This window comes from Schistocerca cancellata, chromosome 9 (assembly GCF_023864275.1).
Source record: "Schistocerca cancellata isolate TAMUIC-IGC-003103 chromosome 9, iqSchCanc2.1, whole genome shotgun sequence".
NCBI lineage: Eukaryota > Metazoa > Arthropoda > Insecta > Orthoptera > Acrididae > Schistocerca > Schistocerca cancellata.
This window is the reverse complement of record NC_064634.1, coordinates 331,200,580-331,754,769: the sequence shown is the minus strand read 5'-3', so window position 1 is coordinate 331,754,769 and position 554,190 is coordinate 331,200,580. Positions and strand designations below refer to the sequence as shown.

Here is a 554,190-nt window from a genome sequence, read left to right as displayed (position 1 = left end):
TATAAGAAATTCCTTCCTCAAATTAAGATCTGTGTTCAATACTGTAGGAGATCTCTTGGCTAGGAATGCCCCTTTTGCCATTGCTAGTCTGCTTTTTATGTCCTTCTTGCTCTTTCCGTCACGGATTATTTTGCTGCCTAGGTATTAGAAGCTCTCAACTTCATCTACTTGTGACCATCAATACTGGTGTTAAGTTCCTCGCTGTTCTCATTTTTGCTACTCAAAAAATGTTCAAATGTGTGTGAAATCTTATGGGACTTAACTGCTAAGGTCATCAGTCCCTAAGCTTACACACTACTTAACCCATGCCCGAGGGAGGACTCGAAACTCCGCCGGGACCAGCCGCACAGCGTCTTAGATTGCTCGGCTAATTTCTGCTACTTCTCATTGCTTTCGCCTTTCTTCGATTTAATCTCAGTCCATTTTGTGTCCATTCCTATCAACACATCCTGTAATTCTTCACGTTCACTGAGGATAGCAATATCATCAGCAAATTTTAACACTGATATCATTTAACCTTGAATTTTAATCCCACTATTTAACCTTTCTTTTATTTCCATCACTGCTTCTTTGACTTAACAACAGGGCCGAAAGTTTGCATCCATGTCTTACACCCTTTTTAATTCGAGTGCCTCATTGCGTTGGTCTTCCACTCTTACTTTTCCCTCTTGACTCTTATACACATTGCATATTACCCGTCTTTCTCCGCCGGTTTTTTTTTTTTCAGAATTTCGAACCTCTAGCACCATGTTACATCATCGAACGCTTTTCCAGCTCGACAAATCCTATGAACGTGTCTTGAGTTTTCTTCAGTCTTGCTTCCATTATCAACCGCAACGTCAGAAATGCCTCTTTGGTACCTCTCCTAAAGCGAAACTAATCGTCATCTAACAGACCTTCAGTCTTCCTTTCCATTCTTCTGTATATTATGCTTGTCAGCAACTTGGTTGCATCAGCTGTTAAGCTGATTGTACCATAATTCTCGCACTTGCCTACACTTGCTATCTTGTAAACTGTGTTTTCCGAATGTCTGATGATATATCGCCAGTCTCGTACACTCGACACATCAACGTAAATAATTGTGTTGTTGCCATTTCTCCCAATGATTTTAGAAATTCATACGGAATGTTATACATGCCTACTGCCTTACTTGGTTTTAAGTCTTCCAAAGTTTTTCTAAATTCTGATTCTAATTCTGGATCCCCTGTTTCTTCTTGTATCATGTCGTGAGACAAAGTCTCCCCCTATTATAGTTCCGCCCTCTCCTCTGCATTTAACAGTGGAATTCCCACTGTATTCTTAATGTTACCGCCCTTGCTTTTACTTTCACCGAATAATTTTTTTTACATGATGAGTCTGTGTCTCCAACATCATTTCTTTTCGCTTTCTTCACGTTTTTCATGTAAGCGTTCCGCCCTTTCCCTTCTAGCCTTTTAAGGCGTCAGTACTATAAAGGAGAATGCCCACAAGTCTTTTTCTGCAACGCCATATTCAGCTGTAGCCTTCAGTGTTGATTAGCCCCCCTAGAGCAATAAGTTTGCCGTGATTTTGGCTTCTATGTTTCACGCACGGTTCCCAATAGTCCCAGGTGTTTGGCATGGGATTGAGATCAGGTAATTTCGCAAGCCACTCGAGTAGCGATAAGGTGACTGAATCTTCATCAAACGCTAAATATATGAGACGTGGCGATTAAGTAAGCAGAGCCTTTAGAAAAATACCTTTACTTGCATTTTAACCATCTGCACTGGTACCACCTACAAAGTAAGTCTCATGTGCCTGCACACGTTTACTCCATCGGTGCTTCCATTCTTGTTAGGATCTTTAACTCATCTTCTGGCATAGAAATAAGGCCCTTCCACAGTTGTTTGGGTGTCTTGCACTGTTGCAAAATGGTGTCCTTTAGCGACTGACAACTTTTGAGATAAAAAAATCACACCAGTCCATGTTGAGTGAATGGGGAGTTTGTGGTAGCACTGCAATAGTCTTTAAACTTTTCTTTCGGTGATCAGCCCGCCACGAGTCCCTCTCCGGTGCCAAAATCTATCTCATAGTAGCACTTGCAACCTACGTTCTCAGTCTCTATGATCCTCTACAGTTTTTTTCCCTCTACAGCTCCCTCTAGTACCATGGAAGTCTTTCCCTGATGTCTAAACAGATGTCTTATCATCCTGTCCCTTTTCCTTGTCAGAACCTCCTCATCCCTTGCTTTATCAGTCCACTTAATTATCAACAGTCGTCTAGCACTACATATCAAATGCTTCGCTTCTCCTTTGTTCCGGTTTTCCCACAGTCCATGTCTTGCTATCACATAATGCTGTGCCTCAGGCATACATTCTCAGAAATGTATGTCTGTTTTACACTAGTCTACTAGTGTACTCTTGGCCAGGAATGCAGTTTCTGCCAGTGTTAGTCTGCTTTTAATGTCCTCCTTGTTCCGTCCGGCGTTGAGAGAATTCGTTTAACTTCATCTACTTCGGGACCGTCAATGCCGATGTTAAGTTCTCATTGTTCTCATTTGTGCTACTTCACATTACTTTCGCCTTTCTTCGATTTTCTCTCAGTCCGTGTTCTGTACTCATTAGATAGTTCATTCCATTCAGCATATCAAGTAATTCTTCTTCACTTCCACTCAGGATAGCAATGTCATCAAAGAATCGTATCATTTACATCTTTTCACCTTGAATCTTAATTCCACTTCCCAACCTTTCGTTTATTTCCATCATTCCTTCTTCGATGTTCAGGTTAAACATTAAGGGGAAAGACTACATCCCTGTTTTACACCCTTTTAATTCGAGCTCCTCGTTCTTGGTCGTCCACTCTTATTATTCCCTCTTGGCACTCGTACATATTGTACGTTACCTGTCTCTCCCTAAAGCTTACCCCTGTTTTTATCAGAATTTCGAACATCTTGCACCATTTTACATTGTCGAACATTTTTACCAGGTCGACAGATCCTATGAACGTGTCTTGATTTTTCTCTAGTCTTGCTTCCATTATCAACCGAAACGTCAGAATTACCTCTTTTGTACCATTACTTTATCTAAATCCAAACTGATCATCATCTAACATGTCCTCAATTTTCTTTTCCATTCTTCTGCGCATTGTTCTTGTCAGCAACTTGGATGTATGAGATCTTAAGCTGATTGTATCGCTTGTTAGCTCATGCAGTTTTTGGAATTGTGTTGATGATATTTTTCAGAAAGTTAGATGGTATGTTGCCAGACTCATACATTCAACACGCCAACGTGAATAGTCGTTTTGTTGCCATTTCCCACAATGATTTTAGTTTTCTAGTTGAATGTTATCCACCTCCTCTACCTTTTTTGATCTGAAGTTCTCCAAAGCTCTCTTAAATTCTGATTCTAGTTCTGGATCCTCTATCTCGTCTAAATCCTGTCTCTTCTTCTACCACATCAGACAAGTCTTCCTCCTCATATAGGCCACCAATGTACTCTCTCCTCTGCGTTTGAAAGTGGAATTCCCATTGCACTCTTAATGTTACCACACTTGCTCTTAAGATTATTTTGACTTTCCTGTATGCTCAGCCGGTCCTTCCGACAGTCATTTCTTTTCCGATCTCTTCACATTTTTCATGCAGCCATTTCCTTTATTTCTTGACGAGTTATATTTCTGTATTTCTGAATTTCCCTGGACGTTTTAGTACTTCCTTCTTTCATCGACCTATTGAAGTATTTCTTCTGTCACCCATGGTTTCTTCACAGCTACCTTCTTTGTACTTACGTCTTTCTCTCCAACTTTTGTGATTATCCACTTTAGAGATGTCCATTTCTCTTCAACTGCAGTGTCTACTGAGCGATTCCTTATTGCCGTATCTATAGCCTTACAGAACTTCAAGCGTGTCTCGTTATCCCTTAGTACTTCTGTAGCCCACTTCTTTGCGTATTGATTCTTCCTGACTAATCTCTTGAATTTCAGCCTAATTTCCATCACTACTACATTGTGATCTGAGTCCACATCTGCTCCTGGGTAAGCCTTACAATCCAGTATCTGATTTCAGAATCTCTGTCTCACCATGATGTAATCTAATTGAAATCTTCCCGTATCTCCCGGCCTTTTCCAAGTATACCTCCTCCTCTTGTGATTCTTGAACAGGGTATTCGCTATTACCAGCTGAAACTTGTTACAGAACTCAATTAGTCTTTCTCCTCTTTCATTCCTTGTCCCAAGCCCATATTCTCCTGTAACCTTTTCTCCTATTGCTTTCCCTCCAACTGCATTCCAGCCACCCATGACTGTTAGATTTTGATCTTCATGTACTGCATTACCCTTTAAATATCCTCATATACTTTCTCCATCTCTTCATCTTCAGCTTGCGGCATCGGCATGTATACGTGAACTATCATTGTCGGTGCTAGTTTGCTTTCAATTCTGACAAGAGCAACCCTATCACTGAACTGTTCACTGTAACACATTCTTTGCCCCACGTTTCTATTCATAACGAATCCTACACCCTTTATAACATTTTCTGCTGCAGGTGATATTACCCTATATTCATCGGACCAGAAATCCATGTCTTCTTTCCATTCACTTCACTGACCGCTACTGTATCTAGATCAAGCCTTTGCATTTCCGTACCACATTCAAGCTTCTGACATTTCACTCCCCAACACGTAGAACGTTATTCTTTCTTTGACTATTCCGGAATCTTTTGCCAATGGAGAGATCATCGTGACCCTTTTTCAGTTACAGGACACATGTCCTGTGGATACACGTTATGTGTCTGTAATGCACTGCCTCTTTACCTCCTGCATATTCATGCCGTTGATCATTTCTGATTCTTCCGCCTTTAGGGGCAGTTTCCTACCCCAAGGAAAAGAGTGTCCTGGACATCTGTCCGGTCCTCCGCCCTCTTCGACAAGGCCGTTGGCAGAATGAGGGTGACTTATGGCGAAAGTTTTCGGCCGCCAATGCTGATTATTAATCAAAATAGGGCGGCAGGACCGAGGACGTTCTGCTTACTATTCGAATACGCTACCCCGATATCACGGGTTAACGCGTTGGACAGAGGCGCCAGACATTGGATAACATACATGCAGTATGCAATGGTGCATTATCCTGATGCAGTAACCATAGTGGAAGAACACAAGAGGCCAGTTTTTGAATTGTTTCGAGAGTTTCTCGGTGATAGTACTGGTCTACTATCTGGTCTGTAGGCAACCACTCTTCTTGTACCATACCTATGGAGTCAAGGAAACAGAGAAGCACGCATTTCACCTTTGACTAGGTCAACTTCACTTTCTTTGGTCTTGGTGATTCCTTCGAACTCCATTGCGAAAGTTGATGTTTCGTATTGGGATCATACTAGAAACACCAACCTTCGTAACCAATGATAACTTCGTTCAGTAATTCTGGATTCATTTCCACTTGTTCCAACAGATCAGCAGCCAAAGTCCTCTGTTGACGTTTTAGTTGCTGTGTGAGATTTTTTGGGATCATTTTGGAGCAGAGTGTTCTTATTCCAAGTTTTCAGTCCGTATCAGACCAACAGTTTCCCAACTAATGTACAGTTCGTTTGCAATCATTTCACTCGCACAAGTTCATTCAACCTGGCTGTGTTGTCATCTGTTCGTGCAATTCTGGTCGTCTACAGACGTTTGTCTTCGACATTGGTTCTACCCTCGGGAAACATTTTGAGCCAATGAAACACCTGCAACGTTAATAAAAGCTCGTTTCCATAAGCCTGTTGAAGCTTCCCGTTTGCTGCTGCGGCAGTCTCGCCGAGTTTCACTTAGCAAGAAATGCACACCGCTGCAAAATATTTCGAGAATCCATTGCTGTCACGACGGGTAAACACAGGACTTCATTCTTCAAGCTTAACTCTTGAATGAAACACAGCAGATGCACGCCACTTGCAGTTGTGATGGGAAAAGACATACACTGTCTCCGGTAGCAGGATGCAGGATTGCCGCTCTAGGGAGGAAAGAAAATTAGTTCCAATAATCATCTTGTGGTGCAGTTCTTCTTGTTGTCTCCGTGCTTGCTAAGAAAATGGGATGAGAAGTTCCGCCTTATGCAATACACCTTATTTCTTTTGTTTCACCCATACATGTTTCAGCACTTTTGTGCTATCATCAGTGGGTTCTATTTATTTTTAACTGTAAATTTGTTGTTAACATATTAATATTTTCGTCGTTTACAACATTATGTAAAAGTTGCATTTATAACTCAATTGGCGAAAAGTAACATACCTTACATTGTATTATTGTCCTCTTGCTTTGGTAGCAGTTATGCTACACAATATACAACATGTCATCTGCAAACAGCAAAACGTAATTTATTTTCTATTTGTTATGTATTTACGAACGGAAATAAGACTGTATCACGTTTTCTTTCTGTAACTTACAGTTTTGAAGTTGTGGTAGGTTTTCCTGTTTTGTTGGCGAAGTAAATGGGCTTACTTCTTTGCCTGTGTTCGTGTGGCAATGCAGTTTATCGATTATTCAAAACATAGGCGGAGTTTTCGCTGCCATTACGTGTTGTTGTGGTTGTGTGGCGTTCATTTGTTTCGTAGCGTGTTCTGTTGGCTGAGGCGCGCGAGTTTGAGTTGTATTTGGTGTCAGTTGTGTGTGGTTTATGTGGGTTTGTCTGTGTGTGATGAGTACTGGGGCAGAGTGTGTGTGTGTGTGTGTGTGTGTGTGTGTGTGTGTGTGTGTGTGTGTGTGTGTGTTTTACCTTTCTTTCCTTGGGCTATTGATTTTTGGATGTGGTAGTTTTCTTCTATAGTTAATTTTTGGTATAGGCTGCTGCTGGTTTTTAGGATGTGAAGGTCAGTTTCAATGTTTGTTGGGTGGTGGTTGTGTGCTACCAGGTGGTCTGCAAATGTTGAGTGTGTGCTATTGCTTTTCAGTGCTCTGAGGTGTTCATTATATCTGGTTCTGAATGTCCTGCATGTTTGGCCCACATATACAGATTGACAGCAGTTGCAAGTAAGTTGGTAGATGCCAGACTGGCTGTATTTGTCAGTGTTGGTGGTAATTCTTCCAAATCTGCTCTGTATTGTGTTGTTAGTTCCATTACTTCGCTGTCCCACCTCATATGTGCACTGAACTGTGAACATAACATTTATCATCTTGGAAAACGAGAGCGATCGCAGCAAACTCTTCTTAAAGATACAGGGTGTTGGGGTTACAAGTGCACATATTTCTATTGATGACTGAGGACAGTGTGATGAACGCCATTAGATAAGTGTTTACTTCATTTTCGGAAAAATAATTACAGCTATTACAGGTCGTACGTTTTCAGGTTGGTTATTACCTCCAAGTAAGGATAACAGTATGTCAGTTATTTAAGTGTGGACACTTGGACGCAATACAAAAAGTCTATACTGACAGGAGAAGTCCACTTCACGGTTCAGTTATGACCGACATCAGGATGTAAGATTTGTGATGTGCTTGTGGGAATACCATTAGACGCAGAGGAAAATCAATTAAGAGACTGAAGTCGGTACATATTAAGGTGCCACTTATCACAATATTAGCACTTGTACCCCCAACACCCTGTATATAAGAAAGGACAACACCTTGTCATAGTGGATGTTGTAATAAAGATCTTGGTTTGTGTCATGGTAACCTCGAGAGTGGGCTCAAGTCATGATACGAAAAACACTCAGGGAACGTCAACTCCAGCGTGAATTACGACCTCCAAATACTGTGACTTAAATGACTCATTGGACGTCCAGTGCAGTCAGTGACTTGCACAACTTAAAAAGAGTCAAAATCACTACCACCGAGTGAGGTGGCTCAGCGGTTAGACACTGGACTCGCTTTCGGGAGGATGACGGTTCAATCCCGCGTTCGGCCATCCTGATTTAGGTTTTCCGTGATTTCCCTAAATCGCTCGAGGCAAATGCCAGGATGGTTCCTTTGAAAGGGCACGGCCGACTTCCTTCCCTAATCCGGTGAGACCGATGACCTCGCTGTCTGGTCTCGTTCCCCAAAACCAACCAAAATCACTACTCGTTGGACTATATTACATTCCTCCACACAGTTCCTGCGTTTTTAGGCCACTGACGTGCAGCTGAATGTGCCACTCTGAGAAATGGTCTTTTGTGAGGTATCCCTCCCCAGGTGTCCACTGCATGGAGTTCCCTGCCGGCCGGGGTGGCCGTGCGGTTCTAGGCGCTACAGTCTGGAACCGCGTGACCGCTACTGTCTCAGGTTCGAATCCTGCCTCGGGCATGAATGTGTGTGATGTCCTCCTTAGGTTAGTTAGGTTTAAGTAGTTCTAAGGGAGTGATGACCTTAGAAGTTAAGTCCCATAGTGCTCAGAGCCAATTGAACCTCTTTTTAGTTCCCTTCGCACTGGTCACTGGGAAACTGGTTGGGCGGGATCTGCGTTCACAAACAGTAGGAATTCAGTTGTCACTGGTATCCAGTCTCTCTCACTTGGGACCTTCTTACAACCATTACGCTTACACTGTGTAAGATGACTGTAGCTGCTACAGCATTCCTTGTAGATGTGCTGGACAGTCCTTGTTGATATAGCAACAAATCGGGACACTTCATGTACGGTATGGTCATGGGTACATCCAAACATAACAGCTCTGTTCAGCCATTCTATCACATCTCTATACCACCTATATTTCTGTATTGATTCCATACACACCACTTCACTGCCATTGCTGCAATCAGAATTTGGACATCACCTGAACACCTGTTACCAGTTCTGCACAGTTTTTTATTATTGAGTCATTAGTCTTCTGACTGATCTTATCCAGGCCACCACGAATTCCTCCCCTGTGTCAACATCTTCATCTCCGAGTAGCACTAACCTACGTCCTCAATTATTTGCTGGATGTATTCCAATCTGTGTCTTCCTCTACAGTTTTTACCCTCTACAAATCTCTCCAGTACCGTGGAAGTTATTCCCTGATGTATTAACATATGTCCTACCATCCTTCTTGTCATTCTGTCCTCAACGATTCTGTGGAGAACTGTCTCAGTCCCTTTCTTACCAGTTCATCTAATTTTCAACGCTCTTATGTAACGCCACATCTCAAATGCTTCGATTCTCTTCTGTTCTGGTTTTCCTGCAGTCCATGCTTCACATCCATACACTGCTGTACACCAAATATACATTCTTAGAAGTTTCTTCCTCAAGTTAAGGCATATGTAGACTTCTCTTTGCCAGGAATGCTCTTTTTGTCAATGCTAGTCTGCTTTTCATGTTCTACTTCCTCTGTCCATCATCGGTTTTTCTGTTGCCTAGATGGTGGAATTCCTTAACCTCATGTACTTTGTGTTCACCAGTCCTGTTGATAAGTATCTCATTATTCTCATTTCTGCTACTTCTTGCGACATTCATCTTTTTTCAATTTACCCTCAGTCCGTATTCTGTAATCATCAGACGGTTCATTACATTCAGCAGATCATGTAATTCTTCTTCACTTTCACTGAGGATAGTAGAGCCATCACTGAATGTTATCACTGATATCATTAATTCCACTCCGCAACCTTTCCTTTATTTCTGGCATTGCTTCTTCTCTACACAGTAGAGGCAAAACACTAAATCGCTGTCTTACACCCATTTTAAACCAAGCACTTCGTACTTGGTTTCCCATTCTTCTTCTTACCTTTTCGTTCTTGTGCATATTGTATATTTTCTGCCGTTCCCTATAGCTTCCCCCTACTGTAGTCAGATTTTCGAACATTTTGCACCATTTTATATCGTCGAACCCTATGTCAAGGTTGTGAAATTCTACAAAGGTGTCTTTTGAGTTTTCTTTAGCCTTGCTTCCATTATCAACCACAGTCAGAATTGTCTCTCTGGCGCCTTTTCCATACCTTTCCTAAAGCCAAACTGACTATCACTTAACAGACCCTCAGTTTGCTTTTCCTATCTCGTCCATACTATTCTTGTTACCAACTCGGTTGCATGAACTGTGATAATTCTCCCACTTGTTGGTTCTTGCAGTCTTTGGAATTGTGTGGATAATGTTTTTCCGAAAGTCTGTTGGTGGCCTATATTGCCAGTCTCACATGTTTTACACACCAAAGTGAACAACAGTAGTCCTTTTGAAACTTCCTGACAGAGTAAACCTGTGTGCTGGACCGGGACTCGAACTCGGGACCTTTGCAAGTGCTCTACCAACTGAGCTACCCAAGCACGACTCACACCCCGTCCTCACAGCTTTACTTCTGCCAATACCTCGTCTCCTACCTTCCAAACTTTACAGAAGCTCTCCTGCTAACCTTGCAGGACTAGCACTCCTGAAAGAAAGGATATTGCAGATACATGGCTTGGCCACAGCCTGGGGGATGTTTGAAGAATGAGATTTTCACTCTGCAGTGGAGTGTGTGCTGAACTGAAACTTCCTGACAGATTAAAACTGTGTGCCGGACCGAGACTCAAACTCGGGACCTTTGCCTTTCTCAGTTGGTAGAGCACTTGCCCACGACAGGCAACGGTCCCGAATTCAAGTCTCGGTCCTGCAAACAGTTTTCATCTTCCAGGAAGTTTCATGTCAGCGCACAGTCCACTGCAGAGTGAAAATCTCATTCTAGTAGTCGTTTTGTTGCCACTCCCCCCAAATGATTTTAATAATTCCGATGGAATGTTGTTGACCACTTCTGCCTTATTCAGTCTTAAGTCTCCCAAAGCTCTTTTAAATTTTGATTCTAATACTGGGCCCCCTGTCTCTTACCTGTCAACTCCTGTTCCTTCTTTTATCATGTCATCAGACAAGTTCTACCTCTCATAGAGGGTTTCAACATACTCTTTCCAGCTATTCACTTTCTTCTCTGCATTTAACAATTGAATTCCCACTCATTCTTAATATCACCGCACTTACTTTTAATTTCACCGAAACTTGGTCTGACTTTTCTGTATGCTGAGTCACTCCATCTGTCAATCATTCCCTTTTCTATTTATTTGCATTTTCCATGCAGCCATTTCACCTTAGCTCCCTGCACTTCCTATTTATTTCATTCCTAAGAGGCTTGTATTTCTGTATCCCTGAATTTCCCCTGAATATTTTACACTTCCTCCTTTCATTGATCAACTGAGTATGTCTTTCTTTCCGGCTACCTTCCTTGTGCCAATGTTTTTCTTTCCAAACTCTGTGATTGCTCTCTGTCAGTGATGTCCATTCCTCTGTTTGACCATGATGTAATTTAAGAGAAACCATCTGGCATCTCCCAGTCTTCTCATTCCTAGTACCAAGCCCCTGTTTCCCCATAACCTGTGAAACTCATTATGTATCTTCAATGCAGTGATGACCAATGGCCTTTGTAGTCTGATCCCTTCAAGCCCCACAAACCAACCAGTACAGTGATTTCCATTGTCTTCTGCATCCTCAAGTCATCAGTCATTGCTGTGCCTTCTACTTTTTAGTGGAAGATTCCCACCCAAGGATGAGATAGTGCCCTGAACCTCTCTCTGTTCTTCCATCCCAATTGACAAGGCTGTTGGCTGAATAAGAGTGATGTCTTATGCCAGAAGTCTTCAGTGTCCATTGCTAATGATTTTTATTTAAAATTTAAGTGGTGAAGTGATTTGAACCTGGTACCAGCTGCATTCTGATTACTAATCAAAGACGATATGCTTAGATGGAGTGTGTTTAGAGAATTGCTAATGGAAGTGCTACATCAGCAGTTAAAAAACACTGTGAGATATGTATGAACAAGCAATTTGTCTTTAATTTCTGTTCAGTTTCTTGCCTCAGCTTGTGTTCCCAGAATACTAATGGTATTTGCTGAAGAAAAGATAGTCCATTCCAGGTATCTCCTCGAGGGGCACTTCTCATACACATCTAGAAGTGAATAGATAACTATCTGTTCTTTTGGATGTAATAAAGTTTTTTTTCTGCCTAGGAACCTTAGTACTTTTTGCATGAAACATCTTGTAACTGATGAACTCAGCAATTTCATATTCTGGTCACAATTTCATATTCTGGTCTCTCCCTTTGCCCCCCTCCCCCCAACCATGGACAAATCTGTGTAGATGCCCATGCAGTTGATTGTCTTGATTTAGTTTAGTTACTTCTTTTGGTGAAACTCCATTAAGAACATGGAGGTTGTGTGAAAGCTGTATTCAATGATTCAAGAGACTAGAAGAAGATTTTCAACAAAACGTGATGAAAAATAATGCCATGAACAAAGTTACTGAGAACAGGATGGATACTGGAGGATCAGATTTTCAAGGAGGTGTATTTTTGTATAATGAGGAACAATGCTCTCAGAAGAAAATGGAAATGAACAAGAAACAAAACTACAAATAAATAAATTAGTATTTTTGACTTGCAAGAAGAGTAGCAGTGAATAGTGAAATAGTTTTGAGATATCTCTACCCTTGCTACTAGTCAAAACCCATTAGAGTTTTTCTTTCCTCAGATTCATATTGAATTAAAACAGCAATCTGCATGGAAAGCAGGCATGAGAGTTCACAAATATCTTTTTGTTTTCTGCAAAGGGGACGAAGGAGAAGGGTGTGATGGGGGGAAAGGCTGTCCTACCCCACCTTTCCCTGGATACTCTCTTGGCTTTTGTTGTTCTGACTGAAAATTCCTGAAGACTCTGGGTTCTGAAAGCTTACTTTTACGCTGTCATTTAAGTACACTGCAGGTACTATGTACCAATTATAACTTGTATTTTTGGTGATGAATAAACAAAATTTTTTCAACACTTTTGAGTTTTATTTTGAAAGTAACTGTGTTTTCCAGCCATCCCACTCCTGTGAAACTAACATGACGTGTGCACAGCAGATCACAGGTGCCTTTTGGAAATCTGAAAAACAGGCCCTTGCATTAACCAAAAGTGCCTGCTCAAACATTGGCTGTTGTATTTATGGATGTCTATGTTATTGCATGGATGAGAGACTTCAGTGTATGATATGTATCAGGAAAAATAAAAGGTACCACCTCAGGTGTTGTATTGGCAAAGTGCCTCATCTACATTAGAAATTAGTTTTTCATGCACTCTGATGCTCAGATTTTGACAGTTAGCTATCTGTATATGGTACTGTATTTATAAACTAATGATGGGTGAAAGATGTATTTTCTCTGTATATTTAACCTAAGCTATAGCTGCCTTCAACACTGCACTTAATTATGAACTAGATGTATTAAACCACATGTCCAAATACAACCAGCCAACTTATTCTATAGTCTTAAGTTTACTGAATCTGCAACTCCCACAACAGACACACCCATCCCCTCTTGTTGTCAGTCCATAGAGATCCTCCATCTGGAAGTACCATAATGAAGTCAGTAACACAAGTTTTGTGAGCAAAATAACACATCATGTACAAGGTAGCCAACATATAACATGCACATGTATGTGTACAACAAGATTTCAGCATGGGTGGCATTTATAAAATTATCACAGCAACCTCACTTTTCTAAAACTGAGTAATATGCAGGAGTAGATTTCCTAGGATTTTGAACTAAAAATATGGGAGATTTTGGAAATGACGGCCAAAACAGTCCCATCATGGCATTATCAGCTTTTTCCTTTTTTTTTACCTTTAGGAGGACATTACATACAGCTGTGCATAAAATTGTACACAAATTATGAGTGTTTCCCAAAATGTTTGCACATTGAAACTCCTTTTACAAAAAGATTGAAAATTGGTGAGACTTCATCATTGGACATAGGCCACAAAAGTATTTGATTAAAAACTTTCATAACATTATAGTGCCATTAATATTTACATTAATGCTTAAGTACAGCACCTTTCAGAACAGCATAGCACTATCCAAATTTTCCAAAACATTTAATTACAACAACTTTCATAGGATCGTAGCTCTATTCGTATTTACCATTTGCGTTGTCCTCATTCAGAATTGTGGAATTGTGACACTCGCTGAGAACAAACAGTATTATAAAAATGCACTTCAGAACCCCAAACAAAGTGGAAACATTGAAAATGCCACCCCTAAAACATCTGCAATGCCTCTAACATGAAGATTCAGAGTTGAAAAGACGGTAACAAGCATAATAAATACTGGTAGAGAACAAGTAGTGCCATGTAGGTGATGGGGGGTAGTGGGGGGAGGGTGGAGGAATGGTACAGGGGGGGGGGGGGGGAAGTAGTCTTCTATATGAGGAAATTTAGATGTAATATCAAAAAGAGAAAACGCAAACTGTTCACAGTTAAATTCTTTTTCAGGCCACAGTAACTCTGAAATAGAGAAACTAGGCACAAAAAGGCTAAATAGCAGCTTCAAGATTAGTGTTAATTTTGAACTAAAGGGTGAAATAATGAACCGATATGACATAACAATATTGTGGCATTTTTTATTCTGAAGAGTATTCAGTGCATAGACACTAAGAAGAGATTGACAAGACTTTCACCAAAATAATGTGCCCATATTTAAAGCAATTGTTAATGTGCACTGCTTGAGAATTAAATGTTATCTGTTACTATTGTTTGCAGAAAACATTAGGTCTGCTGTGTTACATGTATGTGAATGCTGACTAGCTAAGGAAAAGGACAAGTACTACAGATATACTGAATACATTCACATGGTGAGTTCATGACACAGAAACTGATATCCATGGTGGAATGTCTGGGTGCGTCAACACCAGATGTAGACTTAAGGGATTTGTTCTCAATTTGGATTTAGTAGTTTCTGCTGTATTTATAGTGTACCATTCTGCAAATGGAAATTTTGAAAACTTTATCACATAAGTGGAATGTGGTTTATTTCACCTAACACATTTTATATCAGCTGTAGTATTGTGCAGCACTATTCATGTACACATAAGTGACAGATGTGCAAAAGATGGAGTCTTCTAGAATTTAGCAAATTGTTGTGGGCTTTTTGTAACAAATAATCTTCCACCAACAGAAGATGCCTGTCTGGACACCATTATCACAAACATAAACAGCTGAGATTAAGAAGTAAAAGTAGTTGATTCAGTGTTAGCAGATCACATACACTAATTATGGAGTGACAAATGAAGACTATGAGATATCAATGGTCAAATAAATGACAGTCAAATTATAAATAATAATTTAATTTATTTCAAGTTTTCGTTTTTAAAACACACTTTTTTTGTAATTTTACTGTTGACTTTTATTCTTAATGCAGATTTGCACAGGTTCTGCAGACAAAAGCAGAATTTTCTGACCATACAGGTTTGGTGCACTGATAACACATAATTTGACTTTTTCTATCTTTCTTCTCTACACAATATCTGCATCGGCTCCTGTTTTTAGCTGGTGGTTTCATTGCCCTTGATGGATCTGGTGCTACTAATGAATTCATTGATTTCTTTATCCCCACCAGTTGTTTTCCCAAATTTATGATGAAAGTCAGATGTCTCATTTCTTTATTGGTAGCCTGGCAGGTTGTTCACCTTCAGTTTTTATTTTCATTTTTTTGCAGCAGTGACTAATGTCAGATCTTTTGATAGCAAATAATGAGATGAATTGAGAGATGTAAACAGTTATCCAGGCATTTCAAGTTCAATCACCAAGGTTTTCACAAAATTCTCTTCAAGCCACACACTGGTTTCCTCCTCCTTCCCCAAGTACACTTTCATCTTCCAGCAGTAGCTTTTTGCATTTTCTCAAAGTGCCTAGAACCTTATTTCATATCTACCAGGTTTTAATGGGATGTATTGCTGCAAAATCAGTGATCTCGAAATGTGACTAACTGTTCATCAACAGTAATGCACCATCCTGGAATGTAGGCATCCCTAAGAGTAATTTCCCAAAAACATCTCTATTGGTTTCATCTATGTTCATATAAGGCTGCTGCACTGTCAAAGTGCAACACCCTCACAAGAGCATGGAAGAAGTTGCAAGACATAACTTTGTTGAACAGTTTTTGCTCTGCCTACTAGAAATTCCATTTTGAGGGGCTGTTGTCCATGTTTTATTTTCATTACAGAGAAATAGTAAGTCACATTCAGTAGAATTTGCACTAAATTGTTGTTCTCCATGTTTGTAAAGGGATGCTTCATAATCATCCATCTTTATGTAGTTCTGAGATTTCAGCAACATGTACCTCATTATCATCATCACTGGAAGATTCACATTCAGTAGGTGGGTTATCAGAATCAGGAGATGCTCCAACAGTTCCCTTATCTCCTCATCTTATAGTCCTCTTCTCTGTCACTTTTTCAACACTTTCAGATTGTAGAACAGGTAACTGTTGTGACATAATGCACCAAAATAAACATGGGCTTATCACAGCGAAGGATGCTGATCATCAAAAGAACACCAGTGTGAGTCAACAATGGCAAATAACATAACAGATGCAGTGCAGAGAGATATCTGGTTGTTTGAAAATTGCTTCCAACTGCATGGGCCTGTGAGGCCCACAATGGAGGAAATGTGCCCAATACTTTAACCCAGAGCCATAGCTAAACTTTATAATTTTTTTCCAAAATTATGAATGACTTGACAAATTGGAAAAAGTCATAAAGTCTCATTGAAATAAAATATATAGTTACTAATAGAGAAGATATTTAACATCATGAATGGGCCTCTGAGGCCCAATGGTAGGTAAAGGTTTAAAAAGCAATGTTCTAATCTTAAATTACAATTCTATAGCAGCCGCAGACTTTGAAACCATCGTCATACTTCACTGTAATTACTTACATGCTAAAAAGCTGTACAAAAAGAATTTGAGAAACCAAGGAAGAAGAATGATAGATTTATAAAAGAAGTCCATAATGCTTGCAAAACAGCCTGAGCTCCAGGTAATAAGCGAAGGAAAGAGCCCACCTCCCGCTTAAATGTTTGCAGCTCCAATTCTTTTAACAGCTTCTTTTTTAAAGTTATATAAAAACACTATATGTTAAATACCCAACCTGGGTGTGGATCCTGTTCTTACCTTAACAAATAAAACACAATGCAAAATGGAAAACTGGAAAAAGTGAACAATAGTGATGCCCTGTACCACTCTTCAGAAAAGATTCTTTGCAATCACTAAGGTATTAGCCATAGCAATAAACAATTACTTGTCCATAGGAGTCTTCCCAGACTTCTTGAAAATGGCATGGACAACTAATTCACAAAAAAGGAGACCTGTGTTTAGTGTACTTTATAGACCAATTTCAATCATTTCAGTGCTAGCTAAAGTAATGGGATCTGTCATGAAAAATCAGATTATGCATTACTTTGAGGAAAGAAAATATCTCCTGTGGTACACAACATGATTGTTTAAAGATAAATACTGCTCTGCTGGACTTATTAACAAAAACAATGCTGGCATTTGAGGAGAGGGAGATTGTGCCATTCACACTGTGTGATAGCAAAGTGTTTGACAGCATCCCCAACAAAACCTTACTCGAAAAGCAATAATACTGTGGTGTGTGATGTGCTGTACAAGATACCCATCAGCATTACTTAGAACACAGACAGCAAATAGTTTCAGTCCAAGGACCAATATCTCAGGAGCTGAAGTTATTTGCCAGAGTCTTCTGACAGTCCATCTCCTCTTTCTCATCCTTGTAAATGATAAAAGCCAAGATGGTCATGCACTTCAATGGCCAATGACACTGCTCTTATTGCCAAAGGAAAGAACTCTACCAAGGCAATTATGGTTTTACTTGTGCTATTTGTGAAAGACAAGGAATGGTTCATCTTGAATAAAATGAAAATAAATGGAAGAAATGCTCAGTGTACAACATGTAGCCTGAACAGAAATACATGACAACACTATGTAGAAACTGTGGAGTCACTGGTTTTTCCAATTGAATACAAACTTTCCTCAAGCAGAAAAACTGAGTATGTATGTAAGAATCTGTCACATGTGTTACATTTCCTGATGATATTGATGAGAGTAGTTACAGACAAATATCTAGTAACTATACGCCATGTTCTATTCCACAGTCTGCTGCCCATGGACTACACCTGTGGTGTCATTCATCAGGCTACAAGGATGAGCTATTACTGCAAAAGAGGGCAGTAAAGATATCACATCCATGACAAGTAAAGACTTAAGTCATTTCAGAAAGAGTTGAGAGATACAGATAAGCACTCAAAAGGGAGAGATAAAAATTTACCAAGTTGTCAACAGTTAAAAGCAAGCGAAATCTTTACAATAATTGCCATGACAATGTTCAGTTCACTACAGTTGGAAGTAAAATCTTAACTTTGCAGAAATTCAAGAAAAAACTGCAAGGGATGTAAAACTTTGCCTACAGAACTGTGCTGATTCATGGGTGGAATGACCACTATGTGGTGGTGAGAGCCATCTTCTTGTTTGTTAGGAGGCTTTCAACTCCTGTTTGTATGTCTTGGATTCATATCTCTCTCAAGGGAGACAGGAGTCCATAGAGGGTGGTTGCATAAAGACAGTCTGTAGACAGGACAATTCTTTATTACTCAAGTACACTTGAACAACTATATGGGCATGCTCATTCCAGGCATAGCTTGGTGTCAACCCCCAAGGTCATCACAGTGTATACAGTGTGCTCAGAAACAGTCTAAAAATCTGGTAAAAGTGTTGCAGGGTACATTGTGCTGATAAAAAGTTCTTAAGAAAAAAATTCAATATGTTGCACCATATCCAAGATAATTAGCATTGAATGTAGTGTGTCAGGCCATTGCACACAAATTCAAGAGGCCCACCAGATATAATTAGTGACAGTTGATCTCATAGTCTATGTAACTGTGCATAAGGCTATTCAGCCTTTGGTTCAGGTTTGACACCTGCTAACATCCAGTGTCTAATTTTTATATCGCTCTCTTCTTCAGTTTTAGGAAACCAAACAAATAACACATTTGGCAACAGCAGCTATTGTGATGCTCGAGAAATTTGCACATGCAATGGCCTTATTGGCTAATTTCAATGCTAATTAACTCACAAATGGCAACATATCAAATTTGTTTCTCAACAATTATTTTTCAGTATAACCTGACATACAACACCCTTACAAGCTTTTCAGACTGTGTCAGACCACCCTTTATATGAGTACATCACCTAAACTAAAGAAAAATTTAGCATGAAATTTATTATTCCTTGACACATAATTTACACACAGTTGCTAGACTAGAAGTTTGCATTCTACTGTTGCATCTAATGTAATCAATAATTAACTTAGGTACCTCATCTTAAATATATGATAAGACAAACTTTATTGCTATTTTAATATCAAAGAAAACCTAGTAACAACAAAATAAGTCTTTTGATGTTTCCTTGGTTACAACAACTCTTTCCTTGTTGTGATTGTTTACTTATTCAACATTCAAGAATTATGCCCCCTAATATTGGATTACACACCCTCTTTTCTAAATGTATATTCACTTATGAATAGTACCGTCATACATTGTTTCTTTTCTCCAGAAAAGAGAATTACTGTGTTTTATTGATATTTGTCACCTAATCCATGACTGGTACCACATAATAAAAAATAACATTGTTTAACATTCAAGTATACGTAGCTCATACAATCTCAATAAATGTAGTTAGTATCAAATCACACCACAAGACTGGTAAACTCAATATATTTTCATTCCTTCACTCATTGACAATTATTAGTCATAGGTATGCACACTGCCTGCAAGAATCTCACTTAATTAATAGACGTGTACAATCACTGTTCATTAGTAGATATTTTAGCTCTTTAGCACATTGTGTGGCAGAATCCTATTGATTTGGGCTACTTATACTAAAACTGAGTTACTCACCTCTGTAAACCCACATAAAACCCAACTGTTTTAGTGTTCAGACCTTTTAGAAGTACAAATATTCTCTGCCAATGTCACTTTAAATTACTTTACTATAGAAAAGATCAGAGACGTATTCTTGGTACATTCACTTAGAATACGTGCCTTCTGTCAAACAAATGTTTATTGTTTAAGTGTAGGTACCATTCTACTTATTTTAACTGTAATTATTTGTTTGTTATGACACTAGTACAATCCACAGAATAACTTAAGCTCTGACACTACCACTTGGCATACGAATGGAGGTGCTAATTTTAATCAATGGAAAATCCGAGATGGACTGTAACAACATTAGGGAAGGAAAGTTGTTACTAACCATATAGCGGAGATGCTGAATAGGCACAACAAAAAGATCCTTATAGAGACACACACACACACACACACACACACACACACACACACACACACACACACACACACACACACACACACAGTCACGCAACTGAAACCACACTCATTAAAACTGCGTGCCGGACCGAGATTAGAACGCGGGACCTTTGCCTTTCGCAGGCAAGTGCTCTACCATCTGAGCTACCCAAGCATGACTCACGCCCCATCCTCACAGCTTTACTTCTACCAGTACCTCTCTCCTACCTTCCAAACTTTACAGAAGCTCTCCTGTAAACCTTGCAAAACTAGCACACCTGAAAGAAAAGATATTGTGGAGACATGGCTTAGCCACAGCCTGGGGGATGTTTCCAGAATGAGCTTTTCACTCTGCAGTGGAGTGTGTGCTGATATGAAACTTTGCAATTGATAACAACATATAAACTGAGTGTTGAGATATGAAAATCATTCAAATGTATGACTACTAACCTAATAATGCTTAATTTTATCAGATTCTGATAATTATTTACAACATGGTTCATAGAATGCACTCTTGAACTTCTTTAAATTTTTGCATAACAAATTATCAGTCATAGAACATCAGTCTTCCACAGCATTATTTAAAGTTGCATAATGTATAGGAAAGTTAATCCCCTTACTAGAAAAAAATATACAGTTGTGTGCAATAATACTGTCCATGGCAGTGTCAACTTTCTTAAACGAATAGTTCCATGAATTCTTCATATAGGATAATTTCTTGGTTAACAGTTTACAAATTTCAGATTTACAAATGTCAGTTATAACACTGATGTAGTTGGCAGATGCTTGAGTACGTTACTCAGCACCTATGATATCTTGTAAGTTGACTGGAATAGCAAGGGGTGCAGCCATACAGAAGTGTGGGAGTGGATCTACCCACATCTCTCAGTTTCCTCCCTAGATTTCTCATCACACACACCAGTGGATGGATTACTTCCTGTATAGCTTTCACATCAAATCCTGAAACACTTTTTTGTGTACTGAGTATGCTGTTCAACACCTCCCTCACAGCACATGGCATACGCTCTTCCTACTTATACTGAAAAAACAAGTATACAGGGGTTACATCAGAATGGATTAAAAAGTGTTCACATATGAGAATTTAACACATATAGCTAAATGCAATGAAAAAATGATATGGTAAGGTGATATACACAGATATACTAAGATACTGTTATTAATTTTTATAGTACATACGAATAAAATAAGTCTTCACTGAATTTACCACAACACCTACAACTTTGCCCAAAAGAGTTCATGACAAATTTAATTATTCTCTGCAGAGTACTTAGGAATAATAATAATATTTAACAGTAATAGTATTCTAAGTTAAGAAAATTTATCACTAGATATTTAATGACATCATCCCATTTCAAAATTGAAAAGAATCTACTCATATAGTCTCACAGCATACATGTATCAAATTATAAAGCACAACTCTATCACAAAACATTACTATATAGTTGTATGAACCTGCAAATATAGTGTGGCATAGATTTTAACTCAGTCAAGAGATAAGACTGAACTTTAGAAATCACATCATCTTACATGCTACCTTTCTGACAGTGGAGAAAGAAAAGGAAACAAAAAAAAATAAATACATACTTATGGATCATATCTATAAGCTTTCAGTTCAGTGATCTTGCATAATCCAAACAACTTCTTAGATTGAGGATACACAAGTCTGTATGCATTAAACTGTGGATTTTCATGAATTTTGAATAGTCCTATATAAATATCATAAAATTTCTTTATCTCAGATGTCAACACTTTAGATTTCTCTTTGGCTTTCACCAACAAAAGATCTCCTACCTCAAATTTAGAAAATCTGACTTTACCATCAAGGCTCTACTTTTTCCTATCCCCCTCCTTCTTCGTCTTCTCTGTCTTATGTTGACAGAATTTTACATGGTGAAAACTCAACATTCTCAGAAATAAATTTAGGTGGTCTGTGATTAAACATGGTTTCAAATCATGACAACTCCATTGAAGGATGTTGTAAGCTGTTCATAACATCCTCAAAATCAATGATATAGTCTATTAAATTGGTGTTACTCCAAGACGTTCTAAACAGCCTTCCAATTTCTCTCATATATCTTTCTGCAGGATTACTCGACAGATGGTACACAGACCTAGAATATGTCTTATTTTTGTATGATGAACAAAATCTTTCCAAGCTTGTGACATAAACTGAGAACCATTGTCGGATAAAATTGTTTTAGGAACACCCACCTGATGAAAATATGTTTTCAAATTTATAAATGATTTGTTTACTGGTATCTTTCTTAAGAGGAAACAGCTTTATGAACATTGAAAATACATCAACCATCACAAAAAATAACAGAATCCATTCTTAGACTTAGGCAAATGTCCATAAATGTCCACAGACTTGAGATCTACGTTACTTTTATACAGTGTGTTTTGCATTTGGCCTCAACTTGTTTGGTTACTTACCTTCACCCTTTCATATCTGTAGCAATTGACAACTTTCTTTTTGCCTCATTCCTACATTATAAAAATAGCTGTTTTCCTGAATCTATTGTGTACATTTTGTTGATCCACAATGACCAAAACTCCCATGTGTGCAAGTAACTAAAGCATCAACACTTTGCTCCAGCCAACATAGTTTACAATCATCCAATATGTCTCCAGAATAAAATACCCTTGTGTACCTCATAATATTGCTCTGTCTTTTCTCATCCTTTCTTATGCAACTTGCTATTAACCAGTTTCGAATTTTGATCATGATTTTGTCACCTGCTGAACTCTTCACAAATTTTTAAGATCTCTTTTTCCTGTTTCATACCTCTCAAGTACATAATTTTAAACTCTTTCTCTCCTTCTCCAAAGTTGTTAGATGATTCACTCCCTAAAGGTAACATAGACAAAGCATCAGCAACTACAGCATCTGTGCCCTTAATGTCTGATTTCATAGTTGAACTGCAGTAAAAACAAGACCCAAAGAGTAATTCTATTATAGTACAGCTTACACACCTACAGATAACATAATGCTTTGTGATCAGTATAGATGATGACTTTGTGACTTAGTAAATAATTTTTAAAGTGGTTGAATGCCCAATGTACAACCTAAAGTTCTTTCTTGGTTACAGTGCATGTCTTTTCATGCTTCTGCAATACTTTACTAGCAAATGCAAGAGATATGTGTTCAATAACATGATCAAATCCAACCTCCTAAAATAAATGAGCATTCAAACTGACATCACTACTATCTGTCATAATACAAAAAGGAAGAGACAAATCTTGTCTCAACAATAACTGACTTTGACACAACTGTCCATTGATCTCATTGAAAGCATCCTGACAATCCTGATTCCAATTCCAAACAGTATTCTCCTTCAAAAGTTCACACAGCATGAAACATTCAAAGCTTGGTTGCTCTAAAAGTTTCTATAGAATTCAGTTAACCCAAAAAAAGATTTAAGCTGTTTCTTGTTGCAAGCAGTAGGAAAATTTGCAATAGCATCAAGTTTCTCTTTATCAAGTGCAATTCCTTTTCCAGATATAACATGCCCTAAACATTTAACTTCTTCCACACCAAATTTACACTTACCTATTTTCAAAGTCATACTCCTGATTCCAATTTTGATAAAAACATCTCGTAACAGATCCAAATGTTGTTCCCAAGTCTTTTCAGTGACCAAGATTCCATCAACATACACAATTAATTCTGAACTCACATCGCTTCCCACAACAGAATCCAGAGCTCTTACAAATTCAGCTGTGCACCACACAGTATTTAAAACACCTAAGTCCACATAAAATGCAGTATACTTTCTAGAATGAATTTCAAGTGGGCTCTGGTGAAATCCAGAGGTCAAGTTCAAACTACTCATGTATTTTACATAATCAAATTTGTATAACAGCTCGTCCATGTTCTCAGGACAGTCGTTGTCTCTCATAAGGAACTGATTGCAATGTCTACAAATCCAAAATAATTCTCACTCCACCATTTCTCTTAATTACCACAACTAAGGGATTATTGTGAGCACTACTACTTCTCTCAATTACCCCCCACATTTCCATTTTCTGAATTTCTTTCTCAACATCTTTCCTTTTTGAAAATAGTGTATTATATGGCTTGAGAAAGAAAGGTTGATGATCTCTAAGGTAAAGCATGCACTGACAGCCTTTCAGTTTCCTCAGTCTTCCACTGAACACATTTCTAAACTTCAATGACAAATTCCTATGTTGTTCCTTTTGTTGGTAATTAAGAGTTGTAGCTTCCCTCACTTTAGAACATACTCCACTTTCAAAATCCTGGTCCTCAGTCTCATCAAAATTTATATCATCATCAAAGACCTGGTACTCACCTTGGTTCACAATGTTTTGCAAATAGTTACAACTTTCCCCACAATTTAAAATAAAGAAATTAGTTTTCACATAAATATTACTTTTATGTTCCAAAATAAACAAGACTTTAGAATTCCATTCGAAACAAGCCTCAACTTTCACTATCCAATCCATATTGAGAATTATATTTTCTTCCAGATTAGGTATCACTAAGCATCCATGTTCAAAGGTCTTGTCTCCTATACTAAAAGTTAAAAGTACCTTAGATTTTATTAATTTGCTTTGATTACCTTTAGATCTTCTTAGTTTTTTACACCTACAATGGGCATTTTCACAAAATTCTTACTATACTTGATTTTGTCCCTAAATTGTTCAGATTTACCACAAACTGGGCTGCCTGTATCAGTCAACCAGTTACCTTCCCATTGATCAATCTTAATTTTAATGTAAGGACACACAAAATCTGAATCATCTTCTCTGTTGTCAGATGTTTCACACAAAAGATCACTTCCAGTTTCATCAAATGCTACAGTCACACTGTCTTTGCAGGGTTTTATCAACTTTACTGGTATCATAGCATTACTTTGGTCACTCATGTTGTTGGGTAAAGATTGAATACAGTGAATAGATTTCATGGCACAACTAACATCACTTGTTACAGAAGGAACACAAAATACATTACTGTCAAAATTATACTTCCTGTTTAGATCTTCTTCCACTTCATTTCAGCAGTTGATGGACAAATTCTCACTAACCATGGCTAAGTTATTCCTGTATGCACATTTATCTATGTTATCATCCATCTGGTCCCAAACAAACTTCAAAAAGTTTTTACTTTTATTCTCTAGGCTCACAGATACCTCACCTTTACCGTTTGGATCATTACTCTGCATGACATTAATGAGAGCTGCTTTGATTGTACTGGTATTCCAAAATATCACTTAGTTCAGATCCAATATAGTCATTACCTGATTTACACACATCAACAACACTGTTTTCTGACCAAGAGAAGACATCATTAGTATGCACCACAACAAAGTTGTAACTACACTCACATTTTGGTTTGTGATTAACACCTACATGACTATAATTACCCATAGTATCCCAACAGAGATTTAGGAACCAGGTTTTAAATTGTAAGACATTTCCAGGGGCAGATGTGGACTCTGACCACAATCTATTGGTTATGACCTGTAGATTAAAACTGAAGAAACTGCAAAAAGGTGGGAATTTAAGGAGATGGGACCTGGATAAACTGAAAGAACCAGAGGTTGTACAGAGTTTCAGGGAGAGCATAAGGGAACAATTGACAGGAATGGAGGAAAGAAATACAGTAGAAGAAGAATGGGTAGCTTTGAGGGATGAAGTAGTGAAGGCAGCAGAGGATCAAGTAGGTAAAAAGACGAGGGCTAGTAGAAATCCTTGGGTAACAGAAGAAATATTGAATTTAATTGATGAAAGGAGAAAATATAAAAATGCAGTAAGTGAAGCAGGCAAAAAGGAATACAAACGTCTCAAAAATGAGATCGACAGGAAGTGCAAAATGGCTAAGCAGGGATGGCTAGAGGACAAATGTAAGGATGTAGAGGCTTATCTCACTAGGGGTAAGATAGATACTGCCTACAGGAAAATTAAAGAGACCTTTGGAGAAAAGAGAGACACTTGTATTAATATCAAGAGCTCAGGTGGAAACCCAGTTCTAAGCAAAGAAGGGAAAGCAGAAAGGTGGAAGGAGTATATAGAGGGTCTATACAAGGGCGATGAACTTGAGGACAATATTATGGAAATGGAAGAGGATGTAGATGAAGACGAAATGGGAGATACGATACTGCGTGAAGAGTTTGACAGAGCACTGAAAGCCCTGGGTCGAAACAAGGCCCCTGGAGTAGACAACATTCCATTGGAACTACTGATGGCCTTGGGAGAGCCAGTCCTGACAAAACTCTACCACCTGGTGAGCAAGATGTATGAAACAGGCGAAATACCCTCAGAATTCAAGAAGAATATAATAATTCCAATCCCAAAGAAAGCAGGTGTTGACAGATGTGAAAATTACTGAACAATCAGTTTAATAAGCCACAGCTGCAAAATACTAACACGAATTCTTTACAGACGAATGGAAAAACTAGTAGAAGCCGACCTCGGGGAAGATCAGTTTGGATTCTGTAGAAATGTTGGAACACGTGAGGCAATACTGACCTTACGACTTATCTTAGAAGAAAGATTAAGGAAAGGCAAACCTACATTTCTAGCATTTGTAGACTTAGAGAAAGCTTTTGACAATGTTGACTGGAATACTCTTTCAAATTCTAAAGGTGGCAGGGGTAAAATACAGGGAGCGAAAGGCTATTTACAATTTGTACAGAAACCAGATGGCAGTTATAAGAGTTGAGGGACATGAAAGGGAAGCAGTGGTTAAGAAGGGAGTAAGACAGGGTTGTAGCCTCTCCCCGATGTTATTCAATCTGTATATTGAGCAAGCAGTAAAGGAAACAAAAGAAAAATTCGGAGTAGGTATTAAAATCCATGGAGAAGAAATAAAAACTTTGAGGTTCGCCGATGACATTGTAATTCTGTCAGAGACAGCAAAGGACTTGGAAGAGCAGTTGAATGGAATGGATGGTGTCTTGAAGGGAGGATATAAGATGAACATCAACAAAAGCAAAACGAGGATAATGGAATGTAGTCGAATTAAGTCGGGTGATGTTGAGGGTATTAGATTAGGAAATGAGACACTTAAAGTAGTAAAGGAGTTTTGCTATTTAGGCAATAGCTTTGTTATGAGGACATGGACATAGCACCTCACTCAATGTAAGAACGTGAAAGTTATGTTTTAGGAAAGTAAAAATATACCAAACATTCCACATCAAAAAACAGAAAACAAATGCACAAACATATCATATATTTTATACAGGGAGAAAGAAAATAGATCTAATAATATATGAAGTATTTCACTTTAGAAGAAGGAAAGAATGTGAGAGAAAGAAGGAAATGTGCTTCTGAGTGTTCCACATTAGAAAGAGAAAGTAAATCTCTGGTGACTAGATCTGACAATGTTGTAAAATATTTCCCCTTCATAATAAGAATAAGCAGTTGACTGGCTTTAGTGTTAAGGGGAAAAGATTTTTATATTTTTGGAAATATTTACTGGTTGCTTATTTAGTTGTTATTTATTAACCCTCATTTAGGGAAGGATATCTTAAATAACCAGCTGCATATTAGCAGTTCAAGAATAGTTGCACTTGATTAATACCTACTCATAACGATGATATTATAGCAGGTGTCTGACAGTGTTACATTAGTTGACTAACATAATAATGAACCACAAAATATAAATTATTATAAACTATGTCCATACTAGGAAATGGGAAACAGGTGTTATACTACTATTAAGACTAGTATACAAACACACACACACACACACACACACACACACACACACACACACACACACACACACACACACACACTCCCTCTCTCTCTCTCTCTCTCTCTCTCTCTCTCTCTCTCTCTCTCTCTCCCAGTATTTCTTTCAGGGCATCCTTACTTACATCTAAAGAACAGATAATACTGTTGTCCATTGGTAATTGTCATCCACTGATAGTTGTGGAAAAACAGCATCAGTAGTGGAGCTACCTATTTCATTAGACACACTTCCGTGTCCTTCCTCACTTATCATTTTGACTTCGGTACATGTATTTTCTGTCTTTTACCAAGATAATATAACTTTATACAGTTCACCACTGCTGGAATTAAACCCACTCACTGACTCCACTGGTTCATCTTGCAATATAGCTATACTTTCATGCACTTCAATGGTATCATGGGCTGTGTTCTCAGTGGGCCCAACTGCACCTTCTTGAGTGTGCTGTGAACACTTAAACTCTAACAGGAGAGGTTCATCAGTTACTTTATTTGCTAATGTGTCTATAGCTTTATCCCCACTCAGACTCAATGAGCAACTAATACTGTTATCCAACAGTAATGGTAGGTTAACTATATCAGTTATGGTTTATTTATTTCTTCTGACAAAATTATCTATTCCTCCTCTTAATATGATTGCAAGATATCACTTACATTTCTCTGATTTGAATGGGTGGAAAAGTCCACTGATTCTTCTTCGACATTATATGACCCTTTATTATCAGTTTTTCTGTGAAACTCTTTGCCTCTGAATATGTCTGCTTGTGTCTGTATATGTGTGGATGGATATGTGTGTGTGCGCGAGTGTATACCCATCCTTTTTTCCCCCTAAGGTAAGTCTTTCCGCTCTTGGGATTGGAGTGACTCCTTACCCTCTCCCTTAAAACCCACATCCTTTCGTCTTTCCCTCTCCATCCCTCTTTCCTGATGAAGCAACTGTTGGTTGCGAAAGCTAGAATTTTGTGTGTATGTTTGTGTGTCTATCAACGTGCCAGCGCTTTTGTTTGGTAAGTCTCATCATCTTTGTTTTTAGATATATTTTTCCTACTTGGAATGTTTCCCTCTATTATATACAAAGATGATGTGACTTACCAAACGAAAGTGCTGGCAGGTCAATAGACACACAAACAAACACAAACATACACACAAAATTCAAGCTTTCGCAACCAACCGTTGCTTCGTCAGGAAAGAGGGAAGGAGAGGGAAAGACGAAAGGATATAATTGTCTATGATCAAATGCCAAGCACTTGATACCAGTTCATCACTTACATTTCTTTTTGCATGTGGAGTAGTGTAATGCAGCAAGGTATTACGGGATAACATGCGTTGCATTAAGGCAAGCAGCTATCTGCTTCTTTTTTTCCACTCTGTTCATAGCACAGCTGACACTGCCTGCCATGAGAACTGCATTCAGTTGATACAAAGACTCAAACACTCTATGAATCTAAATAATGATTTTGCTCAAATTTGGTACACAGCCTTCTGTTATTAATGAAATGATGCTATCAAAATTTTTTTTATTACAGTTCCAGAGATAAGCAGAATTACCTAAAATTTCTAAAACCTATGCTTGTTTTTTTAACACCAAATTAGGAACAATAACAGATTGACTTTCATTACCATTTGAAGCCATTAAAAAGTTGTCAGTGCATAAAAATCAGTTAATTAGAATTTTCTTTTTAAAAATCTAATCACTTTGCATTATGCAGAACAACACTCAGTCAAAATTATTATTTGATTATATTTGATTATTTGATTATATTTTGGTTGTGGCATGAGAATGATTGAGAGAGTGTATGTGGGACATATGTTAAAATTTAATATTTCATTTTACATAAACCTTGTACAAACAAACTATGGGAAACTTATGTTGCAACCAGGATTCAGGTGATGTATGTCTGTGCGAGTATGCTTTTGTATAAAACCAGCCAGAATGGAATTTAGAGGCAGAATAAGTTTATTAATCAATTTGAAGAATGTTTTTGCTTATTTTGATTAGACATGATACAAGGAATGTAAGTTTTGCTGATGTTAATTACTATCAAATTAGTGACTGGATAAGGCAAGATTTGCTGCAAGAATGATCAGAAAGGAAAGTTCTGATTGGTCATTTAGTTCAACGGCCAATCAGAACTAAGCGGTTCACCCACCAGTAGAGGAGTGTGCAGAGAGGAGAGTTCCTCTAGAGAGTTGTTTGCTAGCCAGCCTATGGATAACACGATGTTAGATTGATCCTTAGGAATACGCCATAAAATGAGGAAATACTGAGCTAATTTTGGTTTGAACATATCATGACTGAAGCAAAGTGAGTTACAAACATTTTAATGGAAGTTTGGTGTTTCCAAGTTAAATACTTTAAGAGATATGAGAGTGTGAACTTTCTGGTCGTAGTAACCATTCCAGTGGCGTGTTTCAATATAAATAAAAAACAGAGTTAATCTAATTTTAAATGCTTTTCTGCAAGTAGACTGTATATCCTGAACGTCCGATTTTTTAGTCATGAACTTTCAGGAACTGACTTTCAACTAGAGTTACGCGGCCTTTGTGTGGTAGGTATTAGGTAGTGGTTTCATCAACACTGCTTGACACTACCTAGCACATATCTGTTACCAAAGAGTGAAGGGACAACAGCAAGAATCCTATTGAGGTAGGTGGACTGAATGATAGCATTACCAACAACACAGACAACCGACGTTGCCCCTCCACACTAGGTCCAGGAGATTCTCTCCAAATATTGTGATTAGGTAAACGCCCACCTTGTGAATTAGGCACTGGTTCTACCCAGACTGTTCCATCAGGAGCAACTTCTTTATGTCTTTCATCAGATGATGAAGAAGCAGTCACTTGTTCTACACTCTGAGGAAATGGATTATCTCCTCTTCTGTTAGATGATTCTTCTTGATCAATAGAGCATGAATAATAGAACAAATGCAAGAAGAGCACCATAAAATATGAATTAAGTACAGTAACATTATATGCAGATAAGAATAAGATGATTATAAATTTGCTGCAATAATAATAATATACTGGGTGATCAAAAAGTCAGTATAGATTTGAAAACTTAATAAACCACAGAATAACGTAGATAGAGAGGTAAAAATTGACACACATGCTTGGAATGACATGGGATTTTATTAGAACCAACCACATCTACTGTTATCGTCCTTTTTTTCTTTGAGGAAATCCATGATTCTGGTTTCGTAACTGCTACCGTGACGGGTGAGAGGTATGCTGATACGTTACAGAATCGCATCATCCCTAGCCTGGCTGATAAACACCTGCTGGAATGTACGGTGTTTATGCAGGATGGCACTCCACCCCATATTGCTAGACATGTGAAAGATCTCTTGGGCGTGTCATTTGGTGATGATCGTGTGCTCAGCTGCCACTTTAGTCATGCCTTGCCTCCATGGTCCCCAGACCTCAGTCTGTGTGATTATTGGCTTCAGGGTTACCTGAAGTCGCAAGTGTATCATGATCGACCGACATCTCTATGGATGCTGCAAGACAACATCCGACGCCAATGCCTCACCATAGCTCCGGACATGCTTTACAGCTGTCTCAATGTGATCACATGCAATTTCTATTTTCTCTTCTGCAAAGTTAACATGAACCTCATACAGTTTACTACTGTGGGATTCGACTTCATCTACTACCTCTACAGATTCATCTTTCTATTTACTTTTTTTTTTCATACACTGTGCAAGCTTAACTTTGGGAATATATTATTCTGTTTTCTCATTTGATTTAACTTAAACTTTATAGATTCATTCAGAAAATTATGAGAATTAGTAATTCGCATTCTCTAACTTTTACACTCGGTGCAGGGGTGAAGCTTTGCTGCATCATGATTGAAACTTCCTACATTGTTAATCTCTGTCCTTTTTACTTCATTTTATTGGTTATTCCTTACTGCTTATTACATTTAACATTCCTTCCCTATACTGAAAACTATTTTTGTTATGAAAATTATTGTTTTATCTATGCATTCATCTGTCTTCTCTCTCCCTGTCTGGAATGTTCTGGTGTCCTAACTAGTTTAGCTTATACTGATGTTATCTTCATTTCTGCCAATTGTATCTTGCTGTACATGAAATGGCATTCAATATTTTAACACAGCAATGAAAAGACTTCCATCAATAGGCTTATCTAACCAATTAAAATGTTTATGTTCTCATTCTCCCCACTTCCTTTCAGAGGTTCTAGTGCATAAAAAATATAGAGTGAGTTTAGACAGTTCCACTTCATGCTAATATTTTCCTGACTTTGTTTTCAAAATTGTGACCAATGTGTAAACACATCCCTTTCTGATACTCCCTCCCAGCTTTCCCCACCCCTGCTCTATAGCTTCTCTACCTAGATATCCAGTAATAAACTGACAATTTCTTTTATTGTTTCATCTGATGGGAAATATCAGAAATATGATGGGATGTTGGCCGGGTGCTTTAAATACATGAAATTTATTACATAGGCCACTGTTATATACAAACTATAATATTTCCATTAATAACTACTCCAGTTCTCTTTCTGACCTCTCTCATTCACAATGCCAGAAATTTTAATACCCCACAGCAAAATCAGTTACTATTTTTAAATTAACTACTTTTAAATTAATTACTTTCTGTTGTCTCTGTTATTCTTCTATTGCCAAAATGACTGTTCAGCTGTTCAGATATGTTGTAATAGACATTTCACAGTTACTGAATCTCAGATAAAATTTTGGCCAGTCAGTCTGACTCATCATGTCTAATGTCTCATAGAGAGAGAGTACCAACTGTGAGTGCTGTTAGTGGCAGCTAGATCACACCAGTGAAAATCTGCAGCTGTCTCATCACACTGCATAGTAGATAAGTTGGTTCAGTGTCACAGACTTTGACAGCACCATCTTGAAAGATGGTTGCAGCTGGACATCTTGGTAGTTGCTCAGCTTGAATATATAGCACTACCTGCACCTGAATGTATTATATTTCTCAAGATTCAGACTTGTATTTTAAAAGTCTTTAAATCAATAAGATGAACTATAACTTCTGACATCTTGCAACTAAAAGCATGCAATTAAATTCACATAAGATTCTCTCTGTTATTTAGAGCTTTACTATGATAACCAGATATGCTCATTGACTGCAGTGAATGTCATAAACTTGTGATTCAAATAAACTTCAATTAATTTAAACTTTAAATAATTCCTTTCCTTTATCACTTTCTAATAGTTAAATCACATACTTCAACAATGGATAGCTTGTAGATCTCTTAAGTTGAACCATCTCTAAATCTGCTGTCTTAAATTTTAGTCTTCATAAATTTGTAAAACCAGACATGCATTTATAGTAAAGTTTTGCCATCATATTTGTAAAGGATATTCAGAACCATTATTATGACTGCCTTTCAGACTCATTCTTCCACTACACAAATCTCAAATATTTCTGGTAGAATGTCTTCAATAAACGTTCATTACATCACAGATTAATGTACAAAACTTCACAAGAATATACTGCACATTTTTAAGACACAGTCTATTGTCACATTTATAAGTAATGTTACATTATATAACAAAAGAAATATGAATGACCATAAACTTGAACTGACAGAAGGTTATTTGTTACATTAATTTCATTCTTTTCTTTTTCTGTTTTAATAATCATCAGTAACATTTTGGCACAGCCAAATGCATCTTCTCACAAGAACTGGCAATCAGTTCAGCATTAAACTTGATCTGCCATCTCAAAGTCTACAAATCACATCAAAAAATCCATTTTGTGTTGCCAAGGTTTCATGTTGAAAATGAAGGAAACAGAAATAACAAAAATATTTAATAATATTTTGTAAATAACTCTTAACAAAACAAAATTAATTGCCATGCACTGAAATAAATTGTGTAGCTTAGTTCATGATCTGTTATATAGGCGGCATTACCTTGTAGTGGTACACTTTCAAATGTTGAAACACCACATAGGGAAACACTAAATACGGAATCCCACAAGGATTGGTGCTTGACTGTTCCTGTTCTTGAAATACATAAAATGTTGCCCTTAAAAGATTTGCCTGGGACATTTGAGGAACTTGAGAACCATGGTGCCTGTTGATGACACAAATATACTGATAAAGGAACCCAACATAATTATATGAGCCCAGACAGAAGAGTAACGGAGCAGGCTTCCAAATGCCTCTCAGCCAACAGCATAACTCTTAAGCTTTCAAGCACTCATGTTATGGAATTTCAAACAAATAAAAATGACTTACAGGCACAAAAAGTAGAACTCAATGGGCATACACTGGAGGCAGCTCCATGTGTGAAGTTCCTAGGCATCCAGATGGGTATTAAACTCAGGATGCAGCAGTGCAAGAGTAAGTTAACCTAAAAGTTTGGTGGTACCTATTTCACACTAAAAAATCTTTCTCTCTTTGTCAATCTAGAAATGAGAGTGTTAGTAAGCATCTTCTACATACTTCTACTCAGTGCTGTTCTAAGGCATTATCTTCTGGGACAACATAGCTATAGAAATGTGCAGCGAGAACACAGTGTGATCTTGCATCCTTACACATACATACCAACACTTTATATTTCTTGATGATATTTGTGGTTCATAAGAAGAATCAATTTGGAATAAAGTCTGCAATTCACAGCCACAATACTAGAAGTAAAAATAATTTTCATGTAGACTCTGTACCTATCTGTAGCCTACAGAAAGTTGTTTTACACTCTGGCACAAAAATCTGTAACAAGTTGCCATTAGATAAGAAGCATGAATTTTAAAGCACTTTGAGCAAATATTTAAAGAAACAATTCATGAAGGTAATGTATTGGGCCTTCAACCAACAAACAGACCTGAACACCTTGAATTGATTAATGAAGAGGGATCATAAGGTTATGATAGCATCTGTGACTGCAGGTATTACAAGGAATTTTAAGAAGGGTAGGAACAAATTTGCACTTAACAAGAGTAATACAATGTAAACTGCAGAGTATCTGAGTAGTCAATAGCCAATATCTAGTGCTTAGGATGAAGATGTGGAGCACAAATGGAAAAAAAAGTTGAAAGCATCATTCTGTATGCCTTGGATGAGTATGTTCCAACCGAAGTCTTAAGGGATGGGAAAGACACACTGTGGTTTAATAGCTGTGTCACAAAACTGTTCCATAAACAAAGAAAGCTTCATCATAGATGCAAGAGAAGTCATAATATTGCTGACAAACAAAAGGTGAACAAAGGGAAAATTAGTGTAAGGAGAGCAATGACAGACATGTTCAATGACTTTGAAAGTAAAATTTTGCCAACCAGTTTGACTAAAAACCCTAAGAGGTTCTGGTCTTACGTAAAATTGGCAAGCAATCCTAAATAATATGTTTCAGTCACTCAGTGGCCATAATGCCACCAAAAAGGAAAGAGACAGAAAGAAGACCAAAAAATCAGAATTTGGTCTTCAGAAACTGTTTCACCACAGAAGATCATAATATAGTCCCTGCTTTGAATCACTGTATGAACTTCAAAATGAGAGATACTGAGGGATACAACTGCAGAACAGGAACCAACTACAATCACTTTGTAGTGGAAAGGCATCAGGACCAGGTGACCAACCTGTAAGATTCTACAGAGATTATGTGAAAGAGCTTGCTCCCCTCCTAGCAGCAGTTTATCATAGGCATCTGGAACAACAAGGGTATCTAGTGACTGGAAAGAAGTGTAATCATTCTGTATTTTCAAGGGGGGTCATTAGATAGATGCCCATAATTACAGGCCTATATCATTGATATCACCCTGTTGTATAGTTACTAAATGTTTTGTGTTCATGTGTTATGACATTTCTTTAGGGAATGAAAATCTCATCTATAAATATCAATGTGGATTTCACAGAGAGCTTGCAAAACTCAGCTCTCTCAATTCCTGCATGAGATCCATAGTCTTGTAGACAATGGGGCTCAGGTTAATGCCATGTTCTTTGGCTTCAGGAAGGTATTTGACACTGTCTGTCAGTGCCATTTAGTAAACAAATTATGAGCTTACCAAGCATTGGATCAGATTTGTGACTGGATTCAAGATTTCCTTGGAGACAGACTTCAACACAACACTGGTAATGGAAAAAAATTGACAGATGTGAAGGTAATTTCAGAGTATCTCAAGGAAGTCTGTTAGGAGCGTTGCTGTTTACAATTTATGTAATGGACTAGTAGAATGCACTGGAAGTTATTTCAGGGTTTTCACAATTGATGCAGTTGTTTACAAGAAGGCAGCAATGACAGAAGCCAGTTACAGTTTACAGAATGATCTACAAATGGTTCTGACCTTTCAAGTTGAAATATGATGAAAGTTAATGGTGATGAGTTCTTCATGGTGACTCTGATGGACAAATAATAATCTAAGGTTGAAGTTAAACTGTGGTTTCTGCCAAATAGTGACTTATGAGCCCCCATGTGCACCAGCATGAATAAAGAACTGAAAAGCAAGAAAATTACTGTTTGTAGGGCCTCCGCAATGTGTGACTGGATTTCAAAATGTTGGCTACATTTCTATCCAGGAACCAGTCAACACATGTCTTAAATTCATCCTAAATAAAGTCATTCATAAATTTAATATATATATTGACAGGAAGTTGTGGTGAATTAATGTTCATTTCTCAATGAGTTTTGATTTTCAACAATCTCAATTTATTTGCGTAAAATCAAGTATCACTTCTCACATTTCACAACTGTTTATTATTGGAATAATATCAGTCTGTGTGGAGTTTCAACAGGCTAACCAACATCAAGCATTCAGTTGTACTACCAAAAATCCACAAAAAATAGTTATGGTTCCTTCAGGACAACTCATCAAAATTCCATGTTTATGAACTTATATATTCTAAGGGTAGATTACCTTCAAAGCTGACAGCACGACAGTTTTTAAAAGTTAGAGTCCATCATATAACCTGAAATACACTGAATAGCCAAAGAAACTAGTACACCTGGATGTGAGATCACTCTCTAAGTTTTCATATATTTTTAGGTTTCAGATACATATTTTAACGGTTTTTGTGATAATATTTACTATATAAGTGACTTATAAGTGGTTTCTTTATTCACCTGCACCTTTCTTGTGTTGCGACCTGATATTTGTGAGTGTTTCGTATCGAGCAACTTAACCTCTTACCTGTGTTTACATTCCGCGCTGACCAGTTGCAGCTGTAGCGGCGCATCAAAAGCTAAGTACTAATTAACTGTTTTGTGTATAGTGGTTTATTTAGGAACTTTAGTAGCCTTCATCCGGTGTTCTTGGTGTTTTATGGCGAAATAATTTCAGAAGAAATTTTTGGGAACTGTTTTGAGTTTCGTTACTGATTTTCTTTCTGTGTTAGTCTTTTGTTATATTCTCATTTGCTGTTAATTAATACTGTTAATAATAGTAGTTACTTCCCTTTTAGAGTAAGTTTGTGATTATTATAGTCAGTTTTTTAACACCTTCTTATTGTACTAGCAGAACTTAGATAAAGTAGTTTTCTTGTTTCAATAACTGTAAAATTTTACCATGAGTGAGAAGTGTGGGCTTTGCCGTAGGTTCGTGAGTAGTGGATTGTGATGTGAGACTTGTTCGAAGTATTTTCACTGGGGGGAATGCAGTGGGGAAGCCAGTGAGCACTCTGGTGAGATCCTCTCCTGAAACTGCAGGTTATGTAGCAAGAGTAAGTTGATAGAGGAGCAGGAGCATAATATCTGTGCCCTTCAGGTGCAGTTGAAAAATGCACAGGAGGAGCTAGATAGGATGAGGAGGGAGAAGGGGGTTGGGGAATGGAAGCTGGCTGTTGGCAAAAGATCTGCTAGGAGAAGGAGATTTTCAGATAGTTTTACTATTGGTGTTTGCAATAGATATCACCAACTGTCAGCGTCTAGTGGAGAGGAATCTCTAGTAGCTGCAGATGTAGGATGTATGCAGCAGACATCAGCAGTTATGGTGGCTAGGACAGTTGCAAAGCCTAAGAGAAAGAAGAAGGTTCTGCTGTTAGGTAGTTCTCATAGTAGAGGTGTAGGCCAGCAGTTGCAGGAAGTTTTGGGGAGTGAGTACCAGGTCACCAGCATTGTGAAGCCTAATGCAGGTTTGGCTCTGGTGACTGTTAACATAGGGGGGTTGTGTAGGGATTTTACTAACGAGGATCAGGTAGTGATTGTGGGTGGGGCTGGTAATAGTATTATTAGGTATGGGGAGTATGACATACATGTTGACCTGGAAAAGATAGTCACTCAGACTGGCAACATGAATGTGCATTTCATTGAACCGTTTTAGCGTTACGATCGGCCTCATATTAATACAGCCATCAAGCATAATAACATGAGAGTGGACATGTGGCTGCTCCTTCAGCAAGGTCCGAGCAGGCACACGGGGGGAGGGGTTTATTAGTTATTGGGAGCTCCAACGTTAGGCGGGTGGTGGAGCCCCTTAGGGAAATAGCGGGAAGGTCGAGGAAGAAGGCCAGTGTTCACTCTGTCTGCTTGCTGGGGGGTCTCATCTGAGATGTGGAGGAGGCCCTACCGGTGGCGATAGAGAGCAGTGGGTGCACCCGACTGCAAATTGTTGCTCATGTCGGCACCAATGACTCCTGCCGTCTGGGTTCAGAGGTCATCCTCAGTTCGTACAGGCAGTTGGCAGAATTGGTGAAGGCGGAAAGCCTCGCACATGGGGTGGAATCAGAGCTAACTATTTGTAGTATCATTCCCAGAACCGATCGCGGTCCTCTGGTTTGGAGCCGAGTGGAAGGCTTAAACCAGAGGCTCAGACGATTCTGCGGAGATCTGGGGTGCAAATTTCTCGACCTCCGCTATCGGGTGGAGAAATGTAGGGTCCCCCTGAATAGGTCAGGCGTGCACTACAGGCCGGAAGTGGCTACAAGGGTAACGGAGTACATGTAAAGTGCACATGGGGGTTTTTTAGGTTAGAGAATCCCCTCCCTAGGCCCGACAAGACGCCTCCTGAGACGCGGCAAGGTAGGAGTAGGCAAAATGCAACAGGGAATAACAATATTAATGTGCTAATAGTAAACTGCAGGAGCGTCTGTAGAAAGGTCCCAGAACTGCTCTCATTAATAAACGGTCACAACGCCCATATATTACTAGGGCAGAAAGTTGGCTGAAACCAGACGTAAACAGTAATGAAATCCTAAACTCAGATTGGAATGTATACCGCAGAGACAGGCTGGGCAGTGAAGGGGGAGGCGTGTTTATAGTGATAAGAAGTGCAATAGTATCGAAGGAAATTGACGGAGATCCAAAATGTGAAATGATTTGGGTAAAGGTCATGGTTAAAGCTGGCTCAGACATGGTAATTGGATGTCTCTATCGGCCCCCTGGCTCAGCAGCTGTTGTGGCTGAGCACCTGAAGGATAATTTGGAAAATATTTCGAGTAGATTTCCCCACCATGTTATAGTTCTGGGTGGAGATTTTAATTTGTCGGATATAAACTGGGAGACTCAAACGTTCATAACGGGTGGCAGGGACAAAGAATCCAGTGAAATATTTTTAAGTGCTTTATCTGAAAACTACCTTGAGCTGTTAAACAGAGAACTGACTCGTATTGATAACATATTAGACCTTCTGGTGACAAACAGACCCGAGCTATTTGATAAGTTAACGCAGAACAGGGAATCAGCGATCATAAAGCGGTTATGGCATCGATGATTTCAGCCGTAATTAGGAATATTAAAAAGGGTAGGAAGATTTTTCTGTTTAGAAAAAGTGACAAAAAGCAGATTTCAGAATACCTGTTGGCTCAACACAAAAGTTTTGTCTCAAGTACAGATAGTGTTGAGGATCAGTGGACAAAGTTCAAAACCATCGTACATAATGCGTTAGATGAGTATGTGCCAAGCAAGATCGTAAGAGATGGAAAAGAGCCACCATGGTACAACAACCGAGTTAGAAAACTGCTGTGGAAGCAAAGGGAACTTCACAGCAAACATAAACATAGCCAAAGCCTTGCAGACAAACAAAAATTACTCGAATTGAAATGTAGTGTGAGGAGGGCTATGCGAGAGGCGTTCAATGAATTTGAAAGTAAAGTTCTATGTACTGACTTGGCAGAAAATCCTAAGAAATTTTGGTCTTATGTCAAAGCGGTAGGTGGATCAAAACAAAATGTCCAGACACTCTGTGACTAAAATGGTACTGAAACAGAGGATGACAGACTAAAGGCCGAAATACTAAATGTCTTTTTCCAAAGTTGTTTCACAGAGGAAGATTGCACTGTAGTTCCTTCTCTAGAATGTCGCACAGATGACAAAATGGTAGATATCGAAATAGACGACAGAGGGATAGAGAAACAATTAAAATCGCTCAAAAGAGGAAAGGCCTCTGGACCTGATGGGATACCAGTTCAATTTTACACAGAGTACGGGAAGGAACTTGCCCCCTCTTCTTGCAGTGGTGTACCATAGGTCTCTAGAAGAGCGTTGCGTTCCAAAGGATTGGAAAAGTGCACAGGTCATCCCCATTTTCAAGAAGGGACGTTGAACAGATGTGCAAAACTATAGACCTATATCTCTAACGTCGATCAGTTGTAGAATTTTGGAACACGTATTGTGTTCGAGTATAATGACTTTTCTGGAGACTAGAAATCTACTCTGTAGGAATCAGCATGGGTTTCAAAAAAGACGGTCATGTGAAACGCTATTCGTCCACGAGACTCAGAGGGCCATAGACATGGGTTCACAGGTAGATGCCGTGTTTCTTGACTTCCGCAAGGCGTTCAATACAGTCCCCCACAGTCGTTTAATGAACAAAGTAAGAGCATATGGACTATCAGACCAATTGTGTGATTGGATTGAGGAGTTCCTAGATAACAGGATGCAGCATGTCATTCTCAATGGAGAGAAGTCTTCTGAAGTAAGAGTGATTTCAGCTGTGTCTCAGGGGAGTGTCATAGGACCGTTGCTATTCACAATATACATAGATGACCTGGTGGATGACATCGGAAGTTCACTGAGGCTTTTTGCAGATGATGCTGTGGTGTATCGAGAGGTTGTAACAATGGAAAATTGTACTGAAATGCAGCAGTATCTGCAGCAAATTGACGCATGGTGCAGGGAATGGCAATTGAATCTCAATGTAGACAAGTATAATGTGCTGCGAATACACAGAAAGATAGATCCTTTATCATTTAGCTACAAAATAGCAGGTCAGCAACTGGAAGCAGTTAATACCATAAATTATCTGGGAGTACACATTAGGAGTCATTTAAAATCGAATGATCATATAATGTTGATCGTCGGTAAAGCAGATGCCAGACTGAGATTCATTGGAAGAATCCTAAGGAAATGCAATCCGAAAACAAAGGAAGTAGGTTACAGTACGCTTGTTCACCCACTGCTTGAATACTGCTCAGCAGTGTGGGATCCGTTGATAGAAGATATAGAGAAGATCCAAAGGAGAACAGCGCGCTTCGTTACAGGATCATTTAGTAATCGCGAAAGCGTTACGGAGATGATAGATAAACTCCAGTGGAAGACTCTGCAGGAGAGACACTCAGTAGCTCAGTATGGGCTTTTGTCAAAGTTTCGAGAACATACCTTCACCAAAGAGTCAAGCAGTATATTGCTCCCTCCAACGTATATCTCTCGAAGAGACCATGAGGATAAAATCAGAGAGATTAGAGCCCAGACAGAGGCATACCGACAATCTTTCTTTCCACGAACAATACGAGACTGGAATAGAAGGGATAACCGATAGAGGTACTCAAGGTACCCTCCGCCACACACCGTCAGGTGGCTTGCAGAGTATGGATGTAGATGTAGATGTAGACTTGGGGGTGCGCTGATGACAAAAGACATGAGTCACATTTCAGTGGTGTTGGTGGAGTCTATCAGCAGGACGGGTTTCACTAGACATGGCCTGCACCTCAAAAGGTAGGGAAAGGGGAGGTTGGCAAAGCTTATAGGTGACAGCATAGATGGGGGTGGTGGGATCACTCATGGGAAAATTCCTGTACTAGTGGGTGTTGGAGCTGCACCTTTTTTAGATTGAAGTCAGCTGATAGGTATTCCTGCTTAAGGGAAGTCTCTCTAACAAAGAAACCACTTTCGACAAAGCTTAGGTATCCGAGTAATGAGGGAATTAGTATATTTCATCAAAATATACAAGGTATTAGAGATAAAGTTAGTGAACTGCTTATAGATGTTGGCTCTGAAATTATTGGTATACCTGAACACTTCTTAAATAAGGAGATAATTCAGAGGCTTCCTTTACCAGGATACATGTTGGCTGGCAGATCTTCTATGAGTTCTTTGCGGTGTGGGGGAGTAGTCATGTACGTGAAAAATGGTATCCCATTTGAGTCAATTGATGTTTCAAAATACTGCACTGAAAAGGTGTTTGAATGTTGTGCAGGTGTGGTTAAATTTAGTGGAGTTAAACTTCTAACTGTTGTTATTTGTAGATCTCCAGACTCTGATTTCACAACATTTTTGCTAAAGCTAGATGAGGTTCTTGGTTCACTTTATATGAAATACAAAAAGTTAGTTATATGTGGAGACTTATGCTGGTAGACCTCCTTAATTCATATAATCTTATGCAAACCGTATTCTTTCCAACGAGAGTGCAAGGGAACAGTAGAACAACAATAGACAACATTTTTGTTCATTCCTCATTACTACAAGGGCATTCTGTTAGCAAAAAAGTGAATGGCCTTTCAGATCATGATGCACAAGTTTTAGCTCTAAAAGATTTTTGTGCTGCAACACATGTTAAATATAGTTATCAACTTTTTAGGAAAACTGATCCAGTTGCTGTAGAGACCTCTGTAAACGTTATCAAGGAACAAGAGTGGCAAGATGTTTATAGTGCTGATACAGTAGATGATAAATATAATGATTTCCTCAAGACTTTTCTCATGCTCTTTGAAAGTTGCTTTCCGTTAGAACGTTCAAAACAGGGTACTAGCACAAACAGGCAGCCTGGGTGGCAGACTAGAGGGATAACAATATCCTGTAGAACAAAGTGGCAATTATATCAAAACGTTAGAAACAGTCAAAATCTAAATGCAGCAGCCCATTACAAACAGTATTGTAAGGTGCTTAAAAAGGTTATTAGGGAGGCAAAAAGTATGTGGTATGCAGATAGAATAGCTAAGTCTCAGGATAAAATTAAAACCATATGGTCAGTCGTAAAGGAGGTGGCTGGTCTGCAGAGACAGGTTGAGAATATAGAGTCAGTGCATAGTGGGAATGTCCGTGTTACTGATAAGTCACATATATGTACAGTATTTAATAATCACTTTCTGAGTATAGCAGGTGAACTAAATAGAAACCTAGTCCCAACAGGGAATCATATAGCACTCATAGAAAAAAGTGTTCCGAGACTGTTACCTGAAATGCTCCTCCATGATACTGACAAGAAGGAGATTGAGTTAATAATTAAATCACTAAAGACCAAGAACTCTCATGGATATGATGGGTATCGAGCAGAATACTGAAGTATTGTTCTATGTATGTTAGCCCAGTACTTAGCCATGTCTGTAACTTTTCCTTTAGGAGTGGTCGGTTTCCTGACCAATTAAAGTACTCGTTAGTGAACCCACTTTATAAAAGGGGAGACAGGGATAATGTTGACAATTATAGACCTATTTCCATGCCATCGGTGTTTGCTAAAGTTATAGAGAAGTTTGTATATACAAGGTTACTGGAGCATTTAAATTCACATAATTTACTGTCAAATGAACAGTTAGGTTTTAGAAATGGTTTAACAACTGAAAATGCTGTATTCTCTTTACTCTGTGAGGTTTTGGATGGATTAAATAAAAGGTTGCGAACACAAGGTGTTTTCTTTGATTTAACGAAGGCTTTTGACTGTGTTGACCACAAAATATTACTGGAGAAGTTGGATCATTATGGAGTAAGGGGAGTAGCTTACAATTGGTTTGCCTCTTACAGGGTGTTCCAAAAATGACCGGTATATTTGAAACGGCAATAAAAACTAAATGAGCAGCGATAGAAATACACCGTTTATTGCAATATGCTTGGGACAACAGTACATTTTCAGGCGGACAAATTTTCGAAATTACAGTAGTTACAATTTTCAACAACAGATGGTGCTGCAAGTGATATGAAAGATATAGAAGACAACGCAGTCTGTGGGTGCGCCATTCTGTACGTCATCTTTCTGCTGTAAGCGTGTGCTGTTCACAACGTGCAAGTGTGCTGTAGACAACATGGTTTATTCCTTAGAACAGAGGATTTTTCTGGTGTTGGAGTTCCACCACCTAGAACACAGTGTTGTTGCAACAAGACGAAGTTTTCAACAGAGGTTTAATGTAACCAAAGGACCAAAAAGCGATACAATAAAGGATCTGTTTGAAAAATTTCAATGGACTGGGAACGTGACGGATGAACGTGCTGGAAAGGTAGGGCGACCGCGTACGGCAACCACAGAGGGCAACGCGCAGCTAGTGCAGCAGGTGATCCAACAGCAGCCTCAGGTTTCTGTTCACCGTGTTGCAGCTGCAGTCCAAATGATGCCAACGTCCATGTATCATCTCATGCGCCAGAGTTTACACCTCTATCCATACAAAATTCAAACGCGGCAACCCCTCAGCACCGCTACCATTACTGCACAAGAGACATTTGCTAACGATATAGTGCACAGGATTGATTACGGCGATATGCATGTGGGCAGCATTTGGTTTACTGACGAAGCTTATTTTTACCTGGACGGCTTCGTCAATAAACAGAACTGGCGCATATGGGGAACTGAAAAGCCCCATGTTGCAGTCCCATCGTCCCTGCATCCTCAAAAAGTACTGGTCTGGGCCGCCATTTCTTCCAAAGGAATCATTGGCCCATTTTTCAGATCCGAAATGATTACTGCATCACGCTATCTGGACATTCCTCGTGAATTTGTGGTGGTACAAACTGCCTTAGACGACACTGCGAACACCTCGTGGTTTATGCAAGATGGTGCCCGGCCACATTGCACGGCCGACATCTTTAATTTCCTGAATAAATATTTTGATGATCGTGTGATTGCTTTGGGCTATCCGAAACATACAGGAGGCGGCGTGGATTGGCCTCCGTATTCGCCAGACATGAACCCCTGTGACTTCTTTCTGTGGGGACACTTGAAAGACCAGGTGTACCGCCAGAATCCAGAAACAATTGAACAGCTGAAGCAGTACATCTCATCTGCATGTGAAGCCATTCTGCCAGACACGTTGTCAAAGGTTTCGGGTAATTTCATTCAGAGACTACGCCATATTATTGCTACGCATGGTGGATATGTGGAAAATATCGTACTATAGAGTTTCCCAGACCGCAGCGCCATCTGTTGTTGAAAATTGTAACTACTGTAATTTCGAAAGTTTGTCTGAAAATGTACTGTTGTCCCAAGCATATTGCAACAAACGGTGTATTTCTATCGCTGCTCGTTTAGTTTTTATTGCCGTTTCAAATATACCGGTCATTTTTGAAACACCCTGTACTTTAAAAACAGAAAACAGAAGGTAATTCTCTGCAATATTGAGAGTGGTAGTGATGTTCTGTCCCAATGGGGCACTGTTAAGTGGGGCGTTCTCCAAGGGTCGGTGCTGGGGCCACTGCTGTTTCTTATTTTTATAAATGATATGCCTTCTAGTGTTACAGGTGATTCAAAAATATTTCTGTTTGCTGATGGCACCAGCTTGGTAGTGAAGGATCTTGTGTGTGATATTGAAACATTATCAAATAATGTAGTTCTTGAAATAAGTTCATGGCTTGTGGAAAATAATTTGATGCTAAATCACAGTAAGACTCACAGTTTTTGCAATTTCTAACTCACAATTCAACAAGAAATGATCAGACAGAATGGGTATATTATAAGCGAGATGGAACAGTTCATGTTCCTAGGTATTTCGATAGATAGTAAGCTGTTGTGGAAAGTCCATGTTTAGGATCTTGTTGAGAAACTAAATGCTGCTTTATTTACCATTAGAACAGTATCTGAAATAAGTGACAGTTCAACACGAAAAGTAGTCTACTTCGCATATTTTCATATGCTTATGTCATATGGTATTATTTTTTGGGATAATTCTTTTGATTCAAAAACGGTATTTTTGGCTCAAAAACGGGCTGTTTGAGCTATATGTGGTGTAAGTTTGAGAACCTCTTGTCGACCCCTATTCAATTGTCTGGGAATTCTGACATTTCCCTCACAGTATATATTTTCTTTAATGTCGTTTGTTGTTAGCAATATTAGTTTATTCCCAAGACTTAGCAGCTTTTACTCAGTTAATACTAGGCAGAAACCAAATCTGCATCTGGAATGCACTTCCTTGACTCTTGTGCAGAAAAGAGTGCACTATTCTGCTGCATCCATTTTCAATAAGCTACCACAAGAACTCAAAAATCTTAGCAGTAGCCCAAACACTTTTAAGTCTAAACTTAAGAGTTTCCTCATGGCTCACTCCTTCTATTCTGTCAAGGAGCTCCTGGAAGAGCTGAAAAATTAAGCAAATTCCAGTGTTACATTGTTGATTTTCTTTATTTAAACTTACGAATTGTTGCCTGAATACGTTTCTTGTATTTCATTTTATCTGTTTCCACTATTGTGTTATAATTTCATGTATTGACTCATTCCATGACCATGGAGACTTCTCCTTAATTTGGTCCTATGGAACAATAAATAAATAAATAAAAATATCATGTGGGGGTCCCACAAGAATGCAGAAGTGCTGCAGCATGACATGGCATGCGCTTGACTAATGCCTGAAGTAGTGCTGGATGGAACTGACACCATGAATCCTGCAGGGCTGTCCATACATCTGTAAGATTATGAGAGGGTGGAGACCTCTTCTGAAAGGTATGTTGCAAGGCAACCCAGATATACTCAATCATGTTCATATCTGTGGAGTTTGATGACCAGATGACGTGTTTAAACTCAGAAGAGTGTTCCTGGAGCCACTTTGTAGCAATTCTGGACATGTGGGGTGTCGTATTGTCCTGCTTGAATTGCCCAAGTCCATTAGAATGCACATTGGACATGAGTGGATGCAGGTGATCAGACAGGACGCTTTTGTACATGTCACCTGTCAGAGTTATACCTAGATGTATCAGAGGTCTCATATCACTCTAACTCCACATGCTTCCACACCATTAAAGAGCCTCCATCAGGTTGAACAGTCCCCTGCTGACATGCGAGATCCATGGATTCATGAGGTTTTTTCCATCCGCTTGATGCAATTTGAAACAAGACTCATCTGACCAGGCAAAATGTTTCTAATCATCAACACTCCAATGTCAGTGTTGATGGGCCCAAGCAAGGCATAAAGCTTTGTGTTGTGCATTCATCAAGGGTACATGAGTGGGCCTTCAGCTCTGAAAGCCCATATCAATGATGTTTCATTGAATGGTTCACATGCTGACAATTCTTGATGGCCCAGCATTGAAAACTGCAGCAATTTGAGGAAGGATTGCACTTTTGTCATGCTGAACGATTCTCTTCAGTCTTCATTGGTCCCATTCTTGCAGTATCTTTTTCTGGTTTCAGTGATGTCAAAGGTATGATGTTTTACTGGATTCCTGATATTCATAGTACACTTGTAAAATGGTCACATAGGAATATCCCCACTTCATTGCCCCCTCAAAGACTTTGCGTCCCATCACTCATGTGCCAACTATAACACCACATTCAAACTCACTTAAATCTTGATAACCTGTCATTGTAGCAGTAGTAACTAATCTAACAACTGTGCCAGACACTTTTTGTCTTGTATAGATGTTGCCGGCTGCAGCCCCGTATTCTGCTTGTTTACATATCTCTGTATTTGAATATGCATGCCTTTACCAGTTTATATGGTGCTGCAGTGTACATCCCTAATTACGACTATTTACTGTTTTTGCAGCTATTTTCAGTGTTATGTTTCATTTTCATGCACAGAATATACCTTCCAGTCCGTAATTTAAAAATAATTTTCACAAAATCTCTACCATAAAAGTACTCTTCCATAACAGTACTCACTGAGATCTCTCCATTGACACTATGTTTGAGTGAATCACTCAACGTGTTAATGATTTATTAATTTTGAAATATCATTTCATAACTAAAACATTTAATATCAAATAACTTGAAAACTAAATCTCATAGTGATGGCAGTTCTTTACATGTACACTCATCTAAATTTTGTCTCTAAAACCAAGTTACTGGCTCCTCTTGATTTGATTTAGTTTTCATTTAGATTTTCTCTTATTTAATATGTTCTTTATTTAGTCATTTCAGCCATGGTGGTTGCCATCCCACGTCCACTCAAACAGTCCGATTTTTCCCACCACATGTTCAGAGCCTCCAGCTACTGACCTGCACTCAGGATTTCTCATTCATTGAGATCTTCCAATCATTGTTCCTCAAAAGGTGCTGCCATGTATTGGCACCACCAGAAGGCCTGTCTAGCCCAGCAAGACCCACACAGCTGTTCAAAACATGCTTCCTTGGCTGTCACAATATTCACTGATTCAGTTTGTAGCATTACAACAGGATGCACATGACTGCCTTATCTGTAGTTGATTTTTTTTTTTTTTTATGATTTTGTGATGCCTTCAGGACTGATGGATAATGAACAGACTGGCAGCTGACTCTGAATGTACATAAATACAACCTACTGCACATATACATGGAAAGAAATCCTCTACTCTACAGCTTCACCATTAATGGAAAATTGCTGGAAACAGTAACTACCATAACATACCTAGAAGCATCTATCCAGAGGGACCTAAAGTGGGATGACCTGATAAAACAAATAGTAGGAAAAGCAGATGCCAGACTGAGGTTCATAGGAAGAATCATATGAAATTGTAATTCATCACTAAAGAGGTGGCTTACAAGGCACTTGTTTGACTGATTCCTGAATGTTGTTCATCAGTCTGGGACTCCGAGCAGATAGGACTGATATAAGAGGTAGAGAAGATCCAACAAAGAACAGCACATTTCATAACAGTATCATTTAGGCCACTAGGGTGGTACAGGAATGCTCCACAACCTCCAGGGGCATATAATGCACAAATGTGTTGTGCTTCACAGAGAGGTTTAGTACTGAAATTTCAAAAGATTAGTTTCCAGGAATGGTGGGACTAAATATTAATTCCTCCCTGTCTCAAGAAATGAATACAATGAGAAAATTCGAGATATTAGAGCTGTTACAGTGATTATCATGCTTCCTGTATGCCATTTGCAAATGGAACCTCGAAGTGGTGATCTGTTAGTGACAACAGAAGTAATCTCTGCAACAGACCATCAGAGGGTTTGTGGGGTACTGGTGTAGATGTACATAATAGCAAATCTATATTACAGGGACCATTGATTAACAGAAGATCATGATATCTACCATAATTGATGAAATTTGTGGTTCCTCTCATTTTTCAGCTACTTTTAGCTAAAAATGCAAATTTGATGTTCCAAAAGGGAACCTATGAGATCAATGTATTGTGTGGGAACATTTATTTAACATTCATTCTTTTCCTGCTTTCTACCTTGTTTGCAGTTGAAATGGTAGGATGTGAGGTCCGCCAGTTTCATGTTCCCATGAGAACATGAAAAAACGGTGTTTTGCGTAACTGGTGTACCTTACATCCTAGAATTTATGCAGTATTTGGTTACAACATTTTCTAATAAGATTTTATTTTCCATTAAATTATAAACTGTTAATTTTTTTATGAAGACCAGTCACATGGAAGACAATATAAGATATTTGCTACTTAAGGGATGTGACAAACTATACATATTTTACAAAATCTCTATTTCAAAATTATGTTCAATAACATATATAATTATTTTATTTTTCATAAATTTTGCTTATGTTAAAGAGTCATGCTTGGTTGGTTAACTGTTCACCCATGTATGCAGGAAAATATGTACCAAAATTATTTTGTTAAACTACCAGTTCTGGAACAGAATGTGAAGCTGTAATATATATAATTGTGTAAGTCAGTCAGTCTTTCATTCAATCTTCATTTTAGAGCAGCATAGTATGTTTGGTATAGGCACTGTGAATTAGGTGTGTATCATCTATGTCACTTTTATTCAAACTTCTGACTTCTAATCAGAAATGTATCTGAAACATACTACAGTCTTGTCAGTTTGTGCGCAGTGTGTTATACAAAAGGTGGAAACACATAAATATGAGGCATGAAATTGATTGTTTGTCCTGAGAGAAGTGGAAATAAATTATGATGCCTTGAAAATGTGAATAAGTATCTTCATCTACATGTAAAACCATCGACCAGAATATCATCCTCTGGGCAACAAGAAGACACCAAATGGAGCCACGGAAACTCATATTAAACAAGATGAGTTCTACAAAAACTTGCCACTCGTTGTAACAAAAATTTTAGAACTGGTTTCCTATGCTGTTGTTTCCCATTCTATTCAACTAAGCATTTACATAGCAGAGCACCTTGCTGAAGAGATGCAGATACATCAGTAACAGTTTACATAACAAATGCTTGTAATTGATCTAAGGGAGTGCCAGTGTTGGAAGATGTAGATTAAAAAAGAAAGTAAACGTATTCCTTGCTAAAAAAAAACCCTTTTATGATTTATCAGCATACTTTGGCTCAGGAATGCAAATTTTGCTCAATTCCTTATCATAACGTTGTTAGTAAATAAGCAGCTGTTAGCAGTGTGTTTAAAGTTACATAAGCACTTTGTTTGAAGTATTACATGAAAACAGCAAATGATTTAAGTAAAAGGAGGAGCAGAGGCCATTTTCAAAGTAACTTCTTTTCTCTTAATGTGAAAGCAATACATGTATAAAATAATCTACAAGTTATTCCCCTAATTATTAGCATGAGTTGGTTAGTATTAGTCATAATTTGTTACTTGTACACTGGTACTCTACATATGTAGTCCACAGAGGTTATATAATTCATTCCACACCCTTGGAAGCTCTCCTACATAATGGGATTTACAGAACATGGTGTTTGTAAGAATAATTAATTAGTCACAGGATGTCCACAGTAAAGTCCCAAATTTAGTCCGAATTATTAACAGCAATAATGATCTTATAGTATTATATACATAAAGATAACAAAAAGCAGAAGTGAACAGCAGTGAAGCATTAAATTCATTGGAAATAAGCATTGGTAGGGTAGGCTACATGGCACTGACAATGATGCATTTACTGTTTTAAAGAACTGGATAATATTCACTAAGGCTACTCAAACTGTGAAAGCAAAGTTTGACATTAAAAGTATCAATGGTGGTTCAAACACAAGAATCAGATGGTTTTACATATAACCTACATGAGAATTTATACCGGCACACCATGCCAGGAAAAACTTAGTGAATGTACTTTCTAAAATTTCTAATCATCTTAACAACAGGTATCTTTTACTTTTCAGCTATGGTCTGGAAGACTAAGATGATAAGATCAAACTGGAAGGACTAGATTGTGTGATATTGTACTAACCATCTTATAAGGAAATTATTAAATACCTAATATACAGGATGTGTGTAACTGTCACATTAGAAGAACTACATAATGAGCTACTCAATACCAGATTCATATAGAAGTATACAATATGCTTTGCAGGTGAATTATATGATATCTATATTTACTTGTGTAAAATTAAGTTCATCATCTCATTTCACATACTAAACTATGAAATTATAGAGATTTAAACTACATGTATACCTGTATCAGTCCAATCAATATTGTTTCAATTACAGGAAGTAAGTAATGTAACTTTTAAATTCAACTCATAGATTTATACTATATTAACCTATGGAAAACAAGACAAAACAACAACGGTGATCATTCAAAATTTAAAGATTTCCAATTTTCACAAGCTTTAGGATGATTTTAAAAACATATTCATATTATATGAAATTATAATATTGCATTGCTGTGTCCTGTACTGGCATGTGTGAGTATGAGAATACCTAGTGCAGTGTCACCACAAGAATGTACTACAATCAATGACCCTGTATCAACATGGACCAGCCACTAGAGGCCTTCTGTAGGAAGCATGCACACAGCGTGGTCTCCACCACACCATCTGCCAGTGACTTGTGTGCTTATATATGCATGGAGCAGTGATGACTCACCCTCACTACATACTTTTAGTTTGTACCATTCACATCAGTTGTTCTGTGTATCGCTTATGTTGCACCTCCTGTATGATTCTTTTGCCTTGTTACATGTGGAGTCACAAAAGGGTTACTTCCATTACTGAATAAAGCCATATTTGTGTTACTTAGATTAGTTCTGTTAATTACTTGCTTACTACATGTTTTTCTTTAAAAAGCTTATCGTAGATAACCAGTTTTTGTAACAGTTAGTTACCATCTTTAGATTGGTAAAAACGTTGCAAGAAGTGCTACAACATATTATAAAAACAATGCAACATTCACTCATAGAAGAACCAAATGACAACATACCTTAATAAAGGCTATTACAAACATCTTGTGCCAGCTACACACAAAATATTTCCATTTAATTTCCAGGTATGTAAAACATGAAATGAGAAATGCATTGTCATGTCAAAATTGAACCTACTCTGTACATTACAACTTGCCAAAACACCATTTCCACAACATAACATGTCATACTTACAAGGGCACCATGAGACTAATTATCAGTAGTCAGTGCATGAGACGAACTTACCACAGGCACAACACTTGTCACTGCAGTACATACACTCTACTCACAAAAGTCTCAGATGTAACTTAAAAAACAACCATGATTCCAAATGTATAGACCTTAAAACAACAATATTCCTTTTATTAACAGAAGCCTCTGAGTATTCTTTTATTAATAATTTTGGGTTTTTACAGGCCTGTGGGATATCCTATGGGTCATACAAGTTTCCAAATACTGCTAAGAAACCTTATAAACCACATTTACAATTCTTGTGTTATATCGTTACAAAACATCAGGTACCCTTTGTGACATTATCGCTAATAAGCAACAAACGTAGTTACAAAAAAAAAAAAAATTCTTAAAACTTATTATAAGGACCAGAAGTTAGACTGTATGTTAAAAAAAATTTAGTAGGTTATCAATATTTGAAGGCAGCACAATCAATCTGAAAATTTTATGACACATGAATGATAAAACACTTCAAATGTAGATATCCAGCAAAGTTATGGCCTTCTACACTACTGCTAGATATCTAGTATGGTTAGTTCTTTAGTACTTTCAGTTCTATGCTGCTGCACGTAGACCTTAAACTATGGTGTTGTAATAAAACATTTTATTAACAGAAGTCTCTGAGTATTCTTTTATTAATAATTTTGGGTTTTTACTGGTCTGTGGGGTATCCTATGGGTTATCCAAGTTTCCATCCATATTGGATAGCCTTTATGTAGGTTGATGTATGAAAGTAGATGGTGAGCTACATTCCTGTCTTCCTAGGCATTTAGTTGTATATTTGTCTGTAACTTTATTAATATAATCCAATGAACAAGCTTTCTAAGGTTTTTGAGTCAGGACTGCAATTTTGGTTTCAGTATTCTTTCGCTACAAACGTCCATGCACTCAATCTAAGATGCAGATTGTAATATTTTTGATGGTTTTCTGTTGGTATCCTACATAGTATTCATAGACCTGATATAGGCTATCACTTTGTTAATTTCTTGGTGCACTAAATATGATGCACTGCTCTATAAAGATATAATCCTCACAACTGGTTGTGCTAGGTTAAGATACTGGCTTGAATACTGGTGTATTTTGATTTTCATAAGCTAGTAAAATTTTTTTAGCATAGAGTCAAACTTCTGGTTCTTATAATAAAGTTTAAGAAATTTTATTTTCCTTTTGTAACTATTTTTGTTGCTTACTTAGTAACACTGTCAAAAGAAGCACTTGCATTTTTGTAATGATGTAATAAAAGGATTGTAAATATGGTGGGTTAGGTTTCTTAGCAGCATTCTGTCATGAAGAATTCATCAAAATTATTTTATTAACATTTCAGAATCATGGTTGTTTTTCATGTTACATTTTTGACTTTTATGGATAGAATCTAAGTACTACTGCGGCAACACCTGTTGTGCTTCTGGTCAGTTCGTCTTATGCATTATCTATTGACATTTAGTCTTGTGGCACCCTTGTAGGCATGTTGTGCTATGTTTTGGTGAATAGTGATGTACATAGTAATTTTAATTTTGACATGCCAACACATCACTCATTTCGTGTTTTATGTACCTGTAAATTGGATATAAAGATTTTGTGTGTAGCTGGTACAAGAAGTTTGTAATAACCTTCATAAAGGTATGTTGTCATTTGGTTCTTCTATGGGTGAATTCTGCATTATTTTTAAAACACTTTGTAGCACTTATGTAATTTTGCTACAGATCTGAAGATGACCATTATCTACAGTAAAATTTATAAAGTGTTCTTCTTCTTCTTCTTCTTCTCTCTCTCTCTCTCTCTCTCTCTCTCTCTCTCTCTCTCTCTCTCTCTCTCTCTCTCTCTTTTTTTTCCCCTCCCAAGTGCTCCAGCTACAGGCCAACACAGGCACTGCAGCACCATTATTGAGTTCTTAAACTTTTGAGTCAGTGGTTCATTACATTATGGTTTTGGGGGTTTATGATGCTTGCGTTGACAACTGATTCACTGGTTCAATATGGACACATTTCAGACATTTGAATTCTCTGTCATTGATATAGCTCAACTTGTGTCTGATCAGGAACCATATTCTCAATGGAAAACATTGTGTAATGAGTTTTTGAACTTGTTTTTGGAAGGTATAGGGTGTGCTATGGATTTTTCTAATCATGTTTATTTGAAATCCATGACTATTCCTCATTTTTGTCATGTGGATCCTATTCTTTTTGCAGTCAAATATGAAGTGAATGCAGAATTCAACAGACTTCAGTCTCTAGTGGTCATGCAACCTGTTATGGCTAGTGGATGGTTGTTTCCACTGGTTGTATTTTGGAAGCTGTTGGCAAAATTTCACCTCTGTGACTTCAGTACTACTGTATTCTCTCCCGCGCCAGGAGGAACTGTTGGTGAAACTATTGTGTGGCCAGTGAAAATACCAGGTGGCCAGTACCTTTTTAAAATTAAAATCTGTTTTTGACCTACATCTAAACATGCCAATGCAGATACCTTATCCCAGCTTCCTGTGCACCCTGATCCTAGGTTTGATCACGAAAAATTGCTCAGCTTACATCTTGATATTGAAATGTAGTCCACAGTTGAGGGTTTCCCAAATATGAAATCACACAAAGCAATGGCCCAGTTCTCTGCCAGGTGTTTTGGTTTGTTCAACAGGGCTGGCCAGATAAACCTCAGGGTTGGATTCTCAGACCCTCTGTACAACTATTTTTCCTTGTGGTATTACCTCTATGTTGTTGGTGGTGTTTTTCTATTGTCCATGGAAGATCTCTCTCCCAGAGTAATCATTTCTGCCATGTTAAAGTGCATGGCTCTATGCCTTCTCCACCAGGCCAATTGTGGAGTTTCATAAACTAAACTGCTCCATGTCAGCCATTGAAATGCGTTCATGAAGACTTTGTAGGCCCCTTCTTGAATTCATATTGGCTCCTGGTTGTGGATACTTTTTCCTCCTTTCTTGTGTGTGTTGACTTCAGTTGAGGTCACAATTCATATGCTTCTGAGAATTTTTTCTATTACTTCAGTTTCCAATAATGGGCCCCAGTTTATTTCACACACCTTCAAGCTGTTTTGTTACCATCACAGCATTTGTTCTGTTACAGCTCCACCATTCCACCCTCAATAAAATGGCAAGATGGAATAACTAGTGAATACAAATCGCAAATGAAAAAGTTAGTTGTTGGTTCTTCACTGGACAACACCCTTTTCCATTTCCTGAGCACCTATTGCTTCATGCCTTTGGGGAGCAGATGCTGTCTGAGTTGCTTCATGGTTGGCAGGCCCAAATACTCTTCCACCTTCTGCACCCTGTGCTGTATCTGCCACAGTCAGGTTAATCTGGGCTGGGATCACCAGTGTGAACATGAGGTTTTGGTCACTGGCCCAAGTGGATACTGGCTACTTGGGATGTCATCTCTGTGACATCCTCATGGCCATTGCCAAGACACACCCCACCAGCCTCCATCTCAAACCTATCATTCCCTGCTGTGTAGGCACCTCCATCAAAATGGCTGCCTCCACCTCATGTGGCTCCCTGGGATCCAAGCTTCCTGGTTCCAGGCATCGATCCGTCTTTGGCCTTGGGTCCATTGCTGAAGCCTGCGGTCCTGTTTGGGTTGCCTCAAATGGCCCCTTCACCTTCATTGCCTCAGCCATTGTTGCCATTGGGTCCAGCCCCATCTCCTCTGAAATGGGACCTGCTTACTGACGATGATGCAGAGATGGTGATGGCACCCACCTTCCAGGTCCTGTCATTGATTGCTGCACAGGCCCACTACCCTCAAGCAAGCTTGCATCTCTGTGCATTCCAGCCCTGTGCTCTGGTGCATTGTCCTACCTCACCATTAGCACTGGCTTCCACTGCTCAGGATCTGATGGATAAGCTATCATCAGGCTGTCAGCATCTCATGTGTAGCCTGGGAGTGACAGGTGTGCTGTATCGTGCTACTAGTGCATGTGAGTGCACCTAGTGTAGTGTAACAGTGCATGTGTACTTAAATCAACCGCAAACTGTATCAGCACAGCCCAGCTACTAGAGACCACCTGTATGAAGTGTGCACATGGCACAGTCTCTGCTGCTCCAGCTACCACCAATTCGCACCTACATATGCATGGAGCAATACTGACTCAACTCTCATTATATTCTTTTAGTTTCTACCACTCACATCAATTATTCTGTGTATTGCTTATGTTGCGCTTTCTGTGTGATTCTTTTGCCTTGTTACATGTGGGGTCATGACAGGAACATTTTGGTTATTGTTCAGGAGTTTATGAACAAAGTCATATTTTATGTTAATTGGATCACTTTTGTGTATTAGTTGGTTATACATTCATCAATACATTTTTTTTAATGTAGCAAACTGCATTACTTAAATATTACATATATAGTTTTCTTATTTCAAAGGTGATAGTGTAAGCATAAAATTTCATGTCTTTTGTATAGGAAGGCTTTAAATCTATTGTAAAAAATATTATATCAGATGTTTTCTTTGTTTATGCAGAACTTGTTGACATACTTATAACTTTTTGAGTATTTACTTCTTCATTATAAATCTGTAACTGCAAAAGCAGCAAGAATGTATACAATATGTTCTTTATGTATGTAAGGGCCTGTGCCAATCATCGTGTTTGTCATAGACTGTGGAAAACTGATTATTTCACTTCTGCAATTTTAGGCTTTAGGGAATTATCAGGTAGTACTGCAAAAGCTAAAAATATACAAAAAATGAAACACTGCATTACACAAATATGCAATCAGACAATAATGCATTACAAAAAATGTAAAAATAACATACAACTTACGTTTTGTCTTAGCACACTTCAGTCCTTTAAAATCCTCTGAATGTATACATATCATCTTCAGAACTAAACCTTTTAAATGTTGTAATACAGCAACATAAGAAATGCACAAGGTTCTGTAGATCACCATATGGTAAAAAGTAAGTGAACTGTTGATGATGATAATGATGTTTGGTTTGTGTGGTGCTCAACTGTGTGGCCATCAGTGAATGTACAATGTCCCAACCTTCACACAGTACCATCTAGTCAATTTCACGAATGATGATGAGATGATGAGGACAACACAAACACCTAGTCTCTGGGCAGAGAACATCCCCAGCCCAGACAGGAATTGAACCTGGGACCCCATGATCCAGAGGCAGCAACACTAGCCACTAGACCATGAGCTGTGGGCTAGGTGAACTGTTATTAATGTTAACATCCTTAACACTAATCACTACAAACCAATGTTATAACAAGCTGTTTACAAGTGAGCTGAGGCCATTGGCACAAAAATAAATTCATAAGTCATATTTTCTGTTCATATATTAGGGACAGTACATTCCAGTTGTAGCAATGGTAAGCTTCATATTAAAGCATAATTTTAAATTTGTTGACAACATACAACTTTCTGTGTGATGACATAGTCATAAGGTACAAGGGGGCAGGATAGAATAATTTATTTATAACAGAGTTGCTTGAAAATGATTATGTTATCTGTCCAAAAGGTCTTGTAGGGATACTAGTTGAAGTATGGTGAATGCAAAGATGTACACTTGATGATCTTTCTATTACGTTACTTTATACATCACTCTACATTGGAGAACATTAAAAGTAAGCAACATTGCATCAAGAGGATAAGACCATTGTACTTCTATCGAGGTTATTATGCATTGTCTTTGGGCTATTGCTTGTTTTCAACCTGTGTCGCTAGATCATTCCCGCCAGCACGCTCCTCCCCCCCCCCCCCCCCCCCCCATTTTTTTAAAAAAACACTGAGCCCAAGGTATGTTGGGAATCTGGCATTTTACAGTTTGTCCAGATCTTGTAGTCTTCAGTGCCTGTTCTGGCATGTGTCACACTGGTGATAGTCTGCCCAGGAGCATTGAGCAGGGGTGGTCAGTTGTGCAATGGGAGGTACTGACATAGTGTCCTTTGTCACTTCCAGATCCAAGCATGGCAGTTTCAATTATTCCACAGAAACCATCTCATCTTTCCTGTAGTGTTGAAATTTAAAAGTGTGTGGTCCTTCCTGTAAGACATTATATGGGCCACTGTATGGCAGTACAAAGGGTGGTTTGACTGAGTCATCTCTCAGCCAGACAAAAGGCATGCTGTATAGGTCCTTGTGTATGAAGACTTACTAATCTCCCATGAGACTGCAGTGCAGAAGGGGGGGAGGGGGGGGGGGGGTAGTATTTGAGCCATTGTGTCCTGCAGGTGGTAGCCAAACTCTGTGATGAAGGCTGGAGAAGGAAGGTCAGTCAGCCTGTCTGTAAATAGTTCCACCAGTAGATGTAACTCTTCATTGTACACCTCCTGTCCCATTGAATACTGCAGGTTTTCCTTGACTGCTGATTACAAACCTAAGAGGATGAATGGGAGTGCACCCAACCCCTAGTGCCAGCAAGCATCAGTGTCATCTTCAAGGTATGATGGAACCTCTCCACCATACCAGTACTGTCTGAATGATAGCTGCTTGTGTGTATGTAGGGTTCCCTGGAACATGGATGCCATAAACTGTCTGTCATTGAAGATGGTATGCTGAACCTTGCTACCGAACCACCTAGAATTGTCTTCACAATGGTAGTTGCCATGGTACCTGCAACTGGATGGCCTCCAGCCATCAGGTAAAATGACGATCTCTGTTAGACCCAGATCACACTATCTTACTCTTTACTCTTCACCAGTCTTAACCATAGCTTGTACTCCAGGAAGTGCAGGGTCATGGGAGGAAGGACAAACAGTTCTCTGAAAGTCATGTGGAATGTAAGCACATGTGTTGCTGTGTGCCATATCATACAACAGAGTGACATTTTCCTGTGCTGATTTGACTCATCAAAATAGTAGACTTGAGCTTCATTACTCCCATAGTGTATCCAATTCCTTGTCCAGTGTTTGTACTTGAGCAATGTGGTCCCACCCTACCATTGGATAAATAGTTGGTGACAGTGCTCTTACTGTCACTCATGTGATGAACATCTATGGTTAAGTAGGAATTGAAATTCACCTGCCTGATCTGTTGGGGTGAGGCTTTTGGGGAATAATGGTGAGGTAAGGTTTGGGGTTAAGAAATTCTGGAAAGTAAACAGGGGTGGTATGTTGGCAGTGGGGTGGATCACAGTTGGATGGAGGAGTGAAATGAGTTAGGCAACATTCAGTATTGGCCTTTGGTTGAGTCTGATTGGTTGGGTTGGTGACGAAAAAGTGTTTCCAGTGCAGAGACCAGGAGAAGGAGACAATGTCTTTAAGAAGTCTTAAAAAGCCAGAATCCTAAACCACTCACCTGGGTGAGATTCATTGATGACATCTTTGCTATCTGGATCAAAGGTGAGAACACTTTATCCACATTCCTCCAGAATGTCAACTTCCTCCCCTATTTGCTTCACCTGGTCCTACTCAACCTAACAAGCCACTTTCCTAGATGTTGACCTGCACCTCAAAGATGGCTACATCAGTACCTCTGTCAGTATCAAACCTACTAACAACCAGCAATACCTCCACTTTGACAGCTGTCGCCCATTCCATACCAAGAAGTCCCATTTGTAGAACCTAGCCACCCATGGTCATTGCATCTGCAGGGATGAGCAGCCTCTAGAAACATACTGAGGGTCTCACTGAAGCCTTCACTGACTGCAATTATCCTGCCAACCTTGTACTAAAGCAAATCTCCCATACTATACCTTACCAGTCTCCCACCACCTTCCAAAGTCCCACCATCTGGCCACAGAAGAGCATTCCCTCCATAACTCAGTACCACTCAGGACTGGAGCAACTGAACTACATTCTCTGCCAGGGTTTTGGTTACCTCTTGTTGTGACCTGAAATGAGAAGTGTCCTGCCCACTATCCTTCCCACCCCTCGCACAGTGGTATTCTGCCATCCACTGAACCTACTCAATATACTTGTCCATCCTTACACAACCCCTGCTTCCAATCTCTTACCTCATGGCTCATACCCCTGTAATAGATGCAAGACCTGTCCCATACATCCTCCCACCACCACCTACTCGTCCAGTCACTAAAGTTGCCTATCCCGTCAAAGACAGGGCTACCTGTGGAACCAGTCATGTGGTGTACAAGATGAGCTGCAACCACTGTGCTGCATTCTGCATGACAACTAATGTGCTGTCTGTCCACATGAATGGCCTCTGACAAGCTGTAGCCAAGAAACAAATTGACCACCCTGTTGCTGAGCATGCTGGAAAACATGATATCCTTCATTTCAATGACTGTTTCACAGCCTGTGCCATATGGATCCTTCCCACCAGCACCGGTTTTTCTGAACCGTGCAGGTGGGAACTTTCCCTGCAATACATCCTAAGTTCCTATAACCCTCCTGACCTCAACCTTCATTAGTCACTGTCCTTGCCGATCCAGCCCCTTCCCTGTTCCCATTCCTGCACTACACACCCGTCATTTCACCACAAGTCTTTTTATTTCTCCCCTTTTCCACTAATTGCCCTCCTCCACCCTCCCCAGCTCTCCCCTGCTCACTCTCTAATCTGCAGCACTTCACTATCTGCCACCCCTCCATACTATCCCTCCCCATCCCTGCCCCAGCCTCCTCCTTCCCCCACTCAATTGCAACTCCCATCATGCACAGTGTGGTTTAAGTTGCCTGAGACTGCAGTTGTGTGTGTGTGTGTGTGTGTGTGTGTGTGTGTGTGTGTGTGTGTGTGTGTGCCTATTGATGATGAAGGCTTTAATGGCAAAAAGCTTTAATTGTGAAAGTCTCCTTGTTTTGTTGTGCCTATCTGTGACAGCATCTCTGCTACATGGTGAGCAGCAACTTTCCTTGTCATAATAACAATGTAATTTCAGTGCACATGTATTATGTCTGTGCCTGGAATCAACTGAAAATGTTTGAGTGTCAACTCAATGCTCTTGTTCATTATGGATTGGGTAACCTCTTACTGGGAGCACATGTATACAAGATGTCATTTCTGTGAGTCAGGGCTATGGAGCCAATGTTAACATGGACATCTTGGCAGGTTGTGTGGCCAGGCCCATGCTGTGGACACAGACACGAGCAGGTAGTTCCTTATAACCCAGCATGGCAGTTGTAGCATGGGAAGTGAGTCTTGTTACTCATGTTTGGTGGCAATCCATGATTTTTATTAGCAGTCAGGACATTTGGTAAGTGTCATGGAGGGGAGAAAGTGCCAGCCTCATTGATGAACCAGTGGTGATAGCATCACCAACCACTCTTCTTGTTCTATTGCCATCCACTGGCTAACTCCTCATAGTCTTCCTGCCAGCCTTGGCATTTTTCTGCTGAGTGCTGCACTCTGTTTATTGATGCCACCTGTGCTGCAAGTTGTTATACTTCTAAGACTAATTATGCTGGGAAGAGCAAGGTGTTTTCCCCAGAAAGCTCACTTTAGGGCAGGTGTTTGCCACCACTGCTGATATGCTCTGTCTGGGGCTGTTGGCTGAATTAATGCTATTACATTGTTCTTTAATGTAAGTTGTCATGTTTTCAGCTTTGTCTGCCAGCACTTGTAATGAAGCATTTTTATCCATTGCTAGTATAAGCCTCATGTTCTCTAGAAGTCTGCTGAACCATATTATGTAGAGGGTCTACTCAGAAATTAAACTGGGTCTCACCAGTGAGCAGAGGTTATGTAGTAGCTGGATTGGTGACAATGTTTCCTAATTCCTCGTGTGCCATTAATCTGTGGAGCCTGTAATCAGGCACTATTTCTTTTTTAAGTCATCAGTTTTATGACTGGTTTGATGTGACCCACCAGGAATTTCTCTCCTGTGCCAACCTTTTTGTCTCAGAGTAGCACTTGTGACCTACATCCTCAGTTATGTGCTGCATGTATCCCAGTCTCTGTCTTCCTCTACAGTTTTTACCCTCTACAGTTCCTTCTAGTACCATGGAACTTAGTCTCTGATGTCTTAACAGCTGTCCTATCATCCTGTCCCTTCCACTTGTCAATGTTTTCCAATGTTCCTTATCTCTCCAATTCTGCAGAGAACCCCCTCATATCTTTCATTATCAGTCCAACATATTTTCAACACTCTTCTGTAGCACAGCATCTCAAATTCTTCAAATTTATTCAGCCCATGGTTTCCCAAAGTCAATGTCTCACTGCCATACAATGCTTTGCTCCAGATGTGCATTCTAAGATATTTATTCCTCAAATTAAAATGTATGTTTGATGCTAATAGACTCCTCTTGGCCAGGAATGCCCTTTTTGCCAATGCTAGTCTGCTTTTACGTCATCCTTGCTCCATTCATTGTAGTTATTTTGCTGCATACATAGCATAATTTCTTAACTTCATCTACTTGTGTTCACCAACTCTGAAGTTAAGTTTCTTGCTGTTGTCATTTCTGATACTTGTCATTACTTTTGTCTTTCTCTGATTTGTTCTCAGTCCATATTCTGTACTCATTGCACTACTCATTTCATTCAACAGGTCCTGTATGTCTTCACTTTCAATGAAGATAGCAATGTCATCAGTGAATCTTAACATAGGTATCATTCACAATGTATTTTAATCCCTTTCTAGAATCTTTCTTGTATTTTCATCATAGCTTCTTCAACATATGGAATGAACAGCAGGGATGAAAGACTACATACATACCTGTCTTACACACTTTTTAATTTATGTTAATCTATGCACTTCATTCTTAACCACCTACTCTTATTGTTCCCTCTTGTCTCTTGTACAGGTTGTGTATTACATGTCTTTCTTTATATCTGACCCCTACTTTTCTTGGGATTTCAAACATTATGCACCATTTTACACTGTCAAATGCTTTCCCTTATTGACAGATCTCATGAATGTGTCTTGATTATTCTTCAAACTTGCTTCCATTATCAACTGCAATGTCTGAACTGTGTCTTTGGTGCCTTTACCTTTCCTAAAGCCAAAGTGATTGTCATATAACAGTGCCTCAGTTCTTTTTTCCATGCTTCTCTACATTATTTTTGTCACCAACTTTGAAGCATGTGCTTTTAAGCTGATTGTGTGACAGTTTTCACACTTGTCATCTCTCGCAATCTTGGGAATTGTGCTTATAAGATTTTCATGAAAAGCTGAAGGTGTATCGCCAGTTTTGTACATTCTACACACCAGCATGGCTAATAATTTTGTTGCCGCTTCCCCCATAGATCTTAGAAATTCTAATGGAATTTAATTAATCCTTTCTGCCCTGTTCGATTTCAAATCTTCCAAAGCTCTTCTAAATTCCTGTTCTAATACTGTATCCTCTATCTCTTCCCTATTGACTCCTATTTCTTCTTCTATCTCATTATTAGGTAAGCCTCCCACACATAGAGGCTCTCAATGCACTCTTTGCACCTATTAAGTGTTGAAAAAAAATTGATGAGAATAGTTCAAAAGAAAATGCCAGGCAGTACATGGAAGAGACAGTTTTGAAAAATTTTAGTCATGTTAACTTTCACCTAACAACTTCTTGTGAAATAAGTAAAATTATTAAATCTTTGAAAAATAAATGTTCTATTGGAGTAGATGACATCTCTAATAAGATACTAAAACAATGTGGAGCAATTACAGCTGATGTTCTGAGTCACATATGTAATGTATCACTAACTCAAGGTTAAAATATGTCACTGTCAGGCCTCTCCTCAAAATGGGGACACCACTGATGTCAATAATTATCAGCCAGTATCCTTGCTTAGAGCATTTTATAAACTCTTTGACAAAATAATGTACTCACGAGTGGTTAGCCATCTCAACAGTAATGGGTTACTTGGTAAATCACAGTTCGGATTTCAAAAATGCTGTTCCACTGAGATAGCAGTATACAATTTCACTGTCCACATAATAGAGACTTTAAATAGTAAAATGTCACCAATAAGAGTTTTATGTGACTTGTCCAAAGCATTTGATTGTGTAAACCATGACATTATGTTACACAAATTACAATTCTATGCTATAAATGGAATAGCATATGAGTCATAGCATTAAGTCATACTAAAGAACAGGAAACAAAAAGTTTCTTTATATGGGTCAACTGATTTAAATAAGTTTGCCACTTCATCTAACTGGGATGAAATTACATTAGGTGTTCCATGGGGTTCAATCATGGGTCCCCTTCTGTTCTTGATATATGTGAATGACCTCCCTTCTTATCTGAAACAAGAAGCTGAACTGACACTGTTTTCTGATGATACAAGCATCATTATTAATCCAGTAAAAGAAACTCCAAATAAAAATTATACAAATAAGGTCTTTGGAAAAGTCTTTAACATCTTTTCTGCAAATGGCCTTGCTCTAAACTTTGAGAAAACACAGTACATCCAATTTTCTGGCGAAAAAAGTACAGTTCCTTCAATAAACATAACACATCAACAGAAGTAAATAGACACAGTAGAGCATACTAAGTTTTTGGGTGTACATATAGATGAGAATCTTAATCAGATAATTTGTGTTTTGGATCTTTTAAACGACTAGTCAAAGGTCCCGAGTTCGAGTCTCGGTCCGGCACACAGTTTTAAACTGCCAGGAAGTTTCATATCAGCACACACTCCACTGCAGAGTGAAAATCTCATTCTGGAAACATCCCCCAGACTGTGGCTAATCCATGTCTAAGCAATATCCTTTCTTTCAGGAGTGCTAGTTCTGCAAGGTTCGCAGGAGAGCTTCTGTAAAGTTTGGAAGGTAGGGGATGAGGTACTGGCAGTAGTGAAGCTGTGAGGATGGGGCATGAGTTGTGCTTGGGAAGCTCAGTTGGTGGAGCACTTGCCCATGAAAGGCAAAGGTCCTGAGTTCGAGTCTTGGTCCAGCACACAGTTTTAATCTGCCAGGAAGTTTCATAGGTTCAGCAACTTTTTCAGTCTGAATAATTGACAATTTTAAGGATATAGAAATTAGTAAGCTAACATACCTTGCATAATTTCACTCTCTGATGTCATAAAGAATAATAATTTGGGGTAACTCAACACTTAGACAAAAAGTATTCACTTCTCAAAAGAAAGTGGTTAGAATACTGTGTAGGGTTCATAGTCACACATCTTGTAGACATCCTTTTAAAAGATTGCAAATTCTTACAACAACCTCACAGTACATATACTCACTAATGAAATTTCTTCTCAAAAACATGGAGTAGTTTAAAAACAACAGTGACGTTCATGATCATAAAATCAGAAAAAGGAAATACTTTGGCACAGAAATGGTTAAAATATGTTGCTATAAAATTTTTTGACAAATTACCAGATGAAATAATAATTCTGACAGACAGCAGTAATAGCTTCAAAGATAAATTGAAATCATATCTCCTTGACAACTCCTTCTATACCATAGATGAATTCTTGAATAGGAATGAATAAATTTATTAATATAGTATATGCATGTTGCACCATTTAAGGGAATGGGGCAAATAATATTATTAATATATATATATTTTAAAAAATCTTGAATCATATGTGCATTTCTTGTGCGCTCCACATCTTAGTGTCTTCCGTACCATGTAATTGATCAATGGAACATGCAACCAACTAACTAACTAACTAACTGACTGATCTGTTCTTTCCTCCACATTTGCCAGTAGAGTTCCCATCGCAATCTTAATGTTATTGCCCGTCCCTTTAATACCACCGAAGGTCGTTTTGACTTTTCTGCATATTGAGTCAGTCCTGCTGGCAATCATTCCTTTTTCAATTTCTTCACAATTTTCAAGCATGTAACCCTTTTACCCTAGCATCCCTGCACTTCCTATTCATTTCATTCCAAAGTGACTTGTATTTCTGTATTTCTGAATTTCACTGAACATATTTATACTTCCTTCTTTCATCAGTCAGCTGAAGTATTTCTTCTGTTACATGATTCCTTCACAATTACCTTCATTGGACTTACGTTTTCCTCTCCAACTTTTGTGATTGTTCTTTTTAGAGATGCCCATTCCTCTCCAGCTCAACTGCCTACTGAGCTATTCATTATCACAGTATGAATAACCACAACTTTCAGTGTATTTCTTCCTTCCTTAGTACTTCTGCATTCCACTTCTTTGTGCTTTGATTCTTCCTGACTCATCTTCTAAGCTTCAGCCTACTCTTCATCCTTACCAAATTATTATCTGAGTCTGTATCTGCCTCTGGGTACACCTTACAGTCCAATATTTGATTTCAGAACCTCTCTCTGGCTGTGAAGCAATCTAACTGAAAACTTTCTGTATCTCCTGGCCTTTTTCCAGTATATTTTCTCCTTTCATGATGCTTGAAAAGAGTATCCACTGTTACCATCTGAAGTTTATTGCAGAACTCAATTAGTCTTTCTCTTCTCTCATTCCTACTACCAAGCCCACATGCTCCCATAACCCTTTCTTCTATTCCTTCTCCTACAACCATATTCCAATGCCCCATGACTATTAGATTTACGCTTCCCTTCACATACTGAATTACTTGCTCAATATCTTTGAATACTTTCTCCATCTCTTCATCTTCTGCTTGTGATGGTGACATGTATACCAGAACCACTGTTATTAGAGTTGGTTTGTTGTTGATTCTGATGAAAACAACCCTATCACTGAACTGTTCACAGTAACTCACCCTCTGTCCTACTTTCCTATTCATAACAAATGCCTCTCCTGTTATACCATTTTCTGCTGTTATTGATATTACTCTATTCTTATATGAAAGAAATCTTTATCTTCTTTCCATTTCACTTCATTAACACTTACTATACGTAGCTTGAGCCTTAGTATTTCCTCTTCCAGATTTTCTAGCTTCGCTAATGCATTAAAAGTTTTAACATTCCATGCCCTGACTCACAGATAATTATCCTTTCATTGTTTAAAGAGGCAGATTTCAAGCACTGCATAGCTATGTGTGCCTATGGCATTCTCTGCTATGATTGTTTGAGCATCACTGAGGTGAGTTAAAATGCAGTGGCATTGCAGTGTGTTGCTTTTCATGTTGGGTTGACAAAAAAATGCTTTCCACATGCAGGAACCAGGGTTCTGGTCAGGAGGTCCAGAATACAGTAGTTTAAAGTTTTGTGCACTCCTGCCTTGTGTGGCCAGTTGTAGGGCTCATTGTACTGGTGTATTATTTACTACTGTTCTAAATGGTGATTGCATGATGTTGCTGCCATTTTCTGTTTTGATGCTGCCATGGTTGTCTAGCTGAAATATGGTAGGTGCAATGACATATACTGGTTAATCTTTGGTTGGTTGATTCCGGGGAGAAGACCAAACAGTGAGGTCATCAGCCCCATAAGATGAGGGAAACATGGGGAAGGCAGTTGACCATGCCCTTCCAAAGGGACTATCCTGGAATTTACCTGAAGCAATTTAGGGAAATCAAGGAAAACCGAAATCAGGATGGCCGGGTGTGGGTTTGAAACATCATCCTTGTGAATGCAAGTTCAAGGTGCTAACCACTGAGCCATCTCATGTGGTGGTTGATCTTTTTATACCTTTACTTCATATATTATCATTCTACAAAGTATAACATTACAAGCATGCAGAATTGCACCAAAAGAATAACATCAACAAAGTACATCTATCAAAGTCTTGTTTTTGAGCTGTTACCTGTTTATTGAGCAGTGTTACTATAGTTTTACAGTTGCTTGATGGCTTGCCATGTTCTGTATGAGCACTAAAGTCACTGTAAGACCTTTAGGACAGATAACATATATATTTTCAAGCCTGTCTATTGTAAATAAGTTTTTCTATCATGTCTGCTTGTGGCTTATGAGTTTGTCATTGCATAGTAGGTTGTATATTATCAACAGACCTAAGATGACATTATGATATGATGTTCATAATCATTATTGCTGGAATGTAATATACCTGATAAGCGCAAAGAAAATATGATTTGTGAATGTTTTCCATGTCAACAGTCTCTTTTCATATGTAAATGGTGTGTTAGAACATTGATTTATAGCAACTTATGTTAAGGATGTTCACTTTGTACATAATTTCACAATCAACAGAATTTTGCACTTGTTTGTTGTTGCTGTATTCCTACAGGGAAAGGGCTTAGTTTTAGTGATGATATGTACATATGTCAGAGGATTTTTAAAGCATGACATACTGAAGCAAAATATAAGTGACGTGTTTTTTTCACTATTTTTTGTAATGTACTACTGTCTGGTGGTATGTTAGTGTGACTCTGGGCTTCATTTCATGTACATTTTTCAGCTTTCAAAGGCCAAAATTGCAGTAGTGATATAATTTTCTGCATTCAAGGGTGAATATGATGTCTTTCCAAGATTATTTGATGTTTTGTTTGATAGTACCTGTATGTGTTAAGATCCACACCTCTATGACCAACAACAAGATGCCAGCTACAATAGCTAGTTACTTAAAAATTATACATATTCACCCTATTAATCCCATTTATTAACAGCAATATTGCAGCTGTAACTTTCCTTGTAGGCAGGAGAAGAACCTCTCTTTAGAAGGCAAAATTCCAAGCACTGCCAATAAAAACACTAAAAAGTAGAAAAATATTCAAAGATTTCAGAACCTTTAAGTTCTTTCATGATGGAAGATAAAGGGATTAATTGGGGAAGGTTGTAAAGGAGAGGTATATCAATCAAACCTGAAGTTGAGAGTGAGTTATCTGATACTGTTAGGGAGGAGACGGGGATTGGCCAGGAAAGGTTGAAATGAAGGGCAGATAATCTTTGAAGGTGGGCCCACCTCAAGGGATCTGAATGATTTGCTCCCTCTGTTCTAATTTTTCCCTATCAATCCATTTTCTCTTCTATCCTGAAACAAAATAAAATTCTGAAAACTTGGATAGTATTTTTTCCAGTGTTTCTGTAGGCAGTACTTGAAACTTCACCTCCTGAAGCAAAGTACTGGTCAGACATTCCACTTACTTGTACTTTAATAGTTTCTTAACTGAATTCTCCTGTGATGGAAGTAACTGCTTATCTACAAACTTCCATGAGCAGATAGGTAGAGATCTGACTGTCAGCATATGGCCTGGCCGACTGTAAGCATAAGGCCCTTGATCTCCTGATCACAAACAGATCAAAAGTTTTCAGTTCAGTTCAGTTCAGTGATCATAATGCTGTTATAACATTAGCAACTATAGATGTTAAGAGGAATTTTAAGAAATGTAGGACAATATTTCTGGCAAGCAAGTGCAACAAGGTAAAAATTGCAAATTATCTGAACAGTGGACATCAAACATTCACCTTTGGAGATAAAAATACGGAGAATCAATGAATAAAATTTGAGAGCATTGTACAAAATGATTTAGGTATGTATGTAGTGAGGAATATTATGAGGGATGGAAAAGGCATGCTGTAATGCTGTTACTGTGTCAGAAAATTTCTGCAAAAGCAGGGTGTCTCATCACAGATGTAAACATAGCAGACTGATGAATACAAGCAGTACCTGTATGAAACCAAAAAGAGTGTGAAGGAGAGCAATGTGAGAAACATTTGAAGAATTTGAAAGTAAAGTCCTCTCTGTTGATGTGACAAAAAGACCTAAGAGGTTTTGTATTATGTGAAGTCAGTAATTGCATCAAAGACCACTATCAACTTGGTGATAACACAGGCACTGAAATAGAGGATGACAATGGGAAAATAAAAATACAGAATCCTATCATACAAAATTGTTCTCTAAGAAAGATCATCCTGTGACTCCTCCTGTCAGTTAACATACAAATACTGAAATAAAAGATACTGAGGTGAGTAATCACAGAATACAAAAAAATTAAGTACACTTGCTGAACAGAGGTAGTGACTGGACTTGCTTAGAAATTTGTATAATTACATTTCACATTACGTGAATGACCTGGCTCCCATGTTTCTCACATGATGCTGAACCAACAAAATGCTTCAAATGATTGGCAAAAGTACACAGTTCCAAGAATGTCATACAATACACCCACATTACTATAGGCATATCATTGGCATCAATCTCTTGTAGAAATATGAAGCCTGTTTTACACTCGGATATGGCAGTCTTTTTGGAAACCAGCAATCCCATGTATAGGATGCAACAATACATAAACATATAATGATATTCTGAAACAGCTTTTTCATTACATCAATGACATCACATAGATAGAAGACAGTGGCACCCCCCCCCCCCCCCCACCCTTGTTGCCCATATCTCTCAAGGAGAGGAAAAAACATTGCTTAGTCAGATTTTTTTCTTTCAAGAAAATGGTTTAAATGTTGGTATCATGTAGGTTTTTAACAATGTCTAAACTGGAATTTTCTGTGGCTACTTTCAAAACTAAAAATACTCCATATCCCAGGTCTATGCCTCATCTGCAAGCTACTGTATGGGCACCCTTGCATCCAGGACAATATTGTATTGTTTAACTTCCAAAAGCAGGTGTTGATTGTGGTGATACAAAAAGTGTGCAACCTCACCAAGAAGTTCTCCACTTAGGTGATATATGGTACAGTACACAAACAATATAATGATTTATCAAATTAATATTTTTTTAATTAAGAATTCCAGAGAGTCTGTTAATCCTTTCTTCTGTTATACATATGTCAAGGGCATCTGGGAAGTGTTGGAGGCTGTCCTTCACATGGCACAGGATTATCAGATTGTCAGATTCAATACTCACTTGGTTGACAGCCATCCACCACATGTCCTCTAGCAGTTAACATTACACAAAGGACTAAAGGAATCAGATTAAATATAAAGAATATAATTAATACTGTGTAGTCTCTTTTTGGTCACACTAAAATCAAGTTCTGTTTTATTATATGAGATAAGATTTTTAATATGTTGCATGATATTTGAATCTGTGATGAAAACAAACCCAGTTGCAGTGAATCTGAATCTGATATGTCAAAAAAAGTTAATTTTCAAATATACTTGGCAGTTATGACCAGCTGATTTCATATATTGGATAAAGTCTTTAAATCATGAGAACTGCTCAATGTGAGAAAGGACATCTCTGGTTTTAAAATCGTTTCTCTCTCTCTCTCTCTCTCTCTCTCTCTCTCTCTCTCTCTCTCTCTCTCTCTCTAAACACAATGGAGCTGCAGTACAGTTGAGGGATTTTGTTGGGGAGGGAAGAGGATGGGAGGGGAAGGTAGAGAGAAAAAATTGGTGGAAAGTTTTGGGAGTGAGGGTTGAGAAAGGGTGAGTGATGCCTCAGAGAAAGGCAGTGGCTGTACAGAATAGTTATGCAGGAGGGAGATGCAAACTTCACACCATGGATCAAGTAATTATAAAAGCAACAAAACAGGTGTATCACAAGCTCCTTGTGCAGTGGTATTAAAAATGTGCCCCCCAAATTTTGCAAGGACACTGGTCTTCTTATGCATTGAGTTTTGTTTCAGATGTATGACATGCTTTGAAACCTCACACCATTCTGGTCTTTCAGAGTTTTTAGTTGAGTTTATTAGTCACTTTGTGTAAATCCTTTTGTACTGGGAATTTTTTTTTCCATAAGCAAATGTTGACAGTTACCATGATGACTTACTTTAATGTGTACATGACAACAAGAGAGATTCAGCACAGATTGGATTGTGCTGATGTGTAATACCTAGTGGCTCATACACAATGAATTAATTAATAATATTTCTTGATCTGAAGATTATTTGTCAATGAGCTCAAACTAGTAATCAATAAAGGAATTTTAGCAATCTTGACCTAGGATTTTTAGCCACATATTTTAACATAACAGATTCCTACTTCCCATTTGACAATGCAAAATAACAATGTGAAAATAATATTAATTGTTAGAATCAGGGCACTACACTGAGTTAGGGAACACCTATGATCACCAGCTGCTACTTTGCCATTCACTGCTTAATCCAGCATTATCTGTACTGCTTCTAGTGCATGTCTAGCTTATCTATACCATTAGTCAAGTAATGATTTACTAGTTTTAGTTTCTATAATGCTTTTTCTTACAAATCTTAGCATATTGTCAATATTTTTAATCTTATATTTGAGATTTAAGACGTATTAGTTTCATACTCTTATGCAGCCAACTGCAGCCATCAGTTCCAATGATCAGAGTGCAGGTATGTTTACAATACAAGCATTTCTCCAGGCCTGTTAAATTAGAGAGTTATTATGTACTGTATTCAAAACTGTGTAGTTGTGTTTAGAAGTTAGTTTGGTTTTGTAATTTAGTTTCCTGGTATTGTACTGGCCCCTTTTTATTTCTTTTTTAAACAGATCTGGTGATGACTTGATAACAAGTCAAAGCCAGAAATAATACCATTTGTATAACCTGAGGCTGTAATATATAATAAGAAAAATTAAGAGACAGTCCCTTTGTTTGCCAAAAGCAGTAAGCCCAGTTAGGTAAATAATTATATTATTACTATATAATGAGCTGCCAGAGACCATGGATTCCTTATATCAAAACACTTCAAAAATATTCCTGAACGACCTTCAAAATTTTGTTGATGGAGTCCAGGTTCTCCTCGTAGATTCAGTACAATTTCACTTCTATACATAACCAAAGAAACCCAGAAGGAGTCTTCCAGGATAAAAATTTGCACTTAGGCATATTTTTAAGAAGATAAGAAGAGAAGAATTCCACCCCAGGTTTGTGTGAAGCAACTCACTCATTTAGATGGGAGACAAAAAATCCAATATTGTTTAGAGAACTACGACCAATTACAAATATAATACAGAAATTCATACCATATCACTTCATCTTGAAACTGGTAAGTAATTCCATAAAATGTTTCAAATGAATATTCAACTTCTGTAGAGAAGAAGCAAAACTTCTGACCCTGTCAGAAGAGACACAAGTAAATTGTGTGACATTCAGAGGAAAAAGTAAATACAAGAGACAAAATTTATTTTCTGGATGAGGAAAGTCTGACAAAATGTGAAGGAGGACCAACAGATTGAAAAAAAAAAAAAAAAAAAAAAAAAAAAAAAAAAAAAAAAAAAACCTTACAGGTCATTCAGAAGAAATGACTTTTTCCCTAGGAAGCACTCAACCATGTCACTATGCACATCTTCCACCTCATTATTTTAACAGCATAAAAAAGGAACAATATGTAGTTCTTCAATAGTTCTACAGCTAAAAAATCAGGATATAAAGACTATGTATCTTACTCTTCAGGAACCTCATGGAGTGCATCATAGACACATATTATGATCCTGTTGATACTAGGTTATATTTAAATTGTTAGTATGAAATGGATTTAGTTTTAATTCTTCATATTACACACTGTATGTCTTTGAAAAGCATATGGCACCGAAATAAAAATTCTACATTTACATATACACTCCATAAGCAATTGTACAGTGCATTGCAGAGTATACTTCATGCCATTGTTATCTGTTTTCAAACATATTACATTTGCATTTGAGCAAGTGAAAAATGACTATCTATATGCCTATGCATGCATCTTAATCTCTGTTATCTTATTCTCAAGATCCCTATGTGAGATGAACATTGAGGAAATAAGACCATATGATCTCTGTTCATGATGAGATTGAATGCCACCTGCTGGTGTTGTGCCTCAGGTGACACAGTAAACAAAGTATAAGTTGGGTGTAGACCAATGGGCAATTTTCTAGCAGTGGTTCAGACCAAAAACTTGGAAATTTACTAACATAAGTGAATTCACTAAAAGGTAGATGTTATGGTCCAGCACCTGGAAACCATTTCAGCACCAGCTCAAATTTTTGGCTGTTCTTGTGCTACAGCCATGAGCATCCTCAGAATGTGGTTAAATGATAGTGGAACACTATGAAATAATGTTTCAGACATCCATCAAAAAACATGGAAATCTGCTCACTCTGTTAAGTGGGACAGGAAACTATCTGTGTCAGATCTAATGACAGGGCACAATCCTGGTGCAGGCATAAGTTTCTCAGAGTGCACCATTCACCACACAATGCTGAACAACAGACAACCCCCCACATGTTACTGTGTTGAACCAGTGACACTGTCAGCTACGATTGTGGTGGGCACAAAACATCAAGACTGGACAATAGATTAATAAAAATATGTTGGTTGCTTGAATGAGTCACACTTCTCGTCACAAAAGACTGATGATCATGTCTGCATATGCAACATCCAGGCAAATGGCTGCTTCAATTGTGACTGAAACACAGTGTTATGTGATGCAGGTCATCCACATGGCCTTCCATGAACCTGTGGGAGCAATAAAAGGCACCATGACAGCCGTGGAGTGCATGAACATTGTTGCTGACAACCCACATTCCTTTGTTCTTGATGTCTTCCCCAACAGAGATGGCATCTTGCAGCGTGATGACATTTGCAATAGTCATCAATTTTGTTGACTCTATCAAAAAAATTAAATAAATAAATAAATGATAGCTGTCTGTGTCACAAGAATGGAATCTTGCTAATGAGGTTTGAGGAGTGTGATGGTGGACTCGTGTTGATGCTTTGATCACAAGTTTGCCTGATCTGAACCTGATGGATCTCATCTGGGGTGCTACTGGGCACCAGCCTGTAATTTACTATAATTACATGACCTGTATATAGACATGTGGTGCCACATCCTGCCAGAAACCTACCAAGGACTAGAAATTACTTGTTGTCTGTTTCCACGTCTGTGTAATAAAGACTCCAAACATGGAATGTTTCTGTAGAATTGGTTGCATCGATAGTGTCCTTTCCTGGTTTCCTGTAGCTTTCTTTGACCAGGAGAAACATAGTAAGTTGTTTGGTGACCATTTTTGTTCATTTTTAGCTGATCTTTCCTTGCAGAACATTGTCTGTAGGGTATCACCATGAAGGACATCTATGCACCACACACTACTTAAGAGAGCACAAGTAGGAGCAGAATTGTTTGTGTATTCTGTTACTGAATACAATGCTCCTATGTGAGCTAAAAGCAGTCATGTCACCAGGATTGATGTCTGGCTAAATGATACAATCAGATTTGTCACTAGTGTGCTGGAATCAACACCAGTTCCATGACATAATGTCTTATCTGACATAGCACCACCAGAACTTAGAAGACAACAGCCAGTGGACTGGCAATGAGGTACAATATACAGTAGATTAGTTCCTAGAAACTCTCCAATCAATGGAATTTTTCCAACCTTCTTCAGACAAGATTTACATTTAAAAAGCATGTGTGAGATCTCAGCCATCTTCACCAAGCTCTCCTTGCCAATCAGAAGAGTGCTGGATATTGAATTTGAAACTGTTTTCTGAATTAGGCTGGGCAATTCAGATTGAAATAATTGTATCATCTACAATTATGCAGTCTTTAAGGTAAATATGCAGCCACCTCAACTACATTATAACATGCAGAACATCCTTTTATTAAAGAGGGATTGCACACTGCCCTTTAATGTGACTGTGCACATTGCAGCAAATAATAGATGGCATTATTCAGAGTTCACATTAAAATCGATTTCATAGAGAGTGGTGCAATTTCATGTAGGTTTTCTCAAAGGCTAATGCATGATTCATATCGCTGGACATTTAGTTATGATGGTACTGTGAAAGTATTAATGTCTCAAAATGTTCACTTGCTACAATATTATACTAGTTTGCTAATGTTTTTGAATGTTTGTTTTATATCTCTTTCTCTATTTTACATTTGTCCTATTGTAGGTGTGACATGATTGTGAGAGTCACCAGAGGAGTGAGCATTTGTGAATGCACAGTGTAGTGCAGCATTGTTCCATGGTGATGAGTACTTGGACAATCTTCTTAAATCTTTGATTTTCATTATTATTCTTTGTATTGATTTAGACTTTTCAGTCAATTGACATTTGAGCTAAAAAAAAAATAAAAAAATAAAAGGTTATTGCCTGACTACTTTGTCATATCTCTTTAGCAGACAGAGATAAGCTGTAGCTGGCTAAAATGGTAACTCTGTATACTGAATTCCATTGTAGATGAACAAAGGCAGCTCTTTTTAGTATTGAAACTTCCTGGCAGATTAAAACTGTGTGCTGGACCAAGACTCAAACTTGGAACCTTGGCCTTTCATGGGCAAGTGCTCTAGTATTGCCCGATGCAGAGTTGGCACCTCAGCGTGACACACAGAGTACTACAGATCGGCATAACGCTTTGTTGAAGCACATAAAAGATTTACAATATGACATTGAAAAGCAGGAAAATTCTGTGTTGAACTTTTCTATTGAATCAAGGAATGGCCATTCATAACAGTAGCAAGATAAAGATACACCCACCATAGTTTACTCCTGATAAACCTGAATTAAGGCTTGCAATGCTTGATCTGACTTTCCAGCTCCATGGCACTGTAAACAAAGATACCAAATTTATGATCACCATTAGTGCATTTGACAATAAGACAGCCATGATCAGTGCAGATGTAATATCCAGCCTACCCGACATGCAGAATTATACACATTTTAAACAGTTGCTCCTTGAGCAGCTATGTTGGCCAGTGAAACAATGTATCCAACAAGCCCTACATAGTGAAAAGAGAGGATATAAGTCACCTTTGAAATTTTGGGGCACCTGTAAAGCTTAGTCAATGACACTGAGTTGCCAGACATGACACTGCAACATGTATGGCATGTTCAGCTGTGAGAGGCAGTTACAACAGCTGTGGTACTTTCCGATGCATGCAATATTCTAACATTGCTCTCACTAGCTGACAAGCTTAATACCTCATTAGAAGCAGGGCATAGGTCATCTGTGACATTCTAATGCAGCAGTACGTAGCTCCAGGAAGCTTTAGCAATACAAAAATGCCAACAAATATGTGTTACTCAACAACTGGATGAGCTACAAAATAATATTGATGGCTTGCAGCAACAGATATCAACATTGCTCAGAGGCAAGGTAGGAAAATACAAGAAGAGTATGATATGGAAATGCATGAGTGTATCTGCTGTTACCACCACCACTTCAGAAATAAGGTGACATGGTGGACATCACCCTGCACTCACCCAAATGGCAATAGCAGCCAGTGACAGGTTCCGTCAGTCATGAGTCTGAGCACCAGTGTCTACCACAGTGAGGTGAGAGCGATGATGGGTGAGTAACCTTTCATCTTTACCCCCAATTGTCCCATCAGCTTTTTGTCACAGACATTAAACCCAGCCCCTCTTATCTAATTGACTCAGGTTTGGATATCACTGCATTGCTCGTTAGAAGCTGTGATGTAAAGCTGCTCACAGCAGGAAACCAAATTTCAATAATGACTTATTGAAAATGCCAAAGAGATGTAGACCTTAATTTCCAAGAACATTTACAGTGGAGTTCCATAATTTTCAATGTGTCAGATGCAATACTGGTTGTGGATTTCTTGTTTCATTATGCAGTTGAAGTAGCTACAGGTTCGTTGAGCATCAACCGGGGTACACAGTGCAGTGAAGGCAACCTTGGATGATGTTCTTGGCCTACATTCGATGACAGACCATGAGTGATGCCACACATAGCAAACTGTGAATCAGTGCCATTTGCACAGAAAGCTAAGCACAACACAGTCCATCACATCAGGACTACACCCAGTCAACTACTGTCTTAGAACCTGCATTTGTTAGCTCCTCAAAGGCAGAATTCAAAGAACTATTGCATTCGGGAATCACCTGTAGATCCAGTAGCCCATGGTCATCAACACTTAATCTAATAAAGAAGAAAGATAGGACTTGGAGACCACTGGGCACTCAATACCCACACCATTCCTGATCATTATCCCATACCGTATATTAGGGATTTTATGCACACACTGGCAAGTGCGACCATTTTAAGTGTCATTGACTGCTGGAGGGCATACCATGGGATACTGGCCAAACCTGCTGATACACAGAAGACAGCTGTCATGACACCATGTAGCTTATTCAAATACCTCCATATGCTGTTTGGTTTGAAAAATGCAGCACAAATTTAGCAATGGTTTCTCGATGAAGTACTCAGAGGTTTACTGTACTGCTTCACATATATTGACAACATCCTCATCTTTTTGGTATCTGAGAAGTTGAATGAACTGCACCTAAAGACTGTATAACAATGCACTGATGAATATGGCATTTTGGTCAATGAATCAAAAATGTTTACTTTGACAAATGCAGGTGCCATTCCTGGGCTACTCAGTGACAGGAGCTGATATCAGCCCACTGCAAGATAAACTTGCTGTTATCAAAGAGATGGCACACCTCATTGATTATCACCAATTACACCAGTTTCTTGGAGCAGTTAATTTCTACAGACATCTGCCTAATGTGGTGGCCATCCAGGCACCATTAACATCAGCACTATCCACCAAGGACACAGTGAACAAACGACCTTTGCAGTATATACCAGAGATGTTGATGGCATTTGATAAGGTCAAGACATGCATACATCAGGAAACCATGTTGGCACACACGGTTCCTCAGATGTGACTGGCAATTGCTGTGGATGCTAGCTAGCAAGCCATTGGTGCAACTCCACACCAGTATGTTGAAGGCCACCTGGCAGCACCTGGGCTTCTTATAAGCTTATATCATCACAAATTAAACAGAGTGCTTATGATAGGGAATTGTAAGAAATTTATGAAGCTGTCAGATACTTTTGGCCAAAAGTGAAAGCCAGATCATTTATGGTTTTCGCAGACCACAAGTCAATTACTTTTCCCTTCAATAGATACAAGGATGTCTGCTCACTGCAACAATTTAGACAACTTGAATTCATTGCACGGTTCACAAAAGGCCTGCAGCATATGAAAGGAGCTGAGAACATTGTGGCTAATTTCCTTAGAATTGATCTCTCAGACTGTTGACTACAAGGAGTTAGATGCTGTGCAAGAGAGAGATCAACAACTCACTGAATTCCATTGCGATAGCACTTTAGGTTATGTCTGCAGCAAATACAGGCTGCTGGTGAACATTTATGAGTTTTTTGGGATGTATCACAGGGAAAATCAAGACTTTTTGTACCTGAGTAATTGCGAATAATTATTTGACAGCAAGTGTGGGCTGGCTCATCTGAGAACAAATGCCAGCATCAAACTGATGACGGACATAGTTGTTTGGCATAATATAAAGAAGAACTACTATAGTTGTGCAAACATGTGCTTAGATTGTCAGAGTGCCAAAGTTTGATGACAAGTGCACAAAGCAGTAGGAGATCATTAGACCTCTACTCCCATCGGAAGGATATTGTTATCTCCTCAATGCACTGGACCACTTCACCAGATGCACAGAGACAATTCCATTATTGGACATTTCTGTGTAAATTGTGGCATGGGTATTTCTTTCATCATTGACTGCATGTTTCAGCTGCCCTAAATAAATCAGCAGGGGCATCAACTCAAATCTACACTGTTCTCAGAAATGGCCAACCTCTGTGGTTTTCACCATCATCACACCACATATTATCACCCAACAAGCAATGGAATGATGGAATGCTGGCATAGTACATTACAAGCTGCACTAATGTGCCATGCACAGTCTTAGTTGTCAGCTTTGCCACTGGTTTTGTCAGGCCTTTGCACAGTATTAAAAATGGATTTAGCAGCATCCACTGTAGAACTCATTTCGGTGAACCTTTATGACTGCCCACAGAATTCTTTACTGATCAATGACAGACCAAATTGCCTGATGTACTGTAAACAGTGTATGAGCATATGGACAGACTTCACCCAATTGCTGTCTTGAGACATGGGGCAGTAACTATGTTCATACACAAAGATCTATGGTCATGTGTACATGTGATGCTATGGACAGACACTGTCAAGTCACCATTAGAGATGCCATATTCTGTGCCCTACAGAACATTCCCCTGGGACAAACATACCTTGCATATAGATCAAAATTGGAAGAGCTAAGTGGTATCATTAGAATGGGTCAAACCTACTCATATGTTACTGACTGAAGAGGACATACACACTGAATGCAAAGTGTCACCTTCCACACTACTGGATATGGATGATGCTATCTTAGCACCACAAGAGAAAGAGTACCATCACTGCCAACACAAGAGGCTGGAGTAGATCAAGCAATGCCTCCAGTACACATGAGAGCTGGACATCAGGTGAAACATAAATACCCTTCATTCCCAGATCTCCACTCTGCTTGGGGGAGAGTGTTCTATGTGGGGCCACCAGAATAATGTCTGTGAGTGCACTATGAGATGCAGCACTATTCTGTGGTGACAAGTGCAAGAACGGGCTTCTTTCCTATTTGATTTTTATTATTGTTCTTTGTATTGACTTAGATTTTTCACATGGTTGGTGTTTGAGCTAAAAAACTTATTGCCTGACTACTTCATTGGATGTCTTTAGCAGACAGAAATAAGCTGTAGTTGGCTAAGTGATTAACCAGTCTTCTGGGATCTGGTAGTTGCTCTTCTAGTGTCTAGCACCATTTTGTAATTTGGTTTAATGACAGTTTTGAAATGATGACTGCAAAACTGCAGTCATTACTTTGAGAGATCTCCATATTTGTTGACACACATAATATTGGGATGTCAGCTTGTAAATAATGTTTCATACAGTTTATTCATGACAAGGTAGCATTTACATTGCATTATGACTAATTTGACAGTGGCTACATGTTGTTATCTTCATGAAGATGAATTAAGGGCAAACACAAAGAAGTTTCTCAATGATACCTACTGACTAACATGTTACATGATGTTAATGAAATGAATGCAAACTATGGATCAACTCAAAGAAATTTTTAAAAATGTTTAGGCTTTGATATCACATTATTGTTCACAGTTTGATTATCAGGTGCAACCTGACTGAGGTATTGTCCTCCACAACTATTTGTATGAAAGCATATGAATACAATTTGAAATTTGTTATTATGTTTTGCTTTACAAAATGGTTCAGATGGCTCTGAGCACTATGGGACTTAACTTCTGAGGTCATCATTCCCCTAGAAGTTAGAACTACTTAAACCTAACTAACCCAAGGACATCACACACATCCATGCCCAAGGCAGGATTCGAACCTGCGACCATAGCGGTCGCGCGGTTCCAGACTGCAGCGCCTAGAACCGCTCAGCCACTCCAGCCGGCTTTTGGTTTACATGTGTGGGTACACATTAGTGGATACAGAATTACAGTGACCCAAGGAGTAATCTGTTTTAACTATGGTTTGGATAAATGGAGAATTGACAATGAACTATATTACGAACAATATGTATACTCCTAGAGCGATTCAAAATTTCGACCAATAATGGGTAACATATGGAATTTGCTAGACTTTAGCAAACTAACACTATTTTCAAATGAAAGTGGGATTTATTTATTTATTGGTTTATCTCTTGTTCCGGTGATCCATGTCGTGACACTATCACAGGATATGGAACGTGTCAATTTTACAAGCTTTTGACCAGAATTTATGGTAATACATATAACAAAACTAAACCAGTAAACAGTAACTTAGGTCCCACTACAAAAAATACATTTTAGAGATAGAATTTTTGCGATCAGAAAAATTAGGGCTACAATAGAATTTTGAAAATAATGACCAGTTAAAAATGGAATATTCTGTAAAGTGAGACCTTTTATTATGGGTAGCTTTTGAAACATGGCAGTTTTTGAAAAATTAAAATGTATACTGAAAAGACTGAACCTAATGGCTTTCATAAGTGTTGCTTCAGTCAGAGCCACTGATTTTCTCATTCCACATTCTATCTACATGTGTTAGCACCAGTCTGTGAATTATGGAAATATTCTCATAAAAATTATTTTTTAAATGGATTTGTTGAGCTGTAAGCATCAGTATTCATGCAATTACTCTGTGAACAATAAAATATCACAAGCAGAAGATGAAACTTCTAATTGTTGGATTAATCAAAATATTTTATGCATTTGCATCAAGAAAAATAACAATTTTTATTGAGAAACAGGTCAGAAAATTATTACTATTCTTTGTATTGACTTAGATTTTTCAGATGATTCATGTCTGAGCTAAAAATTTTGTTGTGTCACTAGTTCATTGGCTCTCTTTAGCAGGCAGAGATAAACTGTAGTTGGCTGAATGGCCAACCAGTGTCTGTTGGATTCTGATAGTCGCTCTTGTAGTGTCTGGCATTTTCTTGTAATTTGGTTTAGTGACAGTCTTGAAATGATGACAGCAAAACTGCAGTGGTTACTTTGAGAGCTTTCCATATTTGCTGACACACATAATATTGGGATGATCAGCTTGTAAATAATGTGTGATACAGTTTATTCATGATAAATTAGCGTTTACATTGCATTATGACTAATTTGACAGTGGTTACATGTTGTTATCTTCATGAACACTGATACTGAAGAGATGAATGACTTTAATACAAAAACAAAGCATAAGATCTCTAGTTTTAATGACTCTTGAATTCACAACATACATCAGACCATGCAGCAAAAGGAATGCAAGCTGAAAGGCTGCTTTAAATGAAGAGGCAGCTGTGCAGTCTGTGATTGTACTAAGACATTCACGCAGAATAATGCCCATAATCAATCTGCGTGGTTGACTGTTAACTGTGCAGTATTGACCAAACATTTTGGACCATGTGCAAATTGGTCAATGTTTTACATAGACTGTATTGTTGTAGTATCTTCAAAATCAGGGAAAATGATGAATGAGGATAGTGTACTTTTTGATTTTCCACACTTCTCTTCTGCTCTGCAGGAACAAATTCTTGCTTCTTCTTTTGGTCCGGACATAACAGTCCTCAGTCATTAACTGCACCTTTGCAAAGAATTAGGGATACCTGAGATTCCTCCTAGTATGAAAAATGTACTCCGGTCATTAAATGGAGAATATTTCCATTAGTTGAAGGCATCTTAAAAAAACAATAAAGGAGAACAATTTTATTAATGAATGGATCACTGCAGTTTCCAGTCTAGCATCACAATGATATTCTCAAGTTGAAATCAATAGTAAACTGCCAGTTTTACCCTCCTTCAGATTAAATCACTACTAAACTGTCAGTTTTACTCTTATTAGTTTCTAAATCTGCTCAGGTATGTATGGATCTTCTTACAATAAACACCAGTATTAGTGCAAATTAGCAGATAAAATTTAGCATGTGGATTTAACTGATGTTAACCACATTAGAGAAAAGGGCACACTTTGCAGGTTTTGGCATGAAAAGTCTGACCATTTCCTTGTGAGTGGAAGGCAAATGCTTTAGCTTTGCTCATTAGACTGTGCATCAATGTCTTGAATTTAAAAATAAATTAAACCTCTTTACATTTTGTTCCTGAGCACTGTAGATGGTAATTGTACAGTGGATGGTTCACTATAAGAACAGTAAGATATTTGCTTGCATCATGATACACTATCCTGAAACCTCTCATTCATACAGAACAAACACAATACTAAATTTTATAAGTACTCACTACTGTCACATGACACACACACACACACACACACACACATACACACACACACACACACGATTACTAATTTAACATAATGTATAATGGTCTAACAAAAATGGCAACAGGTATATCTGCTCAGAACTTGTCAAAGAATAATGCATGATATCTGCAAACCTCCAATATTAATCAATGAAGGAGCTGTAGCTTAATTAGTTGAAAAAAGGAAACAAACATCCAAAAGAAAAATGATACTTTCCACTCTTTCTCAATTGGCTCATTCAGTTTTCAATACACAAAATGGAAGCCCTCTGCTATTTGGTGGCTAGTGGGCATATGGCACAATGGTTAGTACACTGGATTTCCATTCAGGAAGATAACAGTTCAGATCCCATCTGGTCATCCAGATTTAGTTTTTCAGTAATGTCCCTAAATTGCTCCAGACAAATGTATGAATGGTTCCTCCAAAATGTTATGTTTGATTCCCATCACTCTCCTTGCCTAATCTGAGTTTTGTCCTTTGTCTCTTGGTCTTCCACCCTTCATTCCTTGTCAAGTGGTGACAGCAAATATTTACTTCATCGTCTCCCGTACAAGTAGTAGGAGCGTAAAAGTATTCAAGATACCTATTATTCTCTACTCTCTCCCTCTCTCTCTCTCTCTCTCTCTCTCTCTCTCTCTCTCTCTCTCTCTCTATCATCATCATCATCATCATCATCATCATCATCATCATCATCACATTGACTTATTAAATTGAATTCTTTTTTCTACAGTAGTGAGAGTAGAGTATGGCAATTTTGTTGACTATGTGTTGTTGTTGACAAGTAGTATACTTATATTTCTGCAGGTATGATGTCATGATCAGAGTAATCTGTAGTGCAGTGGCTCTATGTAGGTATATGTTAGCAAATCTAGTATGTTTCATTCAATATAAGCTCTAGGATCTTCAGATGTCTGTTTACAAAGTGGTGGTGAGTCTGGGTGTTTTAATAACTCCATAGTTAAGTGAATCCAGTGTTTGCGTTTGTGTAGGTACCTATGTCTTCCACCAACAAACCCAAGTTTTGATCACACTAAAAATGTGGTAATCTTCAACTTGGTATTATTAGTGCATATTTGAATATGCCATTTATTTTAAACTGTTTCCCATAAACTGTCTTACATTTGAGTTACTGATAAGCTCATCTGGGCTTAAAATGAAGCTGAGGAAAGTTCAATTTGTCCATGAAGTTGTTTCACTGTGTATCAAGAAGGAAATTGGAAAATGCACAGAATTATTAACAATGAAAATGCAGAGAAATTTATTGATTTTTATAAATATGCAAAATGTTGTAAACATTTATTGATGACTAGGATAAAAATGCTATAAAACATCTAGACAGTGATTGTCTAATATTACAGATGTTTATTAGAAATATGTGCATGAAAAAAGAACAGTGCACGAACATTTATGTACACAGATACTGCTTAAAGTCCAAAAGACATAACAAGTGAGAGCAATACATGTAGCTGAGAATCATTGTTTCCTTTTTCCAGTGGCACACTCCACAAAACAGTTACATTTTATTTTGTACCTAGTTATGAACAAGAACAAGAAGGTGTGTGAGGCAGCCACTGACATCATTAATCACAGGACTGAAAGACATAGTAGCACATTTAAACAATGACAGAAATTGTTATTTCAGAGGCAAATATAAAGGTTTCGAGATAAGCTGAGACATCACAAGAATATTTATCAATTTGAATGAGATGTGGTTATATATATAATGCATGCTTTGAGTTATGCAGATGTAGTAAAATAATCAGTTTACACTAAAAGAAATAATGGTGACAAACAGAGAAATTTTAAAATATTTGCTTGGTTTATCTGCTGCAGATATGAGATAACACTTCAGAAATTGAAAGCACCTTTATTTTTAAAAAAATGCCAGTTTGTGGCTACATTACAGAACATGTTGAAAATATATATATTTTAAGAGTTAATTTGCTCTTGCTTGAAATGCATTCACCACTGAAAACATTCAATTGTGCGTGTACTTAAAAATAAATATAAACTGTTCTAAAGTGCAAAGATTAATTCCGTGCTTATTTAACAATCCTTAATGAGTCAAATTTTATAATAGCACATATTAATGGGAAAATTATGAGAAGAATTAACAAGAGGCATACTGTTTCACATAAGACCAGATCTCTGTATCATTCTTTCCCTATTAACAAACCTGAAGAAAAGTCTCCTAAGATTAAATTTGTATCCATCATCTCTGTGTCTGCGAGATGAAAAGCATATTGTTATAGTCTCTCAGATACCAATCACATATTTAGTGCTGTAGAATTGCACTGAAATTCAGACACATCTATCATTCAAAATAAAATTTCTACCTTGGTCCTTATGTTTTGAAAACACACCTCATACCTTTTATGTGCAGTTTGACTCTTGTTATGCCTTCCAACAATATGGATAAATTGAAATGTGCGTAACAATTTCTAACTGCTTATAACTTCAGTATTAACAATAGAAATGGAAGATCAACACTGGAAATACCACTGACAAAGGCTTTTAGCAGCATGCAGTATACCTTTATTTCATTGTGGAGCCTTATAACTTTTGTATAATGTTCTTATATTCTGGTCCCCAATTAATACCACCAGTTTTATTTATTTTTTGCTAACATTACAAAATTGTTCCATATAGCTTGTATGCTTCGATATTAATTTCAATTCCATGTTATTTTTACTTGTCAGTAGAACAACAATGAGCACATAATATACCACTGATTATATTTCAGCAATTTTGGATCCTTAGATAAATGTCTGTTCTTTATTGCTAACATAACACAAGCACCAGAGCTGCTCAACAGTTCCAGTTTCAAATACTGCAAACTACCAATTTTATATAACTTTATCACAGCAGTATAAAGTCTCTGTGGAGGTCCCATTAACAATTTATGATTTTCATTCCTTCTTGCCATTAACAGCTGCATGATCTGAGACAAAAACTAAGAAATTCAATTATATTACATACTTTCCTTTGGATCAGTTTTAAAAATATAAAAAACCACAGGAAGTGTCTACAAATATACCTTGAACACCTGCTTATGGACAACCATTTTAGCTAAATTTTAGATTTAAATCAGTTAGTGATTTGGCACTGCTGATTTGTTTCATTGTCAACAATGGTGCTTTATTGTGGAAATGAGCATTTGTTGTACAGAAAAGTAAACATGACAGAAAATATACATGAGATTTAAGACATCTGTTTTCTTCTCGAGTGTACAATTTCCACCCAGCAATAGCTTTAGCTGTGCTTCACAATGTCAACTCGCCTTCACCTATAGTTGGTAAGAAAATTTCCAAGCACCCATGGGCTCAACTAAGAACATTGTAGCTTGCATAGTGTCTGCATATAGTAATTTTGAAATGTCAATGAACTCTTGTTATTTTTGATGGCAATTATTTTATTTGTGATTGTGACATCAGATTCATTACAGCAAGGCACTGCACACCCATTCTGACTGAAAAGGATTCAGATCAAATTTTAGCACATGGCAGAACATTTTGAAATCAACTCCAGATTTTTCTACAAGGATTTCTGTAGTTAAATTTCCATGAAGATAGATCATCTCCCCTTCTCCCAATACCAAAGAGGAACAAGTTACATCTTGAAGATGTCTCTTATAAGGGTGAATCGTGATGCACCATAAAAGTATGTAAATGTCCAAACATCAGAATTTGTGCTGAAAACATTCTGAGATATAGAATACCAAATAATAAACACAATGGACAGGCAGTAACATAGGAGAAATTTGTGGTGAAAAAAGGAAATAAATTTGCATCTTTTTAGGGAATCAGTGCATATATTAAGAACCAGCTCATTTTTAATGAAATGATCTATCTAATGTCAGTTCTAAGCCATGTCCTTTTCAAGAGCCTCCTTTTCAACCACTGCAGCCCTTTACCTCTCTCTTTCTTGAGAGTTTTAACTTACATTAATTTCTTTCTCACAAAATTTAAGATGGAAGCAGCCCATTTCACACAGTTTACAGTTCTCCTATGATTCTGCAACTTGTTGGGAAAATGATCTAGACTACACACTCTTTCTGTGAAGCAAATATTGACAGCAAAAAGCTATATAGTCAAAATACATTTCACTGTTAAGTTGCAGCTTAGGAAACATCTGTCTATTGCATGGTACATACTTCACCACATCAGAATCTAAATATATGACAAAAGTGGTTCATAACGTAATCTGGTTCTGATCGCCTATCAGTATTGTACTGAATGAAATACATCATCTGGCAGCTGACATTATAGTTCCATCAACTATATGTATTGTAAGTTTTGTTGCAAATGAGACAATTGTATAAAATACTTGATGGGTATCACAAGTGCAGAAAAATAATTTTATTAGTACAGATATCAATTAACATGTCAAAAAAGACAATTCCTTGTTGAAAACACCATGGGGTTACCAGGATTAAATGTGCCACACCATTGTGAGGTCTTCCTCACAGCCAAGACTTGGCTAGTCAGCAGCTGCAAGGAAAATGGTCAGGAAGGGCCAGGCAGCTGGCATCAGCTGCCTCAGCCCAGACCTCACCTCTTCTGCTCATCATGTGTACTCTGGGGCACTGAAGGGGGAGTGGTCTCTGGCGGTACCACTGACTCTTTAAGTGAAGGCAGAAGAGGAGCTTCCTGATAAACAAGTTTCCTGCAGAAAGAACATCAATCTATAAGCATTACACTGAAGTAACTTCACAAAAATTATTATTGTTAATGGAATACAGTTTCACAAGACCCCCATTCCAGGGAAATTTTCATTACTATGAAAGGCACCAGCGAAGTTCTCACTCAAAATGTAAAAGAAAGGTATTATTTTGGTATGAATTGTTTAATTGTTCTCAAAAAAATTTATACACTTTTACATTTGATATTAACTCTGTAAACATTTTTTCTGCTCTAATGTCGGTACCTCATATTTTAGTGGTTTTTGAAGGATTTGGCAGTTTCTTGACATGATGAAAATCACTGTTCGTACATATTGTTTGAAATTATGGAATGAATAGAAAAGTGAATGAAGACAATCAGACATTAATTTGATGTTTTTCTCTGCCATAGAATCAATTGTTTGATGTGAATTTTCGTGATGAAGAATTATGCACCGTTTTTAGTGGTTTTTCCTGATTACACAACTGACTTGTGGCAAACAAATAGTTGTCTCCATTCACCACTAACTATGCTTCATTATTCTAAAACAGTGGTCATGACATGTCCAGTGTAATCTAAAACGTAAGTTGTATCTTTCTTGGATATGCTTCATAAATGAATCACTTTTGTTGGTTTCAGTTCATCTTGCAACATCCAAACAGTGACAATGGCTAAGTTTCTGGCTTGTGTCAATGTATCCAAGTTTTGTCTCCTCTTACAAGTTATCCAAGGATTTTGTATTTCATTTCGCCAGTTGACAGGAGACTGTTTTTGCACAGCAGCTAAAACTTCATGAACTGTTGTAGTGTGTGTTTCAGAGAGGCCAAGAAATTCCTTAACATGAAATTTGTAGAAGTTTTCTTCCATGTCAGAATAAATAAAAGAGTGAACTAATGCACACAGGGGGAGAGGTGGGGGGCTATAAAAAGCCCCGTAACCTGTTTATGAATACATAACTTCAGGTAAAATCAACATTTGATGTTTACATGTGATGTGCTATAAAAATTGCACAAATTTTTATAAATATCTGATTGGCACTCCATGGTATAACACATCCCATTTCTGTTGATAGCAGTGAGCAGGTCTGTGTACAGATATATCTAACTACTGGTATCTACCAAAAAGAAAACCAAACCTAACCTTTCAGCTGCAACATCATAGGAGCCTGGTGCAGAATGTGACCGTCCTGACCTCTGGAATTTGTCTGATTTGTCTGAACCAGCAGCTCCCACAGAAGCACCTCCTCTCCGAAGACCTCCACGACCAAATGGATTCTGTAAGTTAACATCAAGGCTTTTAAGGCTTCTGACATGAAAGTAAGAACAATTTACTTGCTAAACTGTTATATTTGTAAGATTTTACTTGCTAAGCTGTTATATTTGTAAGTTGCAGCTTTCTGCCACTATAAAATTTACTGAACATGACTGAGATTAATGTTAATAGAGAAGCATAAATTTCAGTTTACTTTGAAAATGTGAAACAACATATGCAACACATCTGAAAATTTGTGAATCCACTTCAGAGACTGATTATAAAATGGCACTCATAAAGCTGATCTTTTCATAAAGTTACATACATCATATATCCACCATGCTTCCCCCAGTCAATGCTGTTAGTGAATCATTATGAAGGTATTCAGGTGTAGTTTGTGAGTTGGAATCCATCCTACAAAAAACCATTAATTTCTCTTAAAAAATGTAATACTGTCCTCGATTCCAGAGGATGGTTTGAATGTTGCAGTGCTCTACTAGGCATGGTGTTATTGGAGAAAGTACACTTAGTTCTTTTCCATGTCCTAAGGCCCGACTTACCCAGTTATAGTTGGACCTAGAATTTAATATGGTCTCTAAATCATGGTGCAACTTGGCGTTTTTCATATAAATGAGCCATAGATGAAAGAAGCAACAAGCTACAATAGATAATTTACACTCAAATGGAGTCAGAAGAAGACTTTCAGATTTGTAGTCGGACACTTAGTTTTATGTGTATCAGCCACTGCCAAGATCATATTCCTTGAACTGATGAAAACAGGAATTCTAAATTATAGTTTTATGGGGTATCATCACTTCAAATAAGTGGAAATGTCAGATGCCATGCATCTGTTCAATATTTAACATAAATCCGACTTACATTGAGAAGCTAAAAAGTAAAACTTGTATTGACATTGGACTAAGTGCAATTTGTTTAAATAACAATGAAATATTTATTGGATGTTTAAGAAGGCAGACATATTTTTACAGTCCACATTAGTTGTTATGATTTTCAGTGTTGGCACTTGTGACGTAACTTTAAAGTTTCAAAGATGTATGTGGAGGAAATAACCTCAATACATCACAAAGACTATTGAAACTAATGGCCAGTTTTTTATAGCAATTAAACACATTGTGTGATCTCCTGCAAAGATGAGTCTGTAAGCCTGAAGTTTTTAACTATGCAGTTTGGCTTAGAATGAATATCAAGAACTAAATTAAGTATTTTGTGTTTGCTCATTTTCTTGAACAGAGACTGAAGCTGTAGTGCTGAACTCACATCAGACTTGATAGTGACTTGACAGTCAATCATTCAAGCATGTGGTAACAACTTCTACACAGATTACGACTCAGATTTTCATATTTGAAAACATTATTTAACGGTTTAACTACTCTGGATGTGTTAACGCGCATGCCTTTGTACCTGTCCCTGTGTGCTCTGAATGTGCCACCAGTCTTTCTACCTGCATAGACATGTTCAGAGTACCAGGCAGAAGAACTGGTGGTGCATGTAAACATGTTCAGAGCACACAGAGACAGGTACAAAGGCACATGCATTAACGCGTACAGAGCAGTTAAAGGGTTAACTATCAAGTGCTGCTCACCCTCTCCAACAAAAGATTTTTGCGAATTCAATTTGAGCTATATACATAGCTTAGAAGCATTTTTTTTGGAAAACTCATTCTGTCATTCACTAATGTTGGCCTGATGGACAGTGGCTCATACATCATTCCTATAGCCTTTTCTGTTATTCAGACTCAATAAGGAAGCCATAAAAGAATGGAAGGCATACTTGCCTGGAAGGAGTGCTTCTTGAGCATAGTCTTGACAAGGATGAGTGTGTCGAGCCTGGGGATGGACTGCACGACACGCAGTACATCCTCCTCGGTGACCTCGACCAGCTGACAGTTCTCCTCCTCAGTTGGAAGGGGGCTCTTCCCATGTGCTGTCACCCAGGGGTGCTCCTGTTACATCAAGGCTACAAGTTAAAATCAGGTCATAAATATAAAGTACAGGAGGCTTACCATATTTCTTGTAATCCTGCTGGCCATATGAATAAATTTGTCAACATAATTATGCATACATCTGATAAGGTGGCATGGAAGGATACATCTGGTACCAAGTCATTTAGCAGAACTTGCCACAACCAGCTGAAGTTAACTGCAAGCTCTCTTGTGTACCTATTGATGATGAACCTGTGATGTCCAGCTTTCTCTTGGGCTGTTATTTGGACTTTGTTTTTACCTAGTGTCAGTGTCTGGCTAGCACACACTTGCTACCTGCCTAATGCAGAACTGCTTTCACTTACTGTGCAATCAAAAGCTGTGTTTTCAGAGAACAAACTGAAGATATATGGGCGAACTGAGAGTGTGGCTCATATGTGAGTGCTCATCAATTGAACCTACCATCAGTGTTCTCCTGCACTAATTTGTGAGTTATTCAACATACTTCCAGAGTACTGTGTTAGATGAGAGGTCTCCACTTCCATAAGTTTCATGTTTATTATTTCCCTTATAGTCAGGAGTTATTACTTTCTGTGATTTATTTGTACATAATTTGTGCTCAATCAAATCTCTGTTGTGGAACAAGAACACTTACAACAGTGACAATAAGGACTTTTCTGGAACTGCATTCCACCCTGTGCTGGACTAGTACTTGTCAGGCTACTTTGCTGAGAGTTCCAACAAGGAATGACAAGGGGTTTCAAGCTCTGGAAACAACAGCTACAGTTGCAGCACAAGCTTGTACAGAAGCTGACAGATTCAGCATGTTTACAGTTTCTTTCAGCAATTCCAGCTTTCCAAAAATTCATTAAAGCTCACCTGCACTAGACATGTCTCAAAACCATTTAGCATTTTATATTGAGGCACATGATGGAAAGTGCTCTATTATGCCAATGCAGTGTTTTGGGATCACACTGTTTAGTTTCTTTCTCATACTGAAGGTTTGTTTCAATCCTAGCCTCTCTCAAAACTTTATTTTTTCTCTTCTCCCTACCCTAAAACAAGATGCTGCTCTGACAGATGTAACTAATGGTGTTCACCACTCATGAAAGTTTGTTAGAATGTGCTGGTGTTTATTATGGTGTGGATAAACAATGATTATGTAATTCATTATACTTATACTCACACATCAACATTTCATCATTTAAACAGATGACAAATGAACTAAAACAAAAAAGGTCTAGCAACTCGTATATAATTACATCAGAGATGAAATAAGCTGCCAGATTACCAATGTAGCAACACTACTACATAACCTGGTGACAATTTCAAGTTGTCAATAAGTTACATTCCTTGTTTCCTAGCAGGTGTTCCCTTTCAGTGCAAGTGCTTAACAACAGGCCCATTTGTTTTGACACATTCAGTAATAAAATGTGCTTCAGCATGAACATATTTTGATCTAGAATATACCACAAGACTTTGTAAGCAGGGTAACAGAACTCTGGTTATGAAAAAAAATTATTTCCTCCAATGGATGAGGACTCCCATATTGTAACAACCTAGTAGTTAAAGCATCTGCAAAATTTGAGTCAATAAAATCAGTAACATGCCAGCATTCAAGTTGTCAATAAGTTACATTCCTTGTTTCCTAGCAAGTGGTTTAACTAATATCTCAGCAGGTTTTCCCATTCAGTGCAAGTGCTTAACAACAGGCCCATTTGTTTTGACACATTCAGTAATAAACTGTGCTTCAGCATGAACACATTTTGATCTAGAATATACCACAAGACTTTGTAAGCAGGGTAACAGAACTCTGGTTATGAAAAAAAATTATTTCCTCCAATGGATGAGGACTCCCATATTGTAACAACCTAGTAGTTAAAGCATCTGCAAAATTTGAGTCAATAAAATCAGTAACATGCCAATCTTTAAAATCTTCTTTGTTGAACACAATGCCTAATTCATAGTACACTTGAGGTAATAAAGGACTCCTTTTGCTTCCCTCCAATGCATACTAATAAATAAATGTAGATTTAAGGAATGGACAGTCCAGGTCAGAATATTAACAATTGTGAAAAGTATAGATTGCTACTCAGCACAAAGATATGCTGAGTTGCAGACCGGCCCAAAAAATCGATTGTCAGACACTGAGCTCTTGGCCAAAACCATCTTCAGAAAAGAAAGAACAACATTGACACATGTAGGCATGACTCATGCACACACAACCACTATTTCTGGTCACTCTGGTCAGACTGCTCTAACCCTGAATCCGACATAAGCAGTTGTTCCAACTCCAAATTAACTCTCCTGACAAAAGAGTTGAAATGAGGTTGGTCATGGCATCTTAAAAAGATTGGTCATGGCATCTTAAAAAGATTGGTCATGGCATCTTAAAAAGATACAAACTCAACACTGGTATGTCTTGCTGCTGATGCTGTCTTTAGGAGGCCATGCTTTACAATGAACCCAGGATCTGTGTCAATATTATTGTCTGGCCTACCCATCACAATCAGGATATCAGGATGTATTCTTTCATGAAGTCTTTACTAAGTGAATGTAAATCCACTGTTAGCACCTCATTATGTAAAACATTGAGGTTTTAAACCTTTCTCAATAAAAGATAAGGATAGCCCTTCACATCCATGAGAACTGCATCCTTATAGATTATTACTCTACAATCAATTCATCCTTCCTTGGACACAGTGATACTTGCCTGACTATTTTTAATTACTTATGTATTTATTTTTTTAGCTTTGATGACACTGATTTTGAGTAAATATCCTCAAAGGTGAATGAAGCATTTGTATTTGTAAACCATAAGGTTTTGTTGAGTAAGCTGCAGTAAAACGAAGTATTTTCATAGTTGTTGTAGATATTAATCACATATTATTGTGAAATTACTGTAAGCAACATCAATTGCAACAAACCTATTACTGATATCATAGTTGGTAAAACTTGATTAGCTTCACTTCAAACACTTTTTAACACTCTCGCATTCCTTTTCTTGGCCTGTATTTACAGAAGATTCAATACCAATTTGTTTTCTTAAGTTTATCAACTCTTTCCCACATATACCTGATAGGGAAGAATTGTGAGATCTAATTTGTTTGCAGAAAACAAGGACAAAGTAGGCAGATGTAATGACATACACATACGGTAAGATTGCATAACAAGTTTCTCATTCAGAAATTGTATTTAATGTTGTTAATTTGTGAGAAAAAGGAGAAATATGTAGACGCATGGATCAAAATTTGACAACAAAGTTACTGTTACCAATCAAGACTGGTTCATCATTCCACAATATTGCTCTTCGCACTGGTCAGGATCCCTCTACTGAATAAGGTACTGGAGAGTCACAGAGATGAAAGACGATTTAGGAAAGGTCCTCAGCACAATGGAAACAATTTTCTGTAATTGATACAGTATGAGAATAAAGATTTGTGAAGCAAGATAACAAGAGATGATAGAAGCCAAAAAGAAATTGTGAGAAGAACACAGCAGGCGATTTATCATTTAATTTTAGAAAGATTTTACTCACTAGTTGGAGCACCAGTCTGGAAATAAGGAAACGGACCATGAAAGCATTTCAAGTGTGTTTGGGTGTGAAATATGGACAATAGGTAAAGAAAAGAGGTAATGACTAGAAGCCCTGGACATTTGGTGCTACTGAAGGATGATGAGGATGTCATAGATGCATTAAATTATGAATGATTTGGAATATTCTACATATCTGGAAACAAAGAGCAAGGCAGACTGAAAAGCAGAATGGCATATTGCTGCAAATGAACCTTAGGGTTTTGCACTAAATAAAAAGAATATGAAGGAGTGCTCAGGATAATGTGATGACATTTGGATCAACAAGGACTGTCAGCATGGTGAGTAATGCGGCGATTTCCTTTGACACAGAAGCAAAGGGAGTTGCAGTGACAGTGCATCTCGTGCCACAAATGCCTTGAAGCATGTAGAATCCTTGACTTGTCTGTCTGGTCCCCTGATTTATCACTCATACAGCATGTCTGGGATATGACATTGGGAAGCTAAACTTTCATACCAGCTTCCGGCCAACGATATTCACCAACAGACACACCACATGTTTCAGGCATGACAAGCAATGCAGGATGCCAGACTCAGTGACAACACTGGACACAACAGGAGTAGTAACACACCATCTTCTCAGATGAGTCCTGACTCTGAAAACAGCATCACAATGAACATATTCATGTGCCAAGGCTACCAGAAGAACGAATGTTGGCAACAGGACTCGTTATTGTCATACAGAGTGAAATCTTTGTGTGATAGTATAGGAGTGCCTATGGGTACACAAAACAATCGACTCTGGTTATTATTGCTTGTAATTTACATAGAATATTCTCCAGATTTCTCACACACTGAAATCTGGTCATGGACTGCCATGATACTGGCACACCAACAATCGATGGCCACTATACACTCTTGTGTAGAATTGTAGCTGCGTGGAATGTCATATCCATATGTGACACCCAAGTTCAGTTCAGCTCCATGCCCAACTGGGTTAGAGGTTGCCAGATGTAGCAGCTCTATGTACTAAATTTCTTGTCTTGTATACCCCTAAATCATCTACAAATTTAATTTTGTACTGTTGCTACTTGATTGTGTATGCACAATCAGTAAAATTTCATCACTTGTCTTCCTTTCAGGTCTTTCATTTTTTATGGGTAGTATTTTGCAAGAACAACAGCATTGTTTCATGTTATCCAGTTCTTCCTGTTAAGTATTTTTGTATTGAAAGTTTTTCACTGTACTTTAAGAGGCAACACTAATTACACTGCCTGGCTAAATAAGTGAAGCACCCAGAAAACATGATCACATGTCAGGGCAATGTAGTACACATGAACATGTGGATATGTAAATGATTAGATCTGCCATTCTCTGTGACAGGTAGAACAGCCACCAGAATTTATTTCTGTTGCACTTGTTTTGTGTTCTTATCAAATGTGATAGGGCATATAAAAATGTGAAGAGCATAAGATGTTGAGTGATCACTATGATGGACTTGGAGATGCCACATATTTGTCTGAGCCATCTTTACCAGCACCTGACAGAGTTTGACAAAGGTCTCATTGTGGATTCACATTTGGCCAACTGGTTGAATCCTGCAATACCCAGATTTCTGGTTCATTCAGATGTGACAATGGCTTGATATTGGACTGCAAGGGAATGTGAGGGCAGGCGTACTTGGTGTCAATGTTCCAGTCAATCATGTTTAACCAAAAAGGGGGAATCACCATACCGCGCAGTGACTGAGCGCACCATAACACATTCACATCTGCACCAGCCATCTGAGAACAAGAAATGGACTCCTTGCAACATTCTGTGTCATCCTTAACTGTTGGTTGGAATCTAGCAACAGCTCGAATAGAAATTACCACCCCATGTGTAGGCTGCCATTAATGCCACAACACAAAATGACAATGTTTGAAGTTGTGCTGAAACCAGGAAGAATGGACCACTGGTGAATGGAAGCATGTTGTATTCATGTACTCTGGATGATGATCATTGATGAGCATGATTGTGACATGGAGAGGAGTTCCAATTCTCTCAATGTTCTGGTGAGGCTCAGCAGTGTTCCTCTCAGCATCATGGTGTGGGGAGCCATAAGCTATTATTTCTGGTCACAGCTGCTAGTGACAGGGGAATTCTAATGGCGCAGAGGCATGCCACAGACAAACTGCATCCCCTTATGTTACTTCTCATGCAGTAGTATTGTGGTGACATGTTTCAACACAACACTGATTCACAAATGGCACATGTCTCTATGAACTGTATGCTGATGCTGAGGTACTCCCATGACTAACAAGCAATCCATAGCTGTTCCTAATAGAACATGTGTGTGACCAGCAAGACATCAACACTATCACATTGCCAGTTTCCATGATATAACATACCAGTTACAACACTTACTGGCCAGTTTTCCTCAAGAGAGTATACAATGTCTTTATGACACCATTCCCAACTGAAACAGAGCACAGATTCATGCCGGGGGAACCAACATCATGAAAAGTGGGCTAGTACTGCCATGGTCTTTGTAACTTTGACTCAAATACAATCACATATTGTCTCAACCCATGAAGTCACATTTTGTTTCTTTCTCATCCTCTGGGCACTTCACCTTTTTTTGTCAAGCAATGTATACATTTAGAATTTTGTACATCTTCAGCAACTGTAGTAATATTTATTGAAATAATCAGCCACTAGTTGCATAAAAGAAATTTCATTTCCTTAACTGGTTACAGGCATTTTTTGCCATTCTCCAGAAATCTATACAGAAAAATATATCTCAAATAAGTACAGGTCAGATAAGAATATTAAGATTTCAGAATGAAAAGTTAAATTTGAAAAAAAATTAAGATAAAAAATTGTACGTGCCTTTAACCATTACATTATTTGTGAAAGTCAAAAATAAGATGTATGAAGCACATTGTTGTGGTCTTAAGAAAATACAATAACAATATGTAATACAATATAGAAGCCATTAAGACACAAAGAGCTCGCAAATGCTCACATATGATTCGTAGCGCCTGTACAAAAGTGATGTACAAGGAAGCAAAGCAACACATGTAGACATCATTCCAGAACTGTAGCTAATCAGCTAAAGACACGCATTTGTCTCATGCTGCAGGAAAAGTACGAAATATAAATGCAATGAAACCTTACACAACTATGATTGTCATGAGGCATAAACGAAAATGTAAGTGTATGTAAGCAGCTTTGTAAGTAATAACCTATATAAAAACCTAAAGGTAAATAAAATAATACCAAAGACAAGTGGCGCTGTAGAAAGGAACTAATATCCAAACAACCGCAGTGAGGTTAGTAGCTTGTTAGCAGGGAACCTGTCAGCAAAAATGAATAAATGCTATAAATGAGAGGGAGAGAAAGAGAAAGAGAAAGAGAAAGAGAAAGAGAAAGAGAAAGAGAAAGAGAAAGAGAGAGAGAGAGAGAGACAGACAGACAGACAAGGAGAGGGAGGGGGGAGGGAGGCAGAGAGGATGAGAGGTATGGGACCGTTGGGCAGAGTCCGCACCTTGATCTGTGGCAGGGTGATGCGCTGCTCGGGGTCCTTGTGCAGCATGCGGCGGATGAGGTCGGCCAGGTCGTGGCTTATGGCCGGCCTGGGCGGTAGGCGGACGGGCTCCGTCTGGATCTTGCGGTAGAGTGCCACCACATTGTCGTCCCGCCAAGGCACGTCGCCGAACACAAACGCATACAGCGTCACACCCATCGACCAGATGTCCACCGCCTGCAACATCGCCACCGCCAACACTGTACACTGTGGCAAAGCTCAACGGCACCATCTCATTCAGATCCAGACCCTACACACGCACCGATTTCTTGACCGGTCTACGTTTTCTAATCCAGTGGTCAGATCTGGGAGTCTTTCTGAAAGTAAAGGGTGTCCCATGAACAATGCAACTATTGAAGCGCCCGCCATTTCTGTTCTAGTACTTTGGCAACACTGAACATTGTACAAGTTGCATCTCTGCAGTTACTAATGGAGCGTTCCTCGATGGATCAGTATATTTCCGTGGTGAAAACTTATTACAAATATGGTGAATGTTGTGCAGAGACTGTTTTTACAAACTCTGGGGAATATCTACATCTACATATATACTCATATGTACTCCGCTAGCCACCAAGCGATGTGTGGCGGAGGGCACAATTCGCGCCAAAGTCATATTCCTCCCCCCCCCCCCCCGCCCCCTCTGTTCCACTCGCGGATCGCGCGAGGGAAAAACGACTGTCTGAACGCCTAAGTGCGAGCTCTTATTTCTCTTATCTTTGAATGATGATCATTACGCGATTTGAAAGTTGGTGGTAATAATATATGCTCTACATCCTCGGCGAAGATTGGATTTCGGAATTTAGTGAGCAGCTCCTTCAGTTTAGCGCGTCGTCTATCTTCAAGTGTGTCCCACTTCAAACTTTCTATGTGATTCGTAACGCTCTCGCGATGGCTAAATGTACCAGTGGCGAATCTTGCCGCTCTTCTTTGGACCTTCTCAATCTCTTGAATCAGACCCAACTCGTAAGGGTCCCATACAGACGAACAATACTCTAAGACTGGACGAACTAACGTATTGTAAGCTATTTCCTGTGTTGAAGGACTGCATCGCTTCAGGATTCTACCAATAAACCGCAATCTAGAGTTCGCCTTACCCGTTACTTCTGTAATCTGATGATTCCATTTGAGATCATTTCGAATAGTCACACCCAGATACTTGACTGATGTTACCGCTTCCAAAGACTGATCATTTTTCGTCTTGTTATACGCAGTAGGTTGCACTTACTAATATTGAGAGATAACTGCCAGTCATTACACCACGGATTTATTTTCTGCAAATCCTCATTGATTTGTTCAAAACTTTCGTGTGATACTACTTTCCTGTAGACTACAGAATCATCGGCAAACAGCCTAAGGCCGCTGTCAATACCATCAACCTGATCGTTTATGTAAATCGTAAAAAGCAGAGGACCTATTACGCTGCCCTGGGGCACACCTGAAGTTACTCTTATTTCTGTTGAAGTTAGCCCGTTCAGGACGACATACTGCTTCCTGTCTGCTAGAAAACTTTCTATCCCACTGCATATGTCATTGGACGGACCGTAAGCGCGCACTTTTTGTAGTAAGCGACAGTGCGGAACTGAGTCGAACGCCTTTCGAAAGTCGAGAAATATGGCATCAACCTGGGAGCCGGTATATGGAGCCTGTTCTATATCACACACAAAGAGGGCCAGCGGTGTATTGCAAGACCGCTGTTTCCTAAAACCGTGCAGGTTTCTGCAGATGAGCTTCTCAGAGTCTAGAAAGGTCATTATGTCTGAACTCAAAATATGTTCCATGATTCTACAACAAATCGATGTCAGTGAAATTGGCCGGTAATTATGTGAATCCGATTTTCTACCCTTTTTATAGTATGATATGACCTGGGCCTTCTTCCAGTCTCGTGGAACTTTCCGCCGTTCCAATGATCTCTGATAGATGACGGATAAGAATGGTGCTATATTTGTAGCATAGTCAACATAAAATCTTACGGGGATACCGTCTGGGTCTGATCATCATAGTGCGGCGAATAAGTGAACTGTGATGAGATACAGCTAAATTTGAGAAAATCGGTTCAGTTGTAGGCATTAAACCGTCGTGACGTCGTCGTGTTGGACATCCTATAGTTAACAACTCCATCGTGTGCTGTAATTCAGCTGAAATCCGACCCTCATACCTATGGGCAAGGGGGAAGGAGGGGGCACTGCCCCTCTCCCCCCATTCCACTAGCTCTAAGGGAACGAAAATATACTGTTTTCAGGTGTTTTTCTTTGAAAAACGATTTGAAAGTCAGTATTACACAGGCATGCAACGCACCATCGGGCTTCTAAAATGCGGATGCGTGGACTCTGGGGCAGCAAACACACAATGAAAGAAACACAGAATAGTGAGTAGTAAAATATAGTACTCAGCTTTGGTAACGCTAGCTACAACAGTTGTAGAATCCAGGGTCAGCCTACCCGTTCCAGCGTCAACTACAGTTCAACGAAACAAACATAATAATGGTCTCTGAAATAAGTAGGAAGAAAACAAATCTTTTGTCTTGATATACGCTTCGAACAACAGTTCCAAACTAGCGGTACTCACTTAAATGTGTAGGCAGGCGGTCTCTGTTCATACATGATCATTCTGTTCATTGTTCTGTTTCTACTGGAGACCAGCCACTGTCTCTTTATCGGCTACTGCTTCTATCTCACTCCAAGACTTGACTTGAAGATAGGACGAACGTTCTGCATGAGCTCCCAAGAAAGACTTGGACCAACTTACAACTTGCAACTGACCCTTCTGCTGTTGCACGGTTACTTAAACGCGCCTCGCTCTTCCCGGTGACGCTGCCGCTCCAGCTGGAGTGAGTCTCGCGGGCAGCGTGATGGGTTTGTGCTCAACGATGTTCCTGCTGTGCACGGACATCCATGGTACGTCTGGTACCAACTGTCGCATAGTAAATAAACAATTTTTTCAGCCTTCAGTTGCAAGGTAATTTTACTCGTTTACCTAGGTTTCGATTCCAGTAATGGAATCTTCTTCAGAACAAAAAATGAAATTATTTTGTGAGCCAAACACTGGCCATGTCACAGATTAAAAATTAAAACATTAAAGACGCATAATCATAAGATTATGTCAGTCAAAATTAAAACCATTAGGGCGAACGTAGTTTTCGAGCCGCTTACGTGTGGTCCTGATTTATGGCCGGCGCAGCTCCGTCTACGTTCGCCCTAATGGTTTTAATTTTAACTGACATAATCTTATGATTATGCGTCTTTAATGTTTTAATTTTTAATCTGGGACATGGCCAGTGTTTGGCTCACAAAATAATTTCATTTTTTGTTCTGAAGAAGATTCCATTACTGGAATCGAAACCTAGGTAAACGAGTAAAATTACCTTGCAACTGAAGGCTGAAAAAATTGTTTATTTGCTGTACATTTCACAGTTGCTGACACGCTGCAATATGTTAAAGATTTGTCGCATAGTCTTCTTGTGTGGTATCTCAATGCACCACACTTACTTCCTGAAATCCTATCGTACAGGTCTACAGCCCTTGTACACATTGCAACTGTCACTACCACAGTACCGTAGCACGCCACTGCAACAATTCTCTAACCGCAGAAAACGAATTACGACAGGATACTCTACTGATCAACGCTACGCCGTTTTGTTTTGGCTGCTCTAGTGGTTTGCTAAGGTACTGTGGTGGCGACGATTGCAAAGCCTACCAGGGCTGAGGACACTTACCTTCAATCAACAACAAAATTACTTGACTCTAATTTTTCGATGTGATAATTAAAACTTTGTGGTTACACAACTACAGACAGCCTTGAGAGAACCAGTCCTGACAAAACTCTACCATTTGGTGAGCAAGACGTATGAGACAGGCGAGATAACCTCAGACTTAAAGAAGAATATAATAATTCCAATCCCAATAAAGCAGGTGTTGAGAGATGTGAAAATTACCAAACTATCAGTTTAATAAGTCACGGCTGGAAAATAATAACTCGAATTTTTTACAGACGAATGGAAAAACTGGTAGAGGCCGACCTCGGGGAAGATCAGTTTGGATTTCGTAGAAATGTTGGAACACGTGAGGCAATACTGACCCTACGACTTATCTTAGAAAATAGATTAAGGAAAGGCAAACCTACGTTTCTAGCGTTTGTAGACTTAGAGAAAGCTTTTGACAATGTTGAGTGGAATACTGTCTTTAAAATTCTGTAGGTGGCAGGGATAAAATACAGGGAGCTAAAGGCTATTTACAACTTGTACAAAAACCAGATGACAGTTATAAGAGTCGAGGGACATGCAGGGGAAGCAGTGGTTGGGAAGGGAGTGAGAGAGGGTTGTGGCCTCTCCCCGATGTTACTCAGTCTGTATATTGAGCAAGCAGTAAAGGAAACAAAAGAAAAATTCGGAGTAGGTATTAAAATCCATGGAGAAGAAATAAAAACTTTGAGGTTCACCGATGACCTTGTAATTCTGTCAGAGAAAGCAAAGGTCTTGGAAGAGCAGTTGAACGGAATGGACAGTGTCTTGAAAGGAGGATATAAGATGAATACGAACAAAAGCAAAACGAGGATAATGGAATGTAGTCGAATTAAGTCGGGTGATGCTGAGAGAATTATATTAGGAAATGAGACGCTTAAAGTAGTAAATGAGTTTTGCTGTTTGGGGAGCAAAATAACTGATGATGGTCGAAGTAGAGAGGATATAAAATGTAGACTGACGATGGCAAGCAAAGCGTTTCTGAAGAAGAGAAATTTGTTAACATCGAGTATAGATTTAAGTGTCAGCAAGTCGTTTCTGAAAGTATTTGTATGGAGTTTAGCCATGTGTGGAAGTGAAACATGGACGATAAGTAGTTTGGACAAGAAGAGAATAGAAGCTTTCGAAATGTGGTGATACAGAAGAATGCTGAAGATGAGGTGGGTAGATCACATAACTAATGAGGAGGTATTGAATAGAATTGGAGACAAGAGGAGTTTGCGGCACAACTTGACTAGAAGAAGGGATCGGTTGGTAGGACATGTTCGGAGGCATCAAGGGATCACCAATTTAGTATTGGAGGGCAGCGTGGAGGGTAAAAATCGTAGAGGGAGACCTAGAGATGAATACACTAAGCAGATTCAGAAGGATGTAGGTTGCAGTAGGTACTGGGAGATGAAGAAGCTTGCACAGGACAGGGTAGCATGGAGAGCTGCATCAAACCAGTCTCAGGACTGAAGACCACAACTACAACATGGTTACACTATAAAATGCGAAGAAAGAAACACCACGAGGTGCGCAACACTAAAAGATGAATGTAACTGTCGTATGATGTGTCGCTACCAAGCAACACTGCTTGTTGTAACTTGGACTATACACAGAAAGAGCTGCTACAGTGAAGTACAGAAGGTAACTGAAATAATTTCGCAATGAGACGAACAGGAATGACACTTTTATTCAAAGACAATAATTGCGCTGCAGTCACCACGATTTATAATGGCGCCTTTGACATTACAAAAGGTGGGAATTGGCTCTCAATATGGAGTGCGGTCTCCACGGACGACACTGCATGCTTTGCAGTGTCCTCCCAGACTGTCCACAAAGTTGATAACCAGTTCTCGTGGTGCGGCGCTCCATTTCTCCACCAACGCGGTGACAACTGCTGCATGGCCATTGGTGGATGTGGACGTGATGCAACGCTTCTCCCCAACGCATCCCACACGTACGCGTCGTCACCCATAAAAAGTAAGTCAGTGTACAACGCACCTCTGAAAAGCCTCACATGAGGAAGGAGTACAGTCACAGGAACTATGAGTGTACCGAGTTCAATGATCTCGAAGTTAGTACTCCCATGCAACACTGTTCTTCTCCACCCCGTAACACCTGGACCACGAGAACTACCATGTTCAACAATGTTCCTGGGTGCATTACATGTTGCCACCTCTCGCTATACGACGGTAAGTCCAGCATTGTCGATCACGATCGTTGTGATACAGGTATCATAGTTTGGGGATCTACGAGGGTCACTCCAAAATAAATGCACACTATATTTTTAAAATCCATCTTTTATTCTACATGTTTGAAAGTTTTACAGTGTGTAGATACATCCTTTAGAAACAATATTTTCATGTCTCCACATAATTTCCATCCCTCTCAACTGCCTTACGCCATCTTGGAACCAGCGCCTGTTTACCCGCAGGGTAAAATTCTGGACCAACCTGTTGGAGCGTCTGTTTGGCAGCATGCACAAGGGAATCATATTCAAACCTTGTTCCACGAAGAGAGTCTTTCAGTTTCCCAAAGAGATTATACATGGAGGCAGGTCAGGGCTATAAGGCGGGTGTTTCAGTGTTGTCCATCCGAGTTTTGTGATCGCTTCCGTGGTATTTTGACTGACATGTGGCCGTGCATTGCCGTGTAACAGCAAAACATCCTGCTTTTGCCATTGTGGTCGAACACGACTCAGTCGAGCTTGAAGTTTCTTCATTGTCGTCATATATGCAACAGAATTTATGATGGTTCCACTTGGCATGATGTCCACAAGCAAGAGTCCTTCGGAATCGAAAAACACCTTAGCCATAACTTTTCCAGCAGAAGGTGTGGTTTTGACTTTTTTTTCCTTGGGTGAATTTGCATGATGCCACTCCACTGATTGCCTCTTCGTCTCTGGTGAAAAATGATGGAGCCATGTTTCATCACCTGTCACAATTCTTCCAAGAAAATCATCTCCACCATTCTCGTACTGTTCCAAAAGTTCGCTGCATACCGTTTTTCTTGTTTCTTTGCGAGCCATTGTCAACATCCTGGGAACCCACCTGGCACAAACCTTTTTTAACGCCAGGACTTTCAGTATTCCGCAAACACTTCCTTCCCCTATCCCAATGTAGCGTGACAATTCGTACACTGTGATGCGTCTGTCAGTAGTCACCAATTCGTTAACTCTCTGCACATTGTCTGGAGTGTATGCAGTACGAGGCTTGCCACTGTGAGGACAATCCTCAATATTGCCGTGCCCGCTCTCATCACGTAACCTGCTTGCCCACCGACTAACTGTACTGCAATCGACAGCAGCATCTCCGTACACCTTTTTCAACCTCTTGTGGATGTTTCCCACTGTCTCGTTTTCACAGCACAGGAATTCTATGACAGCACGTTGCTTTTGACGAACATCAAGTGTAGCAGCCACCTTGAAGACATGCTGTGACGGCGTCACTCATGGGAACAGGTTGAACTAAGTTTGAAACCAAGCGGGAAGGATGTATCTACACATTGTAAAACTTTCACACATGCAGAATGGAAACTGTATCTTCACAAAAATAGTGTCCATATCTTTTGGAGTGACCCTCGCATAATGTTTCATGGGCCTACTGACCTCCAAATGTTTGAACACGGTACACTCACCATCCACGGTTATTGCGACACTGTCCTCCCCCTCTTCCATACACGCTTTTCCAGAGGTGCATTTGGCCATGACTTCATTTTTGTGTAAGACAATGGGCGACCGTATCAACCTGCGCAGGTGGACAACCTCTTGGAACCAGAGGATATCCAGTGAATGAACCAGCCTTCCATTCCCCCGACTTAAACCCCAGCGAGAAAGTGTGGGATGCGTTGGGGGGACCTTTTGCAGCAAGTCCACATACACCAATAACAAGCAGTTGTGAACTGTGCAGGTGGAAAACTCCTTACCAACCTCGTGGTCAGCATGCGCGTACATCGCAGAGCATGCACCGCTGTCGGTTGTGACCTCATGCCCCTTTAAGAATCAAGTCCCGTCTACTGTAATGTCCGGACGACCATCATAAGGCTTGTGGCTTCAAAGTACTTATTATTTTACAATAAAAAATTTCCCTCTGCAGCGGAGTGTGCGCTGATATGGACGGTGGGAATGTAAAACTGGGAGGACAGATCGTAAACTGTGCTTGTGTTGCTCAGTTGGTAGTGCACTAGCCTGCTTAAGGCGAAAGTGCCGAGTTCAGTTCTCGGCTCTACGCTCTGTTTTAATCTGGAAAGACGTTTAAAAAGTGCCATTTCTGTCTGTCTAGTTGTGTATTTCTTTTTTAGTTATCTTCAGTTCTATCCTGTAGCTGTTCTATGTGTGGTCTAAATTTCATCGTACTACGTGACTTGGCTGTGACAAATCATGCGAAAGCTACATTCGTGCACACCCTTGTATTACTGGTAAGGCAATATTTTTCGGACGCCCAGTAACACAGATCATGAGTAGTGTACGGAAGCGATGGGAAAGACCTTTGCAAGCTCTCTGTGTGGACCGTTGCGGCAGCGTACTGTACCTTGCCGCTGAAACTGGCGCCAGTGATGGCCTCTGGCGCCATGAAGGCTGGCGTGCCAGCAGTGCTGCTGAGCGACGCGTCGGCGCCGTCGAACTCGTTGCAGACGCCCAAGTCGCCGATCTGCACGCGGCCGTCCTCGCCCAGCAGCAGGTTGGACGGCTTGATGTCGCGGTGCACGATGCGCTGGTAGTGCACTGCAACATCGACCCGCCCTTCAGCCTCCGTGACGTCACTCACCCTCAAAAGCAACAAGGCACGACATCAGATTAAGTATTTGGCACTCTCTTAAGAGATCATACTGGTCCATTTTGCAAAGTTATTGAATCAGTACCAGGTGGTTACATGATCCTCCACCGTTGACGGAAGTCATGACCGTGAATGCCAGGCAATTGCACATAGCCCGTATTCTACATTCTCGAAACTACTAACGCCATCTGCGAACGGAAACACGAATTGACCAGCGTGGTATTTCGACTACCTCTTGTTTTAGATTTAACAGCGCTGGCATCAGAGACTGCTCGTAACAACAGTAACTTGAACAGTATGTTTTGAACAACAGCCGGGAAGTGAGCAAAGGAACAACACGCTAGCAATAAATTGTGTTTTAAATTGGGTAAACGTTCCACAGACACTTTTGAAATGATAAAAAATGTTTATGATACTGAAGAAATGACTCGTGAAAATGCTTTTAATTGGTATGCGAAGTTCCGTGAACGTAAAGAGATCATTGAAGATGATCCACGGCCATGAGCGTCATCGGCAGCCTGGGTCGAACAAAATGTTCAAATAGTCCGTAAAATTTTTCGAAAGGATAGTTGTGCATTTACCAGGTTAATAGACGGCTCTTCCTCTCTCCCAGTCAAAGTCATTATCAAGGCAAGAGGCGTTGTTAGAAGGCATTAGCGTGATTTAACTGGGCGGTAACTAATTTTGTGTTTGGTGTGTTTACTGCTGAAAATCATGGGAAACCCACTGCTTTCGAGGTAAGACATACGCCACCTTCTCGCGGAATACGTTGCTTAGTACATATGGAGAAGAGGGCAGGTCACAGAATGCCCAAAAAATAATGAAATGAAGGTTGTTATCTAACAGGAACAAATATCGACCAAAAGCAAGAATATGGTCGGTGTACTGGATGCTAACACTACAAAAATGCTAATATTACAGCTACAAAACCACAATTGAGTCTTCAGCCAATTACTTAACTACTAATAAACTTTTGTAGTACTAGCAGTTCTATTACTAGCTGGGTTAGTGGTTAAGGGGTTTGTGGTTTTGTAGTTTCAGTACTAGTATTTTTAATAAGTACCAAGAATAAATAATTAACATACACAATTATTATTTCCATGAAAATGTGTATTCTAGGGCCTGTTTTAGCTTCTCAGATAATGTCTGTAACTGTGAACAATAAATAAAATAAAAATATAAAATGCGCTGCTTGACAAAAAACCGACGTACGACGAAGGAATTATTCGAATGGGACGGAAATCGGTAGTTGTGATGTACATGTACAGACAAAGAAATGATTACAATTTCAGAGGAACTGGATGATTTATTCAAGAGAAAGAGCTTCACAAATTGAGTAAGTCAAAAACGCGGTGGTACACCTCTGGCCCTTACGCATGGCATTGATTGACAGAGTTATTGTAAGTCCTCTTGACGGATATCGCGCCAGATTCTGTTAATTAAGATTGTCAAAATCCCGACATGGTTAGAGGGCCATGCCCATAATACTCCAAACGTTCTCAGTTTGCGAGAGATTCATCTACCGTGCTGGCCACGGTAGGGTTTGGTAGGCACCAAGACTAGAAGCAGAAACTTCAGCCATGTGCAAGCGGGCATTATCTTGCTGAAATGTAAGCCCAGAATGGCTTGCCATTAATGGTAACACAACGCGGTGTAGAATATCATCTGCGCCCCACTATGCCGTAAGGGTGCTGCGAATGACAACCAAAGGGGTCGTGTTACGTAAAGGAATGACACCCAAACCATCACTCTTGGTTGTCGGGATGTATGGCTGGTAACAATGAGGGTGGTATCCCACCGCTGCCTGGAACGTCTCCAGATACGTCTTCGGCCTGGAATCTCATTGACTGGAATGGAATTGTCTTCAGTGATGAGTACCGCTCCGAATTGAGACCTGATGACCAGCAAAATAATGAATGGTGGACGAAATAATGAGGGTATAAGAAGGAGACTGGTATAAGTAAAGAGAACAATCCTCTATAAAGAAACACTCCACTAGTATCAAACATTGGCCTTGGTGTGACACAGGGGAGTGTTATGGGACCACTGCTTTTCACAATATATAAAAATGACCTAGTAGATAGTGTCGGGAGTTCCATGCGGCTTTTCGCGGATGATCCTGTAGTATACAGAGAAGTTGCAGCATTAAAAAATTGCAGCGAAATGCAGAAAGATCTGCAGCGGATAGGCAATTTGTGCAGGGAGTGGCAACTGACCCTTAACATAGAAAAATTTAATGTATTGCGAATACATAGAAAGGAGGATCCTTTATTGTATGATTATATGATAGAGGAACAAACACTGGTTGCAGTTACTTCTGTAAAATATCTGGGAGTATGCGTACCGAACGATTTGAAGTGGAATGATCATATAAAATTAATAGTTGGTAAGGTGGGTGCCAGGTTGAGATTCATTGGGAGAGTCCTTAGAAAATGTAATCCATCAACAAAGGAGGTGGCTTACAAAACACTCGTTCGACCTATACTTGAGTATTGCTCATCAGTGTGAGATCCGTACCAGGTCGGCTTGACAGAGGAGATAGAGAAGATCCAAATAAGAGCGGCGCGTTTCGTCACAGGATTATTTCGTAAGCGTGACAGCGTTACGGAGATGTTTAGCAAACTCAAGTGGCAGACTCTGCAAGAGAGGCGCTCTGCATCGCGGTTCAGCTTGCTGCCCAGGTTTCGAGAGGGTGCGTTTCTGGATGAGGTATCGAATATATTGCTTCCCCCAATTTATACCTCCCGAGATCACGAATGTAAAATTAGAGAGATTCGAGCGCGCACGGAGGCTTTCCGGCAGTCGTTCTTCCTGCGAACCATACGCGACTGGAACAGGAGAGGGAGGTAATGTCAGTAGCACGCAAAGTGCCCTCCGCCACACAACGTTGGGTGGCTTGCGGAGTATAAATGAAGATGTAGATTTAAGGAGGAAATTTCTGAGAGTGAGTACGTCTGGAGACCGGAATCTTATGGAAGCGAAACATGGGGGAGGGGGGGGGGGGCGCTGCCAGAAGAGAAGAGAATCGAAACATTCATTCTTACAGAAAAGTGTTGAAAATTAAGTGGACTTGTAAGATAAGAAATGAGGAAGTTCTCTGTAGAATGGTGTGGAAACTGACTGCAAGAAGAGACCAGGAAGATTATGTTGTTATCCACAGGAAAATGTATTCGACGACGTGCTTTGTTAACGATTACCATCGTTGTACAGCATCTAATGAATATTTTATTTTTCCCACTGAACCCAAGTAACTCCAGGCTTTGAAATGAAATGATCGTATGGCATTGTTGGCCAATGACGGACTGTCAGTTCAACCATCTGCTGGCAACTGTGTTCTGTCCTTCGTTCTGTTATATTGCTTAAAGAAGAACAGTACGTCAATATATTTGTATATAAATTTGCATTATGAAGAAACCACATTCAATTCCTGCTACACATAATGAAGGTTTCAGTCCTTAAAAAGGAATTCCCGTCACGGCACATGGACTCTGAGGAGCAATTACAATTTTATTTCATGTCACTTATTTCTCTTTTACGTTCTTCCTTGCTACAAAGGAGAGAAGATTATGAATCACCCTTTGTCGGAACATGACAGTTACTTTTTAATTTAACTGAAGCACTCAAACTCGCCGACGAAGGCACTTTTGATGAGCGCAAGGAAAGGCAATGAGGGGAGAAGGGTGATCCTTATGGAAAACGGTAGTAGGATGTTGTTTGGGACAACAGAAAATAACGTCTATGGTACTAGAGAAATCTTACAGGATGAGAACTGTTCACAGTAAATCACTCTTTAATATCATTCATATTTATAAAGAATCCTACTCCTGTTGTGCCATTTTCTGATGAAATTAATATGACCCTACATTCGGCTGAAAAAATCACAGCATTCCATCCATTTCACTTCACTTCACCCTACTATGTTACATTCAGCATCTTAATTTCGCTTCTCAGGCTTTCTAGCTACTCTGCCGGTTCATCTTTATCTCATGATCACTTCCACTTTGTCAGAGTCTTCTCGATGATACGAAAGGAGGCTTAATCCGACATCTTTTTGTGACGAAAAAAGCACTGTGCAGCTTTTCACTTGCGGACCATTATTTCTGTGTGCAGTTTTGATTAGTTATGTGCATCTTCCATGGAATATCATTGCTATTTCAAGGGGGAGGTGATCACGACAAAAATGTTGAAAATCCAACAAAATGATAACTTTGTACGATCGGGCGGTGGAATGTCAGAAGCTTGAACGTGGTAGGGAAACTAGAAAACCTGAAAAGGGAAATGTAAAGGCTCAACCTAGATGTAGTAGGGGTCAATGAAGTGAAATGGAAAGAAGACAAGGATTTCTGATAAAATGAGTACAGGGTGATATCAACAGCAGTAGAAAATGGTATAACGGGAGCAGGATTCGTTATGAATAGGAACGTAGGGCAGAGAGTGTGTTACTGTGAACAGTTCAGTGATATGGCTGTTCTTATCATAGTCCACAGCAAATCAACACCAACAACGGCAGTTCAGGTATGCATGCCGACGTCGCAAGCTGAAGATGGGGAGACAGAGAAAGTATATGAGGATATAGAAAACAGTATGTAAAGGGAAATGAAAACCTAATAGTTATGGATGACTGGAATGCAGTTGTAGGGGAAGGAGTAGAAGGGAAGTTTACGAGAGAATATGGGTTTGGGACAAGGAATGAGAGAGGAGAAAGACTAAATGAGTTCTGTAATAAATTTCAGCTAATAATAGCGAATACTCTGTTCAAGAATCAGTAAAGGAGGAAGTATACTTGTAAAAGGCCGGGTGACAGACGAAGAGTTCAGTTAGATCTCATAACGATCAGACACAGTTTCCGCCGAAATCCGATACTGGATTGTAAGGAGTACCCAGGAGCAGATATAGACTCAGATCACAATGTAGTAGTGATGAAGAGTGGACTGAAGTTAAAAGATTAGTCACGAAGAATCAATACACAAAGAAGTGGGATATGGAAGTACTAAGCAATGACGAGATACGCTTGAAGTTCTCTAAGGTAATAGATAGAACAATAGGAAAATGGCTCAATAGCAGTACAGCTGAAGAAGAATGGATATCCCTAAAAAAGGCAATCACGAAGTTGGAAAGAAAAACATAGATACAAAGAAGGTAACCGCGAAGAAACCATGGCTAACAGAAGAAATACTTCAGCTGAACGATGAAAGAAGAAAGTACAAAAATATTCAGGGAAATTCAGGAACACAGAAATACAAATCGCTGAGGATTGAAATGAATAGGAAATGCAGGGATGCATGAAGAATGTGAACAAATCGAAAAAGAAATGACTGTCGGTAGAGTGACTCAGCGTATAGGAAAGTCAAAATGAGCTTTGGTGAAATTAAAAATGGTTCAAATGGCTCTGAGCACTATGGGACTTAACTTCTAAGGTCATCAGTCCCCTAGAGCTTAGAACTACTTAAACCTAACTAACCTAAGGACATCACACACATCCATGCCCGAGGCAGGATTCGAACCTGCGACCGTAGAGGTCACGCGGTTCCAGACTGTAGCGTCTTTAACCGCTTGGCCACCCCGACCGGCGGTGAAATTAAAAGTAAGGGTCATACCATAAAGAACGCAACGAGAAATCCACTCTTAAATGCAGAGGAGAGAGCAGGTAGGTGGAAAGAGTACATAGAAGACCTCTATGAGGGGGAAGATTTGTCTGATGTGATAGAAGAAGAAACAGGAATCTTATTATTACGAGTGGAATTAAAATTCAATGTGAAAGGATATCGATGATTCGCTGAAGACATTGCTATCTACAATGTAAGTAAAGAATAATTACAAGATCTGCTGAATGGAATGAATAATCTAATGAGTACAGAATATGAATTTAGAGTAAACCGAAGAAAGACGAAAGTAATGAGAAGTATCAGAAATGAGAACAACGACAGACTTAATGGTCTCAAAGCAGATGAAGTTAAGGAATTCTGTCAGTAGGCAGGAAAATAACCAATGACGGACGGAGCAAGGAGGACACCAAAAGAGACTTCCCCTTGTCAGAAAAGGACATTCCTGGCCAAAAGAAGTCCACTAGTTACAAACATAGGCCTTCATTTGAGGAATAAATGTCTGAGAATGTACGTTTGGAGCACAGCACTGTATGGCTGTGAAACATGGGCTATGAGAAAACCGGAGCTGAAGACAATCGAAGCATTTAAGATGTGGTGCTACAGACGAATATTGGAAATTAGGTGGACTGATAAGGTAAGGAATGACGAGGTTCTGCGCAGACTCCGAGAAGAAAGGAATATGTGGAAAACACTGACAAGGAGAAGGGACAGGAGATAGAATATCTGTTAAGACATCAGGGAATGCCTTTCGTGGTACTAGAGGGAGCTGTAGAGGGAAAAGGCTGTAGAGGAAGACAGGGATTGGAATACATCCAGCAAGTAATTGAGGACGGCGGCTGCAAGGGCACAGGAGAGGAATTCTTCGTGGTGAGCCGCATCAAACCAGTCAGAAGAGTGATAACTGAAGAAAAAGTCTTTCTATGATTTGGAACTAATCAGTTTTACAGCTTTGGTACAATGTCTAATCAAAAATATTGCAATATTTTGACCATTCTCATGACTGTTTTAAACTAATTTTACTTACACATATTTATACTTACGTTCAAACTCTCTCTCTCTCTCTCTCTCTCTCTCTCTCTCTCTCTCTCTCTCACGCACGCACGCACGCACGCACGCACGCACACACACACACACACACACACACACACACACACAAACTAGTTGATAACCTGGGTCGGAAGTTTTTGTCAGATTGAGCATGTATATGAATACTGAAACTTCCATTGTGTTTTAATAAAGTGACACACACAGATTCAGTTACAATTCACCACTCTCCTACGCACCCACTCCCACCTCAAGTGCAATTTATTGCTCAACTAGCCTTTTCCCCCAGAGTTTCATCCTATTATGCGTTTGATATATATACTGAACACATCCCCTCTCTGTGTCCGCCTCTTCCTCCCACTTCTATCTATCATATCCTTCCCACCCTATATCTTAATATTCTCCTCTCCCCCTCCTTTCCATTTCCCTCAACCCTCTCTCTTCCCATGTCTTCCTCTTCCTTTCCTCTGACCATATCCTTCATCCCCCTCTCTCTTTCCATCTCTGTCTCCCCTTTTCCTATTCCTCCTGTGCCCTACCCCTCTACACTTTCCACCTGCCTCATTCATCTCCCCATCCTCCGCTCTCTCTATCAATTTCCTCTTCCCTCTCACTCTTTCCATCCCCTCCTTTATTGATCTCAAATTGGCCCCAGACATGCTCATTGGGACATGTAGCCCCTTCAATACAGTTCCTTAAAGCAGGCCAATAATACTCCCACCACACACCTGTCATGCAGGGTAACCTACTCTTGAGAGATAAAACCATTTCTTGTCCCTGAAATTTAGGCTGCCCTGTACATCAGGTTGATATGCCAGGCCGATACTTTTCCCAAACAACATGACTCTCATGCAGCATAGCTTACTTACCAGGGGCTGAAAAACCACGTTTTTGCCCAGATCTCTGCCCCTACTGCATGTAGGACTTATAAACCCCACAGTGCTGATACGCATGATTCCTGTTGTTTCTGTGCCAAATTTGGCTGAAATCGATCCAGGTCTTTGGGAGGATGGCTGGCTTTGTATACATAAGATGTTTGAGCTGTACTTTTCCTGCTGCATCCATATCATGCAGGAGATGTAGATTTTTCCTTAGGAAATATAAAATACTGTTCCTTCCTGTTGATCAGCATTCTAATCACTGCCTCATCGTTTGTTAAGATTCTACTGCTCAGTGAACTCTAGAAGCAAAATGTAACAAATTCTGCAATGCTGACAACTGATCATTTTGCTTTAAGGGTGAAGCCTGCTTCGTCTCTCGTATTTTCGTTTTAGCAGAGCTACAGGCAAACGCAAAATCAGACATTTTCCCATAACGTCATGATGTGAGGTTTGAGTGCAAAGTAGAAGGCTTACTTGGAAGAATCACGTTCTAGATCCTGTGCGGAAAACGGTTGCTGCTTTCTTCACAATAAAAATGTGCTCCACTGTCTCTGACACTGGAGTGCGAAAGCTACTTTATCTTATTTCAGGTGGTGTTATACACTGCCTCACAAAGAAAGTGAAGCACTCAGAAGAAATGGTCCACTGTCAATGTAGAATAGTTCACGTATACCACAATCAGGGGGTATGCGAATGCAATTGTGTATGAGAGGTAGAACAGTCACCAGAGCCGGCCGAGGTAGCCGAGCGGTTCTAGGCGTTACGGTCTGGAACAGCGCGAATGCTTCGGTCGCAGTTTCGAATACTGCCTCGGGCATGGATGTGTGTGATTTCCTTAGGTTAGTTAGGTTCAAGTAGTTCTAAGTTCTAGGGGCTGATGACCTCAGAAGTTAAGTCCCATAGTGCTCAGAGCCATTTTGTTAGGTAATCACCATTAAAGACATGGAGATGCCACTAGCCAATTCATTTTTTCACTAATTCCTTCCAGTACACATTACATTGTCTTTCTTCATTGAATTTTGACCTGTGTATGAAGTGCGCTCACATGTAGGGCTACGTATATATGCATAAACGTATCGTACTTAAGATCCACAAGCTATAAAGTACATTTCTGTCCACTGGTATAGCACTCTTCATTTGACCTTAGTTGTGTGTCCTTTCTGCGATGTATAATTGATCTTATATGTGTGCTCTTTGATTATCTACAATATCTGGAACAGATTCTTGTTATTGGAATTAAATTAAATTTAAAGATGGATATGAGCTGCTAGCAGCATCTGCTGCTGATTCCGCTGCAATGTCTTTCACTTTCATGTATAACAACATAAGCAAGCAAACGAAGCGCATTCTAGCGTCGCTGCAAGGAACCAGTCAATACGTTTTCTGTCGCCAGATGTCAAATGGTAAAAGTCCACCAGCGACAACCGCCTCGTTGAAGAAGGAAAATATTACAGAGAAGAACCATCAGTATCATTGACTGACTGATTAGCAATTTTTGTAAAACAGCAGTAGTTTTTAAAATAGGGATTTTCAAAAGCCTCTCTTTTTAGTTTCTACAGGATAAGAATTGTAAGAAAGTAGAGATTACTTGTACTGACTGTAATTACTGTATTTTTTAAGGTGAATGATATTAGCAAATATGCTTAACGGGACTTTGTGAGAAAATCCATGTAAAACTGAAAGATAATTTTTATTGTCGTTAGTACTGGAATTTTACTGTAGCTGAGGAATCTCCTTAAATTTATCACCAGTAACCCTTCAACTCCGCCTCCCCCCCTTTCTGCCCCTCGCAATTATTTAAATAATCGAAATCCCATTTACAAAGCAGCTTCAAACTCCTGATAAATTTTTAAATGAGTGACTGTGTTAAATACTTGGCGTTAAGAACATAAGCTAGAAAAATTTTAGAAGTTGTTCGAAATTATGTTTAAGGAGAGTTGGAAGTCGCTAAGTGCTCTCATTATTAAATACAAGATCAGTATAGTCTGGGTACTGTGAGCTCCAGTTCAAGCAAATGTCAATTTTTCACGCGTGTCAAAGTTTACGACATCATATCTCCTGAACTATGTGTCATATGGTGACATAATTTGGCAGGTACATTCAGTGGTCTATGAGGATAATGCCCGCACACTTTTGTGAATAGATTTGGTAGCAATGAAGCAATAAATTAAAACGCCATGGCCAATGTGACAGTTCTACTGCATGAAAGCGAAAATGTAATAAAGGATAAACTTGTTTCCTTCCCTTATACTATAAGGGCTGTCAGTGAGAAAAAGTTTGTTAAGGATTTGAAATTATGTGTAAGGATTCTTCAAGGTCACTAAGTGGTCACATTCCCAAATATTGGATGAATATATTCTGGGTAACATGTGCGCGATCAGATACGCAGCCTCAAGGCATAAACACAGATTCCAACTGTAATGCTTGTCAGTGTTAAACATAGTGTAAGATTAGTATCTTACTGAGTAGACTATGACGGCATTTTAAATTTTTAAAGTCGGTGAATAATTATACGAAATAATGAAATTCAAATTTTTTTGCTCGTGGAAGCCTACATATAGGCTACCTGCAACTAGTGGTGGATGACACTCATTTTGTAACATGTGAGTAGATTTCTTCAATTAAAAATATTTTTGATCCTATTGGGATGGAAATTAATTTTTTTCTTTTTGGGTTCTTAACCATTTTGCAATTAGTTACCTGTGCACTAGAACTCGACTAGACAAAACGCCTATAAACTTATTTTCGTCTAGAGGTACTAAAAGATGACAAACAGTTTTAAATTTATTCCGTCGGAAGCTTATTGTAACCAAGGTAATACACTGTAATGAACGCAGTGTATGGCGGAGGTTTCTACTAATTTTTATGGTCATTTCTACAAACTGTATTGGCGGAACTTCCCGGCAAGACAAGAGGTTAGCTGAGATTTAATTTTCTCTCTTTCACTAGATGTTTTGTTTGCGACTAATTTTGCATGGTTGTTCTGAAGTATTGCATGTAACTTCATCGCAAAACGTTGGCACATCAGTAAGTCGGTTGCAACGGCAGTTAACATCAAGACAGATATTTTTAAAAATCATTTCATTACTTTTAGACGCATGGCCTTTGGACCTAAAGTTATCACTATATATATATACGCTCCTGGAAATTGAAATAAGAACACCGTGAATTCATTGTCCCAGGAAGGGGAAACTTTATTGACACATTCCTGGGGTCAGATACATCACATGATCACACTGACAGAACCACAGGCACATAGACACAGGCAACAGAGCATGCACAATGTCGGCACTAGTACAGTGTATATCCACCTTTCGCAGCAATGCAGGCTGCTATTCTCCCATGGAGACGATCGTAGAGATGCTGGATGTAGTCCTGTGGAACGGCTTGCCATGCCATTTCCACCTGGCGCCTCAGTTGGACCAGCGTTCGTGCTGGACGTGCAGACCGCGTGAGACGACGCTTCATCCAGTCCCAAACATGCTCAATGGGGGACAGATCCGGAGATCTTGCTGGCCCGGGTAGTTGACTTACACCTTCTAGAGCACGTTGGGTGGCACGGGATACATGCGGACGTGCATTGTCCTGTTGGAACAGCAAGTTCCCTTGCCGGTCTAGGAATGGTAGAATGATGGGTTCGATGACGGTTTGGATGTACCGTGCACTATTCAGTGTCCCCTCGACGATCACCAGTGGTGTACGGCCAGTGTAGGAGATCGCTCCCCACACCATGATGCCGGGTGTTGGCCCTGTGTGCCTCGGTCGTATGCAGTCCTGATTGTGGCGCTTACCTGCACGGCGCCAAACACGCATACGACCATCATTGGCACCAAGGCAGAAGCGACTCTCATCGCTGAAGACGACACGTCTCCATTCGTCCCTCCATTCACGCGTGTCGCGACACCACTGGAGGCGGGCTGCACGATGTTGGGGCGTGAGCGGAAGACGGCCTAACGGTGTGCGGGACCGTAGCCCAGCTTCATGGAGACGGTTGCGAGTGGTCCTCGCCGATACCCCAGGAGCAACAGTGTCCCTAATTTCTGGGAAGTGGCGGTGCGGTCCCCTACGGCACTGCGTAGGATCCTACGGTCTTGGCGTGCATCCGTGCGTCGCTGCGGTCCGGTCCCAGGTCGACGGGCACGTGCACCTTCCGCCGACCACTAGCGACAACATCGATGTACTGTGGAGACCTTACGCCCCTCGTGTTGAGCAATTCGGCGGTACGTCCACCCGGCCTCCCGCATCCCCACTATACGCCCTCGCTCAAAGTCCGTCAACTGCACATACGGTTCACGTCCACGCTGTCGCGGCATGCTACCAGTGTTAAAGACTGCGATGGAGCTCCGTATGCCACGGCAAACTGGCTGACACTGACGGCGGCGGTGCACAAATGCTGCGCAGCTAGCGCCATTCGACGGCCAACACCGCGGTTCCTGGTGTGTCCGCTGTGCCGTGCGTGTGATCATTGCTTGTACAGCCCTCTCGCAGTGTCCGGAGCAAGTATGGTTGGTCTGACACACCGGTGTCAATGTGTTCTTTTTTCCATTTCCAGGAGTATATATATATACCGAAAATTTTTTTTCGTGACAGTGGCACGTAAAGTGTCCTCCGCCACACACCGTTGGGTGGCTTGCGGAGTATAAATGTAGATGTAGATTCTGTATTTAGTAAGGTACTGAGCCAGATTCGAATACTTTGCAAGAATAATAGCGATCGTTATGGCGTTTGGTGCATGTCATATAATACGTAACTGTATACGAAATGGAGCTGACATACCGATTTTTTCTTTAAATTTGAGACGAGATCTATATCTATCGCGAGTGTTGAGAAAATGTATGTATTGCACTCAATTCCGATCGTGTGCAGGAAAGCTGAAGTGGTAGTGAAATATTCATAACGTCCCTCGTATCTGATAATCGGTTCGAGATACCGAAACGAATTTTTGGTAAACGATGGCATGCAAAATGGAGAGTATTTTGTCACGTAGCTAACAACCGAGTTTTATTATCTACTGCAATGAACTACAGTTTTTTAATGAAATAATGTAATTCTTTAAGATCCGATGAAGTTAGTATGGGTTTATGAAATAGTATATGAACCAATTACACTTATATTTTCTATATCGAGCGTGAGCTTTGCATGAGCTGCTGTCCTTACTTCTCCGTAGTTGTCTGATTAGTAGTAGACTGTTAAACGAGTCTGTCGCAACTGCAATTGTATTAGCGTCTTAGTGAAGCTCAAGTGCGTAAACCCTTCTGTGTCTCGGCAGAAGAAGTTAACTGTAACATGACAAAAAGAGAAAGGAAATTAAGATGTATTATACTGGCGTGGTGAAAATAAATCGTTCACTCTATATTGCCATCTCAGTGTAATGTTGCAACCATTGCGTTTGTAGTACTGTAGCCGGCCGTGGTGGCCGAGTGGTTCTAGGCGCTTCAGTGCGGAGCCGCGCGACCGCTACGGTCGCAGGTTCGAATCCTCCTCGGGCATGGATGTGTGTGATGTCCTTAGGTTAGTTAGGTTTAAGTAGTTCTAAGTTCTAGGGGACTGATAACCTCCGATGTTAAGTCCCATACTGCTCAGAGCCATTTGAATCATTTTTAGTACTGTAATATTGTAGTACTGTAATAAACACTTCACTTTGAAACGTCCCCTTAGAAAAATTAATGAATTAGTGTGCTGATAAGCCTCTTACGTTATTTGATTTTCAAACAGATGAGCTAAACTGAACGTACTCAGACATTTCTCTCTTTACTTATTCTGATCATCACTAAACTGACACACAATATTTTTAGCGCAACGCAATCTGACTTTCAATAATCCCTACAAAAGAATGGCCCTGACTAACAATAGCCCATACCTTTCATGAATCAGTTACCTCACAAAATCTTCGTTACTCGAACTACTGCAATACAGCGAGCGCCAATACTGCCAGCTAAATAAAAGATTCTAACTACTGAAGGCACTAACTACTGACAGGCATACTTAGCAAATGAAAGATTTTGATGGAGAACAAACAATATATTTACCTTAAAGTCATAACACACATATCAGTTCATGATATCCAGTCTTACAAATTTACTCTTTCTGATGTACGCAAGTGCAGATCATCCGCTCTCAAAACTCCGCCATCTCTCTTCCCACATCCACCATTGCTAGCGGCTCACCTCCAACTGCGCAAAGCTACGCGCTGTTCACATCCAACTGCCCAACACTACAATAACAAATATTCCAACAATGCAAACCAGCCACAGACTGCACACAGCACAGTCAGTGATTTTGATACAGAGCGCTACGTGATGTTACCAATATAAAAACATAAACAGCCTACTTACATAGCAAACAGCCTACTTACAACTTGTCGAATTATTTGGCGTACTGGGGTAACCTGTCGATATGATCTTTCGCAGACTCGCTAGCTGTAGCTTACAAGTTATGGGAGACAGGAGTTTGTGTGAAGGCTTAAGCTGTAAAACTGCACCTTCCCTAAGGCGCTGTCCCAACCACAAGGGGGGGGGGGGGGGGGGGGGGCATTACCACCGTTATCACGCGGCAGCGAAAACGAAGTAAGCGACAAACATTTTTGTGGGGGTTGTTTTGCATAGGTTTGAAATTTTGTGTGAAGTCCGTTGCAAGTCACTAAGGGATCTCGTTTCCAAATACTGGATGACTGAACCATGGGTATTCGCGCGCCGTGGGCTACATAGCTTTTTCAGCCCTACTCCCAACCCACACAGTGGTTCATTCCAGAGAATAAGTGATATGTGAACCAGGTGTTGTTTTAATCGGTCCAGTGATTTAGCAGCAAATGTGCAACGTAGATATATAAATACGTACGTCCGTTTTTATAATATGTATCGATCAATTACTTTGTAAGCGCTTTTAAACAACCTTGCAACGCACGCTCGCCCAGTCTGCTTCACGAGATGTAGGTCAGTGGGTACGCGCTCTATGCTGGGTAAGTGTTCCACGGGCAGGAGCAGCAGGGGGGGCAGAGCTGACTGTGTACTCACGGTATTCCACGCCGAGCACGACGTCCCGGAAGCAGCGCCACGCCTCCGCCTCGCTCAGTGGGTTCTCCGTGGGCACAGGCAGCACCTCTCCGCGCTCCAGCAACTCGAACACTGTGCAAATAAAAACAACAATCTGTCGTCAGAAAACACCACACACTCAGGAGAACAGCAAGCAGGACACGGGAACATAGCTTTACGAAGATGGCTGGCGAATTCTGTGACTTTCCTAGGATTCCGTAACTCCGTCGGTAAAAGCGGCACTATTATAGCATCAGTTTTTGCCCGTCTGTCTGTCTGTCCGACTGTTAAAACCCTGTTTCCTCATGAAAGGATAAACGTATCAGCTTAACATTTGTGTCACGTACTAAGGTCTACGATTCCTTAGCGGTGTAAAAAACTGAAGCTTCAAAGTCAATGTAATCAAAAGATACCCCTATTTAAATCACGTATTTTGATGCTCCAAAACTTCTCGTCGATCTACAATCCTGAAATTTGGAAGAAGCAGGATTTAACGGTAGAAGTAAAGGAAGACATAAAGAAAAATATTAGAAAATTGTTGATTTCTAAAAAAATCACAATTACTTACAATTAAAACATTCTCAAAAGTCTTGGAATTCTAGGAACCGTTATCTTGCCCCTATGAATGTCGATAACAGGAAAAAATCGTCGTAATTTTAGATTCCTTGGATGGATAAACTGTCTATACACAATTAAGTCTGTGCGGAACCCTCAGAGTGTGAGGCCTAGTCGTACGTGGCCTTTTTTAATTTTTTTAGTACTATCAAAGAAACAGGTACTCACATCACTAATGAACTATCGCGGCTGCGTTCCCACCTTGTAAGTTCACGTCTAACAAGCGAACATGACCAACTTGACGTCATATTCTAAGAATAAAAAAGGTACACTTGTTAGATATCAGCCGTAGCAGTCGATCGCGAGCGAAAATTTGGACCATAATTCTGACAGTACGAAGTTATGAGCTGAGAGAATGGCATTTAAACTTTCGCGCTCACAGGTTGTTTGTTACTCGCTCCGCCCCTCTTAAACCGCCTAATGCCCGAGCGCGAAGTACTGTTCAGTGGAGTCACTAAATGCCAGAGACCTCATATTCGCGGGATGCTGAAGTTGAGAAGATGGAGAAGCGAGGAAGGGATCACGTTAGCCTGACGTGTTCTCAAGTCTTGTTGGAGAGCATACATTAGTCTAAGTGAAAAATAGTAGTAACAGTACATAACGTCAACCTCGCGCAAGAATATGTTCAACACTATTTTAATTGCTTTCTAGTGTTGATATTCTGCAGCTATAACTACGCCTCAAAATCAAAATTAATAGACCTAAGTAGCTGTAGAATTATCATGAAAGGACTTTAATGAATTTCCATTTACACTTTAATAATGCCAATCGAGTTGAAAAGTAGCGCATCTCCTGCAAATGTACTTCATTTCAGCCGTGCCGTCTTTGAAATCTAAGGGAATTAATGCACACCAGCGATCTTAATAATTAAATGCCGCTACGCTACTTCTCTAATTCCTTTCATTCATTTACCTTGAATTTGAGAATCGCAACACAAAATCGTTCAAAGCAAAGTGTGGAGGTTAAGGGGTTATGAACCGGAACACTTCGACACAATGAGCAAACTATGTTACGAATGTCAAAACAGTAGCTCTTTCACAGTCCTCTCTCACTCACTCCACAGTACAGTTGGAAATTTGTGGAAGTTCCTATGGGACCAAACTGCTCAGGTCATCGGTCCGAGGGGGGGGGGGGGGGGGGGGGGAAAGGAAACTCAGACCGCTCGGCCGGAATATACAGTACTTCGCGCAATACGCGGCGGCAGTGTAGTGGCAAGCATTCGGCGCAAAGGCTGTGCTTTCAGAAGGTCATAACAGCCTATTATTATAATTATGGCCCAAATATTCGAGCGCGATCAATTGATGGGGCATATTACCTACAAGTGTCATTTTTATCTCCTTAAAGTACGACGGCAAGTCGGTTACGTTTCCTTGTAACACACGACTCAGCTTCAGAAAGACAGGGCGGCATCGTGTCTGAGGAGGTGAACGGGACGATGATTTCGTTAGTCACGAGTCGGCGTCTCGCCATGATAGAACGACCATGTAGGTATCTCGCGGACATCGGAGTTTACAATGGCGTGACGAGTCTGATACACATTGTAGCGCACTTAAGGCTGCAACAGGCACAATAAACGAAGAAAACTCATTCATCGTTCATGCTACAGGAAAATATAGTACTCCTTAAAATTGGCTCACAAGGGAACATCTCCATCGCACCCCACTCAGATTTAGTTATAAGTTGGCACAGTGGATAGGCCTTGAAAAACTGAACACAGATCAATCGAGGAAACGGGAAGAAGTTGTGTGGAACTATGAAAAAATAAACAAAATATACAAACTGAATAGTCCATGCGCAAGATAGGCATTATTAAGGACATTGTGAACTCAGCGGCGCCGTGGTCCCGTGGTTAGCGTGAGCAGTTGCGCAACAAGAGGTCTTTAGTTCAAATCTTCCCTTCGACTGAAAATTTTACTTTCTTTATTTTCGCAAAGTTATGATCTGTCCGTTCGTTCATTGACGTCTCTGTTCACTGTAATAAGTTTAGTGTCTGTGTTTTGCGACCGCACCGCAAAACCGTGCGATTAGATGACGAAAGGACGTGCCTCTCCAATGGGAACCGAAAACATTTGATCGCAAGGTCATACGTCAACCGATTCCTCCACAGGAAAACACGTCTGATATATTCTATACGACACTGGTGACAGCATGTGCGTCACATGACAAGAATATGTTGTCGACCCACCTAACTAGTACACTTGGCGAATGGGTAAAAAGATTCTTCTACCTTGCCCGATTTAGGTTTTCTTGTGGATGTGATAATCACTCCCAAAAAAGTGATGAAAACATAAGAGTTTGTCACATAAACTGAAAATATAAAGTTAAAGTTTTCATTCAAGGGAAGACTTGAACCGAGGACCTCTCGTTCTGCGGTTCCTCACGCTAACCACGGGACCACGGCACTCCTGAGCTCACATTGTCCTTAATATTGCCTACCTTGCGCATGGACCTCTCAGTTTGTACATTTTGCTTATTTTTTCATAGTTCCACACAACTTCTTCCTGTTTTCTCGATCGATCTGTGTTCAGTTTTTCAAGGCCTATCCACTGTGCCAACTTATAACTAAATCTGAGGGGGGTGTGATGGGGAGGTTCCCTTGTCAGTAAAGTACGATGCCTACATACTTTTTACGATATTGCTTCTTTATTCTTCATGTCTACATATTTGCAGTCCTCTGCCGCTAGAGAGCTCTGAATTGTAGCGTGTAACATAGCGGTGTGTAGCGTAACAGTCGGTGCGTGTGAAACAGCGTGTGATTTTCAAATGGAGCACCCTATCCTTCAGAATAGCAATACCAGAACACACACAAGCTCTGCAACATCTGCAACAACCCGATACCTTGGCATCCCTGTCCTCGATTATCCTTCATGCAGTCTCCACTTGGCACCATCCGATTTTGGTTCAAATGGTTCAAATGTCTCTGAGCACTATGAGACTTAACTTCTGAGGTCATCAGTCCCCTAGAACTTAGAACTACTTAAACCTAACTAACCTAAGGACATCACACACATCCATGCCCGAGGCAGGATTCGAACCTGCGACCGTAGCGGTCGCGCGGTTCCACACTGTAGCTCTTAGAACCGCTCGGCCACATCCGATTTTCATCTGATTCCAAAACGTACGCAACACTTTCGAGGACTTCACTGTGATAGTGATGAAGTGGTGCAAGCAGAGGTGAGGTTGCGGCTCTGCGAGGAAAAATAAAATAAAGTTCTACAGTAGTGGTCTCAACAAACTCATCTCTCCTTGGGAAAAATATGTTCGTCTCCAGGGTGATCACGTTGAGAAATAAGCACGTAGACACGAAGAATAAAGATGTAGGATGTTAATAACGCTTGTTTTATTTAAAAAGCTTTAAATTTTCTTTTAGAATACTGCTGCGCGATGTGGGATCCTTACCAGATAGGACTGACGGAATACATGGAAAAAGTTCAAAGAAAGGCAGCACGTTTTATATTATCGAGAAATATGGGAGAGAGTGTCACAGTAATGATACAGGATTTGGGCTGGAAATCATTAAAACCCTTACGGAAAGAAGTAGGTGTTCATTTTTTCCGCGCCTTATACGAGATTGGAATAATAGAAAATTGTGAAGGTGGGTCAATGAACCCTCTGCCAGGCACTTAAATGTGATTTTCAGAGTTTCCATGTAGATGTAGGTGTAGATAAAAAATTACTTTTCAGCATGCCCTTGTATTTCACGAGTAACCCACACTGTACAATGACTTTTAAAATGTGATTCATATAAATTTAATTAATTTTTTCCATTGTATTTATTTTTTACATAAATGTACGAGGCCTAGTTGAAAAGGGAAAAAGCAATGCAACAAGCTGGTGCCACCTGTAGACGATATCTACCCGAAAATTAAATTGTAGTATGAAAGCAATACTTATATACTTAATTTGTCAAGTAAGATCAAATTAAACACTGAGCGGCAAAACTAACCAAATCATACAGTGTGACATATTTATTTTATATAAATGATTTATTTTAATCATCGTCAAAGCGTTTTATCCGTTCGGGGTGAATGGTGCACTAATTAGCAATTATCAGGTGTACTATTTATTGTACAGTAAATTTGTACGCCTCAACGGAAAGCAGAGTAAACATTAATAACGACTCATGTATGTATTTGCTATAGTTAATATGGTTTGTGACATAAATTTCTCAGTAAAATATTTCTTATTTTTGTCGTAAATGGTTTCGTTATTTTAACGTAACTTCAAAACTATGAAGTTGCAAAGGGACCGAGAATCATACGTTTACTGAAATCGTCAGAGCGCTTCTGAGGAAGCTTCACTGTTAAAGATCGGCCCGCTAAATAAAAAAGTTACTTTTGCTGTAGGAAAACATGGAGAGTCATTATTGAATGTCACTGAGCCACGAAGATGAAACTAGGAAAAGAAATGGCGGGCTGTCGTTGGAAATCATTACCCTCCAGGCTGAATTAAAAACGACGTTTGTGACATACGCGTAGCAAGTTAGCCGCAAGTTATCGTGCGGACAGAATTCGTCATGTCAGTCTGGACTTTGAATACTTTTCTGCATAGCGTTAGTGCTGGACACAGAAATCTGTACTACCCGTGGTGCCACTGATTTTTGTGGAGCTGTTGCTGAATTAATAGTGTGAACAGTTTGTCGTCAGTCAGAACTATAATGTTTGTAGAATACTGCGACACTTAGAGTGATACAGCAGAGTAGAGTAGGTCATGTCTCAGCGCATACCTTGACTTAGTTTCGTGTGAAGTAGAGCGCCTGATATACAACGTAACTGTTTGGGGAAGCAGCTTAACTTGGAACTTTTATCGGTAATGCTTGCAGTCAGCTGACGGTGGGATTCCTTTGTTATTATCAGAATATTTAACACATTTGTTTGCATAAATACTGAATCAGCTTCCTGTTCACTGTATTTATTCAAATGTTCAAATGTGGGTGAAATCTTATGGGACTTAACTGCTAAGGTCTTCAGTCCCTAAGCTTACACACTACTTAACCTAAATTATCCTAAGAACAAACACACACACCCATGCCCGAGGGAGGACTCGAACCTCCGCCGGGACCAGCCGCACAGTCCATGACTGCAGCGCCCTAGACCAATCGGCTAATCCCGCGCGGCTCACTATATTTATTGAACTTCTGACTATGATGAACAAACTGTTATTATTTTAAACAGTTCAGTGTCTGTGAATTTCTTTAAATTTCTGTTCATCTTTTATTACTGATACTTACTGACGTGCTCGTCAGTATTCTTGATTTCATCGTACAAAGGAGGTTTCGCTTGAACGTGAGCCAACTCTTGTATAGTAACTAGCGCTCCTGGCTCCACATTATACCTGCCTTTTGGGTAAAGTAAACCTAATAGCGAAAACTCTTACGACAAAGAGAAGAGATTGCATGTGCTCAACACAATAAAGCTGGTCGCTGATAGGAAAGACAGCGCCTGTGTTTCGATGTAACAAGCTTTACCAAAATCAGTCAGCTTTCAGTAATGATGAAGCAGTGTTTACTTACAGACGCGTCACTCCCTACCGCTAGGAAATGTTGAGTACTGATGCTGCCAATTAGCGTAATTATAGATTATGCTCATTAAATCATGGCTATCTTAAGAGTTATCCATTTCACCCCAGAAACCTCCAAATTCATTTTTTCCACTGCTCAAAACATTGCTAAAGCCCGTCTCACACGGAGCAAGATTCGTTGTAAGTTTCCGAGCTGGCTCGCGCGACGGCTACCTTGCGGGCTCCGTCGTCTGCTAGCGGGCTACCTTGCTGGGAACCTTGTAAGATTTCCAGGATAGGTCCGGTGCTATTTTTCTTGTGAGGTTCCCTGCGTGCCACCTGCGTTGGCCAATCATGAGACGTTTCGTTTGTGACGTCAGTCGCGGAAAGCTTGGGCGGGAAGCCTTTGTTGATAGTCGCTTTTCTGCTGTTGTGAGGTGCGGTAGGAAGTTCTTAGAATTATTAAATAATGGCACCGCAGTGGTCCAAGGAAGCGATTGGAGCATTGATATGTACTTATAGGGAAGAACAGTGTCCGTACGTCATGAAAAGCGCAAACTATTATAATAAACACTTGCGTGCAGAAGCACTCGGAAGAGTTGCAAGTGACGTGTGTGTCTTCTTCGACCATATCCATACGTATAAAATTTGCAAAGGATGTATGATCTTCTATCCTATAAAATAAAGTCGTATATAACAGTCATTATTGGTATATTTATAAAGTCAAACAGTAATGAAATGGTGATACTTTTCAAACAAAAATAGGTGTTACGCTAACTAATCTCAACTCTTTATGAAGCATGGAGAGAACACCTTTTCCAGCGTTTCTCCTCTTAATACAGTTTTTCGTCAATTCTTTCTTTCTTCTTCTCTCATTTGCATGCATTTCTGCATTGTTTAGCGCCAAAACAGCTAATAACGGCAGTTTGCTCTGAACATCTGTACCTGAAGCAGCCATCTTCGTTCGATACAACATGCAGCCGATCACAACACAACTATATTTTGACTAAATTTCAGTCTTGATCACAACATCTATGTTTCAATGATATAGGTAACCGGTTTCGGTTATTTTTACGTAACCATCATCAGACCCATGGCTCCCTTAGGATCGTAGGCGGAGCTCTCCTCAGCTGCTACGAAGTCAGTTGACTTCGTAGCAGCTGAGGAGAGCTCCGCCTACCATCCTAAGGGAGCCATGGGTCCGATGATGGTTGTGTAAAAATAACCGAAACCGGTTACCTATATCATTGAAACATAAATGGTGTGATCAAGACTGAACTTTAGTCAAAATATAATAATCTATTGATCACTGTATTCCGAAAATGTTTACCAAAATTGTAAAAAAAAACAAAAAAAAAAAAAAAAACACAGCTAGCTGCCGATCTTGCACCGTGGGAGAGCTTCGACATGGAAGATAGCCGGCTCTCTTCCCTGCAAGCCGGCGAGCATGCACGCCATCTCGCAAACTTGCGGCGAACCTTGCTCCGTGTGAGACGGGCTTAAGGACATTTTCGTGCTGCTGCACCTGAACTGTGCCGCTTTTTTCGTCTTGCGGTGTGCAATGACACGTCTGTAGCAGACTTTTTGATCGATTTTGAAGAAACTGTTCCTTATTCAATCTAAGATACGTAGACAATAGTCAGTCACAATTATTAAGATGTTTGAGCGATCAAAACTTGGCGTCGGTAGTGCCTCGCTTGTTCCTAATTTGTCCGACCACAATCGACCATGTCTTGGAAATCGAGAAACTGATGCGCAGAAATCGCCGATGACAGTACGAAGATAAACGATAACACAACACCGAGTTACAGAGCGGAGGCAAAGCTCCAACCTGACCGGAAATCAAACCCGAGCCTCTTCGGTTAACAGTCTGCCGCACTGACTCCGCAACAACCAAGGCGGACGATGTGGACCTTCACATGACGTTTGCCTAATGGATACATAATCTATTATATTTCTATCGTAGACGAACAGCACAATTCATAGAACGTTTCGCAGTATAACTCCACAGTTCATGAACGAGAAACAAGCTCTTACTGTCATGCCGCAACAAATGCCTTTTTAGCAGAGTCATGTTTCTTTGTGAATGTATTTGTGATAGTGTGAAATCAGAAAACATTCAGCATTCAATCCTAGTTTCGTTGCATGGACCATTTTTCAATTGCAGCAAGGCAAATGGAGTAGACAACTGGTTTATTACATTACGTTTGAAGTTTGAGGGTACTGTGACAAGAGAAACAACAGCTCATATCGAAGCATGTAGACAGTCGTTTTTCCTTCGCTCCATTTTCGAATGAAAGAGGAAAGGGAATGACTAGCGGTGGTACAAGATATACTCCACCATGCGACATACGCTGATGGGCCAAAGAGTTAGTAATCAGCTTGATACGAGGTGCATTCAAGTTCTAAGGTCTCCGATTTTTTTTCTCCAGACTGGAAAGAGACAGAAACATGCGGATTGTTTTAAAACGAGGCCGCGTTCATTGTCAATACGTCCCAGAGATGGCAGCACCGTACGGCAGATGGAATTTTACCGCCAGCGGTGAGAATGAGAACTGTTTTAAATACTTAAAATGGCGACGTTTTCCTTACTTGAACAGCGTGCAATCATTCGTTTTCTGAATTTGCGTGGTGTGAAACCAATTGAAATTCATCGACAGTTGAAGAAGACATGTGGTGATGGAGTTATGGATGTGTCGAAAGTGCGTTCGTGGGTCCGACAGTTTAATGAAGGCAGAACATCGTGTGACAACAAACTGAAACAACCTCGGGCTCGCACAAGCCAGTCTGACGACATGATTGAGAAAGTGGAGAGAATTATTTTGGGGGATCGCCGAATGACTGTTGAACAGAACGCCTCCCGAGTTGGAATTTCTGTGGGTTCTGTGCACACAATCCTGCATGACGACCTGTAAATGCGAAAAGTGTCATCCAGGTGGGAGCCACGAATGCTGACGGACGACCACATGGCTGCCCGTGTGGCATGTTGCCAAGCAATGTTGACGCGCAACGACAGCATGAATGGGACTTTCTTTTCGTCGGTTGTGACAATGGATGAGACGTGGATGCCATTTTTCAATCGAGAAACAAAGCGCCAGTCAGCTCAACGGAAGCACACAGATTCACTGCCACCAAAAACATTTCAGGTAACCGCCAGTGCTGAAAAAATGATGGTGTCTATGTTCTGGGACATCGAGGGCGTAATCCTTACCCATTGCGTTCCAAAGGGCACTACGGTAACAGGTGCATCCTACGAAAATATTTTGAAGAACAAATTCCTTCCTGCACTGCAACAAAAACGTCCGGGAAGGGCTGCGCGTGTGCTGTTTCACCAAGACAACGCACCCGCACATGGAGCTAACGTTACGCAACAGTTTCTTCGTGATAACAGCTTTGAAGTGATTCCTCATGCTCCCTACTCACCTGACCTGGCTCCTAGTGACTTTTGGCTTTTTCCAACAATGAAAGACACTCTCCGTGGCCGCACATTCACCAGCCGTGCTGCTATTGCCTCAGCGATTTTCCAGTGGTCAAAACAGATTCCTAAAGAAGCCTTCACCGCTGCCATGGAATCATGGCGTCAGCGTAGTGTAAAATGTGTACGTCCGCAGGGCGATTACGTCGAGAAGTAACGCCAGTTTCATCGATTTCGGTTGAGTAGTTAATTAGAAAAAAAATCGGAGGCCTTAGAACTTGAATGCACCTCGTAGCTTGCTAGTTTCCGGCAAAATACATCACTTCAGCATATCAGGGAGTCGATAATTTGTTGGTAGATTTGTGGAGGTGTGTGGCGTTAGCTATCTACGCACAGGTAATGTCATTCGCTTAAATAAATAAATAATTTGGTACTGGAGGGCACCGTGGAGGGTAAAAATCGTAGAGGGAGACAAAGAGATGAATACACTAAGCAGATTCAGAAGGATGTAGGCTGCAGTACGTACTGGAAGATGAAGAAGCTTGCACAGGATAGAGTAGCATGGAGAGCTGCATCAAACCAGTCTCAGGACTGAAGACCACCACCACAACAACAACAACAACAACAACAAAAACGGGCCGCTATATGCGCACGCGGTGCCGGCGCCTTATAGCGACCCACAGGTGTTTCACAGGATTCACATCAGGCGAATGTGGTCGCCGAAACACCAACGTGAGTTCACTACGAGGGTCGTTTGAAAAGTCTGTGCAATGTTCGACAGCTGGCACCGCCGGCGAGTATCGAGGTCATGTTTAGTTAGTAGTATCTCTGCAAAGAACGCACACCAAGTTTCAGCTATATTGGTCTATTTCTTTGTGTTTGGCATTCGCGTGAATCAAGAAAGTCGAGTGATTGTCAAAAAATGGACGAAAAATAATTTCGTTTGGTGATTAAACATTATTTTATGAAAGGCAAAACGCCTCAAGAGACTAAAGAGAAGCTTGGTAAACATTACGGTGACTCTGCACCTTCGATTAGAACAGTTTATAAGTGGTTTCAAAATTTTCGGAGTGGCCATATGGGCACAAGTAATGCTGAACATTCTGGACGCCCTGTGGACGTTACGACGCCAGAAATCTTTGACAAAATCCATGATATGGTGATGGATGACAGACGAGTTAAGGTGCGTGAGATTGCTAGTGCTGTACGCATCTCGAATAAACGGGTAAATGATATTTTTCATAAACATTTGGACATGAGAAAGTTATCCACAGGATGGGTTCCGCGATTACTCACGCTTGATCAAAAATGGAATTGTGTGAAGGATGGTTTGCAACTATTCAGGGTGAATACGCAGGACTTTAAGCGTCGTTTCGTCATTGTGGATGAAACATGGATACACCACTATACTTCAGAGACCAAAGAACAATCTATACAATGGGCTACCCATGAAGAATCTGCACGAAAAAAGGGCGAGGACCATTCTTTCGACCGGAAAGGTTATGGCGACTGTGTTTTGGCATTCGCAAGGGATAATCCTCATCGACTATCTGGGAAAGGGTAAAACTATTACCGGTGCATATTATTCATCACAATTTGAACCATCTGAAAATCGAGCTGCAAGAAAAACGCCGGCGATTGGACCGCAAAAAAGTCCTTTTCCATCACGACAGTGCACCAGCACACTTCTCAGCTGTTGTGATCGCAAAATTAGTGGAGATAGGATTTCAACTCGTTTCACATCCCCCCTGCTCTCCAGACTTGGTGTCCTCGGACTGCTATTTGTCCCCCAAATTGAGGAAATGGATGGCGGGACAAAGATTCTATTCAGACAAGGAAGTGATTGCAGCAACTAATAGGTAGTTTGCAGACTTGGACAGTTCCTATTATTTGGAAGGGATCAACAAATTAGAACAACGTTGGAGGAAGTGTATAAGTCTAAAAGGAGACTATGTCGAAAAATAAAAAAGGCTTACCCCAAACATGTAAGCAGTTTTTATTTTTGCGCGGACTTTTCAAACGCCCCTCGTATAACGTTCTTCTAACCACCGTAGCACGGTTATCGCCCAGAAACGCGGAAAAATATACTGCTGAAAGATGACGTCGCCGTCGGGGAAGACATCAAGCATGAAGAGATTCCACCTGGTTCGCCGTTGTCAGCATGTCTTCGATTCCTACCGCAGGTCCAATGCAAATGCAGCACATCACCGCTCCCATAAGCCTGCGTCCGAGGCGCGCTGTATGTTGTGAGCCGCCGTCCACCTCTATGACGGCCTTTGTGGAAACGACCATTAGGCATTCTACACACTTTTTTCTCCCCTTTGCCCTCCTTCCTCCGCCTCACCCCCACTTCCCGCACTTTTTCGGCCTGTTCATCACATTCACCATTGAGTTTTTTATAGGTAAGATAGCAGTCTATGCCAATATTGACTCCTAGCAAAAACGTGATACACCATCTCCATTGATCGACGGTCGAATCCCCCATGGTTCCGTGCCCACTGCAATCGCAATTGATGATGTAGTTGGATCAACACGTGAACTGCAGTTCTCGCTGTTCAACAATGTACAATGAAAGATGTGCCCGCGTGCTCCAGCACTGTGCTCTTTCGACAGAGATGCTGCTGATCCCCATCTGTTCTACTTTACAGAGCAGAAAAGCCTCTCTGAGCCCCACGTTCTGTAAAGACTCGTGGACGTTCAACAATTTAGCTTTCCATAGGTGCTCGCTACAGCAGCACGTGAACATTCGATCAGCTTCGCCGTTTTCGAGGTACTCGTTCACAGCTTCTGCGTAATAATAATCCTTCCTTTGTCAAAGTATCTCAATGGATTTTCCCATTTGCAGTCCATATCTTTGCTAAGGTGATACCCCGACCGTGTCTTTTCTGCTTACATAATTTTGTTACCGCATCACGTGCCCGCAACGCCACCGGGTGTTCATAAGGTTTTGGCTCATCAGTGTATTGTGGCTTGCCGGCAAACATGTTGCCGAGGTTGTTTCGACTATGCTTCGCAAGTTTCATTGCGAAGCCGTTACACATCCTCCGTACAGTCCTGGTCTCATCCCATAGGATTTCCATATTTTTCGAGCCCTGAAGAAAGACATTCGTGGCGGTCGATTTCCTTCGGAGGAAGACGCAATCATGGCTGTATCCAGGCGTGGGCACGTCTTTGGACGGAGACATGCACACGCCTGGATACAATCTTGATTCCGTGGGTTGCACGAAACATTTTTCCATGAAGGCATTGACCGTCTCGTCTGGTAAGTGGAGTATATGTATTAACAATTATTAAGCTTTCTTCTGAAATAATGAAAGCGTAACTTACTTTTTCCCATCTGTCTCCTTTTCATTTCACTGCCCCTAAAATCAGCAAACTAGCATCCAGAAAATATGCTCCAGCCTTTTCATACTCGGAATACTGAGTGTATGCAGACTGTAGCGACGAATGAAAATTTGTACCTTGGCCGGGATGTGATCCTGGATCTCCTGTTCACTGGGGAGATGCGCTAACCACTACGACACCCTGGCAGACTAGTTCTGCACAACTTCACGGACTACTGTAGCAGGCTGGGCCGCGTGCTGTAGCCGCGTGGTCTCAGACGCCTTGCCACGGTTCGCTCGGCTCCCTCCCGCCAGAGGTTCCGAGTCCTCCCTCGGGCATGTGTGTGTGTGTGTGTGTGTGTGTGTGTGTGTGTGTGTGTGTGTGTGTGCGAGCGTGTGTATGTGTGTGTGCGTGTATGTTGTCTAAGTTAGGTTAAGTAGTGTGTAAGCCTAGGGACCGATGAACTCAGCAGTCCCATAGGAACTTACCACAATTTTACAATTTTCCACTACTGTAGCATGTCTCCCCCTTCACTCGAAATTCCCATTCACTCTTCAGCTCACTTGGTATTCCTCCTAAACTCGAAAAGGGTGGCCTTGTGGTTAGCACATACACTCCTGGAAATGGAAAAAAGAACACATTGACACCGGTGTGTCAGACCCACCATACTTGCTCCGGACACTGCGAGAGGGCTGTACAAGCAATGATAACACGCACGGCACAGCGGACACACCAGGAACCGCGGTGTTGGCCGTCGAATGGCGCTAGCTGCGCAGCATTTGTGCACCGCCGCCGTCAGTGTCAGCCAGTTTGCCGTGGCATACGGAGCTCCATCGCAGTCTTTAACACTGGTGGCATGCCGCGACAGCGTGGACGTGAACCGTATGTGCAGTTGACGGACTTTGAGCGAGGGCGTATAGTGGGCATGCGGGAGGCCGGGTGGACGTACCGCCGAATTGCTCAACACGAGGGGCGTAAGGTCTCCACAGTACATCGATGTTGTCGCCAGTGGTCGGCGGAAGGTGCACGTGCCCGTCGACCTGGGACCGGACCGCAGCGACGCACGGATGCACGCCAAGACCGTAGGATCCTACGCAGTGCCGTAGGGGACCGCACCGCCACTTCCCAGCAAATTAGGGACACTGTTGCTCCTGGGGTATCGGCGAGGACCATTCGCAACCGTCTCCATGAAGCTGGGCTACGGTCCCGCACACCGTTAGGCCGTCTTCCGCTCACGCCCCAACATCGTGCAGCCCGCCTCCAGTGGTGTCGCGACAGGCGTGAATGGAGGGACGAATGGAGATGTGTCGTCTTCAGCGATGAGAGTCGCTTCTGCCTTGGTGCCAATGATGGTCGTATGCGTGTTTGGCGCCGTGCAGATGAGCGCCACAATCAGGACTGCATACGACCGAGGCACACAGGGCCAACACCCGGCATCATGGTGTGGGGAGCGATCTCCTACACTGGCCGTAAACCACTGGTGATCGTCGAGGGGACACTGAATAGTGCACGGTACATCCAAACCGTCATCGAACCCATCGTTCTACCATTCCTAGACCGGCAAGGGAACTTGCTGTTCCAACAGGACAATGCATGTCCGCATGTATCCCGTGCCACCCAACGTACTCTAGAAGGTGTAAGTCAACTACCCTGGCCAGCAAGATCTCCGGATCTGTCCCTCATTGAGCATGTTTGGGACTGGATGAAGCGTCGTCTCACGCGGTCTGCACGTCCAGCACGAACGCTGGTCCAACTGAGGCGCCAGGTGGAAATAGCATGGCAAGCCGTTCCACAGGACTACATCCAGCATCTCTACGATCGTCTCCATGGGAGAATAGCAGCCTGCATTGCTGCGAAAGGTGGATATACACTGTACTAGTGCCGACATTGTGCATGCTCTGTTGCCTGTGTCTATGTGCCTGTGGTTCTGTCAATGTGATCATGTGATGTATCTGACCCCCAGGAATGTGTCAATAAAGTTTCCTCTTCCTGGGACAATGAATTCACGGTGTTCTTATTTCAATTTCCAGGAGTGTATATGCCTACTGATTGGGAGACCCGGGTTCGAATCCCGGCCATGGTACAAATTTTCAGTCGTCGCTTCAGTCTACACTAGAGACTTGAAAAGTTCTCTGGAACAATACGGTTTCATTTGACTGGGAATACTATTACCCACATTCTGTTCGACAGTAAAGAAAATATTCCATCACTTAGAACTGAGCGAAATTTATATGGTACCCTGTAATCTGTGCAGCAAATCATATGTCAGTCAGTCAGGTACAACTATTAGACAGCTGTGCATAAAAGGAGTTGGAGACTCAAATAAATATACCAAGTTTTCTGAATATGCCCTGAATGAATGTCTCTGTTGTTAATTACATGCGATGTTCTCCATAGAAGAACTAAAAGCAGAAAACTAGCTTTACTCGAAATTCTGGCTATTAATAACTACCAATCAAAGAATCTTGATCTAACCCTTAATGACGAAACAGAGTTTCATCGTTCACCTTTACTAAAGTATCAGCAGCCAGTTAATAAGCTTTCTCATGATTATATTGTTTCACAAGCACATTCTACACGCTTCTTTCTCCCCTTTGCCTTCCTCCACCCCCCCCCCCCCCCACTTTTTCGACCTTTTCATCACATTCACCATTTATTTTGTATATACAGGGTGAGTCACCTAACGTTACCGCTGGATATATTTCGTAAACCACATCAAATACTGACGAACCGATTCCACAGACCGAACGTGAGGAGAGGGGCTAGTGTAATTGTTTAATACAAACCATACAAAAGTGCACGGAAGTATGTTTTTTAACACAAACCTACGTTTTTTTAAATGGAACCCCGTTAGTTTTGTTAGCACATCTGAACATATAAACAAATACGTAATCAGTGCCGTTTGTTGCATTGTAAAATGTTAATTACATCCGGAAATATTGTAACCTAGAGTTGACGCTTCAGTACCACTGCTCCGCTGTTCGATCGTGTGTATCGGAGAGCACCGAATTAAGTAGGGATCCAAAGGGAACGGTGATGGACCTTAGGTACAGAAGAGACTGGAACAGCACATTACGTCCACATGCTAACACCTTTTCATTGGTCTTTTTCACTGACGCACATGTACGTTACCATGAGAGGTGAGGTACACGTACACACGTGGTTTCCGTTTTCAATTACGGAGTGGACTAGAGTGTGTCCCGACATATCAGCCCAATAGATGTTCAATGTGGTGGCCATCATTTGCTGCACACAATTGCAATCTCTGGCGTAATGAATGTCGTACACGCAGCAGTTCATCTGGTGTAATGTCGCCGCAGGCTGCCACAATACGTTGTTTCATATCCTCTGGGGTTGTAGGTACATCACGGTACACATTCCCCTTCAACGTACCCCACAGAAAGAAGTCCAGAGGTGTAAGATCAGGAGAACTGGCTGGCCAATTTATGCGTCCTCCACGTCCTATGAAACGCCCGTCGAACATCCTGTCAAGAGTCAGCCTAGTGTTAATTGCGGAATGTGCATGTGCACCATCATGCTGATACCACATACGTCGACGCGTTTCCAGTGGGACATTTTCGAGCAACATTGGCAGATCATTCTATAGAAACGCGATGTATGTTGCAGTGTTCTCCGATACACACGATCGAACAGCGGAGGAGTGGTACTCAAGCGTCAACTTTAGGCTACAATATCTCCGGATGTAATTAACATTTTACAATGCAACAAACGGCACTGATTACTTATTTCTTTATATATTCAGATGTGCTAACAAAACTAACGGGGTTTCATTTAAAAAAACGTAGGTTTGTGTTAAAAAACATACTTTCGTGCATTTTTGTATGATTTGTATTAAACAATCACACTAGCCCCTCTCCTCACGTTCGGTCTGTGGAATCGGTTCGTCAGTACTTGATGTGGTTTACGAAATATATCCAGCGGTAACGTTAGGTGACTCACCCTGTATAACACAGCAGGCTATGACAATATTGACTTGTACAACGTTTTTGGCTTATACATTCACATAATTTTAATCTCTGAGTATAAAGTAATGTAATATTTTTCTGTTTATAGTTTATTAGTGAGTTTTATTATATTTGTGTTTTTGTATAGGTATATAGTTGTAAAAGATCAAATATTTTTGCAATCTTTGTACGCTTATGAACCCTCGCTGAAGTTATGTAGCCTATCTGTTTAGTCTTAAGTTATCTGAGTAGGCCCGAAAGCCAGCTCATAACGAACTAAAAAATAAGAATTACTGTGGTGAATCAATACCGTGTATTTAAGTTTTTAATATGTACATGTTCGTTGATGTAACGACGAAATATTCCATAAAACAGTTTATTTTATTTTTAACTTGGGTCAAGATGATCCTAACATACAAGTAGTTCAACAAAATCTTCACATTACCTCTTCGGGTTAAAGTAAATAGGAAAGTATATGTAATACTTATTAGTGCTGTAGTTACTCGTTAATGAATACTGTATCATTTGTAAGTGATGTGTTGATCTATAAGCCAGTTCCACATAAACCTAAAATGGAAGCAAAATCAACATTTTAAGATCGGTTATTATCGGTCATCACTGTTTAGATATCCTCGTTGAAATCGATGATTCATCAACTTCAAACACCCGTAAAGCAAACGTGTTTCTTAGTATAGAATCGCTGCTTTGGGGTTAATGGCATATCTGCTACTCATTAACGAACGCACATAGTTTACAAGACTCCTCTCAGCAACTGTCAAATCTCACTAGAAATAACATCGAGAAGAAATAGGTAAGTCGTAAATATGTTTCTTTTTTTACATTTTTGACAGCAAGTGCGATGCTATGAATTCGAAAGAAATTTGCAAGACATCATAATCATCGAAGTTCTTGCTCTTTTAGGAACGTAAGTTGGGTAATTGCTGTTTCACAAGTATCAGCATCTAGGCTGTAAAAGGCTGTAACGCTCCCAACGGTATTAACGTCCCATCTTCGTGAACTATTTTCTATCCTTTCTATACGGTCACAGTATCAGCTGAAGGTAACATGCAAACTTCCAGTGTAGCAGTGTATACTTTTTGTTGTGGTACCCAAGAATGCTTTTAGGGTTCTAAAGCTACGCTGAAACTTTTATTACTCGCAGCAAGTCTTATTAAATGCTAGAGCCGTAAATCACGCCTAACTTTACTTGTTAAGTCGTAGCTCTTATTCACGTTCCTCTATTGCTGCTGAAATCATACTGCTGCAGTATTATGTGTTCAAAAGTAATTTCGTGACGTTCGGTGTGAAGTTCCTTTAAAGTGTGCAACTGCTGAACGCATATACTAAGAAAGAAAATAAATCCTCTAAATCAGTGCTTAAAGGAATTCTATTTCCTACTTCATAAAAAGTCGTTTAAGATAGCACTGCTGCTCGTTTGACGAATTAAAACTAGTGGAAGTAAGGTTAAGTGACCGTCGGAACGAGACTATATGTAACATGCGCTTTGAGCGACAGTTACAAATAGTATGCAGCACCAACACTACTACTCCAAATGACTATTTCGTGCAAAATTTACAGCCGTATATTGTATTCAATTGGAAGCATTATCTGCAAAACATTCGTTCCAAAAATTTGTGTAGCTCCTTCCTTCACTGAGTATTGTTGTTCTTTATTCCAAATATCCTTTTTGGAGGGCACTATAAATCATTATTGTTTCTGCTTCTTTGCTTTCAACAGGAACTCCCTTTGGGCACATACTTCTTTCGTTGTTCGATGTTGTTGTTTCTTCTTGTGTCCAATTGCTTCAAATTCTTGATATTTTTCAGTCCTGAGATCCTGTCGATTCCATAAAAACTGTTCCGTTTGCCATTGCGTCCAAATTGACTCCTCCATTTTCCGTATCCCTGTATCTCTCAGCTACGTGATTTTAGATTTGCAATTGCTTGGTAACTGAAAGATTTGTTTATTTATTCTGTGATTATTAATCCTGCATATGTGCCCAGATAATCCGATCTCTTTTTTTCTCATTACATGCGTTGCCTTTTCAACTTTCATACATGCTTCTGAATTGGTTCCTAATTTGCGCGTCCTCGTATTTTCTTGAAGAGTTTTCTTTCAAATTTTATAATCTTTCAATCTCTCCCTTCGCGGTTAATTTAAGAGTTTCTGCAGCAAAGAGCGTTTCTGGTCTTACCACTGTTTCATACTGTCTCAGTTTTGTGTTCCAAGACAAAGATTTTTTAATATACATGTTTTTTGTACCTGAAAGGCCCTCTCCATTTTACATACTCTTGTCTCTATTACTGTCTTTTCCTTCTTGTTATTTGACATTCATTATTTTTATTTCTTTCCTTTCTCAGACGGTATGTCTGGTTAAAAATGGAAGGTGACGCGGACCTTGATCAAGCGCGACTTCCTTTTAACTGTACGGTGTATGTTACATTGCATTTAGGAACTTTTTTAGATTAGATTAGATTTACTTTCATTCCAATTGATTCGTAGTGAGGAGGTCCTCCAGGATGTGGAACATGTCAGAAAAACAACAATACATGACAAATATATACAACTAAAACAAATAAGCTAATGTACCATACCACAGGTCCCAAGTGGAATGATCGTCATTTTTTAATGAACACTAAGAGTCATTTTACAAATAATAATGCACTGAATTTAAAATAAAAAAGTTTTTTATTTATTTATAAGGTAATAAACATGTAATACAACTACTGTAATACTTATTTACAATGAACACATTACTGCACTGAAATGGTGCAGGAGTTAGATTATACTTTTACACACACACACACACACACACACACACACACATTTTCAGTGAACACATTACTGCACTGAAATTGTGCAGAAGTTATGTTGTACTTATATACAAATCAGTTGGTTTTACTAAGAAATTCATCAATGGAGTAGAAGGAGTTGGCCACCAATAAATCCTTTAGGCTTCTCTTAAACTGAATTTCATTGGTTGTTAAGCTTTTTATGGCTGCTGGCAAGTTGTTGAAAGTGTGTGTTCCTGAATAATGCACAACTTTTTGTACAAGACTAAGTGACTTTAAATCCTTGTGAAGATTATTCTTATTTCTAGTATTGATTCCATGAATTGAGCTGTTGGTTTGAAAAAGTGATATATTTTTAATGACAAATTTCATTAAGGAATAAATATATTGGGAAGCTGTAGTTAGTATCCCTAGTTCCCTAAACAGGCTTCTGCAGGATGTTCTTGAGTTCACACCACATATAACTCTTCCTGCACGTTTTTGTGCCCAGAAAACTTTAGCTTGGCTTGATGAATTACCCCAAAAAATAATCCCATATGACATTATGGAATGAAAGTAAGCATAGTATGCCAGCTTTTTCAGTTTTATATCCCATATGTCTGACAAAATTCGCATTGCAAACAGAGATTTGTTAAGACGCTTCAGCAATTCTGTGGTGTGCTCCTCCCAGTTGAATTTATTATCAAGCTGTAATCCCAAGAATTTAACACTGTCCACTTCTTCTATCTTCTTGTCATTGTATGTTAGACATATACTCTTGGGACACCCCTTACAAGTTCTGAACTGCATGTAGTGTGTTTTTTCAAAGTTTAGTGACAAAGAATTGACTAGGAACCAGTGATTAATGTCCACAAATATTTTATTGGCTGATCTTTCTAAGACTACACTTGATTTGCTATTTATTGCAATGTTTGTATCATCGGCAAACAAAACAAACTTGGCATCTGGTAATGTTACTGATGAAAGGTCATTGATATACACAAGGAAAAGTAAGGGCCCCAAAATGGAACCTTGTGGGACCCCATGTGTAATTAGTTCCCAGTTGGATGATGCCTGATAGCTTGATACATGTCTCTTTCCTAATAACACCCTTTGTTTCCTGCCAGAGATATAAGATTTGAACCATTTTGCAGCATTTCCTGTTACACTATAATATTCTAGTTTACTTAAAAGGATATTGTGATTTACACAGTTAAATGCCTTTGACAGGTCACAAAATATACCAGTTGCCTGCAATTTTTTGCCTAATGAATTAAGCACATTTTCACTGTAAGTGTAGATAGCCTTCTCAATATCAGAACCTTTTAGAAATCCAAACTGTGACTTTGACAGTATGTTATTTGAGATAAGATGGTTATAAAGACGACTGTACATTACTTTTTCGAAAATTTTTGAGAATGCTGGCAACAGTGAAATTGGTCGGAAATTTGATGCTATTTCTTTATCTCCCTTCTTAAACAGTGGCTTAACTTCAGCATATTTCAGCCATTCAGGAAATATTCCACTGATAAACGACTGGTTACACAGATAGCTTAATATGTTACTTAGCTCAGAATCACATTCTTTAATTATCTTTGTTGATATTTCATCATACCCACTAGATGTTTTTGATTTTAAAGATTTTATGATGGACATTATTTCTGTTGGGGTAGTGAGGGTCAAATTCATATTATGGAAGTTACTTGAAATGTCTGGTGTAAGGTAATCCATAGCAGCATCTACCGAACCTGACAACCCCATCTTTTCAGTAACAGTTATAAAATGTTTGTTATAAAAGTTCTGCAACACTATACACAACTGTCACCAATGTATCATTTACTCTTAATGCTATTTGTTCCTCTTCATGTCTGGTTCTACCGGTCTCCTCCTTCACTATATCCCATATTGTCTTTATTTTGTTATCTGATATGACTATCTTTTCCTTGTAATATATTTGCTTTGACATCCATGGCTTCTTTGTAGACTTTGCTCTAACCTTGGTAAGTTTTGGGGGAAAGCAGTGTTCAAATAAGGTAAGCACTTTATTAGCAAAAATGTTATATTTTTCATTCATGCCATGAGCACTGTAAACATGAGTCCAGTGAATGTCTCTGAGGAGTGTCCTAAAATAATCAATTTTTGGCTTACTGATTACCCTCTTGAGCTCAGATTTAACAGATTTTATATCCTGTTCAGTATTAACATTTAACAGAAGGAACTGCATGTCATGGTCTGAGAGGCCATTGACTATTGGTTTTGTAATATAATTTTGTTCATTGGACTTTTCTATAAAGATAATATCAATGGCTGTTTGTGAGCAAGTTGCTATCCTAGTGGGGAACTTTAATGTGGGAATTAAGTTGAATGGTAGTGTTACTAACTCAAATAAGTTCTTATTGGGAGAGTCTTTAAGGAAATTTACATTGAAATCACCAGCAACCACTATTTATTTGTTTTTGGTTGTTAAATGGGCCAGTACAGCTTCAAGGTGGTTTACAAACAGATTAACGTTTTTGTGAAAATCTAATTCTGTTGCACATGCTTCCATATGCTGTTCCAGGCAAAATTTATGAATGTCTATGTTCTTAAATTTATGACAGTTCCTGATGAATGTGGCAACTCCTCCTTTCTCCATTTCTGATCTACAAAAGTGAGATGCTAACCTAAACCCTGTAACACTTAAAAGTTCTATACCAGTGGTCACATGATGTTCTGAGAGGCAGATTATGTCAGCTGGGTTTGAAGACTCTAATTCATCTATGCAGATAGTTAAATCATTAATTTTATTTCTCAGTCCTCGTATATTTTGATGCAATAAAGATAGCTGACATTTCACATTGACTGGGTTAAAATTGGGTGGAGTTAAAATATCTGCTGACAGTTGAAAATTCTTAACCAATGGCTGTTTATGCTGAAGTAATAAGCTGGAATTATGTTTTTCGATTTCTTTTTCAAACTGAAGGTTTGTCTCAGTTCTAACCTCTCTTCAAATTTGCTTTTTTTCTGTTCTCCCTACCCTAAAAAAGGGTCTTTTCTGAATCCTATAACCACTGGTATTTTACCACTCATGACAGTGCCTCCCCCCTTTAACTTTCCTGCTATTTCCCCAGCCAATTTACCCTTCCCCTTCCTGTTGAGGTGAAGGCCATGCCTAGTATAATCCCACCTACTGATAGAATCAACATGAACCACACCAATGTGTGACCCCGCACCCGACATGAGCAGCCGTTCCAGCTCCAAATTAACTCTCTTGACAGAAGAGTTCAAATGAGGTCGGTCATGGCGCCCAAGAACAGATACAAACTCAACACTGGTATGCTTCGATGCTGATGCAATCTTCGCCAGGTCACACTCTATACTGTACCCAGGATCTCTGTCAATACTGTTACCTGCCCCACCCACTATAACCGCGGTGTCTTCCTTAGTGAAATCTTTGCAAAGTGATCCTAAATCCTTTGTCACCTGCTCCAGACCAGCACTAAGTTTAAAAAAATTGGTGACCTGGTATTCTGATCCTAGTTCATCCAGCAAGAGTTGGCCAACACCTCTTCCATGGGAACTACCTAACAACAACACTTTCTTTCTCTTTACGGATTTCCCTACATTCTTACTTTTCAATTTGCTGCTGAAAGTTTGTTGTGCCCTGTCTACACCTGTAACTGCTTGAGGCTCACCAGCTTATAACTGAAGCAACAGGTCAAATCTATTTTCCACATTCACCATAAAGCTGTCAGACAAAGTTCTAGGCCTGTTCCTCCTGTTGCCTGTTGCCACTTCCCACCTCTCTTTACCCTTCTCCCTCCTTAACCTGTCAAGATCTCCCCTGGGCTTGTCTAACTCAGCCTGAAGGGCAGCAATTTTCCCCTCCTGTTCCAGTATCTTCCTATCTCTACTACAAATCCTACACAACCACTGATGAGTCTCATTTACTTCCCCTTTTCCCACGCCACTACAGTCACCAACATGGAAAAAACTACAGCAGCCATCACACCAAAGCCCCGACCTAACAATTCTATGGCAAGTCAAGCACTTTTCACTCATGATAAACGTAATAGTTTATTAAGGATATGTCAGTTAAATTACAGATAAACACGAAAATATGGTTACACAAATTTGGCCTATACGCAACTGTGTGTAAACAAAAACAAAAGTGCAAAGTTTCTGAAACAACAAGTTAAACTTTACGCTTCTTTCCGGAAATGCTACTTAAATAATGAAGAGGTACGCTAAGTTAAATTGCTGGAGAGAGCAAGGAACAACTAAACGAAATTCTATAGATTTGCTGCAGCAGAACGTAAACAGAAAATACGACTGTACGGTCATTTCGCGTTTTCTGCTATATTACGTAAAGAAAAATGAAACCTTTAATGGTACACTTAAACGGCACACTAATACACTTATTTACCACGTAATCAGTACTAATCTATATGTTTTATAATCTAAAATAACTTATCTTTACGAGAACACCGAAACTCGCTCTAATCGCCTGGCTGCAGGGCTGCCAACCAGGCAGGGTAATTGAACATGTATCAATAATTATAGATTTCTGTAGTTGTATATATACGATTGGATGTAGCTGTATTGCGTTGATGTACTGGTGGATATTGTGTGGTATGACTCCTGTAGTTTATAGTATAATTGGTATAATGTCAACTTTATCCTGATGCCACATGCCCTTGACTTCCTCAGCCAGTCGGGGGTATTTTTCAATTTTTCTCCTGTTTTCTTCTGTATATCTGTTGTATTGGGTATGGATATTTCGATTAGTTGTGTTAATTTCTTCTTTTTATTGGTGAGTATGATGTCAGGTTTGTTGTGTGGTGTTGTTTTATCTGTTATTTTGATTCTGTTCCAGTATAATTTGTATTCATCATTCTCCAGTACATTTTGTTGTGCATACTTGTATATGGGAACGTGTTGTTTTATTAGTTTATGTTGTATGGCAAGTTGTTGATGTATTATTTTTGCTACATTGTCATATCTTCTGGTGTATTCTGTATTTGCTAGTATTGCACATCCGCTTGTGATGTGATCTACTGTTTCTATTTGTTGTTTGCAAAGTCTGCATTTATCTGTTGTGGTATTGGGATCTTTAATAATATGGTTGCTGTAATAGCTGGTGTTTATTGTTTGATCCTGTATTGCAATCATGAATCCTTCCGTCTCTCTGTATGTATTGCCTTTTCTTAGCCATGTGGTGGATGCGTCTTGATCGATGTGTGGCTGCGTCAGATGATACGGGTGCTTGCCATGTAATGTTTTCTTTTTTCAATTTACTTTCTTCGTATCTGTTGATGTTATGTGATCTAAAGGGTTGTAGAAGTGGTTATGAAATTGCAATGGTGTAGCCGATGTATTTATATGAGTGATTGTTTTGTGTATTTTGCTAGTTTCTGCTCGTTCTATAAAGAATGTTCTTGAATTGTCCATAATGTAGGTTTTTTATGTTGATAAATCCCCTTCCTCATTCCTTTCTGCTTAATGTGAGTCTTTCTGTTGCTGAATGTATGTGATGTATTTTATATTTGTGGCATTGTGATCGTGTAAGTGTATTGACTGCTTCTAGTTCTGTGTTACTCCATTTCTCTATTCCAAATGAATAGGTCAATATTGATATAGCATAAGTATTTATAGCTTTTGTCTTGTTTATTGCTGTCAATACTGTTTTCAGTATTTTTGTTAGTCTTTGTCTATATTTTTCTTTTAGTTCTTCTTTAATATTTGTAATATCTATTCCTATTTTTTGTCTGTATACTAGATATTTATAGGCATCTGTTTTTTCCATCGCTTCTATGCAGTCGCTGTGGTTATCCAATATGTAATCATCTTGTTTAGTGTGTATTTCCTTGACTATGCTATTTTTCTTACATTTGTCTGTTTCAAAAGCCATATGCATATCATTGCTGAATACTTCTGTTATCTTTAGTAATTGGTTGAGTTGCTGATTTGTTGCTGTCATTAGTTTTAGATCATCCATGTGTAGCAAATGTGTGATATTGTGTTGTATGTTCCTGTAATATTATATCCATAATTTGTATTATTTAGCATGTTGGATAGTGGGTTCAGAGCAAGGCAGAACCAGAAAGGACTTAATAAGTCTTCTTGCTATTTTCCACGCTTATTCTGTATTGGCTGTGATGTGATGTTATTTGAATTTGTTTGGATATTAAAAGTGGTTTTCCAATTTTTCATTACTATGATTAGGAACTGTAAAAATTTAGGATCTACTTTGTATATTTCCAATATTTGCAGTAACCATGAGTGGGGTACACGATCAAAAGCATTTCGGTAATCAAGGTATGCATAGTGTAGCGACCTTCGTTTAGTTTTATCTTGATATGTCACCTCTGCATCTATTATCAGTTGCTCTTTACATCCTCGTGCTCCTTTGCAGCAGCCTTTTTGTTCTTCATTTATAATTTTGTTCTGTGTTATATGTGTCATTAATTTCTGTGTAATGACTGAAGTTAATATTTTGTATATTGTTTGTAGGCATGTTATGGAGCGATATTTTGCTGAGTTTTCTATGTCTGCTTGATCTTTAGGTTTCAGATAAGTTATTCCTTGTGTAAGTGTATCAGGGACTGTGTATGGGTCTGCAATGTAACTGTTAAATAATTTAGTTAGATGTGAATGTGTTGAGGTGAACTTCTTTAGCCAGAAATTTGCTGTTTTATATTTTACAGGGGCTGTCCAATTGTGTGTAGAATTAATTGCTATGGTGACTTCATGTTGCAAAATTATCACTTCAGGCATTTGTGGTATCATCTTGTATGTGTCTGTTTCTGCTTGTATCCACTGTGCATGTCTGTTATGTTGTATTGGGTTTGACCATATATTGCTCCAGAAACGTTCCATGTCTGTTATGTTTGGTGGATTGTCTATTTTAATGTGTTATCTATTGTCTGGTAAAATTTCTTTTGGTTTGTGTTGAATTTTTAGTTTTGTTTCCTTCTATTTTCACTTTTTTTTGTATCTTCTAAGTCGTTTGGCCAATGCTTGTAATTTCTGCTTCTTTTCATCTAGTTGCTCTATCGCTTCTTGTTGTGAGATTTTACCTAACCTTTTTCGTTTTCTGTCTGATATTTCATTTCTTATAAATTGTGTTAGCTGTCCGATGTCTTTTCTCAGTTTTTCTATTCTGATCTGTAGTCTGTGTTGCCAGTTGGTTTTGTGGGTTTCTTCTGTGTGTTGGTTGGTTCTGATCTCTGCCTAGTGTGTATATTTAGTGTTGTAACTCTTCTATAGTTGTGTTTTCATTTTCTTTGTTGTGTATGATTGTGTTGATAGTTGTTATTGTTGTTTCGGCTTGAGGGTTATTTCGTGGTCTATGCAAGAATGATGTAATGTCTGTATTTGTGTCTTTGTATTCTATATATGTCAGCTGAAATTTTTCTTCAATATCTATATCACTTTGTGTTCTATTTGTGCTTGTTCTGGTGGCTGTCTTAAGATTTAGTTTTCCTCTGATTGTTTAATTGATGCGTGTTGTTCTTTGTTTGTTTGCTCTGGGATGTTTGACTCCATTACTGTATTTTCTTCTTCTTCTGATTGCACATTATTTTGTTCCAGGAATTTTGTTGTACTTATTGTTTGATGTTTTCTAATTCTGACTGGGGTATGCTGTAGTTTTTGATTATTACATGGATATGATCAGCTAGTCGTTGTTCTGTTAAAAATTTTAATTCTGGGTATCTAATAATAAATGTAGTGTATACTTGTGATCTGTATCTAGTTGTGTTGGTTCCTAAGTTTGTTGCTTTGTAGTAACAGAACATGAGGTGTCGGTTAACTTCATCTGACCATCTCATCCTCTGTCTTTGTTTTCCTTCTAGAGTGGTTGCAGGTAGTAATTCTGCAAAACACCTCTATTTGGATTTAAATCATTTTCCAGTTGGCTAGCAGTGTCGTTACCATTGTGGGCGGGCGTAGGGTTCAAGCGTCGTCCCCGACCATGACGGCGCTTGTCCGAGGCTTCATTAGTTCTGTCCTGAACCAACTAATCACACTAAAATGGGGGTTAGCCCTATTAGTGGTTTGTTCTTTTCGTCGCCTTTTACGACTGGCAGAACATACCGGAGGCCTATTCTTTTCCCGGGCATCCACGGGGTTTATTATTATTATTATTATTATTATTATTATTATTATTATTACTGTTGAATAGAATTGGGGAGAATAGAAATTTGTGGCACAACTTGACTAGAAGAAGGGATCGGTTGATAGGACTATTCTCAAGAACCTACACATGAGTCACGTATGGAAGGATAATGCGCGCATGCCCCGTAAGAATAGCTTTTATAGTGGGCGTGTAGATATTATACTTCACCCATTGTGCAACGAACCATGGGAATCTCTCTCACTAATTTCTGCCTGAGTCGCTGTGGTTCGACAATTCATGTCTTCGTATTTTGCAAGCTTTTCCAAATGTTTATTATTGATTCTGCTGTAGCCTGCAACAGTCAAGTCGGACCACATTTTATTTTTCTTCACAGTTGCGATGTCAGGCATGTTGTGTTGCATTATTCGAATGTTCTGAAGCCATAAGCCCGCAGTAGTTTCTCTTGACCATTTGTGACCCGTTTTTCTGGTTTATGATCCCCCATTTCTTTGCTACTAGTAGATGAAGTACCTGGTCTAGTTTTCAGTGTAGAATTTGTGTTAGAAGCATATCTTGGGAGGACTAGGGATGGACAGCAGACGTCCCCTTCACCTTTACCTTAGAAAAAAAAATTACAGAAGCCGTACTCTACTCCTACGCTGCCAGACATCAGGTGTCCCAGTTTGGAGAACAGAATATGTACAAAATATTAACTATAGTGGGGGCCACGAACAATCGCTAGAGATTTTAGGCTTTTTAAAATCTAATGAAGCCAATTATTACATGGGGAAGTCAAATGAAAAGCTAAAATATTTAAAAAACAATTTTTATCGAACGAAAGAGGAACATAAGTGTATTATTTTTCGACGGAATCTCCCAGTCGTTAAACGAATTTCTCTTTTCCAGTACGTTGGAAGAGCACGGATTCCTCTGGGAAAAAAAGAAATAAATGGTGGTGTGTCCAGCCACTCGTGCACCATCTGCTGCACCTCTTCATAAGAACGAAACTTCTTTCCTCGCAACTACTCTTTGAGTGGTCCAGACGTGATCACTTGATGCGATCTCCTTCTGCTTCAAAGTGCCGAAAAAATTCTTCACAGACGTCAACGCATCGCTCTTTCAATTCTGGAGTGAGGTGCCGTAGCACCTATCTTGCAGACACACTGCGAAATTTAAGCACTTCTTTAATGGTGTGATGTACTGTGCCGTGACTAATGTTCAAATCATCTGCTGTTTCATCCATCGTCACACAACGATTTTCCGCCACAATGGCTTCACTGCTGCAGTAGACTGGTGTCACAACGCGTAGTGCTGAGCGTCCATCACGGAAGACACGACATTTCCGAACTTATTACTCCACTCAAATACTTGCTGCAGTGATAGACATCCATCACCGTACTCTACCTTCATCCGCCGATGGATATCAATAGGTTTCGTACCATCACTGCTCAGAAAACGTATGACAGAATGCTGTTCTTCCTTCGTACATGTCACAAGCGGGCAGCCATTTTGAACCGATATTGTGGCCACGACAAAATCTTCATAAACAAGCGAGAGACACAATTTGCAGGTTTCATGCTTTGTTCAAGCGCAAAGCGCGTGTAAATTAGGAATAGCGGTTATCGCCGAAACATTAGTTTCGATTATATCGTTTCTTTTCCCCACGCCAGTTCAAACTGATTGTTCGCTCTAAATAACAGGTTTCTGAAAGTAACGATTTTCGGCGTTTCATTCCTATTATTTCATGTATTAAATGTAGTAATCCAACAAAGATTGAAAAGTTTTGACTCTTAGTTTCAGCCGGGCGGAGTGGCCGTGCGGTTCTGGGCGCTACAGTCTGGAACCGAGTGACCACTACGGTCGCAGGTTCGAATCCTGCCTCGGGCATGGATGTGTGTGATGTCCTTAGGTTAGTTAGGTTTAATTAGTTCTAAGTTATAGGCGACTGATGACCTCAGAAGTTAAGTCGCATAGTGCTCAGAGCCATTTTTTTTCTCTTAGTTTCAAGGCAAATAAAAGGAAACTTAAATCCGTTCACAGTTCGTAGCTTTTCTCGAGAAGTGATAAATTGTTGCATACAACAAAAATCAACAGTATTTGAACTCTGCTCAAATATCTAGCAGTTATCACGAATCATACCACCGTTTGGACATTACGAATAGTCAGTGCTGAAAGGTGAAAACTGAGGTTAAAAGACTCTATTTTTCGTGTTGACTTGTCTGTTTTCAAGGCCTACTAACAAATAAAGGAATATTATGTAGATATAGGCAGCTGATCAGCTACTTTCTACTTTTATTTTATACTATGAATGAATTGTCGTTAAAATTTATATTCATTACTATAACCATAACTTCTTTACTCTTTCGTAGAAATCGAAGACATATCTTTAACGTTTTAAAGCTAATGAAGCATTGTACTTCATTGCTACGTCAATTCGTAAAAATGTCTCCTGACTAGGGTTAGTGTCATTGTGCATTACAAAGGATGTTGGGTCACGATAGCGAGAAACTACCGTATGGACCAGGTGCACACAGCACGTACAAACATACGTTAATCCACAGCAGCGGGATCCACTGGGCCAGTTCTTATGTCGTGTTTCTTGCTCATCTCTGTTCTTTAAATAGGACTGATCATTTCCCGAATTTTCTATACTAACGCAGTACTTCAAACCAATGTATATTTTACGAATAAAAATAACTTAGGTTTATTCAGAAACGAAAATTTTTAGCACTGGTGTTACGGCTAGTTGATATTTCTTTTTTTATTTTACTTGGTTATTACCAAATAAGAAAAGTACCTGTTATAACCGAGGCCAAACAAATAACGAAAAATACCGGCTATGCAGAATTAAAATACCGTATCAGTTTTAACCTGTCAGTTTTTCCCATCGATAACGTGTAAGCGCCTAACACAACTGTCGCTTGGAAACGGTAACAATGAGAACTCCGTGCGTGCCTAGACCTGCGCGACCCGCCAGCGTTCAGCAATCGGACAATAGTAGCAAATTGACTCAGAGCCATTTGTCATGAAATATCAAAACCATATCGCCATTCACCGCGAAAATACGGTTCTATTCCTCCCCCATCACCTACCCTCTACCCCTAACTCAAATCTTGGGGACATCTCACCATGCGCCGCATAGTAGCTTCTGAGCTGTTTGTGCGATCATTTTGCAACAGCTCATGTTGTAGTCTATTGATTTATTAGCAGATTTGTAAGTTATATATTTCGTATCTTCTAGGTATTTCTCAAGACTGGCTTTGGATGCATTCGTTCAGACGGCTTGTTCCTGTGCTGCCAGAATCGATTCTTTTGTTTCTGTTCCACGGATGAGCCACAATATTATTACTGTCAGCAATATTTTACTTCCACTTGGCTGTTAACAACAGTATTAAACTGCAATCTTACTTACAGATATATCATCAGTAGTGCTCCCGATCATGTTACGTCAAACCAACCATAATTTAACGTGTACGTCACGGTAATTGACAGTCGGTCCAGACCGAGACACGAACATGGATTTCCTGAGAGAATATCAGGTTCTGGTCCTGATTTTTTCCTTCATAATCTCCTTATATGCAAAATGATAATACCTCTAAATGTTGAGTGATTCATAGTAATGTTAAAACAAACTTCTACTTCTTTGGTTGTAGCCAGTTGCACACCTGCGTAGCTGAGTGGTCAGAGCGGCTGACTACCAAGTGGAGCCAGCCGCTGTGGCCGAGCAGCTCTACGCGCTTCAGTCCGGAAATGCGCGACCGCTGTGGTCGCAGGTTCAAATCCTGCCTCGGGCATGGATGTGTGTGATGTCCTTAGCTTAGTTAAGTTTAAGTAGTTCTAAGTTCTAGGGGACTGATGACATCAGATGCTAAGTCCCATAGTGCTCAGAGCCATTTGAACCATACCAAGTGGAGGACACACGTTCGAGGCCCGGTAAAGCCAGAAATTTTTCTTTGGTGGGAGGACTGAAACGGGCTGCACTTCAGCTCCCACATGGCAGCTGAGGAGTTACTCCACCGAGCAGCAGCGGCTCCAGGTCACGAAAACTGACAACTGCCTGGAGAGCGGTCGGTGTGCTGACCCCACGGCTCTCCATAGTGCACCCAATGACGCCATTGGCAAATGATGACGCAACGGCCGATTGGTACCAGTGAGCCCTCCAGGGTCTGTGGACGCATTTTTTTAGAGAGTTACAGCTTGTTAGATTAAAAATCTAGCAAGAGACACAAAGTAAGCGATGTTCGAGAAATTTTTCTATCTAATAACGATCGCAGGATAGATTTTTCCACCTTTTGTACACAGTCGTGAGATTTTCCATTACATTTAATTAACAGGTCCGCAAAAGTGCAACGCTAAAATAGTTTACTGCGCGACTATTCAGTGCCCTCCTGACGAGGTAACTGGCCGTGTGGCCGAGCGGTTCAAGGTGCTTCAGTCCGGAACCGCGAGACTGATAGGTCGTAGGTTCGAATCCTGCATCTGCCATGGATGTGTGTGATGTCCTTAGGTTAGTTAGGTTTAAGTAGTTCTAAATTCTTGGGGACTGTTGACCTCAGATGTTAAGTCCCATAGTGCTCAGAGCCATTTGAACCAAACTGACGAGGTACTCATATATGAAACAAGCACTCACGTCAGTGGTTTGCGCGTACATTTTCTCGTCTGAATTTAGTTGGGTAGGAAAATAATGCAAAATCTATCGACTTACAGAAGTATGATTTTTGTGAAGTTTAATTAGAGAATGCGTTGATAAGAAAATTACTTATGTAAAAATTTCGATTATTATTAGTAAAAGTCAAATGTGCGCCAGGTCTTCTCGAGGAATCGCATTTTATTAGAAGTTAAGTGATTGGTGATAAGTTCTGTGATTTACTCTTGTTAAATTACACTTTATCTTGGGTAGTCTCTCGTCACCAGCTTGCTCGTCTGTCTCTCGTCCGCATTTGTTAGGCAGTTAGTGTCTGTCTGTTGTTCGGAGCTGCCTCTGTCATGTTTGTCGGATTTGGTATGTTAACGAATTTATTGCTTGGAGTGTAACGGCCTAATTCCTGAAATATGTTTTGATCTTGCCTATAATCTTGAGAGGCAGCATCTGCGTACTGTGGAACATCTTAACTTGTAGAATTTTATATAAGATTGCACCGAGCGAGGTGGCGCAGTGGTTAGCACACTGGACTCGCATTCGGGAGGACGTCGGTTCAATCCCGTCTCCGGCCATCCTGATTTAGGTTTTCCGTGATTTCCCTAAATCGTTTCAGGCAAATGCCGGGATGGTTCCTTTGAAAGGGCACGGCCGATTTCATTCCCAATCCTTCCCTAACCCGAGCTTGCGCTCCGTCTCTAATGACCTCGTTGTCGACGGGACGTTAAACACTAACCACCACCACCACCATAAGATTGAAATTTATGGGCTTTCGTTGAAATGGTCATTTTAGTATATAAAGTTGCCACCCTTCCACCGTAAGACTTTTCTTAGAAGTTAAAATCAAGTTGCACCTTCGGTGGCAAAGTTAATTTTTTTAAATTTTAGTGTTTTGTACCATTTCCATGCCTCCTATGGGGTGCGTAGTTTGTGTGCTTGTGTTGATTGTTAAAACTTTTAGTTTAAAGTAATCTGGTGTGTTGCAGATTTGCAAATGTGCAGTCTTTCAGAGGTGGTTGTGAGCGGTCGTGACTACGGCCGTGTCAAAAGGGAGCAGCAAGGTTCCCAGCCCGAAAGCTCATACACTCAAAAATTAGTTTCTTTCTGCCTGTGAATAAATTGTAACTTGATATTTAGAGGGTGCTTTCTGCTTATAATTTTAAATCTGTTTCTTAAACAATAAAAAAGCTTTTAGGAATAAAATTCCCATTTGTTAAAAGCAATTTCATTTTGATTTCATCAGTTGCTCCCTGGCATCTACTTCCACGCTCACATACTGTGATTAAATGTGTTAATGTTCTTGATGAATCGCTAGTAAATAAAGTAAATTCATAAGAAAAAGTTTTGAAAGTAAATTCAGGGTTCACTACTGATTGCCGCAGCGGCGCCACCGCCAGAAACGGAGGGCGACTGCTTCACACTACGCGCCGCGGCGCGCTCTTCAAAACAGCAATTTTTACCACGGCTCAAAATGTTTATGTGAGAAAGAGACAATCATTAAATGTGCTTGGTGCAAGAAGGTACTATATTCAACTCCACAAAGCAAGTCTGGAACCGAGCATACTGGAAACAGAATGTGAACCTTCAACCACAAAAATGTCGTTGTCGTTGATTGCACACTAGCAATGCAATTTGTCACGGAACATTTATTAGTACAAAACACGGAAGATCGTGAACACGAAATGGAACATCTAACATAGATTTATTTAACTAGATGTATGAAGATACTCAGCTTTGAGCGATGTATGATGCGTGCTTTGTAGTTTAAGGCACGTGCACAAATCTATACTAACGTAGTGAAAGAGAACTACAGGAGGTGGACGAAAATATGGACACCACGAACACAACACGTTACCAAGCAAAAAAAATCTGTAAAAATCGTTAGTGTTCGAAACTGCTCCCAGTCGCCTCGGAATGGATAAACAGAGTTCCTGTGTGGTATTCAAGGGAATCTTATACAATTGTTCCTGCAAAATGTTGGCAGGTTCAGGTGACAGTACGGGAGGTAGATAGGGATCACGAAGCCTTCTTTGCAAAATAGGCCATAAAGGCACAATGATATGAATATTTGTTAACTGATGTACAGGGTAAGCGCTACAATTCATCCTCGTGGTCACTAAACCTGTCCTGGACGATGCGAGCTGTGTGAATAGGAGCCGTGTGGTCTTGGAGCAGAACATCACCATTGGAGAACAAATATTATTCCATGGGATGGACCTAATCCGCCAAAGTCGTCACACAACCCTTGGCAGCAATGCGGCTTTGCAGAGTAACCAGGGGGCAATGGAATACCTCGACATGGCTGCCCCAGTCGTCACCGAACCGTCGCCATGTTTCACGTTTGGGGCGTAAACTCGGCTAGATACCGGGAACGGTGTGAAACAAGACACATCGGACCAAATCACTTTCCGCCATTACTCCATAGTCCAGATTTTACAGCTTTCGCGCCACGTTTCTCGTTACGATCGTTTGCATCACTGATGAGTGGTTTCGGAGTTCCGTTTCGACCTGCAGTTCTCTGCTTCTGCAGGGAGCTTCGTGTTGTTCTGCTGCTGACAGGGTTCGCGAATGTAACATCCAGCTCTGCAGTGACTTTTGTAGCTGCAGTCCCCTTATTTTTTGTCACAATTCTCTTTAATGACCGTCCGTCACAACTACACACACTTTTGTCCATTTTGTAACGTAGTGGGTGTTGTTTCTCTTCTTTCCCTATATGCGGCATAAACCTTCGATACGTGCGTATTGAGACACCAAACACTTACGCTACCTTGGTTACGGTACAGCACTTGATATTTTTTTAAAATATCGGGATTCCGATACACCGCTGCCGCCGCCCGATATATCGAAAAAGGCTTCGATATATCGACAGGGGAGTTAAAAAAATATCGGCTGCACAACGCAAATATACTGCAGGTCTTAGAGCTGAATAATTAAGTATTGATTTAACATTAGCTATACCTTACATCAAAAAGTTAGCAGCCTGCTTATCCTCCTTTGAGCAATAACTGAAAGGAAAACGATGCACGTTTACGCTTGGCGGTAAACACTTTGCTAAAAATGGCACTGCTACAATAAAAGGTGTCCGATGGGTCCGTCGTTCGGTCTCGTCACATATCGAATATCTCTAGAACACTTCTTGTCGGCTTTTTGTAATGTCAAAACTGCATTGTGAAGATAAACGTTGCAGTGTCTGTCGGTAGCGCAGAGCGCCGATTACGTCAGCATTTCCCCCTCTCACGTCTCCTCCCACCGCAAAGAATTGCTTGACATTTAGATTTTTTTTCATCATTTTCAGCAACTGTTTGTGAAGAATGCCAATTTGAAGAAATACCGCTAGTTGTGTTAAAAATTGACTTTTAACGCAAGTGTGAGCTATTTCTTCTTGTTGGAAATCTTGTTATTCCAGTCACACCGCCCCCCCCCCCCTTGTAATGGGACTTCTCAGTTTGCGCCACCTTTACTTGCTTTACACTTTACACAGTCAAAGAGAAACAATGGACATGATGATGAAAGCTAGGAAGTAGTAAGACTAATTCACACAGTGAAAGTAAAATTATGTTCTTCTACAATTTCAAAAGAAAAATCTTAAATTTTACCGAAAATTGTGAAAAAAAAACATCGGCACTTGATATTGCCATTTCGATATAGATATTTCGACATACCGGTGAATAACACATCGCCGACATATATCGACACTTTCTCGGAATTATTAATACTTTATCAACAGCCATATTACGGTAGCATTCTGTATACGAGCACCAACAATTTGTCCGCGTTCGACTGCACAGGGCTGCAACAACTAACTACTTTGCTTCTTATTGAGGACACTGCACAGGTGCCGTTCGTGGTCATATATAACAGTGGAACCTACGAGCTTGGCTAGTTTCTTAATTTATCTTCAGGCATACATTTCTCCGGTGTTTTCATTCTTTAGTCATCCCCTGTACTACAATCGTGCAAAAGACGAACAAAATCAGTGCCATTTTCGGTATACCATTCCCTTGTTGGTCGGAAGAAATCGGAACACTTCGAAAAGTGAGCGCAATAGTAAGCTGAAAAGACAACTTCACGAAGCCATTCCGTGACACGTGACGTCATAGCTGCCGTGGCAGACAGGGTCAAGCTGTCAATCTGTTCATCTAAAGATTTTTTTGTCATTAATCTTCTGACTGGTTTGATGCGGCTCGCCAGAAATTCCTCTCCTGTGCTAACCTCTTCACCTCAGAGTTGCACTTGCAACCTAAGTCCTCAATTATTTGCTGGTTGTATTCCAATCTCTGTCTTCCTCTACAGCTTTTGCCCTCTACAGCTCCCTCTAGTACCATGGAAGTCATACCTTCATTTCTTAACAGATGTCCTATCATCCTGTCCCTTCTCCTTGTGTTTTCCACATGTTCCTTTCCTCTCTGATTCTGCGCAGAACCTCCTCATTCTCCACCTTCTCGGTCCTCCTAATTTTCAACATTCGTCTGTAGCACCACATCTCGAATGCTTCGATTCTCTTCTGTTCCGTTTTCCCATAGTACATGTTTCACTACCATACATTGCTGTACTCCAGAGGAACATTCACAGAAATTTGTTCCTCAAATTTAGGCCGATATTTGATATTAGTAGAGTTCTCTTGGCCAGGAATGCCCTTTTTGCCATTGACAGTCTGCTTTTGATGTCCTCCTTGCTCCGTCCGTCATTGGTTATTTTACTGCCTAGGCAGCAGAATTCGTTTTCATCTGCTTAGTGATCATGAATCCTGATGTTGAGTTTCTCGCTTTTCTCACTTCTACTACTTGTCATTACCTTCGTCTTTCTTCGGTTTACTCTCAATCCATACTCTGTACTCATTAGGCTGTTCATTCCGTTCACCAGATCATGTAATTCTTCTTCATTCACTCAGGATAACAATGTCATCAGCGAATCATATCACTGATATCCTTTCACCTTGAATTTTAATTCCACTCCTGACCTTCTTTTTATTTCCATCATTGCTTCCTCGATGTACAGACTGAACTGTAGGGGATGAAGGGCTATATCCTTCTTTTACACCCTTTTTAATACGAGCATTTAGTTCTTGGTCGTCCACTCTTATTATTCTCTCTTGGCTGTTGTACATTTTGTATATGACCCGTCTCTCCATGTAGCTTACCCCTAATTTTTTCAGAATTTCGAACATATTGCACCATTTTACATTGTTGAACGCTTTTTCCAGCTCGAAGAATCCTATAAACGTGTCTTGATTTTTCTTTAGTTTTGCTTCCATTATTAATCGCAACGTCGGAAGTGCCTCTCTCATGCCTTTATCTTTCCTAAAGTCAAACTGATCGTCATCAATCGCACCCTCAATTTTCTTTTACATTCTTCTGTATATTGTTCTTGTATGGAATTTGGATGCATGAGCTGTTAAGCTGTTTGTGCGATAATTCTCGCACTTGTCAGCTCTTTCCGTCTTCGGAATTGGGTGGATGATGCTTTTCCGAAAGTCAGATGTTATGTCAGGAGACCCATACCTTCTACACACCAACGTTAATAGTCGTTTTTTTTTGCCACTTCCCCCAATGATTTTAGAAATTCTAATGGAATGTTATCTATCCCTCCTGCCTTATTTTACTTTAAATCCTCCAAAGCTCTTTTAAATTCTGATTCTAATACTGGATCCCCTATCTCTTCTAAATCGATTCCTGTTTCTTCTTCTATCACATCAGACAAATCTTCCCCCTCACAGAAGCTTTCAATGTATTCTTTCCACCTATCCGCTCTCTCCTCTGCAATTAACAGTGGAATTCTCGTTGCACTCCTAATGTTATCACCCTTGATTTTAATGTCACTGAAGATTGTTTTCACTTTCCTGTATGCTGAGTCTGTCCTTTCGACAAGACAGTCTTTCCTTTTTCGATGTCTTCAAGTATTTCCTACAGCCAAGTCGTCTTGTATTCCCTGCACTTCCTATTTATTTCATTCCTCAGTGTCTTGTATTTCTGTATTCCTAAGTTTCCCGGAACAGTTTTTTACTTCCTCATTTCATCGTTCAGTTGAAGTATTTCACCTGTTACCCGTGGTTTCTTCGCTATTACCTTCTTTGTACCTGTGTTTTACTTCCCAACTTGTGTCATGGCCCTTTTAAATGATGTCCAATCCTCTTCAACCGTACTCCCTCCTGAGATATTCCTTATTGCTGTATCTGTAGCTTTACAGAACTTCAACCGTATCTAGTAATTCCTTAATATTTCTGTATCCCACTTCTTTGCGTATTGATTCCTCCTGGCTAATGTCTTAAATTACAGCCTGTTCTTCATCACTACAAAATCGTGTTTCTAGTCCATGTCTGCTCCTGGGTACACCTTAAAATCCAGTATCTGATTTCGGGATCTCTATCTGACCATGATGTAATCAAACTGACATCTTCTGCTATCACCCGACATTTTCAAAGTATACCTCCTCCTCTTGTGGTTCTTTAACAGAGTATTTGTGGTGTCACTGCCAGACACCACACTTGCTAGGTGGTAGCCTTTAAATCGGCCGCGGTCCGTTAGTATACATCGGAGCCGCGTGTCGCCACTATCAGTGATTGCAGACCGAGCGCCGCTACACCGCAGGTCTAGAGAAACTTCCTAGCACTCGCCCCAGTGGTACAAGAGACTTTGCTAGCGACGGTTCACTGACAAATTACTCTCTCATTTGCCGAGACGATAGTTAGCATAGCTTTCAGCTAAGTTATTTGCTACGACCTAGCATGGCGCCATTACCAGTTACTATTGATGCTGTAAAACATGTACCATCAAGAGGAATGTTCACCATTTATGGATTAAAGTTAAGTATTCCAGCGCTACGTACGTTTTTTGCTAAAGTCTAATTTCCTTGTTCTGTTCCAGACCTCACGCCAGCCTGCGTGAGCTAAAAGGCGTGCCTTTCGGCTTCCTCTAGTAACACAGGGTTGGCTCTCCTGCCAATCCGCAACATTGGCAATGAGGATGGGATTCTCGTTCGTATCGATATTGCCCTGATTTACTTGTGTAATGGCTTCGCCACCATCTCCAGATTTACTGTCCGAATTTTATCGCTTACAGAATCAGCAGACGCAGGCCTTATTGGATTGCCTTGGACAGCTCGTCCGGGGTCAACGTGCAATGCAAAACGATGCGGCAGCCGCCGCTCCACCACTAACGCAGCCACAACACGCAGTTGCACCAACTTTTCGTCCTTTTAATGCTGCACTGGAAAGCTGGACGGAGTGGTCACGCCAATTTGGATTCCATCTCGCCACCTACAGAATTCGAGGTAACGAGCGGCAGCCTTTTTTATTATCTTCCGTCGTGGTGACCACGTACCATGTGATAGTCAAATTACTTCCCTGACGCGACGTAGCAACTCTGTCCTATGACGAAATTTTTTCTGCATTAGATGCATATTTCAAAGAATCAGTCAATGTAGTTGAGAAACGGTATACCTTCTTTTGTACGAAACGTATGGCAGGTCAGACTAATCAGGAGTGGGTTGCAACCTTGCAAGGCCTTACTAGGGATTTTGCTTTTGAGTGTCAATGTGGACTCCCTTATTCAGATACTACGGTGCGTGATGCAATTGTACAGAACGTTTCTGATGTTCGTATACGGGAACAGATTTTGAAACTAGTCAATCCCTCCCTTCAACAAGTGATGGACATATTGGATCGGCAGGACACACTTGACTTTGCTCAGGAATCATTTGAAACTTCGCGACCCGTGTGTCAGGTTAACCGGCCCGCCAGGCGAGCTGCACGGAACAGTAAACAGTCCTCGCGCCCGGCCACGCCAAAGCCGCCTGGCTCTCAGCCACATGTACCGCGCCGGCAAGCAAATGCAGTGCTAAAATCATGCCCATGGTGTGCTACTAGACATTCACGTGAGCATTGCCCATCACGCCAAGCTATTTGCTTTTTCTGTAATAAAAAAGGACATGTTCAAAGTGTTTGCCAGAAAAAGCTCAGATCGGAAGCTCAAAATCATTCCAGGCCCTTTGCTTCACGCCGGAATCGGAATCGAACCAAGGATACTCCGGCTCATGACACTTTGCCCTTGAAAATTCATATAGTTCATGCCACTCCGTCCAGTGCCACTCTCTCGAACAGTGACTGTGTTCGTCCCACAAATAGTGTGCGCTGACATCGCAGGAACTCCTGTCAAGTCGCAAGTGATTTTGTACCAGTGTCAGTTCACGTTGCACGAGACAGTCGCTCTTGTCGTCAGCAGGACAATAAACTTTTTGTGGACTTGGACATTAACAGCAAAGTGATACCATTCCAGCTCGATTCCGGGGCTGCAGTTTCAATGCTCAATCAAGACACTTACAAACTGCTGGGAACAACTCCATTGCGTGACGCAAATGTTAAGTACCTATTTAGGTCACGTGATCCCTGTGTTAGGACAGTGCACCCTTCTTGCAACATACAAGAGAAAAACAAAACTTGTGTCATTTTACGTCCTTCGTTCTTCTGCTGCAGTGAACTTGTTTGGTTTCGATTTATTTCAGTTGTTAAACTTGTCTATAGTAAATCAGGTCCTATCAGTGAACCAGACTGTGCCTTCAGACAGTGTTTCTCGTCAATGTGACGAATTTGCAGACATTTTTGCACCGGGCCTCGGTTGCGCTAAGAACTATAAAGCACATTTGGAACTGAAAGTAAATGCGCAACCGAAATTTTTCAGAGCGCGCAATTTTCCCCACGCACTGCGTGATGAGGTCGCAAAAACATTACACGATTTGGAATCAGAAGGTGTAACTGAACGTGTGCAGGATTCTCTCTGGGCATCACTCTTAGTAATTTTGCAAAAAACCTTACGGAAAATTGAGACTTTGTGTGGACTTCAAGGCAACTAGTGACTGCAACTTTTCCTTTACCCCACCCGGAAGATCTTTTTGAAAAACTGTGCCCGGGTAAATATTTTTCGAAGTTGGACCTAGCCGATGCATAATTTCAAATACCGGTGGACGAAGAATCCCAGCGCGTTTTGGTGGTTAACACGCATCTTGGTTTGTATCGATTCAAACGACTGCCATTCGGGTGTGCATCCGACCCTGCATTGTTTCAGCAATATCTACAAACTGTTTGTGCGTCGGTCCTTGCTGCAGCAAACTATCTGGACGATATTGTGATCTCCGGAAAGACGGAGAAAGAACATTTAGCCAATCTCAGAACATTATTTCAGGCCTTGCGACAAAATGGTCTTCGCTTGCGGAAGGACAAATGTGTGCTTTTTTGCTCGTGACTTACCCTATCTGGGACATGTACTCAATGCCCAAGGCATACATCCCAGTCCAGAGCACTTCCGTGCCATGCAAGACTTGCCTTCGCCACAGAATTTGAAGCAGCTACAGAGTGTGCTGGGAAAAATAAATTACTATAATAAATATATCCCACACGCCTCTTCCAATTCAGCTTCGCTTCATCGCTTACGCCGTAAAGGTGTTCCGTTCGTCTGGACGACGGAATGCGAACGCGCCTTTCTCCAGTTGAAATCGGCGTTGATTTCCAATACTTGCCTTACGCCATTCGATCCCCGGAAGCCCCTTTTGTTGATGGTGGATGCATCGGATTTCGGGATCGGTGCTGTGCTTGCGCGCGAAGATGGTTCGCACGATCGCCCTATTGCCTTTGCGTCCAAATTGCTCTCGTCTGCGCAAAGAAATTATTCACAGATCGAGAAAGAAGCATTGCCTCTCGTATTTGGTGTTACAAAGTTTCATGATTTCTTGTATGGTCGTCACTTTACCATCATCACAGACCACAAACCTTTGACATCGCTTTTTCATCCGACCAAGCCTGTACCTCCACGTACAGCGCAGAAATTCATTCGCTGGTCTATTTTCCTCTCGCAGTACCGCTACGATATCTTGTATCGGTCCACTGCTAAGCACGGAAACGCCGATGCGTTGTCCCGTTTGCCTGTTGCTGGGGATAGAGCATTCGATTCCTCCGAAGTTGCTTGCATGTTCATTGATTCGGAAACCGATGACGTGGTCGAATCGTTTCCGACTGATTTTCGTCGTGTAGCTACAGCCACAGCTGCCGACCCTGTCCTTGCTACCGTTCTGCATTTTGTTGCTACGCAATGGCCTTTGTCAAAGTCACGGATCGGGGATCCGTTGGTTCGCTGATTTTTTGCTCACAAGGAGAGACTTTTTGTACGACGTGGTGTTTTGCTGTTGCGTTCTGAAAATGATCAGTCCAGGGTCGTGGTCCCACGTTCATTACATTCCTCTGTCTTACAGCTTCTCCACCAAGGACATTGGGGTATAGTGCAAACGAATCAACTTGCTCGTCAGCACTGTACTTGGTTCGGAATCGATGCTGCGATTGAGCGGGGTGGCGCAGTGGTTAGACACTGGACTCGCATTCGGGAGAACGACGGTTCAATCCCGCGTCCGGCCACCCTGATTTAGGTTTTCCGTGATTTCCCTAAATCACTCCAGGCAAATGCCGGGATGGTTCCTCTGAAAGGGCACGGCCGACTTCCTTCCCAATCCTTCCATAATCCGATGAGACCGATGACCACGCTGTCTGGTCTCCTTCCCCAAACCAACCAACCAACCAACCGATGCCGCGATTACGAATATGTGCTCTTCTTGCATGATGTGTGCTGAACAACAATCAGCACCACCGCGGAAATTCTTTGCATGGCCAAAAGCCACTTCCCCTTGGCAACGCTAACACATCGATTTTGCTGGTCCATTCTGGAAGGCTCGATGGTTGGTTGTAGTAGATTCATTCAGTAATTTTCCTTGTCCGGATGTCTTCCGCGACGTCATCTGCCACCATCCAAGCGTTATCCGCTATCTTTTGCATTGAAGGTCTTCCACAGACTATTGTTTCCGACAATGTCCCACAATTCGTGTCCGCAGAATTTCAGTCATTCTGCAAGGCCAATGATATTCAACATGTGACGTCCGCACCGTTTTCGCCACAGTCAAACGGTGCCGCTAAACGTTTCGTCAGGACTTTCAAGTCACAGATGTTGAAGTTGAAAGAGTCGCATTCTCGGGAGGATGCGTTATTGCTCTTTTTGTCCTCGTATCGCTCTCAGCCCCGAGATGGTCGCTCGCCGGCTGAGTTGCTTCACGGTCGCCCTCATCGCACCTTGATGTCTTTGCTACATACGCCGCCTCAGGTTCCTGTGCAGCGGCAGACACCTGCTTTTGCCCCAGGCGACGTTGTCTACTATCGTCACTATCGAGGTTCACGGCGTTGGCTCGAAGGGCGCATTCTTAGCTGCCTCGGCCGCGCTATGTATCTGGTTTTGGGGGCCTCTGGTGAGGTGCGTCGGCATCTCAATCAGCTGCGCCTCTGTCGTCGCACGGGATCTGCCGCTCCCCGTCTGCTTTCAGCGACGGTGCCATCCGGTCAGCGCCCTGGGGACCTATCTACTGGCTCGCTTCAGCCCCAGGTGTTACCGACTCTGCCTTCCATTTTGCCCCATGGCGACGCGCCGCCGCCGCCTGTCCTCCCGCCAGCGACGCCCGCAGTGGACGCGTCGCTGCTACCGCCGGGCGCCTCCCTGGGTCACGCGCCGCCGATCGCTTCCTGTGACCAGTTGTCCTCCGCCATGGAACTCTTGCTCGCTCCGGACCATATGTCGTCTTCGCACGTCGGGTGCCCCGGCCCGATGGAGGTCGACCCTTCGGCCCCTCCTGTCTCTTCACGGGCGCATACACCGCATGTTGGAGTGCACCCTGGAGCAGGTTTTCAGGCGTTTGCTAGCTCCCCACGGTCCGAATGGCAGGGTGCGGGTGGCACAGCCTCGCCTGTTGTTAGGCTCCCCACCTCGTCGCATACGTCAACATGGGGTCCTCCCCACGGCGGGCGGAAGCCTTATGCCACAACCGTGCGCCGATTTGCGGGGGAGGAATTTGGTGTCACCGCCAGACACCACACTTGCTAGGTGGTATCCTTTAAATCGGCCGCGGTCCGTTAGTATACGTCGGGCCCGCGTGTCGCCACTATCAGTGATTGCAGACCGAGCGCCGCCACACGGCAGGTCTAGAGAAACTTCTTAGCACTCGCCCCAGTGGTACAAGAGGCTTTGCTAGCGATGGTTCACTGACAAATTACTCTCTCATTTGCCGAGACGATAGTTAGCATAGCTTTCAGCTAAGTTATTTGCTACGACCTAGCATGGCGCCATTACCAGTTACTATTGATGCTGTAAAACATGTACCGTCAAGAGCGATGTTCACCATTTATGGATTAAAGTTAAGTATTCCAGCAGCTACGTACGTTTTTTGCTAAAGTCTAATTTCCTTGTCCTGTTCCAGACCTCACGCCAGCCTGCGTGAGCTAAAAGGCGTGCCTTTCGGCTTCCTCTAGTAACACAGGGTTGGCTCTCCTGCCAATCCACAACAGCATTCACTATTACTGGCTGAAACTTGTTACGGAACTTAATTAGTCTTTTTCCTCTCTCATTCCTTGTCCCAAGCCCATATTCTCATGTAACCTTTTCTTTTGCTATTTCCCCTTCAACTGCATTTCAGCCTCCCACCACTATTAGATTTTCATTCCCCTTTACATACAGTATTCCCCTTTCAATATCCTCATACACTTACTCTATCTCTTCATCTTCAGCTTGTGACGTCGGCGTGTACTCCTGAAATATTATTGTCAGTGTTGGTTTGCTGTCGATTCTGATAAGAGCAACCCTGTCACTAAACTGTTCACAGTAACGTACTCTCTGCACTACATATTCGTAAAGAGTCCTACTCCCGTTAGACCATTTTCTGCTGCTGTTGATATTACCCTGTAGTCATCTGACCATAAATCCTTGTCTTCTTTCCACTTCACTGACCCCTCCATATCTAGATTGAGCCTTTGCATTTCCCTTTGCAGATTTTCTTGTTTCCCTACCAAGATCAAACGTCTGACATGCCACCACCCGATTTGTAGAACGTTATCCTTTCGTTGATTATTCCATCTTTTTCTCATGGTAACCTCCCCCTTGGCAGTCCTCTCTCGGAGATCCGGATAGTGCACTACTCCGGAATCTTTTGCCAATGGAGATATCATCATGACACTTCTTCAATTACAGGCGACATGTCCTGTGGATACACGTCACGTGTTTTTAATGCATTGGTTTCCATTGCCTTCTGCATCCTCATGTCGTTGATCATTGCTGATTCTTCCGCCTTTAGGGGCAATTTCCCACCCCTAGGACAAGAGAGTGCCCTGAACCTCTATCCGCTCCTCCGCCCTCTTTGACAAGGCCGTTGGCAGAATGAGGCTGACTTCTAATGCCGGTAGTCTTCGGTCGCCAGTGATGATTATTAATCAAAATTTAAGGAGTGGCGGGATTCCAACCCAGGACCGAAGACGTTTTTGATTATGACTCAAAGACGCTATCCCTAGAGCACGGGAGCTCACTGACAGGAGATACGCGATAATCTATTACGGATGCTTAGTTTGTATTTCGCTGTTAACATGGGATCTTATCTGTCAGACATGGCCGAAAGAACAGACACCATATATTCATATACACTACTGGCCATTAAAATTGCTACACCAAGAAGAAATACAGATGATAAATGGGTATTCATTGAACAAATATATTATACTAGAACTGACATGTGATTACATTTTCACGCAATTTAGGTGCTTATATCCTGAGAAATCAGGACCCAGAACAACCACCTCTGGCCGTAATAATGGCCTTGATACGCCTGGGCATTCAGTCAAACAGAGCTTGGATGGCGTGTACAGGTACAGCTCCCCATGCAGCTTCAACACGATACCACAGTTCATCAAGAGTATTGACTGGCGTATTGTGACGAGCCAGTTGATCGGCCACCATTGACCAGACGTTTTCAATTGGTGAGAGATCTGGAGAATGTGCTGGCCAGGGCAGCAGTCGAACATTTTGTGTATCCAGAAAGGCTCGTACAGGACCTGAACATTCAGTCGTGTATTATCCTGCTGAAATGTAGGGTATCGCAGGAATCGAATGAAGAGTAGAGCCACGGGTCGTAATACATCTGAAATGTAACGTCCACTGTTCAAAGTGCCGTCAGTGCGAACAAGAGGTGACCGAGACGTGTAACCAATGGCATCCCATATTACCACGCCAGGTGATACGCCAGTATGGTGATGACGAATACACGCTTCCAATGTGCGTTCACCGCGATGTAGCCAAATACGGATGCGAGCATCATGATGCTGTAAACAGAACCTGGATTCATCCGAAAAAATGACGTTTTGCCATTTATGCACCCAGGTTCGTCGTTAAGTACACCATCACAGTCGCTCCTGTCTGTGATGCAGCGTCAAGGGTAACTGCAGCCATGGTCTCCGAGCTGAAAGTCCATGCTGCTGCAAACGTCGTCGAACTGTTTGTGCAGATGGTTGTTGTCTTCCAAACGTCCCCATCTGTTGACTCAGGGATCGAGACGTGGCTGTACGATCCGTTACAGCCATGCGGATAAGATGCATCTCATCTCGACTGCTAGTGATACGAGGCCGTTGGGATCCAGAACGGCGTTACGTATTACCCTCCTGAACCCACCGATTCCATATTCTGCTAACAGTCATTGTATCGCGAACAACGCGAGTAGCAATGTCGCGATACGATAAACCGCAATCGCGATAGGCTACAATCCGATCTTTATCAAAGTCGGAAACGTGATGGAACGCATTTCTCCTCCTTACTCGAGGCATCAAAACAACGTTTCACCAGGCAACGGCGGTCAACTGTTGTTTCTGTATGAGAAATCGGTTGGAAACTTTCCTCATGTGAGCACGTTGTAGGCGTCACCACCGGCGCCAACATTGTGTGAATGCGCTGAAAAGCTAATCATTTGCATATCACAGCGTCTTCCGCCTGTCGGTTAAATTTCGCGTCTGCAGCACGTCATCTTCGTGGTGTAGCAATTTTAATGGCCAGTAATGTATAATCGAAGCGCTGATATGAGTACTTGTCTGATATATGAGTACCTCGTCATGTAAGCACTGAACGGTCGCCCAGTAAACCAGTTTGGCATTGCCACTTTTGGAGTTCTGTTAATTAAATGAAACGGAAAATCTCACGTCTGTGTACGAAAGGTGGAAAAATCTATTCTGTAATCACTATTAAATAGAAAATTTTCTCTAACATCACTTACTTTGTGTCTCCTACTAGATTTTAAAACTAACTAGCAGTAACTCTTTAAAAAAATGCGACCACGGACCCTGGAGGGCTCATCAGTACCGATCGGCCGGTGCGTCATCTTTTGCCAATGGCGTCAGTGGATGCTCTATGGAGAGCCGTGGGGTCAGCACACCGCTCTCCCAGCCGTTGTCAGTTTTCGTGACCTGGAGCCGCTGCTGTTCGGTGAAGTAGCTCCTCAAATGCCATTAGTCCTCCCACCAAAGAAAATATTCTGGCTCTACAGGGACTCGAACGCGGATCCTTCATTTGTTAGTCATCCGTTGTGATTACTCAGCTACAGAGGTGTGCAACTGGTTAGAACCAAAGAAATAAAGGTTTTTTAACATTACTATGAAGCACTCAGCACTTCTTTAACAGTTTGCATACGGGGATTTTATGAAAGAAAAACTAACATAACCTGATTTTCTTTCAGGAAATCCATGTTCGTGTTCCGGTCTGGCACCGACTGTCAATTGCCATAACGTACCCATTAAATTATGGTATCTGTAACACACTAACTAGGGGAGTCCTCTTTTCGCTTTCGTGAAATATGATCGGAAGCACCACAGTTTAATATTGTTGTTGTTGTGGTCTTCAGTCCCGAGACTGGTTTGATGTAGCTCTCCATGCTACGCTATCCTGTACAAGCTTCTTCATCTCCCAGTACCTACTGCAACCTACATCCTTCTGAATCTGCTTAGTGTATTCATCTCTTGGTCTCCCTCTACGACTTTTACCCTCCACGCTGCCATCATATACTAAATTGGTGATACCTTGATGGCTCAACACATGTCCTACCAACCGATCCCTTCTTCTAGTCAAGTTGTGCCACAAACTTCTCTTCTCCCCAATCCTATTCAATACTTCCTCATTAGTTATGTGATATACCCGTCTAATCTTCAGCATTCTTCTGTAGCACCACATTTCGAAAGCTTCTATTCTCTTCTTGTCCAAACTATTTATCGTCCATGTTTCATTTCCATACATGGCTACACTCCATACAAATACTTTCAGAAATGACTTCCTGACACTTAAATCTATACTCGATGTTAACAAATTTCTCTTCTTCTGAAACGCTTTCCTTGCCATTGCCAGCCTACATTTTCTATCCTCTGTACTTCGACCATCATCAGTTATTTTGCTCCCCAAAAAGCAAAACTCCTTTACTACTTTGTCTCATTTCCTAATCTAATTCCCTCAGCATCACCCGACTGAATTCGACAACATTCCAGTATCCTCGTTTTGCTTTTGTTGATGTTCATCTTATACCCTCCTTGCAAGACACTATCCATTCCATTCAACTCCTCTTCCAAGTCCTTTGCCGTCTTTGACAGAATTACAATGTCATCGGCGAACCTCGAAGTTTTTATTTCTTCTCCATGGATTTTAGTACCTACTCCGAATTTTTCTTTTGTTTCCTTTACTGGTTGCTCAATATACAGATTGAATAACATTGGGGAGAGGCTACAACCATGCCTCACTCCCTTCCCAACCAATGCTTCCCTTTCATGTCCCTCGACCCTTATAACTGCCATCTGGTTTCTGTACAAATTGTAAATAGCCTTTCGCTCCCTGTATTTTACCCGTGCCACCTTCAGAATTTGAAAGAGCGTGTTCCAGTCAACATTGTCAAAAGCTTTCTCTAAGTCCACAAATGCTAGACACGTAGGTTTGCCTTTCCTTAATCTAGCTTCTAAGATAAGTAGTAGGGTCAGTATTGCCCCACGTGTCCCAACATTTCCACGGAATCCAAACTGATCTTCCCCGAGGTCGGCTTCTACTAGTTTTTCCATTCGTCTGTAAAGAATCCGCGTTAGTATTTTGCAGCCGTGACTTATTAAACTGATAGTTCGGTAATTTTCACATTTGTCAACACCTGCTTTCATTGGGATTGGAATTATTATATTCCTCTTGAAGTCAGAGGGTATTTCGCCTGTCTCATACATCTTGCTCACCAGATGGTAGCGTTTCGTCTCCCAAGGCCGTCAGTAGTTCTAATGGAATGTTGCCTACCCCCGGGGCCTTTTTTCGACTCAGGTCTTTTAGTGCTCTGTCAAACTCTTCACGCAGTATTATATCTCCCATTTCATCTTCATCTACATCCTCTTCCATTTCCATAAAATTGTCCTAAGTACATTGCCCTTGTATAGACCCTCTATATACTCCTTCCACCTTTCTGCTTTTCCTTCTTTGCTTAGAACTGGGTTTCCATCTGAGCTTTTGATATACATACAAGTGGTTCTCTTTTCTCTGAAGGTCTCATTAATTTTCCTGTAGAAAGTATCTATCTTACCCCTAGTGAGATAAGCTTCTACATCCTTAAATTTGTCCTCTAGCCATGCCTGCTTAGCCATGTTGCACTTCCTGTCGATCTCATTTTTGAGACGTTTGTATTCCTTTTTGCCTGCTTCATTTACTGCATTTTTATATTTTCTCCTTTCATCAATTAAAATAAGTAGTTCTTCTGTCACCCAAGGATTTCTACTAGCCCTCGTCTTTTTACCTACTTGATCCTCTGCTGCCTTCACTACTTCATCCCTCGAAGCTACCCATTCTTTTTCTTCTGTATTTCTTTCCCCCATTCCTGTCAATTGTTCCCTTATGCTCTCCCTGAAACTCTGTACAATCTCTGGTTTAGTCAGTTTATCCAGGTCCCATCTCTTTAAATTCCCACCTTTTTGCAGTTTCTTCAGTTTTAATCTACAGGTCATAACCAATAGATTGTGGTCAGAATACACATCTGCCCCTGGAAAAGTCTTACAATTTAAAACCTGGTTCCTAAATCTCTGTCTTACCATTATATAATCTGTCTGATACCTTTTAGTATCTCCAGGTTTCTTCCATGTATACAACCTTCTTTTATGATTCTTGAACCAAGTGTTAGCTATAATTAAGTTGTGATCTGTGCAAAATTCTACCAGGCGGCTTCCTCTTTCATTTCGTACCCCAATCCATATTCGCCTACTACGTTTCCTTCTCTCCCTTTTCCTACTGCCGAATTCCGGTCACCCATGACTATTGAATTTTCGTCTCCCTTCACAATCTGAATAATTTCTTTTATTTCATCACACATTTCTTCAATTTCTTCGTCATCTGCAGAGCTAGTTGGCTTATAAACTTGTACTACTGTAATAGGCGTGGGCTTCGTATCTATCTTGGCCACAACAATACGTTCTATGCTGTTTGTAGTAGCTTACCCGTAATCCTGTTTTCCTATTCATTATTAAACCTACTCCTGTATTACCCCCATTTGATTTTGTGTTAAAACCATGTAGTCACCTGACCAGAAGTTTTGTTCCTCGTTCCAGAGAACTTCACTAATTCCCACTATATCTAAATTTAACCTATCCATTTCCCTTTTTAAATTTTCTAACCTACCTGCCCGATTAATGGATCTGACATTCCACGCTCCGATCCGTAGAACGCCAGTTTTCTTTCTCCTGATAACGACATCCTCTTGAGTATACCCCGCCCGGAGATCCGAATGGGGGACTATTTTACCTCCGGAATATTTTACCCAAGAGGACGCCATCATCATTTAACCATACAGTAAAGCTGCATGCCCTCCTAAGGGACCAAACCGATGAGGTCATCGGTCTCTAGACTTACACACTACTTAAACTAACTTACACAGACCCATGCCCGAGGGAGGACTCGAACGTTCGTTGGGAGGGGCCGCGCAATCCGTGACGTGGCGCCTCAAACCACGCGACCAATCCGCGCGGCGATTGCAGTTTAATACCACTGTTAATAGGTAAGTGGAATTATAATGCATGTGGTTAGAGTAATATTGCTAGCAGTAGTAACAACAGAAACAACAGAATCAATTCTTGCAGCACAGTAACAAGCCATTGACCGAATGATATCAAAGGCAGTGTTGAGAGATCACCAGAAGACACGAAACACATAGTTTACAAAGGAGCTGATAAAACAATAGACCACAATCCGAGGTGTTGCAAAATGATCACAAGCGTTGATGTAGCGCTGTGGCGCATGCCGAGAGCGTCCCCAAGATCTGAGTTAGGCGTAGCGTACGGGGAATCACATTTTTGCAGTGAATGGCAAATTTGAGATTTCACAACAAATGGCTCCGAGTAAATTTGCTGCTGTAGTCCGCTCCATCAACGATGGCGTTTCGCACAGGTCGGCGCACGCACGAAGTTCTCATTGTTGCCAGTTACAAGCGTCAGTTGCGTTACGTGAGTACAAATAATCGATGCAAAAAACCGATCGGTTAGGACCGATACAAGTATTTTAGTTCTAAATAACCGGTATTTTTCGGTATTTGTTTGGCCTCAGTCATAACAGGTGCTCTTTTATTTTGCTAATAACCAAGTGAAAAAAAAAAAACGGAAATAGCAATTAACCGTAACACCAATCCAAAAATTTTTCGTTTCTGTGTAAACCTTTTGTTTTTAAAAAAAGTCATTTAATTTGGAAAACTTGCATTAGTTTGAAATACGACGTTATTACAGAAAATTTGAAGCGCAATCAGCAATATTTTAATAACAGCGCTGACAGAGAATTATTCCGGGCTGTTTGGCTGTGGTCCATGGAATTCTTCTATCCCTGACGTTTCGTCCAAAGCTACGTTGGAGTCGGCAAGACTCAGTACAACCAGGAGCACCTCCGAAGATGTCCATCGTAGCTTTGGACGAAACGTCAGGGACAGAAGAGTTCCATGGACCACGACCATACAACCCGAAAGAATTCTCGGCAGCTGAAACATCCGGTCATGCAAGCCTTCATTGTATGAATGCTGACAGAAATGAGTAACAAACACATGGCATAAGTACTGGTACAGCATTGCAGAGAATGATGTCCCTGTTGCTGTGGATTAGTGTACGTGTGTATGTGCAGTGTGCCCCTGGTTTATATGGTTGTTTCTCGCTGTCATCGCTGGACATCCGTTCTAATGCACAGTGACAGTAAACCTAGTCCAGAAATCTTTTAAGGAAGTGACCTAGCAATGAAGTATAATGCTTCATTAGCTTGAAAAAATTAAAGATGTGTCTACCATTTCTATGAAAGAGCAAAGAAGTTACGGTTTGTGCTGATGCTTCTTCACATATGTTTAGTGGAAATACGTTTTATTACAATTAAACTCATGAGTTTCTGTAATTATGGGAAGTACTATCAAGAATAAACGCAAAATACGACAGACAATTAGCAAAAAAAGAAAAAAAGAGATGTAGCCTCTTTGCAAGCCATATATTACGCAGTAAGAGATTAAGAAGAAAATCGTAATTCTACGCACAACATATAAGCTTGAGTGCAATAAAGTAAAAATAGAATTTCTCCAGTTCTTCCACGGGTGGTTTGGGCGATATGTTCCTAAGTTGTTATACTAACGAGAAGATAATAAATTTTCGCGTGCTTGTTTCAATGTGAGGGCAAAGTAATTCGAAATCAGTTATTAAAAATTTAGCTGTCCATTCTGTGAACGCTGATGTAATCACCAGGTTGCGTGAGTGACATTTCCTTTAATAGATTTTCATGTGTGTATTTCTGACTCGGCTTAAACCATTCCCTGGATGAGCGTCCTTTATTCTTATTCTTATTATTTTTCTTTATCATTATCATTATCATTATCATTCCTATTATTCCTACGATCAGTTTTAGTGGCAGCAGCTGGAACTATGGGAAGTACTATCAAGAATAAAAACAAAATAGCACAGACATTCACATCATTTTAATACTGTTTGTCACATTAAGATTGCTATTTCTTAGAAAACTATAATGTAAAAAAGGTACTGTATGTGTGACACCCTGATCCGATGTAAGAGGGGGCTTGATGGCTCTAATCTGATCAGTTAAATAAATAAATACATAAAGAAACAGAGTGCCCGAATAAATATTAGAAATGCTTTATCAGCATTTTTTAGCCGTTCCTAATAGTGTAAAGTCCACCCCAATAGCTGAGTGGTCAACGCTGCGTTGTGTCACGCCTAGGGGCCCGGGTTCGATTCCCGGCTGAGTCGGAGATTTTCTCCGCTCAGGGACTGGGTGTTGTGTTGTCTTCATTATCATTTCATCATCATCAGTGGAAGCTAACGGGAAACAACCACTGGAATCACTTGCCTAGACGCTCATGCGGTGGACCTCTCTGATGAGGCTTCCCCATGACAAGAGCTGCCGTAAGGTTAGATTGGCAAAATTTTTGGATCTTGTATGGGTTTGTTCGGCGAATCTGTGGATAAATAAGGGAGAATTTGGCAAGTATGTTTGACAGTGTAAGGGAGCGATTGGACTGTGACGGTAGACCTGCTTACCGAGGTAGAGGTGGTCCTCCATGGGGTCGTCGAGCACCTCGACCAGCTTCACGACGTTGGGATGGTCGAGCTTCTTGAGGATGGCGATCTCCCGGTAGACCCTCTGCAGCGGGTCTCGCTCCGCAGGATTCACCAGCTTCCCCGTAGACGACTTCCGCTGCGGCGCCACACGACCTACAAACACGTGTGCAGCAGCCATCAGCAAAACTCACCCCAAGACCGGGTTGGCTGATTCTTTTGGGTCTAAGTGCCCGCTTCAGTTAGAATCTAAAACTTTTCAGCCAATAAATTATCAGTAATAAGCAATCCTAAGATTCAAGTACAGTGTACACTTTACGACCATTTCTAAGACAGACATAAATTTTGAAAGGAAAAGAAGACATTTTTAGCAAGGATTATTGCTGTAAGACAAACAGTGCAAAGACGAAGAAGACGGAGAATCGTAGAAAGGACAATAACTACTAGAATAACATCAAAACTGGAAACAAATGGCACAATGTCCATCGAGATCAAGGGGTTTCTTTGTGTTATTTTACTTTTTATATTTTATGCTCAGATGAGCGTTTTACAATGCCATAAACGGTCTCTCCCAGCCAGTATTCATTTTCAGACTGTCAGTAGATAAAAAGAGGAGATAAAAACATAGATTTTATAGAATCTGCTAAGTAACTGCCTACAGCTCCTTCCGACCGTGGCGTTTCCGACCCGGCGCTGCCGCAGGTATCATGGCACTTCCGACCAACCAGTTGTGCACAGTGGCATTTCTGACCAGAGCCTCCCCTACCGTTGTGGCTCCCTTCCAACCGGAAACAGAGGTATGTACCGGTATCACTGCTCGTTCCACTTCAAGATTTAGTATTAAGATCCTGTCTAACTACAAGCTAAGAAAAAGCAACATATTCGGAAATGAATAGCCAAATATTTTTGACAAGCAAAACACAATTCCATTGCTGCTCGTTTAAATCGCAGCAATTCAATCTTTCGTATTATATTTGAATAAAACGTCAAGAGCTGTTATTATCAAAAAATGGCCGAAAAAGCCGTGGTATTTCCATCTAGAGTGCTATTGCGCTTTTCTTTGACGTTCGGAAAAGCCGCGGCTAACATATTTGTCGTCGAAAACTCTACGTTGACGTCATGGATCACAAAGTTCACAGTCGGACCACAAAACGAGATCAGTATAATGATGTAGCGTTCCCACTGTGTTGTCAACAATACTAAACACAACAGTAGGTAGACGTCGTGGTACTACAGGCAGAGTGAAAATCTGCCTTTGTCTACATTCGTGAATGGTTACCTACTTCGGTAAATTTTAAAGTTACATTAATTAGAGTAATTCGATGTGATTTTTTAATCAATTTGTAGAACCATTTTTTAATCGATTTGATTCTTCTTGGACTATGTAAATAACTGCTCCCGATTTAATTTAGGGTTTTTGAAATAATTTTTCGTTCAATCACAGTGCTGTTGTTCCGACTTCTAGCAGCTTTGCTCTCCTTTCCTGTTTTAGTTTTCTCTGGAGATGGGGATATAGAAACTTCTGTTGAAACGTGTCTCTGTTCAGAGTTTCATATCTTTCAATCTACATCTCTTTCAGATCGCATCTGATTTCCTTGAGCCAGTTTGACCAGTACTGTAACTGCTTGAGAAGAGATAGACTTATTGTATACATCTTTAGCCAACTGAAAGCCGGGCCTGGTGGTCTACCAGTAAAGCACTGCCTAGAAACCGCGATTTCGCGGGATCGAATCCCAGTCAGACCATGAAGATTTTCAGTCTACTTTCAGTCTTGCCTCCACCTCTCAACGATTTGAGGCTGGCTCTGAGCACTATGGGACTTAACATCTCAGGTCATCAGTCCCCTGGAACTTAGAACTACTTAAACCTAACTAACCTAAGGACATCACTAACATCCATGCCCGAGGCAGGATTCGAACCTGCGACCGTAGCGGCCGCGCGGTTCCAGACTGAAGCGCCTAGAACCGCTCGGTCACCAGGGGCCGGCAATGATTTGAGGATTCGCCTGGAAAGAAACGTGGTTCGGATCCCTCATTAAGCTGAAGGTCCCCTTTAAACAGCTGGATAACTCCGGTACATTAGGAACACGGAAGTCGCTGAAGCGGCGTGCTGTAGGAAAACTTATATCAGACCACTGCGGCTCACGCAGCTGAAAAGGTATCTCTTGCCCTGCATTTGTTAGCCTGCCCCTCACGGTCATTCTTCTGTGTTGACTCACGTTTAGAAACTTTTAATATGTTTCAAGCATTTATCCAAAGTTCATTATTCGTAACAAGAAAAGGAAAAATGTATGGGTGAGTGGAGTGACTGGTTCGCAAGCACATAATGAAGCGGATACATTAAACACGGAAATTATTGTGTAGTATGCATAATTTAATATTTAAATATTAGGAACGTTACTAAGAATCCTATCGTGCGGATGCCAGAGACTGTAATAAGGTAATACAATCCGCGTAACAGCTTTACTGCTCACTTCGTGATAGACTCTGCACCTGCCGTCCTCCCTAACGAAGATAACGGTTACAGATCCCCAATAAACTATTAATAACTTCGAAAAACTATTCAGTTATTTTATTTATTGACATCTGAGAAGTTGTCTTAATGCCAACGCTGGTGCAATGATATTTATTATTAGAACACAATCGCACACAAGCAATCTGTACGCTTCATTAAGCACCTGTACCTCTGAGTTCTGCTAATATGTTATCGTTACAGAAGTCGGCAGGTATTCCGTGGTAGCAAATCTCGCAATAGTGCATTATTTAGTTAGTTTTTTAGGGAAGCTCTCATAGAAATTATTCCTCAGGGACTTCTTATATGTACAAGGTACGCATAAAGAAAGACGTTATTTCGTGGAACCTACAAGTATCTGCCACATAACTCTGCTCTCCAACAGTCATAAAGTCACAAGATTTTAAACATGGCTGAAACAGTTGCAGGATAATGACTTATTGAAATCCTTGACCACGGTTTCGGTATTTCTAAATATACCTTCATCAGAAGCAAAAATACACCTGAACAGAAAGACTCTTTCAGTAGCAAAATCTTAGCACCCTAACTGAGAAAGAAAAAAGTAACCGTAAAATTTCCAAAAATATTGTAATACTTTGGTAATTTTACGGTTACTGTGGAAACGTCATGGGACACGTAGAGAACAAAAGCGTACAGGCCAACCTTGTCTATTGACTGACAGAGATTGCCGACAGTTGAAGAGGGTCGTAATGTGTTATAGGCAGACGTCTATCCACACCATCATACAGGAATTCCAAACTGCATCGGGATCCACTGCAAGTACTATGACAGGCGAGAGGTGAGAAAACTTGGATTTCATAGCCGAGCGGCTGCTCGTAAGCCACACATCACGCTGGTAAATGTCAAACGACGTCTGGTTTGGTGTAAGGAGCGTAAAGATTGGACGATTGGACAGTGGCAAAACGTTGTGTGGAGTGACGAATAACGGTACACAATGTGGCGATGTGATGACAGGGTGTGGATGTGGTGAATTTCCGGTTAACGTCCTCTGCCAGCATATGTAGTGTTAACAGTAAAGTTCGGAGGTTGTGGTGGTAGGGTGTGGTCGAGTTTATCATGGAGGGGGCTTGCACCCCTTGTTGTTTTGGGTGACACTATCACAGCACAGGTCTACGTTGATATTTGAAGCACCTTCTTGCTACAGGGACGGCGATTGCATGTTTGAACACGATCGAGCACCTGTTCATAACGCACGGCTTGAGGCGGAGTGGTTACACGACAATAACATCCCTTTAATGGAGTGGCCTGCACAGCCGACATCAATAGTTAGTTTCCTTTCCCCTCCTTTCTCTTCCTCAACCTTCAGTTTCCATCATTCCTATATCGACAGTTACTTCGAACTTTCGAACCATGTTTTTCAACCCCGCTGTGGAAAGAGAACCTCTGCGTATTCTTTCAGTGCGTCGATACTCGCGGAAAGCTGCAACGCTATTGCTGTTGTTTTGATAAAACAGCTTTACGAGTGAAGCTCTGGTTATCTTGTCCAGACCCACGTTGACCGTCTGCAACTGCAGCGCACACTGATGTTTCAATCCCATGTCGCCATACCAGAACCGACGCCTAACGGTAAGTTATGACACACGCTACTAATAACGCAAATCCTGCAGCGCACAGTCTGAACACATTCTTATAAGTTGGGTACCCATACGGTAAATAGTTTTCCGTCTTGACTGGATCAAGTAGCAAAAGTTTAGTTATAAAGACCCTCTGTTTTTGCTCAGAAGTGAATGCGCCAGACTGCGTTGCCTGTTTTGAGTCGGCTGCTCCCACAGACTGAGCACACTCGAAAGAATGAATTAATATTACAACCGAATGAGCCGACTGTTTTAACACCTGGCTGAATCGATTGTTTCCATTCGGCTGTTCCCATCACTACAACTGATCTATTGCTTGTGCATATTAAGCAAGATTGGTTTCTAATTTAAGATCATGTGTTATTTTCAGTTTATATGGGTTCTGTAGTTGTATGCACTACATACTTTTATTTATCTGTGTCGTTCCGGTCTATGATTTTACTGATTTCATGGCTACAGCTGGAATGTTGCATGCAGAAGCCGAAAGGAACTCCGCGAGTGCGAGGTCGTAAGTTGGATCTAGTAAGGCTCATTTGAAAGTGTTGTGTTAACAGTTACGACAGGAAAAAAATATTAGCTGCTACTAACTCACCATGCGCATTTGGAGGGCAACACAAAATGATTGTCCGGGAGATGCAAAGATCAGCTTTCTATGGGATGTATGCATTACACTTCAAAAATGGACGTCGACATTCAAGAAATGTACGAAACAAACCATTAACTTGCACCACGAACACGGAATGAAAAATGACGCGGTACAGTGGTCACAAAGGTTCTCCCCATCAAGAATTAAGGCGAGCTCCTTTGGAATTACAAACCGTGCAGGACGTTCGGTTAGGTATCCATTCTTAAAGAAGGCGTATTGAATCGTATTGATGTAACAGGATGATGAGAACTGATGGAATGTGATGGGAAGCAACGGAATGCAAAACTCTGTCGTGGAGCTTATCGGGGAAACTGTCTCTTCTTTAAGGCATACCTGTAGTTGCAGACTGTGCAGTAAAATGTTTTATAGGCACTGACAAAAGAAACATCAAGAAGCTGAATTTGTCAACTGGTTCCAAGTGGTATGAACTGCAATGTCACACACTTTACCGGAGGGATAGTTTGCTCTAAACGACTATGATTTTTATACGCAGACCAGGAATGAAGCAAAAAGAAAGTTATTTTGAGCAGCTATTGACTATAAGCAGTGCTCATGTAAGCAGTGGTCATACACCCATTTTCCCACTCTTGCTTGCTATGACGTAAATATATCCTACCGCCCTTGCAAGATAACACACACGAGAAAGAATCGTAAGGGGCAGAGCACCTCCAACTTCTCACAGGACAATAAATAACTTTCCAGCCAATTTACCGTCCAGATTAGCAGTCGACATAATTGTATACGAACGCGTTAAGGCATTCCAGAATGAAATTTTCACTCTGCAGCGGAGTGTGCTCTGATATGGAACTTCCTGGCAGATTAAAACTGTGTGCCAGACCGAGATTCGAACTCAGGACCTTTGCCTTTAACAGGCATGTGCTCTACCAACTGAGCTACCCAACCACGTCTCACGACCCGTCCTCACAGCCTTAATTCCGCTAGTACCTCGTCTCCTACCCTCCAAACTTTGCAGAAGCTCTCCTGCATTGGAAGGTAGGAGACGAGGTACCGGCGGAATTAAAGCTGTGAGGACCGGTTGTGAGTCGTGCTTGGGTAGCTCAGTTGGTAGAGCACTTACCCGCGAAAGGCAAAGGTCCCGAGTTCGTGTCTCGGTCCGACACACAGTTTTAATCTGCCAAGAAGTTTCACCTTAAGGCATTGATAGTAGCTGGTCTTGGTACGCCGGCTGGTGTGGCCGTGCGGTTAAAGGCGCTTCAGTCTAGAACCGCGTAACCGCTACGGTCGCAGGTTCGAATCCTGCCTCGGGCATGGATGTGTGTGATGTCCTTAGGTTAGTTAGGTTTAAGTAGTTCTAAGTTCTAGGGGACTTATGACCACAGATGTTGAGTCTCATAGTGCTCAGAGCCATTTGAACCATTTTTTTTTTTTGGTCTTGGTACTTCTAATTTTCAAGTTTCCTTTCATACGCATTTCCTCTTCAAATCCTAGCTGGTCGGAGTTGAAAAAAAAATCCTTACTGAAAGATGGCCCTACTCCACAGTTTGGTGTACGTCATCAAGTTGATGCATTGTTTGAAATTTCGTTATCTTACGTCTTCCAATTTTGCAGCACTGTTTGAAGTTATGCAACGATCTACTGATTCAATAGAAATCACTGTAATCTACCCCGCGCGCTGTTTGATATGCATAACGTAATAAGTCACTATCATGGAAAACCTATAAACCGTATCGTGCATCGTCAAAACTCGCATACAGCGGGTTTTGTAACAAGTGTGGCTTGTCCTCTTTCGAATATCCGTAGTTTTTCTTATCTACTGCACGGTCATATTACTGCGAATTTATTCGAAATTTGTTTATAATCTTTTTTGATATGCTGCGGATTATCTTACTCGTACGTCATTACCCGCTACTTCGGCGATTGCCTGTTCTACGTTGTATTGTAGATGGAATTTCTGGCTCCCTGTTGGACAACGATGAGGAACTACACGGCTCGACACATGTTTCAACACCACGCCACCTTTTTAAAAAAATGGTTCAAATGGCTCTGAGCACTATGGGACTTAACATCTATGGTCATCAGTCCCCTACAACTTAGAACTACTGAAACCTAACTATCCTAAGGACATCACACAACACCCAGTCATCTCGAGGCAGAGAAAACCCTGACCCCGACGGGAATCGAACCCGGGAACCCGGGCGTGGGAAGCGAGAACGCTACCGCACGACCACGAGCTGCGGACTCTACCTTAAGCACATACCGTTGTCACTGTACTTCTCACATATATTGTCCGCACAGTCGATCGTATACGATACTACATATTCCACTGACTGACTTTTCAGAAACACTAATATTTCATCTGCCGCTTCCTTCTCAGTCTGAGAAATTCGTTGGATTCCATTCTGACGAAATGTCAACTTTGGCAGCTGTTGCCGTAGATATAATGCAATGTTTACTGTGTTTACCGTTGCCATTGCTCCGCTTTGTATCAGTACCACTAGTACTGTAGCACTGTTGTCAGTAAATCGTCGACTAAGCAGTTCAACTACACTCTGTAGCCTCGTTCTGTGTTCACCATTGGATACCTCCAGTCCCGACCCCTGTTGCTATTAGTAGCCAATATTGTGATTGAATGGTAGACATGTGGGACGTCGAATGCCGTAAACATAATTGACCTTTTGCGACCTCGCATTCAAGGGGTGTCCTGTGAGTGTCTCTGTGTGCCTTGACGCTTTTTTGTCCTGCATTATGGCTTCTTTAATCAAATTACTTGGAAGTCTTGGTGTCGAGTAGTTCCGATGATACGACAATGGTCATGAAAACAGTGAGCTGTCCAAGCTCGACTCTCGAGAAATGGAGAATTGATGATTGAAGATAATATGAGATATCATTTAACGCATGGAATTAAATAAGAGAAACCTTCGTGTAAGATACGTGCTCCATTTTCTGAATGTAGACTACACGAATACGTCAAAACAAATTTCTTTGAAATGTTTGGAACATTGGAAAATTACCAACTAATTTTGATGTGCGCCAATTTGCAACTGTGAGTGAAACATGATCCACCAGACACTAAACATCAGTGAAAACAAAGCGCGTACCCGATGAATCCAGTTCGCGCGTCAAGAAGAAAGAAGTAATTTTTTCTACTTGCCTTACCAATGAGTGGGTGTACTAAAAGTTGTCCTTACAAATATCAAAACATGCAGATTTCACAAAAGAGATATTGCGCAGAAAGCAAAGTTTAACAAAAAAGCAAGAGTAGCATGTAGTTTGTGGACTCACCAAACATGCCAGCTTTCTTTAGCAGCTTCTTCTTGGATAGGATCTTCATTGCCTACAACAGAAATAGAACCACAATAAGATTGTAGAACACAGAAACAGTGTAAAATGGTTACAAAGTTTTGCCACTAACGTGTTGACAGAAGCAAAATAGGGAAAGATATCCTGGAAGATAAGATATTATGCTCGCCAAGTAATATTTAATTAAGTATATACTGGACGTTAGAGAAAATTTGCTACTGAATCCTATGCAAAACACAGACAAGAAAATTGTATGGAACACAATTAAAAGCGATAAGAAAAATTGAAAATTACGTAGAAAAACGCAGATTCTAGATTTACTGGAAGGACACAATGTTCGCGGAGGATATAAATTTCTCGTGATTGCAGGACTGAAAGAGTCTATTCTTAGAGGTATGTAACTAAAATTATTAAGAAAGGAAATAAATTCCTGGAATTTGTCTGCAGTCAGTAAGAATTTTTGCCAAAAATATAGTCTAGCTGGTCTAATAATTTTTAGTTCATTGCTTTACATTTTATGTCCTAGCTTGGATACTGCCATCATCAGATACCATCTAAGAAATATTGAAATGAAGTTAGCTGTCAATGTGAAATGGTAAGATATTCACATACAAATAACATAATTTTCAAAGCATTTCAGGGAAAACAATATCCCCAACAATAACCAGTACTTCAGTGAAACACAGACGTTTTTCCTTCTACTATTTCTCTGTCGTGCGATATTGCGCGAAGATATTGTGTTGGGTTTCACCTCAATAAATACATATTTCTGCAAAGCAATGTGAGGTTAGATCATAGTCAACAGTGCCAAATGAAGAAATATCTCAAAAACGTGCAAACAGACAGACGTTAATGTACTCGCTTTCAGATTGAGGATTCAAAATTCATCACAGCAGAAGAAAAAAGAGAAAGATACTATTTGGGCAACTTTTCCCCAAGTATCTTAAAACTATTTATTTATTCAAAGAAGTGTTTGTTACCAGTGTTGCTACCTTGAAGAGGTGGAATTATGCATTCAGTACCGTAAAATTATCATACATATCAAAAGTTATAGTACACAGACGAAATTTTTTTTTATTTGCAGGTGGAAACACATAGCCTGACGAGAAAAATAAAAGAAAAGACCCCTGCTCTAGGAGCGCCACACTTGCTTTCTTTATGCTGTTTTCAGATTTATCTTTAGACTGTATGCTAACTTTAGAAATAGATAAGGCAGCTATTGTTCCACAAAAACGGAAATAAAACCATTGCTATTGCCATTAATACGCCGAGTCACTTTTTATTTTAATGGTACACAAATAAACACGAGAAGACACAGAGCCAACTCAACATAAATGAAAGCACAAATCGACACCCAAACCCACCTTACATGTTTCATCACTCTAATAAGTATTCATTGATGTCATTCAAGAATTAGGTATCGCAATGGTATGATTTCATACGGCATGATTCGCCATAATTGTATTCATTCTAAAAAGTAAATGAGAATCGTTTATTTGGGCTTCTTAGATAAGACAAACTCTAGTTTGCATCTAATAAAGCGACTAGAAACCGCGTAAATTTAGAAACTTACCAAAAAATTATCGTTCGACTTCCATGCACGCCGATATCTTTACATTACCATTAATTTGGGTAACAGATATGTACTTCCTCACTTTGTCAGTTCACCATAAAAATGTCAAAAACACGCAGATTCCACAAAAGAATCACCACAAAATGAACATCCACACCTTCAAATTACGGCAGCCGTGTTCGTAATAATTTATTTCTGTGGTGAATGTAAGAGAAGAACCAGAAATGGATGCAGTGTGCAATACTGAAGCCTTTACGTTCTCGTAATTAAGTTTGGTGAAATGAAAATCACTTGTCTAATGTTGACCGAAATCAGTGCTTACTCTTTTTTACGCCCACAAAACTGTAAATGACATAAACAAAAATCTCTCTTTGCCTCGGTAAGAGAGAAGTAAAGCTTTGTATTAGGTATTACATTGACTGCCAGCTTCGGCTAACAAAATCAGAACACGTAGTGATGTCGATATGTGCGACGCCTATTTTGATATCTTGCGTCCATTGATATGCATCTAAGACCATAGACGACAAGGGGAAAGGTGTATCGACTGGTTTGGGGTGAGGGAGAGGGAGGGAAGGTGAGAAGGAGGGAGTGAGAGAGAGAGAGAGGGGGAGAGAGACAGAGAGAGAGAGAGAGAGAGAGAGAGAGAGGGAGAGAGAGAGAGAGAATGAATGTCTAGAAAACTAAGTATTTGTTGTTTGAGCTAAAAAATCAGAGATGGTATTAGTATACGGCTAGGAAGATAAAATACGTTGACAGTTTTCCAGATATCGAAATTTGCTTGCTCAAAACGTTCCCTAAGGTTCTCTTTTCTCCAAATGTTTTCCAAAGCAAACATTTTTGTCCAAAATTGCGAAAAAAACCAATCTAATGTCGCTGCTTTCTTGAAAGGTCACAGGATGTAGTGAAGCTACTGGATAACAACGGGACAGATTTTGTAATTGCTGAAGGCAGCCTAAACGTCCCGCAGTATATAAAGTGGTGTCCAAAATTATATAATTATACAAAATGTCAACAGATGTCAGAAGATGGCATTCCGGTAAACGGACAACCACGTCAACGATGACATCAGGGCACCTATCAAAAGGGGTAGTGTTTGCCGGCTGGTCCCACATCCACAATTGCTGTGTACACAGCCACAGGCGGTGCAGTATGGCAGAAAGAAGACGCCTACCAGATTCTCTGCGGTGGAGGGCCAAAAGAAAAACGGAAGCAGGACAGTAGCAAATTGACGTGGCCCGATGGCTTAATGTGAATCGTTCTGTTGTTTCACTGAGGTGGTGACAATTTACAGAGACCGAAAATGTATCCCGAAGAACAGGGCAGGGCCGACCAGGTGTGTATAAATGAAAGAGGACCGTTATTTGACAGTAAGGGAACGACGGTACCGCCTTATTACTGCACGGCAACTGACATTTGACCTCGCAGCATCCATTGGACGTGTCGTATCGAGACACACGGTGTACAGAAGGCTTCGGCAGAGTAGCCTTTATCGTCGAAGACATTCTGTACGTGTACCTTTGATGCATCTTCACAGAAGGGAACGTGTAGAGTGGAGTCGTGCACATCCCACATGGACAATCGAACAAAGGGCCGATGTTCTTTTCGCAGATGAGTCCCGATTTGGTCTGGAGAGTGATTCTCGACGGATTCGCGTCTGGAGGAACATGGAACACGAGTTTGCAATCCAAACATTGGGGAAAGAGACTGGTATGGAGAAGGATGCTTAATAGTGTGGGCAGGGATTATGTTGACCACTAGAACACCTCTTCATGAAATTGTACAGGTAAATCCACAAGGTTTAACTGCTGTCAGGTATCTCGACGAGATCTTGGGACCTAATGTGCGGTTGTCGCGAGGTGGTGCGGGCCCAGAATTCTTATTGATGGACGATAATGCTCGACGTCATAGAGCACAGGTAATTGATGTTTTCTTGAAAACGGAAGATAATGCATGCATGGCGTGGCCTGCTCGCTCTTCGAATTTTAATCCCACAGATCATGTCTGGAATGGACTAGGGAGACAGTCTCCATCACGTTAGCATCCACCAACCATTCTCCAAGACTTGCGAGCAGCTCTGCAGGAGAAATGGGTGTTATTGCCTCAACATGAGACCGATGACATCACTCAGAGGATGTCCCGTCGTTGCCAAGCGTTTATTCCTGCCAGAGGTGGTCACACTCCATGCTGAGCACATTAAACAATTGCCGCTTTGATTTGCTGTCATATCATTCATAATCAGTGTACCAAACGGCATATAGCAGCAACATACTGCATGACTACACACTTCAGTTCACACGAAAAACGTCTGTATCAATGTACAGATTCTTGACATATTTGCCCAGTCCTCTGTTTGTCATCCAGAGAGCACGCCTGGGACGTGATGGGAAGACATATTTATTACTGTCATACTAGGCTCTAGCCATTAGCCTTCACGAACTGACACAGCTTGTGTTTCAAGCTTGGCAAGAAATTTTCAAGACAACATTCCTAAACTGTTTGCTCCCTTACATATGGGGACTGCAATTGATGCCGATGTTTATGAAGGACATTAATTCCGAATGGGATGGAAGTTGATTCTTTTAGTACCAGTCATGTGATAAACTACTCCACAATGTTTGGTAAATGGTGGTTCATGGTGTAACACGCCTATTTCCGTCAGTGCGGTGAAGATACGTGCTTGGAGCTCTCGCGGTCACTCTCCTTTTACTGGATTACCTCACGGTACAGCGATCTCTTCCGTGTCGCAATTTCAGAGTACCACATTGCCCCGGGCGGACACAGAACAATGGAAGCGCGGCTGCGAATGTGGGTCACAGTCTCGTTACCCAGACAATGTCACTGCGCAATCAAATTAATGCAGGAGCGGCATATATCTGTCTGTGGCCTGAAAATCGCGGACGACGCACGCGGAAAGTGAACAGAGCGCCTCGGCCGACGCAACTAACGCAATAAAATCGGTGAAGCGGCATTCGGCATGGCGGAGCTTATTTGCAGCGGATCGAAGCACATCTACCGTGTGGACACACAAGCGCGACGACGGTGTAGCTGCTTCCTGTTTACGTCAAACACGAAAGGCGAACACGAGCTTAACGCAGATGAAGCTGTGAGCCAAATATTGATCGCCTCGCCTGTTGATGAAAGTCAACATCGCTTTCAGTTGCTGTTTCTGATCTGTGCTCCTACTGCTCCGACTAATTCAGCGTGAAACCCCTGCGTCTGAGGTGAACTGCCTTTCTCCATCAATCACCCTCGAAACTATTCGTCCAGAGCAGTTTGTGTCCTTCATTTCTTTACTTTTACCCAGTGATGAACTACGTCTGTATTCTTAACCCTACGATGGTATGAGTAAAAAGGGAGATGCTCGCTCCAGCGATACTTTGTTCCCTCTCTAACACTGGATACAATGGTTTTACTTTCCTGTCTCGCCTATCTATTGCTCTGTCATTGTTGCGTAAATAAGTTATTGGTCAGTCGAGCTGTTAATGAAGTTCCTTCAGGCACTACCTGAGACTGAATAATGTTTTGCGTTATATATCACCCCTGTTACCGCTTACATAGTTGAGATTTCTTTACTAGCGTTCATTGGCCTCTCAAGTATCGAATCTGTAAAGGTGAATGACCCATGGTCTGAGGACTTAGTGATAAGAACTGAAACTCATATTCTGGGAGAACATTACTGAAACTTCGATCTCCGTAGTACAGATCGAGATTATCAAGAATGCTATCGAACATATTTAAAGGGTCGGGAATAAGTTATTTTACTGTTTCGAATACCCGTCCATCATAGTTTTAGTGTGTGAGGCGCACTTTTGGAAATCTTTTTTTTTTTTTTTTTGACAATCCTGTCCAGAGCAGCAGTTTTCTATGTGGAATCAGAAAAAGGCAGTAAAACTACTTTGTCTCATGAAAATATTTTGCTTATCAAAACTAGACATAGTTGTCTCACTGGGAATTTTACTCATTTTACTAAAATATTTTGCATTCCTGTTGTAGGATACGGGGTGAGAAAGCTCTACCATTAACCTATGAGCAAGAGAGTGCACGAACGTTGCGTCAGATTATTTGCCTTTGCTCTCTTCTGAAGGCCATTCAGTTCTCGAATTAACACAGCGGTATTATATTGGTACTTACTATTAGTTCTGAACCACATTCATAGTTTTTTGATTGTAAGCTACACATGATTTTCCAGAGCAATTGGGCTACGGTCTACACTAGTATCAGTGAAACCAACAAATCTTTCTTGAACTTCACCACTAACATACACGTACAACAGTACAGTAAAGAGTTGAGAGTGCTTCGATACATCGCTGGTTTCATCCCCAATGACAGCAATGAAGTGTGCATTACTTATCTCTTTCTCACTTTCTTTCGGTAGAACTGTAGCATTTGAATATATTAGGTCATTTTGAAAGTGGCTGGATAGGTCAGAGAACACTCTTGCCATCTGTATACGGTGGCTCAACATTTAGTTGTATTTTCTTAACAAGAAAACCAATTCAACATAGTTTCCACGATTTATGGAATGTACATTTTCTGCGTGACCCTGAAATGGAAGTTCTTTCTGAGCGATACGGAAAACTACGTCAATGAAACATTAGATTACTTGCCTGATTTGCCTTACAATTACGTTGTGTTCAAGGATGTCTACCTTCCGCAGCTGATCCAATTGGAAATCAGTTACTGCGGTACCAAAAGGAATGAAAAAAATTTCTACCTTTACAAGCGACTGTGCCTGCTCTGGACGATTTGCACCTTTTAGGTTATTCAAGTCGTCGAATCCTAAGGAGGACCGTTCACTATTTTCGTTAAAAAAAAAAGAGCATGCATGGCCACCAATATAATTTTGACCTCTTTATACTTCCAGATGACCACTTTATTTGATTATAGTATTCGGCATTCAAAAGTCGACCATATCTTTTTGTTATCATTTTTGTATTTGGCAGTGGAGAAGGCGATCTTCCGCGGGCCAGTATCTTTTTCTTCTCTTCAAAGGACTGCGTTCCAAAAACCCGGATAAGAAGACTGTCTAATATGCTTCCGCACTCCTCCCCTGCTCTCTCCGCTTGCCGCCCTGGTCTTGCGTTTCTCGGTAGCAGTCACCTTCATTTGCAGAACGAAACATGGCCGTTCATTTCCTCCCCGCTTCTGAGCGCCTGCGACTAAATAGATAGAATTAACTTCCAGATAAGACCTGATTTAATTTAGTTTTATGTATTTTATGCTTGCGGAATATTACTCTAGTTCTTTAGTAACGAAAACACACGAAAGTAAAGATTATTCACACAGCTGCCGATAACTGCAAACGCTGGAATTGCTTGAGAAGACTCGTTTCGTAGATCCGAATGGAGTCGGGTTCGTCCGAGGTGCTTCGGAAAAACAGCGCAACACTACTGACAGTAGAACAACGAAGTAATCGGGCTAGACTATCGGAATACAACAGAAATACTACGTGTATTACAAAGTGGTTCTTGGTAACCTGTTATTGCTTATTGTTTATTTTCCTGAGAAGAGCTTCTAACGCACTGCAAGAATTATAACGTTAAAGCATGTGACTGTACAACAATATTACATATAATACTATTCTCGAAAACAAATTTAAGTGTGCACCGAGGTAAATGAATGATATAATTATTTCTGAGTAAAATGTAAAGAAATGATTCATTCCCTTCATTTCACGGAATGAGCGCCACTGCTCCTGGTGTTGATCAGACGACGAAGAAACCAGCGATCGTAGAATTTTTTAATAGCAGCAAAGCAGGACGTGTTTCAGGAAATAATACAGCATACTCTGTTTCAAGGAGTACACGATGCTGGCCACTTCACATGTTTTATGGAATTTTGGACTAGACAGCGATAAATAGTTTTATTCTTTTCTCAATTGCATCAGCTTGAGCTTCAGCACATATGTAACGACGCCTACAGAAAAATTTGCCACTTGGACCTGTCGGTGAGTATAACATTAATTCTGGGAACGAAGAGATCAAAGGATCCCCAAGAGCAAGAACAAAGGCCCACATAACTGCATAAACAAGCAACTTCTCATTTGTGCTCAAGAGACATATACAAAAAAATCAAATGGCTCTAAGCACTGTGGGACTTACCATCTGAGGTCATCAGTCCCCCAGACTTAGAACTACTTAAACCTAACTAACTTATGGACATCACACACATCCATGCCCTAGGCAGGATTCGAACCTGCGACCGTAGAAGCAGTGCGGATCCGGGCTGAAGCGCCTAGAGACACACACAGCAGTGAAAACAGCTTGTGTGAAATGTGGTTGGCCTGCATGCAATGACCATACAAAAGGAACGTTAGGGGTCTTGCGGTGATATGTACTTATAAAACTCGCTTCGGGTTGCATCGGCGTCAAGAGGTTTAAAATTCACGAGCTTTCGGCCGAGTATTCCTTGGCCACTTCTGTTTGGATTTTTTTTCTTAATTTTTATTTTATCTCCCCCCCCCCCCTTTGCTGTCAGCGGTACAGGCAACGTCTTTGGGTTGTTGTTACCGTCCTTACCTAGCCATGCTGCCTTCTGTGAAGTCATTGGTGCCGGCTACAGGGCCAGTGTGAAGTAATGTTTTCGTCGCGCGCCCCTTTCAGAAATTCCGATGGCCGGGACTCAAGCCGTACTTACCTGCAGACCGCCGTCTTTATTGAGGACGCTGTGACAAATTTTTGTCTCGATAGCCTCTTTTATGACGCTGCCTGAGAATCTATAAGTCCAGTAATAACAGATGTCTTGTCAAATGCAATACAATGTCCATTTTCTAGAGCATGCTCTGCTGCCGCTAATATTTCAGTGTACCGAAGGCGAAAACCTCTTTTGTGTTATTTGCAGTGCTGTTCAGTAGCACGCTCAGTCTGTCCAGCGTAAAACTGTCCACCCCAGACAGTGTTTTATATACTACTGGCGTTCTGAGGCCTATGTCGTCTTTCAGAGGACTTCAGGGCTCCAGCAAAAATTCGACAACTCATAAGGCCTCAGTTTTATGTTGGACATACTGTGCGTGCTATTGAACAGTGCTGTGTAGAACACGAGATATTTTTCGCTTTCGATACCCTGAGAAATCAGAGGCAGAAGAGGATGTTCTAGAAAACTGACATCGTATTGCATTCGGCGCGATACCTGTTTCTACACGGACTAACATTTTCTGCGACAGCGTAATAAAAGAAGCGATCGAGATAAAAATTAGTGGCAACACTCTCAAAAAGACGGCGGCCTGAACCTATGGACAACTTGTGACTTGACCATCGGAAGGCCGAAGCAAGCGAGCCGGGCGCACAACGAGAACGTTGCCTTATATGGCGCCGGATCGAACGCCAGCGGCATCAGAGAGGGTGTGCCGATACGTAAGGACAGTAGCAGCAAACAAAAGACAGTCACCACTTGAGAATGGCCACTCAACGTGACTAGAAGTCCCAGAGAATTTTATCATAGAAAAGAAATTCGTGTACCTGATTTCTCTTAAAGCACAATGTTCTAGTAATCGTTATTAAATTTCTCTAAGGTGTTAATATGTTGATAAGAATGTTAATACATAACAATGGACCAATTTTCACTCAATAAGTTTTTTAATGTTGCAGTTAATTACAAAATAAAACTTAGGGGGGACATTGCATGCCATACCATACATTCTACCAGTGGAGGGTTAATGCACTAGTGGGAAATATGTGTACCCAAAGATTAACTGAACTGGCGCTTCATCGTCAAGCCACGAGTGGCCTACCGGGACCATCCGACCGCCGTGTCATCCCCAGAGGAGGATGCGGATAGGAGGGGCGTGGGGTCAGCACACCGCTCTCCCTGCCGTTATGACGGTATTCTTGACCGAAGCCGCTACTATTCGATCGAATAGCTCCTCAATTGTCATCACGAGGCTGAGTGCACCCCGAAAAATGGCAACAGCGCATGGCGGCCTGGATGGTCACCCATCCAAGTGCCGACCACGCCAGACAGCGCTTATCTTCGGTGATCTCACAGGAACCGGTGTATCCACTGCGGCAAGGCCGTTGAACCAGAGATTTACTGAACTGGCCATTACAATTATTATACCATAAAGGAAAGAAAATAATGAAATTTATCTTACTGTGCGTATGGAGCACAGTAGAAAGGATACATGGTTAAATTTATAGATGATTGAGGACTAGACATGCTTCTTTAACTGTATGCGACAGATAAACAGTCTTAATGACCAGCGTGTGGAAGCGTACCTGTCTCTTGGCTCATGACCAGACGTTTTCAGCTCCTGAGAGATTTGAGAATATGCTTGACACGGAAACAGTAGAACAACCTCTGTGTCGAGCAACCTGCTGTTTCGTATTTTCTTGGTGAAAGACTGTGTGCCGGAGCTCTCGCAGATATGGCACAGCCACCGGCCATAACGCGTCCAGGAATGTAACGCCAGCTGTCAAAATTACCCACTGTGCGAGCCAGAGGTGATCATGTTGTGTACCCAATTACACCCCATGCCATCGCAGCTGGTGCTGGCCTTCTATGACGTGACGAATGCAATTTGGCAACATTCATTCCCCTCGCAGCCTCCACGCAGGGATATGTCTATCATGATGCTGTAAACAGTACTATGTTGGTTGATTGATTTTTTTTTGGGGGGGGGGGGGAGAGGGGACCAAACAGAGGGATTATCGGTCTCATCGAATTAGAGAAGGATAGGGAAGGATGTTGACCGCGCCCTTTCAAAGGAACCAACCCGGCATTTGCCTGATTTAGGGAAATCATGGAAACCTAAATCAGGATGACCAGACGCGGGTTTGAATCGTTGTCCTCCGGGATGTGTGCTAATCACTGCACCAGCTCGCTCGGTACGGAACTAGAACACGTCTGAACAATCAACGTGGTGGCACGCCTCTTTCCAGTGTCGTCGTTCGTCGGACGACTGAGGACGTGCCTTTTTCCGTCTCAAGGGAAGCTGCAAAAATGGTTGCCTCGACGATCCATGGTGCTCCATAGGTTTGCTCACTGCCCGCGCGGATACTTGTCTTCGGGCGACCAAGCCTACTTCATCACTTACGAAACGTGACTTGGCCTTACGATCCTGCAGGTTAGAGTGAGTGGTACGTTTGTCCTCTCCTGTCCTAGAGTGTGGCGGTGTTGAGGCATTTCTCAGTTGCTGAAGCCATGATAATCGCATGGCGGGAGATCGGGGCTGCACAGGGCTGCGCTCGAGTACCCCCACCCCCCCCTTGCCTGTAATGCTGTAATGTATAAGGCTGGCCTCCCAGATTGACCGGCGTCTTGCGTCGAACTGCGACCAGCAGAACAGTGGTTTCCTAGAAGCATGCTGCTCCATATACATTCTTCGTTCTCAGATGGATATTTGCCAGTGTCTGTCCTCTAGTAGTCAACAAAAGAATAACGGCATCTTGGACGCATTTGGTAATAGCATCGTTATAGTTCTTCATTTCTGCACATACCGCATACACGTCAGAAAGACAAGAATGCCACATTAATACCTTGCTTACACGTCGGTGCTTATATACCCACATCGGAGTCGCGCTATAATGCATATACGCTGCAGCAGTTCACTCAAATGGGAACTTCTTGATAGCTCTACATAAATGGCTGGGAAATGAATGTTACAACACTATCGGTGTTGACGTACTTTCCATTTAGGTTAATAACCAAGTTTATTGACACCATCAACTAGGAAATATGCGATCTATTGTAATTTTTCAAATTTTTGCTAGGCATTGAAAATCTGTGACGTTAAGATTGCACGTGAAACGTTCTTTATTTGGATGGTCTACTAGTTTCGGCTAACAACCTAGCATCTTCAGATCATAAAACATTCGTGATTAGTGCTGCTACGTTTACGGCTTTACACATCGTTAAAATGTTTTTTTTTTAATGACAAAGTCCATATATGACATAATTAAAAACAGATTTTCCTCATTCGTGGGCAGTGTAACTGAACGATGGGCATAAAACAAAGGCGTTGTGACGTTACATCGTGAAAAGTAACTGACTCAATCAGTATATTCACCATTTCGTAACAGAGACTGCCGTTTATATGTTGCTGTTATTTAATTATGTAAATACTGATTGTGTCAGTTCCTAAGTTGTAACAGCATAGCGGCTTTGTCTTATGACCATTGTTCAATTACACTGGCAACGAACAATGAAAAACTTTTTAAAATTATGTTAGGGACAAATCCCCCAAGCATTTCTGTATATTCTGTACGGTGTAAATAGTAGCGTTTTTAAGTTTCGAGTGAGTCAAACCTCACAATTATGAAATGCTTTGGATATAAGTAACTTATTACGAAACATTCTTATAGTGTCAGCCGTTAATTTATTTTACTATTTTCAGTTATCAACGATGAAGACATACTTCGCATAATGGAGAAGTACGATTTCAAACTGTTGTTTATTATCTTCGTGTGTTGGAAGTGAGCCACAAGGTACTTGTAAGGGATGATAAAGTGTTCGAAGAATGTAGGTAAATTAAGGGGGGTAGTACGTCAAACGGGCCGACCTGGAGCAGGAGAGGCACTCCAGGACATTTTAATTTCCACTGTCTGTACTTTTACAAATAAATTCATAAAACGTTAAAGCATGACCAGGAAGGATTCAGGATTCACACTCATAGCAGTGGAAGCTCAACAACATAACAAAACACATTTTTTTTACATGTGAAAGTTCATCATTTTTTCACTTACTGCTGGCTGCAATTGTTGCTGTAGGTACACTTTTCTTCCTAAGTAAGAGAGATTCTTCGATGACTTTGCACAGCATACAAACCAGTTACAGGTGTATGAAACTATAGAAGTTATTTAATTTATGAAAAAATGAATGAACTGTTACATTTTAAACTTCATGTTTGGAAAAAAATCAAGTTTTACAGTTAATTATCTCAATTTTTTCTACAGTTTTTTAATGGATTTGGAAAATTCTAGAGTTTCGTACACCTGTAACTACTGTTTGTATTCTATGAAAAATTCATCGAAGAATCTCTCTTACTTAGGAAGAAAAGTGTACCTATAGCAACAAATGCAGCCAGTAATAAGTGAAAAAATGGTGAAATTTCACATAAAAAAAGGCATTTTGCTGCGTTTTTGAACTCCCACTGCGATGAGTGTGTGTCCTCAATCCATCCTGGTCATGGTGACGAAGTTTTATGAATTTATGTGTAAAAGTATAGACAGTAGAAATTAAAATGTCCTGTGGTGACTCTCCTGCTTCAAGTCAGCTCGTTTGACGTCCTACCGCCCTTAACGGAACAGAAACATGACCAGGTAGATTGTTTAACCATTTTACTGATTTAATTGTTGTTAATTTTTGGTTTATGGACAAAATATTCTCTAGAAGGGAAGCAATCCCAAAATGTAACTGACTGACCTGATAAATTTTAGACAGAATTTGGTTAATAGGCTGATGAAGCCTTGTCTTGTCAGAAGTTCGTCACGTCTCTCCAGAGAAATATCTGTGGTTGAGTGGGATATCTCTGTTTAAGATCTGGTGATAATGCATCCGAGAGAAGAAATGTTGGCCCTCAGCCAAGAAACCTAACTGGATATGACCAGGTTGATCACCTTCTCCATAACGCAAAATGTCTAAAAGTTGCTATGAAGGGTGCAGAACTGTTTGCAAGAAGTGTAACATACGTTTGTGTGTACTTAAGAACAACTGCTTTTTAACAATCTATGAACAATTATCTTAGTATTCGTTATGCAATATGTTTAGTTTACTGGTTAATACCCGAAGCACACTTGTGTGCACCTTAAATATTTTACAAAGTATAAAAAATAAAAATTACAACAGTGCAATGTAGACTGTAACTATGTGTGACAAAAACACACGATGAAAACATTTTCTTTATTTTTTTCAACACCAACACTGATGAGGTTAAGCAGACATCTCATCAGACAGTATATGTAGCAGCCCAGAATCATTTTCGAGTAACACCTAGAAATATGATGCACTCGACATGCATTCTGGAGAACGCCAGTTCAAAACCCTCCTACCGGACTCAGGTTTTAGGGGACTATCCTAAACCACTTAAGATAAGTATTGGGATAGTTTTTTGAAAACTATATGGCCTATTTCATTCCCTCCTTACCGCCAATCTGATTTTACACCTTGTCTCTAATTCCTTCGTCGTCAACAGGACGCTAAAGCCTAATTTATCCTTCTTCCTTTCTGTACAGTTCACTCTCTCCTGGTTTGCAAGAACAGAATTCCAGCCGCCAAGCCGGAACGTCTGTGCACGTTTTGACTCGATTATTTCTCAACGTCCACTGGGAGCCATTCGTCCAATTGCAGCACCTCATAAATTCCACTCCCACTTACCCTTCTCGTCCCCCTCCCCCTTCTGCTCTCAGCCCCAGTGGCGAAGCGCCGCACCCGACGAAACGAACAAAGGGAACCGGAGCGTCGGGTCGCAGCGAGGGAAACTTCTGGAAGACCAACGCACTACTTCTGGGCCGAGCGAAAACGGCTCCTTTAACGGAAGACAATAGCAGAAATTTCACGTTGTCGCTATGGGCCGCCGCCATTCTTCGTGAAATCTAATTCATAATTTCCTGTTCTGTGCTAGTAGCATCATTCAAAAACAGCAGTCCTAATTTGTTCTAGATTTTGTGGTCTCTCTCTCTCTGTCCCTCTGCCTGCCCCGATGGAGTCATAGAATCTATTCCCTGATATCTTAATATTTGTGTTTTATCGTGTCCCTTCTTACAGTTTGTGTTTCCGCGTATTCATATCCTCGCCAGTTCCCCAGAGTATCACAACATTTTTTTCAAACTTAAAAAATTTCACCTCTGAGCTAGAAGAATCCTCATCTTATTCGCTTTTCGAACAATCCATGCCCCTTCCCAACCCCTTCCAAGTTAAGGCCAGTACTTCTGTTGAATTGTGTGCTCCGAAACCCTCATGCCTGGACTAGAATTGACTCTGACGTCAGATTTGCCACAAGTTGCCGTCTATACTGCTTTAACAGAGATGGCAAGCCTCCGACCTCCACTTTTCTGTGATGAGGCGTGAACATCCAGCTCCTTGCCCGCCGTTTCTCGTTTCACAGTCGTTCAACCGCCTTCCACAGACCTTGAAGAAACTAGAACGCGAACAACGCACTTCGTCGTTTCTGAGATGCACGTAAGCAGGGGCTGGGTAAAAACACTCAGCCGGGCGTGATGGCCGAGCGGTTCTAGGCGTTTCAGTCCGGAACCGCGCGACTGCTACGGTCGCAGGTTCGAATCCTGCCTCGGGCATGGATGTGTGTGATGTCCTTAGGTTAGTTAGGTATAAGTAGTTCTAAGTTCTAGGGGACTGATGATCTTCGAAGTTCCATAGTGCTCAGAGCCATTTGAACCATTTGATTTAGTTCCTGTGGCAACACGGTCCCAATTTTCAGTCCTGGTCCAGCATTCAATTTCAATCACCCAGGGAATTTTGGAATTCCATCACATCCTTTACTACATCTTCTCGAATTTAGAAATTACGTTTACCGCTAATCTCATATCCGCTGTCATTTAAGACTGTCATGTTTCGTTAAAGTACTGCCCAAGCCAAACCATTATGATCACCACCTGCTAGGGACTGAAAGCTGCATTGTAGCGTTATAAGCATGTGGTGTGGTGGAGAAAGTAGACTGTTCAAAAGAATTAAGGGAAAACATGTATCAACGTCTGGCATTGTATTCGAGGATTATTCGGAAAGTAAAGTACGATCGGTCTCGAAATGGAAAATAAAGTGAAAATTTGATGAAGCTTTGTACAGATGTGTTGGGCACTGTGACTAGTACGCCCGTCGATCGCATTATGTCGCTCTTTTCAGTTCTGAGCTCACAGTGAGAACGTACAGATGGCTAGAAATCAGCGTCTCCCACACAGTATGAGGGCCTGGAGAAAGATTTCGCCTGAAGCTATGCAATCCAAATAGCATAACTGTTATGAGGTTTTTTCTACACGACAATTGTCGGTCACACTCTGCAGGGGCACCGAAGATGCTCCTGCAGCGTTTTCGATGGGAAGTATTTGATCATCCACATTACAGCCAGTAATTGGCTACCCCTGAGGTTCATCTCTGCTCAAATGAACTGCTGGCTATGAAGGCAATATTTTGACACAGACAACGAGTTGCAGTCCAGAGTAGAAAATTGTCGAAAAGCACTGGCGGCTGTCTTCTATAACGAGGGAACTTGAACAGTTGGTACAACGCTACGACAGATATCTAAATCTGAGCGGCGACTGTGTAGAGAAGTAGCTGGAAGGTGTAGCTAACCGTTTCAAATACAACAGATTTTCACTGTGGTTTCCATTTCACGACCTATCGTTCCTTACTTTCCGAATAGTACTCGTATGTATTTTATACAGGTGGTAGCTGTGGTCTTACTTGCGGCTTGTGGTCTTCGCTTTCAATGTGCGCAAGTATTGCAATTATTAGCCATCTTTTGGCAGTGTTATGCATTACAGTGTCAGGTGAACCCTCAGCAGGAACTGAGTATCGGCGTCCCATTGTTTTCTAGTAAGGTACGCAGATAACAGTTATCATTTGTGGACATTGTGTTCAACCAAGCGCATGCAATGCGACATCTTAATGCTGTGCAAGTTGCAAGGGCAGTCTGTTAGTCTGTTGAATCCAAAAAGGAAGGACATTCGGCCATTGCTACAGATGCCAATGGCTCTCCATATGTCATCCACAGTTTGTGAACTCGTTACAAGGAGACAAATCAGTGCATGAGGCGAGTTGGACAAGGGCGGCGACGCTTTGCAGCTCCACGTGAAGACCGATATCTGGTGTCTACGCGCTACAGCGTCATACGGCTACCGCCAGAGCACTGCAGTATGTTCTGAAAATGGCCACTGGAGCCGCAGTGTCCGATCACACTGTAATGAACCGGTTACAGGAGAGAGTCTGTTTGAGTACCCTATTTGACACGACATCATCTTGCATCTCGCCTTCAGTTCTGGTAAGTCAATTGGCAACTTTGTCACTGGCGAAACGTCTTATTTACACACGAGTCCGTGCTCGTGTGTGGAGACCCGTGGTCAGCGGCACTTGCCAAATGTTGTCCAGGAAATGGACAAATTTCCAGGATTCTAGGATATTGCGGGAGGCTTCAGTGTTAACAGCCATACGGATCTTGTTGTTGTCCATGATTACCTTACAGCCCAGCTGCATATCGAACAGATCCTGTTGGACCATGTGATGCCTGCCGCATAGAGTGGTGACCCCGAATACATTCTAATGCCAGGGCCTATGTGGCAGGCATCGGTAGGGATGTCTTGCGAAGCCTGGACATTCAAGCATCGGAAAGGCCGCCGGTGAGTCCCGACCCCGTCGTGCATGTGTAGCACGTGCTTCACAGACGTGTTCGTGGTCGTCGTTATCCGGCAGACTCTCCAAGTTCTGTAATGGGCTATTAGTAAAGAATGGGAACGGATACAATGGGATCATCTCTGTAGACTTATAGGGAGCATGCCACGTAGGTTTCAGTGGGTGATAGTGGGCACACACGTTAATGAAGCTCTCAAAGCGGAATGAGAAGTACCCAGGATGTTTCCGACACATGTCCGACACTTTGGTTCTTTTTATGCAAACGATAGACGATATAATGATGTATTTCGTGTGCTTAATCTGAGTAAGATAAAGGTGTACTTTGGTAACATTCTAAGGTTCTCGTATGCTTTCTGCAATTGTAAATACACTCACGCTCATAAATTAAGGATAATTGCAGAATGTGGTGCCACATAACGTGGCACTACACAAAACCGGCGCTAATAGCATAGGCACAAAGGGAACACACACGACACAGATCTGTAAGTCCACAGTATTGGTGATAAGTTGAGAAAACCGTCCCGAAACACATGTGCTACAAAATGCCACTGTTTCCTGCTCATGTACCCCGACATCAATATGGGATATGATCACCATGCACACGTACGCAGGCCGCAAAACGGCTTGGCGTACTCTGGATCAAATGGTCGAGCAGCAGCTGGGGTATAGCCTCCCATTCTTGCACCAGTGCCTGTCGGAGCTCCTGAAGTGTCGTAGGGGTTTGAAGACGTGCAGCGATACGTCGACCGAGAGCATGCTAGATATGCTCGATGGGGTTTAGTTCTGAACAGGCAGCCCACTCCATTCGCCTGATATCTTCTGTTTCAAGGTACTCCTCGACGATAACAGCTCGGTGGGACCGTGCGTTATCATCCATCAGGAGGAAGGTGGGACCCACTGCACCCCTGAAAAGGCGGACATACTGGTGCAAAATGACGTCCCGAAACACCTGACCTGTTACAGTTCCTCTGTCAAAGACATGCAGGGGTGTTCATACACCAATCATAATCCCACCCCACACCATCAAACCACGACCTCCATACAGGTCTCTTTTCAAGGACATTAAGGGGTTGGTATCTCGTTCCTGATTCACGCCACATGAAAACCCGGTGAGATTCACTCTTCAGACTATACTTGGACTCGTCCGTGAACATAACCTAAGACACTGTTCCAATCACCATGTACCGCATTCTTGACACCAGGCTTTACGGGCTCTCCTGTGTCCAGGGGTCAGTGGAATGCACCTTACAGGTCTCCCGGCGAATAAACCATGTCTGTTCAGTCGTACACTGTGTGTCTGGAGACAACTGTTCCAGTGGCTGCGGTAAGGTCCCGAGCAAGGCTACCTGCAGTACTCCGTGGCCGTCTGCGGGCACTGATGGTAAGATATCGGTCTTCTTGTGGTGTTGTACACTGTGGACGTCCCGTACTGTAGCGCCTGGACACGTTTCCTGTCTGCTGGAATCGTTGCCATAATCTTGAGATCACACTTTGTGGCACACGGAGGGCCCCCGCTATGACCTGCTGTGTTTGACCAGCCTCCAGTCGCCGTAGTATTCTACCCCTCATAACGTCATCAATATATGTTATTTGAGCCATTTTCAACACAGTCGCCATTAGCACGTCTGCACACTTACTCGCTGCACCGTACTCTGACATGCACCAACACAACTCTGCGTATGTGGACCGCTGCCAGCGCCACCGTGCGACGACCGCAAGTCAAATGCCCTCATAGTCATCCCCCAAGGTGATTTAAACCTGCAAACCGCCCACCAGATCATTGTTTCACCATGTATCAGCATTGTCCTAATTTATGAGCACGAGTGTAATTCACATTTACTGTTCTAGGACAAAGATGAATGATTCCATTGTAGGAGTAGTGAATGAGATCCCTGACTCTGTGTTCAGTTTTATCTATGATTAACTTATTAAAGAGCCAGTGTGCAGCGCTGAGACATTCTGACTTTAGGCATACCAGCGAGCAGTTGAGTTTTTCAAGGAATGACATCTGTCATTGTGAATGTGAGACAAGCTATCTGGAATACTTTATTATGGAGATAAAAATTCATTTAATGCTTCCTTGTTCATGTTATTGATTGAGAATTTCTTGGACGAATTTTAACGGTATGTTTGTTGTCTTTAGCCAAGTACCACTTATCTCTGTCTGCTAATGTGGTCCAACGAAGTAATCAGGCAGTAACTTTTTATTTCTTTAAACTCAAAACACAAATCGACTGAAAAATCTAAATAATACAAAGAACAGTCATAGAAATCAAAGAGTAAAGCAGGTTGTCCGTGTGCTCGTCGCTACAAAATAATACTGCGCTTCTCTGTGCATTCAAAGATGTTCTACAGGCGTCTCGCACAGTGTCTTTGTAAAGAGAATTTTGTAATTATATTCTTCTTATGATGTTCAGTCCTTTTTCCCATAATCAGTTTTATTTTACAAACAAGATTTTCGTTAAAGTAAAACCCACCTCCGTTACTCATAGCAAAGTCTTGTATTTTTATCTTGTATGCATTGCACCTTACGCCACGCGAAGGAAGAGTAGATTATTTACCTTTAACTGCTCCATCTACTGATTTCTATTTGCTTTCGAGAACGTCAGTACTCCAGACACAAAAACAGCGCGAGTAAAGTCACTTTTATTGAAGGGCAGATCTCACCTTGCCTTCTTGTGCAAGCAGCGTGTACTCAGGATTGACAGGCATCGTGCTAGTAAGTACATTGATTTTCAGTGAAGAGTGTTGATAATTTCAAATAATTATTTTCTTGCGAGTAGAACAGTAATTTACGTTTTTGGATACTCCTAGTCTAACATTGCACTTCACATTACGCATCGTTCATAACGGGCATCGATACTGAACTATAGTTATACAGTTTTGACTGAGCACTCAGAGTCCTTTGGCATTAAGTTAGATTCATTTTCTTTATCATGCATTTCAAGAGGGTTAAAGTTTTAATTCACGACACTGTTCACATGCGCAAGACAGGGCCAACCAACACTCAGTCTTGTTCAGCAATGTAATACTTGTCTAAGTACATCTTACATGAGGGGAAAGTTTTTGAAATCATTGTATTCAGATCTTTAACATACAGACATAAATTGTAACAGCAAGCTTACACATTCCGACCGCTTTCATCTAGGACAATCCTCTGGTTTTCTGTGGTTACGAAATTAGATTGCAACAGAGGTTCTCTAAATCAAATCAGCGCTACGCCTGTATATATTAATATTTGATGTTCTGTTTCAGATACTGCAATTCAATGGTCATATTTGTGTCTGAATTTTTTTCTGCTCTTTTAGCAAAAACACTGAGTGTGAAGATCTTTGTTGTGCTTGGAGACAATAGTTCAATCTGTGTGAATTGTTTCAGTGTGAGCTACATTTTTCTCGGATATTTCTGCTGCATAAAGTCATTTGTTACTTTCGTTTATTTAGCTACAACTAGAAATTTTGTTTGTTAATTCAATTTTTACATTTCAGCATTATGGCTAGCAACACAATATTTTGTCGTGCTACTACTGTAGATGGAAAACCACATTACGAAATAATGACGGAATTTTTAACGAAACAGAAGAAGCTCAACAGTCATTCCACAGAATAATTTATTTGAGATTTCAGAAAATGAAAATAACTGTCCAACACAGATGGGTTCAGTATTACGAAATGCAACAGAACATATTTCCAACAGTGAACAAGAAATTTCACTTACTGAGACAGTTGATTCAGGTTTTGCTTCCATTTCTCTTAATCAAGCACTACACGAGGCAGTATCAGTTACTGACAGTACACACACAGTCGTTGAAAACCCAGTAAACATGAATGCGGAAATCAATAATTTAGCTTTGTTAGAGTTGCTACTAAAGATGAAAAAAGCATTAGAACAGTATCAGAAAATAGACGAAACACTAGAACAGAACACAGAACAATCATAGAAAATGCAAAGCAAGTTGTATGTCTTCATCTGCGGGAAAAGAGGGCAAAGAAACAAGGAAGACAGCACGTAACAGACAATACACAAAGTCACTTACGAGGCTTAACGCCACGCTATGCAGCCTTGAAACTGAACAAAATAATTTAAAAACTATACAACTATAACGCGAAGTAAATACTAACACAAAATTAACCGATACGAGTTTTAAACTGTGAAACAAATCCACGCAGTGATAAAGTACAACAATTGTCTAAAGAGAACAGTGTAATATCCTGCACCAGTACAGCTCATGGAGAAAAAAAATCGAATCTCTTGCTATTCCAAACCGTGAAGAACACGAACAAATACCTATCTTTTCAAATAACAGAAGCAGAAATTCAGATAACATTTTATTAGTTTGTTCCTCACGTACAGACAAATTTAAAGCTTTGGAACAACTTATAGACGACCAGCTAACAAGTAGTGAAAGCAAACTTAAGTGCGATTATTTTGGTCACTCTTCTATATATATTGCCACTATCCGTGTTGGTATGTATTCAAAGTATTTAGGTCATTTTCCTCGAGAATACAGTTTCTACTCGCAATTGCAACATGAACGGCCTTGGTGGCATACCAAAGAAATATTGTGGATCCAGAAAGCTGACAGTTACCATTGCCAATATTGTCATACAGTCAACTTAGGTCGTTATTTTCTTGTACAAAAATGCATTTACACACAAAAAGTGAACATTTTGAGCGCTGTTATACTGAGCACTGGAGCCAAAGACTACAAAAACCAGTGGAAATCTGAATTCCAAACATTTTACTACGTTCAAGTGTAGATAGGGGATCCATTATACTTTTTTGGATACAGCGATTGACGAACTATGTCTTCCAGAGCTGGATGTTAACTATTTTTCAGTTTCTTGGCACACTCGTCTTCTTGTACTACCAGTTTTATTGGATAAGTACAAGGAATTTTCTCCTCCTATCCTAGTATAAGTATGTTGACAGCAATTTTAGTGACTTGTGACCTATGGTTAAGATTGTGTCATATTGGCGACAAAGTACATCCCGAGTCTGAAAAAACGTGAAACTTCGATCACACGCATTTAGTGACAGTAACAAAACTTGTTAAAGACTTCCTGCTGATCGTCCAGGCACGACGTTAAACTGCCGCCCATAAAAAATAGAAACAGGAATTGTACCCTTACGTTAGTGTTGTGAAATGTATAATCTTGTTCCGTAATATGATTATCGCTTAACATAGCTATTGCTTTACGTGAACGCAACCATTACACAATTATTGGTACACCAACAAACTTTTGACATTGCTATCTTATTGGCATTTTGTGATGACATACTTTGTTTTAGTTGCAGCATCGCTTTTATGATAAACTTTTGTGTATGATTTGCGTTAGCCTAAGAATGTGTTCCTCATTTTGTTCACTGCTTTATCATAATGATTTTTTGCTGCACATGCGCAGGATAATATACTTTGCTGCATTCCCTATCTGATCAAATATTTGTGATGCTGATATGTGTAGGATAATGAATTTGGCTGCATTGACTTCCTGAAAAACTATTTTTGTGCATAGTTGTATATTGCTGCGTCTAAAGTTTTATGAGAGCTCACTGTGGATAAGCAATTAATATTAGAGCCTGTAAAGAGGTAAATGTCATCACATAACAAATGGATCAAAAATTGGTGTGCGAAGAAAGTGTTGTGTACATAGTTCCGCGTAGTCAGCGCGTACACAACATTCCCAGTAGAGCGCGCGCCGCTAAGCACAACAGCGCAGGCGCAACGCTCGTCCGTCTCCGCACTACGAGATTGCGCTGTCATACAGACGGACCAAATTCTGCTTGCACCGAGCCGCGTATTAATATGTAATGCAGCCAATGAGATTGCTGCTAATGTAGAACCTTTTCTCCTCGCGGATCACACTCGTGCAGTGATACCTGAACGCGCGAGGTAGTATAACGAGTGTACAGCCCCCCGATGAGTCAGTCTGCGTTTGTCTGCACCAGTCTGTACCAGTCTGCATTATTCTGCATTTGTCTGTACCAGTCTATAGTCAAGTTTCAGTCTGCGACTAATAAGATTATCATATTCCTGTACATAGCCATGAAGATAAATGTATAGACACTTTGTCAAGTATCAGAGATATGGGAGAATAAGATTAACGTACGAAGGCCAAAGGAACTTCAGATTGTCAATTGTAAATAGCATCCAGAACCAAGTTAGTTATTTTTATGCTTGTTATTATTTTAATAAATGTGTGTGAAAATTAATCAAGTTCTGTTTAAAGTTGGTCACCGTCAATCGGCTACTCTAAGCGCGCAAGTGGCATTTCTATCGTCTGACCTAACGGCAGAAGATAAACACGCCACGATAAGACCACGAGACATATTGCTGACACTCGCCTACTTCGTTAGAGCGACAAGTCAAATAATCTGATGGTGTGTGTACCGAAGGTCTTACAGTACGCACACCACAGAGAGTAAGTTGAAAATGTAGCAGATGCATCTAGATATGAGCAAGAAATGTGATTGTTATGTGGAAATGTGAAGGCAGGCCGGTTGAATATTGTTTACATTGTGTGGGTATGATGTGATAATGCAATTAAGCAAACAGACTTTTTTTGGCAGGAAAATTGACCTGAAAGGTATTATTAAGTGAATATGATGTTTGTGACAGTTAAATTGAGATCAAGGATATTACGAGAAAAGTCTGAGATTAAAGAGAACAGACAGTATGAACCCAATACAGAGGTAAGAAAGCTGGTCAGTACACTATAATAGTGCATAACACTAGAGTAAAATATCACACAGTCTCACCGAGACTGTAGAGTGCACTTAATTCTGTTTCCTTTTCCGTTACGTGAACCATGATACATTTGTTTGCTTGTCTTCCGCCTTTGTTGTATATACCTACTTCCTCTCAAGTTGCGTTTATGCTTTTCATGTACTTATTTTTATTACATCTCTTCCTATGTTTAACAAATCAGTTGTTACTTATGAGTAACGAAGCATTTTCTATTATTGTGTGCATACTAGTTTTTCATGTAGATTTTCATGTCGATTTGTTGTCAATAGAAGATAACGATGTTCTGTTAGTTACTCCTCTTGTTAACTTTACCTTGTATCTGGCATATAATATTGCATAATTCCTTCTATGTGTAGATGTTTTCTGACCATAATGACCACTGTAATCTAAAAATATTGGTGTTTTGTACATAAGGTCCATCTTACATTTTCATGCAATGCTCCTTACTGTTTCAATTATTTGCTAGGAATGAGGTCATTCCTTAGAGACACAGTGCTGCATGTGTAGTTTACATAGCCTATTTGTAATGTAAATCACAATTTCAATAAAGTAGCCACCGTTTTAACTAAGTTTTACACACATTAAAGGAAATATTACTAGTCCAGTAAGAGTTCGGGCAATATGTGTGCAGCGGCACAGAAGAAGAAAGTCATGTCCGAAACAACAGACATTGTATCCATATAAGTAAAAAGTTCTGGCAATACCGGCCATGGCATTGTTGTAGTCAGCCGCTCTGGTGGCCGAGCGGTTCTAGGCGCTTCAGTCTGGAACCGCGGGACCGCTACGGCCGCAGGTTCGAATCCTGCCTCGGGCATGGATGTGTGTGACGTCCTTAGGTTAGTTAGGTTTAAGTAGTTCTAAGTTCTAGGGGACTGATGACCTCAGAAGTTAAGTCCTATAGTGCTCAGAGCCATGGTTGTAGTCACCTACAATCGATGGTACCGTGCGAGGGAGATTCAATGGTGACAGCAGAGGTGAAAGTTTCCCAGTCCGCCTTGTTTAAGGCCCATCTGGGCGTCCGTTTGTCTGACGCCGGGGTAGTGTGACCTGTCACACAGGTCGTCATGTGCTCTCCATTGGATAGATGGGAGAAGTCCTGGGCTGCAAATTGATAAATTAGTGGCCGAGTAACTACCTCGAGCCACACTGAAGTGTATGGCGGCCCCAGTATTTAAGAGGCAGACGTCGATCTGAGATGGTAAACTTTCGACATTGCTGCTTGAGCCAGTAAGCACGGTGCCACTCCACAAGGGGTTATGGGCGTTAAAATCTCCCAAAATGTTTAGGGAGTTGATCAATTAGTGCAGTTAATACATTCAGGGTTACTGCACCATCTGGAGGAATATATACATTGCAGACAGTTATTTCCTGCATCGTCCTTATTCTGACAGCCACAGCTTCAAGAGGGGTTTGAAGGGGTATCGTTTCACTACAGACAGAGTTTAGGACATAAACGCAAACTCCACCTGAAACTCGATTATAGTCGCTACAGTACCTGTAGTATCCCTTATAGCTGCGGAGGGCCGGGGTCCACATTACCAGGAACCAGGTTTCCTGGAGGGCTGGAAGCAGGTATCAAAAAGCTTAACAGTTGCCGTAGCCCACCCAGGCGGTGGAAAAAAAACGCCTCAATTCCACTGGAGGATGACGTCATCGTGAGACTGGGAAGGCATGGAACATTCACTGAGGCAGTTTACTTCTCAGGGTCACCTGCTGCCATTGACTTTTTGCCTGCTCTGACTATATCCATTGTGTCTGAGGGTCCAGCGAGATCTAGGTACTCAGCCGATGCCAGAATCTCCTCCTCATCTGCAGACACAGAGCTGGTAGGTAGCAGTGGAGTGGATGCCACCGCAATTCCCTTGGACTTGGAGACCTTTTTTTTGGATTTCTCTCACTGCTCCTTGGGTTTCCGTGGCTAGGAGGACTTCACTGATTCAGTCTCTGGGACTGATGATGATCGTGAAGCCGAACGACCATCTGCTAAGCATTCAGCCACTGGTGGGCGTCATCTTTCCCACTAGCAGAAACCTGGGAAGGGAGTGACGCAAGGGACCCCTTCCTAGCGAGTGGAGCCGAAGAAGACTTACGCTTCTCTGGCCCAGAAGTGGGGACTGATATCCCCAATCATTGAGGGGGTGTTGCTCCCAAAGTAGGTGGTGTGGGAGGAAGAGAAGAGTCCCCCATCATCAAGGGGGCAGGAGTAGTCTTCTGGTTCTGAGAGGCGACAGGAATGCGAGGAACTGATGGGATAAGAACTGTTCTCTTAATAGCGGTGTATGTGGAGGTCACAGCCACAGGATGTAGGTGCTCAAATTTCCTCTTAGCCTCAGTGTAGGTCAGTTGGTCCAGGGTTTTATATTCCATGATTTTCCTCTCTTTCTTTAAAATCCAGCATTCTGGTGAGCCAGATGAATGATGCTGTCTGCAGTTGACATAGATGGGAGGTGGTAGGGCACATGGAGTATTGGGATGTGATGGACATCCACGATCGCGACATGTGACACTGTAAGTACAGTGGGAAGACATATGGCCAAACTGCAAGCACTTAAAGCACTGCATTGGGGGAGGGATATATGGCTTGACATCACAGCAGAAGACCATCACCTTGACCTTCTCAGTCAAGGTGTCACCCTCGAAGGCCAAGATGCACTGGTGGTAACCTGGTTATCCCTTGGACCCTGATGGACGCGCCGGACGAAGTGAACACCTCGCCGGTCTAAATTGGCGAGCAGCTCGTCGTCAGACTGCAAAAGAAGGTCCCTGAGGAATATAATACCCTGGACGATATTTAAGCTCTTATGGAGCGTGATGGTAACAGAAATATCCCCCAACTTGTCACAAGGAGTAACGCCCGTGACTGGGCAGAGGATGCTGCTTTTATCAAGACTGACCCAGAGCGCATTTTGGACAAGCCCTCCACCTCCCCAAACTTGTCCTTCAAATGCTCCACCAAAAAATGAGGCTTCATGGACATGAAAGATTCCTCAACTCTCGTACATACGAGGTACAGGGGTGTATAAGCTTCTCTGCCATCCCTAGCTTGGTGATTTGGGGTCATATTGCTTACCACTGAAGTTAGACTTTGCCCGCTTAGAGAATGCTAGCAGCTGAGAACCAGCAATAGATGAAGTACTACCCTTCATGGCGTGTCATCTGCCCCGATGCCACCCACTCTGACCAGGGGCCCTCTTGACAAGCACCACCCAGACTCAGCAAGGGCCACCTGGCAGGATGGTCATTGCCGGGAGTCCCAATGCCCCAGGGAGATGGGCATCTACTCCATGGCATACGTGGGGAGTTGACGGCGCAGCCATTGGCAGAGCAATCCTGTGTTGTCAGGGGGCTACAACCAACAGGGTACATGGCGGCCCCACCACAACGGACTGGCTACCGTGCTGGATATGAGGTGCTAAGAAGTCCATGGTTATCGTCGGCGTAGAAAGCGACACTGCATAGTGCATGGTGGAAAACGCACCAAGGAAGGTGTCCTCGCCTAAGAGATGGAGAATTAGCGGGACTGCAATGCGACGAAAGGAAATTGGGCTATAGATCTCAATGCACGATGGACACGATGTACCTTGTAAGGTGCTCTTCCGCTCTTCCGAAAAATTTAGAAAGATGATGGTCAGACCCGACAGGGAACCGTCACATAAAAGCCAAAACGTGTGAGACTCCTTTTAGTCGCCTCTTACGACAGGCAGGAATACCTCAGGCCTATTCTAACAGCTGGACCCGCAGGAGGTGTTTAACAAATCTTTCAAAAACTAGATCCATTTATTTTCGTCACATTAAAAATGCAAGTGTTGAAAGACAAATCTTTTTTATAGTAAGGTTTAGTTGGGCCCCAGTGCTGATGATGGAAATCTGTTCGCACTCAGCGGTAAGGTCTGAGAGAGATTGGGGGCAACATATTTAGATCAACACTAACAATCCTCTCCGGTGACCCGGTAACTCATACTGGCGGAGAACACGAATATCATGTTACCTGATTATGCTTTCTGTCATATACCTTCCACAGCATAGCCTGACGTCTTACAGACCGTGTTTAGTTTGAAATCAAAAGAAATTTATACAGATAGTGTACTTCTAAAACCAACCCCTTTCATTCTTCTTCCGTCAGATTCCCCGTTTTGAGCAGCTTAACAGTTGGGTTCCAACAGTTTCACATCCATCCCTGTCGACAGGAGTGCGTCCCATACTATTTCACCACCTTCATAGCAGAAAGAAAAATAATAAAAAAAGACTTCTAGGTAACTAGGGATCCGTCCGTCTTCAGACTAAGATTTAATTGGTAAATTTCTGGGAGTGGCTAATTAGAACCTACTCTGGAGGGTAGCTCTTCGCACACTTTAAACAAAGTTTGAAGGCGCTTTGACTGAAACTGCTCTCTCTTTTCACTCTACTCTTTATACAGAGAGTTCGTTACTTACTTTCTCCTCTGCTGCTTGAATTACACCGCATACAGCCATCCGCCATGCACCTCTATTGTCAGCAATACTTTCTCACTGACCATGAATGACACCTGTTTTCTTCACATCTCTGTTACATGAACGGTTGTGTGAATCTTAACGAAAGTATCTTTCGCTTGGTGTTTCCCTGCCAAGTAGCATACCTCTTTGAAACTGAGTTCATACGTAGAAAGAACTGCTACACTATAGAACAGAAGGCAACTGCAAGAAATACGCAATGAGACGAACTGAAATACCACTTTTATTCAAAGACAGTAGGTCACCGCAGTTCATGATGGCCCGCTGGACTTTACTAAGGGTGGACTGAGGTTCTTAATAACCACCATGGGCAGCAGAGCATACTCTACTATGTTTTTCCATGCTGGCCACAGAGTTGGTAAAGAGGTCTTGTGGTATAGCGTGCCATTCTTCCACTAGAGTGCTTAACAACTTCTGAATGGTCGCTGGCGCTTGTGGACGTGCTGTAATAAGCCTCCATAAAGCATCCTAAATGTGATCGATGGGATTTAAATCGGGGGGAACGGGCCAGCCAGACTTCTCATTTCAAAATCTCCTTAAACTACGGTGTTCGACGCACTCGAGTAGACATCCGTAAAATAAGAAGTCACGGTTGAATGCACTCTGAAAAGACGCACATATGGAAGGATTACAGTGTAACGTTGACCGGTAAGAATACCGTGTTCACAGATTTCGATGTCAGCACGCTCATACGACTTTGTGCCTCTCCACACCATAACTCCCAGACCGCCAAAATGATCATGTTCAACAATATTCCTGGGTGCATTACGTGTTGCTCAGTCCTTCCCGCAGGCAGCAGTGCCCTAACTTCGTAACGCTCTTCATGCCGTTCAAACAATGCCGTGAGAGTGAACATAAAAGTTTTCTGGGAATGATATCATGTGATAATGTGTAAGACTACTGCTGTTGGAGGAAAACCAACGTTTCGGCCACGGTTGCAGCGGCCTTCTTCTGGATCTAATGGTGCGCTCTAGCTTTTTTTTTTTTCCTTTAATGAGTTTCGATTCCCCCCGGCCGGCTGGCAGCAGCTTAGTACGCCGCTCTTCAGCCTACAGAATTTGTTTAAAAAAAAATGAAGATAATAAATAACAAAAGCAGGCGATAACATCGGTGACTTAAATGCTAAAATGGCGGCAAATTGTGGAACGTAAAATTTAAAAACAGAGGGTTGGTGATGCCAATAAAATACAAAGGAAGCAGACAGGTAAAATAATAGACAGACAATTGAAAAACACGGCGACAGTATGGTTTCTGTTCGCAAAAGATATAAAAATGACACCCAGCGTCAGCATGATTTCTGTTTGCAGCACTTTGGAAAGACGCACAACACTGAACACTCACTTGCACTAAAAAGTAGGCACAAATAAGACACATCACAGCTGAGGGCAGACGGGGGGAACCTGGACAGATGGTGGGAAAGAAAAGGGGGAAGGAGTGGAAAAACGAAGTGGGGGGGGGGGAAGGAGCCGACGGAGGGCAAGGACGAGGACTCGCAAGAGGGGGGGGGGGTGAGCAGGCGCGAGAGGGAATGGGGAAAGGCAGAGGAGGGGAATGCAAAGGACTCGGGGGAGGGTCGGAGAAGGGAGGCAGACAGAGCGTACGTGGGGAAGGGTGGAAGGGGGGGGGGAGCCCAGGGAAAGGAAAGAGGAAACGAGATGAGGATCAGATAAATGGAGGGAGAGAGGGCATCGTCCGGGAGGAAGAGTTGATGGAAGCCACCTTCGTAAAGGAGATGAAGGGTGTAGAGATGGAGGGTAGGGGGGACACAACAATGAAGGCGTGGCAAAGGGCGGGGGTTGGAGAGGAGAGGAGCAACCAGGGGATGGGGGCATCAAGGCGGCGAGAGGTCTAGAGTATGCGGATATGTTTGAGGAATAGGAGCAGATGGGGGAAAGGAATCAGGTCGCAGAGGATCTGTGTGGGGGACGGCATGTGTTCTAGTTATGCGGTGTCCCTTATATTTTGTTGTTACTGTTCACTGTGCATGACATTACGTCATAATTTTAAGAAGATAGTTTCAGTGGTCACTTAAGGAAGAAGGTCATTGCGGTGGAGGGAGAAGGTAACCTCTATTGTCTATTGGCTCTTGTGTTATGTGCCATGATTGGTGGTCACCATCGAATGAGAAGTTGGCTTCTGTTTACCAAATGCTGGACGTCGGCCGCACGGCGGCTATTACTCGCTGGTAGTGCTCATGCCTCGTGTTGACAGCGCAGTCTGTTGGGCTCTGATTGCTGGCAGCCAAGATGGGGTAACCCTGAGTCCAACCTCCCTGTTCATGTTATTAGGATGTTTAAATATTTCGATGGCCTCTCTGATTTTGCGTTTCTTCATAACCGTCTGCTTGGCCAACACACAGGCCCCGCTGAATTTTATACCTTTTCCACAATCTTGCTGATGTTCTGTCACTGCTGATTTGTTGTATTGCCCTAGACGAATATAGCGCTCTTGTTCCCGAATGCGCGTTGCTATTGGCCTGCCAGTCTCGCTGATGTATGTCTCTCCACATTCGCGTTCCACCTCGTACACTCCTGAAGTGTGTAATGCATTCGCCTTGTCCTTAGTGGGGCCTAGCATGTCCTGGATCCTGCAACCACTATAGAAGACAGGCTGCACCCCAACCCAGCGAAGGTGTTTGCTTGTTCGGTCAGTAACATTTTTCACATAAGGTAAGCGCACTGTTGGTTGTGGTTTGTCTGCATCTTGCTTATCTTTCTTACTCCTGTTCGTCGACAAGGCTGTGTGGATCAACTTATGGCTGTAGCCATTGTCTATAAATTTTGTGCGTAGCCTTTTAAGCTCAGGTATTATGTTTTGAGCATCACTTAGGCGCTGCCCACGGATTGCCAAAAGATGGATGACAGAATACTTCTGCGCTGGGTGGTGGTAGGATTGGGCGTGCAGACACCGTTTCACCATGAGGCTATATAGCGAACATGTCGTCCGCGTATCTGAACCAGCAACGTGGGCGTAAAGGAGCTGAACCGAGGGCCGTTGCTTCAAATTCTTCCATGAATATGTCGTCTGCCAGAGGAGATAGGGGAGACCCCATTGCTACGCCGTCTGACTGCTCGTAGTATTTTCCTTGCCATTTGAAGTACGTTGAAGTCAGGTACAACTCAAACAGGTAGCATATGTCTAGCGGAACAAGCTCCTGAAGAATGCGGATAGTTTCATCTATTGGCACTTTCGTAAACAGTTACTTCACTTCAAAGCTGACAATGATGTTCGTAGGTTAAATTGTTTCTCCCTTTAGGCGTTCTACACTAACGCTCATAAATCAAGGATAATGCTGATATATGGTGAAACAACGCTTTGGTTGGCGATTTTCGGGTTTAAATCATCTCACGGTATGACCATGCGGTGCATTTGACTTGCGGTCGTCGCACGGTGGCGCTTGCAGCAGCCCACATACGCAGAGTTGTGTTGGTGCATGTCAGAGTACGGCGAAGTGAATAAGTGTTCAGACGTTTTGAGACGTGCTAATGGTGACTGTGTGTTGAAAATTGCTCACATATTGATGACGTTATTAGGGGTACAATACTAGGGCGACTGGAGGCTGGTCAATCACAGCAGGTCGTAGCGCGAGCCCTCTGAGTGCCACAAAGTGTGATCTCAAGATTATGGCAACGATTACAGCAGACAGGAAACGTTTCCAGGCGCTACAGTACGGGACGTCCATAGTGTACAACACCACAAGAAGACCGATATCTCACCATCAGTGTCCGCAGACGGCCACGGAATACTGCGGGTAGCCTTGCTCAGGTCCATACCACAGCCACTGGAATAGTTGTCTCCAGACACACAGTCTAGAGACGACTGAACAGACGTGGTTTATTCGACTGAAGACCTGCAAGGTAATTCCACTGATCCCGGGTCACAGAAGAGCCGGTAAAGCCTGGTGTGAAGAACTCAGCACATGGTCAGTGGGACAGTGGTCCCAGGTTATGTTCACGGACGACTCAAGGTATAGTCTGAAGAGTGATTCTCGTCGGGTTTCCATCTGGCGCGAACCAGGAACCAGATATCAACACCTTAATGTCCACGAAAGGTACCTGCATGGAGATCGTGGTTTCATGGTTTGGGGTGGGATTATGATTGGTGCACATACACCCCTGCATGTCTTTGACAGAGGCATCGGGACGTCATTTTGCACCAGTATGTCCACATGTCTGCCTTTTCAGGGGTGCAGTGGGTCCCACCTTCCTCCTGATGGATGATAACGCACGGCCCACTGAGCTGCCATAGTGGAGGAGTATCTTGAAACAGAAGATATCAGGCGAATGGAGTGGCCTGGCAGTTCTCCACACCTAAACCCCATCGAGCACGTCTGGGATGCTCTCGGTCGACGTAACGCTGCACATCTTCAAATCAGTAGGACACTTCAGGAGCTCCGACAGGCACTGGTGCAATAATGGGAGGCTATACCCCAGAAGATACTCGACCACCTGATCCAGAGTATGCCAACCCGTTGTGCGGCGTGTGTACGTGTGCATGGTGATCATATCACATATTGAAGCTGGGGTACATGGGCAAGAAACAGTGGCGTTTTGTAGCACATGTGTTTTGGGACGGTTTTCTCAACTTATCACCCATACCATGGACTTACATATCTGTGTCGTGTGGAATACCTATGTGCCTATCCTATTAGCGCCAGTTTTGAGTAGTGCCACGTTGTGTGGCAGCACATTCTGCAATTATCCTTAATCTATGAGCATGAGTGTATAAAGTGCGTCGAGTTCTTCACGTAAGAGTCCTTCTTGCCAAATAGACGTCTTAATTTTCAGACTAGATACTTTGTCAAATTGTAAGTACGCGAATTGATCCCATTCGCTATTGGCCTCAAAGGGTAACTTTCCTTATGTATCTTTGGAACACCGTAAATTCTAGGAGAGACTGGTACTCTGGGAATAAGACTCTTGTTTATGTCAGCGTCAATTCTCGAGTCCTTCTGTTGAAAATCTTCCTGCGTCGGGGAAGCCTAATATAACACAGTACTGTAGTATTTAAACAACACATAATCACTCTGTATTCAGTCTCTCTGCCTTGAACCCCAGTATCTTGTGGATGATGTAAAAAGTATAGTACTCACATAGTGCGTATCGTCTTCCTGGTTGTAGGCCAGCTTCACGATGCCATACGATCCCTGTGAACACAAGAGAACAGCTGTAAGTCGTTTCGTACCGTTAGAGCTCGAAAATGTTCCTACCATCAGACTGTGCCCACATATAATTACAAGTACTCAGTGGTAGGCCGGTGGCGGGAAACAAGGGGCTCCAATGGCAAATTCTGATGGGTTGAAGACAATGCAGGAATCGCTGCTTGCTGTTTTGTGGAACCCGTAGTGGAGGTGGTTTATTGTTCATATCCTCCGAGCTCCAATTACATCTCTAGTTTGTGTATGTGTTGCATGATTGAGATGGGTCATTGGTTATTGTAGTTAAATGTTATATTCAGTATTTTACGGGAGAATACAGAATGAATGGAATGGAGAATTCAAACGATATACCCGACACACAGGGACCTTCCGCACGAAACGTCCGTACCAATGGACAGATCTCTCCATAGCTTCACATGCCTTCACACCACGAGACATTATCAATGTGAGTGTGATTTAAAAGAAAACACTGAAATGGTGGTTAGAATTGTAACGTCATCGCATTACCTGTTGACGGCCAACTACCGGTAAAGAAATTTTCGTTCTCCACAAGGATTCGAATCCATGCCCTCAGACTGCCTGTATCTCAGCATTATACGATAAAATTGTATTAAACATATCGATAACAACGCGTTGATTGGAGACCGAACTTTGCTTGTGTGATTGGTGGGGGGGGGGGGGAATATTCTGGTGGCGTACTTTTCATAGGAATCACAACAGCATTTTCCTTAAAAGCTTTACAGAAACCAGGGAGTTTTAACCCAGCATTTTAACTACCTTGTTATCTTTCTCGGTCGGAAATTACGGGGAAATTTTAGGTACAAATTAGGCAAGCGCTCTCCTAAGTTCCATAGCTGTAAGTTTTGAAAGCTCTTTTTCCGGTCGTCAGTCTTCTGACAGGTTTTATGCGGCCCGTCAGGATTTTCTCTCTTATCATTGGTTGTCTTGTGACAGCGAGAGCGAGAGCACCAGCAGCAGCACAGTACTGTTTGTATAAAGCGTTTATTTTGCATTTTGTTTACGACCTTCCACTAAGGAAGGGATTCTATTTGTGTTTATCTGCTCTGCATAGTAACTAAAAGTTCTTGATAAAACTTTACGTAGTTTTCGTGTTAGATTTCTTAGTGTTTTCTTGATCGTTTAGAACAGAAAGCGCCCTAAAACCGTCATTTGTTTGTTTCGCGGCCGTTAGCCACTAGTCACTTGAATCAGCAGTTGTCTTGTGACAGCGAGAGCGAGAGCACCAGCAGCAGCACAGTACTGTTTGTATAAAGCGTTTTTGTACTTATTTGCTGCGCTTAGCTTTTAAATAGTTTTTCTGGGAAAACCTAGCGTAGTTTTCGCGTCTCGTATTTCAGTGAGTGTTTCTTGATTATCAGAGTAGCTCATCAGAAGATTATCTTGGGAATTTGTCACCGTATAGGGTAGGGTAAACATAGTCATGTGTAGGGACTGTGGTTGTTGTGAGCGGACGCAAGGAGAATTGGCCACTCTTCGGGGGCAAGTGGAGGCTTTGTCTGTTAGGCTCATCGAGCTCGAGGCGCAGGCGTCGGCTCGTAGTGGCGTTGGGGCAACTGTGGTGAGACCTATGCCTACTTCGGTGGCCTTGGAATCACATGGAACCCCTGATGTCGCTGCGTCTTCCGGCAGTGAGCATCTTACCGGTCAGCCATCACTCCAGGGTGAATGGCGGACCGTGGTGGGCTCTCGCGTGCCTGGCCGAAAGGCGAAGGTGGGATCTGGCCGCGTGGCAGCTGCCTTACCCCTTTCCAACAGGTACGGGGTGCTTCCTAGTGGTGATGACATCGTTTCCGAGCCACCACAGGATGCCTCGCCTGTTGGGCCAGTGGCCGATTCTCCGGCAAGGTCCCGACAGTCACAGAGGGCGGGCCTATTAGTTATAGGGAGCTCCAACGTTAGGCGGGTTATGGAGCCCCTCAGGAAAATAGCGGGTAGGTCGGGGAAGAATGCCAGTGTGCACTCGGTGTGCTTGCCGGGGGGTCTCGTCCGTAATGTGGAGGAGGCCCTTCCGGCAGCTATTGAACGCACTGGGTGTGACCGGCTGCAGATAGTAGCACATGTTGGAACGAATGACGCCTGCCGCTTGGGTTCTGAGGCCATCCTTGGTTCCTTCCGGCGGCTGGCTGATTTGGTGAAGACAACCAGCATCGCACGCGGAGTGCAAGCTGAGCTTAATATCTGCAGCATAGTGCCCAGAGTCGATCGCGGTCCTCTGGTTTGGAGCCGTGTGGAGGGTCTAAACCAGAGGCTCAGACGACTCTGCGACTATAATGGTTGCAAATTCATCGACCTCCGTTATTGGGTGGAGAACTGTAGGGCCCCCCTAGACAGGTCAGGCGTGCACTACACACCGGAAGCAGCTACTAGGGTAGCAGAGTACGTGTGGCGTGCACACGGGGGTTTTTTAGGTTAGAGGGACCCCCCCTTGGGCGAAACGATAAAATACCTGACGGCTTACCAGAGAGGACATTATCATCGTTGATAAAGAACGTCCGTCCTCAGAGACCAAAAACAGGAAAAGTTAACGTAATATTGGTAAACTGCAGGAGTATCCAGGGCAAGGTTCCTGAATTAGTATCTCTTATTGAAGGAAATAGTGCGCATATAGTATTAGGAACGGAAAGTTGGTTAAAACCGGAAGTGAACAGTAACGAAATCCTAGACACAGAATGGAATATATACCGCAAGGATAGGATAAACGCCAATGGTGGAGGAGTATTTATAGCAGTAAAGAATTCAATAATATCCAGTGAAGTTATTAGCGAATGCGAATGTGAAATAATCTGGGTTAAGCTAAGTATCAAAGGTGGGTCAGATATGATAGTCGGATGCTTCTATAGACCACCTGCATCAGCAACCGTAGTAGTTGAGCGCCTCAGAGAGAACCTGCAGAACGTCGTGAAGAAGTTTCGTGATCATACTATTGTAATAGGGGGAGACTTCAATCTACCAGGTATAGAATGGGATAGTCACACAATCAGAACTGGAGCCAGGGACAGAGACTCTTGTGACATTATCCTGACTGCCTTGTCCGAGAATTACTTCGAGCAGATAGTTAGAGAACCAACTCGTGAAGCTAACGTTTTAGACCTCATAGCAACAAATAGACCGGAACTTTTCGACTCCGTGAATGTAGAAGAGGGTATCAGTGATCATAAGTCAGTGGTTGCATCAATGACTACAAGTGTAATAAGAAATGCCAAGAAAGGAAGGAAAATATATTTGCTTAAAAAGAGTGATAGGGCACAAATCGCAGAATATCTGAGTGACCACCATCAAACGTTCATTTCTGAGGAAGAGGATGTGGAACAAAAATGGAAAAAATTCAGAAACATCGTCCAGTACGCCTTAGATAAGTTCGTACCGACTAAGGTCCAAAGCGAGGGGAAAGATCCACCGTGGTATAACAATCATGTACGAAAGGTACTACGGAAACAAAGAAAGCTTCATCATAGGTTTAAGAGTAGTCGAATCATAGCTGATAAGGAAAAGCTGAACGAAGCGAAAAAGAGCGTAAAGAGAGCAATGACAGAAGCATTCAACGAATTCGAACATAAAACATTGGCAAACAATCTAAACAAGAACCCTAAAAAGTTTTGGTCATATGTAAAATCGGTAAGCGGATCTAAATCCCCTATTCAGTCACTCGTTGACCACGATGGCACCGAAACAGAGGACGACCGAAGAAAGGCAGAAATACTGAATTCAGTGTTCTGAAACTGTTTCACTGCGGAAAATCGTAACACGGTCCCTGACTTCAGCCGTCGCACGGACGCCAAAATGGAAAATATTGAAATAAACGATATCGGAATTGAAAAACAACTGCTATCACTTAGTAGCGGAAAAGCATCCGGACCAGACGAGATACCCTTAAGATTCTACAGTGATTATGCTAAAGAACTTGCCCCCTTTCTATCAGCAATTTATCGTAGATCGCTGGAAGAACGTTAAGTACCTAGCGACTGGAAGAAAGCGCAGGTCGTTCCCATTTTCAAGAAGGGTCATAAATCAGATGCGAATAATTATAGGCCTATTTCGCTTACGTCAATCTGTTGTAGAATAATGGAACATGTTTTGTGTTCTCGTATTATGACGTTCTTAGATAATACAAATCTCCTTCATCATAACCAACATGGATTCCGCAAACAGAGATCATGTGAAACTCAGCTCGCCCTATTTGCCCAAGAAATTCACAGTGCCGTAGACACTGGCGAGCAGATTGATGCCGTATTCCTGGACTTCAGGAAGGCATTTGATACGGTTCCGCACTTACGTTTAATGAAAAAAATACGATCTTACGGAATATCGGACCAGGTTTGTGATTGGATTCAGGATTTCCTAGAAGAAAGAACACAACATGTCATTCTTAACGGTTCAAAATCTGCAGATGTAGAGGTAATTTCGGGAGTACCGCAAGGAAGCGTGATAGGACCTTTATTGTTTACAATATACATAAATGACTTAGTTGACAACATCGGTAGCTCCGTGAGGCTATTTGCAGATGACACGGTTGTCTACAAGAAAGTAGCAACATCAGAAGACTCGTACGTACTTCCAGGAAGACCTGCAGAGGATTAATGCATGGTGCGACAGCTGGCAGCTTTCCCTAAACGTAGATAAATGTAATATAATGCGCATACATAGGGGCAGAAATCCATTCCAGTACGATTATGCCATAGGTGGTAAATCATTGGAAGCGGTAACGACCGTAAAATACTTAGGAGTTACTATCCGGAGCGATCTTAAGTGGAATGATCACATAAAACAAATAGTGGGAAAAGCAGGCGCCAGGTTGAGATTCATAGGAAGAATTCTAAGAAAATGTGACTCATCGACGAAAGAAGTAGCTTACAAAACGCTTGTTCGTCCGATTCTTGAGTATTGCTCATCAGTATGGGACCCTTACCAGGTTGGATTAATAGAAGAGATAGACATGATCCAGCGAAAAGCAGCGCGATTCGTCATGGGGACATTTAGTCAGCGCGAGAGCGTTACGGAGATGCTGAACAAGCTCCAGTGACGGACACTTCAAGAAAGGCGTTACGCAATACGGAGAGGTTTATTATCGAAATTACGAGAGAGCACATTCCGGGAAGAGATGGGCAACATATTACTACCGCCCACATATATCTCGCGTAATGATCACAACGAAAAGATCCGAGAAATTAGAGCAAATACGGAGACTTACAAGCAGTCGTTCTTCCCACGCACAATTCGTGAATGGAACAGGGAAGGGGGGATCAGATAGTGGTACAATAAGTACCCTCCGCCACACACCGTAAGGTGGCTCGCGGAGTATAGATGTAGATGTAGATTTCACCCTTAACTATAAGTTCGCTTCCAAAGCTTTCTTTTCTGTCTTCTTCAATTTGAAGGTTAAACCGTAGAGGAGAAAGACTGCATACCCGTGATCCATCCTTTTTAAACAGAGCTCTTATCTCTGGGTCTCCCATTCTTGTTGAAAACAGCAATGTTAATTAATCAGGCGATACCAAGAAATCAAGCGTTATTAAGTAGTCAAGCGCTGGTAATAAGTCAGGCGATATCGGATCAGTATTGGTATGCATGCAACAGCATGCTTACCAATACGTTCCTAAACTTAGCGCAGAAAACTAGATTTTTCCGAGCCTGATACGTCGGGTCCTATTAGTGATAGATAGGTACGCTCAAGTCATGTGGACAAACTTGTTCTAGAGGCTATTTGTATACCCAACAGATGGTTCGCCTTACTGTTAATATCCTACAGTACAGCGACAAATTTAGAATATTACACACTTCCTCCAACTTAGGCAGACGGGCCAGATAAGTTGGAAACTTTTTTCCCTTCATTAGAGGTAGTCTACCTTGCGCCTTAAGGGGCTTATGGTGTCACCATTAATACACGGACTGTTCCCGAGAAAACACGTTTTCTTTTGTTTTAGCGGTCAGCAGCAGATATCTAAATAACCGCAGCAAATTCCTCAAATTTTAATGTTATGTTATCTAGGCATATATCTAGAAATGTCATCTTCCCATTTTCAAAAATATTTATCCGTTATCGAGAGGAACTCCAAAAACATGTTATTTTTTGTGCCACAACCGAGCCGCTGATTCCAAGACAACTATAAACAAAAAACGACTCTAATATATACGATATATTACTAAGAACCATATCTCAAATAAACATGAAAATTTTATTTATACATTTATGTTTCTGAGATACAGACGTTCAAAGCTACCCTACTCGTCAAATCCGGCGTGAGCCAAAAACGTAGTTTATCAAGAGACATAGCACGGAGAAATATGCTATTAAGTTCCTCCATAATCATCAGAAGGATTCTGGGAACCAAACGTTGTTGTACTGAAGCACATACAAAATCTTTGTGCACGTAAAATACGGTGCGAGGTATAAAATTATTTGTTTAGGGTTACTTAAATTTCAGAAAAATAAAATATCAATATTTACTAACCAATAAAGTTCTTTCCACACTAGTAACATGCCCCGATGTGACAAAGAAAATAAGAGAAACAACGGAAAAACGCTCTTACCACAGAAAATATGCTTATATTTAAAAAACTCTGACTCAGAAGTTGGGTATCAGCTGCCTCATTCTACCTTCCTCAGCATCTTTAAAAATTTTACCAAAAATATTGGCAGCTGACATATTCGTGCTTTTTTACTCTGAGAGAGAAGGGGATAACGGCAGTGGGAAAGAGGTGTAAAAAACGCTGGAACATAGTATACAGTGGTTGTGATATAGAAGGATCGATGGAGTCAATGGCAGTATGAGAGAAAGAGAGGGACAAAATGGCAGTTGAACATACCAGACAGTAACAAAACAGTGCTACGAAAGGAGTGAAGTACACAGTGCCACTGGGAGAGGAATAAAGAGAAGGAGAATGTGGAAGTGGGTATGACAAAGTGTTAGAGTCTATGACAGTTACAAAGAGGAAGTGCTAAATTGTGACAGTGAGAAGAGACAGCAGCAGTGGGGATGAATGAATGAGAGGGACTTTGTGGGAGTGAGAAGAGGATTTGTATGTTAGAAGGAGTGGGAATATGTTCTCATGCCAAAAGTTTTGAGAACATTTTTGAAGGTGCTGAGGAAGGTAGAATGGGGCAGGTGGCAACCTACTTTTCAGTCAGAGTCTTTTAAACAGGAGCATTTTCCTCTTTTTTGGGTTCCTATAGGAGCACTTTTCCGCTGGTATCCATAGACGTGCGTTACATTTACTTATGCTTAGCTCTACTATTGCTACCAAGGGTCATCCGGCATGCGGTCGCTGTGCTGTGGCTCACAGAGTTTACAGTCACGAGTAGATGTAAAGCGAAAAATTCCTCGGAAATGCTAAACCAGGAACAGCAATGCTGAGCGCGGATATGAAAAGTCTTCCTGCGAGATTACACGTCAGAGTGCTCTGTTTCCACCCGTTTTCCTTTTTTCCCGTGTTTTCCCAGAGCCGCAGCAATGCCGAGTGCAGTTTGCTCATTAACAGAATCGCGGCCAGCGCTGCCTTAATTTGTGCTTCCGTCGCCTCGTAGCTCGGCGCTTATCTCGGCCAGAGCAGCGCCCGGGCCGCCGCGTGCCTTATCTCCATCCAGCAGCGTCCTCTCGCTCTCTCTGCCTCCCTCTCCCCCTCTCTCCCCCTCTCCCCCTTCCTCTCCCTCTCTCTCCCTCCTCACCCCAATGCTCATCCAGAACAGCGGGTCTCGAAGTGATAGGGCGCGAACCACCTGTCCGACGAAGGCAGCACAAGCCACTAGTCCTACCGTTGGGAACGGTTTGTCTGCAAATCAGTACAGAGACATTAAGTAACAAAATCCACATTGCTGCCTTAGTAGTGCAGTGTTTTCATTGCGATTGATCCACTTCGGCTAGGCTGTCATCTACAGATCATCTGCGAAAGTTACATAATATTTTTATTTTATTTTACTGTAATGTTCGTTACCGTGTTTTCAGTTATACAGATTCTGTACTTACTTCCACACATCAGCAATGGTCTCTGTCACTTTGTGTTCTATTACAGTGTGGTGCAGATTTAGGACTCTTGTGTTAAAAGCTGTTTCGTGATTTGCTGCTTTTACTCATTTTTATAACTATGTTTTATCGTCAGATTTGATAGCTGTGACAGTTGACCAAGGATGTTTGTACGGTTACAGTTGCTGTCATAGACTTTGGATATTATGGTGTATTGATGTTATCGTTTTGGACTGTATATATGGATTCTACTGATGCCTGTGGGCACACAGTCTAATGGACACAGTCACGACGCATTCTGATGCGAAAGCTATTACAGTTTGACTGCTGGAGCGACACTAGCACCCCAAGCGATGAGAAAGCAGTCACATGCGTCGTAAGAATAATGTTCATATTTAATTATTTTCTATTTAATTAAGGGTATAGTTATTACACTTATGCGTTCCGTTAATTGATAAATTTCCAAGAGACACGAATTATCGTGAAATACATATAAACACAGCCGAATCACACTGATTCAATAACATAAGTTAAAACTCATCCATGAATATGTCTATATTTTCAGCTTATTCTTCTGACGCATTTCATGCGTGAGAAGCCCCTATTTCTGTTGCTATTACCATAGGCACTTTCCTGGACACTCCAAAATTTTTTATGGAGTCCATTGATTCGCCCTTTCTTCCACTTCACTGGACTTCCTAACACACGATAATGTTTATAAATTACCTTTACTTCAGAAATGAATGTGTTGAAGATTGTTGCCTTTTTTGGCTCAGATTTAGCAATAAATGTGGAATCTGTTTTTCCTGTGCTGGGAAACAGTTTTATTGCTTTTGACGATTTATTATCTCTTCTCTGTGGATTTTCCGTAAGCTACATGTGTGTAGCTTAGTTGTTACGTTAAATAATGTAGGTTTTACATTCCATATAGGCTTCGTATGTTCCACATTCACTGATTTGGCTGAAAGTGTAGAGAAGAAAACTGCTATGTTTGATAGATGTAAGACGTCTTTTGCAAAAGTCGAGTTTTCTGGGGTTTACTAGAAATTTTTCGTTATTAAAGGAAAATTACGTTATTCTGTTAATGTCTGTACGTTACAAGAGAGTTGTAAATAAACTGACCTGTAATGCACCATTTCGTGTGACCCAGAGTCCTTAGGAAACTAAATAATCAAAAATGTAGTGTTATTTTTTAGTTATCGTAGATATTTATGGCGCTACATACACTCCATATTGTAAAAACTATATTACGAATCAAGATAAACGTTAAGACCCCCATGCATCCTATATGGTATTCAGAAGTGTTGATCGCTGACAGCTTGTGGCGCTGCTATTTGTGCAAGTAATAAAAACAAAACGGCATGTCGCGATTCTTATGTTAAACTGTATTAACATGCCATAGAAACTGCAACCATATAGCATCTTTGCATAGCACAACTGCCATGTCTGACGATGAAACGTCAAATGAGAAAAATTACTAGAAAGTAAATAAACGGCAGCAAGCCACAAAACAGCTTCTAGCATAACAGCCCTAAACATACACCACGTTGTAATAAAACAAAAAGTGATAGCGACCACCGACGATATATGGAGGTAAGAAAAAAATTTTTATATCTCAAAGTTCGATAACCAACAGCATAATAAAATAAAATAAAAATATTATGTTACTTTTCAAGATGGTCTGTATATAGCAATCTAGTCTAAATGGACCCTGAACAATTAGAACAATAAACTACAGCTATCCGTATTTTATTACATAATGTCTGCAAGATATATCTTCAATGGTGCGGGCCCATTGGATCGTAAATCAATACAGGGTGACATTTCACACTTGCAGACTTATGACTGAAAACGTGTATTATTTAACTGTGTCCTGAAAGACGTAGTTTTTTCTATGCGATTGTCATTTATATTCGAAAGAGGCAATTCGTTTCAGTTCTTATTAGCTAATATCGTCCCTCTACCTCTACACCGGGCAGTGTCAAGCAATTTGCTGGTAAGTCTAAAAATGCTGAAAGATTAATGGAAAATTTAGGTCATAATACATTATTATAATTTCTTCATATGTGGGTCGACAGCATTGTCTGAATGATTGAACTATGTTAACCACCACAGCTGTCAACTTTATTCCTTTGACCCTCCATGCATATAAATTACACTACTGGCCTGCTTTGACCTTAGCTCACTTTCAAATATATGATATTGGTGATGTGTGTATGTCGCATTTATTTGTTCTTTTTAATTTTAAATATATTTTTAATATACGGCCAATGAGCGATGGTTGAAGATCTACAATAATACTGAGTACTTTTTTTTGTTTTGTAAATAAAAACCGCCATTTCTTACTGCACAAACATTTCTGTGCTTGCTACGGAGGATGGCAACGCAAACAAGCTTGATACTCTGGGGCTGAGTACATTTCACTTGGCTCAGTTGTGCCAAGACTGAGAATCAACGTAACACTTCCGGTGTAGCACTGTGTCACTGAACTGTAATCATTTTTAATATAGGAGGGCTGCTGGAATTCTCTTAATTGATCTTTCAGATAGTTAACTCGTTCTGCGCTCTGTATTGATCCCTACACAATCTGGAAACTGCCCCTAGCACAGTTGATCGCTGTAAGCGAGAAGCTCACACATGTTAAGACAACCTGTTGTTTCAACGAAGCTATTCACTTAAGTACTCAGTACCATGTTTTACATGCAGCCTTTTATCTCTTCTGTTGTGTTACATTATATGAAACTGTGTACTTTGTAATTACTTCATAGATGTTTTACGAGTCAGATAGTGTTAGAAAATTATTTGTTGCCCATTATATGTTTCATCATTTTACATATAACTAGAATACCAGAGCTTGCTGATCACTACCTATGACAGTGGTTGAAGCCTAATTCTAATATTCACATAGTGGTCGAAGCAAATTCAACGTATGTGAGTAAACAACGAAAGACTTAACATTCAAAACATTACACTGAGGAAAGTATCCAAAATGTAGCAAGCTACTAACTTTATCTGTTTCAAGTAAGTTTCAGAGAGATTATTTGCTACCCAGTGTATAAACTCGCTCGACTGGTTATGGATATATATTTTTGTACTTAAGCATTATTTAGGTTTTTGCTATATTATGGTGTTAAAATATAATTCATAGTCATATCTCAAATAAAACATAAAAATGTGCATTTCTTATCAAAGAACTTAGTTACACTCTTTGCTAATGTATTTTTTCCACCAAGAATCAAGAATCAAGTAGCAACTGCAACAGTAGATACGCAAACAAGACCAAACATTTCAGAATGGAAGAACATTTATACAGCGCACATGGACAGTATACGCGAAACAAACTGTTTTCCTCCTATTTATACACACGTAGAATGTTCTGGAAATTTACAATAGTCAATAAAGAAGCGAATCCCGGAACATTATAGAAATAGGAAACGTTAAGTAATTGAGGGAAGCAGGAATCAAACGGATGGCTCTTAACGTTAAGAGTATGTAGGCAAGTTGTTCAGCCACCTATAAGGAAAATTTGTCTGTACGGTTGAACCTAGCTGGCGTAAGCCAGTTCCCGGCCTAGGTACAAAGGCGAGAATCACTTAGCCTGAAATGGATATACTAAAAGGCATATGGACGGCGGTCGCTCTTATGATTCTTGAACAGAGTATTCGCTATTACTAATCGAAATTTATTGAAGAACTCAGTCTTTCTCTTCTGTCATTCCTATTACCAAGTCCACAATTCCCGTGGCTCTTTCTTCTACTCCTTCCCCTACAACTGCATGCCTATCCTCTGTGAGTATTAGATTACGTACTGAATTACCCGTTTAATATACTCGCATACTTTATCTCTCCATTTGCTGATTGCGACGCCGACACGTATACCTGAACTATCGCTGTCGATTCTGATGAAAACAACCCTGTCACTGAACTGTTCACAGTAACACACTCTCTGCCATACCTTCCTACTGGTAACGAATCCCACTTCCTTTATACCATTTTCTGCTGCTGTTGATACTACTCTATACTCGTCAGATGAGAAATCCTTATCTTCTTTCCATTTCACTATTTATACATTGAGCCTCTTTCAGATTTTCTAGCTTACCTACCACGTTCAAACGTTTGACATTCCACGCCCCCCCCCCACTTGTGGACCGTTATCCTTTAGTTTGTTATTCAATATTTTTTTCATGGTCGTCCTGCCCCATGGCTATCCCCTTTCGGAGATCCGAATGGGGGACTAGTCAGGAATCTCTTGCCAATGGAGAGATCATCATAACACTTTTACAATTACAGGCACCATGTCCTACGGATACACATTATTTGTTTTTAATGCTGTGGTTTCCATTGCCTCCTGCATCCTCATGCCATTGGCCATTGCTGATTCTTCCACCTTTTACTGGCAGTTTCCCATCCCCCAGGGAAAGAGAGTGCCCTGAACCCCTCTCCTCTCCTCCCCGTTTTGACAACGTCGTTGGCACAACGAGGCTAACTTCTTACCACGCAACTCTTCGGCAGGCAATGCTGATGATTTTTATTCAAAATTTAAGCGGTGGCAGGGTTCAATAGCGGGACCTAGAAAGTTTCGATTACTAATCAAAGATGCTACCCTCAGACCACGGGCTGGGTAGTTGCTCTCTAACTATCACGCCTTGCTAGCAAACCAATTGCGACTTTACCTGATGTTGCTCGTTCTTTAGGTAATTGTAGGGCTCTGTTTAGAAAGAATAGCTCGATAATATCGTAGGGTCGACCCACACACACGTCTGCTTTCATACCCAAAAGCTTACTTGTGGCAAATAATACCTTCTAACTGTGATAGCGAATTAATAAATAAATGTACTGAATAAAGATAAATGAATAATTATTATAAAGCGTTCTATTCTATCATCTGTATCAGACGTAGAAGATAGAGAAATATGTTGAATAATGTTTATTGAAGAAAATAAAATTCAAATAAACGGAAACTGTCGTACGATAAGTAAGTAAAACGCAGACAGAGTGTCAAATAAACGGAAAGTATCCTACGATAACTAAGTATAACACAAACAGAGATAATCTTATCAAATGCAATAAAGTTGTGTTGAGAGTGTTACGAGAATGGTAGCAGAATCTACAAACTAAGAAGTCATCCAAGATTCGCGAAAACGAAGTCTATTTCGTGATCAAAATAAACAAAACATTCCCCAGCTCTTCAGCATGACGATTTAAAAATTAACGCGCAAGAGGTAAGCGGGTAGAAATTCACACACTGTCTGTTCTCGATTCTGTAATGCAATCGATAAACGTTAAATTTCTGTAATGGAGCACATTCGGAACTCATCTGAGTTAAAGCCCCTTCAAACGTTGGAGTATCGTAGCGGCCGTTCATCACCCAGAATCAATCACCTATTTGATCGAATAACTCTCTTTACCACAGGTAGGTCTGCTTTCTTCGTGAACTCACGTAAATAGTGCTCGAATCACTCCCTTGAGTGGACCACTCAAAACTGTTCATCTCCATTTGACTCCAGCAGTTCCCTGCCATTGTCTACTTCTCCTCTGACTGAAGGCCGTCTCTACGAAAGCTACGTCGTTCTTCCGTTCTATAGACATAGTTTTGACTCAACATGACCGCTTTCCACCCTAAACTAATCTATTACAACAATATTTAAACAAAGAAATGTTATAAGCATTCGATTATTTTCAGACCATTCACAACAAATATAAACAAGGCTTTGTTCATAGTATGTAACCCAGCATTCTTGCACCAATGCGCTCGCGTCAAATGACAGCAAATTGTCGTTAAATATTGTTTAAACAGATATTTGTGCCTCCTTGATAGAAGAGTCTTTTGATTCTCTTTCCAATTGTGGTGTCATCTAACATATCACTAAGCGCTTTTAAATCACCACAGTTTCTAATATTCGTTGATAGCGACATTTAAATAATACTATTGGAAAAAATAATAGCAAATTCCTTAAATAACTACCCTAGCATGACAAGATGTGAGATATTCATGCTGTGTTCAGTTGTTGTGTTATTGTGCAGGATGCAATATTCTGACAGACATTTTCATGATGGGAAAGATACAAATACGTTGAAAGGTATGTGCTAAGGTGTGATCAGGGTAGATCCAAAAAATGAAGTCGATAGTTGCCAACCGCAAGGTGGAATGAGTGTAATATCTTTGAGTAGGAGGATCTTTGATGGTTAAGAGAGCAGGGCGCGCGCAGTTAAAAAGTCAGTCGTCGCAGCTAGGTGCACAGAGGAAGCAGATGTGTCGCGACAGCTTTAAGGTAGGACTCACTCTACACGGTTTTTAGGTTGTACACTGAGCAAACTTTAGCACGTTAATGGGAGAAGCTATAAAATGATTTCACAATGGTTTTCGGTAGATAATGTTCAGAGTTAGGATTTGTATGTCCAAGTTTTGACGCAGTAAGCGTTTTGTAAAATGTTTTGTAAGAGTGATTCGTGCTGCAAAAATGTTGGAAATGGTAGTTTTTCTATATGAGTTAAACTTTTACCACCATATACAGGGTGAGTCGCCTAACGTTAACGCTGGATATATTTCGTAAACCACATAAAATACTGACGAACCGATTCCACAGACCGAACGTGAGGAGAGGGGCTAGTGTAATTGTTTAATACAAACCATACAGAAATGCACGGAAGTATGTTTTTTTTAACACAAACCTACGTTTTTTTAAATGGAACCACGTTAGTTTTGTTAGCACATCTGAACATATAAACAAATACGTAATCAGTGCCGTTTGTCGCATTGTAAAATGTTAATTACATCCGGAGATATTGTAACCTAAAGTTGACGCTTGAGTACCACTCCTCCACTGTTCGATCGTGTGTATCGGAGAGCACTGCAACATACATCGCGTTTCTACAGAATGATCTGCCAACGTTGCTCGAAAATGTCCCACTGGAAACGCGTCGACGTATGTGGTATCAGCATGATGGTGCACCTGCACATTCCGCAATTAACACTAGGCTGACCCTTGACAGGATGTTCGACGGGCGTTTCAAAGGACGTGGAGGACGCATAAATTGTCCAGCCCGTTCTCCTGATCTTACACCTCTGGACTTCTTTCTGTGGGCTACGTTAAAGGAGAATGTGTACAGATGTGCCTACAACCCCAGAGGATATGAAACAACGTATTGTGGCAGCCTGCGGCGACATTACACCAGATGTAATGCGTCGTGTACGACATCCATTACGCCAGAGATTGCAATTGTGTGCAGCAAATGATGGCCACCACATTGAACATCTATGGCCTGACATGTCGGGACACACTATATTCCACTCCGTAATTGAAAGCGGAAACCACGTGTGTACGTGTACCTCACCCCTCATGGTAATGTACATGTGCGTCAGTGAAAAAGACCAGTAAAAAGGTGTTAGCATGTGGACGTAATGTGCTGTTCCAGTCTCTTCTGTACCTAAGGTCCATCACCGTTCCCTTTGGATCCCTACTTAATTCGGTGCTCTCCGATACACGCGATCGAACAGCGGAGCAGTGGTACTCAAGCGTCAACTCTAGGTTACAATATCTCCGGATGTAATTAACATTTTACAATGCAACAAACGGCACTGATTACGTATTTTTTATATGTTCAGATGTGCTAACAAAACTAACGGGGTTCCATTTAAAAAAACGTAGGTTTGTGTTAAAAAACATACTTCCGTGCATTTTTGTATGGTTTGTATTAAACAATTACACTAGCCCCTCTCCTCACGTTCGGTCTGTGGAATCGGTTCGTCAGTATTTGATGTGGTTTACGAAATATATCCAGCGGTAACGTTAGGTGACTTACCCTGTATATATATCAACTTTGTGTTTAAATCTAACAGCCTGAATCATAATCCACATCCTATGCTTGTACTGAATATGAAAATGATTAGTAAAGTAAAGTTACCCATCAAATGAAAGAACGTAAAGAAAATGAGGCCTCTATGCAATATATATGTGCAGTTCATGGTTTGAAATCGATTTTGGTATAACTAAAGTTATCGGTGAAAAGTTATTTGAAATAACTAATTTTATGCCATTGCACATCTGGCATTATTCAAGTCAAGATATAATTTCATTAAGTAAACGTCATGGCCAAAAGTTAATTTCTCAGTACCATCTTAATGCCATTGCACAAACGGCATTATTGTCTTAAACTTGATTGCTGAGTCAGATACATGTTTCATTACTGGCAAAATGGAGGAGTGCAAGAAACAAGTTCGTAGATGCAGTCAGATGCACGTTTGTTGAATAATTATTTTGGAACAATTTTATCTTTAATGCTTCCACTAATTAAAAAAGGAAACAATTTTGGTTAGATACTTTCGCTTTTAAAGATAATTTTGGACATGATACTTTCACTTGGTGCCATCCTCTGTGGTGACTTTCTTGGATATATTTTCCGTAACTGTGGACTTTGTTTTCGACCATTCCTTTTGCCACCACTGTTTCAGCTGTGCGCTGCATTGTTAGTTGCGTAATATTGCGTTAGCTGCTACGCTTGTGAATACTTTTTTCAGCCCTGCTTCTGCTTATACTGATTTTATGTGTCCATTGTAATTATTTTACTTTTTGTGTACAACATATCTCTTGTGAATTACGACCATTTTGAATTTTTTGTCCGCCATATTGTCTCCCTCAAGATGTCCAAAGCAAATCGACAGAGTGATAAAGTGCAACTACGCAGTTCCTCAAAATCGCGTAAGGAACGACAACCCGACAATGACCAAGTTTTGGTATCTAATCCTCCTACTTCACAAACTTATCTTGAATTTGATAACAATGCTGCGGCAAGTAATGATGCCACAGAGTCACAAAATTCCGCATCGGTTCCTATTCTGCCTTCGGATTCTCAGAACGCAGTAAGCCAATTAGAAACAGTTTCCCATGGCTCGTTCATGTTAATTCAACCTTCACAAAGCCATGTGGTTGATTCCGACAGCCAATTTCTCTTGCAATATTCTTCCACAAACAGAGAAATTGTTTCGTCTGAGGATTCTCGAACACTTTTTAGCAACCCTCCCCAGCAATATGAGTTGCAATACCCAAATCCCGATGTGACATCCGCAGCAGTAGTTGAAGATAAATTAGATTGTTTTCTTCGGCTACTGAGCGAACGTGACGCAAAGCGAAATGAACAATTGGATCAATACTGTGCAGACAATGCAGAACGTGACAAAAGATTAACAGGACGATTAGACGCTTTGTGTGCTGACAATACTAATCGTGATGAACAGAACGCAAAACGTGATGAATACCTTACCGATGACACTCAGAAATTAACCCAAACTATCGACACCTTTAAAGAAGTAACTGACAATGAATTACAGGATATCATTGAAACGCATAAGCGCGACGTTATTGACCTTAGGGACAATCAATGCAGTACTTCTACCAAAGTCTATTGAAAAGTTGCAACAGCCGGCCGGTGTGGCCGTGCGGTTCTAGGCGCTTCAGTTTGGAGCCGCGTGACCGTTACGGGCCCAGGTTCGAATCCTGCCTCGGGCATGGTTGTGTGTGATGTCCTTAGGTTAGTTAGGTATAATTAGTTCTAAGATCTAGGGGACTGATGACCACAGATGTTAAGTCCCACAGTGCTCAGAGCCATTTGAACAATTTTTTTGAAAAGTTGCAACAAACTTCCGCTGCTCATTCTGAGTACATACAGGCCTTAGAATCATGTACCGAATCGCTGACATCTGACGTCACTCAACTTAAACCAAAGGTCAGTGAACAGGGTGAGCAATTCCAGTCGAAATTAGAAAACATAACGGAAAGAATAGCCGCTTTGGAAACTCATGCAGAAAATGAATTAGATCAGACAAACCCAGTTCTCTTTTCGGAGACAACTGAACACCAATCTCTTGCTAAATTTAAGAGTAAACAAATCACTATTAATGAACAAAAAAAACGAGAACTCAACTCAGTTCTTAGTAAACTTTCCGATATTCAGCAACAATTACAGGACGACAGTGCGCTTCGTAATTTTGTCCCAGAAAAGCAGGAAAATCCATTTGCATACCAGCAGCAACAGCCCCCATTCTTATCTTCGCAGGCTACATTTGCATAAGATTACCCTGTACAAAGTAGTACCTTCCCAGGCAATTTTCCTTTGTCCCATGATGCTCCTTCCTTTGCATGCCAAGACAATGTAGATTACAAACACTTCCTGTCAATCAAGAAATTTAAAACATTCCGGAATAACCCGAATGGTTTACATCCTCTTGATTGGATTCAGCATTTTACATTCGCTTTACCTCCAAATTGGCCAGTGGCACGTCAATTAGAACTTGTCTGCAGTTTCTTGGAGGGCGAACCTGCAACGCGAATGAGATACATTGCACGGCAATGTTTTTCTTTCCAGTCATTCCAACAACAATTTCTTGATGCTTACTGGAATCCAACTTCACAGCGTGCTGTGAAGGATCAGTTGCTAAATATGCCACCTTTTTATAACTCACAATTTGGCACTTTGACACAATATTTTGACCAGGATTCAACAGAATCAATATTTAACTGAACCTTACAGCCCTTCCGGTCTCATTCAGCTTTGTATTTCAAAATTACCTAGATCATTGAGAGTTCCGTTGCTGACAGGGAGTCGCACAGAAAACTTGAACACTTTTCGTGATGTTTTACAGCTTCTTGAACTGGGTGAAAATACGCAATCCACTATCTATTCAACACTCTTTCCCGGAAACACAAAAGAATACAGACAACCGTTTCCGTAATAACGGTAGGCAGTTTCCGAATAATAGACCTCAATATGGAAATGCAAGACGCTTTCTTCCACAGCCCCAACATGAGCAGAATGTTGTGAATGCTTACCCATCCCGGAATCAAAATTATCATCCCCTTCCATCAGTGTCATTCCGCAATGGTCAATATGGCAATACCCAACAAAATAATCGGCGGTACAGTAACAACCAGAGAAACTGAGAGAATCAGTGGAATAATTCCAATACTTCTTTTGTACAAAGAAAGCAAATGTGGCACCAGAACTGCCATCAAACATATGGAACCAATGATTACTATCAACGACGACAAACCTTTGATCGCCCACCACTCATCAGTACAGTCAACAGAATTTTTCAAATCATAATGATAATTACCCAAGTCATAAGCATACACAAACCAATGACCGCCGACAGAATTACGGCAATGATAGACGAGTACCATTTCATCAACCTGATTCCTGTTTCCACCATATATACGATATATCGGCGAATTAATAGTAGGGGACGTACAGGAACTACTTGTTTGTGTATTTTTTGTGGGTAATAGCATTCTGGCTCTATTCCTGTCAAATTCTTGAGTGTTGAGGAGTTAGATAGATTTCCTAACACAGATTGTCATAGATAGGCAGCACCTCGACTCTATGCCCTGGAAACAGCTTCTGCTACCAGCGGTGAGATCTCTTCAGGACGGCTCAGCAGAGGAATGTGTTGTCCAGTATTTATGAAGGATCTAACTGGACCTGAAACCAATAGTACGCTTGAAGGTGAGGGATAGTTAGCACGTCGAACGGTGCAACACAACGATACGACCCGGCTGATAACCCGAGAAGATTTCATCAATGAAATCCACCGAAATGTCCGCATTCCTAATTTTATACAACGTTCCGCATCAATCAACTCCTGCCAAGTCACTGACGATATAGTCGTCTGTACCAACCTGCACTATCGCTTACGTTCCGTGACCTTGGCGTTATCGGTACGGCAGTTCATTCAATCAAAAAAATGGCTCTGAGCACTATGGGACTTAACATCTATGGTCATCAGTCCCATAGAAATTACAACTACTTAAACCTAACTAACCTAAGGACATCACCCAGTCATCACGAGGCAGAGAAAATCCCTGACCCCGCCGGGAATCGAACCCGAGAACCCGGGAGCGGGAAACGAGAACGCTACCGCACGACCACGAGCTGCGGACAGTTCATTCAATCCTACGTGCATTATGTTGCAAGTATGTCGTATTCAGTGCTGTAAGTAGCGTTCGGTTAGGGCAATCTGAAACATTTTCCAGTTTTCTTGATCTGCGTCTACAGTCACCTTAAGGTGTGTCTTAGTATGCGGCCGCTTCCATTCGTAACCAAAGGAATGTAAGGCACAAATGATGCTAGTGATATTGAACCTTGTCAGACTTTCGGTGTCGATCGTGTTGCGTTGCCCCTCATTCGGCTCTAAAGATGATTCGTGAGCCTTTTGTCGTATCTGAAGAAGCGTCAGTATTTTATTCCACCAAGTATATGTATTATTTGTGAACAGAAGATTTGTGCATCATCATCTGTAACATAGCATGCTGCAGTTTTACGGATCAGCAGTTTATAGGTACAAAAGAAAAGAGCTAGTAGTGGCCCAGGAACCAATGCTTTCTCTTACAGGTAGTACGACTGAGTACATGAACACAAAAAAGTGTTCCCGGAAATCCAAATTGTAGATACGCATTACAAATGTTGTTCATGGCCACCGTTCATGTGAAGGCAAGCTGCACACACACACACACACACACACACACACACACACACACACACACACACACTAACGCAATAATCCAACGGGTACAAGTTGGGGGAGCTGAAAGGTCATGGTATTAGAGAGCCACGACCGGTATACTTATTGTTGAAACTCTGTCTACCACAGGTATCCAGACTGAAGATAAAAGAAAAAAAGGCATTTTATCGCCTTGTAATTTATATCCGATCATTTACAAATGGGAGAGACTAATTGAGTTCTGTAGTAAATTTCAGGTAGTAATAGCGAATAATCTGTTCAAGAGTCACAAGAGGAGGAGATATACGTGGAAAACGCCGGTTATACAGAAAGATTTCAGTTAGATTACAACGTGGTCAGACAAAGGTGTCCAGGAGCAGGTACTGATGTAGAGTAGGCAGACGTTTAAGAGATAAGTCAGGAAGAACCAAAACGCAAAGAAGTGGCACACGGGAGTAGTACAAGATGACGAGATACGCTTGAAGTTCTCTAAAGTTACAGATGCAGCAAGAAGGAATAGCTCAGTAGCCAGTACAGTGAAAGAGGAATAGTCATCTCTAAAGAGGGCAATCACAGAAGTCAGAAAGAAAAACATAGATGAAAATAAGGTAACTGCGAAGAAACCATAGCTAACTGAAGAAATACATCAGCTGATCGATGAAGGAACTATGCACAAAGATGTTTAGAGAAATTTAGGAATACAGAAATACAAGTCGATGAGGATTGAAATACATAGGAAGTGCAGCGAAGCTAAGACGAAATGGCTGCATAAATAGTGTGAAGAAATTGAAAAAGAAATGTAAGAGGACAGACTCAGCATTAGAGAAATCAAAATAAACTTAGGTGAAATTAAAAGCAAGGGTGGTAACATAAAGAGTGCAACGTGGATTCCACTGTTAAATGCAGAGTGGAGAGTGGATTGGTGGAAAGAGGACATTAAATGCCTCTATGAGGGGTAGATTTGGATGATATGATAGAAGAAGAAACACGAGTCGATTTAGAAGAGATAGGAAATCCAGTTTTAGAAACAGAATTTAAGAGAGGTTTGGAGGACATAACATCAAATAAGGCAGAAGAGATAGATAACATTCAATCAGGATTTCTAAAATAATAGTGGTGGAGGGGGGGTGGTATAAAAACTACTATTTACATCGGTGCGTAGAATGTATGTATCTGGCGATATACCATCTGACTTTCGGAAAAATATCATCCATACATTATCGAAAACTGCAAGAGAGGATAACTGAGAGAAATGTCGCCGAATCAGTTTAATAGCTATACACCGCAGCAGCTTCACGTGGTCGTGTGCGCCGGCCAACAGAGGCGAGGAGACTGTGTCTTGTTACGCAAGTTCGCCCACAGGAAAGCAAAAACTTCTTACAAAAAGCCACAAGGTGGCGCCACTGAGATTCTTCTCCGAATGTGTCATAGACCAGCCGGATTTCAAAATTGACTGTCTTGTTAATTATCTTACACTTACAATTATGTTTAGTTTTTTGGACGGCTGCTGTGGCCGAGCAGTTCTAGGCGAATCAGTCGGGAATCGCGCTGCTGCTACGGTCGAAGGTTCGAATCCTGCCTCGGGCATGTATGTGTATGATGTCCTTACGTTAGTTAATTTTAAGTAGTTCTACGTCCAGGGGACTGATGACCTCAGATATTAAGTCCCATAGCGCTTAGAGCCATTTGAACCAATTGGTTTTTTGCCATGATGAAATATCTCGATTTATAGATGCAATGTTACTTTTATTTTATCCTGACTTTTACTCAGTTATGTCCTATTTACTTTGCCAAGCTAGGAGTTTCGTATTATTACCCTTTAAACTTTTATGTGGATTTTAAATATGAATTTTATTCACACTTTTTGTATGTCACTTCACGTTTTGCTGTCAGACGCCAATTTTACAATATGAAGTAATTGTAATGAATGACTACGCATACTGAATAATAACAGCTGATTTTAGAAACACAACTAAATTCCGCCTGAACAGGCCATGTAGGCCAACGGTACCGACCAGCCACCGTGTCATCCTTAGAGCGAAGGCGTCACTGGATGAGGATATGGAGGGGCATGTGGTCTACACACCGCTCTCCCGGCCGTATGTCAGTTTACAAGACAGTAGCCGCTACTTCTCAGTCAAGTAGCTCCTTATTTTGTTTCACAAGGGCTGAGTGCACCCCGCTTGCCAACAGCGCTCGGCACACGAGATGGTCACCCATCCAAGTGCTAGTCCAGCCCGACAGCGTTTAAATTCGGTGATCTGACGGGAGCTGGTGGTGTAACCACTGCGGCAAGGCCGTTGCCACTACTGATTTTAAAATACTGGTCAGTCATTAAGCGTCTCTACACGAGCTTCTTCGTCATTTTGTTGAACATTTAACTTAATGTACCCATCTCTGCACCGCACTTGTGGGCGTAAACTGTAAACTACGTAAAAAAAAAAAAAAAAAAAACAACTGAGCAGCTGAGTGTGTCTATAGTCGCCACAAGGTATATTACCTTCATTCCACGTAACATTTTACTAAGATTATTTGTAATTATCGGAACCCAACACGCATATTCAATACATATATGTGCAGTATGTCAGTTTATACATCCTTTCCTCCTCTCACCTGATGAATGAAAAGCATGAACGGAGTCTACCCTTGTTCAGATATGTTGACGCGTGATGTGACTTCTCAAATGTTGTTCAAATGTGTGTGAAATCTTATGGGACTTAACTGCTAAGGTCATCTGTCCCTAAGCTTACACACTACTTAACCTAAATTATCCTAAGCACAAACACACACACACCCATGCCCGAGGGCGAATTCGAACATCCGCCGGGACCTGCCACACAGTCCATGACTACAGCGCCTCAGACCGCTCGGCCAGTTCCGCGTGGCTGTAACTTCTCGGTTCAGTCTGATTTAGTTCTTTGTTGATCTGACGGGTATAGCATAATTGAACACATTTCTGAACTTCTATAATTTCTATTTCATGTCGTAATCTGTTTTCCACATGTCTTTGTCTCAGCACATTCTAAGTACGGATCTGAGAGTCTTAGGTTCGTAGATCGTGTCTCACACTAATATATCCTTTCAATTTGCTTTGCTATTCTCAATTTCAGCTCTCATTTTATGCAGAATTTCTATTTGTGAGTACCATGTGTTCCCGGAAACTTCCAATTTATTTTCAGAACCTCTTCTATGGTGCGACTATTAACAGTTTATTCTCATCGATTAATTCTTGTTCACTTGCTTCACGCACTCAAACCAAGGGAACGACCATTTGCCAACGACGTGCATACTGGTGATGTTTTCCGTTGTTCTTTTGTTTGTCTCAAATATCTATTATATGTGTATGTGTGCGTGAATATCACCATTGAAAGATTCCTCTTCCATAATTAATAATTAATAATAAATCGTGCTGGGGTCTCCATGACGCAGTTGTAAATGTGATTTCGTAACTAAGCTGAGAGTGTCATGAAGAACAGCAACCATCATTCATTTCTTAGTTGTTTAGCTAATTATTTTGTTCAGCTGTCGTTGACTAAACGTGATATTTTTACAGAGCGCATGCTTACGTATTCCCACGCAAACGTCCATTTTACGTCCTACTGACATCCGTTCTGCAACAGATGAATATGGCCAAGTTATTTATTTAATATTTACTTAGCTATCATAAACGTGCAGATTCGGCAACTCACTACATTTGAACATCAAAGGTTTTTCTTTCATGCACCTTCTATGTTAATAGATGCCTCATCTATATGGACACCTTCAACACGAGCACCGATCCCCAACAAGATCTTTCACCAACAGATACCCTTCAATCATGTACCCTACCATAGCGCCCGCCCCCCTCAGTTATTAGTATAGATGCTACACGCATCCAGGCCATTACCAGCACTTACTAAGCACTTATATATGTATATTTTGATGTTGATACCTACGGCAGATATTTTACGGTTTGTGTGGCTGGTATGCATGGTTCTTAATCATACTAATATTTTGGCTTTTCTCATGTTTCTGTAGGCCTGTTGTAGATTTTGCTTGAGCTAATTGAACTTAGTTGGTTTCAGCACTGTTTTTCTATTTGTAACAGATCTGTAGATGGCAACAGACGGAACCAGTAATTGTGAATTGTACGATTCATGTGATGTAGACGGTCCTTTACAAATAAAGTAAGGTGCGTAAGCCGCAATTGGCTGAAAGATGAAATTTCGTTCTCTTCTCCGACGTCTGGTTAACGGAAGGAATTTGCTCTGCACTTAAGTCAAGTTTCTTCATCTTCACTGAACTCTTAAATTTATTTTGTGACTAGTGTGCAGGATGTTACCGACGAACAATAGGCCGTTATTTGCCGAATTTGATTAAAGCACAATCTTGCACGTTGCGCTCAGCGAATATTTAGGTACCAGCGTGCGCTCTGTCAGTACTGGACTGTAAATACTCATTCTATTGGTTCTGATGAGCTGTTGACCCCTGTGGTCGTGATTTGTTTGTCTGTCCTGCTGACTGCCAACTGCAGCCATTTGCTTGCCTGGGCGAGCCGATAGTGTCAATCCTTGTGCAATTAACTTGTTTTACTACGTGTAATTAATTGCGTTGCTCTCTCTGTTGCAGAAGCCCTCTAGTATTTGTGAGCATTAAATTAATTTGGCATGGTTTGTGACACACTGGTGGACGACACATGCGGTTGTCGGAAACCGTTACTTCGTGCATGCTTGACACAGCAGACACCATTTTCCTGAACGTGTGCCTATGAATGAAAATTTGTACAGCTGGCTAGAGCACAGTTTCGGATTTGATTGCAGCAAGAGATTGTATTTGTGAACATTGTTATTATCGTATTCGTTGTATTTCTTATTAATGATGTTAATCACCAGAGCTTTGGTTAATATTTAATCTGTTAACTGGCAAAAGTTGGTTAAACAGGGGAAAGCAAATCGTGGGCATAGGCCGTGCACTATTTCCCTATGTTACTTTAAAGTTTGTGTTTTGGTTAAAAGTAATTGCATGCCTCTTCAGGTGCAATTCAAATAACTGAATATTTACCTAACGTAGCTAAGAGCCTTCTAATTGTTCGCCTCATCTGTTGAGATCTTTTATTAATTTCACAGCTGTTTAAATTCTCAGCTGCTAAGGAACAAAGCCCGGTATCCTTTCTTAGGACTGTTTTAAAAGTTTGCTTACAACTATTAACTTATTAACTGTTTGAGGGCATAAGCCCAATATCCAGTTGCAGACTTTGTTTTGGATATATTATTAACCAGTGGTCGTTCTAGTATGCAAAATTTTAGTCTTGTGTGTTCGGCAAAACAAATATTTAAGAAGAGGCTAAGTGGTTTTGTGCTCAAGGATCCCTGTATACAAACCAATCTGCTCCGTGGTTAACAGATGCCTACCTTTAACCTGTGGTATCAAATTTCACTAGGGAAATACCTCACGTCGCATAAGAAGGAAAGCCTGTGTTACACTGCCGTGATGCAGATTTAAAAGTAGCACAGAAGAAATGTAGCTTGTCGAATGGTGGCTAGTTCGAAAACATAAATGTCTTCCACAAATCAAGAGAAGGTAGGTACGTCACTTCTTTACGGAGAATGCATCTAGAATGCGAAAAGCGCAGTTGTACGCACAAACATATCCCGACAGACGGTGCCCAACAAGAAAGACGATATAGTGAATACGAAAAGAAAATATTTTTGGAAGGGTACAGGAATACTATGCTTGCAAATAGGGAGGGAAGAAAATGCATGTTTTGGCAACTGTTGTTCGTAATGAACTTGCCAGCTCCAGAAAAATTGCTATTGCCTCCGAAATAAGTCATCACAGCATCGTTCATGTTTTGCGCACAAACAGCTCCCCTTCCGTATCATGTATCACTCCACAAGTATATCAACCAGTGGGATTGCAGATGATGCACACCATAAGTTATTTCTTCAAAGAAATTTTTTTATCGATGAAACTACCGCTGCAAATCAAGGAACGCTGAACGTAAGAAATACGTACCGCTGAATACACTCCTGGAAATTGAAATAAGAACACCGTGAATTCATTGTCCCAGGAAGGGGAAACTTTATTGACACATTCCTGGGGTCAGATACATCACATGATCACACTGACAGAACCACAGGCACATAGACACAGGCAACAGAGCATGCACAATGTCGGCACTAGTAAGTGTATATCCACCTTTCGCAGCAATGCAGGCTGCTATTCTCCCATGGAGACGATCGTAGAGATGCTGGATGTAGTCCTGTGGAACGGCTTGCCATGCCATTTCCACCTGGCGCCTCAGTTGGACCAGCGTTCGTGCTGGACGTGCAGACCACGTGAGACGACGTTTCATCCATTCCCAAACATGCTCAATGGGGGACAGATCCGGAGATCTTGCTGGCCAGGGTAGTTGACTTACACCTTCTAGAGCTCGTTGGGTGGCACGGGATACATGCGGACGTGCATTGTCCTATTGGAACAGCAAGTTCCCTTGCCGGTCTAGGAATGGTAGAACGATGGGTTCGATGACGGTTTGGATGTACCGTGCACTATTCAGTGTCCCCTCGACGATCACCAGTGGTGTACGGCCAGTGTAGGAGATCGCTCCCCACACCATGATGCAGGGTGTTGGCCCTGTGTGCCTCGGTCGTATGCAGTCCTGATTGTGGCGCTCACCTGCACGGCGCCAAACACGCATACGACCATCATTGGCACCAAGGCAGAAGCGACTCTCATCGCTGAAGACGACACGTCTCCATTCGTCCCTCCATTCACGCCTGTCGCGACACCACTGGAGGCGGGCTGCACGATGTTGGGGCGTGAGCGGAAGACGGCCTAACGGTGTGCGGGACCGTAGCCCAGCTTCATGGAGACGGTTGCGAATGGTCCTCGCCGATACCCCAGGAGCAACAGTGTCCCTAATTTGCTGGGAAGTGGCGGTGCGGTCCCCTACGGCACTGCGTAGGATCCTACGGTCTTGGCGTGCATCCGTGCGTCGCTGCGGTCCGGTCCCAGGTCGACGGGCACGTGCACCTTCCGCCGACCACTGGCGACAACATCGATGTACTGTGGAGACCTCACGCCCCACGTGTTGAGCAATTCGGCGGTACGTCCACCCGGCCTCCCGCATGCCCACTATACGCCCTCGCTCAAAGTCCGTCAACTGCACATACGGTTCACGTCCACGCTGTCTCGGCATGCTACCAGTGTTAAAGACTGCGATGGAGCTCCGTATGCCACGGCAAACTGGCTGACACTGACGGCGGCGGTGCACAAATGCTGCGCAGCTAGCGCCATTCGACGGCCAACACCGCGGTTCCTGGTGTGTCCGCTGTGCCGTGCGTGTGATCATTGCTTGTACAGCCCTCTCGCAGTGTCCGGAGCAAGTATGGTGGGTCTGACACACCGGTGTCAATGTGTTCTTTTTTCCATTTCCAGGAGTGTATTTGCACTGGCTAAGACAGGTTGAGCGCCACGGGCAGTGGAGTGTGAATGTGTGGCAGAGGAGTATTGGAGACGACGTGAGTGGTCCTTACGTCACTGAAGACACATTTATCGCTGTCCTAGACGAAGTGCCACTTGAAATACATTGATTTATGTGGCACCTGCATGATGGGTGCCTGGCTCACTACCCATTTGTAGCTAGGAAAGGCTCACCTATCACTTTTCTTGTCGTTGCATAGAATGCAAAGGCGTTATCAATTGGCCTTCATATTCCTGTGATTTGTCGCCTATGGAACTTTCTTTTCTGGGTTAAAGACGAAGTCAGATCCTAGAGGACTTGTAGTCTGTGCAATGGTAGCGAAGGAATCTCTTCAATGTCCAGTAGTCCTTGCATCAGCGGCTGTAATTGTGTTTTGATGTAGATGGTGGCAATTTAGAACAGTTGGTGTGGTAAATGAAAGTTTAGAAAAGTGTTTATGAGGATATTCTTTTCCTTTTTGTTTATTATTGTTATTGTTATTACTATTATCATGTCAGTTGCAGCAACTGCAGTAGTACAAGGACTACAAGGCTTAATTTTATTAGTTCATAGTTGGTATTATTTACTGAAATCAATTTAAAGCTATTTGTCATATTAAAAGTTTTATTTTTTAGGAAACTGCAGTAGGTGTGAAATTCTGGTCCAATATAACAGACAGCTAGATGGCCTTAACACATCAGGTTAAATAAAATAAATATATAGCATAATTTCTCCGAAACTACTAACCCCATGTTGAAGGGTGAAGCGCTACCAAAATTGACTCTTTTGGAACTACGATGTTAGCAACAGAAATAAATTGCTACAGTTCCATCTAAAAAATCGAAGCTGACACTGACATGTCTGCAATTAACATAGGTAATAAAAGAGACCATGTATCATTTACTGAGTACTGACTTAGAACTCATTTTAGTGAAAACGGCATAACGATTCTTAAACGGTTCAGAAATTATCTGAAGTTTCCAGGTTATTTGAATTACGCTGAGTAGTTAAGCCCTTCCTTAGCCCATGTATGTCACAAATTTGGCTCCAGGAAAGTTTTCTACATCACAAAGAAGCAGCAAGGTATGTTCCTGTTAAGAAGGTTATAACAACAGACGTGCAAAATTATACACCAGCGTCCCTAAAGTCTGTCTGTTACACAATCCTGGAACATTTTATAAGTTTAAATACAATAATGTTCTTTAAAACATAGAAGCATCTGCAAAAAATCTGTACGGAATCTGGAGACATAATTTCTGTGGAACACTTCGTCTTTTCTTCGAGCTCAAGTACCTTGAAAATATAGGAAGTAGACGAAAATGTAGATTCTCTCTTCCTAGTACATTGAATAAGGGCAGTCTCAAAAACTGTAAATGTTCTGGAAAACCACTACTGTCAGTTACATGTCGGAGGCCATTCAGTAGGGGACGAAAAGAAGAACACCACCGACGAACAAATATTGTGCTGCTCATTGCGGATAAACTTAGCCGACTCCTTAGCAGACACTGCACTACCCGAGTCCTTACGGTTCTAGGAAAAGGTCGGTACTGAATAAAGACATTACTCCAACACTCTACACCATTCCGACAAATCGTGACGGAAACATGAAATAAGAACTTAAAAAAAAAACTGCGTTCAATTACAATGAAATGAATACCCCTAGCTGCATACGGGCGCCGCGCAGGATTAGCCGAGCGGTCTTAGGCGCTGCAATCATGGACTGTGTGGCTGGTCCCGGCGGAGGTTCAAGTCCTCCCTGTGCGTTATTTATTTTGCCAGCTAGGAGCTTCGGAATTTTTTGTTTACACCTTTTATGCGGATTTTAATTATGAATATAATTTCACATATTGTATGTGAGTAAACGTTTTATTGTCAGACGCTCATTTTGCCACGTGAACTAATTTTAATTAATGACTACCCATGCTGCATTTAACTATTACATTTACGGCATTGCTTACTCATCTTCCCTAGCCTCAGTTATCTGTATAAATACGAGATGCATGCAGCCCATTATAACGCTCACTATGTACCTACATGTATATACGAGGGTAGGAACTTTAATAGTGATAACTATTTATTTACACCTCGTACCAAATAGATACGTGTTTCAAAGTTGTACTGACCTTCAAAGTAGTCACCAGCATTGTGTATAACCCGTTGTCAGCCATGTGGAAGTCGTAGGATACTCTTAGCAGTGCTTGTGTCTTGTGTTGATAGTTCGAGCGGCGCAGTCTGTTGCCCGAAGAATTTGTGACAGTTCTGAAGCGAATGGTGCAAATGACTCTGAGCACTATGGGACTTAACATCTGTGGTCATCAGTCCCCTAGAACTTAGAATTACTTAAACCTAACTAACCTAAGGACATCACACACATCCATGCCCGAGGCAGGATTCGAACCTGCGACCGTAGCGGTCACGCGGTTCAAGACTGAAGCGCCTAGAACCGCACGGCCACACCGGCCGCCTCTGAAGCGAATGCCGTGAAGTGTTTCCCTCAGTTTAGAAACAGAGTCGAACTTACTTCTGCCTGTATACTGTTCTTTTTTGGAACACAACCTACGACCAGCTTAGAGACAGAAGTGATGACACTTTCTGCAGGACCTGAACTTCATTTTGTAAGACAGTGCTCAAGCACGTACAGTGCAAGCTGTTACTGATTAGCTTGACTGATGGGGTTGCTAATTGCTATACGACCTACTGCACTCCCCTGACTTAAGCTCTCGCCAGTTCAACTCAATTTCTAAACTGAAGGAAACACTTCAGGGCATTCGCTTTAGAACTGCTACTAATTGGTCGGGCAATAGACCGCCCCGCTCGAACTGTCAACACAACTGGTTCAAATGGTTCAAATGGCTCGGAGCACTATGGGACTTAACTTCTAAGGTCATCAGTCCCCTAGAACTTAGAACGACTTAAACCTAACTAACCTAAGGACATCACACACATCCATGCCCGAGGCAGGATTCGAACCAGCGACCGTAGCTGTCGCGCGGTTTCAGACTGTAGCGCCTTTAACCGCTTGGCCACTACGGCCGGCCAACACAACTGGCACTATTAAGACTATCTTACGACTTCCACAACGCTGGCAACGGTTATACACAAAGCTGGTGGCTACTTTGAAGGTCAGTAAAAATTTGAAACAGGTATCTATTTTGTACGAGCTGTAAATAAATAGTTGTCACAACTAAAGTTCCTACCCTCGTATTCTGACGTAGATACGTACATCAGAATTTTTTATGCTACGTGTAGCTGGTGTGCATGGCTGTTAATCGTGTAAAATATTTTTATTTTTCTTATGTATCACCAGGTCTGTTATAGATTTTGCTTCAGCTAATTGAATTTAGTTGGTTACGGCGCAAAATGGTTCAAATGGCTCTGAGCAGTATGGGGCTTAACATCTGAGGTCATCAGTCCCCTAGAACTTAGAACTACTTAAAGCTAACTAACCTAAGGACATCACACACATCCATGCCCGAGACAGGATTCGAACCTGCGACCGTTGCAGTCGCGCACTTCCGGTCTGAAGCGCCTAGAATCGCTCGGCCACCGCGGCCGGCCGGTTATAGCGCAGTTTTTCTATTTGTTACAGATCTGAAGATAGCAATAGCCGAAACCGGTAATAGTGAATTGTAAAATTTGTGTGATCACGACGGACCTTTACAAATAAAATTCTTCTGTAGCATCACGTCTCAAAGACTTCGATTCTCTTCTGTTCCGATTTCCCCACACTCAATGTATCACTGCTATACAATTCGGTACTCCGAACGTACATTCTCGGAAGTTTCTTCCTGATATTAAGGCCTATGTATGATACTAGCAGAAATCTCTTCACTGGGGAGTGAAGTGCCAGTGCCAGTCTGCTTTTCATATTTTCCTTACTCTGTCCTTCATGAGTCATTTTTGCCTAGGCAGCAGCATTCCTTAGTTCCGTCTTCTTCGTGATCCCCAAAGCTAAAGTTAAATTTATCGCTGTTCTCATTCCTGCTACATAACGCTACTTTCGTCTTTCCTCGATTTTCTCGCAGTCCATATTCTGTACTCATTAGACTGTTTGTTCCATTCAGCATATCCTGTAATTCTTCTCCACTTTCCCTGAGGATAGCACTGTCATCAGCGAATTTTCTCATGGACATATTTTGAACTTTAATCTCCGTGTTCAACTTTTTTTTTCATTACTCTCATTACTTCTTCGATATATAGACTGAATATTAGGGGCGAAATAGTACGTCCCTGTTTTTCAGCCTTTTTTAATACGAGCGCTTCGTTCTTGGCCTTCCACTCTTATTATTCCCTCTTGGCTTTCGTACAAGCTGTATTTTCCCGTATCTACCTATAACTTACACGTATTTTTCTCAGAATTGCGAACATCTTGCGCCATTTGACATTGTCGAATATTTTTTTCCCGGTCTACAAATCCTCCGAACGTGTCTTCGACTTTTCTTGACTCTTGCTTCCGTTATCAACGGCAACATCAGAATTGCCTTTCCTAAAGCCAAACTGATCGTCATATAGCCGGCCGGAGTGGCCGTGCGGTTCTAGGCGCTACAGTCTGGAGCCGAGCGACCGCTACGGTCGCAGGTTCGAATCCTGCCTCGGGCATAGATGTGTGTGATGTCCTTAGGTTAGTTAGGTTTAATTAGTTCTAAGTTCTAGGCGACTGATGACCTCAGAAGTTAAGTCGCATAGTGTTCAGAGCCATTTTATCGTCATATAGTACAACCTCCATTTACTTTCCTATACTTCTTTATATTATTCTCGCCAGCAACTTGGATGCATGAGATGCCAAGCTGATTTTGCGATTATTCTCGCCCTTGTCGGCTCTTGCTATCTTCGGAAATGTGTGTATGACATTTTTCCATAAGAATGACGGTATACCGGCAGTCTCGTAGATTGTACACATCAACGTGAATAGCAGTTTTGTCGCCACTGCCCCCAATGATTTTAGAAATTCCAGTGAAATGTTATCTATTCTTTCCGCGTTATTTGGCATGGAATCTTCCAAAGTTCTATTACATTTTGGTTCCAAGACAGGATGATCTGTCTCTTCCATGTCGAGTCCTGTCTCTTCTCCTACAATATCATCAGACAAGTCTTCCCCCCTCATAGTAGCCTTCAGTATACTCTTCCCACACATCCGCTCTCCCCTTTGTATTTAAGAGTGGAATTCCCATTGCTCTCTTAATGTTACAACCTTGCTTTTAATATCACCTAACGCTGTTTTGACTTCTCTAATGCTGAGTCGGTCTTCTGACATTCATTTATTTTTCGATTTCTTCATATTTTTCATGCTGTCATTTTGCTTTAGCTTTCCTTTACTTCCCATTTAGTTTATTCTTAAGTGAGTTGTAGTTCTGTTCCTGAATTTCCCTGAACACTTTTGTACCTCCATCTTTCGTCGATCTACTGATTTATCTGTTATCCATAGTTTCCTCCAAGTGAAGTTCCTTGTACCTACGGTTTTCTTTCCAATTTGTGTGATTATCGGTTTTTAGATGTGTCTATTCATCTCAAACTGAACTGTCTACTGAGTATCTATAGATACACGGGATCTTCAAGGAACTTCAAGCATGTCTCTTCACATTAGCCCTCCCGTATCCCACTTCCTTGCTTACTGATTTTTGCTGAATAGTCAGACTTCCGCCTACTCTTCATCGTTACTAAATTGTGAGCGGAGTCTATATCTGCTCCTAGGTACGCCATCCTATCTAATATCTGATTTCAGAATCTCTGTCTGACCATGATGTAATCCAATAGGAATCTTCCCCTATTCTTCCCCAAGTATACACCCTCCTCCTGCGGTCCTTGAATAGCGTAATCATTATCAATTGCTGAATTTTATTTCTTAAGTCAATTAATTTTTCCCCTCTGTCATTCCTAATACCAGGCCCACATTCCACCGTATCCCTTTGTTCTACGCCCTCCAATACAACCCCATGACATATTTTTATCTCTCTCTACGTACTGAATTACTCATTCAGTATCCTTGTATACTTTCTCCATCTCTTCATTTTCAGCTTGCGATGTTGGCATGTGTACTTGAAGTACTGTTGTCGGTGTTGGTTTGCCGCCGATCCTGATAACAACAACCCTGGTACCGAAACGTTCGCAGTAAGTCATTCTCTGCCCTACCTTCCCATTGATAACTAATCCCGCTTCCGTTATTTTCTGCTGCTGATGATATTACTCTGTACATATCTGACCAGAAATCGTTTTCTTCTTTCCATTTCACTTCATTGTCCCACACTGTATCTAGATTACTCTTTTTCCGATTTTATAATTTCCCTACCTCGTTAAAACTTCTGACATTCCACTCCCCAACAATCAGAACACTACCATTTCGTTGATTATTCAATATTTTTCTCAGAGTAACCTTCCTTCTTGCAGTTCCCTCCCGCAGATCTCAATGGGGGGCAATTCCGGAATCTTTTGCCAGTGGGGAGATCATCACGACAATTTATTCAAGTTAGACCACATGTCCTGTAGATGTACACTATGTGCGTTTAATGCAGAGTTTCCCATTGGCTACTGCTTTCCCGTGTCGTTGATCGTTGTTGATCCTTCCGCCTTTTAGGGGCAGTTTCTCACTCCAAGCGCCCGAGAGTGCCCTAAACCTCTGCCCACACCTCCTCCCACTTTGATAAGGACGTTGTCAGAACGAGGGTGGCCTCTTATGTCGGAAGTCATGGACCGCAATTACTGATGTGTTTTGTTCAATATTTAAGCAATGGCGAGGGCAGAACCCAACATCGAGGACGTATTGATTTGTAGACGTTGTCTGTATTCCCTTTTTTCTTCATGGTGTATTACACAAAAGATAACTGTGTTGAAGGAATCTGATATTTGTTGCTCTGCTGTAGCAACAATTGCGCATTGTTTTTTTTAGTTAGCCTTTTTATTTTCACGGCTGTGCATCGTTTTTTCTTCAGGTGGACAACTACGGTTATAGTGGCGTATCTAATACGTTAATTAATGTAGATACTGTATTCCATACATTCCTTACTTTGGGCATCTTCAAAGTTTACTTAACAAAACCTTACGTTATCGTGTCTCAGTACCGCTTTTTTCTGTAATTCATCATGTCTTCTGACGTTTACTATTCTTATTGTCAAAAGACATGTCATTCTTCCTCATACATCTGTATTATAAAAGAAAATCATAATTAAACAGTATCGTAATGTTCTTCTTCCATACCTCTTGTGGTCCTTAGGGGACATGGGGAATGACAAAGGTTGTGAGCTCGTTTCGTTATAGCTACAGTTTATTGCGCTGCGTACGTTGCCTTTTGTACAAATAATATTACAAACTAATATAAACGAAGCTGTATGTTTGTCGAATACAATATGACCTCTTGCATCTGAGATAGAGGGCGCTTCGGTCGACTTATTATGAATTTTTATCGTGATATTTCACATGTACACGCTGAAACACTCGATAGTATAAGGATATCTATCTTGATATCATTCACAGTGCGATGCATTTTCCTTAGCCAGCACTGTATTTGATTAATGTAATGTCGCCGCGTGTTTCTGGTAACGGCCACGAGAGGCCAAGAGCAGTAATATCGTGGTAAAGTCGTACAACAAAAATGAGCAAGATTGTTGCGACTGTGGGCCAGGCTGTGGTTAGCGCGGAAAGTACTTCTTACGAAACACAGACAGTTTCCAAATACGTGTCTTAGGCGCTTGGCTGACTCGAAGAAGGAATACTATGGTTTGACATTCATCGACGTTGGGCTCGAAACAGAACATAGTTTCGAGTTGGGAAAAGACGAGAAACTGAATGGGTCGTGTCCTATTAGAGTGAATCATCCCGGAATTCGCCTTTAATATTTAGGGGAAACTTCCGGATATTCTAGATCTGGATTCTGGAATGCCGTTCTATAGTCTTAACAATCTATCATTTCTCTTTGCTCATTCAATGCCTCGTTTCGCCTGAAATCCTCATTTTCGGCCACTATTCCCTTATCGCAGAAAACTCAACCTAAGGTCATCGTCTGTCCGTGTAATTCTAACCTGTGGAGGATAGGTCCTCTAGTATAGAGATGTGGCTTTCAATCACGCGGCACTCAGCTAACAGTTGAGAAGGGTCGAGAAAAGATGACAAGAATTTCTACGCTTTACGCGGGTCGAACTTGAGAAGATCTAACTAAAGCGTTAATGACAGTGCGAGATTTTGTGCCTGAAAGTTATTCGAGTTCACTTTCCTTCCACTTTACACCCTTTGGAGGCAATAAATGTACCAGATGTAGCCTACTTAACTGTTGTTACAAACAAGGAATGACGGAGACAACTACGTACTTTTCGTTTCCGATGTTTGTTCTTGGCAATGCGAAGTAAGTGAAGCCGTAAAAGAAGAGGGGCCAGGCAGCGCCATAAAGGCGACAATGCGACACGGAAAACATGTCTCGCGCACTGCAAAGCCGTAAACAGCTGCCGGGAAGCACATCCAGGACGCGTGGACTGGGGCACTGGACCCATTTCGAAGGTAGCGCGCCTTACGACTGGCATCGTTCTCATAAAAAAGTTTGAGGCGTGCTTATGGGAGTCAGTGGTATGTAAAGAGAAGCAAAGATCGAGAATAACGACAGCACACGAAACTGGGACGTCTGAAACGAGCGAGGGGGAGGCGAGCCTGCGGGGTAACGGCCAGAAGTGTACTCGTCCCTAAAGCACACTGGAGCCGTGAGTGTTGGAGAGTCATGCGAAGGAATAAACATCACAATATCGCACAAGAAATATATCTGTGGCAAAGGAATAAACTTTTTGTGGAAACAATGAGAAGATCGCAACTCGAATTATATATGCATGTGATGACACGAAGCCGGCATTGGTGGCCAAGCGGTTCTAGGCGCTACAGTCTGGAACCGCGTGACCGCTCCGGTCGCAGGTTCGAATCCTGTCTCGGGCATGGATGTGTGTGATGTCCTTAGGTTAGTTAGGTTTAATTAGTTCTAAGTTCTAGAGGACTGATGACCTTAGAAGTTAAGTCCCATGGTGCTCAGAGCCATTTGAACCATTTTCTGATGACACGAAAAGTTCTGTTCACTTCGGATTTGAGCCTCTGATCCTCTGACAATTGTACACTGCACGCAATGCTTACAAATTCTACACACCGATTGATGTTACAATCTTTCGGGGATGACGGAGAGGGATAAATGTATCAATCTGAGGTAGGGGACCCTGGTCTGGAGACGACCGAAGCCAATGTTTACTAGACAATTTTATCTTGTTTTGGTCCGTACTAACACCTCTGAAAGTCTTAGACTTTACAATATTAGCAACAACAGTACCGGTACATTTGTTACATTGTCAGATGAAACAGAACGATTTTCCCTTACAGCTTTCGACCCGGTCGTTTTTGGACCACGTCCGTTACTTCAGATTGATATAGTTACCGTTTTTCACCCTCAACGTTTGCAACATCATCACGCAATCACCCTGTATAGCTCTCCCAGCCGTTGTCGAGTTGTGCTTGGATTACTAATTGGTCGGCTAGGTCCTTAGATGTCCTCATGGACCTGTGTGAACCCTGTACCAGCCCTCCCACCGTCGAAAAATCTCTGGCAATGCAGGGAATTGAACCCTTGTCCTCCAACATGGCAGCCGACCTTGCTAACCACTCATGTACGGAGATGCATAACCAGCTAGGTGCTCTCTGTAATAAAAAACTGAGTGAAAAAATGAACAATGAATTTGAACAAATAAAACAAATAAAACGAACAACATGGAGGTAAAAACGGGAGGTTGCGTCATTGACAACTAATAAAACATCCCGAGTCGTGGGTTCGAACCTCACTATTGCTTAAATGTTGAGTAAAAGTCTTAAGCAATGGCAGCATCATAAGAAGTCAGTCTTGTCAAAGAGGGCAGAGGGCACCAGTGTTTTACAAGTGAATAAACAGTGTTTTATACGTCCTTTGCGCTTGCCGCCGTATTGCTGTTCTAAACTGCTGACTTCAGTGTCGCCAGTTATACTGTTTATGGTGTTTCCGGTCTGGTAATGTATGTCTGTAGCTCAGTTCCAGTCTCTGCGGACACAGAGTGCCTCAGCCGTCACGACAATGTTACGACACTGGTAAGTTTATACAATAATTTAGTTTTCCCATTCCCCAATCCTTCTTTTATCTAATGATGATTTATTTTTGTAAGCAGTATTTTACTTCACCTTCGTTGCCTATCGCACATTTGTAAAGGCTCTACTTTATGATATTTATTTTGCCTTAGCAGGTGATCATAGGTATCATCACCTTCGCATGTCATTGTTTTATACTTTTACATCAATCTAGGTTACCGTTTTATCCTTATTTCTTGTATCAGGATGTTGTTTCCTGGATTCTGTCTTATTTTAATTTGGAGTACCAACCTCTTGACGGCTGAACATTTTTATCACAACTGTGCATGGATGGCTCATAGGCAATAGTGAAGTTCAGAGGATCATATCCCAGTCAAAACAAGCTTACGACAGGGAAATGATCCTTCATGTGTTCTCTTTCACGTTATGTTAGAGAAAGTGGTTCGAGAAAGTAATTTACAGCTATACAATGGTCTGTAATTCGAACACAGTGAAGTAAAACTCCTAGCATACACAGATGATATAGTCTTACTCACTGAAACAGATGAAGAGCCAAGGGACATGTACAGATCTCTCCAGCACAGTGCCAGCAAAATGCGACTTTTGATAAACCAAGAAGAAAAAAAACAATATCTGGAAATACATCGAGTCGCAAACCTAAGTCCACACTTTGAAATTGACCACTATTCTAGATTCAGAAACGTTCATCGATTTAAATACCTTGGATCACGCTTCAGCAATAAAAATATCATAACTGGACATAAACGAGGGAACAGCCTCATGATCAAGAAGTCTGTACGCTCAAAGGATCCCACTCAAAAGTAAAGCTTTGTCAGTAACCACTAAGATGAAGAAATATAACGCAATCAGCTGCCCAGTAGTACTGTATGGTCCAAAACGTTGGACGCTTATCAAGAAAGGAGGAGAAGAATTGAATGTTTTCGAAAGAAAAGTGATGAGGACCTGCAACGGAGAAAGGCATATGGAGAGTTTGAAAGAACACTGAAACTTATCAGTTAATGAAGCAACGCATTATCACCCAGAAATTAAAAAATGGGATTGATTGGCGACTCCATGGAGTGCTGTGTGCACAACGACCATTGGATAAATAAAATTAGAAGGAAGGTTAGCATTGGCCATAATTTTGATGATTTATTAACAGCAAAATCGATTGTCGATCACATAATATCATAATTGCTGGAAGTTAAAAATTTTTATTTTATTTTTCTTTATTGTTATTTCACTGCCGAAAAAGGGGTGGGCTGGCAGCGGCACAATACGCCACTCTTCAGCCAAGAGAGTTACAGAGAAAACATAGACAAAGGAGAAAATAACACATAACATAGAATGGTATAAAGTGATCAATTAACAAGAACAAAAATAGATGAGTAGAAATGGTAGATTTAAAAACAGCATAGACGATAGCCATACACACATGTGGAGAATGAACACTGTGAGTCGACATGAAAACAAAGAAACACCACACTGGGAACAAATGAATGACATTGGCGACACTGCCGGGGCTGGTGGAAGTTAGTACTGCACACGGCACTGGAGTAACATTGACATCACAACGTGAACGTTAAAAATCACTGCACCGAAGGGAACCTACCACTGGGTGAAGGGAGGAGGGGGAAAATTTTTTACATGGCGATCAGTGAATAAGAAACAAAAGACCACAAATACACCTGAGTATAAACCAACTGTTGGTAAGAATATACCATTAGCGTACAAATTAAAGCTCGTAGGCACTGGTGTCTAGTTATTAGCAGTAACATAAGCCATGAAAACGAATGCAATAACCTAAGCCACTGTTTACATTCACCTATACAGCAGACTTCGATGTGACAGGGGCCTGGAACGCCCTCTATGTGACATGTGTCTCGTGAAGACTTAACATTACTTTATTTGGTAGCAGATTACCTCAAAACATCAAATGTGCACTTGCAAATCATTAACTGAATATTTAAAATTTAAAATTGTTCATTAGAAACGTATATCAAAAAGGAAGGGGGAAATGCACATCTTTCCAACATATACTGGCGTGTTATTTTCAAAACAACTTAAAAAAAAACATGCAAGAATAAAAATTAACAGGTAAAATTATAAGGCGTCAGATTACAGGACTAGTAAAAAAGAGAAATATACAAATAACGTGACATCAAATATAACAGAATTTGTTATAGCACAATAACCACCATCTGGCGTGGGAAGTCAGAGGTGCAAAGTCCTTAATTTACGTAAAATATTACGTTGAAACCAAGATGGCAGATACATAAATAGTGGTGATTGTACAATATATGTCGCGATTTAACAGGTCAGAACGTCATGAAACACATTATGCTTTACAAAAAAATTTTTAGGGTGCAAAATGAAAATTTTTTCAGTATTTAACCACATGTTACACACATCTCATTCGTCCCGTTGGCACATGTTAACACATTATAACTATTTCTGAGGCTTAATTACAACCAAGGTCAGCTGTATAGGTGAATGTAAATAGCGGCTTCAGTTATTATGATCGTTTTAATAGCTTATTTTACTGCTGATAACTAGACACCAGTGCCCCAGTGCCTACAATCTTTAATTTTACGCTAATGGTATGTTCTTACCAACAGTTGGTTTATACTCAGGTGTATTTGTGGTCTTTTGTTTCTTATTCACTGATCGATATGCAAAAATTTTTAACTTCCAGCACTGAATATGAACATTATGTGATCGAAAATCGATTTTGCTGTTAATAAATCATCAATATTACGGCCAACGCTGACCTTCCTTCGAATTTTAAAAAACAGGGGACTGTAATGGGCTGGGCATGTGGCTGCAATGGAAACCAACAGAATTCCTAAGAAGGCATTTGGGGGCACTCTCCAAGCAACAAGACCATTGAGCTGACCTCGCACACAGTGGGAAGATGACATAGAGAAGGACGTCGCAGCATTAGGAATCCTCGCAGATTGGAGAGAGACAGCGAGAGTTAAGATGGAACCAGATCGTCGACGCAGCTCGTGCTCTACAGGGCCTGTGATCACTGAAAAAAGAGGACAGAGAATGGTGGATCATTTTCGTGTACAGTTCAACTAATTTTTAACCGAAACAGGATCGTTATACGTTTGGCTCGTGTTTGTATCAGAGGTATCCCTGAAGATTTGGCTCTAACGCCATGAAGCTCGATGGATCAGAAGTATCATATTATACAGCTGAAGCGATCATTTTCATCGAGGTACAGTGGACTCATCGAAAAAAAAAAGAGGCACCCAGCCTTTACAGATGGCGCAGGGATCGAGTCACGCTATTAACCGCGCTCGCAATGCCTCTACGTGGGCATAAGGCAGTAGCGATCAGGGAGACGAAATTTCTGGCGGATAGTGTCCGTACACCCGGGTAAATGTAAGGACGTGACGCTGACCATGGCCATATGTTGTGTGAAGTTGCTGGAGTAGTTGACGTTTCGAAGTTGCTGGATTTGTTGACGTTTCGTGGCGGTCAGTTCAACATTTCTACAAGCAGTGGTGTAACACGCGTGGCTCCGCAACACGTCAGAATTTAGATCGAAAAATGATCGTGACTGAGAGGGACTAGAGAAGCGTTTTAAGACTTGTGAAACAAAATCGCTATCAAACCTAATAGGAACTGCAGCAGGCAGTGAATGAAGGTCCATTCTGACCTGGTGGCGAGAGAACATTCCGACGGGAAACACTTTCAACGGATATTTGGAGTCGGTCACCTCGCAAGAGACCATTGCTCACGCAAGCACATAGGAACGACAACAGCAAAGTTCATCGGGCTGGAGGCAAATATGATTGGGTTTCTAAACACTCCCCCACCCTACTACATCTCGATTGGCCTAAAAACTCACCAAATCGTCAGCGTGTGGCATATTCTCGACGCGACGTACCTGCACATCCTTGTGGACTCACTTCATAAAGGAATCAAGGCCATTATCAGGGGCAGGATTACACTATATTAAAGAATGCTTGTAATGATATCTCTAGGCGTGATTAATGTTTGTTTCGCTGATTTTTCAAAATGGCTCTGAGCACTATGCGACTTAACTTCTGAGGTCATCAGTCGCCTAGAACTTAGAACTAATTACACCTAACTAACCTAATGACATCACACACATCCATGCCCGAGGCAGGATTCGAACCTGCGACCGTAGCGGTCACGCGGTTCCAGACTGAAGCGCCTTTAACCGCAGGGCCACACCGGCCGGCCCGCTGATTTTTGTGTGACAGGAAGAACAGGATTTTTGGTCAGGTGAGTGCACGGATAAATGCAAGATCAGTCAGAGGCAATGCAGGAGTAGGCCTAGTAATGAAAACAAAAATATGAATCCGATAAACTGTTATGAAAAGCGTAGTGAACATATAATCGTAGCCAAGATAGACACAAAGCCAACACCCGTGACAGTACTGTACACTCCCTGATAAAAAGTATTCGGACACCCCCAAAAGCATGAGTTTTTCATATTAGGTTCGTTGTGCTGCCACCTACTGTGAGGTTCTCCACATCAGCGATCTCAGGACTCATTAGACATCGTGAGAGGGCACAATGGGGCGTTCCGCGGAACTCACGGACTACGAACGTGGTCAGGTGATTGGGTGTCACTTGTGTCATACGCCTGTACGCGAGATTTCCACACTCGTAAACATCCCTAAGTCCACTGTTTTCGATCTGTTGTTGAAGTGGAAACGTGAAGGGACACGCACAGCACAAAGGGTACAGGCCGACATCGTCTGTTGACTGACAGAGACCGCCGACAGTTGAAGAGGGTCGTAATGTGTAATAGTCATCTATCCAGACCATCACACGTAATTTCAAACTACACCAGGATCCACTGCAAGTACTATGACAGATAGGCGATAAGTGAGAAAAATTGAATTTCATGGTCGAGCGGCTGCTCATGGGCCACACATCACGCTAGTAAATGCCAGACGACGCCTTGCTTGATGTAAGGAGTGTAAAAACATTGGACGACTGAACAGTGGAAAAAAGTTGTGTGGAGTGACGAATCACGGTACATAATGTGACGATCCAAAAATGGTTCAAATGGCTCTGAGCACTATGGGACTCAACTGCTGTGGTCATAAGTCCCCTAGAACTTAGAAATACTTAAACCTAGCTAACCTAAGGACATCACACACATCCATGCCCGAGGCAGGATTCGAACCTGCGACCGTAGCGTGTGACGATCCAATGGGAGGGTGTGGGTATGGCGAATGTCCCGTTAACGTCATATGACAGCGTGTGTAGTGTCAACAGTAAAATTCGGAGACGGTAGTTTTATCGTATGGTCGTGTTTTTCATGGAGGTGGCTTGCATCCCTTGTTGTTTTGCGTGGCACTGTCACAGCACCGTCCTACACTGATGTTTTAAGCACCATCTTGCTTCCCACTGTTGAAGAGCAATTCTAGGACGGCGGTTGCAGCTTTCAACACGATAGAGTACCTCTTCATAATGTATGGCCCGTGGCGGAATGGTTACACGACAATAACGTCCCTGTAATGGACTGGCCTGCACAGACCTGAATCCTATGGAACACCTCTGGGATGTTTCGACTTCGCGCCAGGCCTCACCGACCGACATCGATACCTCTCCTCAGTGCAGCACTCCGTGAAGAATGGGCTGCATTCATCAAGAAACCTTCCAGCACCACTGAACGTATGCCTGCGAGAGTGGAAGCAGTCATCAAGGCTATGGGTGGGCCAACATCATACTGAATTCCAGCATTACCGATGGAGGGCACCACGAACTTTTAAGTCATTTTCAGCCAAATGTTCGGATACTTTCGATCACATAGTGTAAGTTATACGGTAGCTAGTTCCGTATATGATGAAGAAGTTGAAAGAATGTGTGACAGTAGATACTGAATTTCAATAACGAAAAGAAAAACATAGAAACGCAGCCAAAGGTAAAAATCGATGTCTAACAAATAAATTTGACGGTAAGTGCAAAATGAATGAACGGGAATGGCTAGAGGACAATTGCAAGTTAAGAAGTCTGGAAGAGATTTTACGAGCATGCTGGAAAGAGCAGATATACAGCTGTCAGCATTCTACTTGGGCAATGAACGGACATCATTTAGTGCTATTGTGATGGACGTAGAGGAATTATGGGAAAAGTTTGAACCGATTGTAAATCGCGCTCCGGAGTAGCTTGTACCGAGTAAGTGGATTAAGGATGGAAGTCCGTCCAGTGGTTTCATAACCAAATTCCGAAAAGGTAGGAAAACAGGGATTGTTCACTCTCGGAGTGAAAAGAACACAGAAGTTTCGAGAGGCAAAGGTAAGTAGAAATACGTTCCTCTATTGAACTTTTCCTGAATGTGGACTACGCCACCAACAGCGTTTCGATACTAACATCAGAAGAACAAGAAGAAGAAGGCGAGGAAGAACTGCACAGTCAAACAGAGAAGATAGAGGAACAGTACAAACAGCGGAGAATGAACTGCCGAATATGGAAGACGTAGTACAAACCACAAAAATATTGAAGAGAGAAAAGGCACCAGGAATAAAACTAATTAAACTAACACAAGCGTCTGTACAGAAAGTACTCCGTGAATTATGCCCCTTACTTAGCTTGTATTTATTGCGATCTGTCGCTAAGCGCAAATTCACAAGCGACTAGAAAAAAGTGCGAATGATTCCTGTCTATAAAAAGGGTACAAGAATTGATCCACAAAATTGCCGACCAAAATCCTGAACATTGAAAGTGAATGGAAAGATGTCAAAGGAATTCAAAGCGGAGACTGGAGTGCGACAGGGAGAGTCCTCTCCCCTTTTCTGTTTAATCTGGTTCAGGGAAGACCACTGAGAAAGGTAGCAAGCCTGGAGACAAAAATACAGCTGGGCAGAAGGATCAAAACTATGTCCTATATGGATGATGTAATTGTAATAGCACAGAATGTGCAGGGTCTGTTTCAGGCGGAAAGAGTATTAACGGAATAGGCAATGAGAACAGACCTGAAGAAAATATGGATAAGACCAATAGCTCGTTATGAACAGAAAGAACGATGGCGGACCTTTAGATGTAGATGGTAAAATCTTTGGAAGAGTAAAATTCAAATATTTTGGGACAGTACTCACTGAAAGGAATGAGACAGACCAGGAAATAATAGTAAGAATAATAATTGCAAGAATCCGGGCGGGAGACAGGTGAAGGTTTGCAACCTGAAAGCTACAGAAGTCTCGGCTTCTATAGAGATCCACTAAGATTACTAATATACCCCGTGTCCCCATTATGACACAAAAGATGTAAAGAAAACTCCTGATATTTGAGCATACTGTTCTGAGACAGATTTTTGGGCTAGTGAAGGATGGGGATGAATGGAGAAAAAAGAAAACCCATGAACGAGTTGCACAAGTCGCTGGACATCGTGACTGTGATTATAAAGAAGAGACTGAGGTGATAAGCCGCGTGGGATTAGTCGAGCGGTAGGCGCTGCAGTCGTGGACTGTGCGGCTGTTCCCGGCGGAGGTTCGAGTCCTCCCTCGGGCATAGGTGTGTATGTTTGTTCTTAGGATAATTTAGGTTAAGTAGTGTGTAAGCTTAGGGACTCATGACCTTAGAAGTTAAGTGCCATAAGGTTTCACATACATTTGAACATTTCTGAGGTGGTACGGAGACGCAATCGGCGAGAAGGCAGCTTTAGGAAGAAATCAGGGGTGACAGACCGAAGGAAGGACCACGGCTGAGATGGACTGACGAGATCAGACAGGATGCGTGTAACATGGAGCTAGCTGGAGAAGAATGCATGGACTGAGGAGGATGATTGGCGAGGCCAAAAACGGACTGCAACTTGTGTGGCCAACCTAGTTAAGTATGTATAGAAAGATCCATGCGCGACGCACACGACTTTCACCGTATGGCTTTAGCAAAAGACCTTGCCGAGAACCAGAGAAAATTGTAGTCCTACGTAAAATAATTTAGTTGGTCGAAGGTTTCCATCCAGCCTCTTGACGGCTATTCTGCTACTGCAATAGCAGGCAGCAAAAGGAAAGTTGTAGTTTTAAAGTTCCCATTTAATAAAACATTCACCCAGGAGGATCGTACAGACAGACCACCGTTTGATCGACGCACAATTTTACATATGGAGAACACAGAAACAGGCATTGCTGTAAGTGAGAAGGTGAAAACAAGTAAGTCGCTAGGTCCCTATTGGATCTTAATTAGGGTTCACAAAGAGTATTCTGTATTAGTGGTCTCTTAATTAGCTTGCATTTATCTCGAATCTATGCCCAGCGCCAAGTCACAAGTGGTTGGAAAAGAGCGCAAATGACTCCTTCGTATAATGAGGGTACAAGAACGAACCCGCAAAGGTACAGACTAATATCTTGAATATCGGTTTACTGTGGAATACTGAACCTGATTCTATGTTCCAATATAGTAAAGCTCTTTGAGACAGGAAAGCTTTTGTTCACAAATCAGTACGGATTTAGAAATCTTCGCTCGTGCATAACATATCCAACGAACCACTGTTGAAAAAAAAAAAATAAATAAGAAAGGCTCTGAGCTCTATGGGACATAAGATCTGAGGTCATCAGTCCCCTAGAACTTAGAACTACTTAAACCTAACTAACCTAAGGACATCACACAGCCGGCCGCGGTGGTCTAGCGGTTCTGGCGCTGCAGTCCGGAACCGCGGGACTGCTACGGTCGCAGGTTCGAATCCTGCCTCGGGCATGGGTGTGTGTGATGTCCTTAGGTTAGTTAGGTTTAAGTAGTTCTAAGTTCTAGGGGACTTATGACCTAAGATGTTGAGTCCCATAGTGCTCAGAGCCATTTGACATCACACACATCCATGCCCGAGGCAGGATTCGAACCTGCGACCGTAGGAGTCACGCGTTTCCAGACTGAGACTGAAGCGCCTAGAACCGCTCGGCCACACCGGCCAGCTATGAAGAGCAGACAGACAGATTCCATATTCCTGGAGTCTGACACGGTGCCAAATTGCAAACTGTTAACGAAGGTACAAGCATACCGAATAGGTTCCCAGATACACGAGTGACTCTAAGACCTACCAAGTAAAAGCGCCCAGTATGTTGTCCTAGACGGCGAGTGTTCATCAGGGACGAAGGTTTGGTCAGGTGTGTCCCAAGGAAGTGTGATAGGACCGTTGAAGTTCTGACATACGTAAACTATCTGACGGAAAGGGTTAGTAGCAATCTGCGACTAACTACTGACGATGCTGCAGTGTAGGGAAAGTGTCGCCTTTGAATGACTTGAGGAGCCTACAGGATGACACAGACAAAATTCATATTTGTTGTAATGAATTTCAGCTTGTCCTAAATGTAGGAAAATATGAGTTAATTCAGATGAATAGGAAAATGTTCACATAAAGCATTAGTTGTGTGCTGCTTGACATAGCCACGTCGATTAAATATATAGGCTTAATGTCGCAAAGCGTAATGAGATGAAACGAGCGCTTAAGCTCGGTATTAGGGATGGGAAAGGTGAACATCGGTTTATTGTGATAATTTCAGTAAAGTGCTGCTCTCCTGTAAAGGTGGCCGCGGCTAGAACACTAGTGCGATCCATTCTTGAGTACTCTTAAAGTGTTTTGGATCCCCGCCAAGTCGGATTAAAGGAAGACGTCGGAGGAATTCGGAGGGGTACTGCTAGATTTGTTACCGGTATGTCAGATCAACACGCGAGTATTAAGAAAATTCGTGAATTCATTTCGGGAATCCGTGAAAGGAAGATGACGTTCTTTTGGCGAAACACTATTGAAAAAATTTAAAGAACCAGCATTAGCGGCTGAGAGCAGGATGATTTTACTGCCGCTAATGTACATTTCGTGTAAGAACCGTAAAGATAAGAAAAATTTTCGATCGTACGAAGACGTACACACAGTCGTCTTTCCCACGCTACATTACCAATAGAGCAGAAGAGGGAATATCTAATAGTGATACAAGGTACCTTTCGCCGTGCACCGCATGGTGTATTGCGACGTATGAGTGCAGGTGTACATGTAGATGAAGATGTGGACATAAAAACGAAAGAGGAACTGGTTAACACCTAATGTCGGTTTAAGTGTTACGAAGTTTTTTGAATATATTTGTCCAGAGTGTAGCCTTGCATGAAAGTGAAACATGGACGATAAGCAGTTCTGACAAGAACTGAATAGAAGCTTTTGGGATGTAGTACTACACACTTCTAAATCGAACAACAAATCAAGTACAGAATAGAACTGGGAAAAACAGAAATTTAGGCCTACTCGTGATTAAAAGAAAGGTTGGGTTGATGGGACTCATCCTAAGGCTTCAAGGAATTGTCAATGGGGGCGTGAAAGTTGCAGAGGGAGACCAGTGCTCGAATACAGTGGGCGGGTTCACATGGATGGTGGTTACAGTAGTTGTTCGGAGATGAAGAGGCTCGCAAAGGAGAGACTAGCACAGAGTGCTGAATCGAACTAGGATATGGAATATAGAGCACAACAAGAACGCTCCACCAGTATCTTTGTTCGCATCTACCTGCTAAGTGATGAAAACGAAAGATATGCTAGAATCACAGAAACATCAAAACGTATTCAGATAGTTTTTTGTGACGAGAGAGATCGTAATGCGCAAGCTTATGACTGTGTGTAGACATTAGTCTTAAGCTTGATGACGATGAGGCAAGAGAAAGAGTCTGTTGCTCTCGAACTGCAGTAAGAGGGCCACCGATTTTAGCGACCCATAACGGGGGCAGATCACCATTAATAGCACCCAATGTCGTCGCTCCATCGGGCACTACGGAGTGTGAACCGTGCTCTCTCCCAACTATGCGTTTTCGTGAATTTGGCTGTCTATCTGTGTTTGGTTTCCCGCCCTTGTCGCTGTTACGTCGTGGTTCTTCTTCATTATACGTGTGGCAGCAGTGATGTGCATCGGTATTTGCGTATTGTACCATCTTTGGTTTGGCGCATATGGTTCCCAGCAAGGGGGTTTGGAGTAAGTCGGTCGTTTGTTGCAGACGAGGGATGTTATCTCCGCACGGTGCAGTCGGCTGGGGCCGCTGGCAGCCCCTGCGCAGTGTCAGAGCGTGTGTGGAGCTGTCCGATCGCTACGAGCTTCGTGGTTCACCGACCCAGTACGTCAAAGTTGAGTATTGGTTTCAACTACGCAAGCCACGTCTATTTATGTTGTGGTGGTTCGCTTCGGTGGTTTGCTGTTGGGGAGGTTCTCCGGTGAGCAACACCGAGTGGCTCTAATGTTGAGATTTAGCCGCCATGCGGTGCAATTAACTATTTCGGTGGACTACGATTTGAGTGCACCAGCGGAATTTTCTGCCTAGTGGCCGTTAGTCTTCCAGTTACCTGCCTTGGCCACTAACGTAATTTCCTCACTTGTTGTCGCTGTCCAATATGGTATGTAATTTTGACAGCTAATACTTACTCCATTGCTGGCTTGAGTTCTCATGTACTGATTGACGGGAAGCAAGTCGTTGTGCCGGTCGGTCCGTGACTGTCCCCTGGTTGGGTTCTGACGTATCAAATATACACTCCTGGAAACTGAAATAAGAACACCGTGAATTCATTGTCCCAGGAAGGGGAAACTTTATTGACACACTCCTGGGGTCAGATACATCACATGATCACACTGACAGAACCACAGGCACATAGACACAGGCAACAGAGCATGCACAATGTCGGCACTAGTACAGTGTATATCCACCTTTCGCAGCAATGCAGGCTGCTATTCTCCCATGGAGACGATCGTAGAGATGCTGGATGTAGTCCTGTGGAACGGCTTGCCATGCCATTTCCACCTGGCGCCTCAGTTGGACCAGCGTTCGTGCTGGACGTGCAGACCGCGTGACACGACGCTTCATCCAGTCCCAAACATGCTCAATGGGGGACAGATCCGGAGATCTTGCTGGCCAGGGTAGTTGACTTACACCTTCTAGAGCACGTTGGGTGGCACGGGATACATGCGGACGTGCATTGTCCTGTTGGAACAGCAAGTTCCCTTGACGGTCTAGGAATGGTAGAACGATGGGTTCGATGACGGTTTGGATGTACCGTGCACTATTCAGTGTCCCCTCGACGATCACCAGTGGTGTACGGCCAGTGTAGGAGATCGCTCCCCACACCATGATGCCGGGTGTTGGCCCTGTGTGCCTCGGTCGTATGCAGTCCTGATTGTGGCGCTCACCTGCACGGCGCCAAACACGCATACGACCATCATTGGCACCAAGGCAGAAGCGACTCTCATCGCTGAAGACGACACGTCTCCATTCGCCCCTCCATTCACGCCTGTCGCGACACCACTGGAGGCGGGCTGCACGATGTTGGGGCGTGAGCGGAAGACGGCCTAACGGTGTGCGGGACCGTAGCCCAGCTTCATGGAGACGGTTGCGAATGGTCCTCGCCGATACCCCAGGAGCAACAGTGTCCCTAATTTGCTGGGAAGTGGCGGTGCGGTCCCCTACGGCGCTGCGTAGGATCCTACGGTCTTGGCGTGCATCCGTGCGTCGCTGCGGTCCGGTCCCAGGTCGACGGGCACGTGCACCTTCCGCCGACCACTGGCGACAACATCGATGTACTGTGGAGACCTCACGCCCCACGTGTTGAGCAATTCGGCGGTACGTCCACCCGGCCTCCCGCATGCCCACTATACGCCCTCGCTCAAAGTCCGTCAACTGCACATACGGTTCACGTCCACGCTGTCGCGGCATGCTACCAGTGTTAAAGACTGCGATGGAGCTCCGTATGCCACGGCAAACTGGCTGACACTGACGGCGGCGGTGCACAAATGCTGCGCAGCTAGCGCCATTCGACGGCCAACACCGCGGTTCCTGGTGTGTCCGCTGTGCCGTGCGTGTGATCATTGCTTGTACAGCCCTCTCGCAGTGTCCGGAGCAAGTATGGTGGGTCTGACACACCGGTGTCAATGTGTTCTTTTTTCCATTTCCAGGAGTGTAGTTGATCTCGTCACCTGTCTCACCTAAGTGAACGAGGGCAGACCGACCTCCCTGGAGGCCTTATGAGTGCCAACGGTGTTTAAATATTCTATTGTCAGCTGTTTTAAATCTTAGGCTTATGGCTATTGTTTGTTTTCTTAAAATTTTGTAAAATTATTATTTAAATATAACCTTTCAAGCTTAAACACTGCGGCCTTTAAAGATTATGGTAATATATTCTAAAATTCTTAAGTTTGATTGTGGCCCTCAGGCATTTGTGTTGCACCTTGCGTATGTTGCTTTTTTGGGTTTTAAATTATTTTCTTGCTATCTTAATTGAAATTTTGATTTTTTTTAAGATTTCTTGTTGGTCTTTTGCCTTTAAAGGTCTATGGTAATATATTCTAAAATTCTGGAATTTAATTGTTGCCCTCAGCCATTTGTATTGAACTTTGCGTACGTTGTTTTTTGAATTATTTTATTGCTATCTTAATTGGATTTTTATCTTGTTAAGATTTCTTGTCGGAGGCCTTCAGCCACGAAAGAGTTGCATTCGGTAAAGATTCGACTATGTGCCGCTTTGGTTGTAAAGGTTATTAAATTACAATAAATGACAATTGGAAGCAGAAACTGACCTCAACCCTCGGCCCTTTTCTCAATCCTATTACCTGTTCTGCCCAGTGAGTTTAGCGGGCGTATCACAGAGGTGTGGAATTTAACAGAGAGAATTGGCGTTTGGTCGACCGCCTCTACACCTCTCCTTCGACAAAACACCGCTGCACGCACTTTTCATTGGTTGCCAGAGATTGGCAGTCAAAATTTATTCTAGTACTGAGATTCGAGACGATTTCCAGCGAGTTGTGCGTCACCACGCAAATGTTAAGTTTGCAATCATTTCTCTCTCTCGGCAATTATTTCTCTCTCTCTCTCTCTCTCTCTCTCTCTCTCTCTCTCACACACACACACACACACACACACACACACACACACACACACACACAAAATCGCCTTTATGCTGCAGATTCACAGTTATGATCGATTTATCTTCTTACTACGCTTTTCCACAGGCAAACGTGCAGTTAAGTAGAAATGAAAGGATGAAACCTCACTGCACTGAAGATTTCTCTTGTTCTGAAAAGAATAATTCTGTTAGATCTTTTGATTGTGTTAGAGTACTGAAATTTCAAATAACAGAAGAGACTCTTTGTCCACTGAACAACAGAAAGCCTCCACTGCTAAAAGATACACAAGAGAGATTGTGTACTCGGTAAAAAGTGAATTTGTCACTCCATTAAAACCACGAAAAGAAAGAGAAGAGAGTAAAATTCGCTTCTGCTAGGCTCATTTCCATTTGAACCCAAGTCGTGGCTAAGGCTTTCAAATAGTTTTCAAAGGTCTGCCATTTAATTTGGATTTTCGTCTCGCTGCGCAAACTTACCTGCAGGAGGGTTACAGTTAAACATTCGCTATTTGGGACGGCCCCCATGAAAGACCAGTAATCGTGGGACAATAAAACTTCGTGGAAACTTTTGTGAAGACTTGCGGAAGAGAAATAACGAATAAACCTTTGAAAGAGAGAAATTTTAGTTTTCACATGAGAGGGTACCATTTATTGATTGCGTACAATGTTTACGTTCCAGGTTGCTCAGTGCGACGAACATCTGCACCCACAACAGCCTGGATCGGCAACAGGGACTGCTCTACTGCTGTAAGAAAATTAAACACCTACAGCCGTCCAGAATGAGATTTTCACTCTGCAGCGGAGTATGCGCTGATATGAAACTTCCTGGCAGATTAAAACTGTATGCCGGACCGAGACTCGAACTCGGGACCTTTGCCTTTGACGGGCAAGTGCTCTACCATCTGAGCTACCGAAGCACGACTCACGCCCGGTTCTCACAGCTTTACTTCTTCCAGTATCTCGTCTCCTACCTTCCAAATTTTACAGAAGCTCTCCTGCGAACCTTGCAGAACCAGCACTCCTGGAGGAAAGGTTCGCAGGAGAGCTTCTGTGAAGCTTGGATAATACAAAACGCGGTACTGGCGGAAGTAAAGCTGTGAGGATGGGGCGTGAGTCGTACTTGGGTAGCTCAGATGGTAGAGTACTTGCTCGCGAAAGCCAAAGGTACCGAGTTCCAGTCACGGTCCGGCACACAGTTTTAACCTGCCAGGAAGTTTCAACTCTATGGTGTTTTGTCCGCATGTTCCACGTTTCTGTCATTCCATGGAGTCGTTGAACTTCCTGTTTTTCTGTTCTGAGCGGATGTGGAAAGCGCTAAATTGTGTCGTCACGGGTTTTGTTTGAAGGAGTTGGTACAAATGGCTCTGAGCACTATGGGACTTAACTTCTGAGGTCATCAGTCCCCTAGAACTTAGAACTACTTAAACCTAACTAACGTAAGGACATCACACACATCCATGCCCGAGGCAGGATTCGAACTTCCGACCGTAGCGGTCGCGCGGTTCCAGACTGTAGTGCCTAGAACCGCTCGGCCACTCCGGCCGGCGAGGGAGTTGGTAATACTCAGAAGTGATGTAATAAATGTACCTTCAGTACACCTACGGTGTTTCTTCCTTACAATAACATAATCATAAATAAGCTGTAGAGCATAAAACGATCGAAATTGTTAGGTGAAAGCTTGCAACTTGGGACGCTTGTGTGTTACATCTACTTACGATAAAGTGTATATGAAACTGCCGTGCATTCCGTGTGCATAGGCATCCGCCATCGCCGGCGCCTCGCAACCAAAACAAACACGCACACACACACACACACACACACACACACACACACACACACAGTACTGAGCCGCGGGGCGCATAACAGAGCAGACGTTGTGCAGCCACTACCGCCTCCGCACCTCCCACGCCCTGCATATCGACCTCTGCCGCTCGCACGTGCGTCAGACGAACCAACAGCGAGGAACTTGCTGCTGCTGCTGCCGGCAGCCCTCGATACCAGCGAGGGACACGGCGCTGCGCATCGCTGGCTGCTCCGGAAAGTGGCGCGGCGCACGGAGACTGAGACGGCAGCGACTCCGGTGTCGATGGGCCACTCCAGCTCCAGTCGGGAAGCGAGCCGGCCGTGTTTCCAGAAACCGGAACCTGACGTCAATACCGGAGCACTCTGCGCTAGAGGCTGGGTTTCGCGCCGCTGTCCTCAGGCGTGTCGAGCCCGAGGTTTCAGGCTATCTGCTCGCCCGTTTCTTCTCTTTGCTCAGTAGAAAAACAACATTCAGGAGCTCATATGATCTTCATAATTACAATCGGAGTCTCCCACAGGATTCGATCATGGGCTGATTCCTGTTCGTGCTTTATTGTTAATGATCTGACCTTTTACTTGAATCAGGAGGCTGTATTAGTTGAGCGTAGAAACATCAGCAGGGCAGTAAATGACACTTTCGTTGCAGTTACTGACTACTTTTATGCAAACAGGTTAGCGCTTTAAACTTTGGAAAAAAAACGCAGTTCACCCATTTTTCTACTGTACAAAATGCCCCTCCCCCGATCTGGAAATCTATCTGGAGGAAATTATTAATGAAAGTTTTGATGGAAGGAGGGGACTATTTATAGGGGGTCTGAGAGTGGAGTGTATAAGATTTGTAGACGACATGGTTGCGATGGCAGAGAGTGCAAGAGAGATAGAACAAATGTTAGACGATCTAAACACAAAATTAGAAGAATATGGAATGGAGATTAACAAGAAGAAAACGAAAAGTATGGCTATTAGAGGAAAGAAGAGAAAATGTTGTATGAAACTAGGGGGTGAGGAAATTGAGCAAGTGAATAACTCCAATTACTTGGGAAGTGGAATTGTGGATGATATGCACTGCTCAATAGAAATTATGAAAAGAATTCCAATAGGAAAAGAGGGATTCAAGAGGAAACCGAAATTACTTTGCGGAACACTAAATAAAGATATGAGGAAAAGACTTACCAAGTGTTACATCTGGAGCGTTGCAATGTATGATGTGGAGACCTGGACATTGAGGAAGGAAGATGAAAGAAGACTGGAGGCACTAGAGATGTGGATATGGAGACGAAAGGAGAAAGAGAAGTGCGAGCACTGAGTAATGAATGAAGAAGTATTAAGAAGAGTCGGAGAAGAAAGAAACATGCTGAAAGTCATTAGAAAAGGAAAACGAAACTGGATTGGACATTGTCTGATGAGGCACAGTTTATTGAAGGGAGCAATTAAAGAAATGGAGGAGAGAAAAAGGAGAAGAGGAAAAGGAACATATAAAATGCTCGACAATATCCAACGAGACAAATATTCACAAATGAAAGACTGGTTATGGACAGACAAAGTGGAAGAGGCTTTATCCATGACAAGACCTCCCGTTGGCAGAATATCTACTACTACTACTACTACTACTACCATCCCCGTCAATTAATGTAGTATATTAACAAGAACAAACAGTGTAGAATATTGTAAGTTCTTAGATGTGCATACTAATGGAAACTTGAAATGGAAAACCTTATAGTACACCTGCTAAAACATTTAGGTTCGGCTACTTTTACCGTGAGAATAATGGCCAACATGAGGGACAAAAGATTCAGTAAGTTAACATATTTTCCATCGTTCCATTCATCAATGTCTAATGGGGCAATATTCTGGGGTAACACCTCGTTTGTCGGAAAGTATTCACTGCACAAAAGAAGTAATTATAATTATACGTGGCATTCACGCACGGGCACGTTGCTGCTATCTCTTTAAGCAGCTACGACTATTAACCACAGGATCACAACATATTTATTCACTTATGAACTTGTTGTCAATAAAGCATCTAAGTTTGAGAGTAACACAGATATTCAGAAGTACAACACTAAAAGGAAAAATGATCTGCATTTCTCTCTAACGGATCTAACTTTGACGCAGAAGAACGTGAATTATGCAACTATAAAATTCTTTGACTGTCTACCGATGAAATAAAAAAATGGTTCAAATGGCTCTGAGCACTATGGGACTCAACATCTTAGGTCATAAGTCCCCTAGAACTTAGAACTACTTAAACCTAACTAACCTAAGGACATCACACACACCCATGCCCGAGGCAGGATTCGAACCTGCGACCGTAGCAGTCCCGCGGTTCCGGACTGCAGCGCCAGAACCGCTAGAGATGAAATAAAAATTCGGACAGATAGGAGAAGTATTTTCAAATGTAGATTATATAGATTTTTCCTTAACAACTCCTTCTACTCCACAGAAGAATTACTGAGTAGAGATAATTCGTCGTTAAAGAAAAAATCTGTAAATGGTCAGCATGCAGCCATATAAATTGTCTTTTTCATTTCATTGTATATATACTGAGTGTTCTATGTTTGTTCTGTTGACATATTCCCCATTATAAATTTTATATTGTATTTGAGCTATCGAACGAACAAACAAACTAACCAAATAACATACACACACTCAAAATGAATCACATAAAACCTATACCCATTTTATGTGGTGAATGGTTCAAAATATCGGAACGAGATTTTCGGTGCACATCAGTCTACAGAAGGGCAAGCAATTTTCCTGACTGCCTATGAGTAGCAAGTACCCTTAACTTTTGTATCAAAACGGATATTGAGGCAAATACTTCTTTTAGTGAGACGATGTGCTTTTTAATGGCATTCTAAGGCTCTTCAAAAGACGTGTACAGTGATACAATGATTGCTTTAATTTGAAATTTTTCGAGAAAGTATCCGAGGAATGTGCTACAGTTGAAAAGTAACGTGATTGGAATTGGCTGTTACGGTGCAATCTCTCCCAAGCGACGGTATTTTGATGCCAAACGTAATGAGATATCGCAAGCAGAATGATTTCTCCAGGTCATCCAGCAAGGATTATGAAAGCAACTATTACGTGAAACCTAAGCCGCGTTTTTCTCACACAGCATCCTGAACGATATGGATCAAGCCAGATAAGTAATTCCAGTATATCTTAATTTCCGAAGAGCATGCAATACTAGTAGTGTGGTGGTAGTGATGGTGGTATGAATAGTAGTAGTAGCAGCAGTAGCAGTTGTTGTTTGAGGAGGGTGAGGATGATGGTGAGGTGTAGGAGGTGGTGGTGTTGATGCTGGTGGCGTTGGTACTACTACTGCTACTAATATTAATAGTAGTATTAGTAACAGTAGTAGCAACAGCAGTTTTTGGTTGAGGAGGAGAATGAGGAGGAGGATGAGAAGGAAGATGATGAGGTGTAGGAGGTGGTGATGGTGGTGATTCTGGTGGCGCTGGTACTACTTCTACTGCTACTAATATTACTACTAGTAGTATTAGTAGTAGTAGTAGTAGTAGTAGTAGTTGAGGAGGAGAATGAGGAGGAGGATGAGGAGGAAGATGATGAGGTGTCAGAGTATGGAGAATAGTACGATTGAGAAGTTGGTTTAATGGAGGGAAAATAGCAGAAAAAAGTGCAGAGAACGAAAATGGTAGATCAGAAGAGAAGGCCCCTAGGACGGAAAACAATGAGACAGGACAAACACAGACGATACACGAAATGTGTTTGCAGTTGCGAATGTGGACAATCATCAGCTGTATAATGGAATGAAGATAATGATAATATGTGCCGGACCGGGACTCGAACCCTGATTTCTCGCTTATTTAGAGTGGCTGCCTAACCATTTGGCTATCCCAGCACGACACACAGCCAGACCCAAACTTCCAAATGTTGTCAACCATGTGTCTACAACCTGTACTCGTACATCCATTATGTTTATTCCCATACTGGGAGACATTTTACTTGAAAGTCACTTGTCCGGTTTCGAAGGATATATACGATATTGTAGTGATTGTAGCATTCAGAATTACAATGCACCGTTCTTTTGGACATGCATGCGGAAAAGAGTGAGCAGAAGGAGAAAAGGAAGAGCAGGAGGAGATGTATTAGAAAGAAGAGTGAGAGGGAGATAAAGAAAAACCAAAGGAAGATGAAATAGGAAGTAGAATTAGCGAATGTAGTGTATTAAAAATGGAACTAGGAGGAAGAAAGAGAGAAGGGAGGAATTCAGAGAAGTCTATGGAGTCGGGGGAAAGTGTGGAGGATACGAAACGTTGAACAAAGATATCTTGAAAAACGGAGATTTTTTTGAAGGTCATCAAACTAAATATTTCTAGGAAATTAGTTGACAGTCGCTCTCTGGCACGTAATATCTCATGACAAGAAAATCCAAATTCGAAATTTCGCGCCGTTATCCTGTAAGTTGGTAAGCGTGCTACAAACAGCTTGCAGAATGGCCTTTAGGTGGCAGCACAGTGCAGATGCACACATACCGTCGCAGTATCAGTATAAACATGCCCGCCCCCACTTGAGACTTGCACCAGGGAAGAACAGCGTTCTGTTATTCGGTTTTTGCGTAGTGAAGGTGTGTAACCTATTGAAATTCATCGACGAATGAAGGTTCAGTACGGTGATGCATGTTTGTCACAGTAGCAAGTTTACGAATGGAGTAGGAAGTTCGCAAATGGTGTGACTTCAGTGGAAGATGCTCCTCGTCCAGGTCAGGCACAACGAGTTGTGACTCCACAGAACATTGCAGCAGTTGAAGCCATAGTGTAGGAAAACCGCCGAGTGACACTGAATGACGTTGCAGCATGTTTACAGATTAGTCATGGGTCAGCACACCACATTGTGCATGATGTGCTCCAGTTTCACAAAGTGTCTGCAAGATGGGTGCCACGGCAGCTGACTCCTGAAATTAGAGAACGACGTGTTGATGCTTGTGAAGAACTTCTTCAGCCCTTTGAACGAGAAGGTCTTGGCTTCCTTGCAAGAATAGTTACAAGGGACGAAACCTGGGTTCACTTCCACCAACCGGAAACGAAGAGAGCGAGCAAGGAATGGCGCCATCCCTCATTGCCAAAACCAAAGAAGTTTCGAACAGAACCATCAGCAGGGAAGGTTGTGCTGACTCTCTTTTGTGACGAAAAAGGCGTCATTTCGGAGCATTACTTGCATAGAGGGACCACTGTCACCAGTGCGTCATACACAGATCTGCTAAAAAAAAATCATCTGCGGCCTGCAGTCAAATCAAAGCGACGTGGATTGCTGTCAGCTGGTGTCCTCTTGCAGCATGACAATGCAAGGCCCCACACTGCCCGTACAACGCAACTGTTTTGAGTGTCAACAGTTGCATTTTGAGTGTCTTCCTCATCCATCATACTCTCACCAGACCCTGCCCCAAGTGAATTCAATATGTTTGGACCACTCAAAGACGCAATGGGAGGAAAGAAGTTCCGTTCTGATGAAGGGGTACGCCACGCGGTGCATGAGTGGTTGCGCGGACTACCAAAAGAATTTTTTTCTAAAGGTATTTATGCACTTTGTAAGCGCTGGAGGACTAACATTGATCGTGGTGGAGGTTATGTTGAAAAGTGATACAGCTTTGTACCACTTCTGCACAATAATTAATATTTAAAAAATATTTATGGTTTTCATTTGACTCAGCCTCGAGAAACGCACTTTAAATGAATTGTATTACCAATACAGTTCCGCGTGCGTATAGGAGAAACAGTTGCCATTACACTACACGCGACGTACTCTAGCCTTGCTTCCATGATGCTCCGTAAGTGAAACTACTACTACTACAGAAATGTCTGCGGGCTGACCTGTCCTATGGAGTCCATGAGGCGGTACTGGTTGAGCTGCAGGTAGCGGCCGCTCTTGTCGATGGAGACGCGCCGGGACTCCTTGAGTGGGGCGCGCCTTCTGGCTGCCCGTGGACTGCCGTAGGGGCTGAACGGGAAGTTGGGGTAGATGGGCCGCGGCTCGCCACCACCAGAGCCGCCGCCGCCGCCACCGGGAGCTGCAGCGGCAGCAGGAGCAGCGCCAGAGCCAGGGACGGGGCCGGCCTGGTGCACCGGCGACGGAGAGCGGCTCGCCTCGGGGGACGGCGACAGCCGCAGGCGCTCCTCTAGGCTCACGCATAGCTGCACAGGAGCAAAGACCACCGTCACTGCAAGGCGAGGCTCCAGCACGTCTGGCACAGCTACGGCAATTAATTATGACACACTACTGAGCACAAATTAAGCACACAGGGCTAGTAGGACCACAGGAAGACCTAATTTCTGGCACCACGTGCGGGATTAGCCGAGCAGTCTTAGGCACTGCAGTCGTGGACTGTGCGGCTGGTCACGTTGGAGGTTCGAGCCCTCCCTCGGGCATGGGTGTGTGTATTTGTCCTCAGAATAATTTAGGTTAAGTAGTGTGTAAGCTGATGATCTTAGCAGTTAAGTCCCATAAGACTTCACTCACATTTGAACATCTGGCACCACACAGACACACTGAAACACTGGAAGCAAAAAAATAAACAATTTCACACTGAGCAGCAGGCAATACGCACCCGGTAAAGACTGCACTATCAGAACAGGTCAGTTTTCCCTAGCGAAGATGCTTGAGCACCGGGATAAAATAGTAGTCAGCCCCAGAGACATCATGCTAACAACACTAGTCTTGATAATTTAAATTTACTAGCTGAGTACCCGGCATTGTTCTGGTATCTACTTATTTCAGTTCTATTATTTCATCTCCTCCTTCACCATCCATCTCTCCATCTCCTATCTCACCTTCTCTGTCCATCCCCATCTCCCCCTTCCCTCTGCCACCAACCTTCACCCCTCTTGACTCCCTGTTCATTCTCCTTCCCCCCTTTCTGTCCATGTACAACTACTTCCTCTCTCTGCCCATATTCTTGTCCCCTGTCTCTGTCCATCCTCCTCTTTTATGTCCACCTCCTCTTCTCTATTTTCCCACCCCCTCCTCCCCTTCCTCTGCCCATCACCTCCTCTTCTGTTTCTCTGTCCATCTCGTCGTTCTATCACATCTGAACTACGTCTTGTAAAATGACACGTTTTTCTACATACGCAGAGCGGCTTATGTGGTTGCTATCTGCGAAAAGTGTTGCGAATAGGGCTAGTAGCAAAGAAGTAATAAATGTAAACGTTATGGCATCAACCCTGATGCGATAGTTTTACTGCATGAACAGTGAAAATGTAGTAAGAGATTAACTGTTTTCCTTTCGTCTTTTCCTGTGGGTTTGTCAGCGAGAAAAAGTTTAGTAAAGGTCTGACATTATGTGCAAAGTTTGTTGCAAGCCACTAACAGCTCTCGTTCTCAAATACTGTATGAACAATAGCTGAGAAACCCCTTTGATATGGCGCGCACCGCTATCCTGTGATCTTGTTTAGAGCGCGCGCTATAATCGATTATAGTTCGCTGTTCTGGTGCGGGTGGCGCTCTGGTGGTGACTTCCTATTACATCGCTGGCGTGTGTTTGCGGTGGCCGGCGGAAAGCGAGAGGGCAGTCGGTTTCCGGGTATTGCACGGAACGTGACGTTCGCTCTGCCTGACCTGCTGGTGACTAGCGCTAAGGCTGTTGTGCCTCGCAATATGAGCTGATGGTCTGGGGCGGAGGCGACTCGCCGTTGTGTTGGCCGTGCGGTGGTCATTAATTGGAGTCTGATGGGGAGGTCCGGTGGGGTCCTGTGATACTCTGGCCCGGAGAACTAGTTGCTGAATTTTGGAGTCGTCTGCCAGGAAGCTCCAGCAGTGGTTTCTCAACTTCATTCTGATGTGGGACGGCGTCGTTAGAAGTTTTTGCTGTGTGTGTGTGTGGCACGTTACGATATTTATTGGTACTAATTTATTTGCTCAACTGGAGTATCTTTTAGTTATCCCGCTGGGTGGGTCGTTTCCCACCCGGTCTGCTTGGCGTTACCTTTGGTGGTGCCTGTTTGTTCCTTTTTGAAGGAATTCAAGTAGGTGGTTCTTGTTACCTACCCGGAGTTGCGTTCATGTATGGTATATTTGGCATATTATGTGTTAGGTAAAGTCTGCCTAAGAAAGGCGGTTTTGGACAGTATATGCATAGTGAATTACTGCTGCTTGGTCTTCTGGGACCTGAACAACAAGTTCTCGTTAATTTGGTTTGTGTAACAGCATTTAGTGATATGTTCTGTATTTTTATCTCACTGTGTTATTATTAATGTGGTGGAATAGTCGCGTTTGGTGTCCTTAAGGCACTTTTAAGACTGTGGTTTGACTATTCGTGTGCGCTTGGCTTTTATTTTGTTTTAAGAAGCGACAGTTGTTTCGTAAGATTTGTGTGTGTTGGCGTCCGGCACTTGTGAAGAGCGCCCGAGTTAGCAGTGCCGTGGTTATCATGTGCTGTCGGGATGTTATATTGTTGTTTGATTTTTGAATTGTATCTTGTGTTGATATTATCTGTCGTGTTACAGAACATAACCAAGTTGTGGGAGGCATGTCGGAAAGCTCTCAGCAGTTTATTTCGGGTACCGTTTCTAGTGGGAAGGCTCCGAAGTGCTGAGAGCTCGCTCGTCTGTGATTGCTTTGGGAGCTGCCCTTGCCCGTTGGTTGTATCAAATTATTTTTTTATTGTATTTATTGGTTGTGTGTTGCGTTTCTTTGATTTTATGGTGCCAAGTGCCATTATATTTCTCAAAGTTTTTTTTAAATGATTTCAAATTGTAATGCCAAGTTAACTTATTATTGGATCTTGGTCTGTGGAGTAAAATCTTTTAAAGCACCCTTGTAATTTGTTCTTGCAGAAGAAATTTCTCTTATTTTATGGTGCCAAGTTGCCATTATTATTACTTTTAGATTATTACTGCTCTTAATGTTTTACGATTTTATGGTGCCAAGTGTCATTATAATTCTTAAAGGTTTTTGTAAATGATCTTAAGTTGTATTGTCAAGTTAACGTATTATTGGATTTTGTCTCTTGGGTGAACTCTAAAAGCACTATTGTAAAAGGTTTTGATTTTATGGTAGCAATCCGTCGTTATTGTTTTAAAGCTCATTCCTTTAACCTTTTTGAATTTCCCGTTCATCAAGAAACAACATTCATTGTACATGTTTATCAGTTTCAGAAGTACAGGCGTGCCATTCTTGATGTTTCTTTTTGATAAACCCTGTACATAGTATTGTGGGGAATATGGTCAGGGCATCCAGTTACTTCTACATTTTTTGCTACTTTTTAATTTGGTGAAACACATTCCTCTGGCCGCGCCCTGGTATTGTATCCACGAAATGTACTGTCAACATAGAGTCGTTGACATAAATAAAACTAGCAGAGATTGCATTTACGTGTTGCACTAACAGGTGGCATTACTTGAGCCAAGCTTGTGTTAGTATTTTGCAAAATTGGGACAAAATTGTCTTGTCAGGATGTTAGTAGAAGAGGGGCCGTAACGGTGATAGTCTTGATGTATCTGAACTGATGGCAAATATATTCTGGAGAGAAAGAGAATTTATTGTTACCTTGGTACGATTAGACTCTTGGCGAAAAATGGATTACAGGTAATGATTAAGTTTGTTTTATTTCGAGCAGCGGTTTGATAATGCAGAATTCTTGCTTCATCAAACGTCAAAATAAGCATATTTTGGCTTTTAATTTTTTTGTTAGTACTTACCGATCATTTTGAGAGAAATGGATTTAAGAATTAGATTTTGGAATTTTGTTTAGCGAAATGTTATAAAAGTTAATTTTAATTTTTGTAATCCTTGGATTACAGCAATGTGATTTCAGAGATAGCTTAACTGTTATTACAGTTTTATTAAAAGTTATTATGTCAAATGATGTGACTGCTAGTGAGTCCATTTAACACAGGGTCATTGTCCACATCCCAAGAGTTAATTAATTTTCAGGTTATTTAAACTGATGTCAAAAATTATTAACGAAGAATGATAGCAGTGGTTTTAGAGAACACGTTGCACCTTTGCGTATCTCGGTAGTTAGATTTTGTAGCTCTGTTATTGAGATGCACGGTAGGTACGAAAGCAGTTTGCCTGGCGTTAACTGGTGCTACCCGATATGAGCCAAATAGTTTAGAAAACAGATTATTTCTTTAATTAAATTTGACAGGGACCAAATATAGTTTCAAAGTAATCAGTTTTTCATCAAAGTTGATGGTTAGATTTTGTAATAACAATGAGTTTCAGACACGACATGATTTTCTTAGAATTCTCGCATTTAGATTACTCTATGTATTCTCGCAGTTGAGTTTTATTACTAACAGTTGGCGGTACGCAAGCTATCAGTAAAAGTCAGTTTATCAGCATTATTTCCTTACTCCTTAAAAAGTACAGTGTATGACTTTTTTTAGTTCAGGTGAGCTTAAATGTGCACAAATGAAATGTAAATGGCGAGAATCAGGTCGTAGGCTACTTTTTGGAACATTTTCTTCATGTAGGATTTTGTTTTGTTAAGACAATTTTGAAAAACCTCCCGCCTTGACTGTTTCGACAAGTATTCCCTTTACTGAAGCTCGAACTATTGGTCAATTTCGGGCTTACAAGCCATTTACAACCATCGGGTACTGTCAGAGTATAAGAGCTCTGTTCAAAAAACTCTGGAACATTCGTTATTTCGCACCAATGGTGTGTCCGAGTGAAATGCGGTTGGTATCCCTGCACACATCTGTGTCCAACCCGTAACTCGCGAGGTGACTGGTTAAACCAAGATTTAAGGTAAAAATCATTTGAAATTTTTAATTTGTGGCATATAACATTTATTTTTACAGATATTTAAGTGATATTTTAATGCTTCTAGTATATTTTATTGTACTAAACGAAGCATGCAGCATTTTACTATCACACAAAAGCACATAATTTTGTTTGATTCTTTTAAATAGTACAGATAAATGTAATGTTGGAGTACTGAATTTTACATACTGAAAAATTATACAATTTCTGCAGCAAATAAATTTCCAAATAAAACTAAAATATAGGGTTTAAATTTGCTCATAAAAATTCCACCCGATAGGTACAAAAAGAAGTCCGTCAAACTGACATTCATTGCTCGAAGCTACTTTTTCTTATCACCACTCAAAACACATTCGATTTTCAAAAAAAATGTTCAAATGTGTGTGAAATCTTATGGAATTTAACTGCTAAGGTCATCAGTCCCTAAGCTTACACACTACTTAACCTAAATTATCCTAAGGACAAACACAAACATACACACCCATGCCCGAGGGAGGACTCGAACCTCCGCCGGGACCCGCCGCACAGACTTTCGATTTTAAGAGACACTAAGTATTTCATTGAGGCAACAACTTTCCTGAAGTTCTTCCTCTGAATGATAATGTGATCGCTGGATAATGTAAAATCGTCGTCTTTTTCGTTTATTTCTTGATCTATATCACTGACAGCTTCCTCTATAGACCAACCAACAATTTCATCACACTCGGGAAAGTTAAAACGTATACATTCGTGCGAACACATTTTGAGCTATACGGTACCGTACTGAAGAAAACAGGTACGAAGTTCACGAGGCGCGGTCCAGGAGACTCCAACACCTCTCAATAAAAAGCATGTGTCAACAATAAACACAGAAGGCGATAAGGCAACCGACAGCAAAACATCGCAGACTTGGCAATTTAAGGAAGGTAGGAGCAGTATAGAAGCATTCCACCACAACAGGAAGAAGGGAGCGAGTTCCAAAATTTTTACGTGGTCTTAGAAACCACACCTAGTGAGTTAAGTGTTATGTAACTGCCGGATATTTCATTGTTGTATGTCCGTTGTTATTGTCAGTGCTGTATTGAGTAGAACATTGTGTCGCACAGTTTGCGAATTTCTAGGCGGCAGAGTTAGAGTGACGCGTCCGCATTAAATTTTGCGTGAAACTCGAGAACACTTTTACGGAGGCACACCAACTGAAGGAGGAAGACTACGGTGATGAGTGATTAAACCGTACTCTGTGTTACGAATGGTTCACAAGTTTTGCCGCGCGGGATTAGCCGAGCGGTCTCAGGCGCTGCAGTCATGGACTGCGCGGCTGGTCCCGGCGGAGGTTAGAGTCCTCCCTCGGGCATGGGTGTGTGTGTGTGTGTGTGTGTGTGTGTGTGTGTGTGTGTGTGTGTGTGTGTTTGTCTTTAGGATAATTTAGGTTAAGTAGTGTGTAAGCTTAGGGACTGATGACCTTAGCAGTTAAGTCCCATAAGATTTCACACACGTTCACACGTTTTAGAAATGGCCAGACGGAAATTAAACGTGAATATCGTTCAGGATGCCTTTCGACGTCTACCGATGACGCTCGAGTCAGGAACATCAACGAAACTGAAGTGCCAATCGAAGACTGTCCGAGAAGTTGCACAGGAATGTAAAGTTTCAGTTGGATCATGTCATGACATACTGAAACAGCATCTTGGAATGCATCGTGTTGCCGCCAAGTTCGTACCACGGCTCATGAGTGAAGACCAGAAAGACATTCGGCTCGCAATCTGTAAAGGCCTCTTGCATCACGCAAATGAGATTTTCCTTAAAAGCATCAAAACTGATGATGAGACGTGGGTCTACGGTTACGTCGTTGAGACCAAGGTTTACTCTTCACAACGGTCCCGAAAAGGTTCTCCTAGACTAAAAAAGCTAGTCAAGTCTGGTCAAAAGTCAAAGCCATGCTGATACTTTCCTTTCACTTTGAAGGATCAGTTAATCGTGGATTCGTGCAACAGGGACTAACTGTTGATCGTCTTAATATCGTGATGGGTTGCAACGTCTGCGAGAAAATGTGAGAACGAACCTGCCTGAAATGTGGCGACACAATTCATGGCTCTTGCATCACGATAACGCACCCGCACATTCATCCCTGTTGGTGCGTGACTGTTGCACAGAAGGTAAGATCACTGTGTTGGCTCATCTTCCCTACTCTACAGACCTCGCCCATGTGGACTTCTTTATTACTACAGTTGAGAACCTGGTTGAAAGTACGAAGATTTGCGACGATAGACGAGATAAAGGAAAATTCACAGACGGCGCTTCACGCGATCCTGTAAGATGCGTACCAAGACTGCTTACGGAAGAGGAAACGGCGTTGGCAGTTGTGTATAAATTCTAGAAGAGTGTGTTTCGAAGGAGACCGTGCGCAATAACTAAAAGATAAGCGCAGAAAAATTTTGTCGACAAAGTTCCGGATATTTTTGAACAGACCTCGTATTGACACCTTCTGCACTTGCAAATTGCCATTCAGACCGAAGCGTGGTTGAATACTTGTCAACATCAGCCAAAATTTGTTGTTGTTGTTGTTGTTGCGGTCTTCAGTCCAGAGACTGTTTAGATGCAGCTCTCCATGCTACTCTATCCTGTGCAAGCTTCTTCATCTCCCAGTACCTACTGCAGCCTACATCCTTATGAATCTGTTTAGTGTATTCATCTCTTGGTTTCCCTCTACGATTTTTACCCTCAACGCAGCCCTCCAGTAACAAATTGGTGATCACTTGATACCTCATAATATGGCGTACCAACCGATCCCTTTTTCTTGTCAAGATGTGCCACAAACTTCTCTTCTCTCCAACTCCATTCAATCCCTCCTCATTAGTTGTGTGATCTACCCATTTAATTTTCAGCATTCTTCTGTAGCACCACATCTCGAAAGCTTCTATTCTCGTCTAAAGTAATTATCACTACGTTTCATTTCCATACGTGGCTACACTCCATACAAAGACTTTCAGAAACGACTACCTGACACTTAAGTCAATACTCGATGTTAACAAATTTCTCTTCTTCAGAAACGCTTTCCTTGCCATTGCCAGTTTACATTTTATATCCTATATACTTCGACCATCATCAGTTATTTTGCTCCCCAAATAGCAAAACTCCTTTACTACTTTAAGCATCTCATTTCCTAATCAAATTCCCGCAGCATTACCCGATTTAATTAGATTACATTCCATTACCATCGCTTTGCTTTTGTTGATGTTCATCTTATATCCTCCTGTCAAGACACTGTCCATTCCGTTCAACAGGGCTTCCATGTCCTTTGTTGTCTCTGACATAATTACAATGTCATCGGCGAACCTCAAGGTTTTTATTTCTTCTCCGTGGATTTTAATTCCTACTCCGTATTTTTCTTTTGTTTCCTTCACTGCTTGCTCAATATACTGATTGAATAACACCGGGGATAGGCTACAGCCCTGTCTCACTCCCTTCCCGACCACTGCTTCCCTGTCATGCTCCTCGACTCTTATAACTGCCTTCTGATTTCTGTACGAATTGTAAATAGCCTTTCGCTCCCTCTATCTTACCCCTGCCACCTTCAGAATTTGAAAGGGAGTATTCCAGTCAACATTGTCAAAAGCTTTCTCTAAGTCAACAAGTGCTAAAAAAGTAGGTTTGCCTTTCCTTAATCTATTTTCTAAGATACGTTGTAGGGTTAGTACTGCCTCAGGTGTTCCAACATTTCTACGGGATCCAAACTGATCTTCCCCGAGGTCGGCTTCCACCAGTTTTTCAATTCGTCTGTAAAGAATTCGTTTTAGTATTTTGCATCCATAGCTTGTTAAACTGCTTGGTCGGTAATTTTCACATCTGTGAACACCTGCTTTCTTTGGAATTGGAATTATTATATTCATCTTGAATTCTGAGGGTATTTTGCCTGTCACTAGATGGTAGAGTTTTCTTAGGCGTGGCTCTCCCAAGGTTGTCAGTAGTTCTAATGGAAAGTTGTCTACTCCCGGGGCCTTGTTTCGACTTAGGTCTTTCAATGCTTTGTCAAACTCTTCACACAGTATCATATCTCCTATTTCATCTTCATCTACATTCTCTTCCATTTCCATAATGTTGTCCTCTAAAATATCGCCTTTGTATAGACCCTCTATATTCTCCTTCCACCTTTCTGCTTTCCCTTCTTTGCTTAGAACTGGGTTTCCATCTGAGCTCTTGATATTCGTGCAACTCTTTCTCTTTTCTCCAAAGGTTTCTTTAATTTTCCTGTAGGCAGTATCTATCTTACCCCGAGTGATATGCGCCTCTACATCCTTACATTTGTCCTCTAGCCATCCCTGCTTAGCCATTTTGCACTTCCTGTCGATATCATTTTTGAGACGTTTGTAATTCCTTTTTGCCTGCATCATTTACTGCATTTTTGTATTTTCTCCTTTCATCAATTAAATTCAATATCTCTGCTGTTTCTATTACCCCTCGTCTTTTTACCTATGTGATCCTCTGATGCCTTCACTATTTCATTTCTCAAAGTTACCCATTCTTCTTCTACTGCATTTCTTTCCCCCATTCTCGTCAATCGTTCCGTAATGATCTCCCGGAAACTCTCTACAACCTCTGGTTCTTTCAGTTTATCCAGGTGCCATCTCCTCAATATCCCACATTTTTGCAGTTTCTTCAGTTTTAATCTACAGTTCATAACCAACAGATTGTGGTCAGAGTCCACATCTGCCCCTGGAAATGTCTTACAATTTAAAACCTGGTTCCTGAATCTGTCTTACCATTATATAATTTATCTGAAACCTTTGAGTATCCCCAGGCTTCTTCCATGGTTCTTGAACCAAATGTTAGCTCTGATTAAGTTATGCTTTGTGCAAAATTCTACCAGGCGACTTCCTCTTTCATTCCTCAGTCCCATTCCATATTCACCTACTACGTTTCCGTCTCTCCCTTTCCCTACAATCGAATTCCAGTCACCCATGACTATTAAATTTCGTCTCCCTTCACTGTCCGAAATTAAAAACCTTAAAAATGTCTTTTACTTTCTGTATGCTCGTCAAAGTAATTTAGAAGCCCTTGGGGCATAGTCACAGAAACGACATTACAACTTCTCAGACCCACAAGTCGCAAAGAATAGACTAGCGTGGACCACAACAACGACAACAATGACATCACGGATAAATACGCATTCTTTTTTTTTTATTAATCTGGCGGTTAGCCGTTCGCTCATTGTCATCGCGCTAGTCATGTTTCAAGCATCAAATGGCGCTCATGAGATAGGTGCCCACGGTTAATTCCGCTTAGTTCTTGCCACTCTCCTCCCCACTCCACTCGAAAGAAGACCGTGCCACACAATTTCGCGTTTATATTGTGTGCTTTAGCTGGAGGATGGCTCGCAGATAGCCGTGGCAGGTCGATTTTTGGCTCTATTGGAGCGCTTCCGACGGCAATCCTCCTGTAATACCAGCGCCCTCGTCACTGAACGGTGAGGATAATGGGAGTGCAAAGCGGGGGGCAGCATTAGCTGTTAACAAGTAAGCGCTACAGGCGAGGTAGGGGGAAACCCTGCTGACGGCGGGTAGTTGGTAAGCGTGGCGTATCCGCCTCTGAATACCGGCAGCACACGCCGGGCTGAAACTTCAAAAGTCACCTGTGTGTGTGTGTGTGTGTGTGTGTGTGTGTGTGTGTGTGTGTGTGTGTGTTTAATCTGACACACGGTCGCGTCGTTCATAAATGGGAAACTGCGCTGGTGTTACCAACCCACGGTGGAAGAGATTAAACAAACAGAAATAATGAAAGCACATGTACAGGTCACCATTCCATCAGTAAATGAAATACAGCAAGCAATAACGAAAGTATTTAAAAACAGTGCTTTTGGTGAAGACCAGATATACGTTGAATTATTGTAGAATGGAAGACTGCTACTGGAATTAGAACTACAGTCCTTAAAGGAAACAATCTGGAAGACGGAAGTTATAATGGCAGGCTGGAAAACAGCAGTTATGTAGCTCATATTTAAGAAGAATGATCCGCTTGTGTGCAGTAACTACATACGAATCGCTCCGTTGGATGTCACCTATAAAATCTTGTCGATGTGCCTATAAAACAGACTCATCCTATTAACTGAAGCGCTAATTGGCGACCATCCAAGTGGTTTCCACAGGAATAGACCCACAGTAGATCATTTATTCATTCTAAGACAAAAACGGAGAGGGCATCGGAATTTAACCTAGATGCCCATATTATTTCTAGATTTCAAACAGGATCGCGCTAGCATACACCGACAGACACTCCTAAATATAATGAGGGAATCTGAAACACTATCAAAGCTAATTAGATTAGTTTAAATTTGTGTGGGTGAAACTTTTATGTCGTGTAAAGCCGCCTGTAGCAGAGACTGAAAATTTTATGGTGTTCACTGGAGTGAGACAAGGAGATGCCACTTCACCTGGTGTACTTAACCTCGTCTTGGAGAAGGTCGATAGAGAATTTAGTGAAACTAGTCCATAAGATATCCAAATGGAGAAGGTGAACATTATCAGACTTGCGTACGCAGATGATGTGGCACCAGTAAGTTGTTCCCAAGCAGAATTAATCAGAATGATGGAAAATTATTACAAAATCGCGGAGAAAACAGGATTGCATGTTAGTGAAGGAAAGACAGGACATCTGGCCGTGAGATGGATTCACTTTCAAGACAGTTGACTACTTCAAGTGCTTATGGGATCTTTTTAGTAACAAGAACAGAACAGATATAAAAATAGACATCTGTCTAGAAACAGCGACCAAACACTTTTTAGTTTCAACAAAATCCTAAAAATATTACCTAGTACTAACTTCAAAATCCGCTTATATCAATCGACTATGTGCGTGCAACATTACACGACTGCGAAGCATTGATACTGGATGGTTATAATTAAACTTCACCATATTTAACACGTTTTAACGCGGAAACCAGCTACCGTAAGAGTACCAAACTTTGTGGCATTAATGTCAAGCACATGGGGAAGAGAAATAATGCAGAATAAATTCAAGTGAAACACTCTCAATATCCTACTACGGGGCATCATTTAATTACATAACGGTAACTTTACTGCTAAGAAAGGAGCTCAATATGGCGTCCATAAGTGTCCAGAGGATTCTGAAAGCCAGGATTGCATTCGGTACAGCAGAATGAAGCATGTCCATAGGTGTGCTGGCTACCTCTCCTGGAATGCTGCTCTTCAGATCAGCTCATGTGTGAATGTGCATCAGGTAAACGCTGTCCTACAGGCAGCCCCACAACCAGAAATCACAGGGTTTGAGATCAGGTGTCCGTGCCGGCCAAGCATTTGGAAATGATTGGCTGATAATTCGATAGTTTCCAAAAGTCTTTCGGAGATGCAGGTGACCTTCACTAACGACGTGCGGTGGGGCCCCATCTTGCATGAAAACTGTTGAGTTCAATGCGTCTCTTCTGTAGGACAGGTATGACACGCTGGCGAAGCATATATCAGTAACGCTAGCCAGTCACACTGCACGTCTTTGGTCCTTGAGCGCCAACCTGTTTAGAAAAGAATGGGCCGATGATGAACGTAGTCATGAAGCCACACCATACGGCGACACGTTCACTATACAGTGGAATTTCATGCAAAGTGGCCGGAGGTGAAGATCTCCACCGTCGGCAATTCCGTGTGTTCACCTCACCAGTGGGAGAAAAGTGAGCTTCGTCTGTCCACGAACAGACCAGACCTCATCGACGGTGTCAGTGTTGAGACAGGGATTAGTGAACATGATGTTGTCATTACGACTATGGTTACGAAAGTTAAAAAGTCCGTCAAGAAGGCTAGGAGAGTATTCTTACTAGAAAGGGCAGATAAGCAGTTGTTAGCATCTCACTTAGTAAATGAATCGACTTCATTTACTTCCGGTACGATGGACGTAGAAGAATTATGGGCAAATTTTAAACACATTGTAAATCACGCATTGGACAAGTAGGTGCCGAAAAAGTGGGTTACGGACGGAAAAGACCCACCATGGTTTAACAGCGCAATGCAGAGAATGGTCAGGAAGCAAAGGCAGTTGCACTCGCGGTACAAGAAAGATCAGGAGAATGAGGACAGGCAAAAGTTAGTAGAGATTCGTGCTGCTGTAAAAAGAGCGATGCGCGAAGCATTCAACCACTACCACCGTCATACCTTAGCAAAAGATCTTGCTGAAAAAAAAAAAAGGAAATTCTGGTCTTACGTAAAATCGGTAAGCGGGTCGAAGGCTTCCATCCAGTCACTCGCTGATCAGCTGATCAGCTGATCCTGGCAACGGAAGACAGCAAAATGAAAGCTGAAATTTTAAATTTAGCATTTGAGAAATCTTTCACGCAGGATGATCGTCCAAACATACCGCCATTTGAGTCTCGTACAGATTCCCGTATGGAGGACATAGACATCCCTGGGGTTGTGATGCAACTGAATGGGTTGAAAATAAATAAATCGCCAGGTCCTGATGGGTGTCCAATTCGGTTTTACAGCGAGTACTCAACTGCATTGGCTCCTTATTTAGCTTGCATTTATCGCGAATCTCTTGCCCAATGTAATGTCCCGAGCGACTGGAAGAAAGCGCAGGTGACGCCTGTATATAAGAAGGGTAGAAGGACGGATCCTCAAAATTACAGACCAATGTCCTTAACATCGGTTTGTTGCAGGATTCTCGAACATATTCTCAGTTCGAATATAATGAATTTCCTTGAGACAGAGAGGTTGGTGTCCATGCATCAACACGGCTTTAGAAAGCATCACTCCTGCGAAACGCAACTCGCCCTTTCTTCACGTGATATCTTGCGAACCATGGATGAAGGGTGTCAGACGGATGCCATATTCCTTGACTTCCGGAAAGCGTTTGACTCGGTGCCCCACTGCAGACTCCTAAGGCACGAGCATATGGGATTGGTTCCCAAGTATGTGAGTGGCTCGAAGACTTCTTCAGTAATAGAACCCAGTACGTTGTCCTCGATGGTGAGTGTTCATCGGAGGTGAGGGTATCATCTGGAGTGCCCCAGGGAAGTGTGGTAGGTCCGCTGTTATTTTCTATCTACATAAATGATATTTTGGATAGGGTGGATAGCAATGTGCGGCTGTTTGCTGATATTGCTGTGGTGTACGGGAAGGTGTCGTCGTTGAGTGACTGTAGGAGGATACAAGATGATTTGGACAGGATTTGTGATTGGTGTAAAGAATGGCAGCTAAATCTAAATATAGATAAATGTAAATTAATGCAGATGAATAGGAAAAAGAATCCTGTAATATTTGAATATTCAATTAGTAGTGTAGCGCTTGACACAGACACGTCGATTAAATATTTGGGCGTAACATTGCACAGCGATATGAAATGGGACAAGCATGTAATGGCAGTTGTGTGGAAGGCGGATAGTCATTTTCGGTTCATTGGTAGAATTTTGGGAAGATGTGGTTCATCTGTAAAGGAGACCGCTTATAAAACACTAATACGACCTATTCTTGAGTACTGCTCGCGCGTTTGGGATCCCTATGAGGTCGGATTGAGGGAGGACATAGAAGCAATTCAGAGGCGGGCTGCTAGATTTGTTACTGGTAGGTTTGATCATCACGCGAGTGTTACGGAAATGCTTCAGGAACTCGGGTGGGAGTCTCTAGAGGAAAGGAGGCGTTCTTTTCGTGAATCGCTACTGAGGAAATTTAGAGAACTAGCATTTGAAGCTGACTGCAGTACAATTTTACTGCCGCCACTTACTTTTCGCGGAAAGACCACAAAGATAAGATAAGAGAGATTAGGGCTCGTACAGGGGCATACAGGCAGTCATTTTCCTCTCGTTCTGTTTGGGAGTGGAACAGGAAGAGAAGATGCTAGTTGTGGTACGATGTACCCTCCGCCACGCACCGTATGGTGGATTGCGGAGTATGTATGTAGATGTAGATGTCCACATCTTCCCCTCGTCAACTTCAATCATTGCGAGAAAGTGGAGAGCGAAGTCAAGGCGTCGTTGTGCGTCCCGTGGTGCAAGCTGTTCTAGAATATGGATCTTGGACCACGGGATGTTCAACTGTCGTCACACAGCACGCGCACTGCCTGACGATCGGGAATTGTGCGCAGCGTTGTCTGCCACAGCGGCAGTGAATTCATCAACCGCCTGCGGTGCAATCAGTCATCGGCCTCTTCCCGTAGCGAAGAACATATTTCCAGTTGATCCGAACAACAGGTGGAGAAAGAGGACCCTTTCGTAACCCTGTCAGCCTGCAGCATTACTGATGTTTTGATAATAGAGCTTCAACAACAACGTCCTGCTTCTTTTGTCCAATATCAAGTTGACACGTCAACAAGTGCACTACGACTGGTCAATCAGGTTTGTGAGAGTATTAATCACGATGACTGACTGACGCACCTGGAGGCCATAGTTGGAACTGGACGGTGGCGCTGTGACGCATGGAAATCATTCACCCCATACTACAAACATTAATGCTACCAAGTTTGGTACTCGTAAGTTATTAGTTTCCGTGTTATCACGTGGTAAATATGAAAAGTTAAATAATAACCACACGGTATTTAGAAAGAAAGATGAAGAGATAGTGATATACGATGAAAATAACATGCAATGGAGAATAAGAGAAATAAAGTGTCAGGGGAGCTGTACAAACATGGCAACATCGTCGACGTGTTAAAAATGATGCAAATAGCTCTGAGCACTATCTGACTTAACATATGAGGTCATCAGTCCCCGACGTGTTAAAGAAGAGAACATTGGACTGGGCACATCATGTAGCCAGAATGACGGAAGATACACTCGTGAAATAGCGTTCGGCAGGACGAACGAGAGGAAGACCCAGCGTTAGGTGGCGAGATAACATCAGGGAAGACATAGCTAGAGTGAACATCAACACAGATGGACAGTGCACTCGAAAGAAGAAAGTGGAAGAGCCTCGTAGAGCAGGCATGTGGTCGATAAAACCCATATCACATGGAAAAATAAAAAAAAGTGCAAGAATAGATTATATTTTTTTTTACTTGGAATTGAAGCTAAAATAATAGGCATTTTACATAATGTCTACCTGAACATCGTTTACAGTGTGCATTAGGGTGCTGTAGCTGATTTATTAAAATCTGGGAAAATGTCTCGGTTGATAAGTGGGTTACTGCGCTCACTCTGTGCAAGGATGTTTCTTTGTCCCTCACCGTTCTTATCTGTGGCAGTGGTTTATTAATGTGAAGAATGCCAAGCTGCGCGATGGTTCGGAATTCATGTTGAACAGTATGGTGGTGATAATATTTGATTGATTGAGCTCTAAACTACGTGGTTATCATCACCCTTACAAATTCCCAATCGCTGCACAGTCCAGCCTCGCCACTTTCCAGAATGAAGGTGAAATGATGAGAACAACAAGACACTCAGTCCTCGGGCGGAGGAAATGCAGGACCAGGCCGGGAATCGAACCCAGGACCCCGTGATCGATGAACAATAAGGTTCCTTATTTACTAGCTGGTTCAGTGTGTAGTGCATGTATTTTGAAGAAATGTAAATGAATTAGCTGTGCTGTCCGATGCGAGTTCCCTATTAACAATAAGGGAGATTTTACCTGCAAATCTTACTGTCCACTAATCGTTGAGACATCGGACCCCTATCTCACTACGGGTATTTCTGTTGCCGTAATAAGTGATAAAATAAGTGACAGGGGGAATAGAAGGGGAGCAGCCAACGGAAGTCATCAGGGCATATTGACAGTTTAAAAAACGATTACATGCGAGATAACATTGTTACAGCAAGGGACGGCATCAATCCACAATTCTGGATCACTCGTCGACATCCAGCCCTCTGACGTATATGTAAATAACACAAGAAAAACTTGCGTCAAGGAATAAGTGATGGTTTAGTTCAAATGGTTCAAATGGCTCTGAGCACTATGGGACTTAACATCTGAGGTCGTCAGTCCCCTAGGACTTAGAACTACTTAAACCTAACTAACCTAAGCACAGCACACACATACACGCCCGAAGCAGGATTCGAACCTGCGACCGTAGCAGTCGCGCGGTTCCAGACTGAAGCGCCTAGAACCGCTTGGCCACACTGGCCGGCTCTAATTTAGTGAAACGAGTTAACTATCAGCAAAAGATACGGTGGTTACCCATGAAAAACACAGGATACGGACAGAAAGAACGGCAAGCGAGTGAATTCTTACCATATCAACATCGGTGAGTAAGCGGTGTAGCAATCTTGCAAGCAGACTGATTCCAGAGTAATGCAGGCTAGCTGTTCAGGGCTGTAACGCAAAAGGTAGGCTGGCTGCGACAGTCTGGCTCCAGCAGCCCATAACACAACGATGGTTCATTGCAGCCTACGCACTAGGCAGCTAGGATTATCTGGTTGCGACAGCCATTAAAATACATCGGACTGCACGGCAGTCAGCTGGCTCCGAAAAGCCAGTTGTGAGCAAAGTATCTCGTAGAAAACATATGTGGCTTTCCTCATGCCATCGCACACTAGCCGAAGCAGCTAGACCTTGCCTGGAACCCAAAACAAAATTCGCTACGACTCTCGATTACTTGTAGTATCTTGCGAATTTCCAGTTATGAAGAGACGTAATGTCTGTCTTCAAATTTATAACCATCTCTTTCTCGCACATACACCGATGATCTAAAATATTGTGACCTCCTGCTTGATAGCTTGTTTGTCCGTCTTTGGAACGAAATACATCACTGATTCTGCGTATAAATGATCCGACAGTTTGTTGGTAGGGCTGTAGAGGTATGAGGCATTAGATATCTACGCACAGGTCTTGAAGTTCGCGTAAATAACGGGCGGGAGATTTACGTACGCCATGATGGGGTGACCCAGTTGGGTTCCATAGGATTTACACCAGGTGAGTTTGGTCGTCGAGACATCAACGCGGGTTCACTAAAAAGCTCCTCAAGCCACTGTAGCACCGTTCTGGCTAAGAGACAGGGATCAGAATAACGGGGCTTTGTGTTCCTTATGAGACAAAAGGTAAACAATTACAGCTTTTTCCATCTCGCTTCCGACCGCTGGCTGACTAAACCGACTGCTCAACACTTCGGCTGCTTCATCCGGGCTACCAGTGTCTGGCTGCCTAGAGTGTTATATCCCTAATAGTTCTTGCGGCTTCTTGGACTGAGTGGTGTGAAGAAGTTCTGGCGCTCAGGTTGTGTAAGCGTCTCCTTGCACGAAGGCCTGTCTGCAGCCCAGATTTGAAAGCAAATTTTCCGAACCTTACCGATTTACGCTACATTCTGATATTCTTAATGTTAATGGTGGGCTGATATTAAAATTATTGCGTACCCACCATCCGATGCTTCTGCTCATTGACGGTACATCGGTGGTTCGAAATAGCTGAGGAAAACTGATAGTAATGTATAGATTTGACATTAATTTTACTGAACTGTTGATTAACTGCGCAGTTGGTTTATGATTTCCATGATTTGAATCATCATATAATCTACCGTAGTAATCCACGATTGGAAACAATTATGTGCCATAAAATTAATATCATCCTTTGGAAGGGCCAGGACTGCGTAGCTTCTGACGCCTGTATTGTACATCGTCGAAAAGTCTCAGGTTTACAAGATGTCAAATAGAAAGGTCCGTAAAGCACTGCTGTACTCAAACCAACTTACGGGTTAAGAACAATCTGTTAGTACATACCTTTTTCCATCTCTCTCACTCATCTTATGGAATTGCGTTTTGCTTATCGTTCATACCTTCTCCTCCAGTAATATAGAATTATATTGAGCCAACATGGTATTGAAATGTTTCAGTCACAGCAAATCAACGTCTTTCATTTGTTAAAAAAACAATACATAACTATGTGGCTTTCTCACCCTACAGAATTCTCCGTCTTATGGTTAATCAGAAGATAAAACTACACAAAAAGAGCAAATACTTCCTGAAAAATAAAAATCAAGCCATTGCAATCCTCTGGAAAAATGTTTTAGAAATTAAAAGATTCAGAGGAATAGACGCAAAGAAAAACAAAATAAAAATTTCTTTTCTGAATGTTACTTACACATTTTAGCTAAATACTTACGTTTTATTAATACAGATTAGAAAATTCTGCGTCCTTATTTTGTGCTTGCGTAACTTACTGATAGTAATGAGCATCGCGCTGCATTTGCACTTGTTCTAGTAAGGGGGAGCGCGTAATGTTTATAATTGCCCAAGATCTACGCGAAATTGTTGTTCTTGGTAACTGGAAGCGTAGTCCAATCGGTTCACAGTAATTATTCTTAGGTGAACCATGACTCGCTAGATCTGGTAATTAGGACCAACTTACTTCGCCCCTTCGAATCATCAGTTTTCGATGCTGACATGTAGATATGCTGTTAATTTTACTTTGAACAGCTTTCCACTCGTGAGGAAGGTTATTTCGAATGGCGTGACTCATAGTTGTGGCTGTCAGGCTACAACGTCGGTGTTCTTAGGTGAACCATGACTCGCTAAATCTGGTAATGAGGGCCAACTTACTTCACCCCTTCGAATCATCAGTTTTCAATGCTAACATGTTGATACGCTCTTAATTTTACTTTGAACAGCTTTCCACTCGTGAGGAAGGATATTTCGAATGGCGTGACTCATATTTGTGACTGTCAGGCTACAACGTCGGTGTTGTGCCACACGCTGTTCCGTTGGAACCCCGTATTATTTTCAATGAGTTCCCTGGGCTTGGCGTTATCACAAGTCCATAAATATTTTTAGTATGGATTTTGGAAAGTAAGAGTTACTGAATAGAATCTGGGACAAAGATATTTATGAAATACACTCCATAAAAGAAGGTATCGGTTGATATGACAGTTTCTGAGGCATCAAAGAATCATCAGTTTGATAATGGAGGGATATTCGTGGTGGGGGTGAAGGGTGGGCGTTGGAGCGTGGGAGTTATGAACTGTAGAGGTAGACCAAAGTTTGGCTAAATTACCGTACGCCCAAAGTACAATGAGGTGAGTAACTGCATGGGAGTATATCCCAATATTGTGTAAGACCTCATTTATCCCGGCATTGTGCAGCAACACGACGTGGCATGGACTCAACAAGCCGTTGGAGTTCAAATGGCTCTGAGCACTATTACACTTAACTTCAGAGGTCATCGGTCCCCTAGAACTTAGATGTACTTAAACATAACTAACCTAAGGACATCACACACATTCATGCCCGAGGCAGGATTCGAACCTGCGACCGTAGCGGTCGCGCTGTTCTAGACTGAAGCGCCTAGAACCACTCGGCCACAGCGGCCGGCTCCGTTTGAAGTCCTCTGCAGAAATATTGAACCAAGCTGCCTCTGTGGCCATTCATAATTGCGAAATTGTTGCCGGTGCAGGATTTTGTGCACGAAATGATCTCTCTGTTATCTCCTAATAATGTTCGATGGGATTCAAGTCGGGCGATACGGTTGACTAAATCATATGCTTGAATAGTTCACAACAGTCTTCAAACTAACTGCGGACAATTGTGGCCATCGTTGTTTGGGAACAGGAAGTCTATGAACGGCTACTAATGGTCTCCAAGTAGCCGAACACAATCATTTAGAGTTAATGATAGGTTCAGTTCGATAGGAGGACCCAGCGCATTCCATGTAAACTCAGCCCACACCATTATGGAGCCACTGCGAACTTGCACAGTGTCTTGTTGACAGATTGGGTCCATTGCTTCGTGGGGTCTGCTCCACACTCGTACCCCACCGTCAGCTTTTACCAACTGATATAGGGGACTCATCTGAACAGGCCACGGTTATCCAGTCGTCTAGGGCCATGGGCTCAGGAGAGGAGCTGCAGCCGATGTCGTGCTGTCAGTAAAGGCACCCTCGTCCACTGTCTGCTGCCACAACCCATTTACAGCAAATTGCGCCTTTCTGTCGTAAAGGACACATTCATCGTACGTTCCACATTGATTCCTGCGGTTATTTCACGCAGCGTTGCTTGTCTGGTAGTACTGACAACTCTACGCAAACGCCGCTGATCTCTGTCGTTAAGTGAGTTTGTCGGGCACGGAGTTGTCCTTGGCGAAAGGTAACATCTGAAATTTGGTATTCTTAGCACACAGTGGATCTCGGAATATTGAATTTCCTAACGATTTCCTACACCGAATATCCCATGAGTCTAGCTCCAACCACCATTCCGCGTCCAAAGTCTGTCGATTCCTGTCGTGCGGCCGTAATCACGTCGCCCTTGTTTTCACACGAATCACCTGAGTGCAAAGACAGTTCGGTAAATGCACTACCTTCTATATCCTGTATACGTGAAAGTAGCACCTTCTGTACATGTGCATATCGCTATCCTATGACTTTGGTACCTGAATATATACATATATATATATATATATATATATATATATATATATATATATATATATATATAATGGTCATAGTTTGTTTAGTGCAGATCTCAGTGCAGTGCACAGTGTTCAGATATCTCAAAGACCTTAACCCCCTTGTCAGACCGGCAAAGAAGCCGTTACAAAAATGCAGTAGTAGTAGTGCTGACTCACCCACGAACATATCCAGTGAATAAAAGTTATGAATGTTCCACCAAACCATACCTGCATCCGTAAATAATTCATTAATGAGCAACACAGTCGTACGTAATACCTCAGAGGCCACCGTCAGTGTCTGACAATGTGTTTGAAAACAGGGAAGCCTCTGTAGTGCTGTACGTGGTACATATTTGATGGAACATATCGACAAAGTGATGTATGCGCAGAGGGTAAATAAAGAGGTGACGTCACGGGCACGGGGTGACATTTGGCTGACGCTGGTGACATTTAGCCTCCACTGTCTGGCCGCGGCGTGATATGCGCTTTTTGTCAGACAGCATGCTTGTTTCATGGAAAACAGGTGCAAACACAGCAGATCCCGTTATTAAAGTTTCCGGCAGTAAACATTACGGTCCCGAGCACACAGCATTTGTATCAGATGTGCTATACGCTCTCGTGTGACAAACTGACTGGAAATGCCGAGCCAGCAGTGAAATTTTTCTCTCCGCTTTCATTTTACAAATTCTCTGAAATCTCTTCCTTAGATTAACACCATTGTGCACTTGTCCAGCAATGCCTCCTTTGCTGTTTTCTATTTCCTCTATGATTCGAATTTCATATGTTATTTTTCTATTCGTAGCTAGGAGAATTCCTTATCTTCACCTACTTCATGGTTCCCAATTTTGATGTTAAGTTTACCACTAATCCCGTTTATGTTACTTCTCATGACTTTTGTCTTTCTTCGATTTACTGGCAATACATATTCTACGAGTATAGTCATTACCGTAACCATTCTACTCAACAAGTCCTGTAATTCTTCTGCGTTTTCGAGGATAGCAATGATAACAGCCGATCTTATCATTTATATCCTTTAAACCTGAATTTTAATTGCATTCTTGAACCTGTTTTTTATTTCTGTTGTACAATGATATATTTTTTCAGATACTTTCGGCGATATATGTGGGTACTGTCTGCAAAATATATTGCGGTGTGAGTCAGTACTAAAGAAGTAAAATAGTAAAACGTCATGCCAGTAGTTATAATTTTTCTCTGCACCATTTTAGGCAGAGGCTAGTTTTTCACGCATATAAATGTCTATGAAGTCACTTTCGCAGAACTACGTGTCCTACAACGACATATTTTGTGGTTTATGTGGATACTGAATGTAAACTGTGTTGCGAATAGAGCCAGAAATGAACAAGTAATGATTTTAAACCTCATGTCTGATGCCGAAGTTTCACCCCACGAACAGCGCAATTATAGTAAGAGTTAAACTTTTACCCTTTCATTATCTTGTGCGGACTGTCAGCGAAGAAATTCTTTTTGAAAATGTTTGAAATTATATGCGAAGATTTTTGGAAGTTGCTAAGAGGTCTAAGGTAAAACATAAATAAAAAGTGGGATAGAGCCCAAAAAACCGATAAAACATATGCATGGAAATCGGGAGGTCGATAAATAAAAAGGGGGTAGCGTCTCCGACTAGCAATCAAGACGTACTCAATCCCTAGTTCGAATCTCGACACTGCTTAAATTCTGAATAAAAATTAACAGCAATGGTGGCTGAAGTCTTCTAGCATTAGAAGTCGCTCTAATCCTGCCGATGGCCATGTCAATGAAGGCAGAGCAGCGGCTAGAGCTCAGGGCATTCTTTAGCCCGTGGGGTGGGAAACTGCCTTAAGAGGTGGAAGAATCAGCCATCACCAGCGATGCAGAAGGCAATGGAAACCGCTGCATTAAAGATTTACAATATGGATCCACTGGACACGTGGCTTGTAATTCTCTCCATCGGAAAAAGGTTTCGGACTAGTCCCCCAATCGTATCTCAGGGAATGGACTGCCAAGGTGGGTGTGACCATGAGAGAATGATGGAATAACTAACGAAGGTGTGGTATCGCATATCGAGGCCATTCCACAGGTATCATACAGTTGGCAATGGAGTTGCAAGTTTCTATCACATACCAGTAGCAGTCGTGGGGGATCTGATGGACCCAGTGGTGCACACCTGCTGAGCCATGCTTCCAGCGGCTCTGCACTACGAGCGCTCTCTACATCCACAATATAGGATGGCCAGAGGCAGCCACTCAACCCACTTGCACCTGGACCGTCATCGCTACGACACCATCGTTCGTGCTTAGTACAGCCAGCCAGCCTCTTCCTTGCTGACCTTGATAGCTGCATTATTTGTAATGAGTCTTCATATGCTTGAAAAAAAAAACAAGTTAAGTAAATCCTCTGTTTGTTCTGTTAGCTTGTTCTGTAATAATTTCTACTCCTGTCCAGCTTTTCTGGTACGACGGCTTCCGTACCACTCAGCAGCCCACCTCTCCTTACCATTGTGTACGATGTCATACACAACAGAAGGGATAACATTCTATGAGTCGGACCATGAAAGTTCAGATCATTGAATGTCACAGGAAAGCTAGAAGATCTGGAAAGGGAAATACAAAGGCTCAATCTAGATATGGTGGGGGTCAGTAAAGTGAAATGGAAAGAAGATAAGGATTTATGGTCAGATGCATAGAGTGTAATATAAACAACTAGAGGAGTAGGATTCTTTGTCAATAGGAAGGTAGGTTGAAATAGCTCTGAGCACCATGGGACTTAACATCTGAGATCATCAGTCCCGGAGAACTTAGAACTACTTAAACCTAACTAACCTAAGGACATCACACACATCCATGCCCGAGGCAGGATTCGAACCTGTGACCGTAGCGGTCGCACGGTTCCCGACTGAAGCCCCTAGAACCGCTCGGCCACTCCGGCCGGCCAGGAAGCTAGGGCAAAGAATAAATTACTGCCACAGTTCAGTTCAGTGATAGGGTTGTTCTCATCAGAATCGACAACATACCAACATTCACACAGTAGTTTAGGTACACATATCGACGTCGCAAGCAGAGTATGAAGAGATAGAGAAAGTATATAAGGATATTGAACGGGTAATTCAGCACTTAAAGGGAGATGAAAATCTAATTATCATGGGGTAATGGAATTTGGTTGTGGGGAGGGAGCAGAGGAAAGGGTTACAGGAGAATAGGGCCTGGTAGTCAGAATGAGAGAAGACAAAGACTAAGTGAGTTCTGCAACACATTTCAGCAAGTAATAACAAATAGTCTGTTCAAGAATCAAAAGTGGAGGACGTAGACTTTGAAAAGGCCGGGAGATGGGGGGAAGATTCCTGTTACATCTACATCTACATCAAAATCCGCAAGCCACCTAATGGTGTGCGGTGGAGGGTATTTTCGGTATCACTGTGATCCCTCCAACTCTGTTCCACTCGCGAATAGTGCGTGGGAAGAATGCTTGTCGGTAGCCTGTGTGTTGGCTCTAATTTCCGAATTTTCTACTCGAGGTGAGAGTTGCTTTATATTAGAACGATCTAAACGGGGTACTAGCAGTAATAGGCAGCCTGGGCGGCTGACTAGTGTGATAAGGATATCATGTAGAACAAAGCGGGAATTAAATCAAAATGTTAGAAGTAATCACAATCAAGCTGCAGTTGGCCATTACAAACAGTATTGTAAGGTGCTTAAAAATGTTATTAGGAAGGCAAAGATTATATGGTGTGCAAATAGAATAGCTAATTCACAGGATACATTTAAAACCATATGGTCACTTGTGAAGGAAGTGTCTGGTCGACGATATAAAGTCAGTAAACAGTAAAAATATTTTTGTTACTGATAAATCAAATATATGTACAATATTTAACAATCATCTTCTGAGCATTGCTTGTGAATTAAATAAAAATTTAGAATCTATAGGAAGAAATGTAACTCTCCTGGCAAATGACTTTCCGAGATTGATGTCTGAAATACTCCTGTGTGATACAGACAAGGGGGAGAAGGAGTCAATAATTAAACCAATGAAGACTAAAGACTCTCATGGTTATGATGGAGTGCCTAGCAGAATATTAAAGTACAGTGCTGCACATGTATTTAGCGATATTTGTAATCATTCCTTTAGGAATGGTCAGTTTCCTGAACGATTAAAGTACTCAGTAGTAGAGCCGCTTTATAAAAAGGGAGATGGGTTACTGTAGACAATTTTAAACCTATTTCTATGCCATCAGTGTTCGGTTCAAATGGCTCTGAGCACTATGGGACGTAACATCCTAGGTCATCAGTCCCCTAGAACTTAGAACTACGTAAACCTAACTAACCTAAGGACATCACACACATCCATGCCCGAGGCAGGATTCGAACCTGCGACCGTAGCCGTCCCGCGGTCGGCGCTACAGTTACTGGAAAGGCTGTGTATGTAAGGATAATTGATCATTTTATATCACACGATTTGCTATAAAATGTACAATTCGGCTTTAGAAGTCGCTTAACAACTAAAAATGCTATATTCTCTTTTCTCTGTTAGGTACTGGATGGGTTAAACAAAAGGTTTCGATCGCTAGGCATATTTTTTGATTTAACTAAAGCGTTTGATTGTGTCGATCACAAAATATTACTCCAACAATTGGGCCATCACAGAATACGGGAAGTAGCTCACAATTGGTTCATGTATTACTTTAGCAACAGACAACAAAAGGTTATTATTCACAATGTTGAGAATGGCTGTGGTATGAGGTCTGAGTGGGGTACGGTGAAGTTAGGGGGGGGGGGGGGAGGGGGGCGTGCCACAGAGATCTGTGTTGGGGCCAATCCTGTTCCTTATTTATATAAATGATATGCCCTCTAGTATTATAGGTAACTCTAAAATATTTCTGTTTGTTGATGACACTAGCTTGGTAGTAAAGGATGTTGTGCGCAACATTGACTCGATTTCAATTAGTGCAGCTCATGACCTAATTTCATGGCTTGTAGAAAATAAACTAATGTTAAATCACAGTGACTCAGTTTTTACAGTTTCTAAAAAACAATTCAACAAGACCTGAAGTTTTAATTTCACAGAGTGGGCATATGACTAGTGAAACTGAACAGTTCCAATTTCTAGATGTTCAGATAGATAGTAAGCTGTCGTGGGAAGCCCACGGTCACGATCTTGTTCAAACACTTAATACTGCCATTTTTACTATTCGAACGGTATCTGAAGTGAGTGATCGTTCGACATGAAATTTAGTCAACTTTACTTATTTTCATTCACGTATGTCGTATGGTATTATGTTTTGGAGTAACTCTTCGAATTCAAAAGTTATATTTTGGCTCAGAAACGGGCGGTTCGGGCAATAAGTGGTGTAAGTCCACGAACCTCTTGTCGACCCCTGTTCACGAGTCTGGGTATTTTGATATTGACCTCTCAACATATATATTACTTACTGTCATTTCTTGTTAACAATATTAGCTTATTCCCAAGAATAAGCAGTTTTCACTCAGTTAATACTCGGCAGAAATCAAACCTGCATTTGGTCGGACTTCCTTAACTCTTGTGCAGAAAAGTGTGCCGTATACTGCTGCATCCATTTTCAGTAGGCTCCAACTCGAATTAAAAAATCTTAGCAGTAATCCGCGAGCTTTCAAATCGAAACTGAAGAGATTTCTCATGGGTCACTCCTACTGTGTCGAGGAGTTCCTTGAAAAAGTAAGCTGATTCTTGCTGTATTGATTGCGTTTACTTAAACTTATGGACTGATTTTCTACGGCTTCATAGACATTTTATATTTATCTGTTATTACTTTTATGTTGTAATTTCGTGTACTGACACGTTCTATGACCTTGGAGATTTGCTCCTCAATTTGGTCCTACGGAACTTGACGTGTAGGTAAATAAAAAACACGAAATTTATGTGAGGGGAAGTAATATGTTGTCCGACTCCTCTTGAAAAGTGCTGTCCCGAAATTTCAATTGTAAATCTCTCCGTGATGCACAAAATCTCTCTTGTAATGTCTGCCAGTGGAGTTTATAGCATCACCGTAATTCTCTCTCGCCAGCTAAACGATGCCGTATCGAAACGCGCCGCTCTTCGTTGCGTTGGATCTTCTCTATCTCCTCTATCAGTCCTTCTTGATTGGGATCCCAGATAGATAAACAATGCTCAAGAATCGGGCGAACAAGCGCCTTATAAGCCATTTCTTTCGTGGATGAGTTACATTTCCTTATGATTCTTCCGATGAATCTGGGTCTGGTGTCTGCCTTTCCATCTGTTTTATATGGTCATTCCACTTATGATCGTTCTGGATAATTACGCCTAGATATTTTACGGCAAGCGCTGTCTCCAGCAGTTCGTCATCAATAGTGCAGCAGAACAGCAGCGGATTCCTTTGCTATGTATGCTACATATATATTACATTTATTTACGTTCAGCGTCAACTGCCGGAGTCTGCACCACTCATCAATTCTCAGCAGGTCGTTCTTCGAATTCCTACTATCTTCTGGCGTTGCTACTTTGGTATAGACAACTACATCATCTGCAAATAACCTTAAAGAGTATCCGACGCTTTCTACTAGATCATTTGCATATATTGTAAGCAGTAACGGTCCTGTCACACTTCCCTGTGGTACTCCGGATATTACCTTTACATATGTCGGTTTAGTTCCGTTAAGAGCGTCATGTTGGGTTCTATGAGCAAGAAATTCTTGAATCCAATCGCAGATCCGCTCCGATACTCCGTAAGCTCGTATGTTTTTCATTAAACGGCGTTACGGGACGGTGTCAGATGCCTTACCGAACTCAAGGAACACAGCAAAAACCTGGGCGCCGTTGTCCACTGCGCTGTGGATCTCACGGAGGAACAGAGCGAGCTGAGTTTCACAGGATCTCTGTTTGCGGAAACCATGTTGATTTTTATAGAGAAGACGTTCATTTTCCAAAAACGTCCTAGTTCTTGAGCATAAAACATGTTTCATAATTCTACAACAAATTGGCGTCAAGGATGTGGTGCTATAACTGTGTGGATCTGTCTTATGGTCTTCCTTAAAAACGGGAATGACCTGCACTTTATTCGAGTCGTTAGGTACATTTCGTTGCTCCAGCGATCTACAATAATTTTTTGCTAGAAGGGGACAAAGTCTTTCGCATAATCTTCATAGAATCTTATAGGCATCTCATATGGTCCTGAAGCCTTTCCACTAGTAAGCTATTGTAGCTGCTTTTCAGTTCTGCGACGACGACTGAAAGGAGGGACAGTGTTGCGATCTTCAGCAGTGAAACAACTTCGGAAGAGCGAATTCAGTATTTTGGCCTTCTCTCTGTTATCTTCCGTTTCGGTGCCGGTGTGGTCGCTGAGAGAATGAATAGATTCCGTCATGGTCAGGTAGACACGCTGAAATCAGATAATGTATTGTAAGGCTTACCGTGGATCAGATACAGTCTCAAATCACAATTCACTAATGAGAAAAGTTATGCTGAAGTTTAAGAGGCTAGTCAGCTTATCCCTTAATAGCTGCACTACCCCGCGCGGTCATGGCGCATGGGTGTGTGTGTGTTGTCCTTAGCGTTAGTTTAAGTTAGATTAAATAGTGCAAAAGCTCAGGGACGATGGTTTCCAGATACTTCATCAGTTTGGTCCAATAATACCTTATCACAATTTTTTTTACCATAATAGCTCAGTGCCGTTGTAGTCGGGTGACTGACTCTCTGTACAATGTAGAAGCATGTTAGGGATCATTGTCCTGCTGTAGAATGAACTCACGCCGCGTAAGTCTCTTGCCAGATGGAAATGCATTGTTGATCAATATCCCGTGATACACTTTTTTCTTTAATGTTCCATAAATTCTTTCTACGTCACCGACCATATCAACCGTTAAACATCCTCACACCATGAACGATACTCCACCAAGCTTCACCGTTGTCGTCATAAGTTGAATCTTTTATTCGTCTATGAATAATACCTTGGACAATTGATGTGTGCTTAAGTTTTTTTGCACAATAAATGCTTTTTGGCTGATATAGACACCTTAAAATTTTCTTCACAAAAGTGGCATTGTGCTGTTAAGACAGAGATTGGAGCTGCTCGCATACTACTCACTTCCTCGCGAATCTCGGATGCATTACGAATCTTTTGATGGTTACTCTGTGCTCATGTGAACTGTAAACGAAAGAGAAATGATTGCTACACTGTCTTCCAGATCGCGAAATGCTTGAATTGGCACCAGTTTGCTTGAAACGCCGTAACGTATAGACTCTTGTAGTTTGGGATGTGCCAAAGATTATTGAAGTTGTCTTACTAGAATATCATTCCCGATACAGAGGTACAACTACAGCACGTTTTTAAATTCCAGTCTGCTGCTTCCGTCTCATTAGGAGACAATATGATACGAATATTTACCTGATGAGATTCGTATCATATTATCTCCTAATGACTGACATTTGTTTTTGTTAGGCTCATTAACTACTACAACTGAGCCTTCGTCTTTATACCAGTGGTTAATGTATGTACTCCTTAGTTGCAGGTCCGATTCCCGGCGGGGTCAGGGGTTTTCTCTGCCTCGTGATGACTGGGTGTTGTGTGATGTCCTTAGGTTAGTTAGGTTTAAGTAGTTCTAAGTTTTGGGGACTGATGACCATGGATGTTAAGTCCCATAGTGCTCAGAGCCATTTGAACCTTAGTTCCATACAGCCGTTGACATCAACATTGTTTAATAAATTATGTTTCTATACTCACGGAGTGATAATGACCAGTGGTAAAAGTAGCCCCGAAATCGAGAAATCATGCAGATTACCTCAGAAATCGTAATATAGTGGTAGATATATACATGCGAACAAAAAACTACTCAATGGTCTATTTGAAAATTAATCGAGTAGCATACTTCATATAACTGAAAACACCAATCGCTTTGCAGTTAAATGATATAGGTGGATTTTGCACAACCTGATTTTAATATATTGTTTTCTTAAACAACTTTAACTTGAAATAGGTTCGCCAACTGTTGCACAAGGAAATAGTCGCTACATGTCGCCATTTAGCGTATATTGATGGAATTTTACCACCAAACAGTATATACTAAACATCCAGGTGAGAGTCAGAAGAGACCTATATAACGTTTGGTGTGTGAGTAGTCAAAGTAACGACGGAGGTCACAGTATAGCAGGTTTACGATATTGACAATGCAATACCGAAAGTACAGTACCAGTAAACACAAGAAGTCGTAATCAGCAACACAGTGCGATCAAACCAACTGCTCCGACATGTCATGTTAAATGTTTTTTAAGTTTTGTCATGTGCGAAGGCCCAATTACTTCCACTTAACACTGGCCCCACTGTTGAAATAGCAATATTGGGTTTTACGAATAAATAATTTTACAATAAAAAAGCGAGAAAGATATCATTTCCAAAATCTTACACGGCTGTGAATCCTAGCTACGAGTAGTTAACCTTAGTTTTTGATTAGGACTTCTCGACTATATTACTTTGAAAGGTCACAAAAATTGTTCGGTTTTCAGGCACTCATTTTGCTGCTAGACAACGAGCTCCAGCCAGAAAGAATGAATGAAAAAGATTGTCATATAGATCGCTTTTTTCGAATTAAAAATGCGGATTTGCGAGCAGTATTTTCTCATATTCAAAGTTGACTGCCAGGCCTCTGGGGGCTTTGCACTTCTTATACGAGTATTTTGGTGTTCTGTGGCGCGGACCACAGTTTGTGACGTCACAGCCTGCCCACGCTTGACCAGAACCGTGCCGCGGGACTGCTGGGGGGCACCAATTTAAAGTTGCGCCCTTTCTGCAGCCGTATGAAAATTAAAAAAATAAAACTCCGCGATGGCGAGGAGGGCGTAAGGAAAACACCGACAGAACCAAGGGACCATGAATTTTAATTAAATTCACCCTTGTCGGGCAGGGGCCAGAGTACTCCGTTGGGAGAAGAGTGGAGGCAGCGAAGCATCACGTGGCACGCGTGTAAAAAGCTGCGCGACTGTCGCTCTCAAATATTTATTACCAATTCAATTTTTAAAAAGTCAACTGCGATGCTAAGCTGCTATTTCTCTAAACAGACAATTTATTCAGTAATACTTAGAGACTTCTACACCGCTCAGCACGCTAGCCTGCGAGAAACGTAGGTGAGAGAGATGTGGACTGAAACTGTGTGGCGGATTCACGAGCGAGTCTGGCAAGCGTTTGCATACTGCGACTTTTTCGTTTTCTCAAACGTTGCCTAACTTTCGGCAATGGCTTTAAAACGATAATACTTCGACACCACGTCGACTTAATAGAAGATTTTAGAATATCTTGGTCCTAAATTATGTTCAACATCTGAAGACGGATCACGCGTTTCTGTCATTAACCTTCAAGTGCTGCAACCTGGGGAGGAGTATTTCGAATTTATCCATGGCACTAAATAATAACACGATCCTTGGTTTTCGATTCAGCAAAATCATGGTCCATAAACAAAGAGCGAACACATGGTTCGATCCCACAGTCTTTAAAGCCACTGACCACAGCTGCTTTTATGTAAGCACTGATCAGTAGATGACCGAGTGGTCAAGTTGCTCCAGTCGACCATATTAAAAGTGTTTGACTTTTGGAATAGGATTAATATGAATAACGGATTAGTAAACAGTGAATGTGAAACGAATATTGCCTAAGGTAGGCACGTGTAGTTAAGTATAACAAAGTACCTTAGCAGTTGCTTCAGAAGACCTTATGTTGAATGTATGGGCCTTAAATAAGTCAATGATGAGTCACCATTCTCCATTCGGCAATTTTCTCCGGTCCTTCCTGAACCTGTACTCAGGAAACTTGTGTTAAGTGTGTTGCGGAGGGTGCTTTTACCATCTTCCTGTTCTACTGATCTACATTGATGTGAAAAAAGTCATGGGATGGATACGCACATATAGAGATGGGGTAGTATTGTGTACACAAGGTATGAAAGGGCAGTGCATTGGCGGAGCTGTCATTGATGCTCAGGCGACCATGTCAAAAGGTTACCGACGTGAGGGAATTAAGAGACTGAACGCTGAATGGTAGTTGCAGCTACACACATGGAACATTCCATTTCGGAAATCGTTAAAGAATTCAGTATTTCAAGATCCACAGAGGCACCAGTGTACCGAGAATACCAAATCTGAGAGCCGTTACCTCTCACCACGGACAACGCAGTGGCCGACAGCCTTCACTCAAGAACCGAGAGCAGAGTTGTCAGTGCTAACAGACAAGCAACACTGAGTAAAACAACCAACAGAAATCAATGTCCGTGTGCGAGAAACGAATCCTTTAGGACAGTGAGGCGAAATTTGGCGTTGATGAGCTATGGCACCAGACGACCGACGCGAATGCCTTTGCTAAAAGCCCGACATCGCCTGCAGCGCTTCTCCTGAACTCGTGACCACATCGGTTGGATCCTAGACGACTGGAAAACCGTGGCCTGGTCAGATAAGTCCCGACTTCAATTAGTAGACTCTACGGAGGCATGGCCCCAGGTAGACCGCAAGGCACTGTGCTAGCTGGCGGAGGCTCCATAATAGTACGTGCTGTGTTTACATGGAATGGACTGGATCCTCTGTTATGTTCGGCTACTTGGATACCATTTGTAGCCATTCATGAACTTTACATAAACAACGGTGGAATTATTATGGATGACAGTGTACCATGTCGCCAGGCTACAACACTTCACGATTGGTTTGAAGAACATTCTGGACAGAATGGCCATCTCAACATATCCTATCGAACATTTATGGAACATAATCGAAACACCAATTCCTGCACAAAATCGTGCACTGGCAAAACTTTGGAAATTATGGACGGCTATTGATGTAGCAAGGTTCAAATGGTTCAAATGGCTCTGAGCACTATGGGACTCAACATCTTAGGTCATAAGTCCCCTAAAACTTAGAACTACTTAAACCTAACTAACCTAAGGACATCACACACACCCATGCCCGAGGCAGGATTCGAACCTGCGACCGTAGCAGCCTCGCGGTTCCGGACTGCAGCGCCAGAACCGCACGGTCACCGCGGCCGGCGATGTAGCAAGGCTCAATACTTTTGCATGTAGTTACCAACAGCTTGTGGAGTCCATAACACCTCGGGTTTCTGCACTATGGAGGGAAAGAAGGAGGGTCGACACTACATTAGGTGGTATCTTATGACCTTTGTCACTTCAGTGTATAATGTATGAGAAGAGACACTGGTGGAACACCTTTTCGCGTGCCCGAATCCTCTGATATCACCGTCACAATAATGACAAGGTTTATGTACGGTAGATTAACGGGTTTCTAGAAACTTACTGTATCGGTATCACATGGGATTTATTTTTCTCTTCGAAGCTAGTCATGTGAAGGAAGTATCTTATAGCGTGAGAGTTGGCTCACAATAACATAATCAGTGCAAACACTTTCGGTAATTCTGAGGCGTCGGAGAGGCATATCTCAATGTTAGTTAGCATCTGTTAACTTCCAAGTGCGCTCGGACATCTCAACTAGAGAATCTCCGTACAAAACTGTGTTGATTCGTCTGCTGCCGCTTGCGAGTAACCTCACATTCAACAACCGATTCCAGTCACTTCTCGCCAATGACAAACCTCTCACCAGTTGAAGTGTGATGTCTGTGTCTTTTACACACTACGTGATGCTGGGAGAAGCAGTTAAACAAAGCATCATTCGGTCTATATTCAGAAAGGGGGGTGGGGTGAAGGTGTTGATATGTCTCTCCTGCTTCAGTCAGCCATATTGCAATGTTTGGGATGAGGTGACTGGGATGAGATGATGCCACGTGGGAACGAGATTCTACATCTACGTCTACATCTATTCACAATAAAGTGCCTGGCAGAGGGTTCAGTGAACCACCTTCATGCTGTCCTTTACCGTTCCACTCTCGAACGGCACGTGGGAAAGACGAGCACGTAAATTTTTCTGTGCGAGCCCTGATTTCTCTTATTTTATCGTGATGATCATTTCTCCCTATGTAGGTGGGTGCCAACAGAACGTTTTCGCAATCGGAGGAGAAAACTGGTGATTGAAATTTCATGAGAAGATCCCATCGCCACGAAAAACGCCTTTGTTTTAATGATTGCCTCTCCAATTCACGTATCATGTCTGTGACACTATCTCCCCTATTTAGCGATAATACAAAACGAGCTGCCCTTCTTTGTACTTCTTCGATGTCATCCGTCAGTCCCATCTGATACGGATCCCACACCGCAGTGCAATACTCCAGAATAGGGCGGACAAGCGTAGTGTAAGCAGTCTCTTTGGTAGAGCTGTTGCACCTTCTAAGTGCACTGCCAATGAATCGCAGCCTTTGGTTTGCTCTACCCACAATATTATCTATTTGATCGTTCCAATTAAGGTTATTTGTAATTGTAATCCCTGAGTATTTAGTTGAATATACAGCCCTCAGATACGTGTGACTTATAGCGTAATCGAAATTTAGCTGATTTCTTTTAGTACTCACGTGAATAACTTCACACTTTTCTTTATTCAGGGTCAATTGCCACTTTTCGCACCATACAGATATCTAAATCGTTTTGCAAGTCGTTTTGATCATCTGATGAATTTACAAGACGGTAAACGACAGCATTATCTGCAAACAATCTAAGACGGCTACTCAGATTGTCTCCTACGTTTTTAATAGAGATCAGGAACAATAGAGGCCCTATAACACTTCCTTGGGGAACGCTAGATAATAATTCTGTTTTACTCGATGACTTTCCGTCTATTGCCACGAACTGTTAATGACATTTTCTGAAACCGTGCTGACTATGTGTCAATAAATCGTTTTCTTCGAGGTACTTCATAATGTTCGAATACAGTATATGTTCCAAAACCCTACTGCTAATAGACGCTAAGCCGGCTGAAGTGGCCGTGCGGTTAAAGGCGCTGCAGTCTGGAACCGCAAGACCGCTACGGTCGCAGGTTCGAATCCTGCCTCGGGCATGGATGTTTGTGATGTCCTTAGGTTAGTTAGGTTTAACTAGTTCTAAGTTCTAGGGGACTAATGACCTCACCAGTTGAGTCCCATAGTGCTCAGAGCCATTTGAACCATTTTTAATAGACGCTAGTGATATAGGCCTGTAATTCAGCGGTTTACTCCTACTTCCCTTTTTGGGTATTGGTGTAACTTGAGCAATTTTCCAGTATTTAGGTACGGATCTTTCCGTGAGCGAGTGGTTGTATATAACTGCTAAATATGGAGCGATTTTGTCAGCATACTATGAGAGGAACCTGACTGGTACACAATCGGGACCGGAGGCCTTGCCTTTATTAAGTGATTTAAGCCGCTTTGTTACACCGAGGATATCCACTTCTATGTTTCTCATCTTGGCAGTTTTTCTTGATTGGAATTCAGGAATATTTACTTCGTCTTCTTTGGTGAAGGAGTTTCGGAAAACTCTGCTTCAGTGGCACTGTCATCAGTGACTACACCGTTGTTATCGCGCCTTTGGGTTTTCTGCCAGATTTCGAGACAGAATTTCGTTGTGGAAATTATCAAAAGCATCTCACATTGAAGTGCGCGCTGTATTTCGAACTTCTGTAAAACTTTGCCAATCTTGGGGATTTTGCATTCTTTTAAATTTGGCATGCTTTTTTCGTTGCTTCTGCAAACAACGATCTGACCAGTTTTGTGTACTATGGGGGATCAGTACCATCAGTTATTAATTTATGTGGTATATATCTCTCAATTGCTGTTGATACTATCTCTTTGAGAACATTCCACAACTTTTATACGCTTACATGATCAAATAGGAAGGAGTGAAGAGGCATTAAGAGCATTTTAGTCAGATTTTTAAAATACATATACTTTGCGTTTCTTTCTTATGGTTGTAGGTGTTATGGTATTCACCCTAGCAGCAACTGCCTTATGGTCGCTAATCCCTATATTCGTCACAACACTTGCTATTTGTCCAGGATTATTTGTTGCTAAAAGGTCAAGTATGCTTTCGCAACCATTTACGCTTCGAGTAGGCTAATGAACTAATTGTTCAAAATAATTTTCTGAGAAAGCATTTAGTACAATTTCGGATGATGTTTTATGCCTGCCGCCGGCTTTAAACGTAGACTTTTTCGAGAATATCGAGGGTAGATTGAAATCACCACCGACTATAACTGTATGAGCGGGGTACTTATTTGAAATAAGACTCAAGTTTTCTTTGAACTGTTCAGCAACTATGGCTTCTGAGTCGGGGGGTTGGTAAAACGATCCAATTACTAGTTTAGTCCGATTGTGAGGTATAACCTCTACCCATACAATTTCACATCAACTGTCTACTTCAATTTCGCTACAAGGCAAACTACCTCTGACAGCAATAAAGAGTCCACCACCAACTGTATTTAATCTATCCTTTCTGAACACTGTTAGATCGTTTGAAAAAGTTCGGCTGAACTTATTTACGGCTTTAGCCAGCTCTCTGTACCTACAACTGCCGGCCAGAGTGGCCGAGCGGTTCTAGGCGCTACAGTCTGGAACCACGCCACCGCTACGATCGCAGGTTCGAATCCTGCTTCGGGCATGGATGTGTGTGATGTCCTTAGGTTAGTTAGGTTTAAGTAGTTCTACGTTCTAGGGGACTGATGAACTCAGAAGTTAAGTCCCATAGTGCTCAGAGCCATTTTTTTGTACCTACAACTATTTGATCTTCAGATTGGTCCGAAGGAACATGCTTCACTAAATGATTTACATTTTCTTTATTTTTTTCTTCATTAATTGTGCTAGATATCAATCATATTTTCGTAATGCATTTACAGTTTTTTGCAATTTATAGTAAATTTTCCGGTCAGAATCGCTGCCTATGAGATGCGAAGCCTGGTTAAATAGTCAATACCACTTTCAAAGATAAACCGTTGCCACATACACTTATTTATTATCATGTGTTTCAATTGTGTTTTGATTTAGATTTTTTATTTTATTCTTTAAGGGACGCACCAAGAAAGTTGTATTATTATCTCCTTTGTCAAACAATCATAAAATAAGTATAATGCCAAAACATTTACTTAAACGAGTGTTCAATAATTTCAAGCACTTCTTTTAATTAAAGAGACTTCAAATAAATATTTCCAAAATTTTTCCCTTCACTAATTAAGGTAATAACGGAACCAAGTCCAAGTTATTAATTCTTTTCATGTCTAACATTTGCAACAAGTGCATCTCAGATATATATCTAAGCACATTTTGGGATCTGTTGTATTCCTACTACAGTAGTGGAAACCAGTATAAATGGATGGATATTTGCAGGAAAATTGACGTTGTCGATTGTAAGAGCTGTGCACATTGTATATTAAGTAGTATGAAGCCCAGTATACCGACAAGTGCAGTCAAATGGGTTAGCATCTGACGTCGGTAGTACAGTATATAACAAGACATCAACGATTCAGGTGATAGAGTGTGGGATTCGGTATAAAAACAGTCACCTTTATGCGGTGTTAGTGTGCGCGTTTTTGTTTTTACTGCAGGTAGGAAAGAAACACCTTAAGCGACAGTGCTTGTTGTGTACAGAAACCACGATTGTGACAATGCCACACTGAAAACCGTTCTCATGCGTCGAAAAAGCAAAAATCGGTGGGTACAAGGAAATAGGACACTCTAACTGTCAAAGCGGCAAGAAGTTTAAATATTCAGCTACAGAGACTAGAGACTGATAATTTCGTTAGACTGGGCGCACGGTATGGTTCAAATGGCTCGGAGCACTCTGGTACGTAACACCTGAGGTTATCAGTCCCCTAGAACTTAGAACTACTTAAACCTAACTAACCTAAGGACATCACACACATCCATGCCCGAGGCAGGATTCGAACCGGCGACCGTAGCGGTCGCGCGGTTCCAGTCTGAAGCGCCTAGAACCGCTCGGCCACTCCGGGCGGCGCACGGTATGGACAAGTGGAAAATTATCTGAGGCATAGAAATGATTGCTTTTGCGAAAAGCAAGGTCCGCAAACCGTTATTCTTCTAAAAAAAAAGGCTCTGAGCACTATGAGACTTAACATCTATGGTCATCAGTCCCCTAGAACTTAGAGCTACTTAAACCCAACTAACCTAAGGACATCACACAACACCCAGCCATCACGAGGCAGAGAAAATCCCTGACCCCGCCGGGAATCGAACCCGGGAACCCGGGCGTGGGAAGGGAGAACGCTACCGCACGACCACGAGATGCGGGCCTTATTCTTCTCAGCTTGTTGCTAATTCACAACGGCCAAATGTGTACAACAAATTTTGTCACCTGATAAAACATCTTCCATTCAAGAAATCAGTGCAGAAACACTTTATAACTTTCAGACATAAACAGGACAGATTAGAGTTGGACTGCAGAATTTGATAAAATGATCTTCAGTGATGAGAAGAAGTTTGATTTAAATGGACAGGATGGATTTCAGTATCATTGGCATGATCTGAGAACAGAGCAGCAGGTAAGAACGAGCACAAATTTTGATGATAGAAGTGTTACGATTTGGGCAGCCTTCTGCGCTAAAGGTGAGTCACGCATTGCTTAGCTGAACACTAGAATGAAATCTGACATGTACACTAAGATTCTAGAGACAGATTTGATTACAATAAGGACATAGGGGAATGAAAGTCTGATTTTTCATCAAGATAATGCACCTGCGCAGGTTTCTGCTACAACAAAAAAGTTGTGTGAGGACAAAGATATCGATGTTTTGCCCTAGGCAGCACGTAGCACAGATTTGAACGCCATGGAAAATCTTTGGGGTATACTTCCAAGGAGTGCTCGTCGCAAAATCCATGTCGTATGTGGAGTGAAAAGAGCGATACGAAGAGAGTGGGCGATAATGTCACTGCAAGAACTGCAAATCCTAACAGAATGCCGAAGAGAATTTTTGAGGTGATTAAGAAGAGTAGAGGTTGGACAAAATACTAAACTGCAATAACGTAACAGGACTGTGAGTGCCTTTATACTAATTTCCGTGCACGAAATGCAAACGTCTTATTTCGTTACTCTTGTTATGAAAGAAACTATGTAAGTCTGTTATGACTGCTTATTGTTAAATGTATCTACTACTTTCCTAATGAATTCCATACACGTGTACTTCAGACACCGTACTATTACTTTCGTGGAACCCTGTTTTTACACTGTTTTCCACCATTGTGTATACATATGGGTGTATTTAGACCGAGCTCTCTCCCCCCCCCCCCCCCTCGCCCCTCCTCCTTAGCTTACATAATGGAAACCAAAATTATTCCCTGGCGTTAAAGAGCAGCACATATCGTTGAAACGATAAGGGAAGGGCCATCTACTGTGGTGTGGACAAGTATTTCTAGAAAAACAAGAAGGTATAGTATAACGAGAAGTTTCGTTGGAAATCAATGGTAAACGACGTAGTACGAGACTGAGAGAACGTTGGCTAGATTCGAACATACAGTGTCACGGTAGCTGATCTGCACTCTGACGAAACAGAAGATTCCGTCAAATGGAGACTACACTGGGGGACAACCGGGGAGGAGGTGGAGGAGGACGAGGAAGAAGCAGTAAGACAAGAAGAAGAAGAAGAAGAAGAAGAAGAAGAAGAAAAGAAGTAGAAGATTATGATGATGATGATGAGGATGATGGTGAACAGTAGATGAACGTCAACTTCTCTTAGTTGAAGGACGCCCATCCTGATCGCTCTTTCAATGTGGCTCAGTTGCGAAGTACAAATCCAAAGAGTCCAAATTCCGATGATTTCTACGCCTTTTTGTCACAGACAGCTACTTTCATATCCGACAATGATGTGAAAATTGCCAAGTTGCGCCTCCGCTCTGAGTCCGGGTTAAACTGCAGGTTCCACTTCAATGGCTGAGTAAGTCAGGTCATGGACAGCAGGAAGGCAAGGGCATACCACCTAAAGTAGGATCCAGCCTAGTAAAGCACTGTGGTGTTGAAACAAGCTTTAGTTAAGAGTTCTATACAGCCCTTGATGCCTCAGTATGTGCCCTATGTGCCCTATCAACCGATTCTTTCTTTTAGCCAATCTGTGCTAAAAATTTCTTTACCCGTGATTTAAATTCGGTACCTCCTTCAGTATACTTCCAGGCAAACACTTTCATAGAACACTCAAATTCATCGTCGATGTTAATTAATTCCTCTTTTTCAGAAATTCTTTCCTCGCTGTTGCTAGTCTGCTTCTATGTTCTCTCCATGGTGGCAGTCACCAGTTAAGTTAAAAAAAAAAAAAAACTAAACTCTTCGCGAACAGGCCATGAAGGCCCAACGGTACCGACCTGCCGCTGTTTCATCCTCAACCGAAGGCGTCACTGGATGCGGATATGGAGGGGCATATGGTCTACACACCGCTCTCCCGGCCGTATGTCAGTTTACGAGACCGTAGCCGCTGCTTCTCAGTCAAGTAGCTCCTCAGTTTGCCTCACAAGGGCTGAGTCCAACCCGCTTGCCAACAGCGCTCGGCAGACCGGATGTCACCCATCCAAGAGCTAGCCCAGCCCGGCAACGCTTAACTTCGGTTATCTGACGGGAACCGTTGTTACCACTGCGGCAAGGCCGTTGGTCATCAGTTAAGTTACCAACATTTTAATATTATATAGTGAGCGCCTATCCGGATGCCTTCAGTGAGTGAGTTACTATACAGAGTACTAAAATATACAGGGTATTTGGAAATTCCCGTTACAGATTTCTAGGACTTGTAGAGGGTAGTGAGTAAATCGTATTTTGAATGGGAACCGATGTCCGAAAACGACATCCAACGAGACCACAGAGCGTCAAAGTTATAAGCGCGGGCGTCTGTAATTCCGTACTCACGGGGTATTTCCATGATGATGTTACAAACGTTCTAGGATGATCAGAACTATAAATGTATTAATTTGAAGTAAGGATCCCTGTAACGGAAACGAACGAGTCGAAAGTCATAAACGAAACTGTTCTGATACCTCTGACAGTTGAATACATGCATCGGTTCTTGTGTTGTGAAGAGTGTAGGGTTGGTAGCTTTCAGTGGTGGTAGTGGGGACAAAAACGAGAAAAAATGTCCTGTAAACGTGGGCTCTAAACTGCATACCTGAGGAACTATGACCATTCGTTCATCTTCGCTAATATGAAACACATCTCCTCTACTGAGCAGTGTTCATAGCTGTTAAGGTAAGCACTTTAGAGCCCACGTTTACTGGAAATTTCTTCTCGTTTTTGTCCACACTACTACCACTGAAAGTTACCAACACTACACTCTTCGCAACACAAGAACCGACACATGTATTCAACTGTCAGAGGTATCAGAACGGTTTTCTTTTATGACTTTCGACTCGTTCGTTTCCGGTACAGGGACCCTTACTTCAAATTAATATACACTCCTGGAAATTGAAATAAGAACACCGTGAATTCATTGTCCCAGGAAGGGGAAACTTTATTGACACATTCCTGGGGTCAGATACATCACATGATCACACTGACAGAACCACAGGCACATAGACACAGGCAACAGAGCATGCACAATGTCGGCACTAGTACAGTGTATATCCACCTTTCGCAGCAATGCAGGCTGCTATTCTCTCATGGAGACGATCGTAGAGATGCTGGATGTAGTCCTGTGGAACGGCTTGCCATGCCATTTCCACCTGGCGCCTCAGTTGGACCAGCGTTCGTGCTGGACGTGCAGACCGCGTGAGACGACGCTTCATCCAGTCCCAAACATGCTCAATGGGGGACAGATCCGGAGATCTTGCTGGCCAGGGTAGTTGACTTACACCTTCTAGAGCACGTTGGGTGGCACGGGATACATGCGGACGTGCATTATCCTGTTGGAACAGCAAGTTCCCTTGCCGGTCTAGGAATGGTAGAGCGATGGGTTCGATGACGGTTTGGATGTACTGTGCACTATTCAGTGTCCCCTCGACGATCACCAGTGGTGTACGGCCAGTGTAGGAGATCGCTCCCCACACCATGATGCCGGGTGTTGGCCCTGTGTGCCTCGGTCGTATGCAGTCCTGATTGTGGCGCTCACCTGCACGGCGCCAAACACGCATACGACCATCATTGGCACCAAGGCAGAAGCGACTCTCATCGCTGAAGACGACACGTCTCCATTCGTCCCTCCATTCACGCCTGTCGCGACACCACTGGAGGCGGGCTGCACGATGTTGGGGCGTGAGCGGAAGACGGCCTAACGGTGTGCGGGACCGTAGCCCAGGTTCATGGAGACGGTTGCGAATGGTCCTCGCCGATACCCCAGGAGCAACAGTGTCCCTAATTTGCTGGGAAGTGGCGGTGCGGTCCCCTACGGCACTGCGTAGGATCCTACGGTCTTGGCGTGCATCCGTGCGTCGCTGCGGTCCGGTCCCAGGTCGACGGGCACGTGCACCTTCCGCCGACCACTGGCGACAACGTCGATGTACTGTGGAGACCTCACGCCCCACGTGTTGAGCAATTCGGCGGTATGTCCACCCGGCCTCCCGCATGCCCACTATACGCCCTCGCTCAAAGTCCGTCAACTGCACATACGGTTCACGTCCACGCTGTCGCGGCATGCTACCAGTGTTAAAGACTGCGATGGAGCTCCGTATGCCACGGCAAACTGGCTGACACTGACGGCGGCGGTGCACAAATGCTGCGCAGCTAGCGCCATTCGACGGCCAACACCGCGGTTCCTGGTGTGTCCGCTGTGCCGTGCGTGTGATCATTGCTTGTACAGCCCTCTCGCAGTGTCCGGAGCAAGTATGGTGGGTCTGACACACCGGTGTCAATGTGTTCTTTTTTCCATTTCCAGGAGTGTATTTATCGTTCTCCATCATCCTAGAAAGTCTGTAACATCATCACGGAATCACCCCGTGTATACGTACATTTACAGACGCCCGCGTCTATAATTTTGACGCTCTATAGTCTCGTTGGATGACGGCTCCGGACATGTTCCTATTCAAAGTACGATGTACTCACTCCCCTCTACAAGTCCTAGAAGTCTATAATGGGAATTTCCGACCACCCTGTATACAGAACTCTGAATTGTAATTTACTTTCCTACTATTCTATAATGCACGTATTTCTCTTTTTAAACAGATTATTTGGTGATGAATTGACACATTATATAACTAGAGGATGAAATAAACAATAAAAAAATGCAAATAAATTTAGTGTTCCCGATTTCGAGGCACAAGCAGAATAACCTTTTTTTCTCCCTGATTAGAATAATCGCCGGTACAGAACTTGTGTAACGGTAACAGCACTGAAAAGCCAATAAGTGAAGCACAAGAGCATTTCTGTTGGTCGGGAGCTCGGTATTTAATTAAGATCTCCTCCCTGTCTGGCGCCTGCTGAATTCTCCGCGCATTCCATTCTCCAAGCGCTGTTATCGCCTCCACGGTGAAAGCGACAGGTTTCCAGTAAGGCATAAAAATACCGTTGCTGACGAAGAGAAACGCTACACTGTGAAGCGGAACAGATCTCAAACAATGCATAAAATACTATGCGATTTAATTACGAAATTTCTGTTGAAAACTATCTTAACATTCAGTTCTCATAACTGAAGGAAGTGCGTGTTAAATTAACATTACACTCATTCAAAATTATAAATAGTGAGCTGTTGTCAATACGTGTTTGTCAAGAATCCCAGTTTGTGCAGTGGAGCAACACATGTTTGAATCTATTTTTCACCCAAAAAGTTGATTACAGAATGTATTCAGATCATTATCTGGACTATATTATATATTATAAGATGGCGGCCACTGAGTGACGCGCGTTTCTTTGGCTCGCGAGTTTTTCCGCTCATCGAAGGTGTTACAGAGAAGTGCGGCAGTCCACAACGTGTGCATACGACTAAACAAGTGTTACTTGCCGTGGTGTGTTGTTCTCCGTTGATTACCACAAGTGATAAGTGATAAGTGAGTGAAAAATGGGAAGAGCACGAGTAAGCGGCAGCAGGCGAGGCTACAGGGGCGCAGGCAGCGCGGGCGCCCGGTCTCCGGCGGCAGGTGAGGCCTCGCTTCCCGACATCGGGGAGCTCGTCCGGTCCCAGGTGAGTGCGGCGCTGCACAGTAAAGACACGCTAGACGTAATCGTGCAGTCCATCACGGACTCTGTGACGGCCGCGGTCATGGAAAAACTGCAAGAGTCTGTCGGGCGCAACAGCGCCGAAATCCAGTCTCTTAAAAAGTCCCTGGCCGCACAAGAAAAAAAAAGCCGCCGACCTAGAAGTTAAACTGTCTGCGGCCACCGATGAAATTGAGCAGTATCAGCGAAGGAACAGCTTGCGCTTGTTCGGGGTAGCTGAGAACGATCGTGAAAACACCGACGACCTGGCCATTAGCCTCGTGCGTGAGAAACTTGGCGTGCAGATCGACGTGACCGACATTGACAGAAGCCACCGTGTTGGGCGCAGGATACCAGGTGCCATGAAACCCAGGCCCATAATAATTAAATTTGTGTCATACCGAAAAAGAGCTGAAGTGTTTGCCCAGAAAAGAAAACTCGCCAAGAGTGGGGTTACCCTGAGGGAAGATCTGACGCGCGAAAGACTAAAAGTTTTGAACACTGCGATCACACAGTTCGGCCTTCAAAATGTATGGACCCAGGATGGCAGGATCGTAGTCAAGACGGAAGGAGGGAGGAAAACGGTGACGAACATGTCCGAACTGAAAGTCTGAGCGAAATCTCGCGAGACACAAAGTCTCATATTGTACTCTGTTAATATAAGTTAATTTTTATTCTTTTTTTCATTTTTTTACGTAAATATTGCTTTGTTATTTCTATAAGCACCATAAGTACTCTCTTTAAAATCAGTCAATTGTTTCACATAAATATTGCTTCTTTATTTGTCTATCATAAGTGCTCATGCATATTCATATTATCAGTCAAACGGGAATTAACATTGTCCATTAACAGGAATCTCCTTAAAACCGCCTTTCTATATCTGTCATTTTCATCCTCGTCACTACCACTACTACTACTATTATCTTTTCCGTAACCACTACTGCCACTTTCCATCTTTCTTTTTGCTCCTTTCTCCGATACCTCCAGCTTGTCTTTCACCTTTAGCTCACAGACGCTTGAGTCAGTCACGACCTTGGACACACCTGTAAACATGTCTTCCCCCGCGAAATCCAGCTTTTGTCCCTCTTCCGGCCAGCAGGTAGACGGAGCGCGCTCGGTCCTACAGGCGGCCACAATGGGACGGACCGGTTCCGGCGACGGGCTCTTTGTGGCCCACGCGAACGCGCAGTCGCTAACGGCTCACTTCGACGAGTTCTGTGACCTGTTCTGCCAATCGCTGTTCCATGTTATCCTCGTCTCTGAAACTTGGTTGAAACCAAACATTTCTTCCGACGCTATCCGAATCAATGGTTACTCTCTCCTAAGAGCAGATCGTGAAACACGACGCGGAGGTGGTGTGGGTGCCTATGTTCGCTCTGATCTCAGACCTACTGTACTATGCACATCGGATGCAAAGGGCGAAGGAGAAGCAGAGTACTTGTTTTTCGAAATAAACACATCAAATCAGAAACTGCTAATTGGAGTAATCTACAAACCTCCAAACGTCGGTGCTATGTCCTCCTTTCAGTCTGCCCTGTCCTCGCTCGTGACACTGTATGAACACATAATCATTATGGGCGACACAAACATCGACTTACAGTTAAAATCTCCCTCTGCAGAAAAACTAAGGAGACTGTTCCACTCCAATGATATGAGTTTAACACCGCTGGACCCAACTCATCACACGCCACACAGCCATACACTCATAGATATAATAGCAACAAAGCGACCAGATAAAATAATTCGCGCCAATCAGACATCCGCTCCAGGACTCTCTGCTCACGACGTGATATTCTTAAATTACTCAGTGCATACTACCAAAGAAAAATCTCACCTGGTAACCTACAGAAACCTAAAAAATGTTAACCATGACGCTCTTCAAAAGGATTGCTCAGACATCCCTTGGCATGATATAAGCAATGAACCGACTTTAGACGGAAAAATTCGGGAATTATGTCGCAAAATTATTACACTGTATGATAAACATGCTCCTCAACGCACTGTCAAGGTAAAGAGAGCTCCCGCTCCGTGGCTCACCACTGCATTGCGCCAGTTAATGAATAAACGTGATGCTGCACATAGGGCCTTCAAGCGTAACCCAACTCCCGAGGCGTACGAAGCTTATAGGAAACTCCGAAATAGAACCAAGCAAAGCGTGAGGAATGCCAAAATCGGACATGCCCGCTCTGTCGTATGCGGTATAACAAAACCTGCTGCACTGTGGAAAAAGCTGCGCAGTTTCGGTATAGGGAAGCGAAGATCTGACGCTGTTTATCAAGCGTCTGCAGAAGAATTCAATGATTTCTTCTCAACAGCTATAAACTGCCACGCAGCGACAAATTACCAGCCCCAAGATATCAATCTCTCGAGAGACAAGTTTTACCTAAAACATGTAACTACTGGCACAGTACACAAGGCAATTATGAGAATCTCTTCCGAGGCAGTAGGAAATGATGGAGTCAGCATTGGCATGATTAAGAACGTCGTAGACACTATTACTCCAGTTATCACAGACATCTTCAACCTGTCTCTTGTCAGTAGTACATATCCTACTGAGTGGAAGCAAAGTTTAATTCAACCTATACCCAAGACTGACAACCCTAAGTCGCCAGGTGATTACAGGCCGATCAGCATACTACCTGCAATATCTAAAGCCCTAGAATACATCGTCCATGAACAACTGACGGATTACCTCAAAACTCATAACATCCACAACAAATATCAGTCAGGCTTTCGAAAGCACCATAGTACAGCAACTGCATTAATCAAAGTAACTGATGACATTAAACATGCTATGGACAGACGTGAAGCTACCATCCTAACACTGCTTGACTTTAGCAAGGCTTTTGATACAGTTGACTTTGATATATTACTAATTAAAATGAAACAGCTGAATTTCTCAAACAGCGCTATACACTGGTTTGACAGCTACCTCAAAAACAGAAGTCAACAAGTCATTTGTGGGTCGGAAAAGTCATCATGGAAAAACGTGCGCTCTGGAGTTCCCCAAGGCTCCGTCCTTGGTCCATTACTCTTCTCACTGTACATTAATGATATTTCTTCAGTGATTCACTCCTGCAACTACCATCTATATGCCGACGACATCCAACTGTACATAAGTGCAAGCCCCAAGAACATTGCTGACGCAGTAGCGAGTATGAACGCAGATCTTTGCTCTGTTTCTCGATGGGCTCAGAACCTAGGTCTGAAACTAAACCCCAAGAAATCCCAGGTCATACTTATATCTCATCCAAAGCTAATCAGTCGGTACTTTCGCGAAACAGTCCCTCAAATACTCCTCAATGGTACCCAACTACCATACCAAAAAACAGTAAAAGACCTTGGAATAATCTTGGATGAACACCTAAACTGGGAAGAACAAACAGTCACAGCTTGCCGGAAATCGCTCTCCTCCCTACATGCAATTCAAAAATTTAGAAAAATATTTCCAACCCATGTTAAACAAAAATTAGTCCAAACACTAGTCTTGCCTAATCTTTACTACTGTGATGTAGTTCAACACGGCACAAATAGTGAAAATTCGAGATGCCTCGAGCTAGTGATGAATGCTTGCGTTAGATACGTATGCAATATACGGTTGTATGATCATATCAGTTCTTCATACTCCCAGCTAGGTTGGATACGCCCACATAAGGCACGCGATCTTCACACGATGTGCTTACTTCAACGATTTCTTAGCCACTGGTGCCCCCAATACTTATCTTCTCACATTAAACACCTATCATCATTCCACAACCGCAATACTAGATCGGATACATCTAGCATCTTGGCTGTACCTTTACATAACACAAAATCTTTCTCTGTGTCATTCTCCATCTCAGCCATACGACTATGGAACGCGCTCCCCTGTGATCTGCGTCTTATCCAGAACCACTTAACATTCAAGAGGGAACTCAAGACTTACATATTAGGGACGGTATAGCCACCATTGTCGTGCCCCTCTCATCTTTTTCTTTCTCCTCTCCATCATAGCTTCGAATTTTACCATTCTATTTCTCCTCCTCTAACTTATCCACCTTTTCTATATCTCTTTCACCCCATTCTATCGTCTTATGTCTCTGCTTGATGAGAATAACTCACAAGCTGCAAGAATATAACGAGAAAATTCCCAACTAGCAATAGGACTGACATTCATAAAAGAAAAAATATGTTCACTTTCCTATACATAGTCATTACTATTATTATTATTCTTGATTATTATAATTACTTTTTGATTGTTATAATTATCATTGTAGTACTTTTATAATCTCTAATTTTTTCTGTAACATTAATACTGTATAACATGTTAATGTCCTTAATGTTCTGTAGAAACTGAAATTTGTTGAATCTGAGTATGCCTGGTTAGGTGTAAGAGAGGGCCTGAACGCCCTAATCTTGCCAGGTAAAATAAATGCATAAATAAATAAATAAATAAATAAATAACTGTGGCCATGAATTTCATCAGTGTGTAATCACACTAGGTGCAAACTTTTATAAAACATTACATAGAAAATAATGTCCACAAAAACATATGAAACAAAGCTAACACATTTTGTAAAACACTGTTCATGAAATGTAATTTAAGTGAGCACAAACTTTCGCAACGCCGATTTACTCATAGCACTGCATTATCGCACCAAATGAAATGTAGCAGTACGACAGCAAACAGGAACACATTGGCTTCTCCACTCGTTTCAGGATAACTACAAAGTATTCCTATGCTCGCAACGATGCTACATTGATCATAAATAATTAGGGCAATATTAAAGTTCCATGTAGTGACAAAAAAATTAGAATACTAGCGTAAAATGTAGTCTGCTATGCTAGAGGTCTCATTGACTTAGGCACTTCACGAATTATCCGGTTAGAACCCATAAACTGGATGGTGTTTACTACTGGGATGGTTTGTGGCCATATCCCAGTCACGTAAACATACCGCTGCTCCAGCGGCACACCGCGAGCAGTCCAGTATTAACAACAGCGTCATTTAGTTTGTGTTTATCATTCAGTAACATACCACGAAGAGGCATGCAACACTTTGATAGAGTCAGGACAGTGACTTTACTTTCGGCCGGTCATATACAGCAAGATGTTGCCAATCGGTTACATGTCAATCAGAGTGGTTTGTTTTAACATTTAAATTTGTGGTAAGTTCCTATGATACAAAGCTGATGAGGTCATCGGTCCCTTCGTTTATACAATACTTAATCTAACTTAAAGTGACTTACGCTAAGGACAACACAAACACCCACACCCAAGGCAGAACTCGGACCTCCGACGGGGGCAGCCGCCCGAACTGCAAGCTGCCTAGGATTACGCGTCTGTTCAAAATGGTTCAAATGGCTCTAAGCACTATGGGACTTAACATCTGAGGTCACTAGTCCCCTAGACTTAGAACTACTGAAACCTAACTAATCCAAGGACATCACACACATCCATGCCTGAGGCAGGACTCGAACCTGCGACCGCAGCGGTCGCGCGGTTCCAGACTGTAGCGCCTAGAACCGCTCGGCACTCCGGCCGGCAAGCAGCTGGGCTCTTGGATATCAACATTGGACCATTGCAAAATGGAGTAACGTCATGTTTGCTGACGAGACCTGGATTGGTTTTCTACCGGAAACTTTACGTCTTAGGGTTTGGGGAGTTGCTAGGCGACACCAGGAAAGCCAATATGTTCAGGAAGGCTATCCGTTTGCTGGTGGAACTGTAAAGTTCTGGGCAGCAATAGTGACGGAACGGCAGACCCATCTAACTCCCATCCACGACATTTTAACTGGTCCCCGATAGCTTAAGGGGTCCTATAAACTATTGCAAGACCCTACAGACATGAAGTCGGTAACAGCTTCATTCCGGTCGATGACAAGGCAAGGTCTGGGTATCTTCAAAGATGCAACGTCAAACGAATGCATTGACCAGCACAGTCCTCAGACATGAAAGCAACTGAGCATGTGTGGGACCTGTTGAAGGTGCCCATTGCACAGCTTCCGAATCCACCAGACTATCTTCAGGGCCTCATTGAGGAGTGGAATCTCATACCCCAAGATAAACTTGATGGTCTCATCCAGAGTGTCCCTCGCAGAGTGAAAGAACATACAATTAAAGGCTGATAATCATCATTATGAGATAATGATTTTCACTATTTTTATTGCCAAGCTGTTTTGTTTTGTAGCGTTTTATGTCTAACTAACTAAAGGCGTTCTAGTTTTCAGAAGGAATTATGTTTATTTGAATATAAACGTAAACTTCCGCGGCCACAATCAATAAAATTTTTCTGGAATTGTGACCGCAGTGTCAAAATGTAAAACTACCGACGTTTCGGTCACTGTTGCAAGTGACCTTCTTCAGGATGTTTTTGTTTACAGCTGAATGAGAAAACTTAGTATCTTATGTATCTACAGACGTTGTAAGGTGTGAGGCAAATCCAACACCATCCATGGAAACCCTGAAATGATAGGCAAATACAGTAGTATGTCACATAGCTCCGAATAAATCGTGACATTAAATTAACCACAGTAATACGAGTCACGAGTGAGCAAATGGAATATCACAGAATAACACAAGAATGCCTAAATGCATGTCATACCTTCCCACCGTGAGACAGACGCAGTTCCGAGGGGAGAAACGAGAACAGAAGCCGAGAGCAAACCGTGTTGAGCTGGAAGACCCTACGATAAGGGACGAACACCCACATCGCCAGATAACCGCTAGGACCACACCCCAGCTGCAAGTTTTAGCGTGAGACTTTTTCGCGTCTCTGTTACGTCAGGACCACCCCCCAGCCCATGTCAAAAGCTAGAGCGCTCCAGTAGAACAGTATAGGTCTTACGATAACGCTAAAAGGGCCAACCCAGTCGCAAGTTTTAGCGTGAGACTGTAGTAAGGAGAAGTTAGGAGAGAGTTGCTTCCGAGACGGCGAGGTGAGCGGAGCTGTGCTGCTTGCCGCCCCCTGACGAACACCGACAAGGTAATGAACGCACGCGATGCTGCATAACAGCGCATAAAGCTTCACTCAGAACTGCAGAAGTCTCATCTGTTACATCCCCCTTTTTACGTAATACTAGTGTCGATCGTCAATTGAAGCTCATGGTATTCGCATTTGCCGGCCGCGGTGGTCTAGCGGTTCTGGCGCTGCAGTCCGGAACCGCGGGACTGCTACGGTCGCAGGTTCGAATCCTACCTCGGGCATGGGTGTGTGTGATGTTCTTAGGTTAGTTAGGTTTAAGTAGTTCTAAGTTCTAGGGGACTTATGACATAAGATGTTGAGTCCCATAGTGCTCAGAGCCATTTGAACCATTTTTTTTATTCGCATTTGCTACGTAAGTTAAAATCTGAAACGTGATGATTTTTCTGTTATATAATTATTGAGAAGCCACATCAGCCACTGTAATTTACGACAAGTTAGATAAGTAATTAAAGATAAGTGAGGGTCACTGTAGACCATTTTGATAGTTTTCTCTTTTGTGAAACTTAATTTAAACCTAGATTACAGATGTGATATGGCATAGGTCATCCTTCGATCCATTGTAGAACTTGGAAACCCATTCAGGGAATATTCGTTCACATTTTTGTTGAACGCAGTTGGTTTTTACCATCCTGTATTAAAAACATTTCCTTTTATCAATAATGCAATTTATAAACAGTGTTTTGTGATTAGAATAAAATTTCCAATGGTAAACTTAACTGCTTTTTCGACGTTATTTTACCAGCTAACCAAAAATAGGAAAGCCTTGAACCCCTTCCACTAAATTTAGTTAGTATTAAGATTCTTTTTACAGGGAGTGCAGTGGAGCTGACGTTGAAATAATTAAGTATTTGGTTATATCATCGCTAGTCTCACTGAACTCTTCTGAACTCTACATGTCATGTGCGGTCTGGCGTCTCCTTACCAGCAACAGGTCTCAGGTTCAAACTAGTCAATTCCCTAAAAAACACGCTCAGAGCGTCGTTGCGCGAAAGGGGTAGGGAGACACGATATAGAACAGACACCACGCAGAATGTTAGAACGTGGTTGTTATCTAATTCAGATGGGTTGTTAAAGATGAAGGAAAAAGTATATTAGAAGTTCTGTATTGGTGATTTTACTATTTATTTTCATTGGTGAAAACCCCATGCTTTGATTGATGTTTGCATTACTGATTTTGATTGGTGAACATCGGCGAATGGAAAACTAGGCAGCAACTGTGACGTGGCGTTGTCTTCCTGCTTTCTAGCGCCGGCTGAGGCACACCAGTACTCTATGTATCTGCGGCCGCTGCGGTCTCCCACAGGCCTGTATGTCTTGCTTGACGCGAGCTGTCGTCCCGTAACGCTGTTATTGCTGGCAGCCAAAACGTAGGAAGTCGATACCCGTCTTCTTGTTGGCGGATCGTTTGGCTATTTCTATTCTCTCTCTCTAATCTATTTCCGGAAAGTAAGAGACTGTTTCAACAGTACGCGAGCTGCACCATAATCAATCTGTTTTCTGCACTCATCCTGATGTTCCGCTACCGCTCACTTGGTGTATAGTTTACTCGGATATATCTTTCGTGTATAGATATGCGTGTGCTAACGGATCGTCCCGTCTCGCCTAGATGCACTAATCGACAATCGCACCTGACTTCGTAAACTACAGCAGCATGTAGTTTGTAAACTGCAGCTTTCGCTGTGCGAAGAACATCTTTTATTCTCTTACTGGTTCGTAAAATCGGCTTGATTCCTGTTCGGCGGAGAATTTTGTCCACCCGTCCAGTGACACCTTGAACATACGGTAATAGAGCAATGTTTTGTGCTTCCTTCTGCTTTACTCTATTGCCTTCATTCTTTGCCACCATAGTTTGATATATTAGTTTCATCCAGACCCATTAGCACCAAAAATGAAGGTTTTGTAGTTCACCATTTAGATGTTCCTTATCTATGATCCTGTGAGCCCTCTTCGTTAAAGTGCGCAGGGCTGATTTCTTCTCCGTAGGGTGATGATGAGCGGGGGCATGTAGGTACCTGTCAGTACTGGTTGGCTTCCTATATACTCTACGGTCCAGTTTACCATCAGGATTTCTGTAAACTTCCACGTCGAGGAAAGGCACCACCCCGTTCTTTTCCATCTCCATACTGAATCAGATTCTGCTGTGCTGCTGGTTGATGTGTTTGTGGAAATTTCGTAGCTCTTCCTCCCCATGTGGCCTGATAACGAAGGTATCCTCAACATATCGGAGTCAACATGCTGGGCGTAATGGTACGGACTGGAGCGCAGTTTCTTCAAATGCTTCCACGCTGCAATAGGCGAGAGTTCCTATAGCTATACCATCTGTCTGTTCACAGAATCCCACCCTTTTCACCTGAAATAGGTGGTCGTTAACAGTGGCGCACAAGCTCGCAGAAATCGGCTGCCATTCGTTCCTCTAAGATGTTCGTGGTGCCTTGTACTGGTACTTTCGTGAATAAAGACTTCACGGCGAAGCTAACCATCAGATCTGTGGCCGAGATATACTTTTCTTTTAGAAATTCCACAAAAGGGTGGAGTCGTTAACGTACGAATTTGTATGGCTCACCAAATGTCGGAATTTTGGAGGTAGTTCCTTTGCTAGACTGCATGTCGGTGAATTAATGGAACTCACAATCGATCGTAAAGGAAAGGCCTTAATGGAACTCACAATCCATCGTAAAGGAAAGGCCTCTTTATGGACTCTTGGTACTCCATATATCCTTGGTACATGTGGAACTTGTGGGATCAGTCTTCTGGACGTGTCAAAATTCATTCTAGTCTGATTCAGCGGTGCTTGCGACGATTTGATTATCTTGGCGGTCAGATTTCCCTTAAGCTTCTTGTAAATGGCTTCACTCAGAAAATCCTCCATTCGTTTGTTATAATCTTCCGTGTCCAACACAACGGTCGCATTTCCCTTGTCTTCTCATGTTATTACTAAATGAGAACTGTTCTTCAGTTCTGTGATAGCAAGAAGCTTTTCCTTGCTGATATTTTGTTTCGGAGGATTTACGTGAGTCAGAATCCGTATCTTTTCTTGCCTAATCTTGTCCACCTCAGCTTGTGATGGCGAATCGAAGCCTCGACAGATTCGATTGTGTCTTCTTTCGGAACTCGTTTCGGTGCGACTGCGAAATTCATTCCTTTAGCCATAATTTGTGGTGTTGCATCGCTTAAGATGTGGCTGGAAAGGTTAACCACCGTCCGTCGAGTGTCCAACATCTTTCCTTCCTCGGTGGTTTTCTGGTGCAGTTTGTCGAGCTTCGTCTTCTGACAGATGGCGGTACTATCGCTCGACCTTGTGGCCTCTTGAAAGGTTACCATGTCGACTTTCTCCCAGTCATCCATATCGAGTTTTCCAGCATGCAAGAGGTCACTTGCAACAGCGACCAATACGTCGGTAATTGTACACATTGACAATGCGGTCACAAACCCTGAAAAATTTTATTGATTATGTTTATTTTGTTGATAATGTATTGTACGAACCTCAAAGGCTGTATGATAAGAAGTAGTGAACACAATGATTTTTGGAACTATTTTTGAGGTGTGTATATGAGGAAAAACTCACAGCTAAAGTTAATATAAGGAACTGTATTCTCAATTAGAACCTGCATGAAGTTACTGAGTGATCAGTCTACGAAATTCAGATACAGCGGCTGTTGACATGGAGAGAGATATTGCTAGCTCCTCCAGCTTCATCAATTAACAAATCCGCGCTTGCTTAATTGCACTGCATATCTTCGTGAAATGGTATAGGCATCTTGTACACACAGATAATTCTCTCGATATTGCCAATTTACAGAAAATCAGCATTTCATCATCACACATCCGCCCGCATTCGTAGCTAGCCACACTCCTATTGCATCTTGTCCATCTCGCAGCAAACAGTTACGTATTTCAAAAGTGCTATAAGGACCTTGTGACCAAAGTAAGTAGTTTACAAACCTTTCATTGCGTCACTATACTTTCATGACAAGGGATTGCACAAGCATAAACGACAAACCAAATCTGAACATGACAATTTACAAAATTTAAAACTTACGTATCTCAACAAGCTACATACACAGCCCATAAATGGCAACATGAAATTGTCATGTAGCACATAATATGGCACTGTCAATACGGAAAAAACGACAAAAAGCAAAATAATATTATCAACGTGTATAGTCTCAGTAGTACAACTGGAGATGAGACACTGTTCCTCCCACTTCTGCACAGCTTGTGAAACGTGTTTCTGTGTGGCTATTGTAAGTGTCGGTACCAGGCACAAAAATTTGGATGAAAATAACATAGCTGGCCGGTGTTGCCGAGCGGTTCTAGACGCTTCAGACTGGAACCGCGCGACCGCTACGGTCACCGGTTCGAATCCTGCCTCAGGCATGGATGTGTGTGATGTCGTTAGGTTAGTTAGGTTTAAGTAGTTCTAAGTTCTAGGGGACTTATGACCTCAGATGTTAAGTCCCTTAGTGCTCAGAGCCATTTGAACCATTTGAAAATAACATAGCGCGAAACACAGCTACAGAACGAGAAGGCCCTGACTTGTTGCTGGAAGACCAAACCCGCACTGGGTGACCTACAACGTGGAAAGACACACGAATGAGCAAAGTTGATTCCTGAAGGCCTGCGATTATCCGACAAAAAGATAGCCAAGCTAGATATATTGTGGGTGCCTACTGACCTAGACATGACACGACATGAATTCAGCAAAATTGCTGCCGAATGGTGACATCAGAACTGCTTTCGAACCATTATGATAGTACAAAAGATATTTTGGCTAAATTAGTAACTGAGCATAGAACCTGGTTCCACATTTATAGTGTTAAAACCACAGAACAATCGACGGAACGCTGTCACCCACACAGGTTCCCTGCGAACATAGAAGTTCCGCGTCTAGAAATCATCTAAAAATGTTATGGGGTCAGTTTGTAGGAGTGACACGGTATCGTGCTGGTGAAATCCCTACCTCAAGGCTGCAGTACAACTTTACTATACCAGGCCAGCCTTATTCATCGGCTGAAGTGCGCAGTTTGACGAAACGCCCTGGACTACAGTGGTTGATGGATCAGGTAAAAGGTCAACCACTCGTCTACAAACGAAGAACCTCCAGCTGGAAAGCGTTGATAGAGGTAGCAACACAACTTGTTACCATAAAAGACACTATTTTGGTATCCACGTCACAATTGGGTGTAGCCTGAGCATCTGGTTGGTGCACAACACTTTCGGCAAGATAGTAAAGAAGAGAGAATATGTGTAAATTTTTGAGCTTGTCTACATGTAGCCAGAGTAACTGTGCATAAGATGGTGAAGTATGGTAAAAGTAGAACGTCACTCTCATACGCAGCTGTTCATCATCTCCTCCAGGCTCTTATACTACGAGATGTGGCGGTCTTGCTTAGAGATCAGGCTCCCTCCATAATTTTAAATGAACGCTGCTATGCAGCGTCCTTTACAGCATGGAACGACTTTTGGAATACGTAATTTCAGTATACTCTCCGACTCGGCCGGGGACGGGATTCGAATACCCCACCGAATGATGTCACCGGTCTGCGGAACAGGGCGATGAGTGGACTTTGAGTCTGACTTTAGCAGGCGAGCAGTTGTTATTAACTATTAACATCCTTATATGTGTCAATAAAGCAGCTGTACTGAAATCAGCTGTATTGTGTCTCTAGTAGTAGGCAGACATAGTGGAGGAACAGGGACTGTGAAAGATACTGAAAAATTGACAGTTTTTTTTCCTAGCTGTACCGGTCTGTCTCCCCAGAGTACTGAAAACCTTGAAATTAATTTGGAAAGTATAAAAAATGTGTCTGTACCCTACGAACTATGTATAACTAAGTTACCTTATCGCATTAACGAACTGGCTGTAAATGCAAACATGCATTGTAAAACATCTAATGTACCTAACAGCATAGCAAAGTGGACTTTATTGTAAGAATGTTTTGGGGCCCATTTAAACATTATTCAGGCAACTTACTACACACGTCCAAAAACGTTTCGAATCACCCTGGTTCCCAGAACTCCTGAAGATAGACTTTGACTGTGGATATCGTATCAGAGACACAGTCCCGTTGACTGTCCAGAGATGCACTAAACCCGCCCAAAGATGTAAACAACCGTGCATGAGCAGCGCCTATCAGACGGAGGGGATCCTACAGCCAATCAGTTCCAGTCTTTCCACCAGGAAGGAGGTACAGGATGGTCTTGTCTGTAGTTCAACCATGCCTAGACGGTCAATACCTCGGTTCGATAACGTCCGCATTGTTACTTTGCGCCAGGAAGGGCTCTCAACAAGGGAAGTATCCAGGTGTCTCGGAGTGAACCAAAGCTATGTTGTTAGGACATGAAGGAGATGCAGAGAGACAGGAACAGTCGATAACATGCCTCGCTCAGGCCGCCCAAGGGCTGCTACTGCAGTGGATGACCGCTACCTACGGATTATGGCTCGGAGGAATCCTGACAGCAACGCCACTGTGTGGAATAATGCTCTTCGTGCAGCCACAGGACGTCGTGTTACGACTCTAACTGTGCGCAATAGGCTGCATGATGCGCACCATCACTCTCGACGTCCATGGCGAGGTCCATCTTTGCAACCACGATAACATACAGCGCGGTACAGATTTGCCCAGCAACATGCCGAAAGGACTGCTCATGATTGGCATCACGTTCTCATGAGTGTCGCATATGCCTCCAACCAGAAAGTCGTCTGAGACGTGTTTGGAGGCAATCTGGTCAGGCTAAACGCCTTAGACATACAATCCAGCGCGTGCAATTAGGTGGAGGTTCCCTGCTGTTTTGGGGTGGCATTATGTAGGGCCGAGGTACGCCGCTGGTGGTCATGCAAGGCGCCGTAACGGCTGTTCGATAGGTCAATACCATCCTCCGACTGATAGTGCAACCATATCGGCAGCATATTGGCGAGGCATTCGTCACCATGGAATGCAATTCGCGCCCCCATAGTGCACATCTTCTGAATGACTTCATCCAGGATAACGACATCGCTCGACTAGAGTGGCCAGCATGTTCTCCAGATATGAACCATATCAAACATGCCCGGGATAGACTGGAAAGGTCTGTTTATGGACGACATGACCCACCAGCCACTCTGAGTCATCTACGCCGAATCGCCGTTGAGGAGTGGGACAATCTGGACCAATAGTACCTTGATGAACTCGTGGATATTATGCCACGACCAATGAAGGCATGCATCAATGCAAGAGGTATTAGAGGTACCGGCGTGTACACCAATCTGGGCCACCACCTCTGAAGGTCTCGCTGTATGGTGTTACAAAGTGAAATTTGTGGTTTTCATGAGAAATACAAATGGTGGAAATGATGTTTATGTTGATCTCTATTCCAGTTTCCTGTACAGATTCCGGAACTCTCGGAACCGAGGTGGTGCAAAACTTTTTTGATGTGTGTATATATTGTAAAACAATTTACGTGTGAATGCTTATCTTACTGAAAACCAGACTAAGATTACGTGAGGTGGCTGCACATTCTTGCACAGCTAAGTGAACAATATGCCTATCATCTCGGGTGCTAGTCGCGTGGGGCCATTGAGCTCCTGATTGGCATTGACAATGGAGCTCTGAGCCCAATGATGCCATATTTCCACGAGATTCAAGAGATCCCAAAGAAGGCGAGCCACCCCAGAAAAATATATCGCTGTCTCAACAGTCTACGATTCTGTTAGTGTCGAAACTTGTGCGTATGGTGGCAGACGATTCTTCTTCTCACAAACAATATCTACGAATGTGCTTTTCGGATGAGAAGGCGCTGTTAAATCTCGCTTTATATACAGACACTAAAGGGCGTTATTCTTACCTAAATTGTGAAGTTACACCAAAGTGTATACGTATCATGTAACAGTGCATAAAAACAGTTGTATGTTGTGATTTATGTTCTAGATGGTAACATTGTGGATAGTCTTAGACACGACGATGGCATGAGTAAGTGTCAAAAGATTTTAAAATTTTGACATGTGCTGAAGCACAGCCTTCTGCAGTATTCCACTTGATAATGGCCTTCAAGCCAAAATTGCAATCCTGAAATAAGTTGCGACTATGATGCCTTTGGACAATTATTACACAACTGTGAACTACAGCCTTGAGAAGTTAAATAGTGCTGACCGTTTGCATACTCTAACATGCAGTACACTTCATGAGTTTACTGCACGCTGCTTTCATGGTATTGCCATGTGAAGGTTACTAGTGCAGATACTGGGCGTTGAATGTGTTAGTTCTAGATGTACACAACTGGCCATTACAATTGCTACACCGCGAAGACGACGTGCTATAGACGGGAAATTTAACAGACAGGAAGAAGATGCTGTGATATAAAAATGATTAGGTTTTCAGGGCATCCACACAAGGTTGCCGCCGGTGGCGACACCTACAGCGTGCTGACATGAGGAAAGTTTCCAACCGATTTCTCATATACAAACAGCAGTTGATTGGCGTTGCTTGGTGAAACGTTGTTGTGACGCCTCATGTAAGGACGAGAAATGCGTACCATCACGTTCGGAACTTTGATAAAGGTCAGACTGAAGCCTATCGCGATTGCAGTTTATCGTATCGCGATACAGCTACCCGCGTTGGTCGAGATCCAATGACTGTTAGCAGAATATAGAATCGGTGGATTCAGGAGGGTAATAGGGAACGCCGTGCTGGATCCCAACGGCCTCGTATCACTAGCAGTCGAGATGACAGTCATCCGCATGGCTGTAACGGATCGTGCAGCCACGTCTCGATCCCTGAGTCAACAGATGGGGACGTCTGCAAGAAAACAACCATCTGCACGAACAGTTCGACGACGTTTGCAGCGGCATGGATTATCAGCTCGGAGACCACGGCTGCGGTTACCCTTGGCGCTGCATCACAGATAGGAGCGCCTGCGATGGTGTACTCAACGACCAATTTGGGTGCACGAATGGCAAAACGTCATTTCTTCGGATGAATCCGGGTTCTCTTTACAGCATCATGATGGTCGCATCCGTGTTTGGCGACATCGCGGTGAACGCACATTGGAAGCGTGTATTCGTCATCGCCATACTGGCGTATCACCCGGCGTGACGGTATGGGGTGCCATTGGTTACACGTCTCGGTCACCTCTTGTTCGCAGTGACGGCACTTTGAACAGTGGACGTTACATTTCAGATGTGTTACGACCCTTGGCTCTACACTTCATTCGATCCCTGCGAAACCCTACATTTCAGCAGGATAATGCACGACCGCATTCTGGATACCGAAAATGTTCGACTGTATCCCTGGCCGGCACATTCTCCAGATCTCTCACCAATTGAAAACGTCAGGTCAATGGAGGCCGAGCAACTGGCTCGTCAGAATACGCGAGTCACTACTCTTGATGAACTGTGGTATCGTGTTGAAGCTGCATGGGCAGCTGTACCTGTACACGGCATCCAAGCTCCGTTTGACTCAATGCCCAGGCGTATCAAGGCGTTATTACGGCCATAAGTGGTTGTTCTGGGTACTGATTTCTCAGGATCTATGCACCCAAATTGCGTGAAAATGTTATCACATGTCAGTTCTAGTATAATATATTTGTCCAATGAATACCCGTTTATCATTGCATATCTTCTTGGAGTAGCAATTTTAATGGCCAGTAGTGTATATGTGGAGCTTTTATGATGTCATCTGTTATCACAGAGAGACAGCAGGGCAGGCAAGTGCTACTGTACTCACCCGGTTGGCTTCGTCGTCCTCTCCAGCGTGGCCGTTAAGTCGCGCGCGCGCCGCCGCGGAGGCGGACACGGAGGCACCAGTCGAGGCGGCGGGGGCGGTGTTGGGAGCGGCTGTGGCCGGGGGCGGAGGCGATGGCGTGGGCGGCACCACGGCCGGGTCGTCAGGCTCCTCCACGGCGGCATGCCTGGTGGGGCAGAGACACGGCTGTTGACTCGACAAGTAGCCACCAGCACGGCTGCAGTAGATAAGGGGGGGCCCTGAAGTATGGGGCTAGGCTAAGCTTTCAACTACGAGGAATGGGCTAGAACCGCCCATTCCAACTATGTAATAAGTTCCAACAAAATATTAATAGAAGAACGGCATGATGAACCATGGAAAGCTGTTTTAACGTGTCGAAGATGATACTCCAGGCGGGTGTAAAAATGAATGTGCGCAACGGAAAATAATAAACGCTAAAATGATGATTTGGCCCTGTCTGTATACCCCTTGAAGCAGATCTTAGGATCTTAATGCTCTTTTTAATATATGAATTACAATCTTAACGTAAATGAATGATGAAGGCCACTGATACTACTAAATGATAAACGTTGTTGTTCAATATATATTTATTGTAGATTAAAATCAACTCTTTAAGTATAATTGTCTGTATTTCGTAACTAAAATTATTAATTAATTGCCCAACTCTGTCCCTTATAATGATTGCGCGGTCTACTATCAATAACGCGAAATGACTGACATCATCTACGTACCAAACATTAGAAGGCACTACTTTTAAAGATGATCTTCGATGGTATGGAACTTCAGTGGAAATAAACTAACCTGATCACATCTATTTAGCTTTATAGCCCTAATAAGCGGAAGTAATTTGCAATATCACCGTATGTACTGCGTCCGGTGGGTCGAAGTGATGGTTCTCGTTCTCGTCTGCGACGATGCAAGAACTACAGCCACAAATAAACGCTTTCAAACACTAGGACCCCAGAAGGCGGTCCTCTGATTAATGTACTCTAATACTGTCTTCTCCTCTCTGTGTTCTACAGGCGAGAATCGCGAACTCCCAGCCACAAGGACGGAATTCAGATAACGTCTCAATGTAAGTATTGGCACAAGAGGTGCTCTCAATTACTGAAAGCTGCGTACTCAACGACGACTTCCAATCCGGAGGTGAAGTCCAGAGTCTTATAGGTTCGCAACAGTACAGTGCCTAACTCTTCTATCTACAAACTCTCCTGAGAGCAAAGACAGCAAGTCCATCTGTACCAACAAAAGCTGATATCGAGCGACCGTCACACACAGGCACTCACAACGGAAGTCCTCATCTCTCCACTGCTGGATTCCCAGAAAGGCTCCGCTCCCCACCCTCGCAATTCCGAAAACGAATCATATTCCTGAAGCCACGGAATATTCGCGGCGACAACCATACTTTTGTCATTTGTCGTCCAGCGCGCAAAGTTTGCGAGGAAAAACCTATACTCGTACAATGGTACGCTTCTGAGTAAAAATCCTTGGTAATAACCGAGCCTGCGTGGTTTCCGAGGTGCCGCTTCTTCGTTCCTGTCACCTGCGTCCAAGATTTGCAGAGTTCCCAGTTACCCTTCCGGCCCTGCTACAATAGCGGCCGACAGTCACCCTATTGTGCTCCAGAGCTCAGGTGCCACGACGTCCGTCTAGCTACTTCCTGTTCTTAAGCGGGACCAACACCTGTGCGGGCCTTCCACCCAGAGCTTGGGTTCTGTCTGCCGTTTCATCTCCACTGACGTTCCAACCTCTACTAGTATAGGCAATTATTAATTACACTGTTCTGTTAATAAAGACACTCCGACACCTTTCATGCAATAAGCGTCAACAATTATTTACAAGGCGTACGTGACAATGTCAGTCTCCTTTAAATTTTCATATATACGATGTACAACTTATCAAATGATACCTAATTGTGGTTGTAGTTCACGGTAAAGTATGTGGATGAGTGCTTGTAAGGTGCGAAATTATAGCCACCTTAACGATATCTTTATTCACAGGCGACCGATTTGGGTCAACTGCCGTTTCCAGATCAAAGATCAACATTAAGTTAAAGGGAATTTCTTCGGTGCATTGCTATTTTCTGGATTGCGTGGACAATATATTACGAAGCGGCTAACTTGCTTCAAAATGCACGGTCTAAGTTGCAGGTTCCCTATCTAACGGCTTACAGGGACAAGAAACATTTAACTTGCAGTAGTTTATATCATTATGGACCAAAATTAAAAATTTAAAATGCTTTCATAATCTACTCATTAACAGGTGGGATCTTACGACAAGAGCTCACAAATAAATATTAAAATAAAGTCCTGTTTATGTGTTTTGAAACTGGTAACTCAGAGGGCGAAAATTTCGCAGAATATATTCAACCAGTATCTGACAAAGAGAGCACATAGCGGCTTGCAAGAAACTTTAAACATAATTGAGATTCCCTGCTATACCCGCAGGACAGAACAGATAGTTTAATTGTGGAAAGGGGCCAAAATGAGTGGCTGTCAGTTGCACTCGAACATACAACTTTATTCATTTAACAAACATTACAAGAGTAAAGAAAACATTAAAACAGAGCAAGCCAAACATTAATTTTAGAACTTAATTCCCAGCTAAATGCGCCATTCAATCTCACGCAAGGACAAAACAAAAAAATGGTTCAAATGGCTCTGAGCACTATGGGACTCAACTGCTGTGGTCATAAGTCCCCTAGAACTTAGAACTACTTAAACCTAACTAACCTAAGGACAGCACACAACACCAAGCCATCACGAGGCAGAGAAAATCCCTGACCCCGCCGGGAATCGAACCCGGGAACCCGGGCGTGGGAAGCGAGAACGCTACCGCACGACCACGAGATGCGGGCAAGGACAAAACAACTTTAATTTAAAACCGGCTGAAGGCCAGTCACTTAAGACTTGAAAAGAAGAATTTGAATTTTAAAAGGTAGATGGCCGCATGTTAAAACATTTCTCTAAATTAGGCTGAAGGCCCAATAAATCTCGCACCTCAAGGGCAAAACGATTTTAATTTAAAATCGGCTGGAAGCCATACATAAACAAACAATAATAACAAATAAGAAAAGGCAGCGCGTCAAACGGTGCTCAGTAGTTTCCAAGTGTCAGCCTGTAATTCAAACACTAACGCTCGCTTAGATGAGACATGCTGTCGGCCCAAAAATTCTCACTCCCACGGCAACACAACCGACAGTCAATGGACCAAGCAACAGGATAACTTCCACTCCACCCGACCATCACTCAACAGGGAGTTCAGTGGAACAACACAGAAGGTATCGGTGCCCACAAAGAATTACACATTCAGCCGTCAAACTACACGCCGTGCTGGACAACCACAACACGACGAGCAAAATACACTGTCTGAATTTACGTCAACGCCCAGTGCAAGTAACAGAAACGTTAACGGCCACAAGGCAGAAGATTCTGCTAATGCACTTCAATTCAAAATAATCAAGTTAAGTTACACTCCACAGGAGGGCAGCTAGAATTTCGCCAACTTGGAAATACACGTTGTTGCTTGCGGGAATGTCCCAACAGCCCACAACGAAATTCAAACGACACAATGTCAACAGTTGAGGCTGGCTGGTAGATTAAGTAAAGGCTCAACTTTCGTGTCAGGGATGGGTGAGCCGCGAGCCTCGTAGCAATGGGAACAGCCCCTCACACTCCAATCGGGCGTGGACGCTGCCAGCGGCGAGACACGCGCTATGGAGACTTCCTCGCTGCTCCACGCCAACCGACCAGCCGCCCGCACACGGCACAGCCGGAAAATATAAGTGCGAGGCCAAAGATAGTACAAGGGTGCGAATTTCGATACACGCTGCTGCTGCCACTCACGGAGAGAGAGGATAACAGCATAATCACGATGACCGTCGGAGACTAATCACAGAATAGCAACCAAGGTTTAATGCAAAGCATAACACGAGCCAGCCACGGCTCAATAATACCAGGCCATCACGAAACTTTTTCTTGGCGACATCCCCCACAAACTGATAAGAGAAAAGAATTTCATTGTGTACTACATTTTCGCTGTTCATGCAGTTGAATACCAGCATCGATATTACGTTTTAATTTATTAGTTCTTTACTGCTAACTCTGTTAGCAACAGATTTTGTAGACTGTATACACATGTACCACAGACTGTACCTGCCAAATATATCACTGTACAACACATAGTTCGCAAGATACGAAGTCATAAACGTTGAGAAGCGTGAAAAATTATCTTAAAATAGGACGTAAATAATGTAAGCTATAGGGGGGAGTGTTGCACCTCAGACATTTTTCAAACTTTTGCCTCTAGATAACCATATAACAGAATATTAATAAATTTTCTTATTCCATTTGTAAATGCTAACATTCACTACCACTGTTCTTTTTCTGAAATTGCAACAATTTCTCTGGAAAGTTAAGGTTTTTACAATTGTACAAAACTATTGAAAAATAAATGTCATATGTCTGGAATCAAATATTCTCTTCAAATTTAAAACTGTTGCAACAACGAAAATTTGGTGAATATTGTATTTGACTCTGTATCTATAACACTGTTATTCTATTATGTACCAATAAACAGTAAGGAAATTAAAATGAAGAAGAAGTATTATCAAAAACCACTTAAAAGTTAAAACAAATCAAAACAGAAACGCCATTTGCGAGTTTCACATCTTCGATGGTAAAGTGATATTATCTTTCAGGGTGCAAGATGGTACACGATCGACGATGAATGCTTTAACCGTCCACACGTTAGCAACTATTTCTAAAAATATAACGAATTTTACTCACCATAAAATACTGCAGATGAGGAATTAACAGTATCTCAAAATAGCTTTAATACTCGTACATTATATCGTACATGCTAAACTCGCAATGTTTCCTAACGCTGCAGATAACGCAACATCACGTCTTATAACAATAAAAGCAGTACAAAATGCTGGAAACTGCTTATGGCGGTTTCTATTGCGCTTTACTTCATTAAATTCAGAAACTGGTCATTAGGTTGAACCACCGACCACGAAATAGTGTGTTCCTAGTAGACTATACACTATGTTGCAGGTACAATACTCTGCGATATTCATGCTGTGTTGATACCGAGAGCACTTGAGGATCTCCAACAATCTTAAGACACCATTTCAAAACTTTCATCGCCTACATGTCTAATGCTTGACACATTAAGTGGCCGGGCGGTGTGGCCGTGCGGTTCTAGGCGCGTCAGTCTGGAGCCGCGTGGCCGCTACGGTCGCAGGTTCAAATCCTGCCTCGGGCATGGATGTGTGTGATGTCCTTAGGTTAGTTAGGTTTAGGTAGTTCTAAGTTCTAGAGGACTGATGACCTCAGAAAAGTCCCATCGTGCTCAGAGCCATTTGAACCAATTTGACACATTAAGTTATTTATAAAGTAATCAAAGGTTGAATATGTTTTGTAGTGAAGAGATCGATTCATTAAAGAATCGGGTATTGACAGGTACAGGATGGACTGTTAACTATTAGAAATAGGTTAAAACTATCCACTCCAAACGTATTAAGTCAAGAACGCCGTAATGAAACCACCAGAAGCTGTGTTTATGTATATTTACTCAGAGACGGTTTTTGTCAAGTGCCCAGCTTCAGGTCTGTTCAAATGGCTCTGAGCACTATGGGACTTAACTTTTGAGATCATCAGTCCCCTAGATCTTAGAAATACTTAAACCTAACTAACCTAAGGACATCACACACATCCGCACCCGAGGCAGGATTCGAACCTGCGACCGTAGCGGTCACGCGGTTCCAGACTGTAGCGCCTACAACCACTCGGTCACTCCGGCCGGCGTCAAGTCTGTGATTAACACTATATCGGGATAAAGGAAGATTCTTCGGCATGTTGTTATTTTTCAGGTGTAAGTGGATGATATTCTTCTGAAAGAACAGTGGCATATTTGCAGTCTCCGACATCCTATACACAACCTTAGTCTTTTGGTTATCACTTCGTATAATGGTAGTTTAGAAATTCCGAAGAAGTGTTATCTATCCCTTCGGCCTTGTATAATCGCATATTTTAGTCACTGTAGCAAGCTAGTATGCTGTAACTGCTTCGACACTTTCCGGGATCGTACGGTAGGGAGCGTGTCGGTGGAGTTTAGAATTTTTCCCGGACGTAGAGCCAAACATAGACGGTTCCCCAGGCATTTTTGGACTGTAGAATTGCTCATGTTAAAATCACATTATCTTTGGTAGGCTGTGAATAGTGATTTCTTGGACATATTGTGTCTGAATATTATCATCTAACTTCAGTCATCTCTTAACGAACGTAAGCGATACAGGGAGTTTATAAAGCAGAACGAAAGGGCGTGCTATCGCCACTTAGGTTTGGCCCAGACTGCTGGCGCAGCTTGTCGCCGCGGGCCGTGCGTCATGGTCGGTGCCCCGTCAGCCCCTCATTAACCTGGCTATGGCCGTGTTTGCTCGCACCGCCTGTCATTAGGCGCTTCGTTACCGGCTGTGGCGCAGGGAGGGGAGGAATGGTGTGCATCCCGTCCACAGCGTGGCTGGACTCTGGCACGGTTTTATGTGGCGCCCCAGCTCCACTCTGACTTCGTTATTAGCCGAAAGTGTCCATTAGAACAACTAGCTCCTGCCACTGCGGTATTCGTAATTACAATAAAACATGCTTCTTACAAAAACTAAGGCAAAACTCGTCAACTGGACTTCTAAACGGTCCAGTCACATTAATGTGACCATCGCCTATGTTCAATACCGACGTGAAATAATCACTCACAGACCGCAGGTGGCAGCACTAGCATTAGGTGTTATATGAAGTGTGCTGGGGTCACACAGAAAATAGTGCAGTCGTTGCTACAAGGTCCAAAGAGAACGATTTTTGGGGGCATGATCATTGGCTACCGGGCCACACATATCAACACCCACACAAAACAGCACTTATATCAACTAAAGATGCGCCAGCCATACTATATGGTCGTCCTTCATGAGAGACCATCTGCAACTCAACCCTCCAGCAAATTCGGACCTTACGAAACAAGTGGTGAAAGATGATCTTAGAAGGCCCCAGGAGGACACGAGTCAGACATTTACAACAAATATCTTCAACATTTTGCGGCCCTGTCAGCAAATGTAAAAATATTAATTTTAATTTTAATAATGATCAGCACCGTTTACCTAGGAATTTACCTAGATTTCAGCCGAGATAACCCAACTTCTTCAGAATAACAGTATCTATCGTTTGTCCATAATGGACATCGTTAAGGTAAAACTACAAATCCATAAATTATCGTCAGAATCTAAAACTTATCTGGCCATGCAATTCCTGGTGCATAGAAATATGGTGCGGGTGCAATCGATGATGATGTAGCAGTCACAACACCGACGTTTTCGAGATCCCCGATTCTCGCGCAATTTGTCTGCTACTGATGTGCGGATTAGCCGCGACAGCAGCTAAAACACCTACTTGGGCATCATCATTTGTTGCAGGTCGTGGTTGACCTTTCACGTGTGGCTGAACGCTTCCTGTTTCCTTAAATAACGTAACTATCCGGCGAACGGTCCAGACATTTGGAAGATGTCGTCCAGGATACCGAGCAGCACACATAGCACACGCCCGTTGGGCATTTTGATCACAATAGCCATACATCAACACGATATAGACCTTTTCCGCAATTGGTAAACGGTTCATTTTAACACAGGTAATGTATCACGAAGCAAATACCGTCCGCACTGGCGGAATGTTAATTGATACCACGTACTTATACCTTTGTGACTATTACAGCGCCATCTATCACAAAGCGAAAAAGGTGTTCCAGCTAAAACATTCATATTTCTTTACGCACTACACGAATATGTAATAAAAAAATGTGGGTTCCTATTTTTAAAAAAACGCAGTTGATATCCGTTTGGCCTATGGCAGCGCCATCTAGCGGGTCAGCCATAGCGCCATCTGGTTTCCCCCTTCAAGCTAGACGAGTTTCGTTCTTTGTAGTTATTTCGTGTGTTGCTTATTTCGTAAGATATTTGGCCCGGTCACTATCAATGGACCACCCTGTAAACGGGATCCGTTGGCCCGAGAGGGGGCACCAAGTTTGGGGATTGCCGGTAGCGTTCGAGACAAGAGGCGGTCACTATGTCCGAGCAGTCGAAGCCATGAGCTGCGCAAGGAAGGCCCACCCAGAGGGAAGACACCTTAGTACTTCATCGGGGTTACATCTACATCTATACTCCGCGAGCCACCTTACGGTGTGTGGCGGAGGGTACTTATTGTACCACTATCTGATCCCCCCTTCCCTGTTCCATTCACGAATTGTGCGTGGGAAGAACGACTGCTTGTAAGTCTCCGTATTTGCTCTAATTTCTCGGATCTTTTCGTTGTGATCATTACGCGAGATATATGTGGGCGGTAGTAATATGTTGCCCATCTCTTCCCGGAATGTGCTCTCTCGTAATTTCGATAATAAACCTCTCCGTATTGCGTAACGCCTTTCTTGAAGTGTCCGCCACTGGAGCTTGTTCAGCATCTCCGTAACGCTCTCGCGCTGACTAAATGTCCCCATGACGAATCGCGCTGCTTTTCGCTGGATCATGTCTATCTCTTCTATTAATCCAACCTGGTAAGGGTCCCATACTGATGAGCAATACTCAAGAATCGGACGAACAAGCGTTTTGTAAGCTACTTCTTTCGTCGATGAGTCACATTTTCTTAGAATTCTTCCTATGAATCTCAACCTGGCGCCTGCTTTTCCCACTATTTGTTTTATGTGATCATTCCACTTCAGATCGCTCCGGATAGTAACTCCTAAGTATTTTACGGTCGTTACCGCTTCCAATGATTTACCACCTATGGCATAATCGTACTGGAATGGATTTCTGCCCCTATGTATGCGCATTATATTACATTTATCTACGTTTAGGGAAAGCTGCCAGCTGTCGCACCATGCATTAATCCTCTGCAGGTCTTCCTGGAGTACGTACGAGTCTTCTGATGTTGCTACTTTCTTGTAGACAACCGTGTCATCTGCAAATAGCCTCACGGAGCTACCGATGTTGTCAACTAAGTCATTTATGTATATTGTAAACAATAAAGGTCCTATCACGCTTCCTTGCGGTACTCCCGAAATTACCTCTACATCTGCAGATTTTGAACCGTTAAGAATGACATGTTGTGTTCTTTCTTCTAGGAAATCCTGAATCCAATCACAAACCTGGTCCGATATTCCGTAAGCTCGTATTTTTTTCACTAAACGTAAGTGCGGAACCGTATCAAATGCCTTCCTGAAGTCCAGGAATACGGCATCAATCTGCTCGCCAGTGTCTACGGCACTGTGAATTTCTTGGGCAAATAGGGCGAGCTGAGTTTCACATGATCTCTGTTTGCGGAATCCATGTTGGTTATGATGAAGGAGATTTGTATTATCTAAGAACGTCATAATACGAGAACACAAAACATGTTCCATTATTCTACAACAGATTGACGTAAGCGAAATAGGCCTATAATTATTCGCATCTGATTTATGACCCTTCTTGAAAATGGGAACGACCTGCGCTTTCTTCCAGTCGCTAGGTACTTTACGTTCTTCCAGCGATCTACGATAAATTGCTGATAGAAAGGGGGCAAGTTCTTTAGCATAATCACTGTAGAATCTTAAGGGTATCTCGTCTGGTCCGGATGCTTTTCCGCTACTAAGTGATAGCAGTTGTTTTTCAATTCCGATATCGTTTATTTCAATATTTTCCATTTTGGCGTCCGTGCGACGGCTGAAGTCAGGGACCGTGTTACGATTTTCCGCAGTGAAACAGTTTCGGAACACTGAATTCAGTATTTCTGCCTTTCTTCGGTCGTCCTCTGTTTCGGTGCCATCGTGGTCAACGAGTGACTGAATAGGGGATTTAGATCCGCTTACCGATTTTACATATGACCAAAACTTTTTAGGGTTCTTGTTTAGATTGTTTGCCAATGTTTTATGTTCGAATTCGTTGAATGCTTCTCTCATTGCTCTCTTTACGCTCTTTTTCGCTTCGTTCAGCTTTTCCTTATCAGCTATGATTCGACTACTCTTAAACCTATGATGAAGCTTTCTTTGTTTCCGTAGTACCTTTCGTACATGATTGTTATACCACGGTGGATCTTTCCCCTCGCTTTGGACCTTAGTCGGTACGAACTTATCTAAGGCGTACTGGACGATGTTTCTGAATTTTTTCCATTTTTGTTCCACATCCTCTTCCTCAGAAATGAACGTTTGATGGTGGTCACTCAGATATTCTGCGATTTGTGCCCTATCACTCTTGTTAAGCAAATATATTTTCCTTCCTTTCTTGGCATTTCTTATTACACTTGTAGTCATTGATGCAACCACTGACTTATGATCACTGATACCCTCTTCTACATTCACAGAGTCGAAAAGTTCCGGTCTATTTGTTGCTATGAGGTCGACTGCAAGCCGCACGCCGACATCCCGTCGGTTGGTGGGCAACATTCGTGTCGGACGACCTCTCGTGGCCTGGCTGACCTCTTCTATCCGGCGTTCATCGGCACCACTCAGTAAACGCTGCGACGCATCTTGTATCCATAGAACTGCTTACTGAAAGTGGAGTAACAGTCAGTAACCTTCCTGGTGATCTGTGTCACTGTCTACCTGCCCTCCTTATTATTTTCTGATTTGTACCCGACCCTCAGAGTTTTACTCTGTCGGCTATTTGATGGTAAATATAGACCGTAGTATTGTACTGAGATAATAGCTGTCGTTTGAAATTTTGTCCCGCTAATATTGCCTTTCCTTTCTGGTTTGTACTCGATCATTAATGTTCTCATGAACCAGCTCCTGGTCGTAAATACAGGTTGCCGTTAAACAAACGAAGCACATTGTTGTTACATTTAGATGTTAACCGGTTCAATTCTTTGACTATAATTACATTTTTCACTCATTAGTAATAATCTTGGAAGAGCAGTTGAACGGAATGGATGGTATCTTGAAGGGAGGATATAAGATGAATATCAACAAAAGCAAAACGAGGATAATGGAATGTAGTCGAATTAAGTCGGGTGATGCTGAGGGAATTAGATTAGGAAATGAGACACTTAAAGTAGTAAAGGAGTTTTGCTATTTGGGGAGCAAAATAACTGATGATGGTCGAAGTAGAGAGGATATAAAATGTAGACTGGCAATGGCAAGGAAAGCGTTTCTGAAGAAGAGAAATTTGTTAACATCGACTATAGATTTAAGTGTCAGGAAGTCATTTCTGAAAGTATTTGTATGGAGTGTAGCCATGTATGGAAGTGAAACATGGACGGTAAATAGTTTGGACAAGAAGAGAATAGAAGCTTTCGAAATGTGGTGCTACAGAAGAATGCTGAAGATTAGATGGGTGGATCACATAACTAATGAGGAAGTATTGAATAGGATTGGGGAGAAGAGAAGTTTGTGGCACAACTTGACCAGAAGAAGGGATCGGTTGGTAGGACATGTTCTGAGGCATCAAGGGATCACCAATTTAGTATTGGAGGGCAGCGTGGAGGGTAAAAATCGTAGGGGGAGACCAAGAGATGAATACACAAAGCAGATTCAGAAGGATGTAGGTTGCAGTAGGTACTGGGAGATGAAGAAGCTTGCACAGGATAGAGTAGCATGGAGAGCTGCATCAAACCAGTCTCAGGACTGAAGACCACAACAACAACAACAACAACAACAGTAATAATCTAAACAACCTGTTGCACTAAGCTGTGCATTGCTGTATTTGAAAGAGGGGGGTCATTATTACGAAATTAGAATTACATATTAATATCTTCAGCTGCTGACGGGCGTTGATATATATACCAACGGGGACAGGTGAAAATGTGTGCCCCGACCGGGACTCGAACCCGCGATCTCCGGCTTACATGGCAGACGCTCTATCCATCTGAGTCACCGAGGGCACAGAGGATAGCGCACCTGCAGGGACTATCTCGCGCACGCCTCCCGCGAAACCCACATTCTCACCTTATATGTCCACACACTACATTCGTAGTGCCTATACCCAACATACTCATTATTCGTGGAAGACATTCTTACCAAGTCCCGAAGGAGTTCGGGTAAATATGTGTGCATCCGCAGAGAAAGGTCATGGCCGGCATTGCCAAAACTATATACCATATCCATATATGGGTCATTACTGGTGTATTTTAGCTCGAACTTGTGATTCCGCCGAGTGAGTTCGCTTTTAATAAATGTTCACAAGTAATGTTTTAAGACTCTCCTTCAGAGCGGTCTTAATAACTGACAGTCAGTTTAAATTTGAAAATATCAACAGCCAGCTGTCACTAGGGCTTTAGTCAAAATGAGATTGTCAAAAGGGACGGGTTGGGATCCAGTCGCACCTTGGTTGTCGATTGAAATTAAGAAGTTGGTTGCTTTGAAGTAAGCCTTACCATTGTCACATTTTCCCCTAATCTGTTTAATTTTTAAGCACAGGTGCACATCTTAACCCCGAAGCTTTCGGCATACAGCTTCCAAATTAAAAGTTACGTCATCTGTTTTGAGTAACAGAATCACTCTTGTCATCAATGGTACTTATATAGTTTTCATGTATTGCAGAAGGGCATGTAATAAGAGAGACTGTGTCCAGCGCCTGCCGGAGTGACCGAGCGGTTCTAGGCGCTACAGTGTGGAACCGCGCGACCGCTACGGTCGCAGGTTCGAATCCTGCCTCGAGCACGGATGTGTGTGATGTCCTTAGGTTAATTAGGTTTAAGTAGTTTTAAGTTCTAGGGGACTGATGACCTTAGATGTTAAGTCCCATAGTGCTCAGAGCCATTTGAACCATTTGAACTGTGTCCAGCGCGATAGTAAACACCGCTGTTTGACCTGATAACGGGCGGGCTGAAGGTCCGGCCGTCTTGTAAATTTGGCCAAATTGCTTATTTTGTAAAAAAAAATATGGTTGTGTATTGTCAAATAAACAGGTAGTGTGAATAGAAAGTTGTATTGGTTGAGCCTCCCTTCCACGTTTTTCTTAAATCCAGTAATACCAAGTCTCAATAATAAGAATAGTATTAATAACAATAGTGATAGCGGCAGTCGTAAAGACAAAAGACAGATGTCCAAGATAGATGTTTTCTGATATAGCGAATTCTGGGCAAAGAAATCGTAAGGAAAGTCCACTAGCTAAGAGTACTGGGAAATGAAGAAGATCTAGATGGAACGAAGAATGTGCAAGAATAACGATGGTAATCATTATGGTTGCTTTAGTATATATGTCATAAACCGCCATCTAAAGTTGGAGATGCAATTCAGTTCTCTAATTTAATGCGGGAGGTTTGTTCTAGAGTCGGGTTCCTTCTACTGACAAGAGAACCTCCCCATCGCACCCCCCTCAGATTTAGTTATAAGTTGGCACAGTGGATAGGCCTTGAAAAACTGAACACAGATCAGTCGAGGAAACAGGAAGAAGTTGTATGGAACTATGAAAAAATAAGCTAAATATACAAACTGAGTAGTCCATGCGTAAGATAGGCAACATCAAGGACAGTGCGAGCTCAGGAGCGCCGTGGTCCCGTGGTTAGCGTGAGCAGCTGCGACACGAGAGTTCTTGGTTGAAGTATTCTCTCGAGTGAAAAGTTTAATTTTCTATGTTTTCATCACTTTTTTGGGAATGGTTATCACATCCACAAGAAAACCTAAATCGGGCAAGGTAGAAGTATCTTTTTCCCCATTCGCCAAGTGTACAAGTTAGGTGGGTCGACAACATATTGCTGTCATGTGACGCACATGCCGTAACCAGTGTCGTATAGAATATACCAGACGTGTCTTCCTGTGGAGGAATCGGTTGACCTATGACCTTGCGATCAGATGTTTTCGGTTCCCATTGGAGAGGCACGTCCTTTCGTCTACTAATCGCACGGTTTTGCGGTGCGGTCGCAAAACACAGACACTAAACTTATTACAGTGAACAGAGACGTCAATGAACGAACGGACAGATCATAACTTTGCGAAAATAAAGAAAGTAAAAATTTTCACTCGAGGGAAGACTTGAACCAAGAACCTCTCGTTCCGCAGGTGTTCACGCTAACCACTGGACCACGGTGCTCCTGACTTAACTCTATCCTTGATGATGCCCATATTGCGCATGGACTACTCAGTTTGTATATTTTGCTTTTCATAGTTCCACACAACTTCTTCCTGTTTTCTCGATTGATCTGTGTTCAGTTTTTCAAGACCTATCCACTGTGCCAACTTATAACTAAATCTGAGGGGCGTGCGATGGGGAGGTTCCTTTGTGTGTAGAACTTCGAGGAAGTGGCTGGAAGATGGAGTGAGGCAGAACAGTTTTTACTCTGGTGAGAACTGGTGTTTCTGCCATGTTCAGACAAGAGCGTTAAGGCCGAGGGCAGATAGGAGGCAGTGCTTGTTGATAAGACAGTAGAGGAGACAGAGCTAATGAAAATCTTTGCGCTTGGCTGCACTCAGACAGGATAGACATGCATATGGTTGTGAAATATGACCAGAAAATCGAATATCACAGGAATAACGATCACAGGCGTTCATACCTAGTTCCAGGCCCCATCAGCTTTCCTGAGAAAGGCATTACCGGACAACATAGTTGTAAGCAATAATTGGAAGTAGCAGTGTTTGTACAAGTTTCTATTTCTGGTGAAGGGGGACGAGGCTTTTATATACTTGTAGGGCATGGAGAGCGGTTGATACCTTTTTGCACATTTTGTTACATGCTCAGCCAATTTACATTTTCATGTGTTATCAGTCCTTGAATCCTTGCTGAAGGAGTTTACATTAGTAGAAGACGGTAAATATCAAGTGACATGTTTGGGAAGCCTCCAAGTAACACTACGTCATCAGCGTGGCCCCGCCCTTGCAGAGCTGCCCTCAGTTCCCTATTGAGAGTAGCGCAAACGGCAGCAGCGGCCACGTCCCTTCGCCTCCCTTGCCTTCCCTTCCCGTCACTTCGCTTCCGCCTTGCTTCCGGAGGAAAGCAGATTACCGGCGTTAGCAGGGCTGAGCCCAAACCTCGATCTGGTGGCTCTGGACCAGCGGAGGATTCGGCTTTGGCCGGAGGCGCCGACAGGGCGGCGGATCACGATCTCGCAGCCGAGAACCAGGCGAGCGACGCGAACACTGAACGAATCATGCAGCGCGCGCTACCTTTCATACACTGTGCGTTCAACAGTTTCGTTTCCCGGGTCAGCCAGCATTCCGGATTGTGCCGAGCTTATCAGTTCGCTTCAGATGAAACTTAAAATCCGAAATTTATTCTGCAATATGTATATACATCTGGCTCTAAAGTTACATCTGGCTCTAAAGTCGGAGGAACAGTGATACGCAGCCGATTTGCTACAAAGGCTGTCCAGAAACTGAGTATCGATGTTGTTGAAGACGGCAATGCGGTGGTAAGATTTGCCCTGATCAGCCAGAACACTGACCTACTATCGATATGAACCCGTCCACGCGACAGTAGTGTCACGTAGCAAAGTATAACTTCTGGTGAGACAGAGTCAAGTCGCGTGTAGTATCAGTTAGCGTGCTGTCCGTGTGTAGACTGAGAAAGGCGCGCGACCTATCTGAGTTTGACCAAGGGTAGATTTTGTTAGCCCGGAGACTCGGCACGAGCATTTTGGAAAGTGCTGTGGTGTCCACAGTGCACAGCGAACCAAGGTCAAACCACCTTCAGACGTCGTGGGGTTGGACGGCCTACTCTCATTACAGATGTCGGAAGTCGTAGGCCGAGCAGACTGGTTAAACAGGATAGGAGGCGAACTGTGGCGGACTTTGGTGCTGGGCAGATAACAAGTGTGTCTGAACACAAAGTGCACCGCACGCATCTAACGATGGACCTCTGCAGCCGACGACCCACGCATGTGGCAATATTAACACCACGACATCGGCAAGTACGACTGAAATGGACAACGGACACTGGACGTTGGCAGAGCTTTGCTTGGTTTGATGAATCCCGATACTTTATGCATCATGCCGATGGGAGGGCGCGAACACGGGAACAGCTTATTATGAATCACCCTCCTTTACATTACCTTTTTTTTATATAGAGATAACCGGTGCCATGTATACTATCGATTCTTATATAGGTTAAAATTATCTCAGCTGTTTCACTAAAAGAATTCATATGATTTTGTATACGGCGTATTGTATTTCAGTATAAAATGTATAAAAAAAGTGTTACAATCGATATGTACTAACAGTTAAAATTACTTTTCTTTTAAAAATATTTGAAATTACGAAATTTCTCTCCACCCGAACAGGCCGTGAAGGCCCAACGGTACTGACCGGCCGCCGTGTCATCCTCAGCCCACAGGCGTGTCTGGATGCGTATGCGAAGGGGCATGTGGTCAGCACACCGCGCTCCCGGCCGTATGTCAGTTTACGAGACCGGAGCCGCTACTTCTCAGTCAAATAGCTCCACAGTTTGCCTCACAAGGGCTCAGTGCACCCAGCTCGCCAACAGCGGTCGGCAGACCGGATGGTCACCCACCCAAATGCTAGCCAAGCCCGACAGCGCTTCGGTGATCTGACGAGAACCGCTGTTACCACTGCGGCAAGGCCGTTGGCACGAAATTTCTGGTGTACTTAAAATTCATATTATTAATTGTAAAATCTAACTCTAGTTATAAAATTTATTTCTGAATTTGTTTATAAAACAATGATCTAATTTGATGAAGAGTCTTCTTTGCTAAAGAAATTTGGTGTACTCTTTTGCTTTGCAAACTCTTTGGAATAAGTTGAGTGCCGCAGAATGTAAGCGGTGGTGGGCATGCCTCTGATGGAAGTATACGTTTTGCCACCAACTATGCAATTATTGGTTCTTCTGAATTTGGAAAATGTGAAAACGGTGTGATGTTGAAAGATGTGACAAAGAATAAAATTCAAGAATAATACAGGCAAGAACCTGCAAAATCGAAATTTGAGCTGCAAGAATGTACTCCTAGACAAGACTTTGAGCCACCAACAACAACAAAGAGATAATGAAGATAAGTAAAAAGTTATTCTGTTTTATATCTTACACCTCTCGAAGCTTTCAAAATTTGAGAAAAAAGAATTTTAATAGTGATGTGTGAGAGGGTAAGATCACAAGCTCCTTGACCCCTATACTATGGGAGTGAGACAAGTTGGTGGCGGCTCCAGTGTGCTCTGGAGAACATTCACGTCGGCGTCCATGGGTCCAGTGGAGCTTGCGCGAGGTACCATAACGGACAAGGAGAATTACACACAGGTTGCAGACCACGTACACCCATACTGACGATCATGCTTCCCGCCGACAGTGGCATTTTTCAACAAGGTAATGCGCCATGTGACAACAGCATGAGTGTGATGGGAAGGTTCGAGGAACACAGTGGCCAGTTCCAATTGATGTGCTGTCCCCTTGTGGAGCGGCGGGTGGAATATATGTTGTTATAATAATATTTTGTTTCTCCCGGCCGATGCACCGTATGTGGAGCGGCGGGTGGAATATACACTCCTGGAAATTGAAATAAGAACACCGTGAATTCATTGTCCCAGGAAGGGGAAACTTTATTGACACATTCCTGGGGTCAGATACATCACATGATCACACTGACAGAACCACAGGCACATAGACACAGGCAACAGAGCATGCACAATGTCGGCACTAGTACAGTGTATATCCACCTTTCGCAGCAATGCAGGCTGCTATTCTCCCATGGAGACGATCGTAGAGACGCTAGATGTAGTCCTGTGGAACGGCTTGCCATGCCATTTCCACCTGGCGCCTCAGTTGGACCAGCGTTCGTGCTGGACGTGCAGACCGCGTGAGACGACGCTTCATCCAGTCCCAAACATGCTCAATGTGGGACAGATCCGGAGATCTTGCTGGCCAGGGTAGTTGACTTACACCTTCTAGAGCACGTTGGGTGGCACGGGATACATGCGGACGTGCATTGACCTTTTGGAAAAGCAAGTTCCCTTGCCGGTCTAGGAATGGTAGAACGATGGGTTCGATGACGGTTTGGATGTACCGTGCACTATTCAGTGTCCCCTCGACGATCACTAGTGGTGTACGGCCAGTGTAGGAGATCGCTCCCCACACCATGATGCCGCGTGTTGGCCCTGTGTGCCTCGGTCGTATGTAGTCCTGATTGTGGCGCTCACCTGCACGGCGCCAAACACGCATACGACCATCATTGGCACCAAGGCAGAAGCGACTCTCATCGCTGAAGACGACACGTCTCCATTCGTCCCTCCATTCACGCCTGTCGCGACACTACTGGAGGCGGGCTGCACGATGTTGGGGCGTGAGCGGAAGACGGCCTAACGGTGTACGGGACCGTAGCCCAGCTTCATGGAGACGGTTGCGAATGGTCCTCGCCGATACCCCAGGAGCAACAGTGTCCCTAATTTGCTGGGAAGTGGCGGTGCGGTCCCCTACGGCACTACGTAGGATCCTACGGTCTTGGCGTGCATCCGTGCGTCGCTGCGGTCCGGTCCCAGGTCGACGGGCACGTGCACCTTCCGCCGACCACTGGCGACAACATCGATGTACTGTGGAGACCTCACGCCCCACGTGTTGAGCAATTCGGCGGTACGTCCACCCGGCCTCCCGCATGCCCACTATACGCCCTCGCTCAAAGTCCGTCAACTGCACATACGGTTCACGTCCACGCTGTCGCGGCATGCTACCAGTGTTAAAGACTGCGATGGAGCTCCGTATGCCACGGCAAACTGGCTGACACTGACGGCGGCGGTGCACAAATGCTGCGCAGCTAGCGCCATTCGACGGCCAACACCGCGGTTCCTGGTGTGTCCGCTGTGCCGTGCGTGTGATCATTGCTTGTACAGCCCTCTCGCAGTGTCCGGAGCAAGTATGGTGGGTCTGACACACCGGTGTCAATGTGTTCTTTTTTCCATTTCCAGGAGTGTATGTTGTTATTTAAATGTAGAATGTAATGTAGAAAAGATGCATTTCCCGGCCGATTAACCATATGTGGGGCGGCGGGTGGAATTGATTGTTATAAAAAATGTTCCTACTATTGATTTAATGCTGTTGTTTGGCGTTCTCAACACTGGCTCTCTAACTACAATATTGGCAACGTGAAGCCTGTAATTAGAATTCCTAGTGCCCCCTTCATCTGAGAAATACATTTATAGCTACAGCTTATAGCTCTGAGGAATTAGGAGATTGCCTGGGACTCATAATCAAAAACGATTCTCTCTAAAAAGTTCACTATATTCTGAAAGTCACAGACCAAAAAAATCCACACAATCCAACTACCGGAGCAGTTCAGAGTCTAATGCGCTAATGCAACTATAACTGTTCAAACTAAATGTTTGAGTGAATGCTCGCCATTATTTGATGATAATGCTCATCAAACGCCACGCTAAATAATGGTAGAATGTCTGTCCCGCGATGGCACGTGAAAATACGACATACGCAAACTGAAGATAGATCATTAAAGTCATCCCAGAATTAACACTTCACTCGAAAACAATTTCAAGGTTACGCGTATCCCGAGTAACTTATTACGGCATCCGAGGCTGTTCATAGCAATGATACCGACGCGACGCGACTCCCAGCACACGTGGTATGCTATTGAGCGTCTGGAGAGAACTGGGGCCTCCTTCTCTCGCGCAGCGTTCTTATACATAAAGCCGCGGTGCGGACGGCTAAGGGAACGCCTGATCAAAATTGCTCTCCCGACTAGCCGCTGGGCTAGTAATGCACCACTTTAAGTTATAGAATAAATCATTGTTTCCTTTGCTGATGGCCGATGAAGCTGTCAATTTAAATTTGCATTCAGCACACAGGTAAGTAATCATAATAAAAGTCTGACGTGGCTAAGTCAAATGTTTTGGGCGAGAGTATTAATTTAATTACACTACAGGCAGTAGACGAGCTCTGAACTTGCCCTTTGGAGATACGCTATCACTATAGTTTTATAGTTATTCAGTTGAAACTTCTCACATCTCTATGATTATAGCAGATCTCCCTTTTACTTAAATTTAAACATCCTAGCCTTATTTATTCGCCTACTTAATCGATCTTGCTTCCTTAATTTCTAAGAGAAAAACCAGAAAATCATGAATATCAACTAAAATTTTAGTTTGTGAGATTCAGAATACTGTTTCTACTAAATTATTATGAAAAAGGAATCTAAATATAAATTTTTACGTTTCTAGCTCTTTTCTGTTGCGCCAATGATTTTTACAGAAAAACGTCCAAATTCCGAAAATGGTTAAAGTTATTGAACTGATATTCAACACATATTGATTTAGTATTACTCCTGACATGATAGAAACGTTTAAGGTTATTTACTTGATTTTTAAAGTATTACGCAACATTTATAACGTCAGAGCTAGTTACAGCGGACTAGGCTGGCACACAATGGAAAGACTGATGTGAATTTTATACGGCGTGAGTAGGCTGCTTCCCTACATCCTCGCTCGTCAGATCTGAACCCAATCGAACACTGCTGCTTTGTGACTGAACGTGGCGACAGAACTCAAGGCCCTCTCCCGGAATTTACGGAAATTAGGAGAGTTGCGTGTGCAGATTTGGTGCCAACACCCTCCAGCGACGTAGCAAGGCCTCACTGCTTCCATGCAACGACGCGTCACCGCTCTTATCCGTGCCATAGGTGGACGTACAGGCTATTAGGTAGGTGGTAATAAAGTTCTGGCTTATCACTGTGTTTGCCAGCACACTGCACAAGTGAGCTTTGTTATGTAGTTGCGCAAGCATGGACGATGGAGGCGGGAAATGTCTTCGCTGGCCGGCGCGACGGCTTGTGGTTGACGTGGTTAAATGTGTTGACGATGAGATACATAAGGGATTTATCGTGCCGGCGGAGAAGTCGATGAAACGTGCAGCGAAAATATTAAAGTTACATGAAGATGGTATCTGCTCTTTCGGACATGTCCCAAAGAACAGATACCAACTTCATATAGTTAAGGCTTACCGGCCATTGACCTCCTCCTTCCTCGCTGGATGCTAACGCATTTCCAGAACTCTTACGGGACTCGGTAAGATCGTCTGTAAATGGCAGGGGCACTACGAATGTAGCGTGCGTACATCTTCGTCGTCACGATAGCTCAGCGTGCTTGGTCAGAGGGGTAGCTACCCTCTGTAATAAAATAGCTGAGTGAACGGAAGAAACTGAACGAGTGTCATCGGACGTCCGCCCCGAACAAATTCAACGAACAAAATAGAGATCTGTCTTGTGACGTCCGAGAGCGTCTGCCATGTAAGCAGGAGATCGCGTGTTCGAGTCCCGGTCGGGGCACACATTTTCAACTGTCCCCGTTCATGTATAACAACGCCTGTCGACAGCTTAGGGTCTTGATTTAATTATCATTTCAATATTAAAGTTGATCAGCTAGGTGCTTTGGGAATTACGGAAGGAGTGATACGAAGCTGAACAGAGTGGAATTAAAGTTTATATACCAAAAAACGATGCACGAAATAGTTATTCCACTGGCGATAAGGATAAGTGCAGTAACAAGAAGCAATTTCTACGCTTTTACCAGTAATATAAAAAATATCAAATTTTGCGAAATCTTTTGTCACATACAAAAGAGTTTCAACGCTAGCAAGGAGTCTCTCTGAGAAAAATTGTTCCGTCCGTGAAATATAGTGTTAGTAACTGAAAAAATAAACTCTTTATGTGCGAACAAGAGGACATATTTGCAAAATGCTGCATACTACGTTAGGTTTTTACTGAAGAATGAAGCGTCAAAATCAAAGAGGCCACTGATTACTTTGGTGAAACATGGATTCTAACAGGTTACACTGTAAATAAGTGTTGGAAAGTGACAGTGAGTAAGAAGTATTGTCGAGTGAAAGTTCCGGTCAGCGTTTAATTGTTTATCATTAACTATTGTCGAGTGAAAGTTCCAGTCAGCGTTTAATTGTTTATCATTAAGTGTTCAATTCTCATAAGTGACTCAAAAACCTAGAAGTCGGACTATCACCCAGAAATAGACCATGAAGTTTTTTTCTTTATTTAATTGAGGGTTGTCGTATTTTATCTTTGACAAAGCAAGAGACACAAATGCTGAAACAAAAATAAATGGTGACAACTGTATTATCCTTCGTAGAAGGCTATTTTGTAAATTATTGTACCCACTTTCTCTTACTGGCCAACACGCAAGTCTGCAATCATTTTCTGAGGAAAAAACATTCCGTAAATTACAACGGGAAGGGGGATCAACTTTTTGAAACATTCTAGAGCGTCGTGGGCAAATAAATAAGTTAATACGATGATGAAATCACTTGGAAAAGCATTCGAAATAAAATGAGTGTAATTAATTAAATAAAAATTATGAGTAGTCATTTTCATAAAAGTTTAAAAATAAAAAATTGCAAAGCACCCGAAGAGAATCGAACTCACAAAAATGGTTCATATGGCTCTGAGCACTATCCGACTTAACTTCTGAGGTCATCAGTTGCCTAGAACTTAGAACTAATTAAACCTAACTAACCTAAGGACATCACACACATCCATGCCCGAGGTAGGATTCGAACCTGCGACCGTAGCGGCAGCTCGGCTCCAGACTGTAGCGCCTAGAACCGCACGGTCACTACGGCCGGCATCGAACTCTCTAGTTTTGCTTGCCGTGTATACGATTTATAAAGCTACTGCTCGGAAGAACACTATTTGCTTTGATCCTTTGGATTCTAGAGTTCAAACAAATTGGTTTTGTTGATTACTCGCAATGCCTTTAGCCATTCCATATATTTCTAGGCTCGTGTCCAAAATGTTTGATTAAAGTAATGTTCAACCAGTGATCGATTTGCAGTTATTTTACATAATACACGTGATCTGGTTGGAGTAATACAACAATCTCGCACGGATAAGATTTTTAAACATGTATTCTTGAACAATATCCTCTCTGTATAATATAAAAATACTACGAAGACCCTGATAATCTCACCCCACAGTGTTCACTAAATCGGAACAGCAAATCTACATACTCCGCTCGTATTGGACAAATGACACTTGAAAACCGATATGTGATCTAGTTAGCAAAGTGAATACAGGCCTGACATGTAAATACGACAGGGAACGTCTCACTCGGATATCGAAATTCTAGTAGATTTTCGTCTTCTGCAAGTTGTGTTACGTGATAACTTGCTGACAGACAGGGGTGTGACGCCGGCCTGCTTTTTAAGACCATCAGTACCTACTGATCTAGGCCGCCTGTCTAGCCGAGCGGTCTATCGCGCTGCTTCTCGAGCGGGATGACGCGCCGGTCCCCGGCTCGAATCGGCCTGTCGGATTTGTGTCGAGGTCCGGTGTGCCGGCAAGCCTGTGGATGGTTTTTAAGGCGGTTTTCTATCTACCTTGGCGAATTCAGGCTGGTTCCCCTTATTCCGCCTCAGTTACACTGTGTCGGCGATTGCTACGCAAACAGCGTTTCCATGTACGCGTACGCCATAATTACTCTACTATACAAACATTTGAGGTTACGCTCGGCTGGTATGAGACCTTCCAGGTGGCGTCCACTGGAGGCCGAACCTCACAATAACCTGGGTTCGGTGTAGGGCAGCGGTGGGGTGGGTGGACTGCTGTGGTCTGTTGTGGGGTTGCCAGCTGCGGTGTCCAAGTGGTTCTAGGCGCTTCAATCGAGAACCGCACGACTGCTACGGTCGCAGGTTCGAATCCTGCCTCGGGCATGGATGTGTGTGATGTCCTTAGGTTAGTTAGGTTAAAGTAGTTCTAAGTTCTAGGGGACTGATGACCTCAGATGTTACGTCCCATAGTGCTCAGAGCCATTTGAATCATTTTTGTTGTGGGGTTGTGAACCACTAAGGGCTAGGTCCCTACTTCCATCTCCCTGTTTGTCGGGGGTAAACACGACAGTGCAGGCACCTTGGCGAGGTTACCACTTCGCTTTACCGGGGAATACTTCCCTTACCTCGCAATACGCCTGCAACGCCTCCAGGCACTCTGCGTCTGGCACTGAGCAGTGGCCATGAAGTTGGGGTTCAGCAGAGCATAACCTCTCGCCTATTTTACCCTCAGGCCTGAAGGTCATTTATTACAGCAGAAACGGGCCGCATCGATAAAAAACGCGATTTACATTGCTCTTTGTTTTGGCAAATCATAATACAAGATATCCGTCGCTGAGGGTGATACAGCGCCGCTGTTGTGTAATTATTCCTTCAGTCTAGATGCGTGAAACTGCAGGCGGTCTTGGTGTGCCTTTGACGTGTCAATGTTTTCAGTCTGTCACCTGGAATACTGGTCTCACAATGGAACGCTTGGGTCACACACAAGGCGTCGATTCCGCCACCCTTTTGCAATAGCACACGTAGGAAATAGCACCAGACTTCGCCCAGAAACACAAAAGCGCGCAAAGCACACAAAGCTCCCACGCAGAGCTCAAAGCGCTGAGTGTTGCCCTTGCCACAATGCACTCCCTCACCTGCTGCTGTTGCTTTCCAGGATTCGCTTTTTAGCTTCGCCACCTCACTAGAGGTGTACGGCGAACAGCCGCTTTATACTGACATTTAGCGTTTGCTATACACGGTGTCCCATCTAACTTTGCCACCTCATGTAGTTCTGGAATGAAACCAAATGTGAAAATGCAAATGGTCACGGATGGACCTAAGTCAGGGGCTCACACAGTGGACAGGAATACACAATCCCTACAAGTAAACAAGTATTACTTTCAATACAACTTTACGATTTTTTTTATGGCACATGTACGTTGCTACTACCGAAATGAAAACTGGAGGGACAGTTAGTGACAGCCGCGTGGGATTAGCCGAGCGGTCTCAGGCGCTGCTGTCATGGACTGTGCGGCTGATCCCGGTGGAGGTTCGAGTCCTCCCTCGGGCATGTGTGTGTGTGTGTTCGTCCTTAGGAAAATTTAGGTTAAGTAGTGTGTAAGCTTAGGGACTGATGACCTTAGCAGTTAAGTCCCATGAGATTTCACACACATTTGAACATTTTTTGAGTTAGTGACAGTAGACTTGGTGTCACTGCTCTAAATCTCATACTTTCTGAAATACTTATACATTACATACTGGGAACCGGTGACAGGTTTCTGCCGTAATGCTGTATTACTCTTAATGCGGGTTGCCTGCTTTGTCCTGAAGCCTGTTGCAGGCAACCCTCGCCTTGCACTTTATAACACAAACAGCGGCGACGTTGCCATCCTTTAAAATGTGTGCATTTCAGAAGGCGTGAGTATTAGAACAGTGAAAACAAGTGTTCCGTACCTCTAGTTTTCATCTCCGCAGAAAAAAACATAAAAAAATAACTGTGTTGAAAGTGATGTATGTTACTTTTTGTGATTGTTCATTCCTGCCCATCGATTTTGTTCCGTTTCGGAAGCACATGAGGTGGCAGTGTTAGGTGGGACGGCCCGTATATGCAGTTTAGGCGACGTAAGGTTCGGTGTGAAATTAAGTGCTGCCCAAACTGCATCGTCAGGAAAGACAGCACTTACAGAAATTTTGCGTACTGTGGGTATGTAGCCTAGAAAAGAAAAATCTATACTACGAGTACTGATATAAATGAAAAAAATTACTTTCCGTAACGCTTTCGTGACTAAAGCGCTAAACCGATGCTGATAAAATTTCAGATGGAGATAGCTTGAACGCTAAGAGCACAGGGTCCTCTAGAAATAGTGTACTAAAGGATATTCGTTGATTTGAAGACTATAATGCGAAACATGGAACAATAAAAATTTATTTATTATTTGACTTCTGAACTTTATTGTGTTTGTCGAAATGCTTTTTTTGTCGGATTTGTTCTACATAACACTGTTCAGCGTACTGAATATAGAGCTTATACAATCCTCAACGTGTGTAATCTATTCTTCCACCCCTACATCGCCACAACACCTTCGCATTTTAGCCGCTCAACGTCACGTGTCTCTTACAGTTTCTGAGACGCTTCAAGACTCGCTATGACAGCACCATTTAAATACTGTACGACAAATAGAGTTGTCGTCCCTTTACGTGCAGAAGTTGGGACGATTTAAGTCAGGCTACATTTGATGATGATATGTGAGGACCACAACCGCTGTTAACAGGCGGATACTTGATGGCGGCCGACGTTATTGCACCTACAAATGTAAAATTTGCGCTGCATCGAACTACAAATTATTTATTTTCTTTCTTCGTCAGTTAAACACTGTTTCATAAATTAGGAAGTCAAAATTTTGCTTTAGTAGGTCACCATCAGCCAGCATAGCAAATCTACTGATAAGCATCCAAATTCCTTGTTGCTGTGGTTAGCGTGGCTCAGTCGCGGGTTCGTTTCCCGGCCGGGTCGGAGAGTTTCTCCGCTCGCGACTGTGGACATGTGTGTCATCGTCATCTCAACTTTATCACCATCGACACACAAACAGACGAAGTGGCATCAAGTAAAGAATGCACCAATCAACCGAACATCCAGAGAGGGGTTTCGCCGCCAGTAAAGCCATACAGGAAATGTATTCACAGTTGCGAATATGAACCATCTTCCGTCATATATTTAAATAAATACAACGAAAATTTGTGCCGGACTCGGCCTCTAAGCCAGGATTCCCGCTTTATGCGAGTGGTCATCTTCACCGATTGGGACATCCGTGAACGAATCACGGCCAGATCCACAATTCGGCGAAATAGTGGCGAGCTCACTATATCCCATACAGATACCAAAATAAAAACTGTACGGAATATAGTGAAGACAGAGATAGGTGGGGTCAAAAAGAAAGAGGAACAGATGGCTCTAAAAATAAATGAGACTTTGGTAACAAGTGCATGTAGTGTTACAAACCTCTTAAACAAGCACTTTGTTTCTGTTACTGACAGCTTCGGATTATCAGGTTTGGTAAATGGTGCAATGGAGTATCTGATATCAGTCTTTACAAATAACTTCCGTAAAGTGGAGATGACACTCTGGTATCCCAAAGAAGTAACATCCATCATAAAATCGTTAAAGTCAAAATATTCTAGTGGTTATGATAACATATCAATGAAGTTAACCAAAGAGTGCCCATGTGAGTTATCTGTGTAATCAATCTCTTCCAGCAAAACATTTCCAGACTGACTCAAATATTCTGAAGTTAAGTTTCTTGACATGATACCAATTTCACTTTTGCCGGCTATTTTAAAAAAGATTTGAAACGGTTTTGTTCAAGCATCTTCTTAAGCATCGGACTGCAAATAATACACACATCAAATAGGGATTTGCATGGATCCGGTTCCCAGAACTACTAAAGACAGACGTTGACTGTGGATAGTGTATCACAGACACAGTTCCTTTGACTGTTCAGAGCCGGCCGTTGTGGCCGAGCGGTTCTAGGCGCTTCAGTCTGGAACCGCGCGACTGGTACGGTCGCAGGTTCGAAACCTGCCTCGGGCATGGGTATGTGTGATGTCCTAAGGTTAGTTAGGTTTTAGTTCTAAGCTCTAAGGGACTGATGACCTCAGATGTTAAGTCCCATAGTGCTCAGAGCCATTTGAACCATTTGACTGTTCAGAGATGTCAGTAAACCCGCCCAAAGGTGTAAACAACCATGCATTAGCAGCTGCGAAATGGTTTGAGCCTTATCTAACTAACAGGAAACAATGGGTGTCGTTGCGAAATACCTGTGCAGTAAGCAGTCAGTCTTCATCTGAATGGAAATTAATTACATATGGTGTTCCTCAAGGTTCCATCTTGGGTCAGTTGGCTTTTCTTGTGTATTTAATGACCTCTCGTGTGTTACATTGCCAGATGCTCAAAACTGTTTTGAGTTGGATGTCCTCCAGTATACGTTAATGAGATAAACAGAATCACTTGAGACTGGAATCAAAGGCCGAAACCTGGGTCGTAATTAAATAAACAACAATACAGTTACATGGTAGTGTGTTGATTTAAATATTGCAGTAAGTAGCAAGGCACCCACAGATTTAGAAATGGCTGCTAATCAAATTTACACTGACATTAATACATGGTCTAACTTTAATTCAGTGTCATTAAACTATGAAAAGAAGGACAATATGCAGTTCAGAACCTCAAGAGATTTCCTTCCAGCATGTGTATAACTTATTAAGACAAGCAGCCTGGAGAGGTCGACAGTTAAATGTCTGCGATTACAACTCGATAATAAATTCTGTTAGGAAGGGCATACCACATAATTGCTGTAGCTCCTAAACAAGTCTGTATTTGCAGTGAGAATGATGTAGGAGATATAAATATAAAAAAAGAGCTTGCATACTTTGCTTACTTTCATTCTATTATGTCATTTGGGACCACTATTCGCGCAACTCGTCGAACCGAGCAAAAGTTTTTACCGTGCAAAAGCATGTAATAAGAATCATTTCTGGCGTAAATTCAAGAACCTGTTCAAGGAACTTTGTATTCAAACCACTGCTTGTCAGTATATTTATTCCTTAATGAAATTTGTTATAAGTAATATCCCTCTATTTCCAACCAATAGATAAATACACAGCATCCATACAAGGAATAAGAGTAATCTACATAAAAATCTAAAATCACTTACCTTGGTCCAAGAAGTGGTCCAAAATTCAGGAACACATATTTTTAATAAATTGCCAGTAATCACTAAAAACATGGTTTCAGATAAAGCATAGTTTGAACAGAGTCTGAAAGACTTTTTAATAGAAAACTCCTTCTAATCTATAGATGAATACCTTAACAGTGGCTGTTAGACCAACTTAAGTAAAAATGGCTGCTGGATTTCAGTTCTGACCGCACTTGGTCACAAGTCAAGATCAAGTACTCGGTGTATGATAAATTTATTAGACGTGCGTAACTGTGTTTCGTACTGACAGTATATTAATTCTGTAAATATTAGAAGTTCCAGTTTACTGTAATTTATTTACCTATTTTGGCCATCTGCTTACAAATGATCAGAGTAGTGAGTATGATATTAATTTTTTTTATTTTTCTTAATTTGCATTTTCTGAAATGTTCCACACTCACAATAATCATCTCACTTTTGGGTCTATAGAACGAAAACTGAATCTAATCTAGTCTAAATTAAGACGTACGGTGCAATGTTGCTTCGGACACCCACGCAGCCTCTGCTATTTCGTATTTACTCTCCATTACCAGTCCCCAAACTCTCAATGAATATGTCTTTCCTCGGCGGCAATACACGTAACGTACGAGTGCAGACTGCGACAAATAGACAACGACACAAGGAATTTTGGATCTGGCCGTCATTTGTGCTGGGATGGCCGAAGAGATGCAGTTTGTTTATTGCCATATGATGCGAGGCCATCCCCGAAATCCTATTGAAAGCTGTCTACCCTCGGTTACAAGGCTGATGGTTTGACGTAGAATGCATGGTGCTCTTCTAGATTCCGGTGCAAGAGCGGTCTGTATTTGGTGGTAAACCACAAATTTATGTATCACCTGAGACTCTATTCCATATGTATGGCTGATTCTTCTTAATCTCCCCAGAGTCATCTACGTGATACAGATGAACACATCTGGAATGTGGGTCACTATGGATGTTCAAAATGGTTCAAATGGCTCTGAGCACTATGGGACTTAACATCTGTGGTCATCAGTCCCCTAGAACTTAGAACTACTTAAACCTAACTAACCTAAGGACATCACACACATCCATGCCCGAGGCAGGATTCGAACCTGCGACTGTAGCGGTCTCACGGTTCCAGACTGTAGCGCCTAGAACCGCTCAGCCACTCCGGCCGGCCTGGGTTGTGTCTTCTTGGACCTTCCTCACAGTTGGTGTATGCTGGGTATGAAAACTTAATCTTATGTGCAAGTTAATTTCACGGAATGGACCAGAAAAAGTAACAGAATCATATGAACCCTCTGTTCGTTAAGAATTCTCCGGCCTGAATGATGGGTTAGAAGGATCAATGAACATGTTGATCCGTGGTAGCAGTGGGTGTCGTGTCTAATTTTGATTCCACAAGAAGGGCGGCCATTACGTTCTAATTATTTTTTAATTTTTTTGTTAGTTAACTTCTTTACCCCTAGAAGGGCACCATTGCAAGAATAAAGATATTTTGTTTAATCTGCCTTTCTGTTCCACAAAATTAGCGATATTCCATTGAACAACTAATAGTTGTCCATATTCGAAAAAGTGAATACATTTTGTGAATTTGATAACACTGTGGTCGACGCAGTGTCTATTCCTTCGCACATGCACGCATGTCCGAAGAAACCTTGCATCGGGCTACTGACCAACACAGTAACTGTACATCATAGCAGTGCTGTTTTGGTCGGCTCTGCGCTCGTCCACTCCCACGACTTTTTGCAACAGCCGTGGCAGCGGCGCTGTTTTACTCAGTTGGCCGAAAAAAAGAGGAGGCGCTATATAGCCGTGGAGATGCCGAGTACCGATATAACATATATTAGAAATTATCAGAATACTAAAGAATATGTACGTCAGCTCCATAGCTTCTATTAGACTTTATCCAGATAGGGAAAATCTGACTGCTGTAAGAGGAGATAAGGGTAGTGGGTACATGCTATTCTCTGCAATCTTAAAGCAAGATTTCATAAACCTGGGAAAACATAAATGCGTATGTGTTAGTGGAACACCCATCAGTGACCTTCGTTTTGCTGATGGCATATACTATTTGGCTTTAATGCGGATAGACTTCAATAACAAGCGAAAATATTAATAGAACAAGTCTGAAGGGTGCCTGAAAATCAATTATGATAAGGCTGAAATAGTTAATAAGCAGTACACCAAATGTAAAGTAGTGCAGATTAACAGAGAATTTGCTGGAACAGTTGATTAAGCGCTGTGTTTATGGCAACTGGAGGCGACGTACGGATGGGCAGTAAAGGATAAATAAGTCTAAAAAAGGAAGCAGCTCTTTTGGTGAACTAAAGAGAATTTTCTAATTAAGCCATCTGTGTGTCTGAAAAGGTGAGTAAAGTCAATGTAAAAATTATTGGAAATGTGTGGTAAGGTGTTACGGGACCAAACTGCTGAGGTCATCGGTCCCTAAGCCTACACACTACTTAATCCAACTTAAACTAACTTACGCTATCGACAACACACACACCCATGCCCAAGGGAGGACTCGAACCTCCGACGGGGTGAGCCGCACCGACCGTGGTAAGGCGCCTGAGACCGCGCGGCTACCCCGCGTGGCAAAGTCAGTGTCCAGTATCTGTTTTGACTGACAGCAGTGAGACAGGGACGTTTAAAGCGACAACCATTCAAAAGCTGACAGCTTCTAAGCAAGCAATTAATGGATGGCTATTGGAAATTAGTAGCACGGACAGGAAAACAATCTAACGCATGAGGTTGCAGATAAGGTTAAAGATGCAGCGTCGAGTTCGGCGAGATACATAGCGAGGCGTATAACTGGTAAATGAGGCTAGAAAGGTCATTGCTGATTCCAAGAGAGAAGAAAAGACCAAGATGGCAACATAACGATATGTGGACGGATGACACTAGAAGACATGTAGGTCAAAATATAGGTTTTAAGTTGAGGGCTGTGTCGAAAGAAGATGTCTTGGGGGAGGATTTTATCCAGCGACAATCTCAAGCAGGTGATGAAAGAGATTCATTCATTTATTTTAAACTGTAATGTCTCAGAGTAAGGATTTAGTATTACACAAGGAAAGGAGAACATTTAAACTGACGTGAAGTACATGAATAATATAGAGGGTAAACACATTTAATGGCGACGTTAAAATCTTCTGGGTTATTAGGCCGCGTCATATTTCTCTAAAATGTTCGACGTTTCGACCCCTCTGCTGGGATCTTCCTCAGGATCTCTCGTTGTCCACTGATAGCAGTAGTGGACAACGAAAGATCCTGAGGAAGATCCCAGCAGCAGGGTCGAAACGTCGAACATTTTAGAGAAACATGACGCAGCCTAATAACCTAGAAGATTTTAACTTCAGTGACAACGGCCACGAAAGCCTGCAGACTTACATTTCATGGTGTTTTACCTGCACATAGTGTGTCATTACCTACTTTGATGAGAGCGGTATTTTTCCATTTGTGTCCTGAATATCACACCAAAAACTGTATTCCAGTTCGAAATATACTTTCTAACGCCTTTTAGTGCAAAATCTGAAATTCTAAATGCAGCATGTTTCGAGAAACTGCAGTCACTTCATCTTCGAGCCAGTATTTTAAACTAGAGACGGTTGCAGGAAAAATGTGGTACACTTTGCTCGTAAGATGTCACGAACACCGGGTTACGTGCTCTCTTTGTTTTTTCCTAACCGCCATAATATTTTTAATCTTTGATGTAGAAATTGCGTAAATTCTACTAATCGTAATTATTAAAAAACGTCAAGGAGTAATAATAAATCAACAATAAAACTGATAACTTATAAAATTAAGTACATTAAAACTATTAATTAAAATAATTGAAGATAATAAAATACTATCATTATAATGAATGACGAGATTTTTCATATAATAGGCAAATGATGTCAACTGTTTGTCTTTAGAAAGGAGGATTGTTCTCCGGGTAGCAGTATCAGTGTCTTGTAGCAAACCAACTTCTACCTGATCCGACATCAAACACGGGATCTCTGCAAGGAATGTATGGAATTTGATCACTCACCTACAAAGACTGCTGCTTCAGGATATGTGTGGAATGGTATATTTATCTAAGAAAGATGACTTATCATATTACAATAAGTCTAAAATAGTGGCATGATTAATTTTGCCATCTCCACAACCAGTATTACCCCTTCGAGATCTTGCTTGTATCATTTGCAAAACTGGTATGTCGCACTTAATTTAAGGCAGTGCTGCAAAAGAAGCTTCGCTGCTATTTTCACGGGGCAAATTTGTGCTAGTGAGTATTAAAGAAAGTACTTTTGTGTTGGCAGCATTGTGACTAAGTTGCCAGCTATCTTTATCGGTCGTCTGTAAACTCGCTGAAGTAAGCAATGAATAAACGCATCCCTGATGCAGACGTTTACTTCTCTTACCCCCTCACACGGACAAGTACGTAGGCAAGAACACCAAGACAAACATTTATTTCACGACTGTGGAGACTGATTTTCTCAATTGCCATTTTAGAGTGATGTTCTCTTACATAGCCAGCTTATGTTGAGACACTTTGAAGATAAGAGATTACTAGAAATTTACCCGACAATGATCCTATTAGTGTTCTAGATGGATAGAAGAAGACATGAAATCCCTCCTGCAAACAGAGCACGTTTTATCGATAGATACTTTAAACTCAAGCTGAATAGAAACAAACGTTGACCGATTATTGATATAGATGAAGGCTAATACTCTTTTAAGTAAAAGAAAATGAAACAGAAAAAAGAAAAGCGGTACTGCTTCAGTGATGAATATTTGTGAGGAAGTAACGTAAGAGCCCTATGTTGTTCCATGATAACGACACAATAGGTTATTGTGTCCCCGGCGCCCCGCCCCTACGCAGGTACATAGACATTTCTGGACGCTGCGAAAGAAATGTGTAGGGTCACTTTTATTTTACCTGTTTCATTAAAATAAATTTTCATTTATGTTTCAGTGCGGACCACCTTCGATCCGTTTGAAATCTATAGGGGGAGCACGAATTCACGAATACGGATGGTGTCCCATGGGTGTGTTATCTCCCTCGTTCCTTCATTTAAAAACATTGGCCATCTCTGCCGCTGCAAGTCTGAATTTCGTTTCGGATAGAACGTGCACCTGGTTCCTAACGCAATAAATTAATTCAGTCTCGCGCAACTGAATAGCTGGTTTTCGTAACCAGGCAAAGCGGTTGTGGAATACTTCTCATTCGAAGAGAAATGAAATGGAAATAAAATGCACGTTAACAAAAGATATGAAATAATGAAATTAGAAAGGGAGAAAGGAATATACAAGCAGGTCACATGGGAAGTAATAAAAGATGAAAAAATATATTTCTCTGATTAATTTATCACGTAATACGGCATATTAACTTTTCTACAAGCATTGGTTTTAACTGATTATGTGCAATACTATAGCACTAAAGGAGAAACATATAGAAGATAAAAGTTTTGAGCTAGTCTGTGAGTCTTTCAAGATAAGTCTTTTGCCAGTAATATTACCTAAAAATACAGGTAAACGGAATTTTGTAAAACACACACGTACATTATATATATATATATATATATATATAGGAGAAATGGCCGGTGCAGCGGTGTGCCAACTACAAGCCTCCCCCCCCCTCCCCACAACACTGTATCCGCATGACGTCGCAAGGCAGAGGGTGACATGACGGCCGGTCGAAATCCTTTTCGCCTTTACAGCCTGAGCGAAGAGCTTGTATGTACTACACAAAATTTCCAAATTCTTAGACACGAATTATTTCACTAAATGTTACTATTCATCTTGTAATTTACAGGCTCATGACAATAACGTATATGTGATTCTTCAGTTTCTCCCGGCGTATTTGTTGCTCGAACAGTCCACGGGTATACTGCCGGTCCATAGTGTCCAACGGGCACAATATTTCGGCGATCAGACATGTCGCCATCGTCAGGTGCGTTCACGAACTGAGCTCCAGAGGGCGGGCTGAATTACTTAGCCCCTATGTAGGTAAATGCCCTCACCATATCCGTAAGTCCGTGGATTTAGTGAAACGTCTCGACAACTTCGGACTGAAAGACAGTGATATCCTAGTGAGCTTCGACGTTGTTTCACTATTCACCAGGGTGCCTCTACGAGAGCCAGTCGAGCTTATTGGGCAGAAATTTGACGAGAAGACCACTGACCTCAACGTTTTCTCTGTTTAATGGGGAATACTATGAGTAAACGGATGGAGTCGCAATGGGCAGCCCACTCTCGCCGGTGGTCGCGAATTTGTACATGGAGTACTTCGAGGAGGAAGCCTTGGCATCATCCAATTGGAAACCTACTTGTTTCTTCCTTTATGTCGATGACACGTTCGTCATCTGGTCCCATGGTAGGGACAAGCTCCTGGATTTCCTTACACACCTAAACTCCATACATCCAAACATCAAATTCACTATGGAGACCGAAGCAGAAGGAAGATTATAATTCCTGGACGTTATGGTCAAGAGAAGAGCTGATGGTACCCTGAGCCACGGTGTGTACAGGAAGAAACCTCACACTGACCTGAACCTGCATGCAGACAGCTGCCACCACCTTTCTCAGAGGAGTGGAGTACTAAAAACACCAGTACACAGGGCGCGCAGCATGTCAGACGCAGAGCATTTGCCCCAGGAATCGGAACACCTCCAAACTGTGTTCCGAAAAAACGGGTACTCGGAATGGCAGATAAGACGCGCTCTCCGTCCCACCACCACAGCACAACCTGTGGAGACGGATGAAGTCACGGAAGAAGAGGTAGCCACTGCCTTTATTCCGTACAATGGCGCACTATCGGGAAAATCAGCCGTATATTAAAGAAACACAGAGCTAAAACCGTCTTTTGCCCGCCCAATAAAACACGGGAATTACTGGGAAGTGTGAAAGATGACCTCGGTTTTAGGAAGGCCGGCATATCCCAAATTCCCTGTGAGTGTGGGAAGACTTATATCGGACAAACAGTACGCACCATCGAAGATCGTTGCCTAGAACATCAAAGGCACACTCGACTGAAATATCTAAGTAAGTCGGCGGTAGCAGAGCACTGTTTGTCGGAGAAACACGAGATGGTTTACGAGCGTGCCGAGATCCTGGATGGGACAGCGTTATAAGGGAGGCTATCGAAATTCGCACCAGGTAAGATCTTATGAACCGAGATTGCGGCTACAATCTCAGCAAGGCATGGGACCCGGGATTGAATGTAATTAAGAAGACTCTCAGCAAGAAGTACGACCTGGCGACCAGGGCGGACGTAGCAAGCACATCGACGCTACGACAGATTCTGACGCCCACGTCTTCGCGACCGGCGGCGCGAAGAGAGCGGCCCGCGGGGGGAGGGGATCTAAATCGGCCGCCCGCCCTCAGGAGCTCAGTTCGTCAGCGCACCTGACGATGGCGGCATGTCTGATCGCCGAAATACTGTGCCCGTTGGACACTATGAACCGGCAGTATACCCGTGGACTGTTCGAGCAATAACGTATAGACAGGGCTATTGCAAATGATTGAAGCGATTTCGTAAATTCACTGTAGCTCCATTCATTGACATATGGTCACGACACACTACAGATACGTAGGAAAACTCATAAAGTTTTGTTCGGCTGAAGCCGCACTTCAGGTTTCTGCCGTCAGAGCGCTCGAGAGCGCAGTGAGACAAAATAGCGACAGGAGCCGAGAAAGCGTATGTCGTGCTTGAAATGCACTCACATCAGTCAGTCATAACAGTGCAACGACACTTAAGGATGAAGTTCAACAAAGATCCACCAACTGCTAACTCCATTCGGCGATGGTATGCGCACTTTAAAGCTTCTGGATGCCTCTGTAAGGGGAAATCAACGGGTCGGCCTGCAGTGAGCGAAGAAACGGTTGAACGCGTGCAGGCAAGTTTCACGCGTAGCCCGCGGAAAATTGGCTCATGCCAGAACTGGAGACCGACAGCGCCGACTTCATCTTTCAACAGGATGGTGCTCCACCGCACTTCCATCATGATGTTCGGCATTTCTTAAACAGGAGATTGGAAAACCGATGGATCGTTCGTGGTGGAGATCATGATCAGCAATTCATGTCATGGCCTCCACACTCTCCCGACTTAACCCCATGCGATTTCTTTCTGTGGGGTTATGTGAAAGATTCAGTGTTTAAACCTCCTCTACCAAGAAACGTGCCAGAACTGCGAGCTCGCATCAACGATGCTTTCGAACTCATTGATGGGGACATGCTGCGCCGAGTGTGGGAGGAACTTGATTATCGGCTTGATGTCTGCCTAATCACTAAAGGGGCACATATAGAACATTTGTGAATGCCTAAAAAAACGTTTTGAGTTTTTGTATGTGTGTGCAAAGCATTGTGAAAATAACTCAAATAATAAAGTTATTGTAGAGCTGTGAAATCGCTTCAATCATTTGTAATAACCCTGTAGTTCGTAATATACAACACTTATAAACCACGGACGTGTCAGAATTCTACCCTGCTAAAAAGTGTCTGTTTGAAGATTAACGTAGCTTTTAAAAACTTTCATTTCCCTCCTTCAAGCAAACGTTTTGCTATTTCTGGAAATGTAATACTTCAAAAGTTACTTGTATTCAATACTTCCTTGTTCCAGAATGTTCCAATCTTTAGACTTAATTCTTTCCAAAATCCAGCGTTATAATATTGTAAATGAAGTTTTTCTTTTTCAAAATTTCGTACTTTTACTAAAATAACATGTTAGTTTGTTAACTGTTCCAAGTATAAAATATCACTGTCTTGAATATTGTTGGTGAGCTTTGGGAATTATCTTGCACCTTGAGTCTTCCCTATAACAAAGTAATATCTGTTATTTTGCCATTTTCTAATTATAAAGCTTCTGACAAAATAAATTTACTTCAGCGCCTACTGAATCTGTATGTTTTTCACTTTTTCTACCTTTTACAATAACATGCAGAATATAATAGTCCTGTATTTTACCATTTTGCGACTTCTGTAATACACGCGTCTATAAATATCTTCTCGCACGAAGCCATAGCCAATAGTGGGTAACCTATGTGTGATTCAGTTAGCTCCACGTAGTCAACAAGTAAAGTCCAGAGACAATATATAACCAGCCAATGCACAATCTGTTATCAGTTCAATAGCTTTCAAGGGTCGTGAAGGTGTATCTTTATGTTGTAGGTAATTTCCACTTGTAAACTTACTGAAAATTCTTGTAAGTGGTGTAGTTTACCGCTTTATGTTACGATATTGATGCTCATAAATTCTAAACTGCTAAAAATCGAAACTGAACTTAGTGCTTCCAAATATTAAGAGAACAAAAAGTAAATTCTGCTGTGTTGCATATAAGACTTAAAAACTGTTTATTACATTCAGTATTTACTGCAGTATTATTAAAGAAGATATTCGACGAGGCACTGGTACACGAAACAGGTCTGTAAGTTACACAGGACTGTCTACAAATATATAGCTTTTTATTGGCATAACCGATTTAAATCTTCTATCAAAAACTTCCAGTTTCATAACAGCTGCACCGAATAAGGCCTGCCAGCCTTAGGGCGTTCATTACAACATAATGTTTTCATAGAACTGAATCCAAGGTTCAAGAATCCCTTAAGCCTAGGGACGCCTTGTTTACCATAGAAGTTCAAGTGCAGTTGCACGACGCCAGTTTGCGGTTGCTTACTTCTAAACCTTTCCCCACACGATGCAATATCATCTGCTTAAATTGTAGTGTACGAATAGTTCTTTGTCAAGAACCTTCACAATCTCTGTGTGACTTTAAGGAATCAGTTTCTAGAAAGTTTCCATTCGTGCCCCTAAATATCTTCTAGTTACGATGGCGCCTTTCGCGGAACTTTTCTCCACACACTCGTTGTGATTTCCGCACAATACATTCTATCACAAATTAGATACATGTCTACAGGGTGCTTTAATACGTAATGCATGGCCCTTGACAACCTGATACGAAGAATAACAGTAGATAAGTCCATCGAGTACACATGACAGATTACGCTGTTGTTTTTAAACTCAGTGCCACCAACATGGATGAGACTGGGTGTTGTTTGTTATCAACTGCAAGCCGTATACAAACAGATCCGTCACATGATCTGCCAGGTTTTTTTCGGCAAAACTGATTAATTCTTTGCTTTCGTGTGTTCCACCGAGCGTTAAACAGCGTAATTAGGGTGTCTGTAGAAACAGCACTCAATTTATTAAGATATCGCCGGCCAACTGGAAAATGCTGCCAATGACGGCTCCTGAAAACAAACGAGCATCAACGGCCTGAAGGTCGCCGGAAGGAAAAGTCAGTTATGAATAGAGGCATAACACCAATAATACTATTGTACACTGGCGTGTAAAATCTAAAGACGAAAGTAACTTTCGTATGATGTTTCACTGCCAAGTAACATAGCTCGAGCAAATGTGGACCATACATACGACGATCGGCTCTAGTGTAAAGCAAAAGATAGATGAAAGAAATCTGCAAAGCGACGAACAGATATAACACTTTTATTCAAAGATATTAATTACACTTGTGTTACTGCAATTTATGAACATTACAAAAGACGGGAAATGTTGATTAAAAGCGTGTGTAATCACCATGGACAGCAAGGCGTGCTCTGTAACATGCTCCCATACTGGGCACAAGATTGATAAGCAGTTGTTGTGGTAGGCCGTTTCTTTTCTCAAAAAAGGTTCAAATGGCTCTGATCACTATGGGACTTAACATCTGAGGTCATCAAGCCACTAGTTACTTAAACCTAACTAAACTAAGGTCATCACACGACACCCAGTAGGTCTTTTCAACGCCTTCCACTCGTTCTCTGTACGATTTATTTGGAAGGAACGGGGAGGCCAGTCTATTTGTTATTGTGACAACGGAACACTACGTACTGGTCGTCGGGCAAGGAGACCACTCACTTGCAGTCGCTGTTTGACTGTGGAGCTTGTGACTGCGTGCCCAGTCCTGTGAAAATGTGGTAACAATTGCACCCGCTGTTTGACGTGGGTCCCTCCTTGCCTGTTGCACAATGTTGTGGTTATCTGATGTTGTAGTTTATCGTGATCGACCACCTTCTGTCCTCCAGAGAGCGATGAACGTGGTTCGGAACGCTCCCCATGCAAGCAAAATGATATTGTGTGTAATACCAAACACCTGAGCTACACTCATCATTCTTCTTCCAGTTTCCCGATGGTTCTTGCTCGGGGGAAGACATCCAAATGTTGTCTCCAGACAATATTGTAATGAAGACCACCACCACTGTGAACCGAAACTGCTTGCTGGTTGACACACGCTGTCTTTACCAGTACATTCACCTGCCTCGTGTTGCAGGGCTCGCTCCATTTGGCGCTCTAGTCACACTGACAACATGTGATATCCTACTTTCTTTGCACATAAGGGAGACCTTTGGCAACGTGGTCCAACATTTTCATTTAGTTCCACCTAGTAGTAAGCATAAAACCATTTACATGAAGTTTCATTAAATTTGGGCAACGGCCTCGCCGCAGTGGATACGCCGGTTCCCGTGAGATCGCCGAAGTTAAGCACTGTCGGGAGTGGCCGGAACTTGGATGGGTGACCATCAGGGCCGCCATGCGCTGTTGCCATTTTTCGGGGTGCACTCAGTCTCGTGTTGCCAATTGAGGAGCTACTCGACCGAATAGTATCGGCTCTGGTCAACGAAAACCATCATAACGACCGGGAGAGCGGTGTGCTGGCTATACCCCTCTCCTATCCGCATCCTCACCTCAGAATGACACGGCGGTCGGATGCTCCCGAAGGGCCACTTGTGGCCTGAAGACGAAGTGCTCAGTAAATTTACGAGTGGATATGATCAACAAAATAACAATACAATTTTGACGTGATTGAAAGCTAATGAACTGACCATAGATTGTGCATTCGCTGATGATTATATGCCGACTTTGGAAAATTTGGAAATTTGTGGTAAGTTCCTATGGGAGCAAACTGCTAAGATCATCGGTCCCTAGGCTTACGCACTACTTAACCTAGCTTAAACTAACTTACGCTAAGGAGAACACACACACCCATAACCGAGGGAGGTCTCGAACCTCGGACGAGGGAAGACGCGCGAACCGTGGTAAGGCGCCTCAGAACGCGACTCTGGAGTTTACTTGTTGACTCAATGGTATCTGTTTGCCGGCACGGTAGCTCAGCGTGCTCGTTGAGAGGATTAGCTACCATCTGTAACAAAAACTGAGTGGACGGATCAACAAAGAACCTGAACGGCTGTCGTCGGACGTCCGCCACGAACAAATTCAACGAACAATATAGAGCAACATGTGATATAAAAAAATAAAAAGATTGGATAGAGGGTCTTCCACGTAAGCAGGAGTTCCAGGGTTCGAGTACCGGTCGGGGCACACATTGTCAGCCGTCCCCATTGATGTATATCAGCAACACCTGTTGGCAGCTAAGGGTTTCGATTTAACTATCATTTCATTCTAGAGAAGCTGCACGGTCATCAATGGTATCTGTTCTTTCGCGAACAGATACCATCTTCATATAGACTACATGTTTCTGTACCTAGCTCGTCCTTACGTTTTGCAAAGCAGTGTAGTAGAATTGTTTTTAGTGGTGGATGATTCAGTCACTGAGGCAAGAAGGATGCTGCATATTATCTGGAAAGTAAGTATTTTAAATCACTGTGTTCACCCCAAATGTCTAGGGCTAGAATTGGATCGTGCCGTTAACAAACAATGCTTTGTTGGCACCAGACTGACAAATATGTGGAGGTCACAGTCCAGCTTCCTCCGCACATTTATTCTTGCTCTGCGACTCTTTCCTGCGAAGCTCGTTGCTCCAGCCTGGAGGAAATCTCCACATGCTAATCAAGCTGATGCGGCTTTTCACGTGACAAGCCGAACAATCACAAGATGCACAAGTCAATAAGATCTTTCTACTCATAGGAGTAGCACCTCCAAATGCAACAAGACATGCAGTAACAAAAACTGAGAAGCAAAACCAAGAAACAAAGCCAACGCGTCCACTGATTGAAACTCGTGCGGACCCATCACCACTGAAATTCTGACAACTACTCCGATACCAACTTCAGCAGAACCCAGCCGAACTAAGGTGAGGAGAACGAGGTCTCCTGGAGGCTTATGGACAGCAAAAGGGAAGTCGGCAAGACTCAGCGGAGGAGCGCCTCTGAGGATGTCCAGCGCAGTCCTGGACGAAGCCACAGGAACAGAAGAGTTTCTTGGGCCACGCCCTTACATCCCGAAAGGGTTACCAGCAACTATGTCATCCAGTCGTGAAAGACTTCATTCTGTGATCAAAAGAGAAGCTGCCATCACGCTACCGTCTCCAATACAGGAGTGAGAAGATGCAAATTTAATTTGAAGTACTGGAGTATCAGTGACGATGAACCTGGTGACTGAGTGACAAGAAAGGACACTGAACATTTTTTTGCAGTAATCTGAGAGAAACCTGTGACAAGGAACTCTTCTCTGCTGTGTTCAAAATGTTCAAATGGCTCTAAGCACAATGGGACTTAACATCTGAGATCATCTGTCCCCTAGATGTAGAAGTACTTAAACCTAACTAACTTAATGACATCACACATACCCATGCCCGAGGCAGGATTCGAACTTGCGACCGGAGCAGCAGCGCGATTCCGGACTGAAGCGCCTAGAACCTCTCGGTCACAAGGCCGGCCGTCTGCAGTGTAGGGCAATACTATCTGCTGAACATCGGACTAACAAGGCGTTAAATTTCTCAAAGTCATTAATATTAGAGTGTAGTTTGGGGTTTATTTTATGTTTCAGTGTTTCCCAGAGTGGGAAAATAAATAACCATTCATACTTCATTATCTGGTTGGAGCCCAGACCACAAGTACGCATAACAGCATAGCTCGTAGCATTTGAAGAAGCTGACTGTCTCAGTCGTCGAAATCTTGTGCATTAAATGGAATCAACAACTTGGGTGAACCCCCGAAAGTCCAAGCGAGGTGGCGAAGTGGTTACCAAATGGTTCAAATGGCTCTGAGCACTATGGCACTTAACATGTGTAGTCATCAATCCCCTATAACTTAGAACTACTTAAACCTAACTAACCTAAGGGCATCACACACATCCATGCCCGAGGCAGGATTCGAACCTGCGACCGTAGCGGTCTCGCGGTTCCAGACTGAAGCGCCTAGAACCGCACGGCCACACCGGCTGGCAGTGGTTACCACACTGGACTCGCATTCGAGGGGAAGACGATTCAAACCCGCGTACGGCCATCGTGGTTTAGGTTTTCCGTGTTTTCCCTAAATCGCTTCACCCAAATTCAGGCACGGCGGACTTCCTTCCCCATCGCCGCGCGGTGTAGCCGAGCGGTCCTGGGCGCCTTGCACGGTTCGCGCGGCGCCGCCCGTCGGAGGTTCGAGTCCTCCCTCGGGCATGGGTGTGTGTGTTGTCGTTAGCGTTAGTTAGTTTAAGTTCGATTAAGTAGTGTGTAAGCTTAGGGACTGATGACCTCAGCAGTTTGGTCTCATAAGATCTTACCACAAATTTCGAAGTTCCTTCCCCATCCCTTACTCATCCAATGAGACCGATGACCTCGCTGTCTGGTGCCTTCCTCCGAACCAACCAACCAATACCCGAAAGCACACCAAAGACCTTCACAAGGTTTGGTCATTCAAGGCGTCTGACCGCGCGTAATATTCATTTCCGTCCACTGGTTCCTTGCATCAGAGTCTTAGGATCTCTCTCAGCTAAATAACGTATAGTGTCTTTTCTCTGCTGTTTCCGATTTTTCAATTTCGTTTGTGTAATTGGTGGATATAGTAAATCCACATAAAGACTGCTCATACACCGTCCAGTCTCAATGTAACTGCCACCATTGTTCGACCTTAACATGCAATAACCGCTGAGAAGCAGAACTAACAGCGTAGGGTATATGAAGTGTGCCGAGGGGACGCAGAAAACACTACAGTCGTTGTCTAAAGGCGGAAACGGAGCGATTTCTTGACGTCGATGAGAACATGATCATTGGCTTTTGGACCAGAGGTGGAAGCATTTCCAAAACGGATACGTTTGTATACTGTCCGGGTGTCGCCGTGAGTAAAGTATACCTTGCTAAGCAAAATGGAGCAGTCCAAAACCACTGCCGAGGTAACTGTGGTGCATACGAACCATAGATGGCACGGGTCATCGATGTCTGCGGAGCGGGTGAATAGACAAGCAACTGTTGAGCAACTGACCACACAGATGAACCAAGGGGGTGCCAACATTGTCTCCTCAATGACCGTTCAGTGAACGTTGCTGCGTTTGGGCCTCCGCAGCAGGCGCCTGGTTCGGGCACGACTGCCGACTACTGTTCGTCGGTGACGACGGCTGTAATTTGCACGCCAGTAAAGAAAATGGATGTCCACTGAGTAGCTACCGATGGCTTTTTCAGATGAATCACGTTTTCTGCCCCATTGTGCAGATGACCATTGTATCGTCAGGATGGTGTAGGCCGGAGGAGGGACCGTCAAGGCACTGCCTGAGTGATCTCGTCATTCTGGAGGGTGCAATGAATTTACAGTGGATTTACTCAAGTACTCATCTACTCTCGGGGTCCATGTCTACCTCCTACATGCAGTCAGTTTTTCTGGCACGATCGTATTTAAAATCGGATCAATGTGTTTCACAGCACGCAGTGTACGTGCGTTCTTCTAAGAGCACCAGGATGAGTTTACCGTACACCTATGACCACCAAACACCGCTGATGGCAATCCAATTTAGAATATGGGGGACCATCTCGATCGGGCTGACACAGCCTTGAGTCCTCAGCCGAGAAATCTAGCGTAGTGGGCCATGGCTTCAAAGTCAAACTCCTCCTGAACAGGCCATGAAGGCCCAAAGGTACCGACTGGCCGCCGTGTCATCCTCAGCCCACAGATGTCACTGGATACCGATTTGGAGGGGCATGTGGTCAGCACACCGCTCTCCCGGTCGTATGTCAGTTTCCGAGACGGAGCCGCTACTTCTCAACCACGTAGTTCCTCAGTTTGCCTCACAAGGGCTGAGGACACCCCGCGTGTCAACTGTGCTCGGCAGACCAGATGGTCACCCAACCAAGTGCTAGCCCAGCCCGACAGCGCGTAACTTCGGTGATCTGACGGGAACCGGTGTTACCACTGCGGCAAGGCCATTGGCCATCATAGCGTGGGTCCATATGCTTGTGGTATCTTCAGAAGCTCACTGACCCTCTCTCTAGACGTGTAGCAGCAGTCCACGCTACAGAGATTGGTTCTTCATTCTTCTGATAGGTGGACACAATGTGACTGCGCAAAGTATTTAACGTTGCACCTCGTGTTGGTGGAAATCACCTTTTTGGACCTCACAGCTATATTCTTTTGATTAATGTGGACTTTCAAGCCACCAGTCGACGGAGTGTCAACAGATTATTGTGAATCGGAAGTCGGTTAAAAGGTAGTCACTGTTATTGACAGCAAACAATCAAGAACAAGCAATATACCCAACAGCGACTGAGTGAGGTTCATCGTGATGACTATTTTCTACAATGAAACAACAGTGACAGACAGAAGTCCGCTTAATCTTATTCAGTAGTGGAGCCACAGTCATTCAGTAATCTTGAATTAAATATCGAGCGTCTGATTAGTGGAACATTAAAAAAAATTACGCTTTAGACAATATTTTATTGTGACGCTTACAAGAAAAGCGTTTAGCGCATAATACTGTGGAGTGGTATGAAATAAATATCTGACTGGCAGTCTTTGTTAGGTCTCGCTCATTCTATACATTACATAGCGGTACAAATTTCCCATGACACGGGATTAAATGCACCTCACCACTCTCAAGCGGTAACCCGCATATAATGATAATTTCTAAAGCCAGCGCAGTCCGGAATGGGAGTTCCTTCGCATCTGCTTTAAAAATCGTACGGTCTACGCTTTTCCGGTACGGTTGCCGATTATACGATATTCCATCCGTTTCCAGCATTTCAGAGGCAACTGCAGCCTGTTACTGAACAATGTATAGGAGATTTAACTGCGCTTTACTTCCTGTCTGAAAGCTGCGCCCCCCCTTCTCTCTCTCTATCTCTCTCTCTCTCTCTCTCTCTCTATACCTCCTACTTCCCTCTGTGCCCTCTTTCCTGTAAACACTCTCACAATGACGCACAGACCCCACTAGTTAGAAACTGCGAACAGATTACCAGTTGAAAGGAATTTGCATTACAATGGTGCATAAGTTCGTAGAAGTTGGTAGCTATTCTGTTTTGCTTGTTGATATTCCGATTGCTATGGGTGTATTTGTCATTTTCAGATAGTGAATGGATCTGTGGTTGCTAGAAAATAGAGTGCCAAGGGGAGAAATCGGAACACTTCCGACTTAATCTTCTGTGTGAGTTTAACAGAGGCGTGACAGCCCCGGTGGAAGCCAGAAACATTCGTGCCGTGTATGACAAAAATGTCATTGGACAAGGCACAGCAAGAAAAAGATTTTCTCGTTTCGAGGAGGATGGTTTTGACATTAGGGCCCCTCCACGTTCAGGTAGAATTTCAGCGTTTGATAGAGATCGTTTAAACCATTAATCCACAATGACGCACGTCAGTTTACTCAAGAAGTAGCAAAGGTTTTTGTAAGGTTTTCATGCAGGGTGGGGCGCGGGAGTTTTTAGAATCTGGTATCTGGGTACCCCATGTTCTAAGCCAAAACCACAAAATTCAGTGGGTAGCCATATGTACATCTCTGCATGCTCAGCACCAATTGGCGCGTGAGAAACACCGACCATTCCTGTCCTGTATCGTTACTGGCGACGAGAAATATCGTTTTTATGTTACCGTAACGAAAAGAGAGCAGTGGTTGAGCGCAAACAACGCAGCGACTCTCCGTACAAAGACATGGTCGCATACAGAAAAGATAATGTTATGCATATGGTGAAAGAGCGACGGTCTGGTGTGCTAAGAATTGCATCATTGAGGTACAGACATCACTGCTGTCATTAATTGTCAACAAATGACATGCAGTCTAAGAACAATGACCAGGAAGTGATGCTGTTCCACGATAACACCCACCCACGATCTGCTAAACTGATAAAAACCAGTATACAGGAGTTGGGTAAGGAAGTAATTCCGCACCCGATTTATTCACCTGATTTTGCACCCCTAGGTTTTCATATTTTCCGCTCTCTATCGAACAATCTTCAAGGGACTTCCTTTCCGGATGAAAATGGGCTACGAACATAGTGAGTCGAATTTTTCGCCTGAAAATCACGTAATTTTTACAGTCGTGGAACTGAAAAGTTACTCCAGCGCTGTGAGACTGTTGTGAATAGTGAAGGAGGATATATCATTGATTACTGAAGTCTCTCTTCTGTGTGTCTTTCGGTGTTTATTAAACTCATGTAAAAAACGATACACCAACCTAATAGTAGGTTCTTCAGTTCACAGAAATTTTAACTAGGAACGTGCGGATTAATAGAACAATTAACTGAGAGAACGTAAGCAGGAAGTTACAAATCTTGACATTTACACCCGAAAAGCTGATATCGTAACGAAAAAGTATTCGGTAATACTATCGATGGCACTGAACCTTCATGGTTCTCCGAATGTTGGGTTCTGTCTTCTAAGAAGAACTGAAGCGGGAGGATTCTGGGGAGCATTAGTAATTTTTTTGCTGGTACGAGAGATAAATTTTCGGAGTAGCAGACAGCACTTCCCATTGCTGAAGGTATGACATATATATGCTGGAGAGGTATTAGCTATAATACTAGATGAAAGATACCTATGGTATACTGCCTAACAGATGGAATGGTAGAAATCATTCGAATATCGTGGTTGACGTCACTCGAGGCGGAATTCTAGTACAGTATACTGTTTTAGAGAAAATTAAGGGAAGATAAGATCCGTCTGAGACAAAGTGACATAGATCCAGACCTTTTTGCTGTCGACAAGTGTCTCCTAACAAAACTTATGCTGGCGTAAGCTGTCGCCAGCACACAGGTCGGCAAAGATGAAGCGTGAAGATCGACTATTAGGTGCTGGATCAAGCAGTCCTGTCACAAGAGAGGCCAGAGAGACCCACAAACAAGAAGCCGCGAACAGCATGCATTTATGTCGCCGCTAACCGCAGGGCCTCACTCACTCAATGACTCACTCACTCAACATTCAGTTGGCGTCAGTTTACTCGCAGAGTGGGTTTAGCTCATCACAGGCTACGGAAGAGCATAGCGACGAGATTGGTGACTATAGCGGGACCAGTTTACCCCAACCAGAATTGTACTTTAGATCAATCTGCTAGAGGACTACTACTGATGAGTCTGTACTACAACACATGGACTCTATTAAAGTTAATTAAAGGGTGCAGTTCATGTAAATAAAGAACCTTGTTAATCCACGTGTGCATTTGTGTAAAAGAGCCAAGGGGCAAAATTACACTATAGGCCATTAAAATAGCTACACCACGAAAAGGACGTGCTAGAGACGCGAAATTTAACCGACAGGAAGAAGATGCTGTGATATGCAAATGATTAGCTTTTCAGAGCATTCACACAAGGTTGGTGCCGGTGACGACACCTGCAACGTGCTGACATGAGGAAAGTCTCCAACCGATTTCTCATACACAAACAGCAGTTGACCGGCGTTGCTTGTTGTGATGCCTCGTGTAAGGAGGAGAAATGCGTACCATCACGTTTCCGACTTTGATAAAGGTCGGATTGTAGCCTATCGCGATTAAGGTTTATCGTATCGCGTTGGTCGAGACTGTTAGAAGAATATGGAATCGGTAGATTCAGGAGGGTAATACGGAACGCCGTGGTGGATTCCAACGCCATGGTATCCCTAGCAGACGAGATGACAGTCATCCGCATGGCTGTAACGGATCGTGCAGCCACGCCTCGATCCTCGAGTCAACAGATGGGGACGTTCGCAAGACAACAACCATCTGCACGAACAGTTCGACGATGTTTGCAGCAGCATGGACTATGAGCTCGGAGACGTTGGATGCGGTTACCCTTGACGCTGCATCACAGACAGGAGAGCCGGCGATGGTGTGTGTACTTAACGACGAACCTGGTTGCAAGAATGGCAAAACGTCATTTTTTCGGATGAATCTAGGTTCTGTTTACAGCATCATGATGGTCGCATCCATGTTTGGCGACATCGCGGTGAACGCACATACTGCCGTATCACCCGGCGTGATGGTATGGGGTACCACTGGTTACACGTCTCGGTCACTCTTGTTCGCATTGACGTCGCTTTGAACAATGGACGTTACATTTCAGATCTGTTACGAGCCGTGGCTCTACCCTTCATTCGATCCCTGCGAAACCGTACATTTCAGCAGGATAACGCACGACCGTATGTTGCAGGTCCTGTAGAGGTCTTTCTGGATACAGAAAATGTTCGACTGCTGTCCTGGCCTGCACATTCTCCAGATCTTTCACCAATTGTAAACGTCTGGTCAATGGTGGCCGAGCAACTGGCTCGTCACAATACGCCAGTCACTACTCTTGATGGACTGTGTGACATCGTGTTGAAGCTGCATGGGCAGCTGTACCTGTACACGCCATCTATGCTCTGTTTGGCTGAATGCCCAGGCGTATCAAGGCCATTATTACGGCCGGAGGTGGTTGTTCTGGGTACGGATTCCTCAGGATCAATGCACCCAAGTTACGTTATAATGTAATCACATGTCGGTTATAGTATAATACATTTGTCCAATTAATACCCGTTTATCATCTGCCTTTCTTCTTGGTGTTGCAATTTTAATATCCAGTAGTGTAAGAATGGATGACCAAGACGAAATGCTCAGGAAAGAGGGTGTGAGACATGGATGTAGTCTTTCGCCCCAAGTGTTCAGTCTGTACATAGAAGAAGTTATGACAGAAATTAAAATAAAGGTTCAAGGGTGGAATTAAACACAAGCTGAAAGGATATCAAAGATAAGATTTGCTGATGACATTACTATACTGAATGAAAGTGGTGAAGAATTACAGGCTCAGGTTAATGAACTGAACTGCCTAATGAGTACCGAATAGGGGACTGAGAGGAAACAAAAAAAAAAAAATGGTTCAAATGGCTCTGAGCACTATGGGACTCAACATCTGAGATGATCAGTCCCCTAGAACTTGTAACTACTTAAACCTAACTAAGCTAAGGACATTATAAACATCCATGCCCGAGGCAGGATTCGAACCTGCGACCGTAGCAGTCACGCTGTTTCGGACTGAAGTGCCTAGAACCGCATGGCCACCGCGGCCGGCAGAGGAAACCAAGAAAAGGCGAAAGTAATTAGAGGTAGCAGAAATGAAAACAGCGAGAAACTTAACATCGAGGTTGATGGTCACGTAGTAGATGTAGTTCAGGAATTCTGCTACCTAGGCAGCAAAGTAACCCATGATGGTCGGAGCAAGGAGGACATCAAAAGGAGACTGGCACTGGTAAAAATGGCATTCCTTGGCCGAGAGATGTCTATTAGTATCAGTCACACACTATAATTTGTGGGACAAATTCCTGAGAATTTACGTCTGGAGCACAGGATTGTATGGTAGTGAAACATGGACTGTTGGGAAACCGGAACAGAAGAGAATCGAGTCATTTGAGATGTAGTGCTACAGACTAATGTTGAGAATTAGGTGGACTGATAAGGTAAGGGATGAGAAGGTTCTGCACAAAATCTGAAGGGAAAGGAACATGTGGAAAACGCTGGTGAGGGGAAGGGACAGGTTGATAGGACATCTGTTAAGATAACAGGGAATGACTGTAGAGGGTACAAACTGTAGAGGAAGACAGAGATTGGAATACATCCAGCAAATAATTAAGGACATAGGTTGCAGGTGCCACTTTGAGATGAAGAAATTGGCACAGGAGAGGAATTGATGTCGGGCCGTTCCAAACAAATCAGAAGACTAATGACTCAAAAAAGAAAATGGTTATCGTGGAGAGCTACATGAAACCAGCACTCGGGCCACCGTAATTCATCAAAACTGCATTTGCTGGTACAGTTCGAATAGGTCAGTAAATGTTCCATACCCTGATAAAAATCACATCTGTCTTGATATTCATCGATAAGGCACCGATTGATCAGGTCTGCTTCCACTGGTACTAAGCCATTATTATGCGGTTCAGTTTCCCTCAAACCTTGCATCTCAGTGTATCGACGCTGGCTGTGACCAGTAGTGGAGGGTAATCGTTTGGAGCCCCAGTGAGTTTTTTTTCTTCAGGAAACTGTAGCGGAACTAAAGACTTCCGAGTTCACAATAAACTCCAAATGAGATTTGCCGTTCATCGACAGTGTGTTTCTCAGTACGTTCATTACCAGCCTGACCGCTTTGTATGGTTCAGAGAGCGGCCTGGGTTTAATGCAACGTGTTATTAGTCACATGTTTAATTAAAGCTTACGTTGATGTGTTTGGCATGAACATATCTGAACCCAATAGCGTGAGCATGATCTTCCATTGAGAAGTACAGTGTGGTTCATAGCACCTTTCGTCTAGCTCTACCATAAGCTGCCAACAAGTAAATTTTTCCTTGATGCGACTTGATGACGCGTCTTCTCACATGATATTTGTACTTCAGTGACCGATTCAGTACAACACCCAGTCACGTCGATTTATCTGGATTTGTTGTTGCCTGTCAGAGAGGTCACAGTTCGTAGTAACAGGTGGAAAGTCATCGAGTAATACAGAAGCAATATCTAGCGTTGCCCAATGAAGTCTTACGGACCCTCTGCTGTTACTGATCTACATGAACTACTTTGGAGGCAATCTGAGCAACCCACTTAGATTGTTTTCAGCTGATGCTGTCATTTACATTCTCATAAAGTCATCAGATGATCAGATCCCAGTGCTAAATGATTTAGAAGAAATATCTGTTTGGTGCGAAAAGTGACAGTTAACTGTAAATAGGCATAAGGAAAAAGTGTGAGGTCATCCACATGAATGCCTAAAGGAATCCACTAGTTTTTTAGCACACGATAAATCACGCGAATTTAAAAGCTGTCAATTCGACTAATTACTTATGGATTACAAATAACTTAAACTCGAACGATCACGTAGTTAATGTCGTGAGGAACGCAAACCAAAGACTGCGTTTTATTGTCCGAACACACAGATAATGCAATAGGTCTACTACAGAGACTGCTTACACTACGCCGGCCGCTGTGGCCGAGCGGTTCTAGACGCGTCAGTCCGGAACCGCGCCTCTGATACGGTCGCAGGTTCGAATTCTGCCTCGTGCATGGATGTGTATGATGTCCTTAGGTTAGTTAGGTTTAAGTAGTTCTAAGGCTAGGGGGCTGATGACCTCAGATGTTAAGTCCCATAGTGCTTAAAGCCATTTGAACCATTTGAGCTTACACTACGCTTGTCCCCCCCTCTTCTGAAGTACTGTTGTGGTTGTGGGGGCCGCCATCGTATTGATAAAAAGGGGGGGGGGGTGAGTGCCACGGGTATGATACGCAGATTGCGGTTTCATTCATCAAAACAAAAGCGTTTCCCGTTGTAGCAGTATCTTACCATGAAATGTTAATCGCCATCTTTGTCCTAAGAGTGTGAAAATATAGTTCTGGTGCCCACCTACGTAGGAAGAGATGATCATCATAATAAAATTAGAGAAATGAGAGTTCAACCGGAAAGATTTGTTTATCCCGCGCGCTCTTCGAGAGTGTGTTTTACAGTGATGCCATACCATGTAATATTCTACTTTTGATTTGCTTGTTTTGAGCGAAGATGGAAGATGATGACTTTTGTGTTTTGGAGATTTGGTTTCAAGGAATTATCCTGCGGGTACTATGACATGGCGTTTAGAACACGTTCCAGATTTGGTTTTACCTTTCGAAAACTCTTTCCTTGAGCTATGGTAGCCACGCTGTCGGCCTACAGGAACTGGGTTCGTGTAGTCTTGTGTTCGTTGTTATACAAGTTGAGTAGGAAGGGCGCCAGCACACTATCCAGTAGCTGACACATATGTATACCCGTTGTTTGCCCGCCATATGTAATGACGATGGTGTCGATAAATATTTTCCATAATAGTCTAAGTTAGCAGTGCCTGGAATACTAACGCTGCGTGTTTCTGGCGACGATTATTTGTATCGATCGGTCTCAGTAGATGGACTGTGTGGTGAATGCCCGTCTCGCGTGGCCGTAATGAGCTGCAGTGTGTAAACGTCCGTCGCCGCTTGCGTTTCTAAATTGCTGCCAGCTGCAGCTGAGCGTTAAATTGTGGTTCTGGCTTCCGCTCAGCCGTAGCTGGCACATATGTATATCCGTTGTTTGCACTCTACGCTCGGAATGCTTGCTGTATTACGACACAGTCGTCAAGCGCAGTCCGGAGAATTACGAGCCTCTTGAGTAACGTACGAAAGCGTTAGGTGTGGATTAGTGGCTTTAGCGCATCAGCCTAAGGGTGTAGACGAGATGTCAGCCCTACGGAATTCGAGTCTCGTCATTTACTTATTCTTTTCCCATTTTTGCACCAATCACTTCAATCAATACTATTATTAAATGCTGCTAATACAATTCGCTCAATATGATCACCGGAGATGCCAACGAGATACTGCACAGCGCCAGATTTGCACCTGATGGCCAAAATTGAAACTAATTTTTTCCAGCGTAAATGGGTTGTGTACTAATGCACTAGAATATTTGCTGTATCGTTGCTATACGGTATCAACGACTCATGTTTCTCTGCAGTGGTACAATAATTATATCTAAAATCGCAGTGGTTCAATCGAGACAAGGGATAGTCAGCAGTCGTGATGACATGTAAATATTTATTTATCGACACATTCTTTGTAATAACCTAAGCCACGCTTCACTATACATATTTCGAATAGCGTTCGCAGTTTCTTCTGCGTGGTTATGATTAACGAGCAGCTAATATGTGTGAATTCCTAAGGGACCAATCTGCTGAGTCATCTGTCCCTAGACTTACACACTACTTAAACTAACTGAAACTAACTTATGGTAAGAACAACCAACGCACCCCTCCCCTACCCCCCCCCTCCCACACACACACACATGACCGAGGGAGGACTCGAACTTCCGGCGGGAGGGCCCGGTCAATCCGTGACATGACGCCTCAAACCACGAGGCCACGTAGCAAAACACATAGGTGCACCGTAAGCGGTAATTATAGTGTGGCAGCGGAACTAGGTAGATATTCTAATACGTTTATGCGGAAGAGATTTACGTTGGGAAATCGTTTCCAATTATGACCGCGAGGTGCAAATGTGGCGCTGTGTATGCGAGGAAGACTTATAGAAATGTTTCCAGATGCAGTGGACTAGGAAAGGGACGTGAGCAGAAAAGTTGAAAAAATGTTAACGCTGCAATGAACTGCTGCTCATACAGTTCTTTCAGTTAGGCCATAGGAGACGTCAACGGGATGATGTACAGCGCCAGATTTGCACCTGATGGCCGAAACTGGAACTAATTTCATCCATTGTAAATGGGTTCTTCATTAATGCATAAGAATATTTACTAATGCATAAGAGTATATATATATATATATATATATATATATATATATAATATATATAAGAATATATACTAATACACTACTGGCCATTAAAATTGCTACACCAAGAAGAAATACACATGTTAATGGGTATTCATTGAACAAACATATTATACTAGAACTGACATGCGATTACATTTTCACGCAATTTAGGTGCATAGATCCTGAGAAATCAGTACCCAGAACAACCACCTCTGGCCGTAATAATGGCCTTGATACGCCTGGGCATTGAGTCAAACAGAGCTTGGATGGCGTGTACAGGTACAGCTGCCCATGCAGCTTCAACACGATACCACAGTTCATCAAGAGTAGTGACTGGCGTATTGTGACGAGCCAGTTGCTCGGCCACCATTGACCAGACGTTTTCAATTGGCGAGAGATCTGGAGAATGTGCTGGCCAGGGCAGCGGTAGAAAATTTTCTGTATCCAGAAAGGCCCGTACAGGACCTGCAACATGCGGTCGTGCATTATCCTGCTGAAATGTAGGGTTACGCAGCGATCGCGTGAATAGTAGAGCCACGGGTCGTAACAGATCTGAAATGTAACGTCCACTGTTCAAAGTGCTTTCAGTGCGAACAAGAGGTGACCGAGGCTTGTAACCAATGGCACCCCATACCATGACAAAGGGAGATACGCCAATATGGCTATGACGAATACACGCTTCCAATGTGCGTTCACCGCGATGACGCCGAACACGAACGCGACCACCATGATGCAGTAAACAGAACATGGATTCATCCGAAAAAATGACGTTTTGCCATTCGTGCACCCAGTTTCGTCGTTGAGTACACCATCGCAGGCGCTCCGGTCTCTGATGCAGCATCAAGGGTAACCGCAGCCATGGTCTCCGACCATGCTGCTGCAAAAGTCGTCGAACTGTTCGTGCAGATGGTTGTTGTCTTGAAAACGTCCCCATCCGTTGACTCAGGGATCGAGACGTGGCTGCACGATCCGTTATGGCCATGCGGATAAGATGCCCGTCATCTCGACTGCTAGTGATATGAGACCGTTGGGATCCAGCACGGCGTTCCGTATTACCCTCCTGAACCCACCGAATCCATATTCTGCTAACAGTCATTGGATCTTGACAGACGCGAGCAGCAATGTCGCGATACGATAGACTGCAATCGCGAAAGGCAACAATCCGACCTTTATCAAAGTCGGAAACGTGGTGGTACGCATTTCCCCTCTTTATGAGGCATCACTACAACGTTTCACCAGGCAACGCCGGTCAACTGATGTTTGTGTATGAGAAGTCGGTTGGAAACTTTCCTCGTGTCAGCAAGTTGTAGTAGACGCCACCGGCGCCAACCTTATGTGAATGCTCTGAAAAGCTAATCATTTGCATATCACAGTATCTTCTTGCTGTCGGTTATGTTTCACGTCTGTAGCACGTCATCTTCATGGTGTAGCAGTTTTAATGGCCAGTAGTGTACACAAGAATATATTTTTCGCTGCTATACGATATTTACAACCAAACCTGGACGTCTGTGAGCAGCTGAACTTTGATTATAACCACCCGGTAGAGATATGTGTGGTGTTTGTTCAGTCCAGCTGCAAAATTTCTAATACAACTTCTGTGTGTAATATTTTAAGCTGAACGAAGAACTCGTCCGCAAATTGGGTACTGAAGTAAATTAAGTGGTGAAAAGTGAAGAGCCGGCCGGAGTGGCCATGCGGTTCTAGATGATATAGTTTGGAACCGAGCGACCGCTACGGTCGCAGGTTCGAATACTGCCTCGGGCATTGATGCGTGTGATGTCCTTAGGTTAGTTAGGTTTAATTAGTTCTACGTTCTAGGCGACTGATGATCTCAGAAGTTAAGTCGCATAGTTTCAAGCCCGGACTTCCTGCTCTACGCGAGTGGTCTCTTAACAGCCTTGTCCATGAGGACATGCTTCCCATCCGACCCTAACACTCAACGTGTCACACCCAAGTATCGTACACTGTCCATTCACACCTTTACCTCTTTGCTGACATCTTTTGGCTGAGCCATGAAAGAGTTCACACGTATTGTGGGGGAAATCTTATCGGACTTAACTGCTAAGGTCATCAATCCCTGCCGGCCGAAGTGGCCGTGCGGTTAAAGGCGCTGCAGCCTGGAACCGTGAGACCACTACGGTCACCGGTTCGAATCCTACCTCGGGCATGGATGTTTGTGATGTCCTTAGGTTAGTTAGGTTTAACTAGTTCTAAGTTCTAGGGGACTAATGACCTCAGCAGTTGAGTCCCATAGTGCTCGGAGCCATTTGAACCATCATCAATCCCTAAGCTTACACACTACATAACCTAAATTATCGTAAGGACAAACACACGCACCTATGCCCGAGGGAGGACTCGAACCTCCGCCGGGACCAGCCGCACAGTACATGACTGGAGCGCCCGAGACCGCTCGGCTAATCCCGCGCGGCCACGTATTGTGCATCCGCTCTGAAATTACCGTGAGCAATCTACGCTCTTAGATACTACTAGACGTACACCTATGTGGTGACACGTGTCGGACATTTCCGGAAGCCTGTCTGGAGTGACAGGGCAGTTAGGGCGACCTTTCGCGTAAAGCGGGAAATCCAGGTTCGAGTATCAGTCAGGCACAAATTTTCGCTTGTCTCCGTTGAATTTCTTTCAGTCAGTGCCCAACAACGGCCGGGTCCTTCGTTTCTCTTTAAATGTTGTCTCGTCTTCTCTGTTTTCACTTCTTTTAGAGCATCAACAGAAAGCACCTGTGTCCCTTATTCGTAGAATGGAGTGGTATTGGCTGCTTTCCTACCTGCGGTATTGCGGACTGTTTAATGTCGATAGCAGAAGTGACCGACTTGTTGGTCAACAACCAGTCTCCGCGATTCTCGACGATCCCTGTTCGTCATTTCACGAGGACTGCCTGTTGAGCTTGGTGTACTTGCTGTTCCATCCCTTTTCCGCTTCACAATCACAGCACCAACTGTCGACACACGCAGATTTAGAAGAGTTGAAGTGTCATTGATAAGCCGGCCGGAGTGGCCGAGCGGTTAAAGGCGCACGACCGCTACGGTCGCAGGTTCGAATCCTGCCTCGGGCATGGATGTGTGTGATGTCCTTAGGTTAGTTAGGTTTAAGTAGTTCTAAGTTCTAGGGGACTTATGACCACAGCAGTTGAGTCCCATAGTGCTCAGAACCATTTGTCATTGATAAATCCAGGTTCGAATACACTGGACTGTTCTCAATGACAGTTTTTTTTAAAAAAAAGGACTGCTCTGGAATAAAGGGAAAAAATGTACACTGAACTTGCCGCAACTGGGCATCACAAGCAGGGATGGGCTAAACCAGCGCCGGCGGCTGCTTGCCAAACCACACGCGAGCCGCGTGTGCGGGCTGCAGTTTGGCCGAGGCTCGGCCTATCTCGGCTTTACTCGTTTCTTCTCGGAAGTACCTGGTGCATCGTGACATTTCATTATTATTGCGGTGCGGCATTTTGAGGTCGGGACAGCTCTCTCCACTTCGACAGAATCGTGGTGTCAGCGGAGTGTCCCCTTCGCTACTTGTTCTCGGAGTGACGGACGTCTACTGCTCTAGCGGCTGTTTGCACAATATGAGGCAGTCTAGCGATTTATCACCACAAGCAGAACAGAGGGGTCAGAATTCTCCGTGCCTGTTATGTAGTCACATACTGCAGATTAGTTACGTAACGACAATACAATATGATGCAGAAAGAATTTAATAATATAGTTGACACTGGGAGAGCAAAACATTACAGAGATAGACAGATTCATTGTTATGTGGAGAGTCAGTTTGTGATAAATTGCTGAGTACGTGGAGAATTTGGTGGTACGAATAGTAAAAATTCTGATTTCGAACGCATTATTCCAATGTAAATGGTAACAGTTTCCGATGGAATTAAACAAATGTTATGGAGAATTTATGTATTATTGTAAAGTGTGTTGTTTAAGTAAAGGGGTATGCCTGGAAAGATTTTTGGGTTTAAAACGTATCATTTATAAACGGAAAAGGAGTGCAGGAACCAAAAGCAGAGGTTCTGCAACGGATAGAATGCCATGCATTTTAAGTGGACTTGACTTTCCTCTGCCTGCAGTAAGACATTGCAAGGTAAGGAACGACAGATTTATGATCTGATGTGCATCCATTTAAAAAGATAATCGCACTTTAGAAGGGATGGCGTTTATGAATACATGATGTTTGTAGAATGCATTGTGGTCCCCAACGTTTTCGAGCTGAATTCGAGACCGCTTGTCGTTTCAATTGAAATCACCGCTGTGCATGTGCTTATGTAACTGACTGATGCACCACAAATATTGCGGAAGAGAAAGGGCTACTGATGTCCGTTTTCACAGAATGGGTTGACACTCAGGAGCTAGTATTATTAGACGATAAACAGATTGTGATAATACTTAGAGAGTCTATTTTTGTGCAGACATACATTCTTTTAAATGGAACAGTGGCTATAGACATTGAAACACTAAAAGTAGGGTGAATGAGAATGTCAGTGGTGTTTCATCTACATCTACATCTACATGACTACTCTGCAATTCACATTTAAGTGCTTGGCAGAGGGTTCATCGAACCACAATCATACTATCTCTCTAACATTCCACTCCCGAACAGCGCGCGGGAAAAACGAACACCTAAACCTTTCTGTTCGAGCTCTGATTTCTCTTATTTTATTTTGATGATCATTCCTACCTATGTAGTTTGGGCTCAACAAAATATTTTCGCATTCGGAAGAGAAAATTGGTGACTGAAATTTCGTAAATAGATCTCGCCGCGATGAGAAACGTCTTTGCTTGTAATGACTTCCATCCCAACTCGCGTATCATATCTGCCACACTCTCTCCCCTATTACGTGATAATACAAAACGAGCTACCCTTTTTTGCACCCTTTCTATGTCCTCCGTCAATCCCACCTGGTAAGGATCCCACACCGCGCAGCAATATTCTAACAGAGGACGAACGAGTGTAGTGTAAGCTGTCTCTTTAGTGGACTTGTTGCATCTTCTAAGTGTCCTGCCAATGAAACGCAACCTTTAGCTTGCCTTCCCCACAAAATTATCTATGTGGTCTTTCCAACTGAAGTTGTTCGTAATTTTAACACCGAGGTACTTAGTTGAATTGACAGCCTTGAGAATTGTACTATTTATCAAGTAATCGAATTCCAACGGATTTCTTTTGGAACTCATGTGGATCACTTCACACTTTTCGTTATTTAACGTCAACTGCCACCTGCCACACCATACAGCAATCTTTTCTAAATCGCTTTGCAACTGATACTGGTCTTCGGATGACCTTACTAGACGGTAAATTACAGCATCATCTGCGAACAACCTAAGAGAACTGCTCAGATTGTCACCCAGGTCATTTATATACATCAGGAACAGCAGAGGTCCCAGGACGCTTCCCTGGGGAACACCTGATATCACTTCAGTTTTACTCGATGATTTTCCGTCTATTACTACGAACTGCGACCTTCGTGACAGGAAATCACGAATCCAGTCGCACAACTGAGACGATCGTTGCAGGATCGTAGTGCGAGTCGTTTACAAGATATGGTATTTTAAAAAGTTTCCACACCGACACTTGTTTGTGCCACTCAGCCAGCGTAGTGGCTAGCTACGATGTTGTTGTGTTTGCTTACAGCGCGCTAGTGCGTCCTCCTTGAGTGCACTGCGGCTTGCTAGTCAGTGTACGGCAGTACAAGGAGTAGATCGTGGGTGGACGATTTCATTTACCAAACCAGAAAAAGCCGACATACTTATGGTCTTTGGAGACTGTAGATAGAATGCAGTACGGTGTACGCGGCAAGTTATCCCAATAGACGTCAACCATCTCGGCAAGTGTCCTACGCATTCTCCATAGTCATAGATTCCATCCCTGTCATGTCTTCTCTATCGAGAGCTGCATGGAAACGATTATAGTATCTTGTTAGTTCTGCATATGGGCATTAAAAGAGGATACTCTAGATGCACCAAGTATCCTGTTCAGTGACGAAAGAACATTTACCAATCATGGCCAGGTAAACCGCCGAAACACGCACTATTGCTCCTTTGAAACTTCCTGGCAGATTAAAACTATCTGAGCTACCGAAGCACGACTCACGCCCGGTACTCACAGATACTGGCAGAAGTAAAGCTGTGAGTACCGGGCGTTGAGTCGTGCTTCGGTAGCTCAGATGGTAGAGCACTTGCCCACGAAAGGCAAAGGTCCCGAGTTCGAGTCTCGGTCGGGCACACAGTTTTAATCTTCCAGGAAGTTTCATATCAGCGCACACTCCGCTGCAGAGTGAAAATCTCATTCTGGAAATATTGCTTCTTTGACTATACCCGTTGGTTTCGTCAGGTGGAACGTCACCGCCCATGATGTGTAAACGTATGGTGTGGTATAGTGTACCATCAACTCACAAGCCTGTTTTTCATAGACGGAACACTGAACACGCATGGGTATTGCAGCCTCCTAACAGACCACCATCCGCGGATGCTAAAAAAACGTTCCTCTGCAGATTAGGAGGAACCTATGGTACTAACAAGGTAGCTGTCTATCACACAGTGCGCGAAATACTATACCATGTCTTCACGTAAAGTTTCCAAATACTTGGACTGGACGCAGAAGATCTGTTCCTTGGCTAGGCCGTTCCCCATATTTGACCGCTGTAGACTTCTTTGTGTGCGAAACGCTGAAAGATGCAGTCTACATTAGCGAACCAACTATACGCGTTGATGTGCAACGGTATATTACTGCAGCCTGCTCGGACATCTCCAGTGAAATGCTAGCATGTGAGCAGAGTCTTTCCATACCAGGCTGAAAGCGTGTATTGGTGCTGCAGGCGGCCATTTTGAACAAAACCTGTGATGGTCACTTGCCTCGATAATGGACAGAGTCCACACAACTGTGGTATGCGTTTGTGCTTTTTTTAGTGTGGGCTACCACACAAGTGCCGATGCGGTAGCTTTTCAAAATACGATATCTCATAAACGACTAGGACCAGAATCCTGCAACAAAGACCATTGTTCTAATTTAACCCACTTTTAGTCTGTTAATGTCAGCTAGCATTGTTCCTTTTTTTTTAAAAAAAAAGTGGACACAATGTGTTGATTGGATAACAATGCGAGCTATTCTGTGAAAACCGCACATCAACAGTTCTTTCCATTTCCGCAACATTTGTGGGCCAACTTTTAGGTGATTCATTACGTAGATTTAGATCAATATATGTGAGTGAAAGACGTTTTTAAAGTTATAAAACTAAAGAAATCACGATTACGTGGCAGCCTGAGTGCGAAAATCTGGGAAATTGTCTGCGTCTGTCTGTATGCCGACAGTTCGTACCAGACTAAAATTATGTTATATCTTCTATGCGCCATATATAAATAATACTGAAAATTTGATTTGTTTGTGTCTGTATTGTTGAGAAACGTGAAATGTAAAATCAAGTCATATGCAGTGCGATAGCATCGCCAGGTAAATGCGGCGCGTTAGCAGTTTCCTCGTTTTTCTCATGTTGCACACTGACATCGTCCCATGTTGGTGGGTGATTTTGTAGACAGGCTCAGCGCTATGGCGTTCATGTCCCCGGCGGGTATCGCGCACCGAAATCTTGGCCTTCCCTGGGTTGAACTATTAATCACGAGTAAAACCTAACGGCTCCACTGACAACCAGTTTATAGATTCTAGACACCTATTTTCATTTCATATTAATAGGATATTGAACGGGTAATTCAGTATGTAATTGGCGGTGGATTGGAACGCTATTATAGGGAAGGGGTAGAAGGAAGAGTAACGTGAGAATATGGGCTTGATACTAGAAATGAGAAAGGAGAAAATAAATTTCAGTTAGTAATATCAAATATTCTGTTATAGAAACAAAAAAAGGAGGAGGTATACTTGGAAGTAGCTACGAGATACGCGAAGGTTTCAGTTAAATAACATCATCGTCAGGCAGAGATTCCGAAATCCTATGCTGGATTGTAAGGCGTACCTAGGAGCATATACAGACCGGATCATAATTTATTAGTGATGAAGAGTAGGCTGAAGTTTAAGAGATTACTCAGGAAAAATTAATGCGCAAAGAAGTGAGATACGGAGGTACAAAGGAATGAAGAGATATGCTTGAAGTTCTCTGTTGTTATAGATATTGTGGTAAGGAATAGCTTTGTAGCCAGATGAGATGGAGAGGAATGGAGATCTCTATAAGGGAAATCACAGAAGATGGAGAGCATTACATGGGTACAAGTAAGGTCACTGCGAAAACCCATGGATACTAGAATAAATACTGCAATTGATCGACGAAATAAAGAATCGTTCAGGAAAATTCAGGAACACAGAAATAGAAGTCCCTCAGAAATGAAATAAACAGGAAGAGCATGGAAGCTAAGGTGAAATGGTTACATGAAAAATTGGAAGAAAACTAAAAAGAAATGGCTGTCGGAAGGACTGGCTCTGCGTACAAATAAGTGAAAACAACCTTCGGTGAAATTAAAAACAGGGGCGGTAACATTAAGAGCACAATGGCAGTGCCACTGTTAAATGCAGAGGACAGAACAGATATATAGTAAGAGTATATTGAGGGCCAGTATGAGGGGAAGGACTCATCTGATGAAGTGGTAGAAGAAGCTCCGATTACAAGTGAAGTCGTGTCTCCCGCCATACGTCCGGAGAACCAGTAATGATAGTCAGGAATATCACTTCTTTTCATAGCAGCACCTACAGAACCCTCGCCGTACAGCGGTACGCTGATCTACGCCCTGTTTTGTTGCCGTTCATGGCAAGCCATGCTGGGTTTACATTTCAACAATATAATGTCCGCCCGCACACGGCGTGATTGCCAAACCCTACCTTGGCCAGCAAGGTCGCCAAATCTCTCTCAAATTGAAAACGTTTGTAGCACTATGGGCAGGACTCGCCAACTATCTCCAGAATTTCGTGATCCAACGGGTCAATTCGAGAGAACCCTCAGGAAGACAATCAAAAACTCTATAAATCAAACGAAGCCGAATAACTGCTCACATAAGGGCCAGAGGGTGACTAACACGTTAGTGACATGCTCAATTTGTGAAGTTATTTCTCTTGAATAAATCTTCCAAATTTCCTGGAAGTGCAGTCGTTTGTTTGTCTGTATATGTAAACTACCTCTCCCGACATCCGTCCCATTCGGATACTTGATCCATAGTGCGTCTTTATTTTTTTGTCTTACTGTGTATGTGTCTGTTTGCCTGCACTTGTGAGTCACGCACGAAGTTACGCTAAACGACACAGGTACACTTCAGAAAAGTCGGGGACCAAGTTCAAAGATATTTGAAGTCTTTTTACTCGATCTTAAATGAAATAACTGAAGAAATTGCTTATAAATAACATATTTCTTCACTCTTCTGTTCCCACAGTAGTTAGTTACCTAATGAATTTTGATGTGGCGCGCGCAAATTATTAAGACCTTGCCATACTCTGAAGTAATATTTTTATTTCATTTATCTGATGGCGAGAGCCAACATTTGTGAAAGCAGACTGCTTCCTTGAAGAAGGTGTTCTTGTGCTGTACAAAATCCTTTTGTCACCCACGTACTTCATCCAATCTTGATACAGTGGAAGAACTTCACAGAATCTGTAGCGGGGTCTTTTAACTACGGTGCGAAACCCCTGAATTTCTAATTTTTTAAATTAATTGGAGAAACCTAAGTACTCTGTTTCAACTTTTTAAGCGACGATAAACTAAAATCCATACTAGTATCTGTTCACGTGCCATTTCGCTGAGTCTGCGTTAACAGACCATTACCTCAGCGATTTGTTTAATACTGACTAGGGTGTAGGACATGGCCTAAAGTTCAGCGTACCTGAACAGGAAGACGCAACTGTCAATATTTTTTGAGGAAAATGGAGCTTGAAAGTTATAGGCATGTTTACGCTGTATGCTTTGTTAGGCCGCTACTATCACAAACAATGCGATTAATTTAATAAGCGCGAGGTCTTTGGTTCGAATGTCACTACTGATATTCTTTTTCATTCTCACGCAGTTCTGACTGATTTTTTTGATCATTCATTTATATTTTCCTAATCAATAACACGAAAAAAACTGAAAGAATTTTTTAATTTACTTTTTGCTGGAAATGAAAGGATACACGAGAACTTTCAATCAAATCAGTGTAGTCATTTAATTATAACATTGTATCTACATTTAGGACACCTTTGGAGCACTTAAGATCAAATAGGGCAGAAGGGATAGATAAAATTCCATTTGAATTTCTAAAATCATTGGGGGGAAGTGGCGACAAAACTACTGTTCACGTTGGTGTTTAGAGCGTATGAGTCTGGCGACATGCCATCTGACTTTCGGAAAAATATCACCCACATAGATCCGAAGAGTGCAAGAGCTGACAAGTGCGAAAATTATGCTACTACCAGCTTAACAGCTCATGCATCCAAGTTGCTGACAAGAATAATATACAGAAGATTAGAAAAGAGAAAAGGTGGATGTTTTGGAGGACGATCAGTTTGGCTTTAGGAAAGGTAAAGGCACGAGAGAGGCAGCTCTCGTTACGGTTGATAATGGAAGCAAAACTAAAGAAAAATCAAGACACGTTCACAGGATATGTCGACCTGGAAAAAGCGTTCGACGACTTGAAATGCTGCAAGATGTCCGAAATTCTGAGAATAATAGCGGTAAGCGATAGGGAAGGACGGGTAATATGCAATATGTACAAGAGACAAGAGGGAATAATACGAGTAGACGGCCAAGAACGGAGGAATTAAAATTCAACGTGAAAGGATATCAATGATACGATTCGCTGTATCCTCGGTGAAAATGAGGAAGAATTACATGACCTGCTGAATGGAATGAACGGTTTAACGAGTATACAGTATGGACTGAGAGTAAGTCGAAGAAAGGCGAAGGTAATGAGAAGCAGCAAAAAATGAGGACAACGAGAAATTTAACATCAGGATTGATGGTCACGAAGTAGATGAAGTTAAGGAATTCTGCTACATAGACAACAAAATAACGAATGACGGACGGAGCAAGGAAGACATCAAAAGCAGACAAGCATTGCCAAAAAGGACATTCCTGGCCGAGAGATGTCTACAAGTACTAAACACGGGCCTTAATTTGAGGAAGAAATTTCTGAGAAAGTTCTTCTTGAGCAAAGCATTGTTTGGTAGTGAAACATGGAATGTGGGAAAAGCGGCTCAGAAGAAAATCGAAGCATTTGAGATGTGGTGCTACGGAAGAACGTTGAAAATTAGGTGGACTAATAAGGTATGCAATGAAGAAGCTCTTCGCAGAATCGGAGAGGAAAGAAATTCATGGGAAACACTGACATCAGGGGGTGACTTCCATGGTACTAGAGGGAGCTATAGAGGGCGAAAAGTTTAGAGGAAGACAGAGATTGGAATAAATCCAGTAAATAATTGAGGACGTAGGCTTCAAGTGCTACTCTGAGATGAAGTGGTTGGTAAAGGGGAGGAATGCATGGCGGGCCGCATCAGACCAATCAGAAAAATGATGATCCAAAAAAACAAAAATCTACAATAACGACAAGTAAAATCTCTAATATATGCAGCACTGCCCGAATCAGGATGATGCTGATCGTAGAAGGATGGATGACAACAATAATCGCGATGTACAGCAGATGTAATAAGCGCAGAAATTTTGCATGTCCATGGGTTCTTTCTTTTCAAAGGATCTATTGTAAACCGAACTTCGTTTATCTTCATAAATGGTTCTACCTCTCACCCAATTTCGCGGCGTCCGAAGAATACATGAACATAGCACTGAATGCTGGTGCAAATAATTCACAAAAATAGTAGTACCAGCAGCGAGATTCGACCCACAGACCTCGCACTTATGAAACGAAGCGAAAACTTGTTCGGCTGCAGATTCCGTGAACACTAGCAGCCCTACGACGTAGAGAGCATGAACACGCCTATAATTTTCAAACTGGATTATCTCAAAATCGATTGAAATTTCCGTCTCCATATTTCCAAAGATTGAGGTCCTAGTCGTTCCCTACACTCCCTGTCAGTACGAATTAAATCGGTGAAGGGAAGATCGTACGGATACGTTGTAAGAGACTGGGAAGTGATCGACAGCAATAGGATAAAAGTATGTCAATCGCGGCAATATGTCGCATACAGGATGCTCGCTCAGAAGACTGACCATAAAATGCGTTACAAGGGAACATGACCTATTTTTCAATTTTTTATCTTTCGGGAAGTGCCCATTTAGCCATTTCAACAATGTAATCAGTTATGAGGATACAAGCGTAAGGACAACACAACATCCAGTGCCCGAGCAGAGAAAATCCTCGACCCGGCTGGTAATCGAACCCGGACCCCTCCGCTAAGCCGTCCGCCGGGCTGACAGCGCAGCTACCGTGAGGGACATCGAAACACGATCGCGGCTACAGGTACGCAACCGCGCTGTACAAACAGCAGCCCGGACGCATTTCTCGAACAAGTGAGGCAGAGCGGCTATGTCTCGCTGCGCTACCTGAACCATCGGCGCCGCTGTGGAAATTCGCAGTGACAAATGGGAGGCCGGCCTCGGCGTCGCATCTGATTTCCGGCCGTTACACAGATAGGCCGGCGCCAGATATTGGCGGCCGCGTTCCATCAGTCAGCGCCATCGACCGGCCGAGTGTGACACGAGATATCGCGGCGGCTGACCTCTCAGATACGTGGCTTGTCTATCACTCGACCTCTGCTGCCCGCTCGCACACATCGCACACCAGCTGGTGACGTCTCGTTCCTCCAGTAGTTATAGTGAGGTAAAATATTTCCTTCATTATGATCCAGAACCATATCCCGTCGTAAAATTTCCCCACATTTTTGTCTAAATTTATACTACCGAGCGAGATGGCACAGTGATTAGCAGGCACTAGGAAGAACGGCGGTTCAAACCTGCTTCCGGCCACCCTGAATTAAATTTTCCGTAATTTGCCTAGATCGCTCTAGGTAAACACCGGTATGGTTCCTTTCAAAAGGCACGGCCGATTTCTTTCCCCATCCTTCCCCAAGCCGAGCTTCTACTTTGTCTCTAATGACCTCTCTGTCGGCGGGATGTTAAACTCCTCCTCCTCCTCCTCCTTTAAATATTGTTCATTATCTTTCGGAAGTGTGTGCTTATTTGGGAAAGTACTATGAGTGGCAAAAGTTGGTAGGAAAGCATCTTATGTAATTTTAGATCGTCGGTCACGATGTCTGTTCGGTGTATTTGTTATTTACTTTTTCATTTTCCACCGGCCGGTGTGACCGAGCGGATCTAGGCGCTTCAGTCTGGAACCGCGCGACCGCTGCGGTCGCAGGTTCGAATCCTGCCTCGGGCATGGATGTGTGTGATGTCCTTAGGTTAGTTAGGTTTAAGTAGTTCTAAGTTCTAGGCGACTGATGACCTCAGCTGTTAAGTCCCATAGTGCTCAGAGCCACAGTTTTCATTTTCAAGCCCGCATCTCGTGGTCGTGCGGTGGCGTTCTCGCTTCCCACGCCCGGGTTCCCGGGTTCCCGGGTTCGATTCCCGGCGGGGTCAGGGATTTTCTCTGCCTCGTGATGGGTGGGTGTTGTGTGCTATCCTTAGGTTAGTTAGGTTTAAGTAGTTCTAAGTTCTAGGGGACTGATGACCATAGATGTTAAGTCCCATAGTGCTAAGAGCCATTTTTTTTTTTCATTTTCAAATGGCTCTGAGCCCTATGGGACTTAACATCTGAGGTCATCAGTCCCCTACAATTTACAACTACTTAAACCTAACTAACCTAAGGACATCACACACATCCATGCCCCAGGCAGGATTCAAACCTGCGACCGTAGCGGTCGCGCGGTTCCAGACTGAAGCGCCTAGACCCGCTCTGTCACACCGGCCGGCTTTTTCATTTCATTTCACGTCTAGTTCTATTGACCGATAATGATGAGGTAGTCCCTATGGTCCTCGAACGAGTTGGTACTTGAAATTGTATCAGAATAAATAAGATAAAATATACACGAATCCTATGCTGACGACATATTGCTCAGTATATTTACTGACGGCAAAAATCGCAACACCAAAAAATAATTAAAGTAATGAAATTGCGGGAATACATTTGTCTACGTAACCTATTTAAGTTATTAATATTGCACGATGACAGGTTAATGTAAACGCGAGGTGAGCCACTGCAAATATGAAATGCTGGTACATTAATAACCGGTGAAAGCAACGAACGTTGAATGCAAGCATTCAAACATGCGTGCGTTGTGCTGTACAGCTGACGATTGTCAATTTTTGGGATGGAATTCCACGCCTGTTGCACTTGTTCCGTCAGTACAGGGACGGTTAACGATGCTTGTGGGTGACACTGGATCTGTCGTCCGATAGTGTCTCACATGTGCTCGACTGGAGACAAATTTGATGCTCGAGAAGGCCAAGACAACGTGACGACTCTCTGTAGATCATGTTGGGTAACAACAGCGCTATGTGAGCTTACAACGGTACTTTCGCGTTCTCGTCAATACGGTACCAGAACGTTTAAGTTCTACCACTGTAAAGACGGGAGATCCGCGATTCGGAATGTCAGAACTGTGCAGTAAATAGCGGCAGGAACACCACCAGAAAATTACGCAGCACTAACACTCCAAACCATCGAATCTAGGAGAGAGATTTTAACCGTGTTCAACCCAATGGTAAAGTATCGAACTATTTTTCTCCGAATCATACAGGTTGGGGGGAAAGCAGTGACAATAATTAATTTTAGAAACCTTTTATCAGACAAAGCCTGTTATAACAATAAACTGTTTCGCTTAACAAAACGGTCGCCAGCACAAATCGGGCACAGTGTGTACACAAAAAGATGAATCCAATTTTCGACACTGAATAAATACTTTCACTTACTACGGTCACTTGGCAGTAAGTATTATTAACCCCACTTTCTGTTACTTATGGAATTTATCACTATACGTCAGTAATTATTTAAAGAAGACACACATATGTTTCAACAAGGATACCAAAAAATATTATACTTATAGCTATCGCTCATATGAACAAAACTATTTTTTAACACGACTAAATTTCATTTCTCGAGGACTGTTATTTGTCAACATTTTACTAACACCAATATTTGTCTGGCTTTCTTAGACATGCAGAAGCAATACGAACAATTACTGTTAAGATTGTTGCGTTTAAACAATTATCTTACTTTACTTTCAGAAATGCTATTGAAAACTTATCCTCATGGTCAATCAAAGCGGTGGCCCTTAAACTGATACGTGCAAACTTTAGTATTTAATAATGATTTTCAGAATTTACTAACAAAACAGTACTCTTGCCAGTAATTTACTATTATTCAAGCTTCAATAAACATCAGGATACTCAGAATAAATTCCTTTAGGTAAGGACCCTACTGAGGTAAATGACATAGGAAAATCACGGTTAAAGACAAAGGCACATTTAACACTTACATTCCACTGATTGAAGATGGATGGTTCATACTGTGATACGCTTCTAAATAAAGTACTTTGCCTGTTACTGATGTCGAAGGTGGCGTGAGGCGGTGCTCCATTGTAACATTGCGCAGTTACGGCTCTTGATGTACATAGCTCTGTCTTCCTCTTTGTGACGACGATAAAATTACAAATTTCTGAGCTATTAATTTATTGCCGTACTGCACCAATCATGTAGAACACGTCCGAGGCCAAAAACCCAGTCTTGCAGGTAAATTCGGGGCCTCTGGTGCTTGACCAACATAATGCTTGTTCACCAGTTGCAGGGCAGCTACAGACTGTATCAGCCACTAGCGCGCCAAAATCTCATTCGCGCACCCCACCACCTTTTGCATTCCACCACAGAACGGAGTTCCGTTCAACCTATGATCCCTAAACCTTTTCAATTTACACTTCTGCTTACAAAAAACCTAAGTATGAACCGTCAACAATTATACAACAGCATATACATACAAAATTGGCATTATTAATTACAGTTGTACCTGAAATATTACATAATTATTTACAAAATATGTTTTAATACATTTATTCCACCTACCTCAAAGAGGTTAATTTAAACAGATAAACTATACTTAACAAAAGCTTACTCTCGTTATAGTATTTACTTAATAATTTCAAAATTATTACGGAACAATAAATTTTAAAATATACAGATTAATGGCACTATTATATATGCAATAGCATTACAAGTTAGCGTTATCCTGTTGCAAAACACCTCCTAGAATGTAGATCATGAATGGCAGCACAACACGTATACTCACCAGAGTGAGGTAAAATTATGCTGTTCGGTGCGTGGGATAACCACGGGAATGCTCCTGCTGTCAAACGAAACCGCACCTCAGATCGTAATTCCAGGTGTAGGTCCACTGTGGCTAGGACGCAGACTGGTTGCAGGCCTTCAAAAGGCCTCCCCCTAACCAATACACGGCAATCAACGGCTACGAAGCAGAACCAGTTTCCATCAGAAAACACAACAGACCTCCAACCAGCCCTCCAATGACCCCTCGCTTGGCACCACTGAAGTAGCTAATAGGTGCGTTTTGGGGTCGGTAAAACGAACTGTAGAAGGCGACTGTTTCGGAAGCGTCCTTGAAGTAACCAATGTGTAACATTTCACTCTGTCATTGTGGAGTCAACTGCTGCTGAAATTGCGGCTACAGATGCATTATGATGCGCCAGAACATTAGCAGTGACGCGTTGGGCTTCCGGACCTGGGCTTCTTGCGACCATACATTCTCGTTGCCATCACTGCCAGCAGTCGTGTACAGTGGCTACATTCCTACCAAGTGTTCCTGTACTATCAGAGAAGGAACATCCAGCTTCTCGTAGCCCCATTTCACGACCTAGTTCAAACTCAGTGAGGTGTTGATAATGGCGTCTTCGTCTCAAAGGTATCATTGACTAACATCGGCTCACCACGTCCAGTGTCAAATGCAACTAACGCTCACGATCAATACAGTGTGTATTTAAAACTAACCTGATTTGTATCCTGATCCACTGGCGCCACTCTTACGCGACAGGCGGGAAATTTGAACAAACATCGTCTTAAAGACGAACTTTCGTTGTTGTCGATAATTCCTTCTTGCTGTGGCGATTTTAATTCCGTCAATATACACTCCTGGAAATGGAAAAAAGAACACATTGACACCGGTGTGTCAGACCCACCATACTTGCTCCGGACACTGCGAGAGGGCTGTACAAGCAATGATCACATGCACGGCACAGCGGACACACCAGGAATCGCGGTGTTGGCCGTCGAATGGCGCTAGCTGCGCAGCATTTGTGCACCGCCGCCTTCAGTGTCAGCCAGTTTGCCGTGGCATACGGAGCTCCATCGCAGTCTTTAACACTGGTAGCATGCCGCGACAGCGTGGACGTGAACCGTATGTGCAGTTGACGGACTTTGAGCGAGGGCGTATAGTGGGCATGCGGGAGGCCGGGTGGACGTACCGCCGAATTGCTCAACACGTGGGGCGTGAGGTCTCCACAGTACATCGATGTAGTCGCCAGTGGTCGGCGGAAGGTGCACGTGCCCGTCGACCTGGGACCGGACCGCAGCGACGCACGGATGCACGCCAAGACCGTAGGATCCTACGCAGTGCCGTAGGGGACCGCACCGCCACTTCCCAGCAAATTAGGGACACTTTTGCTCCTGGGGTATCGGCGAGGACCATTCGCAACCGTCTCCATGAAGCTGGGCTACGGTCCCGCACACCGTTAGGCCGTCTTCCGCTCACGCCCCAACATCGTGCAGCCCGCCTCCAGTGGTGTCGCGACAGGCGTGAATGGAGGGACGAATGGAGACGTGTCGTCTTCAGCGATGAGAGTCGCTTCTGCCTTGGTGCCAATGATGGTCGTATGCGTGTTTGGCGCCGTGCAGGTGAGCGCCACAATCAGGACTGCATACGACCGAGGCACACAGGGCCAACACCCGGCATCATGGTGTGGGGAGCGATCTCCTACACTGGCCGTACACCACTGGTGATCGTCGAGGGGACACTGAATAGTGCACGGTACATCCAAACCGTCATCGAACCCATCGTTCTACCATTCCTAGACCGGCAAGGGAACTTGCTGTTCCAACAGGACAATGCACGTCCGCATGTATGCCGTGCCGCTCAACGTGCTCTAGAAGGTGTAAGTCAACTACCCTGGCCAGCAAGATCTCCGGATCTGTCCCCCATTGAGCATGTTTGGGACTGGATGAAGCGTCGTCTCACGCGGTCTGCACGTCCAGCACGAACGCTGGTCCAACTGAGGCGCCAGGTGGAAATGGCATGGCAAGCCGTTCCACAGGACTACATCCAGCATCTCTACGATCGTCTCCATGGGAGAACAGCAGCCTGCATTGCTGCGAAAGGTGGATATACACGGTACTAGTGCCGACATTGTGCATGCTCTGTTGCCTGTGTCTATGTGCCTGTGGTTCTGTCAGTGTGATCATGTGATGTATCTGACCCCAGGAATGTGTCAATAAAGTTTCCCCATCCTGGGACAATGAATTCACGGTGTTCTTATTTCCATTTCCTGGAGTGTATTAACATAATCAACACTTAAATGCGGAACTACTTTTAAATTTCGATGACACGCCGGCAGAACAGGAGTGAAAGAAATTCTGCACTTTGGATCTAAATGTGTGAAGAATACTGCTAAACTTTTGTAATTGTCATGTTAAAGTGTGAGATCATCCACATGAGTGCTAAAATGCTACATGATAAATCATTCAAATCTAAAGGCCTTAAAATTCAACTAAATACCTAGATATTATAATTACGAACAACTTAAACTGGAAAAATCGCTTAGAAAATGTAGAGAAGGCAAACCAAAGACTGCGTTTTGCTAGCAGGACACTTAGAAAAAGTAAAAGAGCTACTAAGGCGACTGTTTACTGACCGCATAAACATAATTTTAAAGAAAAATGGTATTCAGTCATCTTTCTTTAGTCAAAACAAAATAAAAGACTTTTCCGACGGAAAACGGATGCACCTGATTACCTCCACAATGCAGGCGAATATCAAGCGTCATGTGGCTGCGGCAAAGTGTATATAGGCGAAACGGGAAGAACTGTTAAAGAACGCATTAAGGAACACGAACGGCACATGCGGCTAAAACAAAGTGCAAAATCGGCAGTAGCGGAACATCACGAGAACTGTGGCCCTGACATCGATTTTAATAACGGCTAAAGAAACAAACATTTATAGAAGAAAGGTCCTAGAAGCGGTTGAAATTTCTAAGACTGCATCTTATTTGAATAGAGAGGACGGCTATAGGCTTTCGGCATCGTGGCTCCCCGCAATCAAGGAAGTAAATACACGGCCGCGGTGTGTGAGCGGCATAAACAACGCGCAGCATTTCACCTCGGCGGACAATAATATTTTAGGTAAACATTCCCCCTCTTTTGCTCTGTCTGTTTCGAATCTAGCCACTGATGACGACCAACCAATAGTGGTAGCAGGCATTTCAACCAATAACCCTTCTCCAGCATAAGTGTGGCATAGTGCCTTTCTATCCAATGACGATGGACCGCCAATGGTATCAACAGGAGATGAGCTACCAACGCCCCTTCTTCTGTATCAGAGCAGGAATATTAGCCTAAGACTATGGCCCACCAACAATAGCCATATGAATTTTAACCAATGCTATCACCTCTCCAGCACGAACGCCAGAAAACTGTCCCTTTATAAGTGGACGCGACACTCGTCTCAGACAGTGTTCTAGCATTAGCGGACACAAAAAGATCCTGAGGAAGATCCCAGCCGAGGGGTCGAAACGTGGAACATTTTAGAAGAAACATGACGCGGCCTAATAACCCAGAAGATTTTAACTTCAGGGACAACGGCCACGAAAGCCTGCAGACTTACATGTTTACTTTATGCTTGTCAGTCCTCCTGTAGAGTACTGATACGTGGTGTGGGATCCTTACTAGGTAGGATTAACAGAGTACCTCGAAAACGTTTAAAGAAGGGCAGGGGAGAGAGTGTCACTGACATGATATAGGATTAGGGATGGACATCATTAAAACAAATGCGGTTTTCGTTGCTGCGTAATTTCAGTCACCAATCTCCTCCAAATGCGAAAATATTTAGTTGACGCCGACCTACATGTGGAGAAGCTATCATCATAATAAAACGAGGGTAATAAAATCTCGCACAGAAACATCGATTTTTCCGCGCGCTGTTCGAGATTGACGTAATAGAGAATTATTTTGAAGGTGGGTCATTGAACCACTTGCTAACATTTAAGTGTGATTTGGGGAGTATCCATGTAGCTTAATGAAAATTGGTGCAGAAGATTACTGTACGCCTCTCTGCATAAGAGTGAAGGAGGTGCGTTATAAATGCAGATTGGATTTCTGTCTAATATTAACTGAGCGAAAGCTTGTAATTCCTGGGAATAAGCTCATTCTGTTAACGACGAACGACATTAAAGGAAACATGTATTAAGTTACAATGTCACAATTCTCAGACTCCCTAAACAGGAGTTGACAAGAGGCTTTTAGACTTACACGATAGCCCTCTGTAAATGAGAAAATTTTCCATGGAATATAATGTCGTATGTCATAAGGGAATACAAGGAGGCAAAACAGACTGATTTTCATGTTGGACTGTCGCTTATTCCAGTTGTGTTGTATTCTATTGTATGTATTGTATGTTAACCGAGGACCTAGAAACTACGGAGAGACTCCGTCCCCGCCGCAGTCGCAGTGGTCCACAACCCTACGACGACTACCGCGGTTCACTTCACCCCTCCGCCGCCCCACGATGAACCACTCTTTCAGGGTTATTGTGAGGTTCGGCCTCCTGTGAACCCCCGCAGGGAACATCTCACACCAGACGAGTGTAACTCCTATGTTTGCGTGGTAGATTAATGGTGGTGTACTCGTACATGGAGAACTTGTTTGTGCAGCAATCGCCGACACAGTGTACCTAAGGCTGAATAAGGGGAAACAGCCCGCATTCACCGAGGCAGATGGACAGCCGCCTAAAAACCAACCACAGACTGGCCGGCTCACCGGACCTCGACACAAGTCCGACGGGCGGATTCGTGCCAGAGTCCAGGCGCTCCTTCCCAATCCGGAGAGCCGTGCGTTAGACCGCACGGTTAACCGCTATTGCTGTTACTATTTAATGATCAGTATGACAGCATTCAGTTTTTGAACGACTAAGTAACACGCAGCATGTCCGTCAAGTATGGTTGTGCCGTAAGTCATTAACAGTGAGCTGCTCAATAAGCACCGGTCGTGACTTGAATGCATACCTGATGACTCCCCACACCGTGGCGCCACGGGTAACACCACTGCGCCATTCGAAGAGGGAGACCTCTGCCCAAGTCAACGCCGCACTTGCCTACGATGATCATCTGGGGCACTGCAGAATCGCGATTCGTCGCTGAACAGAGTGCGAAGCTATTCATCAGCAGTGCGTGCTTCCTCTTCACAGCACCACTCCAGCGTTATAAGGGAACCCCCCCCCCCCCATCGCACCTCCTTCAGATTTATTGGTAAGATGCTCCAGTGGATAGTCCGTCAAAAACTGAACACAGATCAAACATGAAAACATGAAGAAGATGTACCGAACTATGAAAAAAAAGCAAAATAGAAAGGGAACGGTCCAAGCTCAAGAATTCAAAACGTGCAGTAAACACGAAAAACCACGGTGACGTGGTTGTGTGGTCACGGTGTTGGATTCCAGAGCGGGAGATCCGTGTTCAAATCGCCCTCGGGCCCCAATTTTTTTTTTTCTTTACACGAAGTTATGAACTGGTCACTGACGTGTCTGTACTCCTTCTGTACGCTTGGCAGCTGTCATACAATTAACTGGTTATAGAATAAGAGTGAGGTGATACGAATATATTACCGTCGCAAGCAAATGTGATGAATAGCGAGAGCAGGCGAGATTCCGCGTAGAAAAATGGAAACAACAAATAAACCAGAATGAGATTTTCACTCTGCAGCGGAGTTTGCGTTGATATGAAACTTCCTGGCAGATAAAAACTGTGTGCCCAACCGAGACTCGAACTCGGGACCTTTGCCTTTCGCGGACAAGTGCTCTGCCAACTGAGCTACCCAAGCACGACTCACGCCCCGTCCTCACAGCTCTACTTCCGCCAGTACCTCGTCTCCTACCTTCCAAGCTTTACAGAAGCTGTCCTGCGAACCTTGCAGAACTAGCACTCCTGAAAGAAAGGTACCGGCAGAAGTAAAGCTGTGAGGACGGGGCGTGAGTCATGCTTGGGTAGTTCAAATGGCAGAGCACTTGCCCGCGAAAGGCAAAGGTCCCGAATTCGAGTCTCGGTTCGGCACACAGTTTTAATCTGCCAGGAAGTTTCAACAAATAAACCGGTTAGACCTATGGTTCAGCAAAGGAATTTAACAGTCAAAACTTCCAAAACGAAACGAAATAGTCATAACTCATGGTATTTGTGTAGAACAAAGAATTACGTACGTCTGGTGTGCCTTCCTTGCAATCTATGTTGCAAACGGACGCTAAATGACGACAAGCGAACAGTCACGTTAGTGACCGGACGGACAGTTCATTACTTTGTAAGAAAAACATTGGGCAGGGGAAAATTCGAACACGTATCTCCTCTCTCGCAGTCCAACACCGTGGCTACATAACAATGACCCCGTGGCTTTTCAGTCTCTCGATGTTGCACGTCTTTTTTCACAGTTCAGAGCACCTTGTTCCTATTTTCATGCTCCTGATCAGTTTTCGACGGACTATCGACTGCACCACCTTACCACTAGATCCGAGAGAGGTGCGATATGTGGTTTCCGTTGTTTTTTGCTTGTGTCCTTGTGTTGACGGCGGCCTACGCATGGAAGGGCAACTCCCAGGTTCGCCTGCTGCTAGTCTAAGACCAATGGTGCGGGATTATACAGAAAGTATGAAACTTGCACACCATGCTCGGACATACCAAGGGTAACCGAGGACTAAACTAGTGCCGCACAGGATAATGAAGCCCGAGCTTTGGCAATTGCAGAACGTGAGCGAAACATTGATCTAATCGGTGGACAAAGCAGAAATAGTCGTTAGCTCAGCGTAACCATAGGTAACCAAAATGAATTCCAGGTAATAAGGTAACCACGAGTAGTGCCATCTACAACTGTTGCAGGTGGTGTAAATGGTTCCCCGACTCTCCTTGGCGTTCAAATTCTAAAGCTGTGCCTCCAAAGTCTTGGTTAAGTACTTTTCGTGCTTTGGACTGCTTGTGCTTTAGTGCCACTGCGCCCACCTGTTTACTGCTGATGGCTTCAGTGGTTCCGCCGAGGTAACATGCTACTCTGGTGGACGACCATTTCGATTCTGTCGTTAGGGTGCCTTAGGATCTGATTGCTCGACAATATCCCCCCTCGGCGTTGGGCAGGGATACCAAACTGGTGTACCAACCGCACTACATGATTCTGGACACATTGTATCAGCTGGACGTAGAGTCTGCCTCATTCCTCGTAGATTACGAATATCTACTCAGTGCGCATAGCGTATTACGGAAGACGCTAACATCAAACGTAAATAGTCGCATCATTTATAGACGTCGTTGTTTACATTTTTCGTCGAGATCTAAACTTGAATATTATAGGAATTGGACGCGATTATACACGTATGCAAGCAGAAGTTCATCAATGGACGAAATTTTGATTTTCGTAGCTACGTGTGTAAGGAATGACGCTACATTTTGCTCATTATATCATATTTCTAATGATCATAATTTAATATCGATTATATTTCGTATTGTCGTATTGTGAGGGCAATTAACAACATCTGGTCAAAAGTATCCGGACAACCATGGGCCGATATCACTGTAGGGTGGGTCCACCCTTCGTCTTTACAACAGCTTGAATTCTACCGGGGACACTTCCAAAACGTTGTCTGACGTCTGTGAAGAGACGTAAACCCATTACCTGAAGAGCAGAAACCAAGGCGGGCAGTGATGGACACTGCTGACTGAGCCGGCCGCGATGGTCTGGCGGTTATAGGCGCGCAGTCCGGAGCCGCGCGACTGCTACGGTCGCAGGTTCAAATCCTGCTTCGGGCATGGATGTGTGAATTGTCCTTAGGTTAGTTAGGTTTAAGTAGTTCTAAGTTCTAGGGGACGGATGTCCACAGCTGTTAAGTCCCATAGTGCTCAGAGCCATTTGAACCATTTGAACTGCTGACTGAACAGAGGCGTTCCATTGGGTTCTAATCGACACTGTAGCCATGCCAGTCCACTTCGGGAACGTTATTCGTTAGAGAGTATTGCCTCACTGAAGCAGCTATATAACAGGGTGCGTTTTCATGCTGGTAAAGTCAGTCACCGTTCCAAATTTTTCGTCTACTCTTCACAGTGCACAATAAAACGAGTTCGTATCTTTTGTGTTTTCTCAACCAAAACAAGGGGACAAAACACTAAATACTGGAAAAACCCCCGTACTGCAACCCTATCTCCTCTGTAGGTCACTGTTGCCACATGTTAACAGGTAACGTTCTTCAGGCCTTCGTCAAATCCTAGCCCATCCTTCGCAATGCCACAGAGTGTGTCGTGATTCGTCGCTCCGAATCACTTGCTTCCATCACCCATTGTCCAGTGGCTTCGCACTTTTCACCACCTCTAGCGTCGCTTCACACTGACTGCTGTAATTTGTGTCATGTGAGGAGCTACTCGATCATTATACCCAAGCCTTTTCAACTCCATATACATAGCCATTATTTTAACTGTACTGCTGGAAGCACTTTGGAGCTCACGAGCGGTCCCTTTCGCTGATTTCATGCGATTTTTACAACACCTACCGCAATGCACGGATAGTCCCCCGTAGGTACATGAGGTCTGCTGGTCTTGATTCTCCAGTGACCCTTCCTTCGAGTTTCCATTTCACAATAACATCACAACCAGTCGAATTGGGCTACTTTAGAAGTGTTGGAATGTTCTTGGCGGATCTGCAATTGAGCTGGCAGCTAATAACCTGTTCAAAAATGGTTCAAATGGCTCTGAGCACTATGGGACTTAACATCTATGGTCATCAGTCCCCTAGAACTTAGAACTACTTAAACTTAACTAACGTAAGGGCAGCACACAACACCCAGCCATCACGAGGCAGAGAAAATCCCTTACCCCACCGGGAATCGAACCCGGGAACCCGGGCGTGGGAAGCGAGAACGCTACCGCACGACCACGAGATGCGGGCAATAACCTGTCCACGTTCGAAGTCACTGAGCTTTCCTAACCGACCCATTGTGTTTCTAATGACCTTAGATTTACTTAATGTTTAATCTTAACCCAAAACTGTTTGAGTTATTAAGAGTATCGTATTATTCCCAGTTGTTTATTGGGCATCCACCCTAAAGCAAAACGTGTCTGTCAATGGTTTGTCGACAATGACATTCCTGGAAAGAAGTGGCCCGCACAGAGTTCCAGTGTTAAGCCAGTGGAGCACTATTGAGTTGAGTACAACATCGACTTCGCTCCAGACCCAAAGTGTCCAACATAACTACCCTCTCTGCTCTGGTTCTTGAGCAGGAATGGACTGCCATTCCTTCACAGACATTTAGACATCTCACTGACTGTGTCTCCAGTAGAGTTCACCTCATCCACTTGTAAGTGTCCGGATACATGTGATGGGGTAGTGTACATGTAACTGGCTCTGAGCACTATGGGACTCAACATCTTAGGTCATAAGTCCCCTAGAACTTAGAACTACTTAAACCTAACTAACCTAAGGACATCACACACACCCATGCCCGAGGCAGGATTCGAACCTGCGACCGCAGCAGTCCCGCGGTTCCGGACTGCAGCGCCAGAACCGCTAGACCACCGCGGCCGGCAACATGTAACTAGCTAACGCAGCTACAAATGTACGACACGATAAACGGTAAAGCAATTGTCGTGCAGAATTACAAAAGGAGCCTGTTACATTTCACTCCCTTAGCGAAAAATAAAGTAAATAATGCTGGATAAATTTAGTAACGTGGGACTGTGCTGCAGTTCACTTCGGTGCAAGTATACACATGTCAGCTTCAGATAAGATTTGTACACTACAGTTTGAATACTTTATTTCGTATTATTCAAGCATTCGACTTATTTTACGATAGTAATTAAGTTCCTAAAATTAAAATGGTGGTACTATATACTTAAACGACGAAATAACCTTGTACGTAAAAATATATTGAAAGTATGACAACCCGCTTATTTGCTGCATGTCGTAGCTCCAAATACGAAGTTTTCAGGATATCTTGTACTTGGCATACTATGAAGCCTTCGCATGCCACCGCGGTCTAATTAATTAAAACAGAGACTCTGTAATACGATAACGTTCAGTACGAAACCAACAAAATAGCGGTAGCTGCACATCTATCCCTACAACAAAAACAAGTAGCGACATGTGAACTGTGAAACTCGTAGGAAAGAAGCAAAATTCCCTTGCTTTTCTCTCTTCAAAATTTTAACCTAAGTTTGTTGCCCATATAGAATACAAAATTTCAGGCTGCCTGTAGGGAGCATCTTCAAAATCACCAACGTTTTTGGTCGAGATCTGTCTGTACTAGGAATTAACTGGCATTACCAATCTGCAGGACGCTTATGGATATCTTAAGTCGCATCATAGTCGTGTAACTGCCAAAGTACGTTAGCAACAACTCTGTTTTGCGCATCTGAATGATCTCTCCACAGATACTGCTACTCTATGGAATTCCTCAAAGTTACAACTGTCTTCACCGTAGAAACAGTGTTTCATGATAGAAGATACTCACCTAACAAGTTTCTACTCATCTGTGCCTCTTATCGTCTACGTACGGTAAAAATATCCTCCACTCTTTGAAGTTGTACAGTGTAATACAAGATTTGAGAAAAAAGTGTAGGCATAATTTATGTGGATAAGACTCCACTCAGGAATAATATGTAATATGAATGCGGGGAGACTAGTAAAAAGAGGGTATGAACGTACCACAAACACTTGACTTCAGACGCTCACGAATTGAAATTATGTCATAAAGAACCACGAATTTTCCAACGAAATCGAATAAGTGTAAAATAACAGGAGGCCTAAGTTATACTCATGTACGTATTGGCAGTCCCTGAAAATCTTCGTTAAAAACAAACAAAAACTCATAGAACAACGTTAATAAGAATGAGATTCAACAATAGTTCACTTCCTATTCATATGCATCGAATGAAGGATTTTTGGTCGCCGTATTGAGAACGTGATAGTATATTTACTGGCGAGATGAAGCATGTTGTTTCCGCAGACGACACGACACACACTAGAAAGGATTGCTTACCTTTTAACAGAACATGGCAGACAGCTACCAACTGTCGTTGACTATTTCTTAACCACGAAGGAAATGGGAATGTTTAAAATACTAGCTGAATTATTCTATGAATCACATGTATTTATTTAAACGGAACTGAAGTACAAATATAAAAGTAGCATTCTGTAAAATAAAGGTGGTTGAAGGAGAAATAGTAAATAGTTTAGAAGATGGTGATATAGACTGACACGAACAAAACATTTTAAATAACGTGTGTCCAATTTTTGCTGGCTACAGAGATAGCTGTTCCTAGAATATAACCAAAACGAACCCTCATGGAAGGCGTTGAGCAAAGGCAAATGACTAAGTTTAGAGTTGGTTCCACTCTGACCCACGTAGCTCCTCTGAGATCGTCCCATGGTTTCTCTACGAGGACAACACGAGTCAGTATCCTAACGATCTATTAATCTCTTGTGTTTATCTGTTATTTGTAAATTCCCTCTTTCAAGCACCTCTACGGGCAAAACTCTGTAGGGGCAACCCTGTCTCGAAATCTGGCCGAAAACACAAAGAGCTTCTGGACACATGAAAAGCACACCAGCGGCTAGACGCAATCAGTGCCTTCACTGCGCGATGACAGTGTCACTGAAGCAGCATTACTTAACACGGTTTTCCAAAATTCCATTATCAGAGGAGATGAAGTAAATATTCCAGAATTCGAGTCTAGAACAACTGCCAACATGAATAAAAAGTAGTTATCCTTGGTGTAGCGGAGCAGCTTAAATTAATAAATAAGGACCTCCGGACCAGATTGTATACCAGTCAGGTTCCTTTCGGAGTATGCTGATACAATAGCTTTACAGTATGCCTTTACAAGAGCTCCATACTTAGCAATCATATATACAGTTGCTCGCTCTTCGAAAGATCTGCACCCAAAGAGTGGAAAGCTGCAGAAGTCAATCTAATACCCAAGAAAGTAATTAGTAGTAATCCGCTGAATTACAGATCCGTATCACTGATGTTGATTTTCCGAACGATTTTGTGACGTGTACTGTGCTCGAACATTATGAATCGCCTCGAAGAAAACGATTTACTGACAAATATCTAATACGTATTCAGAAAATATAGTTTTTGTCAAACACAACTACCTCATTAGTCTTACAAAGTAATGAGTTCTATCGGTAGGAGATGCAAAATTCATCCCATATTTTTAGCTTTCCAGAAGGTTTTGTACACCGTTCTTCGCAAGCCACACTTCTAATTAAATTCCGTGCTATAGAGCATCGCCTCAGTTGTGTGACTGCATTCGTAATTTATTGTCAGAAAGATCACAGTTCGCAATAATTGACGCAAAGTTATCGAGTGAAACAGGAGGAATATCTGGCGTTCCTCAGGGAAGTGTTATGGACTCTTTGTTCTTCCTGATCTTCATGAACTATTTTGGAGACAATGTAAGCAGTCCACTTCGATTGTTTGCAGATGATACTGTCGTTTACCGTCTTATAGTCATCAGACGATCAAAACAAATAGCAAAATGATTTATAATAGATTATATACGGTGCGAAAAGTGGCAACTGACTCTGAATAACGGAGAGTGTGAAGTCGTTCACATGAGCACTGAAAAGAATCCGCCAAAATGTCGGTTACACGATAAATCACACCAATTCAGAGGCGGTAATTTTAGTTAAATACTTATGGGTTACAACTACGAATAACTTAAATTCGAACTATCAAATAGATTATGTTGTGGGTAAAGTAAACCAAAGATTGCAATTTATTGGCGGAATACTTACAAAGTGCAACACGCCTAATAAAGAGACTGCTTACACCACGTCTGTCTACCTCTTCTGGAGTACTGCTGTGCGGTATGAGATTCACAACTGACATGACTGACGGGGGACATCGAAAAAGTTCAAAGAAGTATAGGTCGTTTCGTACTATTGCGAATTAGGGGAGAGAGTGCCACGGAAGTGATACGTGAAATGGGGTGGCAATCATTAACACAAAAGTGTTTTTTGTTGCTTCAGAATCTTCTCGTGAAATTTCAGTCACTATCGCTCTCATTTGTTTGCAAAAATATTCTGTTGGTGCCCACTTACACTGGGCCAAAAGATGATGATAATAATAAAGTAAGAGAAATCAGAGCTCCTACGGAATGATTTTAGTGGTTGCTTTCCGGATACTGTTCGAAAGCGGAACGGTAGAGAAAGTGCTTGATGGTCTCTTTACGTTCATCTTTTCACAGATGGTTGCGGGGCCTCGGCTTTTCAGTACAGAATGTCAAATCGAACACCTTTCAGCCGCCAAAATTTCCAAATTGTAGGTTTATTGGGCCATTAGTTTGGACGATATATTACGCCATCTTCAGCCCTCTCTGCGTACATAACAAAAAAAGGGGGTGGGCAAGTCTTACATACAATGGTAATGTGTAGTAACATATAACAATAAAAAATGTACAAGGAGTAACATGAAAGTTACAAATAAATTAAGGATTAAATTAAGAAAACTGCTCCACACAATATTAATACAAACTAGGGAACAAAATGTATGTGTCATATAATAGTGAAAAAGAACATGCTATACGGAGTTCAATACAGCTTGTTGTACACAGATAATCACGTTTTAATGCTAATGTCAATGTCCGTGTAACAACTAGAGGAAAAGCATTATAGTCATATACTGATGAGAACAAACTGAAGGTAAATCATTTAGTTATGTGTTGTCGTATACTAGTGGTTCAAATGGCTCTGAGCACTATGGGACTTAACTTCTAAGGTCATCAGTCCCCTAGAACTTAGAACTACTTAAACCTAACTAACCTAAGGACATCACACACATCCATGCCCGAGGCAGGATTCGATCCTGCGACCGTAGCGGCCGCGCGGTTCCAGACTGTAGCGCCTTTAACCGCTTGGCCACCACGGCCGGCCGTATACTAGTGAAACCTAAACCACTTACTGGGGGTCAAACGCACATCTATCTCTAAAATCATCCTCCATATGCTAATAACAACTAACAAAACAAGAATATGAAGTTACGTCAACGTAATCGATCAAGCACAGATTCATAAGCTGCCACTTACTTAATAAAACGTTTTTAATGGACTAAACTATGAATCTAATGTAATATACCGTAAATATTCCCACTAACCAGTACTTAATGAAATATGTGCAAAACGGCATATCCCACTTTATATGAAATTGGTAAGCCTGCTGGTAAGCAGGTGTGTGACAGGATGATATACCAAACCATGAACTATGAAGCAAGTATAAAGAAGAGTACTACAATACATATGCAGTATATTGAGAAGAAACTCATTTCAATGAGAACAAGCATAGACACATACCTCTACATGTCTTGTAGCCCTTAAGTTGGGGAAGAGAACGGACAATATGACTTACGACAGTAAAACCACTAGCAAGCATGTGTCATAGTATACCGTACAACGTGTAATATGCCATTTGGTATCCTCATGAGTAGATAGTTAATTGAGAATATGGATGTCAAGGAATATACTAGAACATTGTGTCAGATATTACCAGGGCATTAGGGGTACAGGTGCTTTACTGGTCCTCGATATGTACACGATTATTTCATTACATGTATTCCTCACGTGCTTTGTAACACCATTTTTCTAGGCTGAACTGCTATCGTGCAGTTACTATTCAGGAGATAGCATGGATGTTGTTAGTTTTTCGTACCTTTCTAGTTTCTTCACAAGTGCTTAATGATGTAAGTTAACGTTACCTTGACCTGATTACTCGCTTACCTTCGTTCTTTGACATGTACCTCGAGGGTTATTACACTACATTTGTTGATTGAAAACACGAGTAAACACTTGTGAATGTAGTAATCTGCTGTTAGGAAATAGCCTACCGTGTTCTTCACAAGTAGCAGCAGCCGCGGCGGCGCTTCCATTAGGACACCCAGCACAAGTACCGTAGACGCGTACTCAGCACTAACCATTACAGAGTGTTTGTAACTAATCTTCAAACATTCGAGAGGACTCCCCATTAAAAACGAGCGATCGTAGAACATGTTCCGGCGTAACGACAAGCGCCGGCACGAAGATGAAGAACGGAAATGGTTCAAATAGCTCTGAGCACTATGGGACTTAACATCTGAAGTCGTCAGTCCCCTATAACTTAGAACTACTTAAACCTAACTAACCTAAGGACATCACACACATCCATTCCCGAGGCAGGATTCGAACCTGCGACCATAGCGGTCGCACATTCCAGACTGTAGCGCCTAGAACCGCTCGGCCACTATAGCCGGCTGTTTTGATAAAACAGTTTTTCGACTTAAGCTGTGCTCACGTTGTCCAGGACCATGTCGACTGTCTGCAGCTGTAGTAGCTGCAATGCACACTGAGCTTGTCTTTCACCCTACTTTGCCAGTCAATAGCAGTGTCTGACGGCAAATCGTGATACTAACACTACAAACAACGCAAATTCCACAGTGCACAGTCTGAACAAAGTTGGGTACCAACGTACGGCACAGAGTTTTCCTCTACACTGGTTGAAGTATTGGAAGTTAAATTGGAACCTCCCTGTATGTTCGGCGTGCTTAAACGATACAGAGGAATTGAGCACCAAAAAACGGAATCATAAACAGAGTTGAAAAATTCAATTATGGAAACCGAATTACAACTTTACAACCAAATGTATATCTGTAACCAATGAGAATTATACATACGTCATATGGAAGTTTTATTCGAAATATTCTGCACTATAACCCTGTAAAATTTATATCGCTATTTCGGAAAGGGGGACCCAGTGCTATCAGCAAGTTTCGTGTATAGCGTTTCCAGGGGCAACAAATATCTGATTTTTCAATATTTCTCGTAGTTATTGACCTAATTTAAAATCCTGTCTTCATCTACTCCGTAAGAGGTGTAATTCTATTTTAGAAATTTAGTACAATGTTATAAGTACTACAGCCAGAAACTGTTTGTTTCTCTTGAGGCAGCGTAACTGACTGCGCGCAAATACACGGACTTTATTCATCCAGTATTTCAGAATGTCCGCACCCAACAATCTCTACACATAATTTCAAACTTTCACGAAACTTTTAATCGATGAAACCTCCCGCCCCCCATCTCCCCCACAAAATGATAGAAAGGAAGTAAGTTTATCGCTGCCCGCTGCCCGCTGCCCGCCCAACGCACGGCTTTCAGGATTAGGAAGGAACGCCTGGTCCCCGACAAGAATCCGTCCGGCGGACTTGTGTCGAGGTCCGATGAGCCGGCCAGTCTGTGGATGGTTTTTAGGCGGTTTTCAATCTGCCTCGGCGAATGCGGGCTGGTTCCCCTTATTCCGCCTCAGCTACACTATGTCGGCGATTGCTGCGCAAACAAGTTCTCCACGTACGCGTACACCACCATTACTCTACCACGCAAACGTAGCGGTTACACTCGTCTGGTGTGAGACGTTGCCTGGGAAGTCCACCGGGGGCGAACCACACAATAACCCTGAAAGAGTGGTTCGGTGTGAGGCGGCGGAGGGGTGAAGTGGACTGCGGTAGTCGTCGTGGGGTTGTGGACCACTGCGGCTGTGGCGGGGACGGAGCCTCTCCGTCGTTTCTAGGCTCCCGGTTAACGTACAATACAATACAAGGTTATCGTTTACTACATTTTCACCGTTCATTCAATAAAACTGAACATTGGCGTTGGCGTTATAATGTATTACTTTTTCACTGATAACACTACTTGCAACACACTTTGGAGTCAGTATGTACGTGTACCACTGAATGTACCTGCAAATTTGTGTCATTATGCGAACATAGTTCAGGATATACGGCGTCATAAATATCGACATACGTAAAAAAACTAGCTTTGCCTAAAATGGAGCGTAAATTGTCTTGTTTATATTCATCCAGTGTTTCTTAATGGGATCACTTAGCAAAATCCAATAATCTTTAAGCATGATTTCACAAATTTTCTAAACTTTTTCTCGCTTACATGCTGAATGTCACATATTTAGCACATTTATACATTTGTAATCAGAAGTTTGAAGATGTTTTATACATGAGAGTTCGATAGTTTAAAAATTCGGTTGTCCTCTGGTGTTTACTATGTCCCCTTAAACTTCCTGTTTTCATGTAAATAAATATGATAATACATAGACGGCTGTATGGTCAGTATGATCAAATAACATACTAAACAAATAAATAAAAATGCCGGTAGAGGAGTGACTTGTGTAGAATATTGCGGTAATGTTGACACATTCTTAGTAACAGGTGGAGGCGCTTGCGTTGCGCCCTGCCCCATGTATGTGTCGGCGCCACGTTAAGCGAGGTTCCAACATCAAGGTGAGATACTGCGCAGTTCTGCTTGGTCACAGTGGGTTTCCATGGACGTCGACGGATTGTCCTCACCCACAAGCAAGGCAAATTACGTAATTATCTCCAGTTTTACGCCCTGCAGCTCTTGAAGCACGAAATTTAATTTTAGCAAACGTCCCAGTCGTATGGACCACTGAAGCAGTACTAATGGGGACCAGTGGCAAAACACTGCATAGGCCTTTCGAAAGAGGACCCAGATTCAAATATACACCCATCACACCAAACACGTATTTCCTAAATCGCATAAGGAAAATACCGAGAAATTTCCTTTAGATAAGACATTGTTTGTTGTCTTCCAGATCAGCCGGCCGTGGTGGTCGTGCGGTTCTAGGCGCTCCAGTCCGGAGCCGCGCTGCTGCTACTGTCGCAGGTTCGAATCCTGCCTCGGGCATGGATGTGTGTGATGTCCTTAGGTTAGTTAGGTTTAATTAGTTCTAAGTTCTTGGGGACTGATGACCACAGCAGTTGAGTCCCATACTGCTCAGAGCCATTTGAACCATTTTTTTGTCTTCCAGATCGCTCCCCCAATCCGAGATGGTGCTCCGTCTCTAACTATCTCGACGTCAGCGGTACATTAGACCCTGGTCTCGCTTTCCTCAGGTTACTGCATGGACACACAGAAGCCATGGCGAACTTAATCTGTCAGCAGAGTATATCGAATTGTTGTAAAACACAGTCCGCGGCGTTCGCTACGTCAGTACACGTACAATCGACTTCCTATTCAGTGGCACTTCAAAAGAACCGTCAATATTTGTCGTGTCCACAGAGCCACTGACCCGTGGCCCCCGCTATTCCGTTTAATAACAACGCATTAGTAGGTCCTGGGGCGAATCGCTTTTGAGCCCCAGCGCAAACATGTGTGATGAAACGTTCGCTCCACTGAATCCTGGCGAACGCTTCCACAACTTAGAGAGAGGAAAAAAATTTCTCTCCGGGGTGCTTGCCGTAACGCCGTGGAGCCAAATTAAACGACAGAAGCACCAGCTGCGAAATTAACGCTAGCAACATTTTCGGAGTCGTGGATGTCTAATTAGAACTCGAGGGTTCAAAAGAGGAAATAACAGAGGTAGTTAAATTCTAGAAAAGTTGAACGCAATGGAAGAAGATGGAATGTACAGTTGAAGAGAATGCACTGAGAACGAAAATAAGCTTTTAAAAATCGTGACAAAAGGGTAAAGAGATGTTGTAAAACCTGGAAAAAGGTTAATACACAATAAATAAGCTCATGTGAACAGCGAATAGGAAGAATGAGAAGACGTCGTGTAATTTCAAGAAACAATCAGCCACTGGACAAAGGCCCGGGACTCTCGTTAGCGATAGAGCAGTAACGAGGAAATTACCTCGTACGAGGAGGTTTAACCGAACATAGCTACTGCTTAAAACTATAGATTAGTTTCCCTAAATTACGAGAGAGGCAGTTGTACTCATATCATGCACAAATTGTGCAAGCCCTACTATAGTTGACTTTCCAGCCCGGGATACCTTGTCAGGGAATCTTTACACAATGTGGGCACGTTCCGCGATTCCTCGTGCAAGTGTTCTTTAGAGATGAAACCAGCTTTTTATGAGACGGTATTCTGAACATCCACAACACATACGTTTGTGCTTAGGAGAACCCACATCCTACCATTGAAACAGAACGTCAACGGGGATTTTCCCTTGGCGGTCGAGTAAGTGATCGGTTGATAGGACCACATTTCGTACCAGGTCGACTTAATGGTCGTGTGTACCTACATGTCCTGCACCACATGCTAATCGGCTCTTTGAATGACGTTCCTTACGATAAAAACATGCGTATGCGATACATGCATGATGGTGCACACGCACACTCCTATGTAGCTGTTCGGGAATGTGTGATAGAAATCTTCGACAACAAGTATATCGTTCGTGCTTCGCCAACATCACGGTCTCGCACGTTTCTCGACTTGAACTTTTCGTGTGAGGATATAAGCTTTGGTGTATTCTAGAACTATTGATGGTGGCAATTAACTCTGGGATCCCACTGTGGATGGTTCTCAGTTCATTCGGAACGCGCCTGAGATGTATGAACTTCTGGGGGTATCTGTGAGGAGACAAGCTAATAGCTATGTGGAAGACTTGTAACGTGTTTGTCCTCAAGTGCATATCCGGAGTTTGGATCCCCAGGGAATCAGTTAAAAAGTGTACAACTGTCCATCTACTCTGTTTTAATAGGGCGCATCGGAGAAACCATTGGTTTCCGTATGTATGTATTAGGATTGTTTGGATGTTTCACTGTCCTCTACTGTGCCCTTTTTTGTAGCTATTGGAGTCAAACAAGAAAAGCAATGAGACTTAAAAAACTGTGCCGTTTTACTTGTGTAGACCGTGGTGTTCATCCCTTGCAGATGCTCAGACCGAGTTCAGCTCCGTGCAGTCATCACATGATTTTTGAGAGCGCCTTTAATGATGTTTGTGTTATGTGTCGGAAATGGAACAGCGAAACTTAGAGCAACGTTATGCAATCAGTTGCTGTGTTAAACTTGGGAAATCCGTGAGTTTGACATTTGAGAAGAAGAAACAGGCTTAGTTTTTCTCTGGCACAAATCATTTTAGGAGGGCCGAGAACACGATGGAGACGAGCCTCGCTCAGGGAGACCTTCAGCTTCAAAAAGCTGCGAAACGTTGAACTGAAGCGTGCCGTGGCGAGTCCAGACTGAAGCACAATATCGTACACGTCACTCCAGTGAGCAGGCCCAGATGAATCGTTAAGCCTATACAGATGGAGCAGCGGTCGAGTCACGTGCTCAACCACCATCGCACACTGCTTCTAAGTGAGCATAAGGCAGTACCGATTAGAGAGATAATTATGCACTCTAATAACATTCAGGTCTCTTGATAACATTTTTTATTATTTCCAAGATCACCTTACGTGCTTTGACATTCCATCATTTTCAAAGGCTATAAAATACAACACAAAAGATATGAAACCGTGTCACATTTCTACATTGATTAGAGACGTAGTATAACGAGTAGAATATGTCTCTCTAGGTTACCAAATTACGTTAATAATACAAAACTGTTTGCTAAATACATTGTACTTCGTCAACATTCTCAACCACGAGACAAGTGCAAACTGAAAACAAGGACAAATTAGAAACCAAGTAGACTAAACTTCTAGGCAGCGCTGGATACGTGGTACAAGCAGGATTTGTTTGACTACATTTTCAGCGTTATAGCATATAAAACAACTTCATCAGCAAACAGTACATTGAAATCACTTTTAAATGTTTTACTAAAAGGTATTTTTGGTTTTACAAAACAATGTGAAACAGATCTATTGCGTGGTTGAAAATAATACATTGGAAGAGTCTGCTGCCGGGTGGAGTGGCCGCGCAGTTTGGGACGCAAATTAGACGGATTGCGTGGTCACACCTGCCGGAGGTTCGAGTCCTCTCTCGGACATGGGTGTGCGTGTTGTTCTGAACATAAGTTAGTTTAAAGTAGCGTGTCAGTCAAGGTACCGAGGACCTCAGCAGTCCCATAGATATCCACACACATTTGAATATTTTTTTGAAGAGCTTGAATGGCGCTAGGGTACATGAGGCCAACTTTCTGTTAACAGAGGATTCGTTTTGACGGCCTACAGCGTGTAAATAAGAGCGTCAGTTCATAAATCCCATTACATAAGAACTTACGAAGTCTATAAATAGCAGCTGAGGCATGTAGCACTCACTTATGAAGAACAAATGGCGGTCATGCATTGCCATTTACGCCAATGGAAGCAAATGCATAAGCGCTATACAGAAAATTCAAACGAGTTTACAATGAAGTGCCAAAGTAACTGGTATAGGCACGTGTATTCGAATACAGAAATATACAAACAGGCAGAAAACGACGCTGCGGTCGGCAATGCATACATAAGACAGCGAGGGCCTGGCCAGTTGTTAGATCTGTTACTACACTGCTACAATAACAGGTTATCAAGATTTAAATGAGTTTAACGTAGTGTAATACTCGGCACACGAGTGATGGGACACAGCATCTTCGAGATAGCGATGAACTAGGAATTTTCCCATACGTCTATTTCACGAGAGTACCGTGAATATCAGGAATCCGGAAAAACGTCAAATCTGCGAAATCGCTGTGGCCTAAAAAAGATCCCGCAAGAACGGGACCAACGGCGACTGGAGAGAATCGTTCATCGTGACAGAAGTGCTACGCTTCCGCAAATTGCTGCAGATTTCAATGCAAGGTCATAACAAGTTTCTGCGTGCGAACCATTCAACGAAACATCATCGATATGGCTCTTGTGACTCGTGTACCATTGATGACTCCACGACACAAAGCTCCTCGCCTAGGTCTGGCAACACCGACATTGGACTGTTAATGGCTGGAAACATGTTGTCTGGTCGGACGGGTCTCGTTTCAAATTGTATCGTGCGGATGGAGGTCTACGGGTATCGAAACAACCTCACGAATCCGTGGGCCCTGCATGTCAGCAGGTGACTGATCAAGCTGGTAGAGGCTCTGTAATGGTGTGGGGCGTGTGCAGTTGGAGTGATATGGGTCCCCTGATATGTATAGGTATGACTCTGACAGATGACACGTACATAAGCATCCTGTCTAATTGCCTAAATCCATTCATGTACTTCGTGTGTTCCGACGGACTCTGGCAATTCCAGCAAAACAATGTGACACCCCACAAGGCCAGATTTGCTACGGAGTAGTTCCAAGAACACTCTTCTGAGTTTAAATACTTGCGCTGGCCACCACTGCCGGCCGAAGTGGCCGCGCGGTTCTGGCGCTGCAATCTGGAACCGCGAGACCGCTACGTTCGGAGGTTCGAATCCTGCCTCGGGCATGGATCTGTGTGATGTCCTTAGGTTGGTTACGTTTAACTAGTTCTAAGTTCTAGGGGACTAATGACCTCAGCAGTTGAGTCCCATAGTGCTCAGAGCCATTTTAACCATTTTTGGCCACCACTCCCCAGACATGACCATTACTGAGCATATCTGGGCTACCTTGCAATGTGACCATTACTGAGCATATCTGGGCTACCGTAATGTGCTGTTCAGAAGAGATCTCCATCCCCTCATACTCTTCATGGTGTCAGTTACCTCCAGCACTACGTCAGACATTAGGTGAGTCCATGCCACTTCGTACTGCGGCACTTCTGCGTGATCGCAGGCCCTAAACGATATTAGGCAGGTGTACCAGTTTCTTTGGCTCTTCAGTGTAGAAGGCGCGATCTTGGAATCGCATACATCAGTTCCATTAGATAATGGCAACCATATCAGACTGCATTATTTAATTAAAACTTCTTAAACCTCAAACATCTGTTTAACTAAAACACAAACATCTAAAAATCAATGCAGTATTACTGGTAGAGGTGCACTAGCTAGTTCGCTCTATTCTGTTTTACATGTGCAAACAAGATTCTTCATGACATGTATAAAAAACATTCGAAACTGTTGGTAAGCCTTTTACTACAAATGTTTTACAAAATGACAACTTTAAAGAAAATAGCACGAGAGCGTTGTGGAGCAGCCATAGTAGAGCCGTTGTTGAACGTTTTCAGTTGGGGTCATGTAGCGTCAAGCGCTTTGTTTTTCTTTATTGTAATTTCACTCCCCACATTGGGGTGGGCTGTCAGCAGCACAATACGCCGCTTTTCAGCCAAGAGAGGTACAACAACATAAGCACATGAGGAAAAGAACAAATTTGTGCAAAAATTAGAATAAACACAGATGATTATAAAAAGGTAGATTACAAAAACGCAAAGGAGACACACACACACACACACACACACACACACACACACACACATGCATGCAGAGAGCGATTGCATTAGTTGAAGAGAAAACGAAGAAACACCACCGCAGCAACACAATTAGGTATACTGGCGGCACTGTTGGCGGTGATGAAACGAAGCAGTATATGCATCAGTAGAAAAACACTGACTCCACAACAGAAAGATAAACGTTAGAAATCACTTCATCTAAGGTGGGGAAGGGCATACCACCGGGCGAAGGGTAGGGGAGGAAGGAGACGGGAGGAGAGACAGTAGGGGAAACCTGGAGGGGGGAGGAGGCGGACAGGAGAAGGAAAGGAGCCAGTAACCTGGGGGGAGGGGGACAGGAAGTAGAAGAGGGGCGGCAGGAGAAAAGGAGGATGAAGGGAAGAGAGTGACAGGGAGGGAGAGAGGGAGCCCTGAAGAGGGTGGAGGGGGAGAAAGGACTAGATCTGGTACGAAGGTAGATGGAAAGCGCGAGGACATTATCCCGGAGGGGCGAGGATATGGAGTGTGTGGAAATGGAGACCAGACGAGACACTGTGCTACAGGCGTGGCAGCGGGATGGGGTGGGAGAGGATGGGGGAAACCAAAGGATGGGGAGGATCCAGTTTACGGGAGATGTATAGGATTCCTATTCGTTCAAGCAACACGAGGAGATGGGGGAATGGGATCAAATCATAGATGATCAGAGTGGGAGATGGGAAACAGATGTGATAAACTACATGGAGTGCCTGGCTCTCAAGGATATGGAGGGATTTGTAGTGGGTGGGTGTGGGGGTGGAGATCCAAGCGGGGTGGGCATAACTCAGGATGATGTGAATGAGGGACTTATAGGTGTGTAGGATAGTGGATGGGTCTAATCAGCATGTTTAGCTGGAGAGGAGTTTGAGGAGATGGAGACAGTTATGTGCCTTGGCTTGGACTGTGTGGAGAAGGTGTGTTCAGGAAAGGTGATGGTCGAGGGTGCATCAGCTTATGAGCAACACGAGCGAATGTCGCTATATGTATAGTGAATAATTACACTTTTACTCATTTTGTGTAAAAATCAAAACATATGAAGAAGTCACACAAAGGAGCACAACATTGGATGCAAAATACAGGATGATACAGGATTTATCACGAAAGAAATACTCTGTAGCGGTGAACTGTAGTGTGTCGCCATCTGCCAAGGCTTTAGGATAACGGCAGAACTGTAAGTGCTCCGTAAATAGACAGAGAAACCAGGTCTTGGTGAAAACTATTTGTTTATTTACTATTTCTCACGAAAATTTTGTTTTACTGTGAAAAACCTCCAATACCTCAGGTGTATTTGATAGCAGCACCTAAGGGGCGTAGTTTTAATATTAGTTTGAATTTCGTCTAAATAAGGTCGATTAGTAAACGATGCCTTTCTATACAGCCTTCATTGACGTCCCCCTCCTTTACCTTTGATACACTGCTGATATGCCCAAACCATGTCCTTCCAACCCCTTCCTTCGATAAACTGATGACACTGCTTTCCTTGCCCTCTGTCATATGCTCCAGAAATCCCGCAGATCGGTCGAAATCCACTTCAATTACTTTACCTCCTAGTGTAACCAATGGCTCCTTAAGATTAACCCCTCCAAAACGCAGGCATTAACTATGGTATACACTACCCGCACAATCCATCTCCATGACTGTTACCTCACCATTGATGACCGTCCCATCCAGATAACTAACACACTAAAATACCATGGATTAACCTTCGACTGGCAAATAACGTTGAAACTCCAATTGATAACCATCCAACAGAAATCCCAAAACAGACTAAAACCATTAAAACTACTAACTGGTGGAACATCAAACTACACCATCCGCAAACTAGACTCCAATAATCCTATCGCTCCCCATCTATTTTCCAGTCCTTATACACTGTCACGCCTTCACCAACACATTCCACTGACACTCCATATGCTCTCTCAAAGAATCTTCACCCATCTCCCTCTCCCAGATCAAGTCAAGAACTCCACCTTGACATTTATCCATTCTACTAGGTATAGTTCGCCCCTGTTAGCTGAGCGGTCAGAACGATGGAACGTCATGCCTATCTGCCTGAGTTTCATTCCCGGCTGGATCTGAGATTTTCTCTGCTCAGTGATTGGATGTTGTCCTTATCATCGTCATTTCATCCCCATCGACAAGTAAGTTGCCAGAGTGGCGTCAACTTGAAAGACTTGCACCAGGCGAATGGTCTACCCGCTGGGAGGCCCTAGCCACACAGCATTTCCATTTACCAGCTATAGCTCCACTCCACCCAATTCATCAAAGTTTCTTCTTCGTCCCCTCCCCACATTGCCTTTTATTCTTTTTTCCCCCTTTTGCCTGTCTTTCCCCAGCCCCTTTTCCCAATAACGATTAATGTCGTCAGTTTCCCCCTCTACCCCACCCCTCTTCGGTCCCTACACTCACTCCCATTCCACCGCTGCAGTGCATCAGTCCTCCACCCTTATACCACCCCATTCCTACCTTCTTCACTGGCCAACCTTTTCACCTTCAACAACTGACTCCCTATCCCATGGCTGGGCCTTCGAATTACTAGTGACAGGAAAGTGCTTCTTTTACATATCAGTATTTCGGCAACATGTTTTGATTGTTTTAAATGTGTGGTCATTGTATTTCATTCTACCTTTCATTACCGCTGTTCAATACCAGCACTGCAAAAAGTCGTCTGTCGTATATCTCAAAACTTCCATTTTATTTTTCACCTATGAGAAGCTTTATCTCCGCTATCTGTTTCTTGTTCATTATTTACTATTTTATTGTCCAGTGGCTGAAGAGGCTGCAGGGGATGAAATAAGAATAAAGAAACAAAATCACTGTCGTCGTATGCTTTTCAAAACATTTTCTGAAGGACCCATCAGTTGTTCCAATGTAAAATTCTTTGGAATCACCACGCGTAATTTCATACAAATAGCAGGTGAGGCGTATATGTTTTAAGAGGACATTGTATGTAAACATGGTAAATGTAAGGATGTAACAGAATGGCAGAAAGGGGCAATTATATTTGGCCACACTCATCGCTATACAGTGTATGAAGTTGCAGGATTTGTTCGTGTTTCTCGACGGACTGTTCCACGGGTCTACAAGTATTGGTGTAACACAAGTAATTACGAAACACGTCATCGAATTGCTGTCTAAAAAGTATCTTGACTAAGAGGGACAGGAGACGCGTTTCACGGCTTGTGAATCAAAATCGCTTCTAAACCCCAAAGTAATTGCTGTAGGCAGTGTATGAAAGTACATCCCCAGCTGTCAGCGACAGAATTTAGCGGCGGTAACTGCAGGCAATCAACATATCTACATCTACATTTATATTCCGCAAGCCACCCAACGGTGTGTGGCGGAGGGCACTTTACGTGCCACTGTCATTACCTCCGCCGGCCGAAGTGGCCGTGCGGTTAAAGGCGCTGCAGTCTGGAACCGCAAGACCGCTACGGTCGCAGGTTCGAATCCTGCCTCGGGCATGGATGTTTGTGATGTCCTTAGGTAAGTTAGGTTTAACTAGTTCTAAGTTCTAGGGGACTAATGACCTCAGCAGTTGAGTCCCATAGTGCTCAGAGCCATTTGAACCATTTTTTTTGTCATTACCTCCCTTTCCTGTTCCAGTCGCGTATGGTTCGCGGGAAGAACGACTATCTGAAAGCCTCTGTGCGCGCTCTAATCTCTCTAATTTTACATTCGTGATCTCCTCGGGAGGTATAAGTAGGGGGAAGCAATATATTCGATACCTCATCCAGAAACGCACCCTCTCGAAACCTGGCGAGCAAGCTACACCGCGATGCAGAGCGCCTCTCTTGCAGAGTCTGCCACTTGAGTTTGTTAAACATCTCCGTAACGCTATCACGGTTACCAAATAACCCTGTGACGAAACGGGCCGCTCTTCTTTGGATCTTCTCTATCTGCTCCGTTAACCCGATCTGGTACGGATCCCACACTGATGAGCAATACTCAAGTGTAGGTCGAACGAGTGTTTTGTAAGCCACCTCCTTTGTTGATGGACTACATTTTCTAAGGACTCTTCCAATGAATCTCAACCTGGTACCCGCCTTACCAACAACTAATTTTATATGATCATTCCACTTCAAATCGTTCCGCACGCATACTCCCAGATATTTTACAGAAGTAACTGCTACCAGTGTTTGTTCCACTATCATATAATCATACAATAAAGGATCCTTCTTTCTATGTATTCGCAATACATTACATTTGTCTATGTTAAGGGTCAGTTGCCACTCCCTGCACCAAGTGCCTATCCGCTGCAGATATTCCTGCATTTCGCTACAATTTTCTAATGCTGCAACTTCTCTGTATACTACAGCATCATCCGCGAAAAGCCGCATGGAACTTACGACACTATCTACTAGGTCATTTATATATATTGTGAAAAGCAATGGTTCCATGACACTCCCCTGTGGCACGCCAGAGGTTACTTTAACGTCTGTAGACGTCTCTCCGTTGATGCTGTGTTCTGTTTGCTAAAAACTCTTCAATCCAGCCACACAGCTGGTCTGATATTCCGTAGGCTCTTACTTTGTTTATCAGGCGACAGTGCGGAACTGTATCGAACGCCTTCCGGAAGTCAAAAAAATAGCATCTACCTGGGAGCCTGTATCTAATATTTTCTGGGTCTCATGAACAAATAAAGCGAGTTGGGTCTCACACGATCGCCGTTTCCGGAATCCATGTTGATTCCTACATAGTAGATTCTGAGTTTCCAAAAACGACATGATACTCGAGCAAAAAACATGTTCTAAAATTCTAAACAGATCGACGTCAGAGATATAGGTCTATAGTTTTGCGCATCTGCTCGACGACGATTTGGTGTCGGTCATCTCACAAGAGGCCATTGCCCATACAGGCAACCAAAGCTGACTGAAGGAACGAAACGTGGCCTCACGAATCATACATTTAAATTATGCACGACGTCGAGGGCAGTGTATGAAAGTTCATCCCCAGCTGTCAGCGACAGTCAATGGACAAATGAAGCATTTCGTACTGAATGTGAGCAAGGGCAGGTTGAAACCGGTGGCGAGACTTTGACGTTTCGGGGTATTTTTTATCATTGATTAGGCTCGCTCATTAATGTACCACCGTTTAAACATTCTGTATGATCGGATGAAGTCTTTCACTCAACATCTGTATGACGAGTGTGCTGTTGATACTCCTATTTTTCAAGACAACATCAGAGTTCATCGGGCAGGAAGAATATGTAATTGGTTTTCTGAACACACCCGTGTCTCCTCCATCCTATTACATCTGATTGGCCTGCAACATCACCTGGTTTGACACGCCATAGAAAATCTGTCGGACACATTGGAACAGCGGCTAAAATGCCGACTTCAACGTCCCCGCAGTTAGTTGTAATTGCACTATGAAATCCTCAACTAATGGCTCAATCTGTAGGTCACGTACCTGCATAACTTTATGGACACACTTCCTAATAGAATCCAAGTGATTAAGAAGTCCAGAAGTGCATGGGAAGAATAACAAGATATTAAATTATGTTTATACTGATTTCTCTAAGTGTGACTAATTTGTTGCCCAGTGAGCGTACTATTGTGAGCACCAACGTTTATATATATCTATATGTATAAGAATATAAATGTTTGTTCAAAATCATACATTCCTGAAAGTTCTTGGACGATTGTTTTGAAATTTTGACTCAACGTTGTTCAATTTCGAGCGTGGTTTTAGGTACCTATTTCCTTAACTCACAAACTAAAAAAACTTTTTGAAGCTTTTTTGTAACAACGTTTCCCTATTATTAAATTTAAAAAAATTAAATATTATATGTATTAAAAGACAGATACACAAAACTCATGTGTATTCCAGTGGTACGTTGTGACAGAATTTCAAAGCTTTCGGTTAAAAACTTTTGGGGCTTTGCGATTAGGAACATCTAAGTTCTCTATACAAGTACAATCGTACATGTTCGTTTCATCAAAATCTCAAACCTTCGAAAGTTCTCGAAATTAGTTTGAAATTCTGACACAACGTTGCATTCGAGTTCTCAGTTGTTTTTTGTACCTACTGGAACGCCATTTGGTATATATGTAATATATATGATATAAAAAGTGAAACATTATGAAATCGAATATTGGTTTCTTCAAAATTGTTAAACCCCGAACGTTCCTGACCTATTGCTTTTTTATTTTGACATAACGTTGAATTCCAATCCGAGCATATTTTTAGTAACCTAATTCTACAATATATGTGTATTTTAATACATGTATTACATAAAAACATTTCTATGCAATATATAAAGAGAAAAAGTTGTTACCAAAAATCTTAAGACATACATTTCCAGTTTAATTCAAATTTTTACATGATATGTTACTGTAATAAACTTTTATATACAAACAGACAATATCTTCTCTAATTATATATATATATATATATATATATATATATATATATATATATATATAGTATTATTATATGATAGGGATACTAATACTACTACTAGTACACAATCTGAATTTGCAATAATAATGAAGTAGGGTCAAGGTCAGAGAGACGGGTAGAAGAGGAGATGGTGGACACTGGCGTGAGAGGAAATGGACATAGAAAACGGGAATCTGGAAATGGAGAGAAAGAGTCAGCACGAGAAGACTGACAGAGGAAGAGGGAACGGGGAAGAGATGGACAAAGAAAGGGGGAGGGGGAAATGGACAGAGACAGGGAACAGAAGGAGACGAGGACGTATATCCAATTCCCATATACGTTCGAAACGTTTGCTTAGTCTTTTCTATCTTTTCCATTTAAGCAGTCCGAGCCACAGCAAAGCATGCCGAATTCAGTTAATATTACATAATCATCAGCCATTTAAATCACCAAAATTATAATACTGAGTCAATAAATCAATTAATCTCTCGTTCGTCTCCAAACCCTTGCAGGAACTCACCGAGTGACCACGCCCCAAGTACCTCAGGTAGGATGATATTGCGTGACGAATATTTCGAGCCCGCCCTTCCGGCAGTTTGTAGCACGAAACAGTTCTCTCATTTACGCTGGAATCTGATTTTTACTGAACACACAAATTGTGACAGAAATACGGTTTAACATTCGACGAAGTTGGAGGTAGCAGGGAAAAAATTATCTACACACATGTTAGCGGGGAATAATCTGTGCGCTTGTTTCACGCAGAAACAGCTTCAGTCCATTAGTCAAGTTTAATTAACTAGCTGATTAATCGGTATGTGCGAAGCGCTTTCATTTTCCGATACGCGGCTTGCGCAGCGTAACGGGATAGAGGCAGCGGCAGAGGCGTGACGCCAGAACAGCGTATCTGTAGGGAAGCCGCCTCACCGTTTACTGGAGCCGGTGCAGTGTGGCTCTGTTGTGTAACTACTCATACAGCACTTGTCCTTTGATGCTGCAATTATGCAGTTTTACTTTTCACTTTATTTCTTTAATTTCTTAAATTAAAGAAATAGAACACAGTTGCTAAACCAGAATGCAATTTATGGCGCAGAAATACTCATTTTAAATAGAAACGGAGGCAGTGAATAAATCCAAAAAAGGAAAAGTAATAAACATCATGATGACAAAGATCGCTTCAACTATTAATCGTTCAACTAGTTCATGGCGCTAGAGCCACGTCTTCAGGGATACACACACACACACACACACACACACACACACACATATATATATATATATATATATATATATATATATATATATATATATATATATATATATATATATATATAAGTGTGTCCCAAAAAGGTACGGCCAAACTTTCAGGAAACATTCCTCACACAGAAAGAAAGAAAATATGTTATGTGGACATGTGTCCGGAAACGCTTACTTTCCATGTTAGAGCTCATTTTATTACTTCTCTTCAAATCAGATTAATCATGGAATGGAAACACACAGCAACAGAAGTACCAGCGTGACTTCACTTTGTTACAGGAAATGTTCAAAATGTCCTCCGTTAGCGAGGATACATACATCCACCCTCCGTCGCATGGAATCCCTGATGCGCTGATGCAGTCCTGGAGAATGGCGTATTGTATCACAGCCGTCCACAATACAAGCACGAAGAGTCTCTACATTTGATACCGGGGTTGCGTAGACAAGAGCTTTCAAATTCACCCATCAATGAAAGTCAAGAGGGTTGATGCCAGAGCGTGTAGACCATGGAATTAGTCTGTCTCTACCAATCCATCGGTCACCCAATCTATTGTTGAGAAGCGTACGAACACTTCGACTGAAATGTGCAGGAGCTCCATCGTGCATGAACCACATGTTGTGTCGTACTTGTAAAGGCACATGTTCTAGCAGCACAGGTATAGTATACCGTATGAAATCATGATAACGTGCTCCATTGAGCGTAGGTGGAAGAACATCGGGCCCAGTCAAGACACAACCAACAATGCCTGCCCAAATGTTCACAGAAAATCTGTGTTGATGACGTGATTGCGCAATTGCGTGCGGATTCTCGTCAGCCCACACATGTTGATTGTGAAAATTTACAATTTGAACACGTTGGAATGAAGCCTCATCCGTAAAGAGACCATTTGCACTGAAATGAAGATTGGCACACTGTTGGATGAACCATTCGCAGAAGTGTACCTGTGGAGGCCAATCAGCTGCTGATAATGCCTGCACACGCTGTACATGGTACGGAAACAACTGGTTCTCCCGTAGCACTTCTCCATACAGTGACGTGGTCAACGTTACCTTGTACAGCAGCAACTTCTCTGACGCTGACATTAGGGTTATCGTCAACTGCACGAAGAATTGCCTCGTCCATTGCAGGTGTCCTCGTCGTTCTAGGTCTTCCCCAGTCGCAAGTCATAGGCTGGAAAGTTCCGTGGTCCCTAAGACGCCGATCAATTGCTTCGAACGTCTTCCTGTCGGGACACCTTCGTTCTGGAAATCTGTCTCGATACAAACGTACCGCGCCACGGCTATTGCCCCTTGCTAATCCATACATCAAATGAGCATATGCCAACTCCCCATTTGTAAACATTGTACTGACTGCAAAACCACGTTCGTGTGGAACACTAACCTGTTGATGCTACGTACTGATGTGCTTGATGCTACTACTGTAGAGCAATGAGTCGCATGTCAATACAAGCACCGAAGTCAACATTACCTTCCTTCAATTGGGCCAACTGGCGGTGAATCGAGGAAGTACAGTACATACTGACGAAACTAAAATGAGGTCTAACATGGAAACTAAGCGTTTCCGGACACATGTCCACATAACATCTTTTCTTTATTTGTATGTGAGGAATGTTTCCTGAAAGTTTGGCCGTACCTTTTTGTAACACCCTGTATATATATATATATATATATACACACTCCTGGAAATTGAAATAAGAACACCGTGAATTCATTGTCCCAGGAAAGGGGAAACTTTATTGACACATTCCTGGGGTCAGATACATCACATGGTCACACTGACAGAACCACAGGCACATAGACACAGGCAACAGAGCATGCACAATGTCGGCACTAGTACAGTGTATATCCACCTTTCGCAGCAATGCAGGCTGCTATTCTCCCATGGAGACGATCGTAGAGATGCTGGATGTAGTCCTGTGGAACGGCTTGCCATGCCATTTCCACCTGGCGCCTCAGTTGGACCAGCGTTCATGCTGGACGTGCAGACCGCGTGAGACGACGCTTCATCCAGTTCCAAACATGCTCAATGGGGGACAGATCCGGAGATCTTGCTGGCCAGGGTAGTTGACTTACACCTTCTAGAGCACGTTGGGTGGCACGGGATACATGCGGACGTGCATTGTCCTGTTGGAACAGCAAGTTCCCTTGCCGGTCTAGGAATGGTAGAACGATGGGTTCGATGACGGTTTGGATGTACCGTGCACTATTCAGTGTCCCCTCGACGATCACCAGTGGTGTACGGCCAGTGTAGGAGATCGCTCCCCACACCATGATGCCGGGTGTTGGCCCTGTGTGCCTCGGTCGTATGCAGTCCTGATTGTGGCGCTCACCTGCACGGCGCCAAACACGCATACGACCATCATTGGCACCAAGGAAGAAGCGACTCTCATCGCTGAAGACGACACGTCTCCATTCGTCCCTCCATTCACGCCTGTCGCGACACCACTGGAGGCGGGCTGCACGATGTTGGGGCGTGAGCGGAAGATGGCCTAACGGTGTGCGGGACCGTAGCGCAGCTTCATGGAGACGGTTGCGAATGGTCCTCGCCGATACCCCAGGAGCAACAGTGTCGCTAATTTGCTGGGAAGTGGCGGTGCGGTCCCCTACGGCACTGCGTAGGATCCTACGGTCTTGGCGTGCATCCGTGCGTCGCTGCGGTCCGGTCCCAGGTCGACGGGCTCGTGCACCTTCCGCCGACCACTGGCGACAACATCGATATACTGTGGAGACCTCACGCCCCACGTGTTGAGCAATTCGGCGGTACGTCCACCCGGCCTCCCGCATGCCCACTATACGCCCTCGCTCAAAGTCCGTCAACTGCACATACGGTTCACGTCTACGCTGTCGCGGCATGCTACCAGTGTTAAGACTGCGATGGAGCTCCGTATGCCACGGCAAACTGGCTGACACTGACGGCGGCGGTGCACAAATGCTGCGCAGCTAGCGCCATTCGACGGCCAACACCGCGGTTCCTGGTGTGTCCGCTGTGCCGTGCGTGTGATCATTGCTTGTACAGCCCTCTCGCAGTGTCCGGAGCAAGTATGGTGGGTCTAACACACCGGTGTCAATGTGTTCCTTTTTCCATTTCCAGGAGTGTGTGTGTGTGTAACAGAAAGTCATGGAATGCCACCTAATATCGTGTCGGGCATTGTTCTTCCTGTCGTTGGAAGTACCCCGCAGAGATATTGAGCCACGCTGGCTCTATAGCCTCCCACAATTGCGAAAGTGCTGCCGGTGCATTGTGTCCCGTAAAGTTCTATGGGATTCACGTCGAGCGATATGGGTGGCCAAAATCATTCCCTCGAATTGTTCATAATGCTCTTGGAAAAAATCGTGAACAGCTGTGGCCCAATGACATGGCGCATTTTCATCCGTAAAAATTCCATTGTCCTTTGGGAACATGAAGTCCCTGAATGGTGGTAAAGTGTCTCCAAGCAGCTCAATATAACCAGGACTCAGTCCATTTCATGTAAACAACGCTCACACCGTTATGGAGCCACCACCTGCTTGCAAAGTGCCTTGTAGACGACTTGGGTCTGTAGCTTCGTGGGGTCTGCGCCACACTCGAACCCTATCATCCGTACTTACCAACTGAAATAGGGGCTCATCTGACCAGGTCACGGTTTTGCAGTCGTTTAGGGTCCAACCGACATGGCCACGAGTGGAGGAGTGGCGCTGCAGACGATGTCTTGCCGCTGAAGAAAAGCACTCACGGCTGCGGTTGCTGCCATAGCACATTAATGCTAAATTTCGCTGCAGTGTGCGATACGTTCGTCGTACGTCCCACCTAGATTTCTGAGGTTATTTCGCGCTGCGTCGCTTGTCTGTTAGCACTGACAATTCTACGCAAACGCTGTTGCTCTCGGTCATTTAGCGATGGTTATCAGCCACTGTGTTGTCCGCGGCATAAACTACTGCCTCAAATCTGATATTGTCGGCACATTCGTGACGCTTTGGATCTCGGAATGTAGAATTCCCTAACGATTTCCGAAACAGGATGTACCAGTGTCTACCTCCACCTACCATTTCGCGTTAAAAGTCTGTTAACTATCATTGTGCGACCATATTCATGTCGGAAACCTCTTCACATGAAATACTGAGTACAAATGACAGCTCCACCAATGCACTGCCCTTTATAAAAGGTATAACCTTGTGTAGGCAATGCTACAGCCATCTCTATACGTGTATAACGCTATCTGATGACTTCTCAACTCAGTATGTAAACAAGAGCAAAACGTATAAAGATCCTGAATCTCAACATTCTCGAAAAAATCGATGTATTAAGATTCAAAAAGCATTTCATCCCCATCGACACGCAAGTCGCCGAAGTGGCGTCAACTCAAAAGACTTGCACCAGGCGAACGGTCCACCCTACGGGAGGCCCGAGCCACACGGAATTTCCATTTCCATGAATACCATCGTTAGATGGCAAAGGGATCGTTTCCGTTATGGGTGGGGACTACACGTCATCGTATCTCAGCCAATTAGCACGAACAACTTTTAAATTCTATAAACAAACCTTCCTCGTGAATCACTCTATTACTACAGTGATACCCCAGATTTGTGACAAAGTTACAATGTGAGTTTGTAATGGCAAAAAAAGTGATAGAATTGACAGATTAACAGTTTTCGGACTTTTCCTGTAGTTGTACTGTGAAACCTTGCCTCTTGCCAAATGTAATGATCCTACGTCAGCGAGAAGTATCCTATAGATTACACTACTGGCCATTAAAATTGCTACACCACGAACATAACGCGAAATTTAACGGACAGGAAGAAGATGCTGTGATATGCAAATGATTAGCTTCTCACAGCATTCACACAAAGTTTTCGGCGGTGGTGACACCTACAGCGTGCTGTCATGAGAAAAGTTTCCAACCGATTTCTCATACACGAACAGCAGTTGACCGGCGTTGACTGGTGAAACGTTGTTATGATGCCTCGTGTAAGGAGGCGAAATGCGTACCATCACGTTTCCGACTTTGATAAAGGTCGGATTGTAGCCTATCGCGACTGCGGTTTATCGTATCGCGACATTGCTGCTCGCGTTGGCCGAGATCCAATGACTGCTAGCAGAATACGGAATCGGTGGGCTCAGGAGGGTAATACTGAACGCCGTGCTGGATGCCAACGGCCTGGTATCACTAGCAGTCGATATGACAGGCATCTTATCCGCATGGCTGTAACGGATCGTGCAGCCACGTCTCAATCCCTGAGTCATCAGAGGCGGACGTTTGCAAGACAACAACCATCTGCACGAACAGTTCGACGACGTTTGCAGCAGCATGGACTATCGGCTCGGAGACCGTGGCTGCGGTACCCTTGACGCTGCATCACAGACAGGAGCGCCTGCGAAGGTGTACTCAACGACGAACCTGGGTGCACGAAAGGCAAAACCTAATTTTTTTTTCGGATGAATCCAGGTTATGTTTACAGCATCATGATGGTCGCATCCATGTTTGGTGATATCGCAGTGAAAGCACATTAGAAGTGTGTATTTGTCATCGTCATACTGGGGTATCACCCGACGTGATGGTATGGGGTGCCATTGGTTACACGCCTCCGTCACCTATTGTTCGCATTGAAGGCACTTTGAGCAGTGGACGTTACATTTCAGATGTGTTACGACCCGTGGCTCTCCTATTCATTAGATCCCTGCGTAACCCTACATTTCAGCAGAATAATGCACGACCGCATGTTGCAGGTCCTGTACGGGCCTTTCTGGATACAGAAAATGTTCAACTGCTGCCCTGGCCAGCACATTTTCCAGATCTCTCACCAATTGAAAACGTTTGGTCAATGGTGGACGAGCAACTGGCTCGTCACAATACGCCAGTGACTACTCTTGATGAACTGTGGTGTTGAAGCTGCATGGGCAGCTATACATGTACACGCCAACAAGCTCAGTTTGACTCGATGCCCAGGCGTATCAAGGCCGTTATTACGGCCAGAGGTGGTTGTTCTGGGTACTGATTTCTCAGGATCTTTGCACCCAAATTGAGTGAAAATGTAATCACATGTCAGTTCTAGTATAATATATTTGTTCAATGAATACCCGTTTATCATCTGGATTTCTTCTGTGTGTAGCAATTTTAATGTCCAGTAGTGTATAATGAGTATAAAAAAATCGTCATATCTTTTGATTTCATCTTCTTAGAAGCTTAAGGCACCGTAGATCCTAGTATGTGACATAAATTTCAACTTGATACCTCTATCCGTTCCTACGAAAAAGTGGTACTAACAGTCGTACAGACGGATGGACAATTAAGTGATCCCATAAAGTATACGGAATGAGGTACGGAACCTTGAAAATGACGTCAGAGCTGAACGCTACCGCCGCACACGGGAAAGAAGTAGAGTGTGACAGTGACGATGAACGGTGGGTGTACCTTGTTCAAAGATTTGGGGTCATTACGCCCATGCAACATTAAGCGCTCCCACATCACAACTTCTGCATCACGAAAACCATTGTGTTGGACGTATCCTCATATGATGAGAGGAAGGAACGTACTGCAGCGAGGAACATTGTCGGAAACGATCGTTTTGCTGTTGCAGGTGTGAGGAGGCACAACCTCCAAATCGTTGAACAAGTGACACACAGCGATAAACGATATTATGACAAAGTACTCCTTCCGATATTTGTCTTTTCAGGGGTGTATTTGGCTCCACTGCATTTTTAAGTATGACAATCTGCAACCGCTTCGAACAGCGCAAGGTCTGAAGGAGAAGATGTTTGATGAATGGACTGGTGTGCCCGATGCCTGTATTTAAATCCCACCGAGCACGTGCGCAATGCGTTGGGGAGACGTACTGACGCATGTCCACTTGTTCCAACGACCATCCAGCAATTGGCAACCACACTGGTGGAGGAATGGAACACCCTAACGCCAGAACTCCTTACTTATCCTGTGAACAGAATGGGAGCTCGTTGCAGAGCATCCACTGCCTTCCGTGGTAATCTCGCAGCCTATTATAGGCCATGTTAAGCAGCTCGCAATGCGCAGTGGACGCTCATGAATTTCGGTGACTTCAATGTGACTGTTGTCTTTGAATAAATGTGTCATTTCTGTTCGCCTCAATGCGTATTTCTTTCAGTTACCTCCTGCACAGTACATTACTGTACTGTAGCATTTATTTCCATGTATTGTCCCAATTTCATCGAGATGTGGGAGTGACACATCATGCGAAAGTTACTTTCGTCCTTGAGGTTTCCATACAATGTAATAATAATAATAATAATAACAGACTTTTGCAGTAACATAAAGATTATTACGTTAGTCACGTTTCATAAAATTATAAATAGGAGTAATGAAGACGGAGAAGAAGCCTGAAGTAACAGTTGTGTTCATTGTTAAGAAAGGGAAGCCAATCTTTCGATAAAGGCTCAAAAGGCTCTGAGCACTATGGGACTTCCGACGTCATCAGTTCCCTAGAACTTAGAACTATTTAAACCTAACTTACATAAGGACATCACACACATCCATGCCCGAGGCGGGATTCGAACCTGTGACCGTAGCGGTCGCGCGGTTCCAGACTGTAGCGCCTAGAACCGCTCAACCACTTCGGCCGGCTTCGATTAAGGCGTCTGTAATTAAGAGGGAAGTGAAGTGAAATGGTGTGGGGCGAGGGACGGGGGACGGGGGGGGGGGGGGGGTTGAGTATATGGAAAAGACAGCTATTATGATGAAACGGAGACCATTAACTGTCTCCTGAAACTGGAAAGCAGTGAAATTTCTCAAAAGATTTCTAAGAAATCGGCTGTGTTATGTAGTGAAATTGAGAGTATTCTTCTTCAAATTGGGTGTTTCTGTTGTGCTGTTCAACCGGGAAGTGTACGAGACGAAAGTAATTGCACAAATGTATGCCAGTGGCATCCGGCGTAAACTCTCGTAAGGGCTTCCTTGAAGAATAGCATCTCTGTAATCTAGAATTGGGAGTATTAATAATAGTACAAACTTATTTTTAAGCTGAATAGGAAATACGTTTGCTTGTAGATCGGTAGTGCATGCGTTTTGTTTATTATTCAAATAAGATGTAGTAGCTGCAATTAAAACCCAACAAACGGTGGCCTAGCAATGTGAGCAAAATTTACACAAGTTTGTCTTACAACTCCATTCTAATAATAAGTCTGCTAATGTGTCTGAATATTGCTGAAATACTAAGCATGCTGTAAATTTTAATGAGTGACCCAAACTGAACAGAATCATATTAGTAGGAGGAGACATCGTGGAAGATAAAGGGAAAAACTTTTATTGCGCATTTTGGGAGCTAAGATGGCGAGCTGGAGGTGAGTTCAGAAATCCGGATCTTCTACTGGAGCTCCCAGGTGGAGTGGTGACACCTGGAGAAAAAATACAGCGTAGTTTCTCCGCCAAGACAGCCCCCCCCCCCTTTTCCCGAAATAGCAAATAGCCTTATAATCGTCCTGACAAGCGAAGTATCGCTTGCGTTGTGAGACGTCCCCACCATTTTGGCTACATTATTAAATCTACTGTGCCCGACAAAGAATGTGAAGCAGCCAGAAGGGGAAGAGGAATGAGATAAAAATTCACAAGCTGAATGGGATGACATGTCGCTTGAGTGATTACAAAGTCGTGTCAAGTTTAGAAATAAATTGGTAGTATGACGTTGCACAGCCTCTTGCCTGGATACACGCACTTATTCGCTCGAGGAAGGGTGTCATAAAGCTCCTGCATCATCTCCTGGGGCTAGCTATCCAACAACTGTTCTAACTGGTCCGTGACAAGAGAGATACTTTCTCTGGCACGGTGACGATATCCGAGCTGGTTATACACATGTTCTATCGAGGACAGCTCTGGAAGTACCTCAACATCACGCAGACAGTTTATGAAGACACGCGTCATATGTGGACGAATACTGACACCACGACACCGACGCAAAAAAAGGAACACGTGAAGGCGCCGGGTGTCCGTAAAGTACTACCGTGCCGTCCGAGTTCCAACAACCGCTGCCAGTCTTGACCTTAAAGCCATATCCTCTGACTTCCCATGCCATGACGCCATAAATACTACCACTATGCCGCTCCAAAACTGTAGCAGAACGGGACGTCTCCCCACGTGCCACAATTCTCGCTGACGACGTTCATCCTATATAGTGCATAAGTGCAATTTATCGCTAAACACAATGCTACAACATCACCAGTCAATGCTCCAAACGCAGCCGAACTACTCTGTAACGGCATCCTACACCTGGAACGGTAATTTCCCAGGGCGGCTGCTGGTCTCCTTTTAATGGCACGGAATGTCGCGAAATGTTGAAGGGAGTCCATTACTTGTTCTCGGATGGAAGGAGCAGATTGCGTTTCACGATACCGCTAGGTTACCTTTCCGATGGTCGGACTTGATCGGACGTAACTTTGACGACGAGCTACCTGCCCTCAAGGTCCCATGCAGTCCAGCATCGGGCCACTGTCACATGCGAATGCCCCACGATTCAGCCAGTTAGCCAATTCGAGACTTTCAATAAAGCCTCTTTCGAACCCCGTCGGGTGCTGATAACGCTTAGTCTCATGAGTAAGTGGCATCATCTCACCGGACATTATAATCGGTCAATATCTGACGTTTTTCATACCACTTACATACCCTTCAAGGGTCGGTAACAACACTAACAACGAACAAAATCAATGCACTGGTGGCCGTTCCACAGGCTACAGAGAACTACAGTTCCAATTAGTTTCATAACCCCGACGTCGTGTACGTGTATAAAATGATATTGATAACCGGCCATACCTTCTAGGTGCTTCACTTTTGTCAGGCACTGTATTAAAATGTGAAAAGGAATGCAAACTCAGCAAAGGCCCTTATACGAGTAAGACAGAACAAAGCTGACGGTCGATGGAGCGTGTCGACCGTGCCTCACTCACGACGCCCGGTCTGCTCTCCTCTTGCTTCAGATGTGGAACGAGCAGAACACAAACGGAGCGCTGTTGAAGCTTGTGGGACTTTCTTTGAGCTCGTATTCCTTCCAGATGTTTTCCGTAGTTGGTAGTAGCTATAAGGATAAATTATGAATGGGAAGACAGAGCAGAGAGTGAATTACTTCGAACAATTTACTGATAATATTTTTCTCGTCGCAATCGATGGCACACCAGCGAGTTACAACAATAGTTCAGGCACACGTGTCGACGACACAAGCAGGAGGTGAAGAGAGAGAGAGAAAGTACGAGGGTCGTCCAATAAGTAAATGTCCCTATTTTATATCTCTGCGCAAGTTACTGTGCTCATGTCATGTAAGATCTGGTGATTTCGACTGGTATGTACTGACAATGCATACAGCAGTACCTTGCCAGTATGTTGCCAGTTAGTATGGAGTACCCACTACAAAGTGTGTCCACTCGTGAGATGCGCTCAGCCGTTGATATCCATCAAGTGTTAACCTCTGTGTATAGGAACGCTGTACAACCGTTCGAATGATTTCGACCGGTATGTACTGACAATGCATACAGCAGTACCTTGTCAGTATGCTGCCAGTTAGTATGGAGTAACCACTACAGAGTGTGTCTGCTCGTGAGATGCGCTCAGCCGTTGATATCCATCGTGCGTTAACCTCTGTGTATAGGAACGCTGTACAACCGTTCAAATGATTTCAACCGGTATGTACTGACAATGCATACAGCAGTACCTTGTCAGTATGCTGCCAGTTAGTATGGAGTAACCACTACAGAGTTTGTCCGCTCCTGAGATGCACTCAGCCATTGTAATCCATTGAGTGTTAACCTATGTGTATAGGTCCGCTGTACAACCGTTCGAATGATTTCGGCTGGTATGTACTGACAATGCATACAGCAGTACCTTGTCAGTATGCTGCCAGTTAGTATGGAGTAACCACTACAGAGTGTGTCCACTCATGAGATGCGCTCAGCCGTTGATATCCATCGAGTGTTAACCTCTGTGTATAGGAACACTGTACAACCGTTCGAATGATTTCGACCGGTATGTACTGACAATGCATACAGCTGTACCTTGTCAGTATGCTGCCAGTTAGTATGGAGTACCCACTACAGAGTGTGTCCACTCGTGAGATGCGCTCAGCCGTTGATATCCATCGAGTGTTAACCTCTGTGTATAGGTAACGCTGTACAACCGTTCGAATGGTTCGACGTTGGCGTGAACAATTTGTGCAGCGGCGCGAAGATATATGTGGTGAACGGCGCACAGGAAGGCGAAATATAGTGACACGCGATGATGCCATTATTGCAATTCACCATGTCGTGAAGGAAGATCGTGGTCTTACCAGTAACGGTAATGCGTCTACCTTCTGGGGTGACAATTGGACGCGCAGTCATCGCAAAGATAGTGACGGACCGTCTTCACTTCCGCAAAGAATGTGCAAGATCGGTGCCACGTTTGCTGAGTGATATGTACAAGCAGAAACGGATGTATTCGTCCAGAATGTGTCTGGAAATGTGTCAGACAGAGGGAGATATACTCTTCAAACGGTTATCACCAGGAATGAGACTTAGGCTCATCATTGATTTCTAAGACAAAACGCCAGGGCAAAGCGTTGAAGAAACCTGAAGAAAGCGCCCTCAGAAAAAGGGAGAAAGATATATTAACCATATTTTGGAACGGTCACGTGTTTTTTCTTTTCATTGACTACGTGCCTCGCAACATCACAATCAATGCCGAGAATCTACGAGCTGCCACCAACTGAAAACGTGCTCAACTTTTGACTCACAAAGTTCTCTTCCTAGGTGATAATGATCGGATTCATACTACTCGAACTACCCAGGTGGAGGTCGGAAGATTCAACCAGGAAATGTTCCCGTATCCTCCATATCCACCAGAACTTTCCCTCAGTGATTTCTACTAGTTTCCCCAACTCAAAGGTTATGTTGAAGAAAGGCACTGCTACACCGGTGATGAAGTCATCGCTGGTTTGTAGAAATGTAACATGAGCGTTGTACAATGGCAATAATTCATTTCATCATGATAAACTCTATGTAATTTTTTTTCTAAAATGGGGAAACTCACTGGACGCCTCTCGTACACTATGTGATCAAAAGTATCCCGACACTGGGCTGAAAATGACTTACAAGTTCATGGTGCCCTCCATCGGTAATTCTGCAATTCAGTATGGTGTTGGCCCACCCTTAGACTTGAAGACAGCTTCCTCTCTCGCAGGCATATTGTCAGTAGGTGCTGAAAGGTTTCTTGGGAAATGACAGCCCATTCTGCACTGAGGACAGGTATCGATGTCGGTGGTCGGTGAGGCCTGGCAAGAAGTCGGCGTTCCGAAACATCCCAAAGGTGTTCTAGGATTCATGTCAGGACTCTGTGCAGGCCAGTCCATTACAAGGATGTTACTGTCGTGTAACCACTCCGTCAGGGACCGTGCATTATGAATAGGTGCTCGATCGTGTTGAAAGACGCAATCGCCTTCCCCGAATTGCTCTTCAACAGTAGGAAGCAAGAGGTGCTTAAAGCATCAATGTAGGCCTGTGCTGTGATAGTGTCACGTAACAATGGGTGCAAGCCCCTCCATGAAAAACACGACCATAACATTATACTACCGCCTCCAAATTTTACTGTTGGCACTGCACGCACTGGCAGATGAAGTACATCGAGCATTCGTAATACCCACACCCTGCCATCGGAACGCCACATTGTGTACCGTGATTCGTCACTCCACACAACGTTTTTCCACTGATCAATCGTTCAATGTTTACGCTCCTTACACCAAGTAAGGCGTTTTTCGGAAGCCGCTCGACCGTGAAATCGAAGTTTTCTCACCTCCCGCCTGTCATAGTACCTGCAGTGGATCCTGATGTAGTTTGGAATTCCTGTGTGATGGTCTGGAGAGATGTCTGCCTATTACACTAAAAAGTAACCCTCTTCAACTGTCGGCGATCTCTGTCAGTCAACAGACAAGGTCGGCCTGTATGCTTTTGTACTGTACGAGTCCCTTCACGTTTCCACTACCCTATCACATCGGAAATAGTGGACCTAAGGATATTTATGAGTGTAGAAATCTCGCATACAGACGTATGACACAAGTGACACCCAATCATCCGACCACGTCAGTTCTGTGGAACGCCCCATTCTGCTCTCTCACGATGTCTAATGACTACTGAGGTGGCTGATATGGAGTGCCGGGCAGTAGATGGCAGCACAATGCACCTAATATGAGAAACGTATGTTTCTGGGGGTGTCCGGATACTTTTGATCACATGGTATATACAAGGGCACTGAACGGGTAACTCAGTATGTAAAGGGAGATGACAATCTGGTAAGCTTAAGCTTCTATGGTAGATGTTTCCGTAACCACAGTAACAATAGTGTTTGATGTTTCAAGAGTCACCTTATCGTAGCTTTATATCACATAAACGGAACGCCGAAAAAAGTCGTCCGCTAAATCGTAAACAAAGGCGAATGCTTGTGATGAGTGATCATAACAAGAGGTGACTTAGGACAATAGTGATTAAATTTAAGAGAGCAGCAGTCGTTGCAGATCTGAATGTTGCATCCGTGAACCCTGTCAACACTAAACACAAAGGAAGTACCATACGCAGAGAACTGCTGGGTGAGCTGGAATTCAAAAACGACTCGTGGCGAAAAGGCTCGAAAATGGAAAAACGGGTGACGAAGCTGTAAAACATGGAGTGTGGAGCAATGGAAGGAAGTGGAGTTTACCAAAAACTATGGTTCAGTCGCTTTGTTACAATACATAAATGAGGAAATGGTAGTATTACAGGCAGTATTGTTGCCTTGGCAGGGATATATACACTACTGGCCATTAAAATTGCTGCACCAAGAAGACATGCAGATGATAAACGGGTATTCATTGGACAAATATATTATACTAGAACTGACATGTGATTGCATTTTCACGCAATTTGGGTACATAGATCCTGAGAAATCAGTACCCAGAACAACCACCTCTGGCCATAACAACGGCCTTGATACGATTGGGCATTGACTAAAACAGAGCTTGGATGGCGTGTACAGGTACAGCTGCCCATGCACCTTCAACACGATACCACAGTTCATCAAGAGTAGTGACTGGCGCATTGTGACGAGCCAGTTGCTCGGCCACCATTGACCAGACGTTTTCAGTTGGGAAGAGATCTGGATAATGTGCTGGCCAGGGCAGCAGTAGAACATTTTCTATATCCAGAAAGGCCCGTACAGGATCTGCAACATGCGGTCGTGCATTATTCTGCTGAAATGTAGGGTTTCGCAGGGATCGAATGAAGGGTAGAGCCACGGGTCGTAACACATCTGAAATGTAACATCCACTGTTAAAAGTGCCGTCAATGAGAACAAGAGGTGACACAGACGTGTAACCAATGACAGCCCATACCATCACTCCGGGTGATACGCCAGTATGGCGATGACGAATATTCGCTTCCAATGTGCGTTCACCGCCATATCGCCAAATACGGATGCTACCATCATGATGCTATAAACAGAACCTGGAAACATCCGAAAAAATGACGTTTTGCCATTCGTGCACCCACGTTCGTCGTTGAGTACACCATCGCAGGCACTCCTGTCTGTGATGCAGCGTCAAGGGAACCGCAGCCATGGTCTTCGAGCTGATAGACCATGCTGCTGCAAAATTCGTCGAACTGTTCGTACAAATGGTTGTTGTCTTGCAGACGTCCCCATTTGTTGACTCAGGGATCGAGACGTTGCTGCACGATCCGTTACAGCCATGCGGATAAGATTCCTGTCATCTCGACTGATAGTGATACGAGGCCGTTGGGATCCAGCACGGCGTTCCGTCTTTCCCTGCTGAACCCACTGATTCAATATTGTGCTTACAGTCATTGGATGTCGACCAACGCGAGCAGCAATGTCGCGATACGGTAAACCGTTATCGCGATAGGCTACAATCCGACCTTTATATGTCGGAAAAGTGATGGTACGCATTTCTCCACCTTACACGAGGCATCACAACAACGTTTCACCAGACAACGCCGGTGAACTGCTGTTTGTGTATGAGTAATCCGTTGGAAACTTTCCTCATGTCAGCGCATTGTAGGTGTCGCCACCGGCGCCGACCTTGTGTGAGTGTTCTGAAAAGCTAATCATTTGCATATCACAGCATCTTCTTCCTGTCGGTTAAATTTCACGTCTGTGCACGTCTTCTTCGTGGTGCAGCAATTTAAATGGCCAGTAGTGTATATAAATGAATATGTGCTAGAGAATGTGGGGGCCGAAGATTTCTCTCTGTTCTTGGTTTGTCTTGCATATAATCAGAACCGTAAGTCGTTCAGTGTTAGTCCACTGTGTATTCTATAACCGTACAAAACACAAATTTCAATTTATAGGTAATGAAATTTAGATGATCGCGTAACCTCTGCACTGTTACGGAAACAAAGCAATTACGTTTGATGCAAATATAGTTTATATGCAGAAACACACAATATCTATTTTATTATTGTTTTCTATCGTACTCGATACAACACTCTTCATCATGATCAAAGGCAAGTCTATCTTCTTGTTTTTGACAAGTGCGAAATTAGTTTCTAAATAACAGAAACATGATTTATAGAAGCTCGCCGAAGAATTGAAACGATGTTTGAAATGTTTTTACTTTGCGTCTTTTTTAATTTTACTTTACTTTGAGGAAGTTGCGTTTTCTGGCGCCGTACGTTAGTTCTGTGTTTTTCTTATTATTTTTACTTCTGTATCCCTCTGCTTCACGTTATGAATCAAATATTTTCAGATAAAACCCGAATTAAATATTGACAGTTTCAATTTTGCTGGAAATGCTCGTATTTTAAAGTAAGAGACAGTAGGATAAATACATAGAATGGAAATGTTCCGTAGGCTATAAGGTCCTTTGTATATCCTCATTCAATTTCTAGACGGTTCACCGCTTCCGGTTTCTACGGGAATCATGTCACACGTAAACAAAGCGATCGAAGTGACGTAACGCCTGATAGGGATAGAACAAACCTAACGTACAGATGACGCGGTTACGATCTTAATTGATCAAAGCTACTAGGAAAGCTACCTTTGTCTACGCTTATTTGCGATACTCTACAGTAGCCTAAGAAAGTTTTAGAACTCTAGAGGAAAGTCATTTGGGTGGATGAATTTTCAAACTGCTTGCAAATTCTGGCTGAATTTACGTCCCAAGAGTGAAAGATGGTGGGATTTCTGTGATGGTTTGAGCAACCTAACTCGTTATTCCATGGCTTCATGGTTACTATGCAAGGTAGCTTTACTGACATTTTGGCTGACCAGGTCCATCCCATTGTACAATGCCTGTCCCCCAACGGTGATGCCGTATTGTGAGACGACAGGCCCCCTGTCTGCACGTGTCACAAGGTCCTGGACTGTTTTTACGTACACGGGAATGAAGTGTCGCACGTCCCCTGGACTCTCAGAATCATCAGATCCCAATATTATTGAGCCTTAGTGGTTATTTTGCCAACTGCCCTGACGAAATGATAATACTGGTTCCCATCCGATTACCGAAGTCAAGCACTGTCGGGCTTGGCTAGCGTTTGGATGGGTGACCGTCCGGGTCTTCCAAGCGCAATTGTGTTGAGGAGATTGAGAGGTAGTGGCTCTGGTCACGAAGACTGACAGCGGCTGGGAGACCTCTGTTCTGACCACATGCCCCTCCATATCCACATCGAGTGACGCTTATAGGCTGAGGATACGTGACAGGGCCATTGGGCAATCCAAGGCCTGTTAGGACGTAGGAGGAGGAGGACGAGGAGTGATGACTTTAGAGAGAAGGGTGCGTCATCACTCTCTACCTCCATCATACTCACCTGAACTTGCCATTATTTTGGAATGGTTTCCCAACCAAAACCGTACGAGAGCTGTATTTCACCGTCCCAGGACGAGTGGAAGCTGTCTGGAACGTCTTGGGTTTTATACATTTAAGACATGCTGATGTCTTATGTTTTTGATGATTTCATATTTTTTGGTGCGATTGTATTGTTGGTTACAGGACTGAGGCGCAACCTAACGTTTCAGGACGATTTCACGGAGCAGAAAGCTCCTAATGCCGGTTGGAAAGAGGACGGTGTTCCACGGTAAAGTGAGGCGTGCACAAGAGCAAGTCGTGTGCAAAGTTGAGGGGGCGGCGCGGCGCCTAGATCAGGGAGACAGGGCACAAGCCTTCTCTCAGCCCTGCTGCATCCCTCCCCCTCTCCTCCTCCTCCCGATACGTCTGGAGCAGCCGGCTCAGCTCAGGTCTTCCGGATGGTTGGCTGAAAGCCAAGACTGGGGGCGGACCGGCCAGATCAATGCCTCAGGCGCGCCATTACGGGGCGTCTGGCTCTCTGCACGAGGGCCTCCAGCAAGCACCACTCTCTCCCCTCGCTGGTCATCCACTTTGCGCAAAGCACACCGCGTAACGAGACCGAGTGGTCGTGCTTGTTGCTGCATGCTGGGATATCGATGGCCGACACACAACGTCGCACTTTATTTGTCGTCGCAAACAAGGGACTTCAGAAGGCCGTGGTTCAGGACAGTGTCTGTGAAGAGCGTTTTTCTCAGCAGGTACGTTATCGTGGACGTAGAACAGTTGCTTCCAGCATCTAACCAAGAGATTCGAGTAGGACGTACGATTCCTACGCGCAGATCCTAGCAATACCCATAAGCCCGTGGCATAATTACAATATACGGACACGTCACAGTAAATTACAAAGGATTTATCGAGAGTTTGTGTTTGCGGAAAGTGTCGTGTGGGTTGGGGGGATTTGCTGGAGCTGGTAGAAAAACAATTTTTATCTATGAGTCATCAATGATGCAGTAAATTATTGAAACGTATATGGCGCTGGAAGCCTATGATATACGTCTAAAAATGATTTACATAATTGACATTGTAATTCTGTCAGACAGCAAAGGGCTTGGAAGAGCAGTTGAACGGAGTGGACAGTGTCTTGAAAGGAGAGTATAAGATGAACATCAACAAAAGCAAAACTAGTATAATGGAATGTAGTCGAATTAAGTCGGGTGATCCTGAGGGAATTAGGTTAGGAAATGAGACACTTAAAGTAGTAAAGCAGTTTTGCTATTTGGGGAGCAAAATAACTGATGATATTCGAAGTAGAGAGGATACAAAATGTAGACTGGCAATGGCAAAGAAAGCTTTTCTGAAGAAGAGAAATGTGTTAATATCGAGTATAGATTTAAGTGTCAGGAAGTTGTTTCTGAAAGTATTTGTATGGAGTGTTGCCATGTATGGAAGTGAAACATGGACGATAAATAGTTTGGACAAGAAGCGAATAGAAGCTTTCGAAATGTGGTGCTACAGAAAATGCTGAAGATTAGATGGGTAGATCACATACCTAATGAGGATGTATTGAATAGAATTGGGGAGAAGAGGAGTTTGTGGCACAACTTGACGAGAAGAAGGGATCGGTTGGTAGGACATGTTCTGAGGCATCAAGGGATCACCAATTTAGTACTGGAGGGCAGCGTGGAGGGTAAAAATCGTAGAGGGAGACCAAGAGATGAATACACTAAGCATATTCAGAAGGGTGTAGGCTGGAGTAGGTACTGGGAGATGAAGAAGCTTGCACAGGATAGAGTAGCATGGAGAGCTGCATCAAACCAGTCTCAGGACTGAAGACCACAACAACAACATGGTGATAATAATACTGATGCATGGATAGTATGTTGCTGCTCTTTCAAAATACAAGATGTATTGCATTTTTCCACTTTACGAAAACTGTCTTCCACTGTAGACATTTTGCAAAAGCAGAAGTTTATTCACAATATCTGTTGTGGATGGCTAACTGCAAAGGTGATTTAAATTGGTGATTTATTGGAGTATAATATGCAACATGTGACTTTTTTCAGCTTTTGATAGGATTTATTTTCTGTATCATTGGTTTTTGCACGTCAGCGTAGCCTCATCATAAGATGGCGGTGTTACAGCAACATTATAAGGACCCCAAGTAGCTAGACGGTGGGGCCGTGGTGGAGACCAGTCTCCAATAACGGAAATTTAATTACAGGTTATGAAATGTTTATGAAACGAAAAGATTGCTACTTTTTAGTATACATACATTGCACGGCCTCGTGGTCTCCATGGCAAATTCATTTTGGTAACGTACGTTTTTCAGGTTATACATAGAGGTTCACTTTATTTAGACGCATTTGGCGTCACACTCATTCACGGTAAGTAAACCCTGAACCTAAGTACAAAGAATGTCGATATGGTACATACCACTCTTTGTCGCATCGTATGTTTCTGAGTTGCATTGTGTTACAGAATAATTCTTTACAGGCATAGGTAGTGGCTGAAGGTGAACGTTGCAACCTACAGATGTGCTGATAAGTTGACAATGTACATGCTGCATGGAAATTTTGGAAATTTGTGGTAATGTCTCATGGGACCATACTGCTGAGGTCACCGGTCCCTAAGCCTACACACTACTTAATCTAACCTAAATTAACTTACTCTGTATACAACACACATTCACCCATGCCAGAGGGAGGACTCGAACCTCCGACGTGGGGAGCCGAACGGACCGTGACAAGACGCCCTGGACCGTGACAAGACGCCCTAGACCGTGCGGCTACCCCGCGCGGCCATGCTGTATGGATTAACATGTTAAGCATATATAATATTTAATACATAGTTGAAGATAGGTTGAGTTGTTATTACATGTGACAGAACTATTCCTTGAGTAATCATGGCATTATAAATAAAAAAGATCAAAACAGTAATGATCAAGGAAACTGAGTGCCTCAGCTTTTGCGTGAGTATGAGAATAATAATTTACGCTGCATGATTAACGTATCATATGAATGTCCTTTATGAAGATTTTTTGGTGCCAGGATGGCTTGGAAAGTCTTGAAAAAAAAATCTGTGCTCTTTCAGTTTGTCCCCACAAAAAACAACTCCGTATGTGTGTGTTTGTGTTTAACCTCCAAAATACACATTATCAGAATGAATCTGCCGTGGGAACCATGAGTCTGTACGTATTCTAAAACAAAACAATTTCTTCATTTCATAAACTTTTAGTTATTAGTAACCAAATTTCCGTTGTTTCCGCCAGCACCATGTGTATTGCTGCACATGGTCAGGAATATAATGTTCCTGTAACACGTCCGTCTGATGGTGATACTACAGTGGCTTTAAATCTAATTGATGATGCAGCAAATAACACGTAGCAGAAACTCAAAAATTCGACTGGTTGCGTATTAGTCTCAAATAAAGCGCCACTCAGACGTCAGTTCAATCAGTATAGTGACAAGCAGTCTGCGATAAAAGGATTATTCCTGAAGTTAGAGAAATACCCTGAAGTACAGGTATAGACTGATTTTTTGTACATCCATATTTAAACTGGATGAAGGTGGGACACAGCTGGTATAATTTTTATTAAAAATGAAATTCCTCCAACTGAAATTAAGATCTTTTTATTTACTTCGCTACTAGTTTCGACGTTGCGTCAACGCCATCTTCAGGCCTGAAAATGGCGTTGACGCAACGTCGAAACTAGTAGCGAAGTAGATAAAAAAATCTTAATTTCAGTTGGAGGAATTTCATTTCTAATAAAAAAATGGTAGAGATTGCTTTACACTCAGTGATTGTGTTCAAACATTTCTATCGTTCATAATCAATGTATCGAAATCGACTGTACAGAGGTTGCTCCAACACAGGAATGTTGGCCCAATTCATGGGTAACAGATACAATATGCGATCGAACGTGGTCGTGCAACTACACTGCCCCTTTCGGAAACAATGCCGGTCGCTTCCTCTAAATCGGCTCGTGCAGCTCTTCCAGCATGTATCAATAACTAGCAGCAGGGCAGTTAAATGAAAGCGAGGCAGATGGAAAAAAGGTAAGTAAATTATTTATTATTTCAAGAGTAATTGTCATAACAGTAATACATTTACTCCGCTGTGAGACAAGGTGATAAGTGGAAAAGTGTTTACGGTTGCCTACGGAATTATGAATTTACACAAGCGTGCAGCTCTTTATCCGAATCAAATCGACGCCACGAATGTGTTTAGGGGCGGACCCACATGCTGACAAGGTTGTTTCGACTACGCTGCATAAGTTTAACTGGGAAGCTCTTGCACGTCCTTCATACAACCTGGACCTCTTTCCCTGCGATTTCCATATTTTTTGAGTCCTGAAGAAAGACGTTCGTGGCCCTCTATCTGCTTCGGACGAAGAACCGCAAACATTTTTCCTTAAAAACTCTGACCGTTGTGTGTAAAGTGGAGAAAAAGGTATTAACAGTTATGTTGATTATCTTTGAAATGATATAAAGTTCACTTACTTTTTCCCATTTTTCTCTCTATCTCCTTTCCATTTGTCTGTCCCTTAGGCACAGGTGACGAAATCAACTAGTAGCACACTCTGCCTGCCCAAAAAGACGACTGCCATAGCTTTGCTGGCGGCTACTTCTTAGGAAGGGTGACGGGGAGGGAGGATTGCCTCTATGAAAACGATGTTATCTTCATTTCGGGTTCCACACGACGCACTCAGGTTTCGTCACCGGTGAGGGCACGTTGTTGGAGTGGAGCACCCTCAATCAGATACCTCATTAACTGCTGGCGGGACAATCCCATTAGCTTGGCTTTATTTTCGTCAGATAACTGTTGCGGGACCCAGCAAGCCCGTTGGTCAAACACGCTCCTCACGACGTTCCTTAAATTTGCTATGCATAAGCCCGACGATCAACTTCAATTAATCTTTTGACACGGCAGCCGTTGTCAACTGAGGTAGCCGACCTTGATCGTTCTGAACTTTGCTCATCTCGCTCATCTGTTCTGCCTTTATCAAATTTCTGGTTACTAAAGCACACCTGTATTCGTGACACTGAACGTACGTAGTGAATTTCCACTAGTTGACGATGAATCGTCATTGGGACTTTCTCTTTAAATACCAAATCTTATTACATTTTATACGTCAATCGGCGACCATGTATCTTTCAATCCCTCCATCCCAAAAGTGTGGTTCGAAGTGCAACAGACGGCTATCCCCATCCTCTGTCGGCGTTTGAAAACTTTGTTTTCTATCCGGAAATGTAATTTATTTCTCACAAGATATTGATACACTCGTGACAGCTCTTGTCACCTGAATTATTGGACACCCTCTTAATTTCCCCGTTTTTCGCTTTTTGAATCATAGACAGACGTCGAATGAAAATAAAATGGCTTGTTACATGACCTCGCTTTATCGCACGTGATATTCGCATTAACCTTGAGGTCTCGAGGCGCGCGTGATGGCTGCATTGTTGAGGGCAGATCGCAGGGGAGCAACGAAGTAGTCCGCCGGTGATTACCCCTGGAGGCAGTTGCCTGCCCGCCAGTACGTAACGACTTGGCGTGTTGCCATGCCAACCCCCGCCATGCAACGACGGATCGCATGCTGGCCGGCTTAGTCTTAGAAGAAGCGGGCGAAACTTGATCTGTTTCGTGACACGAAAGTTCACGAACAAAAAATGGGCTTTCTTAACTTTACATTCAAAGCATGAAGTTGGATCCCCTCATGGCAGGTCGATTTCAAACATCTGATAGCAATGTACATCCCATCCATATAAGGCTGATACAGAGTACAAGAATATTATTTTTTGCGTCACATTTCATATCCGCTAAGACCTCCTGATGCAATAACTATTAGCTACTGTATTCGATCATATGATACTTTCAGGTAACATAAACTTATTTGCAGCGCCCTGTATAGCAAAGTTCTTACTCCAGTATGAAAAAACATTCTCTACCTTTCTATAGTCTATTGTTTAGTGTCACTGCCCTCGGTGTTGAGCGACCTGGGTTCGATTCCTCGTCGCTACTTACATTTGTTTATGAGGCAGGGAGGTCTGTAATGGGGACCATTCAGCCTCGTAGGACCAAATGTGGAGACACTCGAACGAAGAAGCAGCTTCAACACTAGGATTCATCTTCTGTCAATAACAGCTGGAGGGACCTGCTACTCATCTTGTCCCATGATCAGAGGTTGCCTCTCGAGTTGCCTTCTAGGTAACGAGCAAGTCGGAACAAGCCTAAGACCAAACCTGTGAGTGATTATTCCGTTTTGAAAACCATTCTGCGTCGCTGTTCTCAACAGTAAAGCGCAATATTGGTACAAAAGCATTTCACTATTGACGACAGTGAAGTAGTATGATCATTACTTTTATTTGGCTATACAGGCAGCACAGGCTGCTGTAAATAATTTTGTGGTACCTAAATGCAATCATTTTATCGAAACCGGTAGTTAATAAGACTTAAATTCGTCTGCAGATATCGTTGGTTCTGAAATACAACTCCTTTTCAAGTATATGTGGAGCACATCCTGTTTGTGGTATCATCACCCCCCCCCCTCCCCTTCCCCTCCCCCGGGATAGCCACGAGTGTAAGCACGCCGCTTCCGAGATATTCAACAGGAGCGCCGGCCCTCGATTAAGGTCGACGGCCGGTCTGCTGCAAGCCTGGGTGTGGTATTGTCGCTGTTTTCCACATACGTCCCCACTGGGGTAAATGATTCGCAGGCATTTAGGAAACGTAATTTTACAGACACCCGGGCGATCTTTCGACGTCTTGAGGTGTCGGTTTTTTTAAAAAAAAAAGTATAAATCGCTCTAAGCGCTATGGGACTTAACTACTGAGGGAAGCAACTACTTAAACCTAACTAACCTAAAAAAAAATTACCCGTGGTCTAGGGGTAGCGTCTTTGATTCATAATCAAAACGTCTTCGGTCCCGGGTTAGATCCCCGCCACTGCCTAAATTTTGATAAATAATCAGCATTGGCGGCCGAAGACTTCCGGCATAAGAAGTCAGCCCAATATTGCCAACGGCCTTGTCAAAGAGGGCGGAGGAGCGGATAGAGGTTCAGGGCACTCTCTTGTCCTAGGGGTGGGAAATTGCCCCTAAAGGCGGAAGAATCAGCAATAATCAACGACATGAGGATGCAGAAGGCAATGGAAACCACTGCATTAAAGACACGTAACGTGTATCCACAGGACAAGTGGCCTGTAATTGAAGAAGTGTCATGATGATCTCTCCATTGGCAAAAGATTCCGGAATGGTCCCCCATTCGGATCTTCGGGAGGGGACTGCCAAGGGGGAGGTTACCATGAGAAAAAGATTGAATAAGCAACGAAAGGATAACGTTCTACGAGTCGGGGTGTGGAATGTCAGAAGCTTGAACGTGGTAGGGAAACTATAAAACCTGAAAAGGGAAATGCAAAGGCTCAAGCTAGATATAGTAGGGTCAGTGAAGTGAAGTGGAAGGAAGACAAGGATTTCTGGTTAGATGAGTATCGGGTAATAACAACAGCAGCAGAAAATGGTATAACAGGTGTAGGATTCGTTATGAATAGGAAAGTAGGGCAGAGGGTGTGTTACTGTGAACAGTTCAGTGACCAGGTTGTTCTAATCAGAATCGACAGCAGACCAACACCGACAACGATAGTTCAGGTATACATGCCGACGTCGCAAGCTGAAGATGAACAGATAGAGAAAGTGTATGAGGATATTGAAAGAGTAATGCAGTATGTAAAGGGGGACGAAAATCTAATAGTCATGGGCGACTGGAATGCAGTTGTAGGGGAAGGAGTAGAAGAAAAGGGTACAGGAGAATATGGGCTTGGGACAAGGAATGAAAGAGGAGAAAGACTAATTGAGTTCTGTAAAAAGTTTCAGCTAGTAATAGCGAATACCCTGTTCACGAATCACAAGAGGAGGAGGTATACTTGGAAAAGGCCGGGAGATACGGGAAGATTTCAATTAGATTACATCATGGTCAGACACAGATTCCGAAATCAGATACTGGATTGTAAGGCGTACCCAGGAGCAGATATAGACTCAGATCACAATATAGTAGTGATGAAGAGTAGCCTGAAGTTCAAGACATTAGTCAGGAAGAATCAATACGCAAAGAAGTGGGATACGGAAGTACTAAGGAATGACGAAATACGTTTGAAGTTCTCTAACGCTATAGATACAGCAATAAGGAATAGCGCAGTAGACAGTACAGTTGAAGAGGAATTGACATCTCTAAAAAGGGCCATCAGAGAAGTTGGGAAGGAAAACATAGGTACAAAGTAGGTAGCTGCGAAGAAACCATGGGTAACAGAAGAAATACTTCAGGTGATTGATGAAAGGAGGAAGTACACACATGTTCCGGGAAAATCAGGAATACAGAAATACAAGTCGCTGAGGAATGAAATAAATAGGAAGTGCAGGGAAGCTAAGACGAAATGGTTGCAGGAAAAATGTGAAGACATCGAAAAAGATATGATTGTCGGAAGGACAGACTCAGCACACAGGAAAGTCAAAACAACCTTTGGTGACATTAAAAGCAACGGTGGTAACATTAAGAGTGCAACGGGTATTCCACTGTTAAATGCAGAGGAGAGAGCAGATAGGTGGAAATAATACATTGAAAGCCTCTATGAGGGTGAAGATTTGTCTGATGCGATAGAAGAAGAAACAGGAGTCGATTTAGAAGAGATAGGGGATCCAGTATTATAATCGGAATTTAAAAGAGCTCTGGAGGACTTACGGTCAAATAAGGCAGAAGGGATAGATAACATTCCATCAGAATTTCTGAAATCATTGGGGGAAGTGGCAACAAAACGACTATTCACGTTGGTGTGTAAAATATATGAGTCTGGCGATATACCATCTGACTTTCGGAAAAGCATCATCCACACAATTCCGAAGACGGCAAGAGCTGACAAGTGCGAGAATTATCGAACAATCAGCTTTACAGCTCATGCATCGAAGCTGCTTACAAGAATAATATACAGAAGAATGGAAAAGAAAATTGAGAATGCGCTACGTGACGATCAGTTTGGCTTTAGGAAAAGTGAAGGGAGGAGAGAGGCAATTCTGACGTTACGGCTAATAATGGAAGCAAGGTTAAAGAAAAATCAAGACACTTTCATAGGATTTGTCGACCTGGAAAAAGCGTTCGACAATATAAAATGGTGCAAGCTGTTCGAGATTCTGAAAAAAGTAGGGGTAAGCTATAGGGAGAGACGGGTCATATACAGTATGTACAACAACCAAGCGGGAATAATAAGAGCGGACGATCAAGAACGAAGTGCTCGTATTAAGAAGGGTGTAAGACAAGGCTGTAGCCTTTCGCCCCTACTCTTCAATCTGTACATCGAGGAAGCAATGATGGAAATAAAAGAAAGGTTCAGGAGTGGAATTAAAATACAAGGTGAAAGGATATCAATGATACGATTCGCTGATGACATTGCTATCCTGAGTGAAAGTGAAGAAGAATTAAATGATCTGCTGAACGGAATGAACAGTCTAATGAGTACACAGTATGGTTTGAGAGTAAATCGGAGAAAGACGAAGGTAATGAGAAGTAGTAGAAATGAGAACAGCGAGAAACTTAACATCAGGATTGATGGTCCCGAAGTCAATGAAGTTAAGGAATTCTGCTATCTAGGCAGTTAAATAACCAATGACGGATGGAGCAAGGAAGACATCAAAAGCGAACTCGCTATGGCAAAAAAGGCATTTCTGGCCAAGAGAAGTCTACTAATATCAAATACCGGCCTTAATTTGAGGGAGAAATTTCTGAGCATGTACGTCTGGAGTACAGCATTGTATGGTAGTGAAACATGGACTGTGGGAAAACCGGAACAGAAGAGAATCGAAGCATTTGAGATGTGGTGCTATAGACGAATGTTGAAAATTATGTGGACTGATAAGGTAAGGAATGAGGGGGTTCTACGCAGAATCGGAGAGGAAAGGAATATGTGGAAAACACTGATAAGGAGAAGGGACACGATGATAGGACATCTGCTAAGACATGAGATAATGACTTCCATGGTACTAGATGGAGCTGTAGAGGGCAAAAACTGTAGAGGAAGACAGAGATTGGAATACGTCAAGCAAATAACTGAGGACGTAGATTGCAAGTGCTACTCTGAGATGAAGAGGTTAGCACAGGAAAGGAATTCGTGGCAGGCCGCATCAAACCAGTCAGTAGACTGATGGCTGACCAGGATGTTCCCAATAGTCACAAGTAAAATTGACGGCTGTTTTACGATTGTCAGTGTTAATAATGACTAAATCTATTGGGGGCCTTTCATGGTCAGCATGTAAAACATAATAAGACCTCTTAAGAAGACCCATTATACGGGTTTAAACCTAGGTGAAGGGATTCTGACTACTACTTTCCGCAACTGGTGGTTGTTTTCATTCCATATATTACATAATTATGTATCGGTACACAACTCCACTGTGGTTTCAAAAAGGTAGGATCGGCTATTTGAAGACGCGATAGGGCACAGCACACTTCAAAAATGACAACCGAAGGCGTTTTCTCGAAAGACATGTGAGTTTTAAGTTTACCAAATTCTTAAGTTTTGACTATTCATGTATTCACTGCTGTGAAACCACCTCTCTTCACTGAAGAAAACACGGTTCAGTTCAATGATCCCATGGATGTCAACAAATGTCCGAAGCAATGTATAGCACGCTACACAATTTTCTTTACTTGGCGCCGTTAATTTCTGTTTTCAGATGTTCGGTTCTGCAGCAATTGAGTACTTTCCGCGGGAAATCTGCATACCAACGACTGGATAAATACTGTTCAACAATGAAAACTCTCTGTTTTGGGATAAAATGAAATGCTTAGCAAGTACTGAACTGAGCAACTGATCATACCTATTTCGTTTGTTATCGGCAATAAAGGGTATCCTAGGAGGAATGACAAATATTTAGGAAAGTAACGGGAAGATCACTCGAAGTAAATAATAAAAAAAGTGAAGAAAGATTCGCTATAAAATGCATATCTTATGAGCTCATGAGAATAATATCAAAGAAATCTTTTCTAGAACGTGCTGTTCACTTTCATCATCTTGAAATATGGTAGTCTGGACAAAAACGAGAAAAAATGCACAGTAAACATGGTCTAGTGTCTACTTTAAGAGCTATAAGTATATATCCGTATCGACACACACCTCTTGTACTGAACAAGTGCTCATAGCTCTTAAGACATGCAGTTTAGAGCCCATATTAACCAGGCAATTTTTTTCTCGTTTTGGTCCATATTACCTCCTCCAAAAATATGGAAAGCAGAGAGCTTGCACTGGAAGAGATTTATATTACGGTATCGTAGAAAAAGGTGTGCGCCTAGTCCTTAAACTATGCATTTTAGAGCCCTTGTTTACTAGACATTGTTTCTTCGAATGATCTTTCCCGACACTTCCTTGAATATTGACCATTCCTCTTCGGGCACTCTGTACACGTTATGCTGTGCTGACGTGGCTAATCAAACGGATGCAAAGCAATTATTACTTGCAGACGCATTTATATTAATGTGCGACACTATTCGAACGCACTGTGTTGTTATAATTATTTACTCATATTCCATTCGTGGCAACCGCGCCACCGATATGGTCACAGGTTCGAATCGTCCCTCGGGCATGGATGTGTGTGATGTTGTTAGGTTAGTTGGGTTTAAGTAGTTCTAGGGGTCTGGTGACCTCAGACGTTAAGGCCCATAGAGCTCAGAGCCATTTGAATCATTCGTGGCCACTCAGTTTTTCTTTCTACATCGTCTGCTGTGTGTAATCAACTTCGCCAGTAATTAGCTGTTTTGTGATATCCGCCATCTACGAACGAAATGTGTAACTAATTACTGGAAACATAACAGAGTTCTTCAGCTTTACATAGGATGTACAAGAGGGTTGTCCCGACAGCGGACTCGTGCTTGGAAACAGCAGCGTGTCGGTGCATGACGATAAGGACAGCGTCGCGTCAAACAATGAGATGATGCCTTCGTTGTTTGTATCTTCAATATGGACATAGCTTCAGGTCACTAACTGAAATAAGGAGAACGACTGAAGGATAGTGTTATTTATAGTCAGACAAACACAGAAATTTCCTGTTACTTAGTTGACAACAAGAAATGTTATGTTGGGACGACAATGTCGCTACTAAGTGCACTATATGTCACGTGCAGTCACGAGTAGAAAATCATGGTTAAACCTAATGATAAATCATTTTCATCCTACAATAAATTCAAGACATTTACGTTGTGATGCAACATGACAATTCGTGGCCACGTGAAATTGTTCCAACAATCACACTTAATGCTCGGGTGTCTACGATACTGAGCAGACCTTTTCCCAAGGGACTGTCCAAATACACATGAACGACAATAAGACCCGTTCTGCCGAAGATGTTCACCACGCGTAACAAGCGTCGTCTTGCAGGCTTCCACTACTTTCTTTAAAAATACTCCGCAAGTTCGTAGCTGTCTGTATATGGTTGTGAACAAGCCTTTGTAAACAGTCCACGGTGCGTACAAACTACGCTAGAGCTCTCGACTGTTTCCTGTGTTTTTCCTTTTGCTCCATAGAGGACGTAACTTTGCCCTCGACTTAGACGCCCCGTCCACTGCCAATTTTTTACACATCTGTTAAATCTAAAAAAAGAAAAGCTTGTTAGCCTTTTATTGGTAAGGCGTGCAGTTTCAGGTTCTGAACACGTCAGAATATAATGATGCAAAAGCAAGGTAGCACTTTTAATGTATCGAAATATACAGTTTTTATAATCTTGACAGGCGCTATTTCCTCACCTTGACATTGGGCATGACTATATCATGTTTTACAAGACATTAAACTTATCCTCCGGTCGAAACGCAAGACGGCCCTTGGTCACGACTGTGTCACCTACCACCACCTTAGAGAATCCTCTTTCTTCCTCCTGAGTGTACTGGCCGATTTATACAACGTCATCCCCTCTACCGGCTTCTACCCCGACCTGTGGAAGACTTCCCGCGTCCTCTTATTCTTCAAACCGGACAAACCCTCTTCTGTCGCCTCTACCTATCGTCCCATCTGCCTCACCTCCATCTTCAGTAAGGTCTTCGAATCCATCCTCTCCTGTCGTATCCATCAGCACCTTAATCAACACTACCTCCTCCCTCTTACGTGTGGCTTCTGATCCTCCTTCTCTGCCGAAGACCAACCTTACCCTCATCCACCTTCTCTCCCTCCAGCTTAACTCCCGCCGCACCGCCATTTGTGTTTCCCTCGACCTCCAAAATGCTTACGACCACGTATGGCATCCCTGTCTTCTCTTTAATCTCCAAACCTACGCTCTGCCCATCAATTTTGTCTGTCTAGTCTCTTCCTCCTTTCTATGTAACCCTCCATGACAACAACTCCAAAATCTTTTATCCCAGTGATGGCGTCCCCCAGTACCCCATCACTCCTCTCCTCTATCTCCTGTACACCGCCGAATGCCCAAGCCACCCCCTCCTGTCCGCCTCCTCCAATATTCTGATGACACACCTTCCTGGCTCTCTATCCTACACTTCAACGGTCCCAACGCACCCTACATGCCTACCTTCACCAGTTCACCACTTAGTGTAACCATTGGTTACTTTGCATCAACCCCTTCAAAACCCAAGCAATCATCTTAGGCCACACCACCTGCTCCTTCTGTCTCCACGATTTCTACCTCACTATTTATGGTCATCCCATCCAGCTCACCCCCCACATTGAGAAACCTTGGCCTCACCCTCGACTGTCACCTCACCTGGACCCCTCACCTCACCTTCAAACTCCTGTCTGGCCAGACGTGGGGATTGCATCCTTCCACCATTCTCCACACTTACAAATCCCTCATCTGTCCTGTCTTATATTATGCCAGTGTTGCCTGGATCTCCACTCCCCACCACCCATGCACTTTTATGAGGCCTCTCAAATCCTCAAACGCCACATGCTCCTCCTTGCTTTCCGTATCCACCTTCCTTCCCCCACATGAGCCCTGTATGACCTCATCCCCATCCGCCTCCTCTTCCTTTTTCTCCAACATCTCTACATTCTTTACACTGTCTGTAGATTTGTTCCACTCCAACCCCTGGTTTCCTCCTTCCTCTCCACCACTCACCCCCGCCCATAGCCACGCCTCTATCGCTGCATCCCTCCCTCTCTCCACTTCCACACCCTCCATCTCCTTCATCACGACAATTTCCAGCATCTCCCCCTCCCAGATAATGAACTTTGCAATGACTTCTGCCCAACTGTAACCTTGTAACCTGGCCTTGTCCCCCCCCCCCCCCAACCACCTCCGCAGGGCCCCCCTTTTTCCTCTCTCTCCTCCTCCCAGAGAGGCTTTCCCTCCTCCCCCTGTCCCCACACCCCCCTCCCCCCCTCAGAGGTTTTCCTCTTCCATCCCTGCCTTCCTCAGCCCTCTTTTGGCGTGCTCCCCACCTTATCCCCCATTCTCTCCCCTACTTATTGCCTCCTTTTCCATTTTCCCTTGCCCCCCCCCTTTTCCCCTTAGCAGATCCACCCAGGTTTTTATTCATTCTAAGTGTCATCTAGTGATGTGATTTTAATTGTGTGCTTGACCTGTTTATTGTCCATGACTGTTCCGTGCTACACCATCTGTCAGGTGGCTGTTTTAATCGTTCTGCGACTTTTTATGCTCTGGCCATACTTTTCCTGGTGCATTTAATCCAGTGTGTGTATTTTGCGAAAAATACCTTTTTAAATTTTTATCTTAATTTTACAGCACCGCTTTGTATGCTTTCTTCCCTGTCCCGCCGTTTTTGTTTCTATACTCCGCCATGTTTTCTTCTTTATATTGTTTCAAATATCTTCCTGTTTCTACTTATGTTTCTTTGCTGAAGAGCAGCGCTTATGCTGCTGCCAGCCCACCCCTGATGGGGAATGGAAATTACAGTGAAGGAAGAAAGCTTCACACACACACGCATATATATATATATATATATATATATATATATATATATATATATATATAAGTTCACGATCTTTCTCTAAAGCGTAATGTAAATAACATATTCATTCTGTGATACTGTATGTATCTAAGCTCTGTTTTTCATTCCCTATTACGAAACATGTTTATCAATCACATTATGCAGTACCAATGGCAGTTTCAGTTCCACTTGAAAAAATTCTGGAGCAACTTTTGTACGGGAAATTTAAAAGAAAGTCACTGGAACAAACAATCCACCATTACAGAAACCGTACTCCTGCAGCAGCAAGGCGTAAGAGTATTTAGAACAACAGATTAAAAGTTTTGCTGGGACATCTTATTCGCCGTTGACTGTAGAAATTACGTATTTCACTATTGCAGTTTCGGCCTTTAGGCCATTTGGAAGTGGTGGTGCAAAAGCTAAAAGAATAGCGCAGAACTACACAAGCATGTCATTCAGACAGCAGTACATTACAAAAATGGTAAAACTAATACATCATTTACGTTTTGCAATATGTAAAATATATTATTTTCACCTTTTTTGTAATGTACTACTGTTTAGCTTTTGCAGTACCAGTTGAAAATGGCACAAAACCCGAAAGTTGGCTCTGAGCACTATGGGACTTAACATTTTGGGTCATCAGTCTCCTAGAACTTAGAACTATTTAAACCTAACTAACCTAAGGACATCACACACATCCATGCCCAAGGCAGGATTCGAACTTGCGGCCGTAGCAGTCCCGCTGTTCCGGAATGCAGCGCCTAGAACCACACGACCACCGCGGCCGGCAAAGCCCGAAAGTGCCATAGAGAAATAAATAATCTCTACAGTCAACGGTGAATATGATGTCCTTTAAAAAAGTCTACATGATTGTGAACCCAGACCACGAGAAGTTAATCAGATGCAAAGTTTTTCTTCGTTAAAGTTTCCTTTAGCAATGATTTAGTAAGATCTTATTTATTACAGATAATCACAAAATAGTAAATACTACATGTGAAATAATTTTGTCATATTTACAAAATGGAATTTTTAGTGAACCATATTACTGTGCAAAATGCAAATGCCTTCGTGGTAACCGAGTGAGGTGGCGCAGTGGTTAACACACTGGACCCGCATTCGGGAAGACGAAGGTTCAATCCCTCGTCCGCTCATCCTTATTTAGGTTTCCAGAATGAGAAAGAAATAAAGCTGTGAAGACGGGGCGTGAGTCGTGCTTGGGTACCTCAGTTGGTAGAGCACTTGCACGCGAAAGGCAAAGGTCCCGAGTTCAAGTCTCGGTCCGGCACACTGTTTTAATCTGCCAGGAAGTTTCTTATTTAGGTTTTCCGTGATTTCGCTAAATCGCTCCAGGAAAATGCGGGGATGACTCCTTTGAAAGGACACGGCCGACTTTCTTCGCCGTCCTTCCCTAATCCTATAAGACCGATGACCTCGCAGTTTGGTCTCTTTCCCGAAAAACAACCCAACCCCTACCCTTCGTGGTAATTGGCAATTAGAACCACCTGTCGTCTCTGTGAACTCCTCACATCGTTGAGAGGTGGAGGCTAATTAAAAATTTTCGTAGTCCGATCGCGTGACGTTTCGGTTTCCTAGCACGTGCTTTACCACTGGACCACCAGCCCTGACAAATTACTTTAAGTTTTTTTCCTTAACTATACACCACACACAAGTAAAAGAGTAAGAAAAGCATGCAGTAATATTCAAGAATTGAACATCAACTACGTACTAATCTGACCAAATTCAATTACTTGCAGACAGAAAACATAGCTGTTATAATAATTTAAGTATACGTCGTTACGGAACTACTCTGATCACGAATGTGTTCAAGTTAAAACAGCGCAGCTCTTTATTACATGTTAAACTCATCGGACAATCCGAAGTATTAAGACGATTTAAGTTAACATATAACAATTCCTCCCGTTCCGGCTCTCCTTTCAGCAGGAATATATTAACTTCCCTTCCCTTCTGGTCCCGAGACGTGAAGCGGAAAGCAGTAGAGAGGCGTTATTCCTCACGAAACTTCTGAAGAAACGTAACACTTCGTACACCACACGGATAGCCGAAGAGACCAGTATGATAGAAAGCGTAGCGTGACGCAACTTCAGCTAATCACGAACTGCAGGCGGCGGCGGCTGGAGGTGGAAATACCTTATCGATACAGAGTTTTTAAGTGCATCTACACGATAGTGGCATGTGGCGAACATTTTGCACACTGCTAAGAACATGCTTACCAAGTTGAAGTCTGCATTCCCTTATTTTACGCTTCTTAATTACAAACTTGCAATTTGCATTTCACTTTTCCTCGTACACACAGAAATAAATACTAGACGCATTGTATTAATCATCGTAAACCTACAAAACAGTGCGTGTTAATCGTCTTATGGTTCAGGTAAATAAACCATACAGATTTCAGCCCAGAACAGCTACATTAGGACCTAAAAAGGAATAAAAATTTGATGCTACTGACAGCTTAGACATTTTTCCCATTAACGTGTCGCATTAACCACTAACGCCAAAGACAGCATTACTGTTCCATGTAAAACATCCAGTCGACCGTGCTGTGCGGTCAGTTGGTAATTTCTGTTCAAACATCACACACAGGAAAATACTGTGCATGCTAAATCATACAAACAGTAATTTACTCCGAACACGCATGTTTGTGATTCAGTGACCCTCGACTAATTCGGCGGTCCACACGCTCACACTGAATTAATTATTACCTTATACTGCGTCACACCTAGAATTTTTACTTCCTACAAATAAAACACAGACTGTTGGAATTACAAGCGAACTGCATCGAAATCGCATAATCCGTAATTACGAATTTCTTATGAATGAAACAAATGGATTTTTTTTAATACTTACTGCTCTTCCACCATCTCTGAGACATCGCAGTTGTGGACAATCGTAGGCTCACTTGTCCAAGTTTCTTTCCACAGATTTCGCCCTCCCCATATTCATACTAACCACTTCATGAAATTAATCTGTGTCCTACTGACATAATACATATAATTTCAGTGAACGTAAGCAAAGTTGTCGAATACTTCGTTATTTGAACGTCGCATCTCGGCGCGAAAGCCAATCTCCATGAGTCTGTTAGATTTCAAAATCATTCTAGATATGTTACGTATGGTGTGAATATCACAGAGGGCTTACTGAACCGACAAAGAGTACTAAACTTCAAACGTGACCCTGCTTACCGTGAAAATGATCCACGTTAAAAATATTGCAAACATCGAACACAGATGGAAGCATCGAAAATATGTAAAACTTGGTAATGGGTGGTCAACGATTAAATGACATGAAATATCTCACTTCATACGCATCAATGGAGAAAGAATACGTAGGGAATTACCAGAGACATTTTTGTCATATGGATGTTCCATTTGTTGAATTGTGGCCGAATTAGAAGTGAAAACAATTTTTCTTAAACAGTTTGAGGAACTGAAGGCCAACGACTGGTATATAAAGAATTATTCAGCAGGTAACACGGATGACAAATACGTTGTAAGGGGTGTCCATTGAAAACTATCCACAATGGTGGTTAGAATGAGGAATGTGAAAAGTAATTATTGAAATGTCTTATATTTTAACAGATGTGACACTCCCCTGATTTCTTCCCTATCCCTGATCTAAGAAAATTATTGAGCCACAGGTTATGGTACCTACAGATAGATATTTTGCAGACAGACATTTTAGAATCAAACTTCGGCCGCTTACTGATAACTGCCCATTGAGACAATTCACATACTAATATGCTTTACATTACATGTAAATATGAACTGTTCAAGAAAGTTTTCATCATATGTACAGGGTGTAACGCGTATAAGTGCTGATACCTCTATTGGTGAATGAGGGCGGTGTACTGAACAACAGTACATCAGTATTTAAGTCATTTGTAGACTAATACTTACAGCTATTACAAGTCGTATATTACTAGATTGTGTAGTACCTCCACGTTCAAGTGACACAAGGAAGCCATTAATGTCTATTTTCCCCTGGGCAGCGCGTCAGGAACTGAAATATGGATGTATGGATGCAAAATGGGAAGTCTATACAGATAGGCGTTGTCCGCTTTGTGGTGCAGATCACAGAGACTGTTACAACTGTGCAGAAAATATCAGGTTGTAAGGTTTGTGACTTGATTGTGGGAGGACAATTCAATGCAGAGGAAAAAGAAAAAATACCAACCGACAAACTGATATGTATACATATTAACGTAATACATCTAAAAGTATCTACAGTTACACCAGTTACATCCTGTATACAGAGCATGGGTGTTTTAAGAATACTTTTTACAGACTTTGGCAGAAGGTTCCTTACATCAAAACAAGAAAAACAGCTCATATAAACACAAGTCCAAAAACACTTCGTTTTCGGATTATTAATGAAAGTTGAAGTTAAGCCACTTTCCAGGTACAATCCACCAAGTACACTTATTTGTGCTCCTGTTTGACTCATTGTATCCCTGATGGCGTTGAACTACCACGGCAACTTATTTATACTCGTCTTCTGTACGTATTCAGTGTGTCCATTGTGTACATATGCTGCAGACAGTTAAATGAAAGTGCTCCTTTCAAACATGGCAGGCTATTCATTTCGTGAGCAGGTAGACACGATTTTTATGTGCGGCCGCGAGAATGCAATAGACACGCGGCTGCATCTCTGCGTTTCTAGACCGAAGGCAGCCGAGTCATCAAACTTTGGTGCTGTGTTTCGTCGATTTGTCGAGACAGGATCTGTAGCATCACAGAATAATGAACGAAGAAGACAGCGTGTAGCTCCTACTCCTGACAGGGGAGAGCGCTTTCCGTGGGGTGTCAAAGAAGAGCCAAGTATCAGCGTAAAACACGTGGCTCCGGCATGTGATACATCGCCAAGTTCAGAAAGCAGTATACTTCATGCGCACCTCCTGTACCCGTACCGTCTTCAACTCGTGCAGGGCCTTACACCAACCTATCACTCACCATGGGGGAGCTTTTGTTTTGCTAGGGGTTTGTTGCATAAACTGCCAATCCCTGTCTCTTCAGTTTTTGTTTACACACGAGGCAACGTACGGAAGAGATAGAATGACAAATTTCACAACCAACACGTATGGACCGATTGTAGTACCCATGCTACAGTAGGCGCTAGACATCTGTATTTAAGATTAATGTCTGGGCTGGATTAACAGGTGACTGTCTTATAAGATTGTACGTTCTCCCAGCATGTCTTACAGGTGCTGTAAGAGAGACTTAATTCAGAACGCCATCCATGACCTACTGAAAATAAGAAGAAACACGTGGTTTATGCATATGAAGCTCCAGAACATTTCTATCTCAATGTTCCAGATGCATTGGCTGATATCCAGCACGACGCGTCGATAGATGAGCACCAGTTCCATGGCCCGCGTTACTCCGATGACAGTTCTTTGGAGTATTATCTCTGGGGAACTTAAACATTTGTTCTATGCAGCAGTTCACCTGAATTCAGACACTCTTAATCAGCATGTCAAGGAAGCCTGTGAAACCATTCTAAACCGTCAGGAATTATTTGCAAGGCTGCGACACTCCATGTTACGACGAGTGCATACGTGTTTGGAAGCAAGAGGATCACATTTCGAATATTTATAATAAGTTTGTTTGTTGATGACTTCCAATTACCTAAGTCGTAAGAATGAAATTTTCACTCTCTAGCGGAGTGTGCGCTGATATGAAACTTCCTAGCAGATTAAAACTGTGTACCGGACCGAGACCCGAACTCGGGATCTTTGCTTTTCGCGGGCAAGTGCTCTACTAACTGAGCAGCACTCACGACCCGTCCGCACACCTCTACTTCCGCCAGTACCTTGTCTCCTGACTTCCAAACTTCACAGAAGTTCTTCTGTGAAAGTTGCGGAACTACCACTCCTGGAAGAAAGGATATTGCGGAGACATGGCCTTGCCACAGCCTGTAGAATGTTTCCAGAATGAAATTTTCACTCTGCAGCGGAGTGTGCGCTGATACAAAACTTCCTGGCAGATATCCTTTCTTCCAAGAGTGCTAGTTCTGCAAATTTCGCAGGAGAGCTTCTGTGAAATTTGGAAGGTAAGAGGCGAGGTACTGAGGGAAATAGAGTAGTGAGGACGAGTCGTGAGTCGTGATTAGGTAGCTCAGTTGGTAGAGTACTTGCCCGCGAAAGGGAAAGGTCCCGAGTTCGAGTCTCGGTCCGGCACACCGTTTCAATCTACCAGGAACTTTTACCTAAGTCGTAAACTTTCATTAATAACTGGAAAACGAAGAATTTTCGGACGCAGGGTTTATTTCAACTGTTTTTCCTATCTTTGTGTAAGGATCCTGTGCTCAAAGTTCGTAAAAGTAGTTCTGAAACACGCTGTTCATCTGCTCAAACGGAGCAGGAGATGAAATAATAAGCTATTCGAAACAAGAAGATGGTTGCAGCTCTGAGGGATGAAGTAGTGAAGGCAGCAGAGGATCAAGTAGGTAAAAGGACGAGGGCTAGTAGAAATCCTTGGGTAACAGAAGAAATACTGAATTTAATTGATCAAAGGAGAAAATATAAAAGTGCAGTAAATGAAGCAGGCACAAAGGAATACAAACGTCTCAAAAATGAGATAGACAGGAAGTGCAAAATGGCTAAGCAGGGATGGCTGGAGGACAAATGTAAGGATGTAGAGGCTTATCTCACTAGGAGTAAGATAGATACTGCCTACAGGAAAATTAAAGAGACCTTTGGAGATAAGAGAACCACTTGTATGAACATCAAGAGCTCAGATGGAAACCCAGTTCTAAGCAAAGAAGGGAAAGCAGAAAGGTGGAAGGAGTATATAGAGGGTCTATACAAGGGCGATGTACTTGAGGACAATATTATGGAAATGGAAGAGGATGTAGAAGAAGATGAAATGGGAGATACGATAGACAACATTCCATTGGAACTACTGACGGCCTTGGGAGAGCCATTCCTGACAAAACTTTACCATCTGTTGAGCAAGATGTATGAAACAGGCGAAATACCCTCAGACTTCAAGAAGAATATAATTATTCCAATCCCAAAGAAAGCAGGTGTTGACAGATGTGAAAATTACCGAACTATCAGTTTAATAAGCCACAGCTGCAAAATACTAACACGAATTCTTTGCAGACGAATGGAAAAACTAGTAGAAGCCGACCTCGGGGAAGATCAGTTTGGATTCCGTAGAAATACTGGAACACGTGAGGCAATACTGACCCTACGACTTATCTTAGAAGAAAGATGAAGGAAAGGCAAACCTACGTTTCTAGCATTTGTAGACTTAGAGAAAGCTTTTGACAACGTTGACTGGATTACTCTCTTTCAAATTCTAAAGCTGGCACTGGTAAAATACAGGGAGAGAAAGGCTATTTACAATTTGTACAGAAACCAGATGGCAGTTATAAGAGTCGAGGGACATGAAAGGGAAGCAGTGGTTGGGAAGGGAGTAAGACAGGGTTGTAGCCTCTACCCGATGTTATTCAATCTGTATATTGAGCAAGCAGTAAAGGAAACAAAAGAAAAATTCGGAGTAGGTATTAAAATCCATGGAGAAGAAATAAAAACTTTGAGGTTCACCGATGACCTTGTAATTCTGTCAGAGACAGCAAAGGACTTGGAAGAGCAGTTGAACGGAATGGATGGTGTCTTGAAGGGAGGATATAAGATGAACATCAACAAACGCAAAACGAGGATAATGGAACGTAGTCGAATTAAGTCGGTTGATGTTGAGGGTTTTAGATTAGGAAATGAGACACTTAAAGTAGTAAAGGAGTTTTGCTATTTGGGGAGCAAAATAACTGATGATGGTCGAAGTAGAGAAGATATAAAATGTAGACTGGCAATGGCAAGGAAAGCGGTTCTGAAGAAGAGAAATTTGTTAACATCGAGTATAGATTTAAGTGTCAGGAAGTCATTTCTGAAAGTATTTGTATGGAGTGTAGCCATGTATGGAAATGAAACCTGGACGGTAAATACTTTGACCATGAAGAGAATAGAAGCTTTCGAAATGCGGTGCTACAGAAGAATGCTGAAGATTAGATGGGTAGATCACATAACTAATGAGGAAGTACTAAATAGGATTGGGGAGAAGAGAAGTTTGTGGCACAACTTGACTAGAAGAAGGGATCGGTTGATAGGACATGTTCTGAGGCATCAAGGGATCACCAATTTAGTATTGGAGGGCAGCGTGGAGAGTAAAAATCGTAGGGGAGACCAAGAGATGAATACACTAAGCAGATTCAGAAGGATGTAGGTTGCATTAGGTACTGGGAGATGAAGAAGCTTGCACAGGATAGAGTAGCATGGAGAGCTGCATCAAACCAGTCTCAGGACTGAAGACCACAACAACAACAACAATAATTAAAATATAGGTTGTCTGTTCGATAGTGTTGCTAGACAACGTTCAATATCCTATCGCTGTACCTTTTTTACTCGACACTATTTGTGTTCTCCTCTGCGTACTGTATTGAGCTGGTCGAGACGTTGCTGCTCAAACCAGTCCAACTGTTCTAAGACACGCCGCACGTCTCAGCTGGTCTCAGGCAGAATCGGGTTCGTGTAAGCAGACATCGCGTGGCATTAAATTTGGTCAATATCCGCCCCCTGGAGGAAAGTGTTGACGAGGACGGTGCAGTGTTCTGGTCCGTTATCGTCTTGTCGGAAGAACGTTTAGTCAAAATGCTGACAAATGGGCTAGACGACAAGTTGGAAGATATTGCTCAAACACTACAAACCCCTGAAACTACCCTCGTTACTGACGAGGTGCTTCCAGCACGCACCTGATCCGGACCACTGTAGGCCCTACGTCACAAGAGACGGACCCGCCTGAATAGAAGGGAGTATAAAATATTGCATTTTCGCCCGAATAACAGTAACAGTAGAATGGTTCGGTCAGGAGAGTTCACTGACCTCGAACGTGGACTAATCATGGATGTCACCTCAGTAACAAATCCACCAGGGCCATTAGAACCTTCTAAAACTACACAAGTCTACTCGTGGTGGTGTGATTGCGAAGTGGAAACGCGAAAGAATAACCACAGTTAAACTAAGACAATGCAGGCCTCGTGTACTGACGGACAGGGAGCGTCCAGAATCACGGAGAGCAACCGTAAAAAAAAAAAAGAAACGCGACTCTTGATGTGGTGTAATGAACACCGCTAGCGGATGACTGGAAGCGAGTGTTGAATCACGATACACACTGTGGCAATCCGAAGGAAGAGTTTGGATTCGGCGAATACCTGGAAAACGGTATATGATATCATGTGTACTGCCAACAGCTACGCTTAAGACAACGCAAAATGCAGAAGGATATGAAAACTTTTTTACAGTGTTGTGTACTGCATATAGTAGAGGAACAGTTCGGAGACGATGATTGTTTATCGGCATGACAATAGCGCCATCTGTGAGTCAATGGTTTGTGGACAGTAACGTGCGTGAAATGCTCTAGCCTTCACAAATTCCCGAACTAAACGAAACATCTTGGAGACGAATTAGAACGTCGACTTCGCTTCAGATTCCACCGTCCGCAGCAGAACTAAAGCCGTCATAAAAGCGATGGGTGGACAAAACCCATATGACAGTCCACACATACGAAAAATTTTCAGTTTTAACCACAGATAATTATCCACCAGGCCATATATTTTGTATATAATAATACAATTTCTTTTAGAAAATGTAATTGAATTTATCGCTTCCTGCATAACTGGCAAACACGGAACGAAGAATTTTAAATTTCTGCTGCAAATCTGAGCTACATAAACCTACGTTTGAATACGGTTTGTATCGGCATCAGCAACAGAAACTCATTCATAGCATTTGCTTTCTCTCTCTCTCTCCCCTATTTTCTTTTTTAAGCAATAACGTTCAGAACAAACAGCAAATGGATTAGCATTAAAACACGAAAAATAACCAGTGTAATAATTCCGTCACAGTGTGTTCTGCAAACTCCCCGAGGCTACTATTAAATTTTTTAGACCGTTATGCGCACAGCGCTGAAATAAACTTGCCGATTGAAAAGAACGGAGATTATCCAGTACACGTATGCATCATTGCGTTATTCAGCTCTGCTACATGAGAAACTGTATTTCCGTTCCATTTTTTCCCTTTCTATTGCTGTTTTCAGCTGCCGATTTGCAGATTATCTAGCTACTCCCACCAAGTCATAACTCAAAAAGGAGCAGAAAGGTTGGTGTATACTTACAGAATGGTGACACTGCAGAGACAGGACTAGCTCCTACCGTCAGCGAGAACTGATGTACGCGCAAATAACTATTAACATGATGGTGATATTAAATTATGGCCTCTAACACAGAGATAATTTTGCAAAATGTCAGACAGTATTGAGGATCATTGATCTCGTCTTGAAGGACCGCTTACATGCCACTGCACCAGCGCATCCACAGGAATATTAGGGGCCCGTCGCCATCATCGATAAGCTGCATAGCTGGATGACGAAAGATTTTTGTACCCTCCTTGGTTTTCAACCTTCGCTATACAGTTATTTATCGCACCAACATAATGTCTTTCGTAATACTTGTTTCCCTGTGCATTCCATTCTTTGATATTTACAAAATTACGTAAGGAGATGCAAATGATTAAAATGCTACTCACTGAATGAATTAAGTATGGATAACCCTCATCAAGCACGTGGGATGAAAATGAAAGAGAATTTAATTGCATGACTGTAACGTATGCTATTATATAAAGACAAGATGTTGTTTAAAGTTATTTCCAAAAATCTCCAAAGGTCCTTTACTCATTTACTTCAGATTTCTAAACGGAGCTTCAACAAACAGGCTATATATTTTTTGCTGTATATAATACAGAATTACATGAAGGGAAAATGTCGGTTTCAAAAATCTCGAGAAGTTCTTGGCTGATTTACTTCAATTTTTATACGTTAGTCTAGTAAACATTCCTACGGACGTAGGATAGATACTTTTTAGTTCATGTAATATATAAAAATATATTATCTAACACATGTAGGGGAAATCACAATCGTTATTAAAGCGACCCCTTATTTACCGGTGCTATGGCGATTTTAGTATATTAAATTCTATTCTGTAGTCTCGTAGAGCCGGCCGGTATGGCCGAGCGATTCTAGGAGTTTCAGTCCGCGCGACCGCAACGGTCACAAGTTCGAAGCTTGCCTCGGGCATGAATGTGTGTGATGTCCTTAGGTTAGCTCGGGTCAAGTAGTTCTACGTTCTAGGGGACTGATGACCTCAGATGTTAAGTCCCATAGTGGTCAGAGCCATTTGAACCATTTTAGCCAGATTCTGTTTGATTCAGAACACGTGCTGATCTGAAACCGTCTTCGAATCACGGACTCGTAAACCGAAGTCACTTACTGGTGCCACTTTATCTCCTGATCTTCACTGGTTTTGTAATATTATTTGATTCTGAATCTGAAACGTTGTTCCGGAGCGTATGTTAGTTCCTCATACTCGACGTTCATCCATCGCCAGTCCGGCAAAAAATGTGTAGTTTGTCTTTTGGAAAATTATATGGTATATCGCTTGCAGTCAGATCTCATGAATTCATTAACTTGCACCTTTTCTCGGTACAGCCAATTTCAACGACGTGGATCTGCATGCATATGGGAATTTTCAGTCCCTTTCAAGGGGAGGTACTTTTCTTGCTCACGACTGAAACTTTGTTTCAAGATTACATTGTACAGGCATCCTCTGTTCAATTTTATGTGAAAAAGAAGTTTACAGTAAACAAGGTAAGTCACGCTGATGTTGCTACTCCGAGATATTCGATTGCTGAGACAAGGTTACTGCAGAGCATTTTGCGCTCACCGCACAGGCTGTTACGCAAAGTAGGTAACAGCTAAGGAAAATCATGGTCGCCACGTTCATCAGGCATTATCCCTCTTGACTTTCTTGTGTGATTGCGTGCGAGATACAGTGTTCAGTTCACCAGTTTCTGAACTGCAAACTGTTACGGTGAAGGATGATATGTCGACAAATACAGGGACAAAAATTGAATATTGTCTAGTCGTACTACAGGGAAAAATGGAGCACATGTAGGAGTGCGCCCACAAAAAACGTTTTTTCAGTTAGGTTACAGTTTCTAACAAACAGCGTAGCTGTACATACCACAGCTCCACAGCTCGTTAGAAATGAATTTCTGAAAAATTTCATAATCACCACATAGGATCCATGAGAAAAGAAGAGATATGGGCGCGTGGAGAGGCGTATAAACGGTATTTTTCCCTCGTGTCAATTAGAGAATGGAGTAGGTACGAAAATTGCTAATATAACTACGAAATTGACTCCGTCATACATTGTACCGTGGCTTACGGAGTATACATAAGATAAAATCGAGAGTGGACTCTTTACGTCGTAGCAGCAGGCGAATGTAGTGGAACTGAGCTGAGGAATGAGACAGTAAAAGCAGCCTTTACTGCTGTGGGGCAGTGCATGACCAGACAGCGGTTAAAACGCAGGCGCAGGAAACTACTCCAGGACTGGAAATGTCAGACCGCCGTAGGCAAATGTCACTTACGGGTAGTTCTGCTGCGAGCTGAAGTGGCATAGACAGCGGCGTCCGGTGCTTACCTGAAACACACACAAAGAGGGACTGTTGCAAAACTTTATTTCGCACACGTTTCAAACTCACAGCAATGCAACACAAAAAGGAAAACACTCCACAAACTTCAACAATTGAAAGTCACTTTTTCTGCAAGACAAAAGTGTGTGCTTGTTTTCTCTCTCTCTCTCTCTCTCTCTCTCCCCCCCCTCACACACACACACACACACACACACACACTCACTCACACACAGTGTACGATTTGTGACATAATGAATGACATTCATATTAAATGAGTATAAATGTAAGATAATATCCGCGCCGGCTGGGGTGGCCTAACGGTTCTAGGCGCTTCAGTCTGGAACCGCGCGACCGCTACGGTCGCAGGTTCGAATCCTTCCTAGGGCATCGGTGTGTGTGATGTCCCTAGGTTAGTTAGGTTCAAGTAGTTCTAAGTTCTAGGGGACTGATGACCTCAGATGTTAAGTCCAATAGTGCTCAGAGCCATCTGAATAATGTCCGTATGAATGAGAAACAGTAACAGTATTCGATGACAACATTAGTGATTACTTTTGAACCTTGTTACATAGTTTACTGTGAAATAACATTACATTTCTTAGGAATAATATTGTGACAACATGAAATGAATCAGTAGCTAGAGTTCATATGAAACAAGCACGATTATAGACAATTAACAGGCGTCAGCTTCGTTTGTAACATGGCAGTGTAACCTATACGAATTATAACAGTGATTTCCTGGAAATTTAAGTATAAATCTGTGGACGAAAGAGATAAAGATAGATTTTGGCTCCTATAGAGTCATATAGTCATTTTTCGCCGCTAAATTTAAAAGTGGAGTAGGGCAGAAAGAAACTGTACTATTGGTACCAAGTACCTCCTTCCACGAATCATATAATGACTTCCGATGTGTATCTATAGATGTAAATCATCCTAAGACTACTGCAAAAATCCAAGAGAATTTCGTGATTAACTGTCGCTTGAATACATCATATTATCTTTGTGATGATCAGTCACTAAGTCCTCAGAGACGCAGTTACACTAGAGTAGTTTCTGTTCCCTACTCAGTAGAATACTTTCCGAATGTATGATAAGAAATCTATGTTGATTTAAAACAAGGTCACACAGTAATTCAAACACGTGACGGGCATTATGGAGGAGCAGTAGTCATTTCTCACTCCAGCCACTGTTATTTAAGATTTTCGTAGTCCTTAAATCGGTTAAGGCAAATACTAGGATGGATCCTTCAAAAAGAACCTGGCCAATATCCATTCCCAATCCTTGTTCACTCGGACCCTATGTGATTCGGGTTCCCCACCTAGGTTGATTACTGATATTGAGCCATTTGTACCATTTGAGGAGCCAATTACCACCCCAGAATCTAGAAGTTGCTTTTTAACTAAGTCCGCACTTCCGCTATCTTTAATAAGACCTTTGGCAGAACGAGGGTACTGCGTACACCGGAAGTCTTCGGCCGCCTTTAATGATGATTTTTATAAAAAATTTAGAAAGTGCTGGGTTCGAACCCGGGTTCCAGGACCTTTCAGTATCACTGACCCTAAATAAAGTATGTCGCCAAAAAGACGGCTTTAGGCCTTTTATATACGTGCTACTAATAAATCATAAGAAATCTTTCGTTAAGATAAAAGCCTTCATTTTTCAGGGTTTAATTCTGTAGTAAATTAATGAAAGCCCCCACCCCAACTACAATTGCGCAACACACCACCAGGAAGCCATAATAAAATGAAGCAACCGAGTATCAAGCAGTAATTCGTTTTCAGCCGCAGCGCAAATATCATAGTTGTGTGAGGCCAAAGCCGGCGGATGATAATAAAAGCTGTATGACCTCTCGTATATTAAGCTTCTTTTTAATACAAAAGCGCTCATTTAGAAAACGAGGCAAAGTATTGGAAGTATGCTCGAACAAATTTTCCATTGTGGTACAGAGTTAATATTATTGGTATGTGACTCCAAAATTTGCTAACTTTATTATATGCTACGCACATGATACGTAGGTTTTACTACTACAGTTATGTTTCCTCTATACTACACGTGCACTGCATACAATGGAACTCTCGTGAAAGTAGCTGAAAAATTTTACTGTTTCACCCAACATCAGTACATACTTCTGCGAGCAATACTACTGATGTTTCTTACCATATGATGAAATTATCGGATTCTTAGCAGCGATAGTGATATCATGGGTATCAAAACACAACGACCGATGCTTACTTGTATGAGAAACATCAGAACGTGGCTTACCTCGGATATTTGTGCGGTGCTCTAAAACACGATGTGACGTGGCAGGGAAATAAAAGCGACTTCTGCAGCTTCAGGGAGACGCACAGCGGTCGGCGGAGGAGGAGAAAATGAGAATTTAAATAACGCTTCAGTTTGTGGCAGTTGGATGAGTTGTGCTATGATTATACTCCGTATAATGAAACTCCCCGAATAAAAATAAATGCGCCCTTTTTTTCTGTGCCGCTGTCATTTTATTCCGACATTCTGTGCGAGAGTAGTTTCTGCCACTGATGGGCGCCTAGGGGCCAAGACTTTATTCCGAGGATATAACGGTATAAAATCTGAATTTTGTGCCGAGACAGAGACTTGGAATTAACTTTTGCCACCACCGTCCCACGTAGAGAGGAAACGAAGTCTATAAATGGTTGAGGAGGAATGAAAAGACAAAAGAGGTCCTCATAAAGTACGAGTGGAGGAACACTCGAAAGAGGTGCAATACTGAAGTAGGGATTCGGTCTACTGCAAGTAATATTCAGCACCTTACCAGCGAGACAAAGTTTATGCAAAGGCGGGAATGGAAGCAAAATAGATGATGGCTCCAATCTAGGACTGCAGCCATCGTTATTTTTTATCGACTAGTAGAAGATTCTTTAACACACGAAAGAAGAAGGTATTCACGATCTATAACAATTCTTATCCTTAAACAGATCGACTTTAAATATCTTATGGCACCTTAAGATAATGACTGCCGAAAGCAATATTTCAGTACGCTGTGAGAGATGGTGACTGATACATTATGAAGCGTCCGCCTGTGTAACTCACTGTTCAGCGCGGTTGACGGCTATGCGGAGGGCACTGGTTCGATTCCCGGTACTGTCTGGGACGTTTCCTTGGCAAGAGGACAGGATGGGGGTGCAGTCACTCTCGTGCTGCCAGTAGAATAGCTACTTGACCGAGTATCAGCAGCTCCAGATCGTTAAAGTTGACAGTGGCCAGCAGTGCAGTGTGCTGTCTCCACACCACCCCAAAGCGCACTCAATGACGAGACTTGAGTAGGATAGCACAGCGGTCGTTCAGAAATCGACACAAGTAATATAAATACTAAAATTTTGATAATCCCCGATACAAAAGGTACAATAAATAAAATCTACCTTAAAAAATTTAAAATACTGCTGGGCCCGCCAGAGCCTGTGGAGGAAGTTTTACACCATGAACCACCAGTCCGATATGTATTACACTTTATTGCGATGTTCATCACATAGATGTTGTAAGATGGGCATACAATTTTGATTTTTGTAAGTAACCGATGTGCACGTCAGAGAGAGAGCAAGTTGTTTCTGTTAAACAATATTTGGTCTTGTTCTGGCACAGTCCTCACCTCTGTGCAGTCTGATACATTCTTAGTTTGAATGTGGTAGGTGATGGACGTATTCAGTAGTCCTGTGTTCACTTCTGATTGTATCTCTTATATGAAGAAAAATTTATAGTAATGAACAGCAAAGATGAATATGATGTATATAGTGGAAGGCATAAAGGATACAAATTTTGAATGTTATTATTTGTGAAGAGAAGAAGTTTCAGTTAAGACTGCAGAACTGCGCAGCTAATTTGGTAGTTAATTATTGTCAGCTGGTTACCTTGCTCAGAGCTGAGAGGATGGCCAACAAACTTCCCTGAACATCGCATTAAAATATCAAAATATCAGTTAATTAAGCTGTTTGGATTTACAGAAATGTTCTGTTAACATTGTTCCCTTTTCAAACAGATGTTCACTTTGCTAAGCATAGTATTGTTCATACCACTGCCGTGCGTGAACATCACGCGAAATTTTACTGTGTGTGTTTGAATACACAGTTCGTTCTAAAATTTTTGTCTTAGGATATAGTTTCACAGGAATAATTACTCTCCTCATTTCAATGTTTACAGAAGGCCCATCATTACGCCTTACTACATTGGATGGTGGAGTATACAACAGTTTGAATATCTTGAAACTGAAATCTAGATTAGGCGCTGCCTGCTTCCTGTTTGCTGCTGTGCTTTCGAGAAACTTGCGACGATGTATTCAAGACGCGAGGTAAGTGGAAAGTTTGATTAGGGGCAGACAATTGTTTTATTTCAGTTGAGCATATAATATAAAGACAAACTGTATTCAGACCAGTTAAAGTTCAGTTCAAATTAGGTTCTCTTTAGTCAAAGGTTAGCTTACGAGTTTAAGTTTGGGAACTGTTTGTGGGTACGTATTTTAGGTAGTAAATATATTTTTATGGGTGACAGGTATATTTGGGCTAAATTTCGTACAGAAACATGTAGTGGGGAGCTTACATTGTCGTTTAAGGCTTCAACTTTAATTGCATTCGGACTAATGTCAGTTATGAATATCACTATGAGCAGTGCCCCCGCAAGTATGAATACACTCTTGTATTCGTGAAACCGTAGAGACAAACAGTCTCCGGTTATCATCTTGTGGAATATCTGACATTGCATGAAACACTATCTTTGTCAGTTCACGAAGACTGTTGACTGGAGGTCGGTACCGAAGTATACGCCTTATCTGTGGGTGACAAATAAGGAGACCCGATGCGCAAGTAATTTTCCTGTACATTCGGCAAGGCGTCTGTGGTGTGAACTGCAGTGTGCACTTTTGCATTATTTCGTTTGAATTAGCAACTTGGTGACCTGGTTGTGAATGGTATGAAAACAGAGATTACCTTTCTCTCCACATACTGGCGAGCATTCAGCCTCTCTTCAACAGTTATGAAATATTTCCTGTTCCTATCTCCAGGCTCCAGGTAAGTCTCGAGAACACTGCTCTGCTTATTAAGACTTTCTACCTGCTCGTCCTCGGACAAATGGTTCAAATGGCTCTGAGTACTATGGGACTTAACTTCTGAGGTCATCAGTCGCCTAGAACTTAGAACTAATTAAACCTAACTAACCTCTGTTGGGACATACCCGCGAGCAACAACGTTTGTTTTCAAATTGGCGAAATTTTAGCCGTCCTCCTGTGGAGTTTAACTTAACTTGATTACTTTCGAATTGAAGTTCACCAGCGGTATCGCCTGCCTCGTGGCTGTTAACGTTCCGGTTATATACCCTGGCCGTTGACGTATATTCAGCCAGTGTATCTTCCTCGTCGTGTTGTGGCTGTCCAGCACAACGTGTAGTTTGACTGCTGAATGCGTAATTCTTTACGGGCGCCGATACGTTCTGCGTTGTTCATTGAGCTCCCTGTTGTGTGCTGGTCGGGTAGAGCGAAAGTTATGCAGTCGCTTGGTCCGTCGACTTTCTGTTGGTTAGGATGCCATCAGATTGAGAATTGTTGGGCCGACTGCCTGTTTCACCTAAGTGAGCGTTAGTGTTTGAATTCCAGGCCGACCCTTGGAAACTTCTGAGCGCCCTTTGATGTGCTGCCTTTTCTTATTTGTCCTTGTTGTTTGTTTATGTATGGCTTCTAGCCGATTTTAAATTAAAGTTGTTTTGCCATTAAGGCGCGAGGTTGTTTGGGCCTTCAGCCTGAATTAAAGAAATTTTACGATAAGACCTTCTGCCCTTTAAAATTCAAATTCCTGTTTTGAGCCTTAAGTTATTGACCTTCAACCGATTTTAAATTAAAGTTGTTTTGCCCTTGAGGCGTGGGATTGAATGTCGAATTTAGCCGGGAACTAAGTTCTAAAATTAATGTTTGGCTTGCTCTGTTCCTAATGCTTTCTTTGCTCTTGTAGCCAGCCGTAGTCGCCGAGCGGTTCTAGGCGCTACAGTCTGAAGCCACGCGACCGCTACGGTGGCAGGGTCGAATCCTGCCTTGGGCATGGATGTGTGTGATGTCCTTAGGTTAGTTAGATTTAAGTAGTTCTAAGTTCTAGGGGACTGATGACCTCGGATGTTAAGTCCCATAGTGCTCAGAGCCATTTGGAAAATTTTTTTTTTACTCTTGTAATTTTTGTCAAATGAATGAAGTGGTATGTTAAGAGTGCAACTGACAGCCACTCATTTTGACCCCTTTCCACAAATTGAACTGTCTGTCCTGTCTTGCGGGTATAGCAGGGGATCTCAACCTTGAAGTGGATTCTCGAATTTCCTGATGGTAGCACAAAGTACACCGCCGCACCACGAGGAAAGACATCAAACAGGATAACCCCTTGAGGATCCCAGAAGACCGTCGCATTGACTTTACTGGCTGACGACGCGGTTTTGAAGTGTTTCTTCGGAGGAGAGGTGGTGTGGCACTATTCCATGTACTGCTGTTTTCCTTCCGGTTCAATGTGATGAACCAATATTTCATCACCTGCGATGATGCCCGACGAAAAATTTTCACCATCAGCCTCGTACTGCGCAAGCAATTCGGCACAGATGTTATTTCTTTGCTCTTTATAATCTTCTGTTAGGCGGCGTGGAACCTATCTGGCACGCACCTTTCACTACCACAACTGGTGGATGAATGTGTCAGCATTATCAACAGAGAGTGCAGCGAGGTATTTGATGTGATATGTCGATCACCTCGAATGAGAAGTTCAGTGCATTCCAATACTGCAGGAGTCACAGCTGCGTGCAGCCGGTCGGTACGCGGGAGATCAGACAGGTTTGCCCGACATTGTTGCGATGATGACAGAATCCTCGACCAACGACCCACCGTGCTTTTGTTCACTGCCAGGCCTCCGTAGACATTCTGAAAGCGCCTATCAATGCCTGGGACACACTGTTTTCCGGAAAAAGAAACTAACAGCTCTCAACTTGGAACGCGCCACCGTACTGTGGCATACACTTGGACAAAGTAAGTTCAATTGCACAACGTAATCCGCACTTAGTCATCGAATATTTTTTTTTTTAGTATAATGCAAAATTGGTTTCGAGCTCTCTTGTTTCAGCCACAATAGTGGTAAACATGGATAGTTCCAGGCATTTACGGGGTATATAGAGGAATTTAGTGAAAAAAGTGTTGATTAGAATTTCGTGTCTGAAAATTTTACGATGAGATCCGTTTTACGATGAGATCCGTTTCAGAAAAATGGTTCAAATGGCTCTAAGCACTATGGGAGTTAACATCTGAGATCATCAGTCCTCTTGACTTAGACCTAATTAACCCTAACCTAAGGACATCACACACATCCATGCCCGAGGCAGGATTCGAACCTACGATCGTAGCAGCTGCGTGATTACAGACTGAAGCGCCTAGAACCGCTCGGTCACATCGGCTGGCGATCCGTTTCAAAATCCCAGCTTTTAAGGATGCTCACTAGACTCTCATTATACACGTAGTTGGTGTTTGCGGTCTAGGTGTGTTTGTTAATGTGGCCTAAACCGGTGGTTTAGGCCACATTCAAACAAACAGTTCACGTCAGATATTTCCAGAACCGTTGTAAAATGATATTTCTGTTTTCATCCATATGAATTGTGGGGAAGTCCTCACTAAATGACATATCGTCTCATTTCAAAGCTACATTAATTACAGCTACCTGAAAACATATATCAATGGTACATCTGTTAGATGAAATCATATCTGAATCATGTGATCTCAGATGTATCGATTGTTCAGACCTCCATTCGTTGCTTATCTCCCTGTATATACGTTTATTAATATTAAGTATTAAGCCCTCCCGACAAAATGTAGTTACTCTGCTAGTTGCGCAGTTCACTACATGATACAGAAATGGTACCAATCAGCCATATATCCCTCCACCGCTGACGTAATTTGTAGTAGGGAGCGGTATGTATGCGCCAGGCGGCTGTTTCGAATCAACGCAGAAAGGTACTGACATGTCTGGGCGCAGCCGTGACCACACGGTGAAAGAAGTTGCTCGATTTGTTGCTGTGTCAACGCGGATTTTCCACAGTCTACCAGGAATTATGCATCACCCACAGTCGCACAATACAATTGAAAAATAGTGGTCGTAATAACATCCTAAAATACAAGGACTGGAAATGAATAATGAATTCGTTTCACCTTCGTAAATAGCATATCGTTTGACAGTGTCGATAAACTTAGTGAAATCTAACAATGCTGTAACAGTCGCTTTGCATCTTACCGTATCTCGTTTGATATATTCAGTCACTTTATTCGTACAGGTGGTATGCTGATCGCCCAGGAGTCGCGCAGTAATTTGTGGGTTGTCATTCTTGAATATCAATTGAACCAAAGGGTACAAGAAATGTATTTGCAACTGCGGACATCAGCCACGATTGGCTGTATATTGGAATGATGGCAGTGAAAATTTGCGTCGGACTCGGAATTGAAACCAGATTTCCCGCTTTACGCGTGCAGTCGCCTGAATCGCTTCGGCTATCCGTGCGCGAATCACGCCCAGACCCAGAGTTCCATATGTCGTCGTCCATGCTGTCATAGTGCACTCGTTCTGCCCAGGAAGGATGTATTTATTGGCCATGGTCTGATATTGGTGAATAAATACGAAAGAGCAATACCTGTGTATTTTGTCATATGATGACATGGTTGAAGGCCGTGGCTGTTATTTGAAGACAAATGTTCATGGTGTTGGGACAGCAACCGGCTACAAATTTACTTTCAGTTCCTTTATTCAAAGGGTACCGTTACCGGTTTCGAATTGTTATGATTAATCTTCAGACAGTTTACATGTTTTCCTCTCAACGCGTGGTGAGTGTTTTTACAGATTAATTGTCCTAAAATATAAATACACACAATTATTAGCACACCCCACACAGATGGTTGCGTTACAGATTTTCATTCGATGTGTCTTACGTGAAATGTCGGTTTGGAGCGTTTGTTTTCATAACATCGTCCAACAGATGTGAATAAATTTCCACTGCATAGCTGTATTATTAAGAATTGCGATGCGATCTTCCATAGTACATACTTTTTTAAGGGGGGTAGGACGTCAAACGGGCCGACTTGGAGCAAGAGAGATACCACAGGACATTTTAATTTCCACTGTCTATACTTTTACAAATAAATTCATAAAACTTTGTCAGCATGACCAGGAAGGATTCAGAATTCACACTCATAGCAGTGGAAGTTCGAAAACATAACAAAATGATTTTTGTTACATATGAAATTTCATAATTTTTTTCTCTTACTCATGTCAGTATTTGTTGCTATAGGTACACTTTTGTCCATAAGTAAGAGAGATTCTTCGATGAATTTTACACAGAATACAAACCATACTTAAAGGTGTATGAAACTCTAGAATTTTCCAAATCTATTAAAAACTGTGGTAAAAATTGAGACAATTAACTTCAAAATTTGTGTTTTTTCTAAACATGAAGTTTAAAATACAGCAGCTCATTCGTTTTTTCATAAATTAAATAAATTATAGAGTTTCATACACCTGTAAGTATGGTATGTATGCTAAGCAAAATTCATCGAAGAATCTAACTTATGAAGAAGTGTACCTATAGCAACAAATGTAACCATCAGTATGTGAAAAAATTATGAAATTTCGCACGTAAAAAAAATTTATTTTGTTGTTTGAACTTCCACTTCAATGAGTGTGAATTCTGAATCCTTCATGGTGATACTGACAAAGTTTTATGAACTTATTTGTAAAAGTATAGAGACTGGAAATTAAAATGTCGTGTGATCTGCTCGAAGTCGACCCGGTTGACGTCCTACCCTCCTTAATAAAACAGGGACTGCTGTTCCGTACGAACCAAATGTTTGCACGATCAGATCAATAGTGGCGCTGCTGGGCAACGGCTGCTGTGGCTGTCACACCGATGGAACCAAATCGTCCAGCGACGGCTTAGCGTGACGGGCTAAGTGTTGGGCGGCGCCACGTGGCGGTCACGTGATGCCGCGCCATTTGTCAAAGGGGACAGCTGGAGCGCTGGAGCAGGCTTTTAGAGGCGGGGGAGGATGCGGCCAACAGCAAGGGCACAGGGGGGATAGACGGCCGTAAACGTGCACTGCAGTAACTCCACAGTGCTGTTATGTTCCATCAATAGAACGTGCCTATTAATGTGTATCTCCTTTCATGCGCAACGAAAAGATAATTTCTCTGTATGTAGCTTCAAACATTTGTGACAACTTTCCTCTGCCTAGATTTCCGTATTACATTCGACAGTGTGAAAGGAGACTGCCCTATTTGCCATGACTATTTTCAGCCAGTTTTGGCCATAAATGTGAATGAAACTGTAAATTTGATAAACGTGTTCGATCTCTGTAGTATCGATAGACTCATATTCTCTGTAAATTTGTTTTTGTGACCACACATGTTGATCACAGAGATTATCTCTTTTAAGAGAGTATCCGTGTGTGTTGGACAGTCTGCCAATTTACTTGGTTTGCCGGCCGATGTGACCGAGCGGTTCTCGACGCTTCAGTCCGGAACCGCTGGCCTGCTACCGTCGCAGGTTCGAATCCTGCCTCGGGCGTGGATGTGTGTGATGTCCTTAGGTTAGTTAGGTTCAAATAGTTCTAAGTCCAGGGACTGATGACCTCAGAGGTTAAGTCCCGTAGTGCTTAGAGCCATTTTCAACTAATTTTCTTTGTTTGAAAAGAATGGAAGTCTTCCTTGTAGTGGACAGAGCGTTATTTTTGTAACAATATGTTTTGAGGAAACGAGATGATACAGAGGCAAGAATGAGAAAGCCGATTTTTAATGTAATCCAGCCTTTTCATATTTGTAACTGTGTAGGTTGTTATAGGTAGAACATTGACTATGATTTAAGTTTGCTGCAGAAATTTTATAGTGAGACAAATTGATAGTTGAAAGAAGTGTCAAGGAAAGCAACTCTGCGCAAGAAAGTTATTAAGAAATATTTTTGCTATCTTGTCTAGGAGAGAGAACTTTATGGAATGGTGTATTGCTGTTATTGTTTAGTGAAGCATAGTTGTACCTGGAGTCTTTGTTCTCATTGTCGTTAAGTTTGGTTCCTCATTTTTCATTCTTTATTTTCATGATTGTGTTCGCGTAATTCGCGTACACGCATTGCACATCGCGAATTGTATACTGAAAAGCATTTTTATAAAAATTGGTAAATACTGTCTTGCATTGCACATCGCAAGTACGGCAAATGAAATTTGATTTTTGGCAGTCTCATCACTATCCTAGTGGCGTTCCGTGCGCACAGGTATACAAACGAATTTAGTTATCTTCATGATTCATGTCCACTGCAAGGTAGAGTGATTGTGAGAGAGTATTTGTGAAAATATCTGTGGAAGTTCAGAGGCTTAATATTCAGAGGCTTAATACCAGTACAAGATTTCAGTACTGTGCTATCTTGTAAATTTTCAAGCAGTTCGATCAGAATGTCATATGTGTAATTGCAAGTGCACTTCTGATATAGTGATTATCCGCAAGACTAAATATAAAGATCAGAAATATTCATGCGCGAACATTTTAATCTGACTCATTTTGTTTTGCAGTCAGATGAAATACGTAAATTTCATCGAAAACGGATTGCTTTTTCGCAGACGGGTTGCTTGATGTACCGGCTAGTCCGCATTTCGCATCGTGTAACGTGTGCTCCGCATTTTTCCACCTAAAATTTAATTTTCACGCAGTGCTATTGCCCTGGACCGAAATTTACATAATTCCTTATCAAAATAAGTTTTAAAAATTTCTCAGATATCAACTTAACGCTTGCAAACACAAGTATAACACGAAACTATCAAGTGTATCGTATTATTACTGAGGATCAAGATATATCTCAGCAAGCTCTGGCGCTCGCTGTGCGGCCGAGTGCTTATTGTAGCTGCCTGCAGGGCTGTGGGTCGTCAATTCAAAGCCGATCACCAGCGGTTACTGGTTTAGCATCTGTCATTTCTGGAGGGATCTTGCACTATCTTGTGTAAACACCAGCATCATGGAACATTCAGTATTTGCATGAATAACAGCATTTTCTGTTCAAGAATTCAATTTTGTTCTGGCTGTACATTTATGCTCGTAGCGAACGTGCTTCCAGTGGCAACTGTTGTATTTCACTGACGATCTAGCTTCCGGATTTGGACTTGAGTGTGCTAACGAAGTGAGTGTGGAGTATATTCTCAAATCTCAAATGTGTGGTGAGCTAGATTAACTTTGAAATGCAGAACATTGTACGTTATTCTAGAGGGAACAGATACGACAATAACATAGTAAGTACCCGAAGGAAGTGCAGCAGAATTCCTGAAGTTATCAGTACACATAAACAATTCATTGACTACGTTCTACAGATACTCTCTCTGGAATATTATTGTGCACTGAATGACTATTCCTTTAAAATGTTTATAAAGGCAAGACAACGTCCGTAGGAAATAGAAGGGCATGTACGTACGTTTGAAGGACATTGTATTCTGAAGATACAGACACTGTAAAAACAAAGACAAAAAATGGTTCAAATGGCTCTGTGCACTATGGGACTTAACTGCTGAGGTCATCAGTCCCCTAGAACTTAGAACTACTTAAACCTAACTAACCTAAGGACATCACACACATCCATGCCCGAGGCAGGATTCGAACCTGCGACCGTAGCGGTCTCGCGGTTCCAGACCGTAGCGCCTAGAACCACTGACATGAAAATCTGTGCCGGGAGGGGGCCACTCCGGCCGTCAAAAACAAAGACATTGCAACCATCAGTGATGTATTCATTCCTCGACTGGCTAGAATGACAATATACTACTCATCTACATCTGCATCTACATAAATAATCCCCAATCCACCGTACAGAGTGTGGCGGAGAGTATCTCGACTACCACTAGTAATCGTTTTCTTTCCTGTCCCATTCGCAAATAGGGAGTGAAAAACGACTAGCTATATGCCTCCGTGTAACCCTATTTACACGTATCTTATCTTCGTGGTTGTTACGCGCAATGTTTGTTGGAAGCTCTAGTGTCGTTCAAATTCCGGTTCTCTATATTTCCTCTATATTGTCCATCGAAAAGAACGTCGCCTTCCCTTCAGGGATTCCTATTTGAGTTCATGAAGCATCTCCGCAACACTTGCGTGTTGTTCGAACGTACCAGTAACAAATCTAGGAGAGAATTTCGTCGATTTCTTCCTTTAATCCCAGCTGGTACGGATCCCAAACACTCAAGCAGTACTCAAGAATGGAACGCACTAGCGTCCTATATGCGGTATCCTTTACAGATGAACCACACTCTCCTAGAATTATCCCAATAAACCGAAGCAGACCGTTCGCCTTCGCTGCTACAATCCTCATATGTTCGTTCTATTTGATATCGTTTTGGAATGTTACGCCAAGATATTTAAACGACGTGACTGTGTCTAGCAGAACGCTTATAATGCTGTATCCGAACATTACAGGTCGGTTTTTCCCACTCATTAGCTTTAACTTATATTTTTTTCTACATTTAGAGCTAGCTGCCATTCATCACACCACCCATAAATTTAGTCTAAGTCATCTTGTATCCTCGTACAGTCACTCATGTTCGACCCCTTACCGTACACCACAGCATCATCAGCAAACAACCGTAGATTGCTGACGAACCTGTCCGCCAATAAGTTATGTATATAGAGAGTAAAAGCGGTCTTATTACACTTCCCTGGGCACTACTGACAATACCCATGCCTCTAAACACTGCCAACCGAGGACAACGTACTGGGCCCTATTACTAAGAAGTTTTCGAGCCATTCACGTATCTGTGAACTTATTCCATATGCTCGTGCCCTCGTTAATTGTCTAAAACGGGGCACCGTGTCGGATGCTATCCGGAAACCTAGAAATATGGAATCCGCATGTTGCCCTTCATCCATAGTTCGCAGTATATCACGTGAGAAAAGGGTAAGCTGAGTGTCGCACGATCAGTGCTATCTAAAGCCGTGCTGATTCGTGAACATAAGATTTCCAGTCTCAAAAAAATTAATTGTATGCGAACTGAGAATGTATTCTAGAACTTTGCAGCGAACCGATGCTAGACATACTGGTATTTAATTTCTTGGGTCCGTTCTTTTGCCGTTCTTATATACAGGAGTCACCTTCGATTTTCCTGTCCTGTGAGGGAATGACGAACTGTAAGAGAATGCGTGTTGTGACATCGTGACATACGGGAGTTTGGATCAGTCGTGGAGGTGTGCTAGGTTAGCCGAAGTGGTTAAGGCGACTGTTCGCAATGAACGGAAAAATCCAGGTTCAAGCCCCGTCGCGGCACTAATTTTCATGTCAGCTGACGTCAATTTACGGTCGCAATAAGCGAATTTATTTCGGAATGAGATATTTCTTCCATCAATATCACTTTAGATACTGTGTAAGTGTTTAACAAATTAGATTTGGTGATTTACACTTTATACCAAATTCTCTGGCTACCAGTGTCTGTTATTATTATTATTTCTTTCCTTTCTCAGACGTTATGTCTGGTTAAAAATGGAAAGCGACGCGGACCTTGATCAAGCGTGACTTCCTTTTAACTGTACGGTATATGTTACATTGCATTTAGGAACTTTCGGGTAGTTGAACAAGTATCAATAATTACAGATATCTGTAGTTGTATATATAAGTTTGGATGTAGCTGTATTCCTTTCATGTACTGGTGGATATTGTGTGGTATCACACCTGTAGTTGATAGTATAATCGGTATAATGTCAACTTTATCCTGATGCCACATGTCCTTGACTTCCTCAGCCAGTTGGATGTATTTTTCAATTTTTTCTCCTGTTTTCTTCTGTATATTTGTTTTATTGGGTATGGATATTTCGATTAGTTGTGTTAATTTCTTCTTTTTATTGGTGAGTATGATGTCAGGTTTGTTATGTGGTGTTGTTTTATCAGTTATAATGGTTCTGTTCCAGTATAATTTGTATTCATCACTCTGCAGTACATTTTGTGGTGCATACTTGTATGTGGAAACATGTTGTTTTATTAGTTTATTTTGTATGGAAAGTTGTTGATGTATTATTTTCGCTACATTGTCATGTCTTCTGGGGTATTCTGTATTTGCTAGTATTGTACATCCGCTTGTTATGTGATCTACTGTTTCTATTTGTTGTTTACAAAGTCTGCATTTATCTGTTGTGGTATTGGGATCTTTAATAATATGCTTGCTGTAATATCTGGTGTTTATTGTTTGATCCTGTATTGCAATCATGAATCCTTCCGTCTCACTGTATACATTGCCTTTTCTTAGCCATGTGTTGGATGCGTCTTGATCGATGTGTGGCTGTGTTAGATGATACAGGTGCTTGCCATGTAGTGTTTTCTTTTTCAAATTTACTTTCTTCGTATCTGTTGATGTTATGTGATCTAAAGGGTTGTAGAAGTGGTTATGAAGTTGCAGTGGTGTAGCCGATGTATTTATATGAGTGATTGCTTTGTGTATTTTGCTAATTTCTGCTGGTTCTAGAAAGAACTTTCTTAAATTGTCTACCTGTCCATAATGTAGGTTTTTTATGTCGATGAATCCCCTTTCCTTCCTGCTTAATGTGAATCTTTCTGTTGCTGAATGTATGTGATGTATTCCATATTTGTGGCATTGTGATCGTGTAAGTGTATTGAGTGCTTCTACGTCTGTGTTACTCCATTTCACTACTCCAAATGAGTAGGTCAATATTGGTATAGCACAAGTATTTATAGCTTTTGTCTTGTTTCTTGCTGTCAATCCTGTTTTCAATATTTTTGTTAGTCTTTGTCTATATTTTTCTTTTAGTTCTTCTTTAATATTTGTATTATCTATTCCTATTTTTTGTCTGTATCCTAGATATTTATAGGCAAGTTTTTCCATCGCTTCTATGCAGTCGCTGTGGTTATCCAATATGTAATCTTCTTGTTTAGTGTGTTTTCCTTTGAGTATGCTATTTTTCTTATTTGTCTGTTCCAAAAGCAATATTTATATCATTGCTGAATACTTCTGTTATCTTTAGTAATTGGTTGAGTTGTTGATTTGTTGCTGCCAGTAGTTTTAGATCATCCATGTATATCAAATGTGTGATTTTGTGTGGGTATGTTCCAGTAATATTGTATCCATAATTTGTATTATTTAGCATGTTGGATAGTGGGTTCAGAGCAAGACAGAACCAGAAAGGACTTAATGAGTTTCCTTGGTATATTCCACGCTTAATCTGTATTGGCTGTGATGTGATATTATTTGAATTTGTTTGGGTATTAAGTGTGGTTTTCCAATTTTTCATTACTATGTTTAGGAACTGTATCAATTTAGGATCTACTTTGTATATTTCCAATATTTGTAGTAACCATGAGTGGGGTACACTATCAAAAGCTTTTTGTTAATCAATGTACGCGTAGTGTAGCGACCTTTGTTTAGTTTTAGCTTGATATGTCACCTCTGCATCTATTATCAGTTGTTCTTTACACCGTCGTGCTCCTTTGCAACAGCCTTTTTGTCCTTCATTTATAATTTTGTTCTGTGTTGTATGTGTCATTAATTTCTGTGTAATGACTGAAGTTAATATTTTGTATATTGTTGGTAGCCATGTTATGGGGCGATATTTAGCTGGGTTTGCTGTGTCTGCTCGATCTTTAGGTTTCAGATAAGTTATTCCATATGTAGTTGTGTCAGGGAATGTGTATGGGTCTGCAATGTAACTGTTAAATAATTTAGTTAGATGTGAATGTGTTGAGGTGAACTTCTTTAGCCAGAAATTTGCTATTTTATCTTTTCCAGGGGCTTCACAATTGTGAGTAGAATTAATTGCTTGGGTGACTTCATGTTGCAATATTATCACTTCAGGCATTTGTGGTATCATCTTGTATGTGTCTGTTTCTGCTTGTATCCACCGTGCATGCCTGTTATGTTGTACCGGGTTTGACCATATGTTGCTCCAGAAGTGTTCCATGTCTGTTATGTTTGGTAGATTGTCTATTTTAATGTGTGTGTTATTTATTGTCTGGCAAAATCTCTTTTGGTTTGTGTTGAATGTTTGGTTTTGTTTCCTTCTATTTTCACTTTTTTTGTATCTTCTAAATCGTTTGGCCAATGCTTGTAATTTCTGCTACTTTTCATCTAATTGGCCTATTGCCTCTTGTTGTGAGATTTTACATAACCTTTTTCTTTTTTTTCTGACATTTCATTTCTTATAAATTGTGTTAGCTGTCCGATGTATTTTCTCAGTTTTTCTATTCTGATCTGTAGCCTGTGTTGCCATGCTGGTTTTGTGGGTTTCTTCTGTGTGTTGGTTGGTTCTGATCTCTGCCTAGTGTTTATATTTAGTGTAGTGAGTGCTCCTGTATAAACAAGTAGTTATAACTCTTTCATAGTTGTGTTTTCATTTATTTTGTTGTGTATGATTGTGTTGATAGTTTTTATTGTTGTTTCGACTTGTGGGTTATTTGGCGGTCTATGCAAGAATGGTCTAATGTCTGTATTTGTGTCTTTGTATTCTATATATGTAAGCTGAAATTTCTCTTCTATATCTAACATGTGTGTCACTTCGTGTTTTATTTGTGCTTGTTCTGGTGGCTGTCTTAAGATTTCGTTTTCCTATGATTGTTTAATTGATGCGTGTTGGTCTTTGTTAGTTTGCTCTGGGCTGGTTGAGTCCATTACTATATTTTCTTCTTCTTCTTCTGAGTGCACATTATTTTGTTCCAGTATTTGTTGTACTTGTTGTGTGATGTTTTCTAATTCTGACTGGGGTATCCTGTTATTTTTGATTATTACACGGATCTGATCAGCTAGTCGTTGTTCTGTTAAATATTTTAATTCTGGGTATCTGGTAATAAATGTTGTGTATACTTGTGATCTGTATCCAGTTGTGTTGGTTCCTAGGTTTGTTGCTTGGTAATAACAGAACATGAGGTGTCGATTAACTTCATCTGACCATCTCATCCTCTGTCTTTGTTTTTCTTCTAGGGTGGTTGCAGGAAGCATATCCTGCAAAACACCTCTATTTGGATTTAAATCATTTTCCAATTGGCTAGCAGTGTCGTTACCATTGTGGACGGGCATAGGGTTCAAGCGTCGTCCCCGACCATGACGGCGCTTGTCCGAGGCTTCTTTAGTTCTGTCCTGAACCAACTAACCACACTAAAATGGGGGTTAGCACTATTAGTGGTTTGTTCTTTTCATCGCCTTTTACGACTGGCAGAACATACCAGAGGCCTATTCTTTTCCCGGGCCTCCACGACAATTATTAGATATACATTATTACTATTAACATTATTATTATTATTATTATTATTATTATTTTCACAATCATTACTAACAGGATGAATATTGTGCATCTAGAATAACTAAATCGAAATCATAATTTACACACCAAGTTATCGTTGTGTGTTACCATCGATGATAATCTCAATTAATATTTCTGTGTAGCTTGGTGCATTTTTAGCCAAAATTGTGGGCGCGTGTTGTGCAGATTTAAGAGAGTAGTTACATATCTCGATTTTGAGATGGACATGGTTGATGGAATGACCTACGATATTTCGATTCGATGTACATTGTGAGCAGCTATTTTGAGAAGTTATTACAATGGTCAAAGTCAATACAAAAGGACGTGCAACATGCATAACCACACAAGACTCCGGATTTACTGCTAAATGCCGAAAATACCATACCTCAAGACACTGTGTGCCAAAGAGAAACTAGGAGTAACCTACGAAAAAAATGAAGCTAAATAGAAAATAGCTGTTACACATTTTGAGATATTTTTACCTATCTCACTTTTGCTTCTCAAGGAACTGAGAATTATTTAAGCGAATCCCATCACTGTACCAGGGGGTTTTGCTGGAAATTATTACTTTTACGCTGATAGAAAACAGAAGGTTAGAAGCACACACTCTGAGACATTCATTCTGGAAGATAATGAAGGATATTTCTCCCTCGATATTGTTCTACGTGCCGACGTGTCCTGTTATGTGTCAACCACATACGCCTGCTTGCGGCAGGGAACCATTCATCTGCGACAGCACCACTCGGGTTTCATGGTGCCTCATCCCCTCCCAGACTCACTCGCTTCGCTGTCCTCTGCGCTGAAGTTCAGCTATGGTTCGGTAACTTGTGCTGTAATCTCTCTGAGAGAAACATCTCGACCGCACTCACGCTCTATAGTAGCAGCAGAACTTTGCCCGTACCACGTTTATGGCGCCCTTAGAGCGACAATAACGCGCCTCAGTGTGCTAACGTTGTACTGCCATGTGTCCAGTGGAACTAAATCCTCGCTGCACAATTCCAGAACAGTCCTAACACATACAGAAAGACAAAAAAAGTAAACAACCACTTTTGAAAGCTGTTACCTACCTTTTCAGAACGTGCGTTTATCACGAGACTCTGTTAATAAGGCCGATTTTTAAGCTTTATTGTGCAAATTTAAGATACCAGCAAAAACTCATGTCATTGTTTTACTGGACGATCGTCGAACAATCACTGCTAATTGAGACATTCTTTACATTTCTGACACTATGCGTACGGAATGATTTATAGTGGAACGATTACATAAAATTAATCACTTGTCAGGGAGACGGCACATTACGATTCACTGGAAGCCTCCTCAGGCAGCGTTATCCCATTCACGAAGCAGGTAGCTTACGAAACCTTCGTTCGACTAATACTACAGAACTGCGACACAGTCTGAGATTTTCGATTTAAAATACAAGAAATAACAAATATATGAAGAAAAGCAGTGAGTTTCGTCACCGGTTCAATCACTAAGAGCTGAAGAGTAACGAAGATGATCATCCAAGTCAGTAGCAAACGCTGAAAGAAAGGTGTTCTCCATCACAGAGCGGTTACTCTTAAAATTACGAGAACATACTTTCCTAGAAGAGTCAATAAACATATTGATTCTTTATATGTATATCTCGCGAGTAAAGAGATTGGAACCCGTACGGAGCTCCCTCAACAGTTGTTCTTGCCGATTGGGACAGCAAAGGGGAAGAGTGACATAGGTACATGATGTACCATGTATGGTGGATCATGAGGTACTGACTTAGACATACACTGACGCGCCAAAGAAACTAGTACAGACATGCCTATTGAAATACAGAGATACGTAACAGGCAGAATACGGCGCTCCGGCGGGCAAAGCTTTTATAAGACAACAAGTGTTTGGGGCAGTTGTTACATCGGTTACTGCTCCTACAATTGCAGATTATCAAGATTTAAGTCAGTCTTAACGAGCTGTTATATTCGGCGCACGAGTGATGGGACACAGCACCTCAGAGAAGTGGGGATTTTCTCGTACGACCATTTCGCGAGTGTACCATGAATATTAGGAATCCGCTAAAACATCAAATGTCTGACACCGCTGCGGCCGGAAAAAGATCCTGCAAGAACGTGACCAGCGACGACTGAACAGAATCGTTCAACGTGGCAGAAATGCAATCCTTCCGCAAACTGCTGCAGATTTCAATGCTGGGCCATCAACTAGTGTCAGCATGCGAAACACTCAACGAAACATAATCGATATGGGCTTTAGGAGCCAAATTACCACTCCAGTACCCTTGATGACTGCACGGTACAAAGCCTTACGCCTCACCTGGGCCCGTCAGCACCGACATTGGACTCTTCATGACTGGAAACTTGTTGCTGGTTGAACGAGTCTCGTTTCAAATTGCGTCGAGTAGACGGGCGCATATGGGTATGGATACAACCTCATGAATCCCTGGATTCTGCATGTCAGCAAGGGACTGTTCACGTTGGTGAAGGCTTTGTAATTGTGTTGGGCGTGTGCTCTTAGTGGTATTGGACTCATGATACGTCTAGATACGACTCTGGAAGGTGTTGAAGATGTTTGGTTTGTGGGGCGTTCAACTGCGGTCATTAGTGCCCATACCAAGGCCCATTTGCTACACAGTCCAACTGTTTTGTCACAATCCAATGTTGCCACTGTCACGAATGATGATGAAATGATCAGGACAACAGAAACACCCCGTCTCCGGGCAGAGAAAATCGCCAACCCCGCCGGGAATCGAACCTGGGACGCCGTGATCCAGAGGCAGCAACGATAGCCACTAGACCACGAGCTGCGGACTCACTGACAGGTGACAGGTGACAGGTACGTAAACATCCTGTCTTATCAGCTGCATCCACTCGTCTCCATTGTGCATTCACACAGACTTGGACAGTTCCAGCAGGTCAATGCGACACCCCACACGTCCAGAAATGCTACAGAGTCTCTCCAGGAACACAGAGTTTTAACACTTCCGCTGGCCACCAGACTCACCTAACATCAGCATATTTTGGATGCGTTATAACGCTGTTCAGAAGAGATCTCATTAATACCGTTACGGATTTGTGTACAGCTCTGCAGGATTCATGGTGTCAGTTCCCTCCAGTACTACTTCAGACATTAGTTGAATCCATGCCACGTCGTGTTGCAGCACTCTTGCGTGCTGACGGGGACCCTACACGATATCAGGCAGGTGTACCAGTTTCTTTGCGTCTCCTGTGTACATGTAGATGTAAACGACAACGTAAGACGGAGACTATGATACTATGATACTATCGATCTCGTGAAATGTCTTGGTTTAAGAATATTACCAGAAGAATAAAACCTCGCTTTAGGAATAAAGTGAAGAGGAAAAGAATACTGTAAGAGTTCCTCTTTTGCGGCAGCTGCAAGTCTACAATTCGATTCTGAAAAACTATAGAAACCGCAGGACAGTTGCTTAATCAACAATCTTTTATCGTAAGGTCCATAATCTGGTGTTAAAAATAATACAACTTAATGGACTGAGGTCATCATAACCCTTATGTTGCCATGGAACCAACGGTTCCATGTCATAATGGTCGTTATGGAATTTAGGTCGCTTTGATCCCTTCGATACGGAACCTTTGATTCCATGACAACTTTGAGGTAAGGATGTCTTCAATTGATTAAGTAATCTTATTTTTTGCAACAGATGATGGATCTTTAGCTGTTCCGAAACTGGTCCTGTGCACACAATAAAATGTTGTGAATTAACAACTATCCTGCGGTTTGTTCATATTTCAAATCGCCAATAATAATGCCTGGCAACAAAAGTGAAGCACCCAAGAAGACGTGATCGGACGCCAATGAAACTTCGCACATTTACACAGCCGGCCGGAGTGGCCGAGCGGTTCTAGGCGCCATAGTCTGGAACCGCGCGACCACTACGATCGTAGGTTCGAATCCTGCCTCGGGCATGGATGTGTGATGTCCTTAGGTTAGTTAGGTTTAAGTAGTTCTAAGTTCTAGGGGACTGATGACCTCAGAAGTTAAGTCCCATAGTGCTCAGAGCCACATTTACACATCATTGACAGGTGTACAAATTAAAAGAGCTGCAATTCTCTGTTACACTCAGAACTGCCATCAGAATAAATTAGTGGTGTTCGTGTTTCGTGTTGTTGCCAGGCGCGGTAGGGTTTAGAAGTGGCATGAACAGCGCCAGATGTTGAGTGACCAGAGGCACAAGGACGCTAGGAACTAGTGTGAGACAGCATTATAAACAGTGACAGAGCTGTAAAGGCGACATTTGGCCAGATGGTTGAATCGTATAATATCCACATTTGTGGTACGTTAGAATGTGACTGTGTTCGGATGCTGAAGTACATTAGAAGTTGAGGGCAGGCATACTCCTTGTCCAGATTCTGGTGGGCCCCTTCTAATCACCCCAGTGAACGATGCCCGAACTGTGCACCAGGCATATAATAAGTCCTTTGCATTTTCGCCTGCCAACCTAGGACAAGTAATGGACTCCGTCCAACATTCTGTCATCCAGCACTAGTGGTTGGAGACCAGCAGCAACCGGATCGGAAAATACCGTCCCATACGTGGGCTGCCGTTAACACCACGACACAAACGGCTGCGTTTAGAGTGGTGTTCTGAATGGGAAGCATGGACTGCTGATGAAGATTGCCAGTTTTATGTTCAACGATGAACAGCGATTCTGCTCTGTCCTGGACAATCATCGTCGACGAGCTTGGGACCACTGGAGAGAGGTCCCTTCTTCAAATGGTTTGGTAAGGCACAGCTGCGTCACTCCATGCGTCATAGAGTGCGGGACAACCGGGTATGATTTCGGGTTACAGGTGATGTTGATTGAGGGAAACTCTGACAGCACAAAGATACGTCACGGACATCCTCCGTTCTCACGTGCTACCTCTCGTGCGACAATACTATGGCATCATTTTCTTTTTTTAACGAATAATGCTCTTTCACACATGCATGTGTGACCGAGCGAGGTGGCGCAGTGGTTAGACACTGGACCCGCATTCGGGAGGACGACGGTTCAATCCCGCGTCCGGCCATCCTGATTCAGGTTTTCCGTGATTTCCCTAAATCACTCCAGGCAAATGCCGGGATGGTTCCTCTGAAAGGGCACGGCCGACTTCCTTCCCCATCCTTCCCTAATCCGATGAGACCGATGGCCACGTTGTCTGGTCTCCTTCCCCAAACAACCAACGAACCAACCAACATGCATGTGTTTCTATGAACTGTCTGCCTCATGTTGAAGTGTTCCCGTTGCCAGCAAGATCCCCAGGCCTGTCCCCAGTCGAACATTTGTGGGACAGCTCTGACGTCAACTCCGTCCCAGCGTCAGTATCAAGGGATATCACGGCCCAGTTAGAACCGTTGTAGACCAGATTACCTCAGGAGAGAATGCAACGGTTTTATGATGTCTTCCCACCCGAAACAGTGCACAATTCCAGGATAGAGAATATTCATGAGTGGGTTCATAGTAACAAGTTGGTTATGAATTAAAACCTCTGAAATAAAATCTCATATCCTCTCACGCCATGGAGTTTCCTTTCGTTTCCTCCTCCGCTTATGGGTAATTAACTTTCTTTGTCTGGCAGTGTTTCGCATACTTTTGTTCACTATAGTTCGCTACAGTACTCTGGGGTAGTCTCTGTTTAGAGAAAACAAGGCACATCAGTAAGTATGTAAGTAGGCTGTTTAGGTTTTCTTATTGGTAACGCCACGTAGCACTCTGTATGAAAAATCACTGGCTGTGCTGTGTGCAGTCTGTGGCTAGTTTGCATTGTTGTCTGCCATTGTAGTGTTGGGCAGATGGATGTGAACAGCACGTAGCATTGAGCAGTTGGAGGTGAGCCGCCAGCAGTGGTGGATGTGGGGAGAGAAATGGCGCAGTTTTGAAATTAAGACTGGATGTCATGGACTGCTATATATATTATGACTTTTGAACACTATTAAGGTAAATACATTGTTTGTTCTCTATCAAAATCTTTCATTTGATAACTACGCCTATTAGTAGTTAGTGCCTTCAGTAGTTTGAATCTTTTGTTTAGCTGGCAGTAGTGGCGCTCGCTGTATTGCAGTAGTTCGAGTAACGAAGATTTTTGGTGAGGTAAGTGATTTGTGAAAGGTATAGGTTAATGTTAGTCAGGGCCATTCTTTTGTAGGGATTTTTGAAAGTCAGATTGCGTTGCGCTAAAAATATTGTGTGTCAGTTTAAGCACAGTCATGTACAATTTTTCTAAAGGGACGTTTCAAGTGATGAACATTAAGAGTCACTTACATCTGAATCCACGTAACTAAGATGGATAATACCATTATTAACATGTACTGTTCCTTATCAACAATGATTTATAGGTCGAGAATTTGAAATGAAGCACATGTGGTCTCAGCATGATATTTAGTATCCAAGAATATTATTTTCGACTCTGAAATTGTCTAAATTATAAGTCATAAAAGTTTTAGTTAACGTGTTGGGAGTGAAATACATAAAACATTGAAAATCGCCAGCGATTCATTTCGACAAATACCGATTTCATTAATTTACTTTCCTGATCTCGTCACCTCTCACTCCAGCGAGGCAATACGCTCCCGGTTCCACTATACTGAACACACTTCATCTAAATAAATTAACGTACCTGTGGCTCTTTCTTCTTCATGCCAATTCGACGGCTTGAGTTCCATTTTTGCTAGTTACATTATAAAGCGGCTTCTCATTTGGCCTTCGGTGGCTGAGTGGATCTAGTTTTACACGATTGCACCACAGTAAATAGAGAGATGGCCACCAGGCACCGAACATGGGATTCCATATTTGTGGCTAGTGACGTCACTCATTTAGCTTTTACTTTTTTATAGCTTACATTTAGCAGTTTATCTGAAACACGTCAGAAAACAGTTTTAATGTATCGTATTGTAACATTTTTATAATTACAGCACGCTCATTTCTCTCATTCCGTAATTGGACGTCAATCTTTTTAAATTCACCTGACATATTTTTATCATTTGATGTTGATTCTGTACAGCATAGTGCAAGTTGTGCGAGCTGTATATTCCATTTGCACATGTACTGTACAAATATAAGCATTTTCTGCCATCTTCCACTATTAAAAATAGTATCTACATCTCCATCATATTATGTATTAATATTTGGCAGCTTTACACTAGATAAAGGACAAATACTATGGCCGAAAACGGGCCATGTGGATTTAATGAAGTCCTAATTAAGCAAATGTAGCGAATTAACAATAAATCTACCACAATCACAAAATCAGCATCATCTAACTGTGGAGAAACCAATAAGCTAATTACTAGACCACAGAGGCGTCTACTCTCCTGCAAAAGAAGAAGTAATAAACGTTTTTATTTTGGAATACCCTATCGTCCAATAAGATCTGCCTCAAAGATCACGATCAGCAGTGTCGGCAATGTTCTGCAGCTCTAGTGGTATTTATTTGCTCACAGCTACGATCATGCACCGTCCTCAAGAAAATCGATATTATTGGTGTGATATTCCCTCCGCCATACATTGTACAATGGTTTTCCGAGTATAACCCGTCCGTCCAAAATGTTCCGAGACTTATTTTATTCCTGGTGCGTAAGCGACGTCAGCAGAGTATCTGCGGTGACAGCTCGAACTCATAACTCATACAAACGTACACAATAAATGAACATATGACCAGTTACCTGCGAGCAGGCAGTCTCAGGTGGTGAACTTGTAACATTGTTGTATCAGGAATCACAATGGAATAACATCGCTAAATAAAGGTGGTCAAGACGTTCTCCAGAATGCTTTGAAGAGGAAAAAAGTGTGTGCAGAGTTTGCCCCGCACACTTTGGCTACCGAACAGAAACTGCGAAGCGTAAATTGCCTGCCGCGGCGTTCCTGAAATACGAAACACCGTCAATTTTTTTTCTGAAATAAATCATTACGGGTGTCGAGGTTTGGTGTTCTTAGTACGAAACTATCACACGAAGGGTCAACCCTCTGACAGCATAAGCGATATTCAAGCCAGTTGAAGAATGTCCCAAAAAGGGAAGCAGACATGCGAAGAAAGCTGGAAAAGGTGAAAAATACTGTATAAGAAAATGAAACGTAGGAAAACGAGAAAGTAGCGTCAACGATGCCACAGGGAATTGTCACTGGCTGGCCACTTACGTAAGCTGGCCGGGATGGCCGCGCGGTTCTAGGCCCTACAGTCTGGAACCGCGCGACCGCTTCGGTCGCAGGTTCGAACCCTGCTTCGGGCATGGATGTGTGTGATGTCCTTAGGTTTACTTAGTTCTGCGTTCTAGGGGACTGATGACCTTAGAAGTTAAGTCCCATAGCGCTCAGAGCCATTTGAACCATTTGAACCACTTACGAAAATTATGGACGAGCTGGTCACTCTGTGAACAAATTAAGACCCTCTCCCTAAAATCTTGGTAAAAATATCGGAAAAGTCACAGAACTTTAAAACTTTAGCCACATTCGTTTGAGTATTTCCTAAAAGAGATAGCAGATCCGCCGGCAAGTAAGCCGCGGCCCGCTGGTCAGAAAATTAAACGCAGTCCAATAAAACGTGGCTCACAGTGACCTGGACGCCACAAGTACCACACATTGGAGGGTCCTCTCGCCGGAGCAGGAAGCCATGCGTCATAGGACTGTGGCCTATCCGAAGACGAGTGAGGAGACCCTCGTCCCATCTACGTGGTTGGAAGGAAGTACACCACACACGCTTCATGGGCTTGGCTAAACGGAGCTTATTGTCAGTCATTTCCAGCCACTCATCCACTCACCGACGCATGACTCGGGAGATTTTCTCTCTTCTCTCTTCTAAACTGACTCTATCGATGCCGGTCTCACGGTTATGAGTCACTCGATACCACATTGTGTCTGTGTAATTCTTACTTTTGCTGGGGTGTTCCCTTTTATTGTGCGAATGCATACTGAAAAGTAATGCTTCCGAATTTTTTACATGAAAACTATTAAAACTTTTTAAATAAAATAAACTTTATTAACATTCTACATCTTTATTCTCATCTCTACATATTTGCAGCCTTCTGTCACCAGAGCTCCGAATTGTAGCGTGTAACATGGTGGTGTCTAACGTAACTATGTTGGTACGTCAGTAACAACGAGCTGTTATCCAGTTAAGAATTCGAAGAGTTCGTCCATACATGAAGCAACTTCTCCTTCAGCAACACAATGCCAGACCACACATGAGCGTTGTCACATTTGCAACAATATGACACCTTGGGGCTGACTGAACAATAGGAGCGAAAGGCTACATCCTTGTCTTACACGCTTGTTAAGACGAGCACTTCGTACTTGCTCGTCCACTCTTATTATTCCCTCTTGGCTGTTGTCCATATTGTATGTGACCTGTCTCTCCTCATAGCTTACCCCTACTTTTTTCAGAAACTCGAACATCTTGCCCCATTGTACAATGTCGAACGCTTTTTCCAGGTCGACAAATCGTACGAACGAGTCTTGACTTTTCTTTAGTCCTGCTTCAGTTCTTAACTGCAACTTCAGAACTGCCTCTCTCGTCCCTTTACTTTTCCTAAAGCCATCGAGGGCATCCTCACTTTTCTTTTGCGTTCTTCTGTTTATTATTCTTGTAAAAAACTTGAATGCACGGGCTGTTCAACTGATTGTGCGATAATACTCGCACTTGTCAACTCTTGCCGTCTTCGAAATTGTGCGGACGACGCTTTTCCGAAAGTCAGATGGTATGTCGTCAGACTCATACATTCTACACACCAACGTGAATAGTAGTTTTGTTGCCACTCCCCCCAATTATTTTAGAAATTATGGTGGAATGTTATCTATCCCTTCTGTCTTATCTGAACTTAAGTCCCCAAAACTCTTTTAAATGCCAGTACTGAATCCACTCTCCCTTCCAAATCGACTACTGTTTCTTCTTCTATCACATCAGACAAATGATCCCCTCGTAGAGCCTTGCAATGTATTCTTTCCACCTATCCGCTCTCTCCTCTGAATTTAACAGTGGAATTTCAGTGGCACTCTTAATGGTGTCACCCTTTCTCTTACTGTCACCGAAGGTTGTTTTGACTTTCCTGTATGCTGAGTCTGTCCTTCCGATGATCATTTCTTTTTCGATGCCTTCACATTTTTCCTGCAGCCATTTCGTCTTAGCTTCCCTGCACTTCCTGTTTATTTCATTCCTCATCGTCTTGTATTCCTGTATTCTTGAGTTCCCCGGAACATTTTTGTACTTCTTCCTTTCATCGATAAATTGAAATATTTCTTCTGTTACCCATAATTTCCCCGCAGTTACCTTCCTTGTACCTTTTTTTTCCTTCCCAACTTCTGTGGTGGCTCTTTTTAGGGAAGTCCATTCCTCTTCAACTGCACTGGCTACTGAGTTATTCCTCATTGCTGTACCTATAGCCTTAGAGAACTTCAAGCGTATCTCGTCATTCCTTAGAACTTTCGTATCCCACTTGTACAGGAAGGTTTAAATGTTCATTTTTTTCCCATGCTCTGTTGGATAGCGGAATGGTAGAGAAATTTTCTGTAGGTGGCTCTAAGAACCCTTCTACAAGGCACTTTAGTGTGAATTGCAGAGTAGTGATATAGATGTGAAAAAGTGACGAGATTCAAACGAAATACGGATAGACTTTTATTCTGTCGCCTTAGCCAGTTCCACTAACGCCGCTGCTCGACTACTGGCGCTCTCGCATGGTATTCAACAAGCTTGTTAAACTATTTCTTAGACCTAAGTATGTACTACAGTAATGCGAAAGACGAGCATAATACGTTATCTGCTGGCGGTATCCTTCCCTAGACAGTCACGTCTGAGGCAGCAGTAAAACATAAACGGAGGTTCATAAATCAGCCTTAACTGCCTGTGGTCGTTCATCAGTTAAGCATTTTAAACCACACGTCACTGGGCTCTAAACTTTAATGTGTTCCAAAAATACTTTACAGCAGTGCTCCATAAATCAATGTGCACAGCTACGAATTTGGTGGCAGTTTCTGCCTAACAGTGGCCGATTTTCTTTTCTTCCCCCAGACTGAGCGGTCTACTTTTAGAGTAAATTTCGCTTATTTTCAGACCCTCATAAGCCACTTCGACAGGTGGTAGCAAAAAACAGGGAAACAGAAAAGATAGGTGATCTGTATGCACGTCTACCACAGAATTATATGTAAAGTCTACGCTTCTTTGAAAACCTACGGATGGAAGTCACTTTCGCATGATGTGCCACTGCCAAGTAAAATAGTTCGATAGAACTTGGACCATAGACAGAAAGAATTGCTCCAATATAGTACAAAAGGCAACTGAAAAAAGTACGCCATGACATCAATATAAATGACACTTTTATCGAAGATAATATTTAGACTGAAGTCACTGCGTTTTATAATATTTCCCCTAACACTACAAAAGGTAGGACATGGTTCTCAATACGGTGCTATTGTCCAGATGGACTTGTATTAGAGCGTATCATTCCTGCACCAGCGCGTTCGACAACTGGTGGTGATCGTTGGAGCATATGGACATGCTGGAATACATCTACACAATGCATTTGACACATGCTAGATGCTGTTTAAGTCGGAGGAACTGGAAGGCTTTCGCTTAATATCATCTCGTTCCTAGACATCATCCACTTGTGATTGCGCATCGCCATCCATAAAAATAAAGTCGAATTCATCCCTGAAAACAATAACGTTGATCGGTCAGTCAACCATTTTGAAAGATTTGGAGGTCAGAACGCCTACCTAACATTATGCCTGCCCACTCTAAAACAGCTGCACCACCAACATGATCATTTCCGGCCATATGATTGTACGTAATGCACCCAGGATCATTGCCGAATATCATCGTTTTTATGGTCCAGGAGTTTCGGCGAATAGGCTTCCCTGTATGTTTCCACGATTTAAATCCCATCGAGCACTTTTGGAATGGGTTGGGATGACGTACTGTAACACGTCCACATTCACCAACGACTGTTTATCAGTTCCCAGCCGCTTTGGTTAGTATGGAACTATTTACCACAACAATTGCATACGAACCCTCTGCTCGGCGTGTGATTACGTTGCATAGCATGCAATGCCGTCCGTGGTGGTCATATGTCCTATTAAGGAACCATGTCTCTCCTTTTATAGTGTCCAGTGGCCATCATCAATCGTGGTGACTTCGGCGCAATAATTTTCTTTGTAACCAAAATTAGACGGAATTATCCTTCTTAGTATTCTTCGTCTCCTTCTGCCAACCGAGGATTGGATGTCATCATTAACTTCTGATCCAGAGACGGCCGGAGTGGCTGAGCGGTTCTAGGCGTTACTGTCTGGAATCGAGCGACTGCTACGGTCGTAGGTTCGAATCCTGCCTCGAGCATGGATATGTGTGATGTCCTTAGGTTAGTTAGGTTTAAGTCGTTCTAAGTCCTAGGGGACTGGTGACCTCAGAAGTTACGTCCCATAGTGCTCAGAGACATTTGAACCATTTGAGCCTGACCCAGAATCACTATCTCTTCCTCGACCTTCCCACGCTTCTTCTTCCAGCAGGACTGTGTTACATTGTTCGTCGAGGAACTCTCTGGAAAGACATATGCAGTACACGCTCTTTTCAAAGCTGCTATCGCTGGATTACTTTGCCAGTGCCCCAAGTTCTTTCATTATATTTCTCTTGTGTAGCCTTTCAATGATCTAGGAAACTTCATTTCTGATGTTCCAAATTGTCTTAGACCTTTTGCTCTTAAGGTACAGCTTTCTGCTTCATATAGTACTGTAGGTAGTACGATGACTTTATAATATTTCATTTGGGTTTCTCTTCTACTTTTATCCTTCAACGTTCATCTTATCGTACCACGTATGAGTTGATAGGTATTAATTTTCTTATTTACATCTTTCTCTTCCTCAAAATTTATGTCACATCCTAGATGACGGAAATGGAACACTTGTTCTTTATTATGTTATTGATGATTATGTTAGTCCCTATAGAGTACTTTCCTACAAAGGTCACTGTTTTCTGTAGTTAATATCTTTAGATTATAGCTTATAGCTTATATTGTTTAATCCAAGTAACCCTATTTGTAATTTGTCTTTGCTGCCCTGTATAATTTCCTTGTAGTCAGCAAAAAGCATTGTATTTAGAAATTTTCCTGACGTAATACTTAAACTTTGAGGTATTCCGTCCATCATCTATTCCCTGATCAGGTAGTTCATGTTGAACAGTGTAGGTGACGCACTACATCCTTGCTTTGATCCCCGGTTTATCTGTACGTTTGGTTCCAGCTATTTGCCGATACCTATTTTCATGTCGGTGTTTTTTTTCTCGTATAAATCTTGGCATACTTTTATCGGGCATCTGGGGTAACCTCTTTTCTCCATTATTAACCAGAGCTTTTTTCTGTAGATGGGATTAAATGCCTTCTCAAAGTCAATAAATACTATACGTGTCTTCAAATTGAATTTTCGGCTTTTTTTTGCAAATTGAATTCTCTTTTTTGTATAATGTGTTTCAGGTAAAAAGCATCTACGAGACTGATTCCCTTTTAATTAATGGGGTTACTCCTATCACTCTTTTTAAACAGTGAAATAACTTAAGCGCACCTCCATTCTTCTGGTATGTCACCTATATGCCAACACATGTTATGTAGATGGAGCATTCTAAACTTTGGAAGTGTTAGTTAGTTACATGTTTCATGGATAACTTTGAACTATAGATTGTAACGAGTCAGTTTACATCAACACCGCACCAGCTTTCACACACTGCAGAAATTGTTCTACGGAACAAAAGGAGTTGTCAAAGGGAAACCTTAACAGTTTGTTTTCAAATTTTGCTTTGCTGTGTGTGAGGCATTTTATGTTACGGGGTAAGTGATCTAAAAATTATGTTGTAGCATTGTGCACCCATTTTTGTACTAAAGACAACCCTAATGTGAAGCAATGAACGTCATTTTTCCTTCTGGTGCTGTAATTTCTACCTCACTGATTCTTTTGAACTGTAGCAGATTATTTACAATGAGCTTCGTGAGGGTATAAACATACTGTGAAGCAGTCCTCAGAATGCATAACACCTTAAACATATGCCTATAGGATGTTCATGGGTGAGCACCACATATTATTATGACCGCACGTTTTTGCGCACTGTGGGCCTCCTTTCTTAAAGATAAGTTACCCCAGAACATTATCGGATATGACATTATTGAATGAAAACGAAAAATTTGCCCACTTACTTACTTGTCTCTCTCCTAGATTTGCTATGATTCTAAGTGTTAATGTGGCTGAACTGAGTTGCTTTAGGAGTTCCAAAATGTGCTTTCTCCAGTTTAAATAGTCATCAATATGAATGTCCACGTATTTTTAAGTTTTTCCAATGTTTATCACTTCCTTACCTTATGTTACACTGATAACTTGTGTAGTATCCCTAGATGTGTAGAACTGAATATATTCTGTCTTTTTAAAACTGAGAACGAGTCCGTTCACAGAAAACCAGTTAATGATACTTTAAAGAACTTTGTTTACCATTCCTTCTGTTTCTGTAAGTACTCTTGGACTGACTGCAATAATTGTGTCATCAGCAAAAGAACTAATTCTTGTTGTATATTATACGGAAAATCGTTTACATGTAAGAGAACAATAGTGGAGATAAGACTGAACCTTGGGGAACCCCATACATGATTTCTCCCCAGTCAGAATTAGGTCCTTGGACTATAATGGTTGAATAACAAAGTACATTCGTTGAAAATAACAAATTCCCTCAATTTTATTACATTGTTGTAATGGCACCTTCTCCATTGCTTACAATCAACTGGTGTATGGGTTCTTTACTTATTCTTGCATTTAGATCTCCAACCAAGATCACAGTTTAATAGAAGAGATCTGACAGGGGAAGGAAAGAAGGAAGATACAGATCTGTACTGACTGATGACCTCAGAAGTTAAGTCCCATAGCGCTCAGAGCCAGATCTGTACTACGGAGACTTGCAGAAACATATGAATTATTTTAACGGAATTTTACTACTCATTTGGAGAACCTTAAAATTTTTATTGTGGAGGGTAAAATACAACCTTTCGCACCATACAGACGTCGTGTCCAAATACTTCTGCAATTCATTTTGATTTTGTCATGATGTTACTTGATGGAAAACGACATTACCATCTGCAAAATATCTCAGAGGCCGGCTCAAATTTCTCCTAAACCGTTTATATGGATTTATCATGGAATTGGAATCAACATGAAATACTTGTCTGTACTATTCACTACTCTTTGTGAACAAAGAGACAGGTGTTTATCAAGAACTATATTTTCTGTGTTCTGGTTGTACAACAATGTTTTCTTCGAGTGATTTCTTAATGATGGAACACAGTATACATTCCAAAACACTTTTGCATAACAATGTCGACAATATGACTCTATAATCTAGCCGATTACTTTTATATCGCTATTTATCTGTTGGTGTTACCTTCGTACTTTTTAGGTATTTTGGTGCGCACTTTCGTCTAGCAAGCGGTTGTATATCACTGCTAAAATGGAGCTATTTGATTAATATGCTGCCAAAGGAAACTATCCGACAACAAATTGACTGAAAGACATCTACAAGAAAATTACTCATTTAAGTAGCTATTCTTTAATAGAATTCTGGATATTTATTGCATCTTATTTGGTGAAGGAATTTCGGAATACCATGTGTAGTAACTCCGCTTTATTCGCACAGTCGTCGGTAACGTTACATCTGCCAACACGTAGTGTAGGTATTTTTTATTCTTGACGCTTACATACTTTCCACACTTTCCACAGCACTAGAATCTGTTTTTGCCAACATGTGTACTGAAGTGAAAGTTTAAACAGCGGTAAAGGCATTGAAAATGAGTTTGAATATATTCACGCCGCTGTAAGGCATGAGTCATCCAAGACATGATTTAGCCTCATCTCTCGCAAAGAACTAGTAAAAACGTACATTACACTAGTAAATTCCAACTGTATACCACTTCCTTTGACGATAGTAAGACAGGATAACAATGTTATCCCCAACCCAGTTTAATAATGGCGTTACATGTAACGCCATTATATTAATTAATTCAATAAAGTAATTTTACTGCTTCCTTGCATTGTTTCCCGAGCCCTTGATTTTGATCCGCAGCTGTGATGCTAGTAAGTGTTGTCAACAACCTTGGCTATCTATACGCTTTAATTCTGCCGTATTTGCCTCGAAGCAGAGATATGTTCCAAACGACGTAGTGGAATCTGGTGTACTTCGCCCGCGTAGATCATCCACTATCTGTGACCCTGTGTACTGCTTGAGGAGCTTTCGAGCGTACTGAAGACTCAAACTCCACCTAAGTGGCTCTGTCATTCTTGAAATCCACTATTCGCTACCTCAACTATTCAATATTGCAAGTGATTTAGTTTATGCTTGAGGTTCTGAGGTAGCCGCTGAATATATCAGATGGCATACGCTGTGAGTTAATGAGCATTGTGCTCTCATTTAAGTATATGGCGGAAAGAGTCACCCTACAGGAATAGTGAAACGAACGCTGTCGTCCAGGACCGCATGCCAGAAAGGGCGCAGATTCACCACTAGATGGGGAAACTCACGGGCATCTATTGTCTATGGAGGCATAAGCGCTGTAATGTTCAAAATGGCTCTTAGCACTATGGGACTTAACATCTCATGTCATTAGTCCCCTAGAACTTAGAACTACTTAAACCTAACTAATCTAAGGACATCACACACATCCATGGCCGAGGCAGGATTTGAACCTGCGACCGTAGCGGTCACGCGGTTCCAGACTGAAGCGCCTAGAATCGCTCGGCCACCAGCGGCCGGGCTGTAATGTGCAAGTGAGACAGAAGAGAAGCTACGTCATAGGGAAACCAGTATAAGCAGTTTGTGGCCAAGGGGACGTGGAACTGTTAAAAATGGCGGACCTGAGATCGGCCATAAAGGAAAAACATTTATGAAAACTATTTCATTCTGTAGCGATGCAGAGAATCAAGCCACAGTAATTTTAATCTGCCATACTCCATATAATTTCATGTTGATCCCAATAACACTTGAATATTCATGACATTTATAATAGTTTAGGATTTACTGTTAAAGCGAAATTAAGAAGTTTTGTAACAAAGACCTGAACGCGAAAATTTGAACGCTTTCGTCGATCTTAACGATCGACATTTCACATAGAAGGGCACCATTAAAATGACAAACATTTTAAATATCAACTCCGTAACTTCATTTGTTTAAAAGATATAGTAAATTTAAATTATCAGCATTTTCAGTTAAGAATCACATCATCATTTTCTCCACACAAAAGACATTGCACTATGGCAGCATGAATCATTAGATAATCGAATATGTGTTGTAAAATTTAGTGTATAATAATTTCTTTTGTTCTTTATTTATTTATCTGAAAGCACATTGGTGCAAAGCTACTGGCCGTGACATTCAAAGTCAACAAGGAAATTGTGTTGGTTTTATGTAAAAGAATTTAACGTTTATTATGTAATGGATATTGTTACTTTACTTAGAAGGTGAAAGTAGTCAAGCTTTGATTATTTAAACATGGAAAAATGTAAAGTAATGTAGAATAAGCTGTAGACGGCTTTAGGAGAGGGAACTGGCGGGAATATTCGCCACGTGGGACACGCAACCGGGCACGGACGGTGCTGGTGCAGACGCGACAATGGACAGTTCAGCTGGAGACACCAAAGGGGACAGTTTGGATGGAGACGCGAAAAGGGGCAGTTGGGATGGAAACACCAAAGGGACAGTTCGGATTGAGACGCGAAAGCGGACAGTCGGTCTTTAGGCAGCTACGAAGAGAAACGACTTAGAAACTTCCGCGTAGTGTGTCTCTGAGCGGTGAGCAGTCGCGCGCCTGGTATGAACTTATCGTGTAAATATCGATGTGGAGTATTGGATTTGTGTTGCGCGATGAGACTGTGAGTGATCGAACTGTGTCAAACATATGTGCGCTAGAGTGTAATAGTAATTCTAAATACGACCAATTCCGCTATTAGTTTGCGTTTTGAATAAACATTATTCTAACCAAATTGCAACTGTGTGGCCTACATTATTGATGGGTCGTTAATTTAGTTCCTGATATTATAATTTCTATTATTATTTGTTATGTAAACTTTGTATTTCCCAAACTTGCCATCACACAGACAATTTAACCAAAGCGTCACAAGTGTCTAATTTAGGGCGGTTCAACCTCTAGATGAGTTTGAGCCAAGGCATTTCGACAAAGAGGAACCGCCCGAAAATCTTTGTGATGTTAGCTCGCAACGCCCAAACACTCGAAACATGAAGGATGTCAAAAACGGTACCATCATACTTGGATGAGACATAGAGGGTGTCTTGAGGAACAAATTGAGAACCAGTGTCCGGAAACGTCACCTAGCGACGCTATAGAGCGTGGAATCTATAGGCTACGGTACCTGCTGCTAGGCAGCAAACGTAACTTTTTACGCTGATGGACCATCGCAATGTTGTTTGTTATTCCGCGATAAACCCTGATCGCCATGATTGCGAGTGGAGATGATGGAGGTAGTTGATGCGTGGACAGTCTTTGTCTCCTATGAATACGATGGTCTGTGGCCTTGGTGGGTGGCGGTTCTGGACGCAGGTTCCCATCCGCATTTTCTCTTGTATCCCGAAAAACACTGCAGATTTTACAGGGTTTCTATAGCTTGGAAGCTTTGTACCGTCGTTGGATGACGTTTTGCTATCCTGAATTCGTTCCTCACGATACCCACCACGACCACATCGAAGTTTGATGGTATAGTTTTATAACACTCTGCATATTATCCTGCCAACACATTACAGTTCGTAAGATTTTTTATCCGCTCAAGCGTAAGTGTGTATAGAATTTAACTGCAGGAACCGGTGATAGATATTCCGAAACGTTTATTACAAATGTCCTTTTTTAGTATTCTTACCAACTTTATTTGATTACACCGAGGGACAATTATTAACGCAATCTTGAAATTTTTCCCATGAAAAGTGACTCAAGTTACGCAGATCACTCAAGAATACCAAATGCGTAGTGATTGACGACGAACCTTTTCTATGAATGTAGTCACCAATCATTATTATGCATCTCAGAATTGTTACAAATAAAGTAAAGAAGAGCAAGTAACAAATTATTTGTCAAAATTTGGCGTCCGTTGTTAGGGAAGAAGCAAAGTACGAGGTGGTTCGGCAACCCATTGGTGCCTATGTTAGTGATATACGTGACAGGGCTGGACTTTTACTGATGTCATAGACAACAGTGAACTTCCTTAATGGTGTTATGATTACTTAAGGATTTTTGACCATCTGTTCTCCCAGTCTGGTGTTAATAGTTGTGAGAAGCAGTCTACTATTGGGAACAGTTGGCAGTTGAATTTCAACACTTTTTCTCTACAGACAACCTCGTCACACAGTGAATATGTGGTAGGTCTAACAATTAAACAATTGAAACACCATCAGATACACAAACTGTAAATAGTTCCTTAATGCACAAGTAATCACATGTCACTCATTGAAATTTATACAACACAATTTGTATCGAAGGGACATAGTTAACTTTTGCAGCATTACATAGATGTGTTAATGACAGCATTTGGTAACTTTTTTGTATGTTGACAATTCTGTACTAACCCTAATCTCTCTTATCTTTGTGGTCTTTCCACGAAATGTAAGTTGGCGGCAGTAAAATTGTACTGCAGTCAGCCTCAAATTCTGGTTCTCTAAATTTCCTCAGTAGCGATTCACGTAAAGGACAACTTCTTTCCTCTAGAGACTTCCACCCGAGCTCCTGAAGCATTTCCGTAACACTCGCGTAATAAACAAACCTACCAGTAAAAAACCTAGCAGCCGGCCTCTGAATTGCTTCTATGTCCTCCCTCAATCCGACCTATAGGGATCCCAAACGCTAGAGCAGTACTAAAGAATAGGTCGTATTAGTGTTTTATAAGCGGTCTCCTTTACAGATGTACCACATCTTCCCAAAATTCAACCAATGAACCGGAGACGACTATCCGCCTTCCCCACAACTGCCATTACATGCTTGTCCCACTTTATATCGCTCTGCAATGTTACGCCCAAATATTTAATCGACGTGACTGTGTCAAGCGCTACACTACTAATGGAGTATTCAAAAATTACGGGATTCTTTTTCCTATTCATCTGCATTAATTTACATTTATCTATACTTAGAGATAGCTGCCATTCTTTACACCACTCACAAATCCTGTCTAAGTCATCTTGTATCGTCCTACAGTCACTCAACGGTGACACCTTCCCATACACCACAGCATCATCAGCAAACAGCCGCACATTGCTATCCACCCTATCCAAAAGATCATTTATGTAGGTAGAAAACAACAGCGGGCCTACCACACTTTCCTGGGGCCTCCAGATGATACCCTCACCTCCGATGAACATTCACCATCGAGGACAACGTACTGGGTTCTATTACTTAAGAAGTCAATTCGTCGGGGAAGCTGATGAATTCTCACCAACTCGGCTCCACCACGAAACAACGTCTGCCAAGCAGAAAGGCCAGCACTTCGTAATCTCAAAGAAGAACAATAAATCTTTGTCCTTCCAGCGGATAAGGGCAACGTCACGGTCCTCCTCCAACGTGATGAGCAGAGCCCCAGGGCCTTCTAGCATACCGAAAAGATGAAGCCGATCCAACGAAGGAAGTGCAGCTAGGCACCTCCGCCATGTTAATGAACGGGGCGCTCAGATGACGACGCCAGATCAGTTCACCAGCGCACTGCTGTACAACTTTGATTATATAGCCTGCCAAAGGCCAAAAAGGAAGCCTTGCGATCAATAGTGAGAAGCATTCCAGCGCCAACACGTCCACTGAAGAAGCATATGGATTATCTGTTAAGCCCTCATGTCGCTAAGTGTACATATCATATACGAAACTCGGGTGATTTCATCGGCTGTCTGAAGGGGCTAAGACTAGAGTGTGACCGACGTTATTTACGGCTTCGTCTCCATTTTCATTCTAGTCCCCTTGGAAGACTCCATAAAACGAATCAACGAGAAGTTCAGTCAAGAGCTCACAGATTTTTAGACATGTTATAATATAGACCTATTTGGTTTTCAGTTGACAATATTATGAGAAGACCGATGATATAGCCGTGAGCAGCCCCACTTGCCAGCTGTAGCCAATTTGTTCTTAGAGTGCTTCGAGAACAGCGCACAGGAAACCGCTAAACTAAAACCTGTATCTTTCTTTCGGCATGTCGACGTAACTTTTGTCTCCTGGTCACATCGAGACGAAAAACTACAGAATATTTTCATCCTTGAAATCATTCAGTTTACCACGCAAAAAGGAAATGTCCAACTTCCTTTTCTCGAAGGTCTAGTTCAGGATAGCCCGACGGCTCCCTGATCCACAGGGCATACCGCAAGCCAACGCATACGGTTTTACATGTCTATGCCTACAGCTGCCGTCATCTCTTTCGGAAGAGAGAACAAAGTCTGACGGCAGAGCTGCAGCACCGAGAATCCATCTTCCACGACAGTAGCTGCGGAAGAGCCCCAAGACCTTCACGGAGGACGAAATCAAGGAAGCAGCTGATACTATCGCTTTTCTGCCGTTTGCTGGCAATGTATCGTCAAACATTGGAACAAATATTTACAAAACACCAAATAACGCCATTTATCCGCTCGCCAGGCAATATATGAGCTTTATTACAGGCAGTGAAGACCTCTATCTCAGAAAACCGGGCTGTACCAAGTTTCGTACTGCATAAACGATCCGCAAGTTGAAGATCTATGTACAGAACGTGAGCACCACACTCGCTCACTGCAGCCAACAGGTCTGCAACAGCGGAACGACGGACTACAGTCAAATTCGACATAAAATGAATTCCCGGCAAACGAAACTTCTGGCTACCACCGATAAACTGTGGGAACTGCATTTTCAGTGAAACAATTGAAATCCGTGTGGCTGATAATTTAATCAATAGGAACACGCGCTTGCAGCTGGGTTAGGCATGGGAGCCAGTACAAAAATCCATCAAAGCAGAACACGAACGCGAGGATGCGACAGACGGCGGGTGGAAGGCCTTTCCAGTCCCCCCCCCCCCACCTCCCCACCGCCACACACACACACACACACACACACACACACACACACACACACGTGATTTTACACCTGTGGGCCTCGCAGCTAGTCGTCGTGAGGCTGTACCTCGCCTCACACGAAAGTATAGGCACCCAGTGAACACAGGTGCCAAAGCAATCACTCGCATGCACATGTTGAGGAAGAGGGCTGAAATCTCCCCGCGTGCCTCTACTTGCGTGTGGGGCAAGAACAGTCGCGCGGAGACTAGCTGCAAGACGCACAGGTGTAAACGCACTATCACAACTACAGTCCTCCGCTGTGCCTCCACCACCACAACCTCCGAGCACGGCGCGGGTCCAGCGAGGTGCGAACTCTGGACCAGCAGCACCTGATGTGGCAGAAGGGTTGTTCGCCGAGATACAGGATGTCATTTATTGAACTATATGGAAGAAACGTAAATTAGTCACAAACTACAGCGTGCACACACTTTATTCAAGATGTAAACGTCACTACAGATATTTGGATTTAGGTTATGACATGTTCGATGTACCTGAGTGCCAACATTGGCACAGACGAATAGCGAAATTATGTATGACACGCTGAAGTGTCTGAAAATCGACTGTCGATGACCTCCTGAATGGTTGTTTTTAGCTCAGCAATGGTATTTCTGTAGACCTTTCATTTAAATAAAACACTACAAAAACAGCCGCATGTGTTCAGATGCAGAGAATATGAAGGCCAATCGAGGTCAATGCCAGAGGCATCTGGGTACCCCAAAGCCAGAATGCGGTCCCCCAAGTGCTCCTCCAGGACAAGAAATACTCTCCCGCGTCGAGCTCCGTCTTGCATGAACCACATTTTGTCGATCAGGGCTACTTTGGATAAAGGGCATGGAATCATCTTCCAAAACCTTCACGTACCGCTCGCTAGTCACCATGCCACCAAGGAATATCGCACCGACTATTCCGTGACAGGGCATTGTACGACACGCAGTCACCTGTTGTGGGCGAAGAGACATCGATCGTGAAATGCGGACTCTCGGTCCCCCAAATACGTCATTGACTAGCCCATCCAAATGAAAGTGGTTATCGTCACTAAACCAAACCACACAATGCACACTAATTCCCATCATGTCCGGAGGCCAACCGTGCAGTTTGAACGTCCTAACGCAACCGTTCAGAAGTCATGACAGTTTCATTTCATATCGTTCAGTAGTTGTTAACGACTGGATCTGGCATCCAAAAGTACGCACGATAACCTTAGAGCAACTTGTTTGTTTTTTTCTGAGAGAACAAGGTTTTGGGGGCACTGTGACTGAGAAAAACTCGTGTCACCCGAAATTGCCCCGTTCAAAAGAAGAAATGAAGAAATGACTAGAGAAAGACGGAAAAGGTGCTATTTATTCCGCCTCACAAAGGAGAAAGTGCCTTTTGATGAGTAAATGGCATGACGATTACGTTGTTTCTGTTGTATCTAAGAAACCTGGTGTGAGTTCGGTAGCTAATATTAAAATATATTCTCGGATGTCAAGCAAACACACGGAATTCCCTGCAAGAAAGTTTGTTCTGCGATAGCCATCCCAACGTTCAAGATATGGAAAGAAAGATATGAAGGAAAAATAAAAAAAAAGGAAAAAGCTTTAGAACGTCGCAGGTAGAAGCAGCTTTCTGTGCAAGACAGCGTTGTTGACCGATCGTTATTGGTGATCGAAGTGTAAAGCGTAATAAGATTCTTGCGTTAAAGCAAACGTTCTCGACTACAATTCACTGCCAGCTAGATGAGGTCTATAGAGCGAATGCGATGTCACGAAAACATCATGGCTTTTGTGTCAGGAATTTGATAAAAGTAGAAAAAATTTCTTTGCATTTCAATTTATTTGCTTTAGTTTCTTGCTCAAGCAGTCATTTAAACGGCGGAAGGACGATACGACAGCATGTAACGTTGTTGCTTTATTTTGTTTTGAAAGCGGTGCTGATTGACAATAAAAGCGGGTTAAAAGCTGTGAGCTGTCTAGGGAAGTTAACCTTGCATTACTGCGCAATTGTTTCACCAGGTATCCAGTCTAGCTTACCAAATTCCCAACCAGACTAACATTAATTATAATCTTTTAATAGTCATACGACGACCGGTGATTTTTTATATATATATATATATATATATATATATATATATATATATATATATATATATATATATATAAGAGAATTTAAATAAAAAGAAATACATCAGTTTATATATGGAAATTTATTTTAACATTGATCATTGAAATTTCAGCATATTAAATTTGATTCATAACTAAACTGGTGCCTTATTTAGGATTGTGGAAAGTGTGAGTTTGTAATCTTACGGAACACATCAAATATGGAGCCAAGATTGGGAGACTGCATACAACACTGCATTCATAAAATAACACACGAAGAACGTTGAAACATATGCAAGAGGAAATTAACCACAACCAACCGATTCAATTTTCACCCAAAGAAGTTACGTTCGTAGCACAATCCTGTCCATCATGTAATTACCACACACTGGTATACTAAATTCATACTAACTCTCTGTGAAATCTTCCCAAAAAGAATAGCTGTGGGCTACTTTGATGATTACACCACATGCTTCACGTGGTCAACTTGGTTTACACAAAGCGTGTACTCCACAATAATTTTGATAATTAGAAAAATTAGATCGAAAAGCAATTTACAAAAGAAAAACCTCGAACTGGTTACTAACGTCTTACTATTAACCAGATGGGTCAAACAATTATATAAGCACGTGGTAGTGGTCTCACAAAGTACACCCCACGTGGGTTGAACATAAAGAAAAGTTGCTATATTGAAAAATATTGTCAAGACGAGATGTTATAATCTCACGCACACTCGCATTTAAGATTGATGATCTTAGTTAGAGTTACTGATCAACACGTGGTTCCACTTTACTGACAAAGTAATGACAAAGCAACTACTGGAAAATATTCTGAACTTCACACTCGAAATACACTGCGTTGCAATTTAAGATAACATTAGATATTTTAGAGCTAAACCTGAAATAAAGGTGATTAAATTTTCAGTTAGGCTGAACTTAAGAAATCCATTGTCCTACGGACTTAGCAGACACGCGCTTAGCCGGAGATCTTACCACTTCAGACGCTCGCCACGGACAGACTGACCTGGTCCCTTCTTGAGGGGTGGCTCACAAATACAAACGGAAGTGTCCAGAGGGGCAGCTTCCTATATCAACATGACAAGGGACGGACAGGACCATACTAAGGATAGAAGCCTCTTTGCTTTTAGAAAGCGTAGCTACCTGTTCCGACGTTGGTCCTACTGTTCTCTAGCAGACAGGCTGGTCTGCTACCCTCAAGCATGCAACTAGAAATACATTTGCTCATTCATCCTCTCACACAGAAGGGAAGGGGGATGACAGTATCTTATCATATACAGTATATAAAAGAAAGCGGATGTAGGTTCCGTATGAGACTGTGTGACGTGAATTACATATAAACTGTGTTTTAAAAGTGTAGTAGTGTGACAGATCGTTGTTGTTTATGTGTAAAAGTAACACGTTCCACTACTCAGTCTCCTCCCAGTTAGTCAGAAACGCCACAGTAAATTTAGAAGAGGAATTTATGCCGTAAATGACAACAGATTTCAGAAATTAACATGAAAGGAATCCAACAGAGACCTTTCAAGCGTGTTTGAGCTGATATTCTTGTTAATATCGGCAACACTAACGCAATAAAAACAAAACACCAAGCAGAGCAAATATCTGCCCCCGTCGGGAATCGAACCCGGGCCCCTTTGGTTAAGATTCCGCCGCGCTGACCCCGCAGTTGCGGAGGCGGACCAGCGTGGATTTGTCAGACGTGCCAGTATCACGGCGTCAAAGTACTTCTGTCTCAGAGGAGAACATTTTCCTCTTCGAATGATTGATCAAAGCTAATTGCAGAACTCATGTGGTGCAGATTGCACACGGATCCAGTATGTCTATTGATAGTGTAGTGGCTATCGGCAGGGTACTCCGGCAACTGTCACAAGGAAACATCACCAACTTGATCTCGTATATTAAGGACAAAGAGGCACACGTGCCAGATATCAGCCTAAGAAACCCAGCCTGCATGCAAATTTGGGGTATACTTCTGACAGTACGCAGTTATGATGGTTTGCAAGTACGGCATTTAAACTTTCGCACTTAGTGGTTGTTTGTCACTTCGCCCCGCTACAGCCACTTATGCCCGATCGCTAAGTAGTGTACAAGTTAATCAGGTTTATTAATTTTTATTTCGATGCGTATATATATATATATATATATATATATATATATATATAGCTGCCTAATATCAGTTTGGAATATTGTTAAAACATTACTAAACGTATACGAGCATGAAATTGAGAAATTACGTAGTCATATGTTTACTATTTTTCGCATAATAGAATAACAAATGCTGCCGGACAGAGTGGCCGAGCGGTCGCAGGTTCGAATCCTGCCTCGGGCATGGATGTGAGTGATGTCCTAAGGTTAGTTAGGTTTAAGTAGTTCTAAGTTCTAGGGGACGGATAGTGCTCAGAGCCATTTGAACGATTTGAACAAATGCTCTCTAACACGATGTCGTGTCACATTGGATAGATGTGCCCACCTCCATCCTCCATCTTCCTCTTTCCTCGCCTTCAACATCCGTAAACAGAAGGGCTCTCGTCGTCACTCGACACTACAGTGCTTCGCCTAGGGTTTTATTTGGTTACAGTGGGGCGGAGCGAGTGACAAACATATGGTGCGGGTGAAAGTTCTAAAGGTGTATATTCAGAGGGTCATAACTGCTTACTGTGAGATTTATGGCTCAAATTTTCTGCCGGGAATGATTTCTGGGGCTGATATCCTGCAACTTTGCTTTAGAATAAAGCCAAGCGAGTGGGGTTACGTCTCCAGTAATTAGCGAAGTATCGGACTGGTGTTGTTACATTCCTGTACAGTATAGTCACTGGGAGCAAAGCGTTTTCTTGTTATACGAAACCTTACACTACGGCACAGTGGTACTGACTTCGGTGGGTTCCGCCGCCGACCAATATAGGTCGAAGGCAGCCGATCTCTTCGGACCGGTCACAGAACAGCCGATCTCATCGCCTAAACTTAGAGGCATCTGACGAGAAGCGTTGATATTTAACTCATTTTGTTTTCCTCTGTCGAATCGGTCGACATGCTCACACACAAAATATCGCGTTTGATAGACTGATGTTTCTAGTGCAATACAGGTGTATTTGCCGCATTCTGAGGATGAAACATACCATAATCGAGATATGGACTGAAACTGCAGCTTCATTGGAAACTCCAAGAAGGCAAAATTCTTATCGGAAGTTTTAGGCGTCAATTATAACCCCCAAAAATAGTTTATTCAAATGAGAACATTGACGAATCAAATGGTCAAAGTTACTGTTGGGGATCTTTCCTGGGCTTTTCGTAGGCGAGCGTTAGCTGTGTTTGAATTATCATTACCGCCTATACGTTATTTTGCCCGCCCGGTTGGCCGTGCAGTCTAACGCCCGGCGGATTTGTGTAGAGGTCCGGTGAGCCGACCAGTCTGTGGATGGTTTTTAGGCGGTTTTCCATCTGCCCCTCAAATGCGGTATGGTTCCCCTTATTCCGCCTCAGCTACACTATGTCGGCGATTGCTGCGCAAACAAGTTCTCCACGTACGCGTACACCACCATTACTCTACAACGCAAACATAGGGTTTACACTCGTCTGGTGTGAGATGTTCCCGGGGGGCGGGGGGGGGGGGAGGGGTCCACTGGGGGACGAACCGCACAATAACATGGGTTCGGTGTGGGGCGGCGGAGGGGTGAAGTGGACTGCAGTAGTCGTCGTGGGGTTGTGGAACACTGCGGCTGCGGCGGGGACGGAGCCTCTCCGTCGTTTCTAGGTCCCCGGTTCACATAACATAACAAAAAATACGTTATTTTTATGACAGAAGGGCGGTGATTCCATTATATGAGGTGGCTTGCAAATGTGGAGTACGTAATTACACTTTTCAATGTTTCAGGTTTCCAGAGTACCTTATTCTAAAATTTATGTTTGCCTCCCACGAATATGTTTAGTGACAGTTATCAGTTATTGAAAGTTAACTGACATATATCTGTTTTGAGGAGTTTTTTTTTTGAGTTTATACAGAGTGTTTGTAATCTTGCTCTTCATTGTCAGCACGAAAAATCTGGGATATGTGATATAACGTTTCTCTTTTCATCTCACATATTAGTAATACTTGTCTGGTTATTCCAACAACTGATAAAAGAGCGTAAAGAACTCGTCAAGTTTTTTATTGTGAGACAGATACAGCTTTCCACATGCATTTGGCGTCCTTTTAATAGCAAAAGCCTCAATGCAACACCCGCCTCCAAGCACAGAGGTGTCGTGGGATCCATCCTGTACAGGTAGGTTAAAGTAAACTCTGTCTAACCTCCTTGATAGAAAAGATTGTAACCTAACCCACGCTTGCCTCCTTGATCCTGCCGAAAACTGACGGAGAGGGGACGCTCTTCGACCTATAAGGTGAAGAAAGCCTCAGACTCATGGAAACGACCACGCACTCATTCCCCTTACCCAACATAAGAAGTTCAAAACAACGGCACCTGCGAAGAAAGTTACGACCACAGACTTTCGTGGCACGCAGGGTGTGCTGGTGGATGATTTGCTCGGCCACAGAACCATGAATACTGACAGTTATTGTGGCACACTAGGATGGTAGCTGAAGATGAATTGGCGGAAACGACCGATGTTGTTTTCGAAAAGTAGCGTGTTCTTGCTCGATAATGTCAGGCCGCATACGGAATTGTTTGTACAGGATCTGGTGCGGCTGCCTAAGAACACTCTCCACACACGTCGATCTCGAATCAAGTGATTTTCATTTTCTCAGAGCATTAACGATGTACTCCACTTGTCGTCACTTAAGAAATTATGCTGATATTCAGCAGGATGCTGTAAGGGGACAACCAAACCCGCACCCTGTTTCATTTTATGTCTTTTCTGAAAATTTGGTTTGCCGCTGGAACAAATCTTTTGACTGTCACGGTGATCGAGTAGAAAATAATTACGACCAATACCTTAGAGTGTTGTGTATCTGTTTGATTTCCTGGATAAATCGTTTCTCGTTGCAGCATTTTACTTTTGATCGAGCTTTGGCTTTACAGAGTATCTATGAAAGAAGAGAGATGTAGTAAAATGGTTGTTGCTGTTGTGGTGTTCAGTCCAGAGACTGGTTTGATGCAGCTCTCCATGCTACCGTAACCTGTGCAAGCATCTTCACCTCCCCGTACCTACTGCAACCTACACCCTTCTGAATCTGCTTAGTGTATTCATCGCTTGGTCTCCTTCTACGATTTCTAACCTCCACGCTGCCCTCCAATACTAAATTGGTGATTCCTTGATTCCTCAGAACACGTCCTACCAACCGATCCCTTCTTCTAGTCAAGTTGTGCCACAAATTTCTCTTCTCCCCAATTCTATGCAATACCTCACCATTAATTATGTGATCTACCCATCTAACCTTCAGCATTCTTCTGTAACACTACATTTCGAAAGCTTTTATTCTCTTCTTGTCCTAACTATTTATCGTCCATGTTTTACTTGCATACATGGCTACACTCCATACAAATACTTTAAAAAATGACATCCTGAAACTTAAATCTATACTCTTTGTTAACAAATTTCTCTTATTCAGAAACGCTTTCCTTGCCACTGCCAGTCTACATTTTATATCCTCTCTACTTCGACCATCAAGAAAGGCGAATAAAACCTCAGAGTCAAGGAAACTGCCACACCCTCATTCTCCTAACCCTCCATAAGAAGTTATTTTGCTCCCCAAATAGCAAAACTCCTTTACTACTTTAAGTGTCTCATTACCTAATTCCCTCAGCATCACCCAACTTAATTTGAGTACATTCCATTATTCTCGTTTTGCTTTTGTTGATGTTCATCTTATGTCCTCCTTTCAAGACAGTGTCCATTCCTCAGTATTAAGAAAACAGTTTTAATAAAAGATTACAGGCATGTATAATTTGCTGTTATTCTATTCCCAGCAAAGTCCTGTTTACGTCTAAAGAAGAAAAATTAAGTAATCACTAATTCAACAGAAAAGGTAACACGCGTTGGTTCGTGGGACATTTTTCCCACTTTCTATTGTGAAAAAAATGGGGAAATAAGATATTTTCTAGCTGAAAGTATAATAATGAGATTGAAAAGAAGTCATTATCACCTTAATATTTTAAAAATGTGTAAAAAATGAATTTTATCCATGAAAGCGTTAATGAAAAAGAAACAAAATAGATCACATATTTCAAACCGATAGATAATTTCACAAATTTGGTCTTCTGGGACACATGTGTTGCACTAATTTTATTTCGAGTATAAAATAATACTGTCTCTGACAAGTACATTCGACAATGTATTTGTACTAAGAAATTATTATTACGTTAATAATAAGAGGAATTACTTATTTCAGACATCTCTGAAAAGTGAGAAATGATGAAAACTCTCGCATGATACCAATCAGTAGCGTTGCAGCGGCCATATGTACGCGCCAATTAACAAAAGTAGTCACAGCCTTCTCTGTTGTCTGTGCAGTGCAGTCCCGAGTTTTTCTCAAGTACAGTACAATCGTCCTTAGATGGCAGCACTGTGCAGAGCTGGCTAACATACATCCAGACATTCGTATTGGCGCTAGAAGTTAGCGGGACATATATGACCCATCAACCACGAAAGGGTTAATATTGTCCAGGCAAAGTACTGAATAACTTATTTAATTTTGATTAGAGTTATCGGTGTAAAACTATTTTGTTTACTATTAGATAGTTCCTTAAATGTATGTACTTTTTTTAAGAGAGTTCTTTGACGCCATTTAAAATATTCTGGCTTCTTGATTTCTTATCTGTTAATGAAGCACAAGATTAATCTGGGGGTCGCTACTCCAGGTAGACAACTTGCGCTTAATGTTTTCGAGAACCAAAGAAATTTAAATTATGGACAGACTACTGCTTTCTCCTGTCGATGGCAGTATCAGCATTCCTAAAAACGTTCAAAAGTTTTTAATAACGTGCTAAAGTGGCCGCTTCTGAAACGACGGAGCCGTTTTATTCGAATACCGTCTATAACGGCTGTTTCGCCGTTTACGGCTAAAAAAAACAAACTTTATGGCCACTTGGTGCACTAATCAGCAATTAAACTGACTGGTACATGTTTCCTTTCCTTCACATGACACTATCAAATTTAGATATAATTTCTTGAGATTATAAAACGTATTTACAAGTATATGCACCTCATTAACGTATGACAGGTAAGAAATTCTTAAAATTTCTTGGAAACAAAATGTTTTTGTAGTGAACGGGGAAGATTCAAAAGTTGTGCAGAAACTAATAAGCTGTCAGTTTAAATATGAATATACTACTTATTCCCATGTCACAGAGACCACACGTTAAAGCATGTGAATGCAGAAGGCGAGAAACGGCTTACTGATAATTTTATGTTCATACACTTCATACACCAAACCAAATGACTCCATGTTTCAGCTACAAACTAGTGAATCCCAAAACTCTATATACAGTACAGCACCCCGTAAGATTCTCCGAAAACGTAGCTTTCACCATAGACGTGTTGGTTAGGAGGAAGGATGATGGATCATTGGGACATGCAGTCTACAGGAAACGTACTCACACCGACTTGTACTTACAAGCTAATAGTTGTCACCATTCGGCTCAGCGTGAAGGGGTACTTCGTACCTTGGTACACAGGGCACATGTCGTTTCTGACGCTGAGACTTTGCCAGCTGAGCTGTCCCATCTTGAAGTGACAATTCGTCAAAATGGTTACAGTGATAGACAGATTGGACGTGCGTTGCGCTATCGACCAACTGTACATCGGGTGATTGATGATAATTCTGAGTCAACACCTAAGTCTACTGCCTTCTTGCCTTACGTAGGAAACACGTCCAATAAGATCGGTCGTATTTTACGGAAATACGATGTGAAATGTGTTTTCCGACCTCCATCTAAAATTAGAGCACTTTTGAGTTCCGTTAAGGATGATCTTGGACTGCGAAAGGCGGGTGTATATCGTATTCCTTGTAGCTGCGGCATGGCATATATTGGTCAAACTATCACGACCGTGGAGGACAGATGTACTGAGCATAAACGGCACACACGATTACAGCAGCCAAATAGATCTGCTATTGCCGAACATTGCTCGGATACTGGTCACCCCATGTTATATAATAACACCGAGATATTGGCATGCACGTCCAGCTATTGGGACAGTGTCATTAGGGAGGCAGTTGAGATTAAATTAGCGAGCAACCTCGTTAACAGGGATGGAGGTTTCTGTTTAAACTCTGTTTGGAATCCGGCTCTCTCCCTTGTCAAAAAACAGAGGAACAGAGTCAATGCTGCCTCACCTGCGAATTCATAGTCTCACTATCGATAGCTCTGACTTTGGTCATCTTTGGTGGCACTAGTGTTCAGTGTGTGTGTGTGTGTTATCTTTCCTGCTTCGGTCCGAGAACCGAGGTATTAAATTTGCATGTACGCCGCCTGTCCGTTGCAGTTTGCCTTGAAAATGGCGGGGTGTTCTCCCGCCGAAATATCGGCGGTCGCTGAAAGTGTTACCTGGCTGAATTCCCGGAAGTTATTTGAAAGTTGTATACGCCAGGAGAAACTCAGGTCTCACATTGACAAATTATACTATTACACATGACATTGTTTTCATAAAATTAAAAATAGTCGCACATTTACATGTATAGAGAAAATGCGTTCATGAATACACAATGATCAGTGATGAATATCGTATTTAAATACAATAGCATTTTCTACTTAGATTGATACCCCATTTTCGTATAAAATGTTTTAAAACAGGGTTTCATACATAACACCACAGGACACTGTTCTCACTAATAACGTGCCTATTTGCTTTCCCACATTCTTTCTTTGATTTTGAAGAATAAACATAACATACACTAGAGACAAGTCTTTTGCTTGTGAGTGGTAAATGTTACAGGAAACGTCTCTGTGTACCTCAGCCTACAGGTCCGTTTTGGTTATTTGGAGCCGTTGGAAAAATTTGTAATGAAATCAGATATTATCACTTTCTTGGCCTGAAAGGAACGCTGTAACCAAAATGAATTCAATACTCCTAGTAAGAGCAACTGAAAATACCGATTCCGCCATTATTTTACAGTTGTGTGCCTGAGCACATGGTATTTCCGTCCCTTTCAAAGACACCTGTGTCGCCCGAATTATCTTCACTATCTATGTGTCAAAAATAGTCAGAAATCAGCAATTTCTTCAAAAAATGTTCAAATGTGTGTGAAAGCTTATGGGACTTAACTGCTAAGGTCATCAGTCCCTAAGCTTACTCACTACTTAACCTAAATAATCCTAAGGATAAACACACACACCCATGCCCGAGAGAGGACTCGAACCTCCGCCGCGACCAGCCGCACAATCCATGACTGCAGCGCCTTTGACCGCTCGGCTAATCTCACGCGGCGGCAATTTCTTCATCAGGTAAAACACGGCGGGCCATTTCTCTTACACAGAATACCAATAATGAGTTCTATCCGCATACGAAAACAATACGCAAAACGAACGAACGCAATTAATAAATGACAGTATAAATACAGTACATAGACAGCCAGAGATATGAAGACAAAGTGCAGCGCTTTATAATCAACAATATACGCTGGCCCGTAGAATCTACGGGTTTGTCGCAGAGAGAGGTAATGGTTTGTAGAGTGGATGGACGTTATTTAAACCCCTTAAAAGTTGTACACGTAGTGCAGCATCAAAACTGTGTGTGCCGGTGACGCGCAGAAGTGTAAGTGCATCCTCAGTTCTGACAGCGATGCTGCTGAAAGCAATTAATGACGCAGAGTCCTGCAATAGGAACCATGGGACGTTTGTGTGGGGAACGGCGAAGACGGCTCAACTTTGAACAAAAGGTTCTTTGTCAACTTTGCGGAGAACTTACTTCGCCGCTGCAGCCGTGGCGTAGGTATTATAAGGCGCAAAGACCGAGCCAACTTCTCTCAGACCCAGTTCCCGCCGAGATTCCGGATTACTGCCAACAAGGCACGAAGCAGCCGACTGCAGCAACGGCTGCCATTTATATAATCGACAAGTCCCAACAGTAACCAATGGTGTTGTGCAAGCACTGTAGCCTCACCACTCTGGGCCATGAATAACTCCAAACTTTCCAAAAGATTTTCGCCAGACACATAAGAGACATGAATACCTGGAGTGCCCGAGCAGTGTGTTCATATTATTCATTACTTGTCGGATAGAAGTAATTGCAATATGAAGCTTATCGTACATAAATAAATGGCCAACAGCTTGGACAAAATAAAACAGGTTGTCAAAATATTTCATGTATCTTAAGACAGGCAACCCACCTTACATCATTCGCAACTGCGGCAGGTGATGTAACTTGGGTTGCCTATCTTAAAGTGGCTGAAATATTTTGTGCGCCAGTTTCTTTTTGACCACATTGTACAAGGAAAGTCTATCCCTTAAAATTTCCAGTAACATAACGTTACATCTTGACTAAATATCAGCTCCATATAAAAACTCACAACATGCTCATAATATAGTTAGGTGCAAAGCAATGTACTAAACGAAACGTGAAGCCCTGGTATCTTTTGAATACCTGATTAAAGAATCATAACTAGTCTCATTTATTTTGCTGTTATTTCACATTGTGAAATAGGGTGACAAGCGATGTTAGAATGTATGGATTAAAAACCCCAGTTCAAGATGTGAAAAATATCTTTATTGATAACTAGTTTCAGGTCCCTGACGAGCCATCTTCAGAACAACATATAATTATTATTTTGTTTCGTGTGTATCATCCAACAAGCATTACATATCCCACAATCCGTTGAGCGGAATCGCTCTTATTAAAATTAAGACTTGCTCGGACATGTGCATATCGAAGTAAAAGGTTGTCATTGGTTACAAACATTTTTTGCAAATGTTTGCCACTTATCATATACAGTTCCAGTACTCATATGGCCACAGTCCTGTGTTAATATAAAAGGAATGACAGCGTTAACAGTTTCATAGTCACTATGCGGATGCAAACAAGACGTTTCACTCTCAATGCTTGCTGCAGGTACTTCATCAGTTGTGCACTAAAACGCCACGACAAATAGTTCATTTGTAATGTGAGCTGACTCGTTATTTCCACGTACACGTAGCAGACTACGTTCCTGCTGAAAGGCGGAAAAACTACTCTTCACTAAACTGAAAGGTCAAACGATTCGCCGGACTGCATGTTCCTCTTTTAACAGCTATCTGCGCACGTGGCTCACAGGTCAATAAGTTGCTAAAACTGGTTTGATTTGAAATCAGTGACTCGTCGTTTTCGTTCAAAAAATCTTTCCTTCTCACATTCACTTATATTATTACACTGCCTATGTTGTGATGATTACAGTGCGTCCTCCATGGCACGTGCATTTATGATATTATTCTCTCTATTTCTGTTCAATTCATACAATCCCTCAACCTCCACATCCCTCATGCATTCAGCTAATCTCCTCCCTACTTCACCCATCTTTGCCATCCCGAATTCCCCCTCTCATTTTCCATCTTAAACGCATTAAGTCACTCACTCTTACTCAATTTATTTTTCATTCTGTCAATTCCTCTCTGAACTGCATTCGCTCAGTCTTTTCCTCCCTCTCTATGACTCTGTTACACTAGCCCACTCTCTCTCTCTCTCTCTCTCTCTCTCTCTCCCTCTCTCTCCCTCTCTCTCTCACTATCTCTCTTTCTCTCTTTCTCTCTCTCTGCCTCTCTCCCTCTCTTTGCTTCACCCAGTCTCCCACTCACCCGCCCACCCTCGCATCCACGCAACCACAAGCCGACCCACCCACCCACCCACCCACCCACTCACCCACGCACAAATACACATATATTCACACATACACAGGATCTTACACTCGATGAATCTTTCTCTCCAATATTCACACTCGCTAAGTCTCTCTTTCTCTCTTACAGTCATTCAGTCTCTCCCTCACTCTTACATTAATTCAGTTTTCGTTTCTGAAACACTGAGTCTCCACTGTGAGACAAAAGTTTAAGATGATAATCATAATGACACTGTCACATTGACAATATGACGCGCTGCTCTGTCCTGAAGGACTGCGTTAAGCTCACCCTGCAGCGCTGATCAGCTCGAGGTGGCGGTAGTAGACGAGCCGGTGCATAGCGAAGCCGTGTGCGCCGCCAGCTGACTGCACTGACACGCGAATCGCGTGGACTGGACCCCTCCTCGCTTAGCCGCGTCGCCGTACTCTGTGACCGGATAACGTCCAAGGCCCGGCGTGCTGCGTGCTGTGCGCCGTGGGCTGCTGCCGGCTGACAAAACAGAACAGCGCGGCTCCGCGTGGCGACCTTGCGACCTCCGGTGGCGATAACACGCGTGCCTCAGCCGGACTACAGCATCCTCGTCTGCCTGCACTGGCGTTTGGGCGCGTTCGCCAAGTCTCGTCCCCTGCGGTATCGTTGCAGTTCAGATCGTGAACTCAAGACGAGGTTTGATGCAGCATACCATTCCTGCTGTTACTGGCTGCCCTGTTCGTTTCAGCTTAGCTGCTGTATCCCACATTGTCGGTAATGTGCCTTATCTGTATCACTAAACAGCTACAGCGTTTGCCATATACCTGTTACAGACTGCCTTTTTAACGGCTTCCCGTAGAAACAAACATTTGATTCTTGTTGTTGTTGTCTTCAGTCTTGAGACTGGTTTGATGTAGCTCCCCATGCTACTCTATCCTGTGCAGGCTTCTTGTACTTACTACAACCTACATCCTCTTGAATCTGCTTAGTGTATTCATCTCTTGGACTCCCTCTACGATTTTTACCCTCCACGCTGCCCTGCAATGCTAAATTTGTGATCCCTTGATGCCTCAGAACATGTCCTACCAACCGGTCCCTTCTTCTTGTCAAGTTGTGCCACAAACTCCTCTTCTCCCCCATTCTGTCCAATACCTCCTTTTTAGTTATGTGATCTACCCATCTAATCTTCAGCATTCTTCTGTAGCACCACATTTCGAAAGCTTCTATTCTCTTCTTGTCCAAACTATTTATCGTCCATGTTTCGCTTCCATACATGGCTACACTCCATACAAATACTTTCAGAAACGACTTCCTGACATTTAAATCTATACTCGATGTTAACAAATTTCTTTTCTTCAGAAACGCTTTCCTTGCCATTGCCAGTCTACATTTTAAATCCTCTCTACTTTGACCATCATCAGTTATTTTGCTCCCCAAATAGGAAAACTCCTTTACTACTTTAAGTGTCTCATTTCCTAATCTAATTCCCTCAGCATCATCCGACTTAATTCGACGTTTTGCTTTTGTTGATGTTCATCTTATATCCTCCTTTCAAGACACTGTCCATTCCGTTCAACTGCTCTTCCAAGTCCTCTGCTGTCTCTGACAGAATTACAATGTCATCGGCGAACCTCAACGTTTTTATTTCTTCTCCATGGACTTTAATACCTACTCCGAATTTTTCTTTTGTTTCCTTTACTGCTTGCTCAATACATCGGGGACAGGCTTCAAAACTGTCTCACTCCCTTCGCAACCGCTGCTTCCCTTTCATGCCCCTCGACTCTTATAACAGCCATCTGGTTTCTGTACAAATTGATAATAGCCTTTCGCTCCATGTATTTTACCCCTGCCACGTTTAGAATTCGATTCTTAATATTTTAAATAATTAGTTATAATAAGTTATAATAAAAATACACAAATTAACCATTTAATGCATAGTGAAGCTGATCAGCTAAAGACTTCATTTCTTCGATGTATCCTTTACTGAGCAACATTTTGTACAAATTCGTAGACGGCCGAAGTGGCCGTGAGGTTCTAGGCGCTATAGTCTGGAACCGAGCGGCCGCTACTGTCGCAGGTTCGAATCCTGCCTCGGGCATGGATGTGTGTGATGTCCTTAGGTTGGTTAGGTTTAATTAGTTCTAAGTTATAGGCGACTGATGACCTCAGAATTTAAGTCACATTGTGCTCAGAGCCATTTGGACTATTTTGAACAAATTCGTAATGTAGTTAAGTGTATACACTCTACTGCAGCTGCTAAGCTGTAAATGTCAGGATGAACTGAACCAGTACGACAATCAGCTGTGTGGATGTACTGCCGCGCGTGTGTTTTGGCGGAAAATAGAGACGTTTTTTTGGTGCTTGTGCACTGATTTGTGGGTTTGAAAATTATTTTTTTTTATTTTGAAAACGTAAGTAGATATGGTGTAGACAGTTAATTCGAGTGTCTTGACGATAGATTTGAAAATAGGTCTGTTTTTGTGTTTGTAGCAATTGTCAACAATAATGCTTTGTTCACTTCATAAAAAAAAAATCCGGTTTATTTTCGTGATGTAGTCACTAAAACGTGGTAATTTTTACAGCTTGAAAGAAATAAATCACGCATTTAAGGGTTAAGAGGTCTAATTCTATGTTAGAAGTTTAAGAGACTGTGTCAAGTATTACAATTAGAAACACCATAAATGTCTAGAGGCAGCATAACCCATGATGTTCTAATTAGCCAGGCTATATTAACCCAATTTTGAGAATGAGGGCAATCACATACTCTCAACAAGCTTTACACATGACTTCAAAATTTTTCGAAACTTTTCTTCGCTCACATACCCTCCCCCCTTACAAGGCAACATAAGGAGAGATAAGCTTACCACATACCACAGTTCGGCTATTCGTGCAGTAAACCATCAGCATCAGCGGTGAAATTTAGCTTATTACTTCTTTATTATAGCACGGAATACGGAATATATCTTCAACATTAAATCACTATGGGACACACAGTTCAGCAGACATAACGGCGCAAATGCCGGTCGGGGTAGCCGAGCGGTTCTAGGCGCTAGAGTCTGGAACCGCGCAAACCGCTACGGTCGCAGGCTCGAATCCTGCCTCGGGCATGGGTGTGTGTGATGTCCTTAGGTTAGTTAGGTTTAAGTAGTTCTAAGTTCTGGAGGACTGATGACCTCACAAGTTAAGTCCCATAGTGCTCAGAGGCATTTGAACCAAGCCATAACGTCGGAAATATTGAGATGCGTAAAATGTTAGGTTTTATTAAAACACTACTGCTTTGTACATGAGAGTTCCCTTCTTCAAAGAACTGGTGGCGGGCAGCGGGTTTGCTGTTATAGTCCTGTGTTCGCCTACCCCTGTATTTCTTTTCTTTCAGCATGCCTTCAGCTACAATTTTCAAGAAACATCACGTCGTAACTCGTGCACACACAGCCTGTCTCTTCGTTTCATTGTGTTTTTTATGGTTACAAATTAGGGGCATTGCGCCGAGAGTGCCCTTTTCGAAATATACATACTACGAGGATTCGCAGTACCAATAGTTGCTTGCCAACTACGGCATGCGCACAGTCAATGTATCTTATAAAAAAAGAAAAGAAAGCAGTTGCAAAATTAATACGCAGAACTTTAGTGAAGTAGGTTTGTGAGCAGCTGTCCTCACAACTTGCGTATCAAAATAAAATGTTTATGCAGAGCAGCGACACTCTTTAACGCCAATTCCACCACTGAAAGAGCCTGTAATTTATAATAATTGGCAATCAGACTGTTCGGTGTTAGGGTAGCCAAATGTGTTAACGGACGATAACACGTACCGGAATCACTGTACATGTAAATTTAGTTCCCCAACCACAATAATACCAAAAACCCCGGGAGCAGCACATAAAACTTTTAAAGGCAAATGAAGTCAACGCCGCTCCATCAAAGGTATCTGGACGCCCTTTGAAACGCGCTATTTTCCACTAGATGTCAGGAGAGGTGGACGCGCTAGTATAGAAGGTGGCGGAGGGTATTGTGTCGACAGTACAGAAGCGATCACAGCAGGATGGGTCGGTCAGAAAAGCTCTGTGAATTCCAACATGCCAGCCGGTGTGGCCGAGCGGTTCTAGGCGCTTCAGACTGGAACCGCGCAACCGCTATGGTCGGAGGTTCGAATTCTGCCTCGGGCATGGATGTGTGTGATGTCCTTAGGTTAGTTAGGTTTAAGTAGTTCTAAGTTCTAGGGGACTGATGACCTCAGAAGTTAAGTGCTATTCGAGCCAATTCCAACATGGACTAGTCATTGGATATTAGCTGAGTAACTGATCCCTCAGGGACATTTGAATCACTTAAAAGCTGACCAGGTCGACTGTTGATGATGTGAGTGTGAATTGGAGACTCGTAGGAACAGCCAAGGCTAAACCAAAAACAGGCAAACTCCTGTACTGGCGGAGAGGGACCATCGAGCATGGCGGAAGGTGGTTGTAAATAATAGCATGAAATCAGCTAAAAGAATCACTTCTGAGTTCGAAGGTACTACCAGCCGTCCAGCTAGCATAATAAGTGTGCATATGGAATTAAAAGTAATGGGGTGCAATATTCAAGCATTCGTCATAAGCAACACGTTTCTGTTTTAAAGCTACGCGACACATAAGGTGGTGTAGTGATCGAAGTCAGCGGACAGTTGATGACTGAAAACGAGTGATGACTCAGGCTATATTCTGTGACATCTCTATGGAAAGCTTTAGCTTTGGTCAGTGTCTGGAGAACCATGTCTAGTGCTAACAGTGAGGTACTGAAGAGGTGATGCTTCAGTATGGGGATGCTTTTCGTAGCTAGGTAGTTCTCTCCTTATAATCCTTAAGAAAACGCTAAATACAGAAGGATTTGAACACATGTTACAGCATTGTGTGCTGCGTACAGTATAGTAACACTTCGGAGACGACGATTGTCTGTATCAGCATGACGATGTATCCTATTAGAAAGCAGCCTCTGTGAGGCAGTGGTCTGTGGACATTAACAGTTCCGAAATGGGCTTGCCTGCCCGGAGTCCCGACCTTAACACAACGGAAGAGGTCTGGGATGAGACAGAACGTCGTCTTCGATCCAGATGTCAGGGTCCAACATCGCTACACTGTCTGCTGTCGCCTCTTGAGAAAGGATAGTACGCCATTCCTCCACAGACATTCAGATATCTCACTGAAAATCACACCAGCATAGTTCTAGCCATCATAAACGCGAACGGTGGACAGAACTCATATTAGTGACCACTAACATATAAAAAAAAATGTCGTGTGACTAGGGCCTCCCGTCGGGTAGTCCGTTCGCAGGGTGCAAGTCTTTCGATTTGACGCCACTTCGGCGACTTGCGCGTCGATGGGTATGAAATATGATTAGGACAACAACACAACACCTAGTTCCTGAGCAGAGAAAATCTCCGACCCAGCCGGGAATCGAACCCGAGCCCTTGGGATTGACATTCTGTCGCGCTGACCACTTTTTTTTTAATTTCGTTTTGTTCGTTTTCGTTCGTTGCATCTGCTCGGGGTGGACGTCGTAAGACATCCGTTTAAGTTCGTTGATAATCGATTAGCTCAGTTTTCTTTATTACAGAGGGCTGCTAACCCTCTGACCGAACACGCTGAGCTACCGTGCCGGCTACAAGTTTAGAATGCACTGAGAATTTTAGGGAAGTGTGGTTCATATGTAAATAAGACCACTCAGCTACCGGGGACGGACACCACTAATGTGTGTCTGGATAATTTTCGTCAGGTAGCGTATATTCAAGCACCGCTGTCGCAATCGCTTGAATTTAAACACCTGTTGTGAGCAATAGAATTGACAACAATAATGCAACACGACGCATCCACTCACGCATTTGCTGCAAAAGCACAGTTAGTCATCCTTCATGTGGTGTCACCGCCAGACGCCACACTTGCTAGGTGGTAGCCTTTAAATCGGCCGCGGTCCGTTAGTATACGTCGGACCCGCGTGTCGCCACTATCAGCGATTGCAGACCGAGCGCCGCCACACGGCAGGTCTAGAGAGGCTTCCTAGCGCTCGCCCCAGTTGTACAACCGACTTTGCTAGCGGTGGTTCACTGACAAAATATGCTCTCATTTGCCGAGACGATAGTTAGCATAGCCTTCAGCTACGTCATTTGCTACGACCTATCAAGGCGCCATTACCAGTTACTATTGATACTGTGAATAATGTACCGTCAAGAGCGACGTTCACCATTAATGGATTAAAGTTAAGTATCCCACCAGCTACGTCCGTTTTTCCTAAATTCTAATTTCCTTGTCCTGTTCCAGACCTCACGCCAGCCTGCGTGAGCTAAAACGCGTGCCTTTCGGCTTCCTCTAGTAACACGGTGTTGGCTCTCCTGCCAACCACAACACTTCATATTACACACGCAAGCACCCCCCGCCCCCCCCCTCCTACACACACACACACATACACACACACACACACATGCAGAAGTTAATTACAATAACCATTTTGCCAGTCCCCCGTCGGACGCTTCCCCAGGTGTGTCAGAGAAGGCCTCCCACATATCGGTGCCACTGGGGAAATTAAATAGCCAGGATGGACCAAAGCAGCAGCATCAGCGGCGTCTGTACTCCAGAGGAGCGGACAACCAAAGGCGCCTGGCTGGACTCCACGATAAGAACGGCCGCACAAATCAGACCGCCGATCCGTTCTCAAGCAAGTATGGCAAAGCTTCTTACCTTCGAGTAATGATGTGAGACAGAAAGGTAAAACGTTCCGGAGTTGAATTAGCCCCACATGCGGATCTCCAGGTCAGAGCTGCATTAGTATCAAAAAACCGTAAGTACACAAAAGGAGAGAAGCGATGCTTCCAAATAGGCGCGCGTAGTTGTCGTTCGCTAGTGGGAAACGACAGATTGACAGAAACAGAAATTAGAAAAAAAAATTAATAGGACCATTGTTGGCTCCAATGAAGTACCTCGTGAAGGTGAAAACTGCCTTCAACTGAATTCAGGAAATCTCTTCTATCACTGTGGCAATGAAATGAAAAACTAAATGGAGTCGGGTTTTTAGTAAACAAAACTGTAGTAGACAAGATAGCAGTATAAGAAGGAAATTGAAGCATAATTGCACGATTGGTCCCGAAATGTCAGGAAGGTATAAAGTCTAACTAGTCCAAGCACTTACACCTACTTCTAGTCACTTGGATGAGGAGATAGAATCCTTCTATGAGTACCTGAAAGAAACCTGTGGAAAAGGTAGAGATTGCTTTTATAAATTTATAATTTATGGCTTGAATACCAAAGCTGGAAAGTAAAAGGGAGGTGATTCAATTATTGGCAAACGTGGAACAGATGAAAGAAATGACAGCGGCGAGAGACTGGTCCAATTTACAAAATGCATGAGAAAACCTATCATGAGTATATTCTTCAAGAAGCATTCTAATCGAAAATTGACTTGGAGGTGCCCTAATTTTGAAGTGAAAAATGGAATATACTTCATTCTTACCAACAGACCTCAAAACGTTAAAGATGTCTCTGTGCTGAACAGGTTCAATACAAGCAGTGATCATCGATTAATAAGAGCAAGATTTGAACTGAATACACCAGGTGAAGGACTGAAACCAAATGAAGGAAAAAGAAAAATTTTAAATTTCACAAATCCATAAGAACGGAAAGAGGAATTTCAAGAAAGAATTCAGAGAAAAGTAGAAGAGTTTGAAGCATAAGCAGTAACGATAGATACTAATCACAATAGCTGAAGAAATGGGTGTGTTGTGAAAATCTCAAAACCAACCAAAGAAGCTGACAAATAGAACGAGAAGATTGTTGGGCAAGAGAAGAAAATTGAAAGTAGATAGAGACGTAGGTATCATAGAATATGCAGAACTATGCAAGGCCCTCAGAAAGAGCTTGGTAGACGATATCAAGAAGTATGACGAAGATACCCTAAAGGCTTGCCTTGAAAATAAATCTAGTTTAAAGGTAGCCAAGCAGAATCTTAAGTCTGGAAAGAGCAACTAATAGCATTAGACACTGACGAAGGCCGAATTACAGATAAGGAAGAAATGCTAGAATATATCGAGAATTTTTATGGTAAACCTTACAGTAAAATCAGTTACGATATGTTAATCCTAGACGAACTGGATGCCTTTGTTTCCCTAATCCCAGAAATAATCCCCTCGGAAGTCAAACATGTCATACACAAGATGAAGAAAGGAACCATTTATGGTAGCACTATTATTTAACTAATCAAATTGGGGAGGGCGAATTAGATTACTGAACACATGTTGACCGTTCTCCCTGATTACCAGCACGTGTATATTACTGGACAAAATGAAATCCTTGCACAGCAACAATCACTGAAATCGCACTTGCAGATAATAAACTCAAACTGAGTTACCTTTTCCTAAAGTGCCATTTTATTTTATGATAATCTTAAAAATCATCCTTCATCCCTAATTTACGCATAGAGGATTACCCCGGATAGAAATTAATGCACAATGAGTGAGGTGACGCAGTGGTTAGCATACTGGACTCGCATTCGGGAGGGAGACGGTTCAAACCCGCATACGGCTATCCTAATTTAGGTTTTCCGTGATTTCCCTAAATCGCTTCAGGCAAATGCTGCAATGGTTCCTTTCAAATAGCACGGCCTACTTCTTTCCCAAATCCGATGGGACCGATGACCTCGCTGTTTGTTCCCTCCCCTAAACCAACTTACCATATCAATGCGCGGCACATCCGCTATCCAAACTGCTCATTCCGCCATGACCCAACATCCTCTCTCCACGACACCGCAGGTACTAATGCCTCATGCTACGACTCGACTAGACTGTTACTTGCTAGCTTTCTAGCTTTTCTCAATAATACACGCTGTAGAAAGCAGACAATGTGTTTCGCTCACGTGTTCAGTATGCAAAGATATCTGAAGTATTTCGATATTCAATATATTTGCAGTCAAAGATGCATCAGGAGCTGATGTACCAAACTAACTGTGACGTCCATGAATAGCAGCATCAGCCGCACATCTTTAATCTCTTTATTGTAGATCGATCTCAACTACTGTGTAGCTATCTTCAGTGCAATTGTATACAAATCATGGCGATGGACGAATAGCAGCACAGTAGCTGAAATCTATCTGAAACAAACAAATTAAGCCGGCCGTAGTGGCCGTGCGGTTCTAGGCGCTACAGTCTGGAACCGAGCGACCGCTGCGGTCGCAGGTTCGAATCCTTTCTCGGACATGGATGTGTGTGATGTCCTTAGGTTAGTTAGGTTTAATTAGTTCTAAGTTCTAGGCGACTGAAGACCTCAGAAGTTAAGTCGCATAGTGCTCAGAGCCATTTGAACCAAACAAATTAAATATTTACAAGCAATGCTGCCCTTACTCTGATCTTGAATCTCATTAATACAGCCGTGGGACATGAAGTTCCTGATGGAAACAAATCTAACTGTGGTATACTAGCATTTCATATGGTGTATAAACCTTTCAGCGTGTCATGGGTTTGATTACATTACACTTACGCCGCCTCACTCTGAAATTTTAGGAATGTTAGGTGTCTGTTTTTCTACACCTATGTCTAGATCTACACCTACATAAATACCCCGCAGTCCAACGTACGGCGGCCGGCCAGAGTGGCCGTGCGGTTCTAGGCGCTCAGTCCGGAGCCGCGCGACTGCTACGGTCGCAGGTTCGAATCCTGCCTCGGGCATGGATGTGTGTGATGTCCTTAGGTTAGTTAGGTTTAAGTAGTTCTATGTTCTAGGGGACTGATGGCCACAGAAGTTAAGTCCCATAGTGCTCAGAGCCATTTGAACCATTTTGAACCAATCCACCGTACGGCGCGTGGCGCAGGATAGCCTGTACCACTATTTGGCATTTACTTTCTTTTTCCACTCTCAAACAGAGCGCAGGAAAAATGCGTCTCTATATATCTCCGTAGGAGCCCTAATTTCTCATATCTTCGTAGTCCTTACACGCGATGTAGGTTGGCGGCAGAAGAATCGTTCGGCAGTCAGCTTCAAATGCTAGTTCTCTAAATTTTCTCAATATTGTTGCCTCTCCCCAGGGATTCCCATTTAAGCAATTTACCAGTAGTTCAAACCTACTGGTAACAAATTTAGCAACCTGCCTGTGAATTGCTTCGTTGTCGTCCTTCAGTCCGATCTGGTACGGATTCCGAACAATCGAGCAGTACTCAAGAATAGGTCGCACCTTTATGCGGTCTCCGTTACAGCTGAACCACTCTTTTCTAAAAGTCTCGCAATAAACTGAAGTCGACCTTACGCCGTCTCTCCAAAAGTTCTCACATGCTCATTCAATCTCATATCACTTTGTAAAGTTACGCCCAGATATTCAGACGACTTGACTGTGTCAAGCAGGACACTAGCAATACTGTATCCGAATATTACAGGTTTGATCTTCCTATTCATGCGCATTCGCTTACGCGTTTCCACATTTAGGGCTAGTTGTCATTTGTCACACCAACTCGAAATTTTGTCTAAGTTGTATAGTATCTTTCTATAGTCACTTAACTTCGGCACCTTACCGTAAATCGCGGCATCATCAGTAAAGAATCGCAGATTACTGCCCACCCTGTCCGATAAATTATTTGTGTGTGTAAAGAACAACAGCGGTCCTGTTCAGATGGTTCAAATGGCTCTGAGCACTATGGGACTTAACATCTGAGGTCACCAGTCCCCTAGGTCTTAGAATTACTTAAACCTAACTAACCTAAGGACGGCACACACATCCATGCCCGAGGCAGGATTCGAACCTGCGACCTTAGCAGTCGCGCGGTTCCGGACTGGAGCGCCTAGAACCGCTCGATCACCGCTGCCGACCAGCGGTCTTGTCAAACTCTCCTGGGACACTTCTGCTGATATCCTTGTCTCTCATGAAGTCGCCGTCGAGGACAACATACTGGCTCTATTATTTAAGATGTCATCGAGCCACTCACATATCTGTTAACTTATTCCATATCCTCGTACCTTCGTTAACAGCCTGCAGTGGGGCATCGTGGCAAATGCTTTCCGGAAATCTAGAAATATATGCCTGTTTCCCTTCAACAATAGTTCGCAGTATATCATGTGAAAAAAGGGGCAAGCTTACTTGCGTAAGGGCGACGATTTCTAAAACCATGCTGATTCTTGGACATAAGCTTCTCAGTCCCAAGAAAATTTATTATATGCGAAAAGAGAATATATTCGCGGATTCTGTAGCGAACAGAAGTTACGGATATCGATTTGTAATTTTGCGGGTCCGTTCTTTTACCCTTGTTATGCACTGGAGTCACGATAAATGCACATGTCGGAAAGAACAGACACCACACTTAAATATAATCTGATTAGCTTAGCTGGACAATAGATGCACCATCTTCAGTGTGGATGCACTAATACGACCGACCTCCTATGAGAATGTCAGAGAGCGAACATGGGGTACATGGACAGCAGTATGAATTGACAGTGAGGTGCACCGAGGTCACACAGTCGAGATGACGCTGCGTTCCGAATGGCACAGTGGTTAAAGCACCTGCCTAGTAAGCAGGGAATACCGGGTTCGAATTCCGGTGCGTTGATTCCGCTTAAAGCCATGACGCAGCTGACAGCAGTGAGCCCCTACATTTCCTTTCCTTCCTTCCCCTCTCCACCTTCAGTTTACATACTGCTGTGTCGTGACAACAGAGATGGAACGGAAACCCAACTGGACGAGAATGATAGAGCTCATTGCAGTGGCGACGTGGGAGGTAATTTCCCATGCAACGGTTCTTGCGCTTCTCCGGAAGTTACAAGATGATTTTGTCCTACGTACACGACTTTTATCTTATTACGCTCTCACGGGGCATCTTGGAAATAGTTCTCGGAAATGGTGTTAATATTCCACTCCAGGAGGTGAGCTAATTATTCCGCAATTAACGAAGTACGAAGTTGCGACTTGCCGCAGGTAGTGGCGGGAGGCCTCAGGGGTATCGAGACTCCGTCGGGAAATCACGTGCGTGGGCGCAACCTGAGTTACTGCGGTACTAACGGCGTCATTGTACCTCGCAGACAGCCGCGCCCTACCGGCAGGGTGGAAGAAGGAAAAAGGATTCGGTGCGTCGAGATAACCTCATTAGGTTCGCACAAATTGCAGGCAGAGTTGCGAGTTTGTCTGCTGCTGCTGCTGCTGCTGATGCTGTTCGCTGGGAGGCAGTAAAAAACTTTTCGTAGCGTGTTGTGAGCACTGATAATCCCTGAGAGCTTCTTGAGAGGGTGACATTAGATTAAAATGACAAACTGGCACGAACAGCAGTTTTATTAGGGAGGACCATTTCTACATCTATGTTTCATATCGATCCAAAATATTTTAAATCTCGCATTCGTTGCTGACAACCGCATCGCGCAATCACGCAGCCGTATTATATTACGTGAAAGAACACAGACTTCCTTTGACTATACTGTGTGGATATTGATTATTCACGCAACATTAAGTTCGATTTCTACATACATATTCCATCATCAGATCACAGTTAATAAAACTGTCAAGATAGCTATTGTCTTTTATTTTAAAACAATGACCGATTTAAATCTTTCTGCTGGCCATCTGCAGCCCTAACCCAATTTACGGCGCAGCTGGTAGTGCACGGATAAGTTGCGTTAAATCGTGGTCGTCTAAACGGCTGCGATTTCACACAGATGTTCCGTAGTTGCGTAAAATCGACGTCGTTTGAACTATTGTGATTTCACGGAATCGTCCCGTGCACTGCCGGCTGCAGCCATATAGTACGTTAGATCTGAAGGTGACCAGCATAAGGGCCGAAACTGCTCAACATTTTTAAGCAAATGATTACTGAGATCTTGAGTATTTTACTAACTGGTAGTTTATAACAGATGTCTCTAAAATCCAAAAAAACCTGACGTGTAAAATTATCTTGAGATCTTTCTCCTTAATTCCTTTTTGCTACCATTTATGCCGTGACTTCACGCCATCTGTCGTCACGTTAATTTTCGCATTTAGCAATATTAGTGGTAGAGTATGGACAGATGCCCCTTCTGTCAGCCTCCCCCCCTCCCACCTCATCCCCCCCCCTGCCACCATCACGCCCTCTTCGAAGGGATTTGTGTACCCCAGCCTCTGTGCTTTTAGTGTTATCCGATGTGAAAACGCTAGCATGCGCTGCTACCCGGGCTGGTCATATTACGTCGTTAGATGTGTCTGGGAAATCACATCTACTTCGATGAAATACGCCCTGTAACGGACGGTTGACACCCACCAGAAATGTCTTTTGAATCAAATTATCATTTTTACAGTTTCCCATAACATACAATTGCCCATGACACCGGAGGCGAATTTTCAGCGTGATACATTGCCTCGAAATAAAAAAATAAAATTCGAGTGCTCTCACAGAATACCGGTTCTGTTCGTATGTAAATCAACTTTAGTTTGCAAGACATTGATTATACCATGTTGACGTGCGGAAGAAGGTCTTAAAAAAGACGATCATTACAGAAGTACCGAAATAAAAATGAAACACTGTGCTTGATATATACATTAAAAGATTCGATTTGATTCTTAGATTCGAAATCTGGGCTGGGGAAATGGTAAGGCAAAGTGTTTCATACTTTATCGACGTGTAGTTAATTGATTTTAATTAAAGTATCGTAGTTTGGATGAAATAAACTACTTATTTCCAGGTATTTGGACCTTATATGTCGACTGTAGTAAATTAGCCGCTTCAAATTTTTTTCAAACAGTATGTTGAAAAGTTGAACAGTGCTTTGCGGCTTTAGTCCGTGGAAAGTATCCCACACAAAACCTGTTATATTACTATCACTGGCTTGCAGTGTGTGTTAGCAATGCCCGGGATAATTTCTAAAGGGGAAGCCAAATACGAAAACTTTAATTAAAATAAAAAACTGTTAAGGTAATACAAGAGGAAAGTTTGATGTGTAAGGAAAAGAATAATTTTACATTTTCAATTATAACCGTATATGATAAGCTATTTGAGATTATTGGTTCCCAATACATAGTTCGAAAGAGCTAAATTTGGTTATTAATAAACGTGCAATGCGTTATACGCCCAACCGTTCACGGGAAGGATTCCTCGAAGCCGGCGAAATTAAATTGCTACTTAGGAACAGTTCTTCCTAATCTCTCTGACCGAGCACCAGAATTCTTTGAAGGAAAAAAAAAAGAAAAAAAAAGAAAGAAATCCATGCCCAGAAGTACAAGATTTGCAACATTTGAGGAAACAATATTAATGTCATTCGAAATGTCGAAATTAACAGCGCAAATGAAAACGTGTCGCACAACAGGAAGAAAGAAGGAAAAAACCTCTATCGAACAAATTGGTAGATAAAATCTTCCACACCGGTTGTTAATATACTTTTATTTAAAGGTCACAATCGCTTTAGCATAAATAAAGGTGCATCTTCAAATGTTAGGTATTTTAAAAAAAAAGTAAAAGCTGTCAGAGTGCACAGAATAACTGCTTAGATTTGAGTCTCATCGTTCATCGTCAAGATACTAACAGGTAAGCAGGTTGAAAGCGGTATTCTACGATTAAACTGACTGGGACCGAGGGGGACCATGTCGTATACAGCATGGAAGTGTACACGGCGCTAGCGTGAACTATACCGATGAGCCAGTATCACAAGCCACATACATGTGGTGAAGTTCTGATTTGATTTTCTTCAGCAGTTTTTGAGTAAGAAAGGAGTTTTATACATTAGTATTCGAGATATCTCCTTGTGATATCCTATGCTTATGTCTACAACGTATTTATGTGAACAAGGAATTTCTGCGTTGCTGATAATTAAAAACATGTCTGGGAATCGACTGAAAGTAAGTGATGGTATGCATGTAGGTTTGAAAATAATATTAGTCCCAGGATTAGCGAACATAAACAGAAGATGCGTCTTCAAAAATCACAGTGATACAAACCACTTTTATCCTAATAAAAAACGTTTTCTTTTATAATCGTGCTATTAATGCATGTTGGTTTTGACTTTAAGGAATATGTTACTAGTTTTAATTAAAATCGATTTTCTTCAGTCTAGTGGTCAATGTTACAAAAAAAAAAAAAAAAAAAAAACTACGTTTGGAACCACTGCTTTAGAATCTACTTTCATTTTGTTGATACTTAAGTTATGACTAACAAAGTAGGTTCTCTCTAAAGCAATAGATCAAATCCTCGCGATCTATTTTTTGATTTACAACAAGAGTGGAGAAGTCAGTAAAATTATATTACAGTAACAAGCGTCTCCAGACCTTACACCTATCGGTGGCAAGACAGTGAATCACTGAAACGGCAGAAAGCGTGACATTAAGGCATAACCGTGAATGCATGCAACGCTCATCGCCATTTCGTTGCAGTGCAGGTAATTTTCGTGTCCTCTAGTGGTGTGCAAGCACCGCAACAAAGCGGCGGCATGACGCCAATGTGCTCTCTGTCTCGCTCCCCTTTCACACGCCATCCTGGCAACTGGCAACGATAGGCTAAACACCATATAGCGCCACTGTTTCTGGTTTTGGGTATCATTAGAAAACATTATTTGCACAGAAAACTATCACTTGACGCTTCCTTTACATTTTCTAAATGAACATACTACCATTTGACTCTGTTGTTGTTTATTTCATTCGATCCAGATTTGGCCTTTTATGCCATTTTCAAGTGACTGAGTTTATGTAAGTAACATATATAGCAGGAAAACAAGCTGAAAATTGGCCAGCTCGATGTCCTGCAATATACGTTAATGACATTATCTGGACACCCCAGAAACATACGTGTTTCATATTAGGTGCATTGTGCTGCCACCTACTGACAGGTACTCCATATCAGCCATCTCAGTAGACATTATACATCGTGACAGAGCAGAATGGGGCGCTCCGTGGAAATCACCGATATCGAACGTCTCAGGCGATTGGGCGTCACTTGTGTCATAAGTCTGTACGTGAGATTTCCACAGTCCTGAACATCAATAGGTCCACTGTTTCCGATGTAATAGTGAAGTCGAAACGTGAAGTGACACGTACAGAACAAAAACGTACAGGCCGACCTCGTTTGTTGACTGACAGAGACCGCCGAAGGTTGAGGAGGGTCGTAATGTGTAATTTGCAGACATCTATCCAGACCATCACACAGGAATTTCAAACTGCATCAGCATCCAGTCCAAGTGCTATGACAGTTGGGTGGGAGGTGAGAAAACTTGGATCCCATGGTCGAGCAGCTGCTCATAAGCCACACATGGCGCCGGTAAATGCCAAACGATGCTTCGCTTGTGTAAGCAACGTATACATTGGACGATTGAACAGTGGAGAAACGTTGTGTGGAGTGATGAATCAGGGTACACAATGTGTCGATCAGATGGCAGGGTGTGGCAATGGCGAATGCCCGGTGAACGCCATCTGCCAGCGTGTGTAGTGCCAACAGTAAAATTCGGAGGCACTGGTGTTATTGTGGGGTCGTGTTTTTATGGAGGGGGTTGCACCCCTCGTTTTGCGTGGCACTATCATAGCACTGGCCTACGTTGATGTTTTAAGCACCTTCTTACTTCCCACTGTTGAAGAGCAGTTCGGGAATGGCGAGTGCATCTTTCAACACGATCGAGCACCTGCTCATAATGCACGGCCTATGGCAGAGTGGTTACACGACAATAACATCCCTGTAATGGACTGGGCCGGCCGGAGTGGCCGAGCGGTTCTAGGGGCTTCAGCACCTGATTGAACTGCGCGACCCTACGGTCGCAGGTTCGAATCCTGACTCGGGGATGCATGTGTGTGATGTCCTTAGGTTAGTTAGGTTTAAGTAGTCCTAAGTTCTAGGGGACTGATGACCTCAGATGTTAAGTCCCATAGTGCTCAGAGCCTGGACAGAGTCCTGACCTGAATTCTATAGAACACATTTGGAACGTTTTGGAACGCAGACTTCGTGCCAGGCCTCACTGACCGACATCGATATCTCTTCTCATTGGAGCACTCCGTGAAGAATGGACTGCCATTCCCCAAAAAAACGTACAGCACCTAATTGAACGTATGCCTGCGAGAGTGGAAGCCGTCATAAACAGCACATTGTGTTTTGAGTTCTAGCTAATGCTGGAGGGCGCCTCGAACTTCTAAGTCATTTTCAACCAGGTGTCCAGATACTTTTGAACACTTAGCGTAAAAGGCCGAAAACCTGGGTCGTAATGAAATAAACAGTCATATTTCGGTGTGTTCCTTTAAAAATTATTGTATGACTGTTGCTCAGCAACATCAAAAGCTCCCTTCACATTTGCATATACAGGGGCTCCCAAAAATATGGAAACATCGGGAGAAGTGGATGCTTGAAAATAAATACATATGGTAGCCAAGCCTACCTGGTGCATAGCTGTGCTTGACGGCGAACGACACCTGTGCAATGGTCTCAACACGTCGCAAGTCTCAGTCGTGTTCTGAAAAGTGTTCTGTGTGGTTGATAGTGCGTTATATCGGAGCTAAGTGAATTCGAACGTGAGCAAATGGTTGGTGTTCGTTTGGTGGGTGCAACCGTAATCAACATAGCTGAAGTGTTTGCTGTTTCAAGAGGCACCGTTTCAAAGATATACACCACATACCGGGAGAGCGCATTTGCGTCATCCGCGGACGAGAGCGTGTTATGAATAATCGTGACAATCGTGACAAAGGAGAGGACTACAGCTGAAAAAGTCACTGTAACACTAATTATCGAACTCTTGAGCACTGTCAAAACAACGCGAAATGAGTTCCAGAAGCTGGAAACTGCAGGACGAGCTGGAATGCAAAACCACTCTTTAGTGATCCAAATACCCTCAACAGGTAAACTTGGTGCCAAAGCCATAAAACCTGGACTTTGGAGCAGTCTAAGAAAGTCGTTCGGGCTAGTGAGTCTTGGTACACACGGTTTCAAACTTTAGGTGGAATTTACGGTCCAAGAAAGGAACATGGCTGGATGCGCTAGAAGTTCTGACATACCGTTGTTTTACTTTGGTACCATGGCTACTCTGTGTGGTATCAACGTTCGACACCGCAATTGTTAGGGTTTACAATTACCGAGAGCGGTCCGTATTAGTATCGTTGGACCCGCGAGTCGCGACCAGTGCCGCTCCGCGGCTTGTATCAAGTTTCTAGCGAGCTCTCATCCACTCTTGCTCGGGACGTCACGTAGTAAAGAAGAATATCTGATAGGAAGCAGCCTCTAACAATGCGCTTAATAACTTATGGCATAAGTGAGGCCTCAATAGCTATCTCTTTATAATTATATGTATGCAGCCAGGAAGAATCCTGTACAACCAATTTTACCAACGACTTCTAATTATTTTAGTCGTT

General features: G+C 42.3%; 1 protein-coding gene across 1 annotated transcript; it reads right to left on the bottom strand.

Moving 5' to 3' along the window:
• Positions 1-86,599: 86,599 nt before the first annotated feature.
• Positions 86,600-536,372, bottom strand: LOC126100306 (calcium/calmodulin-dependent protein kinase kinase 1). The gene is made up of 12 exons (XM_049910915.1): positions 536,239-536,372; positions 336,756-336,939; positions 275,975-276,295; positions 216,440-216,493; positions 183,222-183,273; positions 175,209-175,382; positions 121,459-121,569; positions 106,669-106,862; positions 98,380-98,595; positions 91,170-91,337; positions 89,264-89,397; positions 86,600-88,127 (listed from the first exon to the last, which is right to left on the bottom strand). The coding sequence occupies exons 1-12, from the start codon at positions 536,286-536,288 to the stop codon at positions 88,013-88,015; spliced, it is 1,773 nt and encodes a 590-aa protein (XP_049766872.1). The 5' UTR covers positions 536,289-536,372; the 3' UTR covers positions 86,600-88,012.
• Positions 536,373-554,190: the final 17,818 nt, after the last annotated feature.

Coding starts and splice junctions, on each gene's coding strand:
- LOC126100306 (XM_049910915.1), bottom strand. CDS start 536,288: ATGCACCGGCTCGTCTACTACCGCCACCTCGAGCTGATCAGCGCTGCA. Junction 183,274..216,439: donor AGGAAGACGATACGCACTAT/GTGAGTACTATA, acceptor TTTCTGTTGTAG/GCAATGAAGATCCTATCCAA. Junction 91,338..98,379: donor TCACCCTGCCACAGATCAAG/GTGCGGACTCTG, acceptor TTGATGTAACAG/GAGCACCCCTGGGTGACAGC.